The 576,716-nt window shown below is 45.3% G+C and overlaps 1 protein-coding gene across 1 annotated transcript; it reads right to left on the bottom strand.

The window, feature by feature from the left end:
• Nucleotides 1–544,151: 544,151 nt before the first annotated feature.
• LOC311326190 (uncharacterized protein) lies at nt 544,152–551,727 on the bottom strand (the record flags this gene model as incomplete). The annotated part of the gene is made up of 7 exons (XM_084459058.1): nt 551,627–551,727; nt 551,287–551,513; nt 551,035–551,194; nt 550,852–550,946; nt 546,420–546,511; nt 545,919–546,007; nt 544,152–544,333 (listed from the first exon to the last, which is right to left on the bottom strand). The coding sequence occupies exons 1-7, from the start codon at nt 551,685–551,687 to the stop codon at nt 544,152–544,154; spliced, it is 906 nt and encodes a 301-aa protein (XP_084315184.1). The 5' UTR covers nt 551,688–551,727.
• Nucleotides 551,728–576,716: the final 24,989 nt, after the last annotated feature.

Raw genomic sequence — 576,716 nt, 5'->3', positions numbered from 1 at the left:
GGGACAATAAAGATGTTCTGAATATAAACAATAAAGATGTTCAGAATATAGACTGATTTTCAGATCATAAAAGTCAATTTGATATCAAATTGATATCAAACACACACACACACACACACGCACACGCACACTATTGCTTACAAAGATGGGGTCCTTTTTGAGGCAGGCTTCAGTGAACTCACAGCTCTTGGATGAACTGTATGAACACGCTGGTGTCTCTTTAAGTGTCCTAAAGAAGTGAAGTTCTTTCCACACTGGTCACAGTGGTATGGCTTCTCTCCTGTATGAACACACTGGTGTCTCTTTAAGTGTCCTGACGTAGTGAAGTTCTTTCCACACTGGTCACAGTGGTATGGCTTCTCTCCTGTATGAACACGCTGGTGTTTCTTTAAATCTCCTGACGTAGTGAAGTTCTTTCCACACTGGTCACAGTGATATGGCTTCTCTCCTGTATGATAACGCTGGTGTGTCTTTAACTCTGCTGACGTAGTGAAGTTCTTCCCACACTGGTCACAGTGGTATGGCTTCTCTCCTGTATGACCATTCTGGTGTTTCTTTAAATCTCCTGACTGAGTAAAGGTCTTCCCACATTGGTCACAGTGGTATGGCTTCTCTCCTGTATGAACACGCTGGTGGATCTTTAAGTGTCCTGACTGAGTGAAGGTCTTCCCACACTGGTCACAGTGGTATGGCTTCTCTCCTGTATGAACACGCTGGTGTGTATTTAAGTTTCCTGACGTAGTGAAGTTCTTTCCACACTGGTCACAGTGGAATGGCTTCTCTCCTGTATGACCATTCTGGTGTTTCTTTAAATCTCCTGACTGAGCGAAGGTCTTCCTACATTGGTCACAGTGGTATGGCTTCTCTCCTGTATGAACACGCTTGTGTGTATTTAAGTTTCCTGACGTAGTGAAGTTGTTCCCACACTGGTCACAGTGGTATGGCTTCTCTCCTGTATGAACACGCTGGTGTGTATTTAAGTTTCCTGACGTAGTGAAGTTGTTCCCACACTGGTCACAGTGGTATGGCTTCTCTCCTGTATGAACACGCTGGTGCATCTTTAAGTCTCCTGACTGAGTGAAGGTCTTCCCACACTGGTCACAGTGGTATGGCTTCTCTACTGTATGAACACGCTGGTGTGTCTTTAACTCTCCTGATCTAGTGAAGTTCTTTCCACACTGGTCACAGTGGTATGGCATTTATCCTGGTTGAACACGCTGGTGTATCTTTAACTTTCCTGACTCCCTGAAGTTCTTTCCACCCTGCTCACAGTGGCATGGCTTCTCTCCTTTATGAACACAATGGTGTGTCTTTAACTCTCCTGATGTAGTGAAGCTCTTCCCACACTGGTCACATTGGTATGGCTTCTCTCCTTAATGAACACGCTGGTGCGTCCTGAGATTAGCCTTTAGACTGAAGTTCTTCCCACACTGGTCACAGTGGTACGATCTTGGCTTGTCAATTTTCTCTCTGCCTCTGGCCAGGAGCTGCAGTGAGTGGGGTGTTGGAGGTGGTGAAAGGGAGTGATTAAGAGGAGCAGGATGGGAGAGTCTCTGGTCTGAACTCTCCGTTCCTTAGCAGAGAGATGTAGAGGTTGTCATGGCTGCTCTTGATGTGATTGTGGAGGGAGATCTGGGAGTTTTAGGAGAATTGGCACTCGGACCCGGAGCACACCTGGGGCAAGTCTGACATCACTTCTGGGATTGAGAGTGAAAGAGAGACACACAAACATTAAAATGATTATCACACATTTAGTACAAGTTCAAATACTGTATAGGGTGATTATATGTAGCTAGTGAAGGTGGGGGGGACACAACCACATGACGACTTCAGATTGTGGACAGGAGAGAGAAAGATATGCAACAGGTTCCTCTGGCTGAGCTCGGAGGGAAAGCGACAGAGGAGAGAGAAAAAGAACTGACAAAATCTAAATAGGAGAGAGGAGAGAAAACATGTAATGCGTTGAAGCCCACGGTGTTAACTTAGATAGCTAGAATAAGCTAGCCAGCACTCCTTAACTTATGTCAAGCTACCATGTTCCATGGCAACTAAGAGCATTCCATTCTGTTCATAGATAGCGTGGCTGCCTAATATCGGCAATTTGCGTGCCCCACAACAGCAATTTGCACAGGCGCCATTGCAGTGCATCACATACTGTCCCCTGTATCGTTGCATCCATGAGTGTCCTGAATTTCACGCTGTATGCCCACGTCTTGCCTGCTGTCTGGCACCATGGGAAAAAGACAGAGGAGAGAGGGAAGGCCGGAAGAGGAGAGCTACTTGGACAGCGGTTACTATTATGACTAGCAGACCTCTGGTTGTTTCAGCTTTAAGGAAAAGAAGTGGATGAGAGAGAGATGGAGGAGAAGACAGAGGGAAGGAGAGTCTAGGACAGCTACCTCTAGTGGTGCTCTTTTTGTCCCAGAAGTAGTCGAAGGAGATGCTCTTGTATCTGTACTCCTGTCCGTACCAGACCAGCAGCTCCTCCCGACAGCCAGCAGCCGACAGCAGCGATACAGGATCCCTCCACGGTACTGAAACGCTACCAGGTTCTGCTCTTCCTCAGTACAGGCACAGTTCACATACCTAGGAGAAAGGGGGGATGGTTTCTTAAAAACAAACTGGTGAGGGAGGGAGAGATGGAAGGAAGGAAGGATGAAGGAAGAGAGGGAGGGAGAAAACCAAGTGGGTGAGATGTAGGGTCTGACTGTATGGAGGGAGGGAGGGAAGGAAACTTTCAAGACTGGAGAGGTGGTTTATTTTGAGTGGGAGCAGCAGAATAGATTCTGGAAATCTGAGAAATGAACATGTGTTCATATTTCTTCACCTGATTGTAATGCCTAATTATTCCACAGTTTACACATGCAAAGATGGGTCCATCCCTGATCTCTAAAAAGTCCTATTCTGCCTATTTTTGTCCTGTTTAATTGTTCATGAAATCTTTCCTTTAACATAGCCTGTAAGAGCCAAATTCAGGTTAATTTGGTCAATGTGTTGCTTCTCCCATGTTAATAGGAACTGATGATATTTAGGTAGGAACTCACCTGTTGTTGGCTAGGTGTTGCTGCACGGAGGACAAACAGTTTTTGACCACACACGCACTCACAAACATGCGTACCGGGTTGTTTGCTGGACTATTGGATTATTGATTATGGAAGGACAATAAATGGACCAAGTGTTCGCACAGCAGTTTATTGTCCGACTACTTTATCAACAAACACGGTAACGTAAAATGTGTCAATAAGATCAATCCGGAGCAGCAGCGCCATAGTGGCTTAAAGCACTAGGCTTAGCCTTCACATAGTCTTTTTATTTGCATCTGATTGTATATAGGCCTCTGGATTCATTGAGAGTTGCTTCTCTATGAACTTCCTTCTATTAGTTCTATCACACAGTCCCTTATCATGTCTGGATCCTGCTGTTTCTGTCTCTCTAGTGGCATGCTGTTCAGCATTATGCTCATCTCTGGTTGCGTGTGTATCTCTCTCCATCTGTCTCTGCCTAGACGTATGCTTTCTAAGAGCTTCTTTATCTCTGGTTGCTTGTGCGTCTGTATCTATCTGTGTAGCTCTGCTGGCTGGCTGCTCTGCAGCATGTTTAGTTCTGTCTGCTTGTGCGTCCCTCTCTGGGGCTGTTTTGTCCCTCTGCTACTTTCTCTTTTACTGTCTCTTCTCTTTTCTCAATAAATCCATGTCATAGTTGGACTGGCAATTAATGGACTAATTGAGCTGCTGTATGAGACTCAATGATTTCCTCTACAGGTTTTGCTTTTTACAGTTTGGTTCAGGTGTTCAAACATATTGTTTTTTGCTTTGGTTGAGTGTGAAGTTACCCAAGTTCTCTTTTTATTCCTGCTGTACTTTCATCCATGCTTGGTCTTTAGTTTTTTTAGTTTTTTATTTTACCTTTATTTAACGAAGGGAGCCCACTCTGGTCCAGCAAGGTCTCAAAGCGTTCCTGTAGTGTTGGCCCTCATCTTTGAACAGGTTTATGATTTTTAATCCTAATTCTCTTTTCTTTTGACGTTCATCAGATTCATCTCTTGGCCTGTAGTCTTTATCAGATGCATCTCTTGGCCTGTAGTCTCTTATTAGGCATTCCATAACCTCACACACACTCACATCTCAAGTACAACCCTCAGGCCATGCTGAGCTAAATTTTTTTGTGTGTTTTGTACATTTTCCAGATTTTCTGAATGTCCTTTAATAGTGCTTGATGTTTACATCCCATAATGGCCAGTGGTGATGGTATATCCATTGTTTTCCTACTTTGTATTTTTCTGATTCAAACTTCTTAAACTAGAGTTTTTGTTTGAGAGTTTAGTTTTGCTCCAGGTCTGTCTGCCCTAGTGAGCAGATAGCCCTCCCCAATTTGAAAAGCTCTGCTCTTTTCTGTGGAGAATCACCACTACTTTAGATTAGGTAGAGGATTTATGCTCCGCCTATCCTATCGGCTTACTTGTATTTCCTGGTGGGTCTCAGTTTTCTCTAAGCTTTCAACAGTATGGTACACTTCTCTGCTCCCTTTTTACACTGCGCCCCTGAACTGGCTAAAACCCACGATAACAGCTGACTTTGTCATTGTAAGCGAAGGGAGGGGGAGCAGATAGCCCTCTGACGAAGGTTAGGCTCCACCCCTCCTAACACATGTCCCGTCTGAAAAATAATCCAGCAGCATTTTTTCGCCGATTCGCCGGTAGAAGAAGACAGTCGATGCGCTGTGGATATAAAACATTTAAGTGTACAAATGTGCCCTTTATTTGAAAGGTGGGGGACTACAAACTGTAGCGCCTTAGGAGAAAAGGCTTTCATCTTTCCAACGATGTGTTTACTTTGGTGAGTAACGAAACGGTTTTGTCTGTAGACTCGGACGACCGGGCCGATGAAGCGCTTTCATAGGCAAATTGCATTGAGAGTAACAGCGTTATACTAGGATATCCTGGACCAGGTCTGTTATGTTTGTTATTTCCAGTGTTCCTAACTAGTAATAAACAGGCTGGGTTTCTGAGCTGGCTTTTAATCACAAGTTGCTCATCCCTTACTTCCAGGCACTCTGGACCTCATGTCATGTCCCGGTCCGGGTACCACAACATAGGGCGGAACCAATATTATGTACTATAATAACAACACATCTTCCCTTCTTTCAAAAGAAAACAACTTGTTCTTTTCTTGTAGTCATATAACAAAACGTTAGTTTCTAACTGTTCTTAAATCTGTGCATTCCAATAATAAACCTGCATTTCAAACATGAACCTATGCATTCAAATAACAAGCATATGTATCACATATCTCTTTACAATCCTTTCTTTTTTTTTTTTTTCCGCAAACATTTTCATTTTCACTTAACTTTCAACAATAAGTGTCCTCTTTTCTTTACTCTGTCTCTTGCCCACAGTCCACATGGTTTTTAGCACTGTGCAATAAGCCTCTCAGGAGGTTTAACAGTCCTTCTAGGCCTGCAACAGGTCTCAGAGGGTGTGCTGCCCCCTTTTGGCATGACAGAGTCACTGCGGTCTGGAGAACTCTGACCAAACTGCTCACTCCTGGGAGCATCTAACAGTTCTCCAGTGCTTCCTTTTTGAGAGTCTGTCTCTGGGACCGTCACCTGTGGTCTTAGATCCACGCGGTTTCGTCTCAGAACTGCACCATGGTCTGTCTGGATCAGGTATGAGCGTGGTGCAACTTCTCTTTGCACGCATCCTCCTTGCCTCCATGTGTCTTTTGTGTGATCCAGGATACGGATTGTATCGCCTGGCTTGAGGCTTGTTAAGTGTTTTGCCTTCTTGTCATGTTGCAATTTGTGTTTTTCTTTTTGTTCTTGTTTCCTTGTCCTGATTTTATGCGCTCCTTCAGGTGTCAACAGGTTCTCATGGATAGGAAGGTTAGTGCGTAAGCGCCTTCCCATCAGCATCTGGGCTGGGGACAAACCATTTTCCAAAGGGGCACTCCTGTATATCATCAGACTCCTCTGGAACTCCTCCTGTCCATCTTGAGCCTTCTTCATGAGAGCCTTGACGATCTTGACTGAACTCTCTGCGAGCCCATTGGATCTCGGGTAGTTAGGGCTTGAGGTGGCATGGTGAAAACCCCAGTCCTGTGCAAAATCAGCAAACTCGCTGCTGGAGAACTGTGGCCCGTTATCTGAAAACACCTCACAGGGAACTCCATGTCTCGCAAAGACTGTTTTAAGGTAGGCTATGACTGTTCTGCTGGATGTTGACTGCAGTGTTGCAACTTCCGGGTAGTTGGAGAAGTAATCTGTGACTACAATGTTGCTTTTACCGTCACAGTCAAACAAATCCACTCCGACCTTCTGGTACGGGCGATCAGGTACAGGGTGGGGCATGAGCGGCTCTGCTTGTTGTTTGGACCTGTAGGTGAGACATATTTCACATGCAGCTGTGGTGTGGCTGATGTCTTGGTTGAGCCTTGGCCAGTACATTACTTCACGCGCTCTACGTTTACATTTTTCCTCACCCAAATGTCCCTCATGCACTTTCTGCAACATTTCCTTACGCATGGATGCCGGGATGACAAACCTGCTTCCTTTAAAGACAATGTCATTAGCAACTGAGAGCTCTGATCTGCATGCCCAGTAATCTTGGATCTGACTTGGGCAATCACGCTTTTGCACAGGCCACCCTTTCAGTATGGTCTTCTTGAGCTCTTTCATTGTCTCGTCTAGTTCAGTTGCTTTCCTGATCTACTCTGTTCGCTCAGCAGACACAGGAAGTGATGTGACAATCATATCAACATAGGCTTCTATTTCGACACTTTGCTGTTCATTTGGACTTTCCATCTTGTTGACTGCGCGTGAGAGCGTGTCAGCAGCAAACATGAATTTTCCTGGTGTATAGACCATTTTCACGTCATATTTCTGCAGTCTGATTGACAGTCGCTGAATCCTCAGAGGACAATCATTGAGGGGCTTGGACATTATCGATACTAGGGGCTTGTGGTCTGTTTCCACTTCAAAAGCCTTTCCATATATGTACTGATGGAAACGTTCACATGCATATGTGCTGGCTAAAAGTTCCTTCTCTATTTTTGCATATCTAACTTCAGCACTTGTCAATGCACGAGACGCGTAGGCTACGGGCTGCCAGCTGTTGTCATACATCTGTAGCAGTACTGCCCCTAGGCCGTACTGAGAAGCATCTGCCGAGATCCTAGTGCTCCGTTCTGGGTCATAAAACTTGAGCACTGGCTCCTTGGTTAAGATCTCTTTCAGCTTATGGAAGCACTCTTCCTGCTCATGGGACCATTCCCACTCATTCTTCTGCTCTAGAAGCCATCTGAGTGGTGCTGACTGGGCAGACAACTGGGGGATAAATTTAGCCAAATATGTGACCATTCCCAGAAATCTCCTCACCTCTTCTTTGTTCTGTGGACGTTCCATGTTCACTATGGCTGACGTCTTCCTTGGATCCGGCTTGACACCTTGCTCTGAAATCACATCTCCCACAAAGGTAAGGCTTTTCACTGCAAACTCACACTTGTTTTGGTTTAATTTCAGATTGGACTTGCGTGTCAGATCCAGTACTTCCCTCAGCCGTGCATCATGTTCTTCTCTTGTGGATCCCCACACGATGATGTCATCCATCATGGTCTCCACTCCCTCTATGTGCTCATAGATCATATGGATTGTTTTATGGTAAACTTCTGGCGCAGACAGAATACCGTAAGGTAAACGCAGAAAGCGAAACCTTCCTTCTGGTGTATTGAACGTGCATAGTTTTGAGCTTGCCTCATCAAGCTTCATCTGCCAGAAGCCTGTTGACGCATCCAGCTTGCTAAACCATTTAGCCCCAGCAAACTGTGACATGATCTCTTCTCTTGTTGGTAGCTTGAAATGCTCACGCTTTATAGCCCTGTTTAGATCCCGTGGATCGAGACATATGCGTAGAGCTCCATTTGGCTTCTGCACAACCACTAGTGAGCTCACCCAATCTGTTGGCTCGTCTATTTTCTTTATAACGCCCATCTTCTCCATGCGGGCTAGCTCTTCTTTGAGTTTGTCTCTCAGTGCAAATGGAATCTTTCTGCACGCATGCACTACAGGAGTCACTGTGTCATCCACACATATCTTGTGCTCACCAGGCAAGCATCCTAGTCCTTCAAAGACATCGTTGTTCTCCTGCATGATTGCGTTGTGGTCTGTGCTAGTCTGGGAATTCACTACAAATACCCTTCTCACTAAGTCAAGCTTTTCACAGGTACCCAAACCTAGGATTGGCTGTACGCTCTTCTCTACTATGAGCACCTGTGTCTTTAACTGCCGTCCCTTGTGCTTTAGAGTCACTATGCAACAACCTTTAACTGGAACAGTCTCTCCTGTATAGCCTGTCACTTTTACTTTCACCGGGTGTATTTTGCTCTTAACTGTGAGGGTCTTGTAATCATGTATGGACAAAAGGTTGACTTGTGCACCAGTGTCTATCTTGAATGGAATTATGGTCTCATTCACGGTTAATGGGACTACCCATTCGGCTGCATCTGCTGTGCTAGACTGTACTGAGTCAACAAAGAACTCCTCTGGCTCTTCTTCCACTGTGTCCACTTTCATCCCTGAGGCCTCAGCTTTGCAATACCTCGCAAAGTGGTTATCCTTCCCACACTTGTGGCAGATTTTTCCATAAGCAGGGCATGACCTAGGCATATGCTTGCCTCCACATCTCCCACATCTACTGTTTGGACTCTTGGGACTTTGCTCTGTAGGCTTTTGCTTTCCAAACTGTTTTGGGCGCTGTCCCTCTCTTTTCACGGCATGCACTGCTGCCGACTCATCCATGCGCAGCTCTTTTGCTTGTGCGCGAGTGGTTTCTGCTGCTCTGCACATGTGAACAGTTTTCTCTAGCGTCAAATCATGTTCACGTAGTAATCTTTCTCTAAGCCCATTATCAGGAATCCCACATACTATTCGATCTCTGACTAATGAGTTTCTTAAATCTCCGAATTCACATGACTTGCTCAACGTAAGTAGTTCAGTTAAGTACTGATCAAAACTCTCGCCTGTTTTCTGACCGGCAGAGAAAAACTTATATCTCTCAAAAGTGACATTTTTACTGGGCACAAAGTACTCCTCGAACTTTTTCACTAGCTCAGTCAACGTTAAATTCCCCTCATCTATCTGAAAGCTGTTGTAAATGTCCAATGCATCCTCTCCTATTACATGCAAAAATATAGACGCTTTTATCTTCTCATCTCCTCCCCCCGCCCCGCTCGCGGCCAAGTAAATATTAAATCTCTGCTTGAATCTCTTCCAATTATCGGCAAGATTGCCACTGAACTGCATGGGTGTGGGAGGACTGAGTTTATCCATGATGGGGAACACTACGGGTGCAGGATTTACTTGGTCTCCTTGTCGATCGTTCGAAACGTTTTCATTCACGTTAGCTTGATCACCGTCACTTCCACTCTCGCTAGACATGCGACGCTCCTCTTGCTAGCAGTGCGCAGATGTGTGCCTCTGGAATCCCGCACATTCCTTCTTCATAAGTCGATGAACTCCGCGTTGCCAGTCCCATTATCTGACACCATGTTATGTTTGTTATTTCCAGTGTTCCTAACTAGTAATAAACAGGCTGGGTTTCTGAGCTGGCTTTTAATCACAAGTTGCTCATCCCTTACTTCCAGGCACTCTGGACCTCATGTCATGTCCCGGTCCGGGTACCACAACATAGGGCGGAACCAATATTATGTACTATAATAACAACACAAGGTCTAGACTACCCAACTAAGGCTCTCGCGAAGGTATTTCGTTTCCATAACAACATTCTTGACTCTACCCAAGTTCGATACATTGTACGTTTTGTCTTGTAACCAACCGTTACATTATTTACTTGCACTTCGCAACTTTTGGCTTTTACTGTCATGTCAAAAAGATTGCTCTGGCTGTAGCCTATTTAGAGGCTGAAGAGGAGAAAGTTGGTCGGACTCCATTATTATGGGTTCACGATATCCTCCGCGCGCCAAGTGTTGCCAACTCTTCAGTAAGGGAAGCAGCTATTGGCTGTCCCAGAAGTCGCTAGAAGTAGCCAGATGGCGGATATATTGTATAACATTAGCTACTTTTTACAGTGCAACCCTAGCCATGTGATGATGATGGGCATGGAACAAACAATCAAACTATTGACTTATTTACAAACTTGTTTTTTGTTGCTGTATAACATTACCTTTTTTCTTTTAAACAACGTAGGTCTGTAAACCTAAAGAATAACGGGGGAAAATATAGCCTACATGGCTTAATTAAAACTTAACCTAACGTCACCAGTATCTAGGTGAACTAGCCGTTTCTGACAATATGATTGGTTGTTGCGGGAGGGTTCCAGCGCGTGTGGTGTGTGTGTGGGCGAGCGAGGGAGAGAGGGACGTGAAGGCAGCAAAAAAAGTTCTCTCGTCGTGACTCGTGAGCTGAGCTCGCTTCCTTGTCAACACGATAATTCCCCAAATGACCAGAAAAAGTAGCTAGATTTGTCACTAGTCGCTTTTCATGAAATAAGTCGCCAGGGGGGTCTGGAAAGTCGCTAAATCTAGAGACAAAGTCGCTTAGTTGGCATCACTGCGCGCGCCTGCTATCCCACCTCCGTCATGATTGGTCGTCTGATAAAAACACGCTCCACGTCAAAGCGGATTTCTCAAAAAGTTGAACTATTTTCAACTTCAGGAATCCGCTCTGGCCAGCGCAAATGCGCAGCGCATTTCAATATCCGCCCGCATTTTGATATTTTCCCATAGCTTTGAATGGAAAGAAATCCGCAGCGCATTTTAAAAATAGTCCTACCCATAGTGTGCACGCAGCATGAGTTGAACCGGCATCGACGGACCTCGACTTCCTTCTTTAACCAAACTAAAATATATAGCCTTCTAAAAACCCCTCCCATGAATTTCGAACGGTCCCTAAGATCACGATTCATCAGCTAGCGTGTTGACTTGGCTCCAGGCTTAAAACCCTTTAAGGATTTTAAAGAACGAACACTAAATGTATGAGAAATTAACTTTCTAAACCAAAGCCCAAAACCGTTGAGCTCTATTCTTAAATATAAAAAATAACATACAACTTACCGATTTGAAGATTATTGTAGCCTACAGTGAAAGAGGTGTGATTGAAACGCGTGTTTACTCAAAAAGAATTAAGAGCGTGTCTCTTGTTTTCTTCAGATGGATAAAGGATATGCTATTTCAAATCTTTACATGCGTGACAAACGGGGAAAAGGTCCCAAGGTAGAGAGAGACGGATTACAAACAGTCACGGCTACTTGACTACTTCTTTTGAAAGCCCTTAGCCAATCGGTGAAAGCCGGGAACAATGACGCGTTGAAACACGAGTAGCTAAGTGGCTCAATGCAAGAATGTATGTCTGCGGGTTGGAGCTCCCGCCCACCTCGAAGTTAAGGAGGGTATCACGGACATGAATCAACAGAACATGAAATAGCCTATGCCTCCCCAGGGGCCTCATTTATCATTGTGGATACACCCTATTTCATTTACACCTGATTGTAATGTATCACGACAAAACTCGATGGGAAATATTGTGTTTATATCTCACAATATTTCCCATTGAGTTTTGGCATGATACATCACATTATCTGCTTAGAAAACCAAGTACAAAAATCAGGTGTAAATGAAAAAGGGTACAATGCACAATGATAAATGAGGCCCCAGGATGGGACCGGGGAGGAACAGAAAGATGACACGGAGAGGCACCGGGCGGAAACGAAACAGTGCGGGCATAGGCTCAGGAAATATTGCGAAATACAGAGATAGAAAGGTGGAGCCCTTTCTGTGTTTATCCAAAGAGATGTGATGTCAGCCCCTGCCTTCCCTGTTCGGATTAAAAACAGCTCACAACAGGAGACACGGGACTTTCTTTCCATCAACAGAGGCGTGGAAGAAGTCAGCAGCAGAAGACCTAGGAGCTATTCTCTTTTATGTTGTTACGTTGTTATGTTAACTTGTATTTTTCATGTAACTCGATTATCTGTATAACTTTATAAACCACGTTTTTATAAAGATTCTTACTCTGGCACCAGATATTTTCTCTTCGCCTTTATTGGTTTGGTGAGTATTGATATATCTTGCTTGGGTCATTGAATTAAAGATTGAGATTTAGCTAGAAGGTCTTAAAGCAGGGCGATGGGGCCAGCCCAGGCCGGCTAAAGGGAGCTTGGTCTGGGCCTGGAATGTGTGTGTGAGTGCACACAGAGGGGTTAACCTTTGACCTGTAAGCACGGACAGAGGCTTAAATCAAGTGGCACGGCTCTGACAGAGAGAGTGAATTGGAGCACACACACATCTGGGAGAGAGAGAGAAATGGGGAAAGCATCTTAAGAGAGGTTGGGGCTGATTGACTCATGTGATGGTAGTTTAAAAAGAACATATTAGATTCATGAGCCACGGATAACAATAAAACCTGGTGGTGAGTGGAGCGGGTGGTGAGGTTCTATAAGCCGTGGGAGGGACTTCACATAATAAGCCATCACTTTGAAATCACTCAGTCATTAGCCTGCTCTTCAACAGCCATTAAAACACATCTCTCAATACAACACAATAAAACTACAGTATGATGATTTCAGTCCATAATATAAAGAGTTTCAGATATTTCTAACATAAAAACAACAATTCCCATGATTGGTTCTAACAGTCCAAGACGACTATTCAGTTCCAATGCTCAACCTCATTACCAACATCATCATTTTAGATTGTTGATGAAGATATACTGACTGACCAATCCACTACCGAGCCTGGGAGTCCCTCAAAACCTGAGGGAGAGAGACGCAGACCATGGAGGGAAATCAGGCAATAGGTCTAATATAAACAATGTCTTTAAATGTAACTTTTAACCACTGAGATGCAAATATTGTTTTCCAAGGGAAACAGTAGCTATATCATGAACTGTTTGCTAGTTTTCTTTGGCTTTGAAGTATATAGCTACAATTACAAATAGTAAAATATGCATTACTGTAGAAAACAAGCAGCGCCCTTATCCCTACAGGGAACCAGCCTACACTCTCTGCCTAAGGGTTCTTTATTGTGGTGTTGCGGTGTTGAGTGAGGGGGTGGGTAGCTGGGGCAGCTGTGGAGAGGTCCGGCCCCCGCTGGGGTGTGGGGGGGGGTTTCCTCTCTTGTGTTCTCTGCCTGGGTCTGTGGGGATCGGAGGAACATTTCATATGGTCACAAACACCATTAAAACTCAAGGTGACAAAATGTGATCTCTCTTAGCACACACCCTGATGTGATCTCTCTTAGCACACACCCTGATGTGATCTCTCTTAGCACACACCCTGATGTGATCTCTCTTAGCACACACCCTGATGTGATCTCTCTTAGCACACACCCTGATGTGATCTCTCTTAGCACACACCCTGATGTGATCCCCAGGGGAAGAAGTGGCCAGAGAGGAGAGGGCTATGGAGGGCGACCCTGGTCTCCAAACCAACTGAGGGATCCTGGGAGGCCTAGAGAGGAGCGGCCTCAGATCGACCTCACAAGTCAACTAGACGCCGACAGAAGAGAAAGGGGGAAGAGGATTTGTGCGTATGTGCCACCGCAGGCAGCCAAGGCCGAGGGCACTTCAGTTCAGTGACCTCCCAAGTGACCCTCACAGTCAGGTTCAAGAGAGGTCGTGACAAACCCGGAGAAGACGGAGATGGTGTTTGATGCTGTGGAAGAATCCCTGAAGGGGAACGACCTAGTCCTGAAGGACGACTTCAAAGACACGGAGCTTGAGCTGCATTGCGACTTAGATCCTGACTTCTGAAAGGTAACAAATATTGTGAGATGACAATCATGCATTGCTGGCAGTTGTAGTGTGTTTATAGACGTGATATTAACAATGTTAACAAGAATCATGAATTATGACTAACTGTTTTAACTCTGTTTAACCTTTGTAACTGTAAATCCTAAAATAGAGCCGCACCTGCGAGTGACTTCCTCTTTTCGCAGTGAAAGGGGCCACTTCCTCTTTCTCGGAAAGCACCAACGGTTCCATTGCGTGGGGTAGTCATGTGCATGAAGAAACCGTTAGATCATGTGATTTCTCTTTAAGACTGTGTATGTTATGACCATATATGGAGATTGTAGGAGCTCAGATGATGTCTGAACTGCCTAGTGATTGACGTAGGACTGATCTGCATACCATTGTTTGGTTGATGATGTTGTGACGTTTGGAAAGAAGGAGTGACAGGCCAAAAACTAAGTTTATAAAAGATGGAACCGAACGTAAGCCTGTGCAATGGCAGAAACACAGCACACCATACCCTTCCCTGTCATTAAACAGAATTAATCAGGTGCAAACTGTGCTGTAGGTTTCTGAAGCTATAGCCTACCAGAACTGTTGTGAGTATGCTGTGTTGTATAACGTTAGGCCAATAGGCAACGTTACGAAGTCAAAGTTGGTTAGAAGTCAGTTTGTCTCCCCAAGAATCTCCCGATTGTTGTTAGGTTGACAGGCGACACATCTGTATGGTCACTCCTCCACCAATCTAGCTTCACTAGGCCCTAAACGGGCAGGCTTAGGCGTGGGGGGTGGCTTTTAGCTATGTTAGTGTCGCCATGCTGACCTGTTCAGTCAGGGTGTGATATTCGGAACTATACTAACTGAATTACATTTTTGTTAAATGCACTAATTAAAATGAGTGTACTTACACAATAGGCTACTTTAAAGAACTGCCTTCACTTGTATACTGTGTGTCTTGTGTATTTTCATTACCTTATGTTGTCATAAGGTAGTGACAATACACAAGATACACATTACCTTATGTCATAAGGTAGTCACAATACACAAGATACACATAACAGTATACAAGTGAGGGCAGTTCTTTAAAGTAGCCTATTGTATAAGTAGCCTATTGTATATGTATAATGTATCACTGCTGCTGTGACAACATCAAATACCCCCCCACTGACGATTAATAAAAGCTATGTTATCTCACGTCATCTTAGTCTTCAGCTGCGCCACAGTCTACACACTACAGTCCATCTTCAGATCCCACACCAGCACAGCATGAGCTCACCACCCCAATCCGCAGGTACAGGAAGATCTGGGCACCTTTCGCTGAGGAGAATATGGGTCAAACTTCATGTTGAATATATTGACATACTTCCACCTGCGTTGAACACAGACATGATCAATAATGGCCTAGGGAAGAATACACTGATCAATAATAAATATAACTAGAAAGTACATTTCCTGGAGAAAATGTGAGGTGGGCTAGCTGCTGCAGCTGTATGTAACAGCTACTGCTAGAACTACTATGGACCAGGCAATCTCCATGCACCCACCGGCGAAGACCGTGCGTCTCTACCCCACTCAGGGGCTGAGTTGTGGGGTCTGTGGCGTGGATAGGAAAGAAAGAAAGAAGGAAGGGAAGGGAAGGGAAGGGAAGGGAAGGGAAGGGAAGGGAAGGGAAGGGAAGGGAAGGGAAGGGAAGGGAAGGGAAGGGAAGGAAGGGAAGGAAGGAAAGGAAGGAAGGAAGGAAGGAAAGAAGGAAGGGATGGAAGGAAGGAAAGGAAGGAAAGGAAGGAAAGGAAGGAAAGGAAGGAAGGATGAAAGGAAGGAAGGATGGAAGGAAGGAAAGGAAGGAAAGGAAGGAAGGATGAAAGGAAGGAAAGAAAGAAGGAAGGAAGGAAGGATGAAAGGAAGGAAGGATGGAAGGAAGGAAAGGAAGGAAAGGAAGGAAAGGAAGGAAGGAAGGAAGGAAGGATGAAAGGAAGGAAAGAAAGAAGGAAGGAAGGATCGAAGGAAGGAAGGATGGAAGGAAGGATGGAAGGATGGAAGGATGGAAGGAAAGGAAGGAAAGGAAGGATGGAAGGAAGGATGGAAGGAAGGATGGATGGAAGGAAGGAAGGATGGAAGGATGGAAGGAAGGATGGAAGGAAAGGAAGGAAGGATGGAAGGAAGGATGGAAGGAAGGAAGGAAGGAAGGAAAGGAAGGAAGGATTGAAGGAAGGATGGAAGGAAGGATGGAAGGAAGGAAGGAAGGAATGGAAGGAAGGATGGAAGGAAGGAAGGAAAGGAAAGGAAGAAATGGAAGGAAGGAAAAAAGAAAGAAGGAAGGGAAGGATGGATGGAAGGAAGGAAAGGAAGGAAAGGAAGGGAGGAAGGATGAAAGGAAGGAAGGATGGAAGGAAAGAAAGGAAGGAAAGGAAGGAAGAATGAAAGGAAAGAAAGAAGGAAGGAAAGAAAGGAGGAAGGATGGAAGGAAGGAAGGAAGGAAGGAAGGAAGGAAGGAAGGAAGGAAGGAAGGAAAGAAGGATGGATGGAAGGAAGGGAAGGAAGGAAGGAAGGAAGGATGAAAGGAAGGAAGGATGGAAGAAAGGAAGGAAAGGAAGGAAGGAAGGATGGAAGGAAGGAAGGAAGGAAAGAAAGAAGGATGGAAGGAAGGAAGGAAGGATGAAGGAAGAAAGGAAAGGAAGGATGGAAGGATGGAAGGAAGAAAGGAAAGGAAGGAAGGATGGAAGGAAAGGAAGGAAAGGAAGGAAGGATGAAAGGAAGGAAAGAAGAAGTAAGGATGGAAGGAAGGAAGGAAGGAAAGAAAGAAGGATGGAGGATGGAAGGAAGGAAAGAAAGGAGGAAGGAAGGATGGAAGGAAGGAAGGAAAGAAAGAAGGATGGAAGGAAGGGAAGGATGGATGGATGGAAGGAAGGATGGATGGAGGAAGGAAGGAAGGAAAGAAGAAGGAAGGAAGGATGGAAGGAGGAAGGATGGAAGGAAGGATGGAAGGAAGAAGGATGGAAGAAGGGATGTGAGGAGGTTGTGAAGGAAGGAAGGAAGGAAGGAAGGAAGGGAAGGAAGGAAGGAAGGAAGGAAAGAAAGAAAGAAAGAAAGAAAAGAAAGAAGATAAGAAAGAAAGAAGAAGAAAGAAAAAGAAAAAGACAAGAAAGAATAAGAAAGAAAGACAAAAGACAAGAAGAAGAAGGAAGGGAAGGATGGAAGGAAGGAAAGCAAGGAAAGAAGAATAGCAAGAAGGAAGGAATGGAAGGATGGAAGGAAGGAAGGATGGAAGGAAGGAAGGAAGGAAGGAAGGAAGGAAAGAAGGAAGGAAGGAAAGGAAGGAAGGATGGAAGGAAGGAAAGGAAGGAAGGAAAGATGGAAGGAAGGAAGGAAAGGAAGGAAGGAAGGATGGAAGGATGGAAGGAAGGAAGGAAGGAAGGAAAGGAAGGAAAGGAAGGAAAGGAAAGGAAGGAAGGAAGGAAGGAAGGATGGAAGGAAGGAAGGAAGGAAGGAAAGAAAGAAAGAAGGAAGGATGGAAGTAAGGGAAGGAAGGAAGGATGGAAGGAAGGATGGAAGGAAGGAAAGGAAAGGAATGAAGGATCGAAGGAAGGGAAGGAAGGAAGGAAAGAAAGGAGGAAGGAAGGATGGAAGGAAGGAAAGAAAGAAGGATGGAAGGAAGGTAAGGAAGGATGGAAGGAAGGAAGGAAGGAAGGAAGGAAGGAAGGAAGGAAGGAAGGAAGGAAGGAAGGAAGGAAAGAAGGAAGGAAGGAAGGAAGGAAGGATGGAAGGAAGGGAAGGGAAGGGAAGGATGGAAGGATGGAAGGATGGAAGGATGGAAGGAAGGATGGAAGGAAGGATGGAAGGATGGAAGGAAGGGAAGGATGGAAGGAAGGAAGGAAGGAAGGATGGAAGGAAGGAGGGAAGGAAGGAAGGAAGGAAGGAAGGAAGGAAAGAAGGAAGGGAAGGAAGGAAGGATGGAAGGAAGGAAGGAAGGAAAGAAAGCAAGAAGGAAGGAAGGAATGGAAGGAAGGAAGGATGGAAGGAAGGAAGGATGGAAGGATGGAAGGATGGAAGGAAGGAAAGAAGGAAGGAAGTAAGGAAGGAAAGGAAGGAAAGATGGATGGAAGGAAGGAAGGAAGGAAAGATAGAAGGAATGAATGATGGATATGAATGCTACCACAGTAGTCAATAAAGGGTGCCTGTACAGAGAGCATGCACGTGTCCCCAAATTCAAATCCCAACTGACACTGAGCATCCTCTCATTCACTTCAATGGAAAGGCATGTTGGCTTCAGACAGCTCTCTCTCAAAAAGTATAAAGGTCACAGCCTAGATTTTGACACCGTATGAATCCTGAGAAAATGCTGAACATTTTAGGCTATTATATGTCCGTGTAGCTTAAAAACTGTAGGCATGGCGACGAGTTAGAAAAAGGGTAAAAATGCAAAATTAGCAGCTCAAAAGGTAGAGTGTGGGCCCATACGTTTCAATGGAGAGCGCAGTTGCCAAACAAATCGTCATACAGCGAAAATTATAAGTCACACGGCTTAGATACTTACATTGTACGAATCAGCACAGTTGTGTGAAAGTTTTTATATATAATACGTGTGTGAGCTTTCAAAACTGTAGGAGTGCCAGCAGTTTACAAAATGTGTAAATATTTTCAAAGCAACTGCTGCCACCACTCTAAAAACATAATGATACTGAACATTCCACCAGCAGTTTCAATGGCACAAAAATGACTATTAAAAGTTAAATTACTAAAAAACTATAAAAAAATATCAAAAATCTGAATACATCCGTTAAAGAGCTAAACATCATGAACATTTTAAAGTTTGAATGAAGTTTCTAGCACAAAGTATGAAGAAGTAGTTAAGGGCCAAAAAACTGGGGAGAATAAGAATAACTAGAAAATTGCATTTCCTGCAGAAAATGCGTGTGAATGCTGAGCAGCTGAACGGAATAGCAAAAGCATTGCTGAAAATGCATGAATATGAAAAATCTGAAATGTCAAATGCATCACACCTGAACGGCTGAAAATCCTGAAAGCTAAAAAGCCTGGAAGCTGAAAAACCTTGAAGCTTAGCTGAACTGTGAAACTGGCAGAATTGGAAGCTGAAGTGCATTACACAAAGACGCTAAGAACTTAAATACATTGCTACAAAAGCTGGAAGATAAACTGTTAAACTGTAATGATGGAATGTATTGCTAAAAAGATTGGAAGCTGAAAAACCTGGAAGCTGAAATGTGAAACTGGCAGAATTGGAAGCTGAATTGCATTGCCTAAAGAAGCTAAAAACTTAAATACATTGCTACAAAAGCTGGAAGATAAACTGTAATACTGTCAAAGCTGGAAAAGCTAAAACATGGAATAAATGATGGAATGCATTGCTAAAAAGCTTGTAAGCTGGAAAACCTGGAAGCTTAGCTGAAATGTGAAACTGGCAGAATTGAAACTGCATTACCTAAAGAAGCTATGAAATGAAATACATTGTTACAAAAGCTGGAAGATAAAATGTAATACTCTCAAAGCTGAAATATAGGATAACTCCTGGAATGTATAGTTAAAATGCTTGGAAGCTGAAAACATCTGGAAGCTTAGCTGAAATGTGAAACTGGAAGAATAGGAAGCTGAACTGCATTACCTAAAGAAGCTAAACATGTAAAACATTGCTACAAAAGCTCGAAGATAAGGTGTAATTCTATCAAAGCTGAAAGATGGAAAATAATGGAATGTATAGCTGAAATAATGGAAGCTTGGCTGAAATGTGAAACTGTCAGAATTGATTACCTAAAGAGGCTAAGAACTTGAATATATTGTAACAGAAGCTGGAAGATAAACTGTAATACTGTCAAAGCTGAAATATGGAATAAATGATGGAATGTATAGCTAAAAACTTGGAAGCTTAAAAACCTGGAGACTTAACTGAAATGTGAAACAGTCAGAATAGGAAGCTGAATTGCATTACCTAAAGAATCCAAGAACTTGAATAATTTTAAACTTTTCAGCCTGAGTAGTTAAAGCTTTGAACTGAGCCTGTAGCTTGAAAGATGAGCAATAGAGTAATACTGTCAAAGCTGAAAGATGGAATAAATGATGGAATGTATAGCTTAAAAGCTTGGAAGCCTGTCGGGGACAGTACAGTGACCTCTGGGAAATCTCTATGCACCAGACGGTGAAGACCGTGTGTCTCTAGCCCACATGGGCTGAGTTCTGTGGTCCGTGGCGTGGATAGTGGCGTGGTGGCGAGACTCCGCCTCCTTGGGTCACAACCCGTCGGCGACAGTACAGTGACCTCTTGGCAGTCTCTATGCACCCACCCATGAAGACCATGTGTCTCTAGCCACCTCAGAGGCTGTGTTGTGAGGTCCGTGGCGTGGTGGCGAGACTCCGCCCCCTTGGGTCAGAGCCAGTAGTGAACAGTGTAGGCCTTGCCGGGCTACCCACCTGCCTTCACCAGTGAAGACCGTGTGTCTCTAGCCACCTCAGAGGCTGTGTTGTGAGGTCCGAGGCGTGGTAGTGGCGTGGTGGCGAGACTCCGCCCCCTCGGGTCAGAGCCGGTTTTGGACAGTATAGGCCGCACTGGGCTACCCACCTGCCTTCACCAGTGAAGGCCGTGTGTCTCTAGCCACCTCAGAGGCTGTGTTGTGAGGTCCGTGGCGTGGATAGTGGCGTGATTGCGAGACTCCGCCCCCTCGTGTCAGAGCCGGTTGTGGACAGTGTAGGCCGCACCGGACTACCCACCTGCCTTCACCAGTGACGACCGTGTGTCTCTAGCCACCTCAGAGGCTGTGTTGTGAGGTCCGAGGCGTGGTAGTGGCGTGGTGGCGAGACTCCGCCCCCTCGGGTCAGAGCCGGTTGTGGACAGTGTAGGCCGCAATGGACTACCCACCTGCCTTCACCAGTGAAGACCGTGTGTCTCTAGTCACCTCAGAGGCTGTGTTGTGAGGTCCGAGGCGTGGTAGTGGCGTGGTGGCGAGACTCCGCCCCCTCGGGTCAGAGCCAGTCGTGGACAGTGTAGACTGCACCGGGTTACCCACCTGTATTCACCAGTGAAGACCGTGTGTCTCTAGCTGCCTCAGAGGCTGTGTTGTGAGGTGCGTGGCGTATTAGTGGCATGATGGCGAGACTCCGCCCCCTTGGGTCCGAGCCGGTTTTGGACAGTGTACGCTGCTCTGGGCCTCCCACCTGCCCCCACCGGCAATGACCCTGTGTCCTTAGCCCACTCAGGGTCTGAGTTGTGGGGTGCGTGGCGTGGATAGTGGCGTGGTGGCGAGACTCCGCCCCCTTGGGTCAGAGCTGGTCGTGGACAGTGTAGGCCGTGCCGGGCTACCCACCTGCCTTCACCAGTGAGGACCGTGTGTCTCTATCCACCTCAGAGGCTGTGTTGTGAGGTCCGTGGCATGGATAGTGGCGTGATGGCAAGACTCCGCCCCCTCTGGTCAGAGCAGGTCGGGGGCAATGCACTGACATCCGGGGAATTGCCATGCACCCAACAGTGAAGCCGTGTCTGTAGCTCACTCAGGGACTGAGATGTGGGGACAGTGGCGTGGATAGTGGCGTGGAGACGAGACTCCGCCCCCTCAGGTCAGAGCTGGTCGAGGAGAGTGTACTGCTCCCCGGGCCACCCACATGCACCCAACCGTGAAAACTGCATCTTTATCCAACTCAGGGTCTGAGATGTTGGGACGGTGGCGTGGATAGTGGCGTGGTGGCAAGACTCCGCCCCCTCAGGTCAGAGGTTGTGGGGGGCAGGTCAGTGATTGCCAGGCCATCCCCATGCACCCCTCATCCCACCATGTGTCTATAGCCCACTCCGGGGCCGAGCAGTAGATGTGGAGGTGTTGTATGGAAGTTGAGGTTAGAAGCAGTAGTAGTGAAAAGCAGTAGGTGTTTGTTATAAGTACTGCTAGTACTACACTCAAAATTGGATTAGACCACTCATCATAACTCATAGTTTTATTGAGTTCAATAGCTGAAAGAGGAGAAAATATATTAATATGAGTTTACAGCCTGAAAAAGTGTCATTCTGAATATTTCTTTGAATATAAGTAAGGAAGGAAGGAAGGAAAGAAGGATGGATGAAAGGAAGGAAGGATGGAAGGAAGGATGGAAGGATGGAAGAAAGGAATATGAATGCTGCCACAATAGTCATAAAAGGGTGCCTGTACAGAGAGCCTGCGCGTGTCTCCAAATTCAAATCTCAACTGACACTGTGAGCATCCTCTCATTCACTTCAATGGAAAGGCATGCCGGCTTCAGACAGCTCTCCCTCAAAAAGTATGAAGGTCACAGCCTAGATATTGACACCCTAGGAATCCTGAGAAAATGCTGAACATTTGTATATATAATTGTCCGTGTAGCTTAAAAACTGTAGCCATGGCGACGAGTTAGAAAAAGGGTAAAAATGCAAAATGAGCAGCTCAAAAGTTAGAGGGTGGGCCCATACATTTCAATGGAGAGCGCAGTTGCCGAACAAATTGTCATGAAGAGAAAACTATAAGTCACACGGCGTAGATACTTACATTGTACGAATCAGCACAGTTGTGTGAACGTTTTAATGTAGAATATGTGTATAAGCTGTTAAAACTGTAGGAGCGACAGCAGTTTACAAAACATGTAGATGTTTTCAAAATACGAGCTGCTACACTCTAGAAACTGAACATTCCACACATCCACTTCAATGTTAAAAAGGGTCCCAAACAAACTTAAATTACATAAAAACTATAAGGAATTTCAAAAATCTGAATGGTTAGTTTACTCACCTAAAGGTCCTGAACATTTTAAACTTTGAAGGAGGTTTCTAGCACAAAAAATGAAGGAGGAGATAGGTTTCAAAGCTGATGAGGGGTTTCAAGGTCTGCCATAGACTTCCATTGTAATTTTTTTTTGAGAAAAGCTGAATATTTTGAAAAGTATAAAATATATTAAAAATCTGAAATATATCCCATAAAGACCTTAACAAGCTGAACATTTTGATAGTTGAATGGTTTCTGTAGCTCAAAGTATAAAGGAGTTGAAGGCTGAAGAAGGTTTCAAAACTCCCCCATAGACTTCCATTCAAAAAAATTGTTGAAAAAGTTGAATATTTTAAAAAGTATAAAAGGTATAAAAAATCTGAAAGGATTCCGCGCATGTCCTTAACAAGCTGAACATTTTGATACTTGAATGGTTTAAGTGGCTCAAAGTATGAAGGAGCTACAGAGAGCCAAAAAACGTACGGAAGAAGAAGTAAAAAAAAAAATAAAGAACTGGATAACAATAGTGTGAATGCTTGCAGCATTCACACTAACTAGAAAATTGCATTTCCTGCAGAAAATGCGTGTGAATGCTGAGCAGCTGAACGGAATAGCAAAAGCATTGCTGAAAATGCATGAATATGAAAAATCTGAAATGTCAAATGCATCACACCTGAACGGCTGAAAATCCTGAAAGCTAAAAAGCCTGGAAGCTGAAAAACCTTGAAGCTTAGCTGAACTGTGAAACTGGCAGAATTGGAAGCTGAAGTGCATTACACAAAGACGCTAAGAACTTAAATACATTGCTACAAAAGCTGGAAGATAAACTGTTAAACTGTAATGATGGAATGTATTGCTAAAAAGATTGGAAGCTGAAAAACCTGGAAGCTGAAATGTGAAACTGGCAGAATTGGAAGCTGAATTGCATTGCCTAAAGAAGCTAAAAACTTAAATACATTGCTACAAAAGCTGGAAGATAAACTGTAATACTGTCAAAGCTGGAAAAGCTAAAACATGGAATAAATGATGGAATGCATTGCTAAAAAGCTTGTAAGCTGGAAAACCTGGAAGCTTAGCTGAAATGTGAAACTGGCAGAATTGAAACTGCATTACCTAAAGAAGCTATGAAATGAAATACATTGTTACAAAAGCTGGAAGATAAAATGTAATACTCTCAAAGCTGAAATATAGGATAACTCCTGGAATGTATAGTTAAAATGCTTGGAAGCTGAAAACATCTGGAAGCTTAGCTGAAATGTGAAACTGGAAGAATAGGAAGCTGAACTGCATTACCTAAAGAAGCTAAACATGTAAAACATTGCTACAAAAGCTCGAAGATAAGGTGTAATTCTATCAAAGCTGAAAGATGGAAAATAATGGAATGTATAGCTGAAATAATGGAAGCTTGGCTGAAATGTGAAACTGTCAGAATTGATTACCTAAAGAGGCTAAGAACTTGAATATATTGTAACAGAAGCTGGAAGATAAACTGTAATACTGTCAAAGCTGAAATATGGAATAAATGATGGAATGTATAGCTAAAAACTTGGAAGCTTAAAAACCTGGAGACTTAACTGAAATGTGAAACAGTCAGAATAGGAAGCTGAATTGCATTACCTAAAGAATCCAAGAACTTGAATAATTTTAAACTTTTCAGCCTGAGTAGTTAAAGCTTTGAACTGAGCCTGTAGCTTGAAAGATGAGCAATAGAGTAATACTGTCAAAGCTGAAAGATGGAATAAATGATGGAATGTATAGCTTAAAAGCTTGGAAGCCTGTCGGGGACAGTACAGTGACCTCTGGGAAATCTCTATGCACCAGACGGTGAAGACCGTGTGTCTCTAGCCCACATGGGCTGAGTTCTGTGGTCCGTGGCGTGGATAGTGGCGTGGTGGCGAGACTCCGCCTCCTTGGGTCACAACCCGTCGGCGACAGTACAGTGACTGATGTGGGTTTCTGTAAGGGTTTTTGACTAGGAATGCCACATTTCTAGTGATCTCATTCGCTGTCATATAAAAGCTATATTAGACTGCTAGTCTCTCATACCAGTGTATATTTAGCTACGGCCAAAGGAGCCACCGTTGGATGAAAGGTCAGTCTAAGGGTCATAGAAGGTCAGAAGGGTCTCTCAGTTGACCATGCAGTCAGCAAAATAGCCGTCAACAGGGAACATTGGTCAATCCAGACATTGGATATAGGTCAGATCTAATCTTGACCTAGGTAATGTTTCAGCAATGCTCCTCACCATAATTAAAGAATGGTCAGCTGACAGCCTATATTAAGCTTCTCCACTGAACCGTATAAAGGGAGCAACACCAGGACTGGAGCGGTGCGCTTTACCTCGTAACTCATGAAGGCTTAAACTATCTTACGCTGGCTTTAGCTTAGCTTAGCAAGCTAGCATGCCACCTGTTGCAACATCTGCTCATCTGTTCACAGGTATGTTATATTGTCTAATCCTGTTACATAACTGTTGAACTAAGCTATGTGTGTCAAATCAATATTGATCCAAAGCCCAAAGCTTTGATACTGTATGTTTTTGATACATGCTATGATGAATAAACAACAGAAAGATTATTCTCTTCTCAGCATTCATTGACCAGTAAGGTTAATCAAGGTGATCCAACATCATGACCTCTTGGCAGTCTCTATGCACCCACCCATGAAGACCATGTGTCTCTAGCCACCTCAGAGGCTGTGTTGTGAGGTCCGTGGCGTGGTGGCGAGACTCCGCCCCCTTGGGTCAGAGCCAGTAGTGAACAGTGTAGGCCTTGCCGGGCTACCCACTTGCCTTCACCAGTGAAGACCGTGTGTCTCTAGCCACCTCAGAGGCTGTGTTGTGAGGTCCGAGGCGTGGTAGTGGCGTGGTGGCGAGACTCCGCCCCCTCGGGTCAGAGCCGGTTTTGGACAGTATAGGCCGCACTGGGCTACCCACCTGCCTTCACCAGTGAAGGCCGTGTGTCTCTAGCCACCTCAGAGGCTGTGTTGTGAGGTCCGTGGCGTGGATAGTGGCGTGATTGCGAGACTCCGCCCCCTCGTGTCAGAGCCGGTTGTGGACAGTGTAGGCCGCACCGGACTACCCACCTGCCTTCACCAGTGACGACCGTGTGTCTCTAGCCACCTCAGAGGCTGTGTTGTGAGGTCCGAGGCGTGGTAGTGGCGTGGTGGCGAGACTCCGCCCCCTCGGGTCAGAGCCGGTTGTGGACAGTGTAGGCCGCAATGGACTACCCACCTGCCTTCACCAGTGAAGACCGTGTGTCTCTAGTCACCTCAGAGGCTGTGTTGTGAGGTCCGAGGCGTGGTAGTGGCGTGGTGGCGAGACTCCGCCCCCTCGGGTCAGAGCCAGTCGTGGACAGTGTAGACTGCACCGGGTTACCCACCTGTATTCACCAGTGAAGACCGTGTGTCTCTAGCTGCCTCAGAGGCTGTGTTGTGAGGTGCGTGGCGTATTAGTGGCATGATGGCGAGACTCCGCCCCCTTGGGTCCGAGCCGGTTTTGGACAGTGTACGCTGCTCTGGGCCTCCCACCTGCCCCCACCGGCAATGACCCTGTGTCCTTAGCCCACTCAGGGTCTGAGTTGTGGGGTGCGTGGCGTGGATAGTGGCGTGGTGGCGAGACTCCGCCCCCTTGGGTCAGAGCTGGTCGTGGACAGTGTAGGCCGTGCCGGGCTACCCACCTGCCTTCACCAGTGAGGACCGTGTGTCTCTATCCACCTCAGAGGCTGTGTTGTGAGGTCCGTGGCATGGATAGTGGCGTGATGGCAAGACTCCGCCCCCTCTGGTCAGAGCAGGTCGGGGGCAATGCACTGACATCCGGGGAATTGCCATGCACCCAACAGTGAAGCCGTGTCTGTAGCTCACTCAGGGACTGAGATGTGGGGACAGTGGCGTGGATAGTGGCGTGGAGACGAGACTCCGCCCCCTCAGGTCAGAGCTGGTCGAGGAGAGTGTACTGCTCCCCGGGCCACCCACATGCACCCAACCGTGAAAACTGCATCTTTATCCAACTCAGGGTCTGAGATGTTGGGACGGTGGCGTGGATAGTGGCGTGGTGGCAAGACTCCGCCCCCTCAGGTCAGAGGTTGTGGGGGGCAGGTCAGTGATTGCCAGGCCATCCCCATGCACCCCTCATCCCACCATGTGTCTATAGCCCACTCCGGGGCCGAGCAGTAGATGTGGAGGTGTTGTATGGAAGTTGAGGTTAGAAGCAGTAGTAGTGAAAAGCAGTAGGTGTTTGTTATAAGTACTGCTAGTACTACACTCAAAATTGGATTAGACCACTCATCATAACTCCTAGTTTTATTGAGTTCAATAGCTGAAAGAGGAGAAAATATATTAATATGAGTTTACAGCCTGAAAAAGTGTCATTCTGAATATTTCTTTGAATATAAGTAAGGAAGGAAGGAAGGAAAGAAGGATGGATGAAAGGAAGGAAGGATGGAAGGAAGGATGGAAGGATGGAAGAAAGGAATATGAATGCTGCCACAATAGTCATAAAAGGGTGCCTGTACAGAGAGCCTGCGCGTGTCTCCAAATTCAAATCTCAACTGACACTGTGAGCATCCTCTCATTCACTTCAATGGAAAGGCATGCCGGCTTCAGACAGCTCTCCCTCAAAAAGTATGAAGGTCACAGCCTAGATATTGACACCCTAGGAATCCTGAGAAAATGCTGAACATTTGTATATATAATTGTCCGTGTAGCTTAAAAACTGTAGCCATGGCGACGAGTTAGAAAAAGGGTAAAAATGCAAAATGAGCAGCTCAAAAGTTAGAGGGTGGGCCCATACATTTCAATGGAGAGCGCAGTTGCCGAACAAATTGTCATGAAGAGAAAACTATAAGTCACACGGCGTAGATACTTACATTGTACGAATCAGCACAGTTGTGTGAACGTTTTAATGTAGAATATGTGTATAAGCTGTTAAAACTGTAGGAGCGACAGCAGTTTACAAAACATGTAGATGTTTTCAAAATACGAGCTGCTACACTCTAGAAACTGAACATTCCACACATCCACTTCAATGTTAAAAAGGGTCCCAAACAAACTTAAATTACATAAAAACTATAAGGAATTTCAAAAATCTGAATGGTTAGTTTACTCACCTAAAGGTCCTGAACATTTTAAACTTTGAAGGAGGTTTCTAGCACAAAAAATGAAGGAGGAGATAGGTTTCAAAGCTGATGAGGGGTTTCAAGGTCTGCCATAGACTTCCATTGTAATTTTTTTTTGAGAAAAGCTGAATATTTTGAAAAGTATAAAATATATTAAAAATCTGAAATATATCCCATAAAGACCTTAACAAGCTGAACATTTTGATAGTTGAATGGTTTCTGTAGCTCAAAGTATAAAGGAGTTGAAGGCTGAAGAAGGTTTCAAAACTCCCCCATAGACTTCCATTCAAAAAAATTGTTGAAAAAGTTGAATATTTTAAAAAGTATAAAAGGTATAAAAAATCTGAAAGGATTCCGCGCATGTCCTTAACAAGCTGAACATTTTGATACTTGAATGGTTTAAGTGGCTCAAAGTATGAAGGAGCTACAGAGAGCCAAAAAACGTACGGAAGAAGAAGTAAAAAAAAAAATAAAGAACTGGATAACAATAGTGTGAATGCTTGCAGCATTCACACTAACTAGAAAATTGCATTTCCTGCAGAAAATGCGTGTGAATGCTGAGCAGCTGAACGGAATAGCAAAAGCATTGCTGAAAATGCATGAATATGAAAAATCTGAAATGTCAAATGCATCACACCTGAACGGCTGAAAATCCTGAAAGCTAAAAAGCCTGGAAGCTGAAAAACCTTGAAGCTTAGCTGAACTGTGAAACTGGCAGAATTGGAAGCTGAAGTGCATTACACAAAGACGCTAAGAACTTAAATACATTGCTACAAAAGCTGGAAGATAAACTGTTAAACTGTAATGATGGAATGTATTGCTAAAAAGATTGGAAGCTGAAAAACCTGGAAGCTGAAATGTGAAACTGGCAGAATTGGAAGCTGAATTGCATTGCCTAAAGAAGCTAAAAACTTAAATACATTGCTACAAAAGCTGGAAGATAAACTGTAATACTGTCAAAGCTGGAAAAGCTAAAACATGGAATAAATGATGGAATGCATTGCTAAAAAGCTTGTAAGCTGGAAAACCTGGAAGCTTAGCTGAAATGTGAAACTGGCAGAATTGAAACTGCATTACCTAAAGAAGCTATGAAATGAAATACATTGTTACAAAAGCTGGAAGATAAAATGTAATACTCTCAAAGCTGAAATATAGGATAACTCCTGGAATGTATAGTTAAAATGCTTGGAAGCTGAAAACATCTGGAAGCTTAGCTGAAATGTGAAACTGGAAGAATAGGAAGCTGAACTGCATTACCTAAAGAAGCTAAACATGTAAAACATTGCTACAAAAGCTCGAAGATAAGGTGTAATTCTATCAAAGCTGAAAGATGGAAAATAATGGAATGTATAGCTGAAATAATGGAAGCTTGGCTGAAATGTGAAACTGTCAGAATTGATTACCTAAAGAGGCTAAGAACTTGAATATATTGTAACAGAAGCTGGAAGATAAACTGTAATACTGTCAAAGCTGAAATATGGAATAAATGATGGAATGTATAGCTAAAAACTTGGAAGCTTAAAAACCTGGAGACTTAACTGAAATGTGAAACAGTCAGAATAGGAAGCTGAATTGCATTACCTAAAGAATCCAAGAACTTGAATAATTTTAAACTTTTCAGCCTGAGTAGTTAAAGCTTTGAACTGAGCCTGTAGCTTGAAAGATGAGCAATAGAGTAATACTGTCAAAGCTGAAAGATGGAATAAATGATGGAATGTATAGCTTAAAAGCTTGGAAGCCTGTCGGGGACAGTACAGTGACCTCTGGGAAATCTCTATGCACCAGACGGTGAAGACCGTGTGTCTCTAGCCCACATGGGCTGAGTTCTGTGGTCCGTGGCGTGGATAGTGGCGTGGTGGCGAGACTCCGCCTCCTTGGGTCACAACCCGTCGGCGACAGTACAGTGACCTCTTGGCAGTCTCTATGCACCCACCCATGAAGACCATGTGTCTCTAGCCACCTCAGAGGCTGTGTTGTGAGGTCCGTGGCGTGGTGGCGAGACTCCGCCCCCTTGGGTCAGAGCCAGTAGTGAACAGTGTAGGCCTTGCCGGGCTACCCACCTGCCTTCACCAGTGAAGACCGTGTGTCTCTAGCCACCTCAGAGGCTGTGTTGTGAGGTCCGAGGCGTGGTAGTGGCGTGGTGGCGAGACTCCGCCCCCTCGGGTCAGAGCCGGTTTTGGACAGTATAGGCCGCACTGGGCTACCCACCTGCCTTCACCAGTGAAGGCCGTGTGTCTCTAGCCACCTCAGAGGCTGTGTTGTGAGGTCCGTGGCGTGGATAGTGGCGTGATTGCGAGACTCCGCCCCCTCGTGTCAGAGCCGGTTGTGGACAGTGTAGGCCGCACCGGACTACCCACCTGCCTTCACCAGTGACGACCGTGTGTCTCTAGCCACCTCAGAGGCTGTGTTGTGAGGTCCGAGGCGTGGTAGTGGCGTGGTGGCGAGACTCCGCCCCCTCGGGTCAGAGCCGGTTGTGGACAGTGTAGGCCGCAATGGACTACCCACCTGCCTTCACCAGTGAAGACCGTGTGTCTCTAGTCACCTCAGAGGCTGTGTTGTGAGGTCCGAGGCGTGGTAGTGGCGTGGTGGCGAGACTCCGCCCCCTCGGGTCAGAGCCAGTCGTGGACAGTGTAGACTGCACCGGGTTACCCACCTGTATTCACCAGTGAAGACCGTGTGTCTCTAGCTGCCTCAGAGGCTGTGTTGTGAGGTGCGTGGCGTATTAGTGGCATGATGGCGAGACTCCGCCCCCTTGGGTCCGAGCCGGTTTTGGACAGTGTACGCTGCTCTGGGCCTCCCACCTGCCCCCACCGGCAATGACCCTGTGTCCTTAGCCCACTCAGGGTCTGAGTTGTGGGGTGCGTGGCGTGGATAGTGGCGTGGTGGCGAGACTCCGCCCCCTTGGGTCAGAGCTGGTCGTGGACAGTGTAGGCCGTGCCGGGCTACCCACCTGCCTTCACCAGTGAGGACCGTGTGTCTCTATCCACCTCAGAGGCTGTGTTGTGAGGTCCGTGGCATGGATAGTGGCGTGATGGCAAGACTCCACCCCCTCTGGTCAGAGCAGGTCGGGGGCAATGCACTGACATCCGGGGAATTGCCATGCACCCAACAGTGAAGCCGTGTCTGTAGCTCACTCAGGGACTGAGATGTGGGGACAGTGGCGTGGATAGTGGCGTGGAGACGAGACTCCGCCCCCTCAGGTCAGAGCTGGTCGAGGAGAGTGTACTGCTCCCCGGGCCACCCACATGCACCCAACCGTGAAAACTGCATCTTTATCCAACTCAGGGTCTGAGATGTTGGGACGGTGGCGTGGATAGTGGCGTGGTGGCAAGACTCCGCCCCCTCAGGTCAGAGGTTGTGGGGGGCAGGTCAGTGATTGCCAGGCCATCCCCATGCACCCCTCATCCCACCATGTGTCTATAGCCCACTCCGGGGCCGAGCAGTAGATGTGGAGGTGTTGTATGGAAGTTGAGGTTAGAAGCAGTAGTAGTGAAAAGCAGTAGGTGTTTGTTATAAGTACTGCTAGTACTACACTCAAAATTGGATTAGACCACTCATCATAACTCATAGTTTTATTGAGTTCAATAGCTGAAAGAGGAGAAAATATATTAATATGAGTTTACAGCCTGAAAAAGTGTCATTCTGAATATTTCTTTGAATATAAGTAAGGAAGGAAGGAAGGAAAGAAGGATGGATGAAAGGAAGGAAGGATGGAAGGAAGGATGGAAGGATGGAAGAAAGGAATATGAATGCTGCCACAATAGTCATAAAAGGGTGCCTGTACAGAGAGCCTGCGCGTGTCTCCAAATTCAAATCTCAACTGACACTGTGAGCATCCTCTCATTCACTTCAATGGAAAGGCATGCCGGCTTCAGACAGCTCTCCCTCAAAAAGTATGAAGGTCACAGCCTAGATATTGACACCCTAGGAATCCTGAGAAAATGCTGAACATTTGTATATATAATTGTCCGTGTAGCTTAAAAACTGTAGCCATGGCGACGAGTTAGAAAAAGGGTAAAAATGCAAAATGAGCAGCTCAAAAGTTAGAGGGTGGGCCCATACATTTCAATGGAGAGCGCAGTTGCCGAACAAATTGTCATGAAGAGAAAACTATAAGTCACACGGCGTAGATACTTACATTGTACGAATCAGCACAGTTGTGTGAACGTTTTAATGTAGAATATGTGTATAAGCTGTTAAAACTGTAGGAGCGACAGCAGTTTACAAAACATGTAGATGTTTTCAAAATACGAGCTGCTACACTCTAGAAACTGAACATTCCACACATCCACTTCAATGTTAAAAAGGGTCCCAAACAAACTTAAATTACATAAAAACTATAAGGAATTTCAAAAATCTGAATGGTTAGTTTACTCACCTAAAGGTCCTGAACATTTTAAACTTTGAAGGAGGTTTCTAGCACAAAAAATGAAGGAGGAGATAGGTTTCAAAGCTGATGAGGGGTTTCAAGGTCTGCCATAGACTTCCATTGTAATTTTTTTTTGAGAAAAGCTGAATATTTTGAAAAGTATAAAATATATTAAAAATCTGAAATATATCCCATAAAGACCTTAACAAGCTGAACATTTTGATAGTTGAATGGTTTCTGTAGCTCAAAGTATAAAGGAGTTGAAGGCTGAAGAAGGTTTCAAAACTCCCCCATAGACTTCCATTCAAAAAAATTGTTGAAAAAGTTGAATATTTTAAAAAGTATAAAAGGTATAAAAAATCTGAAAGGATTCCGTGCATGTCCTTAACAAGCTGAACATTTTGATACTTGAATGGTTTAAGTGGCTCAAAGTATGAAGGAGCTACAGAGAGCCAAAAAACGTACGGAAGAAGAAGTAAAAAAAACTAGAAAATTGCATTTCCTGCAGAAAATGCGTGTGAATGCTGAGCAGCTGAACGGAATAGCAAAATGCATTGCTGAAAATGCATGAATATGAAAAATCTGAAATGTCAAATGCATCACACCTGAACGGCTGAAAATCCTGAAAGCTAAAAAGCCTGGAAGCTGAAAAACCTTGAAGCTTAGCTGAACTGTGAAACTGGCAGAATTGGAAGCTGAAGTGCATTACACAAAGACGCTAAGAACTTAAATACATTGCTACAAAAGCTGGAAGATAAACTGTTAAACTGTAATGATGGAATGTATTGCTAAAAAGATTGGAAGCTGAAAAACCTGGAAGCTGAAATGTGAAACTGGCAGAATTGGAAGCTGAATTGCATTGCCTAAAGAAGCTAAAAACTTAAATACATTGCTACAAAAGCTGGAAGATAAACTGTAATACTGTCAAAGCTGGAAAAGCTAAAACATGGAATAAATGATGGAATGCATTGCTAAAAAGCTTGTAAGCTGGAAAACCTGGAAGCTTAGCTGAAATGTGAAACTGGCAGAATTGAAACTGCATTACCTAAAGAAGCTATGAAATGAAATACATTGTTACAAAAGCTGGAAGATAAAATGTAATACTCTCAAAGCTGAAATATAGGATAACTCCTGGAATGTATAGTTAAAATGCTTGGAAGCTGAAAACATCTGGAAGCTTAGCTGAAATGTGAAACTGGAAGAATAGGAAGCTGAACTGCATTACCTAAAGAAGCTAAACATGTAAAACATTGCTACAAAAGCTCGAAGATAAGGTGTAATTCTATCAAAGCTGAAAGATGGAAAATAATGGAATGTATAGCTGAAATAATGGAAGCTTGGCTGAAATGTGAAACTGTCAGAATTGATTACCTAAAGAGGCTAAGAACTTGAATATATTGTAACAGAAGCTGGAAGATAAACTGTAATACTGTCAAAGCTGAAATATGGAATAAATGATGGAATGTATAGCTAAAAACTTGGAAGCTTAAAAACCTGGAGACTTAACTGAAATGTGAAACAGTCAGAATAGGAAGCTGAATTGCATTACCTAAAGAATCCAAGAACTTGAATAATTTTAAACTTTTCAGCCTGAGTAGTTAAAGCTTTGAACTGAGCCTGTAGCTTGAAAGATGAGCAATAGAGTAATACTGTCAAAGCTGAAAGATGGAATAAATGATGGAATGTATAGCTTAAAAGCTTGGAAGCCTGTCGGGGACAGTACAGTGACCTCTGGGAAATCTCTATGCACCAGACGGTGAAGACCGTGTGTCTCTAGCCCACATGGGCTGAGTTCTGTGGTCCGTGGCGTGGATAGTGGCGTGGTGGCGAGACTCCGCCTCCTTGGGTCACAACCCGTCGGCGACAGTACAGTGACCTCTTGGCAGTCTCTATGCACCCACCCATGAAGACCATGTGTCTCTAGCCACCTCAGAGGCTGTGTTGTGAGGTCCGTGGCGTGGTGGCGAGACTCCGCCCCCTTGGGTCAGAGCCAGTAGTGAACAGTGTAGGCCTTGCCGGGCTACCCACCTGCCTTCACCAGTGAAGACCGTGTGTCTCTAGCCACCTCAGAGGCTGTGTTGTGAGGTCCGAGGCGTGGTAGTGGCGTGGTGGCGAGACTCCGCCCCCTCGGGTCAGAGCCGGTTTTGGACAGTATAGGCCGCACTGGGCTACCCACCTGCCTTCACCAGTGAAGGCCGTGTGTCTCTAGCCACCTCAGAGGCTGTGTTGTGAGGTCCGTGGCGTGGATAGTGGCGTGATTGCGAGACTCCGCCCCCTCGTGTCAGAGCCGGTTGTGGACAGTGTAGGCCGCACCGGACTACCCACCTGCCTTCACCAGTGACGACCGTGTGTCTCTAGCCACCTCAGAGGCTGTGTTGTGAGGTCCGAGGCGTGGTAGTGGCGTGGTGGCGAGACTCCGCCCCCTCGGGTCAGAGCCGGTTGTGGACAGTGTAGGCCGCAATGGACTACCCACCTGCCTTCACCAGTGAAGACCGTGTGTCTCTAGTCACCTCAGAGGCTGTGTTGTGAGGTCCGAGGCGTGGTAGTGGCGTGGTGGCGAGACTCCGCCCCCTCGGGTCAGAGCCAGTCGTGGACAGTGTAGACTGCACCGGGTTACCCACCTGTATTCACCAGTGAAGACCGTGTGTCTCTAGCTGCCTCAGAGGCTGTGTTGTGAGGTGCGTGGCGTATTAGTGGCATGATGGCGAGACTCCGCCCCCTTGGGTCCGAGCCGGTTTTGGACAGTGTACGCTGCTCTGGGCCTCCCACCTGCCCCCACCGGCAATGACCCTGTGTCCTTAGCCCACTCAGGGTCTGAGTTGTGGGGTGCGTGGCGTGGATAGTGGCGTGGTGGCGAGACTCCGCCCCCTTGGGTCAGAGCTGGTCGTGGACAGTGTAGGCCGTGCCGGGCTACCCACCTGCCTTCACCAGTGAGGACCGTGTGTCTCTATCCACCTCAGAGGCTGTGTTGTGAGGTCCGTGGCATGGATAGTGGCGTGATGGCAAGACTCCGCCCCCTCTGGTCAGAGCAGGTCGGGGGCAATGCACTGACATCCGGGGAATTGCCATGCACCCAACAGTGAAGCCGTGTCTGTAGCTCACTCAGGGACTGAGATGTGGGGACAGTGGCGTGGATAGTGGCGTGGAGACGAGACTCCGCCCCCTCAGGTCAGAGCTGGTCGAGGAGAGTGTACTGCTCCCCGGGCCACCCACATGCACCCAACCGTGAAAACTGCATCTTTATCCAACTCAGGGTCTGAGATGTTGGGACGGTGGCGTGGATAGTGGCGTGGTGGCAAGACTCCGCCCCCTCAGGTCAGAGGTTGTGGGGGGCAGGTCAGTGATTGCCAGGCCATCCCCATGCACCCCTCATCCCACCATGTGTCTATAGCCCACTCCGGGGCCGAGCAGTAGATGTGGAGGTGTTGTATGGAAGTTGAGGTTAGAAGCAGTAGTAGTGAAAAGCAGTAGGTGTTTGTTATAAGTACTGCTAGTACTACACTCAAAATTGGATTAGACCACTCATCATAACTCAAAGTTTTATTGAGTTCAATAGCTGAAAGAGGAGAAAATATATTAATATGAGTTTACAGCCTGAAAAAGTGTCATTCTGAATATTTCTTTGAATATAAGTAAGGAAGGAAGGAAGGAAAGAAGGATGGATGAAAGGAAGGAAGGATGGAAGGAAGGATGGAAGGATGGAAGAAAGGAATATGAATGCTGCCACAATAGTCATAAAAGGGTGCCTGTACAGAGAGCCTGCGCGTGTCTCCAAATTCAAATCTCAACTGACACTGTGAGCATCCTCTCATTCACTTCAATGGAAAGGCATGCCGGCTTCAGACAGCTCTCCCTCAAAAAGTATGAAGGTCACAGCCTAGATATTGACACCCTAGGAATCCTGAGAAAATGCTGAACATTTGTATATATAATTGTCCGTGTAGCTTAAAAACTGTAGCCATGGCGACGAGTTAGAAAAAGGGTAAAAATGCAAAATGAGCAGCTCAAAAGTTAGAGGGTGGGCCCATACATTTCAATGGAGAGCGCAGTTGCCGAACAAATTGTCATGAAGAGAAAACTATAAGTCACACGGCGTAGATACTTACATTGTACGAATCAGCACAGTTGTGTGAACGTTTTAATGTAGAATATGTGTATAAGCTGTTAAAACTGTAGGAGCGACAGCAGTTTACAAAACATGTAGATGTTTTCAAAATACGAGCTGCTACACTCTAGAAACTGAACATTCCACACATCCACTTCAATGTTAAAAAGGGTCCCAAACAAACTTAAATTACATAAAAACTATAAGGAATTTCAAAAATCTGAATGGTTAGTTTACTCACCTAAAGGTCCTGAACATTTTAAACTTTGAAGGAGGTTTCTAGCACAAAAAATGAAGGAGGAGATAGGTTTCAAAGCTGATGAGGGGTTTCAAGGTCTGCCATAGACTTCCATTGTAATTTTTTTTTGAGAAAAGCTGAATATTTTGAAAAGTATAAAATATATTAAAAATCTGAAATATATCCCATAAAGACCTTAACAAGCTGAACATTTTGATAGTTGAATGGTTTCTGTAGCTCAAAGTATAAAGGAGTTGAAGGCTGAAGAAGGTTTCAAAACTCCCCCATAGACTTCCATTCAAAAAAATTGTTGAAAAAGTTGAATATTTTAAAAAGTATAAAAGGTATAAAAAATCTGAAAGGATTCCGCGCATGTCCTTAACAAGCTGAACATTTTGATACTTGAATGGTTTAAGTGGCTCAAAGTATGAAGGAGCTACAGAGAGCCAAAAAACGTACGGAAGAAGAAGTAAAAAAAAAAATAAAGAACTGGATAACAATAGTGTGAATGCTTGCAGCATTCACACTAAAAATAAAGAACTGGATAACAATAGTGTGAATGCTTGCAGCATTCACACTAATAAAGAAATAGTGGGAATATCACAAGTTGGGCTAGCTTCTACAAGCTAGCCCACCTAATTATGTAACAAGCCAACTAGATGACCATCGTGTGTGTTGTGGGCTACTAGTATTATCATTCGTAATTTAGCCAGCTAGTGATGTTGGATCACCTTGATTAACCTTACTGGTCAATGAATGCTGAGAAGAGAATAATCTTTCTGTTGTTTATTCATCATAGCATGTATCAAAAACATACAGTATCAAAGCTTTGGGCTTTGGATCAATATTGATTTGACACACATAGCTTAGTTCAACAGTTATGTAACAGGATTAGACAATATAACATACCTGTGAACAGATGAGCAGATGTTGCAACAGGTGGCATGCTAGCTTGCTAAGCTAAGCTAAAGCCAGCGTAAGATAGTTTAAGCCTTCATGAGTTACGAGGTAAAGCGCACCGCTCCAGTCCTGGTGTTGCTCCCTTTATACGGTTCAGTGGAGAAGCTTAATATAGGCTGTCAGCTGACCATTCTTTAATTATGGTGAGGAGCATTGCTGAAACATTACCTAGGTCAAGATTAGATCTGACCTATATCCAATGTCTGGATTGACCAATGTTCCCTGTTGACGGCTATTTTGCTGACTGCATGGTCAACTGAGAGACCCTTCTGACCTTCTATGACCCTTAGACTGACCTTTCATCCAACGGTGGCTCCTTTGGCCGTAGCTAAATATACACTGGTATGAGAGACTAGCAGTCTAATATAGCTTTTATATGACAGCGAATGAGATCACTAGAAATGTGGCATTCCTAGTCAAAAACCCTTACAGAAACCCACATCAGATAACCCCCGTCTGACAGTCTAAAGACTGTCACAGTGAATTCTTCACCATCGGCTGCTAGCTTAACTCAACAATGTCAATAAAACAACAATTAACATTAAACAATAACTTCAGACAATAGATGCTAACTCAAAAACACACAGTCAATTTTCAAAAGAATTGTGTTTGTTATTCAGAAAACATTAGCTTTGTCTGTAGGTTGGAGTAGGGAGCGGAGTCCTGCGTCTTTGTCCTCAATTTTCATGGGACAGTTGGCGCCAGTCTCCACCGCCTCGTCCAGAACCCCACAGCCAAGCCATCTCGCGAGAGAGAGTTTCTCGAACACATGTGGAGAGGAAACCCACATGTTAGTCACAGTTCTTAACCATTTTTTTTTCCTTTTTCTTAAAACATAAGACAATTAAACACTTTTAAGACAGTTAAACAAAACAAACACAATTTTGTACATTGACAGATAAATACACTGCTTTGTCCTGTTACAGATAACTAATGACAATATGTATATATTAGTGATTATGCATTAAGAAAAGTCATCCTCACGGACATGTTTTTCTGCCTCCTCGCGATGTCCGTTGAAGTCCTTCTGTTTTTCCTCCTCCCCCCTCTGATCCATTGGCACACGTTCAGTCTTTTGCCACCCGTCTGATGGTCACCGTCTAATCCTCTGCCACTCGTCTGATGGCATCCATAGGAATGTCCTTTACCACCCGTCTGATCCTTAACACTCACACTCCCTAGCATAGGAGTGTCCTTTGTCCGATCAGTCCAGTAGAGTGTAGAGGAGACTGGGTAGACTGGCACTCCATAGACGCCTTTCCTTGATGGTCTTTGGCTCAGGAGTCACCTTGCTCCTTTGTTAGTGGAACTTCAGCACAATGCAGAGGTTACAGATGTCCACATTCACTTTTGGGTAGAGGGGAGACTGGAACTCAGCATAGCGTAGGAGTTAGGGTACATTCCATCAGCAAAAACATTTGCAATTCTCTTGTTCCAAATAAAAATTAAAGTTATTATACATTTCTGATAAACTTGTTGTGCAGATAAATTTCGGACCAGCGCCTTGTCTGTACATTAACTTAAACTTGCTGCTTGGTTGGTATCAAAATAGAACTTATTTAAAACCTTAACTTGAGTTAAATAAACCTTGCCAAACTCAAACCACACCTAAGGTTGCTACGCACAGTGAGGCGTGGCCAGGCAATTTCAGGCAAGTTTTGGAGCAATGAGCAAGAGAATATGAAGACAACAAGAAAGTTGACATTCCAATGTTCATTTTGCATCAGTTGAGGATTGAACTTGTAACTTCTGACACCAAGCAACATCCTCTATCTCACTGAGCTAATTAACAACAACTGACGTTTGGTGTTACAAATAGACTATGTGTCATCATAAAACACTGGTGGTATCTGCAATAGCCCATGAAATATCGTTGTTGATTAAAGTATACACTGAAACAAAGGATACAACAATAGATGTTGCATCATATACTAATGGTCTGCTCTTTAAAGTGTGGATGAGTGGCCTAAGTGATCAGAGTTTCATAATATATTCAACAAATTAAAGAGACAGCTGTTTACAGTACTTTGTATTGTAAAACATTTTGATGCATTGTCGCTCAATCTTAATGACACTCTGGTCACTGAGTTTGTGAATGACAGTCTGAAGATCTAATGTATCCTCGGCAGGGGCTAGGTATGTTTGCCAACAGCGATGTCTCCGATTGGTGGAGCTTGCGTTGGATTGTGGGTAATGTAGTGTTGGTTTCAGAGGACAGAATTAAACATTTTCCAAAAATCCAATTTCTGAAATAAAATTCTGAAAGAAATCACACTACATCTATCCTTTATGACAATTTTCGCTGATGTGTTGTCCACGAGAAGTTAGACTTTAGTGGACGATGAAGAATAATAATAACATAGGCAAATACAATAGGGTCCCTGCAGCTACACTGCCTGGCTCCTAAATAAACCAATCCCCCCCCTTGGACACGAAATTATCAAAATAATGCAGTGGACAATTAATGACATGTTTTAACTAAATATACCTAGATGGGGACTGTAATCAATAATTTAATTCCTTAGTGGAGCACAAAGCATTGACCACTCATAGCAGAATTAATGTCCATACTCCTGGCGTTCTAGAGCTATCTTTCTTCACTGTTTCTATTATATCATTTTTATTTCATTTTATTTTTCAAAACCCCATTCCCTGGCCTTCCCTTTGTGTCCCTCCCAGAGGTCTGGCTGGGGGTAAGGTGTCATACTCCTTTCTCCATGCCCCGTGCGGCATCACATTCCATGTTCCACGCACCTGAACCATAGGCCTCCTTTCGGAACCCTATCGTCCAGCCGCCGGAACCCCACAGTCCAACCGCCGGGCTCACCCGTCAATCACCTCCCCCGTCTGGCGCCAGCCTCGTTGGGGTACACATTCTTTCGGGCGATGACCTCAGCATGTCTCATGGTCACACCTGGCCTTTGGGGTATGATGAGATTTCACAAACAATGAACAGTTGATAATCTCTGACGCTCTCTACTCTACCTGCTTCCTGTCGCTGTGGCCTGTCTCCATTCACTACTGCCTTGACCCCGCCCCCTCTCTGTAATGGAGAGAGAGAGACAACATTGGTCAACAATCACACTTGGCTTTCACACAGTGGTAAATGCAGGCTAGAAAGAGACCTAGTTTCGTTTCTGCCAGGACAATTTCCGCATGTGTGCTCAACACCTGTCTTGGCATTCATGTACTGCTCTGTTCTGATTCTGCCATGTTGCTCTATCTTCCTTTGGATTGAATTAAAAACACACAAATTAACACCACAGTATAATACTTTGTTAGTACAGCTCTAAGATGAAAGTAAAAATACAACAATTCTCAATGGTAATGACAATAATGGCAATTGATTGCGCTTAAGTCTTAATTACCATACCGACGGTTCATGTTGGTATCCTGACCTCCATTGCTGCGCGACTGGTCTGGTTCCAATTTTATTTCTGCTGCACACAGAGACTTTAACAACAGATTAACAAATTCCTTATTCAATAGTACAATTGTATAACAACAGTGTAATATAACAATTTGTTCAATTTCTCATATAGTCATTGATTTTCTCTCCACATTCCTTTCTCTCATTATTTCCTGGTGATAATAGTGAGTAAAAATCGACTGATTATGATTTGGACAGTTCAATTAAAATTTCAAAAATATAAATTATTCTAGCAACAATTCAGCTTATAAAACTAACACTATTATTCTAAAAAAACATTCTATACCTATCTCTAATATTTTACATCTATTTCCTAATAAAAACATAAATTATTCTAAACAATGTCTTGCCCTGCTTTTTAACACTACCCTGGCTAAGAGCAAACACTAATTGGGACAATGTTTTTATTAAAAGAATGATTTTATAATTCTCTTTGCTAAATGACTTTGCAGGAGATAAAATATCTCTAATTTCTTCCCCTGCAGGGCACTAGATTTCCAATGAGATTTTCGCTTGGGATAGTTAGTCTAGAATATAATTTAGCAAATAGTATTTACTCTCTCTTCCTTGCCCTCATGTACACACTAATCTTTTCTTTGTCCCGCCTATGCCACTGAGTTTAAATAGTTCACTTAATTACTGCTTCTTGCTTTCCCTATAACTCAAATAAGTCATTGCCTATCTTCCCATCAGGGATAGGTAGTCACTAAAGTCGTCACTCTAGTCACTACGCTTCCCCTATTACTTTTTAACAGTAATTTCCAGTCAGGTTAAGCATGTTACTTGGTTAATTGGCTACTCACTCACAGCTCACCTGATCCTCTCTTCAGTGTAGTCTTGATGGTTAGTCTCCAGCTCTCGGACGTCAAGTCACGATGGACAATACAATCCCATCGTAGAACGGACCTTGGCTCCAGAGCACCTCACAAGTTAGTTCAGTCAGTTATTAGATTGTATGTCAATAGAAATATTTATCTCCAATGGAGATAACATTTCTTGTGTAGTCATATTGTATTCGCTTGACCCAATGGCTGGTTCACCACGGCCGCTCTGTCCATCCTGCAGGTAAAAATACACTTCACAGATGTTACCCAGCTACGTCGTATTATTAAAGGTTTGATCAGAAACCTTAAGCACGTGCCTTCCTACGAGCCTGCAAGATGGAAGACGTGGAGCGGTGGCACCCAGGCGATTAACCAATTAATCACTGGGTCAGTTATTTGTCTTAAATCTGCGCGCCATTCACCACTGGTGACGGCGTTGGCCCAATCAAACCACGTTGGTAGACGCACAGGAATCGATTCTCCTTCACGACTTCGTCTCTCCTTACTCTGGAACAATACTCTTAGGAGGTCACATTATTGTTATGTTGTACACACATTACAGCAATATTTCCTTAAGTAGTCTATTGTTCTGTAGATTCTGATCGCTTGATATTGTTACGTTATTTCACACGCGTTACAGTGCCAATTCTTAAAACAGTACTATATATATATACCTGTTGTGGCCACTGAGTGTCTTCCAGCTGTGCTGGGGGGGGGTAACTTTTTCCTCTTGGTTCATGACGACCGAGTCATCTACACAATGTACTGCAGACCACCAGGTAAGCTGATGACCTGTCCTCCCCATTCTTTCTCAGGACAATAGGTGTCCCAAGCGTCTGGGGAGACAAGCACCATTATTGCAGACAGTACTCAAATCATCATTAGCCCGTTCCCTATTATTTTAAATAATATATATATATATATATATATCTTCAGGGTATTTCAAAATGCAGTTTCAATAGTTTAATATCATAATTTACTAACAACTAATCATAGTTTTGGCTCAATTCAATATTCTTTGGGGTACTGTAATTTTGTAAGAGAGGGGGAGAGACAGAGACAGAGACAGAGAGAGAGAGAGAGAGGGGCGGGGGCTAGCCCGCCCGCCTGAGCCGGGGCCGTTGCTATAAATAGATTCTTGGTGCCTTTAAGAATTGTGTGTAACTCCCAACCGACGCACACACCCACGGCGGATTTCTGCTCAGCCTCTCCTCATGAGACACCCTCACTCTCATGAGTACACTCTCCTGATCTCCCAAAAGCGTTATAATAGCACTTCACTCAGATCAGCTGGCTTTTTTAGTGAGTAAGTTTCAGCACATTAGCATAGCTGTAGCGCTTAGCATTTTAAGCATCGTCACAGTTATTTTTATGACAGACATTATTCTTTAGTCGTCACTCGCTTTTTCTGGTATTTTCCTGACGCTTTCAACTACAATTCATTTACTGGAATCTGGCGTAACCTACAAATGTCACTTGTTTTCGAATTCCCTGTTCTGGTGTTTGTATCCGTTAGTTTGTGGTTAAATTATCAAATTAGGTCGCTTGAGTCTTTCGGACCTCCCACCCAGGGCGCAGTCCTGGGCTAGACCCCTTTCCCTTTTGAGGCCTCAGCCCGGGCTCCCCCAGATTGAGCACTCAACCTTCTGCTTCCCGGTGTCTTCTTTTCAAAGCCCACCGATCACAGAAGCACTACTTGCCTACTAACACATTCGCTTTTGGCTTGTAGTGGCCTGACTGTACATTGAGCCGAGCGCGGCGGCCATCTCGTGGTCTTACTGCCATCTGCGACCCGACCGGCCGGTGACCCAGTCGATAGCGATCCCGGACACTGTAATGATTGTTAGTCACCCAGCTCAGAACCGACGGTCTGATCCTAATTCCACTTGGCTATGGATATTAGAACTTTGACCGTTTTCACCAGCCTTGCCTATTCACAGAGGTCGTCTACCACGCCCCTCTGCTAGGTGTGGACTGTCATCCACGTACCACACCGTGCCAACCACCCTTAACAGCGACACAGTGCTGACTAGACGGTACCAGAGCAGTATGTTAATTCATACTTCACCAGACACGGGGGCCTTCAGTCTTCTCCCCAGCACTATATGTACCGATTTAGCGTGTCCTCGGGACCTTACGGCCCCGCCCCCGTCTGTTTACCGCTAGGTCCAGGGGTGCCCAATCCCCCTCCCTAACGGTACCGGTACAATTACGACCGAATGACTTCTCGACCGTTCTACCATGAAATCAGGCCCCGTTTCTACATTCCTTCCCCGCGGAATCGTTTATATTTCCACTTTTCTGCCAAGGTGATACGTCTAAAATCTGCAGTTTTATAATCAACACATCCAATCGAGAAGTCACTATCTGGGGCCCCTTGTTTTTGCTGTTTTTGATTACAGCGCAGGGAAAACGACTATGTCAGTCCTGGCCAGCTGCCAGCGGTCGGTCCTTTCCCTTAGATCTTAACAATGCGTCTGTATTTCATTCACTTCTAAGGAATATCTATACTAGCCTACTTCACTCATTTCCAAATTTATCGAATTTCTGGGAAATAGCACTGACTGGCGGTTGGTGCTCAAACATACATATTTTAAGCATCATTTTCCTGTTAGTTACAGTGACAACATTAAACTTATGCAAATTTTCACACAGCTTAAATCTGGCATTATTCCCGTTCAACATTCATTGACCCTTCAATCAATCAGTTCCATATCAGGTTCTTTTGACTGAAATATATTCAATCCTTGCCTGACAACGCCATTTTGATGTTGGATCACCTTGATTAACCTTACTGGTCAATGAATGCTGAGAAGAGAATAATCTTTCTGTTGTTTATTCATCATAGCATGTATCAAAAACATACAGTATCAAAGCTTTGGGCTTTGGATCAATATTGATTTGACACACATAGCTTAGTTCAACAGTTATGTAACAGGATTAGACAATATAACATACCTGTGAACAGATGAGCAGATGTTGCAACAGGTGGCATGCTAGCTTGCTAAGCTAAGCTAAAGCCAGCGTAAGATAGTTTAAGCCTTCATGAGTTACGAGGTAAAGCGCACCGCTCCAGTCCTGGTGTTGCTCCCTTTATACGGTTCAGTGGAGAAGCTTAATATAGGCTGTCAGCTGACCATTCTTTAATTATGGTGAGGAGCATTGCTGAAACATTACCTAGGTCAAGATTAGATCTGACCTATATCCAATGTCTGGATTGACCAATGTTCCCTGTTGACGGCTATTTTGCTGACTGCATGGTCAACTGAGAGACCCTTCTGACCTTCTATGACCCTTAGACTGACCTTTCATCCAACGGTGGCTCCTTTGGCCGTAGCTAAATATACACTGGTATGAGAGACTAGCAGTCTAATATAGCTTTTATATGACAGCGAATGAGATCACTAGAAATGTGGCATTCCTAGTCAAAAACCCTTACAGAAACCCACATCACTAGCTAGCTAGCTTCATATCCATCCAAATATAAAACAAAACATACCAGATCCAGATATGACTGCCGGTACCCGATCGGTTTCGTCGTATTTGCGGATCGCGAAACATAGGACATCTGGTATGTTTTGCCCAAGTGGCGATGCCGTAATCGCGCATGCGCCGATCGAGTACCCACAGAGGGCGTAACTTTGGTGGGCATAACCTATGTGTGGGCGTAACTTTGGTGGGCGTAACCTATGTGTCTCCAGTCCGCCGCCAGATACTTTTGCTATAGGGAGGGAAAGTAATCTCATCGCCCCCTAGTGGTAGTGTTCCTAATGCCGATAGAATGAATGGGGTTTCTCATAGACACGTCTTTTGAAAAACGATATCTTGGTCTACACCGAAAAGTTAGTAGAATGCCTTAAACGACAAATATGTTGGAGACAAACTTTATTGATTCTAGTGATCATAGTTGATTTTCAATCACAATCCGAATCATGAAAATATTTTTCTTAAATTCCATTGACTTTGACTGGAGGAATGGAGCAATTTCGAAAATTTGAAAGAAGGTGAAATACTGTTTGAAATGATCACGGTTAGTAGGTTATTACTGTAAAGACACTCACAAGTTTTTGTTTTGATAATGTCACCGAAATGGCTTCGTAGTAATTATTAGAAAATCCGGTCTATGGAGTTGAAACTCCTCTCCGACAGGAACAAATCCGCTAGGGGCGCATGTTTTCACTTTCCCTCCCTATAGGACCAAACTACAACTTATGTGCGAAGTTGCTGCAACCCACTGTGTTAGTAGGGTTGTCTATACAATAGACAACTGACTCTGTACTACTGTATACATGTGCATTACATGCCTCTCTTCTTTACAAAGATGGTCACAACCACATGTCCTGAGAGAACATTCAAAACAACAACTTATGGCTACTTTTAATGTGCATGTCTGTATGTTTAATAAAGCATTTAGGAAAAGTTTCAATCAAGACTTGAATATTACCTATTCTGTTGAGTACTATGTTTACAATTGTTCATTCATCATATTATTACAATTGACCTTTCAAGTCTGCCTACACTTAGGTTACTTAGCTAAGAACCATTTTAATTACAATTTACTTCTAAGGGCAAATACTTTACTTTCATATCTTCATATCAATATAATATCAAGATCCTAGATGTCCAAATAACCCACTGTGTCCTGGGTCTACTTATTCACCACCTAAAGGGAAGTGCAAAACAGCAAGTCATGACCGTTATCCAGAAACACAAGTTGAACCCATTGCAACAAAATAGCTAACATTACAGGAATCATCAGTGTAACTGCTTTAGCCACTGACCAATAACATTAATGTTATGGAAGCTGCTGCTAGTTGTTGTGAGCCCATGAGCTTACTGGCTATCCCGCTCTCATTGTGCTGGATTAGCATTGGAAGCATTGGAACTGATGTGTCCAGGTGACAAGACCCATCTTTATTTATCAGACATTACCGTCCTACCAGTCCCGCACAGAAACAAGCCAGCCAACACACATAAGTCAGGCGTGACCTGGCCTGGTTACTCAAGAACAGCACAAGAACTAAAACAGCACAATATTCATCCATCCCTACTTTTGAAGCTTCCATGTTGACAGACTGCCTCCAGGATAAACTGTAGCTGGCGTAGTATTGTATGAGCTCCTAGTAGTAATAGTCCAAAGGGTGTTCTAAGGACACAAGCAAAAATGTACATTTGGACCGGACAACCATTGTAACCAGAGGGTCTTCTGAATAAAAGCACACCCCATCTAGTCAATATCCTATGAATATGTTTCCAATGAAACAGTGGTGATTTAATTGCAGCAGTAAGGCTGGCAGATAGTTGTCATTTTATCAACCTCTTTGATATTATGCAGGCTGGCCCACTAGTCTATCACAACTTCGTGTTATTTGAAGGGTAGAAAATGCACTGTATCATGAAGTCCTTGAATAAAGAATGAATATGATATGGATGTAAATGTTTTTGTGTGCATTACTACGTTATCTGAACTTGGATGGTCATGTTTCAAGATTCCAAGTCAATCAAAATTCCCAAAGTTTATCTATCAAGGACTATCAAGGAAGTCTGATGGATGCTGGTCTCACCAGTAGCCTGTTTAGAGACTTTTGAGAAGGGGCGAACCTTGGTCCCAGGGTGAAATCTCTTCTCCAGGTCTTTGGCAATACCCTCACACAGCTCGGAGGCATTCAGAGATTCTTCATAAACAGTTGCAGTTGAGCTGTTCTGGAATGGAATGTGATGGTTTTCTAAAAGGTTTTTCTGGGCTGGGGCGTATCTGCTCAAATATTGTACTTTAACTTTTAAAGCTCAGCTGCAGTGCCTCTGGGGATGGCAGATGACTTCACGAGGCTGGTCAATGTGAGGCTAGTCATCTGTTTTAGTGGTATTCTGGGTTTGGGCTGCAAAGGCTCTCACATACCGGGAGACAAGGTTGGGAAGATGAAGACGGTATTGTATAACTTTATACTTTATGCTACACTCCAGTAGATCCCTGGGCTCACGAGAGATGAATGGTGCCTCCACACCTTGGGAGAATAGATGACACAGTGGTCCTGATACTGATGAGACCTTTTTCAATTCTGACCTGATTCTGGAAGCTGAAGGTTCTTTGTCTTCTTGTGTCTGATCTTTCTGATTATTAAGGAGATGCTAAGATTCATCAGCAGTGTCATTTTGGGTTTTTGAGATGTGAGTTTTGAGAAAATGAGCCAAATTCGGCCACAAACCCCCATACACACAAATAAACTCCCTACAGTACCTGTCTCAGGTTATACAATGTTTATTAAAAAAGGTTTATGAAAAAATATGCATCATGATCAAGTTTAAAATGCAGCTGTCCAGACATCCAACCAACAGTCACCAACAAATACATTTCCATCCCATCCCAGTGTTTGTTCCATGTCTGGTGCACATTTCAAGTCTCGTCGTAATATACGAGCAATATTGTGAGGGAATGGATGAAGGACTTAAACAAACTGATTGTAAGGACTATATATTGGAGATTTGAGAATATTATTCAAAAAGAAAAGGGCAGGATTGCTTGAAAGTTCAGACTGGTGTGAGGAAGGTACTATTTGGTCGGGAACAAAAAAGATCAGTCCGCTTGGCTGATTAACTATCGTATCCACTAAGATGTTATATAGCTCAAACTCGTAAATCACCTGTCTGATTGTTATAATGTGAACTGAACACAGCATTACAATGTAGGCCTTTTCCTAGTTTTTTCAAAAGCCTCTGGATCTGCCTATTACACTAGAACACAGCTCCAGATTTTGAGTGCTGAAACGTAGCCCCAGCCGTATCCTGAGGCCTCTGGGTTTGAGCTTCATTTTGGCTGCGGTATTGTCATTGCTAGGCACAAATGTAGGCGAAAACGCAGTAGTGTAATCAAGGCCTAAGAAACCAGGTCCATTCGAAATTCCACGACAGGTCTTTCTCTTTCTCCAACTCCCTTCTCCTTCATCTATCGCTTCTTCAATAGCTGGTGGTGAACCTGAGAGGAGAGAGAAAGGGGGAATGAGAAAGAGAGAGAAAGTAGGGAGGGGGGGTGCGGGTTTGTGTGTAAACTCTTCTTGTACGGTTCTGTATGTGTTGTTGTACAGTATGTCTAGTTGCCTTCCAGGGACAATAAAGATGTTCTGAATATAAACAATAAAGATGTTCAGAATATAGACTGATTTTCAGATCATAAAAGTCAATTTGATATCAAATTGATATCAAACACACACACACATACACACTATTGCTTACAAACATGGGGTCCTTTTTGAGGCAGGCTTCAGTGAAGTCTGTGCAGCTGTTGGATGAACTGTATGAACACACTGGTGTCTCTTTAAGTGTCCTAAAGAAGTGAAGTTCTTTCCACACTGGTCACAGTGGTATGGCTTCTCTCCTGTATGAACACGCTGGTGTCTCTTTAAATCTCCTGAAGTAGTGAAGTTCTTTCCACACTGGTCACAGTGATATGGCTTCTCTCCTGTATGAACACGCTGGTGTTTCTTTAAATCTCCTGACGTAGTGAAGTTCTTTCCACACTGGTCACAGTGGTATGGCTTCTCTCCTGTATGAACACGCTGGTGTTTCTTTAAATCTCCTGACGTAGTGAAGGTCTTACCACACTGGTCACAGTGGTATGGCTTCTCTCCTGTATGAACACGCTGGTGTGTCTTTAACTCTTCTGATCTAGTGAAGTTCTTTCCACACTGGTCACAGTGGTATTGCTTCTCTCCTGTATGAACACGCTGGTGTTTCTTTAACTCTCCTGATGTAGTGAAGTTCTTTCCACACTGGTCACAGTGGTATGGCTTCTCTCCTGTATGAACACGCTGGTGTGTCTTTAAGTTTCCTGACATAGTGAAGTTCTTCCCACACTGGTCACAGTGGTATGGCTTCTCTCCTGTATGAACACGCTGGTGTGTCTTTAAGTGTCCTGACATAGTGAAGTTCTTTCCACACTGGTCACAGTGGTATGGCTTCTCTCCTGTATGAACACAATGGTGTGTCTTTAACTTTCCTGACTCCCTGAAGTTCTTTCCACCCTGCTCACGGTGGCAAAGCTTCTCTCCTGTATGAACACAATGGTGTGTCTTTAACTCTTCTGATGTAATGAAGCTCTTCCCACACTGGTCACATTGGTATGGCTTCTCTCCTTAATGAACACACTGGTGCGTCCTGAGATTAGCCTTGAGACTGAAGTTCTTCCCACACTGGTCACAGTGATACGATCTTGGCTTGTCAATGTCTCTCTGCCTCTGGCCAGGAGCTGCAGTGAGCGGGGTGTTGGAGGTGGTGAAAGGGAGTGATCAAGAGGAGCAGAATGGGAGAGTCTCTGGTCTGATCTCTCCGTTCCTTAGCAGAGAGATGTAGAGGTTGTCATGGCTGCTCTTGATGTGATTGTGGAGTGAGATTTGGGAGTTTTAGGAGAATTGGCACTCGGACCAGGAGTACATCTGGGGCAAGTCTGACATCACTTCTGGGATTGAGAGTGAAAGAGAGACACACAAACATTAAAATGATTATCACACATTTAGTACAAGTTCAAATACTGTATAGGGTGATTATATGTAGCTAGTGAAGGTGGGGGGGACACAACCACATGACAAGTTCCGATTGTGGACAGGAGAGAGAAAGATATGCAACAGGTTCCTCTGGCTGAGCTCGGAGGGAAAGCGACAGAGGAGAGAGAAAAAGAAGTGACAAAATCTAAATAGGAGAGAGGAGAGAAAACATGTAATATGTTGAAGCCCACGGTGTTAACTTAGATAGCTAGAATAAGCTAGCCAGCACTCCTTAACTTATGTCAAGCTTCCATGTTCCATGGCAACTAAGAGCATTCCGTGCCCCACAACAGCAATTTGCACAGGCGCCATTGCAGTGCATCACATACTGTCCCCTGTATCGTTGCATCCATGAGTGTCCTGAATTTCACGCTGTATGCCCACGTTTCCTGCTCTCTGGCACCATGGGAAAAAGACAGAGGAGAGAGGGAAGGCCGGAAGAGGAGAGCTACTTGGACAGCGGTTACTATTATGACTAGCAGACCTCTGGTTGTTTCAGCTTTAAGGAAAAGAAGTGGATGAGAGAGAGATGGAGAAGACAGAGGGAAGGAGAGTCGATGACAGCTACCTCTAGTGGTGCTCTTTTTGTCCCAGAAGTAGTCGAAGGAGATGCTCTTGTATCTGTACTCCTGTCCGTACCAGACCAGCAGCTCCTCCCCGACAGCCAGCAGCCGACAGCAGCGATACAGGATCCCTCCACGGTACTGAAACGCTACCAGGTTCTGCTCTTCCTCAGTACAGGCACAGTTCACATACCTAGGAGAAAGGGGGGATGGTTTCTTAAAAACAAACTGGTGAGGGAGGGAGAGATGGAAGGAAGGAAGGATGAAGGAAGAGAGGGAGGGAGAAAACCAAGTGGGTGAGATGTAGGGTCTGACTGTATGGAGGGAGGGAGGGAAGGAAACTTTCAAGACTGGAGAGGTGGTTTATTTTGAGTGGGAGCAGCAGAATAGATTCTGGAAATCTGAGAAATGAACATGTGTTCATATTTCTCCACCTGATTGTAATGCCTAATCATTCTACAGTTAACACATGCAAAGATGGGTCCATCCCTGATCTCTAAAAAGTCCTATTCTGCCTATTTTTGTCCTGTTTAATTGTTCATGAAATCTTTCCTTTAAAATAGCCTGTAAGAGCCAAATTCAGGTTAATTGGGTCAATGCGTTGCCCCTCCCATGTTAATAGGAACTGATGATATTTAGGTAGGAACTCTCCTGTTGTTGGCTAGGTGTTGCTGCACGGAGGGCAAACAGTTTTTGACCACACACGCACTCACAAACATGCGTACAAACAGAAAATGGTTGTTTGCTGGATTATTGATTATGGAAGGACAATAAATGGACCAAGTGTTCGCACAGCAGTTTATTGTCCGACTACTTTATCAACAAACACGGTAACGTAAAATGTGTCAATTAGATCAATCCGGAGCAGCAGCGCCATAGTGGCTTAAAGCACTAGGCTTAGCCTTCACGTAGCCTTTTTATTTGCATCTGATTGTATATAGGCCTCTGGATTCATTGAGAGTTGCTTCTCTATGAACTTCCTTCTATTAGTTCTATCACACAGTCCCTTATCATGTCTGGATCCTGCTGTTTCTGTCTCTCTAGTGGCATGCTGTTCAGCATTATGCTCATCTCTGGTTGCGTGTGCATCTCTCTCCATCTGTCTCTGCCTAGACGTATGCTTTCTAAGAGCTTCTTTATCTCTGGTTGCTTGTGCGTCTGTATCTATCTGTGTAGCTCTGCTGGCTGGCTGCTCTGCAGCATGTTTAGTTCTGTCTGCTTGTGCGTCCCTCTCTGGGGTTGTTTTGTCCCTCTGCTACTTTCTCTTTTACTGTCTCTTCTCTTTTCTCACTAAATCCATGTCATAGTTGGACTGGCAATTAATGGACTAATTGAGCTGCTAAATGATTTCATTTTTACAGGTTTTGCAAATGTCTTTTACAGTTTGGTTAAGGTGTTACAACGTATTGGTTTTTGCTTTGGTTGAGTGTGAAGTGACCCAAGTTCTCTTTTTATACCTGCTGTTTACTTTCATCCATGCTTGGTCTTTAGTATTTTGTATATATTTTTTTAATTTTACCTTTACTTAGCGAAGGGAGCCCACTCTGGTCCAGCAAGGTCTCAGAGTTTTCCTGTAGTGTTGGCCCTCATCTTTGAACAGGTTTATGATTTTTAATCCTAATTCTGTTTTGATGTTCCTCAGATTTATCTCTTGGCCTGTAGTCTTTATCAGATGTATCTCTTGGCCTGTAGTCTTTATCACATGTATCTCTTGGTCTATAGTCTTTATCAGATGTATCTCTTGGCCTGTAGTCTTTATCAGATGTATCTCTTGGTCTGTAGTCTTTATCAGATGTATCTCTTGGCCTGTAGTCTATCAGATTTATCTCTTGTCCTGTAGTCTTTATCAATGTATCTCTTGGCCTGTAGTCTCTATCAGATGCATTTCTTCGCCTGTAGTCTCTTATTAGGCATTCCATAACCTCACACACACCCACATCTCAAGAACAACCCTCAGGCCATGCTGAGCTAGCTTTTTGTTTAAGTTTAGTTTTGCTCCAGGTCTGTGTCTGCCCTAGTGAGCAGATAGCCCTCCCCAATTTGAAAAGCTCTGCTCTTTTCTGTGGAGAATCACCACTATTTTAGATTAGGTAGGGGACTTATGCTCTGCCTATCCTATCGGCTTACTTGTATTTCCTGGTGGGTCCCCATTTGTCTCTAAGCTTTCAACAGTATGGTACACTCCTCTGCTCCCTTTTTACACTGCGCTACTAAATAGCGTGGCAAGTCGCAATAAAATAAACTAATTTTTTTACAATATAAATATACAAGCATTCCAGCTAATTCCAGTGATAGGAAATGCAACTTATACACAATTACACAGACTTTCTCCCAGATGATCTAACATCTACCATTTGATTCATTATTACTATGGATCGGTATTGGGATTGATCAAGGGCGAATGTGAAATAGCAGCAACGACCTCAGCGGGTTATCCGAGATGCGGTAGCAGCGGCCAAAGCTCTTGCTGGCGGGGAGGGAAGCTTTTCAACTCGCCTGTCACTGGCTCCCTGGAGGAATTTAGCCTGGCTGCAATAAGGTTATTGCGAACGGAATGAATACCATCTAATAGCAAACAAAACATGTTCAGCTATAATTAACCTGTTAAAACTAAGATGCCTGGATAAAAAATAATGTCTCCAATGGATATATTTGACAAAAATAGGTTAATATACAAGCCGGTTTTCATTTCATTGCATTCGTAGGACAGAAAAGCACAACTGCTTTAGTACAAAAGTCACCGGAAATAGCCAAATGACTACAAATGTAGCCAAGATGGCGCGGTTCAATAGGGTTTCACTTTAGATTCCTGGGGGCTTGGGCTCCACCCTCATATGGGCTCGCTCTCGCTCCTCCCTGCTCAATCAATCAATCAAAGCTTTATTTGTGCAGCGCTTCGTCCCACGAGTGGCGAAACCGCAAAATCCGACGCCAAGTGATGTAATCTAAGCAGTAGGTGGCGATATAACTTCAAAAGTAAAGGCCCTTTTAACCAATCAGAAGCCAGAGTCAATACCGGAACAGAAACGCGGAAAGGCTGGAAATACGAAAACACAAACAACAATGGCGACTCACAGGGCAGAATCTTTTGTTTGGACAGATAGTGAGGTAGAATTGCTCCTTAATGTCAGCAATGAATACAATGTAAACACAATAAAAATAAAATAACTATTTGCTCGTTCGGGCGCCTCTGTTCGTTGACCAGGTTAAGCAGCTGGATATGACACCCAAAGACTGCCGACAGCATGCTAATAAGTAGCAACAACATTTTTCTTACGTTTACCATTTTACCCCAACCACTAACACATACGCAACCGCTGAAACCGGAATTGGACTCCGGTTTCAAACGAACACGGTTTCAGGGGCCCGAAAGCTTGGTTGCATGTGGACGAACAGAACCGCGAAGACAAAGGCACGGGTGCAGAAGTACACGGGCTCGTGTGATCAATGCATAGCTACTAAAACCCCCTCCCATGAATTAAGAACGGTCCCTAAGATCACGATTCATCAGCTAGCGTGTTGACTTGGCTCCAGGCTTAAAACCCTTTAATGATTTTAAAGAACGAACCCTAAATGTTTGAGAAATTCACTTTCTAAACCGAAGCCCAAAACCGTTGAGCTCGATTCTTAAATATAAAAATGAACATACAACTTACCGAATTGAAGATTGTTGTAGCCTACAGTGAAAGGTTGGTGAAGAGGTTGTGATGGAAACGTGTGTTTTCTAAAAAGAATGAAGAGCGTGTCTCTTGTTTTCTTCAGATGGATAAAGGATATGCTATTCCAAATCTTTACAGGCGTGACAAACGGGGAAAAGGTCCCAAGGTAGAGAGAGACGGATTACAAACAGTCACGGCTACTTGACTACTTCTTTTGAAAGCCCTTAGCCAATCGGTGAAAGCCGGGAACAATGACGCGTTGAAACACGAGTAGCTAAGTGGCTCAATGCAAGAATGTATGTCTGCGGGTTGGAGCTCTCTTGTTTAGGGTGAAAGGTGATCATGATTATGAGGGCCCACAAGCAAGCAGGGCCCACAAAAAAAACAAGAGGTCCCTCTTTCTATTATGAAATTATTCTGCATGTAGATCAGTCACACTAATGCTGCATCAGAATTCAAATTAAGCCACAAATAATGCAATACAGATGAAAAAAGTTTTAATTTACTGAGCAATATCCCCCTTCTTAAATGGTTTGGTCCATGCCATGGTTCATGCTAGCAAGTCTCACCTCTTTTGACATTAACGTCACTATACAGGCTGGCTGTCAAATACTAGCACTAATAGCCTAACGTTAAATCATACACATCGTTAGCCTAGTGTGTGAAGAAAGTGCTAAGCTAGGTAGCTAACGTTAGCTAGTAAGCTTATGTTCTGGTAACAACTCGATCTGGTTAGCTAGCTGCTAGCTAACGTTAGCTACCATTAACTAGACAGCTACTGCTAGCTACAGTTCTAGCAACCAGCCAACTACTGTAGGTAAGCTAGCTGCTACTGGGTGGTGGTCTCAGGCTTGGGGGTGGTGGTCTCAGGCTTGGGGGTGGTGGTCTCAGGCTTGGGGGTGGTGGTCTCAGGCTTGGGTGTAGTGGGAGCACTGGGGGGTCTGTAGCAGGGGTGGGTATGGGCTTCTGGTTAGCTGGAGATGTGGGGCATTCCAGTCTAACTGGAGCCCCTTGCCCCTGCATGAGCAGGATCCAACCTGAGGAGACAAATTAACACTTCAGAAAGAGGAATGATAACAGGCAACTGATGAGTGAGTGGTCAACAGGGGGTAGTTCTTGGAGTGTACATCTGGTCAGCATTATACATCAGCTTTTAAAACCAAATCACTGCAATTGTACAATTGTTCATGACAAGCCAGCTAAACGGATATTTAATTAGCCTGACACTCAGACTGAATTGCCATTTCGTTTCACTTCATTATTGAGTCTGAACAAGCTTCCATTGCAGACGTTTTCCGAGATGGGCGTAGCCAAAGGGAGGGGGGGAGGAGGAGGGTGGTTACACAGCTCACGAATAGTCAGGCTCAGTCCTTTTCTTACTCAACCAGCCCACGAAAACCATGAAAGAATTAGCAGTGTGATATTTGCCAGATGTAGCCTAGTCAGAGATGAGCTACTACAAATTTGATTGAGTCTATTGAAATATGAATGCCAATTTACATACATTAGTAACTGGGTGGAATGTCAAAATAAGACTGTGGTCTGACAACACAAATTAGTTTAACACTCAACTCCAATAGTGACCATGAAAATTCAGGGGGGCCTCCACAGCGTCATATCAGCTTCGAACAAAAGTTGATAGCTGAGATTTAGATCTATAAATCCTGACTACAAAACGCCTGAATTCATACTTCTAGCAGCCTCTAAATCTCCACCAGGTGGCGACAGAACATCAGACACCGATAAGGATATGAACCCGTTTGATATCTAGAAAACTAACCGTTTTCTGCCTCCCCTAGTGCCTCTCTCTCTCCCTCCTATCCTCTAACCAGGTCCAGTGTCAGCTGTGGAGCTGTGGATATCGTAGTATTTAGTACACACACACACGTACACACAGACACACATCAGTCCACATCCGGCTTAGGCCTGGACCTGATGCTCTTAGCCTTTCTTGCTCTGAAAATTTAATGTAATTTATTGTTCTTTAAATGTTCTTAGCCATTAGACAAATATATTCCAAGAGCTTGCCCCAGGTTGCCTGTTTCAATATATCTGTGGTCTGTATGGCTCTATGTGCTACTAACCCTGTTCTGCCTTCCCTCTCCCTAGTGCCTCTCTCTCTCTCCCTCCTATCTTCTACCCAGGTCCAGTGGATGCCCCACTGTCACCAGCAGACCTCCCGGAGTCCGATAGATACCCCCGTGTCTGCTGTGGATGTCGTAGCATGTCCGTAGAATGTTCTCTCTCCTATGATGCTTTTAGCCTCTCTCACTCTGAAATGTAAGTTAATGTAATGTATTGAATGTTAAATGTTCTTAGCCGGTAGACAAACATACTCCTGGAGCTTGCTCGATCGCCTTGTTGAGAGGGGTCAGGGAAGAATTTTTACAGCTCACTTATCTGGCCCCTGTGTGATTACTGTTTTTTGGCTTCCCTCTGGAATATGTAGAGAGTGGGTCGTATGCCCACTTCCCTTGTTCTCTGTAAAGCGTATTGTGTTCCCTCTGGGTATGAAATGCGCTATACAAATAAAGCTTTGATTGATTGATTGAGCAACCAGCCAACTACTGTTCTGGTAAGCTAGCTGCTATATAACGTTACCTATCATTAACTATACAGCTAGGAGCTACAGTGCTAGCAACCAGCCAACTACTGTTCTGGTAAGCTAGCTGCTAGATAACATTACACTACCATTAACTAAATGACAGATTAACTAGACAGCTACTACAGTTCTAGTAAGCTAGCTTTCACTAGCCAGCCTCAACCACTGCACTGTTCTAGTGAGGTGGCTACTGTTAGCTAGCTTGCCAGCTGGCACACTTGCAAATACTTCCCGTGCAAATAAATACATAACAATCCAGTAGCAGCAGCCAGGACACATGTTTTCACTCGCATGAATGCTTAAATTATAATGTGCTATGCTAGCTAGCCGGTCCTGTTGACATGTCTTTTTAAAACCTTTATGTGCTGCTACTCACAGAATCAGCTGTGCCCCCCTCTGATCTAGACACCCACCCCCAGCCCCAAGAAGATCCTTTAGATGGTGAGTGAGTGACTGGTAGACACTGGTTGGCTATTAAACTTATTACTAAACTACGGTACTGCTATGAATAGCAAAATGTAGATGTAAGTTAACCCAGGTTAAGATAGCCTACATATGAAACAGTTACATTACATAAAGAAATCCATGGTTAATAAATAAATAGTGTTAAGTTAATTAATAGAAATTCATATAGAGTTTATTTCTTTTTAAATCCTTTATGTCCTGCTACTCACAGAATCAGCTGTGGCCTCGTCTGACCTAGACACCCACCCCCAGCCCCCAGAAGATGCTTTAGACCAGGGGTGTCAAACTCTGGCCCGCGGGCCAAATTTGGCCCGCAGTGTAATTATATTTGGCCCGCGAGGCAATACCAAATGACTACTAGAGCTGGCCCGCCAGTATTATACAGCGCATTCACCGCTAATACTACAAATCCCATAATGCTCTGCTTTTGGTTTGGCGCGTCAATCAAGACAGGACCCAGAAACGCCCTCTCTTCTGTGACAGTAGTCATAGCAATCTCATACTACAACTGTAACCGTGTTACCCCTTCTTAAAAATGGCGAAAAGAAAGGCAGAAAACAGAAGCTTTACGTTATGTAACATCTCACTGTGATAGAGACACCTGTGTTGACCTAGCCGGCCGCTGTGTTTGCTCTGTTCCTGTTCATTCAATCCTGTCTGCCTTCTTGCCGGCCTGTCTGCCTGGCTGTCTGTCTGCATGCCGGCTGTAGGACAGTCAGGGTTTTACAAGCTTCTCTACTGAGCAGATGGAGCACCAACACTTGTGTCTGAGGGTGTATTCACATATGTTAGTGCACACCATTGATGCGCACCAAAAGCGAAAGTGATAAGTGCATATTCAATGTTAAAGCAAAACTTGTTTGGGTCCATATTAAAATTTTCATTTGTTCAATGTTGGCCCGCGACTTTGTTCAAGTTTTAAATTTTGGCCCACTGTGTATTTGAGTTTGACACCCCTGCTTTAGACGGTGAGTGAGTGAGGTAGACACTGGTTGGCTAGTTAAACTTATTACTGAACTACTGTACTGAATAGCAACATGTAGATGTAATCCAGGTTAAGATAGCCTACATATGAATGCTCTTGAAATAAGAGAGGCGTTTATTAGCTAATCAACAGCCGCCTAGCCAGCTTCCTGTAAACTCTACAGTGCTACATAGATTTATTCCCAAGTCTTGAGAAGACAATGTTCTGGTCTTACTGTCTACAGAGCCAGGTCCTAGCCAGCTAGAAACAGAGAGTGAAGGGAGTGAAGAGGCTCATAGTAGTTCCAGTCATGAAACTGCTACAGACAGAGACAGTCCAAGCAAAGGATGTACACAAGTAAATGTCTATGGAGAGGTAAATTGGAAAAAGAACATAGAGAAACAGACAAATTAATACAAAATGATACATAAAAAAAAGGGGTCGAAAAAAGTTTTGACAAAAAGTCGGAGGGGTAGGGGCCCACACCAATATTCTTTAAGGTGGCCCAAAATTCCTAGTAACGGCCCTGATCATGGATGTATTAATAGAACTGGATGCGGTGACTACGTTGACAGTGTCCTGGCTTGAACCCAATAGGCCTCTGCTTTCACTCATGTGTGTATCTAATGATGTGTCTTATATGTATTTAGTGACAGTTTGAGTTGGGTAAAGGCATGTTGTACCTGGAGGAAGCTATCTTGGAGAGTGGATTGAACAGTGGTGGAGGAAGGGCCTGTGGCTAAAGAATTGTGTCGTCGGCATAAAGATGAATGAGTGAGTTGCCAGCAGCCAGTGGTATGTTATTGATGTAGATGGAAAACAGGGTAGGACCAAGTATGGAACCTTGAGGGACACTCTTGGTGACTGGGAGGGGGTGTGAGACAGAGCTATCAAACCTTACGCGTTGCACCCCGTTGAAAAGATAGTGAGAAAACCATGCCAGTGAGTGATTTGTGACCCCAATACTGCTCAGCCTGCTGATAAGAATGGTGTGGTCAACAGTTGCATTTAACGTAGGAAAAGCCAATGTACTACTACTTGCCAGAACTCATAAGTGCATCTTCTTTCTAAAACACGTGACTAAGAGCATAATCTAGTGCTGAAGGCAAAGTGCAAGAATAGCAATCTAAAATACAGTGCAATACAATACAATGAAATACAATAAGTGCTTAGGAGGGAGGATTGTGGTAGTACTTCTTGAAGAGATGAGTTTTGAGCCTGCGATGAAAGATGGGCAGCGACTCTACTGTCCTGACATCAGTGGGCAGTTCGTTCCACCACTGCGGGGCCAGGACAGAGAAGAGCCGTGACCGTGTCGATCGACCGCAGGGGCCTCGGAGTGACGGGGCAACCAGTTGCCCCAAGGTTGCAGAGCGTAGCGGTCGGGAGGGGGTGTAGGGTTTGACCATGGCCTGGAGGTAGGAGGGGGCTGTTCCTTTCATTGCCCTGTAGGCTAGAGCCAGAGTTTTAAACTGGAATGCGAGCCGCTACAGGGAGCCAGTATAGGGAACGGAGAAGGGAAGTTGTGTGGGAGAACCTGGGGTGGTTGAACCCCAGGCGAGCAGCAGCTTTCCCCCCTCCTTCCCCGATCAGACTGGTCTGGACTGGTCTCTCCTGCAGTTGACGGCCTTGTAGCGAGATAAGCGGCCGATGGTTCGGCGCCCTGGGGTCTGTTAAAACCCGGAAAGCTGTTTTACCTCAGTCCATGTTCCAGCTCTGAAGAGTTTCCAGGTTTTACTCATTGCAGAAGTCAGGCTTACTCAGTTAGCCAGCTTTATGAAACAGACTCCGGGGCCCCGTACTACAAAGCTCGTTCAACATATCCAGGATAACTTTTTGCTAGCTCGCTTAAACCGGACAACCGCAATCACGGATAAACGGTACTACGACGGTGGCTATCAACTCGTTAAGTGCAGCGCACAGTATTGCAGTGCCCTCATTTAGGCCACTGTAGTTTTCTTGTATGTTTTATTACATAAAATGTCAAGAGCCCTTTTGGCACCTAGAAACCTCCTGTCAGGGCAGGAGGTTTCACTCGTGCGGGCAGTCTTTCCGTCGCAGGATTTTTCCCCGCTTTAACCCATGAGGAGTATAACGAAGGTTACGTATTGTAACCCCAGTTCTACGAGTGGAGTGGAGCTAGCGCTCCTATTGGTAACCCATGTTGGCATGCCAACAACCAATCTGAAGATAAAAATGTACTCTTATCGTCCTAACCAATCACAGACCCCCACCTACTATAAAGGTGGCTAAACCCCAGCAATCTGCTCTCCCACACTAAGTCAGACGAGCTAGAAAGCTAGAGGCAGGGCCCGGAAAAAACCCTATGGGGCTCCGCTCCACTCGTAGAACTGGGGTTACAATACGTAACCTTCGTTCTACATCGTGGAGCTACGCCCCATAGGGGGGCGCTAGCGCTCCTATTGGTAATAGGCGGAGCTCCAGCGATGCCCACAATGTACGCGGACCAGGCCAACATAAAAACATCAACCCACTGGAGGCAAGGGAGTACACAAGCACCACACAGTAGTAAAGTGCAACTCCCTCCACCCGTACCCCAACGGAGGGCCGGTCAGGCAATAAGACGGGCGGACGAGGCAAAGGACCGCAAACGGAACGCAAGGGTCCCCTGGTGTCCACCAGGAGCTAGAAACCAAAGGCCGCGCACCCCGCACAGGTGGTGGAACAATGGTCAAGCTGCATAAACATGCAAGTAAAATTGGCCGGGAAGTTACCAAGCACAGCCCCGACCAACACAGCTACGCCATCTCAGCGCGTGGCCCCAGCAGCGACACTCAGGACAGAGTCTGCCAGGGAGCTAGATGGCACATCCAGTAGATAGAAGCGGATAAAAGGCGACGGCGACGCCTAGGACGCCGCAGCACAGATATCCTCCACACACACCCCTTGAAAGAGCGCAACCGAAGCGGCAACTCCTCTAGTGGAGTGCGCGCGCACCCGGCCAGGCAAAGGGCGACCTGCCGCGGTATACGCAGCAGAGATGCCCTCACAAAGCAAGCGAGAGAGGCGCTGCTTGGAAAGGGGGGAGCCCAGCTTGCCCGCACCGTAGCATACGAGCAGCTGAGGCGTGGTCCTGAACGAGGCCGTGCGCCTAATGTAAACAGAGAGCGCACGGACCGGGCACAAGAGATGCAACCGGGCGCCCTCCACCGAGCAGTGCGGAGGAGGAGAAAAGGCGCGCAGCTCCAGAGGCCTAGCACTATAAGAGTGCCTAACCACCTTGGGCAGGAAAACCGGGTTGGGCCTCAGAACGGCCTTACTGCCGTCCCCAGTGATGGTGAGGCAGCCCGGCTGCGTCGACAGCGCACACAGATCACTCACTCGCTTACCCGAGGATAATGCGAGGAGCAATGCCGTTTTGATAGACATCCATCTGAGATCAACCTGCTCCAAAGGCTCGAACGGCACCTTGCACAGTGCGTCCAAAACCAGTGACAGATCCCACTGGGGGGCCAAGGCTCTGACAGGTGGTCTAAGCCGGACCACACCCGTCAAAAAACGCCTGACCAGAGGGTGAGCAAAGACCGTAGTCCTAGCAAACCCCTCATGGCATGCCGAAATAGCAGCCGCATACACCCTAATGGTGGAGGCAGCAAGCCCCAGGTCCAACAGATGTTGTAGGTAGGAGAGCACTGCCTCAACTGAGCAGGTCTCCTGGTCTACATCTTCCCCATCACACCATCGCACGAAAGACTCCCACTTCCCAGCGTACAGCTTAGAAGTAGAGCCAGCACGCGCGCTCTGAATAGTGCTGATCACAGCCGCGGAGAGACCCCTCCGAGCTAACCTGCGCCGTTCAGTAACCAGGCCACCAAGCGCTGACCCAGAACCGGGGGGGCCTGTATCGTGCCGCCCGCCTAGGACAGGGCATTCCGCCTGTACGGAATGAGCCAAGGGCGAACCTGAACCAGAGCCATCAGTTCCGCAAACCATCGCGCACTGGGACGGTCTGGCGCAACTAGGATCACTGTCCGACGTTCGGACCGTATTCTGGTCAACAGCATAGGAATGATCGCCACTGGGGGGAAGGCATAGAGCAGGCCCTCCGGCCAAGGGGTGTGCGCAAAGGCATCCACTCCCAGCGGGGGGCTGTCCATCCGACTCAGAGAGAACCAAAGAGGACAGTGAGCATTCTCCCTTGTGGCGAACAGGTCCATTTTCGCACGACCGAAGCGCGCCCAAAGATGTGACACAATCTGAGGATGCAGCCTCCACTCGTCGTGCGATGAAGAGCCACTGAGCGGACACCACCCTGACGGTTGATGTAAGCTACCGTGGCACGGTTGTCTGAGCGCACTAGCACAGGGAGCCCCCTCAGCGCAGGTGCAAAGTGCTGAAGAACCAGCAACACAGTCTCCAGCTCTAGGAGATTGATGTGCCTGTTCTCGCCAGGAGGCCAACGGCCCCCCACGGCTTGGGACAGGCACGTCCCTCCCCAGCCGGAGAGGGACGCGTCCGTGAAAATCGGTATGCGGAACGACACCCTGCCTAGAGGGACACCACGCGCGATGATGCGCGGGTTCCTCCAGAAAGCCAGGTCCGCAGCCAGGGACCCGGGCAACGTCACCATCTTGAATTTGTCCCTGATGACATTCAGACGAAGACGTGCGAACCAACGTTGTAAGCCACGCATGTGCAGGAGGCCCAGTGGAACCACCGCGTGGGCCGATGACATTAAGCCCAGAAAACGCATCACCGTCAGAGCTGTGGCCACCCTCCCTGGCCGGCAGATAGAGAGTGCCTGGGCCAGAGCATCGCGCCTCGGAGCCGCCAGGGACGCGCGCATCGAGACAGAGTCCAAGTGGAGACCCAGATAAATGACAGACTGAGACGGGCGCGGCGTGCTCTTTTCCCAGTTGATGGCGAATCCCAAGCCTGTGAGATGAGTCACAAGCTGGGAGGTGTGCGACCTGGCCTGAGCGGCTGACGAGGCGAGGATCAGAAGGTCGTCCAGGTAGGCGAGCACTCTGATGCCCTCGCGCCTCAGCGGTAGAATCGCCGTTTCTAGGCACTTGGAAAACACCAGAGGAGCCAGCGCATAACCGAACGGGAGCCTGGTGTACTCGTAAGCCACACCCTGGACGGCAAAACGCAGAAACTTTCTGTGACCCTCTCTGATGGGAACATGAAAGTATGCGTCCTTTAGATCTATGCTTGTGAAGAAGTCTCCCTGGAGAACAGAGTCCAACAGGTGCCTCACTGTGAGCATACGAAAATGCCGTTTGGCTACGCATTTGTTCAGAAGGCGCAGGTCGAGGATGGGACGCATCCCCCCTGTTCGCTTCGGGACGAGGAAGTAACGAGAGTAAAATCCCGCCCCCGAGCGGCTCGGTGGAACCACCGCTATCGCCTCCTTGGATAGGAGCTCCGCTATCTCCGACTGGAGAGCGTTCTCCTGCCGCGGACCCGAGACCACAGTCTCCACCACCCCGGTGAAGGACGGAGGGTGGGCGATAAACTGAATCACATACCCAGATGTCAGGATGCGAAACAGCCAGCGAGGGAGGCATGGCAACCGCATCCACGCCACTCTGCATCGCGAGAGAGGGCCCGCCGCCGTGCGCGGGACGTTCGCCAGAAAGCGATTGTATTCTAGAACGGCCCCGACCGCCACCGCTGGCACCTCCCCACCCGTGGGGGCTGCAGCAGTCCAAGGGGGGCCGCATATGAAAGGGAGGCGAACCGCAGACACTGTCATCACACACCGACTTACTTGAAGTGGGGGCAACCTCAATGTCAGAACAGTGTAAACGTCCTCCAGAGCCTGGAGACGTAAGCTCGTAAGTAGCCCGAGAGCTGTTGTGAAAATCAACTAACATGTCTGCAGACAGTGGGGCCGCGTTAGTGTATGCACATGAAGAGGCCACCGACTTAACCTGTGTAGCGGTAGCCCTTGTATCGCTCACAACGCAAGGAAAAGGAGCATCGCTCTCATATGCAAATGAGGCAGACGGTTGAAGTAGCGGAGCCCAGTCATTGTATGCAAATGAGGCCGCTGCCGACATAGACTCAGTCTGTGTGGAGGCAGACGCCTTTGAACTTGCCGCGAAAAGTCGGGGAATCTTGCTCCCATATGCAAATGAGGCAGACGACCCATACCGATGCAGCGCAACGAAGGGAACCAATGACGTACGATCATTCAAATTTGAAGTAGAGCAGAGCGAGCGCTCAATTTCAAATGAAGTTCGCTCAACGGTCCTAACGACATCAACCGTCTCTCGGGCTGTGTGCGAGAGTAGCTTAGTCGAACGAGACACAGGGGCTTCATTTCCGAGCCGTTCACGATGGTGCGGTACACGAATACCTGCGCTCACCGTAGAAGTAGCAGAGAACGCCTTCCCAGTATTACACACCAAGCGAGACACAGGATTAACTCTATGGCGAGCCTTTCTCTTGGAAGACAAACCTGTCGATATGTTCCATGACAGGGAGGGGCCGCTTGATTCTCTGCGTCGAGAGCTCAAAGCATGAAATGCCCCAAAGATTGGTGCAACTCGCCTCAGGCTCTGACGGGAGGGGGATTCCGATGGAAACCGCCGCGCGCTCAAGTATACCGGGGAACACCCTCCGGAATACGAGCGGCTTGGCCCCACCGGAATCCCGGGGCTCATCGTCTGGGGGGCCTCCCTCGCCGCCGGCGGGGGGCTCGGAACCAGACACGGATGAGCCCGTGCGTGGGGAGGGGCCCTGGGAGGCGGGCAACTCCCCACTGTCCTCCGAGTCACTTCTATCCCCAGAGTCGTCGTCGGAAGGCTCGGACTCGCAGGAGGGGAGAGGACAGGGGACGGTACTCCGTGCGCGCCAGAAGTCCAGGCGGGCACGCCTGAATTCAGAGGGCAGCAGCGCGCACTGGGAGCACGGCGGGTTGGGAGAGACTCCCTCTTCAGCGTGGCTCTTCCCCAGGCACGCCACACCGGTCGTGGCGGTCGTCCGGGTCCAAGGCACCACAGCCGCAGTCCTTGACCCGCGGGGCATCTTCCAGAAGAGGAGGGGCGGGGCCGTCCATCGGGGATCCAGCAGCGCCGGAGTCCCTCAGAGGTAGGTCACCGCCGCCGTTCTTCTCGCTCTTCTTCGTTCTCTTCATATTCTTACTTCAGAAAGGCTTCCTTCAGGTGCTTGATAGCTCGTCTGAAAATGGGAGAGGAGATTGCTGGGGTTTAGCCACCTTTATAGTAGGTGGGGGGTCTGTGATTGGTTACGACGATAAGAGTACATTTTTATCTTCAGATTGGTTGTTGGCATGCCAACATGGGTTACCAATAGGAGCGCTAGCGCCCCCCTATGGGGCGTAGCTCCACGATGTAGAACTGAGAACAAGCCCCATTGGGACACATTCATCTCTATCGTGGCCGGTTAAATCAATACCCATAACTCGTGGTCTGGGGGGCGGTATGCGAACAATTCAAACTGGTGGTTGTACAAGCCCTTTCAGGCATCATTCCTACTCTGCTCATATCGAGCTAAATTCGTCCAGACTTAAGTTAGACGCGAGCCTCCGAGCACAGCTTGCTATGTTTGTCTTGACTGACACGTTTTGTAGCCCTCCGCTTACGTTACAAGCTAACTAATATCATTATCTCAGATTAAAAGAACAAAACGTGTGATGCATTCAGTCACCATTTTATTTCGGCTGGTTATTTATTTGAGAATACAGCGATGTCCTCTGCAAATGTAGCTAACGTTAGATCCATTTTCCCCTCAGAACATCTTGCGGTCAGCAAAACTTCCACCTGCCTCACGGCCACTTCATAATAAGCTTGCTAGCCACCTCAAATAGTTAACCAAATGTTACATAGCTCGCTCGATAATGAGGACTGATAAGCAGTGTGGTCGTAAACTTTCACAGGTTCATTGCTGAGTATTCATAAATGTTCAAACTGTGTAGTAGGTTAGTGCACATAATACAAACCTTCATTCATTACCGAAGGCACTGTCGGTAATGCAGGGCAGGCACGTCGTGTCTTGACTCTTTGCTGTGGATATGGGAGCACAAGTGCTGCAGTTCACTTGCATTAGAGCTCCCTCTACTGGATAATTGTAGAAATATCCGTTTTTATTTTATTTTACAGCGTTTAAGTGGAAAATACAGGCGGAAATAATGTTTTTTAAATAGGGACATGTCGGCTGCATAACGGCCGATACCGATGTCGTTAAAAAGGTCTAAAAACTCTAGTTGAATGTACAAAATCAACAGACAGCTATTGAGAGATATGAAAGCAGCAAGGTCTCTCTCTCCCTCTCTCTTTCTCCCTAGGCTACCAGAGCCCATTTAGTAAGCCTAGGGTACAACAAAGCCTCAAAAACAGATACCCTATACATTTTGAAACTTTTATTAAACTATTACAACAAACAAAAAAGAAAATATCAGAGGTTTCTGTCAGTCTCCTCCTATTGGCCAGTCTGCACCTCCTCAGTCCCCTCCATGCTGCCCCAGTTTACCTGGAGGACTGCCCCTAATGAATTCCTCGCAGAAGGCAGAACATTGCTGCTCCTAGGAACGTAACTCCCACAGCAAGGAATATTTTAGCCGAGGTCTTAGCTGAGAAGTCCCAGAACCCGCCGGTCTTCTTCTGTGCGACGCTGTCCAAAGCGCTGACCCTTGTCGGTGTTTCGATCATGGGGATGACCAGGGCTACTCTCGTCTTCTGGTGGGCGTTGGTGTTCTTTGTCGCAAATGTCTTAGCTAACAGGTCCCAGACCCAGAACATGCTGGTCTCCATCTGCTGGGCGTCGGGCGTCTCTGTCCCCGTTTGAAGACCAGCGAAGCGGCCGTCGTCATGGTCCAGTAAGTGGCAGTCGTGGGTGATGAAGACGCGGTCCGTTCTAGTGGGCGGAGAGGCAGCCCACTGGTCAGGCACAGTGAGAGACATCAGGGTGTCTCTGAAGGCCTCGATGTGCGAAGGATCGATCTTGGCCGCAGCCACCAAGAGAGCAACTCCAATGAGAAGCTTTAAATGCGATTTAAAAGCCATCAGGAAAATCTGAAACGTTCACAGGAAATTAATGGTGAATGCACTCCAGGAGGAGACGGAATGTGTGATGGATCTTTACTTATTTGCTGTCTTTTATATGGCTATGATTGTTCTATGATGTCATAGATGAAAGCTGTGGAATCATCATTGAATGATCATCAGCATTAATTGTGCGTGTGTTCTATTAATACATCCATGGCTATGAAGCACAGCTTAAGCAGCTGCATTGGTTTTCACGGTGACGTGTCTCCTGAGGCGTGACTTGACCAATCAGGGGCCTTATTTATCATTGTACGCCTTTTTTTTACACGGTCTTTTCCGAGATTTCTGGCGTACGCACTCTTCCGCCCCAACAACGCGATCTATCAACCAAAAAGGGCGTGTATTTAGTCGCCCTTTTACACGCTTTTCTACGACACCTTTCGACTCGGCGTACCGATTTAGACGGGGTTTTACACCCTTTTTGAACACAGGGGGAACTGGCGACGCCGGTGGTGCGTCGGTGAATTACAATGTTTGATGGAGAGAGGAAGAGCGAGAGTTTATAAACGCACAATCATGTAGGCTAATAGCCCAATTCAGCACAAACATATATCGCAATGCAATATCGTGTCCTCTAACCGGCTCATTAATGGTCCGATATGGATTTGTTCCCCAAACTTAACCTATGCGCTGTCCCAAACCTTTCTGCGCAATATGTCCTCACACACCTAATGCAGGCACTCCATCAAACGGCAATAGTTGACCAATTAGATTGTCATTAATATGTGATCATGTGGACCCATTTGCTGTTTGGTAAGCATATAAATGACAGTCCTCCTGTGCGTAATGCGAGGCCAAATTAATCCGGCGCTACTCGGCATACTGGCCGAGATAGAACTCCAAAGAGGTGGCGGCGATGGCTACTGCACCCACATATTCATAAAGGCACCATCAGTGAATGAATACGTCTATGTGAATCGCAAAAATGTGCACATTATAAATACCCAAATCATGACACCGACATGCTCATCACAAGTGTAGTGGCACGGTGGCCTGGCTCCACACACGACTCATTCATCCTGGCGCACAGCAGGGTAGGGGCTAGACTGGAGGCAGGCGCTGCGCGTGACGGCTTGCTTGTTGGTAAGTGCATATGCCAAGATACATATTCTTTTTTTCCTAAACTTTAATCTTTATTAGCATTTTCCATCCATACAACGACAATACAATTAAACAAAAAACACAATAATATAACAGCTTATGGGTACTTCCATCAAGTCACAATGCAGCTATTTTCTCTTACTCAAATATTACAATTTCAATATTAGTGGTATCATCACACTTCCTTCTATAATCCATCCATTTTTCCCATCTCCCTTCAAACTTTCCTTCCTGCATCAATGCATGCGTGAACTTCTCCATAACATAAATCTGCTCCACAACACCCAGCCACAGCTCCTTGGTTGGGCGTTCCACCTTATACCAAGCCCTCGTTATTGTCTTTTTACTAGCAACCAATAGTACTTTCACTAGGTATCTGTCCCCTCCTTGTACATCATCCTGTGTTATGTTTGCCAAGATACATATTCAAAGCTGATAAGAATGAGAACCAGTCAAGACCCCACCACAAAATGAGGACTCAAGCCCTCAGCCCCCTCCCCGTCATGAGGGTTAACAGCGGGGCCAAAGGGCCCGCGCTGAGGTCATGCGCCAGCTATGAAGACACAAACAAGTAAGGTTCACATTGTTACCATTTTATTGTCTGTTGGTGGGTGACTGTGTGAGGTGTGTGAGTGCGTTTGTGAGTGAATGTGTGAGGTCCGTGAGTGTGGTAGTGAGTGACTGTGAGGTCCGTGACAGCATGTGTGGGAATGAAGTGCAGTGAGGATGTCCTGTTGGCTCTGGTGGTGTAGTGTGGTGACCTCCACCAACTGCTGCACAACTGCCCCAATCCCTTCTGCCATGTCCCTCTGGGCCTCTAGGGTCCCCGTCTGGGCCTCCAGCACAGCGTCTGAGAGGAAGCCCAGACGGTTTCCCTCAGGGACCCTTGAGGCAGGGACGCTGGCAGCCGGAGGTGGAGGCGTGGGCGGTGGAGACGGAGGCGCTGGAGATGGAGATGGCACTGGAGGTGGAGGCCGGCGCGCTGGAGGTGGAGGCACTGGAGGTCGTGGCGCTAGAGGTGGAGGCTACAACCGGCGGGGGCATGACCGTCAGGTCAAGGATCACTGCAGACTCCCCCTCCTCTGAGTCCCACCCCACGTCAGAGTCTGGGGAAACAATTTCAGTCATTTTCTTTGAGTTTTTGTCTGTAAACTTTATTTTCCATTAAACATTTCATTGTGAAGCCATATTCATTTGATATGTGTTTCTGTTGGCAGCCAAATAAATGCTTAAGTGTGATTAACTGGGTGATTTAGATGAGAGTCTTAATTTCCCAGAGGGGAAAATGTTTAATGTGGTCTAACATTATGAAGTGATCATCTGTGTTATCGTTCCCTGTTTTTGGTCCTAAATCAATCATAGCCTACCACAGAATGTGTGGAATGTTGGCTTTCCTCACAGCCACATAATACAGAATGTCCGTTTAGCCTACGGCAAATACAGGATGCACGAAACGTAGGCCTACAGTAGGCTACCTAAAGTGGGGGACTGCCCACTGTTCCGACATACCATTGTTCCGACGTCTCACTAGTCCGAAACTTGTTCACCGATCGTCAGACATCCCATTGTTCCAACGGCTCAAGAGTCCGACCGACAATGGGATGTTTCGGACTAGTGATACGTCGGACTAATAGGATGTCGGAACAATGGTATGGCACCCTAAACTGTAGGAGCAATCAGACAAAGGTAGGCTAGTACAAATACCTTCCGAAGATGATTGTTTTCCTCGCGTGGACCTCACCAACAAGCACATGCTGAGAATGACACTTCATTTGGAGGGACACTCGGTGGTGGAGTGGGAGTGGGTAGGGGGTGGTTTGGGATTGGGCCTTCCTGTCAGTCTCTGAGAGAGATCACTTCCTGTCACAGTCTGAGAGAGATCACTTCCTGTCACAGCCCCTGAGAGCTATGAACAGGCCCCCAGGATTCAAAATCTAACGTGAAGCCCTATAGGACCGCCCCATCTTTGAGAAAAACACGTCATTGGTACATTTGACATGCGCAGTCAAAGGTATCAATGACGCGTTCTTGTAGTTCATGAACAGATGTGAAATGTGAACGCGCGTTCATGGCTCTCCCCATCTTAGTTTTAACAGTATAATTGTGACTGAACATGTTTTGTTTGCTAGTAGGTGGTGTTCATTCTGTTCACAACAGCGCGATGGGCAACCAGGCGAAATAGCTTCAGGGGACCTGGTCCCAGGCGAGTTGAACAGCTGTCCACCCAGAGACGAGATCGCTCGTTGCGGCATGAAGTTCGCGGCTAACCCGCCGAGCTCGGGGGGCTCACAGGCCAGTGCGGAGATGTATTACCAGTAGGATAATTATAGTGGAATTGCTGAATGACAGTTTATCATTTCATCTTCATGCCTACGCAACATCAACTCATTTCCATGTATGTGAATAAAGTTAATTCCAGTTATTTACTAAATATCACGTCTCTGTCCATTTCTGGAAAAGGCAAATAATTTCTGTCAAATGATCACTCAAGTTTTATCGACACCAACCCCACAACTGTTTTGAGTGAGTTTGTGAAAAGCGCTATATACATGAAATGCATTATTGTTATGCATAGATGTTGTGCTGTGGTCATTTTCATTAACACATTTGATTAATCAGTCAATAGTATTAAGCCCTTTTTTGCTGGTTTTCTGTTTGCAGTGTTAAGTGTATTATGCAGCCTACTCCAAAATGTAGCCAAGCGGCAATCAAGCGCGATGTGGCCTATAGTGGTGTCGACTGCCCTGTCATTTGCTCTGACATTGGTTGTGTCAGAATAATTTTATTTTAATTTAGGTTTTTTGTCAATGTGCCTCTGACAGTAGGCCTATTGCTCTCCTTCTCTCCGTGCGTGCCATTGCTCTGTGTGTGTGTGTGTGTGTGTGTGTGTGTGTGTGTGTGTGTGTGTGTGTGTGTGTGTGTGTGTGTGTGTGTGTGTGTGTGTGTGTGTGTGTGTGTGGGTGGGTGGGGGGTTAGAGCGCAGGAGAGTTCTTAAGTCTACCCAGCTGGTCCAATCTAGCTATGAGCGCGTTCACGGTAAAAGGGGAGGTATTTGCTCGAAATGACCAATCGCATACCTTAGTATGGGTATTTGGACATGGCCATGGACAAGGCAAACAATACGCATAACCAAGTTCCGTCCACCGCATTTCACACAAGAGGAGCAATAATATAGAAATATGAACTATAGGCGCAACACAGTCACTACTGCCAAAGGCAGGAAGGAAAGCTGGAAAAATACTGCCTACGTTTTAGCATTATCCTCCACATGAACACGAGTAGGCTAGATCATTGGGCTATGCCTATTCTTATGGCATGTAAAGCAATTGTAGCCTTTATCAATATATATTATTATTTCAGCTGCAACCCCTAGACTGGCAGGGGACGCTTAAATAAAGCAAATGTAGGCTATAGTTTTTAATAGTTTCAGGTTGGAGTAGACAATGTGAAGTCTCTATACAAGAGGAACTAGAGATAAAACAGGCTATTAAAATGGAAAAAGTGAAGCTCGGGGTGGAGAAGTAGGCTGATTGTCAGGCATTGCTATCACAATTTAATTAAAATGTAGCCTACTTCTCTTTGTTCCTAGGAACGGGAGGCTAGTCTAATAAATCAACATTGAAGACTTGACAATTGAATAAAAAATGAGTGTTTTTACTTGGTTCTCCGCATCACCCACAGCCTACACGAAAATGCAGGTAGACTAATAAAACACAAGCCAGTGCATAGCTTACAGTCTATGACTAAATGCACAAGGCAAAATATGGCTCAAGCAGCTGTGATTCTGCAATTTTTCATATGATATCGGGGAAAGCCAAAGGGTTTTGGCGGTTTGTAAAAAGTCTTCTTAAGAACCTCTCGCTGTTCTCGCACAGCAGATTATTGTTTAATTCGCACACTGAAGTTCCTTAATAGAATCTTAACATTCATTATGCCTTTTTCCAAGTGAATTGATCGCGGGGCAGTGCTTCATACGTTTTGATCCATAATCTGGAACTTAACCTGCCCCGGAGCAGGTTAGCTCGGCAGCATAAGTTACCACGGCGATATAGCACGGTGAAAAATGAAATACCTTCGTAGGTCGGATAAACCAATCTTGAACCTGAAGTTATCGCGCTAACCCTGTAATCCTGTTTCGTAGTACAGGGCTCTGGTCTCTATCTCTAACCACAACAATTGCTGTTGTCCACAGAATGTACCAACCAAGGAATGTCAGCCTTATCTCATAAGTCTATGGAAGGGAGACAGTTTCACTCAGGGGTCAATCATCATAATTAGAAACAGCTAACAGGATCAGGTTAAACAAATACATTTCTCTGAAAACACAGCTATTTTCCTCTCTACAATCTCAAATTGTACGTGTTGGTCAAAAACAATTCAAATAAGAATTTAAAGATATTATTACAATTGACCTTTTAAGTCTGCCTACACTTAGGTTACTTAGCTAAGAAACATTTTAATTAAAATTTACTTCTAAAGGCAAATACTTTACTTTCATATCTTCATATCAATATAATATCCAGATCCTAAATGTCCAAATAACCCACTGTGTCCTGGGTCTACTTATTCACCACCTAAAGGGAAGTGCAAAACAGCAAGTCATGAAATCCAGAAACAAAAGTTGAACCCATTGCAGCAAAATAGCTAACATTACAGGAATCATCAGTGTAACTGCTTTAGCCACTGACCGCTACCATTAATGTTATGGAAGCTGCTGCTAGTTGTTGTGAGCCCATGAGCTTACTGGCTATCCCGCTCTCATTGTGCTAGATTAGCATTGGAAGCATTGGAACTGATGTGTCCAGGTGACAAGACCCATCTTTATTTATCAGACATTACCGTCCTACCAGTCCCGCACAGAAACAAGCCAGCCAACACACATAAGCCAGGCGTGACCTGGCCTGGTTACTAAAGAACAGCACAAGAACTAAAACAGCACAATATTCATCCATCCCTACTTTTGAAGCTTACATGTTGACAGACTGCCTCCAGGATAAACTGTAGCTGGCGTAGTATTGTATGAGCTCCTAGTAGTAATAGTCCAAAGGGTTTTCTAAGGACACAAGCAAAAATTTACATTTGGACAGGACAACTATTGTAACCAGAAGGTCTTCTGAATAAAAGCACACCCCATCTAGTCAATATCCTATGAATATGTTTCCAATGAAACAGTGGTGATTTAATTGCAGCAGTAAGGCTGGTAGATAGTTGTCGTTTTATCAGCCTCTTTGATATTATGCGGGCTGGCCCACTAGTCCATCACATCTTCATGTGTTATTTGAAGGGTAGAAAATGCACTGTATCACAAAGTCCTTGAATAAAGAATGAATATGATATGGATGTAAATGTTTTTGTGTGCATTACTACGTTATCTGAACTTGGATGGTCATGTTTCAAGATTCCAAGTCAATCAAAATTCCCAAAGTTTATCCATCAAGGACTATCAAGGAAGTCTGATGGATGCTGGTCTCACCATTAGCCTGTTTAGAGACTTTTGAGAAGGGGCGAACCTTGGCCCCAGGGTGAAATCTCTTCTCCAGGTCTTTGGCAATGCCCTCACACAGCTCGCAGGCTTTCAGAGATTCTTCAAAAAAGTTGCAGTTGAGCTGTTCAAGATTTTGGAATGTGAAGGTTTTCAAAAAGGTTTTTCTGTGCTGGGGCGTATCTGCTCAAATATTGTACTTTAACTTTTAAAGCTAAGCTGCAGTGCCTCTGGGGATGGCAGATGACTTCACGAGGCTGGTCAATAATGTGAGGCTAGTCATCTGTTTTAGTAGTATTCTGGGTTTGGGCTGCAAAGGCTCTCACAGACCGGGAGACAAGGTTGGGAAGGTGAAGACGGCATTGTATAACTTTATACTACACTCCAGTAGATCCCTGGGCTCACGAGAGATGAATGGTGCCTCCACACCTTGGGAGAACAGATGACACAGTGGTCCTGAGACTGATGAGACCTTTCCAATTCTGACCTGATTCTGGAAGCTGAAGGTTATTTGTCTTCTTGTGTCTGATCTTTCTGATTATAAGGAGATGCTAAGATTCATCAGCAGGGTTTTTGAGATATGAGTTTTGAGAAAATGAGCCAAATTCAGCCACAAACCCCCATACACACAAATGAACTCCCTACAGTACTTCTCTCAGGTTTGTTTATTAAAAAAGGTTTATGAAAAAAAATACATCATGATCAAGTTTAAAATGCAGCTGTCCAGACATCCAACCAACAGTCACCAACAAATACATTTCCATCCCATCCCAGTGTTTGTTCCATGTCTGATGCACATTTCAAGTCTCGTCGTAATATGCGAGCTATATGATGAGGGAATGGATGAAGGACTTAAACAAACTGATTGTAAGGACTATATATTGGAGAATTCAATCAATCAATCAAAGCTTTATTTGTATAGCGCATTTCATACCCAGAGGCAACACAATGCGCTTTACAGAGAACAAGGGAGGTGGGCATACGACCCACTCTCTACATATTCCAGAGGGAAGCAAAAAAACAGTAATGACCCGGGGGCCAGATTAGAATTGAGAATATTATTCAAAAAGAAAAGGGCAGGATTGCTTGAAAGTTCAGACTGGTGTGAGGAAGGTACTATTTGGTCGGGAACAAAAAAGATTAGTCCGCTTGGCTGATTAACTATCGTATCCACTAAGATGCTATATAGCTCAAACTCGTAAATCACCTGTCTGATTGTTATAATGTGAAGTGAACACAGCATTACAATGTAGGTTTTTTCCTATTTTTTTTCAAAAGCCTCTGGATCTGCCTATTACACTAGAACACAGCTCCAGATTTTGAGTGCTGAAACGTAGCCCCAGCCGTATCCTGAGGCCTCTGGGTTTGAGCTTCATTTTGGCTGCGGTATTGTCATTGCTAGGCACAAATGTAGGCGAAAACGCAGTAGTGTAATCAAGGCCTATGAAACCAGGTCCATTCCAAATTCCACGACAGGTCTTTCTCTTTCTCCAACTCCCTTCTCCTTCATCTATCTCTTCTTCAATAGCTGGTGGTGAACCTGAGAGGAGAGAGAAAGGGGGAATGAGAAAGAGAGAGAAAGTAGGGAGGGGGGGGTGGGTTTGTGTGGAAACTCTTCTTGTACTGTTCTGTATGTGTCATTGTACAGTATGTCTAGTTGCCTTCCAGGGACAATAAAGATGTTCTGAATATAAACAATAAAGATGTTCAGAATATAGACTGATTTTCAGATCATAAAAGTCAATTTGATATCAAATTGATATCAAACACACACACACACATACACACTATTGCTTACAAAGATGGGGTCCTTTTTGAGGCAGGCTTCAGTGAACTCACAGCTCTTGGATGAACTGTATGAACACACTGGTGTATCTTTAAGTGTCCTAAAGAAGTGAAGTTCTTTCCACACTGGTCACAGTGGTATGGCTTCTCTCCTGTATGAACACACTGGTGTGTCTTTAAGCTTCCTGACTGAGTGAAGTTCTTTCCACACTGGTCACAGTGGTATGGCTTCTCTCCTGTATGAACACGCTGGTGTTTCTTTAAATCTCCTGACGTAGTGAAGTTCTTTCCACACTGGTCACAGTGGTATGGCTTCTCTCCTGTATGAACACGCTGGTGTTTCTTTAAATCTCCTGACGTAGTGAAGTTCTTTCCACACTGGTCACAGTGGTATGGCTTCTCTCCTGTATGAACACGCTGGTGTGTCTTTAATTCTCCTGATCTAGTGAAGGTCTTCCCACACTGGTCACAGTGGTATGGCTTCTCTCCTGTATGAACACGCTGGTGTGTCTTTAAGTGTCCTGGAATAGTGAAGTTCTTCCCACACTGGTCACAGTGATATGGCTTCTCTCCTGTATGAAAACGCTGGTGTGTCTTTAACTCTGCTGACGTAGTGAAGTTCTTCCCACACTGCTCACAGTGGTATGGCTTCTCTCCTGTATGAACACGCTGGTGTGTATTTAAGTTTCCTGACTGTGTGAAGTTCATACCACACTGGTCACAGTGGTATGGCTTCTCTCCCGTATGAACACGCTGGTGTGTTTTTAACTTATCTAACGAAGTGAAGTTCTTCCCACACTGGTCACAGTGGTATGGCTTCTCTCCCGTATGAACACGCTGGTGTGTCTTTAAGCTTCCTGACTGTGTGAAGTTCCTACCACACTGGTCACAGTGGTATGGCTTCTCTCCCGTATGAACACGCTGGTGTGTCTTTAACTCTGCTGACGAAGTGAAGTTCTTCCCACACTGGTCACAGTGGTATGGCTTCTCTCCTGTATGAACACGCTGGTGTGTCTTTAACTCTGCTGACGAAGTGAAGTTCTTCCTACACTGGTCACAGTGGTATGGCTTCTCTCCTGTATGACCATTCTGGTGTTTCTTTAAACCTCCTGACGTAGTGAAGTTCTTTCCACACTGGTCACAGTGATATGGCTTCTCTCCTGTATGAACACGCTGGTGTGTCTTTAACTCTGCTGACGTAGTGAACTTCTTCCCACACTGGTCACAGTGGTATGGCTTCTCTCCTGTATGAACACGCTGGTGTGTCTTTAAGTGTCCTGACATAGTGAAGTTCTTCCCACACTGGTCACAGTGGTATGGCTTCTCTCCTGTATGAAAACGCTGGTGTGTCTTTAACTCTGCTGACGTAGTGAAGTTCTTTCCACACTGGTCACAGTGGTATGGCTTCTCTCCTGTATGAACACGCTGGTGTGTTTGTAACCTTTCTGACGAAGTGAAGTTCTTCCCACACTGGTCACAGTGGTATGGCTTCTCTCCTGTATGAACACACTGGTGTGTTTTTAATTTTTCTGACGAAGTGAAGTTCTTCCCACACTGGTCACAGTGGTATGGCTTCTCTCCTGTATGAACACACTGGTGTGTTTTTAATTTTTCTGACGTAGTGAAGTTCTTCCCACACTGGTATGGCTTCTCTCCTGTATGAACACGCTGGTCTGTCTTTAACTCTCCTGATGTAGTTAAGCTCTTCCCACACTGGTCACATTGGTATGGCTTCTCTCCTTAATGAAAACGCTGGTGTGTCCTGAGATTAGCCTTTTGACAGAAGTTCTTCCCACACTGGTCACAGTGGTACGATCTTGGCTTGTCAATGTCTCTCTGCCTCTGGCCAGGAGCTGCAGTGAGCGGGGTGTTGGAGGTGGTGAAAGGGAGTGATCAAGAGGAGCAGGTTGGGAGAGTCTCTGGTCTGATCTCTCCGTTCCTTAGCAGAGAGATGTAGAGGTTGTCATGGCTGCTCTTGATGTGATTGTGGAGGGCGATCTGGGAGTTTTAGGAGAATTGGCACTCGGACCAGGAGTACACCTGGGGCAAGTCTGACATCACTTCTGGGATTGAGAGTGAAAGGGAGACACACAAACATTAAAATGATTATCACACATTTAGTACAAGTTCAAATACTGTATAGGGTGATTATATGTAGCTAGTGAAGGTGGGGGGGACACAACCACATGACGACTTCAGATTGTGGACAGGAGAGAGAAAGATATGCAACAGGTTCCTCTGGCTGAGCTCGGAGGGAAAGCGACAGAGGAGAGAGAAAAAGAAGTGACAAAATCTAAATAGGAGAGAGGAGAGAAAACATGTAATACGTTGAAGCCCACGGTGTTAACTTAGATAGCTAGAATAAGCTAGCCAGCACTCCTTAACTTATGTCAAGCTTCCATGTTCCATGGCAACTAAGAGCATTCCATTCTGTTCATAGATAGCGCGGCTGCCTAATATCGGCAATTTGCGTGCCCCACAACAGCAATTTGCACAGGCGCCATTGCAGTGCATCACATACTGCCCCCTGTATCGTTCCATCCATGAGTGTCCTGAATTTCACGCTGTATGCCCACGTCTTGCCTGCTGTCTGGCACCATGGGAAAAAGACAGAGGAGAGAGGGAAGGCCGGAAGAGGAGAGCTACTTGGACAGCGGTTATTATTATGACTAGCAGACCTCTGGTTGTTTCAGCTTTAAGGAAAATAAGTGGATGAGAGAGAGATGGAGGAGAAGACAGAGGGAAGGAGAGTCGATGACAGCTACCTCTAGTGGTGCTCTTTTTGTCCCAGAAGTAGTCGAAGGAGATGCTCTTGTATCTGTACTCCTGTCCGTACCAGACCAGCAGCTCCTCCCCGACAGCCAGCAGCCGACAGCAGCGATACAGGATCCCTCCACGGTACTGAAACCAGGTTCTGCTCTTCCTCAGTACAGGCACAGTTCACTTACCTAGGAGAAAGGGGGGATGGTTTCTTAAAAACAAACTGGTGAGGGAGGGAGAGATGGAAGGAAGGAAGGATGAAGGAAGAGAGGGAGGGAGAAAACCAAGTGGGTGAGATGTAGGGTCTGACTGTATGGAGGGAGGGAGGGAAGGAAACTTTCAAGACTGGAGAGGTGGTTTATTTTGAGTGGGAGCAGCGGAATAGATTCTGGAAATCTGAGAAATGAACATGTGTTCATATTTCTTCACCTGATTGTAATGCCTAATTATTCTACAGTTTGACAATTGAATAAAAAATGAGTGTTTTTACTTGGTTCTCCGCATCACCCACAGCCTACACGAAAATGCAGGTAGACTAATAAAACACAAGCCAGTGCATAGCTTACAGTCTATGACTAAATGCACAAGGCAAAATATGGCTCAAGCAGCTGTGATTCTGCAATTTTTCATATGATATCGGGGAAAGCCAAAGGGTTTTGGCGGTTTGTAAAAAGTCTTCTTAAGAACCTCTCGCTGTTCTCGCACAGCAGATTATTGTTTAATTCGCACACTGAAGTTCCTTAATAGAATCTTAACATTCATTATGCCTTTTTCCAAGTGAATTGATCGCGGGGCAGTGCTTCATACGTTTTGATCCATAATCTGGAACTTAACCTGCCCCGGAGCAGGTTAGCTCGGCAGCATAAGTTACCACGGCGATATAGCACGGTGAAAAATGAAATACCTTCGTAGGTCGGATAAACCAATCTTGAACCTGAAGTTATCGCGCTAACCCTGTAATCCTGTTTCGTAGTACAGGGCTCTGGTCTCTATCTCTAACCACAACAATTGCTGTTGTCCACAGAATGTACCAACCAAGGAATGTCAGCCTTATCTCATAAGTCTATGGAAGGGAGACAGTTTCACTCAGGGGTCAATCATCATAATTAGAAACAGCTAACAGGATCAGGTTAAACAAATACATTTCTCTGAAAACACAGCTATTTTCCTCTCTACAATCTCAAATTGTACGTGTTGGTCAAAAACAATTCAAATAAGAATTTAAAGATATTATTACAATTGACCTTTTAAGTCTGCCTACACTTAGGTTACTTAGCTAAGAAACATTTTAATTAAAATTTACTTCTAAAGGCAAATACTTTACTTTCATATCTTCATATCAATATAATATCCAGATCCTAAATGTCCAAATAACCCACTGTGTCCTGGGTCTACTTATTCACCACCTAAAGGGAAGTGCAAAACAGCAAGTCATGAAATCCAGAAACAAAAGTTGAACCCATTGCAGCAAAATAGCTAACATTACAGGAATCATCAGTGTAACTGCTTTAGCCACTGACCGCTACCATTAATGTTATGGAAGCTGCTGCTAGTTGTTGTGAGCCCATGAGCTTACTGGCTATCCCGCTCTCATTGTGCTAGATTAGCATTGGAAGCATTGGAACTGATGTGTCCAGGTGACAAGACCCATCTTTATTTATCAGACATTACCGTCCTACCAGTCCCGCACAGAAACAAGCCAGCCAACACACATAAGCCAGGCGTGACCTGGCCTGGTTACTAAAGAACAGCACAAGAACTAAAACAGCACAATATTCATCCATCCCTACTTTTGAAGCTTACATGTTGACAGACTGCCTCCAGGATAAACTGTAGCTGGCGTAGTATTGTATGAGCTCCTAGTAGTAATAGTCCAAAGGGTTTTCTAAGGACACAAGCAAAAATTTACATTTGGACAGGACAACTATTGTAACCAGAAGGTCTTCTGAATAAAAGCACACCCCATCTAGTCAATATCCTATGAATATGTTTCCAATGAAACAGTGGTGATTTAATTGCAGCAGTAAGGCTGGTAGATAGTTGTCGTTTTATCAGCCTCTTTGATATTATGCGGGCTGGCCCACTAGTCCATCACATCTTCATGTGTTATTTGAAGGGTAGAAAATGCACTGTATCACAAAGTCCTTGAATAAAGAATGAATATGATATGGATGTAAATGTTTTTGTGTGCATTACTACGTTATCTGAACTTGGATGGTCATGTTTCAAGATTCCAAGTCAATCAAAATTCCCAAAGTTTATCCATCAAGGACTATCAAGGAAGTCTGATGGATGCTGGTCTCACCATTAGCCTGTTTAGAGACTTTTGAGAAGGGGCGAACCTTGGCCCCAGGGTGAAATCTCTTCTCCAGGTCTTTGGCAATGCCCTCACACAGCTCGCAGGCTTTCAGAGATTCTTCAAAAAAGTTGCAGTTGAGCTGTTCAAGATTTTGGAATGTGAAGGTTTTCAAAAAGGTTTTTCTGTGCTGGGGCGTATCTGCTCAAATATTGTACTTTAACTTTTAAAGCTAAGCTGCAGTGCCTCTGGGGATGGCAGATGACTTCACGAGGCTGGTCAATAATGTGAGGCTAGTCATCTGTTTTAGTAGTATTCTGGGTTTGGGCTGCAAAGGCTCTCACAGACCGGGAGACAAGGTTGGGAAGGTGAAGACGGCATTGTATAACTTTATACTACACTCCAGTAGATCCCTGGGCTCACGAGAGATGAATGGTGCCTCCACACCTTGGGAGAACAGATGACACAGTGGTCCTGAGACTGATGAGACCTTTCCAATTCTGACCTGATTCTGGAAGCTGAAGGTTATTTGTCTTCTTGTGTCTGATCTTTCTGATTATAAGGAGATGCTAAGATTCATCAGCAGGGTTTTTGAGATATGAGTTTTGAGAAAATGAGCCAAATTCAGCCACAAACCCCCATACACACAAATGAACTCCCTACAGTACTTCTCTCAGGTTTGTTTATTAAAAAAGGTTTATGAAAAAAAATACATCATGATCAAGTTTAAAATGCAGCTGTCCAGACATCCAACCAACAGTCACCAACAAATACATTTCCATCCCATCCCAGTGTTTGTTCCATGTCTGATGCACATTTCAAGTCTCGTCGTAATATGCGAGCTATATGATGAGGGAATGGATGAAGGACTTAAACAAACTGATTGTAAGGACTATATATTGGAGAATTCAATCAATCAATCAAAGCTTTATTTGTATAGCGCATTTCATACCCAGAGGCAACACAATGCGCTTTACAGAGAACAAGGGAGGTGGGCATACGACCCACTCTCTACATATTCCAGAGGGAAGCAAAAAAACAGTAATGACCCGGGGGCCAGATTAGAATTGAGAATATTATTCAAAAAGAAAAGGGCAGGATTGCTTGAAAGTTCAGACTGGTGTGAGGAAGGTACTATTTGGTCGGGAACAAAAAAGATTAGTCCGCTTGGCTGATTAACTATCGTATCCACTAAGATGCTATATAGCTCAAACTCGTAAATCACCTGTCTGATTGTTATAATGTGAAGTGAACACAGCATTACAATGTAGGTTTTTTCCTATTTTTTTTCAAAAGCCTCTGGATCTGCCTATTACACTAGAACACAGCTCCAGATTTTGAGTGCTGAAACGTAGCCCCAGCCGTATCCTGAGGCCTCTGGGTTTGAGCTTCATTTTGGCTGCGGTATTGTCATTGCTAGGCACAAATGTAGGCGAAAACGCAGTAGTGTAATCAAGGCCTATGAAACCAGGTCCATTCCAAATTCCACGACAGGTCTTTCTCTTTCTCCAACTCCCTTCTCCTTCATCTATCTCTTCTTCAATAGCTGGTGGTGAACCTGAGAGGAGAGAGAAAGGGGGAATGAGAAAGAGAGAGAAAGTAGGGAGGGGGGGGTGGGTTTGTGTGGAAACTCTTCTTGTACTGTTCTGTATGTGTCATTGTACAGTATGTCTAGTTGCCTTCCAGGGACAATAAAGATGTTCTGAATATAAACAATAAAGATGTTCAGAATATAGACTGATTTTCAGATCATAAAAGTCAATTTGATATCAAATTGATATCAAACACACACACACACATACACACTATTGCTTACAAAGATGGGGTCCTTTTTGAGGCAGGCTTCAGTGAACTCACAGCTCTTGGATGAACTGTATGAACACACTGGTGTATCTTTAAGTGTCCTAAAGAAGTGAAGTTCTTTCCACACTGGTCACAGTGGTATGGCTTCTCTCCTGTATGAACACACTGGTGTGTCTTTAAGCTTCCTGACTGAGTGAAGTTCTTTCCACACTGGTCACAGTGGTATGGCTTCTCTCCTGTATGAACACGCTGGTGTTTCTTTAAATCTCCTGACGTAGTGAAGTTCTTTCCACACTGGTCACAGTGGTATGGCTTCTCTCCTGTATGAACACGCTGGTGTGTCTTTAATTCTCCTGATCTAGTGAAGGTCTTCCCACACTGGTCACAGTGGTATGGCTTCTCTCCTGTATGAACACGCTGGTGTGTCTTTAAGTGTCCTGGAATAGTGAAGTTCTTCCCACACTGGTCACAGTGATATGGCTTCTCTCCTGTATGAAAACGCTGGTGTGTCTTTAACTCTGCTGACGTAGTGAAGTTCTTCCCACACTGCTCACAGTGGTATGGCTTCTCTCCTGTATGAACACGCTGGTGTGTATTTAAGTTTCCTGACTGTGTGAAGTTCATACCACACTGGTCACAGTGGTATGGCTTCTCTCCCGTATGAACACGCTGGTGTGTTTTTAACTTATCTAACGAAGTGAAGTTCTTCCCACACTGGTCACAGTGGTATGGCTTCTCTCCCGTATGAACACGCTGGTGTGTCTTTAAGCTTCCTGACTGTGTGAAGTTCCTACCACACTGGTCACAGTGGTATGGCTTCTCTCCCGTATGAACACGCTGGTGTGTCTTTAACTCTGCTGACGAAGTGAAGTTCTTCCCACACTGGTCACAGTGGTATGGCTTCTCTCCTGTATGAACACGCTGGTGTGTCTTTAACTCTGCTGACGAAGTGAAGTTCTTCCTACACTGGTCACAGTGGTATGGCTTCTCTCCTGTATGACCATTCTGGTGTTTCTTTAAACCTCCTGACGTAGTGAAGTTCTTTCCACACTGGTCACAGTGATATGGCTTCTCTCCTGTATGAACACGCTGGTGTGTCTTTAACTCTGCTGACGTAGTGAACTTCTTCCCACACTGGTCACAGTGGTATGGCTTCTCTCCTGTATGAACACGCTGGTGTGTCTTTAAGTGTCCTGACATAGTGAAGTTCTTCCCACACTGGTCACAGTGGTATGGCTTCTCTCCTGTATGAAAACGCTGGTGTGTCTTTAACTCTGCTGACGTAGTGAAGTTCTTTCCACACTGGTCACAGTGGTATGGCTTCTCTCCTGTATGAACACGCTGGTGTGTTTGTAACCTTTCTGACGAAGTGAAGTTCTTCCCACACTGGTCACAGTGGTATGGCTTCTCTCCTGTATGAACACACTGGTGTGTTTTTAATTTTTCTGACGAAGTGAAGTTCTTCCCACACTGGTCACAGTGGTATGGCTTCTCTCCTGTATGAACACACTGGTGTGTTTTTAATTTTTCTGACGTAGTGAAGTTCTTCCCACACTGGTATGGCTTCTCTCCTGTATGAACACGCTGGTCTGTCTTTAACTCTCCTGATGTAGTTAAGCTCTTCCCACACTGGTCACATTGGTATGGCTTCTCTCCTTAATGAAAACGCTGGTGTGTCCTGAGATTAGCCTTTTGACAGAAGTTCTTCCCACACTGGTCACAGTGGTACGATCTTGGCTTGTCAATGTCTCTCTGCCTCTGGCCAGGAGCTGCAGTGAGCGGGGTGTTGGAGGTGGTGAAAGGGAGTGATCAAGAGGAGCAGGTTGGGAGAGTCTCTGGTCTGATCTCTCCGTTCCTTAGCAGAGAGATGTAGAGGTTGTCATGGCTGCTCTTGATGTGATTGTGGAGGGCGATCTGGGAGTTTTAGGAGAATTGGCACTCGGACCAGGAGTACACCTGGGGCAAGTCTGACATCACTTCTGGGATTGAGAGTGAAAGGGAGACACACAAACATTAAAATGATTATCACACATTTAGTACAAGTTCAAATACTGTATAGGGTGATTATATGTAGCTAGTGAAGGTGGGGGGGACACAACCACATGACGACTTCAGATTGTGGACAGGAGAGAGAAAGATATGCAACAGGTTCCTCTGGCTGAGCTCGGAGGGAAAGCGACAGAGGAGAGAGAAAAAGAAGTGACAAAATCTAAATAGGAGAGAGGAGAGAAAACATGTAATACGTTGAAGCCCACGGTGTTAACTTAGATAGCTAGAATAAGCTAGCCAGCACTCCTTAACTTATGTCAAGCTTCCATGTTCCATGGCAACTAAGAGCATTCCATTCTGTTCATAGATAGCGCGGCTGCCTAATATCGGCAATTTGCGTGCCCCACAACAGCAATTTGCACAGGCGCCATTGCAGTGCATCACATACCTGCCCCCTGTATCGTTCCATCCATGAGTGTCCTGAATTTCACGCTGTATGCCCACGTCTTGCCTGCTGTCTGGCACCATGGGAAAAAGACAGAGGAGAGAGGGAAGGCCGGAAGAGGAGAGCTACTTGGACAGCGGTTATTATTATGACTAGCAGACCTCTGGTTGTTTCAGCTTTAAGGAAAATAAGTGGATGAGAGAGAGATGGAGGAGAAGACAGAGGGAAGGAGAGTCGATGACAGCTACCTCTAGTGGTGCTCTTTTTGTCCCAGAAGTAGTCGAAGGAGATGCTCTTGTATCTGTACTCCTGTCCGTACCAGACCAGCAGCTCCTCCCCGACAGCCAGCAGCCGACAGCAGCGATACAGGATCCCTCCACGGTACTGAAACCAGGTTCTGCTCTTCCTCAGTACAGGCACAGTTCACTTACCTAGGAGAAAGGGGGGATGGTTTCTTAAAAACAAACTGGTGAGGGAGGGAGAGATGGAAGGAAGGAAGGATGAAGGAAGAGAGGGAGGGAGAAAACCAAGTGGGTGAGATGTAGGGTCTGACTGTATGGAGGGAGGGAGGGAAGGAAACTTTCAAGACTGGAGAGGTGGTTTATTTTGAGTGGGAGCAGCGGAATAGATTCTGGAAATCTGAGAAATGAACATGTGTTCATATTTCTTCACCTGATTGTAATGCCTAATTATTCTACAGTTTACACATGCAAAGATGGGTCCATCCCTGATCTCTAAAAAGTCCTATTCTGCCTATTTTTGTCCTGTTTAATTGTTCATGAAATCTTTCCTTTAACATAGCCTGTAAGAGCCAAATTCAGGTTAATTGGGTCAATGCGTTGCTCCTCCCATGTTAATAGGAACTGATGATATTTAGGTAGGAACTAACCTGTTGTTGGCTAGGTGTTACTGCAGTTTTTGATCACACACACACACTCACAAACATGCGTACCGGGTTGTTTGCTGGATTATTGGATTATTGAGTATGGAAGGACAATAAATGGACCATGTATTCGCACAGCAGTTTATTGTCCGACTACTTTATCAACAAACACGGTAACGTAAAATGTGTCAATTAGATAAATCCGGAGCAGCAGCGCCATAGTGGCTTAAAGCACTAGGCTTAGCCTTCACGTAGCCTTTTTATTTGCATCTGATTGTATATAGGCCTCTGGATTCATTGAGAGTTGCTTCTCTATGAACTTCCTTCTATTAGTTCTATCACACAGTCCCTTATGTCTGGATCCTGCTGTTTCTGTCTCTCTAGTGGCATGCTGTTCAGCATTATGCTCATCTCTGGTTGCGTGTGCATCTCTCTCCATCTGTCTCTGCCTAGACGTATGCTTTCTAAGAGCTTCTTTATCACTGGTTGCTTGTGCGTCTGTATCTATCTGTGTAGCTCTGCTGGCTGGCCGCTCTGCAGCATGTTTAGTTCTGTCTGCTTGTGCGTCCCTCTCTGGGGTTGTTTTGTCCCTCTGCTACTTTCTCTTTTACTGTCTCTTCTCTTTTCTCACTAAATCCATGTCATAGTTGGACTGGCAATTAATGGACTAATTGAGCTGCTGTATGAGACTCAATGATTTCCTCTACAGGTTTTGCTTTTTACAGTTTGGTTCAGGTGTTCAAACATATTGTTTTTTGCTTTGGTTGAGTGTGAAGTTACCCAAGTTCTCTTTTTATTCCTGCTGTTTACTTTCATCCATGCTTGGTCTTTATTTTTTTATTTTTTTTATTTTACCTTTATTTAACGAAGGGAGCCCACTCTGGTCCAGCAAGGTCTCAAAGCGTTCCTGTAGTGTTGGCCCTCATCTTTGAACAGGTTTATGATTTTTAATCCTAATTCTCTTTTCTTTTGACGTTCATCAGATTCATCTCTTGGCCTGTAGTCTTTATCAGATGTATCTCTTGGCCTGTAGTCTCTTATTAGGCATTCCATAACCTCACACACACTCACATCTCAAGTACAACCCTCGGGCCACGCTGAGCTCTATTTTTTAGTGTGTTTTGTACATTTTCCAGAGGTTCTCTCAATGTCCTTTAATAGTGTTTGATGTTTGCATCCCACAATGGCCAGTGGTGATGGTATATCCATTGTTTTCCTACTTTGTATTTTTCTGATTCAAACTTCTTAAACTAGAGTTTTTGTTTGAGAGTTTAGTTTTGCTCCAGGTCTGTGTCTGCCCTAGTGAGCAGATAGCCCTCCCCAATTTGAAAAGCTCTGCTCTTTTCTGTGGAGAATCACCACTATTTTAGATTAGGTAGGGGACTTATGCTCCGCCTATCATATAGGCGTACTTGTATTTCCTGGTGGGTCTCAGTTTGTCTCTGAGCTTTCAACAGTATGGTACACTTCTCTGCCCCCTTTTTACACTGCGCCACTAAATAGCGTGGCAAGTCGCAATAAAATAACATTTTTTGTTACAATATAAATATACAAGCATTCCAGCAAATTCCAGTGATAGTCTGTGTAATTGTGTATAAGTTGCATTTCCTTTCTCCCAGATGATCTAACATTTGATTGACAAAACATGTTCAGCTATAATTAACCTGTTAAAACTAAGATGCCTGGATAAAAAAAAATGTCTCCAATGGATATATTTGACAAAAACAGGTTAATATGCAAGCCGGTTTTCATTTCATTGCACTTGTTCGTGGACGCGCGTAGGACAGAAAAGCACAACTGCGCAAGTACAAAAGTCACCGGTAATAGCCAAATGACTACAAATTTAGCCAAGATGGCGCGGTTCAATAGGGTTTCACTTTAGATTCCTGGGGGCTTGGGCTCCACCCTCCTATGGGCTCGCTCTCGCTCCTCCCTGCTCAATCAATCAAAGCTTTATTTGTACAGAGCTTCGTCCCCACGAGTGGCGAAACCGCAAAATCCGACGCCAAGTGATGTAATCTAAGCAGTAGGTGGCGATATAACTTCAAAAGTAAAGGCCCTTTTAACCAATCAGAAGCCAGAGTCAATACCGGAACAGAAGCGCGGAAAGGGAAATACGAAAACACAAACAACAATGGCGACTCACAGGGCAGAATCTTTTGTTTGGACAGATAGTGAGGTAGAATTGCTCCTTAACGTCACCAATGAATACAATGTAAACACAATAAATAAATAAAAATCTTTGCTCGTTCAGGCGCCTCTGTTCGTTGACCAGGTTAAAGGAATATGCTCGTTTTTGACAACCTGGACCTTATTTACGACATATTATAAGAAGTTTGACTCACCCAGATCACTTTTTTGTTGTTCGGAGGCCGGTAGAAGAAATTTAAAATCCAGCGCGAGCCAGTATATCCATGTAATGGCGGCGCACGGGGCATAGGGAATGCCGTTTCTCAAAATCCATTTTCGGCCGCTAAACGGTTGTTTTCATCAATCACATTGCATGAATCGACAGTTGATATTCCTCTACGCCAGCCATTGTTGTTTTGGTGCCAAATAAGGGATCTTGATCCTCTGTAACATGGTCTTTATAAGCCGCTCCCCCACTTGCAATGTGAGCCGCGAGTGTAGCCTACAGACGGAGAATAGCAAGTCTGCGCGCTGGCCTGTGCGCATGCGTGCTGGAGCAAGTGGGGGAGCGGCTTATAAAGACCATGTTACAGAGGATCAAGATCCCTTATTTGGCACCAAAACAACAATGGCTGGCATAGAGGAATATCAACTGTCGATTCATGCAATGTGATTGATGAAAACAACCGTTTAGCGGCCGAAAATGGATTTTGAGAAACGGCATTCCCTATGCCCCGTGCGCCGCCATTACATGGATATACTGGCTCGCGCTGGATTTTATATTTCTTCTACAGGCCTCCGAACAACAAAAAAGTGATCTGGGTGAGTCAAACTTCTTATAATATGTCGTAAATAAGGTCCAGGTTGTCAAAAACGAGCATATTCCTTTAAGCAGCTGGATATGACACCCAAAGACTGCCGACAGCATGCTAATAAGTAGCAACAACATTTTTCTTACGTTGACCATTTTACCTCAACCACTAACACATACGCAACCGCTGAAACCGGAATTGTTCTCCGGTTTCAAACGAACACGGTTTCAGGGGGCCGAAAGCTTGGTTGCATGTGGACGAACAGAACCGCGAAGACAAAGGCACGGGTGCAGAAGTACACGGGCTCGTGTGATCAATGCATAGCTACTAAAACCCCCTCCCATGAATTAAGAACGGTCCCTAAGATCACGATTCATCAGCTAGCGTGTTGACTTGGCTCCAGGCTTAAAACCCTTTAATGATTTTAAAGAACGAACCCTAAATGTATGAGAAATTCACTTTCTAAACCGAAGCCCAAAACCGTTGAGCTCTATTCTTAAATATAAAAGTTAACATACAACTTACCGAATTGAAGATTGTTGTAGCCTACAGTGAAAGGTTGGTGAAGAGGTTGTGATGGAAACGTGTGTTTTCCAAAAAGAATGAAGAGCGTGTCTCTTGTTTCCTTCAGATGGATAAAGGATATGCTATTCCAAATCTTTACAGGCGTGACAAACGGGGGAAAGGTCCCAAGGTAGAGAGAGACGGATTACAAACAGTCACGGCTACTTGACTACTTCTTTTGAAAGCCCTTAGCCAATCGGTGAAAGCCGGGAACAATGACGCGTTGAAACACGAGTAGCTAAGTGGCTCAATGCAAGAATGTATGTCTGCGGGTTGGAGCTCCGCCCACCTCGAAGTTAAGGAGGGTATCACGGATATGAATCAAGAGAACATGAAATAGCCTATGCCTCCCCAGGGGCCTCATTTATCATTGTGGATACACCCTAGTTCATTTACACCTGATTTTTGTACTTGCTTTGTAACGGCATACATTGACACATCACAACACATATATAAAACAACATGCAACACTACAATGAGCAATCACCAGCACAGACATACAGCAGCAGCAAATTATCAGCAAACATGCAAGACAGTTAAAAGACAGTTAAGGACAGCATACATGGAAGCATCACAATACCTATGGAACATACAGCATACAACTAAGCATCACCACCACAAACTCTTCAGCAAACACGCAGGACAGTTAAAAAAAAACAGTTAAAGACAGCACACATTGAAGCATCACAACATAAATATAACATAACATGCAGCATACAATTACACAGAACACAACACCGAGCATCACACAGGCATGGTAAAACAGGCATCACACAGAAGAGGAGTACACTTTTTAACTACATGCAGCTAGTTCATGATAAAATATTCATGATAAAATATTACAAAACAACAATAAAACATTGTAAGCAATAGTTGTTGTAATGGATTGTACTATTCTCTAAAGAGAGAAAATAATTGATATTGGTTAGGTGCTGGAGAGGTTAGGTGATATATGAAAAATGTTTTTGATTAGGGGACACTGAGGTGTGCTCCCTCTCAAACAGTTTGTTGGCAAATAGATTTGACAACTGGACAATGGAATACGTTGCACAGCAAATGCAGTATCCAATAGTTCGCTCATGGCTAGCGAGCAATGGTACAGCTATTGTATTGTATAGGGCCGGAGTACTGTCCTTCCTTGCGGTAATTTTTCAGCGTTTTGGCAAATCACAAATTAGCAAGAAAAAAAGGCATTATATTGATTTAAGAGAAAATAACCCGCCCTAAGGGAGGCTAGCCTCCCTTCCATAGATATCTATGGGTCCTCCAGCTGCATGTTATAGATGTCACTGTTGGAGCTTTAGAATTACAATAATGGGTTTTTATCCATAGGGAAAACCTGCTTTATGAACAAAACTGAGATAATATTAATTATGAATAAATAAATTCATATATTTATATTTTAATCCCTCTCTTCTTCCAAAAACTGAGGAGGACTGTCCTCCCCTGCCTAAATGGACAAGCCTCCACTGGTGGAAAAGCATTTACACGAATCGGCGAGAGTGAGTGAGATGCCATTTTTGAAGGTGGGAATAGAGATGAATTTGTCCAGTTTTGCAGAGCATTCCAGTCAGAGGCAGCAGCAGTCTGGAATGATGCAAGTCCCAGAGAGGTTTTGGAGTTGGGTATTTTCAGTTGGATGTAGAGAGAGGACCGGGTGTTGTATGTGACAGGGAGAGAATGCAGCAGGCGAGACATGTAGGGTGTTGACCGGTGAAGAAGGGTCTTATAGATGAGGGTGAGCCAGTGAATGTTGCGTCGGGTGTGTAGTGAGGGCCAGTTTAACAGGGAGTAAAGAGTGCAGTGGTGCATGTTGAAGGGGGCGTTTGTGGCAAAGCGGATAGCAGAGTGGTAAAGAGTGTCGAGTTTGGAGAGTGTGCCCTTACATGCAGACCTGTATATTGTGTCACCAAAGTCAAGTGTGGGGAGAATGGTCATATTGATAAGGGTGAGTTTGGCGAAGGAGGAACAATTTCTGTAGAGGAACCCTAGTTTGGCCTTGACCTTAAACTGTAGCTTTGAGATGTGGTGAGAAAAAGATAGAGTGGAGTCTAACCAGATGCCCAGGTAGTTATAGGTGGTGACGTGATCCAGGATAGCTCCCTCAGAGGTAGTGATGTTTAACGGTGAAGGGGATGGAGCACCCTTCCAGTGGAACCACATGGCCTTTGTCTTATATGTATGTAGTGACAGTTTGAGTTGGGTAAAGGCATGTTGTACCTGGAGGAAGCTATCCTGGAGAGTGGATTGAACAGTGGTGGGGGAGGGGCCTGTGGCATAAAGAATTGTGTCGTTGGCATAAAGATGAATGAGTGAGTTACCAGCAGCCAGTGGTATGTTATTGATGTATATGGAAAACAGGGTAGGACCAAGTATGGAACCTTGAGGGACACTCTTGGTGACTGGGAGGGGGTGTGAGACAGAGCTATCAAACCTTACGCGTTGCACCCGGTGGAAAAGATAGTGAGAAAACCATGCCAGTGAGTGATTTGTGACCCCAATACTGCTCAGCCTGCTGATAAGAATGGTGTGGTGAACAGTGTCCATAGCTTTGGCAAGGTCAATGAACCTTTAGGGTAGCTGTAGTGCACCCATACCCATACCCATACCAGACTGCACCCCGGATAAGATGCCATACACGTCCAGATAGTCTGAAGTTGTTTGTTCACAAGTTTCTCAAATACCTTGGACACACAGGGCAAGATGGAGATAGGCCTGTAAATATTAGGGTCAGATTGCTCACTGCCATTAAACAAGGGAAGCAGGATTGCTTCCTTCCAGTCTGCAGGTATTTCAGCCGTATAGAGGGAGAGGTTGAAAAGGTCTGCCAAAGGAGCTGCAATGATGGGGTCCGCAGTTTTAACAAAAAATGCAGCAATCTCATCGGGCCCAGCAGATTTTGGGGGGTCTAGCGCTGACAGTTCCCTAAGAACCTCCCCCTCTGAAACAGTATGGAGGGAGAAACTAAGGGGGGGGGGCATGGGGGGGCAAACAGGACTCTGGGTGACTGAAGGTAATACAGTAGGACCTGGGGACAGACTGTTCTCTGATGTACATGCAGGATTTAGCGACTCAAAGACAAAGCCAGATTTTATGAAGTGACCATTAAATATATCAGCCATGGCGTTCTTATCTGTGATGATGAGATTATTCTCTCTGAGTGATAGGGGGAGGGGTGACAGCTTGTTCTCAAGTTTTCTCACTGTCTTCCAAAAGGAGTTGGGATTGGAGCTCCTTACAGTACCCAGATTTGGCCTGACGTACAGCTTGTGAGGCCTTGTTTCGGAGCTGACGGAATTTGAGGCAGTCCATGGCAGATAGCCGAGCTTTGCGCCAGGCATAATTTTTTTGCTTTAGTAGCACTGTCAACTCGTGAGTGAACCAGGGACTGTGTCGATTTTTCACCCGTTGTTTTTTGAAGGGGGTACACAGGTACATAGAGTCAGCAATACAAACAATCTACAAAGTCTATAATCTAGCTGTACCATGTCAAATCAGGAGTAGGCCATGTTAATGAAACAGTAGGTAATTACAGTAGGTACAGAGTATACAAACATGACAGATTACATTACATTACAGTCATTACGCAGACGCTTTTATCCAAAGCGACTAACAATAATTGCATTTAACGTAGGAAAAGCCAATGTGCCTGAAGGCAAAGTGCAAGAATAGCAATCTAAAATACAGTGCAATACAATACAATGAAATACAATAAGTGCTTAGGAGGGAGGATTGTGGTAGTACTTCTTGAAGAGATGAGTTTTGAGCCTGCGATGAAAGATGGGCAGCGACTCTACTGTCCTGACATCAGTGGGCAGTTCGTTCCACCACTGCGGGGCCAGGACAGAGAAGAGCCGTGACCGTGTCGATCGACCGCAGGGGCCTCGGAGTGACGGGGCAACCAGTCGCCCCAAGGTAGCAGAGCGTAGCGGTCGGGAGGGGGTGTAGGGTTTGACCATGGCCTGGAGGTAGGAGGGGGCTGTTCCTTTCATTGCCCTGTAGGCTAGAGCCAGAGTTTTTAACTGGAATGCGAGCCGCTACAGGCAGCCAGTGTAGGGAACGGAGAAGGGAAGTTGTGTGGGAGAACCTGGGGTGGTTGAACACCAGGCGAGCAGCAGCTTTCCCCCCTCCTTCCCCGATCAGACTGGTCTGGACTGGTCTCTCCTGCAGTTTACGGCCTTGTAGCGAGATAAGTGGCCGATGGTTCGGCGCCCTGGGGTCTGTTTCATAAAGCTGGCTAACTGGCTAAGCCTGACTTCTGCACAAAGTAAAACCCTGGAAGCTGTTTTACCTCAGTCCATGTTCCAGATCTGAAGAGTTTCCAGGTTTTACTCATTGCAGAAGTCAGGCTTACTCAGTAAGCCAGCTTTATGAAACAGACTCCGGGGCCCCGTACTACGAAGCTCTTTCAACATATCCAGGATAACTTTTCGCTAGCTCGCTTCAACCGGACAACCGCAATCACGGATAAACGGTACTAGCGATTCAGCCCCATGGAGGTATAATTCAGCCCCGACAAAATGTAACAAATTGAAACGGAAGCAGTGGTGGTGTGTTGGAACACTGCGGATTAGGTAACACCTCCATGGGTAACACAGAAAACATGTAACCTTGACAATTTCTTGCTGTTACTGCGAATGTCATCAAAATAAATACATTTTCTACCTTTTTTTATTTTTTATTTTTTAAATCTTGGAAAATACTTTTTCTCCCTCGGGGGGAGCCTGGCCAGCTGCAATCCCAGCAAGAAGAGGCCTTCTCTGAGTAAAGGGTGGCCCGGGCATGGCCCTCTTCTGGAATGTCTGGAAGACCCCGCCCCGGACATATCTCAGTTAAAGTTCCACTCATTGTCACACACCTGAGTGTGTGAATTTTTATCTTCGCATTTAACCGCAGTGGTGATCTAGCCCCCAATTCCTACCCTTGATGCTGAGTGCCAAGCAGGGAGGTCCCATTTTTATAGTCTTTGGTATGACTCGGCCGGGGATTGAACCCACAACCTCCCAGTCTCTGGGCGGACACTCTACCACTCTAGCAGTCAACAATGCAGCAGGGGCATGAATTGGGGGAGTTCAGTAGGCGAAGGGGTATATTTTAGGAATGGAATGTGTCCCCTATGGTCGCTGTCCCATATGAAATGCTTTCTGTGTCCTTGTATAGTCAGACGAATCAGACGTCACTTTAAGTACAGAGAGAAAGGGAGAGAGAGAGAGAGAGATGAAGAGAGCAGAGAGAGAGAGACAGAGTTGTGACAGGAAATGGACATCCGTGGAAGACAACCACCTTAAAGACTATCAATAAGTATCCCTGCACATCGCGCACTTTACTTAAAAGTACCAGTTTAAATACATTTGTAAATATTCCTACACTTATTCATTCATTTCACCAATTTCGTATTAACATGTATATTTGAAGATTTTTGTGATGTTTGCTTTGGCAATAAACGGACGTTTCCCATGCCAATAAAGTCATTTGAATTGAATTGAGAGCAGAGAGAGACAGCAGAGAGAGAGAGAGAGAGAGATGCAGAACGATTGTTTGCTTGTCATTGAAAATCGGCTTGTTATGAATTGTTTTGTCATAATATCTTTGTTGATATCCTCCGCTTTTTCAATATGCAGTTATTTTTAGTGTTCACAACGACAACGGTCGGTTTCAAGGCTGTCCTGGCGCCTCGTCTTGGGGTCCTTTCAAATGTGCTACGAGTAACTTTTAGTCTCCAGAGTCTATTAGCCTAATTGTAAAAAAAAAAGAAAGAAAATAGTTCAGTGTTAAACTATAGGCTGATATAAACAGTATAAAAAGTATTCACCCCCTTGAACTTTTTGACTTTTTATTGTGTTACAACGTGGAATCAAAATTGATTTAATGTCCTTTTTGTGTCACTGATTAACACAAAATACTCTACAATGTCACAAAAAAGAAAACATATTGACATATTTTCCTAAATTAATTACAAACAAAATACTTGCCACTAGCACATTTGTCAGCAATGTGGCCTCTGTCTTTGTGAGTTTCCAATCCCTGCCGCAGAGAAGCATCCCTAACATGATGCTGCCGCCTCCATGCTTCACGGTAGGGGTGGTGTTCTTAGGTTGATCTGCAGTGTCTAGGCTATTTGATCTAGGCCATGGGTCCTTGACCACAGACAAGAACAGACCTTTGGTGGCTAGGGCACTAGACCATGGGCACTAGACCGACCATGCACCAGGGCCGTCTGTTTGGGTGAGGACCGGTGGGAGGAGGATACGTGTCTCAGCCCTGTACTGCCACCTGGTGGCTAATATGTGATGTAAGTGACAGGCACACTCATTGGTTTAGTCCGATGTTCGCCTTGTTCTGCTGCACCTCAAATCCATCACAGACCCCCTGCAGCCCACAGAGCCAACCAGGGGCACCACTCCCCCACCTCGAGGACATCTACACCAGAAGATGCAAGACCAAGGCCAACAGGATCCTGAAGGGCAACGGGCTGTTCTCTCTGCTTCCAAAACAACCAGCTCAATGCTCTTAAGACAGTGGAGTTGGTTCTATACTTCAGGAAGAACCCCCCCCCCCCATCATCCTGAACGACTCCCTGGTCATCTCTGCGGAATCCAGTGGGAGCGAAACATCAGCTCCAAGGCACAGCAGAATGTATTTCCTGAGACAGCTGATGAAATACAACCTGCCAAAGACGATGATGGTAGGCTACTCTTATACACCCCCATTATCGAGTCCATCAGCATCCTCATCAGCAAGGCTCGTGTCCCCCCTCTGACTCTCCCTGACTCCCCACCCCTAACTCCGTCACCGCTATACTTGCACAAGACTGCTGATTGTAGGCTACTGTAGCCTACATAGCACGCACCGGCACCACAGTCCCATATGGTATCAGGGCTGCCAAGTCTCACGCATTGAGCGTGAGACACACGCATTTCAGGCTCTTCTCACGCTCACACGCCACACATAATACTCACGCGGAGAAATGACCAACCCTTACATACTACAGGCCCGTAGCCAGGGGGGGATCGGGTGGATCGAACGAACCCCGCCTCACGACCAAAGGTGCAGAATTCAGGGCAAAAGTCCTTCCCCCGTCAACAACTCGCGCGACAATCACAATAAAAATGATCAATCCCCCCCCGCTGTAGACAACTCGCTCGACAATAAAATTAACGGGGAAGGGGATCAATCTCACTCCAAGTTTTTGGTCAAACTTGGCAGCCCTGCTTTATGGCAACGTCTTTCCTAGTGGCTAGAAATAAGACGGATGACCGCTTACGGCTCACTACGTCTAGTACACTGTCAGAAATGTAACCAAAAGTGCCAATCAAGTGATTTTAGAACTCAACTGTGACTCACAAAGTTGGTAGTTTTGTCAAAAGAGCCTTGTAAATCGTGACGTCACAGAGCGCCCTTGTGACGTCGGCCAGGGGGTGTATAAAAGCCAGAGAGCCCCGGAGAGAGGGAGAGTGGAGGAGGAGGAGGCAGAGAGAGAGATAGAGAGCGCGCTCTCTCTCTCTCTCTCTCTCTCTAGCGCTCTCTATCTTTCTCTCTGGCTCCTCCTCCTCTCTCTCTCTCTCTCTTTTATAGGAGGATCCTCTCTATCTCTTTCCTTTCCTCTCTTTCTCTCTCTCTATCTCTCTCTTTTATAGGAGGATCCTCTCTATCTCTCTCTTTTATAGGAGGAGGAGGAAGAGCCAGAGAGAGAGAGAGAGGGGAGGAGGAGCCAGAGAGCGAGAGGAGGAGGAGGCGGGCCGGCGGGCCTCTCCTCCTCCTCTCTCTCTGGCTCCTCCTCCTCTTTCTCTCTCTGGCTCATCCTCCCTCCTCCTCCTCCTCTCTCTCTGGCTCCTCCTCCTTCTCTCTCTATCTCTCTGGCTCATCCTCCTCTCTCCTCCTCCTCTCTCTCAATTCAATTCAATTCAATGGGCTTTATTGGCATGAAAGAACAAGTGTTCATATTGCCAAAGCAACCGTGGAATTACAGAAATATACATATAAATTAAAGTCTTATACATAAAAAGCTAAATAAATATCAGTAACTCAAGAAAAAAAGGAAAGAAAAAGTACTCATCCTCTTCCTCCCACAAAAGCTCCAGTACATCCAGAACAGTGCTGCCAGGATCCGGATGGGAGTGTGTAAATACCATATCACCCCTATCCTGGCATCTTTGCACTGGCTCCAAATCAACATCCACATCACATACACATTATTAAACACGCAAGCTCGTCGTTGCGGAGTGGGATGGTCCTGTTTCTGCACTGTGTTGCCTTGTTAACCCCCCTCCCCTAGCGATTCAGCCCCATGGAGGTATAATTCAGCCCCGACAAAATGTAACAAATTGAAACGGAAGCAGTGGTGGTGTGTTGGAACACTGCGGATTAGGTAACACCTCCATGGGTAACACAGAAAACGTGTAACCTTGACAATTTCTTGCTGTTACTGCGAATGTCATCAAAATAAATACATTTTCTACCTTTTTTTATTTTTTATTTTTTAAATCTTGGAAAATACTTTTTCTCCCTCGGGGGGAGCCTGGCCAGCTGCAATCCCAGCAAGAAGAGGCCTTCTCTGAGTAAAGGGTGGCCCGGGCATGGCCCTCTTCTGGAATGTCTGTGTTACGTATTGTTTGTGTTGGCTGTGTTGTTTTCTTTTGGGCCCAGTATGTGTTTGGTGTTGTCTTGGTGTTGTTTTTGTCTCCCCCTTCTGTTTCTTCATTGTCAAGCTTCTAGCAGATGCGGCCGCCTGGTTCCAATCATCATTCATCATTCACACCTGTTCCCGTTCTCCAGCCCACCTCCCCAATCATCCAATCGCCTGGTGTCCCTCCCCTATATATATGTCCTTTTGTGTTCAGTTCTGTCTCTGCTACCTGAGCGGTGGCAGAGCTTTGGGTATGTAGAGCGGTTGGGTTTTGTTTAGCTTTCTTGTTTGCGTTATTGGTTAACCTTTTGTTGGAGCTTCAATGTAGTATTATTAGTTGTTAACCTGATCCTTGTTTTGCTTACCAGCCCACTTTAGTTGTATTTGTTTTAACCCTTTTTGTCTGTTTGCACACAGTGAGCAGGCCTTAGACACCCCGGGGTTTCCATTTCTTTCACCACATGTAGTTATTTTCCGTTAGAACCCCAGTTTTAGTTGTGGTCACCATTCCTTGTATTTTGTTGGGTGCTTTGCACCTGTTAAGGGAGGGGCGGGATTTATGTTTGGTTCTTTATTTTGGTGCCACATTTAGTTTCTCACTGACTTCCCTGTGTTGCCTTTGTTTGTTAATGAATTCTTTATAGCATATTCGTCTCTTGGTTTTGTGTACTTGCACCCTCACTGACCCATTGTGTCGCCCTATGTTGCGCTCTTCTGCCTCGAGCCACCAGGGGGCGTAACAGTCTGGAAGACCCCGCCCCGGACATATCTCAGTTAAAGTTCCACTGATTGTTACACACCTGAGTGTGTGAATTTTTATCCCCGCATTTAACCGCAGTGGTGATCTAGCCCCCAATTCCTACCCTTGATGCTGAGTGCCAAGCAGGGAGGTCCCATTTTTATAGTCTTTGGTATGACCCGGCCGGGGATTGAACCCACAACCTCCCAGTCTCTGGGCGGACACTCTACCACTAGGCCACAGAGCCAAACTGCTTCATTTCTACCTTTGCCACTTTATGTAGAGCTCTGAGTCCATAATCAACAAGGAATCGACAAGCAAGTAGGCGAAGGGGTATATTTTAGGAATGGAATGTGTCCCCTATGGTCGCTGTCCCATATGAAATGCTTTCTGTGTCCTTGTATAGTCAGACGAATCAGACGTCACTTTAAGTACAGAGAGAAAGGGAGAGAGAGAGAGAGAGAGAGAGAGAGACGGATGAAGAGAGCAGAGAGAGACAGAGTTGTGACAGGAAAAGGACATCCGTGGAAGACAACCACCTTAAAGTCCCAGTTAACCAAAATCAGAGATTTGCTTGAAAACACATTCTATGTGTTAGTGATGCATTGCTGATAACATGTAAAAATGGGATGAACCATGTGTAGTACTGAATTGTGAAGTTAGACCAGTTTTGTGTTTTTGACCAGTTTTGATTTCTGGATTTTCTGGGCGGGCTTAAAACGGTACCGGATGACGTAGAGCGGTGTTCTTAGCATATCCCCGCCCTAACGCTATATAAAGCTAGAACGGATTTGAATCTTCGGTTCTCCTGCTCAATCTTGAGTCTAGAATTAGCTAGTTTTAACCAACAGTCTAGAATTAGCTAGTTTTTCTTAGTTAGCAATGCCTATGCATAAAACTAAACGAAAATGCATCCTTCCTGGATGCCAGCAGGAATGGGATGATAAGGTCTCCTTCTTTCACTCCCGAGTAAAGCTGAAATGAGAAGCAAATGGTTAGCATTTGTGAAGAGCCATGGTGTTACAGAGGAGTCTGTCACCGCTAGCGCCCGCCTCTGCAGCAAACATTTCACTCCCGAAAGCTTCTGCAATTATAATATGAGGCTTTTGGGTTTCACGGACTCACGACTGGTCCTGGTGAATTCGGCGGAGCCAACCATCTCCCTCTCCGGCCTCCATTCTCCTCCTGTCGCATCAACCTTTGGTGCCGACACCGCTGCCTTATGCTTATAGCTAATTAACGTTATAGGTAACGTAAGCAATAGGAAAATACACTGCTACGTTAATCTACAAAATGTGTCTTGACATTTATGTGGTAATGTCAGCTATGATGAATTATATGTAATCTTAGGAGGAATTATAGCTAACATTAGCTATGTAGCTTGTTGCAGATGGGAGTGTGTATATAACCTTAGTCTAGCTAACATAGCTAGCAGCACCGACCAGGAGACCACCCACCAAATAACGTTACGGATGATATATTATGACTATAAGCGTTAACTATACAGAAACTGCCTGCCGTATGGGTTCACCGGTAATGGTTACAGTATATTTCTCCAGCGGGAGACCGGGAGGCGGGAGCGAGGGGGATGGTTAGTTAGACCAGCTGCAGCTGGAGAAAGACGCACCCTCTCCTAGTGAAGCTGTGCTCGGCGGCTACTGGCGGAACATTCCAGTTCTGTTGGATATGAGAGGGAAAGTTGAAGCCGAGTGCTCGTTATTCTCACACATAACATTGCCAACGAGAGTGGATGAGTCTGTCCCGATTATCAACTCCGGTAGTGTACACTTCTTCGCGCTATCAGCGCTGTTCAAGCCAGTGACTAAAAGGTACATTTTAAACAACTTTTTCCATTGATCCCAAGGGACGACAGGATCGCCTGGGAGGGATAGGAATGGGTCCGGAGGTGGCAGGGAGAAAATAGGGACAGACTCATACATTCCTCGTTGCCTGTTTTTGTATTTTGCATCTAAGGGCAGTAACACTGGCGCGTTGGTATAGAGTAGCTACAGTTTTACCTGTGTTGTTTGTCAGGAGGTAGGTTAGGAGGAAGCTTCTGTGCGTTAGACAAGTGTAATTTCAACTCCTCTCTGTTTTCACAAAGCGGCGTGCCAGTGTGACAATATGCAGACCAGAGAACGGTACTATTTGACAGGTTCTTCCCTCCACACCCCCTCCCCACGCAATTGGGTGTGGCTTCGGTGCCTTCAGCAGACACGCCCCCACAGTCTCAGACCAGAGAATGCTGCTGATTTTTAACCGATTTTGAAGCCTTATTTTATATACTTAGCGACATTTTTAATCACTCAGATTTGGCTGGATGGTTAATGACATGTTTTCCTGTGGTGTGTGAAGCTCATAACAAAAATTTGAACTGGGTTAACCTGGACTTTAAAGACTATCAATAAGTATCCCTGCACATCGCGCACTGTACTTAAAAGTACCAGTTTAAATACATTTGTAAATATTCCTACACTTATTCATTCATTTCACCAATTTCGTATTTACATGTATATTTGAAGATTTTTGTGATGTTTGCTTTGGCAATAAACGGACGTTTCCCATGCCAATAAAGTCATTTGAATTGAATTGAGAGCAGAGAGAGACAGCAGAGAGAGAGAGAGAGATGCAGAACGATTGTTTGCTTGTCATTGAAAATCGGCTTGTTATGAATTGTTTTGTCGTAATATCTTTGTTGACATCCTCCGCTTTTCCAATATGCAGTTATTTTTAGTGTTCACAACGACAACGGTTGGTTTCAAGGCTGTCCTGGCGCCTCGTCTTGGGGTCCTTTCAAATGTGCTACGAGTAACTTTTAGTCTCCAAAATAACCAGCCGTCCTTGAATATGAATGATTCATAGAAATCTATCAAAACCGCTTACAATGCATCCCTCTCCATAGAAAACGTGGGCAAGATGAGTGGCGGATACGGATATAGGTTGCAGCATGCATCCGACCAGCCTTTTAAGCGCTCCTATTTGATTGTGAGTGTGTGTGTGTGTGGGGGGGGGGGGGCTGACTGAATTATCTTCGTGATTGAGTCTATTAGCCTAATTGTAAAAAAAAAAAAGAAAGAAAATAGTTCAGTGTTAAACTATAGGCTGATATAAACAGTATAAAAAGTATTCACCCCCTTGAACTTTTTGACTCTTTATTGTGTTACAACGTGGAATCAAAATTGATTTAATGTCCTTTTTGTGTCACTGATTAACACAAAATACTCTACAATGTCACAAAAAAGAAAACATATTGACATATTTTCCTAAATTAATTACAAACAAAATACTTGCCACTAGCACATTTGTCAGCAATGTGGCCTCTGTCTTTGTGAGTTTCCAATCCCTGCCGCAGAGAAGCATCCCTAACATGATGCTGCCGCCTCCATGCTTCACGGTAGAGGTGGTGTTCTTAGGTTGATCTGCAGTGTCTAGGCTATTTGATCTAGGCCATGGGTCCTTGACCACAGACAAGAACAGACCTTTGGTGGCTAGGGCACTAGACCATGGGCACTAGACCGACCATGCACCAGGGCCGTCTGTTTGGGTGAGGACCGGTGGGAGGAGGATACGTGTCTCAGCCCTGTACTGCCACCTGGTGGCTAATATGTGATGTAAGTGACAGGCACACTCATTGGTTTAGTCCGATGTTCGCCTTGTTCTGCTGCACCTCAAATCCATCACAGACCCCCTGCAGCCCACAGAGCCAACCAGGGGCACCACTCCCCCACCTCGAGGACATCTACACCAGAAGATGCAAGACCAAGGCCAACAGGATCCTGAAGGGCAACGGGCTGTTCTCTCTGCTTCCAAAACAACCAGCTCAATGCTCTTAAGACAGTGGAGATGGTTCTATACTTCAGGAAGAACACCCCCCCCCCCATCATCCTGAACGACTCCGTGGTCATCTCTGCGGAATCCAGTGGGAGCGAAACATCAGCTCCAAGGCACAGCAGAATGTATTTCCTGAGACAGCTGATGAAATACAACCTGCCAAAGACGATGATGGTAGGCTACTCTTATACACCCCCATTATCGAGTCCATCAGCATCCTCATCAGCAAGGCTCGTGTCCCCCCTCTGACTCTCCCTGACTCCCCACCCCTAACTCCGTCACCGCTATACTTGCACAAGACTGCTGATTGTAGGCTACTGTAGCCTACATAGCACGCACCGGCACCACAGTCCCATATGGTATCAGGGCTGCCAAGTCTCACGCATTGAGCGTGAGACACACGCATTTCAGGCTCTTCTCACGCTCACACGCCACACATAACAATTCTCACGCGGAGAAATGACCAACCCTTACATACTACAGGCCCGTAGCCAGGGGAGGGATCGGGTGGATCGAACGAACCCCGCCTCACGACCAAAGGTGCAGAATTCAGGGCAAAAGTCCTTCCCCCGTCAACAACTCGCGCGACAATCACAATCAAAATGATCAATCCCCCCCCGCTGTCAACAACTCGCTCGACAATAAAATTAACGGGGAAGGGGATAAATCTCACTCCAAGTTTTTGGTCAAACTTGGCAGCCCTGCTTTATGGCAACGTCTTTCCTAGTGGCTAGAAATAAGACGGATGACCGCTTACGGCTCACTACGTCTAGTACACTGTCAGAAATGTAACCAAAAGTGCCAATCAAGTGATTTTAGAACTCAACTGTGACTCACAAAGTTGGTAGTTTTGTCAAAAGAGCCTTGTAAATCGTGACGTCACAGAGCGCCCTTGTGACGTCGGCCAGGGGGTGTATAAAAGCCAGAGAGCCCCGGAGAGAGGGAGAGTGGAGGAGGAGGAGGCAGAGAGAGAGATAGAGAGCGCTCTCTCTCTCTCTCTCTCTCTCTAGCGCTCTCTATCTTTCTCTCTGGCTCCTCCTCCTCTCTCTCTCTCTTTTATAGGAGGATCCTCTCTATCTCTTTCTTTTCCTCTCTTTCTCTCTCTCTATCTCTCTCTTTTATAGGAGGATCCTCTCTATCTCTCTCTTTTATAGGAGGAGGAGGAAGAGCCAGAGAGAGAAAGAGAGGGGAGGAGGAGCCAGAGAGCGAGAGGAGGAGGAGGCGGGCCGGCGGGCCTCTCCTCCTCCTCTCTCTCTGGCTCCTCCTCCTCTCTCTCTCTCTCTCTGGCTCATCCTCCCTCCTCCTCCTCCTCTCTCTCTGGCTCCTCCTTCTCTCTCTATCTCTCTGGCTCATCCTCCTCTCTCCTCCTCCTCTCTCTCAATTCAATTCAATTCAATGGGCTTTATTGGCATGAAAGAACAAGTGTTCATATTGCCAAAGCAACCGTGGAATTACAGAAATATACATATAAATTAAAGTCTTATACATAAAAAGCTAAATAAATATCAGTAACTCAAGAAAACAAGGAAAGAAAAATTACTCATCCTCTTCCTCCCACAAAAGCTCCAGTACATCCAGAACAGTGCTGCCAGGATCCGGATGGGAGTGTGTAAATACCATATCACCCCTATCCTGGCATCTTTGCACTGGCTCCAAATCAACATCCACATCACATACACATTATTAAACACGCAAGCTCGTCGTTGCGGAGTGGGATGGTCCTGTTTCTGCACTGTGTTGCCTTGTAACCCCCCTCCCCTAGCGATTCAGCCCCATGGAGGTATAATTCAGCCCCGACAAAATGTAACAAATTGAAACGGAAGCAGTGGTGGTGTGTTGGAACACTGCGGATTAGGTAACACCTCCATGGGTAACACAGAAAACGTGTAACCTTGACAATTTCTTGCTGTTACTGCGAATGTCATCAAAATAAATACATTTTCTACCTTTTTTTATTTTTTATTTTTTAAATCTTGGAAAATACTTTTTCTCCCTCGGGGGGAGCCTGGCCAGCTGCAATCCCAGCAAGAAGAGGCCTTCTCTGAGTAAAGGGTGGCCCGGGCATGGCCCTCTTCTGGAATGTCTGGAAGACCCCGCCCCGGACATATCTCAGTTAAAGTTCCACTGATTGTCACACACCTGAGTGTGTGAATTTTTATCTCCGCATTTAACCGCAGTGGTGATCTAGCCCCCGATTCCTACCCTTGATGCTGAGTGCCAAGCAGGGAGGTCCCATTTTTATAGTCTTTGGTATGACTCGGCCGGGGATTGAACCCACAACCTCCCAGTCTCTGGGCGGACACTCTACCACTCTAGCAGTCAACAATGCAGCAGGGGCATGAATTGGGGGAGTTCAGTAGGCGAAGGGGTATATTTTAGTTATGGAATGTGTCCCCTATGGTCGCTGTCCCATATGAAATGCTTTCTGTGTCCTTGTATAGTCAGACGAATCAGACGTCACTTTAAGTACAGAGAGAAAGGGAGAGAGAGAGAGAGAGAGAGAGAGAGAGAGAGAGAGGGAGAAAGAGACAGATGAAGAGAGCAGAGAGAGAGAGAGACAGAGTTGTGACAGGAAAAGGACATCCGTGGAAGACAACCACCTTAAAGACTATCAATAAGTATCCCTGCACATCGCGCACTGTACTTAAAAGTACCAGTTTAAATACATTTGTAAATATTCCTACACTTATTCATTCATTTCACCAATTTCGTATTTACATGTATATTTGAAGATTTTTGTGATGTTTGCTTTGGCAATAAACGGACGTTTCCCATGCCAATAAAGTCATTTGAATTGAATTGAGAGCAGAGAGAGACAGCAGAGAGAGAGAGAGAGAGATGCAGAACGATTGTTTGCTTGTCATTGAAAATCGGCTTGTTATGAATTGTTTTGTCGTAATATCTTTGTTGATATCCTCCGCTTTTTCAATATGCAGTTATTTTTAGTGTTCACAACGACAACGGTCGGTTTCAAGGCTGTCCTGGCGCCTCGTCTTGGGGTCCTTTCAAATGTGCTACGAGTAACTTTTAGTCTCCAGAGTCTATTAACCTAATTGTAAAAAAAAAAGAAAGAAAATAGTTCAGTGTTAAACTATAGGCTGATATAAACAGTATAAAAAGTATTCACCCCCTTGAACTTTTTGACTTTTTATTGTGTTACAACGTGGAATCAAAATTGATTTAATGTCCTTTTTGTGTCACTGATTAACACAAAATACTCTACAATGTCACAAAAAAGAAAACATATTGACATATTTTCCTAAATTAATTACAAACAAAATACTTGCCACTAGCACATTTGTCAGCAATGTGGCCTCTGTCTTTGTGAGTTTCCAATCCCTGCCGCAGAGAAGCATCCCTAACATGATGCTGCCGCCTCCATGCTTCACGGTAGGGGTGGTGTTCTTAGGTTGATCTGCAGTGTCTAGGCTATTTGATCTAGGCCATGGGTCCTTGACCACAGACAAGAACAGACCTTTGGTGGCTAGGGCACTAGACCATGGGCACTAGACCGACCATGCACCAGGGCCGTCTGTTTGGGTGAGGACCGGTGGGAGGAGGATACGTGTCTCAGCCCTGTACTGCCACCTGGTGGCTAATATGTGATGTAAGTGACAGGCACACTCATTGGTTTAGTCCGATGTTCGCCTTGTTCTGCTGCAACTCAAATCCATCACAGACCCTCTGCAGCCCACAGAGCCAACCAGGGGCACCACTCCCCCACCTCGAGGACATCTACACCAGAAGATGCAAGACCAAGGCCAACAGGATCCTGAAGGGCAACGGGCTGTTCTCTCTGCTTCCAAAACAACCAGCTCAATGCTCTTAAGACAGTGGAGATGGTTCTATACTTCAGGAAGAACCCCCCCCCCCCCATCATCCTGAACGACTCCCTGATCATCTCTGCGGAATCCAATGGGAGCGAAACATCAGCTCCAAGGCACAGCAGAATGTATTTCTGAAATACAACCTGCCAAAGACGATGATGGTAGGCTACTCTTATACACCCCCATTATCGAGTCCATCAGCATCCTCATCAGCAAGGCTCGTGTCCCCCCTCTGACTCTCCCTGACTCCCCACCCCTAACCCGTCACCGCTATACTTGCACAAGACTGCTGATTGTAGGCTACTGTAGCCTACATAGCACGCACCGGCACCACAGTCCCATATGGTATCAGGGCTGCCAAGTCTCACGCATTGAGCGTGAGACACACGCATTTCAGGCTCTTCTCACGCTCACACGCCACACATAACAATTCTCACGCGGAGAAATGACCAACCCTTACATACTACAGGCCCGTAGCCAGGGGGGGATCGGGTGGATCGAACGAACCCCGCCTCACGACCAAAGGTGCAGAATTCAGGGCAAAAGTCCTTCCCCCGTCAACAACTCGCGCGACAATCACAATAAAAATGATCAATCCCCCCCCGCTGTCAACAACTCGCTCGACAATAAAATTAACGGGGAAGGGGATAAATCTCACTCCAAGTTTTTGGTCAAACTTGGCAGCCCTGCTTTATGGCAACGTCTTTCCTAGTGGCTAGAAATAAGACGGATGACCGCTTACGGCTCACTACGTCTAGTACACTGTCAGAAATGTAACCAAAAGTGCCAATCAAGTGATTTTAGAACTCAACTGTGACTCACAAAGTTGGTAGTTTTGTCAAAAGAGCCTTGTAAATCGTGACGTCACAGAGCGCCCTTGTGACGTCGGCCAGGGGGTGTATAAAAGCCAGAGAGCCCCGGAGAGAGGGAGAGTGGAGGAGGAGGAGGCAGAGAGAGAGATAGAGAGCGCGCTCTCTCTCTCTCTCTCTCTCTCTCTCTCTAGCGCTCTCTATCTTTCTCTCTGGCTCCTCCTCCTCTCTCTCTCTCTTTTATAGGAGGATCCTCTCTATCTCTTTCTTTTCCTCTCTTTCTCTCTCTCTATCTCTCTCTTTTATAGGAGGATCCTCTCTATCTCTCTCTTTTATAGGAGGAGGAGGAAGAGCCAGAGAGAGAGAGAGAGGGGAGGAGGAGCCAGAGAGCGAGAGGAGGAGGAGGCGGGCCGGCGGGCCTCTCCTCCTCCTCTCTCTCTGGCTCCTCCTCCTCTCTCTCTCTCTGGCTCATCCTCCCTCCTCCTCCTCCTCTCTCTCTGGCTCCTCCTCCTTCTCTCTCTATCTCTCTGGCTCATCCTCCTCTCTCCTCCTCCTCTCTCTCAATTCAATTCAATTCAATTCAATGGGCTTTATTGGCATGAAAGAACAAGTGTTCATATTGCCAAAGCAACCGTGGAATTACAGAAATATACATATAAATTAAAGTCTTATACATAAAAAGCTAAATAAATATCAGTAACTCAAGAAAAAAAGGAAAGAAAAAGTACTCATCCTCTTCCTCCCACAAAAGCTCCAGTACATCCAGAATAGTGCTGCCAGGATCCGGATGGGAGTGTGTAAATACCATATCACCCCTATCCTGGCATCTTTGCACTGGCTCCAAATCAACATTCACATCGCATACACATTATTAAACACGCAGGCTCGTCGTTGCGGAATGGGATGGTCCTGTTTCTGCACTGTGTTGCCTTGTTCACCCCCCTCCCCTAGCGATTCAGCCCCATGGAGGTATAATTCAGCCCCGACAAAATGTAACAAATTGAAACGGAAGCAGTGGTGGTGTGTTGGAACACTGCGGATTAGGTAACACCTCCATGGGTAACACAGAAAACGTGTAACCTTGACAATTTCTTGCTGTTACTGCGAATGTCATCAAAATAAATACATTTTCTACCTTTTTTTATTTTTTATTTTTTAAATCTTGGAAAATACTTTTTCTCCCTCGGGGGGAGCCTGGCCAGCTGCAATCCCAGCAAGAGGAGGCCTTCTCTGAGTAAAGGGTGGCCCGGGCATGGCCCTCTTCTGGAATGTCTGTGTTACGTATTGTTTGTGTGGGCTGTGTTGTTTTCTTTTGGGCCCAGTATGTGTTTGGTGTTGTCTTGGTGTTGTTTTTGTCTCCCCCTTCTGTTTCTTCATTGTCAAGCTTCTAGCAGATGCGGCCGCCTGGTTCCAATCATCATTCATCATTCACACCTGTTCCGGTTCTCCAGCCCACCTCCCCAATCATCCAATCGCCTGGTGTCCCTCCCCTATATATATGTCCTTTTGTGTTCAGTTCTGTCTCTGCTACCTGAGCGGTGGCAGAGCTTTGGGTATGTAGAGCGGTTTGGTTTTGTTTAGCTTTCTTGTATGCCTTATTGGTTAACCTTTTGTTGGAGCTTCAATGTAGTATTATTAGTTGTTAACCTGATCCTTGTTTTGCTTACCAGCCCACTTTAGTTGTATTTGTTTGTTAACCCTTTTTGTCTGTTTGCACACAGGGAGCAGTGAGCAGGCCTTAGACACCCCGGGGTTTCCATTTCTTTCACCACATGTAGTTATTTTCTGTTAGAACCCCAGTTTTAGTTGTGGTCACCATTCCTTGTATTTTGTTGGGTGCTTTGCACCTGTTAAGGGAGGGGTGGGATTTATGTTTGGTTCTTTATTTTGGTGCCACATTTAGTTTCTCACTGACTTCCCTGTGTTGCCTTTGTTTGGTAATAAATTCTTTATAGCATATTCGTCTCTTGGTTTTGTGTACTTGCACCCTCACTGACCCATTGTGTCGCCCTATGTTGCGCTCTTCTGCCTCGAGCCACCAGGGGGCGTAACATAAATGGGGGCTCGTCCGGGATCTGTGATCCCTTCGGGCGGCCAATGGGGCAGTGTTGGTGTGCTGGGTGCACGTTAGTGGGCTGTTGGTTGGGTTAATCTTGTTGTGTTGTTGGTTTTGGTTACTGGTTGTGACATTTGCCCTGTAGTCATGAGCGCCTTTAATTTGGAGGAGTTTCTTGGTGATCCTTCTTTGGAGCGCATAGATCGCTGTAGGAAAGAGGATTTGAGGGCTATTGCGGTCCACTTTGATGTTACTTTTTCAAGTAGTCTGATAAAAGCTCAGCTGAGAGAGGCTGTAGTACATTTGTTGGTTGAACGTCATGTGTTGGGTACAGGTGAAGGTGCTACTCCTGTCCCAGATGGTGATGGGCCTACTCCTATCTCTGACCCGCTCAGTTCTCAGCAGCCTCCTATGGATGAGGAGGTAGGGGAGATGAAAGAGTCTGAGTTGTCTGGGTCCGAGACTGGGACGGCGTCTGAGGAGGAGGTGAAGGAGGAGCCCGCTCTGATGGACAGTACTCCTATGAAAGAGGCTAACCCTCCTCGTACGTTTAGACGGTTTTCTCTTCCCCGGTTCTCTCCTCCCCCCTCCCCTCCTAGAGGAGGTGATGCCCAGCCTAGCTTGAGGTTCGTTCGTTTGCAGTTAGAGGCGAAGGAGAGGGAGAGGGAGGCTCAATTCAACCATCAGTTGGCTATTCGGAAGCTGGAGTTAGAGACAGAAGTAAAACTGAAGCAAATGGAATTAGATGCTGTCACTGCTCGTTCCATCCAATCCTCTGGTTCCATTCCGTCAGTCTTAGACTCTCCGCCGTCCTCTAGTCTTGTTAAGACAAACGATTCATCCGCAGTTGCGGGTGGTTTCAATGTCAGTAGACATATAGCCTTAGTCCCCCCGTTCCGTGAAGCAGAGGTTGATTCCTATTTCAACGCTTTTGAGCGTGTCGCTACCTCCTTGCAGTGGCCAAAGGCAGTCTGGGCTCTACTATTACAATGTAAGCTGACAGGTAAAGCCCAGGAGATATTAGCCTCACTATCCTTGGAGGATAGCCTGTCTTACGAGACGATCAAGGCAGCGGTTCAACGTGCCTATGAGTTAGTCCCAGAGGCGTATAGGCAGAAATTTAGGTCCTATCGAAAGTCGCCTGGCAAAACCTTTGTTGAGTTTGCCCGTGACAAGGAAACCCAATTCAATAGGTGGTGCAAAGCCAGCAATGTTACTGACTTTAAGTCATTGTCGGAGTTGATTTTGATTGAGGAATTCAAGAACTGCTTATCCGACCGTCTGGTGACCTATCTTAATGAGCAGAAGGTTAAGACTATAGCACAAGCTGCAGTGCTTGCCGATGAATTTGTGATAACCCACAAGCAGACATTTTCCCGTAGCGAGAGGAGTTCAGCTCCCTTTGCCTCTCCAGCGAGAGAGCAGGCTGGTGTGCACCGCCCGTCATCTCCCCGGTCTACTCCACGGTTCACTCCCCGGTCTGTCACACCACGCGCTGATGAGGAACGAGTGTGTTGGCATTGTAACCAACCTGGCCACGTCAGGGCCGACTGTTTCATGTTAAAACGTAAAATGTCGCAGCCCAGCAAAAACCCCAAGGAGGTTGGGTTGGTACAAGCAATAGCGCCTCTGCCACCACAGTTGGGTGGAGTGTACGGTTCATTGGACCCTGGTTACGCACCGTTCTTGTTAGAGGGGTGGGTGTCTCTCAGTGGTACGGCGGCGGACCAGTGTTCAGTGTGTATCTTGAGAGACACGGGAGCAGCCCAGTCTTTCATACTCTCCGACATTCTGCCTTTTTCTGAAAAGTCATCCACTGGGTCTAGTGTTTTGGTGCAGGGCATTGAAATGAATTATGTGTCGGTGCCTCTCCATCTGGTGCACCTTAGTTGTGAGCTAGCCAGTGGAGTGTTTAAGGTTGCCGTGCGGCAGTCTTTGCCAATCAGAGGTGTAACGTTTTTGCTTGGTAATGATATTGCTGGTGGCAAGGTTATGCCCATGTTGGAGGTTCTGGAACATCCCATTGTTCTACAGCCTGATGTGTTGGCCCAGAGGTTTCCTGCAGTGTTCCCTGTGTGCGCAGTCACCCGTGCGCAGGCACGAAGACAGAGTGAGGTAGTTGACTTGGCTGATACCATGTTCGCGACTGAGTTATCTGGCGCGTCAGCTACCCCAGTTCCATCTACAGCCACTTCGCCTACTGCTGAGACCAGTGCTTGTACTCAGAGCATTCTCCAAAGACGAACCCTTGTGTCCGAGCATACCCAGCTACCTATGACACGTAGTCATCTGATGTCCTTTCAGAAGACAGATGTTGGGTTGACCAAGTGTTGGGAGGCTGCTCGGGAGTTAGACATGGGTGTGGCTACTAGTAAGGATGTCAGCTATTTTGTAGAGAATGATCTCCTAATGCGGAGATGGAAATCCCACCGTGAGTCTGACAGTGAATGGAACACAGTGGTTCAGATTGTTGTGCCCACACCATATCGTCAGTCGGTTTTGACTCTGGCCCATGATTGCCCCTGGGCGGGTCATTTGGGCGTCACCAAGACCTATGACCGCATATTGCGCCATTTCTTTTGGCCAGGTCTAAAAAAAGATGTGGTTTGTTTCTGCCGTGCGTGTCATGTTTGCCAGGTAGCGGGAAAGCCTAATCAGGCGATTAAGCCTGCCCCTCTGCACCCGGTTCCAGCTATTGGTGAACCGTTTGAGCATGTACTGGTCGATTGTGTTGGTCCATTGCCTAAAACAAAATCCGGCAACCAATTTTTATTGACCATCATGTGTATAGCCACCAGATACCCTGAGGCAATACCTCTTAGGAAGATTACATCCCAATCTGTCATAAAAGCCCTGATCAAGTTTTTTTCGACATTTGGACTTCCTAAGATTGTGCAAACTGATCAGGGAACTAATTTCCTGTCAGGGGTATTTTAGCAGGTCTTAAAATCTCTTTCTATCTCTCACAGAATCTCCAGCGCGTACCATCCCGAGTCCCAGGGGGCGCTGGAGCGGTGGCATCAGTCTTTGAAGTCGGTGTTGCGAAAGTACTGTACAGAGAGTGGTAAAGACTGGGACGAGGGTGTTCCCCTGGCTCTCTTTGCCTTGAGAGAAATTGTGCAGGAGTCGTTGGGTTTTAGTCCTGCTGAGCTGGTATTTGGTCACACTGTGAGGGGTCCTCTACGGGTGTTAAAGGAACAGCTCATGGGCACGAGCAGTTCATCTTACCAGAAACCTGTGCTTTCATATGTCAGTCGTTTTAGGGAAAGGTTACATGAGGCTTGTAGCATGGCTAGGGATAGCCTTTCATCTGCTCAGAATGACATGAAGCGTCACTTTGACAAGCGCGCTCAGTCGCGTTCCTTTGAACCTGGTGATTCAGTGTTAGTCTTGTTGCCGGTTGTTGGTTCCTCAATGTGTGCTCGGTTCTCTGGACCATATACAATCGAGCGCCAGCTAAGTGAAACAGACTATGTGGTAAAAACCCCTGATAGGAGGAGGAACACCCGGGTATGCCATATCAATATGTTGAAGCGCTTTTATTCCAGAGAGGAAGCTCAGCCTACTGTGCAGCGTGCGCCTGTTGTGGTCACACCTGCTGCTTTGGCGTCAGTTGTCCCCTCTAGTGTCTCAGTGGGTGCAGTGAGTGATGAGGATGGTCTGAGTCTGCGAACCGTTCAGCAGCAGACTCCTCGGTTATGTAACTCAGACATGTTAAAGAACCTTCATTCTCTCATGTTATCTTAGCCGAGAGCAGGAGGCTGACCTACTCCAGCTCATTTCAGAATTTCCCTGTGCATGATGTTGACGTTGGCGAGGCAAGACCTATTAAGCAACACCCTTATAGAGTCAATGCCTCCAAAAGAGCTCAGATGGAACAGGAGGTTGCATATCTTGTGCAACATGATTTAGCGCGCCCTAGTTCTAGTCCCTGGAGCTCTCCTTGCCTACTGGTGCCTAAGCCAGATTCCACTGTCAGATTTTGCACTGATTATCGTAAAGTTAACCAGGTAACCATCCCAGATTCATTTCCTATGCCGACAGTAGATGACTGTATTGACACCATCGGTTCAGCCCAGTTTGTCACTAAGCTAGATTAGCTCAAAGGCTATTGGCAAGTTCCGCTGTCACCTCGTGCCTCCGATATTAGAGCATTTGTAACTCCGGATTCATTCCTACAATATACTGTGATGGCCTTTGGCATGAGAAACGCTCCTGCTACATTCCAAAGACTTGTCAATATTGTGTTTTCTGGGGTGTCCAACTGTACTGCATATTTGGATGACGTAGTTATTCACTCGTCTGACTGGTCATCTCATGTGTCCTCGCTGACGACAGTGTTCCAGCGTTTATCCGATGCGTCGATCACCTTGAATTTGGCCAAATGCGAATTCGGTAAAGCGACTGTCACTTATTTAGGGAAACAGGTGGGTGGCGGTGAAGTGCGCCCCCTAAAGGAAAAGGTTCCTGCTATTGTGTCTTTTCCTGTGCCAGCTACGCGCCGAGAGTTGCGCCGATTTCTCGGCATGACAGGTTACTACAGAGGCTTTTGTAGAAATTTCTCATCCGTTGCAGCTCCACTAACTGATCTTATTAGTCCTTTAGTTCCATTCGTATGGACAGATAAGTGTCAGGTGGCCTTTGGCAGCTGCAAAGCGCTCTTGTGCAGCGCTCCGGTTCTTATGGCTCCTGACTTAAGCAAGCCTTTCTCTATTGAGGTGGATGCTAGTTCTACTGGGGCTGGTGCGGTGCTGTCCCAGATGGATTCTACTGGGTTGGTCCATCCAGTTGGGTATTTCTCAAAGAAATTCAGTTCCTGCCAGAGCCATTATTCTACCATCGAGCAGGAGACCTTGGCTTTGTTGCTTGCAATTCAGTTCTTCGAGGTCTATGTTGGGTCTAGTGCTGAGCCTGTGGTCGTGTTTACTGATCACAACCCACTAGTGTTTTTACAGCGTATGTACAACCACAACCGACGACTAATGAGGTGGTCTTTGATTTTTCAGAATTATAATTTGGTTATTCGGCACAAGAAGGGCAGCGAGAATATCTTTGCTGATGCCCTGTCTCGTGCGTAAATTTGTGCGCCCAGAAGATTTGTTCTGATGGGGGGGGATTGATGTGATGGGGAGGTTTGGAGTGTCGTCAGCTGTAGGCTGACTCTTTGTGGGGGGGAGTGTTACGTACAGTATTGTTTGTGGTGGCTGTGTTGTTTTCTTTTGGGCCCAGTATGTGTTTGGTGTTGTCTTGGTGTTGTTTTTGTCTCCCCCTTCTGTTTCTTCATTGTCAAGCTTCTAGCAGATGCGGCCGCCTGGTTCCAATCATCATTCATCATTCACACCTGTTCCGGTTCTCCAGCCCGCCTCCCCAATCATCCAATCGCCTGGTGTCCCTCCCCTATATATATGTCCTTTTCTGTTCAGTTCTGTCTCTGCTACCTGAGCGGTGGCATAGCTTTGGGTATGTAGAGCGGTTTGGTTTTGTTTAGCTTTCTTGTTTGCGTTATTGGTTAACCTTTTGTTGGAGCTTCAATGTAGTATTATTAGTTGTTAACCTGATCCTTGTTTTGCTTACCAGCCCACTTTAGTTGTATTTGTTTTAACCCTTTTTGTCTGTTTGCACACAGGGAGCAGTGAGCAGGCCTTAGACACCCCGGGGTTTCCATTTCTTTCACCACATGTAGTTATTTTCTGTTAGAACCCCAGTTTTAGTTGTGGTCACCATTCCTTGTATTTTGTTGGGTGCTTTGCACCTGTTAAGGGAGGGGCGGGATTTATGTTTGGTTCTTTATTTTGGTGCCACATTTAGTTTCTCACTGACTTCCCTGTGTTGCCTTTGTTTGGTAATAAATTCTTTATAGCATATTCGTCTCTTGGTTTTGTGTACTTGCACCCTCACTGACCCATTGTGTCGCCCTATGTTGCGCTCTTCTGCCTCGAGCCACCAGGGGGCGTAACAGTCTGGAAGACCCCGCCCCGGACATATCTCAGTTAAAGTTCCACTGATTGTTACACACCTGAGTGTGTGAATTTTTATGTCCGCATTTAACCGCAGTGGTGATCTAGCCCCCAATTCCTACCCTTGATGCTCAGTGCCAAGCAGGGAGGTCCCATTTTTATAGTCTTTGGTATGACTCGGCCGGGGATTGAACCCACAACCTCCCAGTCTCTGGGCGGACACTCTACCACTAGGCCACAGAGCCAAACTGCTTCATTTCTACCTTTGCCACTTTATGTAGAGCTCCGAGTCCATAATCAACAAGGAATCGACAAGCAAGTAGGCGAAGGGATATATTTTAGGAATGGAATGTGTCCCCTATGGTCGCTGTCCCATATGAAATGCTTTCTGTGTCCTTGTATAGTCAGACGAATCAGAGGTCACTTTAAGTACAGAGAGAAAGAGAGAGAGGAAGAGACAGATGAAGAGAGCAGAGAGAGAGACAGAGTTGTGACAGGAAAAGGACATCCGTGGAAGACAACCACCTTAAAGACTATCAATAAGTATCCCTGCACATCGCGCACTGTACTTAAAAGTACCAGTTTAAATACATTTGTAAATATTCCTACACTTATTCATTCATTTCACCAATTTCGTATTTACATGTATATTTGAAGATTTTTGTGATGTTTGCTTTGGCAATAAACGGACGTTTCCCATGCCAATAAAGTCATTTGAATTGAATTGAGAGCAGAGAGAGACAGCAGAGGGAGAGAGAGAGAGAGAGATGCAGAACGATTGTTTGCTTGTCATTGAAAATCGGCTTGTTATGAATTGTTTTGTCGTAATATCTTTGTTGATATCCTCCGCTTTTTCAATATGCAGTTATTTTTAGTGTTCACAACGACAACGGTCGGTTTCAAGGCTGTCCTGGCGCCTCGTCTTGGGGTCCTTTCAAATGTGCTACGAGTAACTTTTAGTCTCCAAAATAACCAGCCGTCCTTGAATATGAATGATTCATAGAAATCTATCAAAACCGCTTACAATACATCCCTCTCCATAGAAAACGTGGGCAAGATGAGTGGCGGATACGGATATAGGTTGCAGCATGCATCCGACCAGCCTTTTAAGCGCTCCTATTTGATTGTGAGTGTGTGTGTGTGTGTGTGGGGGGGGGGGGGCTGACTGAATTATCTTTGTGATTGAGTCTATTAGCCTAATTGTAAAAAAAAAAGAAAGAAAATAGTTCAGTGTTAAACTATAGGCTAATATAAACAGTATAAAAAGTATTCACCCCCTTGAACTTTTTGACTTTTTATTGTGTTACAACGTGGAATCAAAATTGATTTAATGTCCTTTTTGTGTCACTGATTAACACAAAATACTCTACAATGTCACAAAAAAGAAAACATATTGACATATTTTCCTAAATTAATTACAAACAAAATACTTGCCACTAGCACATTTGTCAGCAATGTGGCCTCTGTCTTTGTGAGTTTCCAATCCCTGCCGCAGAGAAGCATCCCTAACATGATGCTGCCGCCTCCATGCTTCACGGTAGGGGTGGTGTTCTTAGGTTGATCTGCAGTGTCTAGGCTATTTGATCTAGGCCATGGGTCCTTGACCACAGACAAGAACAGACCTTTGGTGGCTAGGGCACTAGACCATGGGCACTAGACCGACCATGCACCAGGGCCGTCTGTTTGGGTGAGGACCGGTGGGAGGAGGATACGTGTCTCAGCCCTGTACTGCCACCTGGTGGCTAATATGTGATGTAAGTGAAAGGCACACTCATTGGTTTAGTCCGATGTTCGCCTTGTTCTGCTGCACCTCAAATCCATCACAGACCCCCTGCAGCCCACAGAGCCAACCAGGGGCACCACTCCCCCACCTCGAGGACATCTACACCAGAAGATGCAAGACCAAGGCCAACAGGATCCTGAAGGGCAACGGGCTGTTCTCTCTGCTTCCAAAACAACCAGCTCAATGCTCTTAAGACAGTGGAGATGGTTCTATACTTCAGGAAGAACCCCCCCCCCCCCCCCCCCCCCCCATCATCCTGAACGACTCCCTGGTCATCTCTGCGGAATCCAGTGGGAGCGAAACATCAGCTCCAAGGCACAGCAGAATGTATTTCCTGAGACAGCTGATGAAATACAACCTGCCAAAGACGATGATGGTAGGCTACTCTTATACACCCCCATTATCGAGTCCATCAGCATCCTCATCAGCAAGGCTCGTGTCCCCCCTCTGACTCTCCCTGACTCCCCACCCCTAACTCCGTCACCACTATACTTGCACAAGACTGCTGATTGTAGGCTACTGTAGCCTACATAGCACGCACCGGCACCACAGTCCCATATGGTATCAGGGCTGCCAAGTCTCACGCATTGAGCGTGAGACACACGCATTTCAGGCTCTTCTCACGCTCACACGCCACACATAACAATTCTCACGCGGAGAAATGACCAACCCTTACATACTACAGGCCCGTAGCCAGGGGGGGATCGGGTGGATCGAACGAACCCCGCCTCACGACCAAAGGTGCAGAATTCAGGGCAAAAGTCCTTCCCCCGTCAACAACTCGCGCGACAATCACAATAAAAATGATCAATCCCCCCCCGCTGTCAACAACTCGCTCGACAATAAAATTAACGGGGAAAGGGATAAATCTCACTCCAAGTTTTTGGTCAAACTTGGCAGCCCTGCTTTATCCCTACTAACACAGTGGGTTGCAGCAACGTTGCACATAAGTTGTACTTAGGTAAGTTGCAACGTTACCATCAGGCGATGTTGTGACAACGTCCATCTAAGGTCGAAAATAACTTTACCCTCCTAAGTCTAATTAGACTTTTCTGCAACGTTGCAGAAACATTTGCAATATGGGTCCCTGCAACGTCATTAAATAAACGTTGCAGTGACGTTGGATTAAAGTCCTATTAGGCTAGCATTAGGATTGCTATCGGGCTATCCCGTGACGTCACTGCTTGCTGGTTCACAGTTAAAGTAGGCAGGATTCTTTGCCAAACTGCTCCTGTCTTTTTAAATTTTTTTAAATTTTCGCTTATATCCTTCATATTGTACTGTATGTTGAGGTTAATAACGCATCTTAGAAATGTTATTGATTGTATATTTCCCTGTTTGTTATAAATTGAATGCTTTTTCATTAATTAAAAAAAAGTCTAACTTTTCGGTGTCGACCAAGATATCATTTTTCAAAAGACGTGTCGAGAAAACCCATTCATTCTCTCGGCATTATGGGACGCTTCCACTAGGGGGCGATGAGATTACTTTCCCTCCCTATAGATGGGTTCGCCGCCTACGTCACAGCAGAGCGAGCACGCAGCCTCTCGGTAAAAAGGAACGAGCGAACGAGGAACGAACTCGCTAGCTACTCGTTTCATGTAGCTAATTATGCCTCAAAGCTGCTGTGCTGTGAACTGTACAAACAGAAAAGGACAAGATGATGGCCTCAGATTCTTCAGCATCCCCTCGAGATGTCCCCCTTTTCAGAGGAACCGTCGAAAGCTGTGGTTTAAAGCCATAAAGAGAGCAGATTGGGGACCAACAACACCACAGTGTGGTGCGCACTTCATCTCTGGTAAGTTATACCAGTTACCTCGGGGTTTTTTTCCTCATCAAATTACATTGATTTGACTGTTGGTTTAGCTATTTATTTGTTTACTTACCGGTAATAATTTAAGTAAACAGAAGTAACTCATAACCTGCATGCTAAACTAAGTTCAGGAATTGGAAGCCTAATGATAGCTAGCTAACGTTAGCTAATGCTAGCTAGCACGCTACCACGCTACCACGCAATCTAAAATGGCCGCTGAATTTGAGACTCACATTGGGAGCTCGCTCGTGTCAGGCTTTCTAAGGCCATCACGAATCTTAGGCTAATTTTACATAGGCAAAGGTGAAGGCGAAGCCAAGATAATGCTTTATATATTTTCCATTTGTCTGGAAAGTGGGAGACTGAGAACAATGCCACCCACGAGGTAAGCGGGTTACCATGGACAATAGCGTTATAGCTCGAAACAAAGATGGAGGCAGCTTTGTTTGCCACATTAGTAGTATCGGTGTGTATTGTTGGAGTTCGAGTCAAAAACAGGCGTTCCTGTTAAAACTGCGAGTAGTAACGCGTGATTCACAGGCCTTATACATTTATTCTGTGCACTGCAGTGGCTAATGCCTAAACTAGCTTCATGTTTCCCACACGATTGATTGATGATTGACCGCCATTGACTGCATCTGTCCTGGGCCGGCAGAGAATCAAAAAAAAAGAATAGAATAGTGGCGTGTCACTAATTACTTATCGGCTGTAATGACTTGTTGAATTGTTGTTTTAGTCGCTTCTTCCCCTCTGCCTACTTTCCCATAGGGTCCTTGTGGGTTTATAAACTTAATATTTTTTTGTTTATTGGGCAGACTATTGCAGTGTGGTGTTTCTGGGGGAGGACACTGTCGGTTGTCCCAGTATCCTGGCTCTCCAAAAAGGATGGGGTAAGAACATGTTTGTGTGTTTGGTGTGCTACTTTTCAATTGTACAGGGAAGCGGCTACTAATGGTTTCACTCACAGTTGCAGATGTGTTCCTGGCCAATGAATGAGTCAGCCAACGGATAAAGAGCTGTGTGGAACCTAACCCTGGCTGGGCGCTCCACAGAGTCCGGGTTTTCCCAAAGTCCACAACTGGTACTGTTTGCATTTTAAGCTATTAAAAAATACTGATGGGGGTGGGGGGAAGATCATGACTCATTATTCTGAGGAAAAAAGGATGGCTGAAATGTATTGATTATGGTACTTTATGCACACAGATCATTACGAAGGTGCCAGGCTCATGGCAAAAGTCTTTGAGCAGCAGTCGTCAATGGACGAGTGCCAAGACGTTCGAAAGAGACGGCGCAACACACGCTATCACTCCAGTGACGAAGGTAATATACTAAAGTGCATTCAACAGTCCCAAAAGAGTAGTACTTTTGAAATCGAGTAATCTGAGCTAATTTACTGATATTCCACTACATATTCCAAGCCCCGGGCAGCCATTGGTCCCCACTATGCAGGCCAAAGACCAGGTGCCAGGTGCCGGAGTTGAAAGGCCTCTGCCAGCGGTCCAGTACAATCCACGTGTGCTGTACAATCCAGGTATGCATGTTTGTGTTGAAATGAAATGTCTATGCCTACTGCACACTGATAGTTGGACTATTTTTTATTTATTTTGAATACCATTTTACTCATCTTGCAGATTTTCCAAGCTTGTCCCATGTGGGCGAGCGGGGCCCAGGCCCCATGTATAGCACCCCAGCCAGATCATACAGCACCCCAGCCAGACCAGGTAAGAGTGGCATGTACTGCTGTGGTGTCTACCTGTCTTGTCTTTATTTAGTTTCCCTCCAAATGCCAGAAGCCAAAGCCAACACCCTAAAGTTTCCTGCTAATCCCTTTAGGTTTTCAGTTAGCTCTGTGATTGGCTTTTTTAGATTGAATACCATTTACTCATCTTGCAGATTTTCCGAGCTCATCCCCTGTGAGCGAAAACCATGCGAGCCCAGGCTTCATGTATAGCACCCCAGCCAGACCAGGTAAGAGTGGCATGTACTGCTGTGGTGTTTTGATGTCTACCTGTTAATGTCTTAATTTATTTTCCTTCAAATGCCAGAAGCCAAAGCATGCTGCCAACACCATACAGTTTCCTGCTAATCCCTTTCCTTTATCCCTTTTGTTTTTCAGTTAGGTCTGTGATGCCGTCGCCCAATAAAACGGCTCCAGCACCATTGACTCCATGTACCCCTCTACCTAATCGATGCTGCTCTGCAGATGCTGGTATGGGACTACTTCATGTTGCATGCAGGGATATATTTTGAGTTTCATTTAGTTTTATGTCAATGTACTTATAGCCACATCTGTGTTTATCTAGATTTCCAGAGGTCTGTACATCAGCAGTTCTCAGAGACGCGGGAGCAACTCCGTGAGCTTGCACGGACTGTGAGGGAACTGGCCCAGAGCACGCGGCCTGTGGAGTCTGGAGCCCAGGGAGAAGTGCTGGATGTACTGAACCCTGCCCAAACGGACGAGGAGCTGCAGGTCTGTGAGGCCAGGTTGAAGGACCGGGAACATCAGAGGAAGATGGTGAGTGTCTGCAGGGCGGAACTTTGTCTTATTTTTGCAGTGCAGGTAAGGGTACAGTAAATGACTGTCTTTGTTTTGCAGACACAATACCTAGGTGCCATTGGTGGCAGAGACTTGGCGGACACAGTCCGGCGAGTGCTGTCAGCTGTAGCCACACATGCGGTGTGGAGCGCCTACAGTGTGCACGGGAAGAAGGGGAAGAAGCCACTGAAGAGTATGACACTCTTCAATGTTCTAACACGTAAGAAATGGTTCATATTTTGAATATTTTTTAATACATCGTCTTTGTTCCATGGCCGATGTGAATTGAAACCATTACCTTTCTTGATAACTTAAAGGTGCAGTAATGGTGTCACAACCCATGCCTCTAACCCTGCCTCTCTGCCTGCCCCTAACCCTATCTCTGAGAACGAGTCCCCTGGCACCTCCCAGAGGGCACAGAGGGAACTGCGGGCTCGTCGGCGTGAGCAGCTGCCGGTCATTCCGGTGATTGCACCCCATCCTGGCCAGCCACCACCTGCAGCCCATCAGCCCAGGAGGTTAAGAAGCCACTCCACACAGCATGCGGCGCCAGATCGTTAACCAACCAACCTAGTGGGTACACGTCTCTAGCTCCCTGCCTCGTCTGTCTTTTGAACCTTGCCTTACCCTGTTCTCCCTGTCTTCCCAGTTCCTGCCTGACCCACGCCTGTACGATTACCCAGCTCCTGCCTGACCCACGCCTGTACGACAACCCTGCTCCGGCCTGACCCACGCCTGTACAACAACCCTGCTCCTGCCTGACCCACGCCTGTACGACAACCCCGCTCCTGCCTGACCATCGCCTGTACGACTACCACGCTCCTGCCTGACCATCACCTGTACGACTACCACGTCCCCGCCTGACCCACGCCTGTCTACGGATCACGTTACTGCCTGCCTCTCCCCGGATCGCAATAAACGTGCCTACGGGCTTTCACCCCTATCGTGTCTGCTCTTGGGTCCTCCATCCGAACCCTAACAGAACGATCTGGCCAAAACATGGACCCAGCGGACGTCGACGCCATACGCACTGCCATCGCCAGCCTAGGTACGCTGATTGGGAGACACGACTCTGACCTCCAACATGCGGCCAGTGCCATGCAGGGCCTCTCCACCAGCGTGAACGCGCTCGCCACCCAGGCAGCCCAAACCGACCAGGGCCTGCAGGCTCTCACCCAGGAGTTCCAGAACCTGATCGCCCACCTTACCCCTCTCCAGGCCCCAGCACCACCCCAGGACCCAGCACCACCCCAGGACCAGCCCGCCGCTCCAGCTCCTGGCGAGGCCGCTTCCCCCGCTCTGCCCCGGAGAGAGCCCAAGCTCTCCAACCCCAGGCCATTCGACGGCGACCTGGCTGAGTGCGGGTCCTTCCTGATGCAGTGCAAATTCATTTTCGCTCACCAGCCTAGCCGGTATTCTGGGGACGCGGAGAGGATTGCCTTCGTCTCCAACCTGTTGACCGGCCAACCCCTCCGCTGGTTTGAAGCAGTCTGGGAGTCAGGGGCGGCCTGTTTCGGGTCCTTCGAGACTTTCTGTGTGGAGTTTAGAAAAGTTTTCGACCATCCAGCCCACGGCCGCGACTCCGCCTCACGCCTGCTCCATCTCCAGCAGGGCACCCGGAGTGTGGCAGAATTCTCTGTGGAGTTCCGCATCCTGGCTGCGGGGAGCGGGTGGAACGATGCCGCCCTCCAGACCGCTTTCCGCTCAGGCCTCACAGAGACTATTAAGGATGAGCTGGCGCTCAGGGAAGATGCCACCTCCCTGGACAACCTCATCTCGCTCGCCGTGAAGATGGACAACAGGCTCCGGGAGCGCAGGAGAGAAAGAGCCACCCGTCCCTCTGGCTCTGTCCGGCCCCCCAGTCACCGTCCCCCAGGCCAGCCGGCCCCCTTCTCGTCTCGCCCCGACTCCGCCCCCCTGCGCTCCTCTGCTCTGTCTGCCTCTCCATCCCCTGAGGACAAGCCCATGGTATTGGGCGGGGCTCATCTGACCGCTGAGGAGCGCCTCCGGAGGGTTACAGAGGGGCTCTGTTTCTATTGTGGCGGCCCTGGACACACCCGGAACACCTGCCCGAACCGCCCAAAAGCTCCAGCCCGTCGGTGAGAGGGGTGTCACTGATGGGCGGCGTACTCACCCCCAGCCACCAGGGGCGCCTGCACTTGGAAGCCGTGGTCACATCTAACAACCGGCCATTCCCCGTACCTGCTCTGATTGACTCGGGCGCGGACGACTGCTTCATCGATGCCACGCTCGTCCTTCAGGCCGGCATCCCCACACAACCCCGGGACACGCCCCTTGCCGTTCACGACCTCAGCGGGAGACTGCTGGCCGAGGTCACCCAGGTCACAAAGCCCTTGGAGATCCGTCTGTCTGGCAACCACCACGAGACCCTCTCCCTGCTGGTGATCTCATCACCCCAGAGTCCCCTCGTCCTGGGGCAGACCTGGCTCGGCGCCACAACCCCCACATCGACTGGGAGACCAACAGGGTGATTGGCTGGAGTCATCACTGCCACAGGGCCTGTCTCACCTCTGCCACCCCGCTTACAGAGGGCGTCAGCGCCTCACTGGAGCCACCTGACCTGTCCACGGTTCCCTCCATCTACCATGACCTCGGAGAGGCGTTCAGCAAACAGAGGGCCCTCTCCCTGCCTCCTCACCGCCCCTACGACTGTGCCATTGAACTGCTTTCAGGAGCGCCCCTGCCCTCCGGCCGTCTGTTCAACTTGTCTCGTCCTGAGAGAGAGGCCATGGAGAAATACATCCACGAGTCCCTGAACGCCGGCCTCATCAAGCCCTCCAGCTCACCCGTAGGAGCGGGCTTCTTCTTCGTGGGCAAGAAAGACGGCACCCTACGCCCGTGCATCGACTACCGGCGATTGAACGACATTACAGTCAAGAACCGCTACCCCCTGCCGCTCATCGCCTCCGCCTTCGAACCGCTCCAGGGCGCCACAGTGTTCTCCAAGCTCGACCTCAGGAACGCTTACCACCTAGTGCGCATCAGGAAAGGAGACGAGTGGAAGACGGCCTTTAACACCCCCCTCGGACACTTTGAGTACCACGTCATGCCCTTCGGCCTAACCAACGCCCCGGCCGTGTTCCAAGCCCTAGTGAACGACGTCCTCAGAGACCTCCTCAACCACACCGTCTTCGTCTACCTGGATGACATCCTCGTCTTCTCGCGCACCATGGAGGAGCACACCGGGCACGTCAGGCAGGTCCTCCAGAGGCTCATGGAGAACAGGCTCTACCTCAAGGCGGAGAAATGCGAGTTTCACGTGCCCACGATCCAGTTCCTGGGTTTCGTCATTGAGGCCGGGAGGGTGAGGGCTTCCCCAGAGAAGATCAGGGCGGTGGTTGAGTGGCCGGTCCCCACCACCCGCAAGGAGCTCCAACGGTTCCTGGGGTTCGCTAACTTTTACCGGAGGTTTATCCGGAACTACAGCCGGGTGGCGAGCCCCATGACAGCGCTGACATCCACGGCCATCCCCTTCGCCTGGACCCCTGCGGCGGACGTGGCCTTCAAGGCCCTCAAGGCCCTGTTCACCTCCGCACCTGTCCTCATCCAACCGGACCCCTCACTCCAATTCATCCTGGAGGTTGACGCCTCCGACACGGGGGTTGGGGCGGTCCTGTCCCAGAGGGCCGTGACGGACGGCAAGCTCCACCCCTGCGCCTTCTTCTCCCGCCGCTTGGAGCCGGCCGAGAGGAACTACGACGTAGGAAACAGGGAGCTTCTCGCGGTCCAACTCGCACTGCAGGAGTGGAGGCACTGGCTGGAGGGGACGGAGCAGCCGATCATCGTGTGGACTGACCACAAGAACCTGATCTACATCCGGGACGCAAAGAGGCTGAATCCCCGGCAGGCCAGGTGGGCTCTGTTTTTCGGCCGCTTCAATTTCACCCTGACCTACCGACCAGCGTCCCGCAATGTGAAGCCAGATGCTCTCTCACGCCAGTTCTCGCCCCCGGAGCGGAGTGCAGAGCTGGACACTATTCTGCCCTCCTCCTGTGTGGTGGGTGCTCTCACTTGGGAGGTAGAGGGGATCGTGAGGGAGGCCCAGAGGACTCAGCCAGACCCAGGCGGTGGTCCGGCAAACCGCCTCTTTGTGCCTGACCGGGTCCGTACCCAGGTCCTCCAGTGGGCCCACACGTCCCAGTTCGCCTGTCACCCAGGAGCCAGCCGCACGCTAACCCTGCTTAGGCGCCGGTTCTGGTGGCCCACCATGGCCGTCGACACCACCAAGTACGTCCAGGCCTGTACGGTGTGTGCCCGGAGTAAGTCCTCCCACCAGCCCCCTTCAGGACTTCTGCGTCCCCTGCCTGTTCTCGGCCGACCCTGGAGCCACATTGGGTTGGACTTCGTCACCGGTCTCCCCCCATCCCAGGGAAACACGGTGATCCTGACCATCATTGACCGTTTCTCGAAGGCTGCCCACTTCGTGCCGCTGCCTAAGCTCCCCTCTGCCTCTGAGACTGCGGACCTGCTGGTGACTCACGTGGTCCGTCTCCATGGCATCCCCCTCGACATTGTGTCAGACAGGGGGCCGCAGTTCACCTCTCGGGTCTGGAGGGAGTTCTGTCGGGCTATGGGGGCCACTGTCAGCCTGTCCTCGGGCTTCCACCCCCAGACCAACGGGCAGGCGGAACGGGCCAACCAGTACCTGGGCACTGCCCTGCGGTGCATCACGGGCCGGAGCCCGGCCTCTTGGAGCGAGCGCATCTCCTGGGTCGAGTACGCCCACAACACCCTGCCCAACGCCTCCTCAGGTCAGTCCCCGTTTGAGTGCTCCCTGGGTTACCAACCGCCCCTTTTTCCTGAGCAGGAGGAGGAGCTGGCTGTCCCGTCAGTCCAGGCCCACATTGACCGCTGCCGCAGGATCTGGAGGACCGCCCGCTCGGCCCTGCTCCGCTCCACCCGCAGAAGCCAGCGGTATGCCGACCAGCGTCGGACCCCGGCCCCCAACTATGTGCCCGGCCAGGAGGTCTGGCTCTCCTCCAGGGACATTCCGCTGCAGGCAGGTTGCAGGAAGCTGGTCCCCCGCTTCCTTGGCCCCTACGTCATTGAGAGCGTGGTCAACCCTGTGGCGGTCAAGCTCAGGTTGCCCCCCGCCATGACGATCCACCCGGTCTTCCACGTCTCCAGGATCAAACCTGTGAAGGTCAGTCCCCTTTGCCCCCCAGGCGATGCTCCTCCCCCCGTCCGCCTCATCGACGACCATCCGGCCTGGACTGTCCGGCGGTTGCTGAGGGTCCGTCGCCGGGGCCGGGGTCTGCAATACCTTGTCGATTGGGAGGGTTATGGGCCTGAGGAGCAAAGCTGGGTGCCCCGCAGGCACATCCTGGACCCCTCTCTTGTCCGGGATTTCCACCGGGCCCACCCTGGCCTGCCTGGTCGGTCGCCGGGAGTCGCCCGTAGAGGGGGGGGTCCTGTCACAACCCATGCCTCTAACCCTGCCTCTCTGCCTGCCCCTAACCCTATCTCCGAGAACGAGTCCCCTGGCACCTCCCAGAGGGCGCAGAGGGAACTGCGGGCTCGTCGGCGTGAGCAGCTGCCGGTCATTCCGGTGATTACACCCCATCCTGGCCAGCCACCACCTGCAGCCCATCAGCCCAGGAGGTTAAGAAGCCACTCCACACAGCATGCGGCGCCAGATCGTTGAATTCCCATGTGGTAACCTCACGGCTCTAGCTCCCTTTACCTTGCCTGATTTTGACCTTGCCTGTTTTTGACCTTGCTACTGTAATGTTAAAGAATTTCAACTCATCACCATGTGTTCACGCCAAGATAGGTTTCTGTTTATCTTACTCTATTGATGTTCCTGTTTCCTCTGTTTAATTATTTTACAATGTTTGTGGGAATCACACCTTAACTAAGTTCTCACTGCCATCTGTCTGCCAGAGCAGCTGGTCAAACCTCATTGTCACGACACTGTCCCCTTAAAAGGGCTCCGCCTCTATTGGACGGGGCTCTCTGACTTGAATATCACTTCCTGTTGTGAGAGACCGCTTGCAAACGTATTTAGAATAAAGCTCTCGTCTTTGTTTTAACCAGCTGAATCGACCACTCGCGTGCTCTTATTCTTAATCCAAGTATATTAAGAAAATAATCATCAACAATATGGCGACGGGTCTGTTGACCGAATTGTAGTCCGAATTGCGGTTCTGGGACAACTCAGTTTTTTTCGCGTGCTCCGGAGGCGAAGCGTGGACCCGCGACAAGTTTTCACTTGTGGACTCAAACTTCGAGCAGTTGGCGTAAGTCTGCCGGCTGGTTTTCTCGATGCCCTTCGCCTCTGCAGCTCGCTAAAGGGACTGGTACGTTGAGAATCTAAATCGTGGTGGTATATTGTGTTTTTCAGCTGAAGACATTGACCATAGTTTTATTCGCACCGGTTATGTGATTCTGTGTTCTGCACTACATTTGTTTTGTTCTGCATTATACAAGGAGGTTACGTAGGCTGTTGGCCGCATGACTGTTTACGAAAACCGGCAGGTTTTCAGGTGTTTCTGTTACCTCGAATAAGCCTGGTTCTGTGTCGTGGGGTTGCGCGACTCAACGTGGTTTTTTTTTATTTATTTACTCCGGTTGTGAGGGCACAACAACGGGGATGGCTGTGATAGTTCGAGAGGTTATTTGACGCCCCGGGTGATTTAGCTAAGTGAGCTAAGTTGTTTCATTTTGTTTGTCTTGTCTTGGGATTTCAGATCCTGGGTTTTTGTTTAGTGTTAAACTTCTGTACATGCTACGGTTTGGTTTTGCATTTAACTGTCTGTTGTGCTGGCTTTGTTTTGTGTTCAGTGTTGGGATTATTTTGGTATTTCTACGGCACTCTTGTGCTCATCCTTTGTTCTTTTAATTCTGCTCCAAGCTACGTATCTTGTATTTCTGTTAGCTTTGGTTTTTTGTCCTTTTGTTTCATTGATTAGCTTCTCTGTGCTAGCTAATTCGTCCACGTGGTTGGTTCCACATGTTGGTTAGCCCACGTGCTTAGCTACCTTTGTGCACACTGGATTGACTTCCTGTTTTGCTGCTTGTGAAAAAAAAAAGAGAGAGGTCCTGTTTTTCCTCAAACATTTTGAGGATCCACCATTTTGGTTTCTGAAGTCTGCCATTTTGGGAAAAAAAAAAAAAGTAACAGGAGAAAAAAAAAAAAAACCCTCTCAACACAGCAGTTATTGTTTTTTTTACTGTAATTTTGATATTTGTTTGTATTTGTAAAATGGGAAGTACTGCTAGTGCACCAAAACGGGAACCTTTAATGGGGGCTGCCAAGATAGTGGCATTAAAGTATGGTCCGAGTGTGTGTGAGCAAATTTCTTTATGGGCTAAAAATAGTGATTTTCCTCCTGTGTCTGGTACACTGTCTGTTAAGTTGCTAGGGACAGTTAAGAGACAGCTTAAGGAGTTTCAATTAACTAAGCTAGGTAGGAAGTCAGAGAATGCCATTAACTGGTCTCACTTTCTCGCCTGGGAGACAGCTGCAAATGACTCAATTGATAGAGCTGAAACTGCCCGCAACAAAAGGGAGGCTAGGAAGAACTCTGTCACTGCTAAAGCTGTTTATGTTAAGAAATTAATTCCTCCTTCAGACAACGACGACCTTTTAGAACCGTGTCGTTTATATCCTGATCCAAATGCGGCCATCCCTATTCCAAACCCTCAGGCTCAGCAGGGCATCGTCCCTCCTCTAGCCCATGTGCTGCCCCCCCCTCTTGTGCTGCCCCCCCCTCTTCCAGTCCCGACACTTCCGCCAACCTCCATGGTTCAACACCCCCCCCCTGCTCCTGCATTGTCACGGTTTACGACCCCTATTGCTGGTCCGTCATCTGTCCCCTCTCAGGTTTCACATCTCCCCTCTCCCTCATCTTTAGCTGGATCTCCTTTTGGAGCTCACTCCCAAACTCCTTGGTTGGTTCAGATGTCACCCCCTCCAGGTTATTTTTCTCATAACAGTACTCCGGCAGGGACTTCTTTTAGTGATGTTCACAGTCAGTCTAAATTGGCTATTTCCTTCCCTGGAACTTCCCTTTCTACTGGCTCATCCCCTTCATTGCCTGGCTCTATGACTCCTGATGACACCTCAGCCAAAGTCTCACCTCCTTTATTGACTCCCCCTGATACTACTCCTCCCCCTGCTCTTGATATTTCTCCCCCTGCTCTTGAAACAGTCGAGGGCCATCAGCACTATAGTCTTAGGTCTACTGGTCAGGTTCAGGAACAACAACTCTCTTCTGCATTAGGCAAGCTGATATTGCCAATGATTAGATGCATTAATCCTGTACCTCAACCACCTCTGGGCCAACCAGGTCACGCCATATGGAGCCCTTTTTCTGATGTCTACAGACCTTTCCGTTGTGATGAGCTGCGGGAGCTGGCTTCCTCATTACCTGATCCTGCTAAGGACATTGACAGCTTTGAGAGAGATGTGAATGCTGCCGTTCAGATGTACAGACCGCACTCTGAGGAACTTGAGGCTGTAATGAGGCTTGCGCTACGTCTCAAATGGGCTGATATAAGGGGAAATTTTGATGATAAATTGACTTTTGATGATCCTGGATTTGCACCTCAGGTGATACACCTGCTGCAGAGAATCAGGCTCCGGTTCCCTCCACAAACTAACTGGGACCTGATCTCCTCCTGTAAACAGAAGCTGAATGAATCTTTCGATGATTTTTATGAACGCCTGGAGAAAACCTTTTCTCTTCACTCGGGCATGAATAAGCATGCCAATGACTACAATACTGTTTTGAAACAACAATTAATGAACAATGTTCTCCCTGCCCTTAGTGACCAAGTCAGGACTTCGTGTGTAAACTGGGAAACACAACCGCTAGTACAGGTCGTGGGTGTGTTCAGATTTGCCGAACGTTTCACTCTGCTAAAGGAGCAAAGGGAGGCTGCTGAAAAGAAGGACTCTGACGTGAAGCTGCAGGCTGCACAGGTTAGGTACTTCAACTCCAATGCTCGCACAGAGCCACAGCAGAGAGATGGACAGCGTCAACAATCAAGGGAGAATAGAGGGAATCGGGGTAATTCACAACAAAACAGCAGGTTTAACAGTTCAGATGATCGTTGCTATTACTGCAACCGCAGAGGACATTTCCAGAGAACATGTAGAGAATACGCTAAACAGCAAAAGTCTTCTCCTAACCAATGGGGATCTGCACCCCCTCCGGGAGTCTCTGTCAGTTCTCCGCAGGGAAATGGTTTCTGACTAGGTGTAGGACAGGTAGGGAAAGCTAGGGAAAGTGAGTTTGTACGTGATGAGGAGAGAATCATTCATATTCATCAATACCTTAATCTGCATACCAAACCATCTGATAATCCAACTGTAACTATGACTGTTAATGGGGAAAGTTTGTTTTTTTTGGCTGACACAGGTGCTCATTCTTCTGTAATTAGTACTGCTAGCGTGACACAGCGTCCAAGTGACTGAGGAGCTGGCTAAAACTGTTGGTGCTGCAGGCATTGTGAAAAATGAAAGAGTGACTGTTCCATTGAAAGTGGAAGTAGATGATTGTCAGTTAACACACCAGTTCATTTTGAGTGAATGTTGTCCAGTGAATCTTTGTGGGCGAGACTTGTTATGTAAGCTAGGTTTCCAGATGACCTGCTCCTCAGAAGGTGTCACCATACTCAGATCATCAACAATGACACCTCCGGAGGTGACAACCATGTACACCGACGCGCCTACCGATTGGTCTTATAATTGGTATGTTGATTGTAACACTCATACATCACAACATTTGGAAAAGTTGTTTTCAAAAGTACGGACATGTTATAGCTACGATGCTCCGCTCAGCCCTCATGATAACTTGCTCTGTACCGCATCAACATCTTTTTTAAGCCAAGACCATGGGTTTGAGGAGACTTGGATGTTGCCTCAAGTGGATGAGACATTGATGTGTAATGTGTTGTATGTTGGACCGGATCATGCAGTTCTTTCTGTCGACCTTAACGGTACACAGAAACAGCTGTATGATGGTCATTCTGTGCCTCATGTGTCTCTTGCTGTTTCTGAGTTTGTTAATAGGAGGGATGCTGATGCGTGGCTGATGGACATAATGACAATAACGGACTGGGTCGGAAATCCTCATCAAATGAGGTATTCCGCCAAGACGGGGGTAAGAGCATTTCCTTACACCTGGGCTATTCCAGTCACTAGGGGAATCCAAGGATCATGTTTCTTCCAGACACAATCTGATGACTTATCTGAAGATTTATCTGTGTTACAAGGACTTCCAAATTCATTATGGGCAAAGGACAAATTTGATATAGGGAAAATTCGAAACGTGAATCCTGTTGTGGTTACCCCCAAAAGTTCATTCCGACCAAAGCGCGCTCAGTACCCGCTCCCTCTAGAGGCTATAGAAGGTATTGCAGAGGTACATGCATCTTTGTTAGAGCGTGGAGCCATTTCTGAGGTTGACAGCTCTCCTGTCAATTCTCCAATCCTCCCTGTGCGCAAAGCCTCAGGAGAATGGCGTTTTGTTCAAGATTTGCGTTGTGTTAATGAAGCTGTCATTGCTAGGACTCCTCTTTGTCCTAATCCGGTAACCCTCCTTGCCTCCATTCCTTCATCAGCTACTTTTTTTAGTGTTATTGATCTCAGTAATGCATTTTTTTCTGTACCTGTACACCCTGATAGCAGACATTGGTTTGCTTTCCAGTTCAAGAACAAAACATATGTGTGGAATGTTATGCCTCAAGGATTTGTTGATAGTCCTTCTATCTACAATGCAGAGCTCGCGCGCAGCTTAGAAGGGTTTATTCCACCACAGAATAGCATCATTGTCCAGTATATGGATGATTTGCTTGTTGCTAGCTCAGACAAGGAGTCATGTGTCAAAGACACAAACGCATTGTTGTTTTATTTAGCAGAGAATGGCCATAAGGTTTCCAAACACAAAATCCAGCTGGTGCGTGAACAGGTTACATACCTAGGTCACGTTATTTCTAAAAATGGAAAATCTTTAGGTAGCAGCCGTGTGGAGGCTATCCTTGCTCTGCCCATGCCTACAACCAAAAAACAAATGATGTCTCTGTTAGGAACTGCAAACTATTGCCGGGCCTGGGTCCCGGATTTCGCTGAGCTCACACAACCCTTGTCCGATCTGGCCCACGGACGCAACCTTTCTCCCTCTGACCGAATCACCTGGACTGACGAAGCACGACTGACTCTAACGGCCCTTAAACAGAGGCTGTGTACAGCCCCTTGTTTAGGTCTCCCTGACTATGAAAAGCCTTTCCACCTTTTCACAAATGAAAAGGACGGTTATATGTCCGCCGTTTTAACCCAAAAGCATGGGGACCGGTACAGACCGGTTGCATACTACTCTAAAAGGCTTGATAGTGTAGTTAGAGGGTTAATCCCATGTCTAAGATCAGTGGCGGCGGCCACTGAAGCAGTATTGGGATGTGTCGACGTGGTAGCCATGCGACCACTAATCGTGAATGTTTAACCACATGCTGTTTCTGCTTTACTTTTACAGGCAAAGACCTCACACCTGCATCCAGCGAGACTGTTACACTATCAGAATGTGTTACTAACCATGTCTAATGTTACTCTCCAGAGATGTACTGTCCTGAATCCAGCGACACTGTTGCCAACACCAGATGACGGAGATCCACATGATTGTGTGGCTGTTATTGACTTAGTCAGTAAGCCACGCCCTGACCTCACTGATGTTCCTTTGTCTAACCCTGATTTTGAACTCTTTGTTGATGGTTCTGCCCAGCGATCACAAGCTGGTGAGCCGGTTGTTGCCTATGCGGTTACCACTGCTGATACAGTGCTGGAATCAGCCAGACTTCCTAACCATCTTTCTGCACAGGCTGCTGAATTATTTGCGCACACCAGGGCATGTATTTTAGCCAAGGGTAAGTCTGCTACTATCCACACTGACAGTGCATATGCGTTTAGCACAGTCCATGATTTTGCGATGCTATGGAGGAATCGTGGGTTCCTTACCTCAAGTGGTAAACCCATTGCTCATAATACTTTGATTAACCATTTATTGCAAGCAATGTTGTTGCCATCCAGTTTAGCAGTATGCAAATGTAAAGCTCATGCTAGAACCTCGGATCCTGTGTCCATAGGTAATACGGCTGCTGACTCCGCTGCTAAAGCGGCGGCACTCTCCTCTTGCGCTCCTGTGTTGTCTATGCTCTCTCTCTCATCTGTGGATTCACAGGTCTCTCCTCCCATGTCTCTGAACGACATTGCCGACCTACAGGAATCTGCTCCTCCTGATGAGAAGAAGAAGTGGAAAACCAAATGCACATTCAATGATGAAAGCAGGTTATGGCTAGGACCTAATAACAAACCAGTCTTACCTCGTTCTTGTTTCCAGTATGCGTTCAAACTAGCGCATGGTCCTGATCATATTTCAAAATTAGGAGTTGTGGATGATGTGCACAGGTATTGGTATGCGCCAGGGTTCACTGTGTTTGCAGAGCAGAGTTGTGCCAAATGCATCATCTGTATGCAAAACAACATTGGGAAAGGTATCAAAATGAAAATGTCAGCTCACCCGAGACCAGAGTCTCCGTGGGAACATGTGATGATGGATTTTATTGAACTTACACCATGCGAAGGGTATAAATATTGCCTTGTCTTAACTGATGTTTTTTCTAAGTGGACTGAAGTTTTCCCTTGCAGGCATGCCTCAGCAATCGCTGTGGCCAGGAGTCTCCTCCGAGAGATAATCCCCAGATGGGGATTGCCTTTGAAACTTTCCTCTGATAGAGGAAGCCATTTTGTGAATAATGTGATTAATGAGATTTGTAAGAGTTTGCAAATTGACCTCCGAACGCACTGCAGTTACCATGCTGCATCAGCCGGGATTGTAGAAAGAGCTAACCAGACATTGAAGGTTAAGCTCACCAAACTGATGGCAGAGACAAATCTGTCATGGATGAAAATTTTACCTTTAGCTTTGATGTTCATGAGGGGCCGTCCCCACCAAACTACGGGGCTCTCCCCCTATGAAATCATTTCTGGTAGACCTATGAGAATGTTTAACAAACCTTTTCCCCAGAACAAGCTGACTCTGATGTCCTGTGAACAAGACATGGTACAGTATTGTCTGGCACTTAACAACATACTAAAAGATCTCTTCAACAGAGTGAAGGCGACCATCCCGGATGCCAGAGAGGGTTTCTTGCATCACCTCCAGCCAGGCCAATGGGTGGTGATCCGGGACCTGAAACGGAAGGCGTGGAATAGTGCTCGTTGGCTGGGCCCGTACCAGATCTTGCTGACAACCCAGACGGCCATCAAAGTAGCTGAGAGGACGTCTTGGGTACACGCCACCCACTGCAGGCTGGTTCCAAACCAAGAGGAGGCCAGCCGGCCAAAAGATTCCAACAACCAAGATGCATTACCCGGTGTCACCACCAGGGCGAAAGCTCACTCTCTGGTCTCCTCATCTGAGGAATCAGACCAAGGATAACACACCCTATCTTTTCCTCATTGCTGTCATGATGACAACTTTGACCCCTGCCCCAGCAACGCCCAATCATAATCCAACCACACTCCCCCTCACACACCTACTCGCACCCCCCTTGAAAGGGAACTCGGACCAGTTCTCTCCTGAAACTGAAACCATTGAACGAAGGAAAAGACAAGAACACACTCCAGTATTCATTTGTCCCGTTGAGCGTTGCACTCCACTTGACTGTTGGGTCTATACGGTAGACGAAGATGGATGGAAGATGCTGCATACTGCTTATGTGAGATTTGAAAGTAACAAACGATTCCCAGGTTCTACTATTGTAACTGTGACTGAAGTTAATGTAGAGAAAGACTCTCCTTACTGGTGTGTTTTAGCTAAAGATGTTATGCGAGTATCAAGAACAAAGAATTATGGAGTTGATATTTGTAGATCTGTTCCAGATTATCCTAAAGGTACTGTGTTTAACTGCTCTATGCACCTAACCAAATCAGCTAAGTCAATTGGACAGGAAAAGAAGCATCCTAATGAAGCTATTAGTATAGTTAGAGACTTTGCACATAGAATGAACTACGCTAACTGTTGGATTTGTCAAAATGTACCTCTTAGTACTGCTGCGCCCATATTCTATCCAATTCCTTTAACCCAAGCAGAATGGTCACACTATGACTGGCAGGGTTTAGCTACTCATGTTTTCTCTGCTCCTGGACAATCCTCTGCTTGTCATTTTCATGTAGGATTAGATAGACTAGGTAACTCCTATACAGGGATTGAAGAGGTTATTCTAAGCAAATTGACACTAGAGGTTAATGAGAATCATAGACCTTCTAATTTCTCCCGCCTTATTCTGTTCAAGGTTACACACTTTTCTGAAATAGCTGGACAGGGATTGGTTCACAAAATTCAAGTTATATTAGTCCAAATAGACAATCATGCACCGAGTACTAGGTTAGCTTGCACAGCTGTATCTACTACAGTTAATTGGCGAAATTCAATTACCATTTCTGGATTAAAATGTCAAATTATCGATTGTATCATTAAAGCACAAACAAAATTGCATCCTCAAGAAATGGAACATCAAAATCAAGTCGACCAATTCAAAGTAGTACCTCTTCAACAGGTTACAGCCTGTATTGATCTTTTCAGATACAACACACAAATTAGGACACAAATTAATGATCTAGGCACTAGCTCCTGCGTTGCTCCTATCTACGAATTCTTATATCCAGGTTCAGCGATAGGCCTTCCAAAAGGGGTATTTTTAGTCTGTGGCGATACAGCTTATTCAAACCTAAATAGCAACAGTGTAGGAAGATGCTATCTTGCTCATTTAATTCCCATGATTAGGAAGGTGGATCACGCTGAAATGCAGGTAATTCATCATCAATCAAATTATAGACATCGTCGTGCTATATCGCCCTTTCAGTTTATTTTTGGTGTATTTTTCCCTAACTATGGCATGTATAACACCCAAACTGAACTCATGACTCTCTCCGCTGTCTTGGCGGATCACTTGAATGTATCGGACAGAGTAATTTCAGCCTTAGCTAAGGAGGTGAATGAAATGAAGAAAGTTGTGCTACAAAATAGGTTTGCCTTAGATATAATTCTTGCTAGTAAAGGAGGAACATGCGCGATTGTAGGGTCAGAATGTTGTTCGTTCATCTCAGATCCAAATGCCACATTAACAGAGTTCCATGAATCAAACATGAAAGGTATTCAGACTTTAAAGACTGTCCATGGGTTTAATGCTTGGGGAATTTTCGATAATGCTTTTTCAAGTTCTGGAAATATTCTCAGATCTCTAGGTATCATTTTTATGATTATTATTTTGATTATTATTATTATTGGCATTGTTCTTAAGTGTATTGGAAAGTGTTTGAATACTGTTACAGAGATACCCATTACTGCATTAATGTTCAAAGGAGAAGTTGAATTAGACCTTCATTCAACTCAAGAACTTAGTCAAGTCTGTGCCATTGGAAATAAGGATTTTGAATTGTTTTGAAACTTGAAGTTAAGTTTTTTTTTCCTCTCAAAAGAAAGAGGTTTTTTTTTCCACTCATGAATATATGAAATCTGTATTAGATTAGTATCATGTTATCTTTTTACCTTGCTTATGATGATATTTTATAATTTGATTCCACATGGTTGATTCTTTCATTTATTATTGTTGTGGATGTTTTACCCACAAGATTGGGGAATTGTTAAAGAATTTCAACTCATCACCATGTGTTCACGCCAAGATAGGTTTCTGTTTATCTTACTCTATTGATGTTCCTGTTTCCTCTGTTTAATTATTTTACAATGTTTGTGGGAATCACACCTTAACTAAGTTCTCACTGCCATCTGTCTGCCAGAGCAGCTGGTCAAACCTCATTGTCACGACACTGTCCCCTTAAAAGGGCTCCGCCTCTATTGGACGGGGCTCTCTGACTTGAATATCACTTCCTGTTGTGAGAGACCGCTTGCAAACGTATTTAGAATAAAGCTCTCGTCTTTGTTTTAACCAGCTGAATCGACCACTCGCGTGCTCTTATTCTTAATCCAAGTATATTAAGAAAATAATCATCAACAATAACCACCGTTTTTGTCCCCTGAGCTTTTTATTTACCTGTCTTGTTTTTGGTTTACCCTTCCAGGACTCCCGCCATTGCCTGAACCCAGCCTGCCTGACTACCCTGCCCGTCTACCAAACCCAGCCTGTCCGACTACCCTGCCTGTGTAACAAACCCAGCCTGCCTGACTACCCTGCCCGTGTACCGTACCCTGCCTGGATTATTGACTATTCTCTGCCCAACCCTGGACTGTACCTTGAACCAATTAAACGCGCCATCTTGGCTTCTCCCCCTTATCCTGCCGTCGTGTCTGCTCTTGGGTTCACCTCCTGACCCTTAACAGTTTTTAATAGTTTCAGGTTGGAGTAGACAATGTGAAGTCTCTATACAAGAGGAACTAGAGATAAAACAGGCTATTAAAATGGAAAATGTGAAGCTCGGGGTGGAGAAGTAGGTTGATTGTCAGGCATTGGTGCTATCACAATTTAATTAAAATGTAGCCTACTTCTCTTTGTTCCTAGGAACGGGAGGCTAGTCTAATAAATCAACATTGAAGACAAGCCAGTGCATAGCTTACAGTCTATGACTAAATGCACAAGGCAAAATATGGCTCAAGCAGCTGTCATTCTGCAATTTTTCATATGATATCGGGGAAAGTCAAAGAGGGTTTTGGCGGTTTGTAAAAAGTCCCTTTAAGAACCTCTCGCTGTTCTCGCACAGCAGATTATTGTTTAATTCGCACACTGAAGTTCCTTAATAGAATCTTAACATTCATTATGCCTTTTTCCAAGTGAATTGATCGGTCAGTGCTTCATACGTTTTGATCCATAATCTGGAACTTAACCTGCCCCGGAGCAGGTTAGCTCGGCAGCATAAGTTACCACGGCGATATAGCACGGTGAAAAATGAACTACCTTCGTAGTACAGATAAACCAATCTTGAACCAGAAGTTATCGCGCTAACCTTGTAATCCTGTTTCGTAGTACAGGGCTCTGGTCTCTATCTCTAACCACAACAATTGCTGTTGTCCACAGAATGTACCAACCAAGGAATGTCACCCTTATCTCATAAGTCTATGGAAGGGAGACACAGTTTCAATCAGGGGTCAATCATCATAATTAGAAACAGCTAACAGGATCAGGTTAAACCAATACATTTCTCTGAAAATACAGCTATTTTCCTCACTACAATCTCAAATTGTATGTGTTGGTCAATAACAATTCAAATAAGAATTTGAAGATATTATTACAATTGACCTTTCAAGTCTGCCTACACTTAGGTTACTTAGCTAAGAACCATTTTAATTATAATTTACTTCTAAAGGCAAATACTTTACTTTCATATCTTCATAGCAATATAATATCAAGATCCTAAATGTCCAAATAACCCACTGTGTCCTGGGTCTACTTATTCACCACCTAAAGGGAAGTGCAAAACAGCAAGTCATGAACGTTATCCAGAAACAAAAGTTGAACCCATTGCAACAAAATAGCTAACATTAGAGGAATCATCAGTGTAACTGCTTTAGCCACTGGCCGCTACCATTAATGTTATGGAAGCTGCTGCTAGTTGTTGTGAGCCCATGATCTTACTGGCTATCCCGCTCTCATTGTGCTGGATTAGCATTGGAAGCTTTGGAACTGATGTGTCCAGGTGACAAGACCCATCTTTATTTATCAGACATTACCGTCCTACCAGTCCCGCACAGAAACAAGCCAGCCAACACACATAAGCCAGGCGTGACCTGGCCTGGTTACTAAAGAACAGCACAAGAACTAAAACAGCACAATATTCATCCATCCCTACTTTTGAAGCTTCAATGTTGACAGACTGCCTCCAGGATTAACTGTAGCTGGCGTAGTATTGTATGAGCTCCTAGTAGTAATAGTCCAAAGGGTTTTCTAAGGAAACAAGCAAAAATTTACATTTTGACAGGACAACTATTGTAACCAGAAGGTCTTCTGAATAAAAGCACACCCTATCTAGTCAATATCCTATGAATATGTTTCCAATGAAACAGTGGTGATTTAATTGCAGCAGTAAGGCTGGTAGATAGTTGTCGTTTGATCAGCCTCTTTGATATTATGCAGGCTGGCCCACTAGTCCATCACATCTTCATGTGTTATTTGAAGGGTAGAAAATGCACTGTATCACAAAGTCCTTGAATAAAGAATGAATATGATATGGATGTAAATGTTTTTGTGTGCATTACTACGTTATCTGAACTTGGATGGTCATGTTTCAAGATTCCAAGTCAATCAAAATTCCCAAAGTTTATCCATCAAGGACTATCAAGGAAGTCTGATGGATGCTGGTCTCACCATTAGCCTGTTTAGAGACTTTTGAGAAGGGGCGAACCTTGGCCCCTGGGTGAAATCTCTTCTCCAGGTCTTTGGCAATGCCCTCACACAGCTCGCAGGCTTTCAGAGATTCTTCAAAAACAGTTGCAGTTGTGCTGTTCAAGATTTTGGAATGTGAAGGTTTTCAAAAAGGTTTTTCTGTGCTGGGGCGTATCTGCTCAAATATTGTACTTTAACTTTTAAAGCTCAGCTGCAGTGCCTCTGGGGATGGCAGATGACTTCACGAGGCTGGTCAACAATGTGAGGCTAGTCATCTGTTTTAGTGGTATTCTGGGTTTGGGCTGCAAAGGCTCTCACAGACCAGGAGACAAGGTTGGGAAGATGAAGACGGTATTGTATAACTTTATACTACACTCCAGTAGATCCCTGGGCTCACGAGAGATGAATGGTGCCTCCAGACCTTGGGAGACGAGATGACACAGTGGTCCTGAGACTGATGAGACCTTTCCAATTCTGACCTGATTCTGGAAGCTGAAGGTTCCTTGTCTTCTTGTGTCTGATCTTTCTGATTATAAGGAGATGCTAAGATTCATCAGCAGGGTTTTTGAGATATGAGTTTTGAGAAAATGAGCCAAATTCAGCCACAAACCCCCATACACACAAATGAACTCCCTACAGTACTTCTCTCAGGTTTGTTTATTAAAAAAGGTTTATGAAAAAATATACATCATGATCAAGTTTAAAATGCAGCTGTCCAGACATCCAACCAACAGTCACCAACAAATACATTTCCATCCCATCCCACTGTTTGTTCCATGTCTGATGCACATTTCAAGTCTCGTCGTAATATGCAAGCTATATCGTGAGGGAATGGATGAAGGACTTAAACAAACTGATTGTAAGGACTATATATTGGAGAATTCAATCAATCAATCAAAGCTTTATTTGTATAGCGCATTTCATATCCAGAGGCAACACAATGCGCTTTACAGAGAACAAGGGAGGTGGGCATACGACCCATTCTCTACATATTCCAGAGGGAAGCAAAAAAACAGTTATCACCCGGGGGCCAGATTAGAATATTGAGAATATTATTCAAAAAGAAAAGGGCAGGATTGCTTAAAAGTTCAGACTGGTGTGAGGAAGGTACTATTTGGTCGGGAACAAAAAGTCCGCTTGGCTGATTAACTATCGTATCCACTAAGATGCTATATAGCTCAAACTCGTAAATCTCCTGTCTGATTGTTATAATGTGAAGTGAACACAGCATTACAATGTAGGCCTTTTCCTAGTTTTTTCAAAAGCCTCTGGATCTGCCTATTACACTAGAACACAGCTCCAGATTTTGAGTGCTGAAACGTAGCCCCAGCCGTATCCTGAGGCCTCTGGGTTCGAGCTTCATTTTGGCTGCGGTAGTCATTGCTAGGCACAAATGTAGGCGAAAACGCAGTAGTGTAATCAAGGCCTTAATAACCAGGTCCATTCCAAATTCCACAACAGGTCTTTCTCTTTCTCCAACTCCCTTCTCCTTCATCTATCGTTTCTTCAATAGCTGGTGGTGAACCTGAGAGGAGAGAGAAAAGGGGGAATGAGAAAGTAGGGGGGGGGGGGGGGTGGCGGGTTTGTGTGAAAACTCTTTTTGTACTGTTCTGTATGTGTCGTTGTACAGTATGTCTAGTTGCCTTCCAGGGACAATAAAGATGTTCGGAATATAAACAATAAAGATGTTCAGAATATAGACTGATTTTCAGATCATAAAAGTCAATTTGATATCAAATTGATATCAAACACACACACACATACACATGCACACTATTGCTTACAAACATGGGGTCCTTTTTGAGGCAGGCTTCAGTGAAGTCACAGCTCTTGGATGAACTGTATGAACACGCTGGTGTCTCTTTAAGCTTCCTGACTGAGTGAAGTTCTTCCCACACTGGTCACAGTGGTATGGCTTCTCTCCTGTATGAACACGCTGGTGTGTCTTTAACTCTGCTGACGTAGTGAACTTCTTCCCACACTGGTCACAGTGGTATGGCTTCTCTCCTGTATGAACACGCTTGTGTGTATTTAAGTTTCCTGACTGAGTGAAGGTCTTCCCACACTGGTCACAGTGATATGGCTTCTCTCCTGTATGAACACGCTGGTGTGTCTTTAAGTCTTTTGATGTAGTGAAGTTCTTCCCACACTGGTCACAGTGGTATGGCTTCTCTCCTGTATGAACACGCTGGTGTGTCTTTAACTCTGCTGACGTAGTGAACTTCTTCCCACACTGGTCACAGTGGTATGGCTTCTCTCCTGTATGAACACGCTGGTGTGTATTTAAGCTTCCTGACTGAGTGAAGGTCTTCCCACACTGGTCACAGTGGTATGGCTTCTCTCCTGTATGAACACGCTGGTGTGTCTTTAACTCTGCTGACGTAGTGAAGTTCTTCCCACACTGGTCACAGTGGTATGGCTTCTCTCCTGTATGAACACGCTGGTGTGTCTTTAAGTTTCCTGACGTAGTGAAGTTCTTTCCACACTGGTCACAGTGGTATGGCTTCTCTCCTGTATGAACATGCTGGTGTGTCTTTAAGTTTCCTGACGTAGTGAAGTTCTTTCCACACTGGTCACAGTGGTATGGCTTCTCTCCTGTATGAACATGCTGGTGTGTCCTTAAGTTTCCTGACATAGTGAAGTTCTTTCCACACTGGTCACAGTGGTATGGCGTCTCTCCTGTATGAACACGCTGGTGTATCTTAAACTTTCCTGACTCCCTGAAGTTCTTTCCACCCTGCTCACAGTGGCATGGCTTCTCTCCTGTATATACACAATGGTGTGTCTTTAACTCCCCTGATGTAGTGAAGCTCTTCCCACACTGGTCACATTGGTATGGCTTCTCTCCTTAATGAACACGCTGGTGCGTCCTGAGATGAGCCTTTAGACTGAAGTTCTTCCCACACTGGTCACAGTGGTACGATCTTGGCTTGTCAATGTCTCTCTGCCTCTGGCCAGGAGCTGCAGTGAGCGGGGTGTTGGAGGTGGTGAAAGGGAGTGATCAAGAGGAGCAGGATGGGAGAGTCTCTGGTCTGATCTCTCTGTTCCTTAGCAGAGAGATGTAGAGGTTGTCATGGCTGCTCTTGATGTGATTGTGGAGGGAGATCTGGGAGTTTTAGGAGAATTGGCACTCGGACCAGGAGCACACCTGGGGCAAGTCTGACATCACTTCTGGGATTGAGATTGAAAGAGAGACACACAAACATTAAAATGATTATCACACATTTAGTACAAGTCCAAATACTGTATAGGGTGATTATATGTAGCTAGTGAAGGTGGGGGGGACACAACCACATGACGACTTCAGATTGTGGACAGGAGAGAGAAAGATATGCAACAGGTTCCTCTGGCTGAGCTCGGAGGGAAAGTGTCAGAGGAGAGAGAAAAAGTGACAAAATCTAAATAGGAGAGAGGAGAGAAAACATGTAATACGTTGAAGCCCACGGTGTTAACTTAGATAGCTAGAATAAGCTAGCCAGCACTCCTTAACTTATGTCAAGCTACCATGTTCCATGGCAACTAAGAGCATTCCATTCTATAGTGGCTTCGTATTTTTAAACAATATCAAACTCGCTATGATAGCCACTTCCACTCCGGGATAGCCAATAAGTCTACGCGCACAAATACAGAGTTCTGATCCATCCGATCGCTGTATAAACTGAATCGATCATTTATTTTTGAAAAAACAAACAAACACTCTCATGCGGTATGTCTATACCGTGCGGTAGAAAAACTGTTTGCCTTCCCGGTCCTTCTCCCTCCCACCCAAGCAACCACTCCTTATCAAGGTAAACCACTCATTCAGGTAATTCATTCAACTTGGGCAGCAGGCCTCTTAAAGGGGAAGTACACATCATGATGCAAATCATAGAAATAATAACAATAACAATAAGTGTAAATCATATAATTACTATATTTCATAATTTCATAATACAAACTCAAAGGATGAAATACCAAACTCATAAATGGCTCCTACACATTCTGTTCATAGATTGCATGGCTGCCTAATATCGGCAATTTGCGTGCCCCACAACAGCCATTTGCACAGGCGCCATTGCAGTGCATCACATACTGTCCCCTGTATCGTTGCATCCATGAGTGTCCTGAATTTCACGCTGTATGCCCACGTCTTGCCTGCTGTCTGGCACCATGGGAAAAACACAGAGGAGAGAGGGAAGGCCGGAAGAGGAGAGCTACTTGGACAGCGGTTACTATTATGACTAGCAGACCTCTGGTTGTTTCAGCTTTAAGGAAAAGAAGTGGATGAGAGAGATGGAGGAGAAGACAGAGGGAAGGAGATTCTAGGACAGCTACCTCTAGTGGTGCTCTTTTTGTCCCAGAAGTAGTCGAAGGAGATGCTCTTGTATCTGTACTCCTGTCCGTACCAGACCAGCAGCTCCTCCCCGACAGCCAGCAGCCGACAGCAGCAATACAGGATCCCTCCACGGTACTGAAACGCTACCAGGTTCTGCTCTTCCTCAGTACAGGCACAGTTCACTTACCTAGGAGAAAGGGGGGATGGTTTCTTAAAAACAAACTGGTGAGGGAGGGAGAGATGGAAGGAAGGAAGGATGAAGGAAGAGAGGGAGGGAGAAAACCAAGTGGGTGAGATGTAGGGTCTGACTGTATGGAGGGAGGGAGGGAAGGAAACTTTCAAGACTGGAGAGGTGGTTTATTTTGAGTGGGAGCAGCAGAATAGATTCTGGAAATCTGAGAAATGAACATGTGTTCATATTTCTTCACCTGATTGTAATGCCTAATTATTCTACAGTTTAAACATGCAAAGATGGGTCCATCCCTGATCTCAAAAGTCCTATTCTGCCTATTTTTGTCCTGTTTAATTGTTCATGAAATCTTTCCTTTAACATAGCCTGTAAGAGCCAAATTCAGGTTAATTGGGTCAATGCGTTGCTCCTCCCATGTTAATAGGAACTGATGATATTTAGGTAGGAACTCACCTGTTGTTGGCTAGGTGTTGCTGCAGTTTTTGATCACACACACACACACACAAACATGCGTACCGGGTTGTTTGCTGGATTATTGGATTATTGACTATGGAAGGACAATAAATGGACCAAGTGTTCGCACAGCAGTTTAATGTCCGACTACTTTATCAACAAACACGGTAACGTAAAATGTGTCAATTAGATCAATCCGGAGCAGCAGCGCCATAGTGGCTTAAAGCACTAGGCTTAGCCTTCACGTAGCCTTTTTATTTGCATCTGATTGTATATAGGCCTCTGGATTCATTTCTAGTTGCTTCTCTATGAACTTCCTTCTATTAGTTCTATCACACAGTCCCTTATCATGTCTGGATCCTGCTGTTTCTGTCTCTCTAGTGGCATGCTGTTCAGCATTATGCTCATCTCTGGTTGCGTGTGCATCTCTCTCCATCTGTCTCTGCCTAGACGTATGCTTTCTAAGAGCTTCTTTATCTCTGGTTGCTTGTGCGTCTGTATCCATCTGTGTAGCTCTGCTGGCTGGCTGCTCTGCAGCATGTTTAGTTCTGTCTGCTTGTGCGTCCCTCTCTGGGGTTGTTTTGTCCCTCTGCTACTTTCTCTTTTACTGTCTCTTCTCTTTTCTCACTAAATCCATGTCATAGTTGGACTGGCAATTAATGGACTAATTGAGCTGCTAAATGATTTCCTTTTTACAGGTTTTGCAAATGTCTTTTACAGTTTGGTTAAGGTGTTACAACGTATTGGTTTTTGCTTTGGTTGAGTGTGAAGTGACCCAAGTTCTCTTTTTGGTTTTTGCTTTGGTTGAGTGTGAAGTGACCCAAGTTCTCTTTTTATACCTGCTGTTTACTTTCATCCATGCTTGGTCTTTAGTATTTTGTATATTTTTTTTTATTTTACCTTTACTTAGCGAAGGGAGCCCACTCTGGTCCACCAAGGTCTCAGAGTTTTCCTGTAGTGTTGGCCCTCATCTTTGAACAGGTTTATGATTTTTAATCCTAATTCTCTTTTGATGTTCATCAGATTTATCTCTTGGCCTGTAGTCTTTATCAGATGCATCTCTTGGCCTGTAGTCTTTATCAGATGTATCTCTTGGCCTGTAGTCTTTATCACATGTATCTCTTGGTCTGTAGTCTTTATCAGATGTATCTCTTGGCCTGTAGTCTTTATCAATGTATCTCTTGGCCTGTAGTCTCTATCAGATGCATTTCTTGGCCTGTAGTCTCTTATTAGGCATTCCATAACCTCACCCACATCTCAAGTACAACCCTCAGGCCATGCTGAGCTCATTTTTTTTAGTGTGTTTTGTTTTATTTTCCAGAAGTTTTCTCAATGTCCTTTAATAGTGTTTGATGTTTGCATCCCACAATGGCCAGTGGTGATGGTATATCCATTGTTTTCCTACTTTGTATTTCTGATTCAAACTTCTTAAACTAGAGTTTTTGTTTGAGAGTTTAGTTTTGCTCCAGGTCTGTGTCTGCCCTAGTGAGCAGATAGCCCTCCCCAATTTGAAAAGCTCTGCTCTTTTCTGTGGAGAATCACCACTATTTTAGATTAGGTAGGGGACTTATGCTCCGCCTATCCTCTAGGCATACTTGTATTTCCTGGTGGGTCTCAGTTTGTCTCTAAGCTTTCAACAGTATGGTACACTCCTCTGCTCCCTTTTTACACTGCGCCACTAAATAGCGTGGCAAGTCGCAATAAAATAAACATTTTTTTTTTTACAATATAAATATACAAGCATTCCAGCTAATTCCAGTGACAGGAAATGCAACTTATACACAATTACACAGACTTTCTCCCAGATGATCTAACATCTACCATATGATTCAGTATTACCATGGATCGGTATTGGGATTGATCAAGGGCGAATGTGAAATAGCAGCCACGAACTCAGCGGGTTATCCGAGATGCGGTAGCAGCGGCCAAAGCTCCTGCTGGCGGGGAGTGAAGCTTTTCAACTCGCCTGTCACTGGCTCCCTGGAGGAATTTAGCCTGGCTGCAATAAAGTTATTGCGAACGGAATGAATACCATCTAATAGCAAACAAAACATGTTCAGCTATAATTAACCTGTTAAAACTAAGATGCCTGGATAAAAAATAATGTCTCCAATGGATATATTTGACAAAAATAGGTTAATATGCAAGCCGGCTTTCATTTCATTTGTAGGACAGAAAAGCACAACTGCGCAAGTACAAAAGTCACCGGAAATAGCCAAATGACTACAAATGTAGCCAAGATGGCGCGGTTCAATAGGGTTTCACTTTAGATTCCTGGGGGCTTGGGCTCCACCCTCCTATGGGCTCGCTCTCGCTCCTCCCTGCTCAATCAATCAAAGCTTTATTTGTACAGCGCTTCGTCCCCACGAGTGGCGAAACCGCAACATCCGACGCCAAGTGATGTAATATAAGCAGTAGGTGACAATATGGCCCTTTTTCGAATCCAGCTCCTCTTCCCTCGCCCTATGCACTCCCCCTCGGTTTGCGCGTTCACGCGGAGGCCGCGCCATATTAAGTGCCATCTGAAACCAATTCGCGCCGAGTGGAAGTGGCTTATAACACCCTCGGTAGCGAGTCTGCACCGATGCAGGCTCGATTCACATGTGCAGCTGTTTTTATTGTCTTTAATGGAAAATGCACCGTACAAATGTAAGTTCCTCACAAATTATAGGACATTTGCATTGTATTTCGCATCAAATTCCGTTCTCCAGTTCAGAAAACGCTAGATTATGTTCATTAATTGTAATGTAAAGTGGTGGCTGGTGGATATTTACCAGGACTGTTGTTCAGAATAACCAGCTGATCAAACTGAGAATGGAAAATGAAAAGTTGTCCACAAAAAAACAAAACAGCACTAAAGAAGCTTGGGAGTAAGTTTTTTCACAGGTTTAGTCCATGAATGGCCTGCCACTCACCACAAAACACATATTTTTACACGTAATGTAGACACTCAACCAACAAGCAACATTTCAGTGAGATATAGGACAAGTGATTTGTCTTTAGATAAATGCATCTTCTTCCAAACATTAAGCAAAGTTTCACTTGTTCCATTGGCAGATTTCACTGATTAGGCCTACAACCAAAAACACCTTAATGTTAAAGATTCTTTGAAAGAAGATTAATTGTGTGATTGTATCCCATTACTAGGACTTGATAAATGATGTGTAGGACTACTACTTGGTAAGATGTGGAGTGACTGGAGGAGTCACACAGCACTCATTCTGACCAAAACATTTTAACCATCTTCCCGGACCAGGGAAAACCTGCTTTGTTTTAATGCAAATAAAAACAAAAATACAAACAAAGAATACACTATTAGCCTACAAATAATCGTGCTGAAGCAGCAGCGGTGGAAAAATGACAATTATTTTATTGACAATAGTCCTAATAATAATAATAATGAATTAGGGTAACGGTGAAATGAATAGGTAAGAGTTCTTAAAATGATGTATAAATATAATTGAATGCCTTGGCCATATTGTAATTTGGATATTTCCACTTAGGACCTAGGTAGCTATCTGATATAGGCAACCCTCATAAGCTGTAACAAGGAAGATACGAACGATGCCTCTGCCGCTGCAAAGTGCTGTTGACGCGAAACCATGGTAACCGTTGTGGTTTGTGTTTCCTGTTTCCGCTGGAGTGAATCAAGGGAACTACATTCAGCTGTGAGGGGACTACAAAACGGAGTGCACTCGGTGACTGAGTGCGAGTGGGGAGGGACTGGATTCAGAAAGGGCCAACTTCAAAAGTAAAGGCCATTTTAACCAATCAGAAGCCAGAGTCAATACCGGAACAGAAGCGCGGAAGGGCGAGAAAAACGAAAACACAAACAACAATGGCGACTCACAGGGCAGAATCTTTTGTTTGGACAGATAGTGAGGTAGAATTGCTCCTTAATGTCACCAATGACTACAATGTAAACACAATGAATAAATAAAAATCTTTGCTCGTTCGGGCGCCTCTGTTCGTTGACCAGGTTAAGCAGCTGGATATGACACCCAAAGACTGCCGACAGCATGCTAATAAGTAGCAACAACATTTTTCTTACGTTTACCATTTTACCTCAACCACCAGCACATACGCAACCGCTGAAACCGGAATTGGACTCCGGTTTCAAACGAACACGGTTTCAGGGGCCCGAAAGCTTGGTTGCATGTGGACGAACAGAACCGCGAAGACAAAGGCACGGGTGCAGAAGTACACGGGCTCGTGTGATCAATGCATAGCTACTAAAACCCCCTCCCATGAATTAAGAACGGTCCCTAAGATCACGATTCATCAGCTAGCGTGTTGACTTGGCTCCAGGCTTAAAACCCTTTAATGATTTTAAAGAACGAACCCTAAATGTATGAGAAATTCACATAATTAACATACAACTTACCGAATTGAAGATTGTTGTAGCCTACAGTGAAAGGTTGGTGAAGAGGTTGTGATGGAAACGTGTGTTTTCTAAAAAGAATTAGGAGTGTGTCTCTTGTTTTCTTCAGATGGATAAAGGATATGCTATTCCAAATCTTTACAGGTGTGACAAACGGGGAAAAGGTCCCAAGGTAGAGAGAGACGGATTACAAACAGTCACGGCTACTTGACTACTTCTTTTGAAAGCCCTTAGCCAATCGGTGAAAGCCGGGAACAATGACGCGTTGAAACCATGGAGGTATAATATAACTGGAGACGGCATTGAAAATGGCTGCCTATTCATTTCAATGAAAGTTGCTCACCGGCGCATGAAGCCATTTGACGTAGTGGCCAAAGCCCGGTATTGCAAGTCACCTCACGGCATGCGGCCCAAGAACCTTATTTCCCATGTTAGTGGATGATGATAGATAGGGCTAGAAAAGGAAAACAAAATTTTTCTCGGTATCATTCAGCATCAGAGACCAATCTAATCAATATAAACTTTTAATTCAATGGGGTTTTGTTTGTTTTTGAAGCCACCAATACCTGTATCGAGCCATTTGAAACATGTGCTGTGCACGAGCCTCGGGGACGCTGGTCGCGCGTTCGTGAGTCCTGCGAACTCGGCGGAAAACACGTCACCATAGGAAGACCCGCCCTACTCTGCCTCTGATTGGATAGGAAGTCATGTAATGACGTCGGCTAACATGCTAAGCTTTTAGCAATGAAGCTGCTACGATGATGCTAATCATAGATATGATCGTATGTCTATGATGCAAATGATCATGACATGTGGTTACTTTAGGACATCGTTGGAAAAGATCTAGAGGGTAAGTGGGTCAATGTTGAATAACTTAGCTAACATTATCTAATGTTACATTTCTTTATATTAACATCAACTATATTGATAGGCTAGCTATGCTAACGGTAGCTAATGCTAACGGCTTAGGGTTAACGTTAGTTAATGCTAACGTTACGTTCGGAGGTCTCATGTATTTCAATTTTAACATAATGTTGAGCATGATCAATGTGACATTGTTCATACATTGATTACAGTCTGTAATCTTGTCTGGCATTATTTAGCTATAATGGGCTGATGCTACTATAGCATTTGCCACATTATACATCAAATTAATCAAGCATAGTTAGTGTTATTACCTGAAGGCATTATTACCATTGCAAGTAAGCATGCCATGTATATGCCATGCCTGGAAATCAAATTAATAGTGTAATTCCTCCCCATCATAGCTCATTGTACACTGATATAATCATTATCCTTGCCTTTGCTAATACTCATCTCTTTTATAAAACTTTGTGCTAGGAAAGAAATCTGGCTGTGATTCGGCGCTAGTGCTCATCCAGGCTGTTGTCATCTCCCGCCTGGACTCCTGCAACTCCCTACTTGCTGCCATCCTGCAACGTTGGCCATCAGACTCCTGGAGAAAGCTGCTGCTGACCTGGTGTTCAACAGCCCCATGCTCTTCCACAAAACTTCCCTACTCCGTTCTCTGCACTGGCTCCCTGCGCTGTCCCATCCAGTTTAGGACTGTGGTGCAAGCCTACAGGGCAAATGAACAGCTCCCTCCGACCTCCAGGCTGTGGTCAAGCTCTGCTGCCTTGAGGTGATTGGTTCCCCAGTTGCTCCAAGCCCCCCTACGGCAGATTGGCGTGGCCATGGCTTTTTTCTGTCCTGGCCTCACAGTGGTGGGAACTGTCCACTGATGTCAGTACAGCAGAGTCGCTGCCCATCTTTCGCCGCATGCTGAAAATTCACCTGTTCAAGATGTGCCCTGGACCCTTACTTTTAACACCTATTTTATTTGTTCTTGTACTTTGTCTTTAGCAACAGGTTAAGCTCTTAGACGCTTGTTTAGAAAGGAGATGCACTTATGAGTTCTAGCGAGCAGTGGTACTGTAGTGAAGCTGCAGTGTCACTAATGAAAGACTAATGGGGTGCACCTGAACTGGGCCGCTGACAGAGGCTCTGATCACCCTCGGCTGGACTTGATTGCTGAGGGGTGGACTAAGAAAGCAGAGCCAGTCGGGCAGTCTGGGGAGCGGAGCTTCATTTCCGTCAGGGCAACTAGTCTGACGAAGCAATTGTTAACTTGCACTCACGGGAGAGGATAACATGCCTGTCTAGCCCAGCTTAAACTATGCGCCCATGTACCAGTGTGCCGACTCAGGGTGATATCTAGTGTGTTTGCAATTGAGTGTGCCTGCCTATACAGGGTGATCCAGTGTGGACTTGATTGATGTTGCACATGGGCGATTGGAACTAAACTTACCTTGCGTTGCATTTGTCTTTCTCTCTTTGGCTCTATCGTGTCCACTCTGCTGGCGCTGATGGATGGGTTGGACAGTCAAGGGGAGCCAGTGGTCCAGTTCCTGTTCATGCTTGGTTGTTGCCTACTCACCTTCCCATCTCCTGCATCACCTGCCACCTGTCTCCGCTCTGCCCAGCTGCACCTGATCCCTCATTACTCTTAGCATTAATACCAGTCAATTTCCCTTGGTTCTCTGTAAGATCATCCAGTCATCTACCAAGTCTGCTCAGCTCTTCTGTCTGCCATATTTTAAGTTGTTTATTGAAATTGAGTTAAAGTAGTTTGTATGGGTCAAGCATCCTCCAGTTTGTATGACTCAAGATCTGTTTACTGCCATGTATATGGTTCACACATACTAGAAATTTGACTAGGGTTAAGGCATACACTGGTGACATGTTTTTAATTGTTTTGTGATCACTGTCTTTGTGATATTTTCTGATGACCAAGCCTTTGATCTAAGCAGAGCCTTAGCACATTATGGAGGAACCATGTCCCTTTCTTTTACCGATCCCTGAAAGCAAGACCTGTGAATGTCCTGAACAGTGTGGTGGCCACATTTGTTGGGAATTTGGGTGGAAATAGTGTTGAACATCATTGCATAGTTTGACTGCCATTTCATACCAACAATAAGAGAAAGTGGAGAAGTAGGCTATACCTAGAAAATACTATAGGTGTGCAATTCGTTTGTACAGTCTGGTAGTTAAATGGTTAAAAATAGGCAAGCAATAACATTGGAGGGAAATGTATACTGACACTGATTGTTTCAGAAATGGTCTGAGACAAAATAATGAAATGTTATACATCAGTATTGTGAAACACTGAACATATTTTAATGACTGACAAGGAGAGAGGAAACAGTACAAGTTAATCAATAATAACTAGGCTCACTATGAACAGTGTGTATTATTGGCTCTGTTCTGACATCAGTGCACAGTTCATTCCACCACTGTGAGGCCAGGACAGAAAAGAGCCATGGCCGTTACGGAGTAGGGAAGTTTTGTGGAAGAGCATGGGGCTGTTGAACACCAGGTCAGCAGCAGCTTTCTCCAGGAGTCTGATGGCCAACGCTGCAGGATGGCAGCAAGTAGGGAGTTGCAGGAGTCCAGGCGGGAGATGACAACAGCCTGGATGAGCACTAGCGACGAATCACAGCCAGATTTCTTTCCTAGCACAAAGTTTGATAAAAGAGATGAGTATTAGCAAAGGCAAGGAGAATGATTATATCTGTACAATGAGCTATGATGGGGAAGAATTACACTATTAATTTGATTTCCAGGCATGGCATATACATGGCATGCTTACTTGCAATGGTAATAATGCCTTCAGGTAATAACACTAACTATGCTTGATTAATTTGATGTATAATGTGGCAAATGCTATAGTAGCATCAGCCCACTATAGCTAAATAATGCCAGACAAGATTACAGACTGTAATCAATGTATGAACAATGTCACATTGATCATGCTCAACATTATGTTAAAATTGAAATACATCAGACCTCCGAACGTAACGTTAGCATTAACTAACGTTAACCCTAAGCCGTTAGCATTAGCTACCGTTAGCATAGCTCCCTAGCCTATCAATATAGTTGATGTTAATATAAAGAAATGTAACATTAGATAATGTTAGCTAAGTTATTCAACATTGACCCACTTACCCTCTAGATCTTTTCCAACGATGTCCTAAAGTAACCACATGTCATGATCATTTGCATCATAGACATACGTTCATATCTATGATTAGCATCATCGTAGCAGCTTCATTGCTAAAAGCTTAGCATGTTAGCCGACGTCATTACATGACTTCCTATCCAATCAGAGGCAGAGTAGGGCGGGTCTTCCTATGGTGACGTGTTTTCCGCCGAGCTCGCAGGACTCACGAACGCGCGACCAGCGTCCCCGAGGCTCGTGCACAGCACATGTTTCAAATGGGCTCGTTACAGGTATTGGTGGCTTCAAAAACAAACAAAACCCCATTGAATTAAAAGTTTATATTGATTAGATTGGTCTCTGATGCTGAATGATACCGAGACAAATTTTGTTTTCCTTTTCTAGCCCTATCTATCATCATCCACTAACATGGGAAATAAGGTTCTTGGGCCGCATGCCGTGACGTGCCTTGCAATACCGGGCTTGGCCTGAAAGCCCATGGTGGCTTCAATGCGCCAAGCTGATCCTGGGGGCTTGGTTGAAACACGAGTAGCTACAGTGCTAGCAACCAGCCAACTACTGTTCTGGTAAGCTAGCTGCTAGATAACATTACAATGTGCTATGCTAGCTAGCCGGTCCTGTTGACATGTCTTTTTAAAACCTTTATGTGCTGCTACTCACAGAATCAGCTGTGCCCCCCTCTGATCTAGACACCCACTCCCAGCCCCAAGAAGATCCTTTAGATGGTGAGTGAGTGACTGGTAGACACTGGTTGGCTATTAAACTTATTACTAAACTACTGTACTGCTATGAATAGCAAAATGTAGATGTAAGTTAACACAGGTTAAGATAGCCTACATATGATAGCCTACATATGAAACAGTTACATTACATAAAGAAATCCATGGTTAATAAATAAATTGTGTTAAGTTAATTAATAGAAATTCATATAGAGTTGATTTCTTTTTAAATCCTTTATGTCTGGTCAGAGGTGGAGGTGGAGGTCTGGTCAGAGGGGGAGGTCTGGTCAGAGGTGGAGGGCTGGTCAGAGGGGGGGGTCTGGTCAGAGGTGGAGGTCTGGTCAGAGGGGGGGGTCTGGTCAGAGGGGGAGGTCTGGTCAGAGGGGGAGGTCTGGTTAGAGGGGGAGGTCTGGTCAGAGGTGGAGGTCTGGTCAGAGGGGGAGGGCTGGTCAGAGGTGGAGGTCTGGTCAGAGGGGGGGGTCTGGTCAGAGGGGGGGGTCTGGTCAGAGGTGGAGGGCTGGTCAGAGGGGGAGGTCTGGTCAGAGGTGGAGGTCTGGTCAGAGGTGGAGGTAGAGGTCTGGTCAGAGGGGGAGGTCTGGTCAGAGGTGGAGGTCTGGTCAGAGGGGGAGGGGGAGGTCTGGTCAGAGGTTGAGCGCTGGTCAGAGGTGGAGGTCTGGTCAGAGGGGGAGGTCTGGTCAGAGGTGGAGGGCTGGTCAGAGGGGAGGGCTGGTCAGAGGTGGAGGGCTGGTCAGAGGGGGAGGTCTGGTCAGAGGTGGAGGTCTGGTCAGAGGTGGAGGTGGAGGTCTGGTCAGAGGTGGAGGTCTGGTCAGAGGTGGAGGTGGAGGTCTGGTCAGAGGTGGAGGTCTGGTCAGAGGTGGAGGTCTAGTCAGAGGGGGAGGTCTGGTCAGAGGTGGAGGTCTGGTCAGAGGGGGAGGTCTGGTCAGAGGTGGAGGTCTGGTCAGAGGGGGGGGTCTGGTCAGAGGGGGAGGTCTGGTCAGAGGGGGAGGGCTGGTCAGAGGTTGAGCGCTGGTCAGAGGTGGAGGTCTGGTCCGAGGGGGAGGTCTGGTCAGAGGTGGAGGGCTGGTCAGAGGGGAGGGCTGGTCAGAGGTGGAGGGCTGGTCAGAGGTGGAGGGCTGGTCAGAGGGGGAGGTCTGGTCAGAGGTGGAGGTCTGGTCAGAGGTGGAGGTGGAGGTCTGGTCAGAGGTGGAGGGCTGGTCAGAGGTGGAGGTCTGGTCAGAGGTGGAGGTCTAGTCAGAGGGGGAGGTGGAGGTCTGGTCAGAGGTGGAGGTCTGGTCAGAGGTGGAGGTGGAGGTCTGGTCAGAGGTGGAGGGCTGGTCAGAGGTGGAGGTCTGGTCAGAGGGGGAGGTCTGGTCAGAGGGGGAGGTCTGGTCAGAGGTGGAGGTCTGGTCAGAGGTGGAGAGCTGAGGCTGCCCAGCCCCTAAGTCTGAAGTGCTAACAGTAACTATAGTAACAGTACTCCTATATGCTAACATGGATATCTTAATAACAACACTTAAGCTTACAATGAGAATCAGAATCAGTTTTTATGATTAAAATCGGTTTTTATTTATTTTTAAATTTGCCACCTCCACCGCCTCCTCCTCCGAGCCAGGGAAGAGGAGAGAGAGAGAAGAGGACATCTCCCTCTCTCTCCCTGACTCTCTCTCAGTGGTCCAGAGAGAGAGAGAGGAGAAGGAGATACCATCCTGACATCTCCCCTCCCCCCCTCTCTACCCTCTCTAGCTCACTGAGAGAGACTCAGCGAAAGAGTGACTGAATCTCTCTCAGTGAGACAGAGAGGGGGGGGGGGGAGGAGATGTCGAGATGATACCTCCTTCTCCTCTCTCTCTCTCTAGCCCACGAGAGAGAGTCAGGGAAAGAGAGGAAGACGCCCCCCTCTCTCTCTCTCTGGCTGCTCTTCCTCTGTCGCTCTTTGGCTTTTATACACCTCCTGGCCCACGTCACAAGGGCGCTCTGTGACGTCACGGTTTGCTCTGTGACGTCACGGTTTGCAAGGCTCTTTTGACAAAACCACCAACTTTCTAAAATCACTGTAAATCACTTGATTGGCACTTTCAGTGTGATGAAGGTGCTATTGCAAATTAAACCATGGTCGGAACAACAAGACTGAGCTGGGGAGCCCACCCACGCGCACAGCGGCATATCTCAATAAAGGCTTTGTTGCCATAAATTAGCTGGCGCCTTCACGAGTATCCTGGATTTGGCGTTAATATTATAATAATATTCTCTCGTTCAAATTAAAGCAACTGCCAAAAGTTAAAAAGTCTTTATTGAGATATGCCGCTAGGGCGTGGGTATAGGCTCCCCAGAACTCCTGCCCTTTTCTTTTTTAAATAATATTCTCTATTCAATAATCTAATTCTGTCAAAATGTTCCAGTCCTTATTATCAATTTGTTTTAAGTCCTTCATCCATTCCCGCACGTTATAGCTCCCATATTATGATGAGACTTGAATATGACGAGACGATGAATGGGTTTATGTCAACAATCCTTACGCAGAAGTGGTTTGTGATATTCGGGTGTGTAAATGTTTTTACGAATACACCAACGAATACAAATAGCATAGGCTATGTTACAGTTTAATCATTCTGAAATCGGAATCGGAATTAGTCTGTTTCGTGTGAGTCAATGATCAAAAATCAAAACAGGAATTGGATATGGAGTTTGGATTACTGGAAAGGATCTTTACGTTTGAAAGATCCGTGGTGAACCGAGTAATACGGCAACAAGTTAGATTATTGATTTGCCGAATCATCATGTGTGTAGCTATAATAAAGCTTTATAGAATCACATGAAACCCATCCATGGAACCCATATATTTACAAGACCTCGATACAGGCACTGATATAGCTGGATTATAGTAGGCCATGACGCACGGGGCCTTGGATATGCCGGGACTTGGCACAGATGTTCTAATATGTGCTTGGCTATCCATCCATTAGAACACGCATCTTCTATATGCCTACAGAATGTTTTGAGAAAGTATGTGAAATGCATGATATCCCGGAAAATACACAAATTGGCTGCTGCAAAGAACCCTCAGATCTGTCGTACAGTTAAATTGGGGATACTTGCCTTAAGTAGTCACTATAGGCCTACATGTTTGCATTGCTATGGATGTCATTGTAAATTGACCCGTTTATACGTTGATAAGTTAGGCCTTTTATTCATGGGCCACCCTGTGAAGCATACGTGCAATATAGATCCAAACCCCATTACCCATGCAACAACACTATAGGCTTATAATGATTATCAGTTTGGATATAGCAGCCACCTAATAAGGCCTACCGCACTAAACGAATGCCAATATAGCCTGCATGATAGATAATTCATTATAATCTAAATGGGACCACTCAGGCCTAACAGGTGCTCTTATCAGTCGTGCACATGTGAAATCATCGTTCCGAAAAGATCCTTTTGCCGCGTCTCTACCTCATTGACCAATACCTCCACCCAGCGCGTTGTTTAGGGTGAAAGGTGATCATGATTATAAGGGCCCACTAGCAAGCAGGGCCCACAAAACAAACAAGAGTTCCCTCTTTCTATGATGAAATTATTCTGCATGTAGATCAGTCACACTAATGCTGCATCACAATTCAAATTAAGCCACAAATAATGCAATACAGATGAAAAAAGTTCCTGAGCAATATCCCCCTTCTTAAATGGTTTGGTCCATGCCATGGTTCATGCTAGCAAGTCTCACCCAGTGTTGCCAGATTGGGCGGGTTCACGCCCAATTGGGCTTCTTTTGATCACGTTTGGCCAGAAAAAATAGCATTGGGCGGTTGGGCTGGAAAAAATAGCATTGGGCGGGCGTTTAAAAAAAAAAATAATAATTTAAAACTGGCGGGACAGACGGTTCAATTTTATCCAATTATGTTAATAGGGTGGGAGATGTGCACCTGTCCAATAGGGGCGAGGGAGCTCTCCCTGTTCAATGCTTGATTCACACGGTCAAGGAGAAGGTCGAGGTCGGAGTCAAATCAAGCGAGCTACCCCCCGAAGAAAACCTAAAGATGCCAATTTGGGGATGTGGGATCAGCAGGTTTCTGATCACCGCATCAATGCCTTTTGGCTGGAGGAGGGGGGCCTTTAAAGATGCCGGAGGAAATCAGTGCTTTCAGGATGTGGCACTTGGCGCAATCATACTGCTCACTCTGCCCATATCAAATGCTCATGTGGAGAGAGAATTTTCCCAAGTGACGCTAAAGATGATGGCAGAAATCGCATGGGACCCACTGAGCAAAGACACGTCTAAACTAGGTCTTTTAGATGTCTTTTTTGTCTTTTTCGGACGTCCAAAGACATCCAATTAGGAGCCAGAATGAATGTTTTTTTTTAGATGTTCAGATATTTAACCCGTTCTGCACGTCCGCAGACGTCTTAGAGGGGTCCAAGCCAGACGTTTGAATATTGAGGGGTCCACCAGACGTACAAATGGGGTTCTGGACCGACGGACGTTATTAAGACGTGTCTGAACGTCTGATCTGAACGTCTCCCTGACGTTGCGTGTTTGCAGGGAACGTTCCCCTTGCTTTCTGCTCGCATGGACGCGCTCGGTCTAACGGAGCGGTTTGACGTCTGCAACGTTCCACCCTCCCCGACAGCTTTGACTCAACCATCTATTAATACTTGCTAATTAGCAAGTTCACCATATGTACATAGTTTTACATTGACGAGTTACGTTAGAAGTTGGAATGGACTCCTGGCCTGTTCGGCGTGACGGCAAGACATTTTTACTTAATACTATACAGCAGGTGTTTCTGGATGTCGCATCATTGAGTGATTCATTACTTGTGTCTCTGCCTGCTTGCCTGCCTGAGTCACACTCCTGACTCGGTTATTGTAGGCGAGCAGGCAGGGTATTCATGGGTGGTTATACAGGTGGTTATATAGGCCTACCATTGGAAGTTGTGTAGCCTAGTCCACTTGTCACATTCTGCGGTTTCTTGTCACCACTAAAGCTTGTTATCTAGCTTGTCATCTTATCTTGAGTTGCTCTTGTCTATGACCGCAGCACCGCCGTTCCTCTGTTCATGATATAGCCATGCTTCTCGTGTTATTATAATTTGTTGCCTGCATTATCATGTCTTTGACTATTTGATGGGATTACGCAACTTTCTCTCTGTCGTAGACTGTGTGTGACATGTGTAGGCGTGTGTTGCAGTTTACCACGAGTTATTATTTTCGGTATTTCAACTGAAAGGCATTTTTCTTAGCATGCACTGCTATATATTATATGCTATAATATTTGGGCGGTTTTTTATCACATTCGGCGGATATTGAGCACTCATTGGGCTGGAAAACATCACACCAATCTGGCAACCCTGATCAGAAGCCAGAGTCAATACCGGAACAGAAACGCGGAAAGGCTGGAAATACGAAAACACAAACAACAATGGCGACTCACAGGGCAGAATATTTTGTTTGGACAGATAGTGAGGTAGAATTGCTACTTAATGTCACCAATGAATACAATGTAAACACAATAAATAAATAAAAATCTTTTGCTCGTTCGGGCGCCTCTGTTCGTTGACCAGGTTAAGCAGCTGGATATGACACCCAAAGACTGCCGACAGCATGCTAATAAGTAGCAACAACATTTTTCTTACGTTTACCATTTTACCTCAACCACTAGCACATACGCAACCGCTGAAACCGGAATTGTTCTCCGGTTTCAAACGAACACGGTTTCAGGGGCCCGAAAGCTTGGTTGCATGTGGACGAACAGAACCGCGAAGACAAAGGCACGGGTGCAGAAGTACACGGGCTCGTGTGATCAATGCATAGCTACTAAAACCCCCTCCCATGAATTAAGAACGGTCCCTAAGATCACGATTCATCAGCTAGCGTGTTGACTTGGCTCCAGGCTTAAAACCCTTTAATGATTTTAAAGAACGAACCCTAAATGTATGAGAAATTCACTTTCTAAACCGAAGCCCCAAACCGTTGAGCTCTATTCTTAAATATAAAAATGAACATACAACTTACCGAATTGAAGATTGTTGTATCCTACAGTGAAAGGTTGGTGAAGAGGTTGTGATGGAAACGTGTGTTTACTCTCTAAAAAGAATGAAGAGCGTGTCTCTTGTTTTCTTCAGATGGATAAAGGATATGCTATTCCAAATCTTTACAGGCGTGACAAACGGGGACAAGGTCCCAAGGTAGAGAGAGACGGATTACAAACAGTCACGGCTACTTGACTACTTCTTTTGAAAGCCCTTAGCCAATCGGTGAAAGCCGGGAACAATGACGCGTTGAAACACGAGTAGCTGCTCAAGGCTCAAGTATATGACTGTACAGCCAGGCAGACAGGCAGACAGGCAGACAGGCAGACAGGCAGACAGGCAGACAGGCAGGCAGGCAGGCAGGCAGACAGGCCGGCAAGAAGGCAGACAGGATTGAATGAACTTAAACAGAGCAAACACAGCGGCCGGCTAGGTCAACACAGGTGTCTCTATCACAGAAGTAAAGCTTCTGTTTTCTGCCTTTCTTTTCGCCATTTTTAAGAAGGGGTAACACGGTTACAGTTGTAGTATGAGATTGCTATGACTACTGTCACAGAAGAGAGGGCGTTTCTGGGTCCTGTCTTGATTGACGCGCCAAACCAACAGCAGAGCATTATGGGATTTGTAGTATTAGCGGTGAATGCGCTGTATAATACTGACGGGCCAGCTCTAGTAGTCATTTGGTATTGCCTCGCGGGCCAAATATATTTACACGGGCCAGAGTTTGACACCCCTGCTTTAGATGGTGAGTGAGTGACTGGTAGACACTGGTTGGCTATTAAACTTATTACTAAACTACTGTACTGCTATGAATAGCAAAATGTAGATGTAAGTCAACCCAGGTTAAGATAGCCTACATATGAAACAGTTACATTACGTAAAGAAATCCATGGTTAATAAATAAATAGTGTTAAGTTAATTAATAGAAATTCATATAGAGTTGATTTCTTTTTAAATCCTTTATGTCCTGCTACTCACAGAGTCAGCTGTGGCCTCATCTGACCTAGACACCCACCCCCAGCCCCCAGAAGATGCTTTAGACGGTGAGTGAGTGAGGTAGACACTGGTTGGCTAGTTAAACTTATTACTGAACTACTGTACTGAATAGCAACATGTAGATGTAATCCAGGTTAAGATAGCCTACATATGAATGCTCGTGAAATAAGAGAGGCGTTTATTAGCTAATCAACAGCCGCCTAGCCAGCTTTCTGTAAACTCTACAGTGCTACATAGATTTATTCCCAAGTCTTAAGAAGACAATGTTCTGGTCTTACTGTCTACAGAGCCAGGTCCTAGCCAGTTAGAAACAGAGAGTGAAGGGAGTGAAGAGGCTCATAGTAGTTCCAGTCATGAAACTGCTACAGACAGAGACAGTCCAAGCACAGGAAGTACACAAGTAAATGTCTATGGAGAGGTAAATTGGAAAAAGAACATAGAGAAACAGACAAATTAATACAAAATGATACATAAAAAATGGGGGTCGAAAAAAGTGGTGACGAAAAGTCGGAGGGGTAGGGGCCCACACCAATATTCTTTGAGGTGGCCCAAAATTCCTAGTAACGGCCCTGATCATGGATGTATTAATAGAACTGGATGCGGTGACTACGTTGACAGTGTCCTGGCTTGAACCCAATAGGCCTCTGCTTTCACTTATGTGTGTATCTAATGATGTTACAGTAGGAATAGACAAAAGTTGAAACAATTACTAGGTCAAAATATACTACACTACAATACAGTACATGTAACAAAATGGCACCATCAGGGCCTACTGACAGTAAGGGTGAGTAATATAAGTCTACCACACATTCTACATTCTAAACTGGGCTGCAAAAAAGGCACATTGAGGTACAGTATTGCAGTAGTTTTTATATTTGTTTTTTTTTACCTTTATTTAACCAGGCAGGCGTTTAAGAACAAGTTTTTATTTACAAAGGCGGTCTGGCAAAAAGCCTCTTGAGGGAAGGAGGTGAGTGGGCGGAAAAAATAAAACAAGGTTAAATATAAGACAGTTGAAGAAAAACGGCATACATTGAAACATCACAACACATATATAAAACAACATGCAACACATGGTGAGCAATCACCAGCACAGACATACAGCAGCAGTATATTATCAGCAAACATGCAAGACAGTTAAAAGACAGTTAAGGACAGCATACATGGAAGCATCACAATACCTATGGAACATACAGCATACAACTAAGCATCACCACCACAAACTCTTCAACAAACACGCAGGACAGTTAAAAAAAAACAGTTAAAGACAGCACACATTGAAGCATCACAACACAAATATAACATAACATGCAGCATACAATTACACAGAACACAACACCGAGCATCACACAGGCATGGTAAAACAGGCATCACACAGAAGAGGAGTACAAGTGGAATGAATGGCAAAACAACTGAGGGAGGATGTTATATATCTGCTCTTCGGACTGAGCTTTGCCCTGGTCTATCGAAGAATTGGGAAGACGGCAGTCACTCAAGCCCAAAGGGTGCACGTCATGCTAACGGAGCTGGGCAGAGCAGTGAGTAATCAACCTGTGATTTCTGAACTGAACCGTAAGATCGATACCCTGCAAGGCGACGTGGCAGTTGAAGATCAGGCTCGATAAAGAGAAGCGTTACAGAGAGGAATGACCATTGGAATCTGTTGTTCTTCTCCCTAACCCAAACATCTAATCTACTTTGGCTCCCACCCGGCCGTCAAGGCCGTTTCGCCCAAACTCCCCTGAAGATTCACAGGCTAAAGAGGCGCTGCACCGTCCCCCCTCCTCCCTGCCCTCCCCCTGTTGACTTTTGGTCTTGAGGATCGAGGACGTCTCCATAGCAACCTGCTGTTATCGCTAAGACATTCCGTCAGAGTCCTCGGCCAGAGGCCTTCAGGCATACACATACACACACACACACATGGACTGAACTCACGGACTCAGAAACACACACACACAAACCACACCACACACACACACACATGGACTGAACTCACGGTCTCAGAAACACACACACACACAAACACGCACATCCCCCCCCCCTTTCCCTCTCATTGTAACTGCCTTGTACTGTATTTTGTATGTCGTAATTGTCGTATTGCATTTTGTATGTCGCTCTTTCTTCCTTTTTATCTGTTATTTGTATTGTGAAGCGCTTTGTTAGGAAGCATGATGGCGGCGCTACGCCCGACAGCAGCCAGCCACTAATTCCTGGCATTTCTTGTTAATCTGTTCGTTTGCAGTCCTTTGTTTTTGTTTGTCTCCCTTTGTACCTGGGCTGCGCCCCGGGCTGATGTAACAGTTGGTTGGGGGGCGCATTATAAATAAAAAATAACATAACATAACATGGTGGAAAAGCATTTACACGAATCGGCGAGAGTGAGTGAGATGGCATTTTTGAAGGTGGGAATAGAGATGAATTTGTCCAGTTTTGCAGAGCATTCCAGTCAGAGGCAGCAGCAGTCTGGAATGATGCAAGTCCCAGAGAGGTTTTGGAGTTGGGTATTTTCAGTTGGATGTAGAGAGAGGACCGGGTGTTGTATGTGACAGGGAGAGAATGCAGCAGGCGAGACATGTAGGGTGTTGACCGGTGAAGAAGGGTCTTATAGATGAGGCTGAGCCAGTGAATGTTGCGTCGGGTGTGTAGTGAGGGCCAGTTTAACAGGGAGTAAAGAGTGCAGTGGTGCATGTTGAAGGGGGCGTTTATGGCAAAGCGGATAGCAGAGTGGTAAAGAGTGTCGAGTTTGGAGAGTGTGCCCTTACATGCAGACCTGTATATTGTGTCACCAAAGTCAAGTGTGGGGAGGATGGTCATATTGATAAGGGTGAGTTTGGCGATGGAGGAACAATTTCTGTAGAGGAACCCTAGTTTGGCCTTGACCTTAAACTGTAGCTTTGAGATGTGGTGAGAAAAAGATTGAGTGGAGTCTAACCAGATGCCCAGGTATTTATAGGTGGTGATGTGATCCAGGATAGCTCCCTCAGAGGTAGTGATGTTTAACGGTGAAGGGGATGGAGCACCCTTCCGATGGAACCACATGGCCTTTGTCTTATATGTATTTAGTGACAGTTTGAGTTGGGTAAAGGCATGTTGTACCTGGAGGAAGCTATCCTGGAGAGTGGATTGAACAGTGGTGGGGGAGGGGCCTGTGGCATAAAGAATTTCTCGTTGGCATAAAGATGAATGAGTTGCCAGCAGCCAGTGGTATGTTATTGATGTAGATGGAAAACAGGGTAGGACCAAGTATGGAACCTTGAGGGACACTCTTGGTGACTGGGAGGGGGTGTGAGACAGAGCTATCAAACCTTACGCGTTGCACCCGGTGGAAAAGATAGTGAGAAAACCATGCCAGTGAGTGATTTGTGACCCCAATACTGCTCAGCCTGCTGATAAGAATGGTGTGGTCAGTAGTGTCCATAGCTTTGGCAAGGTCAATGAACCTTTAGGGTAGCTGTAGTGCACCCATACCCATACCCATACCAGACTGCACCCCGGATAAGATGCCATACACGTCCAGATAGTCTGTAAGTTGTTTGTTCACAAGTTTCTCAAATACCTTGGACACACAGGGCAAGATGTAGATAGGCCTGTAATTATTAGGGTCAGATTGCTCACTGCCATTAAACAAAGGAAGCACGATTGCTTCCTTCCAGTCTGCAGGTATTTCAGCCGTATGGAGGGAGAGGTTGAAAAGGTCTGCAATGATGGGGTACACAGTTTTAACAAAAAATGCAGCAATCTCATCGGGCCCAGCAGATTTTGGGGGGTCTAGCGCTGACAGTTCCCTAAGAACCTCCCCCTCTGAAACAGTATGGAGGGAGAAACTAAGGGGGGGGGGGGCATGGGGGGGCAAACAGGACTCTGGGTGACTGAAGGCAATACAGTAGGACCTGGGGACAGACTGTTCTCTGATGTACATGCAGGATTTAGCGACTCACAGACAAAGCCAGATTTTATGAAGTGACCATTAAATATATCAGCCATGGCGTTCTTATCTGTGATGATGAGATTGTTCTCTCTGAGTGATAGGGGGAGGGATGACGGCTTGTTCTCAAGTTTTCTCACTGTTTTCCAAAAGGAGTTGGGATTGGAGCTCCTTATAGTACCCAGATTTGGCCTGACGTACAGCTTGTGAGGCCTTGTTTCGGAGCTGACGGAATTTGAGGCAGTCCGTGGCAGACTTTGATAGCCGAGCTTTGTGCCAGGCATAATTTTTTTTGCTTTAGGAGCACTGTCAACTCGTGAGTGAACCAGGGACTGTGTCGATTTTTCACCCGTTGTTTTTTGAAGGGGGTACACAGGTACATAGAGTCAGCAATACAAACAATCTACAAAGTCTATAATCTAGCTGTACCATGTCAAATCAGGAGTATGCCATGTTAATGAAACAGTAGGTAATTACAGTAGGTACAGAGTATACAAACATGACAGATTACATTACATTACAGTCATTTTGCAGACGCTTTTATCCAAAGCGACTAACAATAATTGCATTTAACGTAGGAAAAGCCAATGTGCCTGAAGGCAAAGTGCAAGAATAGCAATCTAAAATACAGTGCAATACAATACAATGAAATACAATAAGTGCTTAGGAGGGAGGATTGTGGTAGTACTTCTTGAAGAGATGAGTTCTGAGCCTGCGATGAAAGATGGGCAGCGACTCTACTGTCCTGACATCAGTGGGCAGTTCGTTCCACCACTGCGGGGCCAGGACAGAGAAGAGCCGTGACCGTGTCGATCGACCGCAGGGGCCTCGGAGTGACGGGGCAACCAGTCGCCCCAAGGTAGCAGAGGGTAGCGGTCGGGAGGGGGTGTAGGGTTTGACCATGGCCTGGAGGTAGGAGGGGGCTGTTCCTTTCATTGCCCTGTAGGCTAGAGCCAGAGTTTTAAACTGGAATGCGAGCCGCTACCGGCAGCCAGTGTAGGGAACGGAGAAGGGAAGTTGTGTGGGAGAACTTGGGGTGGTTGAACACCAGGCGAGCAGCAGCTTTCCCCCCTCCTTCCCCGATCAGACTGGTCTGGACTGGTCTCTCCTGCAGTTTACGGCCTTGTAGCGAGATAAGCGGCCGATGGTTCGGCGCCCTGGGGTCTGTTAAAACCCGGAAAGCTGTTTTACCTCAGTCCATGTTCCAGATCTGAAGAGTTTCCAGGTTTTACTCATTGCAGAAGTCAGGCTTACTCAGTTAGCCAGCTTTATGAAACAGACTCGAAGCTCGTTCAACATATCCAGGATAACTTTTCGCTAGCTCGCTTGAACCGGACAACCGCAATCACGGATAAACGGTACTACGACGGTGGCTATCAACTCGTTAAGTGCAGCGCACAGTATTGCAGTGCCCTCATTTAGGCCACTGTAGTTTTCTTGTATGTTTTATTACATAAAATGTCAAGAGCCCTTTTGGCACCTAGAAACCTCCTGTCAGGGCAGGAGGTTTCACTCGCGCGGGCAGTCTTTCCGTCGCAGGATTTTCCCCCGCTTTAACCCATGAGGAGTTAGTATAACTGAGAACAAGCCCCATTGGGACACATTCATCTCTATCGTGGCCGGTTAAATCAATACCCATAACTCGTGGTCTGGGGGGCGGTAGGCGAACAATTCAAACTGGTGGTTGTACTTAAGCCCTTTCAGGCATCATTCCTACTCTGCTCATATCGAGCTAAATTCGTCCAGACTTAAGTTAGACGCGAGCCTCTGAGCACAGCTTGCTATGTTTGTCTTGACTGACACGTTTTGTAGCCCTCCGCTTACGTTACAAGCTAACTAATATCATTATCTCAGATTAAAAGAACAAAACGTGTTATGCATTCAGTCACCATTTTATTTCGGCTGGTTATTTATTTGAGAATACAGCGCTGTCCTCTGCAAATGTAGCTATCGTTAGATCCATTTTCCCCTCATAACATCTTGCGGTCAGCAAAACTTCCACCTGCCTCACGGCCACTTCATAATAAGCTTGCTAGCCACCTCAAATAGTTAACCAAATGTTACATAGCTCGCTCATGAGGATTGATAAGCAGTGTGGTCGTAAACTTTCACAGGTTCATTGCTGAGTATTGTAATGTCTTGAATAAGGAGGAGACAGTTGAATACTCGAATGTTTATTCCACTGTATAGCAAATGGCAATCAAATAGACAGGAGAACAGTAACGGGCTGGTTAGCGCGCACACCAACGAACTGCGAACACCAGGGAAGAGACAAGCAAGCCAAAACCCCCAGGTCCCGCCTCCCCCCCAGTCCACCAATCACAAACCCAAACGTGAGAACCACAAACGTCCATCAACTCACACATTAACTACTCCCATCCTAGGTCGCTACATTGCCCCCCCACCAATACGTTCCTCGCCCCCGAGGGAACAAACAAAGTCTCCAAAGCGACCTGGAGGTCTCCTCTGCCTCTGCGAGGGCTGGCGTGCTGCTGGGGGAAGGGGGACAGGGAATGCAGCCGGGGAAGCAGGGAACGAGTGCCCGGGGAGACCAGTCCCCGGCAGGGGGCTGCTGTTCCGAGGGACAGGGAAAGGAGACTAGGGTGACGGGGAAAGGGCTGGGGGGACCATCACTGAGGAACCTGGAGTGGGCGAGGAGGAGGCAGCCGGGGGGGACGCTGGAGGAGGAGGGGTCGACGCCCTCCCTGAGCCCTGAGGGAGGGAGCCCCCCCTTTAGGGAGCTAGTCTGTCTCTGTGGAGCACCACCTTCCTCCCGCGGGGGGGCAGCTGCACCCTGTAGACAACCGCCCCCACCCTCTCCAGCACTCTGCAGGGTAGAGGTCTTCACGGGTCGGGTAAATCTGAGAGGACCCGAACCAGACCCGAGACCCGTACGGGTCCGGGTCCACATTTCCACGCTTTTATTATGGTCAATTGGGTTCGGGTGGATCCGATTCTATTACCTCGGGTCTCGGGTCTGTGTCATTATGCGTAATACCCGAGAGAAACGCATGGGGCAAATTCAGTGAGACCGCGGGCGAGACGCGAGCGGAGACACAGCCACCACCAGTAGCCTACCTTGTGAAAACTAAGCTGAAAGATAATGAATATAAAGAGGTCAAATCTAGCGGCAGCTTTGTGTAGCCTTATTTATTTACGGCCGTTTCATTTCCATGCTGCCACATCACAGCCTGACAAAACAGCGATTGATCCTGTCAAGATTGAGAGGATAAATCGCAATTCCATCCAACTGTGATGCAACAGCATGCAAGCCAACAGCCGTGACAGCCTAAGCGATTAATGCTACTGCTACTTGCTACTACTGCCTGTCGGATCCGTAAAATACCCGATCCGACTCGGGTCTCGGGTCTCTGTCCTACTCCTGCTCTCGGACAAAATCGGGTCCGGTATACATATTTTTAAAAATGATCAGATTTAGTCGGATCTCGGAACGAATGTCTCGGGTCCATCTCGGTTTCGGGTCCACATTTTAGACCCGAGAAGACCTCTACTGCAGGGCCCCGACCACTGGCTGTCCAGCTTGGGACACCGGCCCTTCTTCCGTTGGGGGCTGTAGACCCAGACCAGCTCTCCTGGCAGAAAGTGCCTTCCCCGGGTCCCCACATCATAGTTCCGTTTCTGTCTGATGCCAGCGCGCTGCTGCTGTTCGCGGGCAAAACTATGGGCTGACTCCAGGCGGTCCTGAAGCCTCCTGGCATACTCTGGGCCCGGGGAAATGGCTAGGGAGTCAGGAGGACGCCCAAACGCCAGCTCTGCCGGGGTGCGGAGCTCTCTCCCCAGCATGAGAAGGGCTGGGGTGCAGGAGGTAGACTCTTGGACTGCTGAGCGACACGCCATAAGCACCAGGGGCAGGTGCGTGTCCCAGTCTCGCTGATGCCTCGACGTGAGGATGGCCAGCTGCTGGCCCAGGGTCCGGTGAAACCTCTCCACCAAACCGTCGCTCTGGGGGTGCAAGGGGGTGGTGCGGGTCTTGTGCATCCCCAGTCGGTCACACATGCAGGCGAAAACCCGGGATTCAAATTTCCTCCCCTGGTCGCTGTGGATACACTCGGGCACCCCCAGGCGGCAGAACATGCCCTCCACCAGTGCGTCCGCTATGGTCTCTGCCTCCTGGTCCGGGAGGGCGTAGGCCTCGGGCCACTTAGTGAAATAGTCCATGGCGGTGAGGACATAGCGATTCCCCCTGTCTGAGCGGGGAAACGGGCCCACTACGTCCACCGCCACTCTCTCCATTGGTGCCCCAGCTGGAAACTGCTGCAGTGGGGCGTGGGAGCGTCCAGTGGGACCTTTGCGAGCCGTACAGGGGTCACAGCGGCGGCAAAAGTCCTCCACATCTCTCCTGGCTCGCCAAGAAACTCTGGCGGAGACGGCGGAGTGTCTTATTGACCCCGAAGTGCCCACTCCCCACTGCTCCATGCATTGCCTTGAGTACAGTCTCCTGCAGGCCCTTGGGGACCACCACCTGCCACCTCTCTTCCCCTGTCGCCGGCTCTTTCCACGCCCGCTGCAGCACACCGTCACACAGCCGCAGGGACTCAAATGCAGCCCACAGCCCCTTGGTCGCCTTGGAGAGCGCAGCCACTTCATCCACTAGGGGTCGCCGCTGCACCTCCACCCACTGCAGCACGGGCTGTAGGTCTGTGTCCTGCTCTTGCTGCCTCCTCCACTCAGCTGCTTCCACTGTCTGCAGCTCTCGGCAGACGATCACCTGCCCCTGACGTACTGCAGCACAGCACTCCTCCTCTGCACGCAGCTCTCTCTCTCGTGTCTCCCTCCGCACACAGTAGCGGCACCCATCTCCAGCACATGGGCGGCGGGAGAGAGCATCTGCATTGGTGTGGCGTGCTCCGGCCCTGTGCATCACTGTAAAGTTGTACGCCTGGAGCTCCTCCAGCCACCTGGCCATCTGCCCCTCTGGCTCCCTGAACGTCAGGAGCCACTGCAGAGCAGAGTGGTCAGTCCTCACAGTGAAGGGCAGGCCGCACAGGTAGTACCTGAAGTGCTTGATGGACAGCACAACCGCCAGGAGCTCTCTTCGGGTGACACAGTAGCGCCGTTCAGCTTTGTTGAATCTCCTGCTGAAGTACGCCACCACCCTCTCTCCGCTTGGACCCACCTGAGACAGGACTCCGCCCACACCCACACCGCTCGCGTCTGTGTCCAGGATGAAGGGCAGGGTGGGGTCAGGCGGGGAGAGCACCGGGGCCTCACTCAAGGCACGCTGCAGGCTGCTGAACGCCTCTTGACACTCCTTGGTCCACACAAAGTCCCTGTCCTTCTGGAGCAGCTGATACAGGGGTGCAGCCACGCTAGAGAACCCTCGCACAAACCTCCTGTAGTAGCTGGCCAGACCGACAAAGCTCTCACAGTGCTGGTCGACGCCCACACCATCTCTCTCCACAGCCATCTCAAAGGCTGACTGCAGGGTGCGTGGATGCTGCAACTGTACCTGAGCCCGGAGGTCAGCGGGTAGAAGGGCTCTGATGAATTGGTCCCGTGCCTCGCTCTGCACTTCAGGGGGCATGTGGCCGTACGCCCGGCGTGTCAGGCTCACGATGTCATTGGCCAGCACTCGCAGGGACTCCCCAGGCATACGGGAGCGATTGCTCAGTTCGTTGCGCAACACCCCGGACTCCAGACAATGTCCAAACCTCCAGCGCTCTGAGTTATACCGTGCGCGGGAGGGGAAGCCATACGGGCTGCTGAAGGCGCGAACCCTGCGTCAGCTGCTAGCCCAGACACAAACTCTCTCACGTTAACGTTGCTCCTCTCCCTCAACTTCTTTGTTTTTTTATCCAAGTCCACTGACCCGTGGGCTCCCTGCAGCTCATCGTCGCTCATCTCCTCCTTCTTTACTTTCCTCCTCGCTCCGTTCCCATCCATGGCGCCGCACGCAACGTTAACGTTAACTAGCTTGTTAGCTATCTCACTGTCCCAGCGCTAGGCTAGCTAACGACAACTAACCCAACTTTTCCTTCTTCTTTTCCTCTTTTTTTTTTCTTCTGACACCAGTGTAATGTCTTGAATAAGGAGGAGACAGTTGAATACTCGAATGTTTATTCCACTGTATAGCAAATGGCAATCAAATAGACAGGAGAACAGTAACGGGCTGGTTAGCGCGCACACCAACGAACTGCGAACACCAGGGAAGAGACAAGCAAGCAAAACCCCCAGGTCCCGCCTCCCCCCCAGTCCACCAATCACAAACCCAAACGTGAGAACCACAAACGTCCATCAACTCACACATTAACTACTCCCATCCTAGGTCGCTACATTATTCATAAATGTTCAAACTGTGTAGTAAGTTAGTGCACATAATACAAACCTTCATTCATTACCGAAGGCACTGTGGGTAATGCAGGGCAGGCACGTCGTGTCTTGACTCTTTGCTGTGGATATGGGAGCACAAGTGCTGCAGTTCACTTGCATTAGAGCTCCCTCTACTGGATAATTGTAGAAATATCAGTTTTTATTTTATTTTACAGCGTTTAAGTGGAAAATACAGGCGGAAATAATGTTTTTTAAATAGGGACATGTCGGCTGCATAACGGCCGATACCGATGTCGTTAAAAAGGTCTAAAAACTCTAGTTGAATGTACAAAATCAACAGACAGCTATTGAGAGATATGAAAGCAGCAAGGTCTCTCTCTCCCTCTCTCTTTCTCCCTAGGCTACCAGAGCCCATTTAGTAAGCCTAGGGTACAACAAAGCCTCAAAAACAGATACCCTATACATTTTGACACTTTTATTAAACTATTACAACAAACAAAAAAGAAAATATCAGAGGTTTCTGTCAGTCTCCTCCTATTGGCCAGTCTGCACCTCCTCAGTCCCCTCCATGCTGCCCCAGTTCACCTAGAGGACTGTCCCTAATGAATTCCTCACAGAAGGCAGAACATTGCTGCTCCTAGGAACGTAACTCCCACAGCAAGGACTATTTTAGCCGAGGTCTTAGCTGAGAAGTCCCAGAACCCGCCGGTCTTCTTCTGTGCACCGCTGTCCAAAGCGCTGACCCTTGTCGGTGTTTCGATCATGGGGATGACCAGGGCTACTCTCGTCTTCTGGTGGGCGTTGGTGTTCTTTGTCGCAAATGTCTTAACTAACAGGTCCCAGACCCAGAACATGCTGGTCTCCATCTGCTGGGCGTCGGGCGTCTCTGTCCCCGTTTGAAGACCAGCGAAGCGGCCGTCGTCATGGTCCAGTAAGTGGCAGTCGTGGGTGATGAAGACGCGGTCCGTTCTAGTGGGCGGAGAGGCAGCCCACTGGTCAGGCACAGTGAGAGACATCAGGGCCGCAGCCACCAAGAGAGCAACTCCAATGAGAAGCTTTAAATGCGGAAAAGCCATCAGGAAAGTCTGAAACGTTCACAGGAAATTAATGGTGAATGCACTCCAGGAGGAGACGGAATGTGTGATGGATCTTTACTTATTTGCTGTCTTTTATATGGCTATGATTGTTCTATGATGTCATAGATGAAAGCTGTGGAATCACCATTGAATGATCATCAGCATTAATTGTGCGTGTGTTCTATTAATACATCCATGGCCAAGAAGCACAGCTTAAGCAGCTGCATTGGTTTTCACGGTGACGTGTCCCCTGAGGCGTGACTTGACCAATCAGGGGCCTCATTTATCATTGAGGTACGCCTTTTTTCACACGCTCTTTTCCGAGATTTCTGGCGTACGCACTCTTCCGCCCCAACAACGCGATCTATCAACCAAAAAGTTTTACACGCTTTTCTACGACACCTTTCGACTCGGCGTACCGATTTAGACGGGGTTTTACACCCTTTTTGTACACGGGGAACTGGCGACGCCGGTGGTGCGTCGGTGAATTACAATGTTTGATGGAGAGAGGAAGAGCGAGAGTTTATAAACGCACAATCATGTAGACTTATAGCCCAATTCAGCACAAACATATATCGCAATGCAAGATCGTGTCCTCTAACCGGCTCATTAATGGTCCGATATGGATTTGTTCCCCAAACTTAACCTATGCGCTGTCCCAAACCTTTCTGCGCAATATGTCCTCACACACCTAATGCAGGCACTCCATCAAACGGCAATAGTTGACCAATTAGATTGTCATTAATATGTGATCATGTGGACCCGTTTGCTGTTTGGTAAGCATATAAATGACAGTCCTCCTGTGCGTAATGCGAGGCCAAATTAATCCAGCGCTACTCGGCATACTGGCCGAGATAGAACTCCAAAGAGGTGGCGGCGATGGCGACTGCACCCACATATTCATAAAGGCACAATCAGTGAATGAATACGTCTGTGAGAATCGCAAAAATGTGCACATTATAAATACCCAAATCATGACACCGACATGCTCATCACAAGTGTAGTGGCACGGTGGCCTGGCTCCACACACGACTCATTCATCCTGGCGCACAGCAGGGTAGGGGCTAGACTGGAGGCAGGCGCTGCGCGTGACGGCTTGCTTGTTGGTGAGTGCATATGCCAAGATACATATTCTTTTTTTCCTAAACTTTAATCTTTATTAGCATTTTCCATCCATACAACGAGAATACAATAAAACAAAAAACACAAGAATATAACAGCTTATGGGTACTTCCATCAAGTCACAATGCAGCTATTTTCTCTTACTCAAATATTACAATTTCAATATTAGTGGTATCATCACACTTCCTTCTATAATCCATCCATTTTTCCCATCTCCCTTCAAACTTTCCTTCCTGCATCAATGCATGCGTGAACTTCTCCAAAACATAAATCTCTTCCACAACACCCAGCCACTGCTCCTTGGTTGGGCGTTCCACCTTATACCAAGCCCTCGTTATTGTCTTTTTACTAGCAACCAATAGTACTTTCACTAGGTATCTGTCCCCTCCTTGTACATCATCCTGTGTTATGTTTGCCAAGATACATATTCAAAGCTGATAAGAATGAGAACCAGTGAAGACCCCACCACAAAATGAGGACTCAAGCGCTGAGGTCATGCGCCAGCTATGAAGACACAAACAAGTAAGGTTCACATTGTTACCATTTTATTGTCTGTTGGTGGGTGACTGTGTGAGGTGTGTGAGTGCGTTTGTGAGTGAATGTGTGAGGTCCGTGAGTGTGGTAGTGAGTGACTATGTGAGGTCCGTGACAGCATGTGAGGGAATGAAGTGCAGTGAGGATGTCCTGTTGGCTCTGGTGGTGTAGTGTGGTGACCTCCACCAACTGCTGCACAACTGCCCCAATCCCTTCTGCCATGTCCCTCTGGGCCTCTAGGGTCCCCGTCTGGGCCTCCAGCACAGCGTCTGAGAGGAAGCCCAGACGGTTTCCCTCAGGGACCCTTGAGGCAGGGTGGAGCCGGAGGTGGAGGCGTGGGCGGTGGAGACGGAGACGGAGGCGCTGGAGATGGCACTGGAGGTGGAGGCCGGCGCGCTGGAGGTGGAGGCACTGGAGGTTGTGGCGCTAGAGGTGGAGGCTACAACCGGCGGGGGCATGACCGTCAGGTCAAGGATCACTGCAGACTCCCCCTCCTCTGAGTCCCACCCCACGTCAGAGTCTGGGGAAACAATTTCAGTCATTTTCTTTGAGTTTGTATGTAAACTTTATTTTCCATTAAACATTTTATTGTGTAGCCATATTCATTTGATATGTGTTTCTGTTGGCAGCCAAATAAATGCTTAAGTGTGATTAACTGGGTGATTTAGATGAGAGTCTTAATTTCCCAGAGGGGAAAATTATTAATGTGGTCCAACATTATGAAGTGATCATCTGTGTTATTGTTCCCTGTTTTTGGTCCTAAATCAATCATAGCCTACCACAGAATGTGTGGAATGTTTGCTTTCCTCACAGCCACATAATACAGAATGTCCGTTTAGCCTACGCCAAATACAGGATGCAGGAAACGTAGGCCTACAGTAGGCTACCTAAACTGGGGGACTGCCCACTGTTCCGACATACCATTGTTCCGACGTCTCACTAGTCCGAAACTTGTTCACCGATCGTCAGACATCCCATTGTTCCGACGGCTCAAGAGTCCGACCGACAATGGGATGTTTCGGACTAGTGAGACGTCGGACTAATAGGATGTCGGAACAATGGTATGGCACCCTAAACTGTAGGAGCAATCAGACAAAGGTAGGCTAGTACAAATACCTTCCGAAGATGATTGTTTTCCTCACGTGGACCTCACCAACAAGCACATGCTGAGAGTGACACTACATTTGGAGGGACACTCGGTGGTGGAGTGGGAGTGGGTAGGGGGTGGTTTGGGATTGGGCCTTCCTGTCAGTCTCTGAGAGAGATCACTTCCTGTCACAGTCTGGGAGAGATCACTTCCTGTCACAGCCCCTGAGAGCTATGAACAGGCCCCCAGGATTCAAAATCTAACGTGAAGCCCTATAGGACCGCGCCATCTTTGAGAAAAACGCGTCATTGGTACCTTTGACATGCGCAGTCAAAGGTATCAATGACGCGTTCTTGTAGTCCATGAACAGATGTGAAATGTGAACGCGCGTTCATGGCTCTCCCCATCTTAGTTTTAACAGTATAATTGTGACTGAACATGTTTTGTTTGCTAGTAGGTGGTGTTCATTCTGTTCACAACAGCGCGATGGGCAGCCAGGCGAAATAGCTTCAGGGGACCTGGTCCCAGGCGAGTTGAACAGCTGTCCACCCAGAGACGAGATCGCTCGTTGCGGCATGAAGTTCGCGGCTAACCCGCCGAGCTCGGGGGGCTCACAGGCCAGTGCGGAGATGTATTACCAGTAAGCTAATTATAGTGGAATTTCTGAATGACAGTTTATCATTTCATCTTTATGCCTACGCAACATCAACTCATGTATGTGAATAAAGTTAATTCCAGTTATTTACTAAATATCACGTCTCTGTCCATTTCTGGAAAAGGCAAATCATTTCTGTCAAATGATCACTCAAGTTTTATCGACACCAACCCCACAACTGTTTTGAGTGAGTTTGTGAAAAGCGCTATATAGCCTACATGAAATGCATTATTGTTATGCATAGGATGTTGTGCTGTGGTCATTTTCATTAACACATTTGATTAATCACTCAATAGTATTAAGCCCTTTTTTGCTGGTTTTCTGTTTGCAGTGTTAAGTGTATTATGCAGCTTACTCCAAAATGTAGCCAAGCGGCAATCAAGCGCGATGTGGCCTTTAGTGGTGTCGACTGCCCTGTCATTTGCTCTGACATTGGTTGTGTCAGATTAATTTATTTTTAATTTAGGTTTTTGTCAATGTGCCGCTGACAGTAGGCCTATTGCTCTCCTTCTCTCCGTGCGTGCCATTGCTCTGTGTGTGTGTGTGTGTGTGTGTGTGGTGGTGGGGGGGGGGGGGGTTAGAGCGCAGGAGAGTTCTTAAGTCTACCCAGCTGGTCCAATCTAGCTATGAGCGAGTTCACGGTAAAAGGGGAGGTATTTGCTCGAAATGACCAATCGCATGCCTTAGTATGGGTATTTGGACATGGCCATGGACAAGGCAAACAATACGCATAACCAAGTTCCGTCCACCGCATTTCACACAAGAGGAGCAATAATATAGAAATATGAACTATAGGCGCAACACAGTCACTACTGCCAAAGGCAGGAAGGAAAGCTGGAAAAATACTGCCTACGTTTTAGCATTATCCTCCACATGAACACGAGTAGGCTAGATCATTGGGCTATGCCTATTCTTATGGCATGTAAAGCAATTGTAGCCTATATCAATATATATTATTATTTCAGCTGCAACCCCTAGACTGGCAGGGGACGCTTAAATAAAGCAAATGTAAGCTATAGTTTTTAATAGTTTCAGGTTGGAGTAGACAATGTGAATTCTCTATACAAGAGGAACTAGAGATAAAACAGGCTATTAAAATGGAAAAAGTGAAGCTCGGGGTGGAGAAGTAGGCTGATTGTCAGGCATTGGTGCTATCACAATTTAATTAAAATGTAGCCTACTTCTCTTTGTTCCTAGGAACGGGAGGCTAGTCTAATAAATCAACATTGAAGACTTGACAATTGAATAAAAAATGAGTGTTTTTACTTGGTTCTCCGCATCACCCACAGCCTACACGAAACTGCAGGTAGACTAATAAAACACAAGCCAGTGCATAGCTTACAGTCTATGACTAAATGCACAAGGCAAAATATGGCTCAAGCAGCTGTCATTCTGCAATTTTTCATATGATATCGGGGAAAGCCAAAGAGGGTTTTGGCGGTTTGTAAAAAGTCCCTTTAAGAACCTCTCGCTGTTCTCGCACAGCAGATTATTGTTTAATTCGCACACTGAAGTTCCTTAATAGAATCTTAACATTCATTATGCCTTTTTCCAAGTGAATTGATCGGTCAGTGCTTCATACGTTTTGATCCATAATCTGGAACTTAACCTGCCCCGGAGCAGGTTAGCTCGGCAGCATAAGTTACCACGGCGATATAGCACGGTGAAAAATGAACTACCTTCGTTGTACGGATAAACCAATCTTGAACCTGAAGTTATCGCGCTAACCCTGTAATCCTGTTTCGTAGTACAGGGCTCTGGTCTCTATCTCTAACCACAACAATTGCTGTTGTCCACAGAATGTACCAACCAAGGAATGTCAGCCTTATCTCATAAGTCTATGGAAGGGAGACAGTTTCACTCAGGGGTCAATCATCATAATTAGAAACAGCTAACAGGATCAGGTTAAACCAATACATTTCTCTGAAAATACAGCTATTTTCCTCACTACAATCTCAAATTGTACGTGTTGGTCAAAAACAATTCAAATAAGAATTTGAAGATATTATTACAATTGACCTTTCAAGTCTGCCTACACTTAGGTTACTTAGCTAAGAACCATTTTAATTAAAATGTACTTCTAAAGGCAAATACTTTACTTTCATTTCTTCATATCAATATAATATCAAGATCCTTGAACGTTATCCAGAAACAAAAGTTGAACCCATTGCAGCAAAATAGCTAACATTACAGGAATCATCAGTGTAACTGCTTGAGCCACTGACCGCTACCATTAATGTTATGGAAGCTGCTACTAGTTGTTGTGAGCCCATGAGCTTACTGGCTATCCCGCTCTCATTGTGCTGAATTAGCATTGGAAGCATTGGAACTGATGTGTCCAGGTGACAAGACCCATCTTTATTTATCGGACATTACCGTCCTACCAGTCCCGCACAGAAACAAGCCAACCAACACACATAAGCCAGGCGGACCTGGCCTGGTTACTAAAGAACAGCACAAGAACTAAAACAGCACAATATTCATCCATCCCTACTTTTGAAGCTTCCATGTTGACAGACTGCCTCCAGGATAAACTGTAGCTGGCGTAGTATTGTATGAGCTCCTAGTAGTAATAGTCCAAAGGGTTTTCTAAGGAAACAAGCAAAAATTTAAATTTTGACAGGACAACTATTGTAACCAGAAGGTCTTCTGAATAAAAGCACACCCCATCTAGTCAATATCCTGTGAATTTGTTTCCAATGAAAGTGGTGATTTAATTGCAGCAGTAAGGCTGGTAGATAGTTGTCGTTTGATCAGCCTCTTTGATATTATGCAGGCTGGCCCACTAGTCCATCACATCTTCATGTGTTATTTGAAGGGTAGAAAATGCACTGTATCACAAAGTCCTTGAATAAAGAATGAATATGATATGGATGTAAATGTTTTTGTGTGCATTACTACGTTATCTGAACTTGGATGGTCATGTTTCAAGATTCCAAGTCAATCAAAATTCCCAAAGTTTATCCATCAAGGACTATCAAGGAAGTCTGATGGATGCTGGTCTCACCATTAGCCTGTTTAGAGACTTTTGAGAAGGGGCGAACCTTGGCCCCAGGGTGAAATCTCTTCTCCAGGTCTTTGGCAATGCCCTCACACAGCTCGCAGGCTTTCAGAGATTCTTCAAAAACAGTTGCAGTTGAGCCATTCAAGATTTTGGAATGTGAAGGTTTTCCAAAAGGTTTTTCTGGGCTGGGGCGTATCTGCTCAAATATTGTACTTTAACTTTTAAAGCTCAGCTGCAGTGCCTCTGGGGATGGCAGATGACTTCACAAGGCTGGTCAATAATGTGAGGCTAGTCATCTGTTTTAGTGGTATTCTGGGTTTGGGCTGCAAAGGCTCTCACAGACCGGGAGACAAAGTTGGGAAGATGAAGACGGTATTGTATAACTTTATACTACACTCCAGTAGATCCCTGGGCTCACGAGAGATGAATGGTGCCTTCACACCAACAGATGACACAGTGGTCCTGAGACTGATGAGACCTTTTTCAATCCTGACCTGATTCTGGAAGCTGAAAGTTCTTTGTCTTCTTGTGTCTGATCTTTCTGATTATTAAGGAGATGCTAAGAAGATTCATCAGCAGGGTTTTTGAGATATGAGTTTTGAGAAAATGAGCCAAATTCGGCCACAAACCCCCATACACACAAAGGGAACTCCCTACACTACCTCTCCAGGTTATAAAATGTTTATTAAAAAAAGTTAATAAAAAAAAAACATTCTGAAAAGTTTAAAATGCAGCTGTCCAGACATCCAACCAACAGTCAACAACAAATACATTTCCATCCCAGTGTTTGTTCCATGTCTGGTGCACATTTCAAGTCTCGTCGTAATATGCGAGCTATATCATGAGGGAATGGATGAAGGACTTAAACAAACTGATTGTAAGGACTATATATTGATGAATTGAGAATATTATTCAAAAAGAAAAGGGCAGGATTGCTCGAAAGTTCAGACTGGTGTGAGGAAGGTACTATTTGGTCGGGAACAAAAAAGATCAGTCCGCTTGGCTGAATAACTATCGTATCCACTAAGATGCTATATAGCTCAAACTCGTAAATCACCTGTCTGATTGTTATAATGTGAACTGAACACAGCATTACTCTGGATCTGCCTATTACACTAGAACACAGCTCCAGATTTTGAGTGCTGAAACGTAGCCCCAGCCGTATCCTGAGGCCTCTGGGTTCGAGCTTCATTTTGGCTGCGGTAGTGTCATTGCTAGGCACAAATGTAGGCGAAAACGCAGTAGTGTAATCAAGGCCTAAGAAACCAGGTCCATTCCAAATTCCACAACAGGTCTTTCTCCTTCTCCAACTCCCTTCTCCTTCATCTATTGTTTCTTCAATAGCTGGTGGTGAACCTGAGAGGAGAGAGAAAGGGAAAGTAGGGAGAGGGGGGGCGGGTTTGTGTGGAAACTCTTCTTGTACTGTTCTGTATGTGTTGTTGTACAGTATGTCTAGTTGCCTTCCAGGGACAATAAAGATGTTCGGAATATAAACAATAAAGATGTTCAGAATATAGACTGATTTTCAGATCATAAAAGTCAATTTGATATCAAATTGATATCACACACACATACACATGCACACTATTGCTTACAAACATGGGGTCCTTTTTGAGGCAGGCTTCAGTGAAGTCTGTGCAGCTCTTGGATGAACTGTATGAACACGCTGGTGTCTCTTTAAGTGTCCTAAAGAAGTGAAGTTCTTTCCACACTGGTCACATTGGTATGGCTTCTCTCCTGTATGAACACACTGGTGTGTCTTTAACTGTCTTGACAAGGTGAAGTTCTTTCCACACTGGTCACAGTGGTATGGCTTCTCTCCTGTATGAACACGCTGGTGTGCCTTTAAGTTTCCTGACTCAGTGAAGGTCTTCCCACACTGGTCACAGTGGTATGGCTTCTCTCCTGTATGAACACGCTGGTGTGTCTTTAAGTTTCCTGACGTAGTGAAGTTCTTCCCACACTGGTCACAGTGATATGGCTTCTCTCCTGTATGAAAACGCTGGTGTGTCTTTAACTCTGCTGACGTAGTGAAGTTCTTCCCACACTGGTCACAGTGGTATGGCTTCTCTCCTGTATGAACACGCTGGTGTGTCTTTAAGTGTCCTGAAATAGTGATGTTCTTCCCACACTGGTCACAGTGGTATGGCTTCTCTCCAGTATGAACACGCTGGTGTGTCTTTAAGTGTCCTGACATAGTGAAGTTCTTCCCACACTGGTCACAGTGGTATGGCTTCTCTCCTGTATGAAAACGCTGGTGGATCTTTAAGTTTTCTGACATAGTGAAGTTCTTTCCACACTGGTCACAGTGGTATGGCTTCTCTCCTGTATGAACACGATGGTGGGTCTTTAAGTGTCCTGATGTAGTGAAGTTCTTCCAACACTGGTCACATTGATATGGCTTCTCTCCTGTATGAAAACGCTGGTGTGTCTTTAACTCTGCTGACGTAGTGAAGTTCTTCCCACACTGGTCACAGTGGTATGGCTTCTCTCCTGTATGAACACGCTGGTGTGTCTTTAAGTGTCCTGAAATAGTGAAGTTCTTCCCACACTGGTCACAGTGGTATGGCTTCTCTCCAGTATGAACACGCTGGTGTGTCTTTAAGTGTCCTGACATAGTGAAGTTCTTTCCACACTGGTCACAGTGGTATGGCTTCTCTCCTGTATGAACACGATGGTGGGTCTTTAAGTGTCCTGATGTAGTGAAGTTCTTTCCACACTGGTCACAGTGGTATGGCTTCTCTCCTGTATGAAAACGCTGGTGTGTCTTTAACTCTCCTGATGTAGTGAAGCTCTTCCCACACTGGTCACATTGGTATGGCTTCTCTCCTTAATGAACACACTGGTGCGTCCTGAGATTAGCCTTTAGACTGAAGTTCTTCCCACACTGGTCACAATGGTACGATCTTGGCTTGTCAATGTCTCTCTGCCTCTGGCCAGGAGCTGCAGTGAGCGGGGTGTTGGAGGTGGTGAAAGGGAGTGATCAAGAGGAGCAGGTTGGGAGAGTCTCTGGTCTGATCTCTCCGTTCCTTAGCAGAGAGATGTAGAGGTTGTCATGGCTGCTCTTGATGTGATTGTGGAGGGAGATCTGGGAGTTTTAGGAGAATTGGCACTCGGACCAGGAGCACACCTGGGGCAAGTCTGACATCACTTCTGGGATTGAGAGTGAAAGGGAGACACACAAACATTAAAATGATTATCACACATTTAGTACAAGTTCAAATACTGTATAGGGTGATTATATTTTAGATAGTAGTATGTAAATAGGAGAGAGGAGAGAAAACATGTAAAACATTGAAGCCCACGGTGTTAACTTAGATAGCTAGAATAAGCTAGCCAGCACTCCTTAACTTATGTCAAGCTACCATGTTCCATGGCAACTAAGAGCATTCCATTCTGTTCATAGATAGCGTGGCTGCCTAATATCGGCAATTTGCGTGCCCCACAACAGCAATTTGCACAGGCGCCATTGCAGTGCATCACATACTGTCCCGTGTATCGTTGCATCCATGAGTGTCCTGAATTTCACGCTGTATGCCCACGTCTTGCCTGCTCTCTTGCACCATGGGAAAAAGACAGAGGAGAGAGGGAAGGCCGGAAGAGGAGAGCTACTTGGACAGCGGCTACTATTATGACTAGTAGACCTCTGGTTGTTTCAGCTTTAAGGAAAAGAAGTAGATGAGAGAGAGATGGAGGAGAAGACAGAGGGAAGGAGAGTCGATGACAGCTACCTCTAGTGGTGCTCTTTTTGTCCCAGAAGTAGTCGAAGGAGATGCTCTTGTATCTGTACTCCTGTCCGTACCAGACCAGCAGCTCCTCCCCGACAGCCAGCAGCAGCGATACAGGATCCCTCCACGGTACTGAAACGCTACCAGGTTCTGCTCTTCCTCAGTACAGGCACAGTTCACATACCTAGGAGAAAGGGGGGATGGTTTCTTAAAAACAAGCTGGTGAGGGAGGGAAAGATGGAAGGAAGGAAGGATGAAGGAAGAGAGGGAGGGAGAAAACCAAGTGGGTGAGATGTAGGGTCTGACTGTATGGAGGGAGGGAGGGAAGGAAACTTTCAAGACTGGAGAGGTGGTTTATTTTGAGTGGGAGCAGCAGAATAGATTCTGGAAATCTGATTTATGAACATGTGTTCATATTTCTTCACCCGATTGTAATGCCTAATTATTCTACAATTTACACATGCAAAGATGGGTCTATCCCTGATCTCTAAAAAGTCCTATTCTGCCTATTTTTGTCCTGTTTAATTGTTCATGAAAAAAACAATAAGAGCCAAATTCAGGTTAATTGGGTCAATGCGTTGCTCCTCCCATGTTAATAGGAACTTATGATATTTAGGTAGGAACTCACCTGTTGTTGGCTAGGTGTTGCTGCACGGAGGGCAAACAGTTTTTGACCACACATGCACTCACAAACATGCGTACCGGGTTGTTTGCTGGATTATTGACTATGGAAGGACAATAAATGGACCAAGTGTTCGCACAGCAGTTTATTGTCCGACTACTTTATCAACAAACACGGTAACGTAAAATGTGTAAATTAGACCAATCCGGAGCAGCAGCGCCATAGTGGCTTAAAGCACTAGGCTTAGCCTTCACGTAGCCTTTTTATTTGCATCTGATTGTATATAGGCCTCTGGATTCATTGAGAGTTGCTTCTCTATGAACTTCCTTCTATTAGTTCTATCACACAGTCCCTTATGTCTGGATCCTGCTGTTTCTGTCTCTCTAGTGGCATGCTGTTCAGCATTATGCTCATCTCTGGTTGCGTGTGGATCTCTCTCCATCTGTCTCTGCCTAGACGTATGCTTTCTAAGAGCTTCTTTATCTCTGGTTGCTTGTGCGTCTGTATCTATCTGTGTAGCTCTGCTGGCTGGCTGCTCTGCAGCATGTCTAGTTCTGTCTGCTTGTGCGTCCCTCTCTGGGGTTGTTTTGTCCCTCTGCTACTTTCTCTTTTACTGTCTCTTCTCTTTTCTCACTAAATCCATGTCATAGTTGGACTGGCAATTAATGGACTAATTGAGCTGCTAAATGATTTCATTTTTACAGGTTTTGCAAATGTCTTTTACAGTTTGGTTAAGGTGTTCAAACATTGTTTTTTGCTTTGGTTGAGTGTGAAGTGACCCAAGTTCTCTTTTTATTCCTGCTGTTTACTTTCATCCATTCTTGGTCTTTAGTATTTTGTATATATTTTTTAATTTGACTTATTTAACGAAGGGAGCCCACTCTGGTCCAGCAAGGTCTCAGAGTTTTCCTGTAGTGTTGGCCCTCATCTTTGGACAGGTTTATGATTTTTAATCCAAATTCTCTTTTGATGTTCATCAGATTTATCTCTTGGCCTGTAGTCTTTATCAGATGTATCTCTTGGCCTGTAGTCTTTATCAGATGCATCTCTTGGCCTGTAGTCTTTATCAGATGTATCTCTTGGCCTGTAGTCTTTATCAGATTCATCTCTTGGCCTGTAGTCTTTATCAGATGCATCTCTTAGCCTGTAGTCTTTATCAGATGTATCTCTTGGCCTGTAGTCTTTATCAGATGTATCGCTTGGCCTGTAGGCTTTATCAGATGCATCTCTTGGCCTGTAGTCTCTTATTAGGCATTCCATAACCTCACACACACCCACATCTCAAGTACAACCCTCGGGCCATGCTGAGCTAAATCTTTTAGTGTGTTTTGTACATTTTCCAGAAGTTCTCATTGTCCTTTAATAGTGTTTGATGTTTGCATCCCACAATGGCCAGTGGTGATGGTATATCCATTGTTTTCCTACTTTGTATTTCTGATTCAAACTTCTTAAACTAGAGTTTTTGTTTGAGAGTTTAGTTTTGCTCCAGGTCTGTGTCTGCCCTAGTGAGCAGATAGCCCTCCCCAATTTGAAAAGCTCTGCTCTTTTCTGTGGAGAATCACCACTATTTTAGATTAGGTAGGGGACTTATGCTCCGCCTATCCTATAGGCGTACTTGTATTTCCTGGTGGGTCTCAGTTTGTCTCTGAGCTTTCAACAGTATGGTACACTTCTCTGCTCCCTTTTTACACTGCGCCACTAAATAGCGTGGCAAGTCGCAATAAAATAAAAAATTTTGTTACAATATAAATATACAAGCATTCCAGCAAATTCCAGTGATAGGAAATGCAATTTATACACAATTACACAGACTTTCTCCCAGATGATCTAACATCTACCATTTGATTCACAAACCATGTTCAGCTATAATTAACCTGTTAAAACTAAGATGCCTGGATAAAAAATAATGTCTATAATGGATATATTTGACAAAAACAGGTTAATATGCAAGCCGGTTTTCATTTCATTGCATTTCACATAAACGTGAACTTGTTCGTGGACGCCCGTAGGACAGAAAAGCACAACTGCGCAAGTACAAAAGTCACCAGAAATAGCCAAATGACTACAAATTTAGCCAAGATGGCGCGGTTCAATAGGGTTTCACTTTAGATTCCTGGGGGCTTGGGCTCCACCCTCCTATGGGCTCGCTCTCGCTCCTCCCTGCTCAATCAATCAATCAAAGCTTTATTTGTACAGAGCTTCGTCCCCACGAGTGGCGAAACCGCAAAATCCGACGCCAAGTGATGTAATCTAAGCAGTAGGTGGCGATATAACTTCAAAAGTAAAGGCCCTTTTAACCAATCAGAAGCCAGAGTCAATACCGGAACAGAAGCGCGGAAAGGGAAATACGAAAACACAAACAACAATGGCGACTCACAGGGCAGAATCTTTTGTTTGGACAGATAGTGAGGTAGAATTGCTCCTTAACGTCACCAATGAATACAATGTAAACACAATAAATAAATAAAACATCTTTGCTCGTCCAGGCGCCTCTGTTCGTTGACCAGGTTAAGCAGCTGGATATGACACCCAAAGACTGCCGACAGCATGCTAATAAGTAGCAACAACATTTTTCTTACGTTTACCATTTACCTAATAATGGTGCATTCGTTTGTGGTCGGAGGTGGCAAGTCGCAAGTGGCAAAATACCTACCTCCGACCTGTGTGCATTCGAGCTATATACCATTATATCACAGTTACCTAGTTATATCTAGTGCATTCGAGCAACTGGGGGCTGAGAAACATATCCGAATTTGCGACGAGGAAGTGCGAGTTCATGCGGCGTTTTATTTAATCATTCCTAGTAGTCGCAATTTGCCACCTCCCAGTTATAAACGAACGCACCATAAGTAGCAACAACATTTTTCTTACGTTTACCATTTTACCTCAACCACTAGCACATACGCAACCGCTGAAACCGGAATTGTTCTCCGGTTTCAAACGAACACGGTTTCAGGGGCCCGAAAGCTTGGTTGCATGTGGACGAACAGAACCGCGAAGACAAAGGCACGGGTGCAGAAGTACACGGGCTCGTGTGATCAATGCATAGCTACTAAAACCCCCTCCCATGAATTAAGAACGGTCCCTAAGATCACGATTCATCAGCTAGCGTGTTGACTTGGCTCCAGGCTTAAAACCCTTTAATGATTTTAAAGAACGAACCCTAAATGTATGAGAAATTCACTTTCTAAACCGAAGCCCAAAACCGTTGAGCTCTAATATAAAAATTAACATACAACTTACCGAATTGAAGATTGTTGTAGCCTACAGTGAAAGGTTGGTGAAGAGGTTGTGATGGAAACGTGTGTTTTCTAAAAAGAATGAAGAGCGTGTCTCTTGTTTCCTTCAGATGGATTAAAGGATATGCTATTCCAAATCTTTACAGGCGTGACAAACGGGGAAAACGTCCCAAGGTAGAGAGAGACGGATTACAAACAGTCACGGCTACTTGACTACTTCTTTTGAAAGCCCTTAGCCAATCGGTGAAAGCCGGGAACAATGACGCGTTGAAACACGAGTAGCTAAGTGGCTCAATGCAAGAATGTATGTCTGCGGGTTGGAGCTCCGCCCACCTCGAAGTTAAGGAGGGTATCACGGACATGAATCAAGAGAACATGAAATAGCCTATGCCTCCGCAGGGGCCTCATTTATCATTGTGGATACACCCTATTTCATTTACACCTGATTTTTGTACTTGCTTTGTAACGGCATACATTGACACATCACAACACATAAATGAAACAACATGCAACACTACAATGAGCAATCACCAGCACAGACATACAGCAGCAGCAAATTATCAGCAAACATGCAAGACAGTTAAAAGACAGTTAAGGACAGCATACATGGAAGCATCACAATACCTATGGAACATACAGCATACAACTAAGCATCACCACCACAAACTCTTCAGCAAACACGCAGGACAGTTAAAAAAAACAAAAACAGTTAAAGACAGCACACATTGAAGCATCACAACATAAATATAACATAACATGCAGCATACAATTACACAGAACACTACACCGAGCATCACACAGGCATGGTAAAACAGGCATCACACAGAAGAGGAGTACACTTTTTAACTACATGCAGCTAGTTCATGATAAAATATTCATGATAAAATATTACAAAACAACAATAAAACATTGTAAGCAATAGTTGTTGTAATGGATTGTACTCTTCTCTAAAGAGAGAAAAGAATTGATATTGGTGAGGTGCTGGAGAGGTTAGGTGATAGGCTATATGAAAAACATTTTTGATTAGGGGACACTGAAGTGTGCTTCCTCTCAAACAGTTTGTTGGCAAATAGATTTGACAACTGGACAATGGAATACGTTGCACAGCAAATGCAGTATCCAATAGTTCGCTCATGGCTAGCTAGCGATGGTACAGCTATTGTATTGTATAGGGCCGGAGTACTGTCCTTCCTTGCGGTAATTTTTCAGCGTTTTGGCCAATCACAAATTAGCAAGAAAAAAAGGCATTACATTGATTTAAGAGAAAAGAACCCGCCCTAAGGGAGGCTAGCCTCCCTTCCATAGATATCTATGGGTCCTCCAGCTGCATGTTATAGATGTCACTGTTGGAGCTTTAGAATTACAATAATGGGTTTTTATCCATAGGGAAAACCTGCTTTATGAACAAAACTGAGATAATATTAATTATGAATAAATACATTCATATATTTATATTTTAATCCCTCTCTTCTTCCAAAAACTGAGGAGGACTGTCCTCCCCTGCCTCAATGGACGAGCCTCCACTGGTGGAAAAGCATTTACACGAATCGGCGAGAGTGAGTGAGATGGCATTTTTGAAGGTTGGAATAGAGATGAATTTGTCCAGTTTGCAGAGCATTTCAGTCAGAGGCAGCAGCAGTCTGGAATGATGCAAGTCCCAGAGAGGTTTTGGAGTTGGGTATTTTCAGTTGGATGTAGAGAGAGGACCGGGTGTTGTATGTGACAGGGAGAGAATGCAGCAGGCGAGACATGTAGGGTGTTGACCGGTGAAGAAGGGTCTTATAGATGAGGGTGAGCCAGTGAATGTTGCGTCGGGTGTGTAGTGAGGGCCAGTTTAACAGGGAGTAAAGAGTGCAGTGGTGCATGTTGAAGGGGGCGTTTATGGCAAAGCGGATAGCAGAGTGGTAAAGAGTGTCGAGTTTGGAGAGTGTGCCCTTACATGCAGACCTGTATATTGTGTCACCAAAGTCAAGTGTGGGGAGGATGGTCATATTGATAAGGGTGAGTTTGGCGAAGGAGGAACAATTTCTGTAGAGGAACCCTAGTTTGGCCTTGACCTTCAACTGTAGCTTTGAGATGTGGTGAGAAAAAGATAGAGTGGAGTCTAACCAGATGCCCAGGTATTTATAGGTGGTGACGTGATCCAGGATAGCTCCCTCAGAGGTAGTGATGTTTAACGGTGAAGGGGATGGAGCACCCTTCCGGTGGAACCACATGGCCTTTGTCTTATATGTATATAGTGACAGTTTGAGTTGGGTAAAGGCATGTTGTACATGGAGGAAGCTATCCTGGAGAGTGGATTGAACAGTGGTGGGGGAGGGGCCTGTGGCATAAAGAATTGTGTCGTTGGCATAAAGATGAATGAGTGAGTTGCCAGCAGTCAGTGGTATGTTATTGATGTAGATGGAAAACAGGGTAGGACCAAGTATGGAACCTTGAGGGACACTCTTGGTGACTGGGAGGGGGTGTGAGACAGAGCTATCAAACCTTACGCGTTGCACCCGGTGGAAAAGATAGTGAGAAAACCATGCCAGTGAGTGATTGTGACCCCAATACTGCTCAGCCTGCTAATAAGAATGGTGTGGTCAACAGTGTCCATAGCTTTGGCAAGGCCAATGAACCTTTAGGGTAGCTGTAGTGCACCCACACCCAGCGCGAAAACCAGACTGCACCCCGGATAAGATGCCATACACGTCCAGATAGTCTGTAAGTTGTTTGTTCACAAGTTTCTCAAATACCTTGGACACGCAGGGCAAGATGGAGATAGGCCTGTAATTATTAGGGTCAGATTGCTCACTGCCATTAAACAAGGGAAGCAGGATTGCTTCCTTCCAGTCTGCAGGTATTTCAGCCGTATGGAGGGAGAGGTTGAAAAGGTCGGCCAAAGGAGCTGCAATGATGGGGTCCGCAGTTTTAACAAAAAATGCAGCAATCTCATCGGGCCCAGCAGAATTTTGGGGGTCTAGCGCTGACAGTTTTCTAAGAACCTCCCCCTCTGAAACAGGATGGAGGGAGAAACTAAGGGGGGGGGGGCATGGGGGGGCAAACAGGACTCTGGGTGACTGAAGGCAATACAGTAGGACCTGGGGACAGACTGTTCTCTGATGTACATGCAGGATTTAGCGACTCAAAGACAAAGCCAGATTTTATGAAGTGACCATTAAATATATCAGCCATGGCGTTCTTATCTGTGATGATGAGATTGTTCTCTCTGAGTGATAGGGGGAGGGATGACGGCTTGTTCTCAAGTTGGGATTGGAGCTCCTTATAGTACCCAGATTTGGCCTGACGTACAGCTTGTGAGGCCTTGTTTCGGAGCTGACGGAATTTGAGGCAGTCCGTGGCAGACTTTGATAGCCGAGCTTTGTGCCAGGCATCTTTTTTTTTTGCTTTAGGAGCACTGTCAACTCATGAGTGAACCAGGGACTGTGTCGATTTTTCACCCGTTGTTTTTTGAAGGTGGTACACAGGTACATAGAGTCAGCAATACAAACAATCTACAAAGTCTATAATCTAGCTGTACCATGTCAAATCAGGAGTATGCCATGTGAATGAAACAGTAGGTAATTACAGTAGGTACAGAGTATACAAACATGACAGATTACATTACATTACAGTCATTTAGCAGACGCTTTTATCCAAGCGAATAACAATAATTGCATTTAATGTAGGAAAAGCCAATGTACAACTACTTGCCAGAACTCATAAATGCATCTTCTTTCTAAAACACGTGACTAAGAGCATAATCTAGTGCTGAAGGCAAAGTGCAAGAATAGCAATCTAAAATACAGTGCAATACAATACAATGAAATACAATAAGTGCTAAAAAGGGAGGATTGTGGTAGTACTTCTTGAAGAGATGAGTTTTGAGCCTGCGATGAAAGATGGGCAGCGACTCTACTGTCCTGACATCAGTGGGCAGTTCATTCCACCACTGCGGGGCCAGGACAGAGAAGAGCCGTGACCGTGTCGATCGACCGCAGGGGCCTCGGAGTGACGGGGCAACCAGTCGCCCCAAGGTAGCAGAGCGTAGCGGTCGGGAGGGGTGTAGGGTTTGACCATGGCCTGGAGGTAGGAGGGGGCTGTTCCTTTCATTGCCCTGTAGGCTAGAGCCAGAGTTTTAAACTGGAATGCGAGCCGCTACAGGCAGCCAGTGTAGGGAACGGAGAAGGGAAGTTGTGTGGGAGAACCTGGGGTGGTTGAACACCAGGCGAGCAGCAGCTTTCCCCCCTCCTTCCCCGATCAGACTGGTCTGGACTGGTCTCTCCTGCAGTTTACGGCCTTGTAGCGAGATAAGCGGCCGATGGTTCGGCGCCCTGGGGTCTGTTAAAACCCGGAAAGCTGTTTTACCTCAGTCCATGTTCCAGATCTGAAGAGTTTCCAGGTTTTACTCATTGCAGAAGTCAGGCTTACTCAGTTAGCCATCTTTATGAAACAGACTCCGGGGCCCCGTACTACGAAGCTCGTTCAACATATCCAGGATAACTTTTCGCTAGCTCGCTTAAACCGGACAACCGCAATCACGGATAAACGGTACTAGCGATTCAGCCCCATGGAGGTATAATTCAGCCCCGACAAAATGTAACAAATTGAAACGGAAGCAGTGGTGGTGTGTTGGAACACTGCGGATTAGGTAACACCTCCATGGGTAACACAGAAAACGTGTAACCTTGACAATTTCTTGCTGTTACTGCGAATGTCATCAAAATAAATACATTTTCTACCTTTTTTTATTTTTTATTTTTTAAATCTTGGAAAATACTTTTTCTCCCTCGGGGGGAGCCTGGCCAGCTGCAATCCCAGCAAGAAGAGGCCTTCTCTAAGTAAAGGGTGGCCCGGGCATGGCCCTCTTCTGGAATGTCTGGAAGACCCCGCCCCGGACATATCTCAGTTAAAGTTCCACTGATTGTCACACACCTGAGTGTGTGAATTTTTATCTCCGCATTTAACCGCAGTGGTGATCTAGCCCCCAATTCCTACCCTTGATGCTGAGTGCCAAGCAGGGAGGTCCCATTTTTATAGTCTTTGGTATGACTCGGCCGGGGATTGAACCCACAACCTCCCAGTCTCTGGGCGGACACTCTACCACTCTAGCAGTCAACAATGCAGCAGGGGCATGAATTGGGGGAGTTCAGTAGGCGAAGGGGTATATTTTAGGAATGGAATGTGTCCCCTATGGTCGCTGTCCCATATGAAATGCTTTCTGTGTCCTTGTATAGTCAGACGAATCAGACGTCACTTTAAGTACAGAGAGAAAGGGAGAGAGAGAGAGAGAGAGAGAGAGAGAGATGAAGAGAGCTGAGAGAGAGAGACAGAGAGTTGTGACAGGAAAAGGACATCCGTGGAAGACAACCACCTTAAAGACTATCAATAAGTATCCCTGCACATCGCGCACTGTACTTAAAAGTACCAGTTTAAATACATTTGTAAATATTCCTACACTTATTCATTCATTTCACCAATTTCGTATTTACATGTATATTTGAAGATTTTTGTGATGTTTGCTTTGGCAATAAACGGACGTTTCCCATGCCAATAAAGTCATTTGAATTGAATTGAGAGCAGAGAGAGACAGCAGAGAGAGAGAGAGAAATGCAGAACGATTGTTTGCTTGTCATTGAAAATCGGCTTGTTATGAATTGTTTTGTCGTAATATCTTTGTTGATATCCTCCGCTTTTTCAATATGCAGTTATTTTTAGTGTTCACAACGACAACGGTCGGTTTCAAGGCTGTCCTGGCGCCTCGTCTTGGGGTCCTTTCAAATGTGCTACGAGTAACTTTAAGTCTCCAGAGTCTATTAGCCTAATTGTAAAAAAAAAGAAAGAAAATAGTTCAGTGTTAAACTATAGGCTGATATAAACAGTATAAAAAGTATTCACCCCCTTGAACTTTTTGACTTTTTATTGTGTTACAACGTGGAATCAAAATCGATTTAATGTCCTTTTTGTGTCACTGATTAACACAAAATACTCTACAATGTCACAAAAAAGAAAACATATTGACATATTTTCCTAAATTAATTACAAACAAAATACTTGCCACTAGCACATTTGTCAGCAATGTGGCCTCTGTCTTTGTGAGTTTCCAATCCCTGCCGCAGAGAAGCATCCCTAACCTGATGCTGCCGCCTCCATGCTTCACGGTAGGGGTGGTGTTCTTAGGTTGATCTGCAGTGTCTAGGCTATTTGATCTAGGCCATGGGTCCTTGACCACAGACAAGAACAGACCTTTGGTGGCTAGGGCACTAGACCATGGGCACTAGACCGACCATGCACCAGGGCCGTCTGTTTGGGTGAGGACCGGTGGGAGGAGGATACGTGTCTCAGCCCTGTACTGCCACCTGGTGGCTAATATGTGATGTAAGTGACAGGCACACTCATTGGTTTAGTCCGATGTTCGCCTTGTTCTGCTGCACCTCAAATCCATCACAGACCCCCTGCAGCCCACAGAGCCAACCAGGGGCACCACTCCCCCACCTCGAGGACATCTACACCAGAAGATGCAAGACCAAGGCCAACAGGATCCTGAAGGGCAACGGGCTGTTCTCTCTGCTTCCAAAACAACCAGCTCAATGCTCTTAAGACAGTGGAGATGGTTCTATACTTCAGGAAGAACCCCCCCCCCCCCCCCATCATCCTGAACGACTCCCTGGTCATCTCTGCGGAATCCAGTGGGAGCGAAACATCAGCTCCAAGGCACAGTATTTCCTGAGACAGATGATGAAATGCCAAAGACAATGATGGTAGGCTACTCTTATACACCCCCATTATCGAGTCCATCAGCATCCTCATCAGCAAGGCTCGTGTCCCCCCTCTGACTCTCCGTGACTCCCCACCCCTAACTCCGTCACCGCTATACTTGCACAAGACTGCTGATTGTAGGCTACTGTAGCCTACATAGCACGCACCGGCACCACAGTCCCATATGGTATCAGGGCTGCCAAGTCTCACGCATTGAGCGTGAGACACACGCATTTCAGGCTCTTCTCACGCTCACACGCCACACATAACAATTCTCACGCGGAGAAATGACCAACCCTTACATACTACAGGCCCGTAGCCAGGGGGGGATCGGGTGGATCGAACGAACCCCACCTCACGACCAAAGGTGCAGAATTCAGGGCAAAAGTCCTTCCCCCGTCAACAACTCGCGCGACAATCACAATAAAAATGATCAACCCCCCCCCGCTGTCAACAACTCGCTCGACAATAAAATTAACGGGGAAGGGGATAAATCTCACTCCAAGTTTTTGGTCAAACTTGGCAGCCCTGCTTTATGGCAACGTCTTTCCTAGTGGCTAGAAATAAGACGGATGACCGCTTACGGCTCACTACGTCTAGTACACTGTCAGAAATGTAACCAAAAGTGCCAATCAAGTGATTTTAGAACTCAACTGTGACTCACAAAGTTGGTAGTTTTGTCAAAAGAGCCTTGTAAATCGTGACGTCACAGAGCGCCCTTGTGACGTCGGCCAGGGGGTGTATAAAAGCCAGAGAGCCCCGGAGAGAGGGAGAGTGGAGGAGGAGGAGGCAGAGAGAGAGATAGAGAGCGCGCTCTCTCTCTCTCCCTCTCTAGCGCTCTCTATCTTTCTCTCTGGCTCCTCCTCCTCTCTCTCTCTCTCTCTTTTATAGGAGGATCCTCTCTATCTCTTTCTTTTCCTCTCTTTCTCTCTCTCTATCTCTCTCTTTTATAGGAGGATCCTCTCTATCTCTCTCTTTTATAGGAGGAGGAGGAAGAGCCAGAGAGAGAGAGAGAGGGGAGGAGGAGCCAGAGAGCGAGAGGAGGAGGAGGCGGGCCGGCGGGCCTCTCCTCCTCCTCTCTCTCTGGCTTCTCCTCCTCTCTCTCTCTCTCTCTCTGGCTCATCCTCCCTCCTCCTCCTCCTCTCTCTCTGGCTCCTCCTCCTTCTCTCTCTATCTCTCTGGCTCATCCTCCTCTCTCCTCCTCCTCTCTCTCAATTCAATTCAATTCAATGGGCTTTATTGGCATGAAAGAACAAGTGTTCATATTGCCAAAGCAACCGTGGAATTACAGAAATATACATATAAATTAAAGTCTTATACATAAAAAGCTAAATAAATATCAGTAACTCAAGAAAAAAAGGAAAGAAAAAGTACTCATCCTCTTCCTCCCACAAAAGCTCCAGTACATCCAGAACAGTGCTGCCAGGATCCGGATGGGAGTGTGTAAATACCATATCACCCCTATCCTGGCACCTTTGCACTGGCTCCAAATCAACATCCACATCACATACACATTATTAAACACGCAAGCTCGTCGTTGCGGAGTGGGATGGTCCTGTTTCTGCACTGTGTTGCCTTGTTAACCCCCCTCCCCTATGGTGGCTATCAACTCGTTAAGTGCAGCGCACAGTATTGCAGTGCCCTCATTTAGGCCACTGTAGTTTTCTTGTATGTTTTATTACATAAAATGTCAAGAGCCCTTTTGGCACCTAGAAACCTCCTGTCAGGGCAGGAGGTTTCACTCGCGCGGGCAGTCTTTCCGTCGCAGGATTTTTCCCCGCCTTAACCCATGAGGAGTATAACTGAGAACAAGCCCCATTGGGACACATTCATCTCTATCGTGGCCGGTTAAATCAATACCCATAACTCGTGGTCTGGGGGGCGGTAGGCGAACAATTCAAACTGGTGGTTGTACTTAAGCCCTTTCAGGCATCATTCCTACTCTGCTCATATCGAGCTACGATCGGATTGTTGCTGACGAATGACGACGACAATATTCTCGGCACCAACAACGATCGTAGCGCAGAGAATGTGAGCCGGAGAATAGCCAGTCTGCGCGCTGGCCTGTGCGCATGCGTGCTGGAGCAAGTGGGGAAAGGCGTGTAAAGATCATATTACAGAGGCTAAAGACCCCGTATTTGAAAACCACAACGATGCCTCGCGTTGAGGAATCTCAACTGTCGATTCATCCAATCTGATTGATGAAAACAACCGTTTAGCGGCCGAAAATAGATTTTGAGAAACTGCATTCTCGGTGCCCCGATCTCCGTCATTACATGGATATACTGGCTCGCGCTGGATTTTAAATTTCTTCTACAGGCCTCCGAACTACACAAAAGTGATCTCGGTGAGTCAAACTTCTTATAATATGTCGTAAATAAGGTCCAGGTTGTCAAAAACGAGCATTGCCCTTTAAGTTAGACGCGAGCCTCTGAGCACAGCTTGCTATGTTTGTCTTGACTGACACGTTTTGTAGCCCTCCGCTTACGTTACAAGCTAACTAATATCATTATCTCAGATTAAAAGAACAAAACGTGTGATGCATTCAGTCACCATTTTATTTCGGCTGGTTATTTATTTGAGAATACAGCGTTGTCCTCTGCAAATGTAGCTAACGTTAGATCCATTTTCCCCTCATAACATCTTGCGGTCAGCAAAACTTCCACCTGCCTCACGGCCACTTCATAATAAGCTTGCTAGCCACCTCAAATAGTTAACCAAATGTTACATAGCTCGCTCGATAATGAGGATTGATAAGCAGTGTGGTCGTAAACTTTCACAGGTTCATTGCTGAGTATTGTAATGTCTTGAATAAGGAGGAGACAGTTGAATACTCGAATGTTTATTCCACTGTATAGCAAATGGCAATCAAATAGACAGGAGAACAGTAACGGGCTGGTTAGCGCGCACACCAACGAACTGCGAACACCAGGGAAGAGACAAGCAAGCAAAACCCCCAGGTCCCGCCTCCCCCCCAGTCCACCAATCACAAACCCAAACGTGAGAACCACAAACGTCCATCAACTCACACATTAACTACTCCCATCCTAGGTCGCTACATTGCCCCCCCACCAATACGTTCCTCGCCCCCGAGGGAACAAACAAAGTCTCCAAAGCGACCTGGAGGTCTCCTCTGCCTCTGCGAGGGCTGGCGTGCTGCTGGGGGAAGGGGGACAGGGAATGCAGCCGGGGAAGCAGGGAACGAGTGCCCGGGGAGACCAGTCCCCGGCAGGGGGCTGCTGTTCCGAGGGACAGGGAAAGGAGACTGGGGTGACGGGGAAAGGGCTGGGGGGACCATCACTGAGGAACCTGGAGTGGGCGAGGAGGGGGCAGCCGGGGGGGACGCTGGAGGAGGAGGGGTCGACGCCCTCCCTGAGCCCTGAGGGAGGGAGCCCCCCCTGTAGGGAGCTAGTCTGTCTCTGTGGAGCACCACCTTCCTCCCGCGGGGGGGCAGCTGCACCCTGTAGACAACCGCCCCCACCCTCTCCAGCACTCTGCAGGGCCCCGACCACTGGCTGTCCAGCTTGGGACACCGGCCCTTCTTCCGTTGGGGGCTGTAGACCCAGACCAGCTCTCCTGGCAGAAAGTGCCTTCCCCGGGTCCCCACATCATAGTTCTGTTTCTGTCTGATGCCAGCGCGCTGCTGCTGTTCGCGGGCAAAACTATGGGCTGACTCCAGGCGGTCCTGAAGCCTCCTGGCATACTCTGGGCCCGGGGAAATGGCTAGGGAGTCAGGAGGACGCCCAAACGCCAGCTCTGCCGGGGTGCGGAGCTCTCTCCCCAGCATGAGAAGGGCTGGGGTGCAAGAGGTAGACTCTTGGACTGCTGAGCGACACGCCATAAGCACCAGGGGCAGGTGCGTGTCCCAGTCTCGCTGATGCCTCGACGTGAGGATGGCCAGCTGCTGGCCCAGGGTCCGGTGAAACCTCTCCACCAAACCGTCGCTCTGGGGGTGCAAGGGGGTGGTGCGGGTCTTGTGCATCCCCAGTCGGTCACACATGCAGGCGAAAACCCGGGATTCAAATTTCCTCCCCTGGTCGCTGTGGATACACTCGGGCACCCCCAGGCGGCAGAACATGCCCTCCACCAGTGCGTCCGCTATGGTCTCTGCCTCCTGGTCCGGGAGGGCGTAGGCCTCGGGCCACTTAGTGAAATAGTCCATGGCGGTGAGGACATAGCGATTCCCCCTGTCTGAGCGGGGAAACGGGCCCACTACGTCCACCGCCACTCTCTCCATTGGTGCCCCAGCTGGAATCTGCTGCAGTGGGGCGTGGGAGCGTCCAGTGGGACCTTTGCGAGCCGTACAGGGGTCACAGCGGCGGCAAAAGTCCTCCACATCTCTCCTGGCTCGCCCCCAGTAGAAACTCTGGCGGAGACGGCGGAGTGTCTTATTGACCCCGAAGTGCCCACTCCCCACTGCTCCATGCATTGCCTTGAGTACAGTCTCCTGCAGGCCCTTGGGGACCACCACCTGCCACCTCTCTTCCCCTGTCGCCGGCTCTTTCCACGCCCGCTGCAGCACACCGTCACACAGCCGCAGGGACTCAAATGCAGCCCACAGCCCCTTGGTCGCCTTGGAGAGCGCAGCCACTTCATCCACTAGGGGTCGCCGCTGCACCTCCACCCACTGCAGCACGGGCTGTAGGTCTGTGTCCTGCTCTTGCTGCCTCCTCCACTCAGCTGCTTCCACTGTCTGCAGCTCTCGGCAGACGATCACCTGCCCCTGACGTACTGCAGCACAGCACTCCTCCTCTGCACGCAGCTCTCTCTCTCGTGTCTCCCTCCGCACACAGTAGCGGCACCCATCTCCAGCACATGGGCGGCGGGAGAGAGCATCTGCATTGGTGTGGCGTGCTCCGGCCCTGTGCATCACTGTAAAGTTGTACGCCTGGAGCTCCTCCAGCCACCTGGCCATCTGCCCCTCTGGCTCCCTGAACGTCAGGAGCCACTGGAGAGCAGAGTGGTCAGTCCTCACAGTGAAGGGCAGGCTGCACAGGTAGTACCTGAAGTGCTTGATGGACAGCACAACCGCCAGGAGCTCTCTTCGGGTGACACAGTAGCGCCGTTCAGCTTTGTTGAATCTCCTGCTGAAGTACGCCACCACCCTCTCTCCGCTTGGACCCACCTGAGACAGGACTCCGCCCACACCCACACCGCTCGCGTCTGTGTCCAGGATGAAGGGCAGGGTGGGGTCAGGCGGGGAGAGCACCGGGGCCTCACTCAAGGCACGCTGCAGGCTGCTGAACGCCTCTTGACACTCCTTGGTCCACACAAAGTCCCTGTCCTTCTGGAGCAGCTGATACAGGGGTGCAGCCACGCTAGAGAACCCTCGCACAAACCTCCTGTAGTTGCTGGCCAGACCGACAAAGCTCTTCAGCTGCGCCTGGCTGGTGTGGGTGGGCCAGCTGGTGATTGCCTGCACCTTCTCCTCCAAGGTGCCTATGCCCTCACCCCCCACCCGGTGTCCCAAGAAATTCGCCTCCCTCTGCATGAAACGGCACTTGTCCGGGTGCAGCTTCAGGCCCGCTGCTCTAATCCTCTCCAGGACCTGACGCAGAGACCCCAGGGCTGTCTCGAAAGAGCTGCCGTGGACCAGGATATCGTCCAAGTAGATCAGGCACTGCTCACGGGGGACACCAGCCAGCACCCTGTCCATCAGCCTCTCGAAGGTGGCCGGGGCATTACAGAGCCCGAAGCTGAGAACTCGGAACTGCCACAGCCCCCGCCCCGTGCAGAACGCGGTCTTGGGCCTGGCCGCTGGGGCGAGAGGCACCTGGTAGTACCCGCTGCGAAGGTCCAGGGATGAGAACCAAAAGGACCCGGAGACTAGGTCCAGGGACTCATCGATGCGCGGCAGGGGGTATGAGTCCTTCCTGGTGACGTTATTCAGCGGCCTGTAGTCAGCGCAGAGCCGCCAGTCCCCGTTCTTCTTGGGAACCATGACGACGGCTGCCGCCCAGGGGCTGTCGGAGGGCTCGACACAGCTCTGTCACACGCCTCCTGACGAGCCAGAGGGAGGTCGGCGAGGATGGCACCTGATGGGCGGGGCATTCCCCGTGTTGATGTCGTGCTGCACAAGATCCGTTCTCCCCACCTCCTCCTCACTCATGGCAAAACTGTCTTGGAAGTCCAGCAACAACTGCCACAATGATGAGGGGTGGACAACAGGAAGGGGGTGGGAAGAGTCACGTGGGAGGAAGGGGAAGGGTCGTTGAGGACAGTTAAGGCTGTACTTACTGCTGGGAAGACGAGCCTGGCAGGAGGCGACTGGAGTCTGGTTGACAGCAGGCCCCTCCAGTAACCTCACTGTGCCCCTCTCCAGGTCCAGCTGACAGCCTGTAGCCTTCAGGAAGTCCAAACCCAGGATACACGGCTCCTGGACAGCAGCTATCCACACTGGATGACGCACAGCCCTCCCCCCCACAGTCACAGTCAACATGCCCTTGCCTACCAGGGGTGCGAGCTCACCCGTGACCGTGCGCAACTGCACAGTGGTGGGCTCAACCCGAGTCCAGCCAGGCACCACATCTGGCCGTACCAAAGTCACCGTTGACCCCGTGTCCACTAAGGCTGAGCAGGGTACTCCTTCTACCGTGACAGGGACATAACACGAGTCCCCCTCACCTGCACGCCCCACCACCACAGTGGGCTTGGAGTCTGTGATGTCATCTGCCTCTGGGGGAGGTGGAGCCAGGCCCCCCCGGCTGTGCTGTTGGGCTCCTCCTGTCGGCAGCAGTGTCTGTGAGGGAAAGGTCGCGGATGGCGGTGGAGATTGGGATGGGAAGAGGGATGGTGGGGGTGATGGGGTTTGGGTCCGCTCAGCCCCCTCTAAGCGAGACCCGATCCGTTTCCCCGAGCCATTTTGGGGCATTTTCTGAGCACATGCCCCTCCTCGCCACACCCCCAGCAGACCCTGGGTCCCGGGCGAGGCATGCGTGCAGTCTGCAGCGACGCAGCCCTCAACAGTTCAGTCATTTCACCCACCCATGCCGGCTTCTCTTCTCCTTGTAGGCCGCCGACTGCGGCCCTCACAGCTGGTGAGCTCTCCGGCTGACAGCTCCTCACAGTGCTGGTCGACGCCCACACCATCTCTCTCTCCACAGCCATCTCAAAGGCTGACTGCAGGGTGCGTGGATGCTGCAACTGTACCTGAGCCCGGAGGTCAGCAGGTAGAAGGGCTCTGATGAATTGGTCCCGTGCCAGCTCGCTCTGCACTTCAGGGGGCATGTGGCCGTACGCCCGGCGTGTCAGGCTCTCGATGTCATTGGCCAGCACTCGCAGGGACTCCCCAGGCATACGGGAGCGATTGCTCAGTTCGTTGCGCAACAGCCCGGACTCCAGACAATGTCCAAACCTCCAGCGCTCTGAGTTATACCGTGCGCGGGAGGGGAAGCCATACGGGCTGCTGAAGGCGCGAACCCTGCGTCAGCTGCTAGCCCAGACACAAACTCTCTCACGTTAACGTTGCTCCTCTCCCTCAACTTCTTTGTTTTTTTATCCAAGTCCACTGACCCGTGGGCTCCCTGCAGCTCATCGTCGCTCATCTCCTCCTTCTTTACTTTCCTCCTCGCTCCGTTCCCATCCATGGCGCCGCACGCAACGTTAACGTTAACTAGCTTGTTAGCTATCTCACTGTCCCAGCGCTAGGCTAGCTAACGACAACTTCTAACCCAACTTTTCCTTCTTCTTTTCCTCTTTTTTTTTTTCTTCTGACACCAGTGTAATGTCTTGAATAAGGAGGAGACAGTTGAATACTCGAATGTTTATTCCACTGTATAGCAAATGGCAATCAAATAGACAGGAGAACAGTAACGGGCTGGTTAGCGCGCACACCAACGAACTGCGAACACCAGGGAAGAGACAAGCAAGCAAAACCCCCAGGTCCCGCCTCCCCCCCAGTCCACCAATCACAAACCCAAACGTGAGAACCACAAACGTCCATCAACTCACACATTAACTACTCCCATCCTAGGTCGCTACATTATTCATAAATGTTCAAACTGTGTAGTAAGTTAGTGCACATAATACAAACCTTCATTCATTACCGAAGGCACTGTCGGTAATGCAGGGCAGGCACGTCGTGTCTTGACTCTTTGCTGTGGATATGGGAGCACAAGTGCTGCAGTTCACTTGCATTAGAGCTCCCTCTACTGGATAATTGTAGAAATATCCGTTTTTATTTTATTTTACAGCGTTTAAGTGGAAAATACAGGCGGAAATAATGTTTTTTAAATAGGGACATGTCGGCTGCATAACGGCCGATACCGATGTAGTTAAAAAGGTCTAAAAACTCTAGTTGAATGTACAAAATCAACAGACAGCTATTGAGAGATATGAAAGCAGCAAGGTCTCTCTCTCCCTCTCTCTTTCTCCCTAGGCTACCAGAGCCCATTTAGTAAGCCTAGGGTACAACAAAGCCTCAAAAACAGATACCCTATACATTTTGACACTTTTATTAAACTATTACAACAAACAAAAAAGAAAATATCAGAGGTTTCTGTCAGTCTCCTCCTATTGGCCAGTCTGCACCTCCTCAGTCCCCTCCATGCTGCCCCAGTTTACCTGGAGGACTGCCCCTAATGAATTCCTCGCAGAAGGCAGAACATTGCTGCTCCTAGGAACGTAACTCCCACAGCAAGGACTATTTTAGCCGAGGTCTTAGCTGAGAAGTCCCAGAACCCACCGGTCTTCTTCTGTGCGCCGCTGTCCAAAGCGCTGACCCTTGTCGGTGTTTCGATCATGGGGATGACCAGGGCTACTCTCGTCTTCTGGTGGGCGTTGGTGTTCTTTGTCGCAAATGTCTTAGCTAACAGGTCCCAGACCCAGAACATGCTGGTCTCCATCTGCTGGGCGTCGGGCGTCTCTGTCCCCGTTTGAAGACCAGCGAAGCGGCCGTCGTCATGGTCCAGTAAGTGGCAGTCGTGGGTGATGAAGACGCGGTCCGTTCTAGTGGGCGGAGAGGCAGCCCACTGGTCAGGCACAGTGAGAGACATCAGGGCCGCAGCCACCAAGAGAGCAACTCCAATGAGAAGCTTTAAATGCGGAAAAGCCATCAGGAAAGTCTGAAACGTTCACAGGAAATTAATGGTGAATGCACTCCAGGAGGAGACGGAATGTGTGATGGATCTTTACTTATTTGCTGTCTTTTATATGGCTATGATTGTTCTATGATGTCATAGATGAAAGCTGTGGAATCATCATTGAATGATCATCAGCATTAATTGTGCGTGTGTTCTATTAATACATCCATGGCTATGAAGCACAGCTTAAGCAGCTGCATTGGTTTTCACGGTGACGTGTCTCCTGAGGCGTGACTTGACCAATCAGGGGCCTCATTTATCATTGAGGTACGCCTTTTTTTACACGGTCTTTTCCGAGATTTCTGGCGTACGCACTCTTCCGCCCCAACAACGCGATCTATCAACCATAAAGGGCGTATATTTAGTCGCCCTTTTACACGCTTTTCTACGACACCTTTCGACTCGGCGTACCGATTTAGACGGGGTTTTACACCCTTTTTGAACACAGGGGGAACTGGCGACGCCGGTGGTGCGTCGGTGAATTACAATGTTTGATGGAGAGAAGAAGAGCGAGAGTTTATAAACGCACAATCATGTAGGCTAATAGCCCAATTCAGCACAAACATATATCGCAATGCAAGATCGTGTCCTCTAACCGGCTCATTAATGGTCCGATATGGATTTGTTCCCCAAACTTAACCTATGCGCTGTCCCAAACCTTTCTGCGCAATATGTCCTCACACACCTAATGCAGGCACTCCATCAAACGGCAATAGTTGACCAATTAGATTGTCATTAATATGTGATCATGTGGACCCGTTTGCTGTTTGGTAAGCATATAAATGACAGTCCTCCTGTGCGTAATGCGAGGCCAAATTAATCCGGCGCTACTCGGCATACTGGCCGAGATAGAACTCCAAAGAGGTGGCGGCGATGGCGACTGCACCCACATATTCATAAAGGCACCATCAGTGAATGAATACGTCTATGTGAATCGCAAAAATGTGCACATTATAAATACCCAAATCATGACACCGACATGCTCATCACAAGTGTAGTGGCACGGTGGCCTGGCTCCACACACGACTCATTCATCCTGGCGCACAGCAGGGTAGGGGCTAGACTGGAGGCAGGCGCTGCGCGTGACGGCTTGCTTGTTGGTGAGTGCATATGCCAAGATACATATTCTTTTTTTCCTAAACTTTAATCTTTATTAGCATTTTCCATCCATACAACGACAATACAATAAAACAAAAAACACAATAATATAACAGCTTATGGGTACTTCCATCAAGTCACAATGCAGCTATTTTCTCCTACTCAAATATTACAATTTCAATATTAGTGGTATCATCACACTTCCTTCTATAATCCATCCATTTTCCCCATCTCCCTTCAAACTTTCCTTCCTGCATCAATGCATGCGTGAACTTCTCCATAACATAAATCTCCTCCACAACACCCAGCCACTGCTCCTTGGTTGGGCGTTCCACCTTATACCAAGCCCTCGTTATTGTCTTTTTACTAGCAACCAATAGTACTTTCACTAGGTATCTGTCCCCTCCTTGTACATCATCCTGTGTTATGTTTGCCAAGATACATATTCAAAGCTGATAAGAATGAGAACCAGTCAAGACCCCACCACAAAATGAGGACTCAAGCCCTCAGCCCCCTCCCCGTCATGAGGGTTAACAGCGGGGCCAAAGGGCCCGCGCTGAGGTCATGCGCCAGCTATGAAGACACAAACAAGTAAGGTTCACATTGTTACCATTTTATTTTCTGTTGGTGGGTGACTGTGTGAGGTGTGTGAGTGCGTTTGTGAGTGAATGTGTGAGGTCCGTGAGTGTGATAGTGAGTGACTGTGTGAGGTCCGTGACAGCATGTGTGGGAATGAAGTGCAGTGAAGATCTCCTGTTGGCTCTGGTGGTGAAGTGTGGTGACCTCCACCAACTGCTGCACAACTGCCCCAATCCCTTCTGCCATGTCCCTCTGGGCCTCTAGGGTCCCCGTCTGGGCCTCCAGCACAGCGTCTGAGAGGAAGCCCAGACGGTTTCCCTCAGGGACCCTTGAGGCAGGGACGCTGGCAGCCGGAGGTGGAGGCGTGGGCGGTGGAGACGGAGGCGCTGGAGATGGAGATGGCACTGGAGGTGGAGGCCGGCGCGCTGGAGGTGGAGGCACTGGAGGTCGTGGCGCTAGAGGTGGAGGCTACAACCGGCGGGGGCATGACCGTCAGGTCAAGGATCACTGCAGACTCCCCCTCCTCTGAGTCCCACCCCACGTCAGAGTCTGGGGAAACAATTTCAGTCATTTTCTTTGAGTTTTTGTCTGTAAACTTTATTTTCCATTAAACATTTCATTGTGTAGCCATATTCATTTGATATGTGTTTCTGTTGGCAGCCAAATAAATGCTTAAGTGTGATTAACTGGGTGATTTAGATGAGAGTCTTAATTTCCCAGAGGGGAAAATGATTAATGTGGTCCAACATTATGAAGTGATCATCTGTGTTATTGTTCCCTGTTTTTGGTCCTAAATCAATCACAGCCTACCACAGAATGTGTGGAATGTTTGCTTTTACTCACAGCCACATAATACAGAATGTCCGTTTAGCCTACGCCAAATACAGGATGCACGAAACGTAGGCCTACAGTAGGCTACCTAAACTGGGGGACTGCCCACTGTTCCGACATACCATTGTTCCGACGTCTCACTAGTCCGAAACTTGTTCACCGATCGTCAGACATCCCATTGTTCCGACGGCTCAAGAGTCCGACCGACAATGGGATGTTTCGGACTAGTGAGACGTCGGACTAATAGGATGTCGGAACAATGGTATGGCACCCTAAACTGTAGGAGCAATCAGACAAAGGTAGGCTAGTACAAATACCTTCCGAAGATGATTGTTTTCCTCGCGTGGACCTCACCAACAAGCACATGCCGAGAGTGACACTTCATTTGGAGGGACACTCGGTGGTGGAGTGGGAGTGGGTAGGGGGTGGTTTGGGATTGGGCCTTCCTGTCAGTCTCTGAGAGAGATCACTTCCTGTCACAGTGTGATAGAGATCACTTCCTGTCACAGCCCCTGAGAGCTATGAACAGGCCCCCAGGATTCAAAATCTAACGTGAAGCCCTATAGGACCGCGCCATCTTTGAGAAAAACGCGTCATTGGTACCTTTGACATGCGCAGTCAAAGGTATCAATGACGCGTTCTTGTAGTCCATGAACAGATGTGAAATGTGAACGCGCGTTCATGGCTCTCCCCATCTTAGTTTTAACAGTATAATTGTGACTGAACATGTTTTGTTTGCTAGTAGGTGGTGTTCATTCTGTTCACAACAGCGCGATGGGCAGACAGGCGAAATAGCTTCAGGGGACCTGGTCCCAGGCGAGTTGAACAGCTGTCCACCCAGAGACGAGATCGCTCGTTGCGGCATGAAGTTCGCGGCTAACCCGCCGAGCTCGGGGGGCTCACAGGCCAGTGCGGAGATGTATTACCAGTAGGCTAATTATAGTGGAATTGCTGAATGACAGTTTATCATTTCATCTTTATGCCTACGCAACATCAACTCATGTATGTGAATAAAGTTAATTCCAGTTATTTACTAAATATCACGTCTCTGTCCATTTCTGAAAAACGCAAATCGTTTCTGTCAAATGATCACTCAAGTTTTATCGACACCAACCCCACAACGGTTTTGAGTGAGTTTGTGAAAAGCGCTATATACATGAAATGCATTATTGTTATGCATAGGATGTTGTGCTGTGGTCATTTTCATTAACACATTTGATTAATCAGTCAATAGTATTAAGCCCTTTTTTGCTGGTTTTCTGTTTGCAGTGTTAAGTGTATTATGCAGCCTACTCCAAAATGTAGCCAAGCGGCAATCAAGCGCGATGTGGCCTATAGTGGTGTCGACTGCCCTGTCATTTGCTCTGACATTGGTTGTGTCAGATTAATTTTATTTTAATTTAGGTTTTTGTCAATGTGCCTCTGACAGTAGGCCTGCTCTCCTTCTCTCCGTGCGTGCCATTGCTCTGTGTGTGTGTGTGTGTGTGTGTGTGTGTGTGTGTGGGTGGGGGGGGGGGGGGGGGGGGGGGGGGGGGGGGGGTTAGAGCGCAGGAGAGTTCTTAAGTCTACCCAGCTGGTCCAATCCAGCTATGAGCGCGTTCACGGTAAAAGGGGAGGTATTTGCTCGAAATGACCAATCGCATACCTTAGTATGGGTATTTGGACATGGCCATGGACAAGGCAAACAATACGCATAACCAAGTTCTGTCCACCGCATTTCACACAAGAGGAGCAATAATATAGAAATATGAACTATAGGCGCAACACAGTCGCTTCTGCCAAAGGCAGGAAGGAAAGCTGGAAAAATACTGCCTACGTTTTAGCATTATCCTCCACATGAACACGAGTAGGCTAGATCATTGGGCTATGCCTATTCTTATGGCATGTAAAGCAATTGTAGCCTATATCAATATATATTATTATTTCAGCTGCAACCCCTAGACTGGCAGGGGACGATTAAATAAAGCAAATGTAGGCTATAGTTTTTAATAGTTTCAGGTTGGAGTAGACAATGTGAAGTCTCTATACAAGAGGAACTAGAGATAAAACAGGCTATTAAAATGGAAAAAGTGAAGCTCGGGTTCGAGAAGTAGGCTGATTGTCAGGCATTGGTGCTATCACAATTTAATTAAAATGTAGCCTACTTCTCTTTGTTCCTAGGAACGGGAGGCTAGTCTAATAAATCAACATTGAAGACTTGACAATTGAATAAAAAAATGAGTGTTTTTACTTGGTTCTCCGCATCACCCACAGCCTACACGAAACTGCAGGTAGACTAATAAAACACAAGCCAGTGCATAGCTTACAGTCTATGACTAAATGCACAAGGCAAAATATGGCTCAAGCAGCTGTCATTCTGCAATTTTTCATATGATATCGGGGAAAGCCAAAGAGGGTTTTGGTGGTTTGTAAAAAGTCTTCTGAAGAACCTCTCGCTGTTCTCGCACAGCAGATTATTGTTTAATTCGCACACTGAAGTTCCATAATAGAATCTTAACATTCATTATGCCTTTTTCCAAGTGAATTGATCGGTCAGTGCTTCATACGTTTTGATCCATAATCTGGAACTTAACCTGCCCCGGAGCAGGTTAGCTCGGCAGCATAAGTTACCACAGCGATATAGCACGGTGAAAAATGAACAACCTTCGTAGTAGCCTACGGATAAACCAATCTTGAACCTGAAGTTATCGCGCTAACCCTGTAATCCTGTTTCGTAGTACAGGGCTCTGGTCTCTATCTCTAACCACAACAATTGCTGTTGTCCACAGAATGTACCAACCAAGGAATGTCAGCCTTATCTCATAAGTCTATGGAAGGGAGACAGTTTCACTCAGGGGTCAATCATCATAATTAGAAACAGCTAACAGGATCAGGTTAAACCAATACATTTCTCTGAAAATACAGCTATTTTCCTCACTACAATCTCAAATTGTACGTCTTGGTCAAAAACAATTCAAATTAGAATTTGAAGATATTATTACAATTGACCTTTCAAGTCTGCCTACACTTAGGTTACTTAGCTAAGAACCATTTTAATTACAATTTACTTCTAAAGGCAAATACTTTACTTTCATATCTTCATATCAATATAATATCAAGATCCTAAATGTCCAAATAACCCACTGTGTCCTGGGTCTACTTATTCACCACCTAAAGGGAAGTGCAAAACAGAAAGTCATGACCTTTATCCAGAAACAAAAGTTGAACCCATTGCAGCAAGATAGCTAACATTACAGGAATCATCAGTGTAACTGCTTTAGCCACTGACCGCTAACATTAATGTTATGAAAGCTGCTGCTAGTTGTTGTGAGCCCATGAGCTTACTGGCTATCCCGCTCTCATTGTGCTAGATTAGCATTGGAAGCATTGGAACTGATGTTGCCAGGTGACAAGACCTTGACGTTGAACCTGATCTTTATTTATCAGACATTACCGTCCTACCAGTCCCGCACAGAAACAAGCCAGCCAACACACATAAGCCAGTCGTGACCTGGCCTGGTTACTCAAGAACAGCACAAGAACTAAAACAGCACAATATTCATCCATCCCTACTTTTGAAGCTTCCATGTTGACAGACTGCCTCCAGGATAAACTGTAGCTGGTGTAGTATTGTATGAGCTCCTAGTAGTAATAGTCCAAAGGGTTTTCTAAGGACACAAGCAAAAATTTACATTTTGACAGGACAACTATTGTAACCAGAAGGTCTTCTGAATAAAAGCACACCCCATCTAGTCAATATCCTATGAATATGTTTCCAATGAAACAGTGGTGATTTAATTGCAGCAGTAAGGCTGGTAGATAGTTGTCGTTTTATCAGCCTCTTTGATATTATGCAGGCTGGCCCACTAGTCCATCACATCTTCATGTGTTATTTGAAGGGTAGAAAATGCACTGTATCACAAAGTCCTTGAATAAAGAATGAATATGATATGGATGTAAATGTTTTTGTGTGCATTACTACGTTATCTGAACTTGGATGGTCATGTTTCAAGATTCCAAGTCAATCAAAATTCCCAAAGTTTATCCATCAAGGACTATCAAGGAAGTCTGATGGATGCTGGTCTCACCATTAGCCTGTTTAGAGACTTTTGAGAAGGGGCAAACCTTGGCCCCAGGGTGAAATCTCTTCTCCAGGTCTTTGGCAATGCCCTCACACAGCTCGCAGGCTTTCAGAGATTCTTCAAAAACAGTTGCAGTTGAGCTGTTCAAGATTTTGGAATGTGAAGGTTTTCAAAAAGGTTTTTCCAGGCTGGGGCGTATCTGCTCAAATATTGTACTTTTAAAGCTAAGCTGCAGTGCCTCTGGGGATGGCAGATGACTTCACAAGGCTGGTCAATAATGTGAGGCTAGTCATCTGTTTTAGTGGTATTCTGGGTTTGGGCTGCAAAGGCTCTCACAGACCGGGAGACAAGGTTGGGAAGATGAAGACGGTATTGTATAACTTTATGCTACACTCCAGTAGATCCCTGGGCTCACGAGAGATGAATGGTGCCTCCACACCTTGGGAGAACAGATGACACAGTGGTCCTGAGACTGATGAGACCTTTTTCAATCCTGACCTGATTCTGGAAGCTGAAAGTTCTTTGTCTTCTTGTGTCTGATCTTTCTGATTATTAAGGAGATGCTAAGATTCATCAGCAGTGTCGTTTTGGGATAATTTTCCAAAAGTTTTTTGAGATATGAGTTTTGATAAAATGAGCCAAATTCGGCCACAAACCCCCATACACACAAAGGAACTCCCTACACTTCCTCTCCAGGTTATAAAATGTTTATTAAAAAAAGTTAATAAAAAAAAAACATTCTGAAAAGTTTAAAATGCAGCTGTCCAGACATCCAACCAACAGTCAACAACAAATACATTTCCATCCCAGTGTTTGCTCCATGTCTGGTCCACATTTCAAGTCTCGTCGTAATATGCGAGCTATATCATGAAAGAATGGATGAAGGACTTAAACAAACTGATTGTAAGGACTATATATTGGAGAATTGAGAATATTATTCAAAAAGAAAAGGGCAGGATTGCTCGAAAGTTCAGACTGGTGTGAGGAAGGTACTATTTGGTCGGGAACAAAAAAGATCAGTCCGCTTGGCTGATTAACTATCGTATCCACTAAGATGCTATATAGCTCAAACTCGTAAATCACCTGTCTGATTGTTATAATGTGAACTGAACACAGCATTACTCTGGATCTGCCTATTACACTAGAACACAGCTCCAGATTTTGAGTGCCGAAACGTAGCCCCAGCCGTATCCTGAGGCCTCTGGGTTCGAGCTTGATTTTGGCTGCGGTAGTGTCATTGCTAGGCACAAATGTAGGCGAAAACGCAGTAGTGTAATCAAGGCCTAAGAAACCAGGTCCATTCCAAATTCCACAACATGTCTTTCTCCTTCTCCAACTCCCTTCTCCTTCATCTATCGCTTCTTCAATACCTGGTGGTGAACCTGAGAGGAGAGAGAAAGGGTGAATGAGAAAGAGAGAGAAAGTAGGGAGGGGGGGGGTGGGTTTGTGTGGAAACTCTTCTTGTACTGTTCTGTATGTGTCATTGTACAGTATGTCTAGTTGCCTTCCAGGTACAATAAAGATGTTCTAAATATAAAAAATAAAGATGTTCAGAATATAGACTGATTTTCAGATCTTAAAAGTCAATTTGATATCAAATTAATATCAAACACACACACACACACACACACACACACACACATACACACACACATACACACACACACACACACACACACACACACACACACACACATACACATGCACACTATTGCTTACAAAGATGGGGTCCATTTTGAGGCAGGCTTCAGTGAACTCTGTGCAGCTCTTGGATGAACTGTATGAACACGCTGGTGTCTCTTTAAGTGTCCTAAAGAAGTGAAGTTCTTTCCACACTGGTCACAGTGGTATGGCTTCTCTCCTGTATGAACACACTGGTGTCTCTTTACGTGTCCTGACTGAGAGAAGTTCTTCCCACACTGGTCACAGTGGTATGGCTTCTCTCCTGTATGAAAAAGCTGGTGTCTCTTTAAGTGTCCTAAAGAAGTGAAGTTCTTTCCACACTGGTCACAGTGGTATGGCTTCTCTCCTGTATGAACACGCTGGTGTTTCTTTAAATCTCCTGACTGAGTGAAGTTCTTTCCACACTGGTCACAGTGATATGGCTTCTCTCCTGTATGAAACCGCTGGTGTGTCTTTAAGTGTCCTGACTGAGTGAAGGTCTTCCCACACTGGTCACAGTGGTATGGCTTCTCTCCTGTATGAAAACGCTGGTGTGTCTTTAACTCTACTGACGTAGTGAAGTTCTTTCCACACTGGTCACAGTGGTATGGCTTCTCTCCTGTATGAACACACTGGTGTGTCTTTAAGCTTCCTGACTGAGTGAAGTTCTTTCCGCACTGGTCACAGTGGTATGGCTTCTCTCCTGTATGGACACGCTGGTGTGTCTTTAAGTTTCCTGACTGAGTGAAGTTCTTTCCACACTGGTCACAGTGGTATGGCTTCTCTCCTGTATGAACACGCTGGTGTGTCTTTAACTCTCCTGATCTAGTGAAGTTCTCTCCACACTGGTCACAGTGGTATGGCTTCTCTCCTGTATGAACACGCTGGTGTGTCTTTAAGCTTCCTGACTGAGTGAAGTTCTTTCCACACTGGTCACAGTGGTATGGCTTCTCTCCTGTATGAACACGCTGGTGTGTCTTTAAATCTGCTGAAGTAGTGAACTTCTTCCCACACTGGTCACAGTGGTATGGCTTCTCTCCTGTATGAACATGCTGGTGTGCATTTAAGTTTCCTGACGTAGTGAAGTTCTTTCCACACTGGTCACAGTGGTATGGCTTCTCTCCTGTATGAACACGCTGGTGTGTCTTTAAATCTGCTGACGTAGTTAACTTCTTCCCACACTGGTCACAGTGGTATGGCTTCTCTCCTGTATGAACACGCTGGTGTGTCTTTAAGTGTCCTGATGTAGTGAAGTTCTTTCCACACTGGTCACAGTGATATAGCTTCTCACCTGTATGAACGCGCTGGTGTGTCTTTAAGTGTCCTGATGTAGTGAAGTTCTTTTCACACAGGTCACAGTGGTATGGCTTCTCTCCTGTATGAACACGCTGGTGTGTATTTAAGTTTCCTGACTGAGTGAAGGTCTTCCCACACTGGTCACAGTGGTATGGCTTCTCTCCTGTATGAACACGCTGGTGTGTCTTTAAATCTGCTGACGTAGTGAAGTTCTTTCCACACTGGTCACAGTGATATGGCTTCTCTCCTGTATGAACACGCTGGTGTGTCTTTAAGTTTCCTGACATAGTGAAGTTCTTTCCACACTGGTCACAGTGGCATGGCTTCTCTCCTGTATATACACAATGGTGTGTCTTTAACTCTCCTGATGTAGTGAAGCTCTTCCCATACTGGTCACATTGGTATGGCTTCTCTCCTTAATGAACACACTGGTGCGTCCTGAGATTAGCCTTTAGACTGAAGTTCTTCCCACACTGGTCACAGTGGTACGATCTTGGCTTGTCAATGTCTCTCTGCCTCTGGCCAGGAGCTGCAGTGAGCGGGGTATTGGAGGTGGTGAAAGGGAGTGATCAAGAGGAGCAGGTTGGGAGAGTCTCTGGTCTGATCTCTCCGTTCCTTAGCAGAGACATGAAGAGGTTGTCATGGCTGCTCTTGATGTGATTGTGGAGTGAGATCTGGGAGTTTTCGGAGAATTGGCACTCGGACCAGGAGTACACCTGGGGCAAGTCTGACATCACTTCTGGGATTGAGAGTGAAAGGGAGACACACAAACATTAAAATGATTATCACACATTTAGTACAAGTTCAAATACTGTATAGGGTGATTTTATGTATATATAATAGTATGTAAATAGGAGAGAGGAGAGAAAACATGTAATACGTTGAAGCCCACGGTGTTAACTTAGATAGCTAGAATAAGCTAGCCAGCACTCCTTAACTTATGTCAAGCTACCATGTTCCATGGCAACTAAGAGCATTCCATTCTGTTCATATATAGCGTGGCTGCCTAATATTGGCAATTTGCGTGCCCCACAACAGCAATTTGCACAGGCGCCATTGAAGTGCATCATACTGTCCCCTGTATCGTTGCATCCATGAGTGTCCTGAATTTCACGCTGTATGCCCACGTCTTGCCTGCTCTCTTGCACCATGGGAAAAAGACAGAGGAGAGAGGGAAGGCCGGAAGAGGAGAGCTACTTGGACAGCGGCTACTATTATGACTAGCAGACCTCTGGTTGTTTCAGCTTTAAGGAAAAGAAGTGGATGAGAGAGAGATGGAGGAGAAGACAGAGGGAAGGAGAGTCGATGACAGCTACCTCTAGTGGTGCTCTTTTTGTCCCAGAAGTAGTCGAAGGAGATGCTCTTGTATCTGTACTCCTGTCCGTACCAGACCAGCAGCTCCTCCCCGACAGCCAGCAGGGATACAGGATCCCTCCACGGTACTGAAACGCTACCAGGTTCTGCTCTTCCTCAGTACAGGCACAGTTCACTTACCTAGGAGAAAGGGGGGATGGTTTCTTAAAAACAAACTGGTGAGGGAGGGAGAGATGGAAGGAAGGAAGGATGAAGGAAGAGAGGGAGGGAGGGAAGGAAACTTTCAAGACTGGAGAGGTGGTTTATTTTGAGTGGGAGCAGCAGAATAGATTCTGGAAATCTGAGAAATGAACATGTGTTCATATTTTTTCACCTGATTGTAATGCCTAATTATTCTACAGTTTACACATGCAAAGATGGGTCCATCCCTGAACTCTAAAAAGTCCTATTCTGCCGATTTTTGTCCTGTTTAATTGTTCATGAAATCTTTCCTTTAACATAACCTGAATCTGGCTCTTACAGGCTAATTGGGTCAATGCGTTGCTCCTCCCATGTTAATAGGAACTGATGATATTTAGGTAGGAACTCACCTGTTGTTGGCTAGGTGTTGCTGCACGGAGGGCAAACAGTTTTTGACCACACACGCACTCACAAACATGCGTACCGGGTTGTTTGCTGGACTATTGGATTATTGATTATGGAAGGACAATAAATGGACCAAGTATTTACACAGCAGTTTATTGTCCGACTTCTTTATCAACAAACACGGTAACGTAAAATGTGTCAATTAGATCAATCCGGAGCAGCAGCGCCATAGTGGCTTAAAGCACTAGGCTTAGCCTTCACGTAGTCTTTTTATTTGCATCTGATTGTATATAGGCCTCTGGATTCATTGAGAGTTGCTTCTCTATGAACTTCCTTCTATTAGTTATATCACACAGTCCCTTATCATGTCTGGATCCTGCTGTTTCTGTCTCTCTAGTGGCATGCTGTTCAGCATCATGCTCATCTCTGGTTGCGTGTGCATCTCTCTCCATCTGTCTCTGCCTAGACGTATGCTTTCTAAGAGCTTCTTTATCTCTGGTTGCTTGTGCGTCTGTATCTATCTGTGTAGCTCTGCTGGCTGGCTGCTCTGCAGCATGTTTAGTTCTGTCTGCTTGTGCGTCCCTCTCTGGGGCTGTTTTGTCCCTCTGCTACTTTCTCTTTTACTGTCTCTTCTCTTTTCTCACTAAATCCATGTCATATTTGGACTGGCAATTAATGGACTAATTGAGCTGCTAAATGATTTCCTTTTTACAGGTTTTGCAAATGTGTTTTACAGTTTGGTTAAGGTGTTCAATCGTATTGGTTTTTGCTTTGGTTGAGTGTTAAGTGACCCAAGTTCTCTTTTTATTCCTGCTGTTTACTTTCATCCATTCTTGGTCTTGAGTATTTTGTATATATTTTTTAATTTGACTTTTATTTAACGAAGGGAGCCCACTCTGGTCCAGCAAGGTCTCAAAGCGTTCCTGTAGTGTTGGCCCTCATCTTTGAACAGGTTTATGATTTTTAATCCTAATTCTCTTTTGATGTTCATCAGATTTATCTCTTGGCCTGTAGTCTTTATCAGATGTATCTCTTGGCCTGTAGTCTTTATCAGATTTATCTCTTGGCCTGTAGTCTTTATCAGATGCATCTCTTGGCCTGTAGTCTTTATCAGATGCATCTCTTAGCCTGTAGTCTTTATCAGATGTATCTCTTGGCCTGTAGTCTTTATCAGATGTATCTCTTGGCCTGTAGTCTTTATCAGATGCATCTCTTAGCCTGTAGTCTTTATCAGATGTATCTCTTGGCCTGTAGTCTTTATCAGATGTATCTCTTGGCCTGTAGTCTTTATCAGATGCATCTCTTGGCCTGTAGTCTCTTATTAGGCATTCCATAACCTCACACACACCCACATCTCAAGTACAACCCTCGGGCCATGCTGAGCTAAATCTTTTAGTGTGTTTTGTACATTTTCCAGAAGTTTTCTCAATATCCTTTAATAGTGTTTGATGTTTGCATCCCACAATGGCCAGTGGTGATGGTATATCCATTGTTTACCTACTTTGTATTTCTGATTCAAACTTCTTAAACTAGAGTTTTTGTTTGAGAGTTTAGTTTTGCTCCAGGTCTGTGTCTGCCCTAGTGAGCAGATAGCCCTCCCCAATTTGAAAAGCTCTGCTCTTTTCTGTGGAGAATCACCACTATTTTAGATTAGGTAGGGGACTTATGCTCCGCCTATCCTATAGGCGTACTTGTATTTCCTGGTGGGTCTCAGTTTGTCTCTGAGCTTTCAACAGTATGGTACACTTCTCTGCTCCCTTTTTACACTGCGCCACTAAATAGCGTGGCAAGTTGCAATAAAATTAAAAAAATTGTTACAATATAAATATACAAGCATTCCAGCTAATTCCAGTGATAGGAAATGCAACTTATACACAATTACACAGACTTTCTCCCAGATGATCTAACATCTACCATTTGATTAATTATTACCATGGATCGGTATTGGGATTGATCAAGGGCGAATGTGAAATAGCAGCCACGAACTCAGCGGGTTATCCGAGATGCGGTAGCAGCGGCCAAAGCTCCTGTTGGCGGGGAGTGAAGCTTTTCAACTCGCCTGTCACTGGCTCCCTGGAGGAATTAGCCTGGCTGCAATAACGTTATCGCGGAATGGATACCATCTAATAGCAAACAAAACATGTTCAGCTATAATTAACCTGTTAAAACTAAGATGCCTGGATAATAAAAAATAATGTCTCCAATGGATATATTTGACAAAAACAGGTTAATATGCAAGCCGGTTTTCATTTCATTGCACTTGTTCGTGGACGCGCGTAGGACAGAAAAGCACAACTGCGCAAGTACAAAAGTCACCGGAAATAGCCAAATGACTACAAATTTAGCCAAGATGGCGCGGTTCAATAGGGTTTCACTTTAGATTCCTGGGGGCTTGGGCTCCACCCTCCTATGGGCTCGCTCTCGCTCCTCCCTGCTCAATCAATCAAAGCTTTATTTGTACAGCGCTTCGTCCCCACGAGTGGCGAAACCGCAAAATCCGACGCCAAGTGATGTAATCTAAGCAGTAGGTGGCGATATAACTTCAAAAGTAAAGGCCCTTTTAACCAATCAGAAGCCAGAGTCAATACCGGAACAGAAGCGCGGAAAGGCGTGAAATACGAAAACACAAACAACAATGGCGACTCACAGGGCAGAATCTTTTGTTTGGACAGATAGTGAGGTAGAATTGCTCCTTAACGTCACCAATGAATACAATGTAAACACAATAAATAAATAAAAATCTTTGCTCGTTCGGGCGCCTCTGTTCGTTGACCAGGTTAAGCAGCTGGATATGACACCCAAAGACTGCCGACAGCATGCTAATAAGTAGCAAAAACATTTTTCTTACGTTTACCATTTTACCTCAACCACTAGCACATACGCAACCGCTGAAACCGGAATTGGACTCCGGTTTCAAACGAACACGGTTTCAGGGGCCCGAAAGCGCGGTTGCATGTGGACGAACAGAACCGCGAAGACAAAGGCACGGGTGCAGAAGTACACGGGCTCGTGTGATCAATGCATAGGCTACTAAAACCCCCTCCCATTAATTAAGAACGGTCCCTAAGATCACGATTCATCAGCTAGCGTGTTGACTTGGCTCCAGGCTTAAAACCCTTTAATGATTTTAAAGAACGAACCCTAAATGTTTGAGAAATTCACTTTCTAAACCGAAGCCCAAAACCGTTGAGCTCTATTCTTAAATATAAAAATGAACATACAACTTACCGAATTGAAGATTGTTGTAGCCTACAGTGAAAGGTTGGTGAAGAGGTTGTGATGGAAACGTGTGTTTTCTAAAAAGAATTAAGAGCGTGTCTCTTGTTTTCTTCAGATGGATAAAGGATAAAGGTCCCAAGGTAGAGAGAGACGGATTACAAACAGTCACGGCTACTTGACTACTTCTTTTGAAAGCCCTTAGCCAATCGGTGAAAGCCGGGAACAATGACTCGTTGAAACACGAGTAGCTAAGTGGCTCAATGCAAGAATGTATGTCTGCGGGTTGGAGCTCTCTTGTTTAGGGTGAAAGGTGATCATGATTATAAGGGCCCACTAGCAAGCAGGGCCCACAAAAAAAGAGGTCCCTCTTTCTATGATGAAATTATTCTGCATGTAGATCAGTCAAACTAATGCTGCATCACAATTCAAATTAAGCCACAAATAATGCAATACAGATGAAAAAGTTGTAATTTACTGAGCAATATCCCCATTCTTAAATGTTTTGGTCCATGCCATGGTTCATGCTGGCAAGTCTCACCTCTTTTGACATTAACGTCACTATACAGGCTGGCTGTCAAATACTAGCACTAATAGCCTAACGTTCAATCATAAACATCAAGCCCATAGATAAATCCGGGCATCAGAAAAGAGTAGAGAGAGAGGCCAGGAGAAAAGGCAGCAGACTGGGAGCCCATAAGCATTTTCTTCCACAAGGAAGCTGAGAGTAGCTGTGTTAAGACGGTCGGTCAGTTGCCCGCGGTCTCACATTAACCATGACAACGAGAGCTGTTAGCCTAGTGTGTGAAGAAAGTGCTAAGCTAGGTAGCTAACGTTAGCTAGTAAGCTTATGTTCTGGTAACAACTCGATCTGGTTAGCTAGCTGCTAGATAACGTTAGCTACCATTAACTAGACAGCTAGCTACAGTTCTAGCAACCAGCCAACTACTGTTCTGGTAAGCTAGCTGCTAGATAACATTACACTACCATGACAGATTAACTAGACAGCTACTACAGTTCTAGTAAGCTAGCTTTCACTAGCCAGCCTCAACCACTGCACTGTTCTAGTGAGATGGCTACTGTTAGCTAGCTTGCCAGCTGGCACACTTGCAAATACTTCCTGTGCAAATAAATACATAAAAATCCAGTAGCAGCAGCCAGGACACATGTTTCCACTCGCATTAATGCTTCAATTATAATGTGCTATGCTAGCTAGCCGGTCCTGTTGACATGTCTTTTTAAAATCTTTATGTGCTGCTACTCACAGAATCAGCTGTGCCCCCCTCTGATCTAGACACCCACTCCCAGCCCCCAGAAGATGCTTTAGATAGATGGTGAGTGAGTGACTGGTAGACACTGGTTGGCTATTAAACTTATTACTAAACTACTGTACTGCTATGAATAGCAAAATGTTGATGTAAGTTAACCCAGGTTAAAATAGCCTACATATGAAACAGTTACATTACATAAAGAAATCCATGGTTAATAAATCAATTGTGTTAAGTTAATTAATAGAAATTCATATAGAGTTGATTTCTTTTTAAATCCTTTATGTCTGGTCAGAGGTGGAGGTCTGGTCAGAGGGGGAGGTCTGGTCAGAGGAAGAGGTCTGGTCAGAGGAAGAGGTCTGGTCAGAGGTGGAGGTCTGGTCAGAGGTGGAGGTCTGGTCAGAGGTGGAGGGCTGGTCAGAGGTGGAGGGCTGGTCGGAGGTGGAGGTCTGGTCAGAGGTGGAGGTGGAGGTCTGGTCAGAGGGGGAGGTCTGGTCAGAGGTGGAGGGCTGGTCAGAGGGAGGTCTGGTCAGAGGTGGAGGTCTGGTCAGAGGGGGAGGTCTGGTCAGAGGGGGAGGTGGAGGTCTGGTCAGAGGGGGAGGTCTGGTCAAAGGTGGAGAGCTGAGGCTGCCCAGCCCCTAAGTCTGAAGTGCTAACAGTAACTATAGTAACAGTACTCCTATATGCTAACATGGATATCTTAATAACAACACTTTAGCTTACAATGAGAATCAGAATCAGTTTTTATGATTAAAATCGGTTTTTATTTATTTTTAAATTTGCCACCTCCACCGCCTCCTCCTCCTCCTCCGAGCCAGGGAAGAGGAGAGAGAGAGAAGAGGACATCTCCCTCTCTCTCCCTGACTCTCTCTCAGTGGTCCAGAGAGAGAGAGAGAGGAGAAGGAGATACCATCCTGACATCTCCCCTCTCTAGCTCACTGAGAGAGACTCAGCGAAAGAGTGACTGAATCTCTCTCAGTGAGACAGAGAGGGGGGGGGGAGGAGATGTCGAGATGATACCTCCTTCTCCTCTCTCTCTCTCTAGCCCACGAGAGAGAGCCAGGGAAAGAGAGGGAGAGGAAGAAGCCCCCCTCTCTCTCTCTCTGGCTGCTCTTCCTCTGTCGCTCTCTGGCTTTTATACACCTCCTGGCCCACGTCACAAGGGCGCTCTGTGACGTCACGGTTTGCAAGGCTCTTTTGACAAAACCACCAACTTTCTAAAATCACTGTAAATCACTTGATTGGCACTTTCAGTGTGATGAAGGTGCTATTGCAAATTAAACCATGGTCGGAACAACAAGACTGAGCTGGGGAGCCCACCCACGCGCACAGCGGCATATCTCAATAAAGACTTTGTTGCCATAAATTAGCTGGCTTATTCTAGCAGCCGATTCTAGCAGCCTAGCAGCGTTCCGTTCATAACAACGCAGGCGCATTCACGAGTATCCTGGATTTGGCGTTAATATTATAATAATATTCTCTCGTTCAAAATAAAGCAACTGCCAAAAGTTAAAAAGTCTTTATTGAGATATGCCGCTAGGGCGTGGGTATAGGCTCCCCAGAACTCCTGCCCTTTTCTTTTTTAAATAATATTCTCTATTCAATAATCTAATTCTGTCAAAATGTTCCAATATACAGTCCTTATTATCAATTTGTTTTAAGTCCTTCATCCATTCCCGCACGTTATAGCTCCCATATTATGACGAGACTTGAATATGACGAGACGATGAATGGGTTTATGTCAACAATCCTTACGCTGAAGTTGTTTGTGATATTCGGGTGTGTAAATGTTTTTACGAATACACCAACGAATACAAATAGCCTAGGCTATGTTACAGTTTAATCATTCTGAAATCGGAATCGGAATTAGTCTGTTTCGTGTGAGTCAATGATCAAAAATCAAAACAGGAATTGGATATGGAGCTTGGATTACTGGAAAGGATCTTTACGTTTGAAAGATCCGTGGTGAACCGAGTAATACGGCAACAAGTTAGATTATTGATTTGCCGAATCATCATGTGTGTAGCTATAATAAATCTTTATAGAATCACATGAAACCCATATATTTACAAGACCTCGATACAGGCACTGATATAGCTGGATTATAGTAGGCCATGACGCACGGGGCCTTGGATATGAGGGACTTGGACCAGATGTTCTAATATGTGCTTCTATCCCGCAACATCCATTAGAACACGCAGCTTCTATAGGCCAGCCTACAGAATGTTTTGAGAAAGTATGTGAAATATGATATCCCGGAAAATACACAAATTGGCTGCTGCAAAGAACCCTCAGATCTGTCGTAGTTAAATTGGGGATACTTGCCTTAAGTAGTCACTATAGGCCTACATGTTTGCATTGTTATGGATGTCATTGTAAATTGACCCGTTTATACGTTGATAAGTTTGGCCTTTTATTCATGGTCCACCCTGTGAAGCAAACGTGCAATATAGATCCAAACCCCATTACCCATGCAACAACACTATAGGCTTATAATGATTATCAGTTTGGATATAGCAGCCACCTAATAAGGCCTACCGCACTAAACGAATGCCAATATAGCCTGCATGATAGATAATTCATTATAATCTAAATGGGACCACTCAGGCCTAACAGGTGCTCTTATCAGTCGTGCACATGTGAAATCATCGTTCCGAAAAGATCCTTTATCCGCGTCTCTACCTCATTGACCAATACCTCCACCCAGCGCCTTGTTTAGGGTGAAAGGTGATGATGATTATAAGGGCCCACTAGCAAGCAGGGCCCACAAAACAAACAAGAGGTCCCTCTTTCTATGATGAAATTATTCTGCATGTAGATCAGTCACACTAATGCTTTATCAGAATTCAAATTAAGCCACAAATAATGCAATACAGATGAAAAACCGTTTAATTTCCTGAGCAATATCCCCCTTCTTAAATGGTTTGGTCCATGCCATGGTTCATGCTGGCAAGTCTCACCTCTTTTGACATTAACGTCACTATACAGGCTGGCTGTCAAATACTAGCACTAATAGCCTAAAGTTCAATCATAAACATCAAGCCCAAACATAAATCCGAGCACCAGAAAAGAGTGGAGAGAGAGGCCAGGAGAAAAGGCAGCAGACTAAGCATTTTTTTCCACAAGGAAGCTGAGAGTAGCTGTGTTGTTAAGACGGTATTATATTATATTATATAATATATAGCCAAGATGGCGCGGTTCAATAGGGTTTCACTTTAGATTCCTGGGGGCTTGGGCTCCACCCTCCTATGGGCTCGCTCTCGCTCCTCCCTGCTCAATCAATCAATCAAAGCTTTATTTGTACAGAGCTTCGTCCCCACGAGTGGCGAAACCGCAAAATCCGACGCCAAGTGATGTAATCTAAGCAGTAGGTGGCGATATAACTTCAAAAGTAAAGGCATTTTAACCAATCAGAAGCCAGAGTCAATACCGGAACAGAAGCGCGGAAAGGGAAATACGAAAACACAAACAACAATGGCGACTCACAGGGCAGAATCTTTTGTTTGGACAGATAGTGAGGTAGAATTGCTCCTTAACGTCACCAATGAATACAATGTAAACACAATAAAAATAAAATAACTATTTGCTCGTTCGGGCGCCTCTGTTCGTTGACCAGGTTAAGCAGCTGGATATGACACCCAAAGACTGCCAGCATGCTAATAAGTAGCAACAACATTTTTCTTACGTTTACCATTTTACCTCAACCACTAAAAACATACGCAACCGCTGAAACCGGAATTGGACTCCGGTTTCAAACGAACACGGTTTCAGGGGCCCGAAAGCTTGGTTGCATGTGGACGAACAGAACCGCGAAGACAAAGGCACGGGTGCAGAAGTACACGGGCTCGTGTGATCAATGCATAGCTACTAAAACCCCCTCCCATGAATTAAGAACGGTCCCTAAGATCACGATTCATCAGCTAGCGTGTTGACTTGGCTCCAGGCTTAAAACCCTTTAATGATTTTAAAGAACGAACCCTAAATGTATGAGAAATTCACTTTCTAAACCGAAGCCCAAAACCGTTGAGCTCTAATATAAAAATTAACATACAACTTACCGAATTGAAGATTGTTGTAGCCTACAGTGAAAGGTTGGTGAAGAGGTTGTGATGGAAACGTGTGTTTTCTAAAAAGAATGAAGAGCGTGTCTCTTGTTTCCTTCAGATGGATAAAAGGATATGCTATTCCAAATCTTTACAGGCGTGACAAACGGAGAAAAAGGTCCCAAGGTAGAGAGAGACGGATTACAAACAGTCACGGCTACTTGACTACTTCTTTTGAAAGCCCTTAGCCAATCGGTGAAAGCCGGGAACAATGACGCGTTGAAACACGAGTAGCTAATTGGTTCAATGCAAGAATGTATGTCTGCGGGTTGGAGCTCCCGCCCACCTCTAAGTTAAGGAGGGTATCACGGATATGAATCAAGAGAACATGAAATAGCCTATGCCTCCCCAGGGGCCTCATTTATCATTGTGGATACACCCTATTTCATTTACACCTGATTTTTGTACTTGCTTTGTAACGGCATACATTGACACATCACAACACATAAATAAAACAACATGCAACACTACAATGAGCAATCACCAGCACAGGCATACAGCAGCAGCAAATTATCAGCAAACATGCAAGACAGTTAAAAGACAGTTAAGGACAGCATACATGGAAGCATCACAATACCTATGGAACATACAGCATACAACTAAGCATCACCACCACAAACTCTTCAGCAAACACGCAGGACAGTTAAAAAAAAAAAAAACAGTTAAAGACAGCACACATTGAAGCATCACAACATAAATATAACATAACATGCAGCATACAATTACACAGAACACTACACCGAGCATCACACAGGCTGGTAAAACAGGCATCACACAGAAGAGGAGTACACTTTTTAACTACATGCAGCTAGTTCATGATAAAATATTCATGATAAAATATTACAAAACAACAATAAAACTTAAGCAATAGTTGTTGTAATGGATTGTACTCTTCTCTAAAGAGAGAAAAGAATTGATATTGGTGAGGTGCTGGAGAGGTTAGGTGATATATGAAAAATGTTTTTGATTAGGGGACACTGAGGTGTGCTCCCTCTCAAACAGTTTGTTGGCAAATAGATTTGACAACTGGACAATGGAATACGTTGCACAGCAAATGCAGTATCCAATAGTTCGCTCATGGCTAGCGAGTAATGGTACAGCTATTGTATTGTATAGGGCCGGAGTACTGTCCTTCCTTGCGGTAATTTTTCAGCGTTTTGGCCAATCACAAATTAGCAAGAAAAAAAGGCATTACATTGATTTAAGAGAAAAGAACCCGCCCTAAGGGAGGCTAGCCTCCCTTCCATAGATATCTATGGGTCCTCCAGCTGCATGTTATAGATGTCACTGTTGGAGCTTTAGAATTACAATAATGGGTTTTTAAACATAGGGAAAACCTGCTTTATGAACAAAACTGAGATAATATTAATTATGAATAAATAAATTCATATATTTATATTTTAATCCCTCTCTTCTTCCAAAAACTGAGGAGGACTGTCCTCCCCTGCCTCAATGGACGAGCCTCTACTGGTGGAAAAGCATTTACACGAATCGGCGAGAGTGAGTGAGATGGCATTTTTGAAGGTGGGAATAGAGATGAATTTGTCCAGTTTTGCAGAGCATTCCAGTCAGAGGCAGCAGCAGTCTGGAATGATGCAAGTCCCAGAGAGGTTTTGGAGTTGGGTATTTTCAGTTGGATGTAGAGAGAGGACCGGGTGTTGTATGTGACAGGGAGAGAATGCAGCAGGCGAGACATGTAGGGTGTTGACCGGTGAAGAAGGGTCTTATAGATGAGGATGAGCCAGTGAATGTTGCGTCGGGTGTGTAGTGAGGGCCAGTTTAACAGGGAGTAAAGAGTGCAGTGGTGCATGTTGAAGGGGGCGTTTGTGGCAAAGCGGATAGCAGAGTGGTAAAGAGTGTCGAGTTTGGAGAGTGTGTCCTTACATGCAGACCTGTATATTGTGTCACCAAAGTCAAGTGTGGGGAGGATGGTCATATTGATAAGGGTGAGTTTGGCGAAGGAGGAACAATTTCTGTAGAGGAACCCTAGTTTGGCCTTGACCTTAAACTGTAGCTTTGAGATGTGGTGATAAAAAGATAGAGTGGAGTCTAACCACATGCCCAGGTATTTATAGGTGGTGACGTGATCCAGGATAGCTCCCTCAGAGGTAGTGATGTTTAACGGTGAAGGGGATGGAGCACCCTTCCGGTGGAACCACATGGCCTTTGTCTTATATGAATTTAGTGACAGTTTGAGTTGGGTAAAGGCATGTTGTACCTGGAGGAAGCTATCCTGGAGAGTGGATTGAACAGTGGTGGGGGAGGGGCCTGTGGCATAAAGAATTGTGTCGTCGGCATAAAGATGAATGAGTGAGTTACCAGCAGCCAGTGGTATGTTATTGATGTATATGGAAAACAGGGTAGGACCAAGTATGGAACCTTGAGGGACACTCTTGGTGACTGGGAGGGGGTGTGAGACAGAGCTATCAAACCTTACGCGTTGCACCCTGTGGAAAAGATAGTGAGAAAACCATGCCAGTGAGTGATTTGTGACCCCAATACTGCTCAGCCTGCTGATAAGAATGGTGTGGTCAACAGTGTCCATAGCTTTGGCAAGGTCAATTAACCTTTAGGGTAGCTGTAGTGCACCCATACCCAGCGCGAATACCAGACTGCACCCCGGATAAGATGCCATACACGTCCAGATAGTCTGGAAGTTGTTTGTTCACAAGTTTCTCAAATACCTTGGACACACAGGGCAAGATGGAGATAGGCCTGTAATTATTAGGGTCAGATTGCTCACTGCCATTAAACAAAGGAAGCAGGATTGCTTCCTTCCAGTCTGCAGGTATTTCAGCCGTATGGAGGGAGAGGTTGAAAAGGTCTGCCAAAGGAGCTGCAATGATGGGGTCCGCAGTTTTAACAAAAAATGCAGCAATCTCATCGGGCCCAGCAGATTTTGGGGGGTCTAGCGCTGACAGTTTTCTAAGAACCTCCCCCTCTGAAACAGGATGGAGGGAGAAACTAAGGGGGGGGGGGCATGGGGGGGCAAACAGGACTCTGGGTGACTGAAGGCAATACAGTAGGACCTGGGGACAGACTGTTCTCTGATGTACATGCAGGATTTAGCGACTCAAAGACAAAGCCAGATTTTATGAAGTGACCATTAAATATATCAGCCATGGCGTTCTTATCTGTGATGATGAGATTGTTCTCTCTGAGTGATAGGGGGAGGGATGACGGCTTGTTCTCAAGTTTTCTCACTGTTTTCCAAAAGGAGTTGGGATTGGAGCTCCTTATAGTACCCAGATTTGGCCTGACGTACAGCTTGTGAGGCCTTGTTTCGGAGCTGACGGAATTTGAGGCAGTCCATGGCAGACTTTGATAGCCGAGCTTTGCGCCAGGCATCTTTTCTTTTGCTTTAGGAGCACTGTCAACTCATGAGTGAACCAGGGACTGTGTCGATTTTTACCCGTTGTTTTTTGAAGGGGGTACACAGGTACAGTACATAGAGTCAGCAATACAAACAATCTACAAAGTCTATAATCTAGCTGTACCATGTCAAATCAGGAGTATGCCATGTTAATGACACAGTAGGTAATTACAGTAGGTACAGAGTGTACAAACATGACAGATTATATTACATTAGTCATTTAGCAGACGCTTTTATCCAAAGCGACTAACAATAATTGCATTTAACGTAGGAAAAGCCAATGTACTTCTACTTGCCAGAACTCATAAGTGCATCTTCTTTCTAAAACACGTGACTAAGCATAATCTAGTGCTGAAGGCAAAGTGCAAGAATAGCAATCTAAAATACAGTGCAATACAATACAATGAAATACAATAAGTGCTTAGGAGGGAGGATTGTGGTAGTACTTCTTGAAGAGATGAGTTTTGAGCCTGCGATGAAAGATGGGCAGCGACTCTACTGTCCTGACATCAGTGGGCAGTTCGTTCCACCACTGCGGGGCCAGGACAGAGAAGAGCCGTGACCGTGTCGATCGACCGCAGGGGCCTCGGAGTGACGGGGCAACCAGTCGCCCCAAGGTAGCAGAGCGTAGCGGTCGGGAGGGGGTGTAGGGTTTGACCATGGCCTGGAGGTAGGAGGGGGCTGTTCCTTTCATTGCCCTGTAGGCTAGAGCCAGAGTTTTAAACTGGAATGCGAGCCGCGACAGGCAGCCAGTGTAGGGAACGGAGAAGGGAAGTTGTGTGGGAGAACCTGGGGTGGTTGAACACCAGGCGAGCAGCAGCTTTCCCCCCTCCTTCCCAGATCAGACTGGTCTGGACTGGTCTCTCCTGCAGTTTACGGCCTTGTAGCGAGATAAGCGGCCGATGGTTCGGCGCCCTGGGGTCTGTTAAAACCCGGAAAGCTGTTTTACCTCAGTCCATGTTCCAGATCTGAAGAGTTTCCAGGTTTTACTCATTGCAGAAGTCAGGCTTACTCAGTTAGCCAGCTTTATGAAACAGACTCCGGGGCCCCGTACTACGAAGCTCGTTCAACATATCCAGGATAACTTTTCGCTAGCTCGCTTAAACCGGACAACCGCAATCACGGATAAACGGTACTACGATGGTGGCTATCAACTCAGCACAGTATTGCATTGCCCTAATTTAGGCCACTGTAGTTTTCTTGTATGTTTTATTACATAAAATGTCAAGAGCCCTTTTGGCACCTAGAAACCTCCTGTCAGGGCAGGAGGTTTCACTCGCGCGGGCAGTCTTTCCGTCGCAGGATTTCCCCCCGCTTTAACCCATGAGGAGTATAACTGAGAACAAGCCCCATTGGGACACATTCATCTCTATCGTGGCCGGTTAAATCAATACCCATAACTCGTGGTCTGGGGGGCGGTAGGCGAACAATTCAAACTGGTGGTTGTACTTAAGCCCTTTCAGGCATCATTCCTACTCTGCTCATATCGAGCTAAATTCGTCCAGACTTGAGTTAGACGCGAGCCTCTGAGCACAGCTTGCTATGTTTGTCTTGACTGACACGTTTTGTAGCCCTCCGCTTACGTTACAAGCTAACTAATATCATTATCTCAGATTAAAAGAACAAAACGTGTGATGCATTCAGTCACCATTTTATTTCGGCTGGTTATTTATTTGAGAATACAGCGCTGTCCTCTGCAAATGTAGCTAACGTTAGATCCATTTTCCCCTCATAACATCTTGCGGTAGCAAAACCTCCACCTGCCTCACGGCCACTTCATAATAAGCTTGCTAGCCCCCTCAAATAGTTAACCAAATGTTACATAGCTCGCTCGATAATGAGGATTGATAAGCAGTGTGGTCGTAAACTTTCACAGGTTCATTGCTGAGTATTCATAAATGTTCAAACTGTGTAGTAAGTTAGTGCACATAATACAAACCTTCATTCATTACCGAAGGCACTGTCGGTAATGCAGGGCAGGCACGTCGTGTCTTGACTCTTTGCTGTGGATATGGAAGGCACAAGTGCTGTAGTTCACTTGCATTAGAGCTCCCTCTACTGGATAATTGTAGAAATATCTACACTCTAGTTGAATGTACAAAATCAACAGACAGCTATTGAGAGATATGAAAGCAGCAAGGTCTCTCTCTCCCTCTCTCTTTCTCCCTAGGCTACCAGAGCCCATTTAGTAAGCCTAGGGTACAACAAAGCCTCAAAAACAGATACCCTATACATTTTGACACTTTTATTAAACTATTACAACAAACAAAAAAGAAAATATCAGAGGTTTCTGTCAGTCTCCTCCTATTGGCCAGTCTGCACCTCCTCAGTCCCCTCCATGCTGCCCCAGTTCACCTGGAGGACTGCCCCTAATGAATTCCTCGCAGAAGGCAGAACATTGCTGCTCCTAGGAACGTAACTCCCACAGTAAGGAATATTTTAGCCGAGGTCTTAGCTGAGAAGTCCCAGAACCCGCCGGTCTTCTTCTGTGAACCGCTGTCCAAAGCGCTGACCCTTGTCGGTGTTTCGATCATGGGGATGACCAGGGCTACTCTCGTCTTCTGGTGGGCGTTGGTGTTCTTTGTCGCAAAGGTCTTAGCTAACAGGTCCCAGACCCAGAACATGCTGGTCTCCATCTGCTGGGCGTCGGGCGTCTCTGTCCCCGTTTGAAGACCAGCGAAGCGGCCGTCGTCATGGTCCAGTAGGTGGCAGTCGTGGGTGATGAAGACGCGGTCCGTTCTAGTGGGCGGAGAGGCAGCCCACTGGTCAGGCACAGTGAGAGACATCAGGGTGTCTCTGAAGGCCTCGATGTCCGAAGGATCGATCTTGGCCGCAGCCACCAAGAGAGCAACTCCAATGAGAAGCTTTAAATGCGATTTAAAAGCCATCAGGAAAGTCTGAAACGTTCACAGGAAATTAATGGTGAATGCACTCCAGGAGGAGACGGAATGTGTGATGGATCTTTACTTATTTGCTGTCTTTTATATGGCTATGATTGTTCTATGATGTCATAGATGAAAGCTGTGGAATCATCATTGAATGATCATCAGCATTAATTGTGCGTGTGTTCTATTAATACATCCATGGCTATGAAGCACAGCTTAAGCAGCTGCATTGGTTTTCACGGTGACGTGTCCCCTGAGGCGTGACTTGACCAATCAGGGGCCTCATTTATCATTGTCCGCCTTTTTTTACACGGTCTTTTCCGAGATTTCTGGCGTACGCACTCTTCCGCCCCAACAACGCGATCTATCAACCAAAAAGTTTTACACGCTTTTCTACGACACCTTTCGACTCGGCGTACCGATTTAGACGGGGTTTTACACCCTTTTTGAACACAGGGGGAACTGGCGACGCCGGTGGTGCGTCGGTGAATTACAATGTTTGATGGAGAGAGGAAGAGCGAGAGTTTATAAACGCACAATCATGTAGGCTAATAGCCCAATTCAGCACAAACATATATCGCAATGCAAGATCGTGTCCTCTAACCGGCTCATTAATGGTCCGATATGGATTTATTCCCCAAACTTAACCTATGCGCTGTCCCAAACCTTTCTGCGCAATATGTCCTCACACACCTAATGCAGGCACTCCATCAAACGGCAATAGTTGACCAATTAGATTGTCATTAATATGTGATCATGTGGACCCGTTTGCTGTTTGGTAAGCATATAAATGACAGTCCTCCTGTGCGTAATGCGAGGCCAAATTAATCCGGCGCTACTCGGCATACTGGCCGAGATAGAACTCCAAAGAGGTGGCGGCGATGGCGACTGCACCCACATATTCATAAAGGCACCATCAGTGAATGAATACGTCTATGTGAATCGCAAAAATGTGCACATTATAAATACCCAAATCATATGTGACACCGACATGCTCATCACAAGTGTAGTGGCACGGTGGCCTTGCTCCACACACGACTCATTCATCTTGGCGCACAGCAGGGTAGGGGCTAGACTGGAGGCAGGCGCTGCGCGTGACGGCTTGCTTGTTGGTGAGTGCATATGCCAAGATACATATTCTTTTTTTCCTAAACTTTAATCTTTATTAGCATTTTCCATCCATACAACGAGAATACAATAAAACAAAAAACACAAGAATATAACAGCTTATGGGTACTTCCATCAAGTCACAATGCAGCTATTTTCTCTTACTCAAATATTACAATTTCAATATTAGTGGTATCATCACACTTCCTTCTATAATCCATTTTTCCCATTACCCTTCAAACTTTCCTTCCTGCATCAATGCATGCGTGAACTTCTCCATAACATAAATCTGCTCCACAACACCCAGCCACTGCTCCTTGGTTGGGCGTTCCACCTTATACCAAGCCCTCATTATTGTCTTTTTACTAGCAACCAATAGTACTTTCACTAGGTATCTGTCCCCTCCTTGTACATCATTCTGTGTTATGTTTGCCAAGATACATATTCAAAGCTGATAAGAATGAGAACCAGTCAAGACCCCACCACAAAATGAGGACTCAAGCCCTCAGCCCCCTCCCCGTCATGAGGGTTAACAGCGGGGCCAAAGGGCCCGCGCTGAGGTCATGCGCCAGCTTGAAGACACAAACAAGTAAGGTTCACATTGTTACCATTTTATTGTCTGTTGGTGGGTGACTGTGTGAGGTGTGTGAGTGCGTTTGTGAGTGAATGTGTGAGGTCCGTGAGTGTGGTAGTGAGTGACTGTGTGAGGTCCGTGACAGCATGTGTGGGATTGAAGTGCAGTGAGGATGTCCTGTTGGCTCTGGTGGTGTAGTGTGGTGACCTCCACCAACTGCTGCACAACTGCCCCAATCCCTTCTGCCATGTCCCTCTGCGCCTCTAGGGTCCCCGTCTGGGCCTCCAGCACAGCGTCTGAGAGGAAGCCCAGACGGTTTCCCTCAGGGACCCTTGAGGCAGGGACGCTGGCAGCCGGAGGTGGAGGCGTGGTCGGTGGAGACAGAGGCGCTGGAGATGGAGATGGCGCTGGAGGCACTGGAGGTCGTGGCGCTGGAGATGGAGATGGCGCTGGAGGTGGAGGCACTGGAGGTCGTGGCGCTGGAGGTGGAGGCTACAACCGGCGGGGGCATGACCGTCAGGTCAAGGATCACTGCAGACTCCCCCTCCTCTGAGTCCCACCCCACGTCAGAGTCTGGGGAAACAATTTCAGTCATTTTCTTTGAGTTTGTCTGTAAACTTTATTTTCCATTAAACATTTTATTGTGTAGCCATATTCATTTGATATGTGTTTCTGTTGGCAGCCAAATAAATGCTTAAGTGTGATTAACTGGGTGATTTAGATGAGAGTCTTAATTTCCCAGAGGGGAAAATGTTTAATATGGTCCAACATTATGAAGTGATCATCTGTGTTATCGTTCCCTGTTTTTGGTCCTAAATCAATCATAGCCTACCACAGAATGTGTGGAATGTTTGCTTTCCTCACAGCCACATAATACAGAATGTCCGTTTAGCCTACGCCAAATACAGGATGCACGAAACGTAGGCCTACAGTAGGCTACCTAAACTGGGGGACTGCCCACTGTTCCGACATACCATTGTTCCGACGTCTCACTAGTCCGAAACTTGTTCACCGATCGTCAGACATCCCATTGTTCCGACGGCTCAAGAGTCCGACCGACAATGGGATGTTTCGGACTAGTGAGACGTCGGACTAATAGGATGTCGGAACAATGGTATGGCACCCTAAACTGTAGAAGCAATCAGACAAAGGTAGGCTAGTACAAATACCTTCCGAAGATGATTGTTTTCCTCGCGTGGACCTCACCAACAAGCACATGCTGAGAGTGACACTTCATGTGGAGGGACACTCGGTGGTGGAGTGGGAGTGGGTAGGGGGTGGTTTGGGATTGGGCCTTCCTGTCAGTCTCTGAGAGAGATCACTTCCTGTCACAGTCTGAGAGAGATCACTTCCTGTCACAGCCCCTGAGAGCTATGAACAGGCCCCCAGGATTCAAAATCTAACGTGAAGCCCTATAGGACCGCGCCATCTTTGAGAAAAACGTGTCATTGGTACCTTTGACATGCGCAGTCAAAGGTATCAATGACGCGTTCTTGTAGTCCATGAACAGATGTGAAATGTGAACGCGCGTTCATGGCTCTCCCCATCTTAGTTTTAACAGTATAATTGTGACTGAACATGTTTTGTTTGCTAGTAGGTGGTGTTCATTCTGTTCACAACAGCGCGATGGGCAGCCAGGCGAAATAGCTTCAGGGGACCTGGTCCCAGGCGAGTTGAACAGCTGTCCACCCAGAGACGAGATCGCTCGTTGCGGCATGAAGTTCGCGGCTAACCCGCCGAGCTCGGGGGGCTCACAGGCCAGTGCGGAGATGTATTACCAGTAGGCTAATTATAGTGGAATTGCTGAATGACAGTTTATCATTTCATCTTTATGCCGACGCAACATCAACTCATGTATGTGAATAAAGTTAATTCCAGTTATTTACTAAATATCACGTCTCTGTCCATTTCTGGAAAAGGCAAATTATTTCTGTCAAATGATCACTCAAGTTTTATCGACACCAACCCCACAACTGTTTTGAGTGAGTTTGTGAAAAGCGCTATATACATGAAATGCATTATTGTTATGCATAGGATGTTGTGCTGTGGTCATTTTCATTAACACATTTGATTAATCAGTCAATGGTATTAAGCCCTTTTTTGCTGGTTTTCTGTTTGCAGTGTTAAGTGTATTATGCAGCTTACTCCAAAATGTAGCCAAGCGGCAATCAAGCGCGATGTGGCCTTTAGTGGTGTCGACTGCCCTGTCATTTGCTCTGACATTGGTTGTGTCAGATTAATTTAGGTTTTTGTCAATGTGCCTCTGACAGTAGGCCTATTGCTCTCCTTCTCTCCGTGCGTGCCATTGCTCTGTGTGTCTGTGTGTGTGTGTGTGTGTGTGTGTGGGTGGGGGGGGGGGGGGTTAGAGCGCAGGAGAGTTCTTAAGTCTACCCAGCTGGTCCAATCTAGCTATGAGCGCGTTCACGGTAAAAGGGGAGGTATTTGCTGGAAATGACCAATCGCATACCTTAGTATGGGTATTTGGACATGGCCATGGACAAAGCAAACAATACGCATAACCAAGTTCCGTCCACCGCATTTCACACAAGAGGAGCAATAATATAGAAATACGAACTATAGGCGCAACACAGTCACTACTGCCAAAGGCAGGAAGGAAAGCTGGAAAAATACTGCCTACGTTTTAGCATTATCCTCCACATGAACACGAGTAGGCTAGATCATTGGGCTACGCCTATTCTTATGGCATGTAAAGCAATTGTAGCCTATATCAATATATATTATTATTTCAGCTGCAACCCCTAGACTGGCAGGGGACGCTTAAATAAAGCAAATGTAGGCTATAGTTTTTAATAGTTTCAGGTTGGAGTAGACAATGTGAAGTCTCTATACAAGAGGAACTAGAGATAAAACAGGCTATTAAAATGGAAAAAGTGAAACTCGGGGTGGAGAAGTAGGCTGATTGTCAGGCATTGGTGCTATCACAATTTAATTAAAATGTAGCCTACTTCTCTTTGTTCCTAGGAACGGGAGGCTAGTCTAATAAATCAACATTGAAGACTTGACAATTGAATAAAAAATGAGTGTTTTTACTTGGTTCTCCGCATCACCCACAGCCTACACGAAACTGCAGGTAGACTAATAAAACACAAGCCAGTGCATAGCTTACAGTCTATGACTAAATGCATAAGGCAAAATATGGCTCAAGCAGCTGTCATTCTGCAATTTTTCATATGATATCGGGGAAAGCCAAAGAGGGTTTTGGCGGTTTTTAAAAAAGTCTTCTTAAGAACCTCTCGCTGTTCTCGCACAGCAGATTATTGTTTAATTCGCACACTGAAGTTCCATAATAGAATCTTAACATTCATTATGCCTTTTTCAAAGTGAATTGATCGGTCAGTGCTTCATACGTTTTGATCCATAATGTGGAACTTAACCTGCCCCGGAGCAGGTTAGCTCGGCAGCATAAGTTACCACGGCGATATAGCACGGTGAAAAATGAACTACCTTCGTAGTACGGATAAACCAATCTTGAACCTGAAGTTATCGCGCTAACCTTGTAATCCTGTTTCGTAGTACAGGGCTCTGGTCTCTATCTCTAACCACAACAATTGCTGTTGTCCACAGAATGTACCAACCAAGGAATGTCACCCTTATCTCATAAGTCTATGGAAGGGAGACACAGTTTCAATCAGGGGTCAATCATCATAATTAGAAACAGCTAACAGGATCAGGTTAAACCAATACATTTCTCTGAAAATACAGCTATTTTCCTCACTACAATCTCAAATTGTACGTGTTGGTCAAAAACAATTCAAATAAGAATTTGAAGATATTATTACAATTGACCTTTCAAGTCTGCCTACACTTAGGTTACTTAGCTAAGAACCATTTTAATTACAATTTACTTCTAAAGGCAAATACTTTACTTTCATATCTTCATATCAATATAATATCAAGATCCTAAATGTCCAAAAAACCCACTGTGTCCTGGGTCTACTTATTCACCACCTAAAGGGAAGTGCAAAACCGCAAGTCATGAACAAGTCATGAACGTTATCCAGAAACAAAAGTTGAACCCATTGCAGCAAAATAGCCAACATTATAGGAATCATCAGTGTAACTGCTTTAGCCACTGACCGCTACCATTAATGTTATGGAAGCTGCTACTAGTTGTTGTGAGCTCATGAGCTTACTAGCTATCCCACTCTCATTGTGCTGGATTAGCATTGGAAGCTTTGGAACTGATGTGTCCAGGTGACAAGACCCATCTTTATTTATCAGACATTACCGTCCTACCAGTCCCGCATGGAAACAAGCCAGCCAACACACATAAGCCAGGCGTGACCTGGCCTGGTTACTCAAGAACAGCACAAGAACTAAAACAGCACAATATTCATCCATCCATACTTTTGAAGCTTCAATGTTGACAGACTGCCTCCAGGATAAACTGTAGCTGGCGTAGTATTGTATGAGCTCCTAGTAGTAATAGTCCAAAGGGTTTTCTAAGGAAACAAGCAAAAATTTACATTTTGACAGGACAACTATTGTAACCAGAAGGTCTTCTGAATAAAAGCACACCCCATCTAGTCAATATCCTATGAATATGTTTCCAATGAAACAATGGTGATTTAATTGCAGCAGTAAGGCTGGTAGATAGTTGTCGTTTTATCAGCCTCTTTGATATTATGCAGGCTGGCCCACTAGTCCATCACAACTTCATGTGTTATTTGAAGGGTAGAAAATGCACTGTATCATGAAGTCCTTGAATAAAGAATGAATATGATATGGATGTAAATGTTTTTGTGTGCATTACTATGTTATCTGAACTTGGATGGTCATGTTTCAAGATTCCAAGTCAATCAAAATTCCCAAAGTTTATCTATCAAGGACTATCAAGGAAGTCTGATGGATGCTGGTCTCACCATTAGCCTGTTTAGAGACTTTTGAGAAGGGGCGAACCTTGGCCCCAGGGTGAAATCTCTTCTCCAGGTCTTTGGCAATGCCCTCACACAGCTCGCAGGCTTTCAGAGATTCTTCAAAAACAGTTGCAGTTGAGCTGTTCAAGATTTTGGAATGTGAAGGTTTTCCAAAAGGTTTTTCTGGGCTGGGGCGTATCTGCTCAAATATTGTACTTTTAAAGCTCAGCTGCAGTGCCTCTGGGGATGGCAGATGACTTCACAAGGCTGGTCAATAATGTGAGGCTAGTCATCTGTTTTAGTAGTATTCTGGGTTTGGGCTGCAAAGGCTCTCACAGACCGGGAGACAAGGTTGGGAAGATGGAGACGGTATTGTATAACTTTATACTACACTCCAGTAGATCCCTGGGCTCACGAGAGATGAATGGTGCCTCCACACCTTGGGAGAACAGATGACACAGTGGTCCTGAGACTGATGTGACCTTTCCAATTCTGACCTGATTCTGGAAGCTGAAGGTTCTTTGTCTTCTTGTGTCTGATCTTTCTGATTATAAGGAGATGCTAAGATTCATCAGCAGGGTTTTTGAGATATGAGTTTTGAGAAAATGAGCCAAATTCAGCCACAAACCCCCATTCACACAAATGAACTCCCTACAGTACCTCTCTCAGGTTATACAATGTTTATTAAAAAAGGTTTATGAAAAAATATACATCATGATCAAGTTTAAAATGCAGCTGTCCAGACATCCAACCAACAGTCACCAACAAATACATTTCCATCCCAGTGTTTGTTCCATATCTGGTGCACATTTCAAGTCTCGTCGTAATATGCGAGCTATATCGTGAGGGAATGGATGAAGGACTTAAACAAACTGATTGTAAGGACTATATATTGAAGAATTGAGAATATTATTCAAAAAGAAAAGGGCAGGATTGCTCGAACGTTCAGACTGGTGTGAGGAAGGTACTATTTGGTCGGGAACAAAAAAGATCAGTCCGCTTGGCTGATTAACTATCGTATCCACTAAGATGCTATATAGCTCAAACTCGTAAATCACCTGTCTGATTGTTATAATGTGAAGTGAACATAGCATTACAATGTAGGCCTTTTCCTAGTTTTTTCAAAAGCCTCTGGATCTGCCTATTACACTAGAACACAGCTCCAGATTTTGAGTGCTGAAACGTAGCCCCAGCCGTATCCTGAGGCCTCTGGGTTTGAGCTTCATTTTGGCTGCGGTAGTCATTGCTAGGCACAAATGTAGGCGAAAACGCAGTAGTGTAATCAAGGCCTAAGAAACCAGGTCCATTCCAAATTCCACGACAGGTCTTTCTCTTTCTCCAACTCCCTTCTCCTTCATCTATCGCTTCTTCAATAGCTGGTGGTGAACCTGAGAGGAGAGAGAAAGGGGGAATGAGAAAGAGAGAGAAAGTAGGGAGGGGGGGGTGGTTTTGTGTGGAAACTCTTCTTGTACTGTTCTCTATGTGTCGTTGTACAGTATGTCTAGTTGCCTTCCAGGGACAATAAAGATGTTCTGAATATAAACAATAAAGATGTTCAGAATATAGACTGATTTTCAGATCATAAAAGTCAATTTGATATCAAATTAATATCAAACACACACACATACACATGCACACTACTGCTTACAAAGATGGGGTCCTTTTTGAGGCAGGCTTCAGGGAACTCACAGCTCTTGGATGAACTGTATGAACACGCTGGTGTCTCTTTAAGTGTCCTAAAGAAGTGAAGTTCTTTCCACACTGGTCACAGTGGTATGGCTTCTCTCCTGTATGAACACGCTGGTGTTTCTTTAAATCTCCTGACGTAGTGAAGTTCTTTCCACACTGGTCACAGTGATATGGCTTCTCTCCTGTATGAACACGCTGGTGTCTCTTTAAGTGTCTTAAAGCAGTGAAGTTCTTTCCACACTGGTCACAGTGGTATGGCTTCTCTCCTGTATGAACAAACTGGTGTCTCTTTAATTGTCCTAAAGAAGTGAAGTTCTTTCCACACTGGTCACAGTGGTATGGCTTCTCTCCTGTATGAACACGCTGGTGTGTCTTGAAGTGTCCTGACGTAGTGAAGTTCTTTCCACACTGGTCACAGTGATATGGCTTCTCTCCTGTATGAAAACGCTGGTGTGTCTTTAACTCTGCTGACGTAGTGAAGTTCTTCCCACACTGGTCACAGTGGTATGGCTTCTCTCCTGTATGAACACGCTGGTGGATCTTTAAGTGTCCTGACTGAGTGAAGGTCTTCCCACACTGGTCACAGTGGTATGGCTTCTCTCCTGTATGAACACGCTGGTGCATCTTTAAGTGTCCTGACTGAGTGAAGGTCTTCCCACACTGGTCACAGTGGTATGGCTTCTCTCCTGTATGAACACACTGGTGTGTCTCTAACTCTGCTGACGTATTGAAGTTCTTCCCACACTGGTCACAGTGGTATGGCTTCTCCCCTGTATGAACACGCTGGTGTGTCTTTAAGTTTCCTGACGTAGTGAAGTTCTTCCCACACTGGTCACAGTGGTATGGCTTCTCTCCTGTATGAACACGCTGGTGTGTCTTTAAGTGTCCTGACGTAGTGAAGTTCTTTCCACACTGGTCACAGTGGTATGGCTTCTCTCCTGTATGAAAACGCTGGTGTGTCTTTAAATCTCCTGACGTAGTGAAGTTCTTCCCACACTGGTCACAGTGGTATGGCTTCTGTCCTGTATGAACACGCTGGTGTGTCTTTAACTCTCCTGATCTAGTGAATTTCTTTCCACACTGGTCACAGTGGTATGGCTTCTCTCCCGTATGAACACGCTGGTGTGTCTTTAAGTGTTCTGACATAGTGAAGTTCTTCCCACACTGGTCACAGTGGTATGGCTTCTCTCCTGTATGAAAACGCTGGTGTGTCTTTAACTCTACTGACGTAGTGAAGTTCTTTCCACACTGGACACAGTGGTATGGTTTCTCTCCTGTATGAACACGCTGGTGTGTCTTTAAGCTTCCTGACTGAGTGAAGTTCTTTCCACACTGGTCACAGTGGTATGGCTTCTCTCCTGTATGGACACGCTGGTGTGTCTTTAAGTGTCCTGAAATAGTGAAGTTCTTCCCACACTGGTTACAGTGGTATGGCTTCTCTCCAGTATGAACACGCTGGTGTGTCTTTAAGTGTCCTGACATATTGAAGTTCTTCCCACACTGGTCACAGTGGTATGGCGTCTCTCCTGTATGAACACGCTGGTGTGTATTTAACTTTCCTGACTCCCTGAAGTTCTTTCCACCCTGCTCACAGTGGCATGGCTTCTCTCCTGTATGAACACAATGGTGTGTCTTTAACTCTCCTGATGTAGTGAAGCTCTTCCCACACTGGTCACATTGGTATGGCTTCTCTCCTTAATGAACACACTGGTGCGTCCTGAGATTAGCCTTTAGACTGAAGTTCTTCCCACACTGGTCACAGTGGTACGATCTTGGCTTGTCAATGTCTCTCTGTCTCTGGCCAGGAGCTGCAGTGAGCGGGGTGTTGGAGGTGGTGAAAGGGAGTGATCAAGAGGAGCAGGTTGGGAGAGTCTCTGGTCTGATCTCTCCGTTCCTTAGCAGAGAGATGAAGAGGTTGTCATGGCTGCTCTTGATGCGATTGTGGAGTGAGATCTGGGAGTTTTAGGAGAATTGGCACTCGGACCAGGAGTACACCTGGGGCAAGTCTGACATCACTTCTAGGATTGAGAGTGAAAGGGAGACACACAAACATTAAAATGATTATCACACATTTAGTACAAGTTCAAATACTGTATAGGGTGATTTTATGTATATATAATAGTATGTAAATAGGAGAGAGGAGAGAAAACATGTAATACGTTGAAGCCCACAGTGTTAACTTAGATAGCTAGAATAGGCTAGCCAGCACTCCTTAACTTATGTCAAGCTACCATGTTCCATGGCAACTAAGAGCATTCCATTCTGTTCATATATAGCGTGGCTGCCTAATATTGGCAATTTGCGTGCCCCACAACAGCAAGTTGCACAGGCGCCATTGAAGTGCATCATACTGTCCCCTGTATCGTTGCATCCATGAGTGTCCTGAATTTCACGCTGTATGCCCACGTCTTGCCTGCTGTCTGGCACCATGGGAAAAAGACAGAGGAGAGAGGGAAGGCCGGAAGAGGAGAGCTACTTGGACAGCGGTTATTATTATGACTAATAGACCTCTGGTTGTTTCAGCTTTAAGGAAAAGAAGTGGATGAGAGAGAGATGGAGGAGAAGACAGAGGGAAGGAGAGTCGATGACAGCTACCTCTAGTGGTGCTCTTTTTGTCCCAGAAGTAGTCGAAGGAGATGCTCTTGTATCTGTACTCCTGTCCGTACCAGACCAGCCAGCAGCCGACAGCAGCGATACAGGATCCCTCCACGGTACTGAAACGCTACCAGGTTCTGCTCTTCCTCAGTACAGGCACAGTTCACTTACCTAGGAGAAAGGGGGGATGGTTTCTTAAAAACAAACTGGTGAGGGAGGGAGAGATGGAAGGAAGGAAGGATGAAGGAAGAGAGGGAGGGAGAAAACCAAGTGGGTGAGATGTAGGGTCTGACTGTATGGAGGGAGGGAGGGAGGGAAACTTTCAAGACTGGAGAGGTGGTTTATTTTGAGTGGGAGCAGCAGAATAGATTCTGGAAATCTGAGAAATGAACATGTGTTCATATTTCTTCACCCGATTGTAATGCCTAATTATTCTACAGTTTACACATGCAAAGATGGGTCCATCCCTGATCTCTAAAAAGTCCTATTCTGCCTATTTTTGTCCTGTTTAATTGTTCATGAAATCTTTCCTTTAACATAGCCTGTAAGAGCCAAATTCAGGTTAATTGGGTCAATGCGTTGCTCCTCCCATGTTAATAGGAACTGATGATATTTAGGTAGGAACTCACCTGTTGTTGGCTAGGTGTTGCTGCACGGTCAAACAGTTTTTGACCACACACGCACACACAAACATGCGTACCGGGTTGTTTGCTGGATTATTGGATTATTGATTATGGAAGGACAATAAATGGACCAAGTGTTCGCACAGCAGTTTATTGTCCGACTACTTTATCAAAACACACGGTAACGTAAAATGTGTCAATTAGATAAATCCGGAGCAGCAGCGCCATAGTGGCTTAAAGCACTAGGCTTAGCCTTCACGTAGCCTTTTTATTTGCATCTGATTGTATATAGGCCTCTGGATTCATTGAGTTGCTTCTCTATGAACTTCCTTCTATTAGTTCTATCACACAGTCCCTATCATGTCTGGATCCTGCTGTTTCTGTCTCTCTAGTGGCATGCTGTTCAGCACTATTCTCATCTCTGGTTGCGTGTGCATCTCTCTCCATCTGTCTCTGCCTAGACGTATGCTTTCTAAGAGCTTCTTTATCTCTGGTTGCTTGTGCGTCTGTATCTATCTGTGTAGCTCTGCTGGCTGGCTGCTCTGCAGCATGTTTAGTTCTGTCTGCTTGTGCGTCCCTCTCTGGGGTTGTTTTGTCCCTCTGCTACTTTCTCTTTTACTCTCTTCTCTTTTCTCACTAAATCCATGTCATAGTTGGACTGGCAATTAATGGACTAATTAAGCTGCTAAATGATTTCCTTTTTACAGGTTTTGCAAATGTCTTTTACAGTTTGGTTAAGGTGTTACAACGTATTGGTTTTTGCTTTGGTTGAGTGTGAAGTGACCCAAGTTCTCTTTTTATTCCTGCTGTTTACTTTCATCCATTCTTGGTCTTTAGTATTTTGTATATATTTTTTAATTTGACTATTATTTAACGAAGGGAGCCCACTCTGGTCCAGCAAGGTCTCAGAGTTTTCCTGTAGTGTTGGCCCTCATCTTTGAACAGGTTTATTTATTTTTTATCCTAATTCTCTTTTGATGTTCATCAGATTTATCTCTTGGCCTGTAGTCTTTATCAGATGTATCTCTTGGCCTGTAGTCTTTATCAGATGCATCTCTTGGCCTGTAGTCTTTATCTGATGTATCTCTTGGCCTGTAGTCTTTATCAGATGTATCTCTTGGCCTGTAGTCTCTTATTAGGCATTCCATACAACACACACACCAACATCTCAAGTATAACCCTCAGGCCACGCTGAGCTCAATTTTTGAGTGTGTTTTGTACATTTTCCAGAAGTTCTCTCAATGTCCTTTAATAGTGTTTGATGTTTGCATCCCACAATGGCCAGTGGTGATGGTATATCCATTGTTTACCTACTTTGTATTTCTGATTCAAACTTCTTAAACTAGAGTTTTTGTTTGAGAGTTTAGTTTTGCTCCAGGTCTGTGTCTGCCCTAGTGAGCAGATAGCCCTCCCCAATTTGAAAAGCTCTGCTCTTTTCTGTGGAGAATCACCACTATTTTAGATTAGGTAGGGGACTTATGCTCCGCCTATCCTATAGGCGTACTTGTATTTCCTGGTGGGTCTCAGTTTGTCTCTGAGTTTTCAACAGTATGGTACACTTCTCTGCCCCCTTTTTACACTGCGCCACTAAATAGCGTGGCAAGTCGCAATAAAATAACATTTTTTGTTACAATATAAATATACAAGCATTCCAGCTAATTCCAGTGATAGGAAATGCAACTTATACACAATTACACTGACTTTCTCCCAGATGATCTAACATCTACCATTTGATTCACAAAACATGTTCAGCTATAATTAACCTGTTAAAACTAAGATGCAGTAGGCATACCCTAAGCAGTAGGTGGCGATATAACTTCAAAAGTAAAGGCCCTTTTAACCAATCAGAAGCCAGAGTCAATACCGGAACAGAAGCGCGGAAAGGGAAATACGAAAACACAAACAACAATGGCGACTCACAGGGCAGAATCTTTTGTTTGGACAGATAGTGAGGTAGAATTGCTCCTTAATGTCACCAATGAATACAATGTAAACACAATAAATAAATAAATAAATAAATAACTATTTGCTCGTTTGGGCGCCTCTGTTCGTTGACCAGGTTAAGCAGCTGGATATGACACCCAAAGACTGCCGACAGCATGCTAATAAGTAGCAACAACATTTTTCTTACGTTTACCATTTTACCTCAACCACTAACACATACGCAACCGCTGAAACCGGAATTGTTCTCCGGTTTCAAACGAACACGGTTTCAGGGGCCCGAAAGCTTGGTTGCATGTGGACGAACAGAACCGCGAAGACAAAGGCACGGGTGCAGAAGTACACGGGCTCGTGTGATCAATGCATAGCTACTAAAACCCCCTCCCATGAATTAAGAACGGTCCCTAAGATCACGATTCATCAGCTAGCGTGTTGACTTGGCTCCAGGCTTAAAACCCTTTAATGATTTTAAAGAACGAACCCTAAATGTATGAGAAATTCACTTTATAAACCGAAGCCCAAAACCGTTGAGCTCTATTCTTGAATATAAAAATGAACATACAACTTACCGAATTGAAGATTGTTGTAGCCTACAGTGAAAGGATGGTGAAGAGGTTGTGATGGAAACGTGTGTTTTCTAAAAAGAATGAAGAGCGTGTCTCTTGTTTCCTTCAGATGGATAAAGGATATGCTATTCCAAATCTTTACAGGCGTGACAAACGGGGAAAGGGTCCCAAGGTAGAGAGAGACGGATTACAAACAGTCACGGCTACTTGACTACTTCTTTTGAAAGCCCTTAGCCAATCGGTGAAAGCCGGGAACAATGACGCGTTGAAACACGAGTAGCTAAGTGGCTCAATGCAAGAATGTATGTCTGCGGGTTGGAGCTCCCGCCCACCTCGAAGTTAAGGAGGGTATCACGGATATGAATCAAGAGAACATGAAATAGCCTATGCCTCCCCAGGGGCCTCATTTATCATTGTGGATACACCCTATTTCATTTACACCTGATTTTTGTACTTGCTTTGTAACGGCATACATTGACACATCACAACACATAAATAAAACAACATGCAACACTACAATGAGCAATCACCAGCACAGACATACAGCAGCAGCAAATTATCAGCAAACATGCAAGACAGTTAAAAGACAGTTAAAAGACAGTTATAGAATGTATGTCTGCGGGTTGGAGCTCCGCCCACCTCGATGCTCATCAGCTCGATCATGGACAGCGCCGTTGTTTAGGGTGAAAGGTGATCATGATTATAAGGGCCCACAAGCAAGCAGGGCCCACAAAACAAACAAGAGGTCCCTCTTTCTATGATGAAATTATTCTGCATGTAGATCAGTCACACTAATGCTGCATCACAATTCAAATTAAGACACAAATAATGCAATACAGATGAAAAAGTTTTAATTTCCTGAGCAATATCCCCCTTCTTAAATGGTTTGGTCCATGCCATGGTTCATGCTAGCAAGTCTCACCTCTTTTGACATTAACGTCACTATACAGGCTGGCTGTCAAATACTAGCCCTAATAGCCTCACGTTAAATCATACACATCGTTAGCCTAGTGTGTGAAGAAGTGCTAAGCTAGGTAGCTAGTAAGCTTATGTTCTGATAACAACTCGATCTGGTTAGCTAGCTGCTAGATAACGTTAGCTACCATTAACTAGACAGCTAGCTACAGTGCTAGCAACTGTAGCTAGTACTATCAGGCCTACCAAAGAAAGCAATCTCTAAGCTACAAATGATACAGAATGCTGCAGCACGAGTCCTCACTAAGACTAGACGAAGGGCACACATCACACCAGCCTTAAAATCACTACACTGGTTACCAGTCAACTGTATAATAGACTTTAAAATACTATTACTAGTCTATAAATCTCTCCACAGTCACTCACCAGAATATATTTCAGACATGCTTGTTAAGTACATGCCCAACAGACCACTCAGATCCTCAGGTACTGAACTTTTAACAGTTCCAAAAGCCAGGACCAAGAAACACGGAGAGGCAGCTTTTAGTTTCTATGCCCCCAACCTCTGGAACACCCTACCGGAGTGCCTAAGAAGGGCCGAAACAACGGAGGTCTTCAAGCAAGACCTCAAGACGTACCTTTTCGACCTAGCCTACAATCACTAGCTAGGACCTTGAGACACAGAAAGGCAGCCTCAAACCTACCTGTGAATCCTCTGTATACATTGGTATTTATCCTGCTATGCAATGTATGTATATCAAGTAGTGTACAGAAGCTGGTTATCCTGAAACAGGCTTGTTCTCTTCTGACAGCTGTGTTGCTTCAATGACTCAGTGTGCTACTAACCGTTTTCTGCCTCCCCTAGTGCCTCTCTCTCTCCCTCCTATCCTCTAACCAGGTCCAGTGTCAGCTGTGGAGCTGTGGATATCGTAGTATTTAGTACACACACACACGTACACACAGACACACATCAGTCCACATCCGGCTTAGGCCTAGACCTGATGCTCTTAGCCTTTCTTGCTCTGAAAATTTAATGTAATTTATTGTTCTTTAAATGTTCTTAGCCATTAGACAAATATATTCCAAGAGCTTGCCCCAGGTTGCCTGTTTCAATATCTGTGTGGTCTGTATGGCTCTATGTGCTACTAACCCTGTTCTGCCTTCCCTCTCCCTAGTGCCTCTCTCTCTCTCCCTCCTATCTTCTAACCAGGTCCAGTGGATGCCCCACTGTCACCAGCAGACCTCCCGGAGTCCGATAGATACCCCCGTGTCTGCTGTGGATGTCGTAGCATGTCCGTAGAATGTTCTCTCTCCTATGATGCTTTTAGCCGCTCTCACTCTGAAATGTAATTTAATGTAATGTATTGCTTTATAAATGTTCTTAGCCGGTAGACAAACATACTCCTGGAGCTTGCTCGATCGCCTTGTTGAGAGGGGTCAGGGAAGAATTTTTACAGCTCACTTATCTGGCCCCCGGGTGATTACTGTTTTTTTGCTTCCCTCTGGAATATGTAGAGAGTGGGTCGTATGCCCACCTCCCTTGTTCTCTGTAAAGCGCATTGTGTTGCCTCTGGGTATGAAATGCGCTATACAAATAAGCTTTGATTGATTGATTGATTGAGCAACCAGCCAACTACTGTTCTGGTAAGCTAGCTGCTATATAACGTTACCTATCATTAACTATACAGCTAGGAGCTACAGTGCTAGCAACCAGCCAACTACTGTTCTGGTAAGCTAGCTGCTAGATAACATTACGCTACCATTAACTAAATGACAGATTAACTAGACAGCTACTACAGTTCTAGTAAGCTAGCTTTCACTAGCCAGCCTCAACCACTGCACTGTTCTAGTGAGGTGGCTACTGTTAGCTAGCTTGCCAGCTGGCACACTTGCAAATACTTCCCGTGCAAATAAATACATAAATATCCAGTAGCAGCAGCCAGGACACATGTTTCCACTCGCATGAATGCTTAAATTATAATGTGCTATGCTAGCTAGCCGGTCCTGTTGACATGTCTTTTTAAAACCTTTATGTGCTGCTACTCACAGAATCAGCTGTGCTCCCCTCTGATCTAGACACCCACTCCCAGCCCCAAGAAGATGCTTTAGATGGTGAGTGAGTGACTGGTAGACACTGGTTGGCTATTAAACTTATTACTAAACTACTGTACTGCTATGAATAGCAAAATGTAGATGTAAGTTAACCCAGGTTAAGATAGCCTACATATGAAACAGTTACATTACATAAAGAAATCCATGGTTAATAAATAAATAGTGTTAAGTTAATGAATAGAAATTCATATAGAGTTGATTTCTTTTTAAATCCTTTATGTCCTGCTACTCACAGAATCAGCTGTGACTGTGATCAGCTGTGATCTGTCTGACCTAGACACCCACCCCCAGCCCCCAGAAGATGCTTTAGACGGTGAGTGAGTGAGGTAGACACTGGTTGGCTAGTTAAACTTATTACTGAACTACTGTACTGAATAGCAACATGTAGATGTAATCCAGGTTAAGATAGCCTACATATGAATGCTCTTGAAATAAGAGAGGCGTTTATTAGCTAATCAACAGCCGCCTAGCCAGCTTCCTGTAAACTCTACAGTGCTACATAGATGTATTCCCAAGTCTTGAGAAGACAATGTTCTGGTCTTACTGTCTACAGAGCCAGGTCCTAGCCAGTTAGAAACAGAGAGTGAAGGGAGTGAAGAGGCTCATAGTAGTTCCAGTCATGAAACTGCTACAGACAGAGACAGTCCAAGCACAGGAAGTACACAAGTAAATGTCTATGGAGAGGTAAATTGGAAAAATAACATAGAGAAACAGACAAATTAATACAAAATGATACATAAAAAAAAAAATGGGTCGAAAAAAGTGGTGACGAAAAGTCGGAGGGGTAGGGGCCCACACCAATATTCTTTAAGGTGGCCCAAAATTCCTGTTCTAATAGAACTGGATGCGGTGACTACGTTGACAGTGTCCTGGCTTGAACCCAATAGGCCTCTGCTTTCACTCGTGTGCATCTAATGATGTTACAGTAAGAATAGACAAAAGTTGAAACATAATTACTAGGTCAAAATATACTACACTACAATACAGTACATGTAACAAAATGGCCCCATCAGGGCCTACTGGCAGTAAGGGTTAGTAATATAAATCCACCACACATTCTACATTCTAAACTGGGCTGCAAAAAAGGCACATTGAGGTACAGTATTGCAGTAGCTTTTATTTTTATTTTTTTAGTCTTTATTTAACCAGGCAGGCGTTGAAGAACAACTTTTTATTTACAAAGGCGGTCTGGCAAAAAGCCTCTTGAGGGAAGGAGGTTAGTGGGCGGAAAAAATAAAACAAGGTTAAATATAAGACAGTTGAAGAAAAAAGGCATACATTGACACATCACAACACATATATAAAACAACATGCAACACTACAATGAGCAATCACCAGCACAGACATACAGCAGCAGCAAATTATCAGCAAACATGCAAGACAGTTAAAAGACAGTTAAGGACAGCATACATGGAAGCATCACAATACCTATGGAACATACAGCATACAACTAAGCATCACCACCACAAACTCTTCAGCAAACACGCAGGACAGTTAAAAAAAAACAGTTAAAGACAGCATACATTGAAGCATCACAACACAAATATAACATAACATGCAGCATACAATTACACAGAACACTACACCGAGCATCACACAGGCATGGTAAAACAGGCATAACACAGAAGAGGAGTACAAGTGGAATGAATGGCAAAACAACTGAGGGAGGATGTTATATGGTGGAAAAGCATTTACACAAATCGGCGAGAGTGAGTGAGATGGCATTTTTGAAGGTGGGAATAGAGATGAATTTGTCCAGTTTTGCAGAGCATTCCAGTCAGAGGCAGCAGCAGTCTGGAATGATGCAAGTCCCAGAGAGGTTTTGGAGTTGGGTATTTTCAGTTGGATGTAGAGAGAGGACCGGGTGTTGTATGTGACAGGGAGAGAATGCAGCAGGCGAGACATGTAGGGTGTTGACCGGTGAAGAAGGGTCTTATAGATGAGGGTGAGCCAGTGAATGTTGCGTCGCGTGTGTAGTGAGGGCCAGTTTAACAGGGAGTAAAGAGTGCAGTGGTGCATGTTGAAGGGGGCGTTTGTGGCAAAGCGGATAGCAGAGTGGTAAAGAGTGTCAAGTTTGGAGAGTGTGTCCTTACATGCAGACCTGTATATTGTGTCACCAAAGTCAAGTGTGGGGAGGATGGTCATATTGATAAGGGTGAGTTTGGCGAAGGAGGAACAATTTCTGTAGAGGAACCCTAGTTTGGCCTTGACCTTAAACTGTAGCTTTGAGATGTGGTGAGAAAAAGATAGAGTGGAGTCTAACCAGATGCCCAGGTATTTATAGGTGGTGACGTGATCCAGGATAGCTCCCTCAGAGGTAGTGATGTTTAACGGTGAAGGGGATGGAGCACCCTTCCGGTGGAACCACATGGCCTTTGTCTTATATGTATTTAGTGACAGTTTGAGTTGGGTAAAGGCATGTTGTACATGGAGGAAGCTATCCTGGAGAGTGGATTGAACAGTGGTGGGGGAGGGGCCTGTGGCATAAAGAATTGTGTCGTTGGCATAAAGATGAATGAGTGAGTTGCCAGCAGCCAGTGGTATGTTATTGATGTAGATGGAAAACAGGGTAGGACCAAGTATGGAACCTTGAGGGACACTCTTGGTGACTGGGAGGGGGTGTGAGACAGAGCTATCAAACCTTACGCGTTGCACCCGGTGGAAAAGATAGTGAGAAAACCATGCCAGTTAGTGATTTGTGACCCCAATACTGCTCAGCCTGCTGATAAGAATGGTGTGGTCAACAGTGTCCATAGCTTTGGCAAGGTCAATGAACCTTTAGGGTAGCTGTAGTGCACCCATACCCAGCGCGAATACCAGACTGCACCCCGGATAAGATGCCATACACGTCCAGATAGTCTGTAAGTTGTTTGTTCACAAGTTTCTCAAATACCTTGGACACACAGGGCAAGATGGAGATAGGCCTGTAATTATTAGGGTCAGATTGCTCACTGCCATTAAACAAGGGAAGCAGGATTGCTTCCTTCCAGTCTGCAGGTATTTCAGCCGTATGGAGGGAGAGGTTGAAAAGGTCTGCCAAAGGAGCTGCAATGATGGGGTCCGCAGTTTTAACAAAAAATGCAGCAATCTCATCGGGCCCAGCAGATTTTGGGGGGTCTAGCGCTGACAGTTCCCTAAGAACCTCCCCCTCTGAAACAGGATGGAGGGAGAAACTAAGGGGGGGGGCATGGGGGGGCAAACAGGACTCTGGGTGACTGAAGGCAATACAGTAGGACCTGGGGACAGACTGTTCTCTGATGTACATGCAGGATTTAGCGACTCAAAGACAAAGCCAGATTTTATGAAGTGACCATTAAATATATCAGCCATGGCGTTCTTATCTGTGATGATGAGATTGTTCTTTCTGAGTGATAGGGGGAGGGATGACGGCTTGTTCTCAAGTTTTCTCACTGTTTTCCAAAAGGAGTTGGGATTGGAGCTCCTTATAGTACCCAGATTTGGCCTGACGTACAGCTTGGGAGGCCTTGTTTCGGAGCTGACGGAATTTGAGGCAGTCCGTGGCAGACTTTGATAGCCGAGCTTTGTGCCAGGCATCATTTTTTTGCTTTAGGAGCACTGTCAACTCATGAGTGAACCAGGGACTGTGTCGATTTTTCACCCGTTGTTTTTTGAAGGGGGTACACAGGTACATAGAGTCAGCAATACAAACAATCTACAAAGTCTATAATCTAGCTGTACCATGTCAAATCAGGAGTATGCCATGTTAATGAAACAGTAGGTAATTACAGTAGGTACAGAGTATACAAACATGACAGATTACATTACATTACAGTCATTTTGCAGACGCTTTTATCCAAAGCGACTAACAATAATTGCATTTAACGTAGGAAAAGCCAATGTGCCTGAAGGCAAAGTGCAAGAATAGCAATCTAAAATACAGTGCAATACAATACAATGAAATACAATAAGTGCTTAGGAGGGAGGATTGTGGTAGTACTTCTTGAAGAGATGAGTTTTGAGCCTGCGATGAAAGATGGGCAGCGACTCTACTGTCCTGACATCAGTGGGCAGTTGGTTCCACCACTGCGGGGCCAGGACAGAGAAGAGCCGTGACCGTGTCGATCGACCGCAGGGGCCTCGGAGTGACGGGGCAACCAGTCGCCCCAAGGTAGCAGAGCGTAGCGGTCGGGAGGGGGTGTAGGGTTTGACCATGGCCTGGAGGTAGGAGGGGGCTGTTCCTTTCATTGCCCTGTAGGCTAGAGCCAGAGTTTTAAACTGGAATGCGAGCCGCTACAGGCAGCCAGTGTAGGGAACGGAGAAGGGAAGTTGTGTGGGAGAACTTGGGGTGGTTGAACACCAGGCGAGCAGCAGCTTTCCCCCCTCCTTCCCCGACCAGACTGGTCTGGACTGGTCTCTCCTGCAGTTTACGGCCTTGTAGCGAGATAAGCGGCCGATGGTTCGGCGCCCTGGGGTCTGTTAAAACCCGGAAAGCTGTTTTACCTCAGTCCATGTTCCAGATCTGAAGAGTTTCCAGGTTTTACTCATTGCAGAAGTCAGGCTTACTCAGTTAGCCAGCTTTATGAAACAGACTCCGGGGCCCCGTACTACGAAGCTCGTTCAACAAATCCAGGATAACTTTTCGCTAGCTCGCTTAAACCGGACAACCGCAATCACGGATAAACAGTACTACGACGGTGGCTATCAACTCGTTAAGTGCAGCGCACAGTATTGCAGTGCCCTCATTTAGGCCACTGTAGTTTTCTTGTATGTTTTATTACATAAAATGTCAAGAGCCCTTTTGGCACCTAGAAACCTCCCGTCAGGGCAGGAGGTTTCACTCGCGCGGGCAGTCTTTCCGTCGCAGGATTTCCCCCCGCTTTAACCCATGAGGAGTATAACTGAGAACAAGCCCCATTGGGACACATTCATCTCTATCGTGGCCGGTTAAATCAATACCCATAACTCGTGGTCTGGGGGGCGGTAGGCGAACAATTCAAACTGGTGGTTGTACAAGCCCTTTCAGGCATCATTCCTACTCTGCTCATATCGAGCTAAATTCGTCCAGACTTAAGTTAGACGCGAGCCTCTGAGCACAGCTTGCTATGTTTGTCTTGACTGACACGTTTTGTAGCCCTCCGCTTACGTTACAAGCTAACTAATATCATTATCTCAGATTAAAAGAACAAAACGTGTGATGCATTCAGTCACCATTTTATGTCGGATGGTTATTTAACTTCCACCTGCCTCACGGCCACTTCATAATAAGCTTGCTAGCCACCTCAAATAGTTAACCAAATGTTACATAGCTCGCTCGATAATGAGGATTGATAAGCAGTGTGGTCGTAAACTTTCACAGGTTCATTGCTGAGTATTCATAAATGTTCAAACTGTGTAGTAAGTTAGTGCACATAATACAAACCTTCATTCATTACCGAAGGCACTGTCGGTAATGCAGGGCAGGCACGTCGTGTCTTGACCAAGCCCCCAGGATCAGCTTGGCGCATTGAAGCCACCATGGGCTTTCAGGCCAAGCCCGGTATTGCAAGTCAAGTCACGGCATGCGGCCCAAGAACCTTATTTCCCATGTTAGTGGATGATGATAGATAGGGCTAGAAAAGGAAAACAAAATTTTTCTGGGTATCATTCAGCATCAGAGACCAATCTTATCAATATAAACTTTTAATTCAATGGGGTTTTGGGGTTTTTGAAGCCACCAATACCTGTATCGAGCCATTTAAACATGTGCTGTGCACGAGCCTCGGGGACGCGCTGGTCGCGCGTTCGTGAGTCCTGCGAGCTCGGCGGAAAACACGTGACCATAGGAAGACCCGCCCTACTCTGCCTCTGATTGGATAGGAAGTCATGTAATGACGTCGGCTAACATTTGCTATGCTTTAGCAATGAAGCTTATGATCATGCTAATCATAGATATGAACGTATTTCTATGATGCAAATGATCATGACATGTGGTTACTTTAGGACATCGTTGGAAAAGATCTAGAGGGTAAGTGGGTCAATGTTGAATAACTTAGCTAACATTATCTAATGTTACATTTCTTTATATTAACATCAACTATATTGATAGGCTAGGAAGCTATGCTAACGGTAGCTAATGCTAACGGCTTAGGGTTAACGTTAGTTAATGCTAACGTTACGTTCGGAGGTCTCAGATGTATTTCAATTTTAACAATGTTGAGCATGATCAATGTGACATTGTTCATACATTGATTACAGTCTGTAATCTTGTCTGGCATTATTTAGCTATAGTGGGCTGATGCTTGCTGCTGCTACTATAGCATTTGCCACATTATACATCAAATTATTCAAACATAGTTAGTGTTATTACCTGAAGGCATTATTACCATTGCAAGTAAGCATGCCATGTATATGCCATGCCTGGAAATCAAATTAATAGTGTAATTATTCCCCATCATAGCTCATTGTACACTGATATAATCATTCTCCTTGCCTTTGCTAATACTCATCTCTTTTATCAAACTTTGTGCTAGGAAAGAAATCTGGCTGTGATTCGTCACTAGTGCTCATCCAGGCTGTTGTCATCTCCCGCCTGGACTCCTGCAACTCCCTACTTGCTGCCATCCTGCAGCGTTGGCCATCAGACTCCTGGAGAAAGCTGCTGCTGACCTGGTGTTCAACAGCCCCATGCTCTTCCACACAACTTCCCTACTCCGTTCTCTGCACTGGCTCCCTGCGCTGTCCCATCCAGTTTAGGACTGTGATGCAAGCCTACAGGGCAAATGAACAGCTCCCTCCGACCTCCAGGCTGTGGTCAAGCTCTGCTGCCTTGAGGTGATTGGTTCCCCAGTTGCTCCAAGCCCCCCTACGGCAGATTGGCCTGGCCATGGCTTTTTTCTGTCCTGGCCTCACAGTGGTGGAATGAACTGTGCACTGATGTCAGAACAGAGCCAATAATACACACTGTTCATAGTGAGCCTAGTTATTATTGATTAACTTGGACTGTTTCCTCTCTCCTTGTCAGTCATTAAAATATGTTCAGTGTTTCACAATACTGATGTATAACATTTCATTATTTTGTCTCAGACCATTTCTGAAACAATCAGTGTCAGTATACATTTCCCTCCAATGTTATTGCTTGCCTATTTTTAACCATTTAACTACCAGACTGTACAAACGAATTGCACACCTATAGTATTTTCTAGGTATAGCCTACTTCTCCACTTTCTCTTATTGTTGGTATGAAATGGCAGTCAAACTATGCAATGATGTTCAACACTATTTCCACCCAAATTCCCAACAAATGTGGCCACCACACTGTTCAGGACATTCACAGGTCTTGCTTTCAGGGATCGGTAAAAGAAAGGGACATGGTTCCTCCATAATGTGATAAGGCTCTGCTTAGATCAAAGGCTTGGTCATCAGAAAATATCACAAAGACAGTGATCACAAAACAATTAAAAACATGTCACCAGTGTATGCCTTAACCCTGGTCAAATTTCTAGTATGTGTGAACCATATACATGGCAGTAAACAGATCTTGAGTCATACAAACTGGAGGATGCTTGACCCATACAAACTACTTTAACTCAATTTCAATAAACAACTTAAAATATGGCAGACAGAAGAGCTGAGCAGACTTGGTAGATGACTGGATGATCTTACAGAGAACCAAGGGAAATTGACTGGTATTAATGCTAAGAGTAATGAGGGATGAGGTGCAGCTGGGCAGAGCGGAGACAGGTGGCAGGTGATGCAGGAGATGGGAAGGTGAGTAGGCAACAACCAAGCATGAACAGGAACTGGACCACTGGCTCCCCTTGACTGTCCAACCCATCCATCAGCGCCAGCAGAGTGGACACGATAGAGCCAAAGAGAGAAAGACAAATGCAACGCAAGGTTAGTTAAGTTCCAATCGCCCATGTGCAACATCAATCAAGTCCACACTGGATCACCCTGTATACTGTAGGCAGGCACACTCAATTGCAAACACACTAGATATCACCCTGAGTCGGCACACTGGTACATGGGCGCATAGTTTAAGCTGGGCTAGACAGGCATGTTATCCTCTCCCGTGAGTGCAAGTTAACAATTGCTTCGTCAGACTAGTTGCCCTGACGGAAATGAAGCTCCGCTCCCCAGACTGCCCGACTGGCTCTGCTTTCTTAGTCCACCCCTCAGCAATCAAGTCCAGCCGAGGGTGATCAGAGCCTCTGTCAGCGGCCCAGTTCAGGTGCACCCCATTAGTCTTTCATTAGTGACACTGCAGCTTCACTACAGTACCACTTCTCGCTAGAACTCATAAGTGCATCTCCTTTCTAAACAAGCGTCTAAGAGCTTAACCTGTTGCTAAAGACAAAGTACAAGAACAAATAAAATAGGTGTTAAAAGTAAGGGTCCAGGGCACATCTTGAACAGGTGAATTTTCAGCATGCGGCGAAAGATGGGCAGCGACTCTGCTGTACTGACATCAGTGGACAGTTCCCACCACTGTGAGGCCAGGACAGAAAAAAGCCATGGCCACGCCAATCTGCCGTAGGGGGGCTTGGAGCAACTGGGGAACCAATCACCTCAAGGCAGCAGAGCTTGACCACAGCCTGGAGGTCGGAGGGAGCTGTTCATTTGCCCTGTAGGCTTGAACCACAGTCCTAAACTGGATGGGACAGCGCAGGGAGCCAGTGCAGAGAACGGAGTAGGGAAGTTTTGTGGAAGAGCATGGGGCTGTTGAACACCAGGTCAGCAGCAGCTTTCTCCAGGAGTCTGATGGCCAACGTTGCAGGATGGCAGCAAGTAGGGAGTTGCAGGAGTCCAGGCGGGAGATGACAACAGCCTGGATGAGCACTTGCGCCGAATCACAGCCAGATTTCTTTCCTAGCACAAAGTTTGATAAAAGAGATGAGTATTAGCAAAGGCAAGGAGAATGATTATATCAGTGTACAATGAGCTATGATGGGGAAGAATTACACTATTAATTTGATTTCCAGGCATGGCATATACATGGCATGCTTACTTGCAATGGTAATAATGCCTTCAGGTAATAACACTAACTATGCTTGATTAATTTGATGTATAATGTGGCAAATGCTATAGTAGCATCAGCCCACTATAGCTAAATAATGCCAGACAAGATTACAGACTGTAATCAATGTATGAACAATGTCACATTGATCATGCTCAACATTGTTAAAATTGAAATACATCTGAGACCTCCGAACGTAACGTTAGCATTAACTAACGTTAACCCTAAGCCGTTAGCATTAGCTACCGTTAGCATAGCTCCCTAGCCTATCAATATAGTTGATGTTAATATAAAGAAATGTAACATTAGATAATGTTAGCTAAGTTATTCAACATTGACCCACTTACCCTCTAGATCTTTTCCAACGATGTCCTAAAGTAACCACATGTCATGATCATTTGCATCATAGACATACGTTCATATCTATGATTAGCATCATCGTAGCAGCTTCATTGCTAAAAGCTTAGCATGTTAGCCGACGTCATTACATGACTTCCTATCCAATCAGAGGCAGAGTAGGGCGGGTCTTCCTATGGTGACGTGTTTTCCGCCGAGCTCGCAGGACTCACGAACGCGCGACCAGCGTCCCCGAGGCTCGTGCACAGCACATGTTTCAAATGGGCTCGTTACAGGTATTGGTGGCTTCAAAAACAAACAAAACCCCATTGAATTAAAAGTTTATATTGATTAGATTGGTCTCTGATGCTGAATGATACCGAGAAAAATTTTGTTTTCCTTTTCTAGCCCTATCTATCATCATCCACTAACATGGGAAATAAGGTTCTTGGGCCGCATGTCGTGAAGTGCCTTGCAATACCGGGCTTGGCCTGAAAGCCCATGGTGGCTTCAATGCGCCAAGCTGATCCTGGGGGCTTGGGTTTTACACCCTTTTTGAACACAGGGGGAACTGGCGACGCCGGTGGTGCGTCGGTGAATTACAATGTTTGATGGAGAGAGGAAGAGCGAGAGTTTATAAACGCACAATCATGTAGGCTAATAGCCCAATTCAGCACAAACATATATCGCAATGCAAGATCGTGTCCTCTAACCGGCTCATTAATGGTCCGATATGGATTTGTTCCCCAAACTTAACCTATGCGCTGTCCCAAACCTTTCTGCGCAATATGTCCTCACACACCTAATGCAGGCACTCCATCAAACGGCAATAGTTGACCAATTAGATTGTCATTAATATGTGATCATGTGGACCCGTTTGCTGTTTGGTAAGCATATAAATGACAGTCCTCCTGTGCGTAATGCGAGGCCAAATTAATCCGGCGCTACTCGGCCTACTGGCCGAGATAGAACTCCAAAGAGGTGGCGGCGATGGCGACTGCACCCACATATTCATAAAGGCACCATCAGTGAATGAATACGTCTATGTGAATGGCAAAAATGTGCACATTATAAATACCCAAATCATGACACCGACATGCTCATCACAAGTGTAGTGGAACGGTGGCCTGGCTCCACACACGACTCATTCATCCTGGCGCACAGCAGGGTAGGGGCTAGACTGGAGGCAGGCGCTGCGCGTGACGGCTTGCTTGTTGGTGAGTGCATATGCCTAGATACATATTCTTTTTTTCCTAAACCTTAATCTTTATTAGCATTTTCCATCCATACAACGACAATACAATAAAACAAAAAACACAAGAATATAACAGCTTATGGGTACTTCCATCAAGTCACAATGCAGCTATTTTCTCTTACTCAAATATTACAATTTCAATATTAGTGGTATCATCACACTTCCTTCTATAATCCATCAATTTTCCCATCTCCCTTCAAACTTTCCTTCCTGCATCAATGCATGCGTGAACTTCTCCATAACATAAATCTGCTCCACAACACCCAGCCACTGCTCCTTGGTTGGGCGTTCCACCTTATACCAAGCCCTCATTATTGTCTTTTTACTAGCAACCAATAGTACTTTCACTAGGTATCTGTCCCCTCCTTGTACATCATCCTGTGTTATGTTTGCCAAGATACATATTCAAAGCTGATAAGAATGAGAACCAGTCAAGACCCCACCACAAAATGAGGACTCAAGCCCTCAGCCCCCTCCCCGTCATGAGGGTTAACAGCGGGGCCAAAGGGCCCGCGCTGAGGTCATGCGCCAGCTATGAAGACACAAACAAGTAAGGTTCACATTGTTACCATTTTATTGTCTGTTGGTGGGTGACTGTGTGAGGTGTGTGATTGCGTTTGTGAGTGAATGTGTGAGGTCCGTGAGTGTGGTAGTGAGTGACTGTGTGAGGTCCGTGACAGCATGTGTGGGATTGAAGTGCAGTGAGGATCTCCTGTTGGCTCTGGTGGTGTAGTGTGGTGACCTCCACCAACTGCTGCACAACTGCCCCAATCCCTTCTGCCATGTCCCTCTGGGCCTCTAGGGTCCCCGTCTGGGCCTCCAGCACAGCGTCTGAGAGGAAGCCCAGACGGTTTCCCTCAGGGACCCTTGAGGCAGGGACGCTGGCAGCCGGAGGTGGAGGCGTGGGCGGTGGAGACGGAGGCGCTGGAGATGGAGATGGCGCTGGAGATGGCGCTGGAGGTGGAGGCACTGGAGGTCGTGGCGCTAGAGGTGGAGGCTACAACCGGCGGGGGCATGACCGTCAGGTCAAGGATCACTGCAGACTCCCCCTCCTCTGAGTCCCACCCCACGTCAGAGTCTGGGGAAACAATTTCAGTCATTTTCTTTGAGTTTGTCTGTAAACTTTATTTTCCATTAAACATTCTATTGTGTAGCCATATTCATTTGATATGTGTTTCTGTTGGCAGCCAAATAAATGCTTAAGTGTGATTAACTGGGTGATTTAGATGAGAGTCTTAATTTCCCAGAGGGGAAAATGTTTAATCTGGTCCAACATTATGAAGTGATCATCTGTGTTATCGTTCCCTGTTTTTGGTCCTAAATCAATCATAGCCTACCACAGAATGTGTGGAATGTTTGCTTTCCTCACAGCCACATAATACAGAATGGCCGTTTAGCCTACGCCAAATACAGGATGCACGAAACGTAGGCCTACAGTAGGCTACCTAAACTGGGGGACTGCCCACTGTTCCGACATACCATTGTTCCGACGTCTCACTAGTCCGAAACTTGTTCACCGATCGTCAGACATCCCATTGTTCCGACGGCTCAAGAGTCCGACCGACAATGGGATGTTTCGGACTAGTGAGACGTCGGACTAATAGGATGTCGGAACAATGGTATGGCACCCTAAACTGTAGGAGCAATCAGACAAAGGTAGGCTAGTACAAATACCTTCCGAAGATGATTGTTTTCCTCGCGTGGACCTCACCAACAAGCACATGCACCTCCGTCTCCGAAAAGGTTCTCTTCTTTCCGCGTTTTTCCATCAATGTAATTGTCTTGCCTTTGCTCCACGCTATGTTATTATGTCGGCTCCTTCCGGTGAACCACGTTGTGCATTGTCATGGTTTTCACCATATATGGTTGAATTTGGGCGTGTAGAGGGCGGAACATGAAGCGCGTTCACGTCCGCACTCTTCTAGGACACCGTGGGAGGCCCAATCTCAAACCACCCCCTAAGCCCTCGCCCTATCCAATCCCCCTCCGTTTGCGCGTTCACGCCGAGCTTCGCCATGTTAAGGGCCGTCCCAAACCAATTAACGCGGAGTGCGCTGGGAGTGCGAGTGGGCTGTCAACTCCTTAAATAGCAAGCCTGCATCGGTGCAAGCTCCCGATAGCCGAAGCAGGAAGTGCACGTGCCAAAGAGATGCTGCAGGAAATCACATATAAATAAAGTTCCGTCTTCCTACACTGTCAATTATTTTAGATTATTTTACAGAATTCAAACATTTGTTTTTCTCACACTGATTTCACTGGCTCAAACAAAATCGCAGAATATGGTGTCAAAAGATACAACCAAAAATAGGAGAACATCACTTTATCCCTAGATTACTTGACTTGTAGCAAACTCTTACAAGCCTGTATTCATAGCTGACATCAAATAAATCTAAATAGGCCTAGGTCTGCGTCAAATGTACATCATATATTCCATTATTTACAGGGACAATGGAACAGACAAAGCAGCTGATTAGGCTGCGATATGCAAATACCTCTTCACAAAAGAAGGAATGCTGCCAAAGAGGCATGGGAGTAATTTATTAATTGATTTATGTATTTGTCTCGGGACAGTGTTATAGTATTCATTTAGTTAGAGTTCATTTGAAAAAACATTTGCGTTTGGATTTTTGACCATTTCTCATCTGGCCACGCCAATCTGCTCTAGGGGGTCTTGGAGCAACTGGGGAACCAATCACCTCAAGGCAGCAGAGCTTGACCACAGCCTGGAGGTAGGAGGGAGCTGTTCATTTGCCCTGTAGGCTTGCACCACAGTCCTAAACTGGATGGGACAGCGCAGGGAGCCAGTGCTGAGAACGGAGTAGGGAAGTTGTGTGGAAGAGCATGGGGCCGTTGAACACCAGGTCAGCAGCAGCTTTCTCCAGGAGTCTGATGGCCAACGCTGCAGGATGGCAGCAAGTAGGGAGTTGCAGGAGTCCAGGCGGGAGATGACAACAGCCTGGATGAGCAGTAGCGACGAATCACAGACAGATTTCTTTCCTAGCATAAAGTTTGATAAAAGAGATGAGTATTAGCAAAAGCAAGGAGAATGATTATATTAGTGTACAATGAACTATGATGGGGAAGAATCACAATATTAATTCGATTTTCAGGCATGGCATATACATGGCATGCTTACTTGCAATGGTAATAATGCCTTCAGGTAATAACAATAACCATGCTTGATTAATTTGATGTATAATGTGGCAAATGCTATAGTAGCAGCAGCAAGCATCAGCCCACTATAGCTAAATAACGCCAGACAAGATTACAGACTGTAATCAATGTATGAACAATGTCACATTGAGCATGCTCAACATTATGTTAAAATTGAAATACATCTGAGACCTCCGAACGTAACGTTAGCATTAACTAACGTTAACTAAAGTTAACCCTAAGCCGTTAGCATAGCTACCGTTAGCATAGCTACCTAGCCTATCAATATAGTTGACGTTAATATAAAGAAATGTAACATTAGATAATGTTAGCTAAGTTATTCAACATTGACCCACTTACCCTCTATATCTTTTCCAACGATGTCCTAAAGTAACCACATGTCATGATCATTTGCATCATAGACATACGTTCATATCTATGATTAGCATGATCATAGCAGCTTCATTGCTAAAAGCATAGCAAATGTTAGCCGACGTCATTACATATGACTTCCTATCCAATCAGAGGCAGAGTAGGGCGGGTCTTCCTATGGTGACGGGTTTCCCGCCGAGCTCGCAGGACTCATGAACGTGTGCCCAGCGTCCCCGAGGCTCGTGCACAGCACATGTTTCAAATGGGCTCGATACAGGTATTGGTGGCGTCAAAAACAAAAAAAAAACAATTGAATTAAAAGTTTATATTGATAAGATTGGTCTCTGATGCTGAATGATACCGAGAAAAATTTTGTTTTCCTTTTCTAGCCCTATCTATCATCATCCACTAACATGGGAAATAAGGTTCTTGGGCCGCATGCCGTGACGTGCCTTGCAATACCGGGCTTGGCCTGAAAGCCCATGGTGGCTTCAATGCGCCAAGCTGATCCTGGGGGCTTGGGTTTTACACCCTTTTTGAACACAGGGGGAACTGGCGACGCCGGTGGTGCGTCGGTGAATTACAATGTTTGATGGAGAGAGGAAGAGCGAGAGTTTATAAACGCACAATCATGTAGGCTAATAGCCCAATTCAGCATAAACATATATCGCAATGCATGATCGTGTCCTCTAACCGGCTCATTAATGGTCCGATATGGATTTGTTCCCCAAACTTAACCTATGCGCTGTCCCAAACCTTTCTGCGCAATATGTCCTCACACACCTAATGCAGGCACTCCATCAAACGGCAATAGTTGACCAATTAGATTGTCATTAATATGTGATCATGTGGACCCGTTTGCTGTTTGGTAAGCATATAAATGACAGTCCTCCTGTGCGTAATGCGAGGCCAAATTAATCCGGCGCTACTCGGCCTACTGGCCGAGATAGAACTCCAAAGAGGTGGCGGCGATGGCGACTGCACCCACATATTCATAAAGGCACCATCAGTGAATGAATACGTCTATGTGAATCGCAAAAATGTGCACATTATAAATACCCAAATCATATGTGACGCCGACATGCTCATCACAAGTGTAGTGGCACGGTGGCCTGGCTCCACACACGACTCATTCATCCTGGCGCACAGCAGGGTAGGGGCTAGACTGGAGGCAGGCGCTACACGTGACGGCTTGCTTGTTGGTAAGTGAATATGCCAAGATACATATTATTTTTTTCCTAAACTTTAATCTTTATTAGCATTTTCCATCCATACAACGACAATACAATAAAACAAAAAACACAATAATATAACAGCTTATGGGTACTTCCATCAAGTCACAATGCAGCTATTTTCTCTTACTCAAATATTACAATTTAAATATTAGTGGTATCATCACACTTCCTTCTATAATCCATCAATTTTTCCCATCTCCCTTCAAACTTTCCTTCCTGCATCAATGCATGCGTGAACTTCTCCATAACATAAATCTGCTCCACAACACCCAGCCACTGCTCCTTGGTTGGGCGTTCCACCTTATACCAAGCCCTCATTATTGTCTTTTTACTAGCAACCAATAGTACTTTCACTAGATATCTGTCCCCTCCTTGTACATCATCCTGTGTTATGTTTGCCAAGATACATATTCAAAGCTGATAAGAATGAGAACCAGTCAAGACCCCACCACAAAATGAGGACTCAAGCCCTCAGCCCCCTCCCCGTCATGAGGGTTAACAGCGGGGCCAAAGGGCCCGCGCTGAGGTCATGCGCCAGCTATGAAGACACAAACAAGTAAGGTTCACATTGTTACCATTTTATTGTCTGTTGGTGGGTGACTGTGTGAGGTGTGTGAGTGCGTTTGTGAGTGAATGTGTGAGGTCCGTGAGTGTGGTAGTGAGTGACTGTGTGAGGTCCTTGAGTGTGGTAGTGAGTGAATGTGTGAGGTCCGTGACAGCATGTGTGGGAATGAAGTGCAGTGAGGATGTCCTGTTGGCTCTGGTGGTGTAGTGTGGTGACCTCCACCAACTGCTGCACAACTGCCCCAATCCCTTCTGCCATGTCCCATCTGGGCCTCTAGGGTCCCCGTCTGGGCCTCCAGCACAGCGTCTGAGAGGAAGCCCAGACGGTTTCCCTCAGGGACCCTTGAGGCAGGGACGCTGGCAGCCGGAGGTGGAGGCGTGGGCGGTGGAGACAGAGGCGCTGGAGATGGAGATGGCACTGGAGGTGGAGGCCGGCGCGCTGGAGGTGGAGGCACTGGAGGTCGTGGCGCTAGAGGTGGAGGCTACAACCGGCGGGGGCATGACCGTCAGGTCAAGGATCACTGCAGACTCCCCGTCCTCTGAGTCCCACCCCACGTCAGAGTCTGGGGAAACAATTTCAGTCATTTTCTTTGAGTTTGTCTGTAAACTTTATTTTCCATTAAACATTTTATTGTGTAGCCATATTCATTTGATAGGTGTTTCTGTTGGCAGCCAAATAAATGCTTAAGTGTGATTAACTGGGTGATTTAGATGAGAGTCTTAATTTCCCAGAGGGGAAAATGTTTAATGTGGTCCAACATTATGAAGTGATCATCTGTGTTATCGTTCCCTGTTTTTGGTCCTAAATCAATCATAGCCTACCACAGAATGTGTGGAATGTTTGCTTTCCTCACAGCCACATAATACAGAATGTCCGTTTAGCCTACGCCAAATACAGGATGCACGAAACGTAGGCCTACAGTAGGCTACCTAAACTGGGGGACTGCCCACTGTTCCGACATCCCATTGTTCCGACGTCTCACTAGTCCGAAACTTGTTCACCGATCGTCAGACATCCCATTGTTCCGACGGCTCAAGAGTCCGACCGACAATGGGATGTTTCGGACTAGTGAGACGTCGGACTAATAGGATGTCGGAACAATGGTATGGCACCCTAAACTGTAGGAGCAATCAGACAAAGGTAGGCTAGTACAAATACCTTCCGAAGATGATTGTTTTCCTCGCGTGGACCTCACCAACAAGCACATGCTGAGAGTGACACTTCATTTGGAGGGAGTAGGGGGTGGTTTGGGATTGGGCCTTCCTGTCAGTCTCTGAGAGAGATCACTTCCTGTCACAGCCCCTGAGAGCTATGAACAGGCCCCCAGGATTCAAAATCTAACGTGAAGCCCTATAGGACCGCGCCATCTTTGAGAAAAACGCGTCATTGGTACCTTTGTTATGTTTATCTGTATACTGCACTGTAACTTTTATTCCTGTATTCTATTTGTCCTGCTTTTTGTTTTAAATGTCTAAAATGTCTTGCTTTTTGTTTTAATGCTTTTAATGTCTCATGTAAAGCACCTTGAATTGCCCTGTGGCTGAAATGGGCTATATAAATAAACTTGCCTTGCCTTGCCTTTGACATGCGCAGTCAAAGGTATCAATGACGCGTTCTTGTAGTCCATGAACAGATGTGAAATGTGAACGCGCGTTCATGGCTCTCCCCATCTTAGTTTTAACAGTATAATTGTGACTGAACATGTTTTGTTTGCTAGTAGGTGGTGTTCATTCTGTTCACAACAGCGCGATGGGCAGCCAGGCGAAATAGCTTCAGGGGACCTGGTCCCAGGCGAGTTGAACAGCTGTCCACCCAGAGACGAGATCGCTCGTTGCGGCATGAAGTTCGCGGCTAACCCGCCGAGCTCGGGGGGCTCACAGGCCAGTGCGGAGATGTATTACCAGTAGGCTAATTATAGTGGAATTGCTGAATGACAGTTTATCATTTCATCTTTATGCCTACGCAACATCAACTCATTTCCATGTATGTGAATAAAGTTAATTCCAGTTATTTACTAAATATCACGTCTCTGTCCATTTCTGGAAAAGGCAAATCATTTCTGTCAAATGATCACTCAAGTTTTATCGACACCAACCCCACAACTGTTTTGAGTGAGTTTGTGAAAAGCGCTATATACATGAAATGCATTATTGTTATGCATAGGATGTTGTGCTGTGGTCATTTTCATTAACACATTTGATTAATCAGTCAATAGTATTAAGCCCTTTTTTGCTGGTTTTCTGTTTGCAGTGTTAAGTGTATTATGCAGCCTACTCCAAAATGTAGCCAAGCGGCAATCAAGCGCGATGTGGCCTTTAGTGGTGTCGACTGCCCTGTCATTTGCTCTGACATTGGTTGTGTCAGATTAATTTTATTGTAATTTAGGTTTTTGTCAATGTGCCTCTGACAGTAGGCCTATTGCTCTCCTTCTCTCCGTGCGTGCCATTGCTCTGTGTGTGTGTGTGTGTGTGTGTGTGTGTGTGTGTGTGTGTGAGTGGGTGTGTGTGTGTGTGTGTGTGTGTGTGTGTGTGTGTGTGTGTGGGTGGGGGGGGGGGGGGGGGTTAGAGCGCAGGAGAGTTCTTAAGTCTACCCAGCTGGTCCAATCTAGCTATGAGCGCGTTCACGGTAAAAGGGGAGGTATTTGCTCGAAATGACCAATCGCATACCTTAGTATGGGTATTTGGACATGGCCATGGACAAGGCAAACAATACGCATAAGCAAGTTCCGTCCACCGCATTTCACACAAGAGGAGCAATAATATAGAAATATGAACTATAGGCGCAACACAGTCACTACTGCCAAAGGGAGGAAGGAAAGCTGGAAAAATACTGCCTACGTTTTAGCATTATCCTCCACATGAACACGAGTAGGCTAGATCATTGGGCTATGCCTATTCTTATGGCATGTAAAGCAATTGTAGCCTATATTATTATTTCAGCTGCAACCCCTAGACTGGCAGGGGACGCTTAAATAAAGCAAAGGCTATAGTTTTTAATAGTTTCAGGTTGGAGTAGACAATGTGAAGTCTCTATACAAGAGGAACTAGAGATAAAACACGCTATTAAAATGGAAAAAGTGAAGCTCGGGTTCGAGAAGTAGGCTGATTGTCAGGCATTGGTGCTATCACAATTTAATAAAAATGTAGCCTACTTCTCTTTGTTCCTAGGAACGGGAGGCTAGTCTAATAAATCAACATTGAAGACTTGACAATTCAATAAAAAATGAGTTTTTACTTGGTTCTCCGCATCACCCACAGCCTACACGAAACTGCAGGTAGACTAATAAAACACAAGCCAGTGCATAGCTTACAGTCTATGACTAAATGCACAAGGCAAAATATGGCTCAAGCAGCTGTCATTCTGCAATTTTTCATATGATATCGGGGAAAGCCAAAGAGGGTTTTGGCGGTTTGTAAAAAGTCTTCTTAAGAACCTCTCGCTGTTCTCGCACAGCAGATTATTGTTTAATTCGCACACTGAAGTTCCATAATAGAATCTTAACATTCATTATGCCTTTTTCCAAGTGAATTGATCGGTCAGTGCTTCATACGTTTTGATCCATAATCTCGGCAGCATAAGTTACCACGGCGATATAGCACGGTGAAAAATGAACTACCTTCGTATTACGGATAAACCAATCTTGAACCTGAAGTTATCGAGCTAACCCTGTAATCCTGTTTCGTAGTACAGGGCTCTGGTCTCTATCTCTAACCACAACAATTGCTGTTGTCCACAGAATGTACCAACCAAGGAATGTCAGCCTTATCTCATAAGTCTATGGAAGGGAGACAGTTTCACTCAGGGGTCAATCATCATAATTAGAAACAGCTAACAGGATCAGGTTAAACCAATACATTTCTCTGAAAATACAGCTATTTTCCTCACTACAATCTCAAATTGTACGTGTTGGTTGTGAATGAATTTCAAGTCTCAACAAAGTGTTCTGTTTTCCCCCCTGGACTGTAATCTTAACTTTGTAGTTCGTTCTCATAGATCAGTCTGTTAGAACTACAAATCCCTCCCTGTGTGACATCACTTCCCTGTCTTTCCCCTGAAACTGTCACTTCCTTTTCTCCTGTATAAACCAACGAACCCTATTCACGTTCGGCACTCTTGCCTGGAATCACTTCCGGTGCGAGGGTCCGCTTCTGCAGAATCGTAACATAGAATAAACTATTGTACTTTGTTTAAAACCAGCTTGATCGACCACTCAGCGTGTTCATTGACAATCTGACTAAAAATAATATTCACAATATGGCGACGGTAATGCTCTAAAAGGGAACGACTGCTGGACTTCGGTGTTTTGGGCTGCATTCACGGACGCGTGTCGTCCTTTTCTCAAAGGACGGGGGGAATTCAATCTCGGGGACGCATCTAGTTGGTGCGGTTTTCCCCCGAGACCCGAGGCAGCCTGGAATTTGCTGGAGTCTGGTACGTTGTTTTGAACCTAGTTAAGAGTGGTCCTTTTGTTTGTTCAGCTGTGTGAAAACTTAGACAATAGTGTTTATTCGAGCCGGTGTCGCGCACACGTGTCCTGGTTGTTGTACATGCATTTCTGAGGTTGTTGTACATGCATTTCTGTACATGCATTTCTGTTCTTAAAGCCGGTTGTTGACCGCGTGCCCGCTTAAAATGCCTAATGTTCTCCCTGCCCTATATATCTAACCAGGGTTAGGTTTTTGTTTGCGACGCATTTTACAGCGTTATCAGTACTGAATAGTGGAGTACTACACAGCGTTATTAGGGGAGAACCGGGTCAAAAGTCGCGCGGGACCAAAGTCGCGTTGCCATTTTCTCCAGAATGACTGGACCTGCAATCACGTGGTTAAACATGCCTGCGCATATTACCGTGTACGAGCTCCCTTCAAATTTTGGGCGCGATCGCAGCATATTTGACGGAGAGAACGACGGAAAACCACTTTTGCTCCATATAAGTAAAATAATGGTCTCATAAGCATTTTTCGATTGTAAAATTGTGTTAACTTGTATTAGTTTGCAAACATATGCACTTTTCTTAGCACATCTGCTGGCTACATGATAGCATAGGTTTCAAGTTTCGTGCGATCAAGTCGTGCCTGCAAGCCAGGGAGAAATGACAGGAGACCGTGGCGGGGCAGAAGTCGCGTCCCGTAGAGGGACAGAAGTCGCGTTGTGATGGCTTAGAACCAGAGGGGTGCGCGAGTGACATTTGGGCAGAATGAACAGGTCAAATGAAAGCTCTCTTAATGATCTTTCTAATGCTATTGACCAACTTTGTATGCAGATTATCACTTACCTATAGCCTAAATATTGTGGAGAAGCAGACGCAACTTGATGTGATAAATTGACATTTCACTTCGAGCGAACGCACTGGCAACTGACTGGTAAGGGTCTCCGCGCGCACCTGGATAAGTGAGGTCAACTAGGGGTGGTCTTTCCTGAAAGGATGATAGCTGATAGGCTGTTAAATTCCTGGAAGAAAGACAGCTCATAGGCTGTTATATTCAAGTGGAAACGAGACAAGGAAATGACTAGTGCAGACTAACCATTCGTCTAATAAATTAATTTCCTGCCGATAGGCTATCCTATCGCCAAACATTGCTGTTAACCCCGCATTATTTCTATGGATTTTGAACCTATAACATTGATTACTTTGATACAAACATGATATTATGTCTAATAATACATTCGTTGAAAGTAAAGAGAATTACATGCCCAAAAAACAGAGATAGGACACATTTTGCAGCCGTGCGACGTTTGCCCCTCTCCTATGAGACTTCTGTCCCGCTCGGCAGGGACAAATGTCGCATTGCACTCGGTCCGTTCTCGCCCTATTTATGTTAAGCTCTTATATCCTAGCATGAAAATTACAGTTGATAATAGTGAAGGACATGTGCAAGTTGTGTGTCATAACATGTGGAATCTCTATCTCTATTAATTTCGGAGTAAATGGAATCAAACCAAAAAGTGCGACTTTTGACCCGGTTCTCCCCTACTCTCGAAAAGCCTTACACGGAGGTGGCTGTTACACTTCGAGAACTTTTAAACCCCGGGTGATTTGCTTTTGTTAAGTGAGTCGAGTAGGCCTTGTTTTGTTTCATTGTGTTTGTCTTGTCTTGGGTTTCTGATCCTGTTTTTCTGGGTCTTTGTTTGGTGTTGTCCTTCTGTACATGTTAGCTTCGGTTTGGTTGTGCATTTCAGTGTTTGGTGTTGTGCTGGCTTTGTTTTGTGTTTAGTGTTAGGGGTTATTTTGGGATTTCTACGGCACTCTTGTGCTCATCCTTTGTTCTTTTAATTCTGCTCCAAGCTACGTATCTTGTATTTCTGTTAGCTTTGGGTTTTGTGTTCATGTGAAGCTGAGGCTTCTTCAATGTTTGGTCCATTGTATGTTTGAGTCTACGCCAAGGTAGATCTGTTTTTGTTTTGGGATTTGAGGTCCTGTTTAACTGTTGAAACCCATAGTTATGTTGGGTGTTTTGGGGTTATGCTGGGTTTTGGTTGGTGTACATTTGTGATTGATTTTCGTGCTAGCTGCGTTCTAGCTAGGCTACTGTTTTTGTTCTGCTCAAACTAGCTACAAACTAGCTATCTTCTCTGTTCTATTGTATTCAATGTGCTAGCTGCCTCATCCACATGTTGATTAGCCCACGTGATTAGCTAACTCTGTGCACACGTGGTTAAACTTCCTGCGTGGCTGCTTGTGTGAAAAAAAAAAAAAGAGAGACTTCCTGTTCCCTCTTCTCTTCTCGAGGGTCGACCATTTTGGCTTCTGATGACTGCCATCTTGGGAAAAAAATATATAACAGGATAAAAAAACAAACAAGTATCTCTCAGCACAGCAGTAATTTGGTTGACTAAACGTGTTTAGTTTTTTTTCTGTAACTTTTTATTACATTGTTTGTTCTCATATTTTCTTTTAAAATGGGAGTTATTTTTAATCACTGAAGCATGTGCGTGAGAAGTGAAGGGACAGATAGGCCTCTTCCTGTTCTGACCTCTTATCCAAACAAGAGTTTTGTTGTTTCAGGCCATGTCCCTTGTTAAGCAGATGTAAACTAAACCAACCCCCAATACTGGCCCCTCCTTGTTGTGACACCTATCCAAACAGTTTTGTTGGTTCAGGCCACGTCCGTTGTTCCTGTCCAAACGTCCCTTCCTGTTCGACCAACTGTCATCTCTACGGCTGCTACATACCCTTACCCCAAACAGGGATGTCTGAAATAACGCCCCCCCTAGGGTATTACTCTTCTGAGACACCTCCCTCTGGTTCCTCTCCCATTCTAGGGAGAGTGAGAGTGTACGTGACATGGGGGGGGGGGGGGGAGGGGGGAGGGTAGAGGTAAGAGAAAAAAGAAAAATCATTCATATTTGCCAATATCTTAGTCTGATACATTTGTCTGACAACCCAATTTTGAGAATTTTGTTTTGTTTAAGATTTCATGTTTTACTGATTTCAGATGCACATTCATTGGTTTTGAGTTTTACAGAGAATTGACGTTCCTGGACTACCGGATAAATGCCAAACCGGTTGGAACCGCAAGTATTTTAATAATTTGAAATGACTGCCACTTAAAGTTGTGTTAGATGATGCTAACTTCAACCTCACTTCACTGTATTGTCATGTTAACTTAATATGCTCAGATACATATTCTTGAAAAAAAAAAAGGAAAAGACATCACTCCAATTTATCAAAACTGCGGTCTATGATTTATTTTGTTATGTTTATGTGCCTCCGGCGCATAATTTCTAAGAATTGGTGTTACCCACAAGAGTGGTGAGAAATTGAAATGTCTTTTATTTTGTCTGTCTTTTATTGTATGTAAACTGCCCATGCAGCTTTGTCTGTGCGTCTGACGGCCCACGGAGACAGCTGCATGGTAAAACAAATGTGTCACGAATTATATCTGAAGTTTGTTTACAGAGTAGACACAGGCACGGGACGAGAGATGGAGGCTGCCCCAAGAATTGGATACAACCGGGGTAACCGACTTCCCATTTAAGATGGACTGACAACTTGGTTCGTGGGGACGCTGGTCAAACGCCTCACCCCCACGTTGCCCAACTGACTGTGGGTAAGAGATAGATATGATCTAGGCTAAATTTAAGAATAGTAACCAAGTGGTTGTCAGACCCAAGGAACCATCACGTCCTAAGCGTGCTCATAACCCTCTGTCCTCAAACGCAGAAATGTGGTTATTGAAATTGAGCTCAACTTATAACACCCATAGTGTTCTTTTGAGAGCGGTTTAGATAAATTATATTTATTCATGATTTGAGAACCCCATATGAAGCTATTCATTTATTGTTTTGGTATGAGTAATGCATTTTTTCCATTTGTTCACCCTGATTTAAGGGAATTTTTGTTTTCACCATTAGAGGGCGCTGTTTTACATAATGTGTTGGTGCTCCCTTTCTTTTTAAATGATTATTTCGAATAACAATTTCTTGTTAGAAACAAGGACTCATGGTTTGATGATACGAATATGTTGTTTTATTTTAGGAAATGGCCATAGAATTTCTAAGACCTAAATCTAATTGGTGCGTGAGCAGGTTAATTACCTTGATCAATTACTAATGATAAATAAACAAAGGCTGCTTGGTAATAGACTACTGCAGAGTCTATCCCTGATTTAGCAGACAACCCTCATTAGACAAAAGCTAGCTCCACTTGACAAGATTACATGGACTGACGAGCCCGACTGGTTTTGACGATGACTAATGCACTCTGTTTAAGTATTTCTGACTAAAAAGACTTGACTCTGTTAAAAGGACTTGGGTCCTACTTGAAACCAGTGGCAACTACCACTGACGCTGTTTTAGACCTAGTAGCATTGCGCAAGCGATTTTATCCATGTCCTGCATGTTGTGACTATTCATAATTTACATCGCACCTACACACAGCGTGGCTGCTGCTTTAATAAGACTGAACTGTTGACCGTGCATTTCAAAGATGCACTGTTCTTAACTCTGCTTCCTCCTCCAGAAGGCAGAGAGACATGACTCAACATATTGAACGAGATCAATTAAGCCACGCTCAAACCTCTCAGATATTCTCCTCTCACTCTGATTTTGAATGAATGCTCATTTCATAGTTAGCATAACCTATACTGCATATTCCATGCTTTCATTATGTTTTCAAATTAGCACACTGACCAGATCATGTTTCAAAAAAGAGGGGGAGTAAAGGATGTTATCAAGTTAACTGGTTGTTGCTAATGAAACAGACTAGTAGTAGTGAAGAAGGTAGTGAGGAAGTTGAATTGAAGGTAGTGAGGAGGTTGTAGTTGAAGGAAATTAGAAAGTAGTTGAAAGAACGAGATGCAGAGCTGAAGAAGAAATGGTGGCAAAGGCCAAGCTCCTATTGAAACCTCTGATCCTGTGTCCAGTATCCTGTGTCCAGTATGGCTGCTAACTCCGCTGCTAAAAGCTGCGGTCCGGTCCTGTTTTGTCTATGGTGTGTCTCTCATCTGTGGATTCACAGGTCTGCCGACCTGAGAGAGCCGACCTGCATCATTTCCAACCAGGCCAATGGGTTGTGAGCAGAGACCTGAAACCAGAGTGCCCGTTGGCTGGGCCCGTACCAGTTCCTGCTGCTAACTCAGACGTAGCAGAGAGGACTTTGCGGGTACACGCCAGCCACTGCAGGCTGGTTCCAAACCAGGACGAGGCCACCCGGCCTGAGAATTCCAACAACCAGGATGCAATATCCTGTGTCACCACCAGGGCGAAAGCTCACTCTCTGGTCTTAGATGAGGAATCAGACAAAGAATAACGCCTCATTGCTGTCAGGATGACAACTCTGAGCGCCACTTCAGCAAAAAACAATCATGGGCCACCACACTGTGGCTTCCTCTGAGGAGGAGCTATTGAAAGAAATGACCTTGCCTGTCACCTCCTTCTCAGGATCGTTATGGCAACGTGGACAAGCGTTTGTCCTATTTGAATGTTGCACTCCACTTGACTGTTGAGTCTATACGGTAGACGAAGATGAATGGAAAATACTACATTCTATATATATAAGATTTGAAAGCAACAGAGATTTCCAGGTTATACTGTTGAAACTGTGACTGGAGTTTAGTTTAGAGTGGGTATAGAAGTATTGAAAATTCATAATTATAAAGTTGATCTTTGTAGAGCTGTTCCAGACTATTCTCAGGGGACTGTGTTTAACTGTGTTTAACTGCTATGCACCTAACTACATCAACCAAGTATCAAAATGGAGCCTAACAGAATTGCATCCACAGGGCTGAACTTGAAAAGCGAGTTAAACAATTGGAAGTGACCTCTTCAATATATCACAGCATGTATTAATATTTTCAGATACAACACATAGATTAGGACAAATTAGTGTTTAAAGCAGATTTATGAGATGTGAAATTAAGGTTCAGAGAGCCATTCCAAATGGCGTATTTTTGAGCTATAGGGAAATAGCGTATTCAACTTTAAATTGCAACAGTGTCATATGAATGTTATCTTGCTCATGTAATGTCCAGGATTAAGAAGATTGATCACACTCAAATGCAGGGAATTCATCAGCAATCAAACTAGACACCATAGAGCTGTCTCGAATTTTCTATTTAGTTTCAGTATATTATTTCTCTCATGAACGCATGACACATGATCGCACAATACCAAGTAATTTCAGCCTTAGCTACAGAAGTAAATTACATGGAAAAGATTGTGCTACAAAATAGACTTCCCTTAGAGATAATACTGGCTATATCTGCTGTTCGGTTAGTTCAGATCCCAATGCTACATTGAGTTCCATGAAGCAAACGATAAAGGTATTCAGATCTTAGATAATGTTCCTAAATGGAATGCTTTTGCAAGTCCTGGATATTCTCAAATATGTGTGTTTTCAATTGTATGCATGTTCTTCATCGTTATTATTTTCTAAATATTCTTAAGTGTATGTTTAAATGCTGTTCCAGATATGCCTATGCTGCCTAAATAATGATAGAAAAAGTTAAATTTACTATTAATTCAATTCAAGATCTTAATGATGTCTGTGTCATTGACATTGACTATTTGGAATATTTTGATACATAATCTGTTGGTTCTAATTTGAATTTAAGGGTTTTTCCCACTCAGTCATGAATATATGATGTCTTAGATTAATAATCATGGTATCTTTTTACCTTGCTTATGCCAAATTAAGGTGAGGAGTTTTGGTAAGTGATTGCATATGAGAAGAAAATGATCTTGGTGGGTTAAATAACTTGAGTTTGTTAAATCTTTATTAAGCTCCACCTGGTGGAGAAATAGATTACTTCCTTTCCATATGTGTAGAATAGGGTTTTTTGCCAAAGATGTTGGATTATTTTTATGATAGGCCTATTTTATAATTTGATTTCACATTGTTGATTCTTTCATTTCTATTATAGTTGTGGATATTTAATCCACAAAGTGGGGAATTGTGAATGAATTTCAAGTCTCAACAAAGTGTTCTGTTTTCCCCCCTGGACTGTAATCTTAACTTTGTAGTTCGTTCTCATAGATCAGTCTGTTAGAACTACAAATCCCTCCCTGTGTGACATCACTTCCCTGTCTTTCCCCTGAAACTGTCACTTCCTTTTCTCCTGTATAAACCAACGAACCCTATTCACGTTCGGCACTCTTGCCTGGAATCACTTCCGGTGCGAGGGTCCGCTTCTGCAGAATCGTAACATAGAATAAACTATTGTACTTTGTTTAAAACCAGCTTGATCGACCACTCAGCGTGTTCATTGACAATCTGACTAAAAATAATATTCACATGGTCAAAAACAATTCAAATAAGAATTTGAAGATATTATTACAATTGACCTTTCAAGTCTGCCTACACTTAGGTTACTTAGCTAAGAACCATTTTAATTAAAATTTACTTCTAAAGGCAAATACTTTACTTTCATATCTTCATATCAATATAATATCAAGATCCTAAATGTCCAAATAACCCACTGTGTCCTGGGTCTACTTATTCACCACCTAAAGGGAAGTGCAAAACAGCAAGTCATGAACGTTATCCAGAAACAAAAGTTGAACCCATTGCAGCAAAATAGCTCACATTACAGGAATCATCAGTGTAACTGCTTTAGCCACTGACCGCTACCATTAATGTTATGGAAGCTGCTACTAGTTGTTGTGAGCCCATGAGCTTACTGGCTATCCCGCTCTCATTGTGCTGAATTAGCATTGGAAGCATTGGAACTGATGTGTCCAGGTGACAAGACCCATCTTTATTTATCGGACATTACCGTCCTACCAGTCCCGCACAGAAACAAGCCAGCCAACACACATAAGCCAGGCGTGACCTGGCCTGGTTACTCAAGAACAGCACAAGAACTAAAACAGCACAATATTCATCCATCCCTACTTTTGAAGCTTCCATGTTGACAGACTGCCTCCAGGATAAACTGTAGCTGGCGTAGTATTGTATGAGCTCCTAGTAGTAATAGTCCAAAGGGTTTTCTAAAGAAACAAGCAAAAATTTACATTTTGACAGGCCAACTATTGTAACCAGAAGGTCTTCTGAATAAAAGCACACCCCATCTAGTCAATATCCTATGAATATGTTTCCGATGAAACAGTGGTGATTTAATTGCAGCAGTAAGGCTGGCAGATAGTTGTTGTATTATCAGCCTCTTTGATATTATGCAGGCTGGCCCACTAGTCCATCACATCTTCATGTGTTATTTGAAGGGTAGAAAATGCACTGTATCACAAAGTCCTTGAATAAAGAATGAATATGATATGGATGTAAATGTTTTTGTGTGCATTACTACGTTATCTGAACTTGGATGGTCATGTTTCAAGATTCCAAGTCAATCAAAATTCCCAAAGTTTATCCATCAAGGACTATCAAGGAAGTCTGATGGATGCTGGTCTCACCATTAGCCTGTTTAGAGACTTTTGAGAAGGGGCGAACCTTGGCTCCAGGGTGAAATCTCTTCTCCAGGTCTTTGGCAATGCCCTCACACAGCTAGCAGGCTTTCAGAGATTCTTCAAAAACAGGAAGGTGATGGTTTTCTAAAAGGTTTTTCTGGGCTGGGGCGTATCTGCTCAAATATTGCCCTTTAACTTTTAAAGCTCAGCTGCAGTGCCTCTGGGGATGGCAGATGACTTCACGAGGCTGGTCAATAATGTGAGGCTAGTCATCTGTTTTAGTGGTATTCTGGGTTTGGGCTGCAAAGGCTCTCACAGACCGGGAGACAAGGTTGGGAAGATGGAGACGGTATTGTATAACTTTATACTACACTCCAGTAGATCCCTGGGCTCACGAGAGATGAATGCTGCCTCCACACCTTGGGAGAACAGATGACACAGTGGTCCTGAGACTGATGAGACCTTTTTCAATCCTGACCTGATTCTGGAAGCTGAAAGTTCTTTGACTTCTTGTGTCTGATCTTTCTGATTATAAGGAGATGCTAAGATTCATCAGCAGTGTCGTTTTGGGATAATTTTCCAAAAGGTTTTTGAGATATGAGTTTTGATAAAATGAGCCAAATTCGGCCACAAACCCCAATACACACAAAGGAACTCCCTACACTACCTCTCCAGGTTATAAAATGTTTATTAAAAAAAGTTTATAAAAAAAAAACATTCTGAAAAGTTTAAAATGCAGCTGTCCAGACATCCAACCAACAGTCAACAACAAATACATTTCCATCCCAGTGTTTGTTCTATGTCTGATGCACATTTCAAGTCTTGTCGTAATATGCGAGCTATATCATGAGGGAATGGATGAAGGACTTAAACAAACTGATTGTAAGTCCTATATATTTGAGAATTGAGAATATTATTAAAAAAGAAAAGGGCAGGATTGCTCGAACGTTCAGACTGGTGTGAGGAAGGTACTATTTGGTCGGGAACAAAAAAGATCCGCTTGGCTGATTAACTATCGTATCCACTAAGATGCTATATAGCTCAAACTCGTAAATCACCTGTCTGATTGTTTTAATGTGAACTGAACACAGCATTACTCTGGATCTGCCTATTACACTAGAACACAGCTCCAGATTTTGAGTGCTGAAACGTAGCCCCAGCCGTATCCTGAGGCCTCTGGGTTTGAGCTTCATTTTGGCTGCGGTATTGTCATTGCTAGGCACAAATGTAGGCGAAAACGCAGTAGTGTAATCAAGGCCTAAGAAACCAGGTCCATTCCAAATTCCACAACAGGTCTTTCTCCTTCTCCAACTCCCTTCTCCTTCATCTATTGTTTCTTCAATAGCTGGTGGTGAACCTGAGAGGAGAGAGAAAGGGGGAAAGAGAGAGAAAGTAGGGAGGGGGGGGGCGGGTTTGTGTGGAAACTCTTCTTGTACTGTTCTGTATGTGTCATTGTACAGTATGTCTAGTTGCCTTCCAGGGACAATAAAGATGTTCGGAATATAAACAATAAAGATGTTCAGAATATAGACTGATTTTCAGATCATAAGTCCATTTGATATCAAATTGATATCAAACACACACACATACACATGCACACTATTGCTTACAAACATGGGGTCCTTTTTGAGGCAGGCTTCAGTGAAGTCTGTGCAGCTCTTGGATGAACTGTATGAACACGCTGGTGTCTCTTTAAGTGTCCTAAAGAAGTGAAGTTCTTTCCACACTGGTCACAGTGGTATGGCTTCTCTCCTGTATGAACACACTGGTGTGTCTTTAACTGTCTTGACAAGGTGAAGTTCTTTCCACACTGGTCACAGTGATATGGCTTCTCTCCTGTATGAACACGCTGGTGTGTCTTTAAGCTTCCTGACTCAGTGAAGGTCTTCCCACACTGGTCACAGTGGTATGGCTTCTCTCCTGTATGAACACGCTGGTGTGCCTTTAAGTTTCCTGACTGAGTGAAGTTCTTTCCACACTGGTCACAGTGGTATGGCTTCACTCCTGTATGACCATTCTGGTGTTTCTTTAAATCTCCTGACGTAGTGAAGTTCTTTCCACACTGGTCACAGTGATATGGCTTCTCTCCTGTATGAACACGCTGGTGCATCTTTAAGTGTCCTGATCTAGTGAAGTTCTTCCCACACTGGTCACAGTGGTATGGCTTCTCTCCTGTATGAACACGCTAGTGTTTCTTTAAATCTCCTGACGTAGTGAAGTTCTTTCCACACTGGTCACAGTGATATGGCTTCTCTCCTGTATGAAAACGCTGGTGTGCCTTTAAATCTCCTGACGTAGTGAAGTTCTTTCCACACTGGTCACAGTGATATGGCTTCTCTCCTGTATGAACACGCTGGTGCATCTTTAAGTGTCCTGATATAGTGAAGTTCTTCCCACACTGGTCACAGTGGTATGGCTTCTCTCCTGTATGAACACGCTGGTGTTTCTTTACATTTCCTGACGTAGTGAAGTTCTTTCCACACTGGTCACAGTGATATGGCTTCTCTCCTGTATGAACACGATGGTGTCTCTTTAATTCTCTTGATCTAGTGAAGTTCTTTCCACACTGGTCACAGTAGTATGGCTTCTCTCCTGTATGAACACGCTTGTGTTTATTTAAGTGTCCTGACTGAGTGAAGGTCTTCCCACACTGGTCACAGTGGTATGGCTTCTCTCCTGTATGAACACGCTGGTGTGTCTTTAACTCTGCTGACGTAGTGAAGTTATTCCTACACTGGTCACAGTGGTATGGCTTCTCTCCTATATGAACATGCTGGTGTGTCTTTAAGTTTCCTGACATAGTAAAGTTCTTTCCACACTGGTCACAGTGGTATGGCCTCTCTCCTGTATGAACACGCTGGTGTATCTAACTTTCCTGACTCCCTGAAGTTCTTTCCGCCTTGCTCACAATGGCATGGCTTCTCTCCTGTATGAACACAATGGTGTGTCTTTAACTCTCCTGATGTAGTGAAGCTCTTCCCACACTGGGCACATTGGTATGGCTTCTCTCCTTAATGAACACACTGGTGCGTCCTGAGATTAGCCTTTAGACTGAAGTTCTTCCCACACTGGTCACAATGGTACGATCTTGGCTTGTCAATGTCTCTCTGCCTCTGGCCAGGAGCTGCAGTGAGCGGGGTGTTGGAGGTGGTGAAAGGGAGTGATCAAGAGGAGCAGGTTGGGAGAGTCTCTGGTCTGATCTCTCCGTTCCTTAGCAGAGAGATGTAGAGGTTGTCATGGCTGCTCTTGATGTGATTGTGGAGTGAGATCTGGGAGTTTTAGGAGAATTGGCACTCGGACCAGGAGCACACCTGGGGCAAGTCTGACATCACTTCTGGGATTGAGAGTGAAAGGGAGACACAAACATTAAAATGATTATCACACATTTAGTACAAGTTCAAATACTGTATAGGGTGATTATATGTTAGATAGTAGTATGTAAATAGGAGAGAGGAGAGAAAACATGTAATACATTGAAGCCCACGGTGTTAACTTAGATAGCTAGAATAAGCTAGCCAGCACTCCTTAACTTATGTCAAGCTACCATGTTCCATGGCAACTAAGAGCATTCCATTCTGTTCATATATAGCGTGGCTGCCTAATATTGGCAATTTGCGTGCCCCACAACAGCAATTTGCACAGGCGCCATTGAAGTGCATCATACTGTCCCCTGTATCGTTGCATCCATGAGTGTCCTGAATTTCACGCTGTATGCCCACGTCTTGCCTGCTCTCTTGCACCATGGGAAAAAGACAGAGGAGAGAGGGAAGGCCGGAAGAGGAGAGCTACTTGGACAGCGGCTACTATTATGACTAGCAGACCTCTGGTTGTTTCAGCTTTAAGGAAAAGAAGTAGATGAGAGAGAGATGGAGGAGAAGACAGAGGGAAGGAGAGTCGATGACAGCTACCTCTAGTGGTGCTCTTTTTGTCCCAGAAGTAGTCGAAGGAGATGCTCTTGTATCTGTACTCCTGTCCGTACCAGACCAGCAGCTCCTCCCCGACAGCCAGCAGCCGACAGCAGCGATACAGGATCCCTCCACTGTACTGAAACGCTACCAGGTTCTGCTCTTCCTCAGTACAGGCACAGTTCACTTACCTAGGAGAAAGGGGATGGTTTCTTAAAAACAAGCTGGTGAGGGAGGGAAAGATGGAAGGAAGGAAGGATGAAGGAAGACAGGGAGGGAGAAAACCAAGTGGGTGAGATGTAGGGTCTGACTGTATGGAGGGAGGGAGGGAAGGAAACTTTCAAGACTGGAGAGGTGGTTTATTTTGAGTGGGAGCAGCAGAATAGATTCTGGAAATCTGATTCATGAACATGTGTTCATATTTCTTCACCTGATTGTAATGCCTAATTATTCTACAATTTACACATGCAAAGATGGGTCTATCCCTGATCTCTAAAAAGTCCTATTCTGCCTATTTTTGTCCTGTTTAATTGTTCATGAAATCTTTCCTTTAACATAGCCTGTAAGAGCCAAATTCAGGTTAATTGGGTCAATGCGTTGCTCCTCCCATGTTAATAGGAACTTATGATATTTAGGTAGGAACTCACCTGTTGTTGGCTAGGTGTTGCTGCACGGAGGGCAAACAGTTTTTGACCACACACGCACTCACAAACATGCGTACCGGGTTGTTTGCTGGATTATTGACTATGGAAGGACAATAAATGGACCAAGTGTTCGCACAGCAGTTTATTGTCCGACTACTTTATCAACAAACACGGTAACGTAAAATGTGTCAATTAGACCAATCCGGAGCAGCAGCGCCATAGTGGCTTAAAGCACTAGGCTTAGCCTTCACGTAGCCTTTTTATTTGCATCTGATTGTATATAGGCCTCTGTATTCATTGAGAGTTGCTTCTCTATGAACTTCCTTCTATTAGTTCTATCACACAGTCCCTTATCATGTCTGGATCCTGCCGTTTCTGTCTCTCTAGTGGCATGCTGTTCAGCATTATGCTCATCTCTGGTTGCGTGTGCATCTCTCTCCATCTGTCTCTGCCTAGACGTATGCTTTCTAAGAGCTTCTTTATCTCTGGTTGCTTGTGCGTCTGTATCTATCTGTGTAGCTCTGCTGGCTGGCTGCTCTGCAGCATGTTTAGTTCTGTCTGCTTGTGCGTCCCTCTCTGGGGTTGTTTTGTCCCTCTGCTACTTTCTCTTTTACTGTCTCTTCTCTTTTCTCACTAAATCCATGTCATAGTTGGACTGGCAATTAATGGACTAATTGAGCTGCTAAATGATTTCATTTTTACAGGTTTTGCAAATGTCTTTTACAGTTTGGTTAAGGTGTTCAAACATTGGTTTTTGCTTTGGTTGAGTGTGAAGTGACCCAAGTTCTCTTTTTATTCCTGCTGTTTACTTTCATCCATTCTTGGTCTTTAGTATTTTGTATATATTTTTTAATTTGACTTATTTAACGAAGGGAGCCCACTCTGGTCCAGCAAGGTCTCAGAGTTTTCCTGTAGTGTTGGCCCTCATCTTTGGACAGGTTTATGATTTTTAATCCAAATTCTCTTTTGATGTTCATCAGATTTATCTCTTAGCCTGTAGTCTTTATCAGATGTATCTCTTGGCCTGTAGTCTTTATCAGATTTATCTCTTGGCCTGTAGTCTTTATCAGATGTATCTCTTGGCCTGTAGTCTTTATCAGATGCATCTCTTAGCCTGTAGTCTTTATCAGATGTATCTCTTGGCCTGTAGTCTTTATCAGATGTATCTCTTGGCCTGTAGTCTTTATCAGATGCATCTCTTGGCCTGTAGTCTTTATCAGATGCATCTCTTGGCCTGTAGTCTCTTATTAGGCATTCCATAACCTCACACACACCCACATCTCAAGTACAACCCTCGGGCCATGCTGAGCTAAATCCCATAGTGTGTTTTGTACATTTTCCAGAAGTTCTCTCAATGTCCTTTAATAGTGTTTGATGTTTGCATCCCACAATGGCCAGTGGTGATGGTATATCCATTGTTTTCCTACTTTGTATTTCTGATTCAAACTTCTTAAACTAGAGTTTTTGTTTGAGAGTTTAGTTTTGCTCCAGGTCTGTGTCTGCCCTAGTGAGCAGATAGCCCTCCCCAATTTGAAAAGCTCTGCTCTTTTCTGTGGAGAATCACCACTATTTTAGATTAGGTAGGGGACTTATGCTCCGCCTATCCTATAGGCGTACTTGTATTTCCTGGTGGGTCTCAGTTTGTCTCTGAGCTTTCAACAGTATGGTACACTTCTCTGCTCCCTTTTTACACTGCGCCACTAAATAGCGTGGCAAGTCGCAATAAAATAACATTTTTTGTTACAATATAAATATACAAGCATTCCAGCAAATTCCAGTAATAGGAAATGCAATTTATACACAATTACACAGACTTTCTCCCAGATGATCTAACATCTACCATTTGATTCACAAAACATGTTCAGCTATAATTAACCTGTTAAAACTAAGATGCCTGGATAAAAAATAATGTCTCCAATGGATATATTTGACAAAAACAGGTTAATATGCAAGCCGGTTTTCATTTCATTGCATTTCACATAAACGTGAACTTGTTCGTGGACGCCCGTAGGACAGAAAAGCACAACTGCGCAAGTACAAAAGCTACCGGAAATAGCCAAATGACTACAAATGTAGCCAAGATGGCGCGGTTCAATAGGGTTTCACTTTAGATTCCTGGGGGCTTGGGCTCCACCCTCCTATGGGCTCGCTCTCGCTCCTCACTGCTCAATCAATCAAAGCTTTATTTGTACAGCGCTTCGTCCCCACGAGTGGCGAAACCGCAAAATCCGACGCCAAGTGATGTAATCTAAGCAGTAGGTGGCGATATAACTTCAAAAGTAAAGGCCATTTTAACCAATCAGAAGCCAGAGTCAATACCGGAACAGAAGCGTGGAAAGGGAAATACGAAAACACAAAGACTGCCGACAGCATGCTAATAAGTAGCAACAACATTTTTCTTACGTTTACCATTTTACCTCAACCACTAGCACATACGCAACCGCTGAAACCGGAATTGTTCTCCGGTTTCAAACGAACACGGTTTCAGGGACCCGAAAGCGCGGTTGCATGTGGACGAACAGAACCGCGAAGACAAAGGCACGGGTGCAGAAGTACACGGGCTCGTGTGATAAATGCATAGGCTACTAAAACCCCCTCCCATGAATTAAGAACGGTCCCTAAGATCACGATTCATCAGCTAGCGTGTTGACTTGGCTCCAGGCTTAAAACCCTTTAATGATTTTAAAGAACGAACCCTAAATGTATGAGAAATTCACTTTCTAAACCGAAGCCCAAAACCGTTGAGCTCTAATATAAAAATTAACATACAACTTACCGAATTGAAGATTGTTGTATCCTACAGTGAAAGGATGGTGAAGAGGTTGTGATGGAAACGTGTGTTTTCTAAAAATAATTAAGAGCGTGTCTCTTGTTTCCTTCAGGTGGATAAAAGGATATGCTATTCCAAATCTTTACAGGCGTGACAAACGGGGAAAAGGTCCCAAGGTAGAGAGAGACGGATTACAAACAGTCACGGCTACTTGACTACTTCTTTTGAAAGCCCTTAGCCAATCGGTGAAAGCCGGGAACAATGACGCGTTGAAACACGAGTAGCTAAGTGGTTCAATGCAAGAATGTATGTCTGCGGGTTGGAGCTCCGCCCACCTCGATGCTCATCAGCTCGATCATGGACAGCGCCTTGTTTAGGGTGAAAGGTGATCATGATTATAAGGGCCCACTAGCAAGCAGGGCCCACAAAACAAACAAGAGTTCCCTCTTTCTATGAATAAATTATTCTGCATGTAGATCAGTCACACTAATGCTGCATCACAATTCAAATTAAGCCACAAATAATGCAATACAGATGAAACAAGTTTTAATTTACTGAGCAATATCCCCCTTCTTAAATGGTTTGGTCCATGCCATGGTTCATGCTAGCAAGTCTCACCTCTTTTGACATTAACGTCACTATACAGGCTGGCTGTCAAATACTAGCACTAATAGCCTGACGTTAAATCATAAACATTAAGCCCATACATAAATCCGGGCATCAGAAAAGAGTGGAGAGAGAGGCCAGGAGAAAAGAGTGGAGAGAGAGGCCAGGAGAAAAGAGTGGAGAGAGAGGCCAGGAGAAAAGGCAGCAGACTGGGAGCCCATAAGCATTTTTTTCCCACAAGGAAGCTGAGAGTAGCTGTGTTAAGACGGTCGGTCAGTTGCCCGCGGTCTCACATTAACCATGACAACGAGAGCCGTTAGCCTAGTGTGTGAAGAAAGTGCTAAGCTAGGTAGCTAACGTTAGCTAGTAAGCTTATGTTCTGGTAACAACTCGATCTGGTTAGCTAGCTGCTAGCTAACGTTAGCTACCATTAACTAGACAGCTAGCTACTGTACAGTGCTAGCAACTGTAGTTAGTACTATCAGGCCTACCAAAGAAAGCAATCTCTAAGCTACAAATGATACAGAATGCTGCAGCACGAGTCCTCACTAAGACTAGACGAAGGGCACACATCACACCAGCCTTAAAATCACTACACTGGTTACCAGTCAACTCTAGAATAGACTTTAAAATACTATTACTAGTCTATAAATCTCTCCACAGTCACTCACCAGAATATATTTCAGACAGGCTTGTTAAGTACATGCCCAACAGACCACTCAGATCCTCAGGTACTGAACTTTTAACAGTTCCAAAAGCCAGGACCAAGAAACACGGAGAGGCAGCTTTTAGTTTCTATGCCCCCAACCTCTGGAACACCCTACCGGAGTGCCTAAGAAGGGCCGAAACAACGGAGGTCTTCAAGCGAGACCTCAAGACGTACCTTTTCGACCTAGCCTACAATCACTAGTTAGGACCTTGAGACACAGAAAGGCAGCCTCAAACCTACCTGTGAATCCTCTGTATACATTGGTATTTATCCTGCTATGCAATGTATGTATATCAAGTAGTGTACAGAAGCTGGTTATCCTGAAACAGGCTTGTTCTGTTCTGACAGCTGTGTTGCTTCAATGACTCAGTGTGCTACTAACCATTTTCTGCCTCCCCTAGTGCCTCTCTCTCTCCCTCCTATCCTCTAACCAGGTCCAGTGTCAGCTGTGGAGCTGTGGATATCGTAGTATTTAGTACACACACACACACGTACACACAGACACACATCAGTCCACATCTGGCTTAGGCCTGGACCTGATGCTCTTAGCCTTTCTTGCTCTGAAAATTTAATGTAATTTATTGTTCTTTAAATGTTCTTAGCCATTAGACAAATATATTCCAAGAGCTTGCCCCAGGTTGCCTGTTTCAATATCTGTGTGGTCTGTATGGCTCTATGTGCTACTAACCCTGTTCTGCCTTCCCTCTCCCTAGTGCCTCTCTCTCTCTCCCTCCTATCTTCTAACCAGGTCCAGTGGATGCCCCACTGTCACCAGCAGACCTCCCGGAGTCCGATAGAGACCCCCGTGTCTGCTGTGGATGATGTAGCATGTCCGTAGAATGTTCTCTCTCCTATGATGCTTTTAGCCTCTCTCACTCTGAAATGTAATTTAATGTATTGCTTTATAAATGTTCTTGGCCGGTAGAGAAAACATACTCCTGGAGCTTGCTCGATCGCCTTGTTGAGAGGGGTCAGGGAAGAATTTTTACAGCTCACTTATCTGGCCCCCGGGTGATTACTGTTTTTTTGCTTCCCTATGGAATATGTAGAGAGTGGGTCGTATGCCCACCTCCCTTGTTCTCTGTAAAGCGCATTGTGTTGCCTCTGGGTATGAAATGCGCTATACAAATAAAGCTTTGATTGATTGATTGATTGATATGACATCACCACACATGTAAATGCAGACAACAGTATTGTATATACTAATATCTCACCCCCGGGATTATTTATTCAAAGCTATAGCATGTACATAACACAGCGGGTATGTATATCCATAATAGCACATCACAGAGCCTGCAGCTACATTTCACTGTGAATTCCAAGATTGACTGTTAATGCCTACAAAGATGATTGAATTTGGTCATAACTCTTATTTCACTGAGGGCAAACCTCTCAACTTGCACAAGCTGAGAGTTGTGTTGTATCACTCAAAATAACAAAACGGACAGTGATCGGCATTGTGTTTCATGGGGATATTTATGTTACATATTCAGGATGCTGAGGCACCTATACTCATATAAAAACATCCATACATAAGTACAGCACGCATTGAAGTAAAACTACCTATAGTGTCATCTGTGCCACTGGTCCATTTCACACACAGGTGTCTGGGGAGGATGACAGCGCGACTTATCGAGTTAATTTCCTCATATCAGTTTGAGGACATTTTGCAGCCATGATAGTAACAGATGACAGACCGACACAGTATCGATACCAGCTCTGGCAGATATGGTAAACAACAGTGGTGTAGTGGAGGGTCTTCATGGGGTCTATCCACTTCTTTATCCACAGTATAGGCCTATTCCCTTCTTTAAACACCACTAATGTAAAAACTGTAACATATACCCACTTCTTTACTCAGAGTTTACCCACGTAGGCTATTTAGTCACCACTACACCCCTGCTAAACAGGGACTTCTGCTGGTCATCTTAGTAAACTGACCAGCGCGGCAACAGCACTTGCTATTTCCAGGCTATTAATCCACACTTCAACTAAATAAAATAGTGTGTACATTAAATCAATCCATCTATATATATACGCTACCTGCGTGTTAATTAAACCTTGAAAGATGGCCATTCAATGCAATGGACTTTTATTGTGTAATGTTTGAACACGTTTTTTCGCTTCCCGTGAAGCTAGACTGGGCCACGTGACCAACAGACCACGTGATTCCATTTATTCATTTCACCGTTCGAAACAAAATAATGAATATAGTGATAGATAACTGTGGGTACATTCTTCAGTCCCAAAAGGAATAATGATAAAAGGAACGGACGGAGAACCACATTTTGAAAGTGGTTTTTCCATTATTGCTAGACTGGACCACGTGACCAACAGACCACGTGATTTCATTTATCCATTTCACGGCTCGAAACCAAATAATGAATATACCGCGATATATACAACTGTGGGCACATTCTTCAGTCCCAAAGGGAATAATGATAAAAGGAACGAGCCGAGAACCAAAAAAAGGCCATTTTGGAAGAGATGTTTCCATTATTGGTTTAGACACAAAAAACAGAATTATGGTCGATTTACCGTTTATTCGTTTTGAAATTATAATGGAATAAGGAATTATACGATGATACCCTGACCGATGAAGCGCTTTCATAGGCAAATTGCATTGAGAGTAACAGGGCGTTATACTAGGATATCCTGGACCAGGTCTAGACTACCCAACTAAGGCTCTCGCGAAGGTATTTCGTTTCCATAACAACATTCTTGACTCTACCCAAGTTCGATACATTGTACGTTTTGTCTTGTAACCAACCGTTACATTATTTACTTGCACTTCGCAACTTTTTGGCTTTTACTGTCATGTCAAAAGATTGCTCTGGCTGTAGCCTATTTAGAGGCTGAAGAGGAGAAAGTTGGTCGGACTCCATTATTATGGGTTCACGATATCCTCCGCGCGCCAAGTGTTGCCAACTCTTCAGTAAGGGAAGCAGCTATTGGCTGTCCCAGAAGTCGCTAGAAGTAGCCAGATGGCGGATATATTGTATAACATTAGCTACTTTTTACAGTGCAACCCTAGCCATGTGATGATGATGGGCATGGAACAAACAATCAAACTATTGACTTATTTACAAACTTGTTTTTTTGTTGCTGTATAACATTACCTTTTTTCTTTTAAACAACGTAGGTCTGTAAACCTAAAGAATAACGGGGGAAAATATAGCCTACATGGCTTAATTAAAACTTAACCTAACGTCACCAGTATCTAGGTGAACTAGCCGTTTCTGACAATATGATTGGTTGTTGCGGGAGGGTTCCAGCGCGTGTGGTGTGTGTGTGGGCGAGCGAGGGAGAGAGGCCGTGAAGGCAGCAAAAAAAGTTCTCTCGTCGTGACTCGTGAGCTGAGCTCGCTTCCTTGTCAACACGATAATTCCCCAAATGACCAGAAAAAGTAGCTAGATTTGTCGCTAGTCGCTTTTCATGAAATAAGTCGCCAGGGGGGTCTGGAAAGTCGCTAAGTTGGCATCACTGCGCGCGCCTGCTATCCCACCTCCGTCATGATTGGTCGTCTGATAAAAACACGCTCCACGTCAAAGCGGATTTCTCAAAAAGTTGAACTATTTTCAACTTCAGGAATCCGCTCTGGCCAGCGCAAATGCGCAGCGCATTTCAATATCCGCCCGCATTTTTATATTTTCCCATAGCTTTGAATGGAAAGAAATCCGCAGCGCATTTTAAAAATAGTCCTACCCATAGTGTGCACGCAGCATGAGTTGAACCGGCATCGACGGACCTCGACTTCCTTCTTTAACCAAACTAAAATATATAGCCTACTAAAACCCCCTCCCATGAATTAAGAACGGTCCCTAAGATCACGATTCATCAGCTAGCGTGTTGACTTGGCTCCAGGCTTAAAACCCTTTAAGGATTTTAAAGAACGAACCCTAAATGTATGAGAAATTCACTTTCTAAACCAAAGCCCAAAACCGTTGAGCTCTATTCTTAAATATAAAAAATAACATACAACTTACCGATTTGAAGATTATTGTAGCCTACAGTGAAAGAGGTGTGATTGAAACGCGTGTTTACTCAAAAAGAATTAAGAGCGTGTCTCTTGTTTTCTTCAGATGGATAAAGGATATGCTATTTCAAATCTTTACAGGCGTGACGGGGAAAAGGTCCCAAGGTAGAGAGAGACGGATTACAAACAGTCACGGCTACTTGACTACTTCTTTTGAAAGCCCTTAGCCAATCGGTGAAAGCCGGGAACAATGACGCGTGGAAACACGAGTAGCTAAGTGGTTCAATGCAAGAATGTATGTCTGCGGGTTGGAGCTCCCGCCCACCTCGAAGTTAAGGAGGGTATCACGGACATGAATCAACAGAACATGAAATAGCCTATGCCTCCCCAGGGGCCTCATTTATCATTGTGGATACACCCTATTTCATTTACACCTGATTGTAATGTATCACGACAAAACTCGATGGGAAATATTGTGTATATATCTCACAATATTTCCCATTGAGTTTTGGCATGATACATCACATTATCTGTGGAGAAAACCAAGTACAAAAATCAGGTGTAAATGAAAAAGGGTACAATGCACAATGATAAATGAGGCCCCAGGATGGGACCGGGGAGGAACAGAAAGATGACACGGAGAGGCACGGGGCGGAAACGAAACAGTGCGGGCATAGGCTCAGGAAATATTGCGCAATACAGAGATAGAAAGGTGGAGCCCTTTCTGTGTTTATCCAAAGAGATGTGATGTCAGCCCCTGCCTTCCCTGTTCGGATTAAAAACAGCTCACAACAGGAGAGACGGGACTTTCTTTCCATCAACAGAGGCGTGGAAGAAGTCAGCAGCTGAAGACCTAGGAGCTATTCTCTTTTATGTTATGTTAACTTGTATTTTTCATGTAACTCGATTATCTGTATAACTTTATAAACCACGTTTTTATAAAGATTCTTACTCTGGCACCAGATATTTTCTCTTCGCCTTTATTGGTTTGGTGAGTATTGATATATCTTGCTTGGGTCATTTAATTAAAGATTGAGATTTAGCTAGAAGGTCTTAAAGCAGGGCGATTGGGCCAGCCCAGGCCGGCTAAAGGGAGCTTGGTCTGGGCCTGGAATGTGTGTGTGAGTGCACACAGAGGGGTTAACCTTTGACCTGTAAGCACGGACAGAGGCTTAAATCAAGTGGCACGGCTCTGACAGAGAGAGTGAATTGGAGCACACACACATCTGGGAGAGAGAGAGAAATGGGTAAAGCATCTTAAGAGAGGTTGGGGCTGATTGACTCATGTGATGGTAGTTTAAAAAGAACATATTAGATTCATGAGCCACGGATAACAATAAAACCTGGTGGTGAGTGGAGCGGGTGGTGAGGTTCTATAAGCCGTGGGAGGGACTTCACATAATAAGCATCACTTTGAAATCACTCAGTCATTAGCCTGCTCTTCAACAGCCATTAAAACACATCTCTCAATACAACACAATAAAACTACAGTATGATGATTTCAGTCCATAATATAAAGAGTTTCAGATATTTCTAACATAAAAACAACAATTCCCATGATTGGTTCTAACAGTCCAAGACGACTATTCAGTTCCAATGCTCAACCTCATTACCAACATCATCATTTTAGATTGTTGATGAAGATATACTGACTGACCAATCCACTACCGAGCCTGGGAGTCCCTCAAAACCTGAGGGAGAGAGACGCAGACCATGGAGGGAAATCAGGCAATAGGTCTAATATAAACAATGTCTTTAAATGTAACTTTTAACCACTGAGATGCAAATATTGTTTTCCAAGGGAAACAGTAGCTATATCATGAACTGTTTGCTAGTTTTCTTTGGCTTTGAAGTATATAGCTACAATTACAAATAGTAAAATATGCATTACTGTAGAAAACAAGCAGCACCCTTATCCCTACAGGGAACCAGCCTACACTCTCTGCCTAAGGGTTCTTTATTGTGGTGTTGAGTGAGGGGGTGGGTAGCTGGGGCAGCTGTGGAGAGGTCCGGCCCCCGCTGGGGTGTGGGGGGGGGTTTCCTCTCTTGTGTTCTCTGCCTGAGTCTGTGGGGATCAGAGGAACATTTCATATGGTCACAAACACCATTAAAACTCAAGGTGACAAAATGTGATCTCTCTTAGCACACACCCTGATGTGATCTCTCTTAGCACACACCCTGATGTGATCTCTCTTAGCACACACCCTGATGTGATCTCTCTTAGCACACACCCTGATGTGATCTCTCTTAGCACACACCCTGATGTGATCTCTCTTAGCACACACCCTGATGTGATCTCTCTTAGCACACACCCTGATGTGATCCCCAGGGGAAGAAGTGGCCAGAGAGGAGAGGGGGCTATGGAGGGCGACCCTGGTCTCCAAACCAACTGAGGGATCCTGGGAGGCCTAGAGAGGAGCGGCCTCAGATCGACCTCACAAGTCAACTAGACGCCGACAGAAGAGAAAGGGGGAAGAGGATTTGTGCGTATGTGCCACCGCAGGCAGCCAAGGCCGAGGGCACTTCAGTTCAGTGACCTCCCAAGCGACCCTCACAGTCAGGTTCAAGAGAGGTCGTGACAAACCCGGAGAAGACGGAGATGGTGTTTGATGCTTTGGAAGAATCCCTGAAGGGGAACGACCTGGTCCTGAAGGACGACTTCGAAGACACGGAGCTTGAGCTGCATTGCGACTTAGATCCTGACTTCTGAAAGGTAACAAATATTGTGAGATGACAATCATGCATTGCTGGCAGTTGTAGGGTGTTTATAGACGTGATATTAACGATGTTAACAAGAATCATGAATTATGACTAACTGTTTTAACTCTGTTTAACCTTTGTAACTGTAAATCCTAAAATAGAGCCGCACCTGCGAGTGACTTCCTCTTTTCGCAGTGAAAGGGGCCACTTCCTCTTTCTCGGAAAGCACCAACGGTTCCATTGCGTGGGGTAGTCATGTGCATGAAGAAACCGTTAGATCATGTGATTTCTGTTTAAGACTGTGTATGTTATGACCATATATGGAGATTGTAGGAGCTCAGATGATGTCTGAACTGCTTAGTGATTGACGTAGGACTGATCTGCATACCATTGTTTGGTTGATGATGTTGTGACGTTTGGAAAGAAGGAGTGACAGGCCAAAACTAAGTTTATAAAAGATGGAACCGAACGTTAGCCTGTGCAATGGCAGAAACACAGCGCACCATACTCACTGTACCCTTCCCTGTCATTAAACAGAATTAATCAGGTGCAAACTGTGCTGTAGGTTTCTGAAGCTATAGCCTACCAGAACTCTTGTGAGTATGCTGTGTTGTATAACGTTAGGCCAATAGGCAACGTTACGAAGTCAAAGTTGGTTAGAAGTCAGTTTGTCTCCCCAAGAATCTCCCGATTGTTGTTAGGTTGACAGGCGACACATCTGTATGGTCACTCCTCCACCAATCTAGCTTCACTAGGCCCTAAACGGGCAGGCTTAGGCGTGGGGGGTGGCTTTTAGCTATGTTAGTGTCGCCATGCTTACCTGTTCAGTCAGGGTGTGATATTCGGAACTATACTAACTGAATTACATTTTTGTTAAATGCACTAATTAAAATGAGTGTACTTACACAATAGGCTACTTTAAAGAACTGCCTTCACTTGTATACTGTTGTGTGTCTTGTGTATTTTCATTACCTTATGTTATGTCATAAGGTAGTGACAATACACAAGATACACATTACCTTATGTCATAAGGTAGTCACAATACACAAGATACACATAACAGTATACAAGTGAGGGCAGTTCTTTAAAGTAGCCTATTGTATAAGTAGCCTATTGTATATGTATAATGTATCACTGCTGCTGTGACAACATCAAATACCCCCCCACTGACGATTAATAAAAGCTGTTATCTCACGTCATCTTAGTCTTCAGCTGCGACACAGTCTACACACTACAGTCCATCTTCAGATCCCACAACAGCACAGCATGAGCTCACCACCCCAATCCGCAGGTACAGGAAGATCTGGGCACCTTTCGCTGAGGAGAATATGGGTCAAACTTCATGTTGAATATATTGACATACTTCCACCTGCGTTGAACACAGACAGACAGCTGGCAGATAGTTGTCATTTTATCAACCTCTTTGATATTATGCGGGCTGGCCCACTAGTCCATCACATCTTCATGTGTTATTTGAAGGGTAGAAAATGCACTGTATCACGAAGTCCTTGAATAAAGAATGAATATGATATGGATGTAAATGTTTTTGTGTGCATTACTACGTTATCTGAACTTGGATGGTCATGTTTCAAGATTCCAAGTCAATCAAAATTCCCAAAGTTTATCCATCAAGGACTATCAAGGAAGTCTGATGGATGCTGGTCTCACCATTAGCCTGTTTAGAGACTTTTGAGAAGGGGCGAACCTTGGCCCCAGGGTGAAATCTCTTCTCCAGGTCTTTGGCAATGCCCTCACACAGCTCGCAGGCTTTCAGAGATTCTTCAAAAACAGTTGCAGTTGAGCTGTTCAAGATTTTGGAATGTGAAGGTTTTCAAAAAGGTTTTTCTGGGCTGGGGCGTATCTGCTCAAATATTATACTTTAACTTTTAAAGCTCAGCTGCAGTGCCTCTGGGGATGGCAGATGACTTCACGAGGCTGGTCAATAATGTGAGGCTAGTCATCTGTTTTAGTGGTATTCTGGGTTTGGGCTGCAAAGGCTCTCACAGACCGGGAGACAAGGTTGGGAAGATGGAGACGGTATTGTATAACTTTATACTACACTCCAGTAGATCCCTGGGCTCACGAGAGATGAATGGTGCCTCCACACCTTGGGAGAACAGATGACACAGTGGTCCTGAGACTGATGTGACCTTTTTCAATCCTGACCTGATTCTGGAAGCTGAAGGTTCTTTGTCTTCTTGTGTCTGATCTTTCTGATTATTAAGGAGATGCTAAGATTCATCAGCAGTGTCATTTTGGGTTTTTGAGATATGAGTTTTGAGAAAATGAGCCAAATTCGGCCACAAACCCCCATTCACACAAATGAACTCCCTACAGTACCTCTCTCAGGTTATACAATGTTTATTAAAAAAGGTTTATGAAAAAATATACATCATGATCAAGTTTAAAATGCAGCTGTCCAGACATCCAACCAACAGTCACCAACAAATACATTTCCATCCCAGTGTTTGTTCCATGTCTGGTGCACATTTCAAGTCTCGTCGTAATATGCGAGCTATATCGTGAGGGAATGGATGAAGGACTTAAACTGATTGTAAGGACTATATATTGGATAATTGAGAATATTATTCAAAAAGAAAGGGGCAGGATTGCATTATTTCAGACTGGTGTGAGGAAGGTACTATTTGGTCAGGAACAAAAAAGATCAGTCCGCTTGGCTGATTAACTATCGTATCCACTAAGATGCTATATAGCTCAAACTCGTAAATCACCTGTCTGATTGTTATAATGTGAAGTGAACACAGCATTACAATGTAGGCCTTTTCCTAGTTTTTCAAAAGCCTCTGGATCTGCCTATTACACTAGAACACAGCTCCAGATTTTGAGTGCTGAAACGTAGCCCCAGCCGTATCCTGAGGCCTCTGGGTTCGAGCTTCATTTTGGCTGTGGTATTGTCATTGCTAGGCACAAATGTAGGCGAAAACGCAGTAGTGTAATCAAGGCCTAAGAAACCAGGTCCATTCCAAATTCCACAACAGGTCTTTCTCTTTCTCCAAATCCCTTCTCCTTCATTTATCGCTTCTTCAATAGCTGGTGGTGAACCTGAGAGGAGAGACAAAGGGGGCATGAGAAAGAGAGAGAAAGTAGGGAGGGGGGGGGGCGGGTTTGTGTGGAAACTCTTCTTGTACTGTTCTGTATGTGTCGTTGTACAGTATGTCTAGTTGCCTTCCAGGGACTATAAGATGTTCTGAATATAAACAATAAAGATGTTCAGAATATAGACTGATTCAGATCTTAACAGTCAATTTGATATCAAATTGATATCAAACACATACACACATGCACACTATTGCTTACAAAGATGGGGTCCTTTTTGAGGCAGGCTTCAGTGAACTCACAGCTCTTGGATGAACTGTATGAACACGCTGGTGTCTCTTTAAGTGTCCTAAAGAAGTGAAGTTCTTTCCACACTGGTCACAGTGGTATGGCTTCTCTCCTATAGGAACATGCTGGTGTCTCTTTAAGTGTCCTAAAGAAGTGAAGTTCTTTCCACACTGGTCACAGTGGTATGGCTTCTCTCCTGTATGAACACGCTGGTGTGTATTTAAGTTTCCTGACGTAGTGAAGTTCTTTCCACACTGGTCACAGTGGTATGGCGTCTCTCCTGTATGAACACGCTCGTGTCTCTTTAATTCTCCTGATCTAGTGAAGGTCTTCCCACACTGGTCACAGTGGTATGGCTTCTCTCCTGCATGAACACGATGGTGTGTCTTTAAGTGTCCTGACTGAGTGAAGGTCTTCCCACACTGGTCACAGTGGTATGGCTTCTCTCCTGTATGAACACGCTGGTGTCTCTTTAAGTGTTCTAAAGAAGTGAAGTTCTTTCCACACTGGTCACAGTGGTATGGCTTCTCTCCTGTATGAACACGCTGGTGTCTCTTTAATTCTCCTGATCTAGTGAAGGTCTTCCCACACTGGTCACAGTGGTATGGCTTCTCTCCTTTATGAACACGATGGTGCGTCTTTAAGTGTCCTGATGTAGTGAAGTTCTTTCCACACTGGTCACAGTGGTATGGCTTCTCTCCTGTATGAACACGATGGTGTGTCTTTAAGTGTCCTGATGTAGTGAAGTTCTTTCCACACTGGTCACAGTGATATGGCTTCTCTCCTGTATGAACACGCTGGTGTGTCTTTAACTCTGCTGACGTAGTGAAGTTCTTTCCACACTGGTCACAGTGGTATGGCTTCTCTCCTGTATGAACACGCTGGTGTGTATTTAAATTTCCTGACTGAGTGAAGGTCTTCCCACACTGGTCACAGTGGTATGGCTTCTCTCCTGTATGAACACGCTGGTGTTTCTCTAACTCTCCTGACGTAGTGAAGTTCTTTCCACACTGGTCACAGTAATATGGCTTCTCTCCTGTATGAACACGCTGGTGTCTCTTTAACTCTCCTGATGTAGTGAAGTTCTTTCCACACTGGTCACAGTGGTATGGCTTCTCTCCTGTATGAACACGCAGGTGCATCTTTAAGTGTCCTGACTGAGTGAAGGTCTTACCACACTGGTCACAGTGGTATGGCTTCTCTCCTGTATGAACACGCTGGTGTCTCTTTAACTCAACTGATGTAGTGAAGTTCTTTCCACACTGGTCACAGTGGTATGGCTTCTCTCCTGTATGAACATGCTGGTTTGTCTTTAAGTTTCCTGACATAGTGAAGTTCTTTCCACACTGGTCACAGTGGTATGGCGTCTCTCCTGTATGAACACGCTGGTGTATCTTTAACTTTCCTGACTCCCTGAAGTTCTTTCCACCTTGCTCACAGTGGCATGGCTTCTCTCCTGTATATACACAATGGTGTGTCTTTAACTCTCCTGATGTAGTGAAGCTCTTCCCACACTGGGCACATTGGTATGGCTTCTCTCCTTAATGAACACACTGGTGTGTCCTGAGATTAGCCTTTAGACTGAAGTTCTTCCCACACTGGTCACAGTGGTACAATCTTGGCTTGTCAATGTCTCTCTGCCTCTGGCCAGGAGCTGCAGTGAGCGGGGTGTTGGAGGTGGTGAAAGGGAGTGATCAAGAGGAGCAGGATGTGAGAGTCTCTGGTCTGATCTCTCCGTTCCTTAGCAGAGAGATGTAGAGGTTGTCATGGCTCCTCTTGATGTGATTGTGGAGTAAGATCTGGGAGTTTTAGGAGAATTGGGACTCGGACCAGGAGCACACCTGGGGCAAGTCTGACATCACTTCTGGGATTGAGATTGAAAGAGAGCGAACAAACATTAAAATGATTATCACACATTTAGTACAAGTTCAAATACTGTTTAGGGTGATTATATGTAGCTAGTGAAGGTGGGGGGGACACAACCACATGACGACTTCAGATTGTGGACAGGAGAGAGTAAGATATGCAACAGGTTCCTCTGGCTGAGCTCGGAGGGAAAGCGACAGAGGAGAGAGAAAAAGAAGTGACAAAATCTAAATAGGAGAGAGGAGAGAAAACATGTAATACGTTGAAGCCCACGGTGTAAACTTAGATAGCTAGAATAAGCTAGCCAGCACTCCTTAACTTATGTCAAGCTACCATGTTCCATGGCAACTAAGAGCATTCCATTCTGTTCATAGATAGCGTGGCTGCCTAATATCGGCAATTTGCGTGCCCCACAAAAGCAATTTGCACAGGCACCATTGCAGTGCATCACATACTGTCCCCTGTATCGTTGCAGCCATGAGTGTCCTGAATTTCACGCTGTATGCCCACGTTTTGCCTGCTCTCTGGCACCATGGGAAAAAGACAGAGGAGAGAGGGAAGGCCGGAAGAGGAGAGCTACTTGGACAGCGGCTACTATTATGACTAGCAGACCTCTGGTTGTTTCAGCTTTAAGGAAAAGAAGTGGATGAGAGAGAGATGGAGGAGAAGACAGAGGGAAGGAGAGTCTAGGACAACTACCTCTAGTGGTGCTCTTTTTGTCCCAGAAGCAGTCGAAGGAGATGCTCTTGTATCTGTACTCCTGTCCGTACCAGACCAGCAGCTCCTCCCCGACAGCCAGCAGCCGACAGCAGCGATACAGGATCCCTCCACGGTACTGAAACGCTACCAGGTTCTGCTCTTCCTCAGTACAGGCACAGTTCACATACCTAGGAGAAAGGGGGGAGGGTTTCTTAGAAACAAACTGGTGAGGGAGGGAGAGATGGAAGGAAGGAAGGATGAAGGAAGAGAGGGAGGGAGAAAACCAAGTGGGTGAGATGTAGGGTCTGACTGTATGGAGGGAGGGAGGGAAGGAAACTTTCAAGACTGGAGAGGTGGTTTATTTTGAGTGGGAGCAGCAGAATAGATTCTGGAAATCTGAGAAATGAACATGTGTTCATATTTCTTCACCTGATTGTAATGCCTAATTATTCTACAGTTTACACATGCAAAGATGGGTCCATCCCTGATCTCAAAAGTCCTATTCTGCCTATTTTTGTCCTGTTTAATTGTTCATGAAATCTTTCCTTTAACATAGCCTGTAAGAGCCAAATTCAGGTTAATTGGGTCAATGCGTTGCTCCTCCCATGTTAATAGGAACTGATGATATTTAGGTAGGAACTCACCTGTTGTTGGCTAGGTGTTGCTGCAGTTTTTGATCACTTACACACTCACAAACATGCGTACCGGGTTGTTTGCTGGATTATTGGATTATTGACTATGGAAGGAAAATAAATGGACCAAGTGTTCGCACAGCAGTTTATTGTCCGACTACTTTATCAACAAACACGGTAACGTAAAATGTGTCAATTAGATCAATCCGGAGCAGCAGCGCCATAGTGGCTTAAAGCACTAGGCTTAGCCTTCACGTAGCCTTTTTATTTGCATCTGATTGTATATAGGCCTCTGGATTCATTGAGAGTTGCTTCTCTATGAACTTCCTTCTATTATTTCTATCACACAGTCCCTTATCATGTCTGGATCCTGCTGTTTCTGTCTCTCTAGTGGCATGCTGTTCAGCATTATGCTCATCTCTGGTTGCGTGTGCATCTCTCTCCATCTGTCTCTGCCTTGACGTATGCTTTCTAAGAGCTTCTTTATCTCTGGTTGCTTGTGCGTCTGTATCTATCTGTGTAGCTCTGCTGGCTGGCTGCTCTGCAGCATGTTTAGTTCTGTCTGTTTGTGCGGCCCTCTCTGGGGTTGTTTTGTCCCTCTGCTACTTTCTCTTTTACTGTCTCTTCTCTTTTCTCACTAAATCCATGTCATAGTTGGACTGGCAATTAATGGACTAATTGAGCTGCTAAATGATTTCCTTTTTACAGGTTTTGCAAATGTCTTTTACAGTTTGGTTAAGGTGTTACAACGTATTGGTTTTTGCTTTGGTTGAGTGTGAAGTGACCCAAGTTCTCTTTTTGGTTTTTGCTTTGGTTGAGTGTGAAGTGACCCAAGTTCTCTTTTTATACCTGCTGTTTACTTTCATCCATGCTTGGTCTTTAGTATTTTGTATATTTTTTTTTATTTTACCTTTACTTAGCGAAGGGAGCCCACTCTGGTCCACCAAGGTCTCAGAGTTTTCCTGTAGTGTTGGCCCTCATCTTTGAACAGGTTTATGATTTTTAATCCTAATTCTTTTTTGATGTTCATCAGATTTATCTCTTGGCCTGTAGTCTTTATCACATGTATCTCTTGGCCTGTAGTCTATCAGATTTATCTCTTGGCCTGAAGTCTTTATCAATGTATCTCTTGGCCTGTAGTCTCTATCAGATGCATTTCTTCGCCTGTAGTCTCTTATTAGGCATTCCATAACCTCACACACACCCACATCTCAAGTACAACCCTCAGGCCATGCTGAGCTCAATTTTTTTAGTGTGTTTTGTTTTATTTTCCAGAAGTTTTCTCAATGTCCTTTAATAGTGTTTGATGTTTGCATCCCACAATGACCAATGGTGATGGTATATCCATTGTTTTTCTACTTTGTATTTCTGATTCAAACTTCTTAAACTAGAGTTTTTGTTTGAGAGTTTAGTTTTGCTCCAGGTCTGTGTCTGCCCTAGTGAGCAGATAGCCCTCCCCAATTTGAAAAGCTCTGCTCTTTTCTGTGGAGAATCACCACTATTTTAGATTAGGTAGGGGACTTATGCTCTGCCTATCCTATCGGCTTACTTGTATTTCCTGGTGGGTCTCAGTTTGTCTCTAAGCTTTCAACAGTATGGTACACTCCTCTGCTCCCTTTTTACACTGCGCCACTAAATAGCGTGGCAAGTCGCAATAAAATAAACATTTTTTTTTACAATATAAATATACAAGCATTCCAGCTAATTCCAGTGATAGGAAATGCAACTTATACACAATTACACAGACTTTCTCCCAGATGATCTAACATCTACCATATGATTCAGTATTACCATGGATCGGTATTGGGATTGATCAAGGGCGAATGTGAAATAGCAGCCACGAACTCAGCGGGTTATCCGAGATGCGGTAGCAGCGGCCAAAGCTCCTGCTGGCGGGGAGTGAAGCTTTTCAACTCGCCTGTCACTGGCTCCCTGGAGGAATTTAGCCTGGCTGCAATAAAGTTATTGCGAACGGAATGAATACCATCTAATAGCAAACAAAACATGTTCAGCTATAATTAACCTGTTAAAACTAAGATGCCTGGATAAAAAATAATGTCTCCAATGGATATATTTGACAAAAATAGGTTAATATACAAGACGGTTTTCATTTCATTGCATTTGTAGGACAGAAAAGCACAACTGCGCAAGTACAAAAGCTACCGGAAATAGCCAAATGACTACAAATGTAGCCAAGATGGCGCGGTTCAATAGGGTTTCACTTTAGATTCCTGGGGGCTTGGGCTCCACCCTCCTATGGGCTCGATCTCGCTCCTCCCTGCTCAATCAATCGAAGCTTTATTTGTACGGCGCTTTGTCCCCACGAGTGGCGAAACCGCAACATCCGACGCCAAGTGATGTAATATAAGCAGTAGGTGACAATATGGCCCTTTTCGAATCCAGCTCCTCTTCCCTCGCCCTATGCACTCCCCCTCGGTTTGCGCGTTCACGCGGAGGCCGCGCCATATTAAGTGCCATCTGAAACCAATTTGCGCCGAGTGGAAGTGGCTTATAACACCCTCGGTAGCGAGTCTGCACCGATGCAGGCTCGATTCACGTGCAGCTGTTTTTATTGTCCGAAATGGAAAATGCGCCGTACAAATGTAAGTTCCTCACAAATTATAGGACATTTGCATTGTATTTCGCATCAAATTCCGTTCTCCAGTTCAGAAAACGCTAGATTATGTTCATTAATTGTAATGTAAAGTGGTGGCTGGTGGATATTTACCAGGACTGTTGTTCAGACTAACCAGCTGATCAAACTGAGAATGGAAAATGAAAAGTTGTCCACAAAAAAACGAAACAGCACTAAAGAAGCTAGGGAGTAAGTTTTTTCACAGGTTTAGTCCATGAATGGCCTGCCACTCACCACAAAACACATATTTTTACACGTAATGTAGACACTCAACCAACAAGCAACATTTCAGTGAGATATAGGACAAGTGATTTGTCTTTAGATAAATGCATCTTCTTCCAAACATTAAGCAAAGTTTCACTTGTTCCATTGGCAGATTTCACTGATTAGGCCTACAACCAAAAACACCTTAATGTTTAAGATTCTTTGAAAGAAGATTAATTGTGTGATTGTATCCCATTACTAGGACTTGATAAATGATGTTTAGGACTACTACTTGGTAAGATGTGGAGTGACTGGAGGAGTCACACAGCACTCATTCTGACCAAAACATTTTAACCATCTTCCCGGACCAGGGAAAACCTGCTTTGTTTTAATGCAAATAAAAACAAAAATACAAACAAAGAATACACTATTAGCCTACAAATAATCGTGCTGAAGCAGCAGCGGTGGAAAATGACAATAATTTTATTGACAATAGTCCTAATAATAATAATAATAATGAATTAGGGTAACGGTGAAATTAATAGGTAAGAGTTCTTAAAATGATGTATAAATATAATTGAATGCCTTGGCCATATTGTAATTTGGATATTTCCACTTAGGACCTAGGTAGCTATCTGATATAGGCAACCCTCATAAGCTGTAACAAGGAAGATACGAACGATGCCTCTGCCGCTGCAAAGTGCTGTTGACGCGAAACCATGGTAACCGTTGTGGTTTGTGTTTCCTGTTTCCGCTGGAGTGAATCAAGGGAACTACATTCAGCTGTGAGGGGACTACAAAACGGAGTGCACTCGGTGGTCGTGTCCGAAATGCATACTACCTGCTACTTGCTATATAGTAGGCACTATATAGTAGGCATACTGCATACTATATAGTACCTACTGTTCCACAAAACGCGTGTAGTATGCGAGAAAATACAGCATGCTACTCGAGTCATCCAGCGGAAGTGACGGGATACGATACTGTTTACTCCCGCGAAGCTGTGGTACAATTATCCGGTGTTTTCTGTTATCATTTTGTGTATTATCCACAAAAATGTAGCCTTTTCCTGTCATGGGATGTGCGGCTGCTGCTGCCGCCAGGAGAAGACGTGTTCGCGCTGCAAGGAGAAGAGCCGTCATGAGATCTTCTCGACATGCTTGTAGTTGAGGTGCTGGCTTGGGGCTAGCTATACTGTTACATTTGTACCAGGGATGTTATATTAAATAGATTCTGAGAGACAGGTAAGCAAAACAATAAAACTCAACTCATTTTAAAGAGGTGGGTAAACTGAGTTTACCTGGGTTTACTCATCACTACACGCCTGCTTTGTAATGTTACATTTTAGCTCTACAGATAATGACATCTATCTATTATCATATTGTAAAGACAAGTATATGCCATACGCACAAATGAGTTAAAGTTTGCCCTAATAATATTCCCCCTGTAGGCTCACATGGAAGACAGAGGTCCTCACCAAGTCAACCTCTACGTCCCTGCTGAGGACCTATTTTGACGGCTGGACACAAGGAGGGACTTCAGATTGTCAAAATCGACACAGAGGAACCTTGGTGATGGTCAGGAGGATGGGGCAAGACCATGGAGGTGCTAATAATAGCAATAACAATAATAATAATTCATTGCATTTAGAGCTTTTCTCAGTACTCACCCTTTACAATGGTCTTGTCATTCACAGACAGGTGCTAGTCTTTGGAGGTAACATTACATCAGTCATTTAGCAGACAGTTGTCCAGCATTACCTTAGTCATTTATTTAGCAGACACTTTTGTGTGTCTGCTAAACGACTTACAGTAGGCCTAATTGCATTTAACCATGTGATGTAATCTAAGCAGTAGGTGGCGATATAACTTCAAAAGTAAAGGCCCTTTTAACCAATCAGAAGCCAGAGTCAATACCGGAACAGAAGCGCGGAAAGGGAAATACGAAAACACAAACAACAATGGCGACTCACAGGGCAGAATCTTTTGTTTGGACAGATAGTGAGGTAGAATTGCTCCTTAATGTCACCAATGAATACAATGTAAACACAATGAATAAATAAAAATCTTTGCTCGTTCGGGCGCCTCTGTTCGTTGACCAGGTTAAGCAGCTGGATATGACACCCAAAGACTGCCGACAGCATGCTAATAAGTAGCAACAACATTTTTCTTACGTTTACCATTTTACCTCAACCACTAGCACATACGCAACCGCTGAAACCGGAATTGGACTCCGGTTTCAAACGAACACGGTTTCAGGGGCCCGAAAGCTTGGTTGCATGTGGACGAACAGAACCGCGAAGACAAAGGCACGGGTGCAGAAGTACACGGGCTCGTGTGATCAATGCATAGCTACTAAAACCCCCTCCCATGAATTAAGAACGGTCCCTAAGATCACGATTCATCAGCTAGCGTGTTGACTTGGCTCCAGGCTTAAAACCCTTTAATGATTTTAAAGAACGAACCCTAAATGTATGAGAAATTCACTTTCTAAACCGAAGCCCAAAACCGTTGAGCTCTATTCTTAAATATAAAAATGAACATACAACTTACCGAATTGAAGATTGTTGTAGCCTACAGTGAAAGGATGGTGAAGAGGTTGTGATGGAAACGTGTGTTTTCTAAAAAGAATGAAGAGCGTGTCTCTTGTTTTCTTCAGATGGATAAAGGATATGCTATTCCAAATCTTTACAGGCGTGACAAACGGGGAAAACGTCCCAAGGTAGAGAGAGACGGATTACAAACAGTCACGGCTACTTGACTACTTCTTTTGAAAGCCCTTAGCCAATCGGTGAAAGCCGGGAACAATGACGCGTTGAAACACGAGTAGCTAAGTGGCTCAATGCAAGAATGTATGTCTGCGGGTTGGAGCTCCCGCCCACCTCGAAGTTAAGGAGGGTATCACGGATATGAATCAAGAGAACATGAAATAGCCTATGCCTCCCCAGGGGCCTCATTTATCATTGTGGATACACCCTATTTCATTTACACCTGATTTTTGTACTTGCTTTGTAACGGCATACATTGACACATCACAACACATAAATAAAACAACATGCAACACTACAATGAGCAATCACCAGCACAGACATACAGCAGCAGCAAATTATCAGCAAACATGCAAGACAGTTAAAAGACAGTTAAGGACAGCATACATGGAAGCATCACAATACCTATGGAACATACAGCATACAACTAAGCATCACCACCACAAACTCTTCAACAAACACGCAGGACAGTTAAAAAAAAAAAACAGTTAAGGACAGGACACATTGAAGCATCACAACATAAATATAACATAACATGCAGCATACAATTACACAGAACACAACACCGAGCATCACACAGGCATGGTAAAACAGGCATAACACAGAAGAGGAGTACACTTTTTAACTACATGCAGCTAGTTCATGATAAAATATTCATGATAAAATATTACAAAACAACAATAAAACATTGTAAGCAATAGTTGTTGTAATGGATTGTACTCTTCTCTAAAGAGAGAAAAGAATTGATATTGGTGAGGTGCTGGAGAGGTTAGGTGATGTATGAAAAATGTTTTTGATTAGGGGACACAGGTGTGCTCCCTCTCAAACAGTTTGTTGGCAAATAGATTTTAAAACTGGACAATGGAATACGTTGCACAGCAAATGCAGTATCCAATAGTTCGCTCATGGCTAGCGAGCAATGGTACAGCTATTGTATTGTATAGGGCCGGAGTACTGTCCTTCCTTGCGGTAATTTTTCAGCGTTTTGGCCAATCACAAATTAGCAAGAAAAAAAGGCATTACATTGATTTAAGAGAAAATAACCCGCCCTAAGGGAGGCTAGCCTCCCTTCCATAGATATCTATGGGTCCTCCAGCTGCATGTTATAGATGTCTCCCGCCCACCTCGATGCTCATCAGCTCGATCATGGACAGCCTCGTTGTTTAGGGTGAAAAGTGATCATGATTATAAGGGCCCACAAGCAAGCAGGGCCCACAAAAAAAACAAGAGGTCCCTCTTTCTATGATGAAATTATTCTGCATTTAGATCAGTCACACTAATGCTGCATCACAATTCAAATTAAGCCACAAATAATGCAATACAGATGAAAAAAGTGTAAATTTACTAAGCAATATCCCCCTTCTTAAATGGTTTGTTCCATGCCATGGTTCATGCTGGCAAGTCTCACCTCTTTTGACTTTAACGTCACTATACAGGCTGGCTGTCAAATACTAGCACTAATAGCCTAACGTTAAATCATAAACATTAAGCCCATACATAAATCCGGGCATCAGAAAAGAGTGGAGAGAGAGGCCAGGAGAAAAGAGTGGAGAGAGAGGCCAGGAGAAAAGAGTGGAGAGAGAGGCCAGGAGAAAAGGCAGCAGACTGGGAGCCCATAAGCATTTTTTCCCACAAGGAAGCTGAGAGTAGCCATGTTAAGACGGTCGGTCAGTTGCCCGCGGTCTCACATTCACCATGACAACGAGAGCCGTTAGCCTAGTGTGTGAAGAAGTGCTAAGCTAGGTAGCTAACGTTAGCTAGTAAGCTTATGTTCTGATAACAACTCGATCTGGTTAGATAGCTGCTAGCTAACGTTAGCTACCATTAACTAGACAGCTACTGCTAGCTACAGTTCTAGCAACCAGTCAACTACTGTAGGTAAGCTAGCTGCTAGATAACGTTAGCTACCATTAACTAGACAGCTAGCTACAGTGCTAGCAACTGTAGCTAGTACTATCAGGCCTACCAAAGAAAGCAATCTCTAAGCTACAAATGATACAGAATGCTGCAGCACGAGTCCTCACTAAGACTAGACGCAGGGCACACATCACACCAGCCTTAAAATCACTACACTGGTTACCAGTCAACTCTAGAGTAGACTTTAAAATACTATTACTAGTCTATAAATCTCTCCACAGTCACTCACCAGAATATATTTTAGACATGCTTGTTAAGTACATGCCAAACAGACCACTCAGATCCTCAGGTACTGAACTTTTAACAGTTCCAAATACCAGGACCAAGAAACACGGAGAGGCAGCTTTTAGTTTCTATGCCCCCAACCTCTGGAACACACTACCGGAGTGCCTAAGAAGGGCCGAAACAACGGAGGTCTTTAAGCAAGATCTCAAGACGTACCTTTTCGACCTAGCCTACAATCACTAGCTAGGACCTTGAGACACAGAAAGGCAGCCTCAAACCTACCTGTGAATCCTCTGTATACATTGGTATTCATCCTGCTATGCAATGTATGTATATCAAGTAGTGTACAGAAGCTGGTTATCCTGAAACAGGCTTGTTCTGTTCTGACAGCTGTGTTGCTTCAATGACTCAGTGTGCTACTAACTGTTTTCTGCCTCCCCTAGTGCCTCTCTCTCTCCCTCCTATCCTCTAACCAGGTCCAGTGTCAGCTGTGGAGCTGTGGATATCGTAGTATTTAGTACACACACACACGTACACACAGACACACATCAGTCCACATCCGGCTTAGGCCTGGACCTGATGCTCTGAGCCTTTCTTGCTCTGAAAATTTAATTTAATGTAATTTATTGTTCTTTAAATGTTCTTAGCCATTAGACAAATATATTCCAAGAGCTTGCCCCAGGTTGCCTGTTTCAATATCTGTGTGGTCTGTATGGCTCTATGTGCTACTAACCCTGTTCTGCCTTCCCTCTCCCTAGTGCCTCTCTCTCTCTCCCTCCTATCTTCTAACCAGGTCCAGTGGATGCCCCACTGTCACCAGCAGACCTCCCAGAGTCCGATAGATACCCCTGTGTCTGCTGTGGATGTCGTAGCAGGTCCGTAGAATGTTCTCTCTCCTATGATGCTTTTAGCCTCTCTCACTCTGAAATGTAATTTAATGTAACAGCATACAACTAAGCATCACCACCACAAAATCTTCAGCAAACACGCAGGACAGTTAAAGACAGCACACATTGAAGCATCACAACACAAATATAACATAACATGCAGCATACAATTACACAGAACACTACACCGAGCCTCACACAGGCATGGTAAAACAGGCATAACACAGAAGAGGAGTACAAGTGGAATGAATGGCAAAACAACTGAGGGAGGATGTTATATGGTGGAAAAGCATTTACACGAATCGGCGAGAGTGAGTGAGATGGCATTTTTGAAGGTGGGAATAGAGATGAATTTGTCCAGTTTTGCAGAGCATTCCAGTCAGAGGCAGCAGCAGTCTGGAATGATGCAAGTCCCAGAGAGGTTTTGGAGTTGGGTATTTTCAGTTGGATGTAGAGAGAGGACCGGGTGTTGTATGTGACTGGGAGAGAATGCAGCAGGCGAGACATGTAGGGTGTTGACTGGTGAAGAAGGGTCTTATAGATGAGGGTGAGCCAGTGAATGTTGCGTTGGGTGTGTAGTGAGGGCCAGTTTAACAGGGAGTAAAGAGTAGCAGTGGTGCAGTGGTGACAGTTTGAGTTGGGTAAAGACATGTTGTACCTGGAGGAAGCTATCCTGGAGAGTGGATTGAACAGTGGTGGGGGAGGGGCCTGTGGCATAAAGAATTGTGTCCTCGGCATGAAGATGAATGAGTGAGTTGCCAGCAGCCAGTGCTATGTTATTGATGTAGATGGAAAACAGGGTAGGACCAAGTATGGAACCTTGAGGGACACTCTTGGTGACTGGGAGGGGGTGTGAGACAGAGCTATCAAACCTTACGCGTTGCACCCGGTGGAAAAGAGTGAGAAAACCATGCCAGTGAGTGATTTGTGACCCCAATACTGCTCAGCCTGCTGATAAGAATGGTGTGGTCAACAGTGTCCATAGCTTTGGCAAGGTCAATGAACCTTTAGGGTAGCTGTAGTGCACACATACCCAGCGCGAATACCAGACTGCACCCCGGATAAGATGCCATACACGTCCAGATAGTCTGTAAGTTGTTTGTTCACAAGTTTCTCAAATACCTTGGACACACAGGGCAAGATGGAGATAGGCCTGTAATTATTAGGGTCAGATTGCTCACTGCCCTTAAACAAGGGAAGCAGGATTGCTTCCTTCCAGTCTGCAGGTATTTCAGCCGTATGGAGGGAGAGGTTCAAAAGGTCTGCCAAAGGAGCTACAATGATGGGGTCCGCAGTTTTAACAAAAAATGCAGCAATCTCATCGGGCCCAGCAGATTTTGGGGGGTCTAGCGCTGACAGTTCCCTAAGAACCTCCCCCTCTGAAACAGGATGGAGGGAGAAACTAAGGGGGGGGGGCATGGGGGGGCAAACAGGACTCTGGGTGACTGAAGGCAATACAGTAGGACCTGGGGACAGACTGTTCTCTGATGTACATGCAGGATTTAGCGACTCAAAGACAAAGCCAGATTTTATGAAGTGACCATTAAATATATCAGCCATGGCGTTCTTATCTGTGATGATGAGATTGTTCTCTCTGAGTGATAGGGGGAGGGATGACGGCTTGTTCTCAAGTTTTCTCACTGTTTTCCAAAAGGAGTTGGGATTGGAGCTCCTTATAGTACCCAGATTTGGCCTGACGTACAGCTTGTGAGGCCTTGTTTCGGAGCTGACGGAATTTGAGGCAGTCCGTGGCAGACTTTGATAGCTGAGCTTTGTGCCAGGCATCATTTCTTTTGCTTTAGGAGCACTGTCAACTCGTGAGTGAACCAGGGACTGTGCCGATTTTTCACCCGTTGTTTTTTGAAGGGGGTACACAGGTACATAGAGTCAGCAATACAAACAATCTACAAAGTCTATAATCTAGCTGTACCATGTCAAATCAGGAGTATGCCATGTTAATGAAACAGTAGGTAATTACAGTAGGTACAGAGTATACAAACATGACAGATTACATTACATTACAGTCATTTAGCAGACGCTTTTATCCAAAGCGACTAACAATAATTGCATTTAACGTAGGAAAAGCCAATGTACAACTACTTGCCAGAACTCATAAGTGCATCTTCTTTCTAAAACACGTGACTAAGAGCATAATCTAGTGCTGAAGGCAAAGTGCAAGAATAGCAATCTAAAATACAGTGCAATACAATGAAATACAATAAGTGCTTAGGAGGGAGGATTGTTGTAGTACTTCTTGAAGAGATGAGTTTTGAGCCTGCGATGAAAGATGGGCAGCGACTCTACTGTCCTGACATCAGTGGGCAGTTCATTCCACCACTGCGGGGCCAGGACAGAGAAGAGCCGTGACCGTGTCGATCGACCGCAGGGGCCTCGGAGTGACGGGGCAACCAGTCGCCCCAAGGTAGCAGAGCGTAGCGGTCGGGAGGTGGTGTAGGGTTTGACCATGGCCTGGTGTCTGTTTCATAAAGCTGGCTAACTGGCTAAGCCTGACTTCTGCACAAAGTAAAACCCGGAAAGATGTTTTACCTCAGTCCATGTTCCAGATCTGAAGAGTTTCCAGGTTTTACTCATTGCAGAAGTCAGGCTTACTCAGTTAGCCAGCTTTATGAAACCGACTCCGGGGCCCCGTACTACGAAGCTCGTTCAACATATCCAGGATAACTTTTCGCTAGCTCGCTTAAACCGGACAACCGCAATCACGGATAAACGGTACTACGACGGTGGCTATCAACTCGTTAAGTGCAGCGCACAGTATTGCAGTGCCCTCATTTAGGCCACTGTAGTTTTCTTGTATGTTTTATTACATAAAATGTCAAGAGCCCTTTTGGCACCTAGAAACCTCCTGTCAGGGCAGGAGGTTTCACTCGCGCGGGCAGTCTTTCCGTCGCAGGATTTTCCCCCGCTTTAACCCATGAGGAGTATAGTATAACTGAGAACAAGCCCCATTGGGACACATTCATCTCTATCGTGGCCGGTTAAATCAATACCCATAACTCGTGGTCTGGGGGGCGGTAGGTGAACAATTCAAACTGGTGGTTGTACTTAAGCCCTTTCAGGCATCATTCCTACTCTGCTCATATCGAGCTAAATTCGTCCAGACTTAAGTTAGACGCGAGCCTCTGAGCACAGCTTGCTATGTTTGTCTTGACTGACACGTTTTGTAGCCCTCCGCTTACGTTACAAGCTAACTAATATCATTATCTCAGATTAAAAGAACAAAACGTGTGATGCATTCAGTCACCATTTTATTTCGGCTGGTTATTTATTTGAGAATACAGCGATGTCCTCTGCAAATGTAGCTAACGTTAGATCCATTTTCCCCTCATAACATCTTGCGGTAAGCAAAACTTCCACCTGCCTCACGGCCACTTCATAATAAGCTTGCTAGCCACCTCAAATAGTTAACCAAATGTTACATAGCTCGCTCGATAATGAGGATTGATAAGCAGTGTGGTCGTAAACTTTCACAGGTTCATTGCTGAGTATTCATAAATGTTCAAACTGTGTAGTAAGTTAGTGCACATAATACAAACCTTCATTCATTACCGAAGGCACTGTCGGTAATGCAGGGCAGGCACGTCGTGTCTTGACTCTTTGCTGTGGATATGGGAGCACAAGTGCTGCAGTTCACTTGCATTAGAGCTCTCTCTACTGGATAATTGTAGAAATATCCGTTTTTATTTTATTTTACAGCGTTTAAGTGGAAAATACAGGCGGAAATAATGTTTTTTAAATAGGGACATATCGACTGCATAACGGCCGATACCGATGTCGTTAAAAAGGTCTAAAAACTCTAGCTGAATGTACAAAATCAACAGACAGCTATTGAGAGATATGAAAGCAGCAAGGTCTCTCTCTCCCTCTCTCTTTCTCCCTAGGCTACCAGAGCCCATTTAGTAAGCCTAGGGTACAACAAAGCCTCAAAAACAGATACCCTATACATTTTGACACTTTTATTAAACTATTACAACAAACAAAAAAGAAAATATCAGAGGTTTCTGTCAGTCTCCTCCTATTGGCCAGTCTGCACCTCCTCAGTCCCCTCCATGCTGCCCCAGTTTACCTGGAGGACTGCCCCTAATGAATTCCTCGCAGAAGGCAGAACATTGCTGCTCCTAGGAACGTAACTCCCACAGCAAGGACTATTTTAGCCGAGGTCTTAGCTGAGAAGTCCCAGAACCCGCCGGTCTTCTTCTGTGAACCGCTGTCCAAAGCGCTGACCCTTGTCGGTGTTTCGATCATGGGGATGACCAGGGCTACTCTCGTCTTCTGGTGGGCGTTGGTGTTCTTTGTCGCAAAGGTCTTAACTAACAGGTCCCAGACCCAGAACATGCTGGTCTCCATCTGCTGGGCGTCGGGCGTCTCTGTCCCCGTTTGAAGACCAGCGAAGCGGCCGTCGTCATGGTCCAGTAAGTGGCAGTCGTGGGTGATGAAGACGCGGTCCGTTCTAGTGGGCGGAGAGGCAGCACACTGGTCAGGCACAGTGAGAGACATCAGGGTGTCTCTGAAGGCCTCGATGTGCGAAGGATCGATCTTGGCCGCAGCCACCAAGAGAGCAACTCCAATGAGAAGCTTTAAATGGGGAAAAGCCATCAGGAAAGTCTGAAACATTCACAGGAAATTAATGGTGAATGCACTCCAGGAGGAGACGGAATGTGTGATGGATCTTTACTTATTTGCTGTCTTTTATATGGCTATGATTGTTCTATGATGTCATAGATGAAAGCTGTGGAATCATCATTGAATGATCATCAGCATTAATTGTGCGTGTGTTCTATTAATACATCCATGGCTATGAAGCACAGCTTAAGCAGCTGCATTGGTTTTCACGGTGACGTGTCTCCTGAGGCGTGACTTGACCAATCAGGGGCCTCATTTATCATTGTACGCCTTTTTTTACACGGTCTTTTCCGAGATTTCTGGCGTACGCACTCTTCCGCCCCAACAACGCGATCTATCAACCAAAAAGGGCGTATATTTAGTCGCCCTTTTACACGCTTTTCTACGACACCTTTCGACTCGGCGTACCGATTTAGACGGGGTTTTACACCCTTTTTGAACACAGGGGGAACTGGCGACGCCGGTGGTGCGTCGGTGAATTACAATGTTTGATGGAGAGAGGAAGAGCGAGAGTTTATAAACGCACAATCATGTAGGCTAATAGCCCAACTCAGCACAAACATATATCGCAATGCAAGATCGTGTCCTCTAACCGGCTCATTAATGGTCCGATATGGATTTGTTCCCCAAACTTAACCTATGCGCTGTCCCAAACCTTTCTGCGCAATATGTCCTCACACACCTAATGCAGGCACTCCATCAAACGGCAATAGTTGACCAATTAGATTGTCATTAATATGTGATCATGTGGACCCGTTTGCTGTTTGGTAAGCATATAAATGACAGTCCTCCTGTGCGTAATGCGAGGCCAAATTAATCCGGCGCTACTCGGCATACTGGCCGAGATAGAACTCCAAAGAGGTGGCGGCGATGGCGACTGCACCCACATATTCATAAAGGCACCATCAGTGAATGAATACGTCTATGTGAATCGCAAAAATGTGCACATTATAAATACCCAAATCATATGTGACACCGACATGCTCATCACAAGTGTAGTGGCACGGTGGCCTGGCTCCACACACGACTCATTCATCCTGGCGCACAGCAGGGTAGGGGCTAGACTGGAGGCAGGCGCTGCACGTGACGGCTTGCTTGTTGGTGTGTGCATATGCCAAGATACATATTCTTTTTTTCCTAAACTTTAATCTTCATTAGCATTTTCCATCCATACAACGACAATACAATAAAACAAAAAACACAATAATATAACAGCTTATGGGTACTTCCATCAAGTCACAATGCAGCTATTTTCTCTTACTCAAATATTACAATTTCAATATTAGTGGTATCATCACACTTCCTTCTATAATCCATCCATTTTTCCCATCTCCCTTCAAACTTTCCTTCCTGCATCAATGCATGCGTGAACTTCTCCATAACATAAATCTGCTCCACAACACCCAGCCACTGCTCCTTGGTTGGGCGTTCCACCTTATACCAAGCCCTCGTTATTGTCTTTTTACTAGCAACCAATAGTACTTTCACTAGGTATCTGTCCCCTCCTTGTACATCATCCTGTGTTATGTTTGCCAAGATACATATTCAAAGCTGATAAGAATGAGAACCAGTCAAGACCCCACCACAAAATGAGGACTCAAGCCCTCAGCCCCCTCCCCGTCATGAGGGTTAACAGCGGGGCCAAAGGGCCCGCGCTGAGGTCATGCGCCAGCTATGAAGAAACAAACAAGTAAGGTTCACATTGTTACCATTTTATTGTCTGTTGGTGGGTGACTGTGTGAGGTGTGTGAGTGCGTTTGTGAGTGAATGTGTGAGGTCCGTGAGTGTGGTAGTGAGTGACTGTGTGAGGTCCGTGACAGCATGTGTGAGGGAATGAAGTGCAGTGAGGATGTCCTGTTGGCTCTGGTGGTGTAGTGTGGTGACCTCCACCAACTGCTGCACAACTGCCCCAATCCCTTCTGCCATGTCCCTCTGCGCCTCTAGGGTCCCCGTCTGGGCCTCCAGCACAGCGTCTGAGAGGAAGCCCAGACGGTTTCCCTCAGGGACCCTTGAGGCAGGGACGCTGGCAGCCGGAGGTGGAGGCGTGGGCGGTGGAGACGGAGGCGCTGGAGATGGAGATGGCACTGGAGGTGGAGGCCGGCGCGCTGGAGGTGGAGGCACTGGAGGTCGTGGCGCTAGAGGTGGAGGCTACAACCGGCGGGGGCATGACCGTCAGGTCAAGGATCACTGCAGACTCCCCCTCCTCTGAGTCCCACCCCACGTCAGAGTCTGGGGAAACAATTTCAGTCATTTTCTTTGAGTTTGTCTGTAAACTTTATTTTCCATTAAACATTTTATTGTGTAGCCATATTCATTTGATATGTGTTTCTGTTGGCAGCCAAATAAATGCTTAAGTGTGATTAACTGGGTGATTTAGATGAGAGTCTTTATGTGGTCCAACATTATGAAGGGATCATCTGTGTTATCGTTCCCTGTTTTTGGTCCTAAATCAATCATAGCCTACCACAGAATGTGTGGAATGTTTGCTTTCCTCACAGCCACATGATACAGAATGTCCGTTTAGCCTACGCCAAATACAGGATGCACAAAACGTAGGCCTACAATAGGCTACCTAAACTGGGGGACTGCCCACTGTTCCGACATACCATTGTTCCGACGTCTCACTAGTCCGAAACTTGTTCACCGATCGTGAGACATCCCATTGTTCCAACGGCTCAAGAGTCCGACCGACAATGGGATGTTTGGGACTAGTGAGACGTCGGACTAATAGGATGTCGGAACAATGGTATGGCACCCTAAACTGTAGGAGCAATCAGACAAAGGTAGGCTAGTACAAATACCTTCCGAAGATGATTGTTTTCCTCGCGTGGATCTCACCAACAAGCACATGCTGAGAGTGACACTTCATTTGGAGGGACACTCGGTGGTGGAGTGGGAGTGGGTAGGGGGTGGTTTGGGATTGGGCCTTCCTGTCAGTCTCTGAGAGAGATCACTTCCTGTCACAGTCTGGGAGAGATCACTTCCTGTCACAGCCCCTGAGAGCTATGAACAGGCCCCCAGGATTCAAAATCTAACGTGAAGCCCTATAGGACCGCGCCATCTTTGAGAAAAACGCGTCATTGGTACCTTTGACATGCGCAGTCAAAGGTATCAATGACGCGTTCTTGTAGTCCATGAACAGATGTGAAATGTGAACGCGCGTTCATGGCTCTCCCCATCTTAGTTTTAACAGTCTAATTGTGACTGAACATGTTTTGTTTGCTAGTAGGTGGTGTTCATTCTGTTCACAACAGCGCGATGGGCAGCCAGGCGAAATAGCTTCAGGGGACCTGGTCCCAGGCGAGTTGAACAGCTGTCCACCCAGAGACGAGATCGCTCGTTGCGGCATGAAGTTCGCGGCTAACCCGCCGAGCTCGGGGGGCTCACAGGCCAGTGCGGAGATGTATTACCAGTAGGCTAATTATAGTGGAATTGCTGAATGACAGTTTATCATTTCATCTTTATGCCTACGCAACATCAACTCATGTATGTGAATAAAGTTAATTCCAGTTATTTACTAAATATCACGTCTCTGTCCATTTCTGGAAAAGGCAAATCATTTCTGTCAAATGATCACTCAAGTTTTATCGACCCCACAACTGTTTTGAGTGAGTTTGTGAAAAGCGCTATATACATGAAATGCATTATTGTTATGCATAGGATGTTGTGCTGTGGTCATTTTCATTAACACATTTGATTAATCAGTCAATAGTATTAAGCCCTTTTTTGCTGGTTTTCTGTTTGCAGTGTTAAGTGTATTATGCAGCTTACTCCAAAATGTAGCCAAGCGGCAATCAACCGCGATGTGGCCTATAGTGGTATCGATTGCCCTGTCATTTGCTCTGACATTGGTTGTGTCGGATTAATTTTATTTTAATTTAGGTTTTTGTCAATGTGCCTCTGACAGTAGTCCTATTGCTCTCCTTCTCTCCGTGCGTGCCATTGCTCTGTGTGTGTGTGTGTGTGTGTGTGTGTGTGTGTGTGTGTGGGTGGGGGGGGGGGGGGGGGGGGTTAGAGCGCAGGAGAGTTCTTAAGTCTACCCAGCTGGTCCAATCTAGCTATGAGCGCGTTCACGGTAAAAGGGGAGGTATTTGCTCGAAATGACCAATCGCATGCCTTAGTATGGGTATTTGGACATGACCATGGACAAGGCAAACAATACGCATAACCAAGTTCCGTCCACCGCATTTCACACAAGAGGAGCAATAATATAGAAATATGAACTATAGGCGCAACACAGTCACTACTGCCAAAGGCAGGAAGGAAAGCTGGAAAAATACTGCCTACGTTTTAGCATTATCCTCCACATGAACACGAGTAGGCTAAATCATTGGGCTATGCCTATTCTTATGGCATGTAAAGCAATTGTAGCCTATATCAATATATATTATTATTTCAGCTGCAACCCCTAGACTGGCAGCGGACGCTTAAATAAAGCAAATGTAGGCTATAGTTTTTAATAGTTTCAGGTTGGAGTAGACAATGTGAAGTCTCTATACAACAGGAACTAGAGATAAAACAGGCTATTAAAATGGAAAAAGTGAAGCTCGGGGTGGAGAAGTAGGCTGATTGTCAGGCATTGGTGCTATAGCAATTTAATTAAAATGTAGCCTACTTCTCTTTGTTCCTAGGAACGAGAGGCTAGTCTAATAAATCAACATTGAAGACTTGACAATTGAATACAAAATGAGTGTTTTTGAACCTGAAGTTATCGCGCTAACCTTGTAATCCTGTTTCGTAGTACAGGGCTCTGGTCTCTATCTCTAACCACAACAATTGCTGTTGTCCACAGAATGTACCAACCAAGGAATGTCACCCTTATCTCATAAGTCTATGGAAGGGAGACACAGTTTCAATCAGGGGTCAATCATCATAATTAGAAACAGCTAACAGGATCAGGTTAAACCAATACATTTCTCTGAAAATACAGCTATTTTCCTCACTACAATCTCAAATTGTACGTGTTGGGTCAAAAACAATTCAAATAAGAATTTGAAGATATTATTACAATTGACCTTTCAAGTCTGCCTACACTTAGGTTACTTAGCTAAAAACCATTTTAATTACAATTTACTTCTAAAGGCAAATACTTTACTTTCATATCTTCATATCAATATAATATCAAGATCCTAAATGTCCAAAAAACCCACTGTGTCCTGGGTCTACTTATTCACCACCTAAAGGGAAGTGCAAAACAGCAAGTCATGAACGTTATCCAGAAACAAAAGTTGAACCCATTGCAGCAAAATAGCTAACATTACAGGAATCATCAGTGTAACTGCTTTAGCCACTGACCGCTACCATTAATGTTATGGAAGCTGCTACTAGTTGTTGTGAGCCCATGAGCTTACTGGCTATCCCGCTCTCATTGTGCTGGATTAGCATTGGAAGCATTAGAACTGATGTGTCCAGGTGACAAGACCCATCTTTATTTATCAGACATTACCGTCCTACCAGTCCCGCACAGAAACAAGCCAGCCAACACACATAAGCCAGGTGTGACCTGGCCTGGTTACTCAAGAACAGCACAAGAACTAAAACAGCACAATATTCATCCATCCCTACTTTTGAAGCTTCAATGTTGACAGACTGCCTCCAGGATAAACTGTAGCTGGCGTAGTATTGTATGAGCTCCTAGTAGTAATAGTCCAAAGGGTGTTCTAAGGACACAAGCAAAAATTTACATTTGGACCGGACAACTATTGTAACCAGAAGGTCTTCTGAATAAAAGCACACCCCATCTAGTCAATATCCTATGAATATGTTTCCAATGAAACAGTGGTGATTTAATTGCAGCAGTAAGGCTGGTAGATAGTTGTCGTTTGATCAGCCTCTTTGATATTATGCAGGCTGGCCCACTAGTCCATCACATCTTCATGTGTTATTTGAAGGGTAGAAAATGCATTGTATCATGAAGTCCTTGAATAAAGAATGAATATGAATGAATGAATATTCCCAAAGTTTATCTATCAAGGAAGTCTGATGGATGCTGGTCTCACCATTAGCCTGTTTAGAGACTTTTGAGAAGGGGCGAACCTTGGCCCCAGGGTGAAATCTCTTCTCCAGGTCTTTGGCAATGCCCTCACACAGCTCGCAGGCTTTCAGAGATTCTTCAAAAACAGTTGCAGTTGAGCTGTTCAAGATTTTGGAATGTGAAGGTTTTCGAAAAGGTTTTTCTGTGCTGGGGCGTATCTGCTCAAATATTGTACTTTAACTTTTAAAGCTAAGCTGCAGTGCCTCTGGGGATGGCAGATGACTTCACGAGGCTGGTCAATAATGTGAGGCTAGTCATCTGTTTTAGTGGTATTCTGGGTTTGGGCTGCAAAGGCTCTCACAGACCGGGAGACAAGGTTGGGAAGATGAAGACGGTATTGTATAACTTTATACTACACTCCAGTAGATCCCTGGGCTCACGAGAGATGAATGGTGCCTCCACACCTTGGGAGAACAGATGACACAGTGGTCCTGAGACTGATGAGACCTTTTTCAATCCTTACCTGATTCTGGAAGCTGAAAGTTCTTTGTCTTCTTGTGTCTGATCTTTCTGATTATTAAGGAGATGCTAAGATTCATCAGCAGTGTCGTTTTGGGATAATTTTCAAAAAGGTTTTTGAGATATGAGTTTTGATCAAATGAGCCAAATTCGGCCACAAACCCCCATACACACAAAGGAACTCCCTACACTACCTCTCCAGGTTATAAAATGTTTATTAAAAAAAGTTAATAAAAAAAACATTCTGAAAAGTTTAAAATGCAGCTGTCCAGACAGCCAACCAACAGTCAACAACAAATACATTTCCATCCCAGTGTTTGTTCCATGTCTGGTGCACATTTCAAGTCTCGTCGTAATATGCGAGCTATATCGTGAGGGAATGGATGAAGGACTTAAACAAACTGATTGTAAGGACTATATATTGGAGAATTGAGAATATTATTAAAAAAGAAAAGGGCAGGATTGCTCGAAAGTTCAGACTGGTGTGAGGAAGGTACTATTTGGTCGGGAATAAAAAAGATCAGTCCACTTGGCTGATTAACTATCGTATCCACTAAGATGCTATATAGCTCAAACTCGTAAATCACCTGTCTGATTGTTATAATGTGAACTGAACACATCATTACAATGTAGGCCTTTTCCTAGTTTTTTCAAAAGCCTCTGGATCTGCCTTACACTAGAACACAGCTCCAGATTTTGAGTGCCGAAACGTAGCCCCAGCCGTATCCTGAGGCCTCTGGGTTTGAGCTTCATTTTGGCTGCGGTATTGTCATTGCTAGGCACAAATGTAGGCGAAAACGCAGTAGTGTAATCAAGGCCTAAGAAACCAGGTCCATTCCAAATTCCACGACAGGTCTTTCTCTTTCTCCAACTCCCTTCTCCTTCATCTATCGCTTCTTCAATAGCTGGTGGTGAACCTGAGAGGAGAAAGGGGGAATGAGAAAGAGAGAGAAAGTAGGGAGGGGGGGGGGGGGGGGGGTTGGGTTTGTGTGGAAACTCTTCTTGTACTGTTCTCTATGTGTCATTGTACAGTATGTCTAGTTGCCTTCCAGGGACAATAAAGATGTTCTGAATATAAACAATAAAGATGTTCAGAATATAGACTGATTTTCAGATCATAAGTCCATTTGATATCAAATTGATATCACACATACACATGCACACTATTGCTTACAAAGATGGGGTCCTTTTTGAGGCAGGCTTCAGTGAACTCACAGCTCTTGGATGAACTGTATGAACACAGTGGTGTCTCTTTAAGTGTCCTAAAGAAGTGAAGTTCTTTCCACACTGGTCACAGTGGTATGGCTCCTCTCCTGTATGAACACGCTGGTGTGTTTTTAACTTATCTGACGAAGTGAAGTTCTTCCCACACTGGTCACAGTGGTATGGCTTCTCTCCTGTATGAACACGCTGGTGTCTCTTTAAGTTTCCTGACTGAGTGAAGGTCTTCCCACACTGGTCACAGTGGTATGGCTTCTCTCCTGTATGAACACGCTGGTGTTTCTCTAACTCTCCTGACGTAGTGAAGTTCTTTCCACACTGGTCACAGTGATATGGCTTCTCTCCTGTATGAAAACGCTGGTGTGTCTTTAACTGTGCTGACATAGTGAAGTTCTTTCCACACTGGTCACAGTGATATGGCTTCTCTCCTGTATGAAAACGCTGGTGTGTCTTTAACTGTGCTGACGTAGTGAAGTTCTTCCCACACTGGTCACAGTGATATGGCTTCTCTCCTGTATGAAAACGCTGGTGTGTCTTTAACTCTGCTGACGTAGTGAAGTTCTTCCCACACTGGTCACAGTGGTATGGCTTCTCTCCTGTATGAACACGCTGGTGTGTCTTTAAGTGTCCTGACATAGTGAAGTTCTTCCCACACTGGTCACAGTGGTATGGCTTCTCTCCTGTATGAAAACGCTGGTGTGTCTTTAACTCTGCTGACGTAGTGAAGTTCTTCCCACACTGGTCACAGTGGTATGGCTTCTCTCCTGTATGAACACGCTGGTGTGTCTTTAAGTGTCCTGACATAGTGAAGTTCTTCCCACACTGGTCACAGTGGTATGGCTTCTCTCCTGTATGAAAACGCTGGTGTGTCTTTAAGTGTCCTGACATAGTGAAGTTCTTCCCACACTGGTCACAGTGGTATGGCTTCTCTCCTGTATGAAAACGCTGGTGGGTCTTTAAGTTTTCTGACATAGTGAAGTTCTTTCCACACTGGTCACAGTGGTATGGCTTCTCTCCTGTATGAACACGATGGTATGTCTTTAAGTGTCCTGATGTAGTGAAGTTCTTTCCACACTGGTCACAGTGGTATGGCTTCTCTCCTGTATGAACACGCTGGTGTGTCTTTAACTCTGCTGAGTTAGTTAAGTTCTTTCCACACTGGTCACAGTGGTATGGCTTCTCTCCCGTATGAACACGATGGTGTGTCTCTAAGTGTCCTGATGTAGTGAAGTTCTTTCCACACTGGTCACAGTGGTATGGCTTCTCTCCTGTATGAACACGCTGGTGTGTCTTTAACTGTGCTGACGTAGTGAAGTTCTTTCCACACTGGTCACAGTGGTATGGCTTCTCTCCTGTATGAACACGCTGGTGTGTCTTTAAGCTTCCTGACTGAGTGAAGTTCTTTCCACACTGGTCACAGTGGTATTGCTTCTCTCCTGTATGAACATGCTGGTGTGTCTTTAACTCTCCTGATCTAGTGAAGTTCTTTCCACACTGGTCACAGTGGTATGGCTTCTCTCCTGTATGAACACGCAGGTGCATCTTTAAGTGTCCTGACTGAGTGAAGGTCTTACCACACTGGTCACAGTGGTATTGCTTCTCTCCTGTATATACACAATGGTGTGTCTTTAACTCTCCTGATGTAGTGAAGCTCTTCCCACACTGGGCACATTGGTATGGCTTCTCTCCTTAATGAACACACTGGTGCGTCCTGAGATTAGCCTTTAGACTGAAGTTCTTCCCACACTGGTCACAGTGGTACGATCTTGGCTTGTCAATGTCTCTCTGTCTCTGGCCAGGAGCTGCAGTGAGCGGGGTGTTGGAGGTGGTGAAAGGGAGTGATCAAGAGGAGCAGGTTGGGAGAGTCTCTGGTCTGAGCTCTCCGTTCCTTAGCAGAGAGATGTAGAGGTTGTCATGGCTGCTCTTGATGTGATTGTGGAGGGAGATTTGGGAGTTTTAGGAGAATTGGCACTCGGACCAGGAGCACACCTGGGGCAAGTCTGACATCACTTCTGGGATTGAGAGTTAAAGGGAGACACACAAACATTAAAATGATTATCACACATTTAGTACAAGTTCAAATACTGTATAGGGTGATTATATGTTAGATAGTAGTATGTAAATAGGAGAGAGGAGAGAAAACATGTAATACGTTGAAGCCCACGGTGTTAACTTAGATAGCTAGAATAAGCTAGCCAGCACTCCTTAACTTATGTCAAGCTACCATGTTCCATGGCAACTAAGAGCATTCCATTCTGTTCATATATAGCGTGGCTGCCTAATATTGGCAATTTGCGTGCCCCACAACAGCAATTTGCACAGGCGCCATTGAAGTGCATCATACTGTCCCCTGTATCGTTGCATCCATGAGTGTCCTGAATTTCACGCTGTATGCCCATGTCTTGCCTGCTGTCTGGCACCATGGGAAAAAGACAGAGGAGAGAGGGAAGGCCGGAAGAGGAGAGCTACTTCGACAGCGGTTACTATTATGACTAGCAGACCTCTGGTTGTTTCAGCTTTAAGGAAAAGAAGTGGATGAGAGAGAGATGGAGGAGAAGACAGAGGGAAGGAGAGTCGATGACAGCTACCTCTAGTGGTGCTCTTTTTGTCCCAGAAGTAGTCGAAGGAGATGCTCTTGTATCTGTACTCCTGTCCGTACCAGACCAGCAGCTCCTCCCCGACAGCCAGCAGCGATACAGGATCCCTCCACGGTACTGAAACGCTACCAGGTTCTGCTCTTCCTCAGTACAGGCACAGTTCACTTACCTAGGAGAAAGGGGGGATGGTTTCTTAAAAACAAACTGGTGAGGGAGGGAGAGATGGAAGGAAGGAAGGATGAAGGAAGAGAGGGAGGGAGAAAACCAAGTGGCTGAGATGTAGGGTCTGACTGTATGGAGGGAGGGAGGGAAGGAAACTTTCAAGACTGGAGAGATTAAATGTCCTTTAATAGTGTTTGATGTTTACATCCCATAATGGCCAGTGGTGATGGTATATCCATTGTTTTCCTACTTTGTATTTTTCTGATTCAAACTTCTTAAACTAGAGTTTTTGTTTGAGAGTTTAGTTTTGCTCCAGGTCTGTCTGCCCTAGTGAGCAGATAGCCCTCCCCAATTTGAAAAGCTCTGCTCTTTTCTGTGGAGAATCACCACTACTTTAGATTAGGTAGGGGACTTATGGCGCGTTCTAGGCAACCCGTAACTCGTGTTTTTCAGACCTCCTACACGTGAAAATGCTCTGGAATGGCAGTCAAACCCGTAACTTCCCACCCGTGAACTCGTACAGATCGATGTACTCCCAGTTGCCGGGTGGGAAGTTACGGGTTTGACTGCCATTCCAGAGCATTTTCACGCGTAGGAGGTCGGAAAAACACGAGTTACGGGCAGCCGCGTAGCTGTGGGTGGGCCCGGGTGGGCCTGGGCCCACCCACATGCACGTCTGGCCCACCCACAGCCAATCAGCGCGTCACAGCGATTTTGACTTTCCTGACTGCTCCCGCGCTCCTTCTCAGCCAGTAGGCTACTCATCCGGAAAATAAAAGGTGAATTACATGATCAGCCGGATACATATTATGCTATTCTTGCAGATGAATGTAAAGACCTCTCCAGAGAACTGGTGGCTGTCTGTGTTCGATACGCGGTGGAGTTCCAGGTCTGGTTCAGTCAATAAGGTTTTGAGTCTTTTTGATGCAATATTAGAAACGCTTGCCGAATTTTCTGAGAGCACTGGTCAGACGAAAATCGAGGCTGACTCTCTCTTACAACAAATCCAGAACAAGAAATTTGTATTTCTTCTTGTAACATTTAATATGTTGTTTGAAATGAGTGACTTCGCCACCAAGGGCCTGCAATCCGCCACTTTATCTATAACAGATTGCATACATCTAATCGAGGGACTTAAGGAGAGCTTCACTGCATGCAGGGATAATTCCAAAAATGACTTGGACAAAGCAATGAAACTGACGGATGATTTGATGTTGAAATATGACATTATGAACTGGGACGTCACTGCCTCCCGAAAGAGGAAGATGCCAGCCAGGTTGGGTGACTCTCATGTGGAATCGACAATGGGCAAAGCGACCGCTGTGAGGGACAACTCTGATTTGAGAAGATTATATAATGACATCTTGGACAGGCAGATAATGGAGCTAGACACTCGTTTCCAAGCAGACTCATATGGGCTGATGAAAGCCGCAGCGGCCTGCATGCCCAGTTCTGAGACATTTGGCGAGTTGGCAGCAATACAGTCACCCAGTGCCCACTTTGGAATAACAGTGGAGGCTGCAGAACACACTGTTTTTGTACAGCAGCTAAAGAGAAAGGAGAAAGATGGCAGGCTCTTTCCATCACTCATGGAAGTTGTCGACACCTGCCCAAGTGACATATTTCCAAATATGAATTGTCTGCTGAGGGCACTTATATCTACCGATGACCAGTTGCTCTGTGGAGAGACTATTTTCTACAGTCAATCGAATCAAGACAGACAACAGAGCATCGACGGTGACTGGCCGTCTGAATAGTTTATCGTTCCTGTCATTTGAAAGGGAACTGGCAGAGTCTTTGCAGCATGACGAGATCATCTCAGTGTTCAATACCAAGCCCCGTCGTCTCCTGCTGTGATCATCAAAAAGGTAGGCTAATTCACATTTCACTAATTTGTAATTGTAATGAAGCCTAGCTATTTGGTGCGTCAATATAATATTAGTGTTTATTTTTTTTACTTTTTATTTGGGTGTTATTTGGATTTGACACACAGCTGTTGTCTGCTCGATCATGCCTTTAGATTACAAGTGCTCTGGCCGCCGTTCCAGTCATGTGGATGTCAAGGATAAACCTGAGGCCGCCGAGCCTGTGTATTCTGTGGCCGCCGAGCCAGTCATGTGGATGTCAGTTTTAAGGCCGCCGTGCCGATGTTTTTGTTTTCACTGCTAGCTTATGCTTATGATTAATTAGTGCATTAAAAAATAAATAAAATAATGAATGAAGTTTCAGCTCAGACCCCACGCTTAATGAGTCTCCCCCTGGCCCACCTACATTTCTCCAGGCCCACCCACACAATAATTCCTGGCTACGCCACTGGTTACGGGTTGCCTGGAACGCACCATTATGCTCCGCCTATCCTATCGGCTTACTTGTATTTCCTGGTGGGTCTCAGTTTGTCTCTAAGCTTTCAACAGTTTGGTACACTTCTCTGCTCCCTTTTTACACTGCGCCCCTAAACTGGCTAAAACCCACGATAACAGCTGACTTTGTCATTGTGTGCGAAGGGAGGGGGAGCAGATAGCCCTCTGACGAAGGTTAGGCTCCACCCCTCCTAACACATGTCCCGTCTGAAAAATAATCCAGCAGCATTTTTTTCTGCACTTCCCTGCCCATCTGATATCAGTGCATTTCTATAGGCAGGACTAACGTTAACAGAAGATGTGTAAACATGCTTCATGGCTGTACAATTGATTAATCTAGCGCCGATTCGCCGGTAGAAGAAGACAGTCGATGCGCTGTGGATATAAAACATTTAAGTGTACAAATGTGCCCTTTATTTGAAAGGTGGGGGACTACAAACTGTAGCGCCTTAGGAGAAAAGGCTTTCATCTTTCCAACGATGTGTTTACTTTGGTGAGTAACGAAACGGTTTTGTCTGTAGACTCGGACAAGCGGGCCGATGAAGCGCTTTCATAGGCAAATTACATTGAGAGTAACAGCGTTATACTAGGAGATCCTGGACCAGGTCTAGACTACCCAACTAAGCTCTCGCGAAGGTATTTCGTTTCCATAACAACATTCTTGACTCTACCCAAGTTCGATACATTGTACGTTTTGTCTTGTAACCAACCGTTACATTATTTACTTGCACTTCGCAACTTTTTGGCTTTTACTGTCATGTAAAAAGATTGCTCTGGCTGTAGCCTATTTAGAGGCTGAAGAGGAGAAAGTTGGTCGGACTCCATTATTATGGGTTCACGATATCCTCCGCGCGCCAAGTGTTGCCAACTCTTCAGTAAGGGAAGCAGCTATTGGCTGTCCCAGAAGTCGCTAGAAGTAGCCAGATGGCGGATATATTGTATAACATTAGCTACTTTTTACAGTGCAACCCTAGCCATGTGATGATGATGGGCATGGAACAAACAATCAAACTATTGACTTATTTACAAACTTGTTTTTTTTGTTGCTGTATAACATTACCTTTTTTCTTTTAAACAACGTAGGTCTGTAAACCTAAAGAATAACGGGGGAAAATATAGCCTACATGGCTTAATTAAAACTTAACCTAACGTCACCAGTATCTAGGTGAACTAGCCGTTTCTGTCAATATGATTGGTTGTTGCGGGAGGGATCCAGCGCGTGTGGTGTGTGTGTGGGCGAGCGAGGGAGAGAGGGACGTGAAGGCAGCAAAAAAAGTTCTCTCGTCGTGACTCGTGAGCTGAGCTCGCTTCCTTGTCAACACGATAATTCCCCAAATGACCAGAAAAAGTAGCTAGATTTGTCGCTAGTCGCTTTTCATGAAATAAGTCGCCAGGGGGGTCTGGAAAGTCGCTAAATCTAGCGACAAAAAGTCGCTAAATTGGCATCACTGCGCGCGCCTGCTATCCCACCTCCGTCATGATTGGTCGTCTGATAAAAACACGCTCCACGTCAAAGCGGATTTCTCAAAAAGTTGAACTATTTTCAACTTCAGGAATCCGCTCTGGCCAGCGCACATGCGCAGCGCATTTCAATATCCGCCCGCATTTTGATATTTTCCCATAGCTTTGAATGGAAAGAAATCCGCAGCGCATTTTAAAAATAGTCCTACCCATAGTGTGCACGCAGCATGAGTTGAACCGGCATCGACGGTCCTCGACTTCCTTCTTTAACCAAACTAAAATATATAGCCTACTAAAACCCCCTCCCATGAATTAAGAACGGTCCCTAAGATCACGATTCATCAGCTAGCGTGTTGACTTGGCTCCAGGCTTAAAACCCTTTAATGATTTTAAAGAACGAACCCTAATATGAGAAATTCACTTTCTAAACCGAAGCCCAAAACCGTTGAGCTCTATTCTTAAATATAAAAATGAACATATCCTACAACTTACCGATTTGAAGATTTTTGTATCCTACAGTGAAAGAGGTGTGATTGAAACGCGTGTTTACTCAAAAAGAATTAAGAGCGTGTCTCTTGTTTTCTTCTGATGGATAAAAGGATATGCTATTTCAAATCTTTACATGCGTGACAAACGGGGAAAAGGTCCCAAGGTAGAGAGAGACGGATTACAAAACAGTCACGGCTACTTGACTCCAGTACTTCTTTTGAAAGCCCTTAGCCAATCGGTGAAAGCCGGGAACAATGACGCGTTGAAACACGAGTAGCTAAGTGGCTCAATGCAAGAATGTATGTCTGCGGGTTGGAGCTCCCGCCCACCTCGAAGTTAAGGAGGGTATCACGGACATGAATCAACAGAACATGAAATAGCCTATGCCTCCCCAGGGGCCTCATTTATCATTGTGGATACACCCTATTTCATTTACACCTGATTGTAATGTATCACGACAAAACTCGATGGGAAATATTGTGTTTATATCTCACAATATTTCCCATTGAGTTTTGGCATGATACATCACATTATCTGCGGAGAAAACCAAGTACAAAAATCAGGTATAAATGAAAAAGGGTACAATGCACAATGATAAATGAGGCCCCAGGATGGGACAGGGGAGGAACAGAAAGATGACACGGAGAGGCACGGGGCGGAAACGAAACAGTGCGGGCATAGGCTCAGGAAATATTGCGCAATACAGAGATAGAAATGTGGAGCCCTTTCTGTGTTTATCCAAAGAGATGTGATGTCAGCCCCTGCCTTCCCTGTTCGGATTAAAAACAGCTCACAACAGGAGAGACGGGACTTTCTTTCCATCAACAGAGGCGTGGAAGAAGTCAGCAGCAGAAGACCTAGGAGCTATTCTCTTTTATGTTGTTATGTTGTTATGTTAACTTGTATTTTTCATGTAACTCGATTATCTGTATAACTTTATAAACCACGTTTTTATAAAGATTCTTACTCTGGCACCAGATATTTTCTCCTCGCCTTTATTGGTTTGGTGAGTATTGATATATCTTGCTTGGGTCATTGAATTAAAGATTGAGATTTAGCTAGAAGGTCTTAAAGCGGGGCGATTGGGCCAGCCCAGGCCGGCTAAAGGGAGCTTGGTCTGGGCCTGGAATGTGTGTGTGAGTGCACACAGAGGGGTTAACCTTTGACCTGTAAGCACGGACAGAGGCTTAAATCAAGTGGCACGGCTCTGACAGAGAGAGTGAATTGGAGCACACACACATCTGGGAGAGAGAGAAATGGGGAAAGCATCTTAAGAGAGGTTGGGGCTGATTGACTCATGTGATGGTAGTTTAAAAAGAACATATTAGATTCATGTGCCACGGATAACAATAAAACCTGGTGGTGAGTGGAGCGGGTGGTGAGGTTCTATAAGCCGTGGGAGGGACTTCACATAATAAGCCATCACTTTGAAATCACTCAGTCATTAGCCTGCTCTTCAACAGCCATTAAAACACATCTCTCAATACAACACAATAAAACTACAGTATGATGATTTCAGTCCATAATATAAAGAGTTTCAGATATTTCTAACATAAAAACAACAATTCCCATGATTGGTTCTAACAGTCCAAGACGACTATTCAGTTCCAATGCTCAACCTCATTACCAACATCATCATTTTAGATTGTTGATGAAGATATACTGACTGACCAATCCACTACCGAGCCTGGGAGTCCCTCAAAACCTGAGGGAGAGAGACGCAGACCATGGAGGGAAATCAGGCAATAGGTCTAATATAAACAATGTCTTTAAATGTAACTTTTAACCACTGAGATGCAAATATTGTTTTCCAAGGGAAACAGTAGCTATATCATGAACTGTTTGCTAGTTTTCTTTGGCTTTGGAGTATATAGCTACAATTACAAATAGTAAAATATGCATTACTGTAGAAAACAAGCAGCACCCTTATCCCTACAGGGAACCAGCCTACACTCTCTGCCTAAGGGTTCTTTATTGTGGTGTAGCGGTGTTGAGTGAGGGGGTGGGTAGCTGGGGCAGCTGTGGAGAGGTCCGGCCCCCGCTGGGGTGTGGGGGGGGGGTTTCCTCTCTTGTGTTCTCTGCCTGGGTCTGTGGGGATCGGAGGAACATTTCATATGGTCACAAACACTATTAAAACTCAAGGTGACAAAATGTGATCTCTCTTAGCACACACCCTGATGTGATCTCTCTTAGCACACACCCTGATGTGATCCCCAGGGGAAGAAGTGGCCAGATGGCAGTTGTAGTGTGTTTATAGACGTGATATTAACAATGTTAACAAGAATCATGAATTATGACTAACTGTTTTAACTCTGTTTAACCTTTGTAACTGTAAATCCTAAAATAGAGCCGCACCTGCGAGTGACTTCCTCTTTTCGCAGTGAAAGGGGCCACTTCCTCTTTCTCGGAAAGCACCAACGGTTCCATTGCGGGGGGTAGTCATGTGCATGAAGAAACCGTTAGATCATGTGATTTCTGTTTAAGACTGTGTATGTTATGACCTTATAAGGAGATTGTAGGAGCTCAGATGATGTCTGAACTGCCTAGTGATTGACGTAGGACTGATCTGCATACCATTGTTTGGTTGATGATGTTGTGATGTTTGGAAAGAAGGAGTGACAGGCCAAAAACTAAGTTTATAAAACATGGAACCGAACGTTAGCCTGTGCAATGGCAGAAACACAGCGCACCATACTCACTGTACCCTTCCCTGTCATTAAACAGAATTAATCAGGTGCAAACTGTGCTGTAGGTTTCTGAAGCTATAGCCTACCAGAACTCTTGTGAGTATGCTGTGTTGTATAACGTTAGGCCAATAGGCAACGTTACGAAGTCAAAGTTGGTTAGAAGTCAGTTTGTCTCCCCAAGAATCTCCCGATTGTTGTTAGGTTGACAGGCGACACATCTGTATGGTCACTCCTCCACCAATCTAGCTTCACTAGGCCCTAAACGGGCAGGCTTAGGCGTGGGGGGTGGCTTTTAGCTATGTTAGTGTCGCCATTCTTACCTGTTCAGTCAGGGTGTGATATTCGGAACTATACTAACTGAATTACATTTTTGTTAAATGCACTAATTAAAATGAGTGTACTTACACAATAGGCTACTTTAAAGAACTGCCTTCACTTGTATACTGTTGTGTGTCTTGTGTATTTTCATTACCTTATGTTATGTCATAAGGTAGTGACAATACACAAGATACACATTACCTTATGTCATAAGGTAGTCACAATACACAAGATACACATAACAGTATACAAGTGAGGGCAGTTCTTTAAAGTAGCCTATTGTATAAGTAGCCTATTGTATATGTATAATGTATCACTGCTGCTGTGACAACATCAAATACCCCCCCACTGACGATTAATAAAAGCTATGTTATCTCACGTCATCTTAGTCTTCAGCTGCGCCACAGTCTACACACTACAGTCCATCTTCAGATCCCACAACAGCACAGCATGAGCTCACCACCCCAATCCGCAGGTACAGGAAGATCTGGGCACCTTTCGCTGAGGAGAATATGGGTCAAACTTCATGTTGAATATATTGACATACTTCCACCTGCGTTGAACACAGACATGATCAATAATGGCCTAGGGAAGAATACACTGATCAATAATAAATATAATTATGTAACAAGCCAACTAGATGACCATCGTGTGTGTTGTGGGCTACTAGTATTATCATTCGTAATTTAGCCAGCTAGCTAGCTAGCTTCATATCCATCCAAATATAAAACAAAACATACCAGATCCAGATATGACTGCCGGTACCCGATCGGTTTCGTCGTATTTGCGGATCGCGAAACATAGGACATCTGGTATGTTTTGCCCAAGTGAGTGAGGAAATGTACTTTCTAGTTACAATTGACCTTTCAAGTCTGCCTACACTTAGGTTACTTAGCTAAGAACCATTTTAATTACAATTTACTTCTAAGGGCAAATACTTTACTTTCATATCTTCATATCAATATAATATCAAGATCCTAGTAGATGTCCAAATAACCCACTGTGTCCTGGGTCTACTTATTCACCACCTAAAGGGAAGTGCAAAACAGCAAGTCATGAACGTTATCCAGAAACAAAAGTTGAACCCATTGCAGCAAGATAGCTAACATTACAGGAATCATCAGTGTAACTGCTTTAGCCACTGACCGCTACCATTAATGTTATGGAAGCTGCTACTAGTTGTTGTGAGCCCATGAGCTTACTGGCTATCCCGCTCTCATTGTGCTGGATTAGCATTGGAAGCATTGGAACTGATGTGTCCAGGTGACAAGACCCATCTTTATTTATCAGACATTACCATCCTACCAGTCCCGCACAGAAACAAGCCAGCCAACACACATAAGCCAGGCGTGACCTGGCCTGGTTACTAAACAGCACAAGAACTAAAACAGCACAATATTCATCCATCCCTACTTTTGAAGCTTCAATGTTGACAGACTGCCTCCAGGATTAACTGTAGCTGGCGTAGTATTGTATGAGCTCCTAGTAGTAATAGTCCAAAGGGTTTTCTAAGGAAACAAGCAAAAATTTACATTTTCACAGGACAACTATTGTAACCAGAAGGTCTTCTGAATAAAAGCACACCCCATCTAGTCAATATCCTATGAATATGTTTCCAATGAAACAGTGGTGATTTAATTGCAGCAGTAAGGCTGGTAGATAGTTGTCGTTTGATCAGCCTCTTTGATATTATGCAGGCTGGCCCACTAGTCCATCATATCTTCATGTGTTATTTGAAGGGTAGAAAATGCACTGTATCACAAAGTCCTTGAATAAAGAATGAATATGATATGGATGTAAATGTTTTTGTGTGCATTACTACGTTATCTGAACTTGGATGGTCATGTTTCAAGATTCCAAGTCAATCAAAATTCCCAAAGTTTATCCATCAAGGACTATCAAGGAAGTCTGATGGATGCTGGTCTCACCATTAGCCTGTTTAGAGACTTTTGAGAAGGGGCGAACCTTGGCCCCAGGGTGAAATCTCTTCTCCAGGTCTTTGGCAATGCCCTCACACAGCTCGCAGGCTTTCAGAGATTCTTCAAAAACAGTTGCAGTTGAGCTGTTCAAGATTTTGGAATGTGAAGGTTTTCAAAAAGGTTTTTCTGTACTGGGGCGTATCTGCTCAAATATTGTACTTTAACATTTAAAGCTCAGCTGCAGTGCCTCTGGGGATGGCAGATGACTTCACGAGGCTGGTCAATAATGTGAGGCTAGTCATCCGTTTTAGTGGTATTCTGGGTTTGGGCTGCAAAGGCTCTCACAGACCGGGAGACAAGGTTGGGAAGATGGAGACGGTATTGTATAACTTTATACTACACTCCAGTAGATCCCTGGGCTCACGAGAGATGAATGGTGCCTCCACACCTTGGGAGAACAGATGACACAGTGGTCCTGAGACTGATGAGACCTTTTTCAATTCTGACCTGATTCTGGAAGCTGAAGGTTCTTTGTCTTCTTGTGTCTGATCTTTCTGATTATAAGGAGATGCTAAGATTCATCAGCAGGGTTTTTGAGATATGAGTTTTGAGAAAATGAGCCAAATTCAGTCACAAACCCCCATACACACAAATTAACTCCCTACAGTACTTCTCTCAGGTTTGTTTATTAAAAAAGGTTTATGAAAAAATATACATCATGATCAAGTTTAAAATGCAGCTGTCCAGACATCCAACCAACAGTCACCAACAAATACATTTCCATCCCATCCCAGTGTTTGTTCCATGTCTGATGCACATTTCAAGTCTCGTCGTAATATGCGAGCTATATCGTGAGGGAATGGATGAAGGACTTAAACAAACTGATTGTAAGGACTATATATTGGAGAATTCAATCAATCAATCAAAGCTTTATTTGTATAGCGCATTTCATACCCAGAGGCAACACAATGCGCTTTACAGAGAACAAGGGAGGTGGGCTTACGACCCATTCTCTACATATTCCAGAGGGAAGCAAAAGAACAGTTATCACCCGGGGGCCAGATTAGAATATTGAGAATATTATTCAAAAAGAAAAGGGCAGGATTGCTTGAAAGTTCAGACTGGTGTGAGGAAGGTACTATTTGGTCGGGAACAAAAAGTCCGCTTGGCTGATTAACTATCGTATCCACTAAGATGCTATATAGCTCAAACTCGTAAATCACCTGTCTGATTGTTATAATGTGAAGTGAACACAGCATTACAATGTAGGCCTTTTCCTAGTTTTTTCAAAAGCCTCTGGATCTGCCTATTACACTAGAACACAGCTCCAGATTTTGAGTGCTGAAACGTAGCCCCAGCCGTATCTTGAGGCCTCTGGGTTCGAGCTTCATTTTGGCTGCGGTATTGTCATTGCTAGGCACAAATGTAGGCGAAAACGCAGTAGTGTAATCAAGGCCTAAGAAACCAGGTCCATTCCAAATTCCACGACAGGTCTTTCTCTTTCTCCAACTCCCTTCTCCTTCATCAATCTCTTCTTCAATAGCTGGTGGTGAACCTGAGAGGAGAGAGAAAGGGGGAATGAGAAAGAGAGAGAAAGTAGGGAGGGGGGGGGGGGGTTTGTGTGGAAACTCTTCTTGTACTGTTCTGTATGTGTCGTTGTACAGTATGTCTAGTTGCCTTCCAGGGACAATAAAGATGTTCTGAATATAAACAATTAAGATGTTCAGAATATAGACTGATTTTCAGATCTTAAAAGTCAATTTGATATCAAATTGATATCAAACACACATACACACACACACACATGCACACTATTGCTTACAAAGATGGGGTCCTTTTTGAGGCAGGCTTCAGTGAACTCACAGCTCTTGGATGAACTGTATGAACACACTGGTGTCTCTTTAAGTGTCCTAAAGAAGTGAAGTTCTTTCCACACTGGTCACAGTGGTATGGCTTCTCTCCTGTATGAACACACTGGTGTCTCTTTAAATCTCCTGAAGTAGTGAAGTTCTTTCCACACTGGTCACAGTGGTATGGCTTCTCTCCTGTATGAACACGCTGGTGTGTCTTTAAGTTTCCTGACGTAGTGAAGTTCTTTCCACACTGGTCACAGTGATATGGCTTCTCTCCTGTATGAAAACGCTGGTGTGTCTTTAAGTGTTCTGACATAGTGAAGTTCTTCCCACACTGGTCACAGTGGTATGGCTTCTCTCCTGTATGAAAACGCTGGTGTGTCTTTAACTCTACTGACGTAGTAAAGTTCTTTCCACACTGGTCACAGTGGTATGGCTTCTCTCCTGTATGAACACGCTGGTGTGTATTTAAGTTTCCTGACATAGTGAAGTTCTTCCCACACTGGTCACAGTGGTATGGCTTCTCTCCTGTATGAAAACGCTGGGGTGTCTTTAACCCTACTGACCTAGTGAAGTTCTTCCCACACTGGTCACAGTGGTATGGCGTCTCTCCTGTATGAACACGCTGGTGTGTCTTTAAATTTCCTGACGTAGTGAAGTTCTTTCCACACTGGTCACAGTGGTATGGCTTCTCTCCTGTATGAACACGCTGGTGTGTCTTTAAGCTTCCTGACTGAGTGAAGTTCTTTCCACACTGGTCACAGTGGTATGGCTTCTCTCCTGTATGGACACGCTGGTGTGTCTTTAAGTGTCCTGAAATAGTGAAGTTCTTCCCACACTGGTTACAGTGGTATGGCTTCTCTCCAGTATGAAAACGCTGGTGTGTCTTTAAGTGTCCTGACATAGTGAAGTTCTTCCCACACTGGTCACAGTGGTATGGCGTCTCTCCTGTATGAACACGCTGGTGTGTATTTAAGTTTCCTGACGTAGTGAAGTTCTTCCCACACTGGTCACAGTGGTATGGCTTCTCTCCTGTATGAACACGCTGGTGTGTATTTAAGTTTCCTGACGTAGTGAAGTTCTTCCCACACTGGTCACAGTGGTATGGCTTCTCTCCTGTATGAACACGCTGGTCTGTCTTTAACTTTCCTGACTCCCTGAAGTTCTTTCCACCCTGCTCACAGTGGCATGGCTTCTCTCCTGTATGAACACAATGGTGTGTCTTTAACTCTCCTGATGTAGTGAAGCTCTTCCCACACTGGTCACATTGGTATGGCTTCTCTCCTTAATGAACACGCTGGTGCGTCCTGAGATTAGCCTTTAAACTGAAGTTCTTCCCACACTGGTCACAGTGGTTCGATCTTGGCTTGTCAATTAGGGCTGAACGATTAATCGATTTCAAATCGAAATTGCGATTTGAAACAACGCGATTAGCAAATCGCAAAGGCTGCGATTATTTTAGGCTGCAGCGTGTCTGGGTCTGGACCAGCGTTTCCCCTTGGATGACAGTTATGCTCACCAATCATTAATACGGTGCTTGCTCAACAATCAAAAGTGGCCAATGGCAACTGCTGCAGGGTCCGCCCACCAACAACATGAGTGAAACTACGAGTGAACTGAACACATGGCTAGCCTACACCGGTAGCTCAGTAGCCAACGTCTTCGTGACCCGGAAAATGTCATCGACTGAGCCAGAAGAAATAGAGCATTTAATAGCTAAGAAAAGCAGTACATCCGTAATATGGCAATATTTCGGGTTTCAGGGGACAGATGTACAACAGAGAACAGTGCTTTGTAAGACCTGCCGCGGAACAGTTGCTACATCCCGGGGAAACACCACCAACCTGTATCAACACTTGAGTAAGCACCACAAGGAGATATACGATGCCTGCATGGCCAAAAAAGCGAGTGAAAGTAACGTTAGCAATGTAGCCCAGTCTAGCAAACAATCCTCCATTTCACACTCATTTGCAAGCGTTACCCCGTATGAAAAAGGATCACGAAGGCACCGTGAGGTAACCAACGCCGTGACAAAGTACCTCGCTAAAGACATGGTGCCTGTTAACACCGTGACAAAAGACGGGTTTCGAAACCTTGTCCAAACGCTGGATAAAAGATACGTGCTTCCCTCCCGCACATATTTCAGTCAAGTCGCCCTCCCAGAACTGTATGCGGAAACGAGGAATAAAGTGGAGATGGAGCTTGTACAAGTCGAGTACTACGCCACAACAACTGATATGTGGTCAAGCAGAACGTCCGAGCCATATCTAAGCCTTACCATACACTTCATAAATGCTAACTTTGAGTTAAAGAGTCGCGTCCTGGAAACGGCATACTTTCCTGCTGACCACACAGGAGAGAACATTGCTCATGGGCTAAGAGAGTGTTTGGCCAGCTGGGGTCTAAAAGAAGAGGGCCAGATGTGCATCACGACAGATAATGGGTCCAACATGATCAAAGCTGTGGAATTGAATCAATGGACCAGACTCCAGTGCTTTGGTCACAGGTTGCATCTCGCCATTGGTAAGTGTAGGCCTGCTGCTCTTATCCTACTCTCTTCTACTCCTCTCATAGGTTTCTCTCCTCCTCTCCTATCATACATTCTCTCTCCCCAATGTCTCTTAACACATCTCCTACCCATCTCCCCCATTGAACTCTCTCCCTGTCATTGTTATAATTTATTTTTATATAATTTAATTTATAATTCATAATTATATAATATAATTTATATATTTCAGTCTAAATGCCTTACCCAATTAATGTTTTGGCTGTTGAATTGATCCATGATTTATTTATTTTTCAGAAAATGCTCTGAAAGCTGATTCTGTGGCTAGAAAAGTAAGTCGGACAACAGGACTGTGTAAACAGTTAGTTGGCCATTTCTCACACAGTTGGAAGAAGAAGACTGCTCTGAGCAGGGCACAGGAAGAACTAAATCTGCCAAAGCACTCATTGATCACAGAGTGTCCAACAAGATGGGGGTCTAGGCAGAGGATGGTCGAGAGGATCCTGGAGCAGAGCAAAGCTTTGTCTCAGGTTCTGTCTGAAGACAGGAAAACGCGCCACCTGCTCCCGACATGGCACGACATCGAGGTCCTCGAGGCAATCAACAAAGCCCTGCATCCTCTCCAGGAGTTTACCGATGCCCTCTCTGGTGAAACTTATGTTAGCGTGTCATACCTGAAACCAGTCCTGCATCTCCTGAGAACATCAACTCTGGCTGAAAATGACGAGGACTCAGACCTGACCAAGGCTATCAAGTCAAGGGCCCTTGGCTACATGGAGGATAAATACAGTGACCCAGCCACACAGGAGCTTCTGGACATCGCTTCATTTCTTGATCCGAGATTCAAGCTAAACTACACCAGTCCAGAGAATGTTCCACACATCCAAAAAAGAATGAAGATTGAAATGGAACAGGTGGCACACAAGGTAACTTACTTTTTATGTGCAGTTTAGTGAATACAAGATAACATGCAAAGTTGCGAAAGCAAAATTGTTTGATTACACGTTTATATAAAATGCCCAATTGAATAAAATTACACTATTACAAAACATAACAGCTCTCATCTCTATGTTTTTCAGGACAAGGGGGCTTGTGTCAGCACCACAGACGCCATGCTTCAAAGTGCAGCAGAGGCAGAGCCATCCACTGTGAAGAAGGCAAAGCGGTCATTGGGCAGCTTCCTTAGGAGTGGCACTCTGCCCTCTGCTTCATCTTCTGTGCAGCTGGAGAATGTCATAGAAGTTGAGATGAACAGCTGATGACTCCTACCATTGATGGTGAGGAAGATCCCCTAGCTTGGTGGAAGGTACACAGTGTTAACTTTATGATGTTGAGCAAAGTAGCTCGGAAATTCCTCTGCATACCAGCCACAAGTTCGCCATCGGAGAGAGTGTTCAGTGCTGGTGGAAATGTTGTCACTTGTCAGCGTTCATGTCTGAAACCAGCAAAGGTTAACATGCTTGTTTTCTTGTCAAAAAATCTGTGAAGATCACAATTCATGTTGAGAAGAGGGACAGGGAGGGAGGGAGGGATGGAGGGAGAGTGAGGGAGGGATGGATGAAGGGAGAGATTGAGGGAGGGATGAAGGGAGAGTGAGGGAGGGAGGGATGAAGGGAGAGTGAGGGAGGGATGGATAAAGGGAGAGATTGAAGGAGGGATGAAGGGAGAGGGAGGGAGAGAGGAGGGATGGATGAAGGGAGAGATTGAGGGAGGGATGAAGGGAGAGGGAGGGATGGATGAAGGGAGAGATTGAGGGAGGGGTGAAGGGAGAGGGAGGGATGGATGAAGGGAGAGATTGAGGGAGGGAGGGATGAAGGGGGAGAGAGGGAGGGAGGGATGAAGGGAGAGATTGAGGGAGGGAGGGATGAAGGGAGAGGGAGGGAGGAACAGAGGGAGGGGTGGATGAAGGGAGAGGGAAGGATGAAGGAAGAGATTTGAGGGAGGGATGGATGAAGGGAGAGTGGGGGAGGGAGGGATGAAGGGAGAGTGGGGGACGGAGGGATGAAGGGAAAGATTGAGGGAGGGATGGATGAAGGGAGATTGAGGGAGGGATGGATGGATGAAGGGAGAGATTGAGGGAGGGATGGAGGAAGGGAGAGAGAGATGGGGGGGCAGAGGGAGGGAGGGAGGGACAAAGGAATGGAGAGAGAGATGGATGGAGGGAGGGAGGGAGGGAGGGAGGGAGGGAGGGAGGGAGGGAGGGAGGGAGGGAGGGAGGGAGGGAGGGAGGGAGGGGGGATTGGTCCGGGGCCACTATGCTTCCGTTTTGAATAATTGCTATGCACTTAATCCTAGAGGCTGCACATTTTTGGCATTCTGTTTAACATTGTCGTTGCTGTTCCTCTGAACGACCTACCTCTTTTGCAATGCCAGAGATTATCTACTGAAAGATCCTGTTATTTTCTTATTGTAAAGTTTTATTTATGGATGCTGCTCCTGAGCTATAAGTGATTGACTTGCCTCTTGAAAATGTCCTAGTCCTAATAGCTCATGTATGTTCCATGCCCACGGACACTGTGAAAGACGTGTATGTTGATGGATGGATGCTGCTGTTATTTCAATAAAAGGCCTACAAGTTGGAAAAGTTGGAAGCTATTTATATTTTCATCCTTGCATTAGAATATAGAACAGTTGATTTTCTCATGCAATCTCATGTGGTAGGTGTTTAAATCCATTACACAGTGAATATTGATGTTTTAAAAAAATATCGCAAATCGAATCGCAATCGCAATTTCAGTCAGAAAAATCGCAATTAGTTTTTTTCCCCAAATCGTTCAGCCCTATTGTCAATGTCTCTCTGCCTCTGGCCAGGAGCTGCAGTGAGCGGGGTGTTGGAGGTGGTGAAAGGGAGTGATCAAGAGGAGCAGGATGGGAGAGTCTCTGGTCAGATCTCTCCGTTCCTTAGCAGAGAGATGTAGAGGTTGTCATGGCTGCTCTTGATGTCATTGTGGAGTGAGATCTGGGAGTTTTAGGAGAATTGGCACTCGGACCAAGGAGTACACCTGGGGCAAGTCTGACATCACTTCTGGGATTGAGAGTGAAAGAGAGACACACAAACATTAAAATGATTATCACACATTTAGTACAAGTTCAAATACTGTATAGGGTGATTATATGTAGCTAGTGAAGGTGGGGGGGACACAACCACATGACGACTTCAGATTGTGGACAGGAGAGAGAAAGATATGCAACAGGTTCCTCTGGCTGAGCTCGGAGGGAAAGCGACAGAGGAGAGAGAAAAAGAAGTGACAAAATATAAATAGGAGAGAGGAGAGAAAACATGTAATACGTTGAAGCCCACGGTGTTAACTTAGATAGCTAGAATAAGCTAGCCAGCACTCCTTAACTTATGTCAAGCTACCATGTTCCATGGCAACTAAGAGCATTCCATTCTGTTCATAGATAGCGTGGCTGCCTAATATCGGCAATTTGCGTGCCCCACAACAGCAATTTGCACAGGCGCCATTGCAGTGCATCACATACTGTCCCCTGTATCGTTGCATCCATGAGTGTCCTGAATTTCACGCTGTATGCCCACGTCTTGCCTGCTGTCTGGCACCATGGGAAAAAGACAAAGGAGAGAGGGAAGGCCGGAAGAGGAGAGCTACTTGGACACCGGTTATTATTATGATTAGTAGACCTCTGGGGCCTCATTTATCAAAGAGCGTGTAAATTCAGGTGTAAAAGAGGGCGTACGACGAAAACGAGGAAAATGCGAAAAGTAGCGTACGACGAGAATATTTACACGCTTTTCGGATCTATCAAAAATGGCGTACGCCAAAATCACCACAGAAAATCCGAAGGTGTCGGAGAAGAGAGCGTACGCGCACGCGCCCCGTGTTCCGCCCTCTCCAAGCCCAAATTCAACCATATATGGTCAAAACTATGACAGCGCACAACGTGGATACCCCGGAAGGAACCGACATAATATAGCGTGGAGCATAGGAAAGACAAATACGTTTATGGAAAAACGCGGAAAGAAGAGAAACTTTTCGGAGACGGAGGTGCATGTGCTTGTTGGTGAGGTCCACACGAGGAAAGAAAATCATCTTCGGAAGGTAAGCTATTTGTACGAGCCTACATTTGTCTGATTGCTCCTACAGTTTAGGTAGCCTACTGTACGTTTCATGCATCCTGTATGTGGCGTAGGCTACACGGACATGCTGTATTATGTGGCTGTGAGGAAAGCAAACATTCCACACATTCTGTGGTAGGCTATGATTGATTTAGGACCAAAAACAGGGAACGATAACACAGATGATCACTTCATAATGTTGGACCAGATTAAACATTTTCCCCTCTGGGAAATTAAGACTCATCTAAATCACCCGGTAAATCACACTTAAGCATTTATTTGGCTGCCAACAGAAAAACATATCAATTGAATATGGCTACACAATAAAATGTTTAATGCATAATCAAGTTAACAGACAAACTCAAAGAAAATGACTGAAATTGTTTCTCCAGACTCAGACGTGGGGTGGGACTCAGAGGAGGGGGAGTCTGCAGTGGTCCTTGACCTGACGGTCGTGCCCCCGCCGGTTGCAGCCTCTACATCCAGCGCCACGACCTCCAGTACCTCCACCTCCAGCGCCATCTCCATCTCAAGGGTCCCTGAGGGCTGGGCTTCCTCTCAGACGCTGTGCTGGAGGCTCATGACCCTAGAGGCCCAGAGGGAAATGGCAGAAGGGATTGGGGCAGTTGTGGGGCAGTTGTGCAGCAGTTGGTGGAGGTCACCACACTACACCACCAGAGCCAACAGGACATCCTCACTGCACTTCATTCCCTCACACATGCTTGCACGGACCTCACACTGTCACTCACTACAACACTCACGGACCTCACACAGTCACTCACTACCACACTCACGGACCTCACACATTCACTCACAAACGCACTCACACACCTCACACAGTCACCCACCAACAGACAATAAAATGGTAGAAATGTGAACCTTACTTGTTTGTGTCTTCATAGCTGGCGCATGACCTCAGTGTGGGCCCTTTGGCCCCGCTGGTAAACCTCATGACGGGGAGGGGGCTGAGGGCTTGGGTCCTCATTTTGTGGTGGGGTCTTGACTGGTTCTCATTCTTATCAGCTTTGAATATACATCTTGGCAAACATAACAGAATGATGTACAAGGAGGGGACAGATACCTAGTGAAAGTACTATTGGTTGCTAGTAAAAAGACAACAATGAGGGCTTGGTATAAGGTGGAACCCCCAACCAAGGAGCAGTGGTGGGTGTTGTGGAGGAGATTTATGAGATTTATTTATGCATTGAGGATGCAGGAAGGAAAGTTTGAAGGGAGATGGGAAAAATGGATGGATTATAGAAGGAAGTGTGATGATACCACTAATATTAAAATTGTCATATTTGAGTATGAAAAAAAAGCTGCATGGATGGATGTACCCATAAGCTGTTATTGTAAGTTATGTTTTATTGTATTGTCGTTGTATGGATGGAAAATGCTAATAAAGATTAAAGTAAATAAGACAAAGAATATGTATCTTGGCTATGCACACACCAACAAGCCAGCCGTCACGTGCAGCGCCTGCCTCCAGTCTAGCCCCTACCCTGCTGTGCGCCAGGATGAATGAGTCATGCGTGGAGCCAGGCCACCGTGCCACTACACTTGTAATGAGCATGTCACATATGATTTGGGTATTTATAGTGTGCACATTTTAGCGATTCACATAGACGTATTCATTCACTGATGGTGCCCTTATGTGGGTGCAGTCGCCATCGCCGTCACCTCTTTGGAGTTCTATCTCGGCCAGTAGGCCGAGTAGCGCCGGATTCATTTAGGCTCGCATTACGCACAGGAGGACTGTCATTTATATGCTTACCAAACAGCAAACAGGTCCACATGATCACATATTACTGACAATCTAATTGGTCAATTATTGCCGTTTGATGGAGTGCCTGCATTAGGTGTGTGACATATAGCGCGGAAAGGTTTGGGACAGCGCATAGGTTCAGTTTGGGGAACAAATCCATATCGGACCATGAATGAGCCGGTTAGAGGACACGTCTAATCTTGCATTGCGATATATGTTTGTGCTGAATTGGGCTATTAGCCTACATGATTGTGCGTTCAGAAACTGTCGCTCTTCTTCTCTCCATCAAACATTGTAATTCACCGACGCACCACCTGCGTCGCCAGTTCCCCCTGTGTTCAAAAAGGGTGTAGAAAACCGTGTAAATCGGTAGGACAAGTTGAGAGGTGTCCTACAAAAGCGCGTAGAAAGGCGACTAAATTCTCCCCCTTTCGGCTTGATAAATCGCAATGTGGGGGGGGGAAATGGCGTACGCCTGAAATCGTGAAAAAGACTGTGTAAAATATGGCGTACCTCAATGATAAATGAGGCCCCTGGTTGTTTCAGCTTTAAGGAAAAGAAGTGGATGAGAGAGAGATGGAGGAGAAGACAGAGGGAAGGAGAGTCGATGACAGCTACCTCTAGTGGTGCTCTTTTTGTCCCAGAAGTAGTCGAAGGAGATGCTCTGGTATCTGTACTCCTGTCCGTACCAGACCAGCAGCTCCTCCCCGACAGCCAGCTGCCGACAGCAGTGAAACAGGATCCCTCCACGGTACTGAAACGCTACCAGGTTCTGCTCTTCCTCAATACAGGCACAGTTCACATACCTAGGAGAAAGGGGGGATGGTTTCTTAAAAACAAACTGATGAGGGAGGGAGAGATGGAAGGAAGGAAGGATGAAGGAAGAGAGGGAGGGAGAAAACCAAGTGGGTGAGATGTAGGGTCTGACTGTATGGAGGGAGGGAGGGAAGGAAACTTTCAAGACTGGAGAGGTGGTTTATTTTGAGTGGGAGCAGCAGAATAGATTCTGGAAATCTGAGAAATTAACATGTGTTCATATTGCTTCACCTGATTGTAATGCCTAATTATTCTACAGTTTACACATGCAAAGATGGGTCCATCCCTGATCTCTAAAAAGTCCTATTCTGCCTATTTTTGTCCTGTTTAATTGTTCATGAAATCTTTCCTTTAACATAGCCTGTAAGAGCCAAATTCAGGTTAATTGGGTCAATGCGTTGCTCCTCCCATGTTAATAGGAACTGATGATATTTATGTAGGAACGCACCTGTTGTTGGCTAGGTGTTGCTGCACGGTCAAACAGTTTTTGACCACACACGCACACACAAACATGCGTACCGGGTTGTTTGCTGGATTATTGGATTATTGATTATGGAAGGACAATAAATGCACAGCAGTTTATTGTCCGACTACTTTATCAACAAACACGGTAACGTAAAATGTGTCAATTAGACCAATCCGGAGCAGCAGCGCCATAGTGGCTTAAAGCACTAGGCTTAGCCTTCACGTAGCCTTTTTATTTGCATCTGATTGTATATAGGCCTCTGGAACTTCCTTCTATTATTTCTATCACACAGTCCCTTATCATGTCTGGATCCTGCTGTTTCTGTCTCTCTAGTGGCATGCTGTTCAGCATTATGCTCATCTCTGGTTGCGTGTGCATCTCTCTCCATCTGTTTCTGCCTAGACGTATGCTTTCTAAGAGCTTCCTTATCTCTGGTTGCTTGTGCGTCTGTATCTATCTGTGTAGCTCTGCTGGCTGGCTGCTCTGCAGCATGTTTAGTTCTGTCTGCTTGTGCGTCCCTCTCTGGGGTTGTTTTGTCCCTCTGCTACTTTCTCTTTTACCGTCTCTTCTCTTTTCTCACTAAATCCATGTCATAGTTGGACTGGCAATTAATGGACTAATTGAGCTGCTAAATGATTTCCTTTTTACAGGTTTTGCAAATGTATTTTACAGTTTGGTTAAGGTGTTCAAACATATTGGTTTTTGATTTTGTTGAGTGTGAAGTGACCCAAGTTATCTTTTTATTCCTGCTGTTTACTTTCATCCATTCTTGGTCTTTAGTATTTTGTATATATTTTTTAATTTGACTTTTATTTAACAAAGGGAGCCCACTCTGGTCCAGCAAGGTCTCAGAGTTTTCCTGTAGTGTTGGCCCTCATCTTTGGACAGGTTTATGATTTTTAATCCAAATTCTCTTTTGATGTTCATCAGATTTATCTCTTGGCCTGTAGTCTTTATCAGATTTATCTCTTGGCCTGTAGTCTTTATCAGATTTATCTCTTGGCCTGTAGTCTTTATCAGATTTATCTCTTGGCCTGTAGTCTTTATCAGATGCATCTCTTGGCCTGTAGTCTCTTATTAGGCATTCCATAACCTCACACACACCCACATCTCAAGTACAACCCTCGGGCCATGCTGAGCTTAATCTTTTAGTGTGTTTTGTACATGTTCCAGAAGTTCTCAATGTCCTTTAATAGTGTGATGTTTGCATCCCACAATGGCCAGTGGTGATGGTATATCCATTGTTTTCCTACTTTGTATTTCTGATTCAAACTTCTTAAACTAGAGTTTTTGTTTGAGAGTTTAGTTTTGCTCCAGGTCTGTGTCTGCCCTAGTGAGCAGATAGCCCTCCCCAATTTGAAAAGCTCTGCTCTTTTCTGTGGAGAATCACCACTATTTTAGATTAGGTAGGGGACTTATGCTCCGCCTATCCTATAGGCGTACTTGTATTTCCTGGTGGGTCTCAGTTTGTCTCTGAGCTTTCAACAGTATGGTACACTTCTCTGCTCCCTTTTTACACTGCGCCACTAAATAGCGTGGCAAGTTGCAATAAAATAACATTTTTTATTACAATATAAATATACAAGCATTCCAGCAAATTCAAGTGATAGGAAATGCAATTTATACACAATTACACAGACTTTCTCCCAGATGATCTAACATCTACCATTTGATTCACAAAACATGTTCAGCTATAATTAACCTGTTAAAACTAAGATGCCTGGATAAAAAATAATGTCTCCAATGGATATATTTGACAAAAACAGGTTAATATGCAAGCCGGTTTTAATTTCATTGCATTTCACATAAACGTGAACTTGTTCGTGGACGCGCGTAGGACAGAAAAGATCAACTGCGCAAGTACAAAAGCTACCGGAAATAGCCAAATGACTACAAATTTAGCCAAGATGGCGCGGTTCAATAGGGTTTCACTTTAGATTCCTGGGGGCTTGGGCTCCACCCTCCTATGGGCTCGCTCTCGCTCCTCCCTGCTCAATCAATCAAAGCTTTATTTGTGCAGCGCTTCGTCCCCACGAGTGGCGAAACCGCAAAATCCGACGCCAAGTGATGTAATCTAAGCAGTAGGTGGCGATATAACTTCAAAAGTAAAGGCCCTTTTAACCAATCAGAAGCCAGAGTCAATACCGGAACAGAAGCGCGGAAAGGGAAATACGAAAACACAAACAACAATGGCGACTCACAGGGCAGAATCTTTTGTTTGGACAGATAGTGAGGTAGAATTGCTCCTTAACGTCACCAATGAATACAATGTAAACACAATAAAAATAAAATAACTATTTGCTCGTTCGGGCGCCTCTGTTCGTTGACCAGGTTAAGCAGCTGGATATGACACCCAAAGACTGCCGACAGCATGCTAATAAGTACCAACAACATTTTTCTTACGTTTACCATTTTACCTCAACCACTAACACATACGCAACCGCTGAAACCGGAATTGTTCTCCGGTTTCAAACGAACACGGTTTCAATGGCCCGAAAGCTTGGTTGCATGTGGACGAACAGAACCGCGAAGACAAAGGCACGGGTGCAGAAGTACACGGGCTCGTGTGATCAATGCATAGCTACTAAAACCCCCTCCCATGAATTAAGAACGGTCCCTAAGATCACGATTCATCAGCTAGCGTGTTGACTTGGCTCCAGGCTTAAAACCCTTTAATGATTTTAAAGAACGAACCCTAAATGTATGAGAAATTCACTTTCTAAACCGAAGCCCACAACCGTTGAGCTCTATTCTTAAATATAAAAATGAACATACAACTTACCGAATTGAAGATTGTTGTAGCCTACAGTGAAAGGTTGGTGAAGAGGTTGTGATGGAAACGTGTGTTTTCTAAAAAGAATGAAGAGCGTGTCTCTTGTTTCCTTCAGATGGATAAAGGATATGCTATTCCAAATCTTTACAGGGGTGACAAACGGGGAAAAGGTCCCAAGGTAGAGAGAGACGGATTACAAACAGTCACGGCTACTTGACTACTTCTTTTGAAAGCCCTTAGCCAATCGGTGAAAGCCGGGAACAATGACGCGTTGAAACACGAGTAGCTAAGTGGCTCAATGCAAGAATGTATGTCTGCGGGTTGGAGCTCTCTTGTTTAGGGTGAAAGGTGATCATGATTATAAGGGCCCACTAGCAAGCAGGGCCCACAAAAAAAGAGGTCCCTCTTTCTATGATGAAATTATTCTGCATGTAGATCAGTCACACTAATGCTGCATCACAATTCAAATTAAGCCACAAATAATGCAATACAGATGAAAAAAGTTTTAATTTCCTGAGCAATATCCCCCTTCTTAAATGGTTTGGTCCATGCCGTGGTTCATGCTGGCAAGTCTCACCTCTTTTGACATTAACGTCACTATACAGGCTGGCTGTCAAATACTATCACTAATAGCCTAACGTTCAATCATACACATCAAGCCCATACATAAATCCGGACACCAGAAAAGAGTGGAAAGAGAGGCCAGGAGAAAAGAGTGGAGAGAGAGGCCAGGAGAAAAGAGTGGAGAGAGAGGCCAGGAGAAAAGAGTGGAGAGAGAGGCCAGGAGAAAAGAGTGGAGAGAGAGGCCAGGAGAAAAGAGTGGAGAGAGAGGCCAGGAGAAAAGAGTGGAGAGGGAGGCCAGGAGAAAAGAGTGGAGAGAGAGGCCAGGAGAAAAGGCAGCAGACTGGGAGCCCATAAGCATTTTTTCCCACAAGGAAGCTGAGAGTAGTGATGTTAAGACGGTCGGTCAGTTGCCCGCGGTCTCACATTAACCATGACAACGAGAGCCGTTAGCCTAGTGTGTTAGAAAGTGCTAAGCTAGGTAGCTAACGTTAGCTAGTAAGCTTATGTTCTGGTAACAACTCGATCTGGTTAGCTAGCTGCTAGCTAACGTTAGCTACCATTAACTGGACAGCTACTGCTAGCTACAGTTCTAGCAACCAGCCAACTACTGTTCTGGTAAGCTAGCTGCTAGATAACATTACACTACCATTAACTAAATGACAGATTAACTAGACAGATACTACAGTTCTAGTAAGCTAGCTTTCACTAGCCGGCCTCAACCACTGCACTGTTCTAGTGAGGTGGCTACTGTTAGCTAGCTTGCCAGCTGGCACACTTGCAAATACTTCCCGTGCAAATAAATACATAAAAATCCAGTAGCAGCAGCCAGGACACATGTTTCCACTCGCATGAATGCTTAAATTATAATGTGCTATGTTAGCTAGCCGGTCCTGTTGACATGTCTTTTTAAAACCTTTATGTGCTGCTACTCACAGAATCAGCTGTGCCCCCCTCTGATCTAGACACCCACTCCCAGCCCCAAGAAGATCCTTTAGATCAGGGGTGTCAAACTCAAATACACAGTGGGCCAAAATGTAAAACTTGAACAAAGTCGCGGGCCAACATTGAACAAATGAAAATTTTAACATGGACCCAAACAAGTTTTGCTTTAACATTGAATATGCACTTATCACTTTCGCTTTTGGTGCGCATCAATGGTGTGCACTAACATATGTGAATACACCCTCAGACACAAGAAGCTTGTAAAACCCTGACTGTCCTACAGCCAGGCAGACAGACAGACAGCCGACGGGCAGACAGGCCGGCAAGAAGGCAGACAGGATTGAATGAACAGGAACAGAGCAAACACAGCGGCCGGCTAGGTCAACACAGGTGTCTCTATCACAGTGAGACGTTACATAACGTAAAGCTTCTGTTCTACATCGTGGAGCTACGCCCCATAGGGGGGCGCTAGCGCTCCTATCGGTAACCGATGTTGGCATGCCAACAACCAATCTGAAGATAAAAATGTACTCCTTATCGTCCTAACCAATCACAGACCCCCCACCTAATATAAATGTGGCTAAACCCCAGCAATCTCCTCTCCCGTTTTCAGACGAGCTATCAAGCACCTGAAGACCTTCTGAAGTAAGAATATGAAGAGAATGCAGAAGAGCGAGAAGAACGGCGGCGGTGACCTACCTCTGAGGGACTCCGGCGCTGCTGGATCCCTGATGGACGGCCCCGCCCCTCCTCTTCTGGAAGATGCCCCGCGGGTCGAGGACTGCGGCTGTGGTGCCTTGGACCCGGAGGACCGCCACGACCGGTGTGTGGCGTGCCTGGGGAAGAGCCACGCTGAAGAGGGAGTCTCCCAACCCGCCGTGCTCCCAGTGCGCGCTGCTGCGCTCTGAATTCAGGCGTGCCCGCCTGGACTTCTGGCGCGCACGGAGTACCGTCCCCTGTCCTCTCCCCTCCTGCGAGTCCGAGCCTTCCGACGACGACTCTGGGGATAGAAGTGACTTGGAGGACAGTGGGGAGCTGCCCGCCTCCCAGGGCCCCTCCCCACGCACGGGCTCATCCGTGTCTGGTTCCGAGCCCCCCGCCGGCGGCGAGGGCGGCCCCCCAGACGATAAGCCCCGGGATTCCGGTGGGGCCAAGCCGCTCATATTCCGGAGGGTGTTCCCCGGTATACTTGAGCGCGCGGCGGTCTCCATCGGAATCCCCCTCCCATCAGAGCCTGAGGCGAGTTGCACCAATCTCTGGGGCATTTCTTGCTTTGAGCTCTCGACGCGGAGAATCAAGCGGCCCCTCCCTGTCATGGAACATATCGACAGGTTTGTCGAGAGTACCTGGGTGGCGCCTCTCGAGCAGGCTAAGGCCCCGGTTCGCGCCTGGACTGACGCCACGCGTGTGTCCGGCTACGAGCGCAACATCTCTGGTGGCATCCCGGCGCTCGAGCCCTCCTTTGCCGCCCACTTCGCTCCTGGCGCGGCTGCGTGGAGCAATACCAAGAAGCCTCAGCTTCCCGGGGCGCAAGACCGACAAGCGGCTACCCTCTCCGACCGCATGTATGTCCTCGCTGCCCAGGCCACGGCCGCCGTTTCCTCCATCTCCATCCTGGTCACTACCCTGGCATTGGAGTTGAGCAGCGGCGCCTCGCCATCGCCCGAACGGGTTCCCGACCTCCAAGCTGCGGCTGGAGCGGCCATGCAGCTCTGCCAGGCTGCCGCGATCTGCACTGGCCGCGTCATGGCTAACGCTGTGGTGCACCATCGCCTGCTGTGGCTGGGCGTCTCCTCTGTGAACGACACAGCTCGCACGGCTCTGCTGAACGCTCCGGTCCGGGCTGTTCGGCTCTGCCACCGGCGAAACCCTGGAACGCCTCGGCAAAGTTGAGGAGCAGTCCAAGCTGGTGGCCAGGCATCTCGGGGTCAAGAGGACCCAGTCTGCTGCCTCCCGTGCCCCCGTAAAGAGGAGGAAGAGGAAGGCGAGGTCCGCCCCTCCGAGTGCTGCCCCCGGTCCCCCTCCCGCGAACCAGCGATCCGCTCAGGCTCCCGGTGCTCCTTCCACCGCTCGCCAAGGTCCTGCTCCGCAGTGGAAGAGAAAGAAGCCCGGCACTAATGCGTGACAATTAACGTCTGCTCAGGCTGCTATTGTTCCCTATGGCCCTCCCCTCACGTTAGAGGATGGTTGTGGTCCCTGTATTAGGGGTTCTCACAATAAAGAGCATGTTCATGTGTACACCGGTGGTCACTTGTGTCATTTCCATGCTCGACAGTCTGATGCTATGATTAATGTGTCTCTGGGTTCTGGTTCTGAGATGGTTGCGCCTGCCCCTCCGCTCTCTGCCGAGAGAATTAAGTCTGTGGAGGGTAGCGCTGTTCTGCCCCGTTATCATGTCTCAAGTAAACTACAGGCCAGTTCATCCACTCAGTTAGCTAGCGCTAGCTTGGCTACTCTTCCTACCCCGGCGGGGATATCAAGGAAGTTTGTCGGGCAGCCTTCCTCCTCCACGGGTCAGCTTTCGGCAGCTAAACTTTCCGTTTCCAAGAGAAATGCTCGCCAGAGAGTTAATCCTGTGTCTCGCTTGGTGTGTAATACTGGGAAGGCGCTCTCTGCTACTTCTAAGGTGAGCGCAGGTATTCGTGTACCGCACCATCGTGAACGGCTGGGAAATGAAGCCCCTGTGTCTCGTTCGACTAAGCTACTCTCGCACACAGCCCGAGAGACGGTTGATGTCGTTAGGACCGTTAAGCGAACTTCATTTGAATTTGAGCGCTCGCTCTGCTATACTTCAAATTTGAATGATCGTACGTCATTGGTTCCCTCCGTTGCGCTGCATCGGTATGGGTCGTCTGCCTCATTTGCATATGGGAGCAAGATTCCCCGACTTTTCGCGGCAAGTTCAAAGGCGTCTGCCTCCACACAGACTGAGTCTATGTCGGCAGCGGCCTCATTTGCATACAATGACTGGGCTCCGCTACTTCAGTCGTCTGCCTCATTTGCATATGAGAGCGATGCTCCTTTTCCTTGCGTTGTGAGCGATACAAGGGCTACCGCTACACAGGTTAAGTCGGTGGCCTCTTCATGTGCTTACACTGACACGGCCCCACTGTCTGCAGACATGATAGTTTCTTTTCACAACAGCTCTCGGGCTACTTACGAGCTTACGTCTCCAGGCTCTGGAGGACGTTTACACTGTTCTGACATTGATGTTGCCCCCACTTCAAGTAAGTCGGTGTGTGAAGACAGTGTCTGCGGTTCGCCTCCCTTTCATATGCGACCCCCCTTGGACTGCTGCAGCCCCCACGGGTGGGGAGGTGCCAGCGGTGGCGGTCGGGGCCGTTCTAGAATACGATCGCTTTCTGGCGAACGTCCCGCGCACGGCGGCGGGCCCTCTCTTGCGATGCAGAGTGGCGTGGATGCGGTTGCCATGCCTCCCTCGCTGGCTGTTTCGCATCCTGACATCTGGGTATGCGATTCAGTTTATCGCCCACCCTCCGTCCTTCACCGGGGTGGTGGAGACTGTGGTCTCGGGTCCGCGGCAGGAGAGCGCTCTCCAGTCGGAGATAGCGGAGCTCCTATCCAAGGAGGCGATAGCGGTGGTTCCACCGAGCCGCTCGGGGGCGGGATTTTACTCTCGTTACTTCCTCGTCCCGAAGCGAACAGGGGGGATGCGTCCCATCCTCGACCTGCACCTTCTGAACAAATGCGTAGCCAAACGGCATTTTCGTATGCTCACAGTGAGGCACCTGTTGGACTCCGTTCTCCAGGGAGACTTCTTCACAAGCATAGATCTAAAGGACGCATACTTCCATGTTACCATCAGAGAGGGTCACAGAAAGTTTCTGCGTTTTGCCGTCCAGGGTGTGGCTTACGAGTACACCAGGCTCCCGTTCGGTTATGCGCTGGCTCCTCTGGGGTTTTCCAAGTGCCTAGAAACGGCGATTCTACCGCTGAGGCGCGAGGGCATCAGAGTGCTCGCCTACCTGGACGACCTTCTGATCCTCGCCTCGTCAGCCGCTCAGGCCAGGTCGCACACCTCCCAGCTTGTGACTCATCTCACAGGCTTGGGATTCGCCATCAACTGGGAAAAGAGCACGCCGCGCCCGTCTCAGTCTGTCATTTATCTGGGTCTCAACTTGGACTCTGTCTCGATGCGCGCGTCCCTGGCGGCTCCGAGGCGCGATGCTCTGGCCCAGGCACTCTCTATCTGCCGGCCAGGGAGGGTGGCCACGGCTCTGACGGTGATGCGTTTGCTGGGCTTAATATCATCGGCCCACGCGGTGGTTCCACTGGGCCTCCTGCACATGCGTGGCTTACAACGTTGGTTTGCACGTCTTCGTCTGAATGTCATCAGGGACAAATTCAAGATGGTGACGTTGCCCGGGTCCCTGGCTGCGGACCTGGCTTTCTGGAGGAACCCGCGCATCATCGCGCGTGGTGTCCCTCTAGGCAGGGTGTCGTTCCGCATACCGATTTTCACGGACGCGTCCCTCTCCGGCTGGGGAGGGACGTGCCTGTCCCAAGCCGTGGGGGGCCGTTGGCCTCCTGGCGAGAACAGGCACATCAATCTCCTAGAGCTGGAGACTGTGTTGCTGGTTCTTCAGCACTTTGCACCTGCGCTGAGGGGGCTCCCTGTGCTAGTGCGCTCAGACAACCGTGCCACGGTAGCTTACATCAACCGTCAGGGTGGTGTCCGCTCAGTGGCTCTTCATCGCACGGCGGTGAGGTTGTGGCTGTGGGCGAGCTCCAATCTGAGCTCCCTCCAGGCTCAGCACATTCCGGGCCACTTGAATGTCGGCGCCGACCTCATGTCGAGAGGCGGGCCACGCCACGATGAGTGGAGGCTGCATCCTCAGATTGTGTCACATCTTGCGCGCCAACTGCGTCCCGATCTTCTCGGCCGATTCCAATGTTCTGGTTCCAATGTTGCCGTGCCCTCATTGGCTGTCCCAATGTTGGCCGCAGAGCGCCATTGGCTGTTCTAATGGTTCCAATGTTTGCTCGGCCAATCGGCGCGTCTGGTCCCGCCTTTAAGTGAGCTCCTCGCGCGCTGGCGCTGCATTCGAACGGCGAAAGCAAAGACGACGAGATGGGACACCGGGGACGGATTTACAGTCGGGAGACGGACGGAGACACATTTTGAGAGACACAACGTCGTTGGCGTGGAAAAGTAATTCTCAATTAATTATTTTCTGGTGAAATAGTAGGCCACAGTAGCCTTACCTACAGCGACCGCACTGTCGATCGTTATTTTGCCGCATGTTGACTTACAGTATTAGCTACAGTGAGGCATACAGTGAGGCTCGGTGGCCGATAATGCTGGCGACGTTACAACGCCAAAAGTCGCCGATGAGCTAAGAAAGGCATCAATGAATTATTTTTGGTGAAAGGGTAGGCTACAGTAATCTACAGTGAGTGCACGGTCGATCCAACTCTAGTTGGCTGTAACGCTACAGTGAGCTAGCCTACAGCAGTGTTTGGGACTCTGGGACTCGTTCCTAGTTCAGTCAGAATAAAACGTGAAGCTTTTTAAAATAAAATAAGAAATAATTTTTACTTTCTTTCATACAGTTACTTCATAGCTATGGCTAGTTTGTGAAAGTGCTGGTGTCTTGGTTTAGTTTCTGGTACACTCTGTAAGAGAGGGAGTTGTGGAGAGGGTGTGGGTGTGTCTGGGGTGAGGGGGTGGTAGACCTGTTTTGTGCCAAGGTTAAGGACTACTGGGACTGTGTATTTGTCAGCAGAGGGTGTGTGGGGGAGGGGAGGGGGCTAGAGTCCTGTGAGAGCCCTGTTTTCTGTAAAGGTGTGTCTGGGGGGGAGGGGGTGGTAGAGCCCTGTTTTCTGTAAAGGTGTGTCTGGGGGGGAGGGGGTGGTAGAGCCCTGTTTTCTGTAAAGGTGTGTCTGGGGGGGAGGGGGTGGTAGAGCCCTGTTTTCTGTAAAGGTGTGTCTGGGGGGGAGGGGGTGGTAGAGCCCTGTTTTCTGTAAAGGTGTGTCTGGGGGGGAGGGGGTGGTAGAGCCCTGTTTTCTGTAGAGACAGTAAAAGAAAAATCAACCGTAGGCCTAGCTGTTGTATATTAACTCTGTCTTTTTCCTTTTTTGTAAAGAATGGATTTCAATCCAACGTTTCGACGGCAGCGTAACGGGGATCTGACCTTGAGGCCCTCTGAAGCTGCCGTCACCATAGGCAAGCTGCCCCGCTCGTCTGCTTTCAAGGTCCTGACTGCCAAGGAGGTCAGACAGAAGGCCATTGAGAGGGTAGTTACAAAAGGTGGTGATCCCCAGGACCAGCGGCTGGTGGACAGTGAGAGTGCCCTCCAGTTCGGCAAGTACCAGGGGCGATCCTTGAAGTGGCTGCTCTCCAATGACACTGGCTACCTTGTCATGATCTTGTCATTCCACCGTCGGGAGAGAGAGCGCGACCAAAGCCACACTCCTCAGATGGACAACAAGGACCTTCTGGACAGCTACGCCTCTCTCTTCCCCGAGGTGGATGCCTTGGTGGTCAGGCAGCGACTGCAGCGTGAGCAGGGGGCCAGTGCTGGGCCCATATCTGCAGACCTGGAGGAGCAGCAGGTTGTGGGCTTTGGGCGCTACAAGGGGTCCCTCTTTGGGGACTTATACAGGGACAGGAACAAGGAAGTCATGAGGTAAAGTCAGCTCTGTTCAATCCTCAGAATATCATGTGTGGATTGAATATGATCCTGAATGTTTGCATGCTGTTTGTCACATATTGTAATGTCCCTTGTATCTATACAGCTACTTGGCGTGGCTTAGGGGGACGGATGTGACGCCTGGGTCACAGGTAGCAGCGCTGAAGACCTTTGTCCTCCGTATGGATGAGCAGCTGAGCCGTACTCCAGGTAATTATGATTTATATTATTATAAAATTATTTATAATGTACGTAGCTTTTTGTAAATGCTATATTTGAATGACATGCAGCCCTTTCTATTGTAACAGCTGAGGGTCGCTCTGAGGTCCCCACTACCACTCCCACCAGCTCCCAGCCCTCTGCCAGCGCTACCAAACCACGCACTACCTCCCAGCCCTCTGCCAGCGCTACCCAGCCACGCACTACCTCCCAGGCCAGCACTACCCAGCCACGCACTACCTCCCAGGCCAGCGCTACCCAGCCACGCACTACCTCCCAGACCAGCGCTACCCAGCCACGCACTACCTCCCGGGCCAGCGCTACCCAGCCACCAGTGCCAGTCTCCTCCCTGCGTGGCCTGTTGGTTGGGAAAGGTTGCAGTGTACAGAACATTCAAAGGGCTGTGAAAAGGACACTTACCCCCGCTGCAATCCAACCATGTAAGCATACATTTGATTCAGATTTTAAAAAAATTTCAGTTTTAAAATGATCTACATTGTAGGTGTGTGTATTTGTGTGTGTATGTGTGTGTAAAAGTGTCCCATAATCTTTTGCAGCTCTCCCACCTGTGGTGGCCAGGTCTGTGAGACGGCGGGTTTCACCCCCTACCATACAGCCTTGTAAGAATACATTTGATTCAGATTTTACATTTGTGAGTTTTAAAATGATCTACATTGTAGATGTGTGTTTTTGACCACAAATACAGTAGTTTGGAGGAATGTGTGTGTGTGTGTGTGTCCTCTCCTCACCTCTCTGTCTCTTTGCAGCAACTCAGTCAGGTCCAACTACATTAGTGGCAGTTGAGATCACTGATGAAGAGCTGATGGAGGAGTGCTCATTCTGGTCTGATCTCCCAGATGTAGTCGGTATGTCAATGTGTATATTTGTCTTTATCGCTCTAAAGAGTATCATGAATATATGAATAGAGGTTTTGTTTACTCCTCTTTCTGTCATTGCAAACAGGTTATTCTGTAAGTGACATGGTAAGTGGAATCATGTGGTAGTCGTACGTTGTAGTTGTAGAAATGTCACTGCTTTACTCCTGCTCTGCATGGTAGTGTTGGTGCTCTCTCTCCATCACTGGTATAATCACTAGCTATAGCTCATATTGTCTTCTCATCTAGCCAATCATATTAACACTCTGAGAAACACTCATCTTTGTGTGGCTTCCACTATTTGCTTTGCTATTTGGCTGCAATCATTTCAATTCAACTCTTTGCACACTGCATTGTAGTAATAACTTAATGCAATTCATTACCAAATTAAAGTATTGTGTTAAAGTTAAACTCTTGTGCAATATTATGGTAGATTAACCTTTGTTTTATTAACTGTGTAGCTCCAGCTCCAGCTCCAACAACCTTGTTGTTGGCTGACAGGCCTGTTGCTCAGCCAGAGGTCATCACTGAGCCAGAGGTAATCAATAATTCTTATTGTTATTATTATCATTATTATTATTATTATTAATAACAATAATAATTTGTAATAACCCAATGTCTTTCACAGGTTGTTCCTCCAACCGCCACCACCCTGCCAGCTCCTCCATCCCTAGCCTTGGACAGACTGAGAATCAGGCCACAGCCTCCGCCTGTCACTCACAAAGAGGTAATCAAACACGCACACACGCACACACACACACACACACGCACGCACGCACGCACACGCACACGCACACACACACACACACACACACACACACACACACACACACACACACACACACAGAGCTGAACCTAATGTGTTCTCTCTTTCACAGGTTCTTCTGCCTGATGGGTGGATTAAAACCCTCCCTAAAGAGCAGCACCAGTGGGTGAGCAAGGCGCTCTTCAAAGCCGATGCCAGTGGGAAAGCGGTCATCAAGAGCGACCTGACCCTCTGGTATCACCCCCCTCCGCTGCCCAACATCTTCCACCAACCTCCGGCTTCTCCAGATGGGTTCTTCCTCCGCCCGCTCTGCCTGTGGATGCCGTACCGCTTGTGGGCCTACAAGTTTGTGTGCACCCAGCCAGACTGCAAGAACCACGCCCTGAAGTCCTGCAGTCGGCCGTGCAAGGAGCATGCGCTCACAAGCTGTGGCCTTTATAAAGTTGTGCGCAAGGTCCTGGACATGGAAGTTGTTAGGTGACCAAGAAGCTGGCGGGCAAGCTCCAAGGGAGGGCTGCCTGGGCCACCAACGTGGCCAACGAGCTGGGGCAGGTGCTCATAACAGTCCTGACAGAGGCGGAGGGAGTGGAACTGCTCCCCATGACAGCAGGCCTGCAGCAGCGCTACCAGGACGCGGGGGTCCCACCTCCCGTGCTGCTGTATGTGGACCGGGACTGCTGCTCTGCCCATGGCCCGGGCAAAGCGGCAGCCATGTTCAGCCAGTGGGACAAGCTTGCGGTCCGGCTGGACATCTGGCACTTCACCTGCCGGCTGGCTGGGGGAGTGACCACGGACTGCCATCCTCTCTACGGCTTGTTTCTGAGCCGCATGTCAGGCTGCATATTCGAGTGGTGCAGAGAGGATGTAGACCTGCTGATGGCGGCCAAGCGCGCGCTACTGGAGGCTTCCTCCCTGGGACCCATCAGCGACGCCCAGGTGGCCAACAGCATCTCCAAGAAGGAGCTGGCCAGGCACTGTCGCCGCCGCACTCGTGGGGTTCAGGAGACCGAGCGGCGTCTGAAGGAGCTGTTCAGGGACTTCTGGAGCTCCACCGACACCCTGGGCGTTCCGTTCCTGGACCACCGGAAGATTGAGGTCATCTGGGACAGCCAGCGGCGTCACCTGGAGTGCATCCAGGATCCCCCCGGCGTGCAGATGTACACCCAGACAGGCAGGGAGAAGAAGGGAGGGCTCCTCCTGCCTGTGTTCCGCTGCTCCCGGGGGTCGTCGTCACTGGAGTCCTTTCACCTCCACCTGAACCGGTTCATTCCAGGTATATACTCAGACATTTAAACAGATGTTGTTAAGCTCATGTTCACTTAACCAGTGGCTGGACGTTGGGTGAGAGTTTATTACTACAAAAAAATCTTGGTTCATTTTTTAAAGGAACTCGCCTGAGGGGGGGCCACTACCATGCCTTCCTCCTGGAGGGGCTCACCAGGTGGAATGAGGACCGGGCCGGGATAGCTGTGGAGGGGCACTACGGACCATCCATCCACAGCTATGACGGCCGCCTGAAACAGGCCATCAACTCCCTCACTGAAGAGTTGTTGGCTTGTAAGATAGCTGAGGACTTCACGCACCCTGTTCCATACACTGGTATGTATTCTCTCTCTCCCTTGCACTCTCTCTCAGGTTCTTACACAGAACACACACACACACACCAGTAAGTAAACCCTTTCTGTACTTTGTTTCAGGTGAGCTCATCGGACTGGACTACCTCCTCTCCCAGATTGGAGAAGAACCAGAAGAGCTCACCAGGGACCCAGAGGTGCCTGATGGAGTGAGGGAGGAGGACTTTGAGTTGGAGGACGACGAGGGGATCGATCTGGGCAACGAGGAGGATGTAGATCCTACCATTGTCCTGGAAGACCTCCTGCCTCCTCTACCCAGGGCACCTCCCTCTCAGCCCGGTCCAGCACCTCCCTCACAGCCTGGTCTAGCGCCTCCCTCACAGCCCGGTCCAGCGCCTCCCTCACAGCCCGGTCCAGCGAGGGACAACCCAGCCGAGCAGGAGGGTGCTGCGGCGCCAGAGGATGACAATGTAAGATTTACTGTAGATCACACTAGACATGCAGGGAAATGCACAGTGACTCAGCACCCCCCTTTCACTGCATGTTTTACCCTGTATTACTGTACATGTGCCAAATAAAACTACCTTGAACCTTGAAAAAAATTGAATTTGGTTTTTAATAATCATCTTGTTGATTTCCTTTTCTTCTCAGGACTTCCTGGGACCAGATGGAGCGCCGGGGTACCAGCATGTGGTCCGCCTGGGACACGCACTGCTCAGTCTGAGGGACCAGGCGTGGATCTCCTGGCAGAAGGTGCTGGAGATCATAGCTCTCTGGGCGAAGCTGACCCCGGATGACAAGAAGGCGGTGACCTACCCTGAGAGGTTCCGGGACCGACTAGTGAAGGGGCGCTTCAGGACTAGTCGCTCAAAGACGGCTGTCACTCCAGGAGTGGACAGTCTGAAGCGGTATGTAGAGAGAGCTGTATTTTGTCAGTCACACACTTTATAACACTCATTTGTTTACTTCTTTACTCAATAGCAGCCATTTGTTTACTTATTTGCTTTTTCTCTCCATCCAGCTGCCTTCTTGGACAAGGTGTAGGGCCTTCTCAGTGGCCGGACAGTAGCCGCCTTGTGGAGGCCATTTTCAGAGAGCTGTGTCTCCTCCACCCTGCCGGCAGGACCATTGCTGGGGTGAGGTTGGACCGCTGGGCGACCATCCTCCGGGACTACCGGAGGATCAAAGACCTGGTCGACAGCAGTCCAGACCTCCAGGCCAAGACAGAGATCCGCTTGTTTCAGGTCAATAAGCTGACCCTCAGCCAGTGGTACGTACTTATAATAAACCAATACTATTCAAACTATGTTATTAATATATATTTAATAAATTGGTGTACTGAATGTTATTGCTCTGTTTGTGCAGGCACAACAAAAAACAGAGGAACCAGGAGCGGGCCATCCTGGACCCAACGCCATGGAGACCCAGTGTGGAGGTACCTGCTGCTGACGCCCCCACCCACTTACCACCAGCTGATAGTGGAGTGCGTCAGCAGCAGCATACAGAAACTTTCTTCACTGTGCCAGAGGACAGGAGTGGAGAGGCTCCCCAAAGGGGCAGGGTTTCAATACACCGGCCCACCTCTGACCCTGCCCCGCTCCTTCACACCACCCCTCTGCCTCCTGCTACGGCCCTCCCTGCCCCACTCCCTCACACCACCCCTCTGCCTCCTGCTACGGCCCTCCCTGCCCCACTCCCTCACACCACCCCTCTGCCTCATGCTACGGCCCTCCCTGTGCCCCCGGTTCCTCCAGGTCCCCAGCTCCCCAAGACCACAGCCTGGAGGAAGAAGAAAATGGAGGAGGCCCAGGCCACCCAGGTCAGGCCGCACAAGGCCTATGACACATACAGGTGCAAAAAGTGTGGGTTGCCTAAAACAAAGGAAATGGGGCACAGCCGTTTTAAGAACACCACATTCTGTGCTCAGACGTCTGGGGGGAAGACGGTCGAACAGTGGCTGGAGGAGATGAAGAGGAAGTAAGAGGAAGGAGTTGGATTATATTGTATATATGTTATTATTGTGAATATCTGTTTTTATTAAAATGTTTCTTTTTTAAACTTGTGTGTTGATTTTCAATTCATTCATAGAATAGATAGTTCATTTGCCAGCTATAACTAGCTGGTGGAAATGTCTTGGTATTGAATGGAAACCTTTATTTAGTCAGGGGAGTCAATTGAGAGCCACCCACAAGCAATTTGGGGTTCAGCGTCTTGCTAAGGACACTTGGACATGGAGCCCTATGGCTCACTGAATATGTATTGATATCTTAAAGGCCAAGTGTGTAACATACACCCTATATCATGTTTGTTTGTTAACTTATAATGTGTTGATTTTCAATTCATTCATAGAATAGATAGTTCATAGCTATAACTAGCTGGTGGAAATGTCTTGGTATTGAATGGAAACCTTTATTTAGTCAGGGGAGTCAATTGAGAGCCACCCACAAGCAATTTGGGGTTCAGCGTCTTGTTAAGGACACTTGGACATTTTGCGTCGGAGGTGGGGATTGAACCGGCGACCTTGGATCTCTACCTTGGCGATTACAATGGAGCCCTATGGCTCACTGAATATGTCGTGCTATCTTAAAGGCCAAGTGTGTAAAATTCATCAGTTCTTGATAGATCACTTCAGTGATATTCAGTGAACCCCTATATCAACGGTGCCGCTCAGGAGGCCGCAGGGGGCCAGACTAGAACAATGTGCATATTGCCCAAGCAGGGAGATCCCATTTTTATAGTCTTTGGTATGACTCGGCCGGGGATTGAACCCACAACCTCCCAGTCTCTGGGCGGACACTCTACCACTAGGCCACAGAGCCAAACTGCTTCACTGAGTCCATAATCAACAAGGAATCGACAAGCAAGTAGGCGAAGGGGTATATTTTAGGAATGGAATGTGTCCCCTATGGTCGCTGTCCCATATGAAATGCTTTCTGTGTCCTTGTATAGTCAGACGAATCAGACGTCACTTTAAGTACAGAGAGAGAGAGAGAGAGGGAGAGAGAAAGAGACAGATGAAGAGAGCAGAGTGAGAGACAGAGTTGTGACAGGAAAAGGACATCGTGGAAGACAACCACCTTAAAGACTATCAATAAGTATCCCTGCACATCGCGCACTGTACTTAAAAGTACCAGTTTAAATACATTTGTAAATATTCCTACACTTATTCATTCATTTCACCAATTTCGTATTTACATGTATATTTGAAGATTTTTGTGATGTTTGCTTTGGCAATAAACGGACGTTTCCCATGCCAATAAAGTCATTTGAATTGAATTGAGAGCAGAGAGAGACAGCAGAGAGAGAGAGAGAGAGAGAGATGCAGAACGATTGTTTGCTTGTCATTGAAAATCGGCTTGTTATGAATTGTTTTGTCGTAATATCTTTGTTGATATCCTCCGCTTTTTCAATATGCAGTTATTTTTAGTGTTCACAACGACAACGGTCGGTTTCAAGGCTGTCCTGGCGCCTCGTCTTGGGGTCCTTTCAAATATGCTACGAGTAACTTTTAGTCTCCAAAATAACCAGCCGCCCTTGAATATGAATGATTCATAGAAATCTATCAAAACCGCTTACAATACATCCCTCTCCATAGAAAACGTGGGCAAGATGAGTGGCGGATACGGATATAGGTTGCAGCATGCATCCGACCAGCCTTTTAAGCGCTCCTATTTGATTGTGAGTGTGTGTGTGTGTGTGTGTGGGGGGGGGGGGGGGGCTGACTGAATTATCTTCGTGATTGAGTCTATTAGCCTAATTGTAAAAAAAAAGAAAGAAAATAGTTCAGTGTTAAACTATAGGCTGATATAAACAGTATAAAAAGTATTCACCCCCTTGAACTTTTTGACTTTTTATTGTGTTACAACGTGGAATCAAAATTGATTTAATGTCCTTTTTGTGTCACTGATTAACACAAAATACTCTACAATGTCACAAAAAAGAAAACATATTGACATATTTTCCTAAATTAATTACAAACAAAATACTTGCCACTAGCACATTTGTCAGCAATGTGGCCTCTGTCTTTGTGAGTTTCCAATCCCTGCCGCAGAGAAGCATCCCTAACATGATGCTGCCGCCTCCATGCTTCACGGTAGGGGTGGTGTTCTTAGGTTGATCTGCAGTGTCTAGGCTATTTGATCTAGGCCATGGGTCCTTGACCACAGACAAGAACAGACCTTTGGTGGCTAGGGCACTAGACCATGGGCACTAGACCGACCATGCACCAGGGCCGTCTGTTTGGGTGAGGACCGGTGGGAGGAGGATACGTGTCTCAGCCCTGTACTGCCACCTGGTGGCTAATATGTGATGTAAGTGACAGGCACACTCATTGGTTTAGTCCGATGTTCGCCTTGTTCTGCTGCACCTCAAATCCATCACAGACCCCCTGCAGCCCACAGAGCCAACCAGGGGCACCACTCCCCCACCTCGAGGACATCTACACCAGAAGATGCAAGACCAAGGCCAACAGGATCCTGAAGGGCAACGGGCTGTTCTCTCTGCTTCGAAAACAACCAGCTCAATGCTCTTAAGACAGTGGAGATGGTTCTATACTTCAGGAAGAACCCCCCCCCCCCCATCATCCTGAACGACTCCCTGGTCATCTCTGCAGAATCCAGTGGGAGCGAAACATCAGCTCCAAGGCACAGCAGAATGTATTTCCTGAGACAGCTGATGAAATACAACCTGCCAAAGACGATGATGGTAGGCTACTCTTATACACCCCCATTATCGAGTCCATCAGCATCCTCATCAGCAAGGCTCGTGTCCCCCCTCTGACTTTCCCTGACTCCCCACCCCTAACTCCGTCACCGCTATACTTGCACAAGACTGCTGATTGTAGGCTACTGTAGCCTACATAGCACGCACCGGCACCACAGTCCCATATGGTATCAGGGCTGCCAAGTCTCACGCATTGAGCGTGAGACACACGCATTTCAGGCTCTTCTCACGCTCACACGCCACACATAACAATTCTCACGCGGAGAAATGACCAACCCTTACATACTACAGGCCCGTAGCCAGGGGGGGGATCGGGTGGATCGAACGAACCCCGCCTCACGACCAAAGGTGCAGAATTCAGGGCAAAAGTCCTTCCCCCGTCAACAACTCGCGCGACAATCACAATAAAAATGATCAATCCCCCCCCGCTGTCAACAACTCGCTCGACAATAAAATTAACGGGGAAGGGGATAAATCTCACTCCAAGTTTTTGGTCAAACTTGGCAGCCCTGCTTTATGGCAACGTCTTTCCTAGTGGCTAGAAATAAGACGGATGACCGCTTACGGCTCACTACGTCTATTACACTGTCAGAAATGTAACCAAAAGTGCCAATCAAGTGATTTTAGAACTCAACTGTGACTCACAAAGTTGGTAGTTTTGTCAAAAGAGCCTTGTAAATCGTGACGTCACAGAGCGCCCTTGTGACGTCGGCCAGGGGGTGTATAAAAGCCAGAGAGCCCCGGAGAGAGGGAGAGTGGAGGAGGAGGAGGCAGAGAGAGAGATAGAGAGCGCGCTCTCTCTCTCTCTCTCTAGCGCTCTCTATCTTTCTCTCTGGCTCCTCCTCTCTCTCTCTCTCTCTCTCTTTTATAGGAGGATCCTCTCTATCTCTTTCTTTTCCTCTCTTTCTCTCTCTCTATCTCTCTCTTTTATAGGAGGATCCTCTCTATCTCTCTCTTTTATAGGAGGAGGAGGAAGAGCCAGAGAGAGAGAGAGAGGGGAGGAGGAGCCAGAGAGCGAGAGGAGGAGGAGGCGGGCCGGCGGGCCTCTCCTCCTCCTCTCTCTCTCTCTGGCTCATCCTCCCTCCTCCTCTCTCTCTGGCTCCTCCTCCTTCTCTCTCTATCTCTCTGGCTCATCCTCCTCTCTCCTCCTCCTCTCTCTCAATTCAATTCAATTCAATGGGCTTTATTGGCATGAAAGAACAAGTGTTCATATTGCCAAAGCAACCGTGGAATTACAGAAATATACATATAAATTAAAGTCTTATACATAAAAAGCTAAATAAATATCAGTAACTCAAGAAAAAAAGGAAAGAAAAAGTACTCATCCTCTACCTCCCACAAAAGCTCCAGTACATCCAGAACAGTGCTGCCAGGATCCGGATGGGAGTGTGTAAATACCATATCACCCCTATCCTGGCATCTTTGCACTGGCTCCAAATCAACATCCACATCACATACACATTATTAAACACGCAAGCTCGTCGTTGCGGAGTGGGATGGTCCTGTTTCTGCACTGTGTTGCCTTGTTAACCCCCCTCCCCTAGCGATTCAGCCCCATGGAGGTATAATTCAGCCCCGACAAAATGTAACAAATTGAAACGGAAGCAGTGGTGGTGTGTTGGAACACTGCGGATTAGGTAACACCTCCATGGGTAACACAGAAAACGTGTAACCTTGACAATTTCTTGCTGTTACTGCGAATGTCATCAAAATAAATACATTTTCTACCTTTTTTTATTTTTTATTTTTTAAATCTTGGAAAATACTTTTTCTCCCTCGGGGGGAGCCTGGCCAGCTGCAATCCCAGCAAGAAGAGGCCTTCTCTTGAGTAAAGGGTGGCCCGGGCATGGCCCTCTTCTGGAATGTCTGTGTTACGTATTGTTTGTGTTGGCTGTGTTGTTTTCTTTTGGGCCCAGTATGTGTTTGGTGTTGTCTTGGTGTTGTTTTTGTCTCCCCCTTCTGTTTCTTCATTGTCAAGCTTCTAGCAGATGCGGCCGCCTGGTTCCAATCATCATTCATCATTCACACCTGTTCCGGTTCTCCAGCCCACCTCCCCAATCATCCAATCGCCTGGTGTCCCTCCCCTATATATATGTCCTTTTGTGTTCAGTTCTGTCTCTGCTACCTGAGTGGTGGCAGAGCTTTGGGTATGTAGAGCGGTTTGGTTTTGTTTAGCTTTCTTGTTTGCCTTATTGGTTAACCTTTTGTTGGAGCTTCAATGTAGTATTATTAGTTGTTAACCTGATCCTTGTTTTGCTTACCAGCCCACTGTAGTTGTATTTGTTTTAACCCTTTTTGTCTGTTTGCACACAGGGAGCAGGCCTTAGACACCCCGGGGTTTCCATTTCTTTCACCACATGTAGTTATTTTCTGTTAGAACCCCAGTTTTAGTTGTGGTCACCATTCCTTGTATTTTGTTGGGTGCTTTGCACCTGTTAAGGGAGGGGCGGGATTTATGTTTGGTTCTTTATTTTGGTGCCACATTTAGTTTCTCACTGACTTCCCTGTGTTGCCTTTGTTTGGTAATAAATTCTTTATAGCATATTCGTCTCTTGGTTTTGTGTACTTGCACCCTCACTGACCCATTGTGTCGCCCTATGTTGCGCTCTTCTGCCTCGAGCCACCAGGGGGCGTAACAGTCTGGAAGACCCCGCCCCGGACATATCTCAGTAAAAGTTCCACTGATTGTTACACACCTGAGTGTATGAATTTTTATCTCCGCATTTAACCGCAGTGGTGATCTAGCCCCCAATTCCTACCCTTGATGCTTAGTGCCAAGCAGGGAGGTCCCATTTTTATAGTCTTTGGTATGACTCGGCCGGGGATTGAACCCACAACCTCCCAGTCTCTGGGCGGACACTCTACCACTAGGCCACAGAGCCAAACTGCTTCACTGAGTCCATAATCAACAAGGAATCGACAAGCAAGTAGGCGAAGGGGTATATTTTAGGAATGGAATGTGTCCCCTATGGTCGCTGTCCCATATGAAATGCTTTCTGTGTCCTTGTATAGTCAGACGAATCAGACGTCCCTTTAAGTACAGAGAGAGAGAGAGAGAAAGAGACAGATGAAGAGAGCAGAGAGAGAGAGACAGAGTTGTGACAGGAAAAGAACATCCGTGGAAGACAACCACCTTAAAGACTATCAATAAGTATCCCTGCACATTGCGCACTGTACTTAAAAGTACCAGTTTAAATACATTTGTAAATATTCCTACACTTATTCATTAATTTCACCAATTTCGTATTTACATGTATATTTGAAGATTTTTGTGATGTTTGCTTTGGCAATAAACGGACGTTTCCCATGCCAATAAAGTCATTTGAATTGAATTGAGAGCAGAGAGAGACAGCAGAGAGAGAGAGAGAGAGAGAGAGAGAGATGCAGAACGATTGTTTGCTTGTCATTGAAAATCGGCTTGTTATGAATTGTTTTGTCGTAATATCTTTGTTGATATCCTCCGCTTTTTCAATATGCAGTTATTTTTAGTGTTCACAACGACAACGGTCGGTTTCAAGGCTGTCCTGGCGCCTCGTCTTGGGGTCCTTTCAAATGTGCTACGAGTAACTTTTAGTCTCCAAAATAACCAGCCGTCCTTGAATATGAATGATTCATAGAAATCTATCAAAACCGCTTACAATACATCCCTCTCCATAGAAAACGTGGGCAAGATGAGTGGCGGATACGGATATAGGTTGCAGCATGCATCCGACCAGCCTTTTAAGCGCTCCTATTTGATTGTGAGAGTGTGTGTGTGTGTGTGGGGGGGGGGGGGCTGACTGAATTATCTTCGTGATTGAGTCTATTAGCCTAATTGTAAAAAAAAATAAAAAAAAAAATAGTTCAGTGTTAAACTATAGGCTGATATAAACAGTATAAAAAGTATTCACCCCCTTGAACTTTTTGACTTTTTATTGTGTTACAACGTGGAATCAAAATTGATTTAATGTCCTTTTTGTGTCACTGATTAACACAAAATACATATTGACATATTTTCCTAAATTAATTACAAACAAAATACTTGCCACTAGCACATTTGTCAGCAATGTGGCCTCTGTCTTTGTGAGTTTCCAATCCCTGCCGCAGAGAAGCATCCCTAACATGATGCTGCCGCCTCCATGCTTCACGGTAGGGGTGGTGTTCTTAGGTTGATCTGCAGTGTCTAGGCTATTTGATCTAGGCCATGGGTCCTTGACCACAGACAAGAACAGACCTTTGGTGGCTAGGGCACTAGACCGACCATGCACCAGGGCCGTCTGTTTGGGTGAGGACCGGTGGGAGGAGGATACGTGTCTCAGCCCTGTACTGCCACCTGGTGGCTAATATGTGATGTAAGTGACAGGCACACTCATTGGTTTAGTCCGATGTTCGCCTTGTTCTGCTGCACCTCAAATCCATCACAGACCCCCTGCAGCCCACAGAGCCAACCAGGGGCACCACTCCCCCACTTCGAGGACATCTACACCAGAAGATGCAAGACCAAGGCCAACAGGATCCTGAAGGGCAACGGGCTGTTCTCTCTGCTTCCAAAACAACCAGCTCAATGCTCTTAAGACAGTGGAGATGGTTCTATACTTCAGGAAGAACCCCCCCCCCCCCCCCCCATCATCCTGAACGACTCCCTGGTCATCTCTGCGGAATCCAGTGGGAGCGAAACATCAGCTCCAAGGCACAGCAGAATGTATTTCCTGAGACAGCTGATGAAATACAACCTGCCAAAGACGATGATGGTAGGCTACTCTTATACACCCCCATTATCGAGTCCATCAGCATCCTCATCAGCAAGGCTCGTGTCCCCCCTCTGACTCTCCCTGACTCCCCACCCCTAACTCCGTCACCGCTATACTTGCACAAGACTGCTGATTGTAGGCTACTGTAGCCTACATAGCACGCACCGGCACCACAGTCCCATATGGTATCAGGGCTGCCAAGTCTCACGCATTGAGCGTGAGACAGACGCATTTCAGGCTCTTCTCACGCTCACACGCCACACATAACAATTCTCACGCGGAGAAATGACCAACCCTTACATACTACAGGCCCGTAGCCAGGGGGGGATCGGGTGGATTTCATACCCAGAGGCAACACAATGCGCTGCACAGAGAACAAGGGAGCTGGGCATACGACCCATTCTCTACATATTCCAGAGGGAAGCAAAAAAACAGTAATCACCCGGGGGCCAGATTAGAATTGAGAATATTATTCAAAAAGAAAAGGGCAGGATTGCTTGAAAGTTCAGACTGGTGTGAGGAAGGTACTATTTGGTCGGGAACAAAAAGTCCGCTTGGCTGATTAACTATCGTATCCCCTAAGATGCTATATAGCTCAAACTCGTAAATCACCTGTCTGATTGTTATAATGTGAAGTGAACACAGCATTACAATGTAGGCCTTTTCCTAGTTTTTTTCAAAAGCCTCTGGATCTGCCTATTACACTAGAACACAGCTCCAGATTTTGAGTGCTGAAACGTAGCCCCAGCCGTATCCTGAGGCCTCTGGGTTTGAGCTTCATTTTGGCTGCGGTATTGTCATTGCTAGGCACAAATGTAGGCGAAAACGCAGTAGTGTAATCAAGGCCTAAGAAACCAGGTCCATTCCAAATTCCACGACAGGTCTTTCTCCAACTCCCTTCTCCTTCATCCATCGCTTCTTCAATTGCTGGTGGTGAACCTGAGAGGAGAGAGAAAGGGGGAATGAGAGAGAGAGAGAAAGTAGGGAGGGGGGGGGTGGGTTTGTGTGGAAACTCTTCTTGTACTGTATGTGTCATTGTACAGTATGTCTAGTTGCCTTCCAGGGATATATGGAATATAGGCCTATATAATATAGAATGATTTTCAGATCATAAAAGTCAATTTGATATCAAATTGATATCAAACACACACACACACACACACATGCACACTATTGCTTACAAAGATGGGGTCCTTTTTGAGGCAGGCTTCAGTGAACTCACAGCTCTTGGATGAACTGTATGAACACGCTGGTGTCTCTTTAATTGTCCTAAAGAAGTGAAGTTCTTTACACACTGGTCACAGTGGTATGGCTTCTCTCCTGTATGAACACGCTGGTGTGTATTTAAGTTTCCTGACTGAGTGAAGTTCTTCCCACACTGTTCACAGTGGTATGGCTTCTCTCCTGTATGAACACGCTGGTGTGTCTTTAAGTTTCCTGACGAAGTGAAGTTTTTCCCACACTGGTCACAGTGGTATGGCTTCTCTCCTGTATGAACACGCTGGTGTCTCTTTAATTGTCCTAAAGAAGTGAAGTTCTTCCCACACTGGTCACAGTGGAATGGCTTCTCTCCAGTATGAACATGCTGGTGTGTCTTTAACGCTGTTGACGTAGTGAAGTTCTTCCCACACTGGTCACAGTGGTATGGCTTCTCTCCTGTATGAAATCGCTGGTGTGTCTTTAACGCTGTTGACGTAGTGAAGTTCTTCCCACACTGGTCACAGTGGTATGGCTTCTCTCCTGTATGAACACGCTGGTGTCTCTTTAATTGTCCTAAAGAAGTGAAGTTCTTCCCACACTGGTCACAGTGGTATGGCTTCTCTCCTGTATGAACACACTGGTGCGTCTTTAATTGTCCTAAGAAAGTGAAGTTCTTCCCACACTGGTCACAGTGGTATGGCTTCTCTCCTGTATGAACACGCTGGTGTGTCTTTAACTCTGTTGCTGTAGTGAAGTTCTTCCCACACTGGTCACAGTGGTATGGCTTCTCTCCAGTATGAACATGCTGGTGTGTCTTTTAAGTGTCCTGACGTAGTGAAGTTCTTTCCACACTGGTCACAGTGATATGGCTTCTCTCCTGTATGAAATCGCTGGTGTGTCTTTAACTCTGTTGACGTAGTGAAGTTCTTCCCACACTGGTCACAGTGGTATGGCTTCTCTCCAGTATGAACATGCTGGTGTGTCTTTAAGTGTCCTGACATAGTGAAGCTCTTTCCACACTGGTCACAGTGGTATGGCTTCTCTCCTGTATGAACACGCTGGTGTGTTTTTAACCTTTCTGACGAAGTGAAGTTCTTCACACACTGGTCACAGTGGTATGGCTTCTCTCCTGTATGAACACGCTGGTGTCTTTAAGTTTCCTGACTGAGTGAAGGTCTTCCCACACTGGTCACAGTGGTATGGCTTCTCTCCTGTATGAATACGCTGGTGTGTCTTCAACTCTCCTGATCTAGTGAAGTTCTTTCCACACTGGTCACAGTGGGATGGCGTCTCTCGTGTATGAACACGCTGGTGTATCTTTAACTTTCCTGACTCCCTGAAGTTCTTTCCACCCTGCTCACAGTGGCATGGCTTCTCTCCTGTATGAACACAATGGGGTGTCTCTAACTCTCCTGATGTAGTGAAGCTCTTCCCACACTGGTCACATTGGTATGGCTTCTCTCCTTAATGAACACGCTGGTGCGTCCTGAGATTAGCCTTTAGACCGAAGTTCTTTCCACACTGGTCACAGTGGTACGATCTTGGCTTGTCAATGTCTCTCTGTCTCTGGCCAGGAGCTGCAGTGAGCGGGGTGTTGGAGGTGGTGAAAGGGAGTGATCAAGAGGAGCAGGATGGGAGAGTCTCTGGTCAGATCTCTCCGTTCCTTAGCAGAGAGATGTAGAGGTTGTCATGGCTGCTCTTGATGTGATTGTGGAGGGAGATTTGGGAGTTTTAGGAGAATTGGCACTCGGACCAGGAGCACACCTGGGGCACTTCTGGGATTGAGATTGAAAGAGAGACACACAAACATTAAAATGATTATCACACATTTAGTACAAGTTGAAATACTGTATAGGGTGAATATGTAGCTAGTGAAAGGGGGGGGGGACACAACGACATGACGACTTCAGATTGTGGACAGGAGAGAGAAAGATATGCAACAGGTTCCTCTGGCTGAGCTCGGAGGGAAAGCGACAGAGAGAGAAAAAGAAGTGACGAAATATAAATAGGAGGAGAGAAAACATGTAATACGTTGAAGCCCACGGTGTTAACTTAGCTAGAATAAGCTAGCCAGAACTCCTTAACTTATGTCAAGCTACCATGTTCCATGGCAACTAAGAGCATTCCATTCTGTTCATAGATAGCGTGGCTGCCTAATATCGGCAATTTGCGTGCCCCACAACAGCAATTTGCACAGGCGCCATTGCAGTGCATCACATACTGTCCCCTGTATCGTTGCATCCATGAGTGTCCTGAATTTCACGCTGTATGCCCACGTCTTGCCTGCTGTCTGGCACCATGGGAAAAATACAGAGGAGAGAGGGAAGGCCGGAAGAGGAGCTACTTGGACAGCGGTTACTATTATGACTAGCAGACCTCTGGTTGTTTCAGCTTTAAGGAAAAGAAGTGGATGAGAGAGGTGGAGGACAAGACAGAGGGAAGGAGAGTCTAGGACAGCTACGTCTAGTGGTGCTCTTTTTGTCCCAGAAGTAGTCGAAGGAGATGCTCTTGTATCTGTACTCCTGTCCGTACCAGACCAGCAGCTCCTCCCGACAGCCAGCAGCCGACAGCAGCGAAACAGGATCCCTCCACGGTACTGAAACGCTACCAGGTTCTGCTCTTCCTCAGTACAGGCACAGTTCACATACCTAGGAGAAAGGGGGGATGGTTTCTTAAAAACAAACTGGTGAGGGAGGGAGAGATGGAAGGAAGGATGAAGGAAGAGAGGGAGGGAGAAAACCAAGTGGGTGAGATGTAGGGTCTGACTGTATGGAGGGAGGGAGGGAAGGAAACTTTCAAGACTGGAGAGGTGGTTTATTTTGAGTGGGAGCAGCAGAATAGATTCTGGAAATCTGAGAAATGAACATGTGTTCATATTTCTTCACCTGATTGTAATGCCTAATTATTCTACAGTTTACACATGCAAAGATGGGTCCATCCCTGATCTCTAAAAAGTCCTATTCTGCCTATTTTTGTCCTGTTTAATTGTTCATGAAATCTTTCCTTTAACATAGCCTGTAAGAGCCAAATTCAGGTTAATTGGGTCAATGCGTTGCTCCTCCCATGTTAATAGGAACTGATGATATTTAGGTAGGAACTCTCCTGTTGTTGGCTAGGTGTTGCTGCACGGAGGGCAAACAGTTTTTGACCACACACGCACTCACAAACATGCGTACAAACACAAAATGGTTGTTTGCTGGATTATTGATTATGGAAGGACAATAAATGGACCAAGTGTTCGCACAGCAGTTTATTGTCCGACTACTTTATCAACAAACACGGTAACGTAAAATGTGTCAATTAGATCAATCCGGAGCAGCAGCGCCATAGTGGCTTAAAGCACTAGGCTTAGCCTTCACGTAGCCTTTTTATTTGCATCTGATTGTATATAGGCCTCTGGATTCATTGAGAGTTGCTTCTCTATGAACTTCCTTCTATTATTTCTATCACACAGTCCCTTATCATGTCTGGATCCTGCTGTTTCTGTCTCTCTAGTGGCATGCTGTTCAGCATTATGCTCATCTCTGGTTGCGTGTGCATCTCTCTCCATCTGTCTCTGCCTAGACGTATGCTTTCTAAGAGCTTCCTTATCTCTGGTTGCTTGTGCGTCTGTATCTATCTGTGTAGCTCTGCTGGCTGGCTGCTCTGCAGCATGTTTAGTTCTGTCTGCTTGTGCGTCCCTCTCTGGGGTTGTTTTGTCCCTCTGCTACTTTCTCTTTTACTGTCTCTTCTCTTTTCTCACTAAATCCATGTCATAGTTGGACTGGCAATTAATGGACTAATTGAGCTGCTAAATGATTTCCTTTTTACAGGTTTTGCAAATGTCTTTTACAGTTTGGTTAAGATGTTCAAACATATTGGTTTTTGCTTTGGTTGAGTGTGAAGTGACCCAAGTTCTCTTTTTATTCCTGCTGTTTACTTTCATCCATTCTTGGTCTTTAGTATTTTGTATATATTTTTTAATTTGACTATTATTTAACGAAGGGAGCCCACTCTGGTCCAGCAAGGTCTCAGAGTTTTCCTGTAGTGTTGGCCCTCATCTTTGAACAGGTTTATTTATTTTTAATCCTAATTCTCTTTTGATGTTCATCAGATTTATCTCTTGGCCTGTAGTCTTTATCAGATGTATCTCTTGGCCTGTAGTCTCTTATTAGGCATTCCATAACCTCACACACACCAACATCTCAAGTACAACCCTCAGGCCACGCTGAGCTCAATTTTTTAGTGTGTTTTGTACATTTTCCAGAAGTTCTCTCAATGTCCTTTAATAGTGTTTGATGTTTGCATCCCACAATGGCCAGTGGTGATGGTATATCCATTGTTTACCTACTTTGTATTTCTGATTCAAACTTCTTAAACTAGAGTTTTTGTTTGAGAGTTTAGTTTTGCTCCAGGTCTGTGTCTGCCCTAGTGAGCAGATAGCCCTCCCCAATTTGAAAAGCTCTGCTCTTTTCTGTGGAGAATCACCACTATTTTAGATTAGGTAGGGGACTTATGCTCCGCCTATCCTATAGGCGTACTTGTATTTCCTGGTGGGTCTCAGTTTGTCTCTGAGCTTTCAACAGTATGGTACATTTCTCTGCCCCCTTTTTACACTGCGCCACTAAATAGCGTGGCAAGTCGCAATAAAATAAAAAATTTTGTTACAATATAAATATACAAGCATTCCAGCTAATTCCAGTGATAGGAAATGCAACTTATACACAATTACACAGACTTTCTCCCAGATGATCTAACATCTACCATTTGATTCACAAAACATGTTCAGCTATAATTAACCTGTTAAAACTAAGATGCAGTAGGCATACCCTAAGCAGTAGGTGGCGATATAACTTCAAAAGTAAAGGCCATTTTAACCAATCAGAAGCCAGAGTCAATACCGGAACAGAAGCGCGGAAAGGGAAATACGAAAACACAGACAACAATGGCGACTCACAGGGCAGAATCTTTTGTTTGGACAGATAGTGAGGTAGAATTGCTCCTTAACGTCACCAATGAATACAATGTAAACACAATAAAAATAAAATAACTATTTGCTCGTTCGGGCGCCTCTGTTCGTTGACCAGGTTAAGCAGCTGGATATGACACCCAAAGACTGCCGACAGCATGCTAATAAGTAGCAACAACATTTTTCTTACGTTTACCATTTTACCTCAACCACTAACACATACGCAACCACTGAAACCGGAATTGGACTCCGGTTTCAAACGAACACGGTTTCAGGGGCCCGAAAGCTTGGTTGCATGTGGACGAACAGAACCGCGAAGACAAAGGCACGGGTGCAGAAGTACACGGGCTCGTGTGATCAATGCATAGCTACTAAAACCCCCTCCCATGAATTAAGAACGGTCCCTAAGATCACGATTCATCAGCTAGCGTGTTGACTTGGCTCCAGGCTTAAAACCCTTTAATGATTTTAAAGAACGAACCCTAAATGTATGAGAAATTCACTTTCTAAACCGAAGCCCAAAACCGTTGAGCTCTATTCTTAAATATAAAAATGAACATACAACTTACCGAATTGAAGATTGTTGTAGCCTACAGTGAAAGGATGGTGAAGAGGTTGTGATGGAAACGTGTGTTTTCTAAAAAGAATGAAGAGCGTGTCTCTTGTTTTCTTCAGATGGATAAAGGATATGCTATTCCAAATCTTTACAGGCGTGACAAACGGGGAAAGGGTCCCAAGGTAGAGAGAGACGGATTACAAACAGTCACGGCTACTTGACTACTTCTTTTGAAAGCCCTTAGCCAATCGGTGAAAGCCGGGAACAATGACGCGTTGAAACACGAGTAGCTAAGTGGCTCAATGCAAGAATGTATGTCTGCGGGTTGGAGCTCTCTTGTTTAGGGTGAAAGGTGATCATGATTATAAGGGCCCACAAGCAAGCAGGGCCCACAAAACAAACAAGAGGTCCCTCTTTCTATGATGAAATTATTCTGCATGTAGATCAGTCACACTAATGCTGCATCACAATTCAAATTAAGCCACAAATAATGCAATACAGATGAAAACAGTTTTAATTTACTGAGCAATATCCCCCTTCTTAAATGGTTTGGTCCATGCCATGGTTCATGCTAGCAAGTTTCACCTCTTTTGACATTAACGTCACTATACAGGCTGGCTGTCAAATACTAGCACTAATAGCCTAACGTTAAATCATACACATCGTTAGCCTAGTGTGTGTAGAAGTGCTAAGCTAGGTAGCTAACGTTAGCTAGTAAGCTTATGTTCTGGTAACAACTCGATCTGGTTAGCTAGCTGCTAGCTAACGTTCGCTACCATTAACTAGACAGCTACTGCTAGCTACAGTTCTAGCAACCAGCCAACTACTGTAGGTAAGCTAGCTGCTAGATAACATTATGCTACCATTAACTAAATGACAGATTAACTAGACAGCTACTACAGTTCTAGTAAGCTAGCTTTCACTAGCCAGCCTCAACCACTGCACTGTTCTAGTGAGGTGGCTACTGTTAGCTAGCTTGCCAGCTGGCACACTTGCAAATACTTCCCGTGCAAATAAATACATAAAAATCCAGTAGCAGCAGCCAGGACACATGTTTCCACTCGCATTAATGCTTAAATTATAATGTGTTATGCTAGCTAGCCGGTCCTGTTGACATGTCTTTTTAAAACCTTTATGTGCTGCTACTCACAGAATCAGCTGTGCTCCCCTCTGATCTAGACACCCACTCCCAGCCCCAAGAAGATCCTTTAGATCAGGGGTGTCAAACTCAAATACACAGTGGGCCAAAATTTAAAACCTGAAAAAAGTTGCGGGCCAACATTGAACAAATGAAAATTTTAATATGGACCCAAACAAGTTTTGCTTTAACATTGAATATGCACTTATCACTTTCGCTTTTGGTGCGCATCAATGGTGTGCACTAACATATGTGAATACACCCTCAGACACAAGTGTTGGTGCTCCATCTGCTCAGTAGAGAAGCTTGTAAAACCCTGACTGTCCTACAGCCAGGCAGACAGACAGACAGACAGCCGGCATGCAGACAGACAGCCAGGCAGACAGGCAGGCAGACAGGCCGGCAAGAAGGCAGACAGGATTGAATGAACAGGAACAGAGCAAACACAGCGGCCGGCTAGGTCAACACAGGTGTCTCTATCACAGTGAGACGTTACATAACGTAAAGCTTCTGTTTTCTGCCTTTCTTTTCGCCATTTTTAAGAAGGGGTAACACGGTTACAGTTGTAGTATGAGATTGCTATGACTACTGTCACAGAAGAGAGGGCGTTTCTGGGTCCTGTCTTGATTGACTCGCCAAACCAACAGCAGAGCATTATGGGATTTGTAGTATTAGCGGTGAATGCGCTGTATAATACTGGCGGGCCAGCTCTAGTAGTCATTTGGTATTGCCTCGTGGGCCAAATATAATTATACTGCGGGCCAAATTTGGCCCCGCGGGCCAGAGTTTGACACCCCTGCTTTAGATGGTGAGTGAGTGACTGGTAGACACTGGTTGGCTACTAAACTTATTACTAAACTACTGTACTGCTATGAATAGCAAAATGTAGATGTAAGTCAACCCAGGTTAAGATAGCTTACATATGAAACAGTTACATTACGTAAAGAAATCCATGGTTAATAAATAAATAGTGTTAAGTTAATTAATAGAAATTCATATAGAGTTGATTTCTTTTTAAATCCTTTATGTCCTGCTACTCACAGAGTCAGCTGTGGCCTCATCTGACCTAGACACCCACCCCCAGAAGATGCTTTAGACGGTGAGTGAGTGAGGTAGACACTGGTTGGCTAGTTAAACTTATTACTGAACTACTGTACTGAATAGCAACATGTAGATGTAATCCAGGTTAAGATAGCCTACATATGAATGCTCGTGAAATAAGAGAGGCGTTCATTAGCTAATCAACAGCCGCCTAGCCAGCTTCCTGTAAACTCTACAGTGCTACATAGATTTATTCCCAAGTCTTGAGAAGACAATGTTCTGGTCTTACTGTCTACAGAGCCAGGTCCTAGCCAGTTAGAAACAGAGAGTGAAGGGAGTGAAGAGGCTCATAGTAGTTCCAGTCATGAAACTGCTACAGACAGAGACAGTCCAAGCACAGGAAGTACACAAGTAAATGTCTATGGAGAGGTAAATTGGAAAAAGAACATAGAGAAACAGACAAATTAATACAAAATGATACATTAAAAAAAAGGGGTCGAAAAAAGTGGTGACGAAAAGTCGGAGGGGTAGGGGCCCACACCAATATTCTTTAAGGTGGCCCAAAATTCCTAGTAACGGCCCTGATCATGGATGTATTAATAGAACTGGATGCGGTGACTACGTTGACAGTGTCCTGGCTTGAACCCAATAGGCCTCTGCTTTCACTCATGTGTGTATCTAATGATGTTACAGTAAGAATAGACAAAAGTTGAAACAATTACTAGGTCAAAATATACTACACTACAATACAGTACAGTACATGTAACAAAATGGCACCATCAGGGCCTACTGACAATAAGGGTTAGTAATATAAGTCTACCACACATTCTACATTCTAACCTGGGCTGCAAAAAAGGCACATTGAGGTACAGTATTGCAGTAGCTTTTATTTTATTTTATTTTTTTAGTCTTTATTTAACCAGGCAGGAGTTCAAGAACAAGTTCTTATTTACAGAGGCGGTCTGGCAAAAAGCCTCTTGAGGGAAGGAGGTTAGTGGGCGGAAAAAATAAAACAAGGTTAAATATAAGACAGTTGAAGAAAAACGGCATACATTGACACACCACAACACATATATAAAACAACATGCAACACTACAATGAGCAATCACCAGCACAGACATACAGCAGCAGCAAATTATCAGCAAACATGCAAGACAGTTAAAAGACAGTTAAGGACAGCATACATGGAAGCATCACAATACCTATGGAACATACAGCATACAACTAAGCATCACCACCACAAACTCTTCAGCAAACACGCAGGACAGTTAAAAAAACAAACAGTTAAAGACAGCACACATTGAAGCATCACAACACAAATATAACATGACATGCAGCATACAATTACACAGAACACAACACCGAGCATCACACAGGAATGGTAAAACAGGCATCACACAGAAGAGGAGTACAAGTGGAATGAATGGCAAAACAACTGAGGGAGGATGTTATATGGTGGAAAAGCATTTACACGAATCGGCGAGAGTGAGTGAGATGGCATTTTTGAAGGTGGGAATAGAGATGAATTTGTCCAGTTTTGCAGAGCATTCCAGTCAGAGGCAGCAGCAGTCTGGAATGATGCAAGTCCCAGAGAGGTTTTGGAGTTGGGTATTTTCAGTTGGATGTAGAGAGAGGACCGGGTGTTGTATGTGACAGGGAGAGAATGCAGCAGGCAAGACATGTAGGGTGTTGACCGGTGAAGAAGGGTCTTATAGATGAGGGTGAGCCAGTGAATGTTGCGTCGGGTGTGTAGTGAGGGCCAGTTTAACAGGGAGTAAAGAGTGCAGTGGTGCATGTTGAAGGGGGCGTTTATGGCAAAGCGGATAGCAGAGTGGTAAAGAGTGTCGAGTTTGGAGAGTGTGCCCTTACATGCAGACCTGTATATTGTGTCACCAAAGTCAAGTGTGGGGAGAATGGTCATATTGATAAGGGTGAGTTTGGCGATGGAGGAACAATTTCTGTAGAGGAACCCTAGTTTGGCCTTGACCTTAAACTGTAGCTTTGAGATGTGGTGAGAAAAAGAGAAAAAGATATGAAGGGGATGGAGCACCCTTCCGGTGGAACCACATGGCCTTTGTCTTATATGTATTTAGTGACAGTTTGAGTTGGGTAAAGGCATGTTGTACCTGGAGGAAGCTATCCTGGAGTGGATTGAACAGTGGTGGGGGAGGGGCCTGTGGCATAAAGAATTGTGTCGGCGGCATAAAGATGAATGAGTGAGTTGCCAGCAGCCAGTGGTATGTTATTGATGTAGATGGAAAACAGGGTAGGACCAAGTATGGAACCTTGAGGGACACTCTTGGTGACTGGGAGGGGGTTTGAGACAGAGCTATCAAACCTTACGTGTTGCACCCGGTGGAAAAGATAGTGAGAAAACCATGCCAGTGAGTGATTTGTGACCCCAATACTGCTCAGCCTGCTGATAAGAATGGTGTGGTCAACAGTGTCCATAGCTTCGGCAAGGTCAATGAACCTTTAGGGTAGCTGTAGTGCACCCATACCCATACCCATACCAGACTGCACCCCGGATAAGATGCCATACACGTCCAGATAGTCTGCAAGTTGTTTGTTCACAAGTTTCTCAAATACCTTGGACACACAGGGCAAGATGGAGATAGGCCTGTAATTATTAGGGTCAGATTGCTCACTGCCCTTAAACAAAGGAAGCACGATTGCTTCCTTCCAGTCTGCAGGTATTTCAGCCGTATGGAGGGAGAGGTTGAAAAGGTCTGCCAAAGGAGCTGCAATGATGGGGTCCGCAGTTTTAACAAAAAATGCAGCAATCTCATCGGGCCCAGCAGATTTTGGGGGCTCTAGCGCTGACAGTTCCCTAAGAACCTCCCCCTCTGAAACAGGATGGAGGGAGAAACTAAGGGGGGGGGGGCATGGGGGGGCAAACAGGACTCTGGGTGACTGAAGGCAATACAGTAGGACCTGGGGACAGACTGTTCTCTGATGTACATGCAGGATTCTGTGATGAGATTGTTCTCTCTGAGTGATAGGGGGAGGGATGACGGCTTGTTCTCAAGTTTTCTCACTGTTTTCCAAAAGGAGTTGGGATTGGAGCTCCTTATAGTACCCAGATTTGGCCTGACGTACAGCTTGTGAGGCCTTGATTCGAAGCTGACAGAATTTTAGGCAGTCCATGGCAGACTTTGATAGCCGAGCTTTGTGCCAGGCATCATTTTTTTTTCTTTAGGAGCACTGTCAACTCGTGAGTGAACCAGGGACTGTGTCGATTTTTCACCCGTTGTTTTTTGAAGGGGGTACACAGGTACATAGTCAGCAATACAAACAATCTACAAAGTCTATAATCTAGCTGTACCATGTCAAATCAGGAGTATGCCATGTCAATTAAACAGTAGGTAATTACAGTAGGTACAGAGTATACAAACATGACAGATTACATTACATTACAGTCATTTAGCAGACGCTTTTATCCAAAGCGACTAACAATAATTGCATTTAACGTAGGAAAAGCCAATGTACTACTACTTGCCAGAACTCATAAGTGCATCTTCTTTCTAAAACACGTGACTAAGAGCATAATCTAGTGCTAAAGGCAAAGTGCAAGAATAGCAATCTAAAATACAGTGCAATACAATACAATGAAATACAATAAGTGCTTAGGAGGGAGGATTGTGGTAGTACTTCTTGAAGAGATGAGTTTTGAGCCTGCGATGAAAGATGGGCAGCGACTCTACTGTCCTGACATCAATGGGCAGTTCTTTCCACCACTGCGGGGTCAGGACAGAGAAGAGCCGTGACCGTGTCGGCCAGGGTTTGACCATGGCCTGGAGGTAGGAGGGGGCTGTTCCTTTCATTGCCCTGTAGGCTAGAGCCAGAGTTTTAAACTGGAATGCGAGCCGCTACAGGCAGCCAGTGTAGGGAACGGAGAAGGGAAGTTGTGTGGGAGAACCTGGGGTGGTTGAACACCAGGCGAGCAGCAGCTTTCCCCCCTCCTTCCCCGATCAGACTGGTCTGGACTGGTCTCTCCTGCAGTTTATGGCCTTGTAGCGAGATAAGCGGCCGATGGTTCGGCGCCCTGGGGTCTGTTAAAACCCGGAAAGCTGTTTTACCTCAGTCCATGTTCCAGATCTGAAGAGTTTACAGGTTTTACTCATTGCAGAAGTCAGGCTTACTCAGTTAGCCAGCTTTATGAAACAGACTCCGGGGACCCGTACTACGAAGCTCGTTCAACATATCCAGGATAACTTTTCGCTAGCTCGCTTAAACCGGACAACCGCAATCACGGATAAACGGTACTACGACGGTGGCTATCAACTCGTTAAGTGCAGCGCACAGTATTGCAGTGCCCTCATTTAGGCCACTGTAGTTTTCTTGTATGTTTTATTACATAAAATGTCAAGAGCCCTTTTGGCACCTAGAAACCTCCTGTCAGGGCAGGAGGTTTCACTCGCGCGGGCAGTCTTTTCCCCCGCTTTAACCCATGAGGAGTATAACTGAGAACAAGCCCCATTGGGACACATTCATCTCTATCGTGGCCGGTTAAATCAATACCCATAACTCGTGGTCTGGGGGGCGGTAGGTGGACAATTCAAACTGGTGGTTGTACTTAAGCCCTTTCAGGCATTATTCCTACTCTGCTCATATCGAGCTAAATTCGTCCAGACTTAAGTTAGACGCGAGCCTCTGAGCACAGCTTGCTATGTTTGTCTTGACTGACACGTTTTGTAGCCCTCCGCTTACGTTACAAGCTAACTAATATCATTATCTCAGATTAAAAGAACAAAACGTGGGATGCATTCAGTCACCATTTTATTTCGGCTGGTTATTTATTTGAGAATACAGCGATGTCCTCTGCAAATGTAGCTAACATTTTCCCCTCATAACATCTTGCGGTAGCAAAACTTCCACCTGCCTCACGGCCACTTCATAATAAGCTTGCTAGCCACCTTAAATAGTTAACCAAATGTTACATAGCTCGCTCGATAATGAGGATTGATAAGCAGTGTGGTCGTAAACTTTCACAGGTTAATTGCTGAGTATTCATAAATGTTCAAACTGTGTAGTAAGTTAGTGCACATAATACAAACCTTCATTCATTACCGAAGGCACTGTCGGTAATGCAGGGCAGGCACGTCGTGTCTTGACTCTTTGCTGTGGATATGGGAGCACAAGTGCTGCAGTTCACTTGCATTAGAGCTCCCTCTACTGGATAATTGTAGAAATATCCGTTTTTATTTTATTTTACAGAGTTTAAGTGGAAAATACAGGCGGAAATAATGTTTTTTAAATAGGGACATATCGGCTGCATAACGGCCGATACCGATGTCGTTAAAAAGGTCTAAAAACTCAAGTTGAATGTACAAAATCAACAGACAGCTATTGAGAGATATGAAAGCAGCAAGGTCTCTATCTCCCTCTCTCTTTCTCCCTAAGCTACCAGAGCCCATTTAGTAAGCCTAGGGTACAACAAAGCCTCAAAAACAGATACCCTATACATTTTGACACTTTTATTAAACTATTACAACAAACAAAAAAGAAAATATCAGAGGTTTCTGTCAGTCTCCTCCTATTGGCCAGTCTGCACCTCCTCAGTCCCCTCCATGCTGCCCCAGTTTACCTGGAGGACTGCCCCTAATGAATTCCTCGCAGAAGGCAGAACATTGCTGTTCCTAGGAACGTAACTCCCACAGCAAGGACTATTTTAGCCGAGGTCTTAGCTGAGAAGTCCCAGAACCCGCCGGTCTTCTTCTGTGAACCGCTGTCCAAAGCGCTGACCCTTGTCGGTGTTTCGATCATGGGGATGACCAGGGCTACTCTCGTCTTCTGGTGGGCGTTGGTGTTCTTTGTCGCAAAGGTCTTAGCTAACAGGTCCCAGACCTAGAACATGCTGGTCTCCATCTGCTGGGCGTCGGGCGTCTCTGTCCCCGTTTGAAGACCAGCGAAGCGGCCGTCGTCATGGTCCAGTAAGTCGCAGTCGTGGGTGATGAAGACGCGGTCCGTTCTAGTGGGCGGAGAGGCAGCCCACTGGTCAGGCACAGTGAGAGACATCAGGGTGTCTCTGAAGGACTCGATGTCCGAAGGATCGATCTTGGCCGCAGCCACCAAGAGAGCAACTCCAATGAGAAGCTTTAAATGCGGAAAAGCCATCGGGAAAGTGTGAAACGTTCACAGGAAATTAATGGTGAATGCACTCCAGGAGGAGATGGAATGTGTGATGGATCTTTACTTATTTGCTGTCTTTTATATGGCTATGATTGTTCTATGATGTCATAGATGAAAGCTGTGGAATCATCATTGAATGATCATCAGCATTAATTGTGCGCGTGTTCTATTAATACATCCATGGCTATGAAGCACAGCTTAAGCAGCTGCATTGGTTTTCACGGTGACGTGTGTCCTGAGGCGTGACTTGACCAATCAGGGGCCTCATTTATCATTGTACGCCTTTTTTTACAAGGTCTTTTCCGAGATTTCTGGCGTACGCACTCTTCCGCCCCAACAACGCGATCTATCAACCAAAAAGGGCGTCTATTTAGTCGCCCTTTTACACGCTTTTCTACGACACCTTTCGACTCGGCGTACCGATTTAGACGGGGTTTTACACCCTTTTTGAACACAGGGGGAACTGGCGACGCCGGTGGTGCGTCGGTGAATTACAATGTTTGATGGAGAGAGGAAGAGCGAGAGTTTATAAACGCACAATCATGTAGGCTAATAGCCCAATTCAGCACAAACATATATCGCAATGCAAGATCGTGTCCTCTAACCGGCTCATTAATGGTCCGATATGGATTTGTTCCCCAAACTTAACCTATGCGCTGTCCCAAACCTTTCTGCGCAATATGTCCTCACACACCTAATGCAGGCACTCCATCAAACGGCAATAGTTGACCAATTAGATTGTCATTAATATGTGATCATGTGGACCCGTTTGCTGTTTGGTAAGCATATAAATGACAGTCCTCCTGTGCGTAATGCGAGGCCAAATTAATCCGGCGCTACTCGGCATACTGGCCGAGATAGAACTCCAAAGAGGTGGCGGCGATGGCGACTGCACCCACATATTCATAAAGGCACCATCAGTGAATGAATACGTCTATGTGAATCGCAAAAATGTGCACATTATAAATACCCAAATCATATGTGACGCCGACATGCTCATCACAAGTGTAGTGGCACGGTGGCCTGGCTCCACACACGACTCATTCATCCTGGCGCACAGCAGGGTAGGGGCTAGACTGGAGGCAGGCGCTGCGCGTGACGGCTTGCTTGTTGGTGAGTGCATATGCCAAGATACATATTCTTTTTTTCCTTAACTTTAATCTTTATTAGCATTTTCCATCCATACAACGACAATACAATAAAACAAAAAACACAATAATATAACAGCTTATGGGTACTTCCATCAAGTCACAATGCAGCTATTTTCTCTTACTCAAATATTACAATTTCAATATTAGTGGTATCATCACACTTCCTTCTATAATCCATCCATTTTTCCCATCTCCCTTCAAACTTTCCTTCCTGCATCAATGCATGTGTGAACTTCTCCATAACATAAATCTGCTCCACAACACCCAGCCACTGCTCCTTGGTTGGGCGTTCCACCTTATACCAAGCCCTCGTTATTGTCTTTTTACTAGCAACCAATAATTACTTTCACTAGGTATTTGTCCCCTCCTTGTACATCATCCTGTGTTATGTTTGCCAAGATACATATTCAAAGCTGATAAGAATGAGAACCAGTCAAGACCCCACCACAAAATGAGGACTCAAGCCCTCAGCCCCCTCCCCGTCATGAGGGTTAACAGCGGGGCCAAAGGGCCCGCGCTGAGGTCATGCGCCAGCTATGAAGACACAAACAAGTAAGGTTCACATTGTTACCATTTTATTGTCTGTTGGTGGGTGACTGTGTGAGGTGTGTGAGTGCGTTTGTGAGTGCATGTGTGAGGTCCGTGAGTGTGGTAGTGAGTGACTGTGAGGTCCGTGACAGCATGTGGGGGAATGAAGTGCAGTGAGTATGTCCTGTTGGCTCTGGTGGTGTAGTGTGGTGACCTCCACCAACTGCTGCACAACTGCCCCAATCCCTTCTGCCATGTCCCTCTGAGCCTCTAGGGTCCCCGTCTGGGCCTCCAGCACAGCGTCTGAGAGGAAGCCCAGACGGTTTCCCTCAGGGACCCTTGAGGCAGGGACGCTGGCAGCCGGAGGTGGAGGCGTGGGCGGTGGAGACGGAGGCGCTGGAGATGGAGATGGCACTGGAGGTGGAGGCCGGCGCGCTGGAGGTGGAGGCACTGGAGGTCGTGGCGCTAGAGGTGGAGGCTACAACCGGCGGAGGCATGACCGTCAGGTCAAGGATCACTGCAGACTCCCCCTCCTCTGAGTCCCACCCCACGTCAGAGTCTGGGGAAACAATTTCAGTCATTTTCTTTGAGTTTGTCTGTAAACTTTATTTTCCATTAAACATTTTATTGTGTAGCCATATTCATTTGATAGGTGTTTCTGTTGGCAGCCAAATAAATGCTTATGTGTGATTTACCGGGTGATTTAGATGAGAGTCTTAATTTCCCAGAGGGGAAAATGTTTAATGTGGTCCAACATTATGAAGTGATCATCTGTGTTATCGTTCCCTGTTTTTGGTCCTAAATCAATCATAGCCTACCACAGAATGTGTGGAATGTTTGCTTTCCTCACAGCCACATAATACAGAATGTCCGTTTAGCCTACGCCAAATACAGGATGCATGAAACGTAGGCCTACAGTAGGCTACCTAAACTGGGGGACTGCCCACTGTTCCGACATACCATTGTTCCGACGTCTCACTAGTCCAAAACTTGTTCACCGATCGTCAGACATCCCATTGTTCCGACGGCTCAAGAGTCCGACCGACAATGGGATGTTTCGGACTAGTGAGACGTCGGACTAATAGGATGTCGGAACAATGGTATGGCACCCTAAACTGTAGGAGCAATCAGACAAAGGTAGGCTAGTACAAATACCTTCCGAAGATGATTGTTTTCCTCGCGTGGACCTCACCAACAAGCACATGCTGAGAGTGACACTTCATTTGGAGGGACACTCGGTGGTGGAGTGGGAGTGGGTAGGGGGTGGTTTGGGATTGGGCCTTCATGTCAGTCTCTGAGAGAGATCACTTCCTGTCACAGTCTGGGAGAGATCACTTCCTGTCACAGCCCCTGAGAGCTATGAACAGGCCCCCAGGATTCAAAATCTAACGTGAAGCCCTATAGGACCGCGCCATCTTTGAGAAAAACGCGTCATTGGTACCTTTGACATGCGCAGTCAAAGGTATCAATGACGCGTTCTTGTAGTCCATGAACAGATGTGAAATGTGAACGCGCGTTCATGGCTCTCCCCATCTTAGTTTTAACAGTATAATTGTGTCTGAACATGCTTTGTTTGCTAGTAGGTGGTGTTCATTCTGTTCACAACAGCGCGATGGGCAGCCAGGCGAAATAGCTTCAGGGGACCTGGTCCCAGGCGAGTTGAACAGCTGTCCACCCAGAGACGAGATCGCTCGTTGCGGCATGAAGTTCGCGGCTAACCCGCCGAGCTCGGGGGGCTCACAGGCCAGTGCGGAGATGTATTACCAGTAGGCTAATTATAGTGGAATTGCTGAATGACAGTTTATCATTTCATCTTTTTGCCTACGCAACATCAACTAATTTCCATGTATGTGAATAAAGTTAATTCCAGTTATTTACTAAATATCACGTCTCTGTCCATTTCTGGAAAAGGCTAATCATTTCTGTCAAATGATCACTCAAGTTTTATCGACTCCAACCCCACAACGGTTTTGAGTGAGTTTGTGAAAAGCGCTATATACATGAAATGCATTATTGTTATGCATAGGATGTTATGCTGTGGTCATTTTCATTAACACATTTGATTAATCAGTCAATAGTATTAAGCCCTTTTTTGCTGGTTTTCTGTTTGCAGTGTTAAGTGTATTATGCAGCCTACTCCAAAATGTAGCCAAGCGGCAATCAAGCGCGATGTGGCCTTTAGTGGTGTCGACTGCCCTGTCATTTGCTCTGACATTGGTTGTGTCAGATTAATTTTATTTTAATTTAGGTTTTTGTCAATGTGCCTCTGACAGTAGGCCTATTGCTCTCCTTCTCTCCGTGCGTGCCATTGCTCTGTGTGTGTGTGTGTGTGTGTGTGTATGTCTGTGTGTGTGTGTGTGTGTGTGTGTGTGTGTGTGTGTGTGGGGGGGGGGGGGGGGGGTTAGAGCGCAGGAGAGTTCTTAAGTCTACCCAGCTGGTCCAATCTAGCTATGAGCGCGTTCACGGTAAAAGGGGAGGTATTTGCTCGAAATGACCAATCGCATACCTTAGTATGGGTATTTGGACATGGCCATGGACAAGGCAAACAATACGCATAACCAAGTTCCGTCCACCGCATTTCACACAAGAGGAGCAATAATATAGAAATATGAACTATAGGCGCAACACAGTCACTACTGCCAAAGGCAGGAAGGAAAGCTGGAAAAATACTGCCTACATTTTAGCATTATCCTCCACATGAACACGAGTAGGCTAGATCATTGGGCTATGCCTATTCTTATGGCATGTAAAGCAATTGTAGCCTATATCAATATATATTATTATTTCAGCTGCAACCCCTAGACTGGCAGGGGACGCTTAAATAAAGCAAATGTAGGCTTTAGTTTTTGATAGTTTCAGGTTGGAGTAGACAATGTGAAGTCTCTATACAACAGGAACTAGAGATAAAACAGGCTATTAAAATGGAAAAAGTGAACCTCGGGGTGGAGAAGTAGGCTGATTGTCAGGCATTGGTGCTATCACAATTTAATAAAAATGTAGCCTACTCCTCTTTGTTCCTAGGAACGGGAGGCTAGTCTAATAAATCAACATTGAAGACTTGACAATTGAATAATAAATTAGTGTTTTTACTTGGTTCTCCGCATCACCCACAGCCTACACGAAACTGCAGGTAGACTAATAAAACACAAGCCAGTGCATAGCTTACAGTCTATGACTAAATGCACAAGGCAAAATATGGCTCAAGCAGCTGTCATTCTGCAATTTTTCATATGATATCAGGGAAAGCCAAAGAGGGTTTTGGCGGTTTGTAAAAAGTCTTCTGAAGAACCTCTCGCTGTTCTCGCACAGCAGATTATTGTTTAATTCGCACACTGAAGTTCCATAATAGAATCTTAACATTCATTATGCCTTTTTCCAAGTGAATTGATCGGTCAGCGATCAGTGCTTCATACGTTTTGATCCATAATCTGTAACTTAACCTGCCCCGGAGCAGGTTAGCTCGGCAGCATAAGTTACCACGGCGATATAGCACGGTGAAAAATGAACTACCTTCGTAGTAGCCTACGGATAAACCAATCTTGAACCTGAAGTTATCGAGCTAACCCTGTAATCCTGTTTCGTAGTACAGGGCTCTGGTCTCTATCTCTAACCACAACAATTGCTGTTGTCCACAGAATGTACCAACCAAGGAATGTCAGCCTCATCTCATAAGTCTATGGAAGGGAGACAGTTTCACTCAGGGGTCAATCATCATAATTAGAAACAGCTAACAGGATCAGGTTAAACCAATACATTTCTCTGAAAATACAGCTATTTTCCTCACTACAATCTCAAATTGAACGTGTTGGTCAAAAACAATTCAAATAAGAATTTGAAGATATTATTACAATTGACCTTTCAAGTCTGCCTACACTTAGGTTACTTAGCTAAGAACCATTTTAATTAAAATTTACTTCTAAAGGCAAATACTTTACTTTCATATCTTCATATCAATATAATATCAAGATCCTAAATGTCCAAATAACCCACTGTGTCCTGGGTCTACTTATTCACCACCTAAAGGGAAGTGCAAAACAGCAAGTCATGAACGTTATCCAGAAACAAAAGTTGAACCCATTGCAGCAAAATAGCTAACATTACAGGAATCATCAGTGTAACTGCTTTAGCCACTGACCGCTACCATTAATGTTATGGAAGCTGCTGCTAGTTGTTGTGAGCCCATGAGCTTACTGGCTATCCCACTCTCATTGTGCTGGATTAGCATTGGAAGCTTTGGAACTGATGTGTCCAGGTGACAAGACCCATCTTTATTTATCAGACATTACCGTCCTACCAGTCCCGCACAGAAACAAGCCAGCCAACACACATAAGCCAGGCGTGACCTGGCCTGGTTACTCAAGAACAGCACAAGAACTAAAACAGCACAATATTCATCCATCCCTACTTTTGAAGCTTCCATGTTGACAGACTGCCTCCAGGATAAACTGTAGCTGGCGTAGTATTGTATGAGCTCCTAGTATTAATAGTCCAAAGGGTTTTCTAAGGAAACAAGCAAAAATTTACATTTTGACAGGACAACTATTGTAACCAGAAGTTCTTCTGAATAAAAGCACACCCCATCTAGTCAATATCCTATGAATATGTTTCCAATGAAACAGTGGTGATTTAATTGCAGCAGTAAGGCTGGTAGATAGTTGTCGTTTGATCAGCCTCTTTGATATTATGCAGGCTGGCCCACTAGTCCATCACATCTTCATGTGTTATTTGAAGGGTAGAAAATGCACTGTATCACAAAGTCCTTGAATAAAGAATGAATATGATATGGATGTAAATGTTTTTGTGTGCATTACTACATTATCTGAACTTGGATGGTCAAGTTTCAAGATTCCAAGTCAATCAAAATTCCCAAAGTTTATCGATCAAGGACTATCAAGGAAGTCTGATGGATGCTGGTCTCACCATTAGCCTGTTTAGAGACTTTTGAGAAGGGGCGAACCCCAGGGTGAAATCTCTTCTCCAGGTCTTTGGCAATGCCCTCACACATCTCGCAGGCTTTCAGAGATTCTTCATAAACAGTTGCAGTTGAGCTGTTAAAGATTTTAGAATGTGAAGGTTTTCCAAAAGGTTTTTCTGGGCTGAGGCGTATCTGCTCAAATATTGTACTTTAACTTTTAAAGCTAAGCTGCAGTGCCTCTGGGGATGACAGATGACTTCACAAGGCTGGTCAATAATGTGAGGCTAGTCATCTGTTTTAGTGGTATTCTGGGTTTGGGCGGCAAAGGCTCTCACAGACCGGGAGACAAGGTTGGGAAGATGAAGACGGTATTGTATAACTTTATACTACACTCCAGTAGATCCCTGGGCTCACGAGAGATGAATGGTGCCTCCACACCTTGGGAGAACAGATCACACAGTGGTCCTGAGACTGATGAGACCTTTTTCAATCCTGACCTGATTCTGGAAGCTGAAAGTTCTTTGTCTTCTTGTGTCTGATCTTTCTGATTATTAAAGAGATGCTAAGATTCATCAGCAGTGTCGTTTTGGGATAATTTTCCAAAAGGTTTTTGAGATATGAGTTTTGATAAAATGAGCCAAATTCGGCCACAAACCCCCATACACACAAAGGAACTCCCTACACTACCTCTCCAGGTTATAAAATGTTTATTAAAAAAAGTTAATAAAAAAAAAACATTCTGAGAAGTTTAAAATGCAGCTGTCCAGACATCCAACCAACAGTCAACAACAAATACATTTCCATCCCAGTGTTTGTTCCATGTCTGGTGCACATTTCAAGTCTCGTCGTAATATGCGAGCTATATCGTGAGGGAATGGATGAAGGACTTAAACAAACTGATTGTAAGGACTATATATTGGAGAATTGAGAATATTATTCAAAAAGAAAAGGGCAGGATTGCTCGAAAGTTCAGACTGGTGTGAGGAAGGTACTATTTGGTCGGGAATAAAAAAGATCAGTCCGCTTGGCTGATTAACTATCGTATCCACTAAGATGCTATATAGCTCAAACTCGTAAATCATGTCTGATTGTTATAATGTGAACTGAACACAGCATTACTCTGGATCTGCCTATTACACTAGAACACAGCTCCAGATTTTGAGTGCCGAAACGTAGCCCCAGCCGTATCCTGAGGCCTCTGGGTTCGAGCTTGATTTTGGCTGCGGTAGTGTCATTGCTAGGCACAAATGTAGGCGAAAACGCAGTAGTGTAATCAAGGCCTAAGAAACCAGGTCCATTCCAAATTCCACAACAGGTCTTTCTCCTTCTCCAACTCCCTTCTCCTTCATCTATCGCTTCTTCAATAGCTGGTGGTGAACCTGAGAGGAGAGAGAAAGTAGGGAGGGGGGGGTGGGGCGTTTTGTGTGGAAACTCTTCTTGTACTGTTCTGTATGTGTCGTTGTACAGTATGTCTAGTTGCCTTCCATGGACAATAAAGATGTTCTAAATATAAACAATAAAGATTATAGACTGATTTTCAGATCATAAAAGTCAATGTGATATCAAATTAATATCAAACACACACACATACACATGCACACTATTGCTTACAAAGATGGGGTCCTTTTTGAGGCAGGCTTCAGTGAACTCTGTGCAGCTCTTGGATGAACTGTATGAAAACGCTGGTGTCTCTTTAAGTGTCCTAAAGAAGTGAAGTTCTTTCCACACTGGTCACAGTGGTATGGCTTCTCTCCTGTATGAACACGCTGGTGTTTCTCTAACTCTCCTGACGTAGTGAAGTTCTTTCCACACTGGTCACAGTGATATGGCTTCTCTCCTGTATGAAAACGCTGGTGTGTCTTTAACTCTGCTGACGTAGTGAAGTTCTTCCCACACTGGTCACAGTGGTATGGCTTCTCTCCTGTATGAAAAAGCTGGTGTCTCTTTAAGTGTCCTAAAGAAGTGAAGTTCTTTCCACACTGGTCACAGTGATATGGCTTCTCTCCTGTATGAACACACTGGTGGGTCTTTACTTGTCTTGACTGAGTGAAGTTCTTCCCACACTGGTCACAGTGGTATGGCTTCTCTCCTGTATGGACACGCTGGTGTCTCTTTAACTCTCCTGATGTAGTGAAGTTCTTTCCACACTGGTCACAGTGATATGGCTTCTCTCCTGTATGAACACGCTGGTGTCTCTTTAAATCTCCTGACATAGTGAAGTTCTTTCCACACTGGTCACAGTGGTATGGCTTCTCTCCTGTATGAACACGCTGGTGTCTCTTTAAGTTTCCTGACATAGTGAAGTTCTTTCCACACTGGTCACAGTGGTATGGCTTCTCTCCTGTATGAACACGCTGGTGTCTCTTAAAGTGTTCTAAAGTAGTGAAGTTCTTTCCACACTGGTCACAGTGGTATGGCTTCTCTCCTGTATGAACACGCTGGTGTCTCTTTAAATCTCCTGACATAGTGAAGTTCTTTCCACACTGGTCACAGTGGTATGGCTTCTCTCCTGTATGAACACGCTGGTGTCTCTTAAAGTGTTCTAAAGTAGTGAAGTTCTTTCCACACTGGTCACAGTGGTATGGCTTCTCTCCTGTATGAACACGCTGGTGTGTATTTAAGTTTCCTGACTGAGTGAAGGTCTTCCCACACTGGTCACAGTGGTATGGCTTCTCTCCTGTATGAACACGCTGGTGTTTCTCTAACTCTCCTGACGTAGTGAAGTTCTTTCCACACTGGTCACAGTGATATGGCTTCTCTCCTGTATGAAAACGCTGGTGTGTCTTTAACTCTGCTGACGTAGTGAAGTTCTTCCCACACTGGTCACAGTGATATGGCTTCTCTCCTGTATGAACACGCTGGTGTGTCTTTAAGTTTCCTGACATAGTGAAGTTCTTTCCACACTGGTCACAGTGGTATGGCTTCTCTCCTGTATGAACACGCTGGTGTCTCTTAAAGTGTTCTAAAGTAGTGAAGTTCTTTCCACACTGGTCACAGTGGTATGGCTTCTCTCCTGTATGAACACGCTGGTGTGTATTTAAGTTTCCTGACTGAGTGAAGTTCTTCCCACACTGGTCACAGTGGTATGGCTTCTCTCCTGTATGAAAACGCTGGTGGGTCTTTAAGTTTTCTGACATAGTGAAGTTCTTACCACACTGGTCACAGTGGTATGGCTTCTCTCCTGTATGAACACGATGGTGTGTCTTTAAGTGTCCTGATGTAGTGAAGTTCTTTCCACACTGGTCACAGTGGTATGGCTTCTCTCCTGTATGAAAACGCTGGTGTGTCTTTAACTCTGCTGACGTAGTGAAGTTCTTTCCACACTGGTCACAGTGGTATGGCTTCTCTCCTGTATGAACACGCTGGTGTGTATTTAAGTTTCCTGACTGAGTGAAGGTCTTCCCACACTGGTCACAGTGGTATGGCTTCTCTCCTGTATGAACACGCTGGTGTTTCTCTAACTCTCCTGACGTAGTGAAGTTCTTTCCACACTGGTCACAGTGGTATGGCTTCTCTCCTGTATGAACACGCTGGTGTCTCTTTAACTCTCCTGATGTAGTGAAGTTCTTTCCACACTGGTCACAGTGGTATGGCTTCTCTCCTGTATGAACACGCAGGTGCATCTTTAAGTGTCCTGACTGAGTGAAGGTCTTTCCACACTGGTCACAGTGGTATGGCTTCTCTCCTGTATGAACATGCTGGTTTGTCTTTAAGTTTCCTGACATAGTGAAGTTCTTTCCACACTGGTCACAGTGGTATGGCGTCTCTCCTGTATGAACACGCTGGTGTATCTTTAACTTTCCTGACTCCCTGAAGTTCTTTCCACCTTGCTCACAGTGGCATGGCTTCTCTCCTGTATATACACAATGGTGTGTCTTTAACTCTCCTGATGTAGTGAAGCTCTTCCCACACTGGGCACATTGGTATGGCTTCTCTCCTTAATGAACACGCTGGTGCGTCCTGAGATTAGCCTTTAGACTAAAGTTCTTCCCACACTGGTCACAGTGGTACGATCTTGGCTTGTCAATGTCTCTCTGCCTCTGGCCAGGAGCTGCAGTGAGCGGGGTGTTGGAGGTGGTGAAAGGAAGTGATCAAGAGGAGCAGGATGGGAGAGTCTCTGGTCTGATCTCTCCGTTCCTTAGCAGAGAGATGTAGAGGTTGTCATGGCTCCTCTTGATGTGATTGTGGAGTAAGATCTGGGAGTTTTAGGAGAATTGGGACTCGGACCAGGAGCACACCTTGGGCAAGTCTGACATCACTTCTGGGATTGAGATTGAAAGAGAGCGAACAAACATTAAAATGATTATCACACATTTAGTACAAGTTCAAATACTGTATAGGGTGATTATATGTAGCTAGTGAAGGTGGGGGGGACACAACCACATGACGACTTCAGATTGTGGACAGGAGAGAGAAAGATATGCAACAGGTTCCTCTGGCTGAGCTCGGAGGGAAAGCGACAGTGGAGAGAGAAAAAGAAGTGACAAAATCTAAATAGGAGAGAGGAGAGAAAACATGTAATACGTTGAAGCCCACGGTGTAAACTTAGATAGCTAGAATAAGCTAGCCAGCACTCCTTAACTTATGTCAAGCTACCATGTTCCATGGAAACTAAGAGCATTCCATTCTGTTCATAGATAGCGTGGCTGCCTAATATCGGCAATTTGCGTGCCCCACAACAGCAATTTGCACAGGCGCCATTGCAGTGCATCACATACTGTCCCCTGTATCGTTGCAGCCATGAGTGTCCTGAATTTCACGCTGTATGCCCACGTCTTGCCTGCTCTCTTGCACCATGGGAAAAAGACAGAGGAGAGAGGGAAGGCCGGAAGAGGAGAGCTACTTGGACTAGGGCTGTAGGATTGTATGGATACAACGATGCATCGCGGTACGTAGTCTCGCGATACTGTATCGATCTTTCAGCCCGGAGTATCGATACAGCCGGGCGCTGTAAAATAAAAAAAAAATTAAAAAAAAATATTTTTTTTTATATTTTTTGGGGGATTTACAATTTTTAAATCCAGTTTAAAAAGCATATTCTACAATATTAAGTTAAAAAAGCATACATATAAATAATTTTGAAAAAACATAAATACTACAATGTTGACAGTTTAAAAAGCATGGATATCAAATGTAAAATATTTATTAGCTAGCTCTCTGTCCAGTCATTGAGTTTGAGTTATCTATATAGTGCATTTGAGCCATTCAGTTTTCAGTCTTGAACACTTAAAATCTTTCAGTAAATGATGTGTGTATCGCAATACGTATCGTATCGTATTGTATCGTGACCTCTGTATCGTGATACGTATCGAATCGTGACCTGTGTATCGTGATGCGTATCGTATCGCGAAATCCAAGATGATATACAGCCCTAACTTGGACAGCGGTTAATATTATGACTAGCAGACCTCTGGTTGTTTCAGCTTTAAGGAAAAGAAGTGGATGAGAGAGAGATGGAGGAGAAGACAGAGGGAAGGAGAGTCTAGGACAACTACCTCTAGTGGTGCTCTTTTTGTCCCAGAAGCAGTCGAAGGAGATGCTCTTGTATCTGTACTCCTGTCCGTACCAGACCAGCAGCTCCTCCCCGACAGCCAGCAGCCGACAGCAGCGATACAGGATCCCTCCACGGTACTGAAACCAGGTTCTGCTCTTCCTCAGTAGAGGCACAGTTCACATACCTAGGAGAAAGGGGGGATGATTTCTTAAAAACAAACTGGTGAGGGAGGGAGAGATGGAAGGAAGGAAGGATGAAGGAAGAGAGGGAGGGAGAAAACCAAGTGGGTGAGATGTAGGGTCTGACTGTATGGAGGGAGGGAGGGAAGGAAACTTTCAAGACTGGAGAGGTGGTTTATTTTGAGTGGGAGCAGCAGAATAGATTCTGGAAATCTGAGAAATGAACATGTGTTCATATTTCTTCACCTGATTGTAATGCCTAATTATTTTACAGTTTACACATGCAAAGATGGGTCAATCCCTGATCTCTAAAAAGTCCTATTCTGACTATTTTTGTCCTGTTTAATTGTTCATGAAATCTTTCCTTTAACATAGCCTGTAAGAGCCAAATTCAGGTTAATTGGGTCAATGCGTTGCTCCTCCCATGTTAATAGGAACTGATGATATTTAGGTAGGAACTCACCTGTTGTTGGCTAGGTGTTGCTGCAGTTTTTGATCACACACACACTCACAAACATGCGTACCGGGTTGTTTGCTGGATTTTCGGATTATTGACTATGGAAGGACAATAAATGGACCAAGTGTTCGGACAGTAGTTTATTTTCCGACTACTTCATCAACAAACACGGTAACGTAAAATGTGTCAATTAGATCAATCCGGAGCAGCAGCGCCATAGTGGCTTAAAGCACTAGGCTTAGCCTTCACGTAGCCTTTTTATTTGCATCTGATTGTATATAGGCCTCTGGATTCATTGAGAGTTGCTTCTCTATGAACTTCCTTCTATTATTTCTATCACACAGTCCCTTATCATGTCTGGATCCTGCTGTTTCTGTCCCTCTAGTGGCATGCTGTTCAGCATTATGCTCATCTCTGGTTGCGTGTGCATCTCTCTCCATCTGTCTCTGCCTAGACGTATGCTTTCTAAGAGCTTCTTTATCTCTGGTTGCTTGTGCGTCTGTATCTATCTGTGTAGCTCTGCAGCATGTTTGGTTCTGTCTGCTTGTGCGTCCCTCTCTGGGGCTGTTTTGTCCCTCTGCTACTTTCTCTTTTACTGCCTCTTCTCTTTTCTCACTAAATCCATGTCATAGTTGGACTGGCAATTAATGGACTAATTGAGCTGCTAAATTATTTCCTTTTTACAGGTTTTGCAAATGTATTTTACAGTTTGGTTAAGGTGTTCAAACATATTGGTTTTTGCTTTTGTTGAGTGTGAAGTGACCCAAGTTCTCTTTTTATTCCTGCTGTTTACTTTCATCCATTCTTGGTCTTTAGTATTTTGTATATATTTTTTAATTTGACTTTTATTTAAAGAAGGGAGCCCACTCTGGTCCAGCAAGGTCTCAGAGTTTTCCTGTAGTGTTGGCCCTCATCTTTGAACAGGTTTATTTATTTTTTATCCTAATTCTCTTTTGATGTTCATCAGATTTATCTCTTGGCCTGTAGTCTTTATCAGATGTATCTCTTGGCCTGTAGTCTCTTATTAGGCATTCCATACAACACACACACCAACATCTCAAGTACAACCCTCAGGCCATACTGAGCTCAATTTTTTAGTGTGTTTTGTACATTTTCCAGAAGTTCTCTCAATGTCCTTTAATAGTGTTTGATGTTTGCATCCCACAATGGCCAGTGGTGATGGTATATCCATTGTTTACCTACTTTGTATTTCTGATTCAAACTTCTTAAACTAGAGTTTTTGTTTGAGAGTTTAGTTTTAACTAAAACCCCCTCCCATGAATTAAGAACGGTCCCTAAGATCACGATTCATCAGCTAGCGTGTGGACTTGGCACCAGGCTTAAAACCCTTTACTGATTTTAAAGAACGAACCCTAAATGTATGAGAAATTCACTTTTTAAACCGAAGCCCAAAACCGTTGAGCTCTATTCTTAAATATAAAAATGAACATACAACTTACCGAATTGAAGATTGTTGTAGCCTACAGTGAAAGGTTGGTGAAGAGGTTGTGATGGAAACGTGTGTTTTCTAAAAAGAATGAAGAGCGTGTCTCTTGTTTTCTTCAGATGGATAAAGGATATGCTATTCCAAATCTTTACAGGCGTGACAAACGTGGAAAACGTCCCAAGGTAGAGAGAGACGGATTACAAACAGTCACGGCTACTTGACTACTTCTTTTGAAAGCCCTTAGCCAATCGGTGAAAGCCGGGAACAATGACGCGTTGAAACACGAGTAGCTAAGTGGCTCAATGCAAGAATGTATGTCTGCGGGTTGGAGCTCTCTTGTTTAGGGTGAAAGGTGATCATGATTATAAGGGCCCACAAGCAAGCAGGGCCCACAAAAAAAACAAGAGGTCCCTCTTTCTATGATGAAATTATTCTGCATGTAGATCAGTCACACTAATGCTGCATCACAATTCAAATTAAGCCACAAATAATGCAATACAGATGAAAAAAGTTTTAATTTACTGAGCAATATCCCCCTTCTTAAATGGTTTGGTCCATGCCATGGTTCATGCTGGCAAGTCTCACCTCTTTTGACATTAACGTCACTATACAGGCTGGCTGTCAAATACTAGCACTAATAGCCTAACGTTAAATCATAAACATTAAGCCCATACATAAATCCGGGCACCAGAAAAGAGTGGAGAGAGAGGCCAGGAGAAAAGGCAGCAGACTGGGAGCCCATAAGCATTTTCTTCCACAAGGAAGCTGAGAGTAGCTGTGTTAAGACGGTCGGTCAGTTGCCCGCGGTCTCACATTAACCATGACAACGAGAGCCGTTAGCCTAGTGTGTGAAGAAAGTGCTAAGCTAGGTAGCTAACGTTAGCTAGTAAGCTCATGTTCTGGTAACAACTCGATCTGGTTAGCTAGCTGCTAGATAACGTTAGCTACCATTAACAAGACAGCTACTGCTAGCTACAGTGCTAGCAACCAGCCAACTACTGTCCTGGTAAGCTAGCTGCTAGATAACATTACGCTACCATAACTAAATGACAGATTAACTAGACAGCTACTACAGTTCTAGTAAGCTAGCTTTCACTAGCCAGCCTCAACCACTGCACTGTTCTAGTGAGGTGGCTACTGTTAGCTAGCTTGCCAGCTGGCACACTTGCAAATACTTCCTGTTCAAATAAATACATAAAAATCCAGTAGCAGCAGCCAGGACACATGTTTCCACTCGCATGAATGCTTAAATTATAATGTGCTATGCTAGCTAGCCGGTCCTGTTGACATGTCTTTTTAAAACCTTTATGTGCTGCTACTCACAGAATCAGCTGTGCCCCCCTCTGATCTAGACACCCACTCCCAGCCCCAAGAAGATCCTTTAGATCAGGGGTCAAACTCAAATACACAGTGGGCCAAAATTTAAAACTTGAACAAAGTCGCGGGCCAACATTGAACAAATGAAAATTTTAATATGGACCCAAACAAGTTTTGCTTCAACATTGAATATGCACTTATCACTTTCGCTTTTGGTGCGCATCAATGGTGTGCACTAACATATGTGAATACACCCTCAGACACAAGTGTTGGTGCTCCATCTGCTCAGTAGAGAAGCTTGTAAAACCCTGACTGTCCTACAGACAGACAGACAGCCGGCATGCAGACAGACAGCCAGGCAGACAGGCCGGCAGACAGACAGCCGGCATGCAGACAGACAGCCAGGCAGACAGGCAGGCAGACAGGCCGGCAAGAAGGCAGACAGGATTGAATGAACAGGAACAGAGCAAACACAGCGGCCGGCTAGGTCAACGCAGGTGTCTCTATCACACTGAGACGTTACATAACGCAAAGCTTCTGTTTTCTGACTTTCTTTTCGCCATTTTAAAGAAGGGGTAACACGGTTACAGTTGTAGTACGAGATTGCTATGACTACTGTCACAGAAGAGAGGGCGTTTCTGGGTCCTGTCTTGATTGACGCGCCAAACCAACAGCAGAGCATTATGGGATTTGTAATATTAGCGGTGAATGCACTGTATAATACTGGCGGGCCTGCTCTAGTAGTCATTTGGTATTGCCTCGCGGGCCAAATATAATTACACTGCGGGCCAAATTTGGCCCGCGGGCCAGAGTTTGACACCCCTGCTCTAGAGCAATCTAAGTTTTGATTCATATCTGTGGGATGTTTGTAGGCCGTACGGGAAAGGCGTACAGTGCCAATAGGTTTATATGGCGGCTGTACATTCCTTTATTTCCACACTTAACGGAGATCTAGGAGGCTGATATTCCAGTATGTTAGTGTCAACACTTGGTACTTTAACACCACCGAGCTATAGCCTCCTATCCCGCACCAGTTTGGAGAAACAGGCGTGTACAGCCGCCATAGGTCGGTGTACAACCGCAATAGGTTTACATGTTAAAATTAAAATTGCTCGGATTGGCTCGAAACTCTGCACAGTAACAGTACACCATGGAGACATGAACATACTGCCATATCAGCCTCCTAGCCCCCACCACTTTGGAGAAATGTGGCGTGTACAGCCGCCACAGGTCGGTGTACAACCGCAATAGGTTTACATGTTAAAATTCAAATTGCTCAGATTGGCTCAAAACCTATGCACAGTAACAGTACACCATGGAGACATGAACATACTGCCATATCAGCCTCCTAGACCAAGAATCTTTGGAGATATTGACCCGTACACTCACCATGTAAACCTATTGCTGTTGTACACCGACCTGTGGCGGCTGTACGCGGCTGTTTCTCATGATTGGTTGGGAGTAGGAGGCTGATCTCAGAGTATGTTCATGCCACACTTTGGTACTTGAGGACCCCCGCTTTATAGCCTCCTAGCCCCCACCACTTTGGAGAAATGTGGCGTGTACCGCCGCCATAGGTCGGTGTACAACAGCAATAGGTTTACATGGCAATACGCTGTGTCCACAACCTGAGCTTAATGTAAAGGCATTTCCAGTAGTGTCTACTGAGAAAGCCTCTGCAATAAGCACAGGTTGTGGCTCATATTGGGCTACATTGTGTGCAAAAGGTGTGCAAAGGCAACTTGCTTTTTCAATGAGATAAGGAAATGAAATAAATAGTAGACAGCAAATTTAGGTCAAAACAAATTTATTAACAACTATTATAACACAACTATACTATCTAACTACTACTACCTAACTACTAACTACTACAACTACAAATGAACACTAAAATTATAAACAAAATATAATAAATATAAACATTAACAAAAATAGAAATAGAAATGGAAATAGAAATTAACTTAAAAGATATAAATAGAACAGATTCACACTCCTCCTCCTACTCCTCCTTCTCCTCCTCCTCCTTCTCCCCCTCCTCCTTCTCAGACTCCTGCTGATGACAAGACGGTTGTCAGTCTTTTTCTGATGGTGACATTTAACACAGAAACTACCATGCAATAACTAATTGGCTGACAGAAGAGGTGTTTATATGTGAGCCACTTACATGTGTCTTCCCGAAGAGCAGGGCCTTTCTCTTCACCGTCCTGGTCGTCATGACCTTCAGGACCTTCTGTGTCTTCCTGGCCTGGATCCTCTTCATGGGGGACACATACCCTCTGAGGCGGGGGAGCAGGACACTCGCCTGGCTCCTGAGCTGCCACCTCTGATGAAGGGATACTTCAACCTGTGTGAGCAAAACAGCATTTTGTTTTTAGTCTTGACATTAAATACAGACTGACCTTACAGCTGTTCATATATCACCACTTTAAGATATACCTACCAGTTCCTCCTCTTCTCCTTCCTCTTCGGAGGACACCGGAGGGGAGGAATCCCCTGACTCCTGGTACGGCACCTGGAGAGGATAGTGTAAAGGACATTCACAAGGTTAGCCTCATTCTTTAGTGATCCTTGACAGTTGGGTGTATTGTCTCTATTTGTGTGTGCTTGATTGTCACAAATGAATGGATTTTCAAGATTGTCAAATAATAAACAACACAACTTTTAACTAACCTTTGACTCATCCCCGCTGCCCTCGTCCTCCGTCTCTTCCTCCCTCCTGCCCTTCTTGGCTGCCGATGGCTGGGACGCGGCGGGACCTGCTGCCTCTGCCCTCCTCTTGCCTCCTCTGCCTCCCCTCTCTTCCTCCTCAGGCGCCTCAAGGTCAGAAGAGATGATCCCCCTCACCTCCATGGCCTTGTCCTCGTCAGGGTTGAGTGCATAAAACTTGTCCGCCATGGACGTGCTGTGGCACTGCATGTCCGTGACGGGTTTCCTTTGTCCTGCCGTCGCACTGTCCTTTGTCTGAAACACATTTGAAACACATAGCAGACAGAGACAAAAAAAGAGAGAATAGCATCCCAAATCAACTTGTAGGAAAACACACCAGTCTATTCAAGTGCCATGTGTAACAAGATTTGGATTATGAGTGTTGTTCACACTGTTATGTGTATGTGTGTACATGTATGTGTGCACACCTACGTATTTGGCCACCGCCGTCCTGATCAACGTGAACGACGGTTTTCCTTTGAGGAAAATCTATATATCTATTAGATAGATATATAGATAGACAGATAGAGAGAAAGGATACAGAGAAATAATTCTTACCTTTGGCCCTTGCACAAGAGCCGGTCTTAATGCCACCCGCTGATGGCAGCTCAGCAGGTGGCGCAGCTGGCGGATCTTGTGGTCCTTTTGTAGAAGGCGGGACCGCAGACCGTTCACCTCCGACTGCGCCCGGGCACGGTAGCGGACGCAGCTGGGGTCTCCGCAGGGACCCGACACCTTTGGCTTCTTCGTGGAGGGGCCAGCGGTGATGTCCTCTTCCTCCTCATCCGGTCGCTGAGGCGCCAGCTCATCCTCCTCAACATCCCAACTGGTCATTAGAGGGACGGTTGGGTTGGTGGCCCGCAGAGCAGCCAACCGCCTGATGGCATCGTCTCTCCTGGCGTGGTCCTCCCACAGAGACCTCTCCTCCATTGTGAAGTCCATGTGGCCGATTAGGAGGTGCCTCTGAAGATGTTTCTTCCTGTGGCCACACCCCGGGACCGGACACGGGCTGGTGCGGATGCCGATGAGCCCTCGCGCCAGCTGGAGGACAATCATCCTCTCCTCATTATTTTTAATGTGGTGGACTGTGAGGAGGTGTCCGCTGAGAGCGGACAGCTCCTTGTCGCACATCGGACATGAAGGCATGATTCAAATAATTCTGAAAGAGAAAACACACACACCAGATTTTAGCATTTAATATTTTATCACAACAGTGCATCTATATCATTGAATACAGCCATAGAAGCATGTCAAGAAAGTTGTTTAATTTTGCTTCAACGTGAGAGCCATCTGCAGAGAGGAAAAATGTCACTTTGCAACAATAAGAAACAATTTTCCTCACAATATAGCATGACATGCTTGATATCATTCCATTCCTCATCTTGTTCTTTCATTTCATATAAGGTACATTACTTTTGCATTAAAACTTAGCCAGCAAGCGTCGAGTGAAAGAGTGAGCGCACATGGTTAAAGTACAGTATTTGCAACGATATTTCTCAAGTTTCCTCACAATATAGCATGGAATGCTTTATATCATTCATTTCCCCATCCCTTTTTCTTTATTTTCATATAAGGTACATGAGTTTTACATTAAAGCAAACGTCGAGTGAAAGAACGCATGTCCAAACGCATTTCATTAGGGCTACGGGCATTTAAAAGTCATACAAAAACTTTTCTCACAGGATATTCCTCACAGACTTGGCAGAAATCGATTCATTAGCCTTTTTTATCTTTATTTTCACATCCAGATACATCACTTTTTTCATTTAAAAATCAATGTTAAACTCACCCGTTAGTTTGTGTCTTCTTTCTTCTCTCTTCTACTCTGCACTGAACTTGCGTGTTGTGTAAGGTAATGTACTTTTTTAAGGTGGACTGTTTAAGGTGGACCAGAACCCCGTTTGTTTTGTAATCAGCTAATAACTAGTTATATAACAACTAATTAATATAATCTTTTTTCTTTTCATTTGCACTTCCACACACACTAACAATTAAATCTATTACACAGAAACCCTCACAAAACCAAAAGGTTAATTGATTATAACTATAATAATTAGTATTAGTATTATTACTGTTATTATAATTATGATAATTAGAATAATATAATGATTATATTCTTATAATAATCCCCTTCCCATAAGGGACAAGTCCTCTGAATATTGGAAGGATTGGAGGAAGTTGAATTTTAGCCTATCTGCAGCTTAACGTCACTATACAGGCTGGCTGTCAAATACTAGCACTAATAGCCTAACGTTAAATCATAAACATCAAGCCCATACATAAATACACACCAGAAAAGAGTGGAGAGAGAGGCCAGGAGAAAAGGCAGCAGACTGGGAGCCCATAAGCATTTTTTTCCACAATAAGCTGAGAGTAGCTGTGTTAAGACGGTCGGTCAGTTGCCCGCGGTCAGTGTTGCCAGATTGGGCGGGTTCACGCCCAATTGGGCTTCTTTTGATCACGTTTGGCTGGAAAAAATAGCATTGGGCGGTTGGGCTGGAAAAAATAGCATTGGGCGGGCGTTTAAAAAAATATATATATATTAAAACTGGCGGGACAGACGGTTCAATTTTATCCAATTATGTTAATAGGGTGGGAGATGTGCACCTGTCCAATAGGGGCGAGGGAGATCTCCCTGTTCAATGCATTTGATTCACACGGTCAAGGAGAAGGTCGAGGTCGGAGTCAAATCTAGCTAGCTACCCCCGAAGAAACCTAAAGATGCCAACGTGGGGATGTGGGATCAGCAGGTTTCTGTCATGATCACCGCATCGATGCCTTTTGGCTGGAGGTAGAGGCCTTTAAAGATGCCGGAGGAAATCTGTGCTTTCAGGATGTGGCACTTGGCGCAATCATATTGCTCACTCTGCCCATATCAAATGCTCATGTGGAGAGAGAATTTTCCCAAGTGACGCTAAAGATGATGGCAGAAATCGCATGGGATTACCGCTGCTTTCTGCTCGCATGGGCGTGCGCTCGGTCTAACGGAGCGGTTTGACGTCTGCAACGTTCCACCCTCCCCGACAGCTTTGACTCAACCATCTATTAATACTTGCTAATTAGCAAGTTCACCACATGTACATAGTTTTACATTGACGAGTTACGTTAGAAGTTGGAATGGACTCCTGGCCTGTTCGGCGTGACAGTAAGACATTTTTACTTAATACTATACAGCAGGTGTTTCTGGATGTCGCATCATTGAGTGATGCATTACTTGTGTCTCTGCCTGCTTGCCTGCCTGAGTATCACACTCCTGACTCGGTTATTGTAGGCGAGCAGGCAGGCTATTCATGGGTGGTTATACAGGTGGTTATATAGGCCTACCATTGGAAGTTGTGTAGCCTAGTCCACTTGTCACATTCTGCGGTTTCTTGTCACCACTAAAGCTTGTTATCTAGCTTGTCATCTTGAGTTGCTCTCTTGTCTATGACCGCAGCACCGCCGTTCCTCTGTTCATAATATAGCCATGCTTCTCGTGTTATAATTTGTTGCCTGCATTATCATTTCTTTGACTATTTGATGGGATTACGCAACTTTCTCTCTGTCGTAGGCTGTGTGTGTGACATATGTGTAGGCGTGTGTTGCAGTTTACCACGAGTTATTATTATTTTCGGTATTTCAACTGAAAGGCATTTTTCTTAGCATGCACTGCTATATATTATATACTATAATATTTGGGCGGTTTTTTATCACATTCGGCGGATTTTGAGCACTCATTGGGCTGGAAAACATCACACCAATCTGGCAACCCTGCCCGCGGTCTCACATTAACCATGACAACGAGAGCCGTTAGCCTAGTGTGTGAAGAAAGTGCTACGCTAGGTAGCTAACGTTAGCTAGTAAGCTTATGTTCTGGTAACAACTCGATCTGGTTAGCTAGCTGCTAGATAACGTTAGCTACCATTAACAAGACAGCTACTGCTAGCTACAGTTCTAGCAACCAGCCAACTACTGTAGGTAAGCTAGCTGCTAGATAACGTTAGCTACCATTAACTAAATGACAGATTAACTAGACAGCTACTACAGCTCTAGTAAGCTAGCTTTCTCTAGCCAGCCTCAACCACTGCACTGTTCTAGTGAGGTGGCTACTGTTAGCTAGCTTGCCAGCTGGCACACTTGCAAATACTTCCTGTCCAAATAAATACATAAAAATCCAGTAGCAGCAGCCAGGACACATGTTTCCACTCGCATTAAAGGGCAATGCTCGTTTTTGACAACCTGGACCTTATTTACGACATATTATAAGACGTTTGACTCACCGAGATCACTTTGGTGTAGTTCGGAGGCCTGTAGAAGAAATTTAAAATCCAGCGCGAGCCAGTATATCCATGTAATGACGGTGATCGGGGCAACGGGAATGCAGTTTCTAAAAATCTATTTTCGGCCGCTAAACGGTTGTTTTCATCAATCAGATTGGATGAATCGACAGTTGAGATTCCTCAACGCGAGGCATTGTTGTGGTTTTCAAATACGGGGTCTTTAGCCTCTGTAATATGATCTTTACACGCCTTTCCCCACTTGCTCCAGCACGCATGCGCACAGGCAAGCGCGCAGACTGGCTATTCTCCGGCTCACATTCTCTGCGCTACGATCGGATTGTTGCTGACTAATGACGACGACAATATTCTCGGCACCAACAACGATCGTAGCGCAGAGAAAACAACCGTTTAGCGGCCGAAAATAGATTTTTAGAAACTGCATTCCCGTTGCCCCGATCACCGCCATTACATGGATATACTGGCTCGCGCTGGATTTTAAATTTCTTCTACCGGCCTCCGAACTACACCAAAGTGATCTCGGTGAGTCAAACGTCTTATAATATGTCGTAAATAAGGTCCAGGTTGTCAAAAACGAGCGTTGCCCTTTAATGCTTAAATTATAATGTGCTATGCTAGCTAGCCGGTCCTGTTGACATGTCTTTTTAAAACCTTTATGTGCTGCTACTCACAGAATCAGCTGTGCCCCCCTCTGATCTAGACACCCACTCCCAGCCCCCAGAAGATGCTTGAGATGGTGAGTGAGTGACTGGTAGACACTGGTTGGCTATTAAACTTATTACTAAACTACTGTACTGCTATGAATAGCAAAATGTTGATGTAAGTTAACCCAGGTTAAGATAGCCTACACATTACATAAAGAAATCCATGGTTAATAAATAAATTGTGTTAAGTTAATTAATAGAAATTCATATAGAGTTGATTTATTTTTAAATCCTTTATGTCTGGTCAGAGGTGGAGGTCTGGTCAGAGGTGGAGGTCTGGTCAGAGGTGGAGGGCTGGTCAGAGGTGGAGGTCTGGTCAGAGGTAGAGGTCTGGTCAGAGGTGGAGGGCTGGTCAGAGGTGGAGGTCTGGTCAGAGGGGGAGGTCTGGTCAGAGGGGGAGGTCTGGTCAGAGGGGGAGGGTTGGTCAGAGGTGGAGGTCTGGTCAGAGGTGGAGGGCTGGTCAGAGGTGGAGGTCTGGTCAGAGGTGGAGGGCTGGTCAGAGGTGGAGGTCTGGTCAGAGGTGGAGGGCTGGTCAGAGGTGGAGGTCTGGTCAGAGGTGGAGGTCTGGTCAGAGGTGGAGGTGGAGGTCTGGTCAGAGGGGATGGTCTGGTCAGAGGTGGAGGTGGAGGTCTGGTCAGAGGGGGTGGTCTGGTCAGAGGGGGAGGTCTGGTCAGAGGGGGAGGGCTGGTCAGAGGTGGAGGGCTGGTCAGAGGTGGAGGGCTGGTCAGAGGGGGAGGGCTGGTCAGAGGGGGAGGTCTGGTCAGAGGTGGAGGTCTGGTCAGAGGTGGAGGTCTGGTCAGAGGTGGAGGTGGAGGTCTGGTCAGAGGGGGAGGTCTGGTCAGGGGTGGGGGTCTGGTCAGAGGGGGTGGTCTGGTCAGAGGGGAGGTCTGGTCGGAGGTGGAGGTCTGGTCAGAGGTGGAGGTCTGGTCAGAGGTGGAGGTCTGGTCAGAGGTGGAGAGCTGAGGCTGCCCAGCCCCCAAGTCTGAAGTGCTAACAGTAACTATAGTAACAGTACTCCTATATGCTAACATGGATATCTTAATAACAACACTATAGCTTACAATGAGAATCAGAATAAGTTTTTATGATTAAAATCGGTTTTTATTTATTTTTAAATTTCACGGTTTGCTCTGTGACGTCACGGTTTGCAAGGCTCTTTTGACAAAACCACCAACTTTCTAAAATCACTGTAAATCACTTGATTGGCACTTTCAGTGTGATGAAGGTGCTATTGCAAATTAAACCATGGTCGGAACAACAAGACTGAGCTGGGGAGCCCACCCACGCGCACAGCGGCATATCTCAATAAAGACTTTGTTGCCATAAATTAGCTGGCTTATTCTAGCAGCCGATTCTAGCAGCCTAGCAGCGTCCCGTTCATAACAACGCAGGCGCATTCACGAGTATCCTGGATTTGGCGTTAATATTATAATAATATTCTCTCGTTCAAAATAAAGCAACTGCCAAAAGTTAAAAAGTCTTTATTGAGATATGCCGCTAGGGCGTGGGTATAGGATCCCCAGAACTCCTGCCATTTTCTGTTTTAAATAATATTCTCTATTCAATAATCTAATTCTGTCAAAATGTTCCAATATACAGTCCTTATTATCAATTTGTTTTAAGTCCTTCATCCATTCCCGCACGTTATAGCTCCCATATTATGATGAGACTTGAATATGACGAGACGATGAATGGGTTTATGTCAACAATCCTTACGCTGAGGTTGTTTGTGATATTCGGGTGTGTAAATGTTTTTACGAATACACCAACGAATACAAATAGCCTAGGCTATGTTACAGTTTAATCATTCTGAAATCGGAATCGGAATTAGTCTGTTTCGTGTGAGTCAATGATCAAAAATCAAAACAGGAATTGGATATGGAGTTTGGATTACTGGAAAGGATCTTTACGTTTGAAAGATCCGTGGTGAACCGAGTAATACGGCAACAAGTTAGATTATTGATTTGCCGAATCATCATGTGTGTAGCTATAATAAAGCTTTATAGAATCACATGAAACCCGTCCATGGACCCCATATATTTACAAGACCTCGATACAGGCACTGATATAGCTGGATTATAGTAGGCCATGACGCACGGGGCCTTGGATATGCCGGGACTTGGCACAGATGTTCTAATATGTGCTTCTATCCCGCAACATCCATTAGAACACGCAGCTTCTATAGGCCTACAGAATGTTTTGAGAAAGTATGTGAAATGCATGATATCCCGGAAAATACACAAATTGGCTGCTGCAAAGAACCCTCAGATCTGTCGTACAGTTAAATTGGGGATACTTGCCTTAAGTAGTCACTATAGGCCTACGTGTTTGCATTGCTATGGATGTCATTGTAAATTGACCCGTTTATACGTTGATAAGTTTGGCCTTTTATTCATGGTCCACCCTGTGAAGCATACGTGCAATATAGATCCAAACCCCATTACCCATGCAACAACACTATAGGCTTATAATGATGATCAGTTTGGATATAGCAGCCACCTAATAAGGCCTACCGCACTAATCGAATGCCAATATAGCCTGCATGATACATAATTCATTATAATCTAAATGGGACCACTCAGGCCTAACAGGTGCTCTTATCAGTCGTGCACATGTGAAATCATCGTTCCGAAAAGATCCTTTATCCGCGTCTCTACCTCATTGACCAATACCTCCACCCAGCGCCTTGTTTAGGGTGAAAGGTGATGGTGATTATAAGGGCCCACAAGCAAGCAGGGCCCACAAAACAAACAAGAGGTCCCTCTTTCTATGATGAAATTATTCTGCATGTAGATCAGTCACACTAATGCTTTATCAGAATTCAAATTAAGCCACAAATAATGCAATACAGATGAAAAAACGTTTAATTTTCTGAACAATATCCCCCTTCTTAAATGGTTTGGTCCATGCCATGGTTCATGCTGGCAAGTCTCACCTCTTTTGACATAAACGTCACTATACAGGCTGGCTGTCAAATACTAGCACTAATATCCTAACGTTCAATCATAAACATCAAGCCCAAACATAAATCCGGGCACCAGAAAAGAGTGGAGAGAGAGGCCAGGAGAAAAGAGTGGAGAGAGAGGCCAGGAGAAAAGAGTGGAGAGAGAGGCCAGGAGAAAAGGCAGCAGACTGGGAGCCCATAAGCATTTTTTTCCACAAGGAAGCTGAGAGTAGCTGTGTTGTTAAGACGGTATTATATTATATTATATAATAAGTGATGTAATCTAAGCAGTAGGTGGCGATATAACTTCAAAAGTAAAGGCCCTTTTAACCAATCAGAAGCCAGAGTCAATACCGGAACAGAAACGCGGAAAGGCTGGAAATACGAAAACACAAACAACAATGGCGACTCACAGGGCAGAATCTTTTGTTTGGACAGATAGTGAGGTAGAATTGCTCCTTAATGTCACCAATGAATACAATGTAAACACAATCAAAATAAAATAACCATTTGCTCGTTCGGGCGCCTCTGTTCGTTGACCAGGTTAAGCAGCTGGATATGACACCCAAAGACTGCCGACAGCATGCTAATAAGTAGCAACAACATTTTTCTTACGTTTACCATTTTACCTCAACCACTAGCACATACGCAACCGCTGAAACCGGAATTGTTCTCCGGTTTCAAACGAACACGGTTTCAGGGGCCCGAAAGCTTGGTTGCATGTGGACGAACAGAACCGCGAAGACAAAGGCACGGGTGCAGAAGTACACGGGCTCGTGTGATCAATGCATAGCTACTAAAACCCCCTCCCATGAATTAAGAACGGTCCCTAAGATCACGATTCATCAGCTAGCGTGTTGACTTGGCTCCAGGCTTAAAACCCTTTAATGATTTTAAAGAACGAACCCTAAATGTATGAGAAATTCACTTTCTAAACCGAAGCCCAACACCGTTGAGCTCTATTCTTAAATATAAAAATGAACATACAACTTACCGAATTGAAGATTGTTGTAGCCTACAGTGAAAGGTTGGTGAAGAGGTTGTGATGGAAACGTGTGTTTTCTAAAAAGAATGAAGAGCGTGTCTCTTGTTTTCTTCAGATGGATAAAGGATATGCTATTCCAAATCTTTACAGACGTGACAAACGGGGAACAGGTCCCAAGGTAGAGAGAGACGGATTACAAACAGTCACGGCTACTTGACTACTTCTTTTGAAAGCCCTTAGCCAATCGGTGAAAGCCGGGAACAATGACGCGTTGAAACACGAGTAGCTAAGTGGCTCAATGCAAGAATGTATGTCTGCGGGTTGGAGCTCCCGCCCACCTCGAAGTTAAGGAGGGTATCACGGACATGAATCAACAGAACATGAAATAGCCTGTGCCTCCCCAGGGGCCTCATTTATCATTGTGGATACACCCTATTTCATTTACACCTGATTGTAATGTATCACGACAAAACTCGATGGGAAATATTGTGTATATATCTCACAATATTTCCCATTGAGTTTTGGCATGATACATCACATTATCTGCGGAGAAAACCAAGTACAAAAATCAGGTGTAAATGAAAAAGGGTACAATGCACAATGATAAATGAGGCCCCAGGATGGGACCGGGGAGGAACAGAAAGATGACACGGAGAGGCACGGGGCGGAAACAGTGCGGGCATAGGCTCAGGAAATATTGCGCAATACAGAGATAGAAAGGTGGAGCCCTTTCTGTGTTTATCCAAAGAGATGTGATGTCAGCCCCTGCCTTCCCTGTTCGGATTAAAAACAGCTCACAACAGGAGAGACGGGACTTTCTTTCCATCAACAGAGGCGTGGAAGAAGTCAGCAGCTGAAGACCTAGGAGCTATTCTCTTTTATGTTGTTATGTTGTTATGTTAACTTGTATTTTTCATGTAACTCGATTATCTGTATAACTTTATAAACCACGTTTTTATAAAGATTCTTACTCTGGCACCAGATATTTTCTCCTCGCCTTTATTGGTTTGGTGAGTATTGATATATCTTGCTTGGGTCATTGAATTAAAGATTGAGATTTAGCTAGAAGGTCTTAAAGCAGGGCGATTGGGCCAGCCCAGGCCGGCTAAAGGGAGCTTGGTCTGGGCCTGGAATGTGTGTGTGAGTGCACACAGAGGGGTTAACCTTTGACCTGTAAGCACAGACAGAGGCTTAAATCAAGTGGCACGGCTCTGACAGAGAGAGTGAATTGGAGCACACACACATCTGGGAGAGAGAGAGAAATGGGGAAAGCATCTTAAGAGAGGTTGGGGCTGATTGACTCATGTGATGGTAGTTTAAAAAGAACATATTAGATTCATGAGCCACGGATAACAATAAAACCTGGTGGTGAGTGGAGCGGGTGGTGAGGTTCTATAAGCGTGGGAGGGACTTCACATAATAAGCATCACTTTGAAATCACTCAGTCATTAGCCTGCTCTTCAACAGCCATTAAAACACATCTCTCAATACAACACAATAAAACTACAGTATGATGATTTCAGTCCATAATATAAAGAGTTTCAGATATTTCTAACATAAAAACAACAATTCCCATGATTGGTTCTAACAGTCCAAGACGACTATTCAGTTCCAATGCTCAACCTCATTACCAACATCATCATTTTAGATTGTTGATGAAGATATACTGACTGACCAATCCACTACCGAGCCTGGGAGTCCCTCAAAACCTGAGGGAGAGAGACGCAGACCATGGAGGGAAATCAGGCAATAGGTCTAATATAAACAATGTCTTTAAATTTAACTTTTAACCACTGAGATGCAAATATTGTTTTCCAAGGGAAACAGTAGCTATATCATGAACTGTTTGCTTGTTTTCTTTGGCTTTGGAGTATATAGCTACAATTACAAATAGTAAAATATGCATTACTGTAGAAAACAAGCAGCACCCTTATCCCTACAGGGAACCAGCCTACACTCTCTGCCTAAGGGTTCTTTATTGTGGTGTAGCGGTGTTGAGTGAGGGGGTGGGTAGCTGGGGCAGCTGTGGAGAGGTCCAGCCCCCGCTGGGGTGTGGGGGGGGTTTTCCTCTCTTGTTCTCTGCCTGGATCTGTGGGGATCAGAGGAACATTTCATAGGGTCACAAACACTATTAAAACTCAAGGTGACAAAATGTGATCTCTCTTAGCACACACCCTGATGTGATCTCTCTTAGCACACACCCTGATGTGATCTCTCTTAGCACACACCCTGATGTGATCTCTCTTAGCACACACCCTGATGTGATCTCTCTTAGCACACACCCTGATGTGATCTCTCTTAGCACACACCCTGATGTGATCTCTCTTAGCACACACCCTGATGTGATCTCTCTTAGCACACACCCTGATGTGATCTCTCTTAGCACACACCCTGATGTGATCTCTCTTAGCACACACCCTGATGTGATCCCCAGGGGAAGAAGTGGCCAGAGAGGAGAGGGGGCTATGGAGGGCGACCCTGGTCTCCAAACCAACTGAGGGATCCTGGGAGGCCTAGAGAGGAGAGGCCTCAGATCGACCTCACAAGTCAACTAGACGCCGACAGAAGAGAAAGGGGGAAGAGGATTTGTGCGTATGTGCCACCGCAGGCAGCCAAGGCCGAGGGCACTTCAGTTCAGTGACCTCCCAAGCGACCCGCACAGTCAGGTTCAAGAGAGGTCATGACAAACCCGGAGAAGACGGAGATGGTGTTTGATGCTTTGGAAGAATCCCTGAAGGGGAACGACCTGGTCCTGAAGGACGACTTCGAAGACACGGAGCTTGAGCTGCATTGCGACTTAGATCCTGACTTCTGAAAGGTAACAAATATTGTGAGATGACAATCATGCATTGCTGGCAGTTGTAGTGTGTTTATAGACGTGATATTAACAATGTTAACAAGAATCATGAATTATGACTAACTTTATAACTCTGTTTAACCTTTGTAACTGTAAATCCTAAAATAGAGCCGCACCTGCGAGTGACTTCCTCTTTTCGCAGTGAAAGGGGCCACTTCCTCTTTCTCGGAAAGCACCAACGGTTCCATTGCGTGGGGTAGTCATGTGCATGAAGAAACCGTTAGATCATGTGATTTCTGTTTAAGACTGTGTATGTTATGACCGTATAAGGAGATTGTAGGAGCTCAGATGATGTCTGAACTGCCTAGTGATTGACGTAGGACTGATCTGCATACCATTGTTTGGTTGATGATGTTGTGATGTTTGGAAAGAAGGAGTGACAGGCCAAAAACTAAGTTTATAAAAGATGGAACCGAACGTTAGCCTGTGCAATGGCAGAAACACAGCACACCATACCCTTCCCTGTCATTAAACAGAATTAATCAGGTGCAAACTGTGCTGTAGGTTTCTGAAGCTATAGCCTACCAGAACTCTTGTGAGTATGCTGTGTTGTATAACGTTAGGCCAATAGGCAACGTTACGAAGTCAAAGTTGGTTAGAAGTCAGTTTGTCTCCCCAAGAATCTCCCAATTGTTGTTAGGTTGACAGGCGACACATCTGTATGGTCACTCCTCCACCAATCTAGCTTCACTAGGCCCTAAACGGGCAGGCTTAGGCGTGGGGGGTGGCTTTTAGCTATGTTAGTGTCGCCATGCTGACCTGTTCAGTCAGGGTGTGATATTCGGAACTATACTAACTGAATTACATTTTTGTTAAATGCACTAATTAAAATGAGTGTACTTACACAATAGGCTACTTTAAAGAACTGCCTTCACTTGTATACTGTGTGTCTTGTGTATTTTCATTACCTTATGTTGTCATAAGGTAGTGACAATACACAAGATACACATTACCTTATGTCATAAGGTAGTCACAATACACAAGATACACATAACAGTATACAAGTGAGGGCAGTTCTTTAAAGTAGCCTATTGTATAAGTAGCCTATTGTATATGTATAATGTATCACTGCTGCTGTGACAACATCAAATACCCCCCCACTGACGATTAATAAAAGCTATGTTATCTCACGTCATCTTAGTCTTCAGCTGCGCCACAGTCTACACACTACAGTCCATCTTCAGATCCCACACCAGCACAGCATGAGCTCACCACCCCAATCTGCAGGTACAGGAAGATCTGGGCACCTTTCGCTGAGGAGAATATGGGTCAAACTTCATGTTGAATATATTGACATACTTCCACCTGCGTTGAACACAGACATGATCAATAATGGCCTAGGGAAGAATACACTGATCAATAATAAATATAATTATGTAACAAGCCAACTAGATGACCATCGTGTGTGTTGTGGGCTACTAGTATTATCATTCGTAATTTAGCCAGCTAGCTAGCTAGCTTCATATCCATCCAAATATAAAACAAAACATACCAGATCCAGATATGACTGCCGGTACCCGATGGGTTTCGTCGTATTTGCGGATCGTGAAACATAGGACATCTGGTATGTTTTGCCCAAGTGGCGATGCCGTAATCGCGCATGCGCCGATCGAGTACCCACAGAGGGCGTAACTTTGGTGGGCGTAACCTGTGTGTGGGCGTAACTTTGGTGGGCGTAACCTATGTGTCTCCAGTCCGCCGCCAGATACTTTTGCTATAGGGAGGGAAAGTAATCTCATCGCCCCCTAGTGGTAGTTTTCCTAATGCCGATAGAATGAATGGGGTTTCTCATAGACACGTCTTTTGAAAAACGATATCTTGGTCAACACCGAAAAGTTAGTAGAATGCCTTAAACGACAAATATGTTGGAGACAAACTTTATTGATTCTAGTGATCATAGTTGATTTTCAATCACAATCCGAATCATGAAAATATTTTTCTTAAATTCCATTGACTTTGACTGGACGAATGGAGCAATTTCGAAAATTTGAAAGAAGGTGAAATACTGTTTGAAATTATCACGGTTAGTAGGTTATTACTGTAAAGCTCACAAGTTTTTGTTTTGATAATGTCACCGAAATGGCTTCGTAGTAATTATTAGAAAATCCGGTCTATGGAGTTGAAACTCCTCTCCGACAGGAACAAATCCGCTAGGGGCGCATGTTTTCACTTTCCCTCCCTATAGGACCAAACTACAACTTATGTGCGAAGTTGCTGCAACCCACTGTGTTAGTAGGGTTGTCTATACAATAGACAACTGACTCTGTACTACTGTATACATGTGCATTACATGCCTCTCTTCTTTACAAAGATGGTCACAACCACAACATGTCCTGAGAGCACATGCAAAACAACAACTTATGGCTACTTTAAATGTGCATGTCTGTATGTTTAATAAAGCATTTAGGAAAAGTTTCAATCAAGACTTGAATATTACCTATTCTGTTGAGTACTATGTTTACAATTGTTCATTCATCATATTATTACAATTGACCTTTCAAGTCTGCCTACACTTAAGTTACTTAGCTAAGAACCATTTTAATTACAATTTACTTCTAAGGGCAAATACTTTACTTTCATATCTTCATATCAATATAATATCAAGATCCTAGATGTCCAAATAACCCACTGTGTCCTGGGTCTACTTATTCACCACCTAAAGGGAAGTGCAAAACAGCAAGTCATGACCGTTATCCAGAAACACAAGTTGAACCCATTGCAACAAAATAGCTAACATTACAGGAATCATCAGTGTAACTGCTTTAGCCACTGACCGCTACCATTAATGTTATGGAAGCTGCTGCTAGTTGTTGTGAGCCCATGAGCTTACTGGCTATCCCGCTCTCATTGTGCTGGATTAGCATTGGAAGCATTGGAACTGATGTGTCCAGGTGACAAGACCCATCTTTGTTTATCAGACATTACCGTCCTACCAGTCCCGCACAGAAACAAGCCAGCCAACACACATAAGCCAGGCGTGACCTGGCCTGGTTACTAAAGAACAGCACAAGAACTAAAACAGCACAATATTCATCCATCCCTACTTTTGAAGCTTCCATGTTGACAGACTGCCTCCAGGATAAACTGTAGCTGGCGTAGTATTGTATGAGCTCCTAGTAGTAATAGTCCAAAGGGTTTTCTAAGGACACAAGCAAAAATTTACATTTTGACAGGACAACTATTGTAACCAGAAGGTCTTCTGAATAAAAGCACACCCCATCTAGTCAATATCCTATGAATCTGTTTACAATGAAACAGTGGTGATTTAATTGCAGCAGTAAGGCTGGTAGATAGTTGTCGTTTTATCAGCCTCTTTGATATTATGCAGGCTGGCCCACTAGTCCATCACTGTTGTGGTCCCAGCCCAGGCCCCGCCTCACCCAGGGCCGGGGCGAACGAGCGCTGGGTCACTCCCGGGAACAAGCCCGAGACCGCGGCAGGTGCAGCCTGTTACCAATCAGGCTCACCTGCCGCAATCATCTCGGTCGGCTACAAGAAGCCAGCAGCCCCGCCGCTCAGTGCTTGGTTATACTGAGATCTTGACCCCGTCTTCGTCCCGCGCCTCCCTCTGTGACTCGGCTCTCCCGGCTCCCCTCCGCGCCTCCCTCCCGCTCCGCGATTCGCCCTGCCTACCGCCTCAGCGCCGGCGCCCGCGCCACCAACGCAGCTCCCGGACTACCCCTCTCCACCGGCTTCTTTCCTCGCTCGCCTCGTGCCCCTCGGACCTGACCTCTCCCCCTGACGCTCCTCCACGGGGATCTCTCCGGCTCGCCAGTCCCCGCGGTAGCCTAACGCATGCACACTGACAACATCCCTCCACATAGCCATTTGCCCTCAAGCATCCATTCACTTAATTTCACATCCCATTCACACGCACACGCACGCACACATACATTCCCCCCACCTTAAAGTGGCAGTCCGTCTGTGTTTTTGTGTTTACTTTTTCTCCCGGTGTGGTCACCGCAGTACCTTAGTTATCCCCCTTTTTGTACCTTTTGTTTATCACATTTATTAAAACCGCCTTCGGGCTTATTTGAGTTACTCTGGTGTCTGTCTGCTTCTCTGGGTCTGCTGTCCTGGTCCGGTTCTCTGTTCAGGGGTGCCCCCCCTTCCCTGGGGCATAACAGAATAACCAAGCCATTATGGACCAAAGCAGACCCGGTGGGCAGGCGGATGCAGCTAAGCCCGCAGTATCCCCACCCCCAGGTCCCTCGGTCCTGGAGACCGTAGTCCGTGGCCACACCGTTCAGATTAACAAGCTAACCTCAGAGCTCGACAACGCTTTTGTCCGAGTCACATCGGAGATGGGGGAACTGCGGACGGCCTCCCATGCCACGGCGGGCGTGCTCACCTCCCTGACTCATCAGGTCTCCAGCCTGGCGGAGATGGTGGCCAGACTCACTCATCTGCCACCCCCCGAGTCCGGTCCTCCCCCAGAGCCACGCTCTTCCCTGCCCGGCCTAAACGACCCGGCTCCCCAGAGCTGGTCCCAGCCCCCCGAGCAAACACCCTCTGAGCCCCGGTTTGAGCCCAACCTCCCCTGCCCCAGGCCATTCTCCGGGGAGTTTGATCTGTGTCGAGGCTTCCTGGGGCAGTGTGAACTACTTTTTTGCCACCAGCCCTCAAGATACCGGTCAGACGCCGCCAAGGTGGCGTTGGTAATGTCACTGCTCTCAGGGCGGGCCTTAGCTTGGGCCATGGCGATGAGGAACCACAACAACGGGCTCTCTGCTGACTACCAGAGTTTTGTCACAGAATTCAAGCTGGCGTTCGACCACCCGGCAGAGGGGGCAGACGCGGCCGGGCGGCTACACACCATCCAACAGGGGTCGCGGTCAGTGGCGGACTACACACTGGAGGTCCGCATGCTTGCCGCCGACAGCGGGTGGGATGACGTGGCGCTCCGGAGTGCTTACAGGCGGGGCCTCAGCGAGACCGTTAAAGACATGATCATCCGAGACCGTCCCGCCACCTTCGCTGAGCTGGCCACCCTTGCCCTTCAGGTAGACGAGAGGCTGCGGGAGCGGCGTCTGGAGCGCGCCATCCGGCCGGGGCCACCCCACAAACCGCTAGCAAACCGGGTGCCCCCCAGGGATCCTGCCCATCCCTTCCGGGACCCCTCGCCCCCTTCTACGGCCTCTGGGGCCCGTCACCTGTCCCCCCCTGGGGCCGAAGAGGAGGCCATGCAGCTGGGCCGATCACGCCTGTCCCCGGAGGAAAGAGAACAGCGGATGCGTGACCGGCTCTGCCTCTACTGCGGTAAGGCGGGCCACGTCATCCGCGCCTGCCCCTCTCGGCCAAAAGCCCCGGCCCACTAGATGGGGGCATTCTAGTGAGCCTAACCACCCTGCCCCAATCCCGGAGGGAGCCTAACCATCTGTTCCCAGCCACTCTTTCATGGGGAAAGGAGTCGCTCTCTGCAGGGATTCTCCTGGACTCGGGCGCCGACGGCACGGTTTATGGTACTGAACGCACCCACAGCTCCGTTGGTCCTGGGCAGACCTTGGTTAGACAGACACGACCCGCACATTTCATGGTCCTCTGGACGGATTTTGGGCTGGAGCGTGGCCTGTCATGCCAACTGCTTACGCTCCGCCCACTCTCTGTCCAGTGAGATCAAACGCGAACCCTGACCTCACTGGTGTACCACCCGCGTACCACGATTTGGCACCCGTTTTCAGTAAGGACAGTGCACTCTCACTCCCTCCTCACCGCCCATATGATTGCGCCATAGACCTCCTTCCCGGGGCAACCCTTCCCGTCGGCCGGTTGTACAACCTCTCAGTCCTGGAGAAGGAGGCTATGCGCAATTATATCACTGATTCTTTGGCCTCAGGAGTCATAAGGCCGTCGTCCTCCCCGGTTGCCGGGGGCTTCTTTTTCGTCTCGAAGAAGGACGGCAGCCTGAGGCCTTGTATTGATTACCGCCAGCTTAATGACATCACCATTAAAAATAAGTATCCACTGCCACTCCTTAGTTCCATGTTTGAGCCACTGTCCCACGCCACGGTATTCACCAAACTTGATCTACGCAATGCATATCACTTGGTGCGTGTCCGTGAGGGGGATGAATGGAAGACAGCATTCAATACCCACCTGGGGCATTTTGAGTACCGGGTGATGCCCTTTGGCTTAACCAACGCCCCAGCTGTCTTCCAGGCTCTGGTAAACGATGTACTCCGGGACATGCTTAACATCATGGTCGTCGTTTACCTGGACGATATCCTGGTCTTCTCCAGGACGGAGCAGGAGCACATCCAACACGTCCGCCTGGTCCTCAACCGACTGCTGGAGAACAGGCTCTTCGTCAAGGCGGAGAAGTGCGTTTTCCACTCCGCCTCCGTGGAGTTCCTGGGCCACATCGTGGAGAGCGGGCAGGTGCGAGCCGATCCCAAGAAGGTGAGCGCGGTGGTGGAGTGGGCACGCCCAGTCGACCGGACTCAACTCAGGCGTTTCCTCGGGTTTGCCAACTTCTACCGCAGGTTTATCTGAGGATTCAGCCGAGTTGCTGCCTCCCTCACCGCGCTCACCGCGCTCACCTCAACCCTCAGCCCCTTCCTCTGGACCCCGGAGGCGGAGAGGGCATTCTCAGCCCTTAAGGGCCTGTTCGCGACAGCTCCGGTACTCATCCTCCCCGACCCCTCTCGACAATTCATTGTAGAGGTGGACGCCTCGGATTTGGGTATCGGGGCCGTCCTGTCCCAGCGGTCAAAAGAGGACCAGTGTCTCCACCCAGTGGCATTCTTCTCCCGACGCTTTTCGCCTGCGGAAAGGAACTATGACGTGGGGAACAGGGAGCTCCTTGCCGTTCATGCCGCCTTGGAAGAATGGAGGCACTGGCTGGAGGGCGCCAAGCTACCCTTTGTGGTCTGGACCGACCACAAAAACCTCCTGTACATACGAACGGCTAAGAGGCTCAGCCCTAGGCAGGCGCGCTGGGCCCTTTTCTTCAGCCGGTTTGACTTTACCCTCACCTACCGCCCGGGCTCCAAGAACATCAAGGCCGATGCCCTTTCCCGACTCTTCCCCGAGAGTGCCCCCAGCACCACAGAACGCCCTGATGCCATCCTCCCCCCGGCCCGGGTGGTGGGTGTGGTCACTTGGGGAGTCGAATCGGTGGTCCGGGCTGCCCAGCGCGCCCAGCCCGACCCAGGCGGTGGGCCCCGGCATCGCCTCTTCGTCCCGTCCGCCGTCCGGAGCAAGGTCCTGGAGTGGGGCCATGCCAGTCGGTTGGCCTGTCACCCTGGCGCCCATCGGACGGCGGAGTTCATCCGACGGCGGTTCTGGTGGCCCACCTTGGGAGCCGACACCCGGGAATACGTGGCCGCTTGTGACATCTGCTCCCGTAGCAAGGCCTCCCACCGCCCTCCAGCCGGCCTCCTCCGCCCCTTGCCCATCCCCGGTCGACCATGGTCACATATCGCCCTGGACTTTGTGACTGGCCTTCCGACATCCCAAGGCAACAACACCATCCTGACCGTGGTCGACCGGTTCTCCAAGGCAGTCCACTTCATCGCTCTCCCAGGACTCCCGTCCGCGGCTGAAACGGCAGACCTCCTCACCACCCATGTGGTCCGGTTGCATGGCATCCCCCAGGATGTCGTCTCGGACCGGGGACCCCAGTTCACCTCGAAGGTATGGCGGGCTTTCTGTCGGGGAATTGGGGCCACAGTTAGCCTCTCTTCAGGATACCCCCCCCAGACCAACGGGCAGGCGGAACGGGCCAACCAGGCCTTGGAAACAACCCTCCGCTGCATAACGACAAGCAACCCCGCCACCTGGAGTCGTTACCTGCCCTGGGCTGAATATTCCCTCAACGCCATGGTGAGTTCGGCTACTGGTTTGTCCCCGTTTGAGTGTTCCCTGGGCTACCAGCCAACCCTCTTACCCTCTCAAGAACAGGAAGTTGCGGTGCCGTCCACCAGGGCTCACCTCCGTCGGTGCCGGCGCATCTGGAAGAACGCCCGCACCGCCATGCTTCGAGCCAGAGACCGTGCCCAGTGTAGCGCCAATCGGCGGAGGGTGCCTGCCCCTGCCTACCACCTGGGGCAGAGAGTGTGGTTGCTGGCCAGGAACCTCCCCGTCCCTGGCGTCTCCCGGAAACTGGCTCCTCGGTATGTCAAGCCCTACACTGTGGAGAGGGTCATCAACCCCTCAGCTCTCCGGCTGCGTCTCCCAGCCTCCCTCAAGGTCCACCCAGTTTTCCACGTTTCCCAGGTCAAACCAGTAGCTGACTCAGCCCTGTCTCCGCCTGCCCCTGCGCCGCCACCGCCCCGGGTCCTCGAGGGTGGCGACCTGGTCTGGGAGGTCAACCGGATCCTCTCGGTCCGCCGCCGTGGACGGGGGTTCCAATACCTGGTGGACTGGGTGGGGTGTGGGCCGGAGTACCGCAGCTGGGTCCCCCGCTCCTATCTGTCCGACCCTGGCCTGCTGCGGGAGTTCTACCGGGTCCATCCTGACGCCATCGGTCGGTCGCCCGGTGTCTCCCGTAGGGAGGGGGGTCCTGTTGTGGTCCCAGCCCAGGCCCCGCCTCACCCAGGGCCGGGGCGAACGAGCGCTGGGTCACTCCCGGGAACAAGCCCGAGACCGCGGCAGGTGCAGCCTGTTACCAATCAGGCTCACCTGCCGAGACCACGGCAGGTGCAGCCTGTTACCAATCAGGCTCACCTGCCGCAATCATCTCGGTCGGCTACAAGAAGCCAGCAGCCCCGCCGCTCAGTGCTTGGTTATACTGAGATCTTGACCCCGTCTTCGTCCCGCGCCTCCCTCTGTGACTCGGCTCTCCCGGCTCCCCTCCGCGCCTCCCTCCCGCTCCGCGATTCGCCCTGCCTACCGCCTCAGCGCCGGCGCCCGCGCCACCAACGCAGCTCCCGGACTACCCCTCTCCACCGGCTTCTTTCCTCGCTCGCCTCGTGCCCCTCGGACCTGACCTCTCCCCCTGACGCTCCTCCACGGGGATCTCTCCGGCTCGCCAGTCCCCGCGGTAGCCTAACGCATGCACACTGACAACATCCCTCCACATAGCCATTTGCCCTCACGCATCCATTCACTTAATTTCACATCCCATTCACACGCACACGCACGCACACATACATTCCCCCCACCTTAAAGTGGCAGTCCGTCTGTGTTTTTGTGTTTACTTTTTCTCCCGGTGTGGTCACCGCAGTACCTTAGTTATCCCCCTTTTTGTACCTTTTGTTTATCACATTTATTAAAACCGCCTTCGGGCTTATTTGAGTTACTCTGGTGTCCGTCTGCTTCTCTGGGTCTGCTGCCCTGGTCCGGTTCTCTGTTCAGGGGTGCACCCCCTTCCCTGGAGCATAACAATCCCATCTTCATGTGTTATTTGAAGGGTAGAAAATGCACTGTATCACAAAGTCCTTGAATCAAGAATGAATATGATATGGATGTAAATGTTTTTGTGTGCATTACTACGTTATCTGAACTTGGATGGTCATGTTTCAAGATTCCAAGCCAATCAAAATTCCCAAAGTTTATCTATCAAGGACTATCAAGGAAGTCTGATGGATGCTGGTCTCACCATTAGCCTGTTTAGAGACTTTTGAGAAGGGGCGAACCTTGGCCCCAGGGTGAAATCTCTTCTCCAGGTCTTTGGCAATGCCCTCACACATCTCGGAGGCTTTCAGAGATTCTTCATAAACAGTTGCTGTTGAGATTTTGGAATGTGAAGGCTTTCCAAAAGGTTTTTCTGGGCTGGGGCGTATCTGCTCAAATATTGTACTTTAACTTTTAAAGCTCAGCTGCAGTGCCTCTGGGGATGGCAGATGACTTTGGTCAATAATGTGAGACTAGTCATCTGTTTTAGTGTTATTCTGGGTTTGGGCTGCAAAGGCTCTCACAGACCAGGAGAGGTTGGGAAGATGAAGACGGTATTGTATAACTTTATACTTTATGCTACACTCCAGTAGATCCCTAGGCTCACGAGAGATGAATGGTGCCTCCACACCTTGGGAGAACAGATGACACAGTGGTCCTGAGACTGATGTGACCTTTTTCAATCCTGACCTGATTCTGGAAGCTTAAGGTTCTTTGTCTTCTTGTGTCTGATCTTTCTGATTATTAAGGAGATGCTAAGATTCATCAGCAGTGTCGTTTTGGGTTTTTGAGATATGAGTTTTGAGAAAATGAGCCAAATTCAGCCACAAATCCCCATACACACAAATGAACTCCCTACAGTACCTCTCTCATGTTATACAATGTTTATTAAAAAAGGTTTATGAAAAAATATACATCATGATCAAGTTTAAAATGCAGCTGTCCAGACATCCAACTAACAGTCACCAACAAATACATTTCCATCCCAGTGTTTGCTCCATGTCTGGTGCACATTTCAAGTCTCGTCGTAATATGCGAGCTATATTGTGAGGGAATGGATGAAGGACTTAAACAAACTGATTGTAAGGACTATATATTGGAGAATTGAGAATATTATTCAAAAAGAAAAGGGCAGGATTGCTCGAACGTTCAGACTGGTGTGAGGAAGGTACTATTTGGTCGGGAACAAAAAAGATCAGTCCGCTTGGCTGATTAACTATCGTATCCACTAAGATGCTATATAGCTCAAACTCGTAAATCACCTGTCTGATTGTTATAATGTGAACTGAACACAGCATTACAATGTAGGCCTTTTCCTATTTTTTTCTAAAGCCTCTGGATCTGCCTATTACACTAGAACACAGCTCCAGATTTTGAGTGCTGAAACGTAGCCCCAGCCGTATCCTGAGGCCTCTGGGTTTGAGCTTCATTTTGGCTGTGGTATTGTCATTGCTAGGCACAAATGTAGGCGAAAACGCAGTAGTGTAATCAAGGCCTAAGAAACCAGGTCCATTCCAAATTCCACCACAGGTCTTTCTCTTTCTCCAACTCCCTTCTCCTTCATCTATCGCTTCTTCAATAGCTGGTGGTGAACCTGAGAGGAGAGAGAAAGGGGGAATGAGAAAGAGAGAGAAAGTAGGGAGGGTATTTAAGTTTCCTGACTCAGTGAAGTTCTTTCCACACTGGTCACAGTGGTATGGCTTCTCTCCTGTATGACCATTCTGGTGTTTCTTTAAATCTCCTGACTGAGTGAAGGTCTTCCCACATTGGTCACAGTGGTATGGCTTCTCTCCTGTATGAACACGCTTGTGTGTATTTAAGTTTCCTGACGTATTGAAGTTGTTCCCACACTGGTCACAGTGGTATGGCTTCTCTCCTGTATGAACACGCTGGTGTGTATTTAAGTTTCCTGACGTAGTGAAGTTGTTCCCACACTGGTCACAGTGGTATGGCTTCTCTCCTGTATGAACACGCTTGTGTGTATTTAAGTTTCCTGACTGAGTGAAGGTCTTCCCACACTGGTCACAGTGGTATGGCTTCTCTACTGTATGAACACGCTGGTGTGTCTTTAACTCTCCTGATCTAGTGAAGTTCTTTCCACACTGGTCACAGTGGTATGGCATTTATCCTGGTTGAACACGCTGGTGTATCTTTAACTTTCCTGACTCCCTGAAGTTCTTTCCACCCTGCTCACAGTGGCATGGCTTCTCTCCTGTATGAACACAATGGTGTGTCTTTAACTCTCCTGATGTAGTGAAGCTCTTCCCACACTGGTCACATTGGTATGGCTTCTCTCCTTAATGAACACACTGGTGCGTCCTGAGATTAGCCTTTAGACTGAAGTTCTTCCCACACTGGTCACAGTGGTACGATCTTGGCTTGTCAATTTCTCTCTGCCTCTGGCCAGGAGCTGCAGTGAGTGGGGTGTTGGAGGTGGTGAAAGGGAGTGATCAAGAGGAGCAGGATGGGAGAGTCTCTGGTCTGATCTCTCCGTTCCTTAGCAGAGAGATGTAGAGGTTGTCATGGCTGCTCTTGATGTGATTGTGGAGGGAGATCTGGGAGTTTTAGGAGAATTGGCACTCGGACCAGGAGCACACCTGGGGCAAGGCTGACATCACTTCTGGGATTGAGAGTGAAAGAGAGACACACAAACATTAAAATGATTATCACACATTTAGTACAAGTTCAAATACTGTATAGGGTGATTATATGTAGCTAGGGAAGGGGGGGGGGGGGGACACAACCACATGACGACTTCAGATTGTGGACAGGAGAGAGAAAGATATGCAACAGGTTCCTCTGGCTGAGCTCGGAGGGAAAGCGACAGAGGAGAGAGAAAAAGAAGTGACAAAATAAGCTAGAATAAGCTAGCCAGCACTCCTTAACTTGTGTCAAGCTACCATGTTCCATGGCAACTAAGAGCATTCCATTCTGTAGTGGCTTCGTATTTTTAAACAATATCAAACTCGCTATGATAGCCACTTCCACTCCCGGATAGCCAATAAGTCTACGCGCACAAATACAGAGTTCTGATCCATCCGATCGCTGTATAAACTGAATCAATCATTTATTTTTGAAAAAACAAACAAACACTCTCATGCGGTATGTCTATACCGTGCGGTAGAAAAACTGTTTGCCTTCCCGGTCCTTCTCCCTCCCACCCAAGCAACCACTCCTTATCAAGGTAAACCACTCATTCAGGTAATTCATTCAACTTGGGCAGCAGGCCTCTTAAAGGGGAAGTACACATCATGATGCAAATCATGGAAAAAATAACAATAAAAATAAGTGTATATCATATAATTACTGTATTTCATAATTTCATAATACAAACTCAAAGGATGAAATACCAAACTCATAAATGGCTCCTACACATTCTGTTCATAGATAGCGTGGCTGCCTAATATCGGCAATTTGCGTGCCCCACAACAGCAATTTGCACAGGCGCCATTGCAGTGCATCACATACTGTCCCCTGTATCGTTGCATCCATGAGTGTCCTGAATTTCACGCTGTATGCCCACGTCTTGCCTGCTGTCTGGCACCATGGGAAAAACACAGAGGAGAGAGGGAAGGCCGGAAGAGGAGAGCTACTTGGACAGCGGTTACTATTATGACTAGCAGACCTCTGGTTGTTTCAGCTTTAAGGAAAAGAAGTGGATGAGAGAGAGATGGAGGAGAAGACAGAGGGAAGGAGAGTCTAGGACAGCTACCTCTAGTGGTGCTCTTTTTGTCCCAGAAGTAGTCGAAGGAGATGCTCTTGTATCTGTACTCCTGTCCGTACCAGACCAGCAGCTCCTCCCCGACAGCCAGCAGCCGACAGCAGCGATACAGGATCCCTCCACGGTACTGAAACGCTACCAGGTTCTGCTCTTCCTCAGTACAGGCACAGTTCACTTACCTAGGAGAAAGGGGGGATGGTTTCTTAAAAACAAACTGGTGAGGGAGGGAGAGATGGAAGGAAGGAAGGATGAAGGAAGAGAGGGAGGGAGAAAACCAAGTGGGTGAGATGTAGGGTCTGACTGTATGGAGGGAGGGAGGGAAGGAAACTTTCAAGACTGGAGAGGTGGTTTATTTTGAGTGGGAGCAGCAGAATAGATTCTGGAAATCTGATTTATGAACATGTGTTCATATTTCTTCACCTGATTGTAATGCCTAATTATTCTACATTTTTCACATGCAAAGATGGGTCCATCCCTGATCTCTAAAAAGTCCTATTCTGCCTATTTTTGTCCTGTTTAATTGTTCATGAAATCTTTCCTTTAACATAGCCTGTAAGAGCCAAATTCAGGTTAATTGGGTCAATGTGTTGCTCCTCCCATGTTAATAGGAACTGATGATATTTAGGTAGGAATTTACCTGTTGTTGGCTAGGTGTTGCTGCACGGAGGGCAAAGAGCTTTTGACCACACACGCACTCACAAACATGCGTACCGGGTTGTTTGCTGGACAATTGGATTATTGATTATGGAAGGACAATAAATGGACCAAGTGTTCGCACAGCAGTTTATTGTCCGACTACTTAATCAACAAACACAGTAACGTAAAATGTGTCAATAAGATCAATCCGGAGCAGCAGCGCCATAGTGGCTTAAAGCACTAGGCTTAGCCTTCACGTAGCCTTTTTATTTGCATCTGATTGTATATAGGCCTCTGGATTCATTGAGAGTTGCTTCTCTATGAACTTCCTTCTATTAGTTCTATCACACAGTCCCTTATCATGTCTGGATCCTGCTGTTTCTGTCTCTCTAGTGGCATGCTGTTCAGCATTATGCTCATCTCTGGTTGCGTGTGCATCTCTCTCCATCTGTCTCTGCCTAGACGTATGCTTTCTAAGAGCTTCTTTATCTCTGGTTGCTTGTGCGTCTGTATCTATCTGTGTAGCTCTGCTGGCTGGCTGCTCTGCAGCATGTTTAGTTCTGTCTGCTTGTGCGTCCCTCTCTGGGGTTGTTTTGTCCCTCTGCTACTTTCTCTTTTACTGTCTCTTCTCTTTTCTCACTAAATACATGTCATAGTTGGACTGGCAATTAATGGACTAATTGAGCTGCTAAATGATTTCCTTTTTACAGGTTTTGCAAATGTCTTTTACAGTTTGGTTAAGGTGTTCAATCGTATTGGTTTTTGCTTTGGTTGAGTGTGAAGTGACCCAAGTTCTCTTTTTATTCCTGCTGTTTACTTTCATCCATTCTTGGTCTTTAGTATTTTGTATATATTTTTTAATTTGACTTTTATTTAACGAAAGGAGCCACCTCTGGTCCAGCAAGGTCTCAGTTTTCCTGTAGTGTTGGCCCTCATCTTTGAACAGGTTTATGATTTTTAATCCTAATTCTCTTTTGACGTTCATCAGATTTATCTCTTGGCCTGTAGTCTTTATCAGATGTATCTCTTGGCCTGTAGTCTTTATCAGATGCATCTCTTGGCCTGTAGTCTTTATCAGATTCATCTCTTGGCCTGTAGTCTTTATCAGATGCATCTCTTGGCCTGTATTCTTTATCAGATGTATCTCTTGGCCTGTAGTCTTTATCAGATGTATCTCTTGGCCTGTAGTCTTTATCAGATGCATCTCTTGGCCTATAGTCTCTTATTAGGCATTCCATAACCTCAAACACACCCACATCTCAAGTACAACCCTCGGGCCATGCTGAGCTAAATCTTTTAGTGTGTTTTGTACATTTTCCAGAAGTTCTCTCATTGTCCTTTAATAGTGTTTGATGTTTGCATCCCACAATGGCCAGTGGTGATGGTATATCCATTGTTTTCCTACTTTGTATTTCTGATTCAAACTTCTTAAACTAGAGTTTTTGTTTGAGAGTTTAGTTTTGCTCCAGGTCTGTGTCTGCCCTAGTGAGCAGATAGCCCTCCCCAATTTGAAAAGCTCTGCTCTTTTCTGTGGAGAATCACCACTATTTTAGATTAGGTAGGGGACTTATGCTCCGCCTATCCTATAGGCGTACTTGTATTTCCTGGTGGGTCTCAGTTTGTCTCTGAGCTTTCAACAGTATGGTACTGCTCCCTTTTGACACTGCGCCACTAAATAGCGTGGCAAGTCGCAATAAAATAAAACATTTTGTTACAATATAAATATACAAGCATTCCAGCAAATTCCAGTGATAGGAAATGCAACTTATACACAATTACACAGACTTTCTCCCAGATGATCTAACATCTACCATTTGATTCACAAAACATGTTCAGCTATAATTAACCTGTTAAAACTAAGATGCCTGGATAAAAAATAATGTCTCCAATGGATTTATTTGACAAAAACAGGTTAATATGCAAGCCGGTTTTCATTTCATTGCACTTGTTCGTGGACGCGCGTAGGACAGAAAAGCACAACTGCCCAAGTACAAAAGTCACCAGAAATAGCCAAATGACTACAAATGTAGCCAAGATGGCGCGGTTCAATAGGGTTTCACTTTAGATTCCTGGGGGCTTGGGCTCCACCCTCCTATGGGCTCGCTCTCGCTCCTCCCTGCTCAATCAATCAATCAAAGCTTTATTTGTGCAGCGCTTCGTCCCCACGAGAGGCGAAACAGCAAAATCCGACGCCAAGTGATGTAATCTAAGCAGTAGGTGGCGATATAACTTCAAAAGTAAAGGCCATTTTAACCAATCAGAAGCCAGAGTCAATACCGTAACAGAAGCGCGGAAAGGCTGGAAATACGAAAACACAAACAACAATGGCGACTCACTGGGCAGAATCTTTTGTTTGGACAGATAGTGAGGTAGAATTGCTCCTTAACGTCACAAATGAATACAATGTAAACACAATAAAAATAAAATAACTATTTGCTCGTTCGGGCGCCTCTGTTCGTTGACCAGGTTAAGCAGCTGGATATGACACCCAAAGACTGCCGACAGCATGCTAATAAGTAGCAACAACATTTTTCTTACGTTTACCATTTTACCTCAACCACTAGCACATACGCAACCGCTGAAACCGGAATTGTTCTCCGGTTTCAAACGAACACGGTTTCAGGGGCCCGAAAGCTTGGTTGCATGTGGACGAACAGAACCGCGAAGACAAAGGCACGGGTGCAGAAGTACACGGGCTCGTGTGATCAATGCATAGCTACTAAAACCCCCTCCCATGAATTAAGAACGGTCCCTAAGATCACGATTCATCAGCTAGCGTGTTGACTTGGCTCCAGGCTTAAAACCCTTTAATGATTTTAAAGAACGAACCCTAAATGTATGAGAAATTCACTTTCTAAACCGAAGCCCCAAACCGTTGAGCTCTATTCTTAAATATAAAAATGAACATACAACTTACCGAATTGAAGATTGTTGTAGCCTACAGTGAAAGGATGGTGAAGAGGTTGTGATGGAAACGTGTGTTTTCTAAAAAGAATGAAGAGCGTGTCTCTTGTTTTCTTCAGATGGATTAAGGATATGCTATTCCAAATCTTTACAGGCGTGACAAACGGGGAAAAGATCCCAAGGTAGAGAGAGACGGATTACAAACAGTCACGGCTACTTGACTACTTCATTTGAAAGCCCTTAGCCAATCGGTGAAAGCCGGGAACAATGACGCGTTGAAACACGAGTAGCTAAGTGGCTCAATGCAAGAATGTATGTCTGCGGGTTGGAGCTCTCTTGTTTAGGGTGAAAGGTGATCATGATTATAAGGGCCCACTAGCAAGCACGGCCCACAAAAAAAACAAGAGGTCCCTCTTTCTATGATGAAATTATTCTGCATGTAGATCAGTCACACTAATGCTGCATCACAATTCAAATTAAGCCACAAATAATGCAATACAGATGAAAAAAGTTGTAATTTACTGAGCAATATCCCCCTTCTTAAATGGTTTGGTCCATGCCATGGTTCATGCTAGCAAGTTTCACCTCTTTTGACATTAGCGTCACTATACAGGCTGGCTGTCAAATACTAGCACTAATAGCCTAACGTTAAATCATACACATCGTTAGCCTAGTGTGTGAAGAAGTGCTAAGCTAGGTAGCTAACGTTAGCTAGTAAGCTTATGTTCTGGTAACAACTCGATCTGGTTATTTAGCTGCTAGCTAACGTTAGCTACCATTAACTAGACAGCTACTGCTAGCTACAGTTCTAGCAACCAGCCAACTACTGTAGGTAAGCTAGCTGCTACTGGGTGGTGGTCTCAGGCTTGGGGGTGGTGGTCTCAGGCTTGGGGGTGGTGGTCTCAGGCTTGGGGGTGGTGGTCTCAGGCTTGGGGGTGGTGGTCTCAGGCTTGGGTGTAGTGGGAGCACTGGGGGGTCTGTAGCAGGGGTGGGTATGGGCTTCTGGTTAGCTGGAGATGTGGGGCATTCCAGTCTAACTGGAGCCCCTTGCCCCTGCATGAGCAGGATCCAACCTGAGGAGACAAATTAACACTTCAGAAAGAGGAATGATAACAGGCAACTGATGAGTGAGTGGTCAACAGGGGGTAGTTCTTGGAGTGTACATCTGGTCAGCATTATACATCAGCTTTTAAAACCAAATCACTGCAATTGTACAATTGTGCATGACAAGCCAGCTAAACGGATATTTAATTAGCCTGACACTCAGACTGAATTGCCATTTCGTTTCACTTCATTATTGAGTCTGAACAAGCTTCCATTGCAGACGTTTTCCGAGATGGGCGTAGCCAAAGGGAGGGGGGGAGGAGGGGGGTGGTTACACAGCTCACGAATAGTCAGGCTCAGTCCTTTTCTTACTCAACCAGCCCACGAAAACCATGAAAGAATTAGCAGTGTGATATTTGCCAGATGTAGCCTAGTCAGAGATGAGTTACTACAAATTTGATTGAGTCTATTGAAATATGAATGCCAATTTACATAAATTAGTAACTGGGTGGAATGTCAAAATAAGACGGTGGTCTGACAACACAAATTAGTTTAACACTCAACTCCAATAGTGACCATGAAAATTCAGGGGGGCCTCCACAGCGTCATATCAGCTTCGAACAAAAGTTGATAGCTGAGATTTAGATCTATAAATCCTGACTACAAAACGCCTGAATTCATACTTCTAGCAGCCTCTAAATCTCCACCAGGTGGCGACAGAACATCAGACACCGATAAGGATATGAACCCGTTTGATATCTCAAATCCTTTCATGAAACTTGATCTAACATTATTGAATAGGTTACAGCCATGTGCTCCTCTACCAGGGAATTGTGAGATATCTGGTTGATTCTGTGTGATGTACACCTACTCCATGGCCACACACTGTTTTCTCAGGCAGCTTGTGGTCAGTCTGTGTTGTGTGTATCTGGAGTCAAGCAACCAGTCAGGTACTATCCTCCTAGACAACCATGCCATCTCCATGGTTACTGAGAAACAGCAGCATAGAGCTGGTCCATCAGGGACAGCAGCACTAAAAGGTGAGTTTCCCTGGGGTATGGTTTACTTATTACTGTATAGCTTACTTACCCTCTTAATGCCTACTAGCATATGAGGCAGAAACAACAATAAGCATTGCTGCGTGTTTGGCTGACATCTCGGAGTGGATGGCGACACACTTTGAAGCTCAACCTGACTGTTCTTCCTGGGGGAAGGTAGCCTAGGCATCGAGACCTGTCCATCACCATTTTACTGACTGACGATACCGTGGAGACGCCAACTTGGACAGCGAGGAATCAGGGGTGTGATCCTGGATGATCAACTGTGGTTCTATTAATACATCCATAGTAACAATGGTTCAGATCAAAAAGTTGACAAAACTAGCAATTTTGAGAAAGTCTGATAATTGTTCTACCACCGTTTTGGTCATACAATGGATGTGGGTGGGCACCGTGAAAAATCTTTCAAAAACATGTTAAACTCTCAATTTCAAAGACAAGAAGCTCGCATTAGCCTAGCTTTACCGTTAGCCTAGAAAGGGAAGCTTTTGCCCATCTACCTGCAGAGAACACAAAACGGGCAGCGTAAAGTTATCTTCTCAAGTCGGATCTGAGTGTCAGTTGGAGGTCTCCCACTCACCCTGCTAAATCAGTTAGCTAGCTGGCTAGCAAATAGTTCATAAGTTTTAGCTGTAATGTTATTCGTTACGTTACCAAACATTAGCTAAAACAGCAGAGCAGATACTGATACACACAGCAACTAAATGTATCCAAACTTGAGCTGTCTGGCAGCACATGTAAACGATTTTTGGAAATCATAAATTCTGCCTTTAAACTCAGAAGCTTAAAAAATAATAAACTCAGTTGTTGGCCCTAATGCTCTTCCGTAGGCCTTCGCCTCCTCCAGAGCGAATATCCCAAAATCCAGACCATACCGGGCCAATCAGGGACTGCGTTTTAACTGCTGTCCCGCCCCCACAGTGGAAAGCAGCCCCTGATTGGTTCGTGTCCCTGCCGCTCGCTAAACAAACATGTCGGCTCCCGAAGCAAAGAGTGGTAACGTTAACGTTAGAAGAATAAATACAGCTATAAGTGCAGTTATTGCAGAAATAGACTTAACCACAACCCTTAAACAAGAACTGTAGTATGCACTAGTGGAGTTTATCGGTGGAAAATACGTTTTTGCCGTTCTTCCGACTGGATTTCAAGTGTGTATCTCTGCAGGCCGGAGACTTGGAGGGGGCGGGTCAACTGTCAATCAATTTTACTTTGGCCAATCACAGGCTGACAATCGTCTTGTCAATCAAAAACTCATTTCGCCTGAAACGGTTGTCAATCACTTTCTATTTGGCGAATCGCCTTTCTCTAAGGGCGTGGTAGAAATGACGCTATAGCTAGTTCGCTAGCTATTTACATTTGCTAGTTACGTAGCTAGATAAGCTAATTAATAACGTAGCTAGCTATCTACATTGACTTCGTTTGCTATAGTTAGCTTGCTAGTTACGTAGGCCTAATGCAATTTGTTATGGAGTTAGATTTACTGGATTACATGACTGTGTGTGAGAGAGATTATATTTTTAATGCAAATCATGTATCTTGAAAGACTTAATAAATCATGATGATAAAAGCCTTACCAAGACTCCGCTTGGTATTCTCTTAGTAGGCTTATGATCAATGTAATGGAGGCTTGTGGGTAGAGGCTAGCAATGGCCTACACTAGCCCAGTAGTCCAGGCATTTTATGAGACAAAAGGGGTCAATATGGAAAAAATTGCAACAGAAATTATTGAGCAGGATGAAATAATAATAATAACTTGCATTCATCATCATCTTCATCATCACATGCCGCCTGATGTGAATTTGCACACCCTGATCCTTTACAGCTCCTACATGCAACAGAACACTCAAGGCCATGTTTCTTGCATGTGCACCTCAGGCTGCTGCAGTCTGTCTTGCAGGTGCATCTGAAGACCTTAAGAAGTTCTTGTGGAGCTGAAGTCTGTCTGGACAGGGACAAGCCTCCCATCATTCTCTTTCCACCCCCATCCTGGTGACATGATACAGATCTGCTCGTCCTCCTCATCTACCACACCAACCTCAACTCCCATGACCTCTTCTTCAAACTTGAGCCCAAGAAAAGCATGAAGCCACACATCTGGAACATCAAGTCCGTCAAGCAGCAGCTAGGTCCCAGTGTGTGCACTCACATTCTCTTCATTCATGCTATAGCTGGGTGTGACACTACGTCCTGCCTTTATGGCATTGGGAAAGGAGCTCCCCTCAAGAAGTTCAGAGCCAGCAGCGAGTTCTATCAGCAAGCTACAGTGTTTGACTCATAGTCAGCTTCTAGAGCAGAGATTGTGTCAGCAGGAGAGAATGCTTGGCTGTGCCTGTACAATGGGAAGCCTGGGGAGGGACTTGACAGTCTAAGATACAAGCGCTTTTGTGAGAAGGTGGCTACCAGCACTTCTCATGTACAGCCACAGAGTCTACCACCAACGTCAGCAGCAGCAAAGTACCAGAGTCTCCGTGTGTACTACCAGGTGCAACAGTGGAAGGGACCTGTAGATGAACTCCTGCCACAAGAATGGGGGTGGAAAGAGAATGATGGGAGGCTTGTCCCTGTCCAGACGGACTTACCACCAGCTCCACAAGAACTTCTTAAGATCATCAGATGCACCTGCAAGACAGACTGCAGCAGCCTGAGGTGCACATGCAAGAAACATGGCCTTGAGTGTTCTGTTGCATGTAGCAGCTGTAAAGGATCAGGGTGTGCAAATTCACATCAGGCGGCATGTGATGATGAAGATGATGATGAATGCAAGTTATTATTATTATTATTATTATTATTATCATCCTGCTCATGTTCTCTTCTCTCCTGAAGTGGACCCTCTAATCGTGTGTGTGTGTGTGTGCGCGCGCACGCGCGTGTGATTTTCTCCCACAGGTATCTGAAGTGGACCCTCTAGCACCTGGCTGCTCTGCTATGGACGGTTCTACGTCTCAGACTGTCCTCTCCAGGGTTCTACTGTTCTCTCCAGGGCTGTAGACTGTTCTCCAGGGTTCTACTGTTCTCTACAGGGCTGTAGACTTTTCTCCAGGGTTCTACTGTTCTCTATAGGGCTGTAGACTGTCCTCTCCAGGGTTCTAGACTCTTGAGCTATTTGATTAATACACGTCAGATTTTCTGTTGCAATATGTGTGAGATTCACCCCTTTTCTCTTCACCAAATGCCAATAGAATTAAAAATATATTTCTGTATATGCACTGTGATGCATCCTATATAGTTTCTGGTTGGTGGACAGTGTTGTGTGGACATCAGACAAGAAAACATGCATAAACCTTTTTCTTTTACATAGGCGAAAATTGGAAATTGGTATATTTGTCACATACCTTCCATCTGCATTTTTCATTACTTTCCACCACTGGGATTTTGGGGGACTAACTGATATGTTATAAAGAACATATGTATGACACTACAACAGTTGAAATAATTTCTGTTGCAATTTGTTCAAGGTTATGTCATAAAATGCCTGGACTACAGGGGCAGGGGAGCATCACTACTGATCCATAGCCAGGACTGGGATGTCCTCAGTGGAGGTCCCAAGTCAGTCTTCTAGTCATTCAGCCAGCCTGTCAGTAGATGTGCTCTACTTGTATTGCTTTGTTCATACACTAGTATTCCAGCACGGGTTATGTTCTTGAATGCTTCTGGTGACTAGCAGTTCTCTTAGCAACCTAATTTAATCCCCATCACTGTTTTCAGATCCACATAGGGTAAACATATGGCTGAGAGATGTGTGGAGGAAAATCAACAGCACCCCACACACACACACACTTACATAATCAACCAAGCAAGTTCTACCTTTCTATACCACAAATATAAGTTTGAGAACCTAGGATACATACAGCCCGCCTAAGGGGGTTCTAATGTACTGACCTCCCGGCACAGGCCTGACCCTGCTGGCAAGCTGCCTTGGGCCTAGCCAAGGAACAAGCGTTTCAGCTTCCGCTCACCTGTATGCAGCTTATACCATGCTGACTGGCCTGGACTAGTCACCACATCCACAGTCTAGCCAAGTCAGAGATACCCTTGTACATTTGACAAAACAAGTGTCATACAATTAAGGTTATCATTTGTGCAGCATGTAAGTGTAAGTGTAAAGACAAGATACAGATCATTTTCTCCAGGTTTTATTGAATAGCTTGTAGACCACACTGAAACACTGGGCTGACAGTTCAGTTGTACAAGGCGGACCTGGGAGACCATTCAGGACACCTTGTTTGGGTCGAGGCTCTGCTTAGTCTACTGGCCCAGGTGAACCATCAAACTGGATGTACTGACGCTGAGAATGGAGACACGACACAGCTGGCCGACACTTCCTGCACTCTAAGAGGTTAGGGTTAGGGCTAGACTGAATGTAGGTTGGCATAAAATAATACATATTTATTTTTAAATGGATGGAAAGATGCTGCCCATGCCTAGATCTTTATGTCTATTCAGCATGTCTGTTCTCATCCACTGAGGTCCCATCACCAAACATGAAGCCTGATACAATAATAAAACAGGGGCAGACAATGAAAGATAGAGATGGACAGACAGACATGTAGACAGATAGGTTAAAAAATTAGATTAGAACTCAGTGTTGTGATCAGACGGTACAACCAAAATGTCACCAGTGTAGTGATGCAGACAGAGTTATGAACACCTGCTCCTTGATTAGAAGGAGGTTATCATCTGCCCTCTGAAACATTCAGGACCAGGGCTGTACGCAGGATTTTTGTAATACCGAGGTCATTTAGTTGTGGTGCTTCAATCTGGTGCAATTTGAGAGCAAAATGAAGAGGCTAGATCTATAAAGAACAACACGCATCATATTGGATTAATATCATCTTTAACTGAGAGCAGTGGAGGTCATCCAGAGAGGACACAACTTAAGTGAATGTTGATGAGAACACACCATCTATTAGAAACATGAGACTAGCTCCTCCTGTCACCTCTCTCCCAGCCTGGCCTCCTCCACTCTGATGTCCATGTTGGTCTCCTCCTGTCACCTCTCTTCCACTGTGGTGTCCATGTTGGTCTCCTCCCGTCACCTCTCTTCCACTCTTGTCCATGTTGGTCTCCTCCTGTCACCTCTCTTCCACTGTGGTGTCCATGTTGGTCTCCTCCTGTCACCTCTCTTCCACTGTGGTGTCCATGTTGGTCTCCTCCTGTCACCTCTCTTCCACTGTGGTGTCCATGTTGGTCTCCTCCTGTCACCTCTCCTCCTGTCTTTTGTCCATGCTGGTCTCCTCCTGTCACCTCTCCTCCACTGTGGTGTCCATTTTCATCTCCTGTCCACAAATTAACAAAACATAAACATAAGCTATAAACACACACACCCACACCCACATTATTTATTAAACTTGCCAGGATCTAATTAATGTAGTCTCTTTGGCTAACATCAGGTATCTCACCTCTCATCTCTATGTCCTCTCCTCCTGTCCCCTCTCTTCCACTCTCTTGTACCTCTTGGTTTCCTGTCAACAAATTATATATTTTTAACAGAACATAATCATGCATACTGTGTGTATATATATATACACACCTACCTGTCTATTTGTTTATCTATATAAGCGGCACACCTGATTAATAACTTCCATCCAATGGTATAGGACAGGAAATAAGGATGCCTGTAGAATTTCAGGAAGTAGTGGAATTTGTGGAAAGAGCCTAATTGCTTGGCAACACCAAACGCCCAGTGTTTACATGAGAAAATAAATATGATAGATTTCTTTGTAGAAGCACTGCTCTGTTTGTGCATGTGCGCAGGTACACCGCTTTGCTAATGTTAACTTGGGTCAAGAACAGCCTACACCTAGCTAGCCACGTTGTGACGGCTAGGATCGTGGATGTATTCACTAACTAGCTATTTATCTAACGTCAGGCATCTCAGCATCTTCGTCTACGTTCTTAAATGTGAGCATTTAGGCGCTGTCAATGTTATAACTAATTGAAAATACGTTAAAATAACTGCTTATTGTTATGTTACTTGTGTCAATCTCCCTTACCTCGAAAGACGTCCAATATGTTCGCTTGATCGTCCGCAGCTGACACTTATTAATGACAAATTAGCTTTGCGTCTCACACCCCTTCTCCTAAGAGAAAGGCGATTCGCCAAATAAAAAGTGATTCAACCGTTTCAGGCGAAATTAGTTTTTGATTGACAAGACGATTGTCTGCCTCTGATTGGCCAAAGTAGAAATTGATTGACAGTTGACCCGCCCCCTCGAAGTCTCCGGGCCTGCAGAGATACCCTTCTCCTGGATTTGGCAAAAGTTTGCTGAATGCTTATTGGCTGAAGGTGTTTGTCTGTCAAGGCAAGTAGCCCCGCCCACATAATCGCTCTCTATGGGGCGAAGGCCAGACCGATATTGCGGAGCGAAGCAGTGAGCTCGCTAGATCGAGATGGTCATCCATGGGATGGTCATACTAGGCTAGCTTGAACCGTCACTGGAATATCCGGTCTGTGACATGGGTGTTCGCACTATGACGTAACATACACGTAGCAACGGCAGGGTATATAAAGCTTTGACAAGTGGACAAGCGTCAGTGCTGTGGTGTTTGCAGTCTGAACATGTTGTCAAAGACATGGCTTTGGCGAATTAAGAATATGTTCTATAGTGAGACTAAGAATGTTTTTAGAAGCCGAGAGAGGGTGATAATTCAACCTCAGTTAGTCCGTGATGTGCCAACAAGCCTGGTCCAGGGCCTTGATGCAACACGGCTCTGCTTGGTACTTCTGTTTGTGCTCTCCCTGGTCGTGGTAGTAAATTGGATACTAGATCAGTGGAGAAAGCATCAAGGATACACGGAGGTTAGTAATCAAAGTTTCATTGTAATTTAATAATTCACAATTCAAACGATTCCAGGAGTTGTTCTGTCTTTGTGAAGCCTGTATAACCTCACCAGCCATCTTGTCTTTTCTTTCTAAATTAGGATGGAATCTGTTCAAACATTGATTGGTAAGTTTATTATGTTTTTTTTTCAGTGCATCCAAAACAATGTTTGTGTGTGTGTGAGTGAGAGAGAGAGAGATATGTGTGTGTGTGTGTGTGTGTATAATGAGTGGCATAATATGATGCATTTCGATTATATATTATTAGGGCTGTCAAATTATTAAAAAATTACTCTAATTAATTACATGATCTGTAATTAATTAATCACAGTTAATCACAAATTGATCCTATGTCATTTTTGTTGCCGGCAGAAGCCCCCAAATGAAGATATTTCAACAGACCTTTCTGTTAATTTTTGTGTATTAATTTTGTATAATTATTTAATCTAATTAACATGTTAAATTGACAGCCCTAATATTTAAATCTATCGAAGTAATCAAGTCATCTTAGTTTGTATTTCATTCTCTCAAAAGGGCACGGTGTGACATTGATGTGACCGCATGCGACAAGTGCTTCGGCCGTGTGGAAGCGCTGCCGGAGATGGACAGCCGATCTGAAGGCAGCTCACACTCCAGCAGCTCACACTATCATCCCTGTGACCCGGGGGACGACTGTGAAGACGACATGGTCTCTGCCAGGTCTCGGTTCAGTCGAGGGAACAGCCCCATGGCGTCTGGTGGTGTCGGCGAGTCGTCCTCTAAACGTCAAGTCGGGTCAAAGGGAAAACCTGAGAAGAACGCTCCACCGTCACCTGAGGCTGACTGCAAGCTTGGTAGGAGGCTCTTTCGCAAGAAGTGGGAAGGAGTTTTTCATGGAAAGGCCGATTCCTGCTCACACTGTCTAGTGCAGAAGGCGGCTGAAACAGACCCTTCTTCCAAACCACCACGACGACACGACCGCGCCCCGATAACATCGACCCACCTCTCCACCGCTGTGTCATCTAGTGGTGTCGGCGCATCTGCCTCTGCGCACAAGGGTGAACGTCCAAAGGGACAATCTGAGATGAAGGTTCGCCCACAATCGCCTGACTCCCAGTGGAAGCAGGACCTGGAGCTGGCACTCCGTCGGAGGCGCTTTCGCGATCACTGGGAAAGAGTATTTCCAGGAAAGGCCACTACTACCTCGGACTGTCTGATGCAGAGGGCGGCTGGCACAGCCCTTTTTTCCAAACCACCACGGGGAAACGGCCCCGCCTCGATAAAGTCTACCCACCTGTCCACCGGCATGACGTCTAGTGGTGTCCGCACATCTGCCTCTACTCACAAGAGTGAAGGTTCAAAGGGAAAATCTGAGATGAAGGTTCCACAATCGCCTGACGACCAGTGGAAGCAGGACCTGAAGCTGGCTCTCCATCGGAGGCGCTTTCGCGATCAGTGGGAAGGAGTCTTTCCTGGAAAGGCCGCTTCCAGCTCGGATTCTCTTTTGAAGATGGCAGCACCATCTGCCAAACCACCATCTTCAAGTGACCGGGACCAGCCAGCCCTCTCTGACAGACAGGTGGGGCCAACGTTTGAGCCCCTCAGGAAAGGTCTGAGGAGCCAGACTCCAGTTCCACCCAACCCTAGCCACGGAAGAGACACAAGACATAACAAATAACCCCTCGATTACCAATCCACCAACACCGATTTAGCCACCCACTCACCTATCTACCTTCCTACCTACCAACCTCATGTCGAGGCCACGGTGACAACTCAGGCTCTTGAGATGACAACTTACCACATATCGCGGTCCAGCATCTTCAGTTCATCAGCACTGTAGCCAGTGTCCCTCTTCAGCATGTCCACATATGTCATCATCCAATACCACAGGTGATTTTTGTGTTTGCTCAATGTGGGCTTGTTGTTACATGTATGTTTTGGATGTTCATTTAATTTGAGAATAAAGTCTGTGAACATTCTCGGCCTGTGTTTGGGTCTCCGTTGTATCCTGACGCGCTAATAAGAACCGCTCCCACGGCTGTGCTCAGTGAACTGAACTGAGTGAAAAAAAGATTTAGAGTTAGGGCTAGATAGGTCAAGGTCAAGGTCAACTTTATTTATATAGCACATTTAAAATCAACCGAAGTTGCACCAAAGTGCTTTACAGTATAAATAAAATAAAAAGACAATACATACAAACAATGCACCATTTAAAAACAACACAGTCATACGAGGGCCAGGGATGTATGGCTTAACTAGCCTTAGAAAGCCAGTGAAAACAGGTGAGTCTTTAGCTGTGATTTAAACATGTCTAGGGTCTGGGCAGACCAAATTTGTGGCGGCAGGCTGTTCCACAGCTTCGGGGTGGTGGTCTCAGGCTTGGGGGTGGTGGTCTCAGGCTTGGGGGTGGTGGTCTCAGGCTTGGGGGTGGTGGTCTCAGGCTTGGGGGTGGTGGTCTCAGGCTTGGGTGTAGTGGGAGCACTGGGGGGTCTGTAGCAGGGGTGGGTATGGGCTTCTGGTTAGCTGGAGATGTGGGGCATTCCAGTCTAACTGGAGCCCCTTGCCCCTGCATGAGCAGGATCCAACCTGAGGAGACAAATTAACACTTCAGAAAGAGGAATGATAACAGGCAACTTATGAGTGAGTGGTCAACAGGGGGTAGTTCTTGGAGTGTACATCTGGTCAGCATTATACATCAGCTTTTAAAACCAAATCACTGCAATTGTACAAGTACAGTTGTACAGTTGTGCATGACAAGCCAGCTAAACGGATATTTAATTAGCCTGACACTCAGACTGAATTGCCATTTCGTTTCACTTCATTATTGAGTCTGAACAAGCTTCCATTGCAGACGTTTTCCGAGATGGGCGTAGCCAAAGGGAGGGGGGGAGGAGGGGGGTGGTTACACAGCTCACGAATAGTCAGGCTCAGTCCTTTTCTTACTCAACCAGCCCACGAAAACCATGAAAGAATTAGCAGTGTGATATTTGCCAGATGTAGCCTAGTCAGAGATGAGCTACTACAAATTTGATTGAGTCTATTGAAATATGAATGCCAATTTACATAAATTAGTAACTGGGTGGAATGTCAAAATAAGACGGTGGTCTGACAACACAAATTAGTTTAACACTCAACTCCAATAGTGACCATGAAAATTCAGGGGGGCCTCCACAGCGTCATATCAGCTTCGAACAAAAGTTGATAGCTGAGATTTAGATCTATAAATCCTGACTACAAAACGCCTGAATTCATACTTCTAGCAGCCTCTAAATCTCCACCAGGTGGCGACAGAACATCAGACACCGATAAGGATATGAACCCGTTTGATATCTAGAAAACTAACCGTTTTCTGCCTCCCCTAGTGCCTCTCTCTCTCACTCCTATCCTCTAACCAGGTCCAGTGTCAGCTGTGGAGCTGTGGATATCGTAGTATTTAGTACACACACACGTACACACAGACACACATCAGTCCACATCCGGCTTAGGCCTGGACCTGATGCTCTTAGCCTTTCTTGCTCTGAAAATTTAATTTAATGTAATTTATTGTTCTTTAAATGTTCTTAGCCATTAGACAAATATATTCCAAGAGCTTGCCCCAGGTTGCCTGTTTCAATATCTGTGTGGTCTGTATGGCTCTATGTGCTACTAACCCTGTTCTGCCTTCCCTCTCCCTAGTGACTCTCTCTCTCCCTCCTATCTTCTAACCAGGTCCAGTGGATGCCCCACTGTCACCAGCAGACCTCCCGGAGTCCGATAGATACCCCCGTGTCTGCTGTGGATGTCGTAGCATGTCCGTAGAATGTTCTCTCTCCTATGATGCTTTTAGCCTCTCTCACTCTGAAATGTAATTTAATGTAATGTATTGCTTTATAAATGTTCTTAGCCGGTAGACAAACATACTCCTGGAGCTTGCTCGATCGCCTTGTTGAGAGGGGTCAGGGAAGAATCTTTACAGCTCACTTATCTGGCCCCCGGGTGATTACTGTTTTTTTGCTTCCCTCTGGAATATGTAGAGAGTGGGTCGTATGCCCACCTCCCTTGTTCTCTGTAAAGCGCATTGTGTTGCCTCTGGGTATGAAATGCGCTATACAAATAAAGCTTTGATTGATTGATTGATTGAGCAACCAGCCAACTACTGTTCTGGTAAGCTAGCTGCTATATAACGTTACCTATCATTAACTATACAGCTAGGAGCTACAGTGCTAGCAACCAGCCAACTACTGTTCTGGTAAGCTAGCTGCTAGATAACATTACGCTACCATTAACTAAATTACAGATTAACTAGACAGCTACTACAGTTCTAGTAAGCTAGCTTTCACTAGCCAGCCTCAACCACTGCACTGTTCTAGTGAGGTGGCTACTGTTAGCTAGCTTGCCAGCTGGCACACTTGCAAATACTTCCCGTGCAAATAAATACATAAAAATCCAGTAGCAGCAGCCAGGACACATGTTTCCACTCGCATGAATGCTTAAATTACAATGTGCTATGCTAGCTAGCCGGTCCTGTTGACATATCTTTTTAAAACCTTTATGTGCTGCTACTCACAGAATCAGCTGTGCCCCCCTCTGATCTAGACACCCACTCCCAGCCCCAAGAAGATGCTTTAGATGGTGAGTGAGTGACTGGTAGACACTGGTTGGCTATTAAACTTATTACTAAACTACTGTACTGCTATGAATAGCAAAATGTAGATGTAAGTTAACCCAGGTTAAGATAGCCTACATATGAAACAGTTACATTACGTAAAGAAATCCATGGTTAATAAATAAATAGTGTTAAGTTAATTAATAGAAATTCATATAGAGTTGATTTCTTTTTAAATCCTTTATGTCCTGCTACTCACAGAATCAGCTGTGGCCTCGTCTGACCTAGACACCCACCCCAAGAAGATGCTTTAGACGGTGAGTGAGTGAGGTAGACACTGGTTGGCTAGTTAAACTTATTACTGAACTACTGTACTGAATAGCAACATGTAGATGTAATCCAGGTTAAGATAGCCTACATATGAATGCTCTTGAAATAAGAGAGGCGTTTATTAGCTAATCAACAGCCGCCTAGCCAGCTTCCTGTAAACTCTACAGTGCTACATAGATTTATTCCCAAGTCTTGAGAAGACAATGTTCTGGTCTTACCGTCTACAGAGCCAGGTCCTAGCCAGTTAGAAACAGAGAGTGAAGGGAGTGAAGAGACTCATAGTAGTTCCAGTCATAAAACTGCTACAGACAGAGACAGTCCAAGCACAGGAAGTACACAAGTCAATGTCTATGGAGAGGTAAATTGGAAAAAGAACATAGAGAAACAGACAAATTAATACAAAATGATACATAAAAAAAAGGGGTCGAAAAAAGTGGTGACGAAAAGTCGGAGGGGTAGGGGCCCACACCAATATTCTTTAAAGTGGCCCAAAATTCCTAGTAACGGCCCTGATCATGGATGTATTAATAGAACTGGATGCGGTGACTACGTTGACAGTGTCCTGGCTTGAACCCAATATGCCTCTGCTTTCACTCATGTGTGTATCTAATGATGTTACAGTAAGAATAGACAAAAGTTGAAACATAATTACTAGGTCAAAATATACTACACTACAATACAGTACATGTAACAAAATGGCACCATCAGGGCCTACTGACAGTAAGGGTTAGTAATATAAGTCTACCACACATTCTACATTCTAAACTGGGCTGCAAAAAAGGCACATTGAGGTACAGTATTGCAGTAGTTTTTATATTTGTTTTTTTAACCTTTAATTAACCAGGCAGGCGTTTAAGAACAAGTTTTTATTTACAAAGGCGGTCTGGCAAAAAGCCTCTTGAGGGAAGGAGGTTAGTGGGCGGAACAAATAAAACAAGGTTAAATATAAGACAGTTGAAGAAAAACAGCATACATTGACACATCACAACACATATATAAAACAACATGCAACACTACAATGAGCAATCACCAGCACAGACATACAGCAGCAGCTAATTATCAGCAAACATGCAAGACAGTTAAAAGACAGTTAAGGACAGCATACATGGAAGCATCACAATACCTATGGAACATACAGCATACAACTAAGCATCACCACCACAAACTCTTCAGCAAACACGCAGGACAGTTAAAAAAACAAACAGTTAAAGACAGCACACATTGAAGCATCACAACACAAATATAACATAACATGCAGCATACAATTACACAGAACACTACACCGAGCATCACACAGGCATGGTAAAACAGGCATCACACAGAAGAGGAGTACAAGTGGAATGAATGGCAAAACAACTGAGGGAGGATGTTATATGGTGGAAAAGCATTTACACGAATCGGCGAGAGTGAGTGAGATGGCATTTTTGAAGGTGGGAATAGAGATGAATTAGCAGTCTGGAATGATGCAAGTCCCAGAGAGGTTTTGGAGTTGGGTATTTTCAGTTGGATGTAGAGAGAGGACCGGGTGTTGTATGTGACAGGGAGAGAATGCAGCAGGCGAGACATGTAGGGTGTTGACCGGTGAAGAAGGGTCTTATAGATGAGGATGAGCCAGTGAATGTTGCGTTGGGTGTGTAGTGAGGGCCAGTTTAACAGGGAGTAAAGAGTGCAGTGGTGCATGTTGAAGGGGGCGTTTATGGCAAAGCGGATAGCAGAGTGGTAAAGAGTGTCGAGTTTGGAGAGTGTGTCCTTACATGCAGACCTGTATATTGTGTCACCAAAGTCAAGTCTGGGGAGGATGGTCATATTGATAAGGGTGAGTTTGGCGAAGGAGGAACAATTTCTGTAGAGGAACCCTAGTTTGGCCTTGACCTTAAACTGTGCTTTGAGATGTGGTGAGAAAAAGATAGAGTGGAGTCTAAGATACCAGATGCCCAGGTATTTATACTGTAGGTGGTGATGTGATCCAGGATAGCTCCCTCAGAGGTAGTGATGTTTAACGGTGAAGGGGATGGAGCACCCTTCCGGTGGAACCACATGGCCTTTGTCTTATATGTATTTAGTGACAGTTTGAGTTGGGTAAAGGCATGTTGTACCTGGAGGAAGCTATCCTGGAGAGTGGATTGAACAGTGGTGGGGGAGGGGCCTGTGGCATAAAGAATTGTGTCGTCGGCATAAAGATGAATGAGTGAGTTGCCAGCAGCCAGTGGTATGTTATTGATGTAGATGGAAAACAGGGAAGGACACAAGTATGGAACCTTGAGGGACACTCTTGGTGACTGGGAGGGGGTGTGAGACAGAGCTATCAAACCTTACGCGTTGCACCCGGTGGAAAAGATAGTGAGAAAACCATGCCAGTGAGTGATTTGTGACCCCAATACTGCTCAGTCTGCTGATAAGAATGGTGTGGTCAATAGTGTCCATAGCTTTGGCAAGGTCAATGAACCTTTAGGGTAGCTGTAGTGCACCCATACCCAGCGCGAAAACCAGACTGCACCCCGGATAAGATGCCAAACACGTCCAGATAGTCTGTAAGTTGTTTGTTCACAAGTTTCTCAAATACCTTGGACACACAGGGCAAGATGGAGATAGGCCTGTAATTATTAGGGTCAGATTGCTCACTGCCATTAAACAAGGGAAGCAGGATTGCTTCCTTCCAGTCTGCAGGTATTTCAGCCGTATGGAGGGAGAGGTTGAAAAGGTCTGCCAAAGGAGCTGCAATGATGGGGTACACAGTTTTAACAAAAAATGCAGCAATCTCATCGGGCCCAACAGATTTTGGGGGGTCTAGCGCTGACAGTTTTCTAAGAACCTCCCCCTCTGAAACAGGATGGAGGGAGAAACTAAGGGGGGGGGGGGGGGGGCATGGGGGGGCAAACAGGACTCTGGGTGACTGAAGGCAATACAGTAGGACCTGGGGACAGACTGTTCTCTGATGTACATGCAGGATTTAGCGACTCAAAGACAAAGCCAGATTTTATGAAGTGACCATTAAATATATCAGCCATGGCGTTCTTATCTGTGATGATGAGATTCTTCTTTCTGAGTGATAGGGGGAGGGATGACGGCTTGTTCTCAAGTTGTCTCACTGTTTTCCAAAAGGAGTTGGGATTGGAGCTCCTTATAGTACCCAGATTTGGCCTGACGTACAGCTTGTGAGGCCTTGTTTCGGAGCTGACGGAATTTGAGGCAGTCCGTGGCAGACTTTGATAGCCGAGCTTTGTGCCAGGCATCATTTCTTTTGCTTTAGGAGCACTGTCAACTCATGAGTGAACCAGGGACTGTGTAGATTTTTCACCCGTTGTTTTTTGAAGGGGGTACACAGGTACATAGAGTCAGCAATACAAACAATCTACAAAGTCTATAATCTAGCTGTACCATGTCAAATCAGGAGTATGCCATGTTAATGAAACAGTAGGTAATTACAGTAGGTACAGAGTATACAAACATGACAGATTACATTACATTGCAGTCATTTAGCAGACGCTTTTATCCAAAGCGACTAACAATAATTGCATTTAACGTAGGAAAAGCCAATGTACTACTACTTGCCAGAACTCATAAGTGCATCTTCTTTCTAAAACACGTGACTAAGAGCATAATCTAGTGCTGAAGGCAAAGTGCAAGAATAGCAATCTAAAATACAGTGCAATACAATACAATGAAATACAATAAGTGCTTAGGAGGGAGGATTGTGGTAGTACTTCTTGAAGAGATGAGTTTTGAGCCTGCGATGAAAGATGGGCAGCGACTCTACTGTCCTGACATCAGTGGGCAGTTCGTTCCACCACTGCGGGGCCAGGACAGAGAAGAGCCGTGACCGTGTCGATCGACCGCAGGGGCCTCGGAGTGACGGGGCAACCAGTCGCCCCAAGGTAGCAGAGCGTAGCGGTCGGGAGGGGGTGTAGGGTTTGACCATGGCCTGGAGGTAGGAGGGGGCTGTTCCTTTCATTGCCCTGTAGGCTAGAGCCAGAGTTTTAAACTGGAATGCGAGCCGCTACAGGCAGCCAGTGTAGGGAACGGAGAAGGGAAGTTGTGTGGGAGAACTTGGGGTGGTTGAACACCAGGTGTGATAGTTATTTTAGACTGGTCTAGTCAAAAGATTTACCAAGATACGTTCAAAAGGTTGAGTCTGGTTTATTGTGAAAATCAAATACGAGCCGCAAGGACTTCCTGAGAAACACAGCAAGGGTGGTTAGTCAGAGAAGTGAATTCAAAGCTTGTCATGCCCAGTCTTATATTCAAGCAAAACACAGGTACGGCGCTTTGAGGATGTGATTGGCTACTGCATTGTACATGAATGGCAGGCGTGGCCAAGAGTAAAGACATGTGATAAACAAAGAAAACAAAGGTCTGAATCAGGACGAGGAAGACTAAGGTGGGGCCCTTCTGACTTAAACAAAGAGATGAGGAAGAGCTATGCAGAGTGTGTTTACAATTACAAAGGGGGGAGAGTTGAGGTGTTTTACATTTACAAAGGGGAGACTGAAACTGGGGTTTGCAGGGGACTTGGGGGAAGGTGATGAATTACCAGGACAAAGGTTTAAGGTGTTTGGATGTAAATTCCTGGACAATCCCTCATTTGTGCCTGAACAGGCACACAAAAATAAAATATAAAATCCAAACACAGTGTAAACAGTCAGCTATGCTATACATGTGGAAAGGAAATAATCTCTCCACTAGGTGGAGCAAAAAAAATCTCTTTTTTTTTTTTTTTTTTTTTAAATTATTTTCTTTCAACGTGCAAAATCACGCACCAAAACCCCTTGCTTCAGAAATTTGACAGGAAACAAGATAAAAAAGATGACATGATTATATACTATTTATAGTCTAAGAGTGGACAACCATTCACCAAAAAAAAAACTTGATTTAACAAGGCAAAAAAAAAAAGATAAAATGGTTACCAGTGTAAGAAGGGCAAAAAACCTCTTGGTCAATTTAGAGGAAAAACCCAAACTTATTTATCAACTCATGTTTCAACCATTGCAATTCTTGTAAACAAATATGATATTTTTCAGATTATTTCAAAGTTCATTCACTCTTGTGAGGAGGTGACCGGCAAGGTCAGTCTCCGATTGCTCATCAGAGGAGAGGAGAGTGTGGCGGTGACTGTCAAGGTCACTCTTGTTCACAGTGTATCCCAACAGTCATTTAGGTGGCACTTCTCTTTTGGGCAATAGAATGTCATTTGGGGAATGCAAGGCGTCTTCTCTTCTAGATCGCAACTTCAATGTCGCGTTGATTGAATCGGTTATGTTCAATGTTAGTGTGTGCAGGTGTGTGTGCGTGTGGGGTGCATCTTGTGAGGAGGTGACCAGCAAGGTCATTTTTCCTCCGATTCCTCGTCAGAGGAGAGGACAGTTGTGGCCGCTTATGGCTTTGGCCTCTGAGCTTTCTGGTTCAGCTGCATTCTGATCTCCTGGTGTTTGCGATCCCCTGGTGGACCGTCCTCTGCTGCTTGGACCCGTCGGCAATGGCTTGCATGGGTCCACGAAGTCCTCTCAGATCGCTGTCTGCGTGGTGAGTAGAACCTGGTACGGCCCGAGCCACCTCGGCGAGTTCCAGCTCCTTCGTCTGTGGTCGCGGACCAGGACCCAATCCCCAGGAGAGATGTGATGCAGGAACCCCTCCTTAGCCTCAGGAATGGCCGTCCTCACTCTGTTGAAGACATCCCTGGCATGGAGAGAGTTCAATAAAATCCATTATTACATGTTCCCATGGCCCACTTGGCCGAGGATGTGCTGACAGTTCCATTTTTGACGGGTAGGTTCCTGTCGCAACATCTACTTCTCTTCCATGTTTTCTGGCCTGTTCTCAGGCTGCTTATCTGCTCCTGGTAGTCTCTTGTCTCCCCACTGGGCAGGTCCACATAGAGCGGTCAGCCAGCGAGCTCTCGGCAGGTGAGGAGGGAGTCCCTGTCCTGGTTCAGCAGGGTGAAGGTGCGGTGGGACACCACACAGCCAGGGCGCCAGCAGCACGTACAGGCTCTTGAACTGAACCCGGTCCATCCCTGTACTGCTCCACGTAGGGCCGGCCCGGGTCGTGCTGCTGGAGGGCTCACCTCGGTCTGGTCTCCCTGTTCCCTTCTTTGGTCAGGAACGGTTATCAGCAGTCTGTAGGAGATACTCAGAAACATGGTTAAGCGCAAGCTCCTGCTTTGGGGAAAAATGTTGTTATTCAGTCAGGAAACTTAAACAGGGTGTCTGTTCAAGTGTCATTTTAGAGCCAGTCTGCATCCAGGGCGCAATCCCGGGCTAGACCCCGTTCCGTCCGAGGCCCCAAGCCAGGCTCCCCTGGAATGAGAGCTCAGCCTTCTGCTTCCCGGTGTCTTCTTTTCAAAGCCCACCGATCACAGAAGCACTACTCGCCTACTAACGCATTCGCTTTTGGCTTGTAGTGGCCTGACTGTACATTGAGCCGAGCGCGGCGGCCATCTCAGGTCTTACTGCCCTATGCGACCCGACCGGCCGGTGACCCAGTCGATAGCGATCCCGGACACCGTAGTGATTGTTAGTCACCCAGCTCAGAACCGACGGTCTGATCCTAATTCCACTTGTGCTATGGATATTAGAACTTTGACCGTTTTCACCAGCCTTGCCTATTCACAGAGGTCGTCTCTAACGCCCCTCTGCTTAGGTGTGGACTGTCGTCCACGTACCACACAGTGCCAACCCCTTAACGGCAACACAGTGCTGACTAGACGGTACCAGAGCAGTATGTTAATTCATACTTCCTCAGACACGGGGGCCTTCAGTCGTCTCCCCAGAGCACTATATCTTGATTTAACGTGCCCTTTTGGGACCTTGCGGTCCCGCCCCCGTCTGTTTCAGGCTAGGTCCAGGGGTGCCCACTCCCCCTCCCTAACCTGAAAAATAAGACTCAAACACAGACTGGGTTCAATAGCAGAGGGGAAGGCCTAGCCAACTCCTCAAAAAACACATCATTATATGAATGAAATTCATACCTTAGAAATGCATAAAATGAACAGCTTATGGCCATTCATTGACTATTGAAAAAAACTCCTGAATCAAACACCTATTCAAAACCCTGTCAAAAAAAAATCTCTCTATCTTGGCTAGTTTAAATTTCCCTTATGGGTTGTTCAAGGGAACTCCAGCAGGTGGCGCTCGACCCCAAAATCGGAGGCTCTTCCTTCCGGCCCTGTTCGGACAAATACCTCGTAGAAAGGGGCGCGTTTAAACTCGTAGAGAGAAGGGGCGTGGCTAATGCGGGAGCAGCAACAGCTTGGTTGGGTGCTATAGAATTAACAGGCTTTTCCCTTAACCTAATCATCTCAACCACCTCTAGCTGCTTAGAATTTTAGAATTTAACACTAAAATGTCAGATGTGGATGTAAGAAATCGAAAATGCTTTAGCACAACAATCTCATCAGGCTAGACGTTTAGCAGTAGAATTCTTTTACATCCTCTAGCATATTTTAATAGCTAGTGTTACAGGGACACCTAGTGGTGATCCCAAAATGTTGCATGTATGACCCGGATGTGGTCTTTGGTTGTGCGCGGGGAAATTTAAAGAAACAAATCCCAAATAATCACGACGCAGCCTAAAAACCCCAAATCAGCAACGAAAGGAAACCTTATAGTTAACTCACGGCGGGAAAGAATACAATTTCGAAGAAACAAACATTAAGACACATTAAATTCGCTTAGTACTCACCCAGTCAGCGAAGTGCTTTGTTCTCTTCTGGCTCAATGGCGGAACACTGGGACAGTGTTTTCCTGCGTCTCCTAGGCAACCAGCTAGCCTAAATACTTTACTTGGATCCATGGCGCGCATAACAAACATACAATCAAGAGCCGAGGCTCCAACAGTGAACACATAAGACATAAGACGAAACAAAGGCTTACGTTACAAACAAGCATGCTCGGCTGCACTAGCAATTTGGTCCAGGCTAAACCTTCCGTCTAGATCCTACCAAATTGTACAGCCACTTGGTGAAAACTAACGCTCGTTAGGTTTACCAAGTCACCCAGGAACAAAGGGACAAACGCTTATTTATATAGCGCTTAAAACAACACATATAAGACAGACTAAAATTAACAAACATGCTCGGCTGCACTAGCAATTTGGTCCAGGCTAAACCAGATGTTTAGATCCTACCAAATATGTACAGCCCCTCTGGTCAAAATCTCTACCAGAAACGCGGAATGCAAAACTCTCAATCACGCGCTGTAGCTACATCTCCATTGAGCAAAAACTCTCTCAACGTGCTCGCGGTTAAAACTCTCCCGCGACCGGCCAAAAGGAAACCTGTTCTGTGCCAAACTCTCACTTGAACAGCTGATACCCTCGTAATGAAACAAGGACGAAGTCAAAAGACAATACGATATAAATATCTAATTGCTGTTCACATCTCCTTGGATAGTTACACAACTTATAGTACTAAAATACCCACGCTGGGGTTTTCTGTTTTCAACAATCTAGACCAACACAACTGAACCAAATCAAGGCAAATACAACTCAACCCATAAGAGGGTTCGTTTAAACGTACCTGTGAGCTTCAAGAATCCAGTGTAAGAACTGAGGAAATAATCTCAGCGTGCGCTCTGGCGCAAGAGAGAAAATTGATTTTCCAACGCCCACTATGGACCGACACGTCTGCCGATCAGTCCTATCCACTGGAATCCCGAAGCAAACGCAGGCAGTGCTCCCATTCCCGTTCGCCAAACTGTGATAGTTATTTTAGACTGGTCTAGTCAAAAGATTTACCAAGATACGTTCAAAAGGTTGAGTCTGGTTTATTGTGAAAATCAAATACGAGCCGCAAGGACTTCCTGAGAAACACAGCAAGGGTGGTTAGTCAGAGAAGTAAATTCAAAGCTTGTCATGCCCAGTCTTATATTCAAGCAAAACACAGGTACGGCGCTTTGAGGATGTGATTGGCTACTGCATTGTACATGAATGGCAGGCGTGGCCAAGAGTAAAGACATGTGATAAACAAAGAAAACAAAGGTCTGAATCAGGACGAGGAAGACTAAGGTGGGGCCCTTCTGACTTAAACAAAGAGATGAGGAAGAGCTATGCAGAGTGTGTTTACAATTACAAAGGGGGGAGAGTTGAGGTGTTTTACATTTACAAAGGGGAGACTGAAACTGGGGTTTGCAGGGGACTTGGGGGAAGGTGATGAATTACCAGGACAAAGGTTTAAGGTGTTTGGATGTAAATTCCTGGACAGTTGAACACCAGGCGAGCAGCAGCTTTCCCCCCTCCTTCCCCGATCAGACTGGTCTGGACTGGTCTCTCCTGCAGTTTACGGCCTTGTAGCGAGATAAGCGGCCGATGGTTCGGCGCCCTGGGGTCTGTTAAAACCCGGAAAGCTGTTTTACCTCAGTCCATGTTCCAGATCTGAAGAGTTTCCAGGTTTTACTCATTGCAGAAGTCAGGCTTACTCAGTTAGCCAGCTTTATGAAACAGACTCCGGGGCCCCGTACTACGAAGCTCGTTCAACATATCCAGGATAACTTTTCGCTAGCTCGCTTCAACCGGACAACCGCAATCACGGATAAACGGTACTAGCGATTCAGCCCCATGGAGGTATAATTCAGCCCCGACAAAATGTAACAAATTGAAACGGAAGCAGTGGTGGTGTGTTGGAACACTGCGGATTAGGTAACACGTCCATGGGTAACACAGAAAACGTGTAACCTTGACAATTTCTTGCTGTTACTGCGAATGTCATCAAAATAAATACATTTTCTACCTTTTTTTATTTTTTATTTTTTAAATCTTGGAAAATACTTTTTCTCCCTCGGGGGGAGCCTGGCCAGCTGCAATCCCAGCAAGAAGAGGCCTTCTCTGAGTAAAGGGTGGCCCGGGCATGGCCCTCTTCTGGAATGTCTGTGTTACGTATTGTTTGTGTTGGCTGTGTTGTTTTCTTTTGGGCCCAGTATGTGTTTGGTGTTGTCTTGGTGTTGTTTTTGTCTCCCCCTTCTGTTTCTTCATTGTCAAGCTTCTAGCAGATGCGGCCGCCTGGTTCCAATCATCATTCATCATTCACACCTGTTCCGGTTCTCCAGCCCACCTCCCCAATCATCCAATCGCCTGGTGTCCCTCCCCTATATATATCCCTATATATATGTCCTTTTGTGTTCAGTTCTGTCTCTGCTACCTGAGCGGTGGCAGAGCTTTGGGTATGTAGAGCGGTTTGGTTTTGTTTAGCTTTCTTGTTTGCGTTATTGGTTAACCTTTTGTTGGAGCTTCAATGTAGTATTATTAGTTGTTAACCTGATCCTTGTTTTGCTTACCAGCCCACTTTAGTTGTATTTGTTTGTTAACCCTTTTTATCTGTTTGCACACAGGGAGCAGTGAGCAGGCCTTAGACACCCCGGGGTTTCCATTTCTTTCACCACATGTAGTTATTTTCTGTTAGAACCCCAGTTTTAGTTGTGGTAACCATTCCTTGTATTTTGTTGGGTGCTTTGCACCTGTTAAGGGAGGGGCGGGATTTATGTTTGGTTCTTTATTTTGGTGCCACATTTAGTTTCTCACTGACTTCCCTGTGTTGCCTTTGTTTGGTAAAAAGAAAAAATCCAATTCTTTATAGCATATTCGTCTCTTGGTTTTGTGTACTTGCACCCTCACTGACCCATTGTGTCGCCCTATGTTGCCTCGAGCCACCAGGGGGCGTAACAGTCTGGAAGACCCCGCCCCGGACATATCTCAGTTAAAGTTCCACTGATTGTCTCACACCTGAGTGTTTGAATTTTTATCTCCGCATTTAACCGCAGTGGTGATCTAGCCCCCAATTCCTACCCTTGATGCTGAGTGCCAAGCAGGGAGGTCCCATTTTTATAGTCTTTGGTATGACTCGGCCGGGGATTGAACTCACAACCTCCCAGTCTCTGGGCGGACACTCTACCACTAGGCCACAGAGCCAAACTGCTTCACTGAGTCCATAATCAACAAGGAATCGACAAGCAAGTAGGCGAAGGGGTATATTTTAGGAATGGAATGTGTCCCCTATGGTCGCTGTCCCATATGAAATGCTTTCTGTGTCCTTGTATAGTCAGACGAATCAGACGTCACTTTAAGTACAGAGAGAGAGAGAGAGAGACAGAGTTGTGACAGGAAAAGGACATCCGTGGAAGACAACCACCTTAAAGTCCCAGTTAACCAAAATCAGAGATTTGCTTGAAAACACATTCTATGTGTTAGTGATGCATTGCTGATAACATGTAAAAATGCGATGAACCATGTGTAGTACTGAATTGTGAAGTTAGACAGTTTTGTGTTTTTGACCAGTTTTGATTTCTGGATTTTCTGGGTGGGCTTAAAACGGTACCGGATGACGTAGAGCGGTGTTCTTAGCATATCCCCGCCCTAACACTATATAAAGCTAGAATGGATTTGAATCTTCGGTTCTCCTGCTCAATCTTGAGTCTAGAATTAGCTAGTTTTAACCAACAGTCTAGAATTAGCTAGTTTTTCTTAGTTAACAATGCCTATGCATAAAACTAAACGAATATGCATCCTTCCTGGATGCCAGCAGGAATGGGATGATAAGGTCTCCTTCTTTCACTCCCGAGTAAAGCTGAAATGAGAAGCAAATGGTTAGCATTTTTGAAGAGCCATGGTGTTACAGAGGAGTCTGTCACCGCTAGCGCCCGCCTCTGCAGCAAACATTTCACTCCCGAAAGCTTCTGCAATTATAATATGAGGCTTTTGGGTTTCACGGACTCACGACTGGTCCTGGTGAATTCGGCGGAGCCAACCATCTCCCTCCCCGGCCTCCATTCTCCTCCTGTCGCATCAACCTTTGGTGCCGACACCGCTGCCTTGTGTGCTTATAGCTAATTAACGTTATAACGTTAGCTAGGTAACGTAAGCAATAGGGAAACACTGCTACGCTAATCTACAAAATGTGTCTTGACATTTATGTGGTAATGTCAGCTATGATGAATTATATTATATCTTAGGAGGAATTATAGCTAACATTAGCTATGTAGCTTGCAGATGGGAGTGTGTATATAACCTTAGTCTAGCTAACATAGCTAGCAGCACCGACCAGGCGACCACCCACCAAATAACGTTACGGATGATATATTATGACTATAAGCGTTAACTATACAGAAACTGCCTGCCATATTTGTGGCACCTGATGTGCGTATGGGTTCACCGGTAATGGTTACAGTATATTTCTCCAGCGGGAGACCGGGAGGCGGGAGCGAGGGGGATGGTTAGGTAGACCAGCTGCAGTTGGAGAAAGACGCACCCTCTCCCAGTGAAGCGGTGCTCGGCGGCTACTGGCTGAACATTCCAGTTCTGTTGGATATGTTGCGGGTAAGTTGAAGCCGAGTGCTCGTTATTCTCACACATAACATTGCCAACGAGAGTGGATGAGTCTGTCCCGATTATCAACTCCGGTAGTGTACGCTTCTTCGCGCTATCAGCGCTGTTCAAGCCAGTGACTAAAAGGTAAATTTTAAACAACTTTTTCCATTGATCCCAAGGGACGACAGGATCGCCTGGGAGGGATAGGAATGGGTCCGGAGGTGGCAGGGAGAAAATAGGGACAGACTCATACATTCCTCGTTGCCTGTTTTTGTATTTTGCATCTAAGGGCAGTAACACTGGCGCGTTGGTATAGAGTAGCTACAGTTTTACCTGTGTTGTTTGTCAGGAGGTAGGTTAGGAGGAAGCATCTGTGCGTTTGACTCATTAGACAAATGTAATTTCAACTCCTCTGAACAAAGCTGTGCCTTCCTACCACAAAAGAGACGGCGTGCCAGTGTGACAATATGCAGACCAGAGAACGGTACTATTTGACAGGGTCTTCCCTCCACACCCCCTCCTCACGCAATTGGGTGTGGCTTCGGTGCCTTCAGCAGACACGCCCCCACGGTCTCAGACCAGAGAATGCTGCTGATTTTTAACCGATTTTGAAGCCTTATTTTATATACTTAGCGACATTTTTAATCACTCAGATTTGGCTGGGTGGTTAATGACATGTTTTCCTGTGGTGTGTGAAGCTCATAACAAAAATTTGAACTGGGTTAACCTGGACTTTAAAGACTATCAAGTATCCCTGCACATCGCGCACTGTACTTAAAAGTACCAGTTTAAATACATTTGTAAATATTCCTACACTTATTCATTCATTTCACCAATTTCGTATTTACATGTATATTTGAAGATTTTTGTGATGTTTGCTTTGGCAATAAACTGACGTTTCCCATGCCAATAAAGTCATTTGAATTGAATTGAGAGCAGAGAGAGACAGCAGAAGAGAGAGCCGCAGAACGATTGTTTGCTTGTCATTGAAAATCGGCTTGTTATGAATTGTTTTGTCGTAATATCTTTGTTGATATCCTCCGCTTTTTCAATATGCAGTTATTTTTAGTGTTCACAACGACAACGGTCGGTTTCAAGGCTGTCCTGGCGCCTCGTCTTGGGGTCCTTTCAAATGTGCTACGAGTAACTTTTAGTCTCCAAAATAACCAGCCGTCCTTGAATATGAATGATTCATAGAAATCTATCAAAACCGCTTACAATACATCCCTCTCCATAGAAAACGATGAGTGGCGGATACGGATATAGGTTGCAGCATGCATCCGACCAGCCTTTTAAGCGCTCCTATTTGATTGTGAGTGTGTGTGTGTGTGTGGGGGGGGGTCTGACTGAATTATCTTCGTGATTGAGTCTATTACCCTAATTGTAAAAAAAAAGAAAGAAAATAGTTCAGTGTTAAACTATAGGCTGATATAAACAGTATAAAAAGTATTCACCCCCTGAACTTTTTGACTTTTTATTGTGTTACAACGTGGAATCAAAATTGATTTAATGTCCTTTTTGTGTCACTGATTAACACAAAATACTCTACAATGTCACAAAAAAGAAAACATATTGACATATTTTCCTAAATTAATTACAAACAAAATACTTGCCACTAGCACATTTGTCAGCAATGTGGCCTCTGTCTTTGTGAGTTTCCAATCCCTGCCGCAGAGAAGCATCCCTAACATGATGCTGCCGCCACCATGCTTCACGGTAGGGGTGGTGTTCTTAGGTTGATCTGCAGTGTCTAGGCTATTTGATCTAGGCCATGGGTCCTTGACCACAGACAAGAACAGACCTTTGGTGGCTAGGGCACTAGACCATGGGCACTAGACCGACCATGCACCAGGGCCGTCTGTTTGGGTGAGGACCGGTGGGAGGAGGATACGTGTCTCAGCCCTGTACTGCCACCTGGTGGCTAATATGTGATGTAAGTGACAGGCACACTCATTGGTTTAGTCCGATGTTCGCCTTGTTCTGCTGCACCTCAAATCCATCACAGACCCCCTGCAGCCCACAGAGCCAACCAGGGGCACCACTCCCCCACCTCGAGGACATCTACACCAGAAGATGCAAGACCAAGGCCAACAGGATCCTGAAGGGCAACGGGCTGTTCTCTCTGCTTCCAAAACAACCAGCTCAATGCTCTTAAGACAGTGGAGATGGTTCTATACTTCAGGAAGAACCCCCCCCCCCCCCCCCCATCATCCTGAACGACTCCCTGGTCATCTCTGCGGAATCCGGTGGGAGCGAAACATCAGCTCCAAGGCACAGCAGAATGTATTTCCTGAGACAGCTGATGAAATACAACCTGCCAAAGACGATGATGGTAGGCTACTCTTATACACCCCCATTATCGAGTCCATCAGCATCCTCATCAGCAAGGCTCGTGTCCCCCCTCTGACTCTCCCTGACTCCCCACCCCTAACTCCGTCACCGCTATACTTGCACAAGACTGCTGATTGTAGGCTACTGTAGCCTACATAGCACGCACCGGCACCACAGTCCCATATGGTATCAGGGCTGCCAAGTCTCACGCATTGAGCGTGAGACACACGCATTTCAGGCTCTTCTCACGCTCACACGCCACACATAACAATTCTCACGCGGAGAAATGACCAACCCTTACATACTACAGGCCCGTAACCAGGGGGGGATCGGGTGGATCGAACGAACCCCGCCTCACGACCAAAGGTGCAGAATTCAGGGCAAAAGTCCTTCCCCCGTCAACAACTCGCGCGACAATCACAATAAAAATGATCAATCCCCCCCCCGCTGTCAACAACTCGCTCGACAATAAAATTAACGGGGAAGGGGATAAATCTCACTCCAAGTTTTTGGTCAAACTTGGCAGCCCTGCTTTATGGCAACGTCTTTCCTAGTGGCTAGAAATAAGACGGATGACCGCTTACGGCTCACTACGTCTAGTACACTGTCAGAAATGTAACCAAAAGTGCCAATCAAGTGATTTTAGAACTCAACTGTGACTCACAAAGTTGGTAGTTTTGTCAAAAGAGCCTTGTAAATCGTGACGTCACAGAGCGCCCTTGTGACGTCGGCCAGGGGGTGTATAAAAGCCAGAGAGCCCCGGAGAGAGGGAGAGTGGAGGAGGAGGAGGCAGAGAGAGAGATAGAGAGCGCGCTCTCTCTCTCTCTCTAGCGCTCTCTATCTTTCTCTCTGCCTCCTCCTCCTCTCTCTCTCTCTCTCTTTTATAGGAGGATCCTCTCTATCTCTTTCTTTTCCTCTCTTTCTCTCTCTCTATCTCTCTCTTTTATAGGAGGATCCTCTCTATCTCTCTCTTTTATAGGAGGAGGAGGAAGAGCCAGAGAGAGAGAGAGAGGGGAGGAGGAGCCAGAGAGCGAGAGGAGGAGGAGGCGGGCCGGCGGGCCTCTCCTCCTCCTCTCTCTCTGGCTCCTCCTGATGATGCATGAAGTTATAGAGGGAGAGGTCCTGAACTCATGGATATGAGACACTCCCATGAACAAAATTATTTTTCTCCTATAATCACCTGTCAAAGTTCAGAAAAACAGTCAAAATGTGCTTACAGTAGGATTTTGTGATGGGATTATTCAAAATCTACACTGTAAAAGTCAAATATTTTTGCATGACCTTATAGAGGGAGAGGTCCTGAACTCATGGATATGAGACACTTCCATGAACAAAATTATATTTCTCCTATAATAACCTGTCAAAATTCAGAAAAACAGTCAAAATGTTCTTACAGTAGGACTTTGTGATGGGATTATTGAAAATCCACACCGTCAAAATGAAATTTTTTCATAGTTTGGTAGAGGGAGAGGTCCTGAAAACATGTATGATAGACTCTAATGAACACCGTACAATTATCCTTTTATTACTTGTCAAGAACGAGAAAAACACACTTCAAATGTTTGTACATTAATACTTTATGAGGATTGATTCAAAATGCATCATGTGAAGAGTTTTGTATGATTCACATTATATTGACTACATGAGTATTAAATATTCTTAGCCAGAGAGACTGAGAGCAAGAGAAAGGCAAGCAATGGGAGAGAGAGAGAGAGAGAGAGAGAGGGAGGGAGGGGGGGGCTCAGCTCGGAGGAATCAGATTGACGTCAGTGCATGAGTGCATGAGAAGTAGCCTAGTTCTGTGTCTAGCCTACATAATTTCCGAAATACAGACATTTGTTTATTCTACATTATATCTAAATTATATACATAGATGTCCCAATGTGTGAGTCAGTTCTAAGGAAAAGCTGCAATGACGATATAAAATTGCATTCCAGCAACCGGTTCACTGTGTACCGTAATAGGTGCGCACCCCATTTTCTTTTCTGAAATTAGAAAAAAAAAGTGCGGCTCACTTGACCGTGGAAGAAAAAAGTGCGGCTCACTTGACTGCAGTCAATTTTTCATATGATATCGGGGAAAGCCAAAGAGGGTTTTGGCGGTTTGTAAAAAGTCCCTTTAAGAACCTCTCGCTGTTCTCGCACAGCAGATTATTGTTTAATTCGCACACTGAAGTTCCATAATAGAATCTTAACATTCATTATGCCTTTTTCCAAGTGAATTGATCGGTCAGTGCTTCATACGTTTTGATCCATAATCTGGAACTTAACCTGCCCCGGAGCAGGTTAGCTCGGCAGCATAAGTTACCACGGCGATATAGCACGGTGAAAAATGAACTACCTTCGTAGTACGGATAAACCAATCTTGAACCAGAAGTTATCGCGCTAACCTTGTAATCCTGTTTCGTAGTACAGGGCTCTGGTCTCTATCTCTAACCACAACAATTGCTGTTGTCCACAGAATGTACCAACCAAGGAATGTCACCCTTCTCATAAGTCTATGGAAGGGAGACACAGTTTCAATCAGGGGTCAATCATCATAATTAGAAACAGCTAACAGGATCAGGTTAAACCAATACATTTCTCTGAAAATACAGCTATTTTCCTCACTACAATCTCAAATTGTACGTGTTGGGTCAAAAACAATTCAAATAAGAATTTGAAGATATTATTACAATTGACCTTTCAAGTCTGCCTACACTTAGGTTACTTAGCTAAGAACCATTTTAATTAAAATTTACTTCTAAAGGCAAATACTTTACTTTCATATCTTCATATCAATATAATATCAAGATCCTAAATGTCCAAATAAGCCACTGTGTCCTGGGTCTACTTATTCACCACCTAAAGGGAAGTGCAAAACAGCAAGTCATGAACGTTATCCAGAAACAAAAGTTGAACCCATTGCAGCAAAATAGCTAACATTACAGGAATCATCAGTGTAACTGCTTTAGCCACTGACCGCTACCATTAATGTTATGGAAGCTGCTACTAGTTGTTGTGAGCCCATGAGCTTACTGGCTATCCCGCTCTCATTGTGCTGGATTAGCATTGGAAATATTGGAACTGATGTGTCCAGGTGACAAGACCCATCTTTATTTATCAGACATTACCGTCCTACCAGTCCCGCACAGAAACAAGCCAGCCAACACACATAAGCCAGGCGTGACCTGGCCTGGTTACTCAAGAACAGCACAAGAACTAAAACAGCACAATATACATCCATCCCTACTTTTGAAGCTTCAATGTTGACAGACTGCCTCCAGGATTAACTGTAGCTGGCGTAGTATTGTATGAGCTCCTAGTAGTAATAGTCCAAAGGGTTTTCTAAGGAAACAAGCAAAAATTTACATTTTGACAGGACAACTATTGTAACCAGAAGGTCTTCTGAATAAAAGCAAACCCCATCTAGTCAATATCCTATGAATATGTTTCCAATGAAACAGTGGTGATTTAATTGCAGCAGTAAGGCTGGTAGATAGTTGTCGTTTGATCAGCCTCTTTGATATTATGCGGGCTGGCCCACTAGTCCATCACATCTTCATGTGTTATTTGAAGGGTAGAAAATGCACTGTATCACAAAGTCCTTGAATAAAGAATGAATATGATATGGATGTAAATGTTTTTGTGTGCATTACTACGTTATCTGAACTTGGATGGTCATGTTTCAAGATTCCAAGTCAATCAAAATTCCCAAAGTTTAGCCATCAAGGACTATCAAGGAAGTCTGATGGATGCTGGTCTCACCATTAGCCTGTTTAGAGACTTTTGAGAAGGGGCGAACCTTGGCCCCAGGGTGAAATCTCTTCTCCAGGTCTTTGGCAATGCCCTCACACAGCTCGCAGGCTTTCAGAGATTCTTCAAAAACAGTTGCAGTCGAGCTGTTCAAGATTTTGGAATGTGAAGGTTTTCAAAAAGGTTTTTCTGTGCTGGGGCGTATCTACTCAAATATTGTACTTTAACTTTTAAAGCTAAGCTGCAGTGCCTCTGGGGATGGCAGATGACTTCACGAGGCTGGTCAATAATGTGAGGCTAGTCATCTGTTTTAGTAGTATTCTGGGTTTGGGCTGCAAAGGCTCTCACAGACCGGGAGACAAGGTTGGGAAGATGAAGACGGTATTGTATAACTTTATACTACACTCCAGTAGATCCCTGGGCTCACGAGAGATGAATGGTGCCTCCACACCTTGGGAGAACAGATGACACAGTGGTCCTGAGACTGATGTGACCTTTTCCAATTCTGACCTGATTCTGGAAGCTGAAGGTTCTTTGTCTTCTTGTGTCTGATCTTTCTGATTATAAGGAGATGCTAAGATCATCAGCAGGGTTTTTGAGATATGAGTTTTGAGAATAAGAGCCAAATTCAGCCACAAACCCCCATACACACAAATGAACTCCCTACAGTACTTCTCTCAGGTTTGTTTATTAAAAAAGGTTTATGAAAAAATATACATCATGATCAAGTTTAAAATGCAGCTGTCCAGACATCCAACCAACAGTCACCAACAAATACATTTCCATCCCATCCCAGTGTTTGTTCCATGTCTGATGCACATTTCAAGTCTCGTCGTAATATGCGAGCTATATCGTGAGGGAATGGATGAAGGACTTAAACAAACTGATTGTAAGGACTATATATTGGAGAATTCAATCAATCAATCAAAGCTTTATTTGTATAGCGCATTTCATACCCAGAGGCAACAAAATGCGCTTTACAGAGAACAAGGGAGGTGGGCATACGAGCCATTCTCTACATATTCCAGAGGGAAGCAAAAAAACAGTAATCACCCGGGGGCCAGATTAGAATATTGAGAATATTATTCAAAAAGAAAAGGGCAGGATTGCTTGAAAGTTCAGACTGGTGTGAGGAAGGTACCATTTGGTCGGGAACAAAAAGTCTGCTTGGCTGATTAACTATCGTATCCACTAAGATGCTATATAGCTCAAACTCGTAAATCATCTGTCTGATTGTTATAATGTGAAGTGAACACAGCATTACAATGTAGGCCTTTTCCTAGTTTTTTCAAAAGCCTCTGGACCTGCCTATTACACTAGAACACAGCTCCAGATTTTGAGTGCCGAAACGTAGCCCCAGCCGTATCCTGAGGCCTCTGGGTTCGAGCTTCATTTTGGCTGCGGTAGTGTCATTGCTAGGCACAAATGTAGGCGAAAACGCAGTAGTGTAATCAAGGCCTAAGAAACCAGGTCCATTCCAAATTCCACGACAGGTCTTTCTCCTTCTCCAACTCCCTTCTCCTTCATCTATTGTTTCTTCAATAGCTGGTGGTGAACCTGAGAGGAGAGAGAAAGGGGGAATGAGAAAGAGAGAGAAAGTAGGGAGGGGGGGGGGGCGGGTTTGTGTGGAAACTCTTCTTGTACTGTTCTGTATGTGTCGTTGTACAGTATGTCTAGTTGCCTTCCAGGGACAATAAAGATGTTCTAAATATAAAAAATAAAGATGTTCAGAATATAGACTGATTTTCAGATCTTAAAAGTCAATTTGATATCAAATTGATATCAAACACACACACACACAAACACACACACACACGCACACTATTGCTTACAAACATGGGGTCCTTTTTGAGGCAGGCTTCAGTGAACTCACAGCTCTTGGATGAACTGTATGAACACGCTGGTGTCTCTTTAAGTGTCCTGAAGAAGTGAAGTTCTTTCCACACTGGTCACAGTGGTATGGCTTCTCTCCTGTATGAACACACTGGTGGGTCTTTACTTGTCCTGACTGAGTGAAGTTCTTCCCACACTGGTCACAGTGGTATGGCTTCTCTCCTGTATGGACACGCTGGTGTGTCTTTAAGTGTCCTGACATAGTGAAGTTCTTTCCACACTGGTCACAGTGGTATGGCTCTCTCCTGTATGAACACGATGGTGTGTCTTTAAGTGTCCTGATGTAGTGAAGTTCTTTCCACACTGGTCACAGTTGTATGGCTTCTCTCCTGTATGAAAACGCTGGTGTGTCTTTAACTCTGCTGACGTAGTGAAGTTCTTTCCACACTGGTCACAGTGATATGGCTTCTCTCCTGTATGAATACACTGGTGTGTCATTAACTCTGCTGACGTAGTGAAGTTCTTTCCACACTGGTCACAGTGATATGGCTTCTCTCCTGTATGAATACGCTGGTGTGTCTTCAACTCTCCTGATCTAGTGAAGTTCTTTCCACACTGGTCACAGTGGTATGGCTTCTCTCCTGTATGAACACGCTGGTGTGTCTTTAAGCTTCCTGACGTAGTGAAGTTCTTCCCACACTGGTCACAGTGGTATGGCTTCTCTCCTGTATGAACACACTGGTGGGTCTTTACTTGTCCTGACTGAGTGAAGTTCTTCCCACACTGGTCACAGTGGTATGGCTTCTCTCCTGTATGGACACGCTGGTGTGTCTTTAACTCTCCTGACTGAGTGAAGGTCTTCCCACACTGGTCACAGTGGTATGGCTTCTCTCCTGTATGAAAACGCTGGTGTGTCTTTAACTCTCCTGACTGAGTGAAGGTCTTCCCACACTGGTCACAGTGGTATGGTTTCTCTCCTGTATGGACACGCTGGTGCATCTTTAAGTGTCCTGACTGAGTGAAGGTCTTCCCACACTGGTCACAGTGGTATGGTTTCTCTCCTGTATGAAAACGCTTGTGCGTCTTTAACTCTGCTGACGTAGTGAAGTTCTTTCCACACTGGTCACAGTGATATGGCTTCTCTCCTGTATGAATACGCTGGTGTGTCTTTAACTCTCCTGACTGAGTGAAGGTCTTCCCACACTGGTCACAGTGGTATGGTTTCTCTCCTGTATGGACACGCTGGTGCATCTTTAAGTGTCCTGACTGAGTGAAGGTCTTCCCACACTGGTCACAGTGGTATGGTTTCTCTCCTGTATGAAAACGCTTGTGTGACTTTAACTCTGCTGACGAAGTGAAGTTCTTTCCACACTGGTCACAGTGATATGGCTTCTCTCCTGTATGAATACGCTGGTGCATCTTTAAGCTTCCTGACTGAGTGAAGTTCTTTCCACACTGGTCACAGTGGTATGGCTTCTCTCCTGTATGAACACGCTGGTGCATCTTTAAGCTTCCTGACTGAGTGAAGTTCTTTCCACACTGGTCACAGTGGTATGGCTTCTCTCCTGTATGGACACGCTGGTGTGTCTTTAACTCTCCTGATCTAGTGAAGTTCTTTTCACACTGGTCACAGTGGTATGGCTTCTCCCCTGTATGAACATGCTGGTGTGTCTTTAAGTTTCCTGACATAGTGAAGTTCTCTCCACACTGGTCACAGTGGTATGGCTTCTCTCCTGTATGAATACGCTGGTGTATCTTTAACTTTCCTGACTCCCTGAAGTTCTTTCCACCCTGCTCACAGTGGCATGGCTTCTCTCCTTTATGAACACAATGGTGTGTCTTTAACTCTCCTGATGTAGTGAAGTTCTTCCCACACTGGTCACAGTGGTACGATCTTGGCTTGTCAATGTCTCTCTGCCTCTGGCCAGGAGCTGCAGTGAGCGGGGTGTTGGAGGTGGTGAAAGGGAGTGATCAAGAGGAGCAGGATGGGAGAGTCTCTGGTCTGATCTCTCCGTTCCTTAGCAGAGAGATGTAGAGGTTGTCACGGCTGCTCTTGGATGTGATTGTGGAGTGAGATCTGGGAGTTTTAAGAGAATTGGCACTCGGACCAGGAGTACACCTGGGGCAAGTCTGACATCACTTCTGGGATTGAGAGTGAAAGAGAGACACACAAACATTAAAATGATTATCACACATTTAGTACAAGTTCAAATACTGTATCGGGTGATTATATGTAGCTAGCGAAGGTGGGAGGGGGGGGGGAGACACAACCACATGACGACTTCAGATTGTGGACAGGAGAGAGAAAGATATGCAACAGGTTCCTCTGGCTGAGCTCGGAGGGAAAGCAACAGAGGAGAGAGAAAAAGAAGTGACAAAATCTAAATAGGAGAGAGGAGAGAAAACATGTAATACGTTGAAGCCCACGGTGTTAACTTAGATAGCTAGAATAAGCTAGCCAGCACTCCTTAATTTATGTCAAGCTACAATGTTCCATGGCAACTAAGAGCATTCCATTCTGTTCATAGATAGCGTGGCTGCCTAATATCGGCAATTTGCGTGCCCCACAACAGCAATTTGCACAGGCGCCATTGCAGTGCATCACATACTGTCCCCTGTATCGTTGCATCCATGAGTGTCCTGAATTTCACGCTGTAGGCCCACGTCTTGCCTGCTGTCTGGCACCATGGGAAAAAGACAGAGGAGAGAGGGAAGGCCGGAAGAGGAGAGCTACTTGGACAGCGGTTACTATTATGATTAGCAGACCTCTGGTTGTTTCAGGTTTAAGGATAAGAAGTGGATGAGAGAGAGATGGAGGAGAAGACAGAGGGAAGGAGAGTCTAGGACAGCTACCTCTAGTGGTGCTCTTTTTGTCCCAGAAGTATTCGAAGGAGATGCTCTGGTATCTGTACTCCTGTCCGTACCAGACCAGCAGCTCCTCCCCGACAGCCAGCAGCCGACAGCAGCGATACAGGATCCCTCCACGGTACTGAAACGCTACCAGGTTCTGCTCTTCCTCAGTACAGGCACAGTTCACATACCTAGGAGAAAGGGGGGATGGTTTCTTAAAAACAAACTGGTGAGGGAGGGAGAGATGGAAGGAAGGAAGGATGAAGGAAGAGAGGGAGGGAGAAAACCAAGTGGGTGAGATCTGACTGTATGGAGGGAGGGAGGGAGGGAAGGAAACTTTCAAGACTGGAGAGGTGGTTTATTTTGAGTGGGAGCAGCAGAATAGATTCTGGAAATCTGAGAAATGAACATGTGTTCATTTTTCTTCACCTGATTGTAATGCCTAATTATTCTACAGTTTACACATGCAAAGATGGGTCCATCCCTGATCTCAAAAGTCCTATTCTGCCTAATCCTGTTTAATTGTTCATGAAATCTTTCCTTATAGCCTGCAAGAGCCAAATTCAGGTTAATTGGGTCAATGCGTTGTCCCTCCCATGTTAATAGGAACTGATGATATTTAGGTAGGAACTCTCCTGTTGTTGGCTAGGTGTTGCTGCACGGAGGGCAAACAGTTTTTGACCACACACGCACTCACAAACATGCGTACAAACACAAAATGGTTGTTTGCTGGATTATTGATTATGGAAGGACAATAAATGGACCAAGTGTTCGCACAGCAGTTTATTGTCCGACTACTTTATCAACAAACACTGTAACGTAAAATGTGTCAATTAGATAAATCCGGAGCAGCAGCGCCATAGTGGCTTAAAGCACTAGGCTTAGCCTTCACGTAGCCTTTTTATTTGCATCTGATTGTATATAGGCCTCTGGATTCATTGAGAGTTGCTTCTCTATGAACTTCCTTCTATTATTTCTATCACACAGTCCCTTATCATGTCTGGATCCTGCTGTTTCTGTCTCTCTAGTGGCATGCTGTTCAGCATTATGCTCATCTCTGGTTGCGTGTGCATCTCTCTCCATCTGTCTCTGCCTAGACGTATGCTTTCTAAGAGCTTCTTTATCTCTGGTTGCTTGTGCGTCTGTATCTATCTGTGTAGCTCTGCTGGCTGGCTGCTCTGCAGCATGTTTAGTTCTGTCTGCTTGTGCGTCCCTCTCTGGGGTTGTTATGTCCCTCTGCTACTTTCTCTTTTACGGTCTCTTCTCTTTTCTCACTAAATCCATGTCATAGTTGGACTGGTAATTAATGGACTAATTGAGCTGCTAAATGATTTCCTTTTTACAGGTTTTGCAAATGTCTTTTACAGTTTGGTTAAGGTGTTCAAACATATTGGTTTTTGCTTTTGTTGAGTGTGAAGTGACCCAAGTTCTCTTTTTATTCCTGCTGTTTACTTTCATCCATTCTTGGTCTTTAGTATTTTGTATATATTTTTTAATTTGACTATTATTTAACGAAGGGAGCCCACTCTGGTCCAGCAAGGTCTCAGAGTTTTCCTGTAGTGTTGGCCCTCATCTTTGAACAGGTTTATTTATTTTTTATCCTAATTCTCTTTTGATGTTCATCAGATTTATCTCTTGGCCTGTAGTCTTTATCAGATTTATCTCTTGGCCTGTAGTCTTTATCAGATGCATCTCTTGGCCTGTAGTCTTTATCAGATGTATCTCTTGGCCTGTAGTCTTTATCAGATGTATCTCTTGGCCTGTAGTCTCTTATTAGGCATTCCATACAACACACACACCAACATCTCAAGTACAACCCTCAGGCCACGCTGAGCTCAATTTTTTAGTGTGTTTTGTACATTTTCCGGGAGTTCTCTCAATGTCCTTTAATAGTGTTTGATGTTTGCATCCCACAATGGCCAGTGGTGATGGTATATCCATTGTTTACCTACTTTGTATTTCTGATTCAAACTTCTTAAACTAGAGTTTTTGTTTGAGAGTTTAGTTTTGCTCCAGGTCTGTGTCTGCCCTAGTGAGCAGATAGCCCTCCCCAATTTGAAAAGCTCTGCTCTTTTCTGTGGAGAATCACCACTATTTTAGATTAGGTAGGGGACTTATGCTCCGCCTATCCTATAGGCATACTTGTATTTCCTGGTGGGTCTCAGTTTGTCTCTAAGCTTTCAACAGTATGGTACACTTCTCTGCTCCCTTTTTACACTGCGCCACTAAATAGCGTGGCAAGTCGCAATAAAATAAACTTTTTTTTTTTACAATACAAATATACAAGCCAGTGATAGGAAATGCAACTTATACACAATTACACAGACTTTCTCCCAGATGATCTAACATATACCATATGATTCAGTATTACCATGGATCGGTATTGGGATTGATCAAGGGCGAATGTGAAATAGCAGCCACGAACTCAGCGGGTTATCCGAGATGCGGTAGCAGCGGCCAAAGCTCCTGCTGGCGGGGAGTGAAGCTTTTCAACTCGCCTGTCACTGGCTCCCTGGAGGAATTAGCCTGGCTGCAATAAAGTTCTTGCGAACGGAATGAATACCATCTAATAGCAAACAAAACATGTTCAGCTATAATTAACCTGTTAAAACTAAGATGCCTGGATAAAAAATAATGTCTCCAATGGATATATTTGACAAAAATAGGTTAATATACAAGCCGGTTTTCATTTCATTGCATTTGTAGGACAGAAAAGCACAACTGCGCAAGTACAAAAGTCACCGGAAATAGCCAAATGACTACAAATGTAGCCAAGATGGCGCGGTTCAATAGGGTTTCACTTTAGATTCCTGGGGGCTTGGGCTCCACCCTTCTATGGGCTCGCTCTCGCTCCTCCCTGCTCAATCAATCAAAGCTTTATTTGTACAGCGCTTCGTCCCCACGAGTGGCGAAACCGCAACATCCGACGCCAAGTGATGTAATATAAGAAGTAGGTGACAATATGGCCCTTTTCGAATCCAGCTCCTCTTCCCTCGCCCTATGCACTCCCCCTCGGTTTGCGCGTTCACGCGGAGGCCGCGCCATATTAAGTGCCATCTGAAACCAATTCGCGCCGAGTGGAAGTGGCTTATAACACCCTCGGTAGCGAGTCTGCACCGATGCAGGCTCTATTCACATGTGCAGCTGTTTTTATTGTCCGAAATGGAAAATGCGCCGTACAAATGTAAGTTCCTCACAAATTATAGGACATTTGCATTGTATTTCGCATCAAATTCCGTTCTCCAGTTCAGAAAACGCTAGATTATGTTCATTAATTGTAATGTAAAGTGGTGGCTGGTGGATATTTACCAGGACTGTTGTTCAGACTAACCAGCTGATCAAACTGAGAATGGAAAATGAAAAGTTGTCCACAAAAAAACGAAACAGCACTAAAGAAGCTTGGGAGTAAGTTTTTTCACAGGTTTAGTCCATGAATGGCCTGCCACTCACCACAAAACACATATTTTTACACGTAGGCCCAATCTCAAACCACCCCCTAAGCCCTCGCCCTATCCACTCCCCCTCCATTTGCGCGTTCACGCCGAGCTTCGCCATGTTAAGGGCCGTCCCAAACCAATTAGCGCGGAGTGCGCTTAGAGTGCGAGTGGGCTGTCAACCCCTTAAATAGCAAGCCTGCATCGGTGCAAGCTCCCGATAGCCGAAGCAGGAAGTGCACGTGCCAAATAGATGCCGCAGGAAACCACATATAAATAAAGTTCCGCCTTCCTACACTGTCAATTATTTTAGATTATTTTACAGCATTCAAACATTTGTTTTTCTCACACCGATTTCACTGCATCAAACAAAATCTGGTGAATATGGTGTCAAAAGATACAGTACAACCAAGTGATACAATCACTTTATCCCTAGATCACTTGACTTGTAGCAAACTCTTAAAAGCCTGTATTCATAGCCGACATAAAATAAATCTAAATAGGCCTAGGTCTACGTCAAATGTACATCATATATTCCATTATTTACAGGGACAATGGAACAGACAAAGCAGCTGATTAGGCTGCGATATGCAAATGCCTCTTCACAAAAGAAGGAATGCTGCCAAAGAGGCATGGGAGTAAGTTATTAATTTATGTATTTGGCTCAGGACAATGTTAAAAACAATTTTGTGACCATTTCTCATCATATATGGTTTTAATTATAGTGATTTATATTTGTATTATAAATCATAAACATTTTCCCATAAATCAACTAAACATGCCATGGTGACGGCCCTGTCCCAGTGGGTTCCGGTGGTGTAGGGAGTCCGTCCCACATTTGGCTTTCCATTTATATACCCTCCCCCTCGATTGAGAGTGCCCTCGACAGCTGCGAGTTACACTTCATTTGGAGGGACACTCGGTGGCGGAGTGGGAGTGGGTAGGGGGTGGTTTGGGATTGGGCCTATAATGTAGACACTCAACCAACATTTCAGTGAGATATAGGACAAGTGATTTGTCTTTAGATAAATGCATCTTCTTCCAAACATTAAGCAAAGTTTCACTTGTTCCATTGGCAGATTTCACTGATTAGGCCTACAACCAAAAACACCTTAATGTTTAAGATTCTTTGAAAGAAGATTAATTGTGTGATTGTATCCCATTACTAGGACTTGAGTGGCGAAACCGCAAAATCCGACGCCAAGTGATGTAATCTAAGCAGTAGGTGGCGATATAACTTCAAAAGTAAAGGCCATTTTAACCAATCAGAAGCCAGAGTCAATACCGGAACAGAAGCGTGGAAAGGGAAATACGAAAACACAAACAACAATGGCGACTCACAGGGCAGAATCTTTTGTTTGCACAGATCGTGAGGTACAATTGCTCCTTAACGTCACCAATGAATACAATGTAAACACAATAAATAAATAAATAACTATTTGCTCGTTCGGGCGCCTCTGTTCGTTGACCAGGTTAAGCAGCTGGATATGACACCCAAAGACTGCCGACAGCATGCTAATAAGTAGCAACAACATTTTTCTTACGTTTACCATTTTACCTCAACCACTAACACATACGCAACCGCTGAAACCGGAATTGTTCTCCGGTTTCAAACGAACACGGTTTCAGGGGCCCGAAAGCTTGGTTGCATGTGGACGAACAGAACCGCGAAGACAAAGGCACGGGTGCAGAAGTACACGGGCTCGTGTGATCAATGCATAGCTACTAAAACCCCCTCCCATGAATTAAGAACGGTCCCTAAGATCACGATTCACCAGCTAGCGTGTTGACTTGGCTCCAGGCTTAAAACCCTTTAATGATTTTAAAGAACGAACCCTAAATGTATGAGAAATTCACTTTATAAACCGAAGCCCAAAACCGTTGCGCTCTATTCTTAAATATAAAAGTTAACATACAACTTACCGAATTGAAGATTGTTGTAGCCTACAGTGAAAGGATGGTGAAGAGGTTGTGATGGAAACGTGTGTTTTCTAAAAAGAATGAAGAGCGTGTCTCTTGTTTCCTTCAGATGGATAAAGGATATGCTATTCCAAATCTTTACAGGCGTGACAAACGGGGAAAACGTCCCAAGGTAGAGAGAGACGGATTACAAACAGTCACGGCTACTTGACTACTTCTTTTGAAAGCCCTTAGCCAATCGGTGAAAGCCGGGAACAATGACGCGTTGAAACACGAGTAGCTAAGTGGCTCAATGCAAGAATGTATGTCTGCGGGTTGGAGCTCCCGCCCACCTCGAAGTTAAGGAGGGTATCACGGATATGAATCAAGAGAACATGAAATAGCCTATGCCTCCCCAGGGCCCTCATTTATCATTGTGGATACACCCTATTTCATTTACACCTGATTTTTGTACTTGCTTTGTAACGGCATACATTGACACATCACAACACATATATAAAACAACATGCAACACTACAATGAGCAATCACCAGCACAGACATACAGCAGCAGCAAATTATCAGCAAACATGCAAGACAGTTAAAAGACAGTTAAAGACAGCATACATGGAAGCATCACAATACCTATGGAACATACAGCATACAACTAAGCATCACCACCACAAACTCTTCAGCAAACACGCAGGACAGTTAAAAAAAAAAAAACAGTAAAAGACAGCACACATTGAAGCATCACAACATAAATATAACATAACATGCAGCATACAATTACACAGAACACAACACCGAGCATCACACAGGCATGGTAAAACAGGCATCACACAGAAGAGGAGTACACTTTTTAACTACATGCAGCTAGTTCATGATAAAATATTCATGATAAAATATTACAAAACAACAATAAAACATTGTAAGCAATAGTTGTTGTAATGGATTGTACTCTTCTCTAAAGAGAGAAAATAATTGATATTGGTGAGGTGCTGGAGAGGTTAGGTGATATATGAAAAATGTTTTTGATTAGGGGACACTGAGGTGTGCTCCCTCTCAAACAGTTTGTTGGCAAATAGATTTGACAACTGGACAATGGAATACGTTGCACAGCTAATACAGTATCCAACAGTTCGCTCATGGCTAGCGAGCAATGGTACAGCTATTGTATTGTATAGGGCCGGAGTACTGTCCTTCCTTGCGGTAATTTTTCAGCGTTTTGGCCAATCACAAATTAGCAAGAAAAAAAGGCATTACATTGATTTAAGAGAAAATAACCCGCCCTAAGGGAGGCTAGCCTCCCTTCCATAGATATCTATGGGTCCTCCAGCTGCATGTTATAGATGTCACTGTTGGAGCTTTAGAATTACAATAACATTTTTTTATCCATAGGGAAAACCTGCTCTATGAACAAAACAGAGATAATATTAATTATGAATAAATAAATTCATATGTTTATATTTTAATCCCTCTCTTCTTCCAAAAACTGAGGAGGACTGTCCTCCCCTGCCTCAATGGACGAGCCTCCGCTGGTGGAAAAGCATTTACACGAATCGGCGAGTGAGTGAGATGGCATTTTTGAAGGTGAGAATAGAGATGAATGTGTCCAGTTTTGCAGAGCATTCCAGTCAGAGGCAGCAGCAGTCTGGAATGATGCAAGTCCCAGAGAGATTTTGGAGTTGGGTATTTTCAGTTGGATGTAGAGAGAGGACCGGGTGTTGTATGTGACAGGGAGAGAATGCAGCAGGCGAGACATGTAGGGTGTTGACCGGTGAAGAAGGGTCTTATAGATGAGGGTGAGCCAGTGAATGTTGCGTCGGGTGTGTAGTGAGGGCCAGTTTAACAGGGAGTAAAGAGTGCAGTGGTGCATGTTGAAGGGGGCGTTTATGGCAAAGCGGATAGCAGAGTGGTAAAGAGTGTCGAGTTTGGAGAGTGTGCCCTTACATGCAGACCTGTATATTGTGTCACCAAAGTCAAGTGTGGGGAGGATGGTCATATTGATAAGGGTGAGTTTGGCGAAGGAGGTGAAGGAGGAACAATTTCTGTAGAGGAACCCTAGTTTGGCCTTGACCTTAGACTGTAGCTTTGAGATGTGGTGAGAAAAAGATAGAGTGGAGTCTAACCAGATGCCCAGGTATTTATAGGTGGTGACGTGATCCAGGATAGCTCCCTCAGAGGTAGTGATGTTTAACGGTGAAGGGGATGGAGCACCCTTTCGGTGGAACCTCATGGCCTTTGTATTTAGTGACAGTTTGAGTTGGGTAAAGGCATGTTGTACCTGGAGGAAGCTATCCTGGAGAGTGGATTGAACAGTGGTGGGGGAGGTATCAGAGCGTAGCGGTCGGGAGGGGGTGTAGGGTTTGACCATGGCCTGGAGGTAGGAGGGGGCTGTTCCTTTCATTGCCCTGTAGGCTAGAGCCAGAGTTTTAAACTGGAATGCGAGCCGCTACAGGCAGCCAGTGTAGGGAACGGAGAAGGGAAGTTGTGTGGGAGAACCTGGGGTGGTTGAACACCAGGCGAGCAGCAGCTTTCCCCCCTCCTTCCCCGATCAGACTGGTCTGGACTGGTCTCTCCTGCAGTTTACGGCCTTGTAGCGAGATAAGCGGCCGATGGTTCGGCGCCCTGGGGTCTGTTAAAACCCGGAAAGCTGTTTTACCTCAGTCCATGTTCCAGATCTGAAGAGTTTCCAGGTTTTACTCATTGCAGAAGTCAGGCTTACTCAGTTAGCCAGCTTTATGAAACAGACTCCGGGGCCCCGTACTACGAAGCTCGTTCAACATATCCAGGATAACTTTTCGCCAGCTCGCTTAAACCGGACAACCGCAATCACGGATAAACGGTACTACGACGGTGGCTATCAACTCGTTAAGTGCAGCGCACAGTATTGCAGTGCCCTCATTTAGGCCACGGTAGTTTTCTTGTATGTTTTATTACATAAAATGAGTACCAAGCCCTCATTATTGTCTTTTTACTAGCAACCAATAGTACTTTCACTAGGTATCTGTCCCCTCCTTGTACATCATCCTGTGTTATGTTTACCAAGATACATATTCAAAGCTGATAAGAATGAGAACCAGTCAAGACCCCACCACAAAATGAGGACTCAAGCCCTCAGCCCCCTCCCCGTCATGAGGGTTAACAGCGAGGCCAAAGGGCCCGCGCTGAGGTCATGCGCCAGCTATGAAGACACAAACAAGTAAGGTTCACATTGTTACCATTTTATTGTCTGTTGGTGGGTGACTGTGTGAGGTGTGTGAGTGCGTTTGTGAGTGAATGTGTGAGGTCCGTGAGTGTGGTAGTGAGTGACTGTGTGAGGTCTGTGACAGCATGTGTGGGAATGAAGTGCAGTGAAGATGTCCTGTTGGCTCTGGTGGTGTAGTGTGGTGACCTCCACCAACTGCTGCACAACTGCCCCAATCCCTTCTGCCATGTCCCTCTGGGCCTCTAGGGTCCCCGTCTGGGCCTCCAGCACAGCGTCTGAGAGGAAGCCCAGACGGTTTCCCTCAGGGACCCTTGAGGCAGGGACGCTGGCAGCCGGAGGTGGAGGCGTGGGCGGTGGAGACGGAGGCGCTGGAGATGGAGATGGCACTGGAGGTGGAGGCCGGCGCGCTGGAGGTGGAGGCACTGGAGGTCGTGGCGCTAGAGGTGGAGGCTACAACCGGCGGGGGCATGACCGTCAGGTCAAGGATCACTGCAGACTCCCCCTCCTCTGAGTCCCACCCCACGTCAGAGTCTGGGGAAACAATTTCAGTCATTTTCTTTGAGTTTGTCTGTAAACTTTATTTTCCATTAAACATTTTATTGTGTAGCCATATTCATTTGATATGTGTTTCTGTTGGCAGCCAAATAAATGCTTAAGTGTGATTAACTGGGTGATTTAGATGAGAGTCTTAATTTCCCAGAGGGGAAAATGTTTAATGTGGTCCAACATTATGAAGTGATCCTCTGTGTTATCGTTCCCTGTTTTTGGTCCTAAATCAATCATAGCCTACCACAGAATGTGTGGAATGTTTGCTTTTCTCACAGCCACATAATACAGAATGTCCGTTTAGCCTACGCCAAATACAGGATGCACGAAACGTAGGCCTACAGTAGGCTACCTAAACTGGGGGACTGCCCACTGTTCCGACATACCATTGTTCCGACGTCTCACTAGTCCGAAACTTGTTCACCGATCGTCAGACATCCCATTGTTCCGACGGCTCAAGAGTCCGACCGACAATGGGATGTTTCGGACTAGTGAGACGTCGGACTAATAGGATGTCGGAACAATGGTATGGCACCCTAAACTGTAGGAGCAATCAGACAAAGGTAGGCTAGTACAAATACCTTCCGAAGATGATTGTTTTCCTCGCGTGGACCTCACCAACAAGCACATGCTGAGAGTGACACTTCATTTGGAGGGACACTCGGAGGTGGAGTGGGAGTGGGTAGGGGGTGGTTTGGGATTGGGCCTTCCTGTCAGTCTCTGAGAGAGATCACTTTGTGTCACAGTCTGAGAGAGATCACTTCCTGTCACAGCCCCTGAGAGCTATGAACAGGCCCCCAGGATTCAAAATCTAACGTGAAGCCCTATAGGACCGCGCCATCTTTGAGAAAAACGCGTCATTGGTACCTTTGACATGCGCAGTCAAAGGTATCAATGACGCGTTCTTGTAGTCCATGAACAGATGTGAAATGTGAACGCGCGTTCATGGCTCTCCCCATCTTAGTTTTAACAGTATAATTGTGACTGAACATGTTTTGTTTGCTAGTAGGTGGTGTTCATTCTGTTCACAACAGCGCGATGGGCAGCCAGGCGAAATAGCTTCAGGGGACCTGGTCCCAGGCGAGTTGAACAGCTGTCCACCCAGAGACGAGATCGCTCGTTGCGGCATGAAGTTCGCGGCTAACCCGCCGAGCTCGGGGGGCTCACAGGCCAGTGCTGAGATGTATCATCAGTAGGCTAATTATAGTGGAATTGCTGAATGACAGTTTATCATTTCATCTTTTTGCCTACGCAACATCAACTCATTTCCATGTATGTGAATAAAGTTAATTCCAGTTATTTACTAAATATCACGTCTCTGTCCATTTCTGGAAAAGGCTAATCATTTCTGTCAAATGATCACTCAAGTTTTATCGACACCAACCCACAACTGTTTTGAGTGAGTTTGTGAATAGCGCTATATACATGAAATGCATTATTGTTATGCATAGGATGTTGTGCTGTGGTCATTTTCATTAACACATTTGATTAATCAGTCAATAAGCCCTTTTTAGCTGGTTTTCTGTTTGCAGTGTTAAGTATATTATGCAGCCTACTCCAAAATGTAACCAAGCGGCAATCAAGCGCGATGTGGCCTATAGTGGTGTCGACTGCCCTGTCATTTGCTCTGACATTGGTTGTGTCAGATTAATTTTATTTTAATTTAGGTTTTTGTCAATGTGCCTCTGACAGTAGGCCTGCTCTCCTTCTCTCCGTGCGTGCAATTGCTCTGTGTGTGTGTGTGTGTGTGTGTGTGTGTGTGTGTGTGTGTGTGTGTGTGTGGGTGGGGGGGGGGGGGGGGGGGGTTAGAGCGCAGGAGAGTTCTTAAGTCTACCCAGCTGGTCCAATCTAGCTATGAGCGCGTTCACGGTAAAAGGGGAGGTATTTGCTCGAAATGACCAATCGCATACCTTAGTATGGGTATTTGGACATGGCCATGGACAAGGCAAACAATACGCATAACCAAGTTCCGTCCACCGCATTTCACACAAGAGGAGCAATAATATAGAAATATGAACTATAGGCGCAACACAGTCACTACTGCCAAAGGCAGGAAGGAAAGCTGGAAAAATACTGCCTACGTTTTAGCATTATCCTCCACATGAACACGAGTAGGCTAGATCATTGGGCTATGCCTATTCTTATGGCATGTAAAGCAATTGTAGCCTATATCAATATATATTATTATTTCAGCTGCAATCCCTAGACTGGCAGGGGACGCTTAAATAAAGCAAATGTAGGCTATAGTTTTTAATAGTTTCAGGTTGGAGTAGACAATGTGAAGTCTCTATACAAGAGGAACTAGAGATAAAACAGGCTATTAAAATGGAAAAAGTGAAGCTCGGGTTCGAGAAGTAGGCTGATTGTCAGGCATTCGTGCTATCACAATTTAATAAAAATGTAGCCTACTTCTCTTTGTTCCTAGGAACGGGAGGCTAGTCTAATAAATCAACATTGAAGACCTGACAATTGAATAAAAAGTGAGTGTTTTTACTTGGTTCTCCGCATCACCCACAGCCTACACGAAACTGCAGGTAGACTAATAAAACACAAGCCAGTGCATAGCTTACAGTCTATGACTAAATGCACAAGGCAAAATATGGCTCAAGCAGCTGTCATTCTGCAATTTTTACTGCAGTCAAGTGAGCCGCACTTTTTTTTTTCTAAATTCAAAACAAGAACTGGGTGCGTACCTATTAGTAGTATTACGGTAAAACGGTGAAACGGTTTCTGCACTAGATATTTATATCGTCGCTGCTTCTTTTTCTTACACTGATATTGCTAATCGCACATTGGGACATTAAAGGGCAATGCTCGTTTTTGACAACCTGGACCTTATTTACGACATATTATAAGAAGTTTGACTCACCGAGATCACTTTTGTGTAGTTGTGTAGGCCTGTAGAAGAAATTTAAAATCCAGCGCGAGCCAGTATATCCATGTAATGATGGTGATCGGGGCACCGAGAATGCAGTTTCTCAAAATCTATTTTCGGCCGCTAAACGGTTGCTCTGCGCTACGATCGGATTGTTGCTGACGAATGACGACGACAATATTCTCGGCACCAACAACGATCGTAGCGCAGAGAATGTGAGCCGGAGAATAGCCAGTCTGCGCGCTGGCCTGTGCGCATGCGTGCTGGAGCAAGTGGGGAAAGGCGTGTAAAGATCATATAACAGAGGCTAAAGACCCCGTATTTGAAAACGACAACAATGCCTCGCGTTGAGGAATCTCAACTGTCGATTCATCCAATCTGATTGATGAAAACAACCGTTTAGCGGCCGAAAATAGATTTTGAGAAACTGCATTCTCGGTGCCCCGATCACCGTCATTACATGGATATACTGGCTCACGCTGGATTTTAAATTTCTTCTACAGGCCTCCGAACTACACAAAAGTGATCTCGGTGAGTCAAACTTCTTATAATATGTCGTAAATAAGGTCCAGGTTGTCAAAAACGAGCATTGCCCTTTAATTTATATAATTAAGATATAATGTAGAATAAATAAATGTATGTATTTCGGAAAATAGGTAGGCTAGACGCAGAACTAGCCTATTTCTCACCCACTCATGCACTTGACGTCAATTCTTACTCTCTCTCTCTCTCTCTCTCTCTCTCTCTCTCTCTTCTCTTGCTCTCAGTCTCTCTTCTCTTGCTCTCAGTCTCTCTCTGGCTAAGAATATGTAATGCTCATGTAGTCAATATAATGTGAATTATCCAAACCTCTTCACAGGATGGATTTTGAATAATTTCCTCACAAAGTATTACTGTACAAACATTGTGTACAGTGTATTTTTCTCGTTCTTGACAAGCAATAAAAGGATAATTATACGGTGTTCATTAGAGTCTCTCATACATGCTTTCAGGACCTCTCCCTCTACCAAACTATCATTTTGACGGTCAATAATCCCATCACAAAATCCTACTGTAAGCACATTTTGACTGTTTTTCTGAAAGTTGACAGGTGATTATAGGAGAAATATAATTTTCTTCATGGGAGTGTCTCATATCCATAAATTCAGGACCTCTCCCTCTATCATGTCATGCAAGAATATAATACTTTTACAGTGTAGATTTTGAATAATCCCATCACAAAATCCTACTGTAAACACATTTTGACTGTTTTTCTGAACTTTGACAGGTTATTATAGGAGAAATATAATTTTATTCATGGGAGTGTCTCATATCCATAAGTTCAGGACCTCTCCCTCTATAAATTCATGCAAGAATATTTGACTTTTACAGTGTAGATTTTGAATAATCCCATCACAAAATCCTACTGTAAGCACATTTTCACTGTTTTTCTGAACATTGACAGGTGATTATATGAGAAATATAATTTTATTCATGGGAGTGTCTCATATCCATGAGTTCAGGACCTCTCCCTCTATCATGTCATGCAAGAATATTAGACTTTTACAGTGTAGATTTTGAATAATCCCATCACAAAGTCGTACTGTAAGCACATTTTGACTGTTTTTCTGAATTTTGACAGGTTATTATAGGAGAAATATAATTTTGTTCATGGGAGTGTCTCATATCCATGAGTTCAGGACCTCTCCCTCTATCATGTCATGCAAGAATATAATACTTTTACAGTGTAGATTTTGAATAATCCCAGCACAAAATCCTACTGTAAACACATTTTGACTGTTTTTCTGAACTTTGACAGGTGATTATAGGATAAATATAATTTTCTTCATGGGAGTGTCTCATATCCATAAGTTCAGGACCTCTCCCTCTATCATGTCATGCAAGAATATAATACTTTTACAGTGTAGATTTTGAATAATCCCATCACAAAATCCTACTGTAAACACATTTTGACTGTTTTTCTGAACTTTGACAGGTGATTATAGGAGAAATATAATTTTGTTCATGGGAGTGTCTCATATCCATGAGTTCAGGACCTCTCCCTTTATAAAGTCATGCAAGAATATTTGACTTTTACAGTGTAGATTTTAAATAATCCCATCACAAAGTCGTACTGTAAGCACATTTTGACTTTTTCTGAAATTTGACAGGTTATTATAGGACAATTTTAATTTTGTTCATGGAAGTGTCTCATATCCCTGAGTTCAGGACCTCTCCCTCTATCATGTCATGCAAGAATATTAGACTTTTACAGTAAGATTTTGTGATGGGATTATTCAAAATCTACACTGTAAAATTCTAATATTCTTGCATGACATGATAGAGGGAGAGGTGCTGAACTCTGGGATATGAGACACTCCCATGAACAAAATTATTTTTCTCCTATAATCACCTGTCAAAGTTCAGAAAAAGTCCAAATGTGCTTACAGTAGGATTTTGTGATGGGATTATTCAAAATCTACACTGTAAAAGTAAAATATTCTTGCATGACCTTATAGAGGGAGAGGTCCTGAACTCATGGATATGAGACACTCCCATGAACAAAATTATTTTTCTCCTATAATCACCTGTCAAAGTTCAGAAAAACAGTCAAAATGTGCTTACAGTAGGACTTTGTGATGGGATTATTCAAAATCTACACTGTAAAAGTCAAATATTCTTGCATGAATTTATAGAGGGAGAGGTCCTGAATCAGGGATATGAGACACTCCCATGAACAAAATTATATTTATCCTATAATAACCTGTCAAAATTCAGAAAAACAGTCAAAATGTGCTTACAGTACGACTTTGTGATGGGATTATTCAAAATCTACACTGTAAAAGTCTAATATTCTTGCATGACATGATAGAGGGAGAGGTCCTGAACTCATGGATATGAGACACTCCCATGAACAAAATTATATTTCTCCTATGATCACCTGTCAAAGTTCAGAAAAAGTCAAAATGTGCTTACAGTACGAATTTGTGATGGGATTGTTCAAAATCTACACTGTAAAAGTCAAATATTCTTGCATGAATTTATAGAGGGAGAGGTCCTTAACTCAGGGATATGAGACACTCCAATGAACAAAATTATATTTATCCTATAATCACCTGTCAAAGTTCAGAAAAACAGTCAAAATGTGCTTACAGTACGACTTTGTGATGGGATTATTCAAAATATACACTGTAAAAGTCTAATATTCTTGCATGACATGATAGAGGGAGAGGTCCTGAACTCATGGATATGAGACACTCCCATGAACAATTTTTTTTTTTTCCTATAATCACCTGTCAAAAGTTCAGAAAAACAGTGAAAATGTGCTTACAGTAGGATTTTGTGATGGGATTATTCAAAATCTACACTGTAAAAGTCAAATATTCTTGCATGACCTTATAGAGGGAGAGGTCCTGAACTCAGGGATATGAGACACTCCCATGAACAAAATTATTTTTCTCCTATAATCACCTGTCAAAGTTCAGAAAAACAGTCAAAATGTGCTTACAGTAGGACTCTGTGATGGGATTATTCAAAATCTACACTGTAAAAGTCAAATATTCTTGCATGAATTTATAGAGGGAGAGGTCCTGAACTCAGGGATATGAGACACTTCCATGAACAAAATTATATTTCTCCTATAATAACCTGTCAAAATTCAGAAAAACAGTCAAAATGTGCTTACAGTAGGACTTTGTGATGGGATTATTGAAAATCCACACCGTCAAAATGAAATTTTTTCATAGTTTGGTAGAGGGAGAGGTCCTGAAAGCATGTATGATAGACTCTAATGAACACCAGACAATTATCCTTGTATTACTTGTCAAGAACGAGAAAAACACACTTCAAATGTTTGTACATTAATACTTTATGAGGATTGATTCAAAATGCATCATGTGAAGAGTTTTGTATAATTCACATTATATTGACTACATGAGTATTAAATATTCTTAGCCAGAGAGACTGAGAGCAAGAGAAAGGCGAGCAATGGGAGAGAGAGAGAGAGAGAGAGAGAGGGAGGGAGGGAGGGGGGGGCTCAGCTCGGAGGAATCAGATTGACGTCAGTGCATGAGTGCATGAGAAGTAGCCTAGTTCTGTGTCTAGCCTACATAATTTCCGAAATACAGACATTTGTTTATTCTACATTATATCTAAATTATATACATAGATGTCCCAATGTGTGAGTCAGTTCTAAGGAAAAGCTGCAATGACGATATAAAATTGCATTCCAGCAACCGGTTCACTGTGTACCGTAATAGGTGCGCACCCCATTTTCTTTTCTGAAATTAGAAAAAAAAAGTGCGGCTCACTTGACCGTGGAAGAAAAAAGTGCGGCTCACTTGACTGCAGTCAATTTTTCATATGATATCGGGGAAAGCCAAAGAGGGTTTTGGCGGTTTGTAAAAAGTCCCTTTAAGAACCTCTCGCTGTTCTCGCACAGCAGATTATTGTTTAATTCGCACACTGAAGTTCCATAATAGAATCTTAACATTCATTATGCCTTTTCCAAGTGAATTGATCGGTCAGTGCTTCATACGTTTTGATCCATAATCTGGAACTTAACCTGCCCCGGAGCAGGTTAGCTCGGCAGCATAAGTTACCACGGCGATATAGCACGGTGAAAAATGAACTACCTTCGTAGTACGGATAAACCAATCTTGAACCTGAAGTTATCGCGCTAACCCTGTAATCCTGTTTCGTAGTACAGGGCTCTGGTCTCTATCTCTAACCACAACAATTGCTGTTGTCCACAGAATGTACCAACCAAGGAATGTCAGCCTTATCTCATAAGTCTATGGAAGGGAGACACAGTTTCAATCAGGGGTCAATCATCATAATTAGAAACAGCTAACAGGATCAGGTTAAACCAATACATTTCTCTGAAAATACAGCTATTTTCCTCACTACAATCTGAAATTGTACGTGTTGGTCAAAAACAATTCAAATAAGAATTTGAAGATATTATTACAATTGACCTTTCAAGTCTGCCTACACTTAGGTTACTTAGCTAAGAACCATTTTAATTACAATTTACTTCTAAAGGTAAATACTTTAATTTCATATCTTGATATCAATATAATATCAAGATCCTAAATGTCCAAATAACCCACTGTGTCCTGGGTCTACTTATTCACCACCTAAAGGGAAGTGCAAAACGTCATGAACGTTATCCAGAAACAAAAGTTGAACCCATTGCAGCAAAATAGCTAACATTACAGGAATCATCAGTGTAACTGCTTTAGCCACTGACCGCTACCATTAATGTTATGGAAGCTGCTGCTAGTTGTTGTGAGCCCATGAGCTTACTGGCTATCCCGCTCTCATTGTGCTGGATTAGCATTGGAAGCATTGGAACTGATGTGTCCAGGTGACAAGACCCATCTTTATTTATCAGACATTACCGTCCTACCAGTCCCGCACAGAAACAAGCCAGCCAACACACATAAGCCAGGCGTGACCTGGCCTGGTTACTCAAGAACAGCACAAGAACTAAAACAGCACAATATTCATCCATCCCTACTTTTGAAGCTTCAATGTTGACAGACTGCCTCCAGGATAAACTATAGCTGGCGTAGTATTGTATGAGCTCCTAGTAGTAATAGTCGAAAGGGTTTTCTAAGGAAACAAGCTAAAATTTACATTTTGACAGGACAACTATTGTAACCAGAAGGTCTTCTGAATAAAAGCACACCCCATCTAGTCAATATCCTATGCATATGTTTCCAATGAAACAGTGGTGATTTAATTGCAGCAGTAAGGCTGGTGGATAGTTGTCGTTTGATCAGCCTCTTTGATATTATGCGGGCTGGCCCACTAGTCCATCACATCTTCATGTTATATTTGAAGGGTAGAAAATGCACTGTATCACAAAGTCCTTGAATAAAGAATGAATATGATATGGATGTAAATGTTTTTGTGTGCATTACTACGTTATCTGAACTTGGATGGTCATGTTTCAAGTTTCCAAGTCAATCAAAATTCCCAAAGTTTATCCATCAAGGACTATCAAGGAAGTCTGATGGATGCTGGTCTCACCAGTAGCCTGTTTAGAGACTTTTGAGAAGGGGCGAACCTTGGCCCCAGGGTGAAATCTCTTCTCCAGGTCTTTGGCAATACCCTCACACAGCTCGCAGGCTTTCAGAGATTCTTCATAAACAGTTGCAGTTGAGCTGTTCAAGATTTTGGAATGTGATGGTTTTCCAAAAGGTTTTTCTGGGCTGGGGCGTATCTGCTCAAATATTGTACTTTAACTTTTAAAGCTCAGCTGCAGTGCCTCTGGGGATGACAGATGACTTCACAAGGCTGGTCAATAATGTGAGGCTAGTCATCTGTTTTAGTAGTATTCTGGGTTTGGGCTAAAAAGGCTCTCACAGACCAGGAGACAAGGTTGGGAAGATGGAGACGGTATTGTATAACTTTATACTACACTCCAGTAGATCCCTGGGCTCACGAGTGATGAATGGTGCCTCCACACCTTGGGAGAACAGATGACACAGTGGTCCTGAGACTGATGAGACCTTTTTCAATCCTGACCCGATTCTGGAAGCTGAAGGTTCTTTGTCTTCTTGTGTCTGATCTTTCTGATTATAAGGAGATGCTAAGATTCATCAGCAGGGTTTTTGAGATATGAGTTTTGAGAAAATGAGCCAAATTCAGCCACAAACCCCCATACACACAAATGAACTCCCTACAGTACTTCTCTCAGGTTTGTTTATTAAAAAAGGTTTATGAAAAAAAACATCATGATCAAGTTTAAAATGCAGCTGTCCAGATATCCAACCAACAGTCACCAACAAATACATTTCCATCCCATCCCAGTGTTTGTTCCATGTCTGATGCACATTTCAAGTCTCTTTGTAATATGCGAGCTATATCGTGAGGGAATGGATGAAGGACTTAAACAAACTGATTGTAAGGACTATATATTGGATAATTCAATCAATCAATCAAAGCTTTATTTGTATAGCGCATTTCATACCCAGAGGCAACACAATGTGCTTTACAGAGAACAAGGGAGGGATTCTCTACATATTCCAGAGGGAAGCAAAAAAACAGTAATCACCCGGGGGCCACATTAGAATTGAGAATATTATTCAAAAAGAAAAGGGCAGGATTGCTCGAAAGTTCAGACTGGTGTGAAGAAGGTACTATTTGGTCGGGAACAAAAAAGATCAGTCCGCTTGGCTGATTAACTATCGTATCCACTAAGATGCTATATAGCTCAAACTCGTAAATCACCTGTCTGATTGTTATAATGTGAAGTGAACACAGCATTACAATGTAGGCCTTTTCCTAGTTTTTTCAAAAGCCTCTGGATCTGCCTATTACACTAGAACACAGCTCCAGATTTTGAAAGCTGAAACGTAGCCCCAGCCGTATCCTGAGGCCTCTGGGTTTGAGCTTCATTTTGGCTGCGGTATTGTCATTGCTAGGCACAAATGTAGGCGAAAACGCAGTAGTGTAATCAAGGCCTAAGAAACCAGGTCCATTCCAAATTCCACGACAGGTCTTTCTCTTTCTCCAACTCCCTTCTCCTTCATCTATCGCTTCTTCAATAGCTGGTGGTGAACCTGAGAGGAGAGAGAAAGGGGGAATGAGAAAGAGAGAGAAAGTAGGGAGGGGGGGGTGGGTTTGTGTGGAAACTCTTCTTGTACTGTTCTGTATGTGTCATTGTACAGTATGTCTAGTTGCCTTCCAGGGACAATGAAGATGTTCTGAATATAAACAATAAAGATGTTCAGAATATAGACTGATTTTCAGATCATAAAAGTCAATTTGATATCAAAATTGATATTGTTGAATCTCTTTGTCTTTTATTATTGTCCTTGATTAGCTCTGCGTTGTGTTTTCTCGTTTCCAATAAAAGACGGACCCCCAAATCAAAGCACATACACACTGAATAGTGGTTTTAACCTTTGGAGAAGGGGGGGTGTCCCACACACACACACACACACACACACGCACACGCACACTATTGCTTACAAAGATGGGGTCCTTTTTGAGGCAGGCTTCAGTGAACTCACAGCTCTTGGATGAACTGTATGAACACGCTGGTGTCTCTTTAAGTGTCCTAAAGAAGTGAAGTTCTTTCCACACTGGTCACAGTGATATGGCTTCTCTCCTGTATGAACACACTGGTGTGTCTTTAACTCTGCTGACGTAGTGAAGTTCTTCCCACACTGGTCACAGTGATATGGCTTCTCTCCTGTATGAAAACGCTGGTGTGTCTTTAACTCTGCTGACGTAGTGAAGTTCTTCCCACACTGGTCACAGTGGTATGGCTTCTCTCCTGTATGAACACGCTGGTGTGTCTTTAAGTGTCCTGACATAGTGAAGTTCTTCCCACACTGGTCACAGTGATATGGCTTCTCTCCTGTATGAAAACGCTGGTGTGTCTTTAACTCTGCTGACGTAGTGAAGTTCTTCCCACACTGGTCACAGTGGTATGGCTTCTCTCCTGTATGAACACGCTGGTGTGTCTTTAAGCTTCCTGAATGAGTGAAGGTCTTCCCACACTGGTCACAGTGGTATGGCTTCTCTCCTGTATGAACACGCTGGTGTGTATTTAAGCTAACTGAATGAGTGAAGTTCTTCCCACACTGGTCACAGTGGTATGGCTTCTCTCCTGTATGAACACGCTGGTGTGTCTTTAAGCTTCCTGAATGAGTGAAGGTCTTCCCACACTGGTCACAGTGGTATGGCTTCTCTCCTGTATGAACACGCTGGTGTGTAATTAAGTTTCCTGACTGAGTGAAGGTCTTCCCACACTGGTCACAGTGATATGGCTTCTCTCCTGTATGAAAACGCTGGTGTGTCTTTAACTCTGCTGACGTAGTGAAGTTCTTCCCACACTGGTCACAGTGGTATGGCTTCTGTCCTGTATGAACACGCTGGTGTGTCTTTAAGTTTCCTGATCTAGTGAAGTTCTTTCCACACTGGTCACAGTGGTATGGCTTCTCTCCTGTATGAACACGCTGGTGTCTCTTTAAATCTCCTGACATAGTGAAGTTCTTCCCACACTGGTCACAGTGGTATGGCTTCTCTCCTGTATGAACACGCTGGTGTGTATTTAAGTTTCCTGACTGAGTGAAGGTCTTCCCACACTGGTCACAGTGATATGGCTTCTCTCCTGTATGAAAACGCTGGTGTGTCTTTAACTCTGCTGACGTAGTGAAGTTCTTCCCACACTGGTCACAGTGATATGGCTTCTCTCCTGTATGAAAACGCTGGTGTGTCTTTAACTTGTCTGACGTAGTGAACTTCTTCCCACACTGGTCACAGTGGTATGGCTTCTCTCCTGTATGAACACGCTGGTGTGTCTTTAAGTGTCCTGACATAGTGAAGTTCTTCCCACACTGGTCACAGTGGTATGGCTTCTCTCCTGTATGAACACGCTGGTGTCTCTTTAAATCTCCTGACATAGTGAACTTCTTCCCACACTGGTCACAGTGATATGGCTTCTCTCCTGTATGAACACGCTGGTGTGTCTTTAAATCTGTTGACGTAGTGAAGTTCTTCCCACACTGGTGACAGTTGTATGGCTTCTCTCCTGTATGAACACGCTGGTGTGTCTTTAAGTTTCCTGACATAGTGAAGTTCTTTCCACACTGGTCACAGTGGCATGGCTTCTCTCCTGTATATACACAATGGTGTGTCTTTAACTCTCCTGATGTAGTGAAGCTCTTCCCACACTGGTCACATTGGTATGGCTTCTCTCCTTAATGAACACACTGGTGTGTCCTGAGATTAGCCTTTAGACTGAAGTTCTTCCCACACTGGTCACAGTGGTACGATCTTGGCTTGTCAATGTCTCTCTGCCTCTGGCCAGGAGCTGCAGTGAGCGGGGTGTTGGAGGTGGTGAAAGGGAGTGATCAAGAGGAGCAGGTTGGGAGAGTCTCTGGTCTGATCTCTCCGTTCCTTAGCAGAGAGATGAAGAGGTTGTCATGGCTGCTCTTGATGTGATTGTGGAGTGAGATCTGGGGCCTCATTTATCATTGAGGTACGCCTTCTTTTACACGGTCTTTTTCGCGAGTTCAGGCGTACGCCATTTGCCCCCCCCACATTGCGATTTATCAGGCCGTAAGGGCGAAAATTTAGTCGCCTTTCTCCGCGCTTTTGTAGGACACCTCTCCAGTTGGCGTACCGATTTACACGGTGTTCTACGCCCTTCTTGAACACAGGGGGAACTGGCGACGCAGGTGGTGCGTCGGTGAATTACTATGTTTGACGGAGAGAATAAGAGCGACAGTTCATGAACGCACAATCATGTAGGCTAATAGCCCAATTCAGCACCAATATATATCGCAATGCAAGATTAGACGTGTCCTCTAACCGGCTCATTCATGGTCCGATATGGATTTGTTCCCCAAACGGAACCTATGCGCTGTCCCTAACCCTTCCGCGCTATATGTCACACACCTAATGCAGGCACTCCATCAAACGGCAATAATTGACCAATTAGATTGTCATTAATATGTGATCATGTGGACCTGTTTGCTCTTTGGTAAGCATATAAATGACAGTCCTCCTGTGCGTAATGCGAGCCTAAATGAATCCGGCGCTACTCGGCCTACTGGCCCGAGATAGAACTCCAAAGAGGTGACGGCGATGGCGACTGCACCCACATAAGGGCACCATCAGTGAATGAATACGTCTATGTGAATCGCTAAAATGTGCACACTATAAATACCCAAATCATATGTGACATGCTCATCACAAGTGTAGTGGCACGGTGGCCTGGCTCCACGCATGACTCATTCATCCTGGCGCACAGCAGGGTAGGGGCTAGACTGGAGGCAGGCGCTGCGCGTGACGGCTGGCTTGGTGTGTGCATAGCCAAGATACATATTCTTTGTCTTATTTACTTTAATCTTTATTAGCATTTTCCATCCATACAACGACAATACAATAAAACATAAAAACTTACAATAACAGCTTATGGGTACTTCCATCCATGCAGCTTTTTTTTCTTACTCAAATATGACAATTTTAATATTAGTGGTATCATCACACTTCCTTCTATAATCCATCCATTTTTCCCATCTCCCTTCAAACTTTCCTTCATGCATCCTCAATGCATGCGTGAACCTCTCCCTAACATACATCTCCTCCACAACACCCAGCCACTGCACCTTGGTTGGGGGTTCCACCTAATACCAAGCCCTCGTTATTGTCTTTTTACTAGCAACCAATAGTACTTTCACTAGGTATCTGTCCCCTCCTTGTACATCATCCCGTGTTATGTTTGCCAAGATATATATTCAAAGCTGATAAGAAGGTGGAAGTCGGCGCGCTGGAGGTGGAGGGTACAACTCGCGGGGGCACGACCGTCAGGTCCAGGACCACTGCAGACTCCCCCTCCTCTGAGTCCGACCCCACGTCAGAGTCTGGAGAAACAATTTCAATCATTTTCTTTGAGTTTGTCTGTGAACTTGATTATGCATTAAACATTTCATTGTGCAGCCATATTCATTTGATATGTTTTTCTGTTGGCAGTCAAATAAATGCTGTGATTTACCGGGTGATTTAGATGAGTCTTAATTTCCCAGAGGGGAAAATGTTTAATGTGTTCTAACATTATGAAGTGGTCATCTGCGTTATTGTTCCCTGTTTTTGGTCCTAATTTAATCATAGCCTACCACAGAATGTTTGCTTCACTCGCAGCCACATGTTACAGTATGTCCGTGTAGCCCAACCCTAGATGCACAACACGTAGCTAAAGTAGGCTACTAAGCTGTAGGAGCAAACAGACAAACGTAGGCGATTTATACCTTCCGAAGAGGATTGCCTTCCTCACGTGGACCTCACCAACTAGCACATGCACCTCCGTCTCCGAAAAGTTCCTCTTCTTCGCTCTTCGTTCCATGTTTCAATGTACCGCCTGGGTGCTCCACGTTACCTTTTTAAGCCGGTTCCTTCCGGGAAACCACGTTTGGCCACTCACGGTTGTGACCATATATGGTTGGATTAGGGCGTGGAGGGGGCGGAACACGGGGCGCGTGCGCGTACGCTCCCTTCCCCGCCCGTCTCGGATTTACCGTGCAGAAAAGGGCATACGACATTTTTGATAGATCCGAAAAGCGTGTAAATATTCTCGTCGTACGCTACATTGTGCATTTTCCGCGTTTTCGTCGTACGCCCTCTTTTACACCAGAATTTACACGCTCTTTGATAAATGAGGCCCCTGGGAGTTTTAGGAGAATTGGCACTCGGACCAGGAGTACACCTGGGGCAAGTCTGACATCACTTCTGGGATTGAGAGTGAAAGGGAGACACACAAACATTAAAATGATTATCACACATTTAGTACAAGTTCAAATACTGTATAGGGTGATTTTATGTATATATAATAGTATGTAAATTGGAGAGAGGAGAGAAAACATGTAATACGTTGAAGCCCACGGTGTTAACTTAGATAGCTAGAATAAGCTAGCCAGCACTCCTTAACTTATGTCAAGCTACCATGTTCCATGGCAACTAAGAGCATTCCATTCTGTTCATAGATAGCGTGGCTGCCTAATATTGGCAATTTGCGTGCCCCACAACAGCAATTTGCACAGGCGCCATTGAAGTGCATCATACTATCCCCTGCATCGTTGCATCCATGAGTGTCCAGAATTTCACGCTGTATGTCTTGCCTGCTGTCTGGCACCATGGGAAAAAGACAGAGGAGAGAGGGAAGGCCGGAAGAGGAGAGCTACTTGGACAGCGGTTACTATTATGACTAGCAGACCTCTGGTTGTTTCAGCTTTAAGGAAAAGAAGTGGATGAGAGAGAGATGGAGGAGAAGACAGAGGGAAGGAGAGTCTAGGACAACTACCTCTAGTGGTGCTCTTTTTGTCCCAGAAGTAGTCGAAGGAGATGCTCTTGTATCTGTACTCCTGTCCGTACCAGACCAGCAGCTCCTCCCCGACAGCCAGCAGCCGACAGCAGCGATACAGGATCCCTCCACGGTACTGAAACGCTACCTGGTTCTGCTCTTCCTCAGTACAGGCACAGTTCACATACCTAGGAGAAAGGGGGGATGGTTTCTTAAAAACAAACTGGTGAGGGAGGGAGAGATGGAAGGAAGGAAGGATGAAGGAAGAGAGGGAGGGAGAAAACCAAGTGGGTGAGATGTAGGGTCTGACTGTATGGAGGGAGGGAGGGAAGGAAACTTTCAAGACTGGAGAGGTGGTTTATTTTGAGTGGGAGCAGCAGAATAGATTCTGGAAATCTGAGAAATGAACATGTGTTCATATTTCTTCACCTGATTGTAATACCTAATTATTCTACAGTTTACACATGCAAAGATGGGTCCATCCCTGATCTCTAAAAAGTCCTATTCTGCCTATTTTGTCCTGTTTAATTGTTCATGAAATCTTTCCTTTAACATTGCCTGTAAGAGCCAAATTCAGGTTAATTAGGTCAATGCGTTGCTCCTCCCATGTTAATAGGAACTGATGATATTTAGGTAGGAACTCACCTGTTGTTGGCTAGGTGTTACTGCACGGAGGGCAAACAGTTTTTGACCACACGCACTCACAAACATGCGTACCGGGTTGTTTGCTGGATTATTGGATTATTGATTATGGAAGGACAATAAATGGACCAAGTGTTCGCACAGCAGTTAATTGTCCGACTACTTTATCAACAAACAAGGTAACGTAAAATGTGTCAATTAGATCAATCCGGAGCAGCAGCGCCATAGTGGCTTAAAGCACTAGGCCTAGCCTTCACATAGTCTTTTTATTTGCATCTGATTGTATATAGGCCTCTGGATTCATTTTGAGTTGCTTCTCTATGAACTTCCTTCTATTATTTCTATCACACAGTCCCTTATCATGTCTGGATCCTGCTGTTTCTGTCTCTCTAGTGGCATGCTGTTCAGCATTATGCTCATCTCTGGTTGCGTATGCATCTCTCTCCATCTGTCTCTGCCTAGACGTATGCTTTCTAAGAGCTTCTTTATCTCTGGTTGCTTGTGCGTCTGTATCTATCTGTGTAGCTCTGCTGGCTGGCTGCTCTGCAGCATGTTTAGTTCTGTCTGCTTGTGCGTCCCTCTCTGGGGTTGTTTTGTCCCTCTGCTACTTTCTCTTTTACTGTCTCTTCTCTTTTCTCACTAAATCCATGTCATAGTTGGACTGGCAATTAATGGACTAATTGAGCTGCTAAATGATTTCCTTTTTACAGGTTTTGCAAATGTCTTTTACAGTTTGGTTAAGGTGTTCAATCGTATTGGTTTTTGCTTTGGTTGAGTGTGAAGTGACCCAAGTTCTCTTTTTATTCCTGCTGTTTACTTTCATCCATTCTTGGTCTTTAGTATTTTGTATATATTTTTTAATTTGACTATTATTTAACGAAGGGAGCCCACTCTGGTCCAGCAAGGTCTGAGTTTTCCTGTAGTGTTGGCCCTCATCTTTGAACAGGTTTATTTATTTTTTATCCTAATTCTCTTTTGATGTTCATCAGATTTATCTCTTGGCCTGTAGTCTTTATCAGATTTAACTCTTGGCCTGTAGTCTTTATCAGATGTATCTCTTGGCCTGTAGTCTTTATCAGATGTATCTCTTGGCCTGTAGTCTCTTATTAGGCATTCCATACAACACACACACCAACATCTCAAGTACAACCCTCAGGCCACGCCGAGCTAAATTTTTTAGTGTGTTTTGTACATTTTCCAGAAGTTCTCTCAATGTCCTTCAATAGTGTTTGATGTTTGCATCCCACAATGGCCAGTGGTGATGGTATATCCATTGTTTACCTACTTTGTATTTCTGATTCAAACTTCTTAAACTAGAGTTTTTGTTTGAGAGTTTAGTTTTGCTCCAGGTCTGTGTCTGCCCTAGTGAGCAGATAGCCCTCCCCAATCCGAAAAGCTCTGCTCTTTTCTGTGGAGAATCACCACTATTTTAGATTAGGTAGGGGACTTATGCTCCGCCTATCCTATAGGCGTACTTGTATTTCCTGGTGGGTCTCAGTTTGTCTCTGAGCTTTCAACAGTATGGTACACTTCTCTGCTCCCTTTTGACACTGCGCCACTAAATAGCGTGACAAGTCGCAATAAAATAAAAAAAATTCTTACAATATAAATATACAAGCATTCCAGCAAATTCCAGTGATAGGAAATGCAACTTATACACAATTACACAGACTTTCTCCCAGATGATCTAACATCTACCATTTGATTCACAAAACATGTTCAGCTATAATTAACCTGTTAAAACTAAGATGCCTGGATAAAAAATAATGTCTCCAATGGATATATTCGACAAAAACAGGTTAATATGCAAGCCGGTTTTCATTTCATTGCATTTCACATAAACGTGAACTTGTTCGTGGACGCCCGTAGGACAGAAAAGCACAACTGCGCAAATACAAAAGCTACCGGAAATAGCCAAATGACTACAAATGTAACCAAGATGGCGCGGTTCAATAGGGTTTCACTTTAGATTCCTGGGGGCTTGGGCTCCACCCTCCTATGGGCTCGCTCTCGCTCCTCCCTGCTCAATCAATCAAAGCTTTATTTGTACAGAGCTTCGTCCCCACGAGTGGCGAAACCGCAAAATCCGACGCCAAGTGATGTAATCTAAGCAGTAGGTGGCGATATAACTTCAAAAGTAAAGGCCCTTTTAACCAATCAGAAGCCAGAGTCAATACCGGAACAGAAGCGCGGAAAGGGAAATACGAAAACACAAACAACAATGGCGACTCACAGGGCAGAATCTTTTGTTTGGACAGATAGTGAGGTAGAATTGCTCCTTAACGTCACCAATGAATACAATGTAAACACAATAAATAAATAAAAATCTTTGCTCGTTCAGGCGCCTCTGTTCGTTGACCAGGTTAAGCAGCTGGATATGACACCCAAAGACTGCCGACAGCATGCTAATAAGTAGCAACAACATTTTTCTTACGTTTATCATTTTACCTCAACCACTAGCACATACGCAACCGCTGAAACCGGAATTGGACTCCGGTTTCAAACGAACACGGTTTCAGGGGCCCGAAAGCTTGGTTGCATGTGGACGAACAGAACCGCGAAGACAAAGGCACGGGTGCAGAAGTACACGGGCTCGTGTGATCAATGCATAGCTACTAAAACCCCCTCCCATGAATTAAGAACGGTCCCTAAGATCACGATTCATCAGCTAGCGTGTTGACTTGGCTCCAGGCTTAAAACCCTTTAATGATTTTAAAGAACGAACCCTAAATGTATGAGAAATTCACTTTCTAAACCGAAGCCCAAAACCGTGGAGCTCTATTCTTAAATATAAAAATGAACATACAACTTACCGAATTGAAGATTGTTGTAGCCTACAGTGAAAGGTTGGTGAAGAGGTTGTGATGGAAACGTGTGTTTTCTAAAAAGAATGAAGAGCGTGTCTCTTGTTTTCTTCAGATGGATAAAGGATATGCTATTCCAAATCTTTACAGGCGTGACAAACGGGGAAAACGTCCCAAGGTAGAGAGAGACGGATTACAAACAGTCACGGCTACTTGACTACTTCTTTTGAAAGCCCTTAGCCAATCGGTGAAAGCCGGGAACAATGACGCGTTGAAACACGAGTAGCTAATTGGTTCAATGCAAGAATGTATGTCTGCGGGTTGGAGCTCCCGCCCACCTCGAAGTTAAGGAGGGTATCACGGATATGAATCAAGAGAACATGAAATAGCCAATGCCTCCCCAGGGGCCTCATTTATCATTGTGGATACACCCTATTTCATTTACACCTGATTTTTGTACTTGCTTTGTAACGGCATACATTGACACATCACAACACATATATAAAACAACATGCAACACTACAATGAGCAATCACCAGCACAGACATACAGCAGCAGCAAATTATCAGCAAACATGCAAGACAGTTAAAAGACAGTTAAGGACAGCATACATGGAAGCATCACAATACCTATGGAACATACAGCATACAACTAAGCATCACCACCACAAACTCTTCAGCAAACACGCAGGACAGTTAAAAAAAAAAAAAAAACAGTAAAAGACAGCACACATTGAAGCATCACAACATAAATATAACATAACATGCAGCATACAATTACACAGAACACAACACCGAGCATCACACAGGCATGGTAAAACAGGCATCACACAGAAGAGGAGTACACTTTTTAACTACATGCAGCTAGTCATCATGATAAAATATTCATGATAAAATATTACAAAACAACAATAAAACATTGTAAGCAATAGTTGTTGTAATGGATTGTACTCTTCTCTAAAGAGAGAAAAGAATTGATATTGGTGAGGTGCTGGAGAGGTGAGGTGATATATGAAAAATGTTTTTGATTAGGGGACACTGAGGTGTGCTCCCTCTCAAACAGTTTGTTGGCAAATAGATTTGACAACTGGACAATGGAATACGTTGCACAGCAAATGCAGTATCCAATAGTTCGCTCATGGCTAGCGAGCAATGGTACAGCTATTGTATTGTATAGGGCCGGAGTACTGTCCTTCCTTGCAGTAATTTTTCAGCGTTTTGGCCAATCACAAATTAGCAAGAAAAAAAGGCATTACATTGATTTAAGAGAAAAGAACCCGCCCTAAGGGAGGCTAGCCTCCCTTCCATAGATATCTATGGGTCCTCCAGCTGCATGTTATAGATGTCACTGTTGGAGCTTTAGAATTACAATAATGGGTTTTTATCCATAGGGAAAACCTGCTTTATGAACAAAACTGAGATAATATTAATTATGAATAAATAAATTCATATATTTATATTTTAATCCCTCTCTTCTTCCAAAAACTGAGGAGGACTGTCCTCCCCTGCCTCAATGGACGAGCCTCCACTGGTGGAAAAGCATTTACACGAATCGGCGAGAGTGAGTGAGATGCCATTTTTGAAGGTGGGAATAGAGATGAATTTGTCCAGTTTTGCAGAGCATTCCAGTCAGAGGCAGCAGCAGTCTGGAATGATGCAAGTCCCAGAGAGGTTTTGGAGTTGGGTATTTTCAGTTGGATGTAGAGAGAGGACCGGGTGTTGTATGTGACAGGGAGAGAATGCAGCAGGCGAGACATGTAGGGTGTTGACCGGTGAAGAAGGGTCTTATAGATGAGGGTGAGCCAGTGAATGTTGCGTCGGGTGTGTAGTGAGGGCCAGTTTAACAGGGAGTAAAGAGTGCAGTGGTGCATGTTGAAGGGGGCGTTTGTGGCAAAGCGGATAGCAGAGTGGTAAAGAGTGTCGAGTTTGGAGAGTGTGCCCTTACATGCAGACCTGTATATTGTGTCACCAAAGTCAAGTGTGGGGAGAATGGTCATATTGATAAGGGTGAGTTTGGCGAAGGAGGAACAATTTCTGTAGAGGAACCCTAGTTTGGCCTTGACCTTAAACTGTAGCTTTGAGATGTGGTGAGAAAAAGATAGAGTGGAGTCTAACCAGATGCCCAGGTATTTATAGGTGGTGACGTGATCCAGGATAGCTCCCTCAGAGGTAGTGATGTTTAACGGTGAAGGGGATGGAGCACCCTTCCAGTGGAACCACATGGCCTTTGTCTTATATGTATGTAGTGACAGTTTGAGTTGGGTAAAGGCATGTTGTACCTGGAGGAAGCTATCTTGGAGAGTGGATTGAACAGTGGTGGGGGAGGGGCCTGTGGCATAAAGAATTGTGTCGTTGGCATAAAGATGAATGAGTGAGTTGCCAGCAGCCAGTGGTATGTTATTGATGTAGATGGAAAACAGGGTAGGACCAAGTATGGAACCTTGAGGGACACTCTTGGTGACTGGGAGGGGGTGTGAGACAGAGCTATCAAACCTTACGCGTTGCACCCGGTGGAAAAGATAGTGAGAAAACCATGCCAGTGAGTGATTTGTGACCCCAATACTGCTCAGCCTGCTGATAAGAATGGTGTGGTCAACAGTGTCCATAGCTTTGGCAAGGTCACTGAACCTTTAGGGTAGCTGTAGTGCACCCATACCCAGCGCGAATACCAGACTGCACCCCGGATAAGATGCCATACATGTCCAGATAGTCTGCAAGTTGTTTGTTCACAAGTTTCTCAAATACCTTGGACACACAGGGCAAGATGGAGATAGGCCTGTAATTATTAGGGTCAGATTGCTCACTGCCCTTAAACAAAGGAAGCACGATTGCTTCCTTCCAGTCTGCAGGTATTTCAGCCGTATGGAGGGAGAGGTTGAAAAGGTCTGCCAAAGGAGCTGCAATGATGGGGTCCGCAGTTTTAACAAAAAATGCAGCAATCTCATCGGGCCCAGCAGATTTTGGGGGGTCTAGCGCTGAAAGTTCCCTAAGAACCTCCCCCTCTGAAACAGTATGGAGGGAGAAACTAAGGGGGGGGGGGGGCATGGGGGGGCAAACAGGACTCTGGGTGACTGAAGGCAATACAGTAGGACCTGGGGACAGACTGTTCTCTGATGTACATGCAGGATTTAGCGACTCAAAGACAAAGCCAGATTTTATGAAGTGACCATTAAATATATCAGCCATGGCGTTCTTATCTGTGATGATGAGATTGTTCTCTCTGAGTGATAGGGGGAGGGATGACGGCTTGTTCTCAAGTTTTCTCACTGTTTTCCAAAAGGAGTTGGGATTGGAGCTCCTTATAGTACCCAGATTTGGCCTGACGTACAGCTTGTGAGGCCTTGTTTCGGAGCTGACGGAATTTGAGGCAGTCCATGGCAGACTTTGATAGCCGAGCTTTGCGCCAGGCATAATTTATTTTGCTTTAGGAGCACTGTCTACTCGTGAGTGAACCAGGGACTGTGCCGATTTTTCACCTGTTGTTTTTTGAAGGGGGTACACAGGTACATAGAGTCAGCAATACTAACAATCTACAAAGTCTATAATCTAGCTGTACCATGTCAAATCAGGAGTATGCCATGTTAATGAAACAGTAGGTCATTACAGTAGGTACCGAGTATACAAACATGACAGATTACATTACATTACAGTCATTTAGCAGACGCTTTTATCCAAAGCGACTAACAATAATTGCATTTAACGTAGGAAAAGCCAATGTACTACTACTTGCAAGAACTCATAAGTGCATCTTCTTTCTAAAACACGCGACTAAGTGCATAATCTAGTGCTGAAGGCAAAGTGCAAGAATAGCAATCTAAAATACAGTGCAATACAATACAATGAAATACAATAAGTGCTTAGGAGGGAGGATTGTGGTACTTCTTGAAGAGATGAGTTTTGAGCCTGCGATGAAAGATGGGCAGCGACTCTACTGTCCTGACATCAGTGGGCAGTTCATTCCACCACTGCGGGGCCAGGACAGAGAAGAGCCGTGACCGTGTCGATCGACCGCAGGGGCCTCGGAGTGACGGGGCAACCAGTCGCCCCAACGTAGCAGAGCGTAGCGGTCGGGAGGGGGTGTAGGGTTTGACCATGGCCTGGAGGTAGGAGGGGGCTGTTCCTTTCATTGCCCTGTAGGCTAGAGCCAGAGTTTTAAACTGGAATGCGAGCCGCTACAGGCAGCCAGTGTAGGGAACGGAGAAGGGAAGTTGTGTGGGAGAACTTGGGGTGGTTGAACACCAGGCGAGCAGCAGCTTTCTGGACAAGTTCCAGTGGTTTAATGGTTGACGTCTGGGCCCCAGCGAGGAGGGAGTTGCAGTAGTCCAGGCGGGAGATGACCAGGGCCTGGCGCAGATACAGATACTCATACTGACGCTATCCTACCACAATGTTGTTAGTCTGGAGTGTTTGAGACTCTGAGACGTACTCATCTTAATCTGTGTCGGGTGTCACGACTGCCTTGCATCATGTCGATGACTGAAAACCGCTGGTGTTCAGGTTTTAGGGCAGTGAAAATGGTGGATGCATCTGCCACTAGGGGTGCTATCTTATCCACATACTCATTGGCCACTCTGTAGTTCACACAGAGGCGCCATTCACCTGAAGGTTTCAACACAGGTCACACTGGGCTGTTGGAGGACCGGTTCCATTTTCAGAAGCCCATAACCATTTTTTGTCTTTTGCCCAGATTGGCAACTCTGCAAGGTAAGGTTTGTTTAGCCGACTCAAACTCCATTTGACTTTCCCTTGTTGGAAATTAAGGGATGAATTGATTTGTCAACACATCTAGACCTAGTAGGGGTTATCCTACCGGTCCCACCCACACAGAGGTCGTGAGAGACACAGGTCCCAATTCCAGCAGGAATGGCCTGGTTTTTTTCACCCAAATAGGCTTCCCCCCCCTGCACCAATGCACCATGCATGCCTTGCTTTCGCTCTCTCATTTTGATGTCTGTTCCCTCTAGACAGCGATGATGAGTGACTGTAGCCACCCCCCCCCCCTCGCATCAAGGAGGAACTATGTTTTGGCGTCCGTTCAAGGTGGTTGCTACTTACAGGCCTTCTGGCTTTTGTAACAGGGCAGCCTAGGATGCGGAGCGGTGGCATCTACTGATAATGGGGAGCCGTGTATGAAGTTGGAACAGCTGTTCTCTCCTCTGTTTACAGTTCTTTCTCCAACGGCCTCTGCTCCCACAAAAATGACAGCGCTCTTGTTTGTCATCCCTAGCTCTGAATGGGATCTGTGGAGCTCTGGCTTTCTCCTCTACTCTCCTGACCGTGGATGTTTTCCATTAGCCGACCAGCGTTCTAATTGCCATCTGCACCGACAGTAACACCCCCCGATCGTAGGATCGTAGTTCGATCGTAGTTCGAAGCAGCTGGTGGCAGTGCTTTACACTTACGATCCCTCCTCTCCCTCCTGAGCTTGTCAGGGGGCGGAGGGGGCGGAAACTCGGGCTCCTCCTTTAATCTCTCATCATCGCTGTCTTCATCTGACGGCATTGTCAGCCCCGCCCCCTGCAGTGGGACGGGCTCACTTTGGTAAGATGAGACAGACCTCCGACCGTCATTGACGGTGTTCTATCTCCTCCTCCGACTCCCCTCCCTAAGCCTACTCTTTCTCTCGCTGTAGTTTGTCTGGTGCGGCTGTAGGGGAGGGGCTGAGTCGGTGAGTGAGAAGGAACAGCTCCAGCACTCCGCTGAAGCAGATAAGGTTTTAGGTCACACACGGTATGATTTTATCACAGTGATCTAACCAACAAGGCTTCTCTAGAATGTATGTATCTAGGCCCAAGCATACATACATACATATATCACATTTAGCTTCCATATGGAACAATAAACATAAACACAAAATCAGTCCCGATCTTTCACGGGCCCTTTAAGGCAATTCAGTCTTGTGTCCCGCACAGGTTTACCTTAAAACTAAAAGCACAACCATCCCCCGTATTTCACGTGGCTGGTATCGCCTGATATTTCACAGGACCTCGTTTGGAGAATAGGGATGTCTGTCTCCAGAGGCAACATATAAAACCATCCCACGTCTTAGGTGGATGGTATCTCCTGGTCTCTCACAGGCCCTCTTTGGAGAATTCTTCTTGTCCCCAGAGGTAACAAATACAAACATATAGAGAAGTGGAGCAGTGGCCTACTTCACCAGACAAAACAATGCACCCACCTTGGCATTACAAACATAAGACATGTAGCTACATACATTCACATGCACTGGTTCATTTTACGTGTTGAGAGACTATGTGTGGTATAGTTGAGATTTACTGATTCGTCTTTATGATCGGGATACCGAACCCACTCACCCAGTTGGGTCTGATTGTCTGTCCGGGGTCGTTCAGGTCACAGCTGCACTGCCAGGCGTCTCCCGTGGCTGTAGCTGTCTGCTTTGGCTGACGACCAGTCTTGGACTTGTCAGGGTTCGATGTCTGATCCGGGATGTCACAACACGCTCATAGCTAGATTGGACCAGCTGGGTAGACTTAACGAGTTGATAGCCACCGTCGTAGTACCGTTTATCCGTGATTGCGGTTGTCCGGTTTAAGCGAGCTAGCGAAAAGTTATCCTGGATATGTTGAACGAGCTTCGTAGTACGGGGCCCTGGGTTCTGTTTCATAAAGCTGGCTAACTGGCTAAGCCTGAGTTCTGCACAAAGTAAAACCCGGAAAGCTGTTTTACCTCAGTCCATATTCCAGATCTGAAGAGTTTCCAGGTTTTACTCATTGCAGAAGTCAGGCTTACTCAGTTAGCCAGCTTTATGAAACAGACTCCAGGGCCCCGTACGGCGATATAGCACGGTGAAAAATGAACCACTTTCGTAGTACGGATAAACCAATCTTGAACCTGAAGTTATCGCGCTAACCCTGTAATCCTGTTTCGTAGTACAGGGCTCTGGTCTCTATCTCTAACCACAATTGCTGTTGTCCACAGAATGTACCAACCAAGGAATGTCACCCTTATCTCATAAGTCTATGGAAGGAAGACACAGTTTCACTCAGGGGTCAATCATCATAATTAGAAACAGCTAACAGGATCAGGTTAAACCAATACATTTCTCTGAAAATACAGCTATTTCCCTCACTACAATCTCAAATTGTATGTGTTGGTTCAAATAAGAATTTGAAGATATTATTACAATTGACCTTTCAAGTCTGCCTACACTTAGGTTACTTAGCTAAGAACCATTTTAATTACAATTTACTTCTAAGGGCAAATACTTTACTTTCATAACTTCATATCAATATAATATCAAGATCCTAGATGTCCAAATAACCCACTGTGTCCTGGGTCTACGTATTCACTACCTAAAGGGAAGTGCAAAACAGCAAGTCATGAACGTTATCCAGAAACAAAAGTTGAACCCATTGCAGCAAAATAGCTAACATTACAGGAATCATCAGTGTAACTGCTTTAGCCACTGACCGCTACCATTAATGTTATGGAAGCTGCTGCTAGTTGTTGTGAGCCCATGAGCTTACTGGCTATCCCGCTCTCATTGTGCTGGATTAGCATTGTAAGCATTGGAACTGATGATTCCAGGTGACTGTAGCTGGCGTAGTATTGTATGAGCTCCTAGTATTAATAGTCCAAAGGGTTTTCTCAGGACACAAGCAAAAATTTACATTTGGACAGGACAACTATTGTAACCAGAGGGTCTTCTGAATAAAAGCACACCCCATCTAGTCAATATCCTATGAATATGTTTCCAATGAAACAGTGGTGATTTAATTGCAGCAGTAAGTTATCATAGTTGTCATTTTATCAGCCTCTTTGACATAATGCGGGCTGTCCCACTAGTCTATCACAACTTCATGTGTTATTTGAAGGGTAGAAAATGCACTGTATCATGAAGTCCTTGAATAAAGAATGAATTTGATATGGATGTAAATGTTTTTGTGTGCATTACTACGTTATCTGAACTTGGATGGTCATGTTTCAAGATTCCAAGTCAATCAAGGACTATCAAGGAAGTCTGATGGATGCTGGTCTCACCAGTAGCCTGTTTAGAGACTTTTGAGAAGGGGCGAACCTTGGCCCCAGGGTGAGATCTCTTCTCCAGGTCTTTGGCAATGCCCTCACACAGCTCGCAGGCTTTCAGAGATTCTTCAAAAACAGTTGCAGTTGAGCCATTCAAGATTTTGGAATGTGAAGGTTTTCCAAAATGTTTTTCTGGGCTGGGGCGTATCTGCTCAAATATTGTACTTTTAAAGCTCAGCTGCAGTGCCTCTGGGGATGGCAGATGACTTCACAAGGCTGGTCAATAATGTGAGGCTAGTCATCTGTTTTAGTGGTATTCTGGGTTTGGGCTGCAAAGGCTCTCACAGACCGGGAGACAAGGTTGGGAAGATGAAAACGGTATTGTATAACTTTATACTACACTCCAGTAGATCCCTGGGCTCACGAGAGATGAATGGTGCCTCCACACCTTGGGAGAACAGATAACACAGTGGTCCTGAGACTGATGTGACCTTTTTCAATCCTGACCTGATTCTGGAAGCTGAAGGTTCTTTGTCTTCTTGTGTCTGATCTTTCTGATTATAAGGAGATGCTAAGATTCATCAGCAGGGTTTTTGAGATATGAGTTTTGAGAAAATGAGCCAAATTCAGCCACAAACCCCCATACACACAAATGAACTCCCTACAGTACTTCTCTCAGGTTTGTTTATTAAAAAAGGTTTATGAAAAAATATACATCATGATCAAGTTTAAAATGCAGCTGTCCAGACATCCAACCAACAGTCACCAACAAATACATTTCCATCCCATCCCAGTGTTTGTTCCATGTCTGATGCACATTTCAAGTCTCGTTGTAATATGCGAGCTATATCGTGAGGGAATGGATGAAGGACTTAAACAAACTGATTGTAAGGACTATATATTGGAGAATTCAATCAATCAATCAAAGCTTTATTTGTATAGCGCATTTCATACCCAGAGGCAACACAATGCGCTTTACAGAGAACAAGGGAGGTGGGCTTACGACCCATTCTCTACATATTCCAGAGGGAAGCAAAAAACAGTAATCACCCGGGGGCCAGATTAGAATTGAGAATATTATTCAAAAAGAAAAGGGCAGGATTGCTCGAACGTTCAGACTGGTGTGAGGAAGGTACTATTTGGTCGGGAACAAAAAAGATCAGTCCGCTTGGCTGATTCACTATCGTATCCACTAAGATGCTATATAGCTCAAATTCTTAAATCACCTGTCTGATTGTTATAATGTGAACTGAACACAGCATTACAATGTAGGCCTTTTCCTAGTTTTTTCAAAAGCCTCTGGATCTGCCTATTACACTAGAACACAGCTCCAGATTTTGAGTGCTGAAACGTAGCCCCAGCCGTATCCTGAGGCCTCTGGGTTTGAGCTTCATTTTGGATGCGGTACTCATTGCTAGGCACAAATGTAGGCGAAAACGCAGTAGTGTAATCAAGGCCTAAGAAACCAGGTCCATTCCAAATTCCACGACAGGTCTTTCTCCAACTCCCTTCTCCTTCATCTATCGCTTCTTCAATAGCTGGTGGTGAACCTGAGAGGAGAGAGAAAGGGGGAATGAGAAAGAGAGAGAAAGTAGGGAGGGGGGGGTGGGTTTGTGTGGAAACTCTTCTTGTACTGTATGTGTCATTGTACAGTATGTCTAGTTGCCTTCCAGGGATATATAGAATATATATAATATAGAATGATTTTCAGATCATAAAAGTCAATTTGATATCAAATTGATATCAAACACACACACACACACGCACATGCACACTATTGCTTACAAAGATGGGGTCCTTTTTGAGGCAGGCTTCAGTGAACTCACAGCTCTTGGATGAACTGTATGAACACGCTGGTGTCTCTTTAAGTGTCCTAAAGAAGTGAAGTTCTTTCCACACTGGTCACAGTGGTATGGCTTCTCTCCTGTATGAACACACTGGTGTCTCTTTAATTGTCCTAAAGAAGTGAAGTTCTTTCCACACTGGTCACAGTGGTATGGCTTCTCTCCTGTATGAACACGCTGGTGTTTCTTTAAATCTCCTGACGTAGTGAAGTTCTTCCCACACTGGTCACAGTGATATGGCTTCTCTCCTGTATGAAAACGCTGGTGTGTCTTTAACTCTGCTGACGTAGTGAAGTTCTTCCCACACTGGTCACAGTGGTATGGCTTCTCTCCTGTATGAACACGCTGGTGTGTCTTTAAGTGTCCTGACATAGTGAAGTTCTTCCCACACTGGTCACAGTGGTATGGCTTCTCTCCTGTATGAACACGCTGGTGTGTCTTTAAGTTTCCTGAATGAGTGAAGTTCTTTCCACACTGGTCACAGTGGTATGGCTTCTCTCCTGTATGACCATTCTGGTGTTTCTTTAAATCTCCTGACGTAGTGAAGTTCTTTCCACACTGGTCACAGTGATATGGCTTCTCTCCTGTATGAACACGCTGGTGTGTCTTTAACTCTGCTGACGTAGTGAAGTTCTTCCCACACTGGTCACATTGGTATGGCTTCTCTCCAGTATGAACACGCTGGTGTGACTTTAAGTGTCCTGACATAGTGAAGTTCTTCCCACACTGGTCACAGTGGTATGGCTTCTCTCCTGTATGAACACGCTGGTGTGTCTTTAAGCTTCCTGAATGAGTGAAGGTCTTCCCACACTGGTCACAGTGGTATGGCTTCTGTCCTGTATGAACACGCTGGTGTGTCTTTAACTCTCCTGATCTAGTGAAGTTCTTTCCACACTGGTCACAGTGGTATGGCTTCTCTCCTGTATGAACACGCTGGTGTGTCTTTAAGCTTCCTGACTGAGTGAAGTTCTTCCCACACTGGTCACAGTGGTATGGCTTCTGTCCTGTATGAACACGCTGGTGTGTCTTTAACTCTCCTGATCTAGTGAAGTTCTTTCCACACTGGTCACAGTGGTATGGCTTCTCTCCTGTATGAACACGCTGGTGTGTCTTTAACTCTGCTGACGTAGTGAAGTTCTTCCCACACTGGTCACAGTGGTATGGCTTCTCTCCTGTATGAACACGCTGGTGTGTATTTAAGTTTCCTGACTGAGTGAAGGTCTTCCCACACTGGTCACAGTGGTATGGCTTCTCTCCTGTATGAACACGCTGGTGTGTCTTTAAATCTGCTGACGTAGTGAACTTCTTCCCACACTGGTCACAGTAGTATGGCTTCTCTCCTGTATGAACACGCTGGTGTTTCTTTAAATTTCCTGACGTAGTGAAGTTCTTTCCACACTGGTCACAGTGATATGGCTTCTCACCTGTATGAAAACGCTGGTGTGTCTTTAACTGTGCTGACGTACTGAAGTTCTTTTCACACTGGTCACAGTGATATGGCTTCTCTCCTGTATGAAAATGCTGCTGTGTCTTTAACTCTGCTGACGTAGTGAAGTTCTTCCCACACTGGTCACAGTGGTATGGCTTCTCTCCTGTATGAACACGCTGGTGTGTATTTAAGCTTCCTGACTGAGTGAAGGTCTTCCCACACTGGTCACAGTGGTATGGCTTCTCTCCTGTATGAACAAGCTGGTGTGTCTTTAACTCTGCTGACGTAGTGAAGTTCTTCCCACACTGGTCACAGTGGTATGGCTTCTCTCCTGTATGAACATGCTGGTGTGTCTTTAAGTTTCCTGCCATAGTGAAGATCTTTCCACACTGGTCACAGTGGCATAGCTTCTCTCCTGTATATACACAATGGTGTGTCTTTAACTCTCCTGATGTAGTGAAGCTCTTCCCACACTGGTCACATTGGTATGGCTTCTCTCCTTAATGAACACGCTGGTGCGTCCTGAGATTAGCCTTTAGACTGAAGTTCTTCCCACACTGGTCACAGTGGTACGATCTTGGCTTGTCAATGTCTCTCTGCCTCTGGCCAGGAGCTGCAGTGAGCGGGGTGTTGGAGGTGGTGAAAGGGAGTGATCAAGAGGAGCAGGTTGGGAGAGTCTCTGGTCTGATCTCTCCGTTCCTTAGCAGAGAGATGAAGAGGTTGTCATGGCTGCTCTTGATGTGATTGTGGAGTGAGATCTGGGAGTTTTAGGAGAATTTGCACTCGGACCAGGAGTACACCTGGGGCAAGTCTGACATCACTTCTGGGATTGAGAGTGAAAGGGAGACACACAAACATTAAAATGATTATCACACATTTAGTACAAGTTCAAATACTGTATAGGGTGATTTTATGTATATATAATAGTATGTAAATAGGAGAGAGGAGAGAAAACATGTAATACGTTGAAGCCCACGGTGTTAACTTAGATAGCTAGAATAAGTTAGCCAGCACTCCTTAACTTATGTCAAGCTACCATGTTCCATGGCAACTAAGAGCATTCCATTCTGTTCATATATAGCGTGGCTGCCTAATATTGGCAATTTGCGTGCCCCACAACAGCAATTTGCACAGGCGCCATTGAAGTGCATCATACTGTCCCCTGTATCGTTGCATCCATGAGTGTCCTGAATTTCACGCTGTGTGCCCACGTCCTGCCTGCTGTCTGGCACCATGGGAAAAACACAGAGGAGAGAGGGAAGGCCGGAAGAGGAGAGCTACTTGGACAGCGGCTACTATTATGACTAGCAGACCTCTGGTTGTTTCAGCTTTAAGGAAAAGAAATGGATGAGAGAGAGATGGAGGAGAAGACAGAGGGAAGGAGAGTCGATGACAGCTACCTCTAGTGGTGCTCTTTTTGTCCCAGAAGTAGTCGAAGGAGATGCTCTGGTATCTGTACTCCTGTCCGTACCAGACCAGCAGCTCCTCCCCGACAGCCAGCAGCCGACAGCAGCGATACAGGACCCCTCCACGGTACTGAAACGCTACCAGGTTCTGCTCTTCCTCAATACAGGCACAGTTCACATACCTAGGAGAAAGGGGGGATGGTTTCTTAAAAACAAACTGGTGAGGGAGGGAGAGATGGAAGGAAGGAAGGATGAAGGAAGAGAGGGAGGGAGAAAACCAAGTGGGTGAGATGTAGGGTCTGACTGTATGGAGGGAGGGAGGGAAGGAAACTTTCAAGACTGGAGAGGTGGTTTATTTTGAGTGGGAGCAGCAGAATAGATTCTGGAAATCTGAGAAATGAACATGTGTTCATATTTCTTCACCTGATTGTAATGCCCTAATTATTCTACAGTTTACACATGCAAAGATGGGTCCATCCCTGATCTCTAAAAAGTCCTATTCTGACTATTTTTGTCCTGTTTAATTGTTCATGAAATCTTTCCTTTAACATAGCCTGTAAGAGCCAAATTCAGGTTAATTGGGTCAATGTGTTGCTCCTCCCATGTTAATAGGAACTGATGATATTTAGGTAGGAATTTACCTGTTGTTGGCTAGGTGTTGCTGCACGGAGGGCAAACAGCTTTTGACCACACACGCACTCACAAACATGCGTACCGGGTTGTTTGCTGGACTATTGGATTATTGATTATGGAAGGACAATAAATGGACCAAGTGTTCGCACAGCAGTTTATTGTCCGACTACTTAATCAACAAACACGGTAACGTAAAATGTGTCAATAAGATCAATCCGGAGCAGCAGTGCCATAGTGGCTTAAAGCACTAGGCTTAGCCTTCACATAAGTCTTTTTATTTGCATCTGATTGTATATAGGCCTCTGGATTCATTGAGAGTTGCTTCTCTATGAACTTCCTTCTATTATTTCTATCACACAGTCCCTTATCATGTCTGGATCCTGCTGTTTCTGTCTCTCTAGTGGCATGCTGTTCAGCACTATGCTCATCTCTGGTTGCGTGTGCATCTCTCTCCATCTGTCTCTGCCTAGACGTATGCTTTCTAAGAGCTTCTTTATCTCTGGTTGCTTGTGCGTCTGTATCTATCTGTGTAGCTCTGCTGGCTGGCTGCTCTGCAGCATGTTTAGTTCTGTCTGCTTGTGCGTCCCTCTCTGGGGTTGTTTTGTCCCTCTGCTACTTTCTCTTTTACTGTCTCTTCTCTTTTCTCACTAAATACATGTCATAGTTGGACTGGCAATTAATGGACTAATTGAGCTGCTGTATGAGACTCAATGATTTCCTCTACAGGTTTTGCTTTTTACAGTTTGGTTCAGGTGTTCAAACATATTGTTTTTTGCTTTGGTTGAGTGTGAAGTTACCCAAGTTCTCTTTTTATTCCTGCTGTTTACTTTCATCCATGCTTGGTCTTTATTTTTTTTATTTTACCTTTATTTAACGAAGGGAGCCCACTCTGGTCCAGCAAGGTCTCAAAGCGTTCCTGTAGTGTTGGCCCTCATCTTTGAACAGGTTTATGATTTTTAATCCTAATTCTCTTTTCTTTTGACGTTCATCAGATTCATCTCTTGGCCTGTAGTCTTTATCAGATGTATCTCTTAACCTGTAGTCTCTTATTAGGCATTCCATAACCTCACACACACTCACATCTCAAGTACAACCCTCAGGCCATGCTGAGCTAAATTTTTTTTTGTGTTTTTTACATTTTCCAGATGTTTTCTGAATGTCCTTTAATAGTGTTTGATGTTTACATCCCATAATGGCCAGTGGTGATGGTATATCCATTGTTTTCCTACTTTGTATTTTTCTGATTCAAACATCTTAAACTAGAGTTTTTGTTTGAGAGTTTAGTTTTGCTCCAGGTCTGTGTCTGCCCTAGTGAGCAGATAGCCCTCCCCAATTTGAAAAGCTCTGCTCTTTTCTGTGGAGAATCACCACTACTTTAGATTAGGTAGGGGACTTATGGCGCGTTCTAGGCAACCCGTAACTCGTGTTTTTCAGACCTCCTACACGTGAAAATGCTCTGGAATGGCAGTCAAACCCGTAACTTCCCACCCGTGAACTCGTACAGATCGATGTACTCCCAGTTGCCGGGTGGGAAGTTACGGGTTGCCTGGAACGCACCATTATGCTCCGCCTATCCTATCGGTTTACTTGTATTTCCTGGTGGGTCTCAGTTTGTCTCTAAGCTTTCAACAGTATGGTACACTTCTCTGCTCCCTTTTTACACTGCGCCCCTGAACTGGCTAAAACCCACGATAACATCTGATTTTGTCATTGTGAGCGAAGGGAGGGGGAGCAGATAGCCCTCTGACGAAGGTTAGGCTCCACCCCTCCTAACACATGTCCCGTCTGAAAAATAATCCAGCAGCATTTTTTTCTGCACTTCCCTGCCCATTTGATATCAGTGCATTTCTATAGGCAGGACTAACGTTAACAGAAGATGTGTAAACATGCTTCATGGCTGTACAATGATTACTGTATTGACAATTGATTGATTGATAGCGCCGATTCGCCGGTAGAAGAAGACAGTCGATGCGCTGTGAATATAAAACATTTAAGTGTACAAATTTGCCCTTTATTTGAAAGGTGGGGGACTACAAACTGTAGCGCCTTAGGAGAAAAGCCTTTCATCTTTCCAACGATGTGTTTACTTTGGTGAGTAACGAAACGGTTTTGTCTGTAGACTCGGACGACCGGGCCGATGAAGCGCTTTCATAGGCAAATTGCATTGAGAGTAACAGCGTTATACTAGGATATCCTGGACCAGGTCTAGACTACCCAACTAAGGCTCTCGCGAAGGTATTTCGTTTCCATAACAACATTCTTGACTCTACCCAAGTTCGATACATTGTACGTTTTGTCTTGTAACCAACCGTTACATTATTTACTTGCACTTCGCAACTTTTTGGCTTTTACTGTCATGTCAAAAGATTGCTCTGGCTGTAGCCTATTTAGAGGCTGAAGAGGAGAAAGTTGGTCGGACTCCATTATTATGGGTTCACGATATCCTCCGCGCGCCAAGTGTTGCCAACTCTTCAGTAAGGGAAGCAGCTATTGGCTGTCCCAGAAGTCGCTAGAAGTAGCCAGATGGCGGATATATTGTATAACATTAGCTACTTTTTACAGTGCAACCCTAGCCATGTGATGATGATGGGCATGGAACAAACAATCAAACTATTGACTTATTTACAAACTTGTTTTTTTGTTGCTGTATCACATTACCTTTTTTCTTTTAAACAACGTAGGTCTGTAAACCTAAAGAATAACGGGGGAAAATATAGCCTACATGGCTTAATTAAAACTTAACCTAACGTCACCAGTATCTAGGTGAACTAGCCGTTTCTGACAATATGATTGGTTGTTGCGGGAGGGTTCCAGCGCGTGTGGTGTGTGTGTGGGCGAGCGAGGGAGAGAGGACGTGAAGGCAGCAAAAAAAGTTCTCTCGTCGTGACTCGTGAGCTGAGCTCGCTTCCTTGTCAACACGATAATTCCCCAAATGACCAGAAAAAGTAGCTAGATTTGTCGCTAGTCGCTTTTCATGAAATAAGTCCCCAGGGGGGTCTGGAAAGTCGCTAAATCTAGCGACAAAGTCGCTAAGTTGGCATCACTGCGCGCGCCTGCTATCCCACCTCCGTCATGATTGGTCGTCTGATAAAAACACGCTCCACGTCAAAGCGGATTTCTCAAAAAGTTGAACTATTTTCAACTTCAGGAATCCGCTCTGGCCAGCGCACATGCGCAGCGCATTTCAATATCCGCCCGCATTTTGATATTTTCCCATAGCTTTGAATGGAAAGAAATCCGCAGCGCATTTTAAAAATAGGCCTACCCATAGTGTGCACGCAGCATGAGTTGAACCGGCATCGACGGACATCCTTCTTTAACCAAACTAAAATATATAGCCTACTAAAACCCCCTCCCATGAATTAAGAACGGTCCCTAAGATCACGATTCATCAGCTAGCGTGTTGACTTGGCCCCAGGCTTAAAACCATTTAATGATTTTAAAGAACGAACCCTAAATGTATGAGAAATTCACTTTCTAAACCGAAGCCCAAAACCGTTGAGCTCTATTCTTAAATATAAAAATGAACATACAACTTACCGATTTGAAGATTATTGTATCCTACAGTGAAAGAGGTGTGATTGAAACGCGTGTTTACTCAAAAAGAATTAAGAGCGTGTCTCTTGTTTTCTTCAGATGGATAAAGGATATGCTATTTCAAATCTTTACAGGCGTGACAAACGGGGAAAAGGTCCCAAGGTAGAGAGAGACGGATTACAAAACAGTCACGGCTACTTGACTACAGTACTTCTTTTGAAAGCCCTTAGCCAATCGGTGAAAGCCGGGATCAATGACGCGTGGAAACACGAGTAGCTGCTCAAGGTAGCAAGTGGTTCAATGCAAGAATGTATGTCTGCGGGTTGGAGCTCCCGCCCACCTCGAAGTTAAGGAGGGTATCACGGATATGAATCAAGAGAACATGAAATAGCCTATGCCTCCCCAGGGGCCTCATTTATCATTGTGGATACACCCTATTTCATTTACACCTGATTGTAATGTATCACGACAAAACTCTATGGGAAATATTGTGTATATATCTCACAATATTTCCCATTGAGTTTTGGCATGATACATCACATTATCTGCGGAGGAAACCAAGTACAAAAATCAGGTGTAAATGAAAAAGGGCACAATGCACAATGATAAATGAGGCCCCAGGATGGGACCGGGGAGGAACAGAAAGATGACACGGAGAGGCACGGGGCGGAAACGAAACAGTGCGGGCATAGGCTCAGGAAATATTGCGCAATACAGAGATAGAAAGGTGGAGCCCTTTCTGTGTTCATCCAAAGAGATGTGATGTCAGCCCCTGCCTTCCCTGTTCGGATTAAAAACAGCTCACAACAGGAGAGACGGGACTTTCTTTCCATCAACAGAGGCGTGGAAGAAGTCAGCAGCAGAAGACCTAGGAGCTATTCTCTTTTATGTTGTTATGTTGTTATGTTAACTTGTATTTTTCATGTAACTCGATTATCTGTATAACTTTATAAACCACGTTTTTATAAAGATTCTTACTCTGGCACCAGATATTTTCTCCTCGCCTTTATTGGTTTGGTGAGTATTGATATATCTTGCTTGGGTCATTTAATTAAAGATTGAGATTTAGCTAGAAGGTCTTAAAGCAGGGCGATTGGGCCAGCCCAGGCCGGCTAAAGGGAGCTTGGTCTGGGCCTGGAATGTGTGTGTGAGTGCACACAGAGGGGTTAACCTTTGACCTGTAAGCACGGACAGAGGCTTAAATCAAGTGGCACGGCTCTGACAGAGAGAGTGAATTGGAGCACACACACATCTGGGAGAGAGAGAGAAATGGGGAAAGCATCTTAAGAGAGGTTGGGGCTGATTGACTCATGTGATGGTAGTTTAAAAAGAACATATTAGATTCATGAGCCACGGATAACAATAAAACCTGGTGGTGAGTGGAGCGGGTGGTGAGGTTCTATAAGCCGTGGGAGGGACTTCACATAATAAGCATCACTTTGAAATCACTCAGTCATTAGCCTGCTCTTCAACAGCCATTAAAACACATCTCTCAATACAACACAATAAAACTACAGTATGATGATTTCAGTCCATAATATAAAGAGTTTCAGATATTTCTAACATAAAAACAACAATTCCCATGATTGGTTCTAACAGTCCAAGACGACTATTCAGTTCCAATGCTCAACCTCATTACCAACATCATCATTTTAGATTGTTGATGAAGATATACTGACTGACCAATCCACTACCGAGCCTGGGAGTCCCTCAAAACCTGAGGGAGAGAGACGCAGACCATGGAGGGAAATCAGGCAATAGGTCTAATATAAACAATGTCTTTAAATGTAACTTTTAACCACTGAGATGCAAATATTGTTTTCCAAGGGAAACAGTAGCTATATCATGAACTGTTTGCTAGTTTTCTTTGGCTTTGAAGTATATAGCTACAATTACAAATAGTAAAATATGCATTACTGTAGAAAACAAGCAGCACCCTTATCCCTACAGGGAACCAGCCTACACTCTCTGCCTAAGGGTTCTTTATTGTGGTGTTGCGGTGTTGAGTGAGGGGGTGGGTAGCTGGGGCAGCTGTGGAGAGGTCCGGCCCCCGCTGGGGTGTGGGGGGGGTTTTCCTCTCTTGTGTTCTCTGCCTGGGTCTGTGGGGATCGGAGGAACATTTCATATGGTCACAAACACCATTAAAACTCAAGGTGACAAAATGTGATCTCTCTTAGCACACACCCTGATGTGATCTCTCTTAGCACACACCCTGATGTGATCTCTCTTAGCACACACCCTGATGTGATCTCTCTTAGCACACACCCTGATGTGATCTCTCTTAGCACACACCCTGATGTGATCTCTCTTAGCACACACCCTGATGTGATCTCTCTTAGCACACACCCTGATGTGATCTCTCTTAGCACACACCCTGATGTGATCTCTCTTAGCACACACCCTGATGTCATCTCTCTTAGCACACACCCTGATGTGATCTCTCTTAGCACACACCCTGATGTGATCTCTCTTAGCACACACCCTGATGTGATCCCCAGGGGAAGAAGTGGCCAGAGAGGAGAGGGGGCTATGGAGGGCGACCCTGGTCTCCAAACCAACTGAGGCATCCTGGGAGGCCTAGAGAGGAGCGGCCTCAGATCGACCTCACAAGTCAACTAGACGCCGACAGAAGAGAAAGGGGGAAGAGGATTTGTGCGTATGTGCCACCGCAGGCAGCCAAGGCCGAGGGCACTTCAGTTCAGTGACCTCCCAAGCGACCCGCACAGTCAGGTTCAAGAGAGGTCGTGACAAACCCGGAGAAGACGGATATGGTGTTTGATGCTTTGGAAGAATCCCTGAAGGGGAACGACCTGGTCCTGAAGGACGACTTCGAAGACACGGAGCTTGAGCTGCATTGCGACTTAGATCCTGACTTCTGAAAGGTAACAAATATTGTGAGATGACAATCATGCATTGCTGGCAGTTGTAGGGTGTTTATAGACGTGATATTAACGATGTTAACAAGAATCATGAATTATGACTAACTGTTTTAACTCTGTTTAACCTTTGTAACTGTAAATCCTAAAATAGAGCCGCACCTGCGAGTGACTTCCTCTTTTCGCAGTGAAAGGGGCCACTTCCTCTTTCTCGGAAAGCACCAACGGTTCCATTGCGTGGGGTAGTCATGTGCATGAAGAAACCGTTAGATCATGTGATTTCTGTTTAAGACTGTGTATGTTATGACCGTATAAGGAGATTGTAGGAGCTCAGATGTTATATTCGGAACTATACTAACTGAATTACATTTTTGTTAAATGCACTAATTAAAATGAGTGTACTTACACAATAGGCTACTTTAAAGAACTGCCTTCACTTGTATACTGTGTGTCTTGTGTATTTTCATTACCTTATGTTATGTCATAAGGTAGTGACAATACACAAGATACACATTACCTTATGTCATAAGGTAGTCACAATACACAAGATACACATAACAGTATACAAGTGAGGGCAGTTCTTTAAAGTAGCCTATTGTATAAGTAGCCTATTGTATATGTATAATGTATCACTGCTGCTGTGACAACATCAAATACCCCCCCACTGACGATTAATAAAAGCTATGTTATCTCACGTCATCTTAGTCTTCAGCTGCGCCACAGTCTACACACTACAGTCCATCTTCAGATCCCACACCAGCACAGCATGAGCTCACCACCCCAATCCGCAGGTACAGGAAGATCTGGGCACCTTTCGCTGAGGAGAATATGGGTCAAACTTCATGTTGAATATATTGACATACTTCCACCTGCGTTGAACACAGACATGATCAATCATGGCCTAGGGAAGAATACACTGATCAATAATAAATATAATTATGTAACAAGCCAACTAGATGACCATCGTCTGTGTTGTGGGCTACTAGTATTATCATTCGTAATTTAGCCAGCTAGCTAGCTAGCTTCATATCCATCCAGATATAAAACAAAACATACCAGATCCAGATATGACTGCCGGTACCCGATCGGTTTCGTCGTATTTGCGGATCGCGAAACATAGGACATCTGGTATGTTTTTCCCAAGTGGCGATGCCGTAATCGCGCATGCGCCGATCGAGTACCCACAGAGGGCGTAACTTTGGTGGGCGTAACCTATGTGTGGGCGTAACTTTGGTGGGCGTAACCTATGTGTCTCCAGTCTGCCGCCAGATACTATTGATATAGGGAGGGAAAGTAATCTCATCGCCCCCTAGTGGTAGTGTTCCTAATGCCGATAGAATGAATGGGATTTCGTATAGACACGTCTTTTGAAAAACGATATCTTGGTCAACACCGAAAAGTTAGTAGAATGCCTTAAACGACAAATACTTGGAGACAAACTTTATTGATTCTGGTGATCATAGTTGATTTTCAATCACAATCCGAATCATGAAAATATTTTTCTTAAATTCCATTGACTTTGACTGGAGGAATGGAGCATTTTCGAAAATTTGAAAGAAGGTGAAATACTGTTTGAAATTATCACGGTTAGTAGGTTATTACTGTAAAGACACTCACAAGTTTTTGTTTTGATAACGTCACCGAAATGGCTTCGTAGTAATTATTAGAAAATCCGGTCTATGGAGTTGAAACTCCTCTCCGACAGGAACAAATCCGCTAGGGGCGCATGTTTTCACTTTCCCTCCCTATAGGACCAAACTACAACTTATGTGCGAAGTTGCTGCAACCCACTGTGTTAGTAGGGTTGTCTATACAATAGACAACTGACTCTGTACTACTGTATACATGTGCATTACATGCCTCTCTTCTTTACAAAGATGGTCACAACCACAACATGTCCTGAGAGCACATGCAAAACAACAACTTATGGCTACTTTAAATGTGCATGTCTGTATGTTTAATAAAGCATTTAGGAAAAGTTTCAATCAAGACTTGAATATTACCTATTCTGTTAAGTACTATGTTTACAATTGTTCATTCATGATAGTATTACAATTGACCTTTCAAGTCTGCCTACACTTAGGTTACTTAGCTAAGAACCATTTTAATTACAATTTACTTCTAAGGGCAAATACTTTACTTTCATATCTTCATATCAATATAATATCAAGATCCTAGATGTCCAAATAACCCACTGTGTCCTGGGTCTACTTATTCACCACCTGAAGGGAAGTGCAAAACAGCAAGTCATGAACGTTATCCAGAAACACAAGTTGAACCCATTGCAGCAAAATAGCTAACATTACAGGAATCATCAGTGTAACTGCTTTAGCCACTGACCGCTACCATTAATGTTATGGAAGCTGCTGCTAGTTGTTGTGAGCCCATGAGCTTACTGGCTATCCCACTCTCATTGTGCTGGATTAGTATTGGAAGCATTGGAACTGATGTGTCCAGGTGACAAGACCCATCTTTATTTATCAGACATTACCGTCCTACCAGTCCCACACAGAAACAAGCCAGCCAACACACATAAGCCAGGCGTGACCTGGCCTGGTTACTCAAGAACAGCACAAGAACTAAAACAGCACAATATTCATCCATCCCTACTTTTGAAGCTTCAATGTTGACAGACTGCCTCCAGGATTAACTGTAGCTGGCGTAGTATTGTATGAGCTCCTAGTAGTAATAGTCCAAAGGGTGTTCTAAGGACACAAGCAAAAATTTACATTTGGACCGGACAACTATTGTAACCAGAAGGTCTTCTGAATAAAAGCACACCCCATCTAGTCAATATCCTATGAATATGTTTCCAATGAAACAGTGGTGATTTAATTGCAGCAGTAAGGCTGGTAGATAGTTGTCGTTTGATCAGCCTCTTTGATATTATGCGGGCTGTCCCACTAGTCCATCACATCTTCATGTGTTATTTGAAGGGTAGAAAATGCACTGTATCACAAAGTCCTTGAATAAGGAATGAATATGATATGGATGTAAATGTTTTTGTGTGCATTACTACGTTATCTGAACTTGGATGGTCATGTTTCAAGATTCCAAGTCAATCAAAATTCCCAAAGTTTATCCATCAAGGACTATCAAGGAAGTCTGATGGATGCTGGTCTCACCATTAGCCTGTTTAGAGACTTTTGAGAAGGGGCGAACCTTGGCCACAGGGTGAAATCTCTTCTCCAGGTCTCTGGCAATGCCCTCACACAGCTCGCAGGCTTTCAGAGATTCTTCAAAAACAGTTGCAGTTGAGATTTTGGAATGTGAAGGTTTTCAAAAAGGTTTTTCTGTGCTGGGGCGTATCTGCTCAAATATTGTACTTTAACTTTTAAAGCTCAGCTGCAGTGCCTCTGGGGATGGCAGATGACTTCACGAGGCTGGTCAATAATGTGAGACTAGTCATCTGTTTAAGTGTTATTCTGGGTTTGGGCTGCAAAGGCTCTCACAGACCGGGAGACAAGGTTGGGAAGATTAAGACGGTATTGTTTAACTTTATACTACACTCCAGTAGATCCCTGGGCTCACGAGAGATGAATGGTGCCTCCACACCAACAGATGACACAGTGGTCCTGAGACTGATGTGACCTTTTTCAATCCTGACCCGATTCTGGAAGCTGAAGGTTCTTTGTCTTCTTGTCTGATCTTTCTGATTATTAAGGAGATGCTAAGATTCATCAGCAGTGTCATTTTGGGTTTTTGAGATGTGAGTTTTGAGAAAATGAGCCAAATTCGGCCACAAACCCCCATACACACAAATAAACTCCCTACAGTACCTCTCTCAGGTTATACAATGTTTATTAAAAAAGGTTTATGAAAAAATATACATCATGATCAAGTTTAAAATGCAGCTGTCCAGACATCCAACCAACAAATTTGTCACCAACAAATACATTTCCATCCCAGTGTTTGTTCCATATCTGGTGCACATTTCAAGTCTCGTCGTAATATACGAGCTATATTGTGAGGGAATGGATAAAGGACTTAAACAAACTGATTGTAAGGACTATATATTGGAGATTTGAGAATATTATTCAAAAAGAAAAGGGCAGGATTGCTTGAAAGTTCAGACTGGTGTGAGGAAGGTACTATTTGGTCGGGAACAAAAAAGATCAGTCCGCTTGGCTGATTAACTATCGTATCCACCAAGATGCTATATAGCTCAAACTCGTAAATCACCTGTCTGATTGTTATAATGTGAACTGAACACAGCATTACAATGTAGGCCTTTTCCTAGTTTTTTCAAAAGCCTCTGGATCTGCCTATTACACTAGAACACAGCTCCAGATTTTGAGTGCTGAAACGTAGCCCCAGCTGTATCCTGAGGCCTCTGGGTTTGAGCTTCATTTTGGCTGCGGTATTGTCATTGCTAGGCACAAATGTAGGCGAAAACGCAGTAGTGTAATCAAGGCCTAAGAAACCAGGTCCATTCGAAATTCCACGACAGGTCTTTCTCTTTCTCCAACTCCCTTCTCCTTCATCTATCCCTTCTTCAATAGCTGGTGGTGAACCTGAGAGGAGAGAGAAAGGGGGAATGAGAAAGAGAGAGAAAGTAGGGAGGGGGGGTGCGGGTTTGTGTGTAAACTCTTCTTGTACGGTTCTGTATGTGTTGTTGTACAGTATGTCTAGTTGCCTTCCAGGGACAATAAAGATGTTCTGAATATAAACAATAAAGATGTTCAGAATATAGACTGATTTTCAGATCATAAAAGTCAATTTGATATCAAATTGATATCAAACACACACACACATGCACACTATTGCTTACAAACATGGGGTCCTTTTTGAGGCAGGCTTCAGTGAAGTCTGTGCAGCTGTTGGATGAACTGTATGAACACACTGGTGTCTCTTTAAGTGTCCTAAAGAAGTGAAGTTCTTTCCACACTGGTCACAGTGGTATGGCTTCTCTCCTGTATGAACACGCTGGTGTCTCTTTAAATCTCCTGAAGTAGTGAAGTTCTTTCCACACTGGTCACAGTGATATGGCTTCTCTCCTGTATGAACACGCTGGTGTTTCTTTAAATCTCCTGACGTAGTGAAGTTCTTTCCACACTGGTCACAGTGATATGGCTTCTCTCCTGTATGAAAACGCTGGTGTTTCTTTAAATCTCCTGAAGTAGTGAAGTTCTTTCCACACTGGTCACAGTGATATGGCTTCTCTCCTGTATGAACACGCTGGTGTTTCTTTAAATCTCCTGAAGTAGTGAAGTTCTTTCCACACTGGTCACAGTGGTATGGCTTCTCTCCTGTATGAACACGCTGGTGTTTCTTTAAATCTCCTGACGTAGTGAAGGTCTTACCACACTGGTCACAGTGGTATGGCTTCTCTCCTGTATGAACACGCTGGTGTGTCTTTAACTCTTCTGATCTAGTGAAGTTCTTTCCACACTGGTCACAGTGGTATGGCTTCTCTCCTGTATGAACACGCTGGTGTTTCTTTAAATCTCCTGACGTAGTGAAGGTCTTACCACACTGGTCACAGTGGTATGGCTTCTCTCCTGTATGAACACGCTGGTGTGTCTTTAACTCTTCTGATCTAGTGAAGTTCTTTCCACACTGGTCACAGTGGTATTGCTTCTCTCCTGTATGAACACGCTGGTGTGTCTTTAACTCTCCTGATGTAGTGAAGTTCTTTCCACACTGGTCACAGTGGTATGGCTTCTCTCCTGTATGAACACGCTGGTGTGTCTTTAAGTTTCCTGACATAGTGAAGTTCTTCCCACACTGGTCACAGTGGTATGGCTTCTCTCCTGTATGAACACGCTGGTGTGTCTTTAAGTGTCCTGACGTAGTGAAGTTCTTTCCACACTGGTCACAGTGGTATGGCTTCTCTCCTGTATGAAAACGCTGGTGGCTCTTCAAGTTTCCTAAAGAAGTGAAGTTCTTTCCACACTGGTCACAGTGGTATGGCTTCTCTCCTGTATGAACACGCTGGTGCATCTTTAAGTGTGCCAACTGAGTGAAGGTCTTACCACACTGGTCACAGTGGTATGGCTTCTCTCCTGTATGAACACGCTGGTGTGTCTTTAACTCTTCTGATCTAGTGAAGTTCTTTCCACACTGGTCACAGTGGTATGGCTTCTCTCCTGTATGAACACGCTGGTGCATCTTTAAGTGTCCTGACTGAGTGAAGGTCTTCCCACACTGGTCACAGTGGTATGGCTTCTCTCCTGTATGAACACGCTGGTCTGTCTTTAACTCTCCTGACGTAGTGAAGTTGTTTCCACACTGGTCACAGTGGTATGGCTTCTCTCCTGTATGAACACGCTGGTGTATCTTTAACTTTCCTGACTCCCTGAAGTTCTTTCCACCCTGCTCACGGTGGCATGGCTTCTCTCCTGTATATACACAATGGTGTGTCTTTAACTCTCCTGATGTAGTGAAGCTCTTCCCACACTGGTCACATTGATATGGCTTCTCTCCTTAATGAACACACTGGTGTGTCCTGAGATTAGCCTTTAGACAGAAGTTCTTCCCACACTGGTCACAGTGGTACGATCTTGGCTTGTCAATGTCTCTCTGCCTCTGGCCAGGAGCTGCAGTGAGCTGGGTGTTGGAGGTGGTGAAAGGGAGTGATCAAGAGGAGCAGGATGGGAGAGTCTCTGGTCTGATCTCTCCGTTCCTTAGCAGAGAGATGTAGAGGTTGTCATGGCTGCTCTTGATGTGATTGTGGAGTGAGATCTGGGAGTTTTAGGAGAATTTGCACTCGGACCAGGAGTACACCTGGGGCAAGTCTGGCATCACTTCTGGGATTGAGAGTGAAAGGGAGACACACAAACATTAAAATGATTATCACACATTTAGTACAAGTTCAAATACTGTATAGGGTGATTTTATGTATATATAATAGTATGTAAATAGGAGAGAGGAGAGAAAACATGTAATACGTTGAAGACCACGGTGTTAACTTAGATAGCTAGAATAAGCTAGCCAGCACTCCTTAACTAATGTCAAGCTACCATGTTCCATGGCAACTAAGAACATTCCATTCTGTTCATAGATAGCGTGGCTGCCTAATATCGCCAATTTGCGTGCCCCACAACAGCAATTTGCACAGGCGCCATTGCAGCGCATCACATACTGTCCCCTGTATCGTTGCATCCATGAGTGTCCTGAATTTCACGCTGTATGCCCACGTCTTGCCTGCTGTCTGGCACCATGGGAAAAAGACAGAGGAGAGAGGGAAGGCCGGAAGAGGAGAGCTACTTGGACAGCGGTTACTATTATGACTAGCAGACCTCTGGTTGTTTCAGCTTTAAAGGATTAACATGGTCATTTTCACTTTTTTTGAGTTTGAACGTGCTATTTGCACAATAGGACATTGAAGAAACACAATAAAAACATTAAATATATCCGTTTTGTCGTTTTTGAGAAACTGGAAGCGTAACATTTTCAGTCCAATTTGACTTGGGGTAAAAATACTCCGAATTCGTGACGTTTTTCCCTTTGTTGACGTCACCCTAAAGTTTGAAAAACCCGCCTCCACTCCCCTGCACCGCCTCCAACAGAAATCTGTCTGCGCCGTTTCACCATCTATCGAACACGGTAAGGTAGTTCTGAACCTTTTCTCATCTTGAGAACAATTGAATAGTTGCAGTCTCAATGATGACCACCTCTTATTTTAATATAATTTGTACATTTTATAGTCCTAATTGTATTTGTGGTTGTCATACAAATTGGGAAGTTTTTACCATGATCGTGTCTGATTAGTAGCCAACCTAGCTAATGTTAGATAAACGAACCATAACGTTAGCTGTAATTGGCAACAGTTTTTAAAAAGCTGTCTGATCCAGCTAGCTATCTGTCTTTATCCAGCATGTTGATGTTAGCTAGCCTAATGTTTAGAATGTCAGCTAGCTGTGTTAATTATCCTAGCATGCTCACGTTAGCTCTCAATGCATTTGCTTTTGGTAACGTTAGCCGTCCTGTGCAATGGCAGAAGCACAGCGCACCATACTGTACTCTTCCCTGGCAGAAACACAGCGCACCATGCTGTACTCTTCCCTGGCATAAAATCTACTTGCACCAGGTGCAAACTGTGCTGTAAGGTTTCCGAAGCGATAGCCTACCATAACTGTTGTGAGCGTGCTTTGTTGTATAGGCCAATACAATAGGCAAAGTTACGAAGTCAAAGTTGGATATAAGTCAGTTTGTCTCCACAAGAATCTCCCGATTATCTCTCGCTTGAAACTTAATTCGATATAATTTAGACTTACTGATAAATAGCCTATTGTTGTAATTTATGCTGTTTTGCATATGCAAAATATCGATGCTATTACTAATCGCTTTTATAATTTGTCCCCTTTTCTTGTAACCCGATCACTACATTTCCAATACTGGGACTCGGGAGGTCCAGGTCTCTTCAGGGCTCTGGAGGTGTGCAGGTCCTGGAGGACAGGTTGCAGCCAATGTCACCTAATGATATTATAAATATGTTACAACACCCCCTGTTTTATGAGAAAGTAGTCTGTGTCTTAATTTAATGTCATGTTGTATGCGCAACAATTACCTCGGAAAATAAAGACGTAGTCCTACAGTACCCGTGCGGGTTTTTGTCATTTATTTATTCTCACATTGAGATCTTAACTTGATCAAACACACCTGCTGTGTACTGAATCGTTTGTCCTAAGGTCTTGTATTGCAGCGTTGTGATGCGCATATAGAGGCTATTGTGCTAAAATTATGACTACATTTCAGGGTGGGTGGAGGTGAAGATATTATGTCAAGTTATTATGTTCCTTTCATAATTTACAACTCCAAATAATTGTAATTCTGCAAAACATTCTGAAAGTTTTGTAAACCTTATCATCACTGTGGCATCTGCTCCACATAATGTTGATCATCCCAGCACCTCGATCCGACCCAACTTCAGGAAGCATTGCGCATTTTGGGATTAAACAGCTCCAGTAGATATATTCTATTATAACCAGAGGGCATTACAATAACATTCAAAACGAGATCTATTGACTGCATGACCTGTTAGTCTCCAGACTCCGGAGTAGGCTATACCCCTTGACCGCTGCGCTCACGGAGTCGTGGTGCACGGCCCGCTATCTCTCCAAACGCATGCAGTCTCCCACATAATTCGGGGTAGGATAAGTAGGCTACATGTAGGCTACATCCTCTCCCCCTTTCTGTAAAGCGCACATTGTGTTGCCTTTGTATATGAAACAAGCTATAATGATTTAATTGATCTGACTAATAATCAGTTATTGCAGTGGTATTCCACTCAATTCCTTTATATCACCACAACTGACAGATGTTCCTAGAACAGTAACGTTTCAGTGTTCAACTGGCTTTGTTGGACACCTACTAAGATAAATAACGTTAGACTGGTGAACAATGCGGATTTAATGTCGGTTTCACAGCGCAAATGATCTGTCTTCTGGTAAGACCCACAGTTGCAATTATTTGACTAACTAGGTCTATACTGTTCGTAGCTGGCTGAAAGCTATAAGTCTAATAGCCCAAGCCTCCAAGCTTGCATGGCCGGCTGCAGGGTGCTTTTCCTCTGTCGCGGGGGAGACGTGCCGTCGTTATACTTTTATCGTACTTTTCCCAAATAGGCCTAATGCAAATTCGAGTATACGGCCTGTTAGGTAGCGTGTATCTTTATAATGTTTGGGGGTTAATATAATATTAAGTACTTTGTAAATGCCCCTGGTTAGCAGCTAGAAAAATGGCTATTGATCTGGCTGTTGCGCGATCTAGCTCGTGTTGTTTAGCTCGGAGCGGTGGTAGCTATGGTAACGGGGCACACGCCTGTCAATCATAATGATTCCAGTTGGTCATTTGCTCAGAGAACTGTCAATCAGTTGTTATGAATCACGCCCAGTTTTGAGTGAGTGAACTTTTTGAGTGGCAGATTCAGACCTATAAAAACATGTTTTAAAATAATTTTTATGGATGAATTCTGAAATAGTTCAACACATTTGTTTTGTTGTTGCCTAAAGATATCTGGAAAGTGTTATATTGAATTACCATGTTAATCCTTTAAGGAAAAGAAGTGGATGAGAGAGAGATGGAGGAGAAGACAGAGGGAAGGAGAGTCTAGGACAACTACCTCTAGTGGTGCTCTTTTTGTCCCAGAAGTAGTCGAAGGAGATGCTCTTGTATCTGTACTCCTGTCCGTACCAGACCAGCAGCTCCTCCCCGACAGCCAGCAGCCGACAGCAGCGATACAGGATCCCTCCACGGTACTGAAACGCTACCAGGTTCTGCTCTTCCTCAGTACAGGCACAGTTCACTTACCTAGGAGAAAGGGGGGATGGTTTCTTAAAAACAAACTGGTGAGGGAGGGAGAGATGGAAGGAAGGAAGGATGAAGGAAGAGAGGGAGGGAGAAAACCAAGTGGGTGAGATGTAGGGTCTGACTGTATGGAGGGAGGGAGGGAAGGAAACTTTCAAGACTGGAGAGGTGGTTTATTTTGAGTGGGAGCAGCAGAATAGATTCTGGAAATCTGAGAAATGAACATGTGTTCATATTTCTTCACCTGATTGTAATGCCCTAATTATTCTACAGTTTACACATGCAAAGATGGGTCCATCCCTGATCTCTAAAAAGTCCTATTCTGCCTATTTTTGTCCTGTTTAATTGTTCATGAAATCTTTCCTTTAACATAGCCTGTAAGAGCCAAATTCAGGTTAATTGGGTCAATGCGTTGCTCCTCCCATGTTAATAGGAACTGATGATATTTAGGTAGGAACTCACCTGTTGTTGGCTAGGTGTTGCTGCAGTTTTTGATCACACACACACACAAACATGCGTACCGGGTTGTTTGCTGGATTATTGGATTATTGACTATGGAAGGACAATAAATGGACCATGTATTCGCACAGCAGTTTATTGTCCGACTACTTTATCAACAAACACGGTAACGTAAAATGTGTCAATTAGATGAATCCAGAGCAGCAGCGCCATAGTGGCTTAAAGCACTAGGCTTAGCCTTCACGTAGCCTTTTTATTTGCATCTGATTGTATATAGGCCTCTGGATTCATTGAGAGTTGCTTCTCTATGAACTTCCTTCTATTATTTCTATCACACAGTCCCTTATCATGTCTGGATCCTGCTGTTTCTGTCTCTCTAGTGGCATGCTGTTCAGCATTATGCTCATCTCTGGTTGCGTGTGCATCTCTCTCCATCTGTCTCTGCCTAGACGTATGCTTTCTAAGAGCTTCTTTATCTCTGGTTGCTTGTGCGTCTGTATCTATCTGTGTAGCTCTGCTGGCTGGCTGCTCTGCAGCATGTTTAGTTCTGTCTGCTTGTGCGTCCCTCTCTGGGGTTGATTTGTCCCTCTGCTACTTTCTCTTTTACTGTCTCTTCTCTTTTCTCACTAAATCCATGTCATAGTTGGACTGGCAATTAATGGACTAATTGAGCTGCTAAATGATTTCCTTTTAACAGGTTTTGCAAATGTCTTTTACAGTTTGGTTAAGGTGTTCAAACATATTGGTTTTTGCTTTTGTTGAGTGTGAAGTGACCCAAGTTCTCTTTTTATTCCTGCTGTTTACTTTCATCCATGCTTGGTCTTTAGTATTTTGTATACATTTTTTAATTTGACTTTTATTTAACGAAGGGAGCCCACTCTGGTCCAACAAGGTCTCAGAGTTTTCCTGCAGTGTTGGCCCTCATCTTTGAACAGGTTTATGATTTTTAATCCTAATTCTCTTTTGATGTTCATCAGATGTATCTCTTGGCCTGTAGTCTTTATCAGATGTATCTCTTGGCCTGTAGTCTTTATCAGATGCATCTCTTGGCCTGTAGTCTTTATCAGATGTATCTCTTGGCCTGTAGTCTCTTATTAGGCATTCCATAACCTCACACACACCCACATCTCAAGTACAACCCTCAGGCCATGCTGAGCTCAATTTTTTAGTGTGTTTTGTACATTTTCCAGAAGTTTTCTCAATGTCCTTTAATAGTGTTTGATGTTTGCATCCCACAAGGGCCAGTGATGATGATGGTATATCCATTGTTTTCCTACATTGTATTTCTGATTCAAACTTCTTAAACTAGAGTTTTTGTTTGAGAGTTTAGTTTTGCTCCAGGTCTGTCTGCCCTAGTGAGCAGATAGCCCTCCCCAATTTGAAAAGCTCTGCTCTTTTCTGTGGAGAATCACCACTATTTTAGATTAGGTAGGGGACTTATGCTCCGCCTATCCTATAGGCGTACTTGTATTTCCTGGTGGGTCTCAGTTTGTCTCTGAGCTTTCAACAGTATGGTACACTTCTCTGCCCCCTTTTTACACTGCGCCACTAAATAGCATGGCAAGTCGCAATAAAATAACATTTTTTGTTACAATATAAATATACAAGCATTCCAGCAAATTCCAGTGATAGGAAATGCAACTTATACACAATTACACAGACTTTCTCCCAGATGATCTAACATCTACCATTTGATTCACAAAACATGTTCAGCTATAATTAACCTGTTAAAACTAAGATGCCTTGATAAAAAATAATGTCTCCAATGGATTTATTTGACAAAAACAGGTTAATATGCAAGCCGGTTTTCATTTCATTGCATTTCACATAAACGTGAACTTGTTCGTGGACGCCCGTAGGACATTAAAGCACAACTGCGCAAGTACAAAAGCTACCGGAAATAGCCAAATTACTACAAATGTAGCCAAGATGGCGCGGTTCAATAGGGTTTCACTTTAGATTCCTGGGGGCTTGGGCTCCACCCTCCTATGGGCTCGCTCTCGCTCCTCCCTGCTCAATCAATCAAAGCTTTATTTGTACAGAGCTTCGTCCCCACGAGTGGCGAAACCGCAAAATCCGACGCCAAGTGATGTAATCTAAGCAGTAGGTGGCGATATAACTTCAAAAGTAAAGGCCATTTTAACCAATCAGAAGCCAGAGTCAATACCGGAACAGAAGCGCGGAAAGGGAAATACGAAAACACAAACAACAATGGCGACTCACAGGGCAGAATCTTTTGTTTGGACAGATAGTGAGGTAGAATTGCTCCTTAATGTCACCAATGAATACAATGTAAACACAATAAAAATAAAATAACTATTTGCTCGTTCGGGCGCCTCTGTTCGTTGACCAGGTTAAGCAGCTGGATATGACACCCAAAGACTGCCGACAGCATGCTAATAAGTAGCAACAACATTTTTCTTACGTTTACCATTTTACCTCAACCACTAGCACATACGCAACCGCTGAAACCGGAATTGGACTCCGGTTTCAAACGAACACGGTTTCAGGGGCCCGAAAGCTTGGTTGCATGTGGACGAACAGAACCGCGAAGACAAAGGCACGGGTGCAGAAGTACACGGGCTCGTGTGATCAATGCATAGCTACTAAAACCCCCTCCCATGAATTAAGAACGGTCCCTAAGATCACGATTCATCAGCTAGCGTGTTGACTTGGCTCCAGGCTTAAAACCCTTTAATGATTTTAAAGAACGAACCCTAAATGTATGAGAAATTCACTTTCTAAACCGAAGCCCAAAACCGTTGAGCTCTAATATAAAAATTAACATACAACTTACCGAATTGAAGATTGTTGTAGCCTACAGTGAAAGGTTGGTGAAGAGGTTGTGATGGAAACGTGTGTTTTCTAAAAAGAATGAAGAGCGTGTCTCTTGTTTCCTTCAGATGGATAAAGGATATGCTATTCCAAATCTTTACAGGCGTGACAAACGGAGAAAAAGGTCCCAAGGTAGAGAGAGACGGATTACAAACAGTCACGGCTACTTGACTACTTCTTTTGAAAGCCCTTAGCCAATCGGTGAAAGCCGGGAACAATGACGCGTTGAAACACGAGTAGCTAATTGGTTCAATGCAAGAATGTATGTCTGCGGGTTGGAGCTCCCGCCCACCTCTAAGTTAAGGAGGGTATCACGGATATGAATCAAGAGAACATGAAATAGCCTATGCCTCCCCAGGGGCCTCATTTATCATTGTGGATACACCCTATTTCATTTACACCTGATTTTTGTACTTGCTTTGTAACGGCATACATTGACACATCACAACACATAAATAAAACAACATGCAACACTACAATGAGCAATCACCAGCACAGGCATACAGCAGCAGCAAATTATCAGCAAACATGCAAGACATTTAAAAGACAGTTAAGGACAGCATACATGGAAGCATCACAATACCTATGGAACATACAGCATACAACTAAGCATCACCACCACAAACTCTTCAGCAAACACGCAGGACAGTTAAAAAAAAAAAAAACAGTTAAAGACAGCACACATTGAAGCATCACAACATAAATATAACATAACATGCAGCATACAATTACACAGAACACTACACCGAGCATCACACAGGCTGGTAAAACAGGCATCACACAGAAGAGGAGTACACTTTTTAACTACATGCAGCTAGTTCATGATAAAATATTCATGATAAAATATTACAAAACAACAATAAAACTTAAGCAATAGTTGTTGTAATGGATTGTACTCTTCTCTAAAGAGAGAAAAGAATTGATATTGGTGAGGTGCTGGAGAGGTTAGGTGATATATGAAAAATGTTTTTGATTAGGGGACACTGAGGTGTGCTCCCTCTCAAACAGTTTGTTGGCAAATAGATTTGACAACTGGACAATGGAATACGTTGCACAGCAAATGCAGTATCCAATAGTTCGCTCATGGCTAGCGAGTAATGGTACAGCTATTGTATTGTATAGGGCCGGAGTACTGTCCTTCCTTGCGGTAATTTTTCAGCGTTTTGGCCAATCACAAATTAGCAAGAAAAAAAGGCATTACATTGATTTAAGAGAAAAGAACCCGCCCTAAGGGAGGCTAGCCTCCCTTCCATAGATATCTATGGGTCCTCCAGCTGCATGTTATAGATGTCACTGTTGGAGCTTTAGAATTACAATAATGGGTTTTTATCCATAGGGAAAACCTGCTTTATGAACAAAACTGAGATAATATTAATTATGAATAAATAAATTCATATATTTATATTTTAATCCCTCTCTTCTTCCAAAAACTGAGGAGGACTGTCCTCCCCTGCCTCAATGGACGAGCCTCCACTGGTGGAAAAGCATTTACACGAATCGGCGAGAGTGAGTGAGATGGCATTTTTGAAGGTGGGAATAGAGATGAATTTGTCCAGTTTTGCAGAGCATTCCAGTCAGAGGCAGCAGCAGTCTGGAATGATGCAAGTCCCAGAGAGGTTTTGGAGTTGGGTATTTTCAGTTGGATGTAGAGAGAGGACCGGGTGTTGTATGTGACAGGGAGAGAATGCAGCAGGCGAGACATGTAGGGTGTTGACCGGTGAAGAAGGGTCTTATAGATGAGGATGAGCCAGTGAATGTTGCGTCGGGTGTGTAGTGAGGGCCAGTTTAACAGGGAGTAAAGAGTGCAGTGGTGCATGTTGAAGGGGGCGTTTGTGGCAAAGCGGATAGCAGAGTGGTAAAGAGTGTCGAGTTTGGAGAGTGTGCCCTTACATGCAGACCTGTATATTGTGTCACCAAACTCAAGTGTGGGGAGAATGGTAATATTGATAAGGGTGAGTTTGGCGATGGAGGAACAATTTCTGTAGAGGAACCCTAGTTTGGCCTTGACCTTAAACTGTAGCTTTGAGATGTGGTGAGAAAAAGATAGAGTGGAGTCTAACCAGATGCCCAGGTATTTATAGGTGGTGACGTGATCCAGGATAGCTCCCTCAGAGGTAGTGATGTTTAACGGTGAAGGGGATGGAGCACCCTTCCGGTGGAACCACATGGCCTTTGTCTTATATGTATTTAGTGACAGTTTGAGCTGGGTAAAGGCATGTTGTACATGGAGGAAGCTATCCTGGAGAGTGGATTGAACAGTGGTGGGGGAGGGGCCTGTGGCATAAAGAATTGTGTCGTTGGCATAAAGATGAATGAGTGAGTTGCCAGCAGCCAGTGGTATGTTATTGATGTAGATGGAAAACAGGGTAGGACCAAGTATGGAACCTTGAGGGACACTCTTGGTGACTGGGAGGGGGTGTGAGACAGAGCTATCAAACCTTACGCGTTGCACCCGGTGGAAAAGATAGTGAGAAAACCATGCCAGTGTTGTGACCCCAATACTGCTCAGCCTGCTGATAAGAATGGTGTGGTCAACAGTGTCTATAGCTTTGGCAAGGTCAATGAACCTTTAGGGTAGCTGTAGTGCACCCATACCCATACCCATACCAGACTGCACCCCGGATAAGATGTCATACACGTCCAGATAGTCTGTAAGTTGTTTGTTCACAAGTTTCTCAAATACCTTGGACACACAGGGCAAGATGGAGATAGGCCTGTAATTATTAGGGTCAGATTGCTCACTGCCATTAAACAAGGGGAGCAGGATTGCTTCCTTCCAGTCTGCAGGTATTTCAGCCGTATGGAGGGAGAGGTTGAAAAGGTCTGCCAAAGGAGCTGCAATGATGGGGTCCGCAGTTTTAACAAAAAATGCAGCAATCTCATCGGGCCCAGCAGATTTTGGGGGGTCTAGCGCTGACAGTTTTCTAAGAACCTCCCCCTCTGAAACAGGATGGAGGGAGAAACTAAGGGGGGGGGGGCATGGGGGGGCAAACAGGACTCTGGGTGACTGAAGGCAATACAGTAGGACCTGGGTACAGACTGTTCTCTGATGTACATGCAGGATTTAGCGACTCAAAGACAAAGCCAGATTTTATGAAGTGACCATTAAATATATCAGCCATGGCGTTCTTATCTGTGATGATGAGATTGTTCTCTCTGAGTGATAGGGGGAGGGATGACGGCTTGTTCTCAAGTTTTCTCACTGTTTTCCAAAAGGAGTTGGGATTGGAGCTCCTTATAGTACCCAGATTTGGCCTGACGTACAGCTTGTGAGGCCTTGTTTCGCAGCTGACGGAATTTGAGGCAGTCCGTGGCAGACTTTGATAGCCGAGCTTTGTGCCAGGCATCATTTTTTTTGCTTTAGGAGCACTGTCAACTCATGAGTGAACCAGGGACTGTGTCGATTTTTCCGTTGTTTTTTGAAGGGGGTACACAGGTACATAGAGTCAGCAATACAAACAATCTACAAAGTCTATAATCTAGCTGTACCATGTCAAATCAGGAGTATGCCATGTTAATGAAACAGTATGTAATTACAGTAGGTACAGAGTATACAAACATGACAGATTACATTACATTACAGTCATTTAGCAGACGCTTTTATCCAAAGCGACTAACAATAATTGTATTTAACGTAGGAAAAGCCAATGTACTTCTACTTGCCAGAACTCATAAGTGCATCTTCTTTCTAAAACACGTGACTAAGCATAATCTAGTGCTGAAGGCAAAGTGCAAGACTAGCAATCTAAAATACAGTGCAATACAATACAATGAAATACAATAAGTGCTTAGGAGGGAGGATTGTGGTAGTACTTCTTGAAGAGATGAGTTTTGAGCCTGCGATGAAAGATGGGCAGCGACTCTACTGTCCTGACATCAGTGGGCAGTTCGTTCCACCACTGCGGGGCCAGGACAGAGAAGAGCCGTGACCGTGTCGATCGACCGCAGGGGCCTCGGAGTGACGGGCAAACAGTCGCCCCAAGGTAGCAGAGCGTAGCGGTCGGGAGGGGGTGTAGGGTTTGACCATGGCCTGGAGGTAGGAGGGGGCTGTTCCTTTCATTGCCCTGTAGGCTAGAGCCAGAGTTTTAAACTGGAATGCGAGCCGCTACAGGCAGCCAGTGTAGGGAACGGAGAAGGGAAGTTGTGTGGGAGAACCTGGGGTGGTTGAACACCAGGCGAGCAGCAGCTTTCCCCCCTCCTTCCCCGATCAGACTGGTCTGGACTGGTCCCTCCTGCAGTTTACGGCCTTGTAGCGAGATAAGCGGCCGATGGTTCGGCGCCCTGGGGTCTGTTTCATAAAGCTGGCTAACTGGCTAAGCCTGACTTCTGCACAAAGTAAAACCCGGGAAGCTGTTTTACCTCAGTCCATGTTCCAGATCTGAAGAGTTTCCAGGTTTTACTCATTGCAGAAGTCAGGCTTACTCAGTTAGCCAGCTTTATGAAACAGACTCCGGGGCCCCGTACTACGAAGCTCGTTCAACATATCCAGGATAACTTTTCGCTAGCTCGCTTCAACCGGACAACCGCAATCACGGATAAACGGTACTAGCGATTCAGCCCCATGGAGGTATAATTCAGCCCCGACAAAATGTAACAAATTGAAACGGAAGCAGTGGTGGTGTGTTGGAACACTGCGGATTAGGTAACACCTCCATGGGTAACACAGAAAACGTGTAACCTTGACAATTTCTTGCTGTTACTGCGAATGTCATCAAAATAAATACATTTTCTACCTTTTTTTATTTTTTATTTTTTAAATCTTGGAAAATACTTTTTCTCCCTTGGGGGGAGCCTGGCCAGCTGCAATCCCAGCAAGAAGAGGCCTTCTCTGAGTAAAGGGTGGCCCGGGCATGGCCCTCTTCTGGAATGTCTGTGTTACGTATTGTTTGTGTTGGCTGTGTTGTTTTTCTTTTGGGCCCAGTATGTGTTTGGTGTTGTCTTGGTGTTGTTTTTGTCTCCCCCTTCTGTTTCTTCATTGTCAAGCTTCTAGCAGATGCGGCCGCCTGGTTCCAATCATCATTCATCATTCACACCTGTTCCGGTTCTCCAGCCCACCTCCCCAATCATCCAATCGCCTGGTGTCCCTCCCCTATATATATGTCCTTTTGTGTTGAGTTCTGTCTCTGCTACCTGAGCGGTGGCAGAGCTTTGGGTATGTAGAGCGGTTTGGTTTTGTTTAGCTTTCTTGTTTGCGTTATTGGTTAACCTTTTGTTGGAGCTTCAATGTAGTATTATTAGTTGTTAACCTGATCCTTGTTTTGCTTACCAGCCCACTTTAGTTGTATTTGTTTGTTAACCCTTTTTGTCTGTTTGCACACAGGGAGCAATGAGCAGGCCTTAGACACCCCGGGGTTTCCATTTCTTTCACCACATGTAGTTATTTTCTGTTAGAACCCCAGTTTTAGTTGTGGTCACCATTCCTTGTATTTTGTTGGGTGCTTTGCACCTGTTAAGGGAGGGGCGGGATTTATGTTTGGTTCTTTATTTTGGTGCCACATTTAGTTTCTCACTGACTTCCCTGTGTTGCCTTTGTTTGGTAATAAATTCTTTATAGCATATTCGTCTCTTGGTTTTGTGTACTTGCACCCTCACTGACCCATTGTGTCGCCCTATTTTGCGCTCTTCTGCCTCGAGCCACCAGGGGGCGTAACATAAATGGGGGCTCGTCCGGGATCTGTGATCCCTTCGGGCGGCCAATGGGGCAGTGTTGGTGTGCTGGGTGCACGTTAGTGGTTGAGTTAGTCTTGTTGTGTTGTTGGTTTTGGTTACTGGTTGTGACATTTGCCCTGTAGTCATGAGCGCCTTTAATTTGGAGGAGTTTCTTGGTGATCCTTCTTTGGAGCGCATAGATCGCTGTAGGAAAGAGGATTTGAGGGCTATTGCGGTCCACTTTGATGTTACTTTTTCAAGTAGTCTGATAAAAGCTCAGCTGAGAGAGGCTGTAGTACATTTGTTGGTTGAACGTCATGTGTTGGGTACAGGTGAAGGTGCTACTCCTGTCACAGATGGTGATGGGCCTACTCCTATCTCTGACCCGCTCAGTTCTCAGCAGCCTCCTATGGATGAGGAGGTAGGGGAGATGAAAGAGTGAGTTGTCTGGGTCCGAGACTGGGACGGCGTCTGAGGAGGAGGTGAAGGAGGAGCCCGCTCTGATGGACAGTACTCCTATGAAAGAGGCTAACCCTCCTCGTACGTTTAGACAGTTTTCTCTTCCCCGGTTCTCTCCTCCCCCCTCCCCTCCTGGAGGAGGTGATGCCCAGCCTAGCTTGAGGTTCGTTCGTTTGCAGTTAGAGGCGAAGGAGAGGGAGAGGGAGGCTCAATTCAACCATCAGTTGGCTATTCGTTGGCTATGGTTTCAATGTCAGTAGACATATAGCCTTAGTCCTCCCGTTCCGTGAAGCAGAGGTTGATTCCTATTTCAACGCTTTTGAGTGTGTCGCTACCTCCTTGCAGTGGCCAAAGGCAGTCTGGGCTCTACTATTACAATGTAAGCTGACAGGTAAAGCCCAGGAGATATTAGCCTCACTATCCTTGGAGGATAGCCTGTCTTACGAGACGATCAAGGCAGCGGTTCAACGTGCCTATGAGTTAGTCCCAGAGGCGTATAGGCAGAAATTTAGGTCCTATCGAAAGTCGCCTGGCAAAACCTTTGTTGAGTTTGCCCGTGACAAGGAGACCCAATTCAATAGGTGGTGCAAAGCCAGCAATGTTACTGACTTTAAGTCATTGTCGGAGTTGATTTTGATTGAGGAATTCAAGAACTGCTTATCCGACCGTCTGGTGACCTATCTTAATGAGCAGAAGGTTAAGACTATAGCACAAGCTGCAGTGCTTGCCGATGAATTTGTGATAACCCACAAGCAGACATTTTCCCGTAGCGAGAGGAGTTCAGCTCCCTTTGCCTCTCCAGCGAGAGAGCAGGCTGGTGTGCACCGCCCGTCATCTCCCCGGTCTACTCCACGGTTCACTCCCCGGTCTGTCACACCACGCGCTGATGAGGAACGAGTGTGTTGGCATTGTAACCAACCTGGCCACGTCAGGGCCGACTGTTTCATGTTAAAACGTAAAATGTCGCAGCCCAGCAAAAACCCCAAGGAGGTTGGGTTGGTACAAGCAATAGCGCCTCTGCCACCACAGTTGGGTGGAGTGTACGGTTCATTGGACCCTGGTTACGCACCGTTCTTGTTAGAGGGGTGGGTGTCTCTCAGTGGTACGGCGGCGGACCAGTGTTCAGTGTGTATCTTGAGAGACACGGGAGCAGCCCAGTCTTTCATACTCTCCGACATTCTGCCTTTTTCTGAAAAGTCATCCACTGGGTCTAGTGTTTTGGTGCAGGGCATTGAAATGAATTATGTGTCGGTGCCTCTCCATCTGGTGCACCTTAGTTGTGAGCTAGCCAGTGGAGTGTTTAAGGTTGCCGTGCGGCAGTCTTTGCCAATCAGAGGTGTAACGTTTTTGCTTGGTAATGATATTGCTGGTGGCAAGGTTATGCCCATGTTGGAGGTTCTGGAACATCCCATTGTTCTACAGCCTGATGTGTTGGCCCAGAGGTTTCCTGCAGTGTTCCCTGTGTGCGCAGTCACCCGTGCGCAGGCACGAAGACAGAGTGAGGTAGTTGACTTGGCTGATACCATGTTCGCGACTGAGTTATCTGGCGCGTCAGCTACCCCAGTTCCATCTACAGCCACTTCGCCTACTTCTGAGACCAGTGCTTGTACTCAGAGCATTCTCCAAAGACGAACCCTTGTGTCCGAGCATACCCAGCTACCTATGACACGTAGTCATCTGATGTCCTTTCAGAAGACAGATGTTGGGTTGACCAAGTGTTGGGAGGCTGCTCAGGAGTTAGACATGGGTGTGGCTACAAATAAGGATGTCAGCTATTTTGTAGAGAATGATCTTCTAATGCGAAGATGGAAATCCCACCGTGAGTCTGACAGTGAATGGAACACAGTGGTTCAGATTGTTGTGCCCACACCATATCGTCAGTCGGTTTTGACTCTGGCCCATGATTGCCCCTGGGCGGGTCATTTGGGCATCACCAAGACCTATGACCGCAATTTGCGCCATTTCTTTTGGCCAGGTCTAAAAAAAGATGTGGTTTGTTTCTGCCGTGCGTGTTGCCAGGTAGCGGGAAAGCCTAATCAGGCGATTAAGCCTGCCCCTCTGCACCCGGTTCCAGCTATTGGGGAACCGTTTGAGCATGTACTGGTCAATTGTGTTGGTCCATTGCCTAAAACAAAATCCGGTAACCAATTTTTATTGACCATCATGTGTATAGCCACCAGATACCCTGAGGTAAAACCTCTTAGGAAGATTACATCCCAATCTGTCATAAAAGCCCTGATCAAGTTTTTTTCGACATTTGGACTTCCTAAGATTGTGCAAACTGATCAGGGAACTAATTTCCTGTCAGGGGTATTTGAGCAGGTCTTAAAATCTCTTTCTATCTCTCACAGAATCTCCAGCGCGTACCATCCCGAGTCCCAGGGGGCGCTGGAGCGGTGGCATCAGTCTTTGAAGTCGGTGTTGCGAAAGTACTGTACAGAGAGTGGTAAAGACTGGGACAAGGGTGTTCCCCTGGCTCTCTTTGCCTTGAGAGAAATTGTGCAGGAGTCGTTGGGTTTTAGTCCTGCTGAGCTGGTATTTGGTCACACTGTGAGGGGTCCTCTACGGGTGTTAAAGGACCAGCTCATGGGCACGAGCAGTTCATCTGACCAGAAACCTGTGCTTTCATATGTCAGTCGTTTTAGGGAAAGGTTACATGAGGCTTGTAGCATGGCTAGGGATAGCCTTTCGTCTGCTCAGAATGACATGAAGCGTCACTTTGACAAGCGTGCTCAGTCGCGTTCCTTTGAACCTGGTGATTCAGTGTTAGTCTTGCTGCCGGTTGTTGGTTCCTCAATGTGTGCTCGGTTCTCTGGACCATATACAATCGAGCGCCAGCTAAGTGAAACAGACTATGTGGTAAAAACCCCTGATGGGAGGAGGAACACCCGGGTATGCCATATCAATATGTTGAAGCGCTTTTATTCCAGAGAGGAAGCTCAGCCTACTGTGCAGCGTGTGCCTGTTGTGGTCACGCCTGCTGCTTTGGCGTCAGTTGTCCCCTCTAGTGTCTCAGTGGGTGCAGTGAGTGATGAGGATGGTCTGAGTCTGCGAACCGTTCAGCAGCAGACTCCTCGGTTATGTAACTCAGACATGTTAAAGAACCTTCATTCTCTCATGCCTCATCTTAGCCGAGAGCAGGAGGCTGACCTACTCCAGCTCATTTCAGAATTTCCCTGTCTGTTTGGGGATGTTCCCACGCGCACTAGGGTACTTGTGCATGATGTTGACGTTGGCGAGGCAAGACCTATTAAGCAACACCCTTATAGAGTCAATGCCTCCAAAAGAGCTCAGATGGAACAGGAGGTTGCATATCTTGTGCAACATGATTTAGCGCGCCCTAGTTCTAGTCCCTGGAGCTCTCCTTGCCTACTGGTGCCTAAGCCAGATTCCACTGTCAGATTTTGCACTGATTATCGTAAAGTTAACCAGGTAACCATCCCAGATTAATTTCCTATGCCGAGAGTAGATGACTGTATTGACACCATCGGTTCAGCCCAGTTTGTCACTAAGCTAGATTTGCTCAAAGGCTATTGGCAAGTTCCGCTGTCACCTCGTGCCTCCGATATTAGTGCATTTGTAACTCCGGATTCATTCCTACAATATACTGTGATGGCCTTGAGAAACGCTCCTGCTACATTCCAAAGACTTGTCAATATTGTGTTTTCTGGGGTGTCCAACTGTACTGCATATTTGGATGACGTAGTTATTCACTCGTCTGACTGGTCATCTCATGTGTCCTCACTGACGACAGTGTTCCAGCGTTTATCCGATGCGTCGATCACCTTGAATTTGGCCAAATGCGAATTCAGTAAAGCGACTGTCACTTATTTAGGGAAACAGGTGGGTGGCGGTGAAGTGCGCCCCCTAAAGGAAAAGGTTGCTGCTATTGTGTCTTTTCCTGTGCCAGCTACGCGCCGAGAGTTGCGCCGATTTCTCGGCATGACAGGTTACTACAGAGGCTTTTGTAGAAATTTCTCATCCGTTGCAGCTCCACTAACTGATCTTATTAGTCCTTTAGTTCCATTCGTATGGACAGATAAGTGTCAGGTGGCCTTTGGCAGCTGCAAAGCGCTCTTGTGCAGCGCTCCGGTTCTCATGGCTCCTGACTTAAGCAAGCCTTTCTCTATTGAGGTGGATGCTAGTTCTACTGGGGCTGGTGCGGTGCTGTCCCAGATGGATTCTACTGGGTTGGTCCATCCAGTTGGGTATTTCTCAAAGAAATTCAGTTCCTGCCAGAGCCATTATTCTACCATCGAGCAGGAGACCTTGGCTTTGTTGCTTGCAATTCAGTTCTTCGAGGTCTATGTGGGGTCTAGTGCTGAGCCTGTGGTCGTGTTTACTGATCACAACCCACTAGTGTCTTTACAGCGTATGTACAACCACAACCGACGACTAATGAGGTGGTCTTTGATTTTTCAGAATTATAATTTGGTTATTTGGCACAAGAAGGGCAGCGAGAATATCTTTGCTGATGCCCTGTCTCGTGCGTAAATTTGTGCGCCCAGAAGGTTTGTTCTGATGGGGGGGATTGATGTGATGGGGAGGTTTGGAGTGTCGTCAGCTGTAGGCTGACTCTTTGTGGGGGGAAGTGTTACGTATTGTTTGTGTTGGCTGTGTTGTTTTCTTTTGGGCCCAGTATGTGTTTGATGTTGTCTTGGTGTTGTTTTTGTCTCCCCCTTCTGTTTCTTCATTGTCAAGCTTCTAGCAGATGCGGCCGCCTGGTTCCAATCATCATTCATCATTCACACCTGTTCCGGTTCTCCAGCCCACCTCCCCAATCATCCAATCGCCTGGTGTCCCTCCCCTATATATATGTCCTTTTGTGTTCAGTTCTGTCTCTGCTACCTGAGTGGTGGCAGAGCTTTGGGTATGTAGAGCGGTTTGGTTTTGTTTAGCTTTCTTGTTTGCGTTATTGGTTAACCTTTTGTTGGAGCTTCAATGTAGTATTATTAGTTGTTAACCTGATCCTTGTTTTGCTTACCAGCCCACTTTAGTTGTATTTGTTTTAACCCTTTTTGTCTGTTTGCACACAGTGAGCAGGCCTTAGACACCCCGGGGTTTCCATTTCTTTCACCACATGTAGTTATTTTCTGTTAGAACCCCAGTTTTAGTTGTGGTCACCATTCCTTGTATTTTGTTGGGTGCTTTGCACCTGTTAAGGGAGGGGCGGGATTTATGTTTGGTTCTTTATTTTGGTGCCACATTTAGTTTCTCACTTACTTCCCTGTGTTGCCTTTGTTTGTTAATAAATTCTTTATAGCATATTCGTCTCTTGGTTTTGTGTACTTGCACTCTCACTGACCCATTGTGTCGCACTCTCACTGACCCATTGTGTCGCCCTATGTTGCGCTCTTCTGCCTCGAGCCACCAGGGGGCGTAACAGTCTGGAAGACCCCGCCCTGGACATCTCAGTTAAAGTCCAGGTTAACCCAGTTCAAATTTTTGTTATGAGCTTCACACACCACAGGAAAACATGTCATTAACCACCCAGCCAAATCTGAGTGATTAAAAATGTCGCTAAGTATATAAAATAAGGCTTCAAAATCGGTTAAAAATCAGCAGCATTCTCTGGTCTGAGACTGTGGGGGCGTGTCTGCTGAAGGCACCGAAGCCACACCCAATTGCGTGGGGAGGGGGTGTGGAGGGAAGAACCTGTCAAATAGTAGTTCTCTGGTCTGCATATTGTCACACTGGCACGCCGTCTCTTTTGTGGTAGGAAGGCACAGCTTTGTGAAAACAGAGAGGAGTTGAAATTACACTTGTCTAATGAGTCAAACGCACAGATGCTTCCTCCTAACCTACCTCCTGACAAACAACACAGGTAAAACTGTAGCTACTCTATACCAACGCGCCAGTGTTACTGCCCTTAGATGCAAAATACAAAAACAGGCAACGAGGAATGTATGAGTCTGTCCCTATTTTCTCCCTGCCACCTCCGGACCCATTCCTATCCCTCCCAGGCGATCCTGTCGTCCCTTGGGATCAATGGAAAAAGTTGTTTAAAATGTACCTTTTAGTCACTGGCTTGAACAGCGCTGATAGCGCGAAGAAGCGTACACTACCGGAGTTGATAATCGGGACAGACTCATCCACTCTCGTTGGCAATGTTATGTGTGAGAATAACGAGCACTCGGCTTCAACTTTCCCGCAACATATCCAACAGAACTGGAATGTTCAGCCAGTAGCCGCCGAGCACCGCTTCACTGGGAGAGGGTGCGTCTTTCTCCAGCTGCAGCTGGTCTACCTGGTCTACCTGGTCTACCTGGTCTACCTAACCATCCCCCTCGCTCCCGCCTCCCGGTCTCCCGCTGGAGAAATATATTGTTACCATTACCGGTGAACCCATACGCATATCAGGTGCCACAAATATGGCAGGCAGTTTCTGTATAGTTAACGCTTATAGTCATAATATATCATCCGTAACGTTATTTGGTGGGTGGTCGCCTGGTCGGTGCTGCTAGCTATGTTAGCTAGACTAAGGTTATATACACACTCCCATTTGCAACAAGCTACATAGCTAATGTTAGCTATAATTCCTCCTAAGATTACATATAATTAATCATAGCTGACATTACCACATAAATGTTAAGACACATTTTGTAGATTAACGTAGCAGTGTATTTTCCTATTGCTTACGTTACCTAGCTAACGTTATAACGTTAATTAGCTATAAGCACACAAGGCAGCGGTGTCGGCACCAAAGGTTGATGCGACAGGAGGAGAATGGAGGCCGGGGAGGGAGATGGTTGGATCCGCCGAATTCACCAGGACCAGTCGTGAGTCCGTGAAACCCAAAAGCCTCATATTATAATTGCAGAAGCTTTCGGGAGTGAAATGTTTGCTGCAGAGGCGGGCGCTAGCGGTGACAGACTCTGTAACGCCATGGCTCTTCAAAAATGCTAACCCATTTGCTTCTCATTTCAGCTTTACTCGGGAGTGAAAGAAGGAGACCTTATCATCCCATTCCTGCTGGCATCCAGGAAGGATGCATTTTCGTTTAGTTTTATTCATAGGCATTGCTAACTAAGAAAAACTAGCTAATTCTAGACTGTTGGTTAAAACTAGCTAATTCTAGACTCAAGATTGAGCAGAACCGAAGATTCAAATCCGTTCTAGCTTTATATAGTGTTAGGGCGGGGATATGCTAAGAAGAACACTGCTCTACGTCATCCGGTACCGTTTTAAGCCCGCCCAGAAAATCCAGAAATCAAAACTGGTCAAAAACACAAAACTGGTCTAACTTCACAATTCAGTACTACACATGGTTCATCCCATTTTTACATGTTATCAGCAATGCATCACTAACACATAGAATGTGTTTTCAAGCAAATCTCTGATTTTGGTTAACTGGGACTTTAAAGTTCCACTGATTGTTACACACCTGAGTGTGTAAATTTTTATCTCCGCATTTAACCGCAGTGGTGATCTAGCCCCCAATTCCTACCCTTGATGCTGAGTGCCAAGCAGGGAGGTCCCATTTTTAGTCTTTGGTATGACTCGGCCGGGGATTGAACCCACAACCTCCCAGTCTCTGGGCGGACACTCTACCACTAGGCCACAGAGCCAAACTGCTTCATTTCTACCTTTGCCACTTTATGTAGAGCTCCGAGTCCATAATCAACAAGGAATCGACAAGCAAGTAGGCGAAGGGGTATATTTTAGGAATGGAATGTGTCCCCTATGGTCGCTGTCCCATATGAAATGCTTTCTGTGTCCTTGTATAGTCAGACGTATCAGACGTCACTTTAAGTACAGAGAGAGAGAGAGAGAGAGAGAGAGAAAGAGACAGATGAAGAGAGCAGAGAGAGAGAGAGAGAGTTGTGACAGGAAAAGGACATCCGTGGAAGACAACCACCTTAAAGACTATCAATAAGTATCCCTGCACATCGCGCACTGTACTTAAAAGTACCAGTTTAAATACATTTGTAAATATTCCTACACTTATTCATTCATTTCACCAATTTCGTATTTACATGTATATTTGAAAATTTGTGTGATGTTTGCTTTGGCAATAAATGGACGTTTCCCATGCCAATAAAGTCATTTGAATTGAATTGAGAGCAGAGAGAGACAGCAGAGAGAGAGAGAGATGCAGAACGATTGTTTGCTTGTCATTGAAAATCGGCTTGTTATGAATTGTTTTGTCGTAATATCTTTGTTGATATCCTCCGCTTTTTCAATATGCAGTTATTTTTAGTGTTCACAACGACAACGGTCGGTTTCAAGGCTGTCCTGGCGCCTCGTCTTGGTGTCGTTTCAAATGTGCTACGAGTAACTTTTAGTCTCCAAAATAACCAGCCGTCCTTGAATATGAATGATTCATAGAAATCTATCAAAACCGCTTACAATACATCCCTCTCCATAGAAAACGTGGGCAAGATGAGTGGCGGATACGGATATAGGTTGCAGCATGCATCCGACCAGCCTTTTAAGCGCTCCTATTTGATTGTGAGTGTGTGTGTGTGTGTGTGTGGGGGGGGGGGGGCTGACTGAATTATCTTCGTGATTGAGTCTATTAGCCTAATTGTAAAAAAAAAGAAAAGAAAATAGTTCAGTGTTAAACTATAGGCTGATATAAACAGTATAAAAAGTATTCACCCCCTTGAACTTTTTGACTTTTTATTGTGTTACAACGTGGAATCAAAATTGATTTAATGTCCTTTTTGTGTCACTGATTAACACAAAATACTCTACAATGTCACAAAAAAGAAAACATATTGACATATTTTCCTTAATTAATTACAAACAAAATACTTGCCACTAGCACATTTGTCAGCAATGTGGCCTCTGTCTTTGTGAGTTTCCAATCCCTGCCGCAGAGAAGCATCCCTAACATGATGCTGCCGCCTCCATGCTTCACGGTAGGGGTGGTGTTCTTAGGTTGATCTGCAGTGTCTAGGCTATTTGATCTAGGCCATGGGTCCTTGACACAGACAAGAACAGACCTTTGGTGGCTAGGGCACTAGACCATGGGCACTAGACCGACCATGCACCAGGGCCGTCTGTTTGGGTGAGGACCGGTGGGAGGAGGATACGTGTCTCAGCCCTGTACTGCCACCTGGTGGCTAATATGTGATGTAAGTGACAGGCACACTCATTGGTTTAGTCCGATGTTCGCCTTGTTCTGCTGCACCTCAAATCCATCACAGACCCCCTGCAGCCCACAGAGCCAACCAGGGGCACCACTCCCCCACCTCGAGGACATCTACACCAGAAGATGCAAGACCAAGGCCAACAGGATCCTGAAGGGCAACGGGCTGTTCTCTCTGCTTCCAAAACAACCAGCTCAATGCTCTTAAGACAGTGGAGATGGTTCTATACTTCAGGAAGAACCCCCCCCCCCCCCCCCCCCATCATCCTGAACGACTCCCTGGTCATCTCTGCGGAATCCAGTTGGAGCGAAACATCAGCTCCAAGGCACAGCAGAATGTATTTCTGAAATACAACCTGCCAAAGACGATGATGGTAGGCTACTCTTATACACCCCCATTATCGAGTCCATCAGCATCCTCATCAGCAAGGCTCGTGTCCCCCCTCTGACTCTCCCTGACTCCCCACCCCTAACTCCGTCACCGCTATACTTGCACAAGACTGCTGATTGTAGGCTACTGTAGCCTACATAGCACGCACCGGCACCACAGTCCCATATGGTATCAGGGCTGCCAAGTCTCACGCATTGAGCGTGAGACACATGCATTTCAGGCTCTTCTCACGCTCACACGCCACACATAACAATTCTCACGCGGAGAAATGACCAACCCTTACATACTACAGGCCCGTAGCCAGGGGGGGATCGGGTGGATCGAACGAACCCCGCCTCACGACCAAAGGTGCAGAATTCAGGGCAAAAGTCCTTCCCCCGTCAACAACTCGCGCGACAATCACAATAAAAATGATCAATCCCCCCCCCGCTGTCAACAACTCGCTCGACAATAAAATCAACGGGGAAAGGGATAAATCTCACTCCAAGTTTTTGGTCAAACTTGGCAGCCCTGGTTTATGGCAACGTCTTTCCTAGTGGCTAGAAATAAGACGGATGACCGCTTACGGCTCACTACGTCTAGTACACTGTCAGAAATGTAACCAAAAGTGCCAATCAAGGGATTTTAGAACTCAACTGTGACTCACAAGGTTGGTAGTTTTGTCAAAAGAGCCTGGTAAATCGTGACGTCACAGAGCGCCCTTGTGACGTCGGCCAGGGGGTGTATAAAAGCCAGAGAGCCCCGGAGAGAGGGAGAGTGGAGGAGGAGGAGGCAGAGAGAGAGATAGAGAGCGCGCTCTCTCTCTCTCTCTCTCTCTCTCTAGCGCTCTCTATCTTTCTCTCTGGCTCCTCCTCCTCTCTCTCTCTCTCTCTTTTATAGGAGGATCCTCTCTATCGCTCTCTTTTATAGGAGGAGGAGGAAGAGCCAGAGAGAGAGAGAGAGGGGAGGAGGAGCCAGAGAGCGAGAGGAGGAGGAGGCTCACATTCTCTGCGCTACGATCGTTGTTGGTGCCGAGAATATTGTCGTCGTCATTCGTCAGCAACAATCCGATCGTAGCGCAGAGAATGTGAGCCGGAGAATAGCCAGTCTGCGCGCTGGCCTGTGCGCATGCGTGCTGGAGCAAGTGGGGAAAGGCGTGTAAAGATCATATTACAGAGGCTAAAGACCCCGTATTTGAAAACCACAACAATGCCTCGCGTTGAGGAATCTCAACTGTCGATTCATCCAATCTGATTGATGAAAACAACCGTTTAGCGGACGAAAATAGATTTTGAGAAACTGCATTCTCGGTGCCCCGATCACCGTCATTACATGGATATACTGGCTCGCGCTGGATTTTAAATTTCTTCTACAGGCCTCCGAACTACACAAAAGTGATCTCGGTGAGTCAAACTTCTTATAATATGTCGTAAATAAGGTCCAGGTTGTCAAAAACGAGCATTGCCCTTTAAGTTAGACGCGAGCCTCTGAGCACATCTTGCTATGTTTGTCTTGACTGACACGTTTTGTAGCCCTCCGCTTACGTTACAAGCTAACTAATATCATTATCTCAGATTAAAAGAACAAAACGTGTGATGCATTCAGTCACCATTTTATTTCGGCTGGTTATTTATTTGAGAATACAGCGATGTCCTCTGCAAATGTAGCTAACGTTAGATCCATTTTCCCCTCATAACATCTTGCGGTAAGCAAAACCTCCACCTGCCTCACGGCCACTTCATAATAAGCTTGCTAGCCACCTCAAATAGTTAACCAAATGTTACATAGCTCGCTCGATAATGAGGATTGATAAGCAGTGTGGTCGTAAACTTTCACAGGTTCATTGCTGAGTATTCATAAATGTTCAAACTGTGTAGTAAGTTAGTGCACATAATACAAACCTTCATTCATTACCGAAGGCACTGTCGGTAATGCAGGGCAGGCACGTCCAGGGTTGCCAGATTGGTGTGATGTTTTCCAGCCCAATGAGTGCTCAAAATCCGCCCAATGTGATAAAAAAACGCCCAAATATTATAGTATATAACATATAGCAGTGCATGCTAAGAAAAATGCCTTTCAGTTGAAATACCGAAAATAATAATAACTCGTGGTAAACTGCAACACACGCCTACACGTCACACACACAGCCTACACTGTAAAAAATACACTGTGAATTTCACAGTAACTAACTGGCAGCCAGCGGCCAGCGACTTACTGTAAAAAAAAATCACAGTAAGTCGCTGGCCACTGGCTGCCAGTTAATTACTGTGTTTTATTTTACAGTAAGTCGCTGGCCACTGGCTGCCAGTTAATTACTGTGTTTTATTTTACAGTAAGTCGCTGGCCACTGGCTGCCAGTTAATTACTGTGTTTTATTTTACAGTAAGTCACTGGCCACTGGCTGCCAGTTAATTACTGTGTTTTATTTTACAGTAAGTCGCTGGCCACTGGCTGCCAGTTAATTACTGTGTTTTATTTTACAGTAAGTCACTGGCCACTGGCTGCCAGTTAATTACTGTGAAATTCACAGTGTATTTTTTTTTTAAACACAACAGTATCATACTGTAAAATAAAACAGTAATTACTGTGTACTGTATTTTTTGTTACAGTAGTAGTGTGGTAACTGTAAAATATAAAACAGTAATTACTGTCTACTGTATTTTTTGTTACAGTAGTAGTGTGGTAACTGTAAAATATAAAACAGTAATTACTGTGTACTGTATTTTTTGTTACAGTAGTAGTGTGCTAACTAAAATATTTTTAGGGCTGTAAAAAAAACAGTGATTTCCTCATACTGTATTTTTATTTTCATCATTAACATCAGCAACATCAACTCTAACATGACTCACACTCAGCATTACTTTTTACCTTAACATGACTCTAGCATGACTCTAGCATGACTCTAGCATGACTCTTCAGCATTACTTTTTATCTTAACATGACTCTAACATGACTCTAGCATGACTCTAACATGACTCTAGCATGACTCTAGCATGACTCTAGCATGACTCTAACATGACTCTAGCATGACTCTAGCATGACTCTAGCATGACTCTAACATGACTCTAGCATGACTCTAGCATGACTCTAGCATGACTCTTCAGCATTACTTTTTATCTTAACATGACTCTAACATGACTCTAGCATGACTCTAACATGACTCTAGCATGACTCTAGCATGACTCTAGCATGACTCTAACATGACTCTAGCATGACTCTAGCATGACTCTAGCATGACTCTTCAGCATTACTTTTTATCTTAACATGACTCTAACATGACTCTAGCATGACTCTAACATGACTCTAGCATGACTCTAGCATGACTCTAGCATGACTCTAACATGACTCTAGCATGACTCTAGCATGACTCTAGCATGACTCTAACATGACTCTAGCATGACTCTAGCATGACTCTAGCATGACTCTTCAGCATTACTTTTTATCTTAACATGACTCTAACATGACTCTAGCATGACTCTAACATGACTCTAGCATGACTCTAGCATGACTCTAGCATGACTCTAACATGACTCTAGCATGACTCTAGCATGACTCTAGCATGACTCTTCAGCATTACTTTTTATCTTAACATGACTCTAACATGACTCTAGCATGACTCTAACATGACTCTAGCATGACTCTAGCATGACTCTAGCATGACTCTAACATGACTCTAGCATGACTCTAGCATGACTCTAGCATGACTCTAACATGACTCTAGCATGACTCTAGCATGACTCTAGCATGACTCTAACTTGACTCTAACATGACTCTAACTTGACTCTAACATGACTCTAACATGACTCTAGCATGACTCTAACATGACTCTAGCATGACTCTAGCATGACTCTAACATGACTCTAACATGACTCTAGCATGACTCTAGCATGACTCTAACATGACTCTAACTTGACACTAGCATGACTCTTCAGCATTACTTTTTATCTTAACATGACTCTAACGTGACTCTTCAGCTAAACATGACTCTAACATGACTCTAGCACGACTCTAACATGACTCTAACTTGACTCTAACATGGCTCTAACATGACTAACATTCATCATTACTCACATGACGTGCATAACATGACTCTTAATGTGTCTCTTTCAGATCACTCTTGCTTGTGTCTCTTTCAGATCACTCTTGCTTGTAGGGTGCACCTCCTGTGAATCAAATACAACATGGAAAACAGCTTTTTAAATCTCCAGGATCTTAAGAGATTAATTAGAGACTAATACTGTAAAAACTTAAGATGAAAACAAAACGCATCTTCATGGATAAATCCACAAGACCTCTTCATTATCAGAACCTCACCTCCACCTAGTTATTTTGCCAGTCAAAGGCATTGAAGTCCCTCATGAACGAAAGGACGTGTGGGTTTATGTACGATGTCTTCCGCTTCACAACTCTTCCAGTTTTCCGGCTTGTCTGGACCTTAGCAGTGCACTTGCTGGAGTCAGGATTAATCCTTACAAGGAACCTAATAGAAATTAAAATGGAAGGTAATCAAATAACCTGACTCTAGAATCAGTTACGCCAGTTAGGAGGTCAGAGGTCAGTCAGATGTGTGTGTGTGTGTGTGTAGTTTCCCACACTAGAGACTAACCCTAACCCTTCTATTTAAGTAAATGTAAAAGAAATGTAAAATAATGTTTTGTTAGCCTTACCTCTGAACAAACTCCAGAGTTGTGGCAGCTTCTACCTGATATTCAATATTGAATATGTAGAAACTGGCGAACAAGACGGCCAAGGCAGTTACGAAGTCTGGGATGGGAGGTGAATGTGGGATCACAACTCGGCCCTCTATGGACAGCATCCACTTGTTCGCAGACCACACAGTGTCTCCTGCAATAATCAAACATAAAAAACAATTTAATTAACATGTCCGCAGACCCTCTTCATTTTTGTCCTATGCAGAACAGAAAAGGGAGTGGGACCCTATGACATCTTTGAAATGGTACTGTATTTAGAAAACAGAGCCGCCACACATAACCCCACTGTATTTTGTATACATGTATCAATGTCCACATAATTGTATTAATCTTCAAAAGACTACTTTTATTGAATGAGTTTTACCTAGCACAATGAGCCTCGGGGTGATGGGAAGGGAGAGTTCGGCATCGGCAGGAGTTGTAGTCGTCTGTCAGTATTAGAGTTAGATGTTAATAGAAACACTCCCAAGCAATTACTATAGTCTGTAACTTAATAGTTTCTGCTTCAAGGGTAAGTGTGTCTTCAGCCTGGTCTCAATATGATAATTTGTCAATAATTTGCAGGCCAACAAGCAATAGTTTAAAAACATAAATGCATATTTAAGGGCCCCTGGTTAGAGTGTATACAAACCTATTATTTGATTGCAGGGTAGAGAACATTAATTACAGAAAGAATAGTGACAAAAAAACGTACATCAGCAAGGACAAAAAGGGCGCCCTCTGCCTCTTTGAAATGTGTCATCATGACCAAAATCGCTGCAAGACCATTGGTGCCCTCTCGGTCCTCCTTCAACGCTTCTCTCAGGACAGCTTTGACTTCCTTACTCCACTTCATCAGCTGACTTCTGAAGAACTCCAGGAGCCTCTTCCCTTTCAGTGATAATTTTTAAAAAAACTTCCATTAGTATATAGCACCTTTCATACAGTACACAAATTGCAGTATGAAGACATAAAATAAGCATAAAATGACAAGAGTAAGAGAAATGCAGAACATAATAATAAAATAGCAATGGATTAAAAGGCTACAGTAGAATAGCATCTCATAAGTATGTCAACTAGTTGCCAGGCTGATAGCCTACCTTTTTGGTCGAGATCTTCGTTTAGTCTGGTGCACAGGTCACCAGTGAGGTTGGTGAAGTGGGAAAGTAAAAGTGGCCAAGACAGGAGAAATGGCCACTGCTTACTTATGTCCAGAATGCTGGGGGGTGGGTCTGCATTTATATCCTCTCGCTGTTTTGTGTAAGTAATTGCCATTAGCTCCTTTACCCTCCCTCTGCCAGTTGCCCCTAGCCCCTCTTGACTGAAAATATCCACCATCTCCTTCCTTTTTTCTTCAATTGTTGCGGACGTTTCCCCCTCTGGATACTCCTGTGGCTGCCAATTGACACACCCATAACTATCAACCTTAGCACACTTGGCAGGTGAGAGCTGGTTGTCATCACTTATCAGAGAGCGTCTGGGTTTCCTCAGACGGGCAAGTGTGTTGCCTCTGTTGAGATATTCAACTCGGGTCTTCAGCTGAGTCTGTAGACTATAGTAGCCACATCCAATTATTTCTCCCTCCTCCGTTTTATCAAAAAAACTGCTTGGATGCTTCTGGATTATAGCCTTTGCTACTGCTGCGCAGTCTTGGCGTGTCGGGTTCAAGGACTTCTCTCTCATGGAATCGATGGTGACTTTCACCATGTGTCTGCGATCTTCTGCCTCTGGCCTCTTACCAGCCTCAATGGCTCTTTTGAGAGTGGGCCTAATTTTGTCCCATAGCACCTGGAAGTTGTCCAAACTACTGTTCTCACTGGCTATTTGCCTGGGGGAAGACACAGGGGTGGAGGAAGAGCTGGAGGAAAAAAACGCTTCTGTCTCAGATGAAGAGGCGCCGATTGGGGACTTCTTAGATCTGCATACAAATATTAGCACATAAGAAAAAGTACAGCTTAGTACCTTAATAGTGACAAAATAGTTTGCCTACATTTTGCAGTGTTAATTGGAATCACTATCATGAAGATATAATCAGCATATTAAAACATATAGGCTAAATGAGATAGCTGTAAAATGCACCTACTGTAATGAAATTCTTACCACACTAAAATTGAGCTACACTGAAATTCTTACCACTTTTGAAGGCACGGAGAATCTTTCTGCACTGAATAGGTGTGACCAGATGTCTAATGTCTTCCTCCTTAATTAGTTGTAGATCATCTGGCCCTTCCACCCCTAACGACACCAACTCCTCAACTAGTTTCTCTGTGTCTAATTGTGGTAGCACAGTCTGTATGACTCTCTTAATGGAGTCCATTATTTGGTCTTTTACCTGTAACACAGAAAATGGTGCATGGCAATCAGGTGGAGAGAACAAAGTGATTACATACTGGGTACTGGCAATGGATAGTAATCTGCAAGACTGTCCACTGTCACACACTCATAATGCACATTTGCTGCCAGCATGCATGCTGTCCTTCATTGAGTCCTGTTATTTATTTATTGCATTTATTTATTGAATGAGTCATTGTATGTATGTCCTTGTATGCATGCCCATGTTAACACCCAGCCATGCATGTTAACCTGTTTATTTATTGTATTTATTGATTGATTGTACTGATTGATTGTATTTATTTATTTATTGAATGAGTCCTAACACCCAGCCATGCATGTTAACCCTTTGAATCATGCAGACATGCACTACTATGCAATGGTCCTTTACCTGTAACACACAGAATGGTGCATGGCAATCAGGTGGAGATCAAACTGATTATATACTGGCAATGGATAGTAATCTGCAAGACTGTCCACTGTCACACACTCATAATGAGCATCATTAGTGCTTTGTAGACAGTGCACACCAAGATCCACAACAGGCACTGACTGATGCTGTTCAACAACAAAGTGCACACATGACTGATTAATCAATATGAGCACTATTGCCGCAACTGTCCTAAAACCATTCAAGTTAGGGCATCCTGCATGTACACACTGAAAGCTAATGTTTGGTATATTTCTATGAGTTTTAGCATGCCAAATGAATGCATACAATGATGCTGTACTTAACTCACAAATGTTACACGTGTAAGACATATTGACAAGCTAACACGAACACGACGAAAAGGTTGAAAAGCTAGCTAGCTAGCTAACCGGAGATTCTCAGCTAGCTAACTCTGAAGGACGTCTGAGTTAACCTTTTCCACGAACGTTAGTTAAGCAGCCTGACGTCGGACTGTAGGCTAAAACAAAACTTTCATAAACGAACTGGAACTGAATTTTGAAAAATGAAGCTGGATTTAGTCACTTACAGGAGGCGTTCAGTAACGTTGCTCCCAGACCCGGCACATTGTTGCAGTCCACTTGGAAGAAAAAAAAGGCAACGGATGCAGCAGGTCTGTTTCTGAAGACTGCTCCCGACTGGAACTAAGTTAGATTGAACTGAAATTTAATGAAAATGCAAAAATGAAATGAAAATGCAAAAATACCGCTATTTGTGTACGCTAGATCTCTCTCTCGAAAGAAAGGATGGAAAAGACGGAAAGTTTCCGTCTGACTAGGAAAAAGTGGCGCGCCTTTCAAATTTCCAACCAACGGTCCGTAACCACACACCTTGGTTACCATTAGCCTAATGGTTGCTGTGAATTTATACAGTATTACCGTGGTTACTGTGAATTCCTACAGTAGTATAATGGCTACTGTGAATGTCCACAGTAATATAATGGTAAGTTTGAATTTCCACAGTAATATAATAGTTACTGTGAATTCCTACAGTACTATAATGGTTACTGTGAATTTCTAATGGCTACTGTGAAATTCTACAGTAATATAGTGGTAATTGTGAATTTCTACAGTAATATAATAGTTACTGTGACTTTCTAATGCCTACTGTGACATTCTACAGTAATATAGTGGTTATTGTGAATTTCTACAGTAATATAATAGTTACTGTGACTTTCTAATGCCTACTGTGACATTCTACAGTAATATAGTGGTTATTGTGAATTTCTACAGTAATATAATAGTTACTGTGACTTTCTAATGCCTACTGTGACATTCTACAGTAATATAGTGGTTATTGTGAATTTCTACAGTAATATAATAGTTACTGTGAATTTCTAATGCCTACTGTGACATTCTACAGTAATATAGTGGTTATTGTGAATTTCTACAGTAATATAATAGTTACTGTGAATTCCTACAGTACTATAATGGTTACCGTGAATGTCCACAGTAATATAATGGTTAGTGTGAATTTCAACAGTAATATAATAGTTACTGTGAGTTTCTACAGTACTATAATGGTTACTGTGAATTTCTAATGGCTACTGTGAAATTCTACAGTAATATAGTGGTTATTGTGAATGTCTACAGTAGTATAATAGTTACTGTGAATTTACACAATAGTGTTTTTATTGCTGTGATTTCCACAGTACCATGTTGATTATTGCTTATTACACAGTACTGTACTTTAAAGAATGTTCACAGTAAGTAACTGTGCAGAAACCAAGTAAATTACTGTGAAATTCACAGCCATTTTTTACAGTGTACCTAAACTGGGGGACTGCCCACTGTTCCGACATACCATTGTTCCGACGTCTCACTAGTCCGAAACTTGTTCACCGATCGTCAGACATCCCATTGTTCCGACGGCTCAAGAGTCCGACCGACAATGGGATGTTTCGGACTAGTGAGACGTCGGACTAATAGGATGTCGGAACAATGGTATGGCACCCTAAACTAGGAGCAATCAGACAGAGGTAGGCTAGTACAAATACCTTCCGAAGATGATTGTTTTCCTCGCGTGGACCTCACCAACAAGCACATGCTGAGAGTGACACTTCATTTGGAGGGACTCTCGGTGGTGGAGTGGGAGTGGGTAGGGGGTGGTTTGGGATTGGGCCTTCCTGTCAGTCTCTAAGAGAGATCACTTCCTGTCACAGTCTGGGAGAGATCACTTCCTGTCACAGCCCCTGAGAGCTATGAACAGGCCCCCAGGATTCAAAATCTAACGTGAAGCCCTATAGGACCGCGCCATCTTTGAGAAAAACGCGTCATTGGTACCTTTGACATGCGCAGTCAAAGGTATCAATGACGCGTTCTTGTAGTCCATGAACAGATGTGAAATGTGAACGCGCGTTCATGGCTCTCCCCATCTTAGTTTTAACAGTATAATTGTGACTGAACATGTTTTGTTTGCTAGTAGGTGGTGTTCATTCTGTTCACAACAGCGCGATGGGCAGCCAGGCGAAATAGCTTCAGGGGACCTGGTCCCAGGCGAGTTGAACAGCTGTCCACCCAGAGACGAGATCGCTCGTTGCGGCATGAAGTTCGCGGCTAACCCGCCGAGCTCGGGGGGCTCACAGGCCAGGGCGGAGATGTATTACCAGTAGGCTAATTATAGTGGAATTGCTGAATGACAGTTTATCATTTCATCTTTATGCCTACGCAACATCAACTCATGTATGTGAATAAAGTTAATTCCAGTTATTTACTAAATATCACGTCTCTGTCCATTTCTGGAAAAGGCAAATCATTTCTGTCAAATGATCACTCAAGTTTTATCGACTCCCCTACTAACACACGCAGGTTGCGCAAACGTTCGACATACGGCCGCTATAGGTGACGATTCGTCTGCGCCGCGTGCGGAAATTACGCGGCCATTTACGGAAACGCGAGATCTGCCGTTTAGTAGACGCTACGTAAGAACGACACGTCATTCCGAAGTTGCGGCCGCGTGCAAAGAACGCACGTGATCACGTGGGCAGGAACCTCCGTTATAAACTCACTTGGCTGACACTAGATTAACAGGTATTTATATGACTTGGTCTGCACGTCTTTTTCGCACGGTGCAAATACGGTGCGGCCGCGTGCAAAAAACGTGGGCAGGAACTTCCGTAATAAACTCACTTGGCTGACACTAGATTTACAGGTATTTATATGACTTGGTCTGCACGTCTTTTTCGCACGGTGCAAATATGGTCACTTACTTACTAAACCCTGACCACTGGCTATATTTAGCATTTGCAGTACCACTGGCTATATTTAGCATTTACCAGTACAAAAACGAATTAATGCTATATGGGGATATAGCAGCAAGCATTATGATACAAACCAATATAAGACTGAACAGTTTAGAACATTTTATTACACAAAGTACATTACAAATTAAAAGTATACATATTTACAAGGATGAGGTTTACGGTCTGTCACATTACGCATAGCCAGAAAAGCAAAAAAAAGCATGTACAAGCTCTGGCTAGCAACCCATTATCTGACAATTGCAAAAGTTCTAAAAACAAAAATGAAACAGTGCGCATTCTGTGGCAGGCAGACCGGGAACAGACCGTTGTATCCCACAAAAAAAAGGTTAAAATTTACAAAAACTATTTACAAAAAAGGCATCCATCCTGGCAGGCTGGAAAGGCAGGTTTAGGGAGACGGGCTGGGGGTCACCCACATCTGAATCGAGGGTCTGGGCAGAAGAGGTCATCCTCATCTGAATACTCCACTGTGGTCAGGGCTGGAGCTGCGGTCAGGGGCTAGGGAGGTCAGCTGGGCTGGAGCAGATGCCTAAGGACATAATGAAATGGCTGTAAAAGCAAGTCGCATACGTTCATTGGAAGCGTGCCATGTCACTGGATACGAGAAAATTAACTGCCTGACATCACATACCTTTTTGCATCGAGCAGGGGCATGTTTCAGCATCTCCTGCAGCTGGGCAGACACCTCCGTCACAGTGGTGCTTGGCTTACAGGCCATAACTGCACCTTTTAACCAAAAAGGGAATGGTTTCAATGCACATGGCATGAAGCAAAGACAATGTATTATTTTGCGACAATATGAACAATCCCTTACGTAATATGACATTGTAGAGGGTCATATTCTTCAGAGGCTTCTTCCCCCTCTTCCCATGGACGCTGTAGACACACCACACTCTGTGTATGGCAATGGCTGACAGCACCCGCCGGACCACATCTGGCAGATCTTTGCCGCCAATGGAACTCAGATATCGTGTCTGCAAAACATAAAGACAATCCTTTACTTTTACATTTCCTTAACACTTCTCTGCAAAAATAAGGAACAAAGTTCTGCCTTGAAGTTACTCACCATCTTCCTTTGATGATCCTTGTCCTTCAGCTGCTCCTCCAAGACCAGCAGCTCCTCCTCCGTTTTAGCAGGGTGCAGGTCATCCAGTACTGCTCCCCGATAGCTGTCTGCAGACTCGCCGGACAGTCTCTGCTCCAGTCTCTGCTCCAGCCTCATCATTGTCTGTGCCATCTCCCTCAGACTCTGCATGACGCTGGAGAACTGCTGACACATCATCCTCTGGAAGTCTGGATATTAAACACAGATGTGGCTATAAGTAATTGTACGGTCCCATAATGGATATTCAGCTCAAAGTATATCCCTACATGCAGCATGAAGTAGTTCACAAAATTCAGCGTACCAGCATCTGCAGAGCTTGATGGCAACCCTGCTGGAGCTGTTGGTCTCACAGGCGATGGCATCAGAGAACTACCTGAAAACCAGAGGATAAAGGGATGAGCAGGAAACTATGGTGCTGGCGGCGTAGTGATTCTGGCATAAGGGGAAGAATCAACTCGACATGAGACATGTCAGACCCTGACCTGGTCTAGCCGGGAATGCTAATCGCTGATGCATGCTGCTCGTGCCTGGACGTCTGAAGGGCTGAAGGGCCTGGGCTCACAGCGCCTTGGCTCAAAGGACCCGGGCGATGAACATCTACTGCCGAGTAGTGAGATGTGAGATGAGCGAATTAGTGAACTGAGTACATGAGTCTTCAGACAGTCCTGAGTTAACTGTAAGTGTGCAAATATGCATAGACATTTCACCAACACAAACATGCATGGATACCTGCATTGATAACTGGCAGAGCAGGCCTTCCGGCTCTGGCACCTGGCATAGCTGGTCTGGTCTGAGTTCTGCTGACCGGCTGCCTGGGCACTGGAACATATAGTAGAGGTAAATTAGCTCAGATTAGTCAACTCAAGTAGTACTCTTTTGGGACTGTTGAATGCACTTTATTATATTACCTTCGTCACTGGAGTCATAGCGTGTGTTGCGCTGTCTCTTCCTTGTGTCTTGGGAGTTAATCCATTGATGACTGCTGCTCAAACACCTTCGCCAAGGCACTTGCTAATTCATAATGCTCTGTGTGTTCCTCAGCAGAGACAGAGGTTGTCATGGCTCCTCTTGATGTGCTTGTGGAGGTAGATCTGGGAGGTATAGGAGAAGGGGCACTCAGAGCAGGAGAACACCCAAGTCTTGCACAGCAATGAGAGAGACCATTAAAAAGGATTATCTCACCTGTAGTACAAGTTCAAATATAGAGTGATTATACGTCATTGTAAATGAGAGCTTACTCTCAATTGATTCACGAGGTTAAATAAAGATTGAATGAATATGTAGCTAGTGGGGGGTTACAACCACACAACTGTGGAGAGAGAATGAGACACTTGGTTCCCTCCTCTACTGGTGTTCATGGCCATGGCCACACACCTGGAATACTCCAACCCTGATTTAAAGGCATAAAAGTGGGGAACACATTCTTGAGACGGTTCCTAAAACTGGAGGGAAAAAAAACGGGAAAATGATCTTACCTCTCCTCATCACTCACTTCTGCATGGGGCTGAGCTCTACCCTGTCAGCAGTGGCAATACATGGGATAGCGGCTCAGCACACAGGAGAACTGCACAGAGAGGAAGGAGGAGAGAGAAAACCAACAACAAAAAAGGCAAGAAGGGTTAATAACTGAGCGAATCTTGCAAGTTTGCACTACAGGGAAGCAATTGCTCAATTTCCCTGATATTGTGGCGTCACTGGCGTCAGTGATGCGTCTTATGAATCTCACATGTCTACCGCTAACTCAATATCAATATTCCCATTTGTTTATCCCGTCTATGGAAACGTATGTGCATTTGTACTTACGTGTGCCTGCCTATATTGATGATCAGGTGTTTCTCCACCTAAGGGCTGGCCAGACAGAACCATCAGAGACCATTGGGCTGAGCTGAGGAGAGAGCGACATGTTAGAGTGTATGTGTGCATATGTATATGGTGCTCTTCTGTTAATACTCATGAGGGCATTCAACTGAACAAGACTCACAGAGCCTGTGGTGCTGTCCCAGGACTGCCCCTGGCCACGCCTGTCCCCGTCTTAGCGCCTCTTCCTGTCCCGCTCACCTGCTTCTTGCTCAGTTCAAACAAGAACTGGGAGGTTGGCAACTGAGAGCATGGGAGGGGAGAGAGGGAGAGAGAGAGAGAAAGTGGGTGGGTGACCCTCTCGTAGGCTGACATGCACACTCCACAGGACCACGTGCCAAAAGCCAAGATGGCTGCTATAACAAATCCTGCTAGCTAGCCTAGCTCCGTTGTTGGGGCTTCTAGTATTCTGTTAACGTTAAAATCGGAAAAATGAATGCCTAAAAACAAACATATACTAACGGTGTCGTGGGTTAATGCGAAATCAATGAGTAAGCTAATTATCGCATTTTATTCCAAGCGATGAAACAGTACGAACGTGCAGGAGCTCGCAGGAGCTCGCGCGAGCCTGCTAGCCACCATTGCCCGTAATTAGGAAACAATGGCCCACGACAACACTTCATAAAAGTTATAGTGTACACAACTGAAATATTCTCAAGTTGCCAAGCCAACATTATAATTTAAGCTACAATTACACAAAAGCTAGTTATAACAATAATTGCGAGAGTAATTTTACGTAGGCTACTTAGCTAGCCATGTACAGAAAAAGGCTAATCACGTTAGCTGGCTAGCTAGTTAGCTAACATTGGAAAGAGAGCATCTCCATATAGATAATCATTACAATAGGGTAGCTTGCACATAACGTTGGTGTTTTATCTGGGACGATACCAAAATACATAGTATGTATGTATACATTGAAATTGAGATACTTACATGATCTGTGTTGTCGCGGAGACAAAGACAGCGACTCTCAATCGTTTGTTTCAAACGGACCGGAAGTTTACCCGTCCTCGTTCTTCTTCTTCTTCGCTGGGTTTAGTGGCGGATGTGCATACAGCCACCTACTGGCACAGAGTGTGTAACTTGTTTGTCTAGTTCTTCAATTGAGATACTTACAGGATCTGTGTTGTCGAAGAAAGTAGCCCAATGCCTTGCATTCTACGTCCACTGCTCAGCGTTCATTGCTCACATTTAGGTTGCAAAATTAGGAGTTTATTCATAGGCATATTTTTTATCATTATTTTTATTAGGCCTAGACTGCAAATCTTTAGTGTTAATATTAACTGTAAATGAGAAATTACACACAAAACAGACATGCAGGATTTCTCCTCATTATTACAATTCTGTAACTGTATGACTTCAAAATTTATTTTAAAACCTAAGTAATTTACAAATGTTCTGACCCACTGTGACACATTTCCAATAAAGTCAGATTGGGACTGTGATCTAACCACATTGTCACGTTATTTAATTACATCGTAGTTACGGATTTAAGCAGCAGTGGCGGCTACGTTCCCTTACAGTGTACTTGAGGACGGCTATTTTGGTTATTTTGCGACTGAAAAGGCAAGTGTCAGCTAGGTGTCAGCTAGGTCCGCTGCTGGTGACGTCGCAAAGTTACCACAATTACACCAATGTGTCCCGTCAGTTTTACGTACTGTGTTAGTAGGGTCCAACCCCAAAACGGTTTTGAGTGAGTTTGTGAAAAGCGCTATATACATGAAATGCATTATTGTTATGCATAGGATGTTGTGCTGTGGTCATTTTCATTAACACATTTGATTAATCAGTCAATAGTATTAAGCCCTTTTTTGCTGGTTTTCTGTTTGCAGTGTTAAGTGTATTATGCAGCTTACTCCAAAATGTAGCCAAGCGGCAATCAAGCGCGATGTGGCCTATAGTGGTGTCGACTGCCCTGTCATTTGCTCTGACATTGGTTGTGTCAGATTAATTTTATTTTAATTTAGGTTTTTGTCAATGTGCCTCTGACAGTAGGCCTATTGCTCTCCTTCTCTCCGTGCGTGCCATTGCTCTGTGTGTGTGTGTGTGTGTGTGTGTGTATGTGTTTGTGTGTGTGTGTGTGTGTGTGTGTGGGGGGGGGGGGGTTAGAGCGCAGGAGAGTTCTTAAGTCTACCCATCAGGGGCCTCATTTATCAAAGAGCGTGTAAATTCAGGTGTAAAAGAGGGCGTACGACGAAAACGCGGAAAATGCACAATGTAGCGTACGACGAGAATATTTACACGCTTTTCGGATCTATCAAAAAAGTCGTATGCCCTTTTCTGCACGAGAAATCCGAGACGGGCGGGGAAGAGAGCGTACGCGCACGCGCCCCGTGTTCCGCCCTCTCCACGCCCAAATCCAACCATATATGGTCAAAACTATGACGGCACAACGGGGATACCCCGGAAGGAACCGACATACTATAGCGTGGAGCATAGGGACAGATAAATACGTTTATGGAAAAACGCGGAAAGAAGAGAAACCTTTCGGAGACGGAGGTGCATGTGCTTGTTGGTGAGGTCCACGCGAGGAAAGAAAATCATCTTCGGAAGGTAAGCTATTTGTACGAGCCTACATTTGTCTGATTGCTCCTAGTTTAGGTAGCCTACTGTATGTTTGGTGCATCCTGTATTTGGCGTAGGCTACACGGACATGCTGTATTATGTGTGAGGAAAGCAAACATTCCACACATTCTGTGGTAGGCTATGAATGATTTAGGACCAAAAACAGGGAACGATAACACAGATGACCACTTCATAATGTTAGACCACATGAAACATTTTCCCCTCTGGGAAATTTAGACTCTCATCTAAATCACCCGGGAAATCACACTTAAGCATTTATTTGGCTGCCAACAGAAAAACATATCAATTGAATATGGCTACACAATAAAATGTTTAATGCATAATCAAGTTAACAGACAAACTCAAAGAAAATGACTGAAATTGTTTCTCCAGACTCTGACGTGGGGTGGGACTCAGAGGAGGGGGAGTCTGCAGTGGTCCTTGACCTGACGGTCGTGCCCCCGCCGGTTGCAGCCTCTACATCCAGCGCACCAGCCTCCACCTCCAGTGCCATCTCCAGCGCCTCCGTCTCCGTCTCCACCGCCCACGCCTCCACCTCCGGCTGCCAGCGTCCCTGCCTCAAGGTTCCCTGAGGGCTGGGCTTCCTATCAGACGCTGTGCTGGAGGCTCATGACCCTAGAGGCCCAGAGGGAAATGGCAGAAGGGATTGGGGCAGTTGTGGGGCAGTTGTGCAGCAGTTGGTGGAGGTCACCACACTACACCACCAGAGCCAACAGGACATCCTCACTGCACTTCATTCCCTCACACATGCTGTCACGGACCTCACACAGTCACTCACTACCACACTCACGGACCTCACACATTCACTCACAAACGCACTCACACACCTCACACAGTCACCCACCAACAGACAATAAAATGGTAGAAATGTGAACCTTACTTGTTTGTGTCTTCATAGCTGGCGCATGACCTCAGTGTGGGCCCTTTGGCCCCGCTGGTAAACCTCATGACGGGGAGGGGGCTGAGGGCTTGGGTCCTCATTTTGTGGTGGGGTCTTGACTGGTTCTCATTCTTATCAGCTTTGAATATACATCTTGGCAAACATAACAGAATGATGTACAAGGAGGGGACAGATACCTAGTGAAATTACTATTGGTTGCTAGTAAAAAGACAATAATGAGGGCTTGGTATAAGGTGGAACCCCCAACCAAGGAGCAGTGGTGGGTGTTGTGGAGGAGATTTATGAGATTTATTTATGCATTGAGGATGCAGGAAGGAAAGTTTGAAGGGAGATGGGAAAAATGGATGGATTATAGAAGGAAGTGTGATGATACCACTAGTATTAACATTGTCATATTTGAGTAAGAAAAAAAAGCTGCATGGATGGAAGTACCCATAAGCTGTTATTGTAAGTTTTTATGTTTTATGGTATTGTCGTTGTATGGATGGAAAATGCTAATAAAGATTAAAGTAAAAAAGACAAAGAATATGTATCTTGGCTATGCACACACCAAGCCAGCCGTCACGCGCAGCGCCTGCCTCCAGTCTAGCCCTACCCTGCTGTGCGCCAGGATGAATGAGTCATGCGTGGAGCCAGGCCACCGTGCCACTACACTTGTGATGAGCATGTCGGCGTCACATATGATTTGGGTATTTATAGTGTGCACATTTTTGCGATTCACATAGACGTATTCATTCACTGATGGTGCCCTTATGTGGGTGCAGTCGCCATCGCCGTCACCTCTTTGGAGTTCTATCTCGGCCAGTAGGCCGAGTAGCGCCGGATTCATTTAGGCTCGCATTACGCACAGGAGGACTGTCATTTATATGCTTACCAAACAGCAAACGGGTCCACATGATCACATATTAATGACAATCTAATTGGTCAATGATTTGCGTTTGATGGAGTGCCTGCATTAAGTGTGTGACATATAGCGCGGAAGGGTTTGGGACAGCGCATAGGTACAGTTTGGGGAACAAATCCATATCGAACCATGAATGAGCCGGTTAGAGGACACGTCTAATCTTGCATTGCGATATATGTTTGTGCTGAATTGGCCTAGTAGCCTACATGATTGTGCGTTCATGAACTGTCGCTCTTATTCTCTCCGTCAAACATAGTAATTCACCGACGCACCACCTGCGTCGCCAGTTCCCCCTGTGTTCAAGAAGGGCGTAGAACACCGTGTAAATCGGTAGGACAAGCTGAGAGGTGTCCTACAAAAGCGCGGAGAAAGGCGACTAAATTTTCGCCCTTACGGCTTGATAAATCGCAATGTGGGGGGGGCAAATGGCGTACGCCTGAACTCGCGAAAAAGACCGTGTAAAAGAAGGCGTACCTCAATGATAAATGAGGCCCCTGGTCCAATCTAGCTATGAGCGCGTTCACGGTAAAAGGGGAGGTATTTGCTCGAAATGACCAATCGCATACCTTAGTATGGTTATTTGGACATGGCCATGGACAAGGCAAACAATACGCATAACCAAGTTCCGTCCACCGCATTTCACACAAGAGGAGCAATAATATAGAAATATGAACTATAGGCGCAACACAGTCACTACTGACAAAGGCAGGAAGGAAAGCTGGAAAAATACTGCCTACGTTTTAGCATTATCCTCCACATGAACACGAGTAGGCTAGATCATTGGGCTATGCCTATTCTTATGGCATGTAAAGAAATTGTAGCCTATATCAATATATATTATTATTTCAGCTGCCACCCCTAGACTGGCAGGGGACGCTTAAATAAAGCAAATGTAGGCTATAGTTTTTAATAGTTTCAGGTTGGAGTAGACAATGTGAAGTCTCTATACAAGAGGAACTAGAGATAAAACAGGCTATTAAAATGGAAAAAGTGAAGCTCGGGGTGGAGAAGTAGGCTGATTGTCAGGCATTGGTGCTATCACAATTTAATTAAAATGTAGCCTACTTCTCTTTGTTCCTAGGAACGGGAGGCTAGTCTAATAAATCAACATTGAAGACTTGACAATTGAATAAAAAATGAGTGTTTTTACTTGGTTCTCCGCATCACCCACAGCCTACACGAAACTGCAGGTAGACTAATAAAACACAAGCCAGTGCATAGCTTACAGTCTATGACTAAATGCACAAGGCAAAATATGGCTCAAGCAACTGTCATTCTGCAATTTTTCATATGATATCGGGGAAAGCCAAAGAGGGTTTTGGCGGTTTGTAAAAAGTCTTCTTAAGAACCTCTCGCTGTTCTCGCACAGCAGATTATTGTTTAATTCGCACACTGAAGTTCCATAATAGAATCTTAACATTCATTATGCCTTTTTCCAAGTGAATTGATCGGTCAGTGCTTCATACGTTTTGATCCATAATCTGGAACTTAACCTGCCCCGGAGCAGGTTAGCTCGGCAGCATAAGTTACCACGGCGATATAGCACGGTGAAAAATGAACTACCTTCGTAGTACGGATAAACCAATCTTGAACCTGAAGTTATCGCGCTAACCTTGTAATCCTGTTTCGTAGTACAGGGCTCTGGTCTCTATCTCTAACCACAACAATTGCTGTGGTCCACAGAATGTACCAACCAAGGAATGTCACCCTTATCTCATAAGTCAATGGAAGGGAGACACAGTTTCAATCAGGGGTCAATCATCATAATTAGAAACAGCTAACAGGATCAGGTTAAACCAATACATTTCTCTGAAAATACAGCTATTTTCCTCACTACAATCTCAAATTGTACGTGTTGGGTCAAATACAATTCAAATAAGAATTTGAAGATATTATTACAATTGACCTTTCAAGTCTGCCTACACTTAGGTTACTTAGCTAAGAACCATTTTAATTACAATTTACTTCTAAAGGCAAATACTTTAATTTCATATCTTCATATCAATATAATATCAAGATCCTAAATGTCCAAATAACCCACTGTGTCCTGGGTCTACTTATTCACCACCTAAAGGGAAGTGCAAAACAGCAAGTCATGAACGTTATCCAGAAACAAAAGTTGAACCCATTGCAGCAAAATAGCTAACATTATCATATATTTATATTTTAATCCCTCTCTTCTTCCAAAAACTGAGGAGGACTGTCCTCCCCTGCCTCAATGGACGAGCCTCCACTGGTGGAAAAGCATTTACACGAATCGGCGAGAGTGAGTGAGATGGCATTTTTGAAGGTGGGAATAGAGATGAATTTGTCCAGTTTTGCAGAGCATTCCAGTCAGAGGCAGCAGCAGTCTGGAATGATGCAAGTCCCAGAGAGGTTTTGGAGTTGGGTATTTTCAGTTGGATGTAGAGAGAGGACCGGGTGTTGTATGTGACAGGGAGAGAATGCAGCAGGCGAGACATGTAGGGTGTTGACCGGTGAAGAAGGGTCTTATAGATGAGGATGAGCCAGTGAATGTTGCGTCGGGTGTGTAGTGAGGGCCAGTTTAACAGGGAGTAAAGAGTGCAGTGGTGCATGTTGAAGGGGGCGTTTGTGGCAAAGCGGATAGCAGAGTGGTAAAGAGTGTCGAGTTTGGAGAGTGTGCCCTTACATGCAGACCTGTATATTGTGTCACCAAAGTCAAGTGTGGGGAGGATGGTCATATTGATAAGGGTGAGTTTGGCGAAGGAGGAACAATTTCTGTAGAGGAACCCTAGTTTGGCCTTGACCTTAAACTGTAGCTTTGAGATGTGGTGAGAAAAAGATACAGTGGAGTCTAACCAGATGCCCAGGTATTTATAGGTGGTGACGTGATCCAGGATAGCTCCCTCAGAGGTAGTGATGTTTAACGGTGAAGGGGATGGAGCACCCTTCCGGTGGAACCACATGGCCTTTGTCTTATATGTATTTAGTGACAGTTTGAGTTGGGTAAAGACATGTTGTACCTGGAGGAAGCTATCCTGGAGAGTGGATTGAACAGTGGTGGGGGAGGGGCCTGTGGCATAAAGAATTGTGTCGTCGGCATGAAGATGAATGAGTGAGTTGCCAGCAGCCAGTGGTATGTTATTGATGTAGATGGAAAACAGGGTAGGACCAAGTATGGAACCTTGAGGGACACTCTTGGTGACTGGGAGGGGGTGTGAGACAGAGCTATCAAATCTTACGCGTTGCACCCGGTGGAAAAGATAGTGAGAAAACCATGCCAGTGAGTGATTTGTGACCCCAATACTGCTCAGCCTGCTGATAAGAATGGTGTGGTCAACAGTGTCCATAGCTTTGGCAAGGTCAATGAACCTTTAGGGTAGCTGTAGTGCACCCATACCCATACCCATACCAGACTGCACCCCGGATAAGATGCCATACACGTCCAGATAGTCTGCAAGTTGTTTGTTCACAAGTTTCTCAAATACCTTGGACACACAGGGCAAGATGGAGATAGGCCTGTAATTATTAGGGTCAGAATGCTCACTGCCCCTAAACAAAGGAAGCATTCCTTCCAGTCTGCAGGTATTTCAGCCGTATGGAGGGAGAGGTTGAAAAGGTCTGCAATAATGGGGTACAGTTTTAACAAAAAATGCAGCAATCTCATCGGGCCCAGCAGATTTTGGGGGGTCTAGCGCTGACAGTTCCCTAAGAACCTCCCCCTCTGAAACAGTATGGAGGGAGAAACTAAGGGGGGGGGGCATGGGGGGGCAAACAGGACTCTGGGTGACTGAAGGCAATACAGTAGGACCTGGGGACAGACTGTTCTCTGATGTACATGCAGGATTTAGCGACTCAAAGACAAAGCCAGATTTTATGAAGTGACCATTAAATATATCAGCCATGGCGTTCTTATCTGTGATGATGAGATTGTTCTCTCTGAGTGATAGGGGGAGGGATGACGGCTTGTTCTCAAGTTTTCTCACTGTTTTCCAAAAGGAGTTGGGATTGGAGCTCCTTATAGTACCCAGATTTGGCCTGACGTACAGCTTGTGAGGCCTTGTTTCGGAGCTGACGGAATTTGAGGCAGTCCATGGCAGACTTTGATAGCCGAGCTTTGTGCCAGGCATCATTTTTTTTGCTTTAGGAGCACTGTCAACTCGTGAGTGAACCAGGGACTGTGTCGATTTTTCACCCGTTGTTTTTTGAAGGGGGTACACAGGTACATAGAGTCAGCAATACAAACAATCTAAAAAGTCTATAATCTAGCTGTACCATGTCAAATCAGGAGTATGCCATGTTAATGAAACAGTAGGTAATTACAGTAGGTACAGAGTATACAAACATGACAGATTACATTACATTACAGTCATTTAGCAGACGCTTTTATCCAAAGCGACTAACAATAATTGCATTTAACGTAGGAAAAGCCAATGTGCCTGAAGGCAAAGTGCAAGAATAGCAATCTCAAATACAGTGCAATACAATACAATGAAATACAATAAGTGCTTAGGAGGGAGGATTGTGGTATTACTTCTTGAAGAGATGAGTTTTGAGCCTGCGATGAAAGATGGGCAGCGACTCTACTGATATATGAGAAGAGCCGTGACCGTGTCGATCGACCGCAGGGGCCTCGGAGTGACGGGGCAACCAGTCGCCCCAAGGTAGCAGAGCGTAGCGGTCGGGAGGGGGTGTAGGGTTTGACCATGGCCTGGAGGTAGGAGGGGGCTGTTCCTTTCATTGCCCTGTAGGCTAGAGCCAGAGTTCTAAACTGGAATGCGAGCCGCTACAGGCAGCCAGTGTAGGGAACGGAGAAGGGAAATTGTGTGGGAGAACTTGGGGTGGTTGAACACCAGGCGAGCAGCAGCTTTCTGGACAAGTTCCAGTGGTTTAATGGCTGACGTCTGGGCCCCAGCGAGGAGGGAGTTGCAGGAGTCCAGGCGGGAGATGACCAGGGCCTGGCGCAGATACAGATACTCATACTGACGCTATCCTACCACGATGTTGTTAGTCTGGAGTGTTTGAGACTCTGAGACGCACTCATCTTAATCTGTGTCGGGTGTCACGACCGCCTTGCATCATGTCGATGACTGAAAACCGCTGGTGTTCAGGTTTCAGGGCACTGAAAATGGTGGATGCGTCTGCCACTAGGGGCGCTATGTTATCCACATACTCATTGGCCACTCTGTAGTTCACACAGAGGCGCCATTCACCTGAAGGTTTCAACACAGGTCACACTGGGCTGTTGGAGGACCGGTTCCATTTTCAGAAGCCCATAATCATTTTTTGTCTTTTGCCCAGATTGGCAACTCTGCAAGGTCAGGTTTGTTTACCCGACTCAAACTCCATTTGACTTTCCCTTGTTGGAAATGAAGGGATGAATTGATTTGTCAACACATCTAGACCCAGTAGGGGTTATCCTACCGGTCCCACCCACACAGAGGTCGTGAGAGACACAGGTCCCAATTCCAGCAGGAATGGCCTGGTTTTTCTCACCCAAATAGGCTCCCCCCCCTGCGACAATGCACCATGCATGCCTTGCTTTCGCTCTCTCATTTTGATGTCTGTTCCCTCTAGACAGCGATGAGGAGTGACTGTAGCCACCCCCCCCTCGCATCAAGGAGGAACTATGTTTTGGCGTCCGTTCAAGGTGGTTGCTACATACAGGCCTTCTGGCTTTTGTAACAGGGCAGCCTAGGATGCGGAGCGGTGGCATCTACTGATAATGGGGAGCTGTGTATGAAGTTGGAACAGCTGTTCTCTCCTCCTCTTCTTTCTCCAACAGCCTCTGCTCCCACAAAAATGACAGCGCTCTTGTTTGTCATCCCTAGCGATGTTGTGACAACGTCCATCTAAGGTCGAAAATAACTTTACCCTCCTAAGTCTAATTAGACTTTTCTGCAACGTTGCAGAAACATTGGCAATATGGGTCATTAAATAACGTTGCAGTGACGTTGGATTAAAGTCCTATTAGGCTAGCATTAGGATTGCAATCGGGCTATCCCGTGACGGCACTGCTTGCTGGTTCACAGTTAAAGTAGGCAGGATTCTTTGCCAAACTGCTCCTGTCTCCTTTTTTTTTTTTTTTTTTTTTCGCCTATATCCTTCATATTGTACTGTATGTTGAGGTTAATAACGCATCTTAGAAATGTTATTGATTGTATATTTCCCTGTTTGTTATAAATTGAATGCTTTTTCATTAATTAAAAAAAATTCAAAAGACATGTCGAGAAATCCCATTCATTCTCTCGGCATTATGGAACGCTTCCACTAGGGGGCGATGAGATCACTTTCCCTCCCTATAGATGGGTTCGCCTGCTACGTCACAGCAGGGCGAGCACGAGGCCTCTGGGTAAAAAGGCAAATGAACTCGCCACAGTAGCCAGGAGCTCCGTTTCATGTAGCTAATTATGCCTCAAAGCTGCTGTGCTGTGAACTGTACAAACAGAAAAGAACAAGATGATGGCCTCAGATTCTTCAGCATCCCCTCGATATGTCACCCTTTTCAGAGGAACCACCGAAAGCTGTGGTTTAAATCCATAAAGAGAGCAGATTGGGGACTAACAAACACAGTGTGGTGCGCACTTCAGCTCTGGTAAGTTATACCAGTTACCTCGGGTTTTTTTTCCTCATCAAATTACATTGATTTGACTGTTGGTTTAGCTATTTATTTGTTTACTTACCGGTAATAATTTAAGTAAACAGAAGTAACTCATAACCTGCACGCTAAACTAAGTTCAGGAATTGGAAGCCCAATGCTAGCTAGCTAACGTTAGCTAATGCTAGCTAGCACGCTACCTAGTGCTAGCTAGCACGCTACCTAGTGCTAGCCAGCTAAGTCGAGGCCCGAACTTGACTAACGTTTAGACAATATTGCAAATAATCCGACAAACTATTGCAAACCTTTTTTCTGTTACTGCTGGCTTTGTGTTCGCCGTGAACATTTGCAGAAACATAAGCGAGCGAACGGTCTGAGCTGGTAGTTTGTTAGTCAACGTTACTCTAAAATGGCCGCTGCACATGTGAATTGTTTGTTTGTTTGACTGCTGAATTTGAGACTCACATTGGGAGCTCGCTCGTGTCAGGCTTTCTAAGGACATCACGAATCTTAGGCTAATATTACATAGGCAACAGTGAAGGCGAAGCCAAGATAATGCTTTATATATTTTCCATTTGTCTGGAAAGTGGGAGACTGAGAACAATGCCACCCACGAGGTAAACGGGTTACCATGGACAACGTGGTCCATGTAACGTTAGCTCGAAACAAAGATGGAGGCAGCTTTGTTTGCCACATTAGTAATATCGGTGTGTATTGTTGGAGTTCGAGTCAAAAACAGGCGTTCCTGTTAAAACTGAAACTGCATGTTTGTGTTGAAATGAAATGTCTATGCCTAATGCACACTGATAGTTGGACTATTTTTTATTTATTTTGAATACCATTTTACTCATCTTGCAGATTTTCCAAGCTTGTCCCATGTGGGCGAGCGGGGCCCAGGCCCCATGTATAGCACCCCAGCCAGACCAGGTAAGAGTGGCATGTACTGCTGTGGTGTCTACCTGTCTTGTCTTTATTTAGTTTCCCTCCAAATGCCAGAAGCCAAAGCCAACACCATAAAGTTTCCTGCTAATCCCTTTAGGTTTTCAGTTAGCTCTGTGATTGGCTTTTTTAGATTGAATACCATTTACTCATCTTGCAGATTTTCCGAGCTCATCCCCTGTGAGCGAAAACCATGCGAGCCCAGGCTTCATGTATAGCACCCCAGCCAGACCAGGTAAGAGTGGCATGTACTGCTGTGGTGTTGTGATGTCTACCTGTTAATGTCTTAATTTATTTTCCTTCAAATGCCAGAAGCCAAAGCATGCTGCCAACACCATACAGTTTCCTGCTAATCCCTTTCCTTTTGTTTTTCAGTTAGGTCTGTGAGGCCGTCGCCCAATAAAACGGCTCCAGCACCATTGACTCCATGTACCCCTCTACCTAATCGATGCTGCTCTGCAGATGCTGGTATGGGACTACTTCATGTTGCATGCAGGGATATATTTTCAGTTTCATTTAGGTTTATGTCAATGTACTTATAGCCACATCTGTGTTTATCTAGATTTCCAGAGGTCTATACATCAGCAGTTCTCAGAGATGCGGGAGCAACTCCGTGAGCTTGCACGGACTGTGAGGGAACTGGCCCAGAGCATGCGGCCTGTGGAGTCTGTAGCCCAGGGAGAAGTGCTGGATGTACTGAACCCTGCCCAAACGGAAGAGGAGCTGCAGGTCTGTGAGGCCAGATTGAAGGACCGGGAACATCAGAGGAAGATGGTGAGTGTCTGCAGGGCAGAACTTTGTCTTATTTTTGCAGTGCAGGGAAGGGTACAGTAAATGACTGTCTTTGTTTTGCAGACACAATACCTAGGTGCCATTGGTGGCAGAGACTTGGCGGACACAGTCCGGCGGGTGCTGTCAGCTGTAGCCACACATGCAGTGTGGAGCGCCTACAGTGTGCACGGGAAGAAGGGGAAGAAGCCACTGAAGAGTATGACACTCTTCAATGTTCTAACACGTAAGAAATGGTTCATATTTTGAATATTTTTTTAATATATATATTTTTATTGAATAACAGGTCTTTGAAAATCAATGTACATTCAGGGTCCACATTTTTCCCCTTTTTCTCCCCCCCCCCCCCACCCCACCCCACCCCACCCCACCCCGGTCCTACACACAATTTCTAATACATTTACATTGAAAACAGGCATCGAAACAAAGCACAATCATTCACCATCACACATCATAAAAGAAAAAAGACATAAAAAAAGAAATCAAAGACAGAAGCAACAGCCCTTCCTCAATGTAGTGGAAACATCATTCAGTTCTACAGAAAAAGCGAAACAGCCCTGTAGGTAGCTTGCAGTGTTCAGTGTCATCATCAAATTGGACATTAGAATGAGTACCTTAATTGTCCTGTAGCGTCTTTAGTTTAGTCATGTAATTAGTCACAGGGCCCCATACAGATTCAAATTTCCCTGGTGATCCCCTCAGGTCATACTTAATTTTCTCCAAGTGTAAGAACATCATGAGGTCTTTGAGCCACAGAGCGGCTTTGGGGGCATATGAAGATTTCCAATCTAACAATATTCTTCTACGTGCCAATAGTGATGCGAAGGCAATGCTGTCAGAAGTGTTCCTCCTAGTAGTTATTTGATGGTCTGGTAATACCCCAAAAATGGCAGTTTCCGCACACGGTTTCAGCACCACACCCAAGGCCTCAGCAAGGTGTTTGAAAATATTTGCCCAATAGCTCCGTAGGTGAGGGCAGGACCAAAACATGTGTGTCATATCTGCGGGAGACATACGACATCTATTACAGGCATCCGTGACATTGGGGTATATTTTAGATAATCTAGAGTTGGTATAATAAATACGATGGACAACCTTAAATTGTATCAAACTGAGCCTGGCGCAAGATGTGCTGTTATTCACCCGAGCCAGTGCTCGATCCCATACACCTTCATCTATATCTTGACCGAGTTCATCTTCCCAAGCCAGTTTAATTTTATCTAGAGAGTTTCCTGTGAGAGGGGAAATCAAGGTGTATATTTTGGAAACAAGACCTTTTTGGGACGTGGGGATGTCTAAAATTAAATCAACTACCGAGTCAGGGGGTCTATTGGGGAAAGAGGGGTTATTCAGTTTGGCCCAGTTACGTACCTGGAAATACCGGAATAGCTGTGTTTTGGGGAGACTAAATTTTTCACACAATTGACTGAAGCTACTAAAAACATTATTTATATACAGGTCTTTTAGTCTGACAAGCCCTAACCCCTGCCACATAGAAAATGCTATATCAGTATAGGGAGGTAGGAAGAGATGGTTCTTGCAAATGGGGCTATTAATAGATGGCCCTTGGTATCCATAAGCACGTCTAAATTGGTACCATATTCTTAAACTTGAAACAACAATTGGATTGTTGGAGAATTGAGTAGGTCGAATGGGCAGTTGAGACGAAAGCAACGCCAAAAGAGAGGTAGACGGGCAGGATTTGGCTTCAAGTTCACACCAACTTAGTGTTGGTTCTCTAACCCATAGAATCATTTTGTGGATGTTGGCTGCCCAGTAATAGTTTTGTATGTGAGGCAACGCCAATCCACCATCAGATCTATGCCTTTGTAGGAACTCTCTCTTGATCCTGGGAGTCTTGCCTTGCCATATGAAAGAGGAGATCAATGAATTAATTGTACAAAAAAATGACTTGGGTAAGAAGACAGGCAGACACTGAAAAAGGTACAAAAAACGGGGAAGCACGTTCATTTTTATGCAATTGACCCTCCCAGCAATTGTTAGATGCAACCTATTCCACCTTTCCAGGTCTACTTTAAGCCTTTCGATCAGGGGCGGGAAGTTGTCCTTGTAAAGATCTGACAATTTTCGACAGATATTCACACCTAGATATTTAAATGTATTCCTCGACAGTTTAAATGGGAAGCTACCTTCAGTGATCCGAAGGGCTAAATTGTTCACAGGAAAGCATTCGCTCTTAGAATAGTTCAATTTATAACCTGAAAAGGTTCCAAATCTATTCAATAATTCAACTATTTGTGGAATCGTAGTCATGGGATCCGAGACAAGCAACAATAAATCATCCGCGTACAATGAAAGTATGTGTTCTGAGCCATGTCTGATAATTCCACGCCTGAAGCTTGCCGATTTAAGTGCGACTGATAACGGCTCAATTGCTATAGCAAATAATAGCGGGCTTAATGGACACCCCTGGCGAGTTCCTCTACCTAGAGTGAAATATTGGGAGTTCATCCCATTAGTATTCACTGAAGCCCTAGGTGAAGAATATAATAATGTTATCCAGGACACAAACTTGGGACCGATGGCAAATCTCTCAAGGACCTCAAACAAATACCCCCACTCCACCCTATCGAATGCCTTTTCTGCATCCAAAGAGACCACCACCTCTGGTGTCTCATCAGACGCAGGGGATAGAAGAACGTTTAGAAGGCGGCGAATGTTAGAGAAGGAGTGTCGGTTTTTCATAAACCCAGTTTGATCTAATGATATAATGTCTGGCACAATCACTTCAAGTCGCGCAGCTAATGTTTTGGCTAGGATCTTATAGTCTGTATTTAAGAGCGAGATGGGGCGATAGGAGCTACAATCAGAACTATCCTTGCCTGGCTTCAAGAGTAAAGTTATCGAAGCTTCTGTAAGTGTTTGGGGCAACGCACCACGGTCCAGGGAGTCACTGAACATTCTTAAAAGGAGGGGGGTTAATTTACCACTAAATTTTTTATAAAACTCTATTGGATAGCCGTCTGGGCCGGGGGCCTTGCCACTTTGTATTAGCTTGATCGAATCCGCAATTTCATTAGGTTTTAAAGGTTGATCCATCACACTCACTTGAGCAGGTGTAACGGAGGGGAATTCCAAACCATCAAAAAATGTTGTCCTGTCCGCATTATCAGATGGGGATTGCGAGGCATACAGCCCAGAGTAAAATGTTTTAAATGTGTCATTAATAACCGACGGAATTACTGTGAGTTCGTCTGAAGGGGTCCTAATCTGTTTAATTTGATGGGAGGCCGAATTGATCTTAATTTGGTGCGCCAGAAGGCGGCCCGCCTTCTCCCCATGCTCATAAAATAATCCACGCGATCTTAAAATTAACTTCTCAGTTTCCTCCGTTGAGAGCAGGTTATAGTCCATCTGTAGATTTTGTCTATCCTTCTCTAATTCAGGGGATGGGGATATTGACAGTTTACTGTCTAGATCTGCTATACTACTCAAAAGATGTTCCTGTTTTTGTTTTCTCAGTTTGTTTTGGCTCGCCGAATACGATATAATCTCTCCTCGAACTACTACCTTTAAAGTCTCCCAAAGAAGAGACGGAGAAACATGGTCAGAAGTATTGGTTATTAAGAAATCATCGATCACCCTAGAGATCATTCCACAGAACCCCTCATCCTTTAGCAGTGAACAGTTCAATCTCCAGGCAGGGCGTGTCTTTCTTAAGAGTGTGAAAGAGAGGTCAAGTAACAATGGTGCATGATCCGATAATACTATGGTTGAATATTCTGTGCTTGCGACAGAGGGGAGAAAGTAGCTATCTATAAAAAAGTAATCAATTCGCGAAAATGTTTTATGAACATGGGAGTAAAAAGAAAACTGTTTTGTTTTGGGATAGAGAGAACGCCATGGGTCCACACATCCCGTCTGACTCAGAAATGATGAAAAGGCCTTGGCCATTTTTGAAGGGGCATCTCGTTTTGGGCTGGATTTGTCTAGTAACGGATTCATTGTGCAATTAAGGTCACCGCCCAATATCAAGTGGTGAGAGTTCAGATCTGGTAGGAGTGATATTACCTTCCCAACAAATGCTTCATCATCCCAGTTAGGTGCGTAGAGATTTAAAAGAACAACTGTGACACTACTGAGAGAACCTGTGACTATCAAAAAACGTCCATGAGGATCAGCTACAACATTGGTTGGGCTAAACTGTAATTGCTTATGCACTAAGATGGCTGTACCCCTTGCTTTGCTACTAAAATTAGAGTGAAAGGTTTGGCCAACCCACTGAGCCTTGAGTCTATGATGGTCTTTGGTGGTCAGATGAGTCTCTTGTAGAAAAGCAATGTCAGTTTTAAGGTGTTTTAAGTGAGAGAAAATTCTACCTCTTTTGACTGGGCCATTGATCCCCTTAACATTCCACGAAACAAATCTCAGACAAGCTCCACTATTTCCCATTGCATTAGCCATAGCCAATATTGTGCATAATGTTGTATGAAGAGGGCCTTCTTGAAGTAAGGTGATGAATAAAATAAAAATGAGATATAAAAGCAGACATGTAGTAGTAGGACCTAACATATAAACCCCCCCTAAACAAAGCTCTCAGAACAGAGAGCGTATAAACATACTCACACACTCCTAGGCTTGTTCTAGGAACGAGAACAAGCAGCAGGACTCCAGAAACTGTGTCACTTCCGTATGACATAGACCTATTAGCTTCTCTAACGTAACTCAGCATGTAGGGCTCCTATCCCTACAAACCTGTCTGTGGCATAAAGTATCGTGCAACTCAATGCCAACTGCACTCCATACAACATAACTTAAAGTAGGCCTAAACAGCGCAATAATAAGGTAGAACCTAGACAGCGCAACAAAATGGTAAATATAGATGGAGTAGATGGACTACCCACCCACACTATGGGCCATAGATGTTACCCCCAAGTTAGAATTATGATTATTATTATTTTTTAATTATTATTTTTTTCTCTCCGTTTCTCCTCCCCTCTCCTACATATGTATATCCTCCCCTTCACTTCTTATAATTAAGTGATTAAAGTTATTTGATTTTTTCCCTATTCTTAAAGGAAATTCAATTCAGCTAATAAAGTATGGGAGGTTAAGACAATAAATCCAGTGCACAAGCCCTGTTGGCCCACAATTATAATGCAGTAGCCTACCTGAAAAATAAACATACCTCAATCGTTTCCATAAAAAAAAAAAGGCTACCATGTTATTGAGTTGAAACGAATAAGAGAAGAGAGAAAAACAAACCAAAAAAAACAACAAAAACAATGTCTCTAAGGTCCAACTTCCCCGTGGCTGTCACGGGTATCCAGCAGCCGCGCATTCAGTCCAGGCAAGGCCGGTGCTCGTTGATCCGTAGGCGATCCACTAGCCAGTGGAGACGACGCGCCGGTTGTAAAAGTCTTGAGCGCTTTGCGGGGAGTCAAAGTAGTGTTCCTCGTTTTTGTACAAGACCTGGAGACGGGCTGGATGGAGCAGGCGGAATTTTATTCCTTTTTGATAGAGAGCGCCCTTGACTGGGTTGAACGCAGACCGCTTCTTAGCTAGAGAGGCGCTGATGTCAGGATACACCCTTAACTCCGTTCCGCCGTAATCCAGCTTGTTTTGTCTGGCCCATCTTAAGACTGCCTCCTTCTCCTGGAAATGGAGAAACTTGACAATGAAAGCCCGAGGTTTCCTCGCGTTGGCATCCCCAGGTCTGGGGCCGAGGGATCGGTGAGCTCGCTCTATTTCCGGAGCACTGCTGAGAACACCAGGGCCACCTGTTACCTCCATCAGCAAGTCGGACATGAACTTCACCGGGTTTTGGCCTCTCTCGCTCCCCTCGGGTATGTTGATTACTCTCAAGTTTGATCGCCTGGATCTGTTCTCAAGATCATCCACCCGCTCCTGAAGCGTCATGGTCTGGGACTGCAGGGACTCGACCGCGGTTTCCAACTCGGTGAGTTTCCCGAAGTTTTCACCCACCAGCGCTTCAGTTTTAGCCAGACGGCTGTTGAACAGTGCGACTTGCTGTCCCAATGAATCCACCGATACCCTCAGGGACTCAGTCGATTCTTGCATCAAAATAGCCATGTCCGTTTTGAAGCTCTCACGCTGCTTGCCAAGGAGAGCCTCGAGGTCGTTCTTGGTGACCGGGTCAGTGCTCCCGCTGTCAGTGGGTAAACCTTCCTTGCTAGCCAAGGTGGTGGCGGCCATGTTAGCTAGCTTAGCCGAGATGCTGCTAGCTCTGGTTGCTGTCGATGGTTGTCTCTGTTTCAAGTTGCTCATTGCCCCGTAACAACTTTTATAAGTACAATGCGAAACTGTCGTAATTGTACAGACAGATTTGAGAAATGGGAAAGGTAATGAAAAAGTTTTAATGAAAGATTTTGTCGGAGCCCTCCGCGCACCCGTCTGTTCACTGCCCCATCAGACCGGAAGTCCTATTTTGAATATTTTTTAATACATCGTCTTTGTTCCATGACCGATGTGAATTGAAACCATTACCTTTCTTGATAACTTAAAGGTGCAGTGATGGTCTCCATGCCAAAGGCTACGATGGCGGAGGTGGCCGCCCAGCTGCAGGAGACATTGAAACATGCCCCTGCTAAATGCAGAAGGGTAAGTGTTGTCTTTTTTTTTGGTTTCTCCTACCCAGTGACACTGCATGGTTCCAAAGATTGTGTACCACTTTTTTGTGCATGTATGTGCGTTGTGTATTTACGGCCATTTCATTGTGTCTTTAGGTATCTGCAGAAGTCCGCCTGAGCACAGCCCATCCAAGAACAGTCCATCTGAGCACTCCCCAGCATTCTGATGAGGAAGACTTCCCTTCCTAGCTGCCCCCCAGCCCATCTGACGCCCATCTGAGCACAGCCCCCCCCCCCCCAGCCATTCTGAGCACAGCCTGCCATTTTTTTGTAAATAACTTTTTTTGTAAATAACTGTTTTTGTATTATTTTGTTTTAAATCCTTTTTGTTTTTAAACTTGTTTATCATGTTGCAGGCCAGACATTGTGTACTTTTTTAATAAAATAAATTGTTCTTGACTGAATGGTGTTGTGTCATAACTTTTGTACCATAATTTTGCTTGCTGCATTGACTATGACATTAATAGGCTCTTTGCACAAGCTCCACTACTTCCTGACACTCTACAGGCGTATTTCTTTCCTGTCCTATACTAGTGGATGGAAGTGATTGATCAGGTGTGCTGCACACCGGATTCATCGCTATTGCTATCCAATAGTATAGGACGGTAAAGAAATATGCCTGTAGAGTTTCAGGAAGTAGTGGAGCTTGTGCAAGGAGCTGATTTGTTTTGTAATGCAAATTATATATGTAGCCAACGCAAGTAATATATAAACGTGTATACAACGTTGCAGCAACATATATCGAAATCATCACGGAAATCACAACGTTGTGTACACATTGCAGCAACTTGTGTGCAGATACCGCGTTTGCGTTGCATGCACGTTTAACTTGACGTTGAGTGGACCCTACAAAAGTCTAAATTGCACGTTTCTGCAACATTGCTGCAACCTGATTGTGTTAGTAGGGAAGCCCTTTCAGGCATCATTCCTACTCTGCTCATATCGAGCTAAATTCGTCCAGACTTAAGTTAGACGCGAGCCTCTGAGCACAGCTTGCTATGTTTGTCTTGACTGACACGTTTTGTAGCCCTCCGCTTACGTTACAAGATAACTAATATCATTATCTCAGATTAAAAGAACAAAACGTGGGATGCATTCAGTCACCATTTTATTTCGGCTGGTTATTTATTTGAGAATACAGCGATGTCCTCTGCAAATGTAGCTAACGTTAGATCCATTTTCCCCTCATAACATCTTGCGGTAGCAACCCTACTAACACACGCAGGTTGCGCAAACGTTCGACATACGGCCGCTATAGGTGACGATTCGTCTGCGCCGCGTGCGGAAATTACGCGGCCATTTACGGAAATGCGAGATCTGCCGTTTAGTAGACGCTACGTAAGAACGACACCTCATTCCGAAGTTGCGGCCGCGTGCAAAGAACGCACGTGATCACGTGGGCAGGAACCTCCGTTATAAACTCACTTGGCTGACACTAGATTAACAGGTATTTATATGACTTGGTCTGCACGTCTTTTTCGCACGGTGCAAATACGGTGCGGCCGCGTGCAAAAAACGTGGGCAGGAACTTCCGTAATAAACTCACTTGGCTGACACTAGATTTACAGGTATTTATATGACTTGGTCTGCACGTCTTTTTCGCACGGTGCAAATATGGTCACTTACTTACTAAACCCTGACCACTGGCTATATTTAGCATTTACCAGTACAAAAACGAATTAATGCTATATGGGGATATAGCAGCAAGCATTATGCTACAAACCAATATAAGACTGAACACCATTAACAGTTTAGAACATTTTATTTCACAAAGTACATTACAAATTAAAAGTATACATATTTACAAGGATAAGGTTTACGGTCTGTCACATTACGCATAGCCAGAAAAGCAAAAAAAAGTATGTACAAGCTCTGGCTAGCAACCCATTATCTGCAAAAGTTCTAAAAACAAAAATTAAACAAAGTGCGCATTCTGTGGCAGGCAGACCGGGAACAGACCGTTGTATCCCTCAAAAAAAAAAGTTAAAATTTACAAAAACTTTTTTACAAAAAAGGCATCCATCCTGGCAGGCTGGAAAGGCAGGTTTAGGGAGACGGGCTGTGCTGGAGGTCAACCACATCTGAATCGAGGGTCTGGGCTGAAGAGGTCATCCTCATCTGAATACTCCATTGTGGTCAGGGCTGGAGCTGCGGTCAGGGGCTGGGCTGGGGAGGTCAGCTGGGCTGGAGCAGATGCCTAAGGACATAATGAAATGGCTGTAAAAGCAAGTCGCATACGTTCAGTGGAAGCGTGCCATGTCACTGGATACGAGAAAATTAACTGCCTGACATCACATACCTTTTTGCATCGAGCAGGGGCATGTTTCAGCGTCTCCTGCAGCTGGGCAGACACCTCTGTCACAGTGGTACTTGGCTTACAGGCCATAACTGCACCTTTTAACCAAAAATGGAATGGTGTCAATGCACATGGCATGAAGCAAAGACAATGTATTATTTTGCGAAAATATGAACAATCCCTTACGTAATATGACATTGTAGAGGGTCATCTCTTTCAGAGGCTTCTTCCCCCTCTTCCCATGGACGCTGTACACACACCACACTCTGTGTATCGCTATGGCTGACAGCACCCGCCGGACCACATCTGGCAGATCTTTGCCGCTAATTGAACTCAGATATCGTGTCTGCAAAACATAAAGACAATCATTTACTTAAACATTTCCTTAACACGTCCCTGCAAAAATAAGGAACAAAGTTCTGCCCTGAAGTTACTCACCATCTTCCTTTGATATTCCTTGTCCTTCAGCTGCTCCTCCAAGACCAGCAGCTCCTCCTCCGTTTGAGCAGGGTGCAGGTCGTCCAGTACTGCTCCCCGATAGCTGTCTGCAGACTCGCCAGACAGTCTCTGCTCCAGCCTCTGGATCGACTGTGCCATCTCCCTCAGACTCTGCATGACGCTGGAGAGCTGCTGACAGATCATCCTCTGGAAGTCTGGATATTAAACACAGATGTGGCTATAAGTAATTGTACGGTCCCATAATGGATATTCAACAAAAAGTATATCCCTACATGCAGCATGAAGTAGTTCACAAAATTCTGCATACCAGCATCTCCAGAGCTTGATGGCAACACTGATGGAGCCGTTGGCCTCACAGGCGTTGACATCACTGAACTGGAGGGCAACACTGCTCGAGCTGTTGGTGTCAGAGGCGATGGCATCAGAGAACTACCTGAAAACCAGAGGATAAAGGGATGAGCAGGAAACTATGGTGCTGGCGGCGTAGTGATTCTGGCATAAGGGGAAGAATGAACTCGACATGAGACATGTCAGACCCTGACCTGGTCTGGCCGGGGTGCTGATCGCTGAGGCATGCTGCTCGTGCCTGGACGTCTGAAGGGCTGAAGGGCTTGGGCTCACAGGACCCGGGCGATGAACATCTACTGCCAAGTTGTGAGATGAGTGAATTAGTGAACTGAGTACATGAGTCTTCAGAAAGCCCTGAGTTAACTGTCAGTGTGCAAATATGCATAGCCATTTCACCAACATAAACATGCATGCATGTATACCTGCATTGATAACTGGCAGGACAGGCCTTCCGGCTCTGGCACCTGGCATAGCTGGTCTGGCCTGAGTTCTGCCGCCAGGCTGCATGGGCACTGGAACATCTAGTGGAGTAAATAAGATCAGATTAGCTCAGATTAGTCAACTCAAGTAGTACTCTTTTGGGACCGTTGAATGAACTTCACTATATTACCTTCGCCACTGGAGTCAGACCCCCTGCAGACCCGCTTCCTGGTCACTGGAACATCTAGAGGAGTACATTAGCTCTGATTAGTCACTCTTTAGGTTGTAGTTCTCTTTAGGGACTGTTGAATTAACTTAACTATATTACCTTCGTCACTGGAGTCATAGCGTGTGTTGCGATGTCTCTTCCTTGTGTCTGGTTGGTCTTCCATTGACGACTGCCGCTCAAACACCTTCGTCATGGCCCTGGCTATTTCATAAAGCGCTGTGTAGAAAGTACCATAATCAATACATTTCAACCATCTTATTTCCTCTGAATAATTAATAATGATTAACAGTGTACATGAACACAGCTTACGAGTATTGGAGTCCTTAAACACGCGAACTTTGTGGAGTCTCCAGGCAGGATTTGGTTCCACGTTGTTCTTAATGCGTTGGCTGCTTTTGTGTTCCGTCCAGTAACACAAGTTGCCCTGTGAGTGATAACTGTTAGTACCTGCTCCCCTGTACAATCGGAAAACAGCACTCTTATCAGAAACCAC

Source organism: Borostomias antarcticus (genome assembly GCF_949987555.1).
Source record: "Borostomias antarcticus genome assembly, chromosome: 26".
NCBI classification, from domain to species: domain Eukaryota; kingdom Metazoa; phylum Chordata; class Actinopteri; order Stomiiformes; family Stomiidae; genus Borostomias; species Borostomias antarcticus.
This window is presented reverse-complemented; position numbering and strand designations above follow the sequence as displayed.